Here is a 576,716-nt window from a genome sequence, read left to right on the forward strand (position 1 = left end):
GTGGCGGGCACTCCCTGTAGTCCCAGCTACTCCGGAGGCTGAGGCAGGAGAATGGCCTGAACCCGGGAGGCGGAGCTTGCAGTGAGCCGAGATTGTGCCACTGTACTCCAGCCTGGGCTACAAAGCGAGACTCCATCTCAAAAAAAGAACTCAACCCCTTTTACAATAGCTGCAAAAAAAAAAAAAAAAAAAAACCTTAGGAATATACCTAACCAAGGAGGTGAAAGATCTCTACAAGGAAAACTACCAAACACTGCTGAAAGAAATCATAGACAACACAAACAAATGGAAACACATCCCACACTCATGGATGGGTAGAATCAATATTGTGAAAATGACCATACTGCCAAAAGCAATCTACAAATTCAATGCAATCCCTATCAAAATACCACCATCATTCTTCACAATACTAGAAAAAACAATTCTAAAATTCATATGGAACCAAAAAGAGCCCACATAGCCAAAGAAAGACAAAGCAAAATAACAAATCTGGAAGCATCACACTACCTGATTTCAAATTATACTATAAGGCCATAGTCACCAAAACAGGGTGATATTGGTATAAAAATAGGCACATAGACCAATGAAACAGAATAGAGAATGAAGAAATAAACCCAACTACTTACAGCCAACTGATCTTCAACAAAGCAAACAAAAACATAAAGTGGGGAAAGGACACTCTTTTCAACAAATGGTGATGGGATAATTGGCTAACCATATGTAGGAGAATGAAACTGGATCCTCATCTCTCACCTTATACAAAACTCAACTCAAGATGGATTAAGGACTTAAGGCCTGAAATTATAAAAATTCTAGAAGAAAACATTGGAGAAACCCTTCTAGACATTGGCTTAGGCAAGGCTTTCATGACCAAGAATCCAAAAGCAAATGCAATAAAAACAAAGATAGATAGCTGGGACATATTTAAAGAGCAATTGCAAAGCAAAAGGAACAGTCAGCAGAGTAAACAGACAACCTACAGAGTGGGAGAAAATCTTCACAATCTGTACATCTGACAAAAAACTAATATCCAGAATCTACAACGAACTCAAACTAATCAGTAAGAAAAAAACAAACAATCTTATCAAAAAGTGGGCTAAGGACATAAATAGACAATTCTCAAAAGAAGATATACAAATGGCCAACAAATATATGAAAAAATGCTAAACGTCACTAATGATCAGGGAAATGCAAATCTAAACCACAATGAGACACCACCTTACTCCTGCAAGAATGGCCATAATCAAAATATAAAAACAGTGATGTTGGCATGGATGCGTTGATCAGGGAACAGTTCTACACTGCTAATGGGAATGTAAACTAATATAGCCACTATGGAAAACAGTGTGAAGATTCCTTAAACAACTGAAAGTAAGACTACCATTTGATCCAGCAATCCCACTACTGGGTATCTACCCAGAGGAAAATAAGTCATTATTTGAAAAAGATAACTTGCACATGCATGTTTATAGCGGCACAATTCACAATTGCAAAATTGCGCAACCAACCCAAATGCCCATCAATCAAAGAGTAAATAAAGAAACTGTGGTATGGCTGGGCATGGTGGCTCACACCTGTAATCCCAGCACTTTGGGAGGCCAAGACAGGCAGATCACCTGAGGTCAGGAGTTCAAGACCAGCCTGGCCAACATGGTGAAACCCTGTCTCTACTAAAAATACAAAAATTAGCTGGGTGTGGTGGTGGACGCCTGTAATTCCAGCTACTCGGGAGGCTGAGGCAGGAGGATCACTTGAACTTGGGGGGGCAGAGGTTACAGTGAGCCGAGATCACACCACTTGACTCCAGCCTGGGTGAAAGAGGGAGACTCTGCCTCAAAAAATTAAAAAAATAGTAATAATAATAATAAAAAAAAACTGTGGTATATATGTGATGGAATACTACTCGGCCATAAAAAGGAATGAATTAACACCATTTGCAGTAACTAGATGAGATTGGAGACTATTATTCTAAGTGAAGTAAATCAGGAATGGGAAACCAAACATTGTGTGTTCTCACTGATATGTGGGAGCTAAGCTATGAGGACACAAAGGTATAAGAATGATACGATGGACTTTGGGGACTTGGGGGGAGGAGCGGGGGGTAAAAGACAACAAATATAGTGCAGTATATACTGTTTGGATGAAGGGTTTACCAAAATCTCACAAACCACCACTAAAGAACTTACTCATGTAACCAAATACCACCTGTACCCCAATAACTTAAGGAAAAAAAAAAAAGATCGGTATCCTACTTCTGGTATAACAAAGTAATTTCAAACAGGACCTAATCCTTATGCATATGAGAACCACAAACAGGTCAATTAAAAAAAACCACAGTGACAGTAAGTGAGCAACTGCAGACAGGTTTTGGGAGGAGTAAAAACTTGGAAGAAAGGATAGCTTTTATGATTTTCTATTTGTTAAGTGTTTAGTCAAAGTGAGCTGCACACAAAGCAGCTAAAACTTTGAAAACATGATTGTGAGTCCTGATGAGCAAGATAACTGAATTTGAGACAATTAACAGTTGCTTGAAAGTAGAGGGGATCAAGTAAAGGTGAGGCTAGAAAAAAAATAAAGACCAAATTTTTTGTATAAACTCTGCCCAAATCTGTTTCACTTCTCTTTGTTACACTTTCACACCTGCTCATGACAGACTCCAGCAAAGGATAAACAGACTAGACTAAACTGAGATTTGAGATAAAGAATTTTCAGTTGAATTTCTACAAGTTAAATGCCTGCTAAAACAATAAAAAGATTAACAAAATTAAAAATTTTGCAAATGAAAAAAGCAAAGTCCTAAGACTCCGTGACTTAACAATACTAAAAATACAATCTGAAAGCATTCTACACATGAAAAACCAAAAATATTTGACCCATTTGGAATAGAAAAGACAATCCTGAGATAATTGATATTACAATGAGCAGACAAATATTTTTAACAGCAATTATATAATATTCAAGAATGTAAGAGAAATTATGCTTACAATGAATAAAACAAAAGGAAATATCAGCAAGGAAGTAGCAACTATTAAAAAAGAAACCAAATAGATATTATATAAGTACAACATACAATATCTGAAATTTTGTAAAAAGTGAACTCTTAACGAATAATGCAGATGACAGAAAGTAAACGTAATCAATTAAGTGATAAAAATTAAATAAAAAGGAATAGATCTTCAAGAACATATGGAACTATATAAAAAGATCTAACATTGATGTAATTAGAGTCCCAGAAGAAGACAAGAGTAAGAATGGGGTGGGAAATACATTTAAGAAAACAATGTTCAACATTTTTCCAATTTGGTGAAACATGTAAAGATTCACAATATCTTGCAAATATTCAAGCAGAATAAGTGCGAAGAAAACCATGCCTACAGCATATTAGGTGAAACTACAAATGCCAAACATAGAAAAAACCTTGAAAGCAGACAAAAAACACCCCAGCATATTATCTACAGAGGAACAGTCATTTGAATTAACGCTGATTTCTCATGAGAAAATCTGCAGCAAAGAAAGCAGTGAACCAATATCTTGAAAGCAAAAATAAAAAACAAACCCAACTCTGAATTCTATAACCAGCAAAATTACCTTTTAAGAATGAAGATGAAATAATGCCACTTTCTAAAAAAAGAAGAAAAAGTAAAATAATTTATTTCCAACAGACTAGTACTATTTTTCTTCCCTTTAACTAAAAAAAGTACAATGATTTAAAACAAATATTATTACATTGTCTCTTGCGAGGGGTTACAATTTTAAGCATTTGTGATATATATAACAACTATAATACGAAAGATGGTTAGAAGTTTTCTACACGTAATGTGAAGCGGTACAGTATTAACACTAAATATGCATAAAAATTAAGAACATATATTATAATCCCTAGAACCACCACTAAAAATTAATGTAAATGGTGAAGTCGAAAGAGCCTATTGTAACATTAAAACAGAATACTAATAATACCAAACTAATCAAGTAGAATGTAGGAAAGAAAGAACTAAAAAATAGAAACAAGTAACAGAAAACGAAAAGCAAAAGGGAAGAACTAAATCACAACTATATCAATAATCATATTAAATATTAATGGACTAAGCACTCCAATTAAAAGTCAGTGACTATCAGAAAGGATTAAAAAAACATGAAAGACTTGTCTGTCTGTTATCTCTAATTGATTCCCTTTAAATACAAAGACAGAGATAAGTTGAAAACAAATCAATGGAAAAAGGTTTGCCATGCTTACAGCAAGCCTAAGAAGGCTGAGACGGCTATGTTAATATCAGGCAACCTATTCTTTGAGAGCAAAATATTTCCAGAGGTAATGAGTGATATTTCATAATGATAAAATGTTCAATTTATCAGGAATAAATACAATTATATAGGCTCATGTGCCTAATACCAGAACTTTAAAACATATGAAACAGAAACTGACAGGATTTCACAATCACATTTGGAAATTTTAACATCACTCTTGTCAATTGATAGAATGCCTAGACCAAGAAACAAACAAAAAAAATCAATAGACAGCTTGCTTCAATAACAGTGTCAATTGTCTTGACCTAATTGATATTATAGAACACTGCATTCACCAAATAGAAATTATTTTCTTGAGCATATGGCATGTTCACCAAGACAGACCCTATGTGGAAATATAAAGGAAGTCCTAATAAATTGAAAATAAGTAATATAGAGTATACTCTCTGGTGAGAAGGGATTAAAACCATACAGTTCTTTGGATAACTAAAAATATTTTCTAATCAAACACTACACTTCTATATGACCCATGGGTCAAAGAAAAAAATCACAAATAAAATTGAAAATTATTTCAAACTGAATTGTAATAGTGATTCAGCATATCAAAATTTGTGGGATACAGCTTAGTCTATGATAAAAGGGAAACTACAGCTTTAAATGCTTTTATTTGAGATGAAATAATGATCACTCTGTATCAGAGATAAAGGAGAACTCTAACAGAATGAGGCAAATTTTAAGTTCCCTAATGCTATAACAGATAATCTGATTTTTTTGTGAAAATGGTTACTACTTAAACTTAGACTTTTTATTTTTTAAGTATTTTCTCTCGGCCTAAAAAAGTCCCAATATTTAGCTAACTAGACAAATTTGGATTGAGTGCACCTGTTTTTTTCATTTTTTTCTTACTTCTGAATCCCTCATCATTTGATTGTGCGTCCTTGATTGGTGGTACCTGAATACAGGAGGCTAAACTAATCTTTAGTCACTTTCAGTGTTCTTCTTGTTCTGGTATCTATACCAGTACTACATAAATACATCACTTTCATAGAATTTTCTGAAGATTAAATGGTAACAGCTCTGAAGGATTGAGGTGAGCTATTCCTACAGGCATTTCTTACCAAAGCCAAATTTCATCTGAAGCAGTAACTGTGAAAATGTGTATCTGGTTCACAGATACCCTTCAAGTGAAGCTAAAAGTCACGTTCAGGGCTTTTATATTTTAAGGTGGTTTTCCAACCTTAATCTTTTAGACTACTCATTTGAATGCCTGGGTTTAGGTAACTCAGAATGAGAAAGAGATTATGTATGATCCTCATATCAATGTTGATGTCTGAGAGTAGGGACCCACCCTGGACCTGACCAAAGAAGCATCATTTTAGCATTACAGCCACCAGACAAACTCCTAGAGGTGAAAAAAATTAGGTTGGTATTTTTTACAAGCAAGGTATTGCAAGGCATTATATTAGCAGTCAATAAGTTGTACTTCTTTCCATTATCTTATTTGGTAAAGAAATACAGTGTATGGCATACATGTAATTTAATTTTAGTGGCCATTATATAACAGACACATTTAATTTCTAAAAATGTCACTAATGTTTTGGAGTTTGTGGGAAAACATGCCCCATCTTATGTGTGTGCTAAATTTTATTACATGTAAATTATGGTATTCAGGTACTGAGATACTATTATCCTGTGATCTATTATGGGAAGTCTTTTAAGAGATCATTGTCCTATCTGTTGGAGGGAAAGAGACAAAACTACAGGATTTTTAGGGCTACGTATTAATCACCACCATTTTGTAAAGTAATGCTAATACCACGTCTCTCTCATAACGGCAAGCTGTATTGGGGATATCAGCAAAACAATTGCTTAAAAATAATATTTGATTGAGGTAAAAAAATCTAGGAAGACAATATTCTAGACAGCAGAAAACAAGATGAGGTCTGGACCCCATAACCAAAATTCAAATAAGGGTATAAAATAAATCTGCACCTCCTTTTCTGGCAATAGATTTGCCATGGTCATATCAGAGTTTGACTAATTTTAGTATCCTTTCTCTATCTTTTCTCTTTTCCATTTTTTCCCCTGGATGTGAAGGGATTAGTAACTGTGGAAATCATTACCAGAAAAGGAGGCAACCAGTGAAGCAAAATCTCAAGGAGAGTAAATCAGAAACTGTCTTTAGAATTGATCCTTCTGAGTTGGATATTTTATTTCTTGAATGTTTATTTTCTCAAAAAATATAGGTAGATAATTTTGGAAAATCTATTACTGGATACTATTTTCATAAGAGAGCACTTATTTTTATATTGTATATTTATTTTATTATTATTTTACTTATTCTAAGAAATTAACATAAATGCAATTTTTAATGTACTTATTTGTATTAATTAGTTTATTCTAAAAATCGGATAACTGGGGTGAAGAGAGTGGAACATAGTTAATACTTCCTTTAATATTAAGCTTACTTTATACATGTTTTAAGGGTTATACATGTATTAATCATCACACACACACACACACACACAACCTGTAATATTTTAAAGTAGATAATATTAGCCCGCTAAATTTACAGATAAGGAAACAGGTTCAAAGAGATTTGAAAGTGACTTGTCCAAGAATAGATGAATAGTAGATGGCAGAGTTGGAATTTCTCTTGGGCAGTTTAGCTCAGATACTGTATTCTCAACCACTATGTTATATTAAGGGAATGTCCTTCATGAATTAAGTATTGACATCGTGTGAAAAGCCTGACAGTAATATCCAACTCTTGGTCTCAGTAAAGCGGACTTCAAATTCCTCTGTTCAGAAGATCTCTGTTAACAAGTTGTGAGTCTTATGATGAACTCCATCTCTACATTGATTTTTGCTCCCCAAAAGAAAGGAGTGATTTGAGTAAATGATCATTCGATATTTGAGTGCATAAAATTCCATGATTCTAAAAACAATTATCAATATAACATCATCTAGATTTTCTTTCGATTGTGTATTATTTAAATATTTCACATTTCTGGCTTTGCATTCATAGACAGGAAGAGTAAACAATAATAATACATTTAGACTTTTCTTCTTGTGATGATCTCACAAAAATTTTCTGAGAAAGGAAACAGAAAATATTAACAAAAAATGGTTGACTTATTGAGGTTAATTTATTCAGTTGATCCTAGATTTGCAACTAATAAAAGTTTCAATATATAAAGTAATATGCTAATAGAAATAGATACATTCACCAACAGCATTTATCGCAACGACATTGAACAATATACATAATTTTATTTATGACCAGTGTGAATTTTTAGTGATTTCACACTGACTCTTATTGTGAATGGGGAGAAAAATGTAGCAGAAGCAAATGAAGGTGAATTACAGAAGCACATATATTTAAAAGCCAAAGCCCATTACAAAGTTATTTCCCAAAGTAAAAATCTATAACATTTTCACATTGTAAGCAGTTTTAAATTATCTTTGTTTTAATGTGAAATAGTGAATTATTTTGACATATATGTTTTGATAAACCCAATTGCCTTTGATATTTCAGCTTGCAAGATTTCACTAAGGAATGTTTGACCTTATGCTGTTTTATGTTCCTGAATATATCTATACATATTGAATCATGGTGAACCATATAATTTGACAAGTTACAGTTTGTTTCCTTTTTTCTGTCACAAATTTCTCCAAAATCTTGTTAACATAGAAAATCTAATTTGCTTTTTTATACATAGATCTCCTAGTTGCTGCTCTACTTTTGAGAAACTTCTCTTGATACATAGCATTCAAAAGCATGTGGCAAAGGAAGTGATAGGCAAATATTATTTTTATGCTTTTTTTTTTTTTTAGCAGACAATTGTCTGCTAAGGAGAAAATGATTCTGATTAATAAAGAAATTTCTAAAAACATTCCAATAGTCAACTTAGGGGAATTTCAATTAAAGTGATTGAAATGCTCAACATACCAAAACATGGTTTTTTTTTTCCAGGATTGTCCTGATACTATTTATTCTGTCATAGAGTGGGATTTACCTGCTACTTTTGCCGTTGTTATCAGTATCTGAGCATTTTCCCTCCCATTTCCTCTCTGGGCAGTTCTCTGGCCCAGCTCAATTAAAGGACAAATCCATTGCAGTCTGCAGCCTAGGAATTATAATGAAGTCAGCTGTCAAACTCCTATCTCACAGCTGCCCCTCTGTGGGTAATCTGATGGCCACTTGTCAGCTGTTTCACCCAGTCAAGCACAGACAAAGGGCCTCTGATGGCCTCCTTTATTCTCATCAATCTACACTGAGGCAGATGTTGAAATCCCAACAGGAAAAGGTATAATTTGATTTAGCATTCAGAACTGCCTCCTCCTATTGATACATCAGATCTTTGTGAACTTGATATTCTTTTGTAACCATGAGGCAAATGACTTACTGTTTATTTTCCTCATTCTGCCATTGAAAATAATGCTTTAGAATGTTATCTGGGGAATCAGAATATTCCTCTGTGGAATATACCACAATACAATAAATTACTGGATCTCTCAAGGTGGAAGGAATCCAGGTGGTTTTGGTTTTTAAAAGAGATTTCTATAGTTTTGTAAATACTCTAAAGTGAGCCAAAAGAATCAAAGAGCTGTGCATTCATTGTTTTATTTTTTTCTATCAACAAGGATAGGTATTAGAAAAAAACTAGATTTTTTCCTAGAATAATTAGGCAGAAGATCAAAGTGCAAGATTTGATTGAGAGAAATGAAGATAACTGATATTAATTATACTCAAGTTTTTCATTTTCCAACCAAAAGATTGTAAGGAAGTTAGCTGTTTTCTTAATGCAGCACTTTCTTTTTTCTAAGAATAACTTAAATCAATATACATCCTATTAAATGTACTCAAAACTGTTGAAAATATGTGATTTTGATGACAAGATTACTATCACTCTCTGACTACAGAAGTTATATTTCCTACCTTCTTGAATAAGACAAATAAACTGAAAACTATCTAGCTCCCAACAAGTTTGTCTTCTGATTACTGAAGATCTACAATTCCCATCCCTAATACCTGCCTCTAAGTAATAAATGTTTTTTGATGATATTCAAATATAAAGTTCATAAAAGTATTTATTGAAGACATAATTATAAAAATGGTTTGGGGAGCCAGCCCACTTATCTTAATATCTGCTTTAAAAAAGGGAACAGAAATATTCATCATTGCAGATTTGGGGTTCTTTTATACTGAGAACTAGTGCTTTTATACTGAGAACTAGTGTCTTCCACAACCCCGGTTCTGTTATTTATTAATGAAATCACTTTCACCTCAGTCATTGTTCTTTACATTAATTTTGACTCTAGCTGTCAGAATGCAAACTTTATTCTTTTTAGGTCTTTTAAAAGTCAACATAATATTAAAAATTATGAAGTAAAAAAGCAGGATATATTTTTCCTGCATATCAAATTAATGAAAGTAATTTTTCAGTAGCTTGGAGTACCAACTTTACTGAGGTTTTGATAATTATTTAAAACGTCTATATTTCTAAGAAGAGAGTAATATTGTAGATTGAAGTTCCATTCCAAGTATTTTAATTGCTGATATTGAAAGAAACACAGAGAGATAATATAGGATTATAAGAATATAAGGCCAAATCTTTGGTGGCAAAACATTCAATGACATTTAATAAGAAAACTCACTTTGATGCCAGTACTAGAAAAAATGAGTTATAGAAATCATGGTGTTTTTAAGAATTTATATTTCAATATTACAGTGATGTTTCCTTATGAAAATGATTTCAATAAATGCTTTCCTATGTTTGAAGATCAAGATGGGATGTGTGTATGTGTGTGCCTATGTACCCAAGTGCTTTAAGGATGACAAGAGTTTGCTGTACAAAGAGAAGATGAGGACATAATCATTCTGCCATTCCTGGTAAAATCAATATCTATCTTTTGTCTGGCCCTTGAGCACAGCCCTGAAGTTGATTTGTTCTAAGAGAAGAGTAGGCTATCATACAGATAAGAATGAAAGTTCATACCTGCTTGGGGTTTGTGTGTGAACATGGTGGCAGGATGCAGGAAGGTGGACTGGCCCTTTAATTTCTGTGTATTGTCCTAATCTTCGAACAAACAAAGGAGATCCTTAGACTGAGATAGCTGCTAGAAAAGAAGTTTAACAGTGACTTCTTTTTGGAAGAATTGCTTGTTTTAAAAATATTCAGATAGCTCAATTTTCTTCTATATGAATGGTTTCCAAAGTTAGTTTGGGGACCACTGGGAATCACCTTTTAGGTTGTATGTGACGTTAAAACTATTGTCATAATAATACTAAAATGCTATTTGCCTTTTTTCATTCTATTTTCCCATGAGTATAAAGTGGAATTTTCCAACAATGAATGAAATGTGCATTGCAGTATAGTGTTTTAAAATTCTTTTGATATTATTTCTAATATAATAAATATCAATGGATGTAACACACATAAGCAAAAGCTCTTTGGGATGCTCAGTAATTCCAAAGAGTGTTGCAATGGACTGAATTTTGTCATGCCCCCTGCCCGAAATCCGTATGTTGAAGCCCTAAGTCCTAATGTGACTATATTTGGAGATAGGATTTTTAGGAAGTAATTAAGGTTAAATGAGGTCCTAAGAGTAAGGTCCTAATCTGTTGGAATTGGTGGCCTTGTAAGAAGAGGAGAAGATCTCTTTCTCTCTCTCTCTCTGTCTTTTCACAAGCACAGAGGAAAGACCTCATGAGGACACAGTAAAAATGTGGCCATCTAGAAGCCAGGAGGAGAGCCCTCACCAGAACCTGACCATGCTGACACCTTGATCTCTCAGACTTCCCACCTCCAGAACAGTGAGAAAATCCATTTCTGCTGTTTAGGCCACCACATTTTGTTATCATCTGTCTGAAGCACAAGGAAATTATGACAATTTAAACTGGTCGTGAAAATTCTAAGAACCACTGATCTATATCAATAAAATGATGATACTGGAGTCCCCTCTAGGCTCAAAGAAGAAAACCAAAATCCATGAGCACATGGGCTGCAAATATGATTTTGAACAAAATAGGTAACACCTTATGCTGAAAAATGCTTTAAAATGCTACAGTCTTTGCCATAATAATGAGTTATGAGATAAATCTATAATACCTCTCCATTTACTCCAAAATTCTTAGCTCTGCATTCAAAGCCCTATGCTTGGGGCCTCAATCTACTCAGTCAAGAGTATCTCCTACTACCCTCTTCTTTAAACCGCTTCATTAGAAAGGAAGCATCAAATTTCCTTGGATATGCATTGCTTAATCTAGTCTCTGCCACTGTGTTCATGCAATATTCTCACTATATGTTTCAGGTGGTTTCTTTCAACTTAAATAACTTTCACCACTACCATCTTATGATGTGCATTATCGCAAACTGTCTTCTGAGGAATTCAGCAGCCACAGCACTATGTATGTATGTACAATGTATGTACACATGTATGTATGGTTAGTACTACAAATCTAAAACATAGTCCTGAATTTTTAAAGAGGCTCACATAAGTACCATTTTGGGACCAAAGAAGTCTGAGAAAATTAATCTTTTTCTACAATGCACTGTGTTACATATATGTTTTAAAGTACCACTCTTCATAATCTACAACATGTTCCATCAAAAAGTACACTCACGTAATTGGGAAAACTTTTCCTAACACATGCTTTTCTCTTTTGCATCCGTATACTCAACGTTCTCTACAGTAAAGCCTGTGCCATCCATTTACTTGTGGTGGTGAGTGTAGGGCTATGCAAAATAATTTTTTTTTTTTTGAGACGGAGTCTCAATCTGTTGCCCAGGCTGGAGTGCAATGGCACAATCTCTGCTCACTGCAACCTCCACATCCTGGGTTCAAGTAATTCTCCAGCCTCAGTCTCCTGAGTAGCTGGGATTAGAGGCACCTGCCACCACGCCCAGCTAATTTTTGTATTTTCAGTAGAGGTAGGGTTTCACCATGTTGGTCAGGCTGGTCTCAAACTCCTGACCTCAGGTAATCCATCTGCCTCGGCCTCTCAAAGTGCTGGGATTACAGGCGTGAGCCACCGCACCCAGCTGCAGAATAAAATTTTTAAATGTGAAGCAAAATTATAGAGTTTAAATCTAGAAGTATTTTTTAAGATCAAAAAAGATTTTTCACACTGTTATGTCATCTCCTGTAAATAGAATAAGCCCAAAAGTTTATGTTACATAATTTAGGTACTTCAATGCTTTAGTTTTCAATATATTATTGAGTTTACTTAGAGATTCAGTAAAGAAGGCCTGGCCATGGTTTACCATAATGGTAAATCTGTTATTGGTGAACACATTTACTCAGTTAAACAACACTAAGTTAAATGATGCAGAATTATGGCTTACTAAAAAAGAGATTGTCAATCACATTTTGATTGTAATGGTTAACGAATTAATAAATCTTTAGTTTTAAGGGATTAAATTAATGACTTTGCCAAGGTTCTGAAGACATCAGAGAATATACAGTATGGGAGACTATTGCCTGAGTCCAGGCTGCAAGCTCATTAGTGTGAATTTGCAGAGAAATAAATTTTTCAGTTTGAGACTCAGTTTGGTAACAGGTATTAGAAACTGTACTCATGAACACAATCTTCTACATTACCAGGGAGTTTAAGAGTATAATTAGCATTGTGCAGATTGATTAGAGCTTGGAGTGATTTCTTTGGTGGTCCTTTCTCCATTCCTTGATTTTGCTTATTCTTATCTGTCTTGTTTTCATACAAACTGGCCTACCCCATTTGATGAGAAAGATGACTGCTGACAGCCCCAGGCTGTGTATACAGTCCTCATTTTTTATGCTCTTCTGCCACGTCACTTTGGCAATCCCCCATTAGGAGACAGAATCTAATCTCCCCTTCCCCCTAACTACCCTAACTACCACCACCAACTGAATCTGGGCTGGCCTTAGTGACTAACTTGTAATTGAGAGAATATATAAGGGAAATGACATTGTGTGACTTCTAAGGCTCTGCCAGAAGAGGCCTTGCAGCTTCAGTCTGAGTCTCTTGTAATACTTCCTCTCTGGACCATCCCTCTCAGATCACTGCTTTCTGGGAGAAAGCCACCTTGCTATGAGGAGCCCAGGACACATGGAGAGTCTACATGTAGGTATTCTGGTCAATGGTCCCAACTGTACTCAGCCTTCAAGTCATCCCAGCCCAGGTACCAGACATATAAATAAGTGATGACACCTCCAGATGACTCTGGCTTCTACCCAGACAGCAATTCAAGTCTTCCAAGGGAATGACTCAGACACTGTGGAACAGAAAGACAGGTTATCCTGCTCCGTCCCGGTAGAATTCTTAAACCACGTAAGACTTGATCATAAGAAAATGGTTGCTTTTTAAAGCCACAAAGTTTGGGATGATTGGTTATGCAGTGGTAGATAATCAGAACACTAGTAAAGTACATTTTCTTCCAACTTTCAAATTGCAATACCAGGGTAGAGTGATATGCTTCATGTGTGCCCAAAGCACAAAGGGTAGGCTAGGGTGAGATGGTTATCTTGTGTCACATTCCCATCCTTGTGGCTTGAGTGGGGCATTATGATTGACAGACTCACCAGACCATACAGAATGGGAGAAAAGTTTCCCCAAAATACCAGCAGAAAGAAAACAAGAACATATGCTGGAGAGAAAAAATACATATTGTTTACATCCCAGATAGCAACAGGATCTGGTCACAGATAGCTTCACTCAATTAGTTCTTTTGCAATAATGAGTCAGCAGCTTAGATAAGATGCCCAACATAACTGGTCAAGCCTTGCCACAAAAACTGGCTGTTGGTTTCTTTTCATCTTCTCATAAGCATTGACAGAAGAAGCCTTATCCTTGATGCTCCCAAGAAAGCCCTGATAGAACTTCTAAATTTTTAAAATTCTGAGAAACAACTTTAAAAACCCTTCACTTTACCTATTCATTATAGATTTTTCACTCTGTTGCCTAATGTGTATTGCAGACACCTCAGAGACACATAGGCATACAATAGAAATAAAAAAGTAATTTTCACTTAATCATGATTATCCAGGATGCATATAGAGAGACTACCAAGAAACTTGGTTGATCTGCATATTAGTGTCTTTTAGTAGAGAATGTGACATTATATACAAAAAAAAAATAAAGTCACTTTTGTTGTGATTTAAAAGGTACCATGCGAATGGATCAACTAAATATTTTCATTTCAACTTATCTAGAAATAAAGTAATTCTGAAAAAATAACATAGGGTATTTTCCTCTCAGAATAATAAACTATAGATGATTGGATAAAGTAATAGCTAACATTTATGGTGTGCTTTCTAATACAGGAACTGTCAAGAACTTCTCCTCACTTTCCTCATTTAATCTTAACAAGAATCTTCTGCTAAAACAGGCGGCAAAACCCAAGGACTGAGTTCAATCTCAGCTCTTGTACTTGCTGGGTCAGTGATCTTAGACAAGTTATTTAACCATTCAGTGCCTCAATTTTCTTATTTACAAAATGGAATAATGATGATGATGATGAAGATAACCCGGACATCATTGTGTTATTGAGAATATTAGATGAATTAGGTATCTAAAGGGCTTAGAGTACTGCCTGGCTCACAGTAACCTCAATAGGAACATTAGATCTTACTTTTCTTATTTTACTAATAAGGATCTGAGACTTGACGAGGTTATGTATCAAGGTCGAAAACTCTAATATGCTAGAGTTGGAATTTAAATACAGACATTCTAATTCCAGAATTCGTTCTTATAACGTTTCTTCTAAATAGCCTTTGCCAGAAGAAAAACAGAGAATAAGGGAAAAATTAGAAGATAGGTATTACTTAAGAAGCCCTCAAAGTTTTGTTGATGGAGTCAAAACCAAAATGTTGCCACAAGTGTGTAACACTTCACCCTCTCCTAACAAGAATTTGGTCAATTAGTTAAAGCAAATATTATTCTTCTCATCTCACAGATAACGAAAATGAAATGGAAAAATTTTAAGGACTTGCTAAAGGTTAAAATGTTAATGGTTAAGTCTCAACTAAACCTGAATCTTCTGATTGTGGACTCAGGACTGTAAATATGGAGAGGTCAAGATGGAGAACAGATACTGATCTTGATTTTGTGTGGGATATACTAGACTGTCCTTCAAATTATTTGCTTAACTTTTAGATTTGAAAACCCAACTAAAGAAGATTTCCTATTGAAGCAATTATCACAGTAGGATCTCCTAGAGAACAGGTCAATACATTTTTTTTCTGTAAAGGATCGGAAAGCCAATATTGTAGACTTCGAAAGCTAGGACAGTCTCTATTGCAACCACTTAACAATGGCTTTGGAGTTCCCAAACAGCCAGATACAATTTGTCAATGAATAGTCATGACTGTGTTTCAATAAAACTTCATTTACAAAAACACACAACAGGCAGGATTTGGCCTGTCAGCTGGAGTTTGCTGACTCCTGTTCTAGGAGCTGGTTAATACCTTGCCGTTAGTTCCTTATCAACTACTGCATATAATAAGTTTCCTTTAATACTTGTGAGTGGACAGATTAAGGTTAAGTAAAATGTGATGGGATTAGCCTTACTGTTCATTCAATGAATATTTATTGAGCATCTACTCTGTGCCAGGCACTTTTTTAGGTGGTGGGAAAAAAACTGTTAAAAGACAGACAAGGTCCCTGCTCTGGCAGAGGTCATAATATGCACCATAAATTAATGTGTTTAATTTATGTTTTCAAAGATTAATACAAAATTAAACACATAAACACATAGATAATTACAGAGCAGAAAAGAAGTGATACGAAGGAAATAAACAGAAATATATGTTAGAGACTAGTTGGGTGGGTGGGTGAGTTTTGCAGATGGAGTACTTTAGGAACCTTAGTGATTGACATCATCTGTAAGGAGGTCACTTGTGATCTGCAACAAGAAGGCAAAGTGCCATGGGAAGGGCGTTCTCAGCAGCAGACCCCTTGGCAGAAAAGGCCTTGGTAGGCTCAGTTACAGAAAGGAAGTTTGTGTGAAAGTGAGAGGTGAAGCTGGCTAGCCTTCTGGGTAGGGTAGGGACTTGGAGAACTTTTCTGTCTAGCTAAAGGTTTGTAAACACACCAATCAGCACTCTGTGTCTAGCTAAAGGATTGTAAATGCACCAATCAGCACCCTGTAAAATGGACCAATCAGCAGGACATGGGAAGGGCCAAATGAGGGAATAAAAGCTGGCCACCCCAGCAGCGGCAACCTGCTAGGGTCCCCTTCCACACTGTGGAAGCTTTGTTCTTTCGCTCTTCACAATAAATCTTGGCTGCTGCTCACTCTTTGGGTCCACACTAACTTTATGAGCTATAACACTCACTGCGAAGGTCTGCGGACCACGAAACCACTGGAAGGAAGAAACTCTGGACACATCTGAACATCTGAAGGAAGAAACTCCGGACACATCTGAACATCTGAAAGAACAAACTACGGACATACCATCTTTAAGAGCTATAACACTTACTGTGAGGATCTGTGGCTTCATTCTTGAAGTCAGCGAGACCAAGAACCCACCAGAAGGAACCAATTCCGGACAGCAAAGGGTATCAGGAAAAGTGTGGAGTGTGGTACAAAATGCAGGAGGAAAGGTAGGTGAGAGGCCAGCTTCTGAAGACCTTTGCTGAGACTTTGTGTTTTATTTTAAGGATATGGGAAGCCGTCAAAGGGATTTAAGATGGAAAATGGCATGTTCTGAATTTTGTACTTAAGAAAGCTCACTGTGGTTGCTGTATGAATAATGGATTAGGGGAAGTCTCTGGTTAAAAGTGGATGAGCAACTGTAGAATTTGCAGAAGTTCCAGAAAGAGAGGGGGATGGGTTGGACTAGAGTGGTTACAGTGGAACAGAAACAGTAGAAAAGTGTGAGATGTACGTTGAAGATACATTTCACTCTTGCTTAGCAGATTCATGGGAAGAATTCTGGCTTGGGGAAACTCAGTAAATGGTGTTTGTTTACTGAAATGAGACAGAAGAGATTTAGGGAGTTTGTAGATGCAAGATTTCAGCTTGGAAAATGATGAGTAAGTTTGCGATATTTATAGGACATCCAAGTAGAGTTGCATATAAGCAGTTGGGCAAGTGCATCTAGAATGCAGAGAATAGGTCAGAGCTGGAAATATCGATTTAGGAGGCAGAAGCCTCTTTGGGTGGTTTTTGAGGCTATGGGGGCAGAATGGAATGTTTTAAGAGTTCATGCAGATACAGCAGGCAAGAGATGTCAGCCCAATTGGGGCAGCACAACAATCGAGAACATTTTGAGAAAAGACATTAGTTAAGGAGATAGAGAAGGAACTGCCAGAGAGGTAGGAGGAATACCAAGAAAGTGTTTTCTCAGAAGATGAAGAAGCCAGTGTAGTATCATTACCCCTCCTTAGAGGTTAGTCCCTGTGGCAAAGGCTGCTAAAATGCTATGTCCAGTGACTATAGTGAAATGTATACTTTAATTGCTAACTTTAGGGGTCATTGATAACCATGAAAAGAACATTGGTATGATAAAGAAAGAAGAGGAACTGGGAATGCATGGAAGAGAGAATAGAAGTTGAAGAAATGGGTCAAAAATTGTCTGTGAATAGAGAATTAACGTTTAGGAGGGAGATGCCAGGGACCAGGTTGGTTGGTTTGTCTCATGATGGGGAATGTTGGAGCATGTTTGTATTATGATGAGAATGATCCGGTAAAGAAAGAAAAATTTTAACTATGTAAATGAGCAGATCCAAAGGTGGAGATTAGATACAGAAATATTTGTATGGCATTTATATAGCATAATCTCCATTTAGAAATCTGTGTACAGCTTTTTTTAAATGCCATTTTGAGGTTTGTTTTGAAATTTGGCATGAGTGAATCATAAGAAAGAAAAAGTTTTTGCACAATATTTATAAGTAAATGGATTTAAGGTTCAAACCACAAATAGACTGAAATCAAAAAGAACAATAACCATACATGCTTGAATGAGAAAATGAAAATAATTTACTATCATGGTGCATACTGCAGCATTATAAGTACTGACAAGTAGTTTTTTAAAGTACTATAAAATCAGCTTGTTTCCTAAAAAGCTAGATATCATCTTTCTCCTCAAACACAAATTGTGTTTATACTTTTAATTTATTTTTCATATTTTGGCAGAGATAAACACCTGTCACATCTATATTTGATTTAGGACAAATTAGAGAGAAATACTCAGAACTATTTAAATGGGTCCTAAGGAGGTAGACTGTATGCCAATATAAATTACAATTATTATGCTGATAATCAATATTTATGTTGCTCTGCCAGTTGTCTGAGCACTTTCTGTGGCATTCTAAATGAGGGGGCTTATTTATGGGACTAGCTATCTGCAGCAGGCCATCAAGCGAATCACAATCTTAATATCATGACACTAATGCAGGCTGAGCCATGACTGGTTTCCACCTGAGTGATGATATAGTTGTGGATGGCCCCGTTGCAGCCAAAGTGGAAGAAAGTCATTATTTTTATTTATCAGTTATAGTATGTTGTTGTCACCTTTTTACGTGAAAGCTTTGTTTTCCAGGTGAACTGAGGAAGAAGATCATTGAGACATTGACAGGTAACATTTTTGCTGTTACTGTTGCTGTTCTAATTAACTAGATAAGATGCTGTTTGAGATTTTTGTATGGTTTTTGTTCCTTTAAAAATCCATTTGTCTTGCTTGTTATCAAATCAGGCCAGATACATGATTTTTAAATTGCTCATGTTTGACCAATTTGAGATTCTCAAATCTCAAGGATTTGAGAGTGAGGAAGATCTGGAGCCCAACATGGCATCACCCTGTAGTGTGAAGATGGCACAGCAGACAAGGGTATAAAGAGGAAATAAAGGACTTGCATTAAGCCCAAATTGTTGAAATCAGGCCTTAGAGTCTCAGGCCTAACCAGTCAAGAACATATTCAGTTTTAGAAGTAAGGAATTAGGAAGATGATGGGGAAATCATCAGAACATTGTTTCTTTTAGGCTCTCCCTTGCACTTTACTTATTTTTGAAAACCTACCTATATGCACCATTGTGAGTAATTGAAAGGACTTTGTATCTCAAGCATATAGATATAATGTTGTGGAAAAGCACGTACAATTTATCGTCAGAACACATAGATTTGAAAATCAGCAGCAGCTTGATTAGATTATGTGTTAGATGTGATCGCTCAGTTTCTTCCTGATGAATAACTTCAGTTTCTTCATAATGAAGATGGGTAGCACCATAACGCTTACTTCATAACAGCTCAGCTTGCAGATTCACACACCTTGGTTTTAAACTCCAGCCCTGGCACCGACATGCTGCCTGACCTTGGAAAAGTCACTTGACATCTCTGAACCTGAGCTTGTTCAACAGAAAAAGAGAACTCATATAACCTTGCTCATGGACGTGTGATTGATTTTGCGAGGGATTAAACGGGGTAATAGATGTAAATTGCTGAACATTGTATCTTCCAGGGAATAAATAATCAGTAAATATTAATAATTTTTTTCTAATTCTACAGATTTCTACCAGTTTAGGAACTACCAATTTAGCTCATTTTTTCTCAAGCTCATGAAGTAGACTTAATAACATACCATAAAGTACTTTGATAGATTAGAATACTAGGGAGGTTGATAGAGCCCCCAAATGTAGAGAATGGGCTGGTGCAAATGTTGCATATGTGTTTGAAAATGAAATAAAATAGAACACAAAAAGAGGATTTTTAGTATTAAAATAATACAAACTCATTGTAGAAAAGCTTTATGTTATTCCGTTTTGTATCTTGCAAAACAATATACAGAGTACATTTTTTCATTATTATTTTTCTGAGCATAAAATTTTTTAATGCTGTATCCTTGGATTAGTCTGTTTTCACACTGCTATGAAGAAATACCTAAGACTATGTAATTTATAAAGAAAAGAAGTTTAATGGACTCCTGCATGACTGGGGAGGCCTCAGGAAACTTACCATTATAGCAGAATGGGAAGCAGACACATCTTACATGGCAGCAAGTAAGAGAGCGATCAAGAGCAGGGAAAACTGCTTTACAAAGCCATCAGATCTCGTGAGAACTCACTCACTATCATGAAAACAGTATGAGGGAAATTGCCTCTATGATCCAGTCACCTCTTTCCCTCAACATGTGGGGATTACAATTCAAGATGAGATTTGCGTGGGGACACCAAGCCAAACCATATCAATCCTGGATACTCATTCTTATTCTCCCATTGTTAAGTTTTCTACCTAAAGTTGCTATTATAATAAGTATTATTGAGTAGAAATTACTGTTTATATATATGAGTACCTGTTAAGGACTAACTCTTAGAAGGGATGTATGGGATCATATGTATAAACATGTCAAATATTATCAATTTGCCTTCTAGAAAACTGCCAATTTTGCTCTTCTACTAACCTCAAAGAATGTATTTTTAGGTTTAGACATAAACCCCTAGGGTCGAATATAGTCTAAAGGTATAGACTGAAGGAGAGAAAAAGTGGAAGGAATTGATGTGTGTTAACAATATTACCTTTTCCTTTAGCAATACTTCAGATTAATTTTAGCCACTTCTGCAAACATGTTCACATCTCTTTTACCATGTGATCCTGTTCACTTAGCTTGTGCTGGTCCATACCGAGATAATAATTTCAGAAGAGCTATTAGAAGTGTTCATAAGAGTTCCTATTTATTTCTCATAACTCATACTTCATGTCATAAATAAGACCGCTCTGGGAAAACTTCCATGGATGGTTTGGGTCAGTTGCCCCTCCTCAGTGCTCCCATGGCGCCATGTTTCACTCTTACCATTTACACTGTTTTACAATTGTTCTCAGGGTTGAATTTCCCACCAGTAGTTAAGTTTTCTGAAGGCAGACAAGGCAGAAAGGCAACAATTTGTTGTCTGTCTTGTTCATTTTTATATCTTCAGGACCTGTCATGAACTAGGCTCTCACATAGCTGTTGAATGAAGGGAAGAATAAATGAATATCTGGATGAATGAATAAATGAAGTTATGTTTAACCTCTTTCATGTTGGAAACATAGAACTGTAGATGTCAATAACTCAAAACTCACCTAGCTAATTAAGTGGTGATGGTCATATGACTAGAATGAGTAAAATAATTATATTTTATTGGCAAAATAAAATCATTTGATGTACAGTAACAATTCAACTTTGAAAGAAAAAAGTCCCTTTTTTCTGGACTGGAAAAATAAATTGAATCCGTTGAAGTCTAGTTATATCTAATGCCTTCTTAAATGATCTGATGATCTGATTTATACTTCCCCAAAATTCTTAAAAATATATTAAATACTTGCAAGCTGTTATCTTAAACTTATATTCCTATAAAAAAAATTGAAGTTTTCAGTAATACTTCTTAGGTAAATCCCCACATCTACATTATTAATTAGCATAGAACATCTATCTGAGTCCCCTAAATGTACTTATTCCTATGTGTCGTAGACTTTTATTTCTATTTGTTTTGGTGGCTGGAAAAAGGGAAATAACGACATTTCTAAGGAGACTCAGAAATCATTTTCTAGGTTCTTTGTAATTATTTTCTATATTTGAAGTGTATTTAACTGAGAACTACTCAAAAAATAAAACCAAGCTAAAGTCATTAAATAAACCCCACATTCAATTTGTACTTTGATTCCTTAAAATAGCAGAAGGGAAACTGTTTCTAAGCTCAATGGCTAAGAGTTTCTGTTCAAAGGAATCCATTTGTTGGCTGGACAATGTAAGAAAATATGAACACTTTTAAAGAAAAGATGAGAAACTGATGAAGTTCTAACCAAAAGATAATTACAAAAAAAACTAATCAAAATAAAGTAACATTCTATATTTATCAAGGCACCGAGCTGAATTGGTTACAGATGTAGTTATGGCAGCAGATTGGACATTGATTGCACTTCCCAGCAGGGAAGAACAATAAGAAAATTACTGAACTCAGGTTTGATTTGCTCTTGTGCTCTAACTTAAGATTCTTTGCAATGGTGGGGTGGATAAGGCTAAAAAACTTCTGACCAGATGCATCTAAATGATGTGCTACAAAAGCACTCAGTGATCCCACCATATTTGTGATTGTTTTCAAATATAATTGTGAAATTAACTTCCTTATGTTCAAGATCATTAGCAAAGTCAGATTGCCTACTTTCATCTCTTAATGATAACAATAGGCATAAGAAGTATGAACAGTATTATAGTGATTACAACTGTCAATTGTTTACTGCAGGTCCTCGAATAACGTCCTTTTGCCCAATGTAGTTTCCTTATATCATTGATGAGAAAAGTATTTCTTTCCATCCTGGGCCATCGGTGTAAGAGTTTGCATGTCTAAGTAGGTTTCTCCAGTTCCTGCAGTTTCCTCCCACATCCCAAAGTTATGCATGTTAGGGGAATTGGCATGTCTACAGGGTCCCAGTGTGAGTGAGTGCAGGGGTGTGTGAGTGTGCCCTGCCATGGGATGACAGCCTGGCCAGGGCTGGTTCCTGCCCTGCTCCTAAGCTGCAGGGAAAGGCTCCTGCCACCTGCAACCTTAAACTGTAGTAAGTCCTTGGAAAATGAATGAGTGAATGAATGAATGAAGACAAATCATTTGTCTTCAACTCTTAGAAGGGATGTATGGGATCATATGTATAAACATGTCGAATATTATCAATTTGCCTTCTAGAAAACTGCCAATTTTGCTCTTCTACTAACCTCAAAGAATGTATTTTTAGGTTTAGACATAAACCCCTAGGGTCGAATATAGTTTATTTGTGAAATAAAAATTCATAAAGTGTATAATAATCATACAAACACAAAATGATGTACTACAAAAGCACTCAGCAATCCTACAACATTTGTGACTGTTTTTTAACTGCCTAGTGGTAGGAGGTGCATCTTACAGTTGTTACTTTGCAAACATTAATTCCTTGACTTAATCCACAGGACTATGACTGCAGTCACTAACTGATTCACCACAAATTACAAACTAGGCAAATCAATCATTATCTTGTTTTTACTCATCTTTGTTAAATGTATGTACAGCTCACATTTACCTCAATGTTTAATATTAGAAGTGTTCTAGGTCTTTAAAAATGACCAGAAGTCTGCCATAGGAACCTAACTCTTACTTATATCAATTAGCCTATAGTAAAATTCACTCTGTTGTATGTTGTTTCATTTAAAGTTGCAGTTTTCAATAACCTGTCTATGACGTTGAGGACTTACTGGATTGTTACATTCATGATCATTCCAAGGCTTCTCATAATCTCTTTGAAATTATGGCAAGAATAATATGAGTAAATTAGAAAAGTTTATATATGAGCATTTAGAAAACAAAAATGAGAAGTGAAACTTTTATTGTGATTATGATGTTAAATTTGTAAAATTCACATTACCTTTTCTATCTTTTTATGTTTTGGCAGTGACACTGTCAGGGAAACCAAGAGCCAAGGAACCCATGACTATTGAGGTCAAACATAAAACAGCAGTAGGATCAGGAGTGCACAGTCACCAGGAGAGATTCTGGAGACACAGGAAAAGTTTAGAAACAAAACCCATGATTCAACTTATAGCTATAAAGGAGGCTATTCTGTACCTTAGGTATGCTAAAATATTGAATTATCTATTTAATGCTTTTATTACTGAATTTTTAATTACACAAGCAACACATATGAATTAGAAACTACAGGTAAGCATAAATAAAATTTATATCACCTGTTTCATATTTTGCAGTATAGATTTCTAACTTTTATATAAAATGTATTTTAACACTTTTGCCCAAAAGTAAGATTATACTCTAGGTGTTACTTTGTAACTTTCTTTTTCTTGTATTTAACTACAATTTCTAACTATTTCCAAGTCAGTACATGTACCTCTATAAAAATTCCTAATAAGTTTATAGAATTCAATTATGTTTTAGCTCATCACTTAAAAATCAATTTTCTATTGCTGTTTTTAATGTTTTGCTATTACAAACAAAGCTATAATAAAGCTTTGTGTGCTATGGGTTCTGTGCAATCATCTTTTTAAGAAATATTTCTCCATGTAGAATTGTTGGGCAAAAAATCTTATGAATGTATATACATATATATATATTTTTCTTTTTTTTTTTTTTTTGAGATGGAGTCTCACTCTGTCGCCTTGGTTGGAGTGCAGTGGCATGATCTCGGCTCACTGCAATCTCCACCTCCTGGGTTCAAGCAATTCGCTACCTCAGCCTCCTGGGTAGCTGGGATTACAGGCATGCACCACCATGCCGGGCTAATTTTTGTAATTTTAGTAGAGGTGGGGTTTCACCACCTTGGCCAGGCTGGTCTTGAACTCCTAACCTTGTGATCCACCCGCATTGGCCTCCCAAAGTGCTGGGATTACAGGCATGAGCCACTGCGCCCAGCTCTTATGAATATTTTTAAGGCTTTTGATACTGTACTCAAATTGTTTCTCAGAAAAGTGAAGGCAATCTAGACTCCCACAAAAATGTATATTAGCACTGTACCTTTACCTTTCCCTCCAAAACCTAACTACACTGGGCATACGGTATTTTTAAATTTTGAATATGATATGCACAGTGTTACCTTTTAGGAATTTCATTTGCAATGTTTGATTTCTAGTGAATTTGAACATGTGAACATTTTTTTTAAATCTACATGTACAATTTATATACTACCCCCTCCTGACACTACTGATCAGCTCACTAAAATTATCGTTTTATCATAGTGATTCATAGTGATATCTTAGGTACAAGAGAGCAAGCAAATCTCGCAAAGCTGCTTGAGGCTTTGGCTTAGAATCAGCAGTCCATCAGGACTTCCTCATTCTATTAATGACAGCAAGTTATGTGCCCAAAACCAAACACAGGAGGCAGAGAAGTACACTCTACTCACAGAGGGAGGTCACCAAAACATTTCCTGGAGGAAGACATGTTTACTAGGAGGGATGAATAATTAGAGCCAATGATTTCATCTACCTCATTCATTGTGGTGGTTAAATTTAATTGGGTGGATTTCTTCTATACATTTTATAGAGTTACCATGCGCTTATCATCATTCTTTTGACCAGATCCCACAGCTAACCAGAGGGTAGGAAATCCAGATATCATTAGGGGCCAGAGTGGCAGAAAATACAAAGCACTTGAGAGTGGTAGTACCTATAGTCAACTGAAACATCAAGTCTGCCTAAAGACAAATCAAACTTAACTAAAACAAAACACCACCAGCAACAACAGAAACTCTTGCTGACCAAATTAAGCATCTTTGTGGGTGGATTTGATTTGGGTCCCAAGCTTGAGACTCCTGCTCAAGTCAAACACCTTGATTTTACTATACCCTAATTTGCCTATGTTAGTAGTCTGGGCAGAAATAATGGTAGAATTACCCAAAATTTAGTAATTTATCTTAAGCACTTTATTAAAATGTAGAAAAATTACTGTATGCCCATTGCAAATGTAGTGAAAATTGATTTAATATTCATCTCTTGGCCCAGGTGTGGTGGTGGCTCATGCCTGTAATCCCAGCACTTTGGGAGGCTGAGGCGGGTGGATCACTTGAGGCCAGGAGTTGGAGACCAGCCTGGCCAACATGGCAAAATCCCATCTCTACTAAAACTACAAAAATTAGTCAGGCATGGTGGCATATGCCTGTAATCCCAGCCACTTGGAGGCTGAGGCAGGAGAATCGCCTGAACCCGGGAGGCGCAGGTTGCAGTGAGCTGTGATCATGCCACTGTACTCCGGCCTGGGCAACAGACAGAGACTGTCTCAAAAAAAAAAAAAAAAAAAAAAAAAAATTTATCTCTCAGATTCACCAGTATATCTTAACATGTTCTTTGGTGAGAATGCAATTTTTAAATATAATTTTTAAAACTCACTGAAACTTGTGGTACCTCTTTTTAGTGAATTGAAAGCAAGTATGAATACACTTTCCTTATGGGATTAGATTCGATTCCAGGGAGTAGAGTCGTGTCTCAAAGTCAAAGATATCCACAGAGATGGCATTTGTCTCTTAACCCCCAACCCCAGGGCTTTTGTGTGGAGAATTTTCCTTTTTTTCTTATGCTTTTCTATCATTATTTCTTGGCCCACATTTGTGCATTTCCAGCTGACTCTTGTCCGTGGGCTATATTGTAAAGCAGTTAGGTTTTTCTCAGTCCAGCCAACTGGATGAAATCTCAGCTTTCATCTACTTAATTCTTCTTTAGAACCTTTCCAAAACAGAGGGAGGTCTAAAGCTTGCTTTTAATTCTGTCATGCTTATTCATTAATAACCAGAAAGAGAAAATTTTATGACAAAATCAATCCTCGTTTAATTTACAAACCAAAAAATTTGTCTTCAAAAGTACCTCCTATTGTATCAAATACTGCACACAGTGGCAGTATTGGGCTTAAATGAGAGCTCAGTTTCCCGATCTGAGTAATGGATTTGTTGTGATGCCACTCACCAACTGTGTAGCGTTGTGTGAGTTACTTAACCCTTCTGTGCCTCAATTTGCTTATCTGCAGAATCAGGATAATAATAGTACGTATCTCATCTGAGTATTCTGAGAATTCACGAGCATAGTAAATGTCAGCTATTTTTCATCCACTAATAATTTGAGACTATTGGTTGCTCTGTGGCTCCTGGGAGAATAGAAGGCAGGCTTGTGTCATAACAGGAATGGGCTCTGTTCTTTGCCCACCAACAAGTTAGTTGGACTTCACCTCCTCTCCCTCATTCATATCACCATTTGGGCCGATTGTCCTCCCAGAAGAATGAGGGATTTAGACTAGATGATTTTTAAAATCTCTTCCAGATTTGCACCTTGTATTATGAGAGGTAGGATGATGGGGGATATCTTTTCATTACAGAAATAAAACTAAAAGACAGAACTCTTCATTTGGTTCAAAGTTTTCTTGGTTTGGTTTGACTGAAGATTTGGGCTTGGTAAGAAGGGTACAAAAATTCTCTTGACCACAAATCTAGAGTAGAAAATTTTAATCTCACTTAAACCTAAGAATAACAATTCTATGAAAAAATATTTCAAATGGTTCTGAACTCAGGAAGGAAAGAATCTTCAAGCTGATCATTCTTAGCAGACACCTGTTTCTATTATTAACAGTTAGATTATTCATTCTAGTCTCAAAATGATTCTTAATTATTTTATGGCGAACTCTCAAAATTTTAGTGCATATATAGACCAAGAGCTATACCTCTCATGCTGTACATCATTTCGTCAGTTAATATTCTTTGAATACGATGACAAAATAGTAAATATTACAAGAGAAATCTAGGATAAGTTACATATATCATCTATACATTCCTATTAGATTGTCATGGAATTAAACACTTGTTTTATTTAAAAATAAGAATTGACTTCCAAAATTACCTCCCTATTTTATGAAACATATATTCTGTAGCAAGGGAATATATGCTACAGTAAAGAAGTAGTTTTCTGAAATCTTACAATATTCAAAATGCATACAAGTTTAATATGGAGAATTTATAAGCAGCTAGCAGAAAGGACAGTGAAAACAAAATCCCAGAGCGACTTCACTAATAGGAAACAGACTAGTGAATTTAATATAGACTCTGTGTGGACAAACAGGAATACACTGTGTACTGTGTTTAAAGTAAGATAACAACAAATAAAAGACATTCCAAGATAAATCCAAAACCGATATTATGACCAAAATGTTTTTACAAAAATTGCTTTTAAAGAAAGTGTATTAACAAAAATGAAACACTTGCCAAGGCAAAAGGAATAAAAGAAGAAATAATCAGCAAATAAATTAGAAATGTATGTTAAACTAAACAAAAAGTAACTGTAAAATGATGTCCAATAGGTTGGACTCCCACCAAAATGAGAACACTAACCTAGATGAAAATGGCTTATAAATTGAGAGGTGATGATCATAAATGTTAGAACATTTTTATATGTATTTATGGTGGGAGTGATGGGGTGAGGCGTTTGAGATTAGATTAATTGTAGGCTCTAGTTAGTATGTATAGCTTAGGAAATAGAGCAAGTTTTCGAGAACAAATAGTAAAAGACTAAAAAATAGAATGCTTATCTGATGTATTAGTGGAGTACAGTGAGGAAAAGGAATCAAACCTGGAAAGAGGTAAATAACAACAAAGTCAATTTTAAAAATGCAGGAGAGAGAGAAAAACAATAAAAATAAAAAGCAGACCAGAAGACACAAAAACAGTTAATTGAAACTAGCTAAATTTTTGAATAATATATAATTATTTCAATATTGAGATTAGATTGATGAATTCTGCTCTATGTTATTTATAAGAGATACATTTAAAACATAAGTATAATTGTTAATATGAAATATATATATTATATAACATATGTAATATATATTATATAACATATGTAATATATATTATATAACATATGTAATATATATTATATAACATATATGATATAATATAACATATATAATATATTATATAACATATATAATATATTATATAACATATATAATATATTATATAACATATATTGTATATTATATAACATATATAATATATTATATAACATATATAATATATTATATAACATATATTATATGTTATATAACATATATAATATATTATATAACATATGTGATATATAATATAACATATGTGATATATATTATATAACATATGTAATAGATATTATATCACATATGTTATATATTATATAACATATGTTATATATTAAATAACATATGTAATATATATTATATAACATATGTAATAGATATTATATAACATATGTAATACATATATATTATATATACAAACATACACATATAAATATGTAAATAAATCCTAGTCAAAAGAAATTCAAGAGAACCTGATTTATATCGGAAAACATACACTTTAAAACAAAATTTTTCTTAGGGTAGAGAGAGTTACCAACTAACGACAAAATACTCCATAGGGCTGAATATATATATATATATATATATATATACATACACACACACCCCTAAAAATGACTTTCAAATTCATAAAAAAAATTTATAGAATATACAGATAAATTTAAAACCCACCACAATAGTTGGAGATTTCAAACATATTCTCTCAGTCATCCATAGATCTTGCAAATGGAAACTTAAATAAGCTATGGAAAAGTTGAACAAGAGTATTACTAACCTTTAACCTTGTTTGTTTCTCATGTTTTATTTCTTAACAACTTTATAAAAATATAATTTACATACCATAAAATTCAACTGTTTGTCAAAAAATGTAGTAGGAATTTTAAAATAAATGAATATTATTATTTGGTATAAAATGACAAAGGTCAGAAACTACCTTACCTGTATGTCAACAAGGAATTAGTTACATAAACTGTGGACTATAAAACAAACTGTAATGTTGAGAATAGTTCTATATACAAGTAATGTTCTAATTACAAATCTGGTGGCAGGTTTGTAGGTAGATTTATAGTTGTTATAGGTACTGTTTAATGCATCACAGATTATATTTACATATTCTTCTGTATGTATTGCACATCAAATAATTTTTAAAAAATTAAAACACTCCTAACAGTACACATATTGATGAATTAAAGCAGCACAGAGCCAGAGAAGATTCCATGTCTGATCCATTCTTCCTTTTATCTCTTCATACAGCAGAGAACAGAAATCCCTAACCATAACTTCAAAGAGCTTCTCTCCCACCCATTACAAACAAAAACAATTGAATGTTTTAACTTGCTGAGGTTATTTTTCAATCACACTTCCATAGAATTTGTCAATCGAGGCTTCTGATGTTTCCTATAGTACTTGACACAGTGGAGCACATTAGATGTTGGTTGAATAAATGAATAAAAAATAGTCCAGAGAGCATGTTAGGTATATGGTCCCGGGAAAAAGAGAAGGTATAATAACAATAGCAACAACAACAAAAGCCACATAAATCCCAATCACAAAAGTTTCACCATTACTTTACTTTTTCATGTGGTACCTACACTCCAAGTTATATAAGTTATAGGCTAAAGATCTTATTGGCTGATGGCCCAAAAGTGCATCTCATCCTAACTATATTTAGGTGTCATGATCTCATTCCTGTCGGATAAATCAATGGAAAAAAATAGATTTTTATTTATTTTAGTAGATATGTTCAAAATTAGCTAAGAAATAAACACAGCAGGGCACTTAACTGCTTTGAACAATCATAAAAGTGTACTGTCTTAAAAGAAAAATAAGATTATATAGATAAAGATATTCTTAGAGAAATAAAGTGAGGTGATACTAATACAGAATAATTCAGCATTGAATTCCTAATCTTCACCCATGACATAATTCCATGGACAAAATGGAATCCACAGCTGTTACTTTATCTGTATGACCATTCTTTAAAAAAAAAAAAAAAAAAAAAAAAAAAAAAAAAAAAAAAAAAACCTGTGTGACTATTCTTGATAATTAAAATGACTGTTACCTACTTGAAGAAAGACTATACAGATTTTTCTGGCAAATTTTAAAGAGATTTTTTCAGCCTGCAAAATAAAAATAATTTTTACAACAGCGATCTCTTTAAGAAGGAATTGCAATTTAAAAAGAAATATTTTTTGGTCATTCAAAGATGAGCACTAAATAATATCTCTATGTAGAATTGTATAATTAACTGGGATACTTATTCTACTGTATTAGCCATCAAGGTAATGATTATATAAAAAAATTTAGTCCTTATTGAATAAATCATAAGAACTCATTAGAATTGGGTTATTAGGACGCTAAAATCCTGACAGCATGATCCACAGATACAAAAGCTTCATGTCAGTTATTTTCTTAAGAGAGGATTTACATTTTATAATATCCGGAAGCTTCCTCTGCCTACATGTGCAGATTTTATTGGCATATATAAGCAATTCTAGTACCCCAGCTTAAACCAGGATTTACATATGTGAAGACCCTGTGTCCCATTGCTTAGCATCTCACTTTGGGATTACTATAGTACTATATATGACTACACAATAATTATCAGAAGTGAGCGTAAATATTGAATGCTGCATTCTTTCCATATATTATCTCAGTGAAGGCAGAACTTCCTAAAAAATGAACACATCTAACTGGTCAACCATTAAATTTTTTAGTGGCTTTTTTTTTTTTTTAATTACTTTGTATTCTAAACTCTCGTTTTAGGCCATTCTTGCATTGCTAGAAAGAAATACCTGAGGCTGTGTTATTCATAAAGGAAAAGAGGTCAAATTAGCTCACATTCTTCAGGCTGCAGGAATCATGGCACTGGCATTTGCTTGGCTTCTGGGGAGGCCTCAGGGAGTGTTTATTCATGGTAGAAGGTAAAAGGGGAACAGGCACATCACAAGGCAAAAGCAGAAGCAAGGGAGAAAGAGAGAGGAGCAGGAGGTGTCAAACACTTTTAAGTGATCAAGATCTTCTATGAACTCAGAGAGAGATCTCACTTACTACCAAGGGGATGGCCCAAGCCATGCATGAGTGATCTGCCCCCCATGATCCAAAACCTCCCACCAGGCCCCCACCTTCAACTTTGGGGATTTTAATTCATGACATTTGGAAGGGGCAACCATCTAAATTATATCAATTGAATTATGAGCCAGCTGAGCCAAAAATTATTAGGAAAAGCATACAGTTATCATACCGGAAGTGAAATAGTGTGCTTCTGAGTGTATCTAAACTATGAAGGGCTGGTTAGTTTTCCTACGCTCAACATGGGCTGCTATCCTACAAACCAAAGAGCTGTCCATTAGTTACTCAGTTATCTCTTTTGCCCATTTAAGAGCAGATTGTAATACTTAGCAAAGCTTAAAACTATCAGTTAAATTTAGTGGGTCATCTATGTAACTATAGAACATCTGTATAAGTATTGGCAATGTGTGGTTAAGACACAGAATGCACTAGTGTAATGGCTTTATAAATGGAGCAGCAGACAGAGAGTCCACAGCAACATGCAATAAAATCTTGATTATGCTCTACTTAAACACAACAGACTTCCGTGAGCACCTGGCATTCCAGGGAATATCTGGAAAAAACGGAAAGAGTTCAGGCAAGCTGACAAATCCAAGAACACCCAAAAACTGAAGAGCAGAAAAGAGACAACATCCAGTTGGCCTGTTTTCATCCAATAATGATGTATTGATGATGGCTATAGAAGTCAATACGCATGTAGAAGTTAGGAGTGTTGCAGTTTGAAACTGTTTATTTGAAAAGATCAAGGCACCACAATATTTATCATTAGGAGAGTTACAACCATTGCACTTCATGGAAATAAACTATAAATGGAAAAATGCTAGTGCAAAAAGATAGCAAGCAAAATCAGAAGGAGGGGGTCAACACTAGTCTATAAATAGTGATCAAGTATTTATCCAGTCTCATTTCAGTAGGTGTAAGTAAAAGAGAGAGAGAGAATTTATCCAGATTAGCACATAAAGCAGGTAATCAAAGCAATCCATCTGGTAAGTTAATCATATGTTTCCTGTCTTGGAATATGGCCATTTCTAATAATTTATGCGTTCTACCCAGCTACAATACGTGTTATCTCAGACATATATTTCTCTTTCTCTCCCTTCCTTCCTTCCTTTCTCCCTCCCTCCTGCTGACCTTCCCTACTTCCTTCCTTTCCTCCCTACCTTTCCCTCTCTTTCTTCCTTTTTTTTGGTTTGCAGATAAATTAATTGACTTATTAGCACCACTTTATCTCCAAAATTTGCAAAAATTAAAGAGTTAAAGAGGAAGAACTTGTTTGTTGGAAGGTGAATGCTTCAATATTATGGATATTATGATAATATTTTGCCTGTTTAAAAAAACCTAAGAATTTTCTTCTTGACTTGGATATCCCAGATCCACACCTCTCCAATATAGTGTAACCCAAGAAGTCATTCAGAATTCAAATGAGTGCTTTCTTACAAATCATCATAAATGCAATTCCTGATTATATTTTTCAGAATGGATGAATAAAAGAATCTGCCTTTTTTATACATTAGCTATTTTGTAAGCCCCTCGAGAACCAAAACTATGTCTGATTTCTGTTTAAAAGTATATTGTAATATTTAGCAAAGTTTAAGGTATCAATTCAATTCAGTGCATCATTTGTAACTATGGAATATCTGTGTTAGTCCCAGTACTGCTTAAAGGTCATAAAACAAGAGTTAAGAAACAGTCTAGTTCATAGTTGCATTTCACATATCCACTATAGTGTATGACACAGAACAGACTCATAATTATCAATTGAATAAGTCAATCATTTCTTTGTTTCTGAAAACATAAAATGATAGAATATTAATCATTTATCTGTATGATTGAGATAATGTTTTAAAAATACTGAGTAGACATTTGCATTTTTTCTTAATCATATATCCTTGCTACGTCAAACAAACATAAAATAATTGTAATATAGGTGTGCTAACAAAGATAGAAAGGGATGGAAGTACAAAGTGAAAACTAAATATTCATGATGCACCAAATATACGAGGCTTATGGATCACTTAATATGCATGAAGTCTTGTATCAGAAACCCATTGGTGGTAGAGATTCTTACTCTAAATATTCTTTTCATGAGACACTCAAATAAAAACCTGTGGCCACTCAACAGTCATGGATAAACTATAGCTCTGAGATATGGCCAGCTGTACCTACCCCTGGGTCTCTGTGATAGAATGAGTATTTGAGTATTTGTGTTGGTCCCTGGCACATTCCATCTGCTGGACTCCCATGTAAAACCTCAACTCCAGTCCTCATAATTGCACCATTATTGTGGAAAGCTTATGCCACAGAGAAAGAAATAGAATTCCTGAATATTGCATGATAACCTAGAATTCAGCTAGTGCGAGTTACTCTATTTCTTTTCCTATGCTCCTCATTTTGTGTTCTAAATTAAGTAACTCATGTGATTGGCTCATTTCACTTTGAGTCTATGAGACTTTCCGCTCCATGACTTGGGTATAATTTGCCTGGTTGTATACTTAGAGGCAACCATTGCATCAAAGTAATTTCCCACATAACAGAAGGCCATTCCTCCTCCCAAGGAGAAAGCTCGGACATGGAGAAAGGAGAAAGCTGGACATGGAGTTTGTGGGCTGATGGATGGGACATGTGGTCCTTGCTTTCAAACTGGGGGAGGGATCAGTAATGAGATACATTGCAAAGGCTGTATGTCAAGCCCTGCCAGAAACCACTTCAAAAACAAACAAATAAATAAAGGATGGGTGGAATAGACTAGCTTGAGGATGAGTCTCTGGGTTACCTGGCTTGCCAGGGTCTGCCCAGGGTCTAGAGGAAGGTCAAAAAGGCTGATAGACCGGAAGAAGGTTGTGAGTATAGATAAAGAGGTCACAATACGGGGAACTTCATTACCTAAGGCTGGTGGTAGAATAGTGGTGTCCAGTTCCTACCAAAAAATGCCCCAAATGCTAGATAGGACTTGGATCTACAGGTAAGATCCAGGAACCTCATCAGACAATGAACCAGAGAGAGATACCAAAAGGACCATCCTGACTGTTCTCACCTAGACATCGTGGAGAAGATAGGCAGGGGCAATCTGAAAGATCAAGACACGAGACAAAATCATTCAAGAGACTCATCAATTCCCCATAAATTAAGATACTATGCACTGGGCAAGTTCGCAAAATTTATTTGTTTTTGTCCCAGTGGCCCTACGGCATGGAAGCAGGTAAAGAAAATGACATTGAAGACACTTAGAAGCTACGTTTTCTTTGTGCATATGAGTAGTGTGTGAAAATATTTGGCCCATTTTACGTGGTTTACAAATGTAACTCTTGCTTTTACTGCAATAATATAGAATCATTGAGTTACAAAGATTTAATCATCTAACAAGAAGCATTCATGTGGTTCATAGATCTCTATTTATTCCCTAAAATCTTTAGTTCAGCTCTTTCAATAATTCGTGATTTATTACATCTGAAGTAAGGCTGCTCAACTTTTTGATAGCCATAATTCTTATGCAATACATTTTTATATTCATCCAAATTTACTTCTCTATAATTTCATCCCTTGCTCCTAGTTCTACTGCACTCTGGTGCAAAAGAGAATACATTTCCTTTCTTATCCATATTTATTCAGCAAACATTTACTGAGTGCCTGTTTTATAACATTGCATATTAGGTGCTGGAGGTTGCTATAAAGACTTAAAAATCATTATACATTCTTCTGTTTCAGATGTTGATATCTCAAAAGACTGTTGCTTTCATCTTTACAATTAAAACAAGCCAGATAGTTTACATAAACATAGTTGTAAAACTTAGCAGAAAGAATAGGACTCACACAAACATAAAAGAACTCTAGAAAGTGGCAAAGCCTTTACAAGAGTGGAAAAAAATCTAGGCTTCTCTCATTGCTGCCTAAAGTGGAGGGGAGTGGGAATAAAGTTTCCATGGACAGGATTCAGGAGAAAGGAGTGTAACACTTAAACTTTTAGTAGCCATATGTGGGCTGACATGGCAGATTTGAACCCAGATGACTCCTGGGCAGTCTCAAATATTTAATGAGTGCTAATGTCAGCACACCAAATACAGGAGCAGGGAAAGAGAGCTGAGAGAAAGCTTTTGAGGTACTTTGTGCTTTCAGCTAAGGAAGTTGATGAGAAATACCCCTTTCCTGGCAGTACCAGCCTCACAGACGGTAGGGCAACTACAGCTGAGGTCAAAGTCTGAGGATGGCTCAGAAGAGCTGAAAGAGATCACCCTCAACACAGCAGGCAGTACTAGACAGCAAAGAAATCCCCCCAAATATCCAAAATGGTGGCAGCAAGTGGCGATATAGGAAGGGATCACCCACAGTTTAGAAAGGAAGTGGCTCTTCTGTGGACCACAGGCAGCTCTTCATAACCTCAATGAGGCTTAAATCCTAGGTCCAACCTACCCTCAAGACATTTGACTACAATGTTGAACTAAGTTAAACTGGCATTCTAACAAATCCCAGACCTCAACCACCAAGTGTATTGACCCACCCCTACTTTAGCAAACTGACAGAAGGGGCATGTTTTTTCTGGAGATAGGTATCAATTACTTCCGTTTCTATTGTATTTTCATAAAAATATTCAGCAAACAATTAAGAACAAAAACATACACAAAGGAAAACAATAAAAGGTCACCAAGAGTTAAGAAAGGAAATAATGATAGCTGAATAAGAAAAGGCATGAATTTTGGGATTACCAAATATGAATTTTAAATTGACTATGATGAAACACTAATGTGAAAACGGTAAACAACCTGTATAAAGTGATAATTTCAGCAGAGACATGGAAACTATCAAAAAGAATCCAAAGCGATAAAAAATACAGTATGAGAAATAAAAACTTCAGATTTTGTCTCTCTTGGGTCAATGTTCTATCTTTCAGATTCCCCCTGCCTGATTTCCACGATGTCTAGGTAAGAAGAGTCTGGATGGTTTTTGTAGTATCTCTTTCTGGAACTTAAGGCTGTACACAGCAAAGAAAAGGATAGGGAAAGAAGAAAGATCAAACAAAAATACCCAAACAAATCACAAGAGAAAGAGAGTCAAAAAGAAGAAGAAAAATAGAAAAACAGATCAGCAAAGTCCTGTTGAACAACATCAAATACTGACAATTTAAGGCAAAAATCATCATAACGTTCTGCATGCAGTGTATAGCTTATGTATATGTATGTATTGTTGAAATATTTGTAATATTCCCTAATGATGTAAAAGCTTATCATGTCTATAAATATCAAACAAATTGTCACATTCATTTAACAAACTTTATGTTTTTTTTAACTTATGTGGCAAGCAATGTACAACTTCTGAAAATATTAGTGCATTAGCATTGAACACATATTCCCCTATGTGACACTCAGCATTCTCCAGTAAAGTGTTTGATTCTCCACCAGAAAACCATCAAACAAATTCTTTTCTGCATCAAATTAGATGCTTCCCAACAAGGAAAATCTTAGCCGCTGTCTGTTTCTTAAGCTGTTGTTTCTAGCTTCTTATCCTTGCTTGAAGTTTCAACTGTCTAACATATTCTGGAACTTCTGTGGATCCAGGGACAAATGAAAACTTACCTAATTACTTTGTTTATTACTTGGAAGAGTGTGAGATTAATTCATCTTCAAAAGGCCCAGATGTCTTTGGAAGACTGAGGCAGGCAGATCACAAGGTCAGGAGATCGAGGCCATCCTGGCTAACATGGTGAAACCGTGTCTCTACTAAAAATACAAAGAAATTAGGTGGGCATGGTGGTGGGTGCCTGTAGCCCCAGCTACTCAGGAGCCTAAGTCAGGAGAATGGCGTGAACCTGGGAGGCAGAGGTTGCAGTGAGCTGAGATCGGGCCACTGCACTCCAGCCTGAGCCACAGAGCGAGACTCCATCTCAAATAAAAAAAAAAGCCCAGATGTCATGTCCCTCTCCTGCCCCCATACCCTCATTATTATTTACTTCACAGTAAGGTTCTTTAATTTTTACATGGAAATCATCTTTGTGAAATCCTGGTTTGGGAATTTTTATCTGGAAGAGGAAGTAGCCACTGAGGCCTCTTCTCTTTTCTTTAGTACATTAAAAATAATATTCTCGTTTCTAACTAGCGCTAGCAAGTGCAAAGTATCCAAGTAAAATATAATTCCTTTGTGTAAGGAAAAAGGATTAGATTACCTGACAAAAGTCAGCCCCATAATATCATATTAAACTAGAATAACTATTTATTTAAATGTTATCAAAAAACAAAACTAACAAATAAGCTAAGAAACAATTTGAAAAACATGTTGTAGGTAAAACTAAAATGCCCCTTAAATCTTAGCAAGGGTCAAAGGTGCCTCCTCAAATATAAAGGAAATTGTATATAATGAAGAAATTTTTATGATAAAGGATAATGGTGTCTGATAAAGAATATAGGAAAGGAGGATGGTCACGAAACAAGGCTCAGAATAACAGCACAGATATTTATAGACTAAAAAAGGTTTATAATTCTCCTTTTTCAAAACTGAATGCTTATGAAATGCCATCCAGAAAGGACTCCAAAATAAATAAATAAATCACTCATTTTAAATAAAATAATTACATAAGATGCCAATTAGTTTTGAAGTATAAAAACAATAGATAGCTCACCAGTCACAGAATGCCAACACATGCCTGTTGCAGTTTTCTGGCCTGACAATTACATTAAGATTCTTTTTGACAGAGCAATTCTCCACATCAAGACAGAACAACGACACTGGGGAGAAAAGCACCTTGACATAATTCTCAAGTCTCTTTCTTCTTCTTGCTACATTTCTAGACTAAGCAAGTCCTAGGTATTTTCCTTTTTTATTTTTTCTGTAGTCAGATTAATCAGAAAGGGAAGAAGTGAGACACAACATGAATCAATGTTAATAAATATCAACACTGGGCCACTCATATACAGAATTAATGTGAAGAAATCATCTGAAAGAGAACTTTTCATCTCTAAGATTTGGAACTGTCTACATTGTCTCTCATGAGGAAGTATCAGACAGTGAAGTGTACATTATTCTGAAAACCAGAAGGCTGTTTTTTAATTCACACCATGCAGCTAAACCACTTGGCATGACTGACCCACTGTCTCATTCTATAAAATGAGCCAGTTAGATTGTATTATTTCTGAAGTCTCTTCTGTCTTTAAAATCTAGTTATGGAAGGACATCCTATTTAATATAGCTCTCAGAATTTCACTAAAGTTTGTAAGAATGTGGCCTAGATATATCTAAGCAAACAAAATTATAAGCAAAAAGATGAAATAGCTTATCTGAGAATTCTAGAATGAAATAGAAGTTGCTTTTCCTAATTGGATGCATCTACGTTCTTGAGATATTTGTATTTGTGAGCATGTGAGTATATGTATGTCTATGTGTAGGTGTGTTTGTATGGAAGATTTTACTTGATTAATTTAACCTCTTTGTATAATACCGTTTTCAATAAATTGTATTACAAACATAAGATTCTAACATTACCATTGGGATGGCAGGAATCTCTAATACCTTAATCAGTGAGAACATATTTAAACATTGAGCTGTAAACACTGCCATCAATACAATAAAAACATATCAAATTTCTTAGTATTAAATGAGTTTGAAAGTTATAAAATCAACATAGTTTGCATAAAATCTGAAGAAATGAATTCTTCTTACATAAATACCATATTTGGCAGTCAAAAACAAAAAGTACTTATTAAAATATATTTTCTTATAATTCCTGGTACTCTGTATTATTTAAAAGAATGGCTAGACTGAACTAAATTAGCCAGAAATATAAGAGGCTTTAATATTGATTCCCAATGCAAAACTTCCCAAATATCCTTTGTTAACAAAATGAATATTGCAAATTTAAAAGGTACTCATATTTTCTCATGTCTTCTTCTGTCACTATAAGAGTTGTATCCTACTTTTTGCAACTTTCTATTTTGAAATGATTCTACACTCACAAGAAGTTGCAAAAATGTTGCAGAGAAGTCCCTTGTGCCTGTCACCCAGCTTCCCCTCAATGGTAACATGCATAACTAAAGCACATTATCAAACCAAGAAATTGATTGACACAGCACAGTTAACTAGTCTACAACTATTACTTGGATTTAACCATTTTTGCATGCATTCATGTTTTTTTGTTAATTATTTTATATTAGCTTTTACTTTCAGAGATGGCATACCAACCTTTCGAACCTTTCATTTTGTTCTGTAGTAATTTGAAACCTTGATGGTTAAAAGGTATAGGTTTTTTTTTTTTTTTTTTTTTTTTTTTTTTTTTTTTGCATGCCATGAATAATCAGTATGTCTTATGGACTTAAAATGAACTTCTAGGCATAGAATCAGCTATATGGGAAGCAGTGATTAATATTTAGCTTACCAAAGTAGATTCCTAAGATATTTTAGCTATCTGTGCTATCTATGGTGAGGGACTCAAGCAGTGAATTAAATCCCACTTCACATTAGAGACCATTAAGATATTCATTGATTTAGGAGATGTTTATTGAACAGCTTATTCTGAGCAAAGAAACCACATCAGACAATGTAAGAGATAAAAATACACATAAAAGCAGTTCCCCAGTCATCAAGGGACTTGTATAATATGGCAGGGAAAATACCATTGTAGAAAAATGAATAAAATAAACTGCAGAGATTGAGAAGTAGGTTGGGTGAGGGAGAGGCACGAGGGAGTGCCCTTATGTTTGTGGAGAGTTTGGCATGCGATAATCTTCCCTAGCCAAGACCAAGAAGTTTGAAATTACACAACTAGTTTAATATCTCTACCCAAGTACCCTCTGGCCTTCCACCTTGACGTGCAATCCCACCTATGTTATCTTTATTACCACAGTTTAGAAACCTACTCCAACGTGTTTATTTTTAGAGTAGAATCTCCCCTTCAAAACTACCGAACCTCAGAATAAGGATAAAAATGATACCTTCATGAATTTTTGTAACTTTTTTCTTTGTTGGCTGGTATATTGGTTGGTTCACTTTTTTTTTTTTTTTCCTGTTCTAACTCACAAAATGTATACAGCTTTCTCCACAGTAGAGTTGACTGTTCACTAGGAATGCTAACATTGCATTTACTTGAAACCAATGTCAAGCTCCAGCCTTTAGTTGATAAGACTGAATATTAGGACACGCTCCCAAACCTAAAACTAATAGAAACATTCAGCACTACACAGTGCTCTACAGAGACAAAGTTATAAAAATGAAAATTAGCATCCTTTTTGTAACTCCTAACTGTTGCTTGAAATTGTCCTTGGCTCGAGGAAGCTTGTTTATTCTAAAAATATAGTAGGGAATATTTTGTACACTATCATTACCAACTTAGTTTTAGCCAGAAGTGAAACTAATGTCAAATCTAAGAGGAACATAATTAGTTACGTTGCAGTTTAGTATAATGGGTAAGTATTTAGGGTATGGAGTCAGATTGCCTGGGTTACAATCTTGGTTTCCCCAAGAGAATCTAAGCAAGTTACTTAACCTTTCTGAGCCTCAGTTTCTCATCTGTAAAATGGGAGAAATAATAATAACAATGTATGTTGTAAGGTAGGCTTGGTGTCATAAGAGGTAAATCTCAAAATGTCAGTGGCTAAACCAAATAAAAATCTTTTTAATTTCCCTATATTCTAAGGTATGTTCCAGGTTGAATGGCTCTCCTTCAAGTGGGCTCCTTCTATCTTGTGGTTCCATCTTCTTCAGTATGTCCATTCCAAAGACACCACTGTGTGTGTGTGTGTGTGTGTGTGTGTGTGTGTGTGTGCACGGTGGGGGGAACCATCTGGATTTCAGCCAGATGGAAATAGGAAAGAGCATGGCAGAGTGTGCATGAAAAGTGTAACTGGGCCTGGACTGAAAATAGGTGATGCCACATCTATCCACATTACATTAGTCAAAAGTCAGTCAAAAAGTCATAGGCAACTACAAGATAGGCTGTGATATACACAGATGAAAAGAAACCAATTTTGGTGAATGCCCAGTCAATCCAGCCAGAATTATATATCGTAAGAGTTCTTATGGGATTTAAGTGAATGGAAACACGTGAGACTCAGAATTATGCCTTGTGACACAGTCCATATAAACCATTTGTATATTGTTTATCACCACCTTTTCATAATCTCAAGTGCTAGGTATCTTTTCATAATTAATTCTAAAACTCCAGTACTCTATTATACAAACAACCTGGCAGATCAGACTCTTTACTCAGTTACCCCAGAAGAACAAGTTGCCTATATCATTGGAAATTCTGTTAGCAAGGTATTCACTTAGCAGCTTAGCTTTTAGTGCTTCAGGGAGGCCTATATACCCAGATCAATTAAAAAAAAGATATAATATATTTAAATATTTATATGAAAAAATAGAGTAACGTGAACCTTCAACCCAACAAAATGGAATCTCCAATGTTCCTGTTATCTCTGCTCCTAGATTCTAAATTATTTCTCTTAATTGATAGCACTTAGACACATCAATTATTGACATTTTATCAGAATGTCCTTGTGATTTAGGGAATATCTTTTATTTCCCTCTCTATTTTAAAATGAATTTTTGTAGTATTTTTGAGATTTTATTTTTCTGTCATATTGCTCTATTTTGAGTCTAGCATTTTGAGGGCAGAGACTAAATATATATTTTAAGTATCTATATATGCCCAGTGTCTTGCATTATATTTGCAAGTATCCTATTAGTGCTTGCTGATTTGATTCTTTGTGTCTCAGCTATACCATGGTAAAGAATAGACTTGAAATCTGAATACCATAGAGTAGCTTGTGGGACCGTGAACAAGTTATTCTAAACCTCAATATCTTCCTCCAGAAGTGGAAGAAATGGTAGCATCTACCTGTGAAATTTGGAGTTGGTATAAAGTGAGAAACTGAGCAGGTAATAACCACTCATAATATTCTCTACTATTTGTTTTAATGATAATGGCTAAGGGATCTTGGGATAGGTAGGGCAACGAATGAAAACAGGAAGCAAAGAGTCCATACTCAGATTAAATAACTCAAAAATGCCTGAAACCTCCAGACCTGATAAAGAAAGTTGTGCGGCAGAATGAGGCAAACCATTGCTTTTTATCTTTCTAGAATCCTTACATTTCCAAGAGGCTAGATTACTGTGAAAGCATATTGGGAAACTGCTGGTAGGCAGGCCCAGACCTAGAAGATTTTAAAATAGTTAAGCATGATTCATTGTCTTTCCCCTAGAGCGAGATGTACATCACAGACAGCAGAAAGACTTCTTTCCTTAACCTGCTTTTAAATAATCCCATGGAGTGAGGGTGGATATCAAGTGGTGTCTCCATTTGTGCTATTGTTTGGCAGAGGCAATAATTGTTTATCAGTATTATCTGAGGATAATCCATGGTACAAATCTTATATACGTAATCTGTCTGAATGATACAGTTCTCGGTCCTCCTGACCAGTCTCTATGGACAACCCACAGCATGAGTGGCTATTAGGGGGCTGAGTGTTATTGAGTTGGCAGAAAGCATTAAAACTGGCATAAGAGTCCTTCACTCACCGGGGAGGGCTAAATAAATGAGCAAAGTTTCTCCAAGCTTCAAGACTCCTTAAACTTCAACATTTGAGACAGCCTTAAAAGGAATAATGCTTTATTCAAAGAAAGCTACCCTTTAAATAAAACATGATTTACTCCTCCTGTTTCCCTTGAGTGGTTTTTCCCCCATCACATAATTTTTGACCTTGTAAAATTTGGCAAAAGCATTGTGAGCAAGGCTATAACTTGATCTGGAGTAGACATAAAGTGACATGTGAAAGCTGGGTCTAAATACATGTCTGTTTGACAGGGCGTGTTTAGGATAGAAGGCTGCTGCTTTACTACAACTTGTTTTTCAGCCATTTTCTGAGGCGAACTTGTCAAACTGACTGAAAAATCCACAAAGAAGCCTTTTGGCTAATTTGAAGAAAAGAAATTAAGCCATAAATAAGTCAAATAAAAGTAAATTTAGAAGTAATAAAACGAAGACAGTGTTGCTAACTTGGGTCTATGTTTCTCTTGAAATATACAAAGCCTAGTTTCTACCGCATTCCTACAGCCCAGGTATAGGAGACAAGGGTCCTACACTAACTTATTTCAGGAATTCACAGGCATACTTTTGTGTTATAATTGCATATAATGGATGCGAGGAAGATGGGCAGGACTTGCCTCTGTTCTCCTGATGAACAGAGGAGAGCACCTGGCTCCCACCGAGCCTAATCACGCAGGTTTAAAGGGGTTTGGCTCAGGGCATCCCAACGTGACGGAAGAAGATGCTAGTTAAATGTTGGTCGTTTTCCATTCTCTTCAGGGGGAATCTCCCAGTGCCAATCTCTGAAAAGCTGTAAGACTCTGAAACAGATCTCCCCAGAAATCCCACCTGGAAGGACAGTCAGGTATGCTATTTATCTCTTCCTGAATCTGTTTTCTCTCTGTGCTTCAGCCATCTAGGTATTGTAGCTCTTGCTCCGTAGTGCCCTGATTTGTATGTTCATCCTTTCTCTAACCCCTATCCAAATTGCCTCAGAGCATTCTGGAAGCACATATCATGTTAAAGTGTAAATAATATCGTCAGTGATTTCCCTTTAAATTTGTTTCCTTCAATGAATAAATGCCCAAATAGTAGCAGTAGTATAAAAAATACGGAAAAGGGAAGGAAGAGATATATGAGATTGTTCTGGAGATGATATCAAACTAAGGACCCTTTTCAATAGCACCAATGCTTCCTGTTTATCTTTCTTTCTTTCACATCTTAGCAAACAGATAATGAAACACATATATTCGAAGGCAGGAAGGAAGGAAGGGAGGGAGGGAGGCATAAAGTGACAGTTCTCCGTCCTCCTGACCAGTCTCTCTATGGACAACCCACAGCATGAGTGGCTGGAAGGAAGGAAGGGAGGAAGGGAGGAAGGTTACTGGCTCTGCCTAAAGTGACATTTTTCCGTATAAGAAAGGTCTGATTTCAGACACAGCATTTAACTGGTGATGTGCAGAATCCAAGGACAGCAACTACAATCAATTCCAAACCCTATTTTAGAAAAAACCTGAAACTCACGGAAGCAAGACCCAAAGTTAGGGGTAGCAGAACTATAATGAAGCTCCAGACTTCCTGACCTGCGGGAATGTTCTTCCTATCACACTGTGCTTCATAATGCTTGATTTAAATCTGTAGGAGACACAGTGATATCACAGAACTTGAGAGCTCAGGATCTTCAGTTGGGAAAGCCAGGCTTTGAAATTCAGGCCAGCCATTTGGCAGATTGCTCAATCTCTTTAAAGCCTTGCAACTCAAACGGAGGTTCAGAAACCAGCCAACATCAGCATCACCTGGGCACTTGTTAGAACTATAGAATCCTAGGACCCGCCAAAAATCAACCTAACAATGTTCCCAGGTGGGTATGAATAGCATTTGAGAAACACAAGTTAAAATCAGTGATTCTCAATCTTGGATGCTCAGTAGAATCACCTGGGAAGCCTTAAACACTACTGACGCCCTGGCTTCACCCGCGGAAGTGAACGATGCTTGGCCATCAGCTACAACCAATTTTAGAGTAATCAGGTGACTTTAATCATACAACTAATATGAAGGCACCAGAGGGCACTAGCAGAATGTCTACTCTCCCCTTCCACAAGGCTCTTTTAAAGATTACAGGAGATAATGCTTATAAAGCATATGGCACATACCTAGCATAGACTATGTATTCAAAAATATTAATTTATTTCTCTTTGTTCTACTCTTTCTCTTCTTCCCTTTCTGCTTCTTCAGGTTCTTTATAATGTAATGCATAAGTTAAGCCAAATTGCTTACCCTAGATATGTCAAGTTTTTTTTGCTTCGGTTTGGTTATTTATTTTTTAAAAAATTTTGAATGAATAAAATTTAATGAGTTAACAGAATATGCCTGGCACTGTTTTATGTACTGATGAAACAAGGGTGAACCCTCATAGAACATAAACTCTGCAAACACAGGGACTCTTTTGCTATCCCTGTGACACGCTCAGCTCTGAGTCCAGTGACTTTCATTGCAGGAAGTAAAATAAATGTGGAAATACATATCCCCCCAAACCAAAAAGTATATTGTAGTTACCTATTTGAGGAGGGTGACAAAACCAAAACCCCAGACACAGGCTTTTCATTTTAATATCTAGAATAAAGAAATAATTGAATGATGTCTTCTTAGTTCAGTTTTTATTTTTAATTTTGAAAATCTATTATGTCCTCCCTGAAACTAATAATAGATAATGATGTTGTTTCTTATTATACAATTATCAGAATAAATCATATTCAAAGCATTTGTGTAAGAAACAAAAACAACTGGAGACCAAGCCCTCTGGTCAGACATTACTGACCTTGACGGCCACAGTGCCTGGGCCCAGCCGGACCCCCGATCTCTGCCCTGTGGCTGTGAGGAGCACACAGTAAAGATACATGAAGGACTGCTTCAGGGCTGTTATGATCAAGGATTTATATTTTAATACATCCATGCTTTTGTCTGCCTAGAAGATTATTATTCATTGTTTCTAATTGCTCCATTTCTGGATCTGTTCGTAAATACACATTGTAAGAACACTTTCAAAAGATCTGTCACAGGATTGTCTCTATTTTTTGTGCTTTTAAATGTAAAAGCCCCCAAAAGAATTGGCAGCAACTCAAAATAATGATTATGTAAATGAAAAAAAAAAAAAAAAGTCCTGCTTTTAACCAAAGAAAGGCAAAGCTATTTAGAGCAAGGATCACTCCTCCCCCTGGCAGCCTCCTTCTTCCTGGAGCGCCACTCTCTTCTCAGTTCTAGGGGATATTCCTTCCAGAGAACACCAACTGCAAAGTTCTAGTGGAGTTATGGGCCAGTTACCAGTCTATACATTCACCCTTTATTGTAAAACTCAAACCTTTCTCGGTCTTCTGGCAATTGCGTCAGGCCAATGAATGGTTTGTTTCCTCTTTTGTGGTTGAATATAAATTCTTGTTGGAAGAAGAAAAAAAAAAAAGCCTTCCAGATATTACAATAAACACACACAGAGGAAGAAAAAAAATTCTATCTCCATTGAGTTTAACAATCAGCAGGGCCCAAATTACCTCTTATTAACATTTATTTTACAAAAGAGGCAGGGTATAATTTGGTGATAGATTCGGATTTGGAGAGGAGCTATAATCAGCCTCCTGAAGTGCTCTGCCTGAAGGACATGGCTGCTATTTTTTGTAATTATATTTCTCTGTCCCCACCCCTTTCCCCAATCTGGAGAGTCTTTCACTCCTATCTCTGGTGCCTGCATTTCTCCCTCCCCCTTGCTCCCCTTCTCTCTTTCCTCCCCAGCCCCCTTCTTCTCTCCCTTTTCCTCTTTAGGCCTCTTTTGAATAATGCAGCCTCTTTCAATAGCCCAGGCAGGCTTGAAGATTAGGAAGCCTGGTGGTGGAGATGGGGCCTACTTAATAGGAGCAGGAGGCCTCACTCTTCTGGCGAACAAGGCTCTGGGAACCAGTCCAACTGCAGAGAGCATGTGTTGGGAACCCTGAATAGGCAAGCAGCAGGCCGGCCCATATGTCAGCCTGTGCCACAAAGACTCCTCTGCATATCTACCATGACAAACAGGATTACCGAAGACAATTATTCTGGCACGCTTTATCAAAATCAAGCAGTGACCCCGACCTCTCCCCTCGGTGTGAGGCAGATGCCACGCTCCGATTCAATAGACCTTGAGTGTTCCCTTTTTCACTTCTGAAAAGAATCCAAGGCCTGAATAAGGCTGGCATGGACTAATTGCAACGACTGTGTGACGGTGACAGTCCCAATCAAATAGGACGAGTCTACCTTTTCTCTGACTTTTAATGGAGAGGCTAGCCACAGCTCCTTGTCTGCCACAGAAAGAAAAAGAAGTGCATCTATTTTACTTTTATCTGTCTTGTCTGGCGCCTGCAGCTCGCTGGGGGTGGGATAAAGGGGCAGAGATTCAGGTAGCTCCTATTCAGCTGTGCTTTGCCTCATATTTGGGAGTTCAATTCTAGTGGAAGAAAGTCTGCCAGTGGCTAAAGAACATAATGGTTATTATGATTTAGTTAATTCTTTCCTGGTACTTTATGGGAGAGAGAATAGTGCAGCAGGAAAGTAGCAGGGCCTCCAGAATCGACAAAACCTCCAATTGTGACTCCACTGAGTCCTGTAATTTAATCCAATTTCTCTGTTTCATCTTCTGCACTTTTTTATGACCCTGATAAGAGGAACCTTGGATGGATGTCTGTTAAGAATATTTACTAAAGTGCTTAGATTGATTTAGAAATGAGAACGCTCTGGAGAAAGAAAATATTTGCAATGTTTCTTGAAGGTTTAAAGGTTTCAGAGAGACCAATGAGAAAAGGGAGGGCTTGGCTAGATTTTGTCCTACTAGGAAGAGGCTGTGGGTGAGTATGTAGGTCGGAATTGAACATAGGTGAAATTTAGGCTTTTTCTTATTGTTGTTAACCAATTCTTCTATCCATAAATAAGCCTAAATAGTCTGGGTGTAGAGGAACAGGAAGGAGACTAACTCTTATATTAGCCCATTCGACTTGGTGACCCCTTGATTAGACATTTGGATAATGTCTCAGTTAAGATTCCAGAAATCTTTCTATAAAAATAAATAGGAAGCTACTGCATGAAGTAATATAGCTTTTCTCAAAGAATCATGCTCAGGCAACCTGCATAATGATCACCTAGAGAACTCATTAAAAATACAGATTGGTAGAGTCCACGTGAGACCTAAGGACCCTCACTCCCTTAGTGTGGGCTTGTGTCGACCTTGGAACCATATTCCATAGGTGACTATTATGCACTCCAACATGAGAATTGATGATGCAGTTGAAAGAGCAGGGGTGCCAGCCAGCAGACTTGGTTCTAGGTTTATTTCTAACTAAGCTAGCTCTCTCATGTTGGCCAAGTCATTCTCTGCACTTCAGTTTCTTCATCAGTAATGATGGCATTGGATCAAGATCTCCCTTGCCCAATTTAGCTCTAAAACAACTCGTTTCTCTGAATCTGATTTACAGGAAATTCATTCCTTCCTGCCTTGGCAAATCTGACAAATAATATGTCTTTCTCAGCTCCCTTTTAATTGTATCATTTAGATACAGTGCAAGATTGTCAAAAAGGTACTAGAGTTCCAGGTTGTGTGATTCTGATGACACAGATTAAATATATATGTTATAAGTATATATTTAATCATGTAAATATATAGTAAATAAATATTTACATTATTTATAAATGTTAAATGGAGTGATATTATGAAGCTCAATTATCAGGAGAAGGCAGTTTGTTGTTAAAGAATATGTGAGTAAATCAGAGCACTGGGAAGTAAAATTGAAGATGTAAATTTTACTAAAAGGCACGGGAGTCTGGGTAGCAAAGTGTGTGGAAATTGTCCTTACTTGAATTGTTGTTACATTAGACCCACTTGAGATTTACTAAGCCAGGGTCGTTTTCGGTATCTGACTCATTGTAGGTGCCTGACTCTGGGCCATACTGAAAAGTACAGAGATTGCCCTGCAGGAAGCTCTCTGATGACATCATTCCAACCAGGGCTGGGAGAGGACTGCTCTCTATATGGGTGGTTACATAGAATCCTTATACTTACATATTATTTTTCCCTGAACACAGAATTCTCTCTTAAAACTATGAAAATCTGGCTTGTTCATCTATGTTGGAAATTATTTGCTATTTAATTAGTAATTAGTTTTAGGATTTATAACGTCCAAGAGCAGTAAGATTGTCTCCAACTGATGTTAAGCATCTAATATAAGCAAAGCCCTTAAAATATAGAGAAGCATTTCTAGAAAAATGATGCATATGTGAAGTAAATAGGGGAATTAAGAATATTATTTGTACTGGCAAGAAAAATCGAGAAATTAGGCATTTAAAAAAAAAAACTTCCAATTTAGAAGGAAATAATATATATTTGTTTGTTTCTTGTATCCAATAACAAGATGTAAAACCAGATTCCTTTGACTCTCGTGTGTGTATATATATTATAATGTGTATGTATAATATATATTATGTGTATATATAATGTGTATATATAATAATATGTATATATACATATATTTCAGACTCAAGAGAGGATTTGAGTGTAATCATAGGTGTATAAGGCATAAGGTACTTAGGCAATAAAAATTTGTTCAACAAGCACTTAACTAGACAGTTTTGGCCTCTAAAACTATTTTGCATTCCTGCTTTCCAGCTTTACTAAACAATCCTGGTATTTTAATGATATAAGGAGACCCTACTCTCCAGACCTAAGTGTACACACATGGATGGGGTGGTCATGTGCTAGTTATTAAAATGGTCCTGGGCAAAGCTAATTTGGTAAGGCTGTGGGACTGAGATAAAATGCAACCCTGTTCTCATTTTGTGGGGAGAGGCTCGGGCTGGTGTTTTAGGCTGGCAAGTTCCAGATCTAGGGAATCATTCTATGGTGTCAGTAACTGTTATAAGCTTCCTGTCCTGGGGGAAAAATAGCTTACTGCTGATAAGCAAGAGGTGATTGTCCTTGATGCACCAGCGGCCAGAGGCCCAGCTTGGTGGGGTCAGGTACACACTAACCCTTCAGTACAAGTCCCACATTTGGACAACAATGCAGGTGCTGGTGTTCTTCCCTCACAAATTGATGATCCTGCCCAATCTGTTTCATTTCTTGTGAGTGTCTCAGCAGAAAATGCACCTGAGAATAAACCTAGACCCCCTTGCAACATTCAAAAAACCTGAGTGTAACCAACGACCACCCGAACAATTGAACACTAGCCCCACCGTTTAACTTTCCCCTCTTGAATCCTTACATGGTTAAAACACCACATGAATGCTGAGATAAACTGCTTTGATAATTTACTGTCAGAAATATTGAGTGCACTTTAGTGGGACGGCAGTAGGAATGGTCTTCTCAAGTGCTGCAGTACAAAAGCTGGGACTATCAAGATTTTTTGGCAGGCTTTGCATTTTCCTTGTCATATATTGCAGAAGTACAATTCAGGATCAGTACAAATCAGCTTAGAGGACATGGGAAGCGCTGGGTTGCATCAGCAGCACATGGGCTAAACAGAAGGTGGCAGCATTTTCACATTGCCGGGCACATGTGCACAAAAGCACATGCGCAGACGCCACTCTATGATCATTGGGTTATTGTCCGAATTCCTGACGAAGTGTTTACAGCTTCGTGCTTATGGCAACAAGGAAGCAGAACACAGAGTGATGAGAGATTTATGTGGATATGATAGCACTGGACACTTCGAGGCTCCATTGGCAAAACCTGAAGCAAATAGGAAACCAAGGGGTGAGCTGAAAATATGTATGGTACTGTCAGAAAGCTTCTTATTTTCCATTCCTCGTTAAAACCTCAACACGAAAGGTGTAAATGCATCAAAGTTAAGCCTAGAAAGGAATAGGCGGTTTCAGTGTTTTTCGGCTTCCAAAAAACTCTATGAAACAAATTTATAACTGGGAAAACCTTGTACTGTGAGTAAGAACATTGTGGTCCAGTATGGGCTCCGTTTCAAAACGGGCTGTGAAGCCTTCCGTGTAGTGTTGAAATCCCTACGCTAACTCCCAGCTCCCTACTGGCGCTAGCTTATGCCCCTAGGAGAAATCTCCGGGCCTGTTTATTTTATTTTATTGTTTTTTATTTATTTTTTTTTATTTTTTGAGACGGAGTCTCGCTGTGTCGCTCAGGCTGGAGTGCAGTGGCGCGATCTCGGCCCACTGCAAGCTCCGCCTCCCGGGTTCACGCCATTCTCCTGCCTCAGCCTTCGGAGTAGCTGGGACTACAGGCGCCCGCCACCGCGCCCGGCTAATTTTTTGCATTTTTAGTAGAGACGGGGTTTCACCATGGTCTCGATCTCCTGGCCTCGTGATCCACCCACCTCGGCCTCCCAACTGTTTATTTTTTAACTGAAACAATAAGTGGACCTTCCTGATAGGGTTGTAATGATTTGTGAGGTCATGTATGTAAATCATATTGCCTGGTTCATACTAGCTGCTCAATAAATGCTATCTTTATAATCATTACTGTTATTATTATTGAGTTTTACTGTTTTCAAAAAATTGCATACAGTATTTAATTTGATGCTTACAGCAATTCTGAGAATTATGCAAGAAAAGAGTTCTTACAATTAGGATAGTAAGTGTAGGTTAAGTGACCAGCCAAGCTGCAAGCCAGGTCATTTCATCAGTTTTCTCATTAGTTAAATGAAAAAACTGAGCGGGAAATAGATAACCATGAAGTTCTTTCCAGTTCTAATATTTGCAACTCTGTCATTTAGTTTAACTTACAGCATAGTAAGCAGAGATCCAGAGGGAAATTAATTGCATTTTTATCTCAGCAGTAATTTGCTACAAATGAAAACAGTGGCTGTCTGCTGTGGGCACACAGAGCTCTTATGTCTCATGAAAAGTAAAAGAAATATTGGAACACAGGGCTCTTGTGAAACCCAACCAATGACAAAAATCAATTCAAAGTGTGAGCACTTCACAAAAGAAACACTGCTTAATTTTATACACAGCCAGGCACTTGACTGTATGTTATAGTCAACCATACTCCCCATCTATTAGCTCCTTACCTGTGAGAGTGCTTCTCCTGAAATTAATCTGCCCTAAATTTATCATACATGTTTTAGAATGAGTGTGATTGTCAATAACACTATTTAAAAGAATGACCTTCTAAGGGGAACAAGCAAACATTAGTGAAAGCCATTCAACTAACACTGCTTGCTAAGAAGTGGGGTGTTTTATTTATGGCTGTTGTTTTGATAAAATGTCTGAAACCTCACAATCGTCTCCTGTGAAAAACTGCCACGTTTAGGATTTTTTTAAACAATACTTTTGTACAATTACACCACACATGAGAAATCAGGCTTCATGTATGACCTCAGCTCTCATTAAGATCATTGTGAAAGTTTCATTGCATCACCCAGATGCGTTTTGTCACATCTAATGCAATGCTATAGTTGTATTTTACAGCTTTAAATTAAACCTTTTTGGCAACATCTGCTAGAGTGCTAGTAATTTAGGTGTGGAAAAATATCTGTCATTGTAAGATTGTCCAAATAGAAAATAAAATGGGTTTGGTGAGAAAGGCCCTTCTTTTTCAACAACTCTCCTACTCATGACAAAAATCCCTCCTCTCTTTTCAGGAGACCTTTGACATTTAAGAAGTATGTGCCCTAAGATTGCTACAGATCCTGAAATTCATCACTACGGCAGAATCACGCATCTTGTGGTGAGTCAATGATGACTAATGTAGCAGAGGCGTTTACTGGTCATTGAATATCAATGTGTTCCCTCCACTTTTTCCACTACCTTTAAGTTAGACTGGATGGTGTGAATACATTATCTGACGGATGGCTGTGGTTGGAAGTGATGTGTCTCTCTGATGGGCTGAACCACTAAAGAACTACATTGAAACTCTCTCGCTTTCTCTTTTGCCGTCATGGAGAAAGGGATCATGAAATCACAGGAGGGAAAATAACTTAGATCTCTGAGTCACTGAAAATAAATTCCTTACAGAGCCACTGACCCCACAATAAATACTATGTGAGTGAAAAATAAACTTTTATGCCTGTTACTGCTGCAAAGCTAGCCTATCGTGACTAATCCAACTACTATAATAAAAACTATCCTATGCCACATTTCATAATAAACAGCACAAATTCATAAGCCTGTTTATGAGAACACTCCTCTGTGTCTACTGATGCCATTGTAACAAAATAGTAATGTAGGGGGTAGCCAGGTTTCTACCAGATCTGATTCCATATATGGAGAAAATTTTGATGTGATTTGGCTTTGTGTTCCACCCAAATCTCATCTTGAATTGTAATCCTCATGTGTCAAGGGAGGGACCTGGTGGGAGGTGATTGGATCATGTAGGTGGTTTCCCCTTGCTGTGCTCGTGTTAGTGAGTGAGTTCTCCTGAGATCTGATGGTTTAAAAGTGTGTGGAAGTTCCCCCACCACCCCCTGCTGCTATGTAAGACATGCTTTTCTTCTCTTTGCCTTCCGCCATGATTGTAAGTTTCCTGAGGCCTCCCTAGCCATGTAGAACGGTGTGTCAATTAAACCTCTTTTCTTTATGAATTACCTAGTCTCAGGTAGTTCATTATAGCAGTGTGAAAACAGACTAATACAATTTGGACAATAAATTTCAACTCTATACGTGTTTTGCAATAATGATTTAAACCCACTTTCTATTACACTTCTCCCAGAGTCATTGAGAATCAGTGGTACAAATTATCTGGAGGACTATTACTTTAAATTCAGAGAGAGAGAGAGAGAAAGAAAACAGCCCTGAGAAGTGGGAAATTAGCAGTCAACAAAGCTTATTCATTTCCAAGTAAATTTTTTACATCAGACTTACTGTGCCTACATATTCAGAAAACTTTTTCTGAATCATTGTGAATCTATTTCTTAGACTTCAACTAATGCCTATTTGTGCTTGGAACATATCTTGCTTATAATTCTAACCCAGATATAATCTAATAATAGATTATATATCATATGCATTGGATTATCTGTTCTTTCATTTCTTCCTTCCTATCACTCAGGGTCCAATCAAGGGACAGAAAATATACCTATTACTTAAACAGAAATTACTCAATGCAAGAATTGTTCACTGAGTATAAAGTGGTTTAATACAGAACTCAAAAGACCAGAAAAGAATACTAAGGTGTAACGGAGATAGTATTGCAGGACAACGCCTCCATTTCTAGGGCTACAAAAAGAAAGGAAAAGTCTGGAATTATAACAACATGGTAGCTTAGAGGAGAAGCCCTGTGGAGTAGAAACTCAGCCTTCTGAGGAGGAGGAGCTGTTTATCTTGTGCTGGTGTCTCTGAGCTCAGAGGAGGAGCTCCTAGGACTGGGACCCAGCCTTTTCAACACTCCTGAGAAGGAGGCACTGGCTGGCCGTACTGCTGGAGAGGGAGGGTCGGTCTACAAGTATAATAAAATGTGCAGTCTTGATTCAGCTGCTGTTACAGTCAGGAACTGCTTTACTATTGAAGGGCAGAATCATAGCTGGGCTGACACTCACAGAAACGGGATACAGGAAAGAAGAAGCATAGAGTCTGCAGGAAACAGACATGACACAGCAAGCCTCTTCTCCTTCCTCCAGCAGTATAGACAACCCTAGTGCCTCCTACTGAAAAAGTCTAACAGGAATCCAGATGCCCAAATGGAAAAGTGGTTTTCATAATTCTCATTATCACAAAACAGAGTATAGAAGAGTAGATTTGGTGCCAAGAAACTATCACTAAAAGTTAGCAGATATTTTTCTTTAAAATTAATTTCCTGGTTTACTTTGGAAATGACTCAGTAATTGAAAAGAATTAAGTGATTCTGACAATTATGTTTCCTTCCTCACCCATAGACCAGCCATATTAAAATTTTGCTAAATGCTTTACTTTAATTTGATTTTCTCTGTGCAGTAAAAATAGTACTAGTATTGAAAATAATAAATCTTGGCCTGAGTAAGAAAATCTAAGTTTTAATCCTCCACGTACTATTTATATGATCACTGGAAAACTATATAACATGCCTGAGATTTAATTACTTCTTGAGGATGTTATTGAATTATAAAAATTTAACATAAAATAATAATTTCCGTTTGGTACTGTGACAGCCATGAAAATTCACCTTATAGACCACCACCTACAGCTGTTATGTGCTGAATTCCATCACAGCATTTGCACTGAGGCCACACTTTCCCTGGGCTGCCTCAGGCTACAGACAGCATGCAACTAGCACACTGATGTTGGCCTGTTCCCAGGAGACAGGAGACTCCTATGACAGTCTACTTGGTCCCAGCAACTCCCCAACAGCCTGATTGGATTTTCTTTAGAATACATGGCATTCTAGGACACTCGTACCCAACCTTTTTTTTCTTTCTCCTTCACCTGGGGTGAGGCGTGCATGGTGGTCTGATGTCTCTCTCAAACTTCCATGGCTTCCTCTTCATTTTCTCTCTCTGGCTTTTCCCTAATAAGGTCCTTGCATGTCTCATCCTATCTTGGAGCCTGCTTTGTAACATGGTTTGTGTTTCTTAAAATGCGATTTATGAACCACTTTGGTCAGAATCATCTTGAGTTACCTTTTGAGATGCACCTCTCCAGGACCTACGTGAGAGGCCCCTAGTTAGGATTTTCTGAGGCTGGGGAAAGCTTTCTGAATTTTTAATTAGTTTTTTGGGTTATTATTGTTAATATTAAATGTACAACTCCACTGTCACATGAACATATCTTTCAACACTTTAATGATTTCACTCCAACCTTTTCTTTTTTTTTTTTTTTTTTTTATTATACTTTAGGGTTTTAGGGTACATGTGCACAATGTGCAGGTTTGTTACATATGTATCCATGTGCCATGTTGATTTCCTGCACCCATTAACTCGTCATTTAGCATTAGGTGTATCTCCTAATGCTGTCCCTCCCCCCTCCCCCCACCCTACAACAGTCCCCGGAGCGTGATGTTCCCCTTCCTGTGTCCATGAGTTCTCATTGTTCAATTCCCACCTATGAGTGAGAACATGCGGTGTTTGGTTTTTTGTCCTTGCGATAGCTTATTGAGAATGATGGTTTCCAGTTTCATCCATGTCCCTACAAAGGACACGAACTCATCATTTTTTATGGCTGCATAGTATTCCATGGTGTATATGTGCCACATTTTCTTAATCCAGTCTATCGTTGTTGGACATTTGGGTTGGTTCCAAGTCTTTGCTATTGTGAATAGTGCCGCAATAAACATACGTGTGCATGTGTCTTTATAGCAGCATGATTTATAGTCCTTTGGGTATATACCCAGTAATGGGATGGCTGGGTCAAATGGTATTTCTAGTTCTAGATCCCTGAGGAATCGCCACACTGACTTCCACAATGGTTGAACTAGTTTACAGTCCCACCAACAGTGTAAAAGTGTTCCTATTTGTCCACATCCTCTCCAGCACCTGTTGTTTCCTGATTTTTTAATGATGGCCATTCTAACTGGTGTGAGATGGTATCTCACTGTGGTTTTGATTTGCATTTCTCTGATGGCCAGTGATGAGGAGCATTTCTTCATGTGTTTTTTGGCTGCATAAATGTCTTCTTTTGAGAAGTGTCTGTTCATGTCCTCTGCCCACTTTTTGATGGGGTTGTTTGTTTTTTTCTTGTAAATTTGTTTGAGTTCATTGTAGATTCTGGATATTAGCCCTTTGTCAGATGAGTAGGTTGCAAAAATTTTCTCCCATTGTGTAGGTTGCCTGTTCACTCTGATGATAGTTTCTTTTGCTGTGCAGAAGCTCTTTAGTTTAATGAGATCCCATTTGTCGATTTTGGCTTTTGTTGCCATTGCTTTTGGTGTTTTAGACATGAAGTCCTTGCCCACGCCTATGTCCTGAATGGTATTGCCTAGGTTTTCTTGTAGGATTTTAATGGTTTTAGGTCTAACATATAAGTCTTTAATCCATCTTGAATTAATTTTTGTATAAGGTGTAAGGAAGGGATCCAGTTGCAGCTTTCTACATATGGCTAGCCAGTTTTCCCAGCACCATTTATTAAATAGGGAATCCTTTCCCCATTTCTTGTTTTTGTCAGGTTTGTCAAAGATCAGATAGTTGTAGCTATGCGGCATCATTTCTGAGGGCTCTGTTCTGTTCCATTGATCTATGTCTCTGTTGTGGTACCAGTACCATGCTGTTTTGGTTACTGTAGCCTTGTAGTATAGTTTAAAGTCAGGTAGTGTGATGCCTCCAGCTTTGTTCTTTTGGCTTAGGATTGACTTGGCGATGCGGGCTCTTTTTTGGTTCCATATGAACTTTAAAGTAGTTTTTTTCCAATTCTGTGAAGAAAGTCATTGGTAGCTTGATGGGGATGGCATTGAATCTATAAATTACCTTGGGCAGTATGGCCATTTTCACGATATTGATTCTTCCAACCCATGAGCATGGAATGTTCTTCCATTTGTTTGTATCCTCTTTTATTTCATTGAGCAGTGGTTTGTAGTTCTCCTTGAAGAGGTCCTTCACATCCCTTGTAAGTTGGATTCCTAGGTATTTTATTCTCTTTGAAGCAATTGTGAATGGGAGTTCACTCATGATTTGGCTCTCTGTTTGTCTGTTATTGGTGTACAAGAATGCTTGTGATTTTTGTACATTAATTTTGTATCCTGAGACTTTGCTGAAGTTGCTAATCAGCTTAAGGAGATTTTGGGCTGAGACAATGGGGTTTTCTAGATATACAATCATGTCATCTGCAAACAGGGACAATTTGACTTCCTCTTTTCCTAATTGAATACCCTTTATTTCCTTCTCCTGCCTGATTGCTCTGGCCAGAACTTCCAGCACTATGTTGAATAGGAGCGGTGAGAGAGGGCATCCCTGTCTTGTGCCAGTTTTCAGAGGGAATGCTTCCAGTTTTTGCCCATTCAGTATGATATTGGCTGTGGGTTTGTTGTAGATAGCTCTTATTATTTTGAGATACGTCCCATCAATACCTAATTTATTGAGAGTTTTTAGCATGAAGGGTTGTTGAATTTTGTCAAAGGCCTTTTCTGCATCTATTGAGATAATCATGTGGTTTTTGTCTTTGGTTCTGTTTATATGCTGGATTACATTTATTGATTTGCGTATGTTGAACCCGCCTTGCATCCCAGGGATGAAGCCCACTTGATCATGGTGGATAAGCTTTTTGATGTGCTGCTGGATTCGGTTTGCCAGTATTTTATTGAGGATTTTTGCATCAATGTTCATCAAGGATATTGGTCTGAAATTCTCTTTTTTGGTTATGTCTCTGCCAGGTTTTGGTATCAGGACGATGCTGGCTTCGTAAAATGCGTTAGGGAGGATTCCCTCTTTTTCTATCGATTGGAATAGTTTCAGAAGGAATGGTACCAGTTCCTCCTTGTACCTCTGGTAGAATTCAGCTGTGAATCCATCAGGTCCTGGACTCTTTTTGGTTGGTAAGCTATTGATTATTGCCACAATTTCAGAACCTGTTATTGGTCTATTCAGAGATTCAACTTCTTCCTGGTTTAGTCTTGGGAGGGTGTATTTGTCGAGGAATTTATCCATTTCTTCTAGATTTTCTAGTTTATTTGCATAGAGGTGTTTGTAGTATTCTCTGATGGTAGTTTGTATTTCTGTGGGATCGGTGGTGATATCCCCTTTTTCGTTTTTTATTGCATCTATTTGATTCTTCTCTCTTTTCTTCTTTATTAGTCTTGCTAGCGGTCCATCAATTTTGTTGATCTTTTCAAAAAACCAGCTCCTGGAATCATTGATTTTTTGAAGGGTTTTTTGTGTCTCTATTTCCTTCAGTTCTGCTCTGATTTTAGTTATTTCTAGCCTTCTGCTAGCTTTTGAATGTGTTTGCTCTTGCTTTTCTAGTTCTTTTAATTGTGATGTTAGGGTGTCAATTTTGGATCTTTCCTGCTTTCTCTTGTGGGCATTTAGTGCTATAAATTTCCCTCTACACACTGCTTTGAACGTGTCCCAGAGATTCTGGTATGTTGTGTCTTTGTTCTCGTTGGTTTCAAAGAACATCTTTATTTCTGCCTTCATTTCATTATGTACCCAATAGTCATTCAGGAGCAGGTTGTTCAGTTTCCATGTAGTTGAGCGGTTTTGAGTGAGTTTCTTAATCCTGAGTTCTAGTTTGATTGCACTGTGGTCTGAGAGACAGTTTGTTATAATCTCTGTTCTTTTACATTTGCTGAGAAGAGCTTTACTTCCAACTATGTGGTCAATTTTGGAATAGGTGTGGTGTGGTGCTGAAAAAAATGTATATTCTGTTGATTTGGGGTGGAGAGTTCTGTAGATGTCTATTAGGTCCACTTTATGTAGAGCTGAGTTCAATTCCTGGATATCCTTGTTAACTTTCTGTCTCGTTGATCTGTCTAATGCTGACAGTGGGGTGTTAAAATCTCCCATTATTATTGTGTGGGAGTTTAAGTCCCTTTGTAGGTCACTGAGGACTTGCTTTATGAATCTGGGTGCTCCTGTGTTGGGTGCATATATATTTAGGATAGTTAGCTCTTCTTGTTGAATTGATCCCTTTACCATTATGTAATGGCCTTCTTTGTCTCTTTTGATCTTTGTTGGTTTAAAGTCTATTTTATCAGAGACTAGGATTGCAACCCCTGCCTTTTTTTGTTTTCCAGTTGCTTGATAGATCTTCCTCCATCCCTTTATTTTGAGTCTATGTGTGTCTCTGCACGTGAGATGGGTTTCCTGAATACAGCACACTGATGGGTCCTGACTCCTTATCCAGTTTGCCAGTCTGTGTCTTTTGATTGGAGCATTTAGCCCATTTACATTTAACGTGAATATTGTTATGTGTGAATCTGATCCTGTCATTATGATGTTAGTTGGTTATTTTGCTCGTTAGTTGCTATAGTTTCTTCCTAGCCTTGATGGTCTTTACAATTTGGCATATTTTTGCAGGGGCTGGTACCGGTTGTTCCTTTCCATGTTTAGTGCTTCCTTCAGGAGCTCTTTTAGGGCAGGCCTGGTGGTGACAAAATCACTCAGCGTTTGCTTGTCTGTAAAGTATTTTATTTCTCCTTCACTTATGAAGCTTAGTTTGGCGGGATAGGAAATTCTGGGTTGAAAATTCTTTTCTTTAAGAATGTTGAATATCGGCCCCCACTCTCTTCTGGCTTGTAGAGTTTCTGCTGAGAGATCAGCTGTTAGTCTGATGGGCTTCCCTTTGTGGGTAACCCGACCTTTCTCTCTGGCTGCCCTTAACATTTTTTCCTTCATTTCCACTTTGGTGAATCTGACAATTATGTGTCTTGGAGTTGCCCTTCTCGAGGAGTATCTTTGTGGCGTTCTCTGTATTTCCTGAATCTGAATGCTGGCCTGCCTTGCTAGATTGGGGAAGTTCTCCTGGATAATATCTTGCAGAGTGTTTTCCAACTTGGTTCCATTCTCCCCATCATCTTCAGGTACACCAATCAGACGTAGGTTTGGTCTTTTCACATAGTCCCAAATTTCTTGGAGGCTTTGTTCATTTCTTTTTATTCTTTTTTCTCTAAACTTCCCTTCTCTCTTCATTTCATTCATTTCATCTTCTATCAGCGATACCCTTTCTTCCAGTTGATCGCATCTGCTACTGAGGCTTCTGCATTCTTCGCGTAGTTCTCGAAACTTGGCTTTCAGCTCCATCATCTCCTTTAAGCCCTTCTCTCCATTGGTTATTCTAGTTATCCATTCTTCTAATTTTTTTTCAAAGTTTTTAACTTCTTTGCTATTGTTTTGAATTTCCTCTCGTAGCTCAGAGTAGTTTGATTGTCTGAAGCCTTCTTCTCTCAACTCATCAAAGTCATCCTCCATCCAGCTTTGTTCCGTTGCTGGTGAGGAACTGCATTCCTTTGGAGGAGGAGAGGTGCTCTGTTTTTTAGAGTTTCCAGTTTTTTTGGTCTGTTTTTTCCCCATCTTTGTGGTTTTGTCTACTTTTTGTCTTCGATGATGATGATGTACAGATGGGTTTTTGGTGTGGATGTCCTTTCTGTTTGTTAATTTTCCTTCTACCAGACAAGACCCTCAGCTGCAGGTCTGTTGGAGTTTACTAGAGGTCCACTCCAGACCCTGTTTGGCTGGGTGTCAGCACCGGTGGCTGCAGAACAGCAGATTTTCGTGAGACCACAAATTCAGGTGTCTGATAGTTCCTCTGAAAGTTTTGTCTCAGAGGAGTACCCGGTTGAATGAGGTGTCAGTCTGTCCCTACTGGGGGGGTGCCTCCCAGTTAGGCTGCTCAGGGGTGAGGGACCCACTTTAGGAGGCAGTCTGTCCATTCTCAGATCTCCAGCTGCGTGCTGGGAGAACCACTACTCTCTTCAAAGCTGTCAGTCAGACAGGGACATTTAAGGCTGTGGAGGTTCTCGCTGAGTTTTTGGTTGTCTGTGCCCTGCCCCCAGAGGTGGAGCCTACAGAGGCAGGCAGGCCTCCTTGAGCTGTGGTGGGCTCCACCCAGTTCGAGCTTCCTGGCTGCTTTGTTTACCTAAGCAAGCCTGGGCAATGGCGGGCGCCCCTCCCCCAGCCTCGTTGCCACCTTGCAGCTTGATCTCAGACTGCTGTGCTAGCAATCAGCAAGACTCTGTGGGCATAGGACCCTCCGAACCAGGTGCGGGACACAATCTCCCAGTGTGCCGTTTTCCAGGCCCGTTGGAAAAGCGCAGTATTAGGACGGGACTGACCCGATATTCCAGGTGCCGTCTGTTTCCCCTTTCTTTGACTAGGAAAGGGAACTCCCTGACCCCTTGCGCTTCCCGAGTGAGGCAATGCCTCGCCCTGCTTCGGCTCGCGCACAGTGCGCTTCACCGACTGTCCTGAACCCACTGTTAGGCACTCCCTAGTAAGATGAAACCGGTACCTCAAGCAGAAATGCAGAAATCACCCGTCTTCTGTGTCGCTTCACTCCAACCTTTTCTTGCTTGTGTAGTTTCTGACAAGAAGTCAGCTGTAATTCCTATCCTTTTTCCCCTTTAGTCTGTGATTTTCTTTTCCTATGGCTTATCTTTTTTTTTTTTTTTTGCATGTGATTTTGTTGTTATTTTTCACTTAGAACATGATGTATAGATTTTTTGCTGTTGTTTAGTATTTACCCGTTTTTTGTTTTGTAGGCTTGCTGAATCTGTGGTTTGGAGATAGTCATTAACTTTGGAAAATCCTTGGCCAATATTTCTTTTCTCTTTTTTTTTGAAACCAACTCTTGCCCTGTCACCCAGGCTGGAGTGCAGTGTCATGATTTTGACTCACTGCAACCTCTACCTCCTAGATTCAAGCTCTTCTTGTGCCTCAGCCTCCCAAGTAGCTGGAATTACAGGCATGTGCCACCATGCCTGACTAATTTTTGTATATTTAGCAGAGATGGGGTTTTGTCATGTTGGCCAGGCTGGTCTCGAACTCCTGACCTCAAGTGATCCACCCACCTTGGCCTCCCAAAGTGCTGGGATTACAGGCATGAGCCACCATGCCCAGCTACCATTGTTATTTCAAATTTTTATTCTGCTCCTTTCTTTTTCTCTTCTCCTTCTTCTGTTATTGCAATTATGTGTATGTTGCAGCTTTTGAAATAGTCCCAAAGATCTTGGATGTTACTTATCACCAACCTCGTTGACTCTTTTCTCACCTGTATTGAGTCTACTGATAAGCCCATTAGAGGCATTCTTCCTTTCAGTCACAGTGTTTTGTGACTGTTTCCTTTTGATTCTTTGAGTATCTGCCTACATTACCCATCTGTTCTTTCTTTTTGACCACTTTTTCCACCAAAGCCTTTAACATATCATAATTATTTTAAAATTCTCAGTCTAATTTCAAAAATCTGTGTCCTATCTGAGTGATGATGATTACTTTGTCTCTTCAGATTCTGTTTGTTTTTTTTTCCCACCTTTTGGCATGTCTTATAATTTCACATCAAAAGCTGGATATATTTTATTTTATTTATTTATTTATTTATTTATTTATTTATTTATTTTGAGATGGAGTCTCACTGTGTCACCCAGGCTGGAGTGCAGTGGCGCAATCTTGGCTGACAGCAGCCTCTGCCTCCCAGGTTCAAGTGATTCTTGTACCTCCACCTCCTGAGTAGCTGGAATTACAGGTGCCCACCACCATGCCTAGCTAATTTTTGTGTTTTTAGTAGAGACAGGGTTTCACTATGTTGGCCAGACTGGTCTCAAAGTCCTGACCTCAGGTGATCTGCCCGCGTTGGCCTCCCAAAGTGCTGTGATTACAGGTGTGAGCCACCGTACCCGGCCAAAAGCTGGATATGTTTTATCAAGTCATAGGAACTAAATAAATAAGCTTTTAGTATAAGAATTTATGTTAATCTGGTTACGAGTTATGCTGTGTTTAGTGTTGCTGTAGCTATAGGTGCCAGAGTCTTCAAGTTCCCCCAGTGTCATTTTTTGGTCACCTGTCTTTATTTTGAGCTTCCCTAAGTGCTCCTTACAGCTCTTTCAGTTGTGATCCATTTTATTATACTGAAGTCCTGTTGGTGTATTGTTAAGTCATGGAGAAGGGGGTGTATTCTATAATCTTGGGGCTAAATCTCTAACTTTTCATGAGCCTGTGTCTCAGGGCTGTGACCTTCACAAATGTTTGTATTCCTCTGCCTCTTACTACCTTGCCTAGCTGCAGCATTTTCCAGTGTTTTTAATCTTTTTCTTTAAATTACTGACCTATTGACTTGGTTTTGATTTATTTTCTTTTTTGTTTCTTTGTTCATTAGCTGAGACAAGAAGGTTGGAGGGGACTGGAGTATAAGAAATTTTTCCCCCACATGGGATAACATTCCAGCAAAATCCTTTTTTTCTGGATAATAGGCTTTTGTTATGGAGAAGACTCTGGGTGTATTTCACAATGGTTACTTTTCCCCTTACTTGCCAGAGTCACAAGGGGATCTTTCACATATCTTCCTGAAGATAAAGCTCATGCAAATATAGACCAACGACAAAACTACAGCGCCCAGTCTAACTTAACATTTTATCAAATAACTTAGCAATTTATCAAAGTTACCATTTAAGTATTTCTACCAATTTATGCTCCAGCTGCTTCTGCTTCAGGTACACAGATCTCAGATGTCTCTCTGGATCTGTCTCTCTCTCCTTTATTTCAGGGTAGTGGTTCTCCAATGGGCCTGAGAAAAAGTAGTTGATTTTCTATTTGTCCAGCTTTTTCTTGTTTTAAAGATGTGAGAGATGACTAATAGGATCTTTACATATCACAGATGAAACCAGAGATTACAACCACATCCCTGATTTCACAAATAAACAAGTATGGATTGAATATCTGCAACATAAAAAAAAATCTGTAAGTGATGGACTCTATCTCTGCCTTCAACTTCATAGGAAATAAGAGACACTCACAACTCTCAAATAGCTCTAACTATCCTGTATCCTCAGATCCAAAATCTACTTTTCCCACCAGCTCCCTGGTCTGATGACCTTGGAGGATAGAACATCACAACTCACATGAAGACAAATCTCTGACATAAAGAGAGCACTTGTTTTGAAGGCATGAGCTTATCCAGCCCTAGAGAAGTTTGAGGGCTGGGCTTTTTCTTATCTGAGGTATGACTTCTAAAACATTCCCCAGCATTCTGCGTAAATCTTAGCATGAAATTTATTACATACGCATTTCTTTTTTTTTTGAGATGGAGTCTCGCTCTGTCACCCAGGCTGGAGTGCAGTGGCGCAATCTCGGCTGACTGCAAGCTCTGCCTCCCGGGTTCACGCCATTCTCCTGCCTCAGCCTCTCCAAGTAGCTGGGACTACAGGCGCCCGCCACCACGCCCAGCTAATTTTTTTGTATTTTTAGTAGAGACGGGGTTTCACCGTGGTTTCGATCTCCTGACCTCGTGATCTGCCTGCCTCGGCCTCCCAAAGTGCTGGGATTACAAGCGTGAGCCACCACGCCCGGCCTACATATGCATTTCTATCTTCCCACCAGTAAGTTCCTTGAGGAAAGGAACTCACTTTCTTTACATTTTTATCTTCAGAATATAGAAAACGCTTTCAAATAAAAGCAGCTCCATAAGTATTCAGAGAATAAATAAATCCCAATTTACTATTATCAGAAAGTTTCTATTTATAAATTACTAATTATGGTTTGACCACATTTCCAGGACTAGTAGCTCTTTTTAATGAAAATTCAAGAATAAGATAAATTCCAGGCAAGTAGCCTCCATAATTTTATTTCAATATTAATAATTTAAAATGTGTGGGATATGAAATAATGATGATCAGTATCCACGTCCTAACTAGAAATTTCTATTTAAATTAAGGAATCTTCTTATCTCCTTTAAGATCGTAGTTGTCAGAAATTTTTAATTGTCTTATTCTTCTTGGTACTCATATTTGATTATGCAGATCTTACATATCTGTCATTCAATTATTAATTCTGTCTTCAATTAAGCATAGACTTATTGAGCCTAAATTAATAGGCAGAACTTTTCTAGTTGCTGGTGATAAATTAAGGAAAAAAAAATATTGTCTCTTGCTTTTAAATAACTCCAATAGTTTAGGTACAAGGAGGCTACAGACAGGAGGGTCACCTGAGATAGAAAAAGATATCACAGAAGTAGCATCCTAGGAGAGGTGATTGTTCATTGACATTTGAAAAGTGTAAATATTATTGAGGGAAAACATACATACCTAAAAGTGCACAAATAATACTTGCACAGTTCAATGAATGTATGTAGCTGCCGGGCCCGACTTGCAGACCATGACTGAGCGACAGATGAATAAATGCACTCAGACACAGGTTTCCAGTGAAAGAGCTGGCTAGGGGACTGGACCACTCACAGAAAGAGTTGTAGCAGCTGTGGGGCTGACAAGCCAGCGCTGTGGGCATTTATTCGGTACAGATTTAATGACAAAGGCCTTGAGTCAACACACTGGTGGGTAATTAACATGGTTGCTACCCCCACCCCTGAAGAGAGTAGTCCTGCATGAGGATGATCAAAGGCCAGGTTCAGAGGCCTAAGTAGACTAACTTATGTAGATGAGTTTCTTTACACCCCCTTGTTATCTAAACTAAGCTTTCAGGCACTGGGTAAGAGAATCAGGCTGCCTTCAGCCAAATCCTTTTCTAAAGCTTTTGTAAAACCTCCTGGCCTTCCAAGAAGGTTTGCATCTTTCTACAATTTTTCCCACCACCTTGACCGATTTCCTCCATCTCCCCCTTTTCTGTTTTTAGCATCAGGTTTTGTTGATTGAAGAATACAGATGTGTGCAGCAACAGGTTTGTTAGGCACAGCGGTTATAACTCATACTCCAGCTTTGCATCCTAGAATTAGTAAATAACATAAGACAAACATGAGTATAATTAGCAACAGTCTTTTCCAATCAAGGAGTGACTCCCCCCAGGAGTGGGGGTCTATCCAGGAGAGATGATCTCGTACACCCTTCCATATGGCTGTTTGTTGGGCATGTAGATCTATGGCGTTTAGGGATTTTAGAATTTTAGTTTTAAGTTGCTTTACGTCTGCTGTTAAATTGTCATGAAAGGTTCCCCAGAGGTGTTGTTTCACCTCATCTGAACTAGGTATTGATTGATTTCATGGTAGAGAAGTGACACAGAAATGTTGTTGTTCCCAGTTGCAGTTTAATTGCTGTCAGAATACCAGTGCATCTTGTTGCTCCCCCACATATTCCAAGGCAGCCTTGAGGGCTTGCCGACATGTAAGAATCTTTTGATCTATATCCTGCTGTAAGAGAAGTTCATTAGACACATTTTTGGCCAAATTATCTACAAAAGTAGCTGTTTGTACTGATTCAGTAATAGATGCTACAGCAACACTAGCAGTTGCTAGGATGACTGTGGCTGAGACTATAAAGGCTAAAAGTATAACTATAAATCTTTTGTGTCTCATCTGGGACAGGGCGTGTTCCAAGATGGCAAGGGCAGAGGAACCTTGCCAATTGCTTGTTAAATTGACTGGTAGGAAAGCCTCAGATTGTCTCCTCAACACCATGACACTAGTAATATTTAAATTAGATATATTATAATTAGAGGCACAAGAAGCAAACCAAACCTGTCCCTGCACTCAGGTCACAAACGTGGAGTTTTCGGGTGTAATAGAAATATTGGTTCTCATAAGGAAAACATACAGATGGGTAGTGCAAATCAGGCACTGATCAGTTTGATTATGAAAAAAGGTCATTAGTATAACTGTGATTGGAATTATGATATGTCTCATGCCAGGTGTTAAGAGGGGTGCTAAGACGTCCCAGGTACCATAAAGCTTCTTGAGGTAGCGTGGACTCTACTTGGGGTCTGGGATGTCTCGTCTCCCTATTGGCCCAAATAATAGGAGAACAGAACGTGGCTACGAAACTGTCATTGATGCCATGATAGACGCGGACATCAGTACAATCGCCCGGCAAATGGCTGTAGGGGCTCCAGTTAAAGATGTTATAGTTGTCTAACTGGAGGCTATGGGCCTGTTCCCCGTGACAGACCTCCCAGCTAAAGTGGAATCCACTACTTTCTTGGCTGTTTTTTAGCACAGGGAGAAATGTTTGGGAAAGTGGCATTGATTGCGTTGCCTGGTTTGAGGGTACCTACAACTAAGACTGTTAAGGCATTTCCTTTGCTATGATGTAGCCATAATTGTGTTTGGGCAGGTACACAGTAAGGGTTAGAACTTTTATAACTTACACACAGTGGGAGCATAGTGGAGTGACATGTAGTGTTACCTGGCACCTTAGTCCAATGTGTACCATTAATGAGGAACCCTACTGGGGGTAAATCTATCCCTCCTAGCCAAGTAGTTACATTATTAGAGGCTGGGAAGGGGGTGTCTGCCCAGGTGACAGGGCAAAAGAAAGGCGGATCTAAGATATGAGCCCAATAGAGTATAGCAGGTACAGGTTGCAGACAAAGCGAGAGCATAAAAAGGATCAATACTGTATGGGAGTTGCAGTGTACAATAGAGAGCATAGCAGGGAACAGATTATCTGGAGTGAATGGTGTCTGTGTCTGGAGCAGGATTCGCTCAGCCTCCTGAGTTGTCCTCTTTGGCATCCCCCATGTGATGTCCGGGGCTTGTGTCGTCTGAGGAAGCTGCATTGTCTGGGGCTACAGATCCTGTAGGGTCATTTTCTTCATTTCTGGTACCAGGTTGAGTCCCAGCCATGCCATGGTATGGTTTGATGCGTTGTGCTGGAATTCAAAGAGGACCTGAGGGGGTGTGAATGCAAGCATATCCTCTTTCCTACATTAACAATTCATTTAGACAATACCATATATTACTGTTTACATCTTTCCATAAAACGGCAGGTTTTATGTCTTGAGACATTTTAGCAAAGTGCTTTTCTACAGCTGATTGAAATTTATCATCTGAATTTTAAAAAATTAAGGGTAAATAAGGCTTGTGCTAGTAGTGTTGCAGGGTCCTTACTCATATTCCCCCTTTTTTGTTTTCTGAGCATATTTTTAAGGGTGGAGTGGGTACATTTGATTATGGCCTGTCCTTGGGGGTTATATGAGATGCCTGTGGAGTGTTGGATGTTTCACGTGTGACAAAATTGTTGAAATTGTGAGCTGGCATAAGCCAGACCATTATCGGTTTTAATTTTTGTGAGCTGCCCCATAAATGCAAAAGCTGAAAGAAGATGTTTAATGACATATTGGGTGGACTCTCCAGGAAGAGTATGAGCGCTAATTAAATGAGAATTGGTATCAGCAGATACATGTACATATTTAAGTTTTCTAAATTCAGGGATGTGTGTAACATCTGTTTGCCGTAACTGATTAGCTTTTAGTCCTCTAGGGTTAACACCTGTTGAAGGAGGGGGGACATGCCTGTGAGCTGGCAATCTGGGCATTGTAGGATAATTTGTTTAGCTAGTCTCTGGGTAAGTTGAAATTGTTTAGATACGTTTTTCTAGTTTGGGTGGAAAAATTGATGCGATTCATTGGCTTGGTCAAGCAGTGATGTAGGTCTGCTTGATCATTGCCATAAGCCAGTGGGCCAGGCAGTGAGCTGTGGGCCCAAATGTGTGTAATAAAAATAGGATATGTACGTTGGTCTAGCAAATGCTGAAGTCGGAGAAAAAGTGCACACAGGGTGGGCTCTAGAGTGGACTTAATGAGGGCTGTCTCAAGGTTTTGTAGTAAATAAACAGAGTAAGCAGATCACTAACAATATTGATGGGCTGAGCAGAAAAAGTTTTCAAGGCCAATATTAAGGCTCCAGCCTCAGCTCTCTGAGTGCTAGTAAATCCAGAATGAGTGAGGGAATTATGTGGTCTCTACCAAACAGCCACTTTTCCATGTTTACCAGAGCTGTCAGTAAACAGTGTTAAAGCTTTAGGTATGGGGGAGTGAACTATTTTTGCAGGTAAAATCACAGGAGTACGAGATAAGAACTGAAGGAGTTTGTCAGCAAGAAGGGCATGCTCTATATGGCCTGTATAATCAGAGAGTGCTATTTGCAGGTCTATATATAAGGGCAATACTGCTTTGAATTGTTTTTACTCAAGAGGAATTTTTATGACATTCACGGTCATAACCTAGCAATAGATTGTATCATCTGCGGCCTGAATAGATGACTTTGCTAACTAACTGGATAGAGGGAGAGAGTGTTCTAGTCCTGGTATGTGAGCAAAAAACCCATTCTAGGAAGCACAGCCCTGGGGTCATCTGTCTTATTAACCCTGTAGGAGAGTGTTTAGTGGGAGAAACAAACAATTGAACTGAATACTGTGGATCTCTATGATCCAGTTGCCTTTGAGAAATAGCTTGCTCTATCTTTTCAATTTCCCTTTGTGCTGAAGGAGTTAAATACCTAGGAGAGTCTAGAGCAGCATTGCCTTTTAAGATAGAAAATAGATTTTATTACTTATCAGTAGTTATGCCTAAGGTAGGGCAAAGGTAGTAAATCCTGCCTAGTAATTTCTGATAATCATTTAAGGTGTGTAAGTTACTAGTATTTAATTTAACCTTTTGAGATCTTACTGACTGAGAAGTTAGTATGTACTCAACATATTTCCAAGGAAAGGACATTTGTACTTTTTCAGGTGCTATGATTAAATCTCTTAACTGTGTATTCTTTACAACGGAGGCATGTAACCTTAATAATACTAGCTCTGTTGGGGCTGCTAGTAAAATATCCATAAAATGAATAATCTTGCAATTAGGAATTTTTTTTCTACTGGGGAGCAAAGCTTGATTTACGTGATACTGACACATGGTAGGACTATTTAGCATACCTTGAGGAAGCATTTTCTAGTGAAATCAGCAAACTGACCTTTCATCATTGATTGCTGTTATTGTAAACGCAAATTTTTCTCCGTCCTGTTCTGTAAGGGGAATAGTATATAAGCAGTCTTTTAAGTCAGTAACGATTATAGGCCAATATGGAAGAATTGTTGTGGGGGAGGGGAGCCCCTGCTGAAGGGGCCCCATAGGTTGCAAATTAGCATTGATAGCATGTAAGATATGCGAAAGTCTCCTTTTACCAGACTTTTTGGGAATGATGAAAATGGTTTCATATAGCTGGCTTTTAATTGCTCCTCAGCTAACTCATGGGCCCTTTGTAATTTCTCTCCCTTTAAAGGCCACTGTTCTACCCAATTAGATCTTGAAAGAGCTGTGTCAGGGGTAGGGGAGGGATAATAACAGTGGCCATTATTAGAAAGGGGTCTGCAAAGTGACCCCCCTCATTGGGCTAATAGGTCCCATCACCAAAGATTAACAAGGATGGGCATGATTAGAGGCTATGTAACTGCCTTTCTTCCCTCTGAATTACAACAGGTTAGGGGGCATGTGCTCTGCTTGGCTGTGTGAGCTTCCCCAATGCTGACAATTTTTTGTTTCTGAGTGACTCAAGGCCAAGTTTCTGGCCAGTTTTGATCACTGATGATTGAACTCTCCACCCCTGTGTCCAATAAGCCAGTAAAATTTTCATTTCCAATTTTTAAGGTAATCATGGGTCTCTGATCAGTGATTAATTGGTTCCAATATACTTTTGTGGCTCCTGTGCTTCCAAAACTTCCCTTTCCCCTTTCCTTTCCATGGGCACTGGGGACCCAGTATGGTAGAAGTAGTAACTGAGCTATCTTTGATCCAGGGTGAAGAATATGCACACCTTTACATTCCATCATAACCAATATCTCACCTTGATAGTCACTATCAGTTACCCTGGTGAGCACATTAATTCCTTTACTGGATAGGCTTGATCATCCTAGGACCAATCCCACTGTTCCAGAGGCAGTGGGCCCCAGATCCCCATTGCAACCCTTTTAGGGTCTTCTCCTTCTTTTAGCACTAATTCGTTGGGGCAGAGTAAGTCCAGTCTTGTGGTCCCAGTGGTGGCTTCTCTGAGAGAGAGGACTGTGGGCTTTCCATCTGACCAAGGAAAGCCGCTGGCATTGCCCCAGTTTGAAGCGGGGCCTGGGGCCAGCCCCTCATGAAGTTGCCTGCCCAGTTACTTATGGGTTTGCCATTTTTATCAAATTTGGACCTGCATTGATTTGCCCAATGTTTCCCCTTTTTACATCGGGGGCATATAGAAGGGGGTTCTTTTCCTGAATTACCTTGGTCTGTATTATTGGGGCATTCCCTCTTCACATAACCTGGCTCTCCACGTAGAAAACAATTTCACTCCGCATAGAAAACTTTTTCACTTTAGGAGGCCTTAATGCCATAGTCAATATTTTGGCTTTGTGTGTTTCAGTCCTCACCAGTTAGTGCTCATATAAGTTCCCCAACTGTGGCTGTCTTTCCTCTGATTGCCTGCATTGCTTGTTGGCAATCCACATTTGCATTTTCGTAAGCCAATTACAACAATAAGATATCAGCAGCCTGGGCATGACTAATTTGTCTCTTAATTGCCTGGGTTAGCCAATTGATAAATTCAACAAATGGCTCTTGAGGCCCTTGTTGAACATTTACAAAGGATCCCTGTTGAACTCTGCTTTCGGGAATTCAGTCCCAAGCCCTGAGAGCACACAAAGACACTTGCGCATAGGCCTGGGGATCAAAATTTAGTTGTTGTTGTACATAGGCATGGGGACCCCTCCCCTGGGGCATGGCAACTGTTATGTCTTGCCTGGCCAATTGATTCTGGTTGGCTTGTTCACATAACTTATCATATTCTGCCCTCCAGAGGAGGTATTGGCTGAGCTCCAAAGTTGTTTTAACTAGCACTGACCAGTCCCATGGGGTCATACAGAAGTTATCTGCCAAAGCTTCCATCATTCCTTTCATAAATGGGCTAGAGGCTCCTTTTCTTTAATGCTTTTTCTTAGCTCTTCATAAGCATTAAAAGAAATGGGTTCGTGTACCTGCTTTCCCTGTCGATCTTGCATTACCATGCAGGCTAAGAAATCCCCTTCTAATACCACTTATGTAAGACAGAGTCCCATAACTGTAGAATATCCCTTGTCTTTTCCCAATTTATTGGAGGAGGGGCTCAGGCAAAACCTCCATTTCCTCTTTGTTATTTTGGCCTGGTGATAGCAGGGCTGAGGGATAAGGAGGTAGTAAGGTAGGTGACGGTTCCTCCTCTCTCCCCTTTGTAGGCTCTTCTGTGTATAACGGGGCCAGAGCCACCCTAACTAAAGCCCATAATGTTAGAGATGTTACTGGGACACGTTGCCGTTGCACAATGATGTTGTTTAAGATTTCTCCCCACTTGTTCCCTGAGCTCTACGTCTAGCGTACCTTCTTCCGGGAACCACAGGTTATGGAGAACAACAATTTGCATTAGGTCCCTTAATTAAGCCTATGGAACTGAGACTCCACTAGCTTTAAGCAGCTGTTTCAATACCTTTATATACTTTATATACTGCTTCTGTTGTGCTAATAACTGTTGTCCCATGATCAAACTCTAGCCTGAAAAATTCACTCGAACTTGGAAATCTCGAGTGGGCACCAATGACTTACTGACTGCAGTCTCTTCACCTTCATTTTTGAGGGTTCCTTCATGATCTGTTGCAGTGTTCCTCACGCAGGGCACCACCTGCCGGGTCTGACCGGTAGACCCTCACCGAGCGACAGATGAATAAATGCACTCAGACACAGGTATCCAGTGAAAGAGCTGGCTAGGGGACTGGGCCGCTCACAGAAAGAGTTGTAGCAGCCATGACCCTGACAAGCCGGCACTGTGGGCATTTATTCGGTACAGATTTAATGACAAAGGCCTTGAGTCAACACACTGGTGGGTAATTAACATGGTTGCTACCCCCACCCCTGAAGAGAGTAGTCCTGCATGAGGATGATCAAAGGCCAGGTTCAGAGGCCTAAGTAGACTAACTTATGTAGATGAGTTTCTTTACACCCCCTTGTTATCTAAACTAAGCTTTCAGGCACTGGGTAAGAGAATCAGGCTGCCTTCAGCCAAATCCTTTTCTAAAGCTTTTGTAAAACCTCCTGGCCTTCCAAGAAGGTTTGCATCTTTCTACAATTTTTCCCACCACCCCGACTCATCTCCTACATGTAGCAAAGTGAAAACCAGTAGAGCTGGCACGTACAGCGAAGATCAAAATGTAACTATAGCAGTACAAACACCTGCCTACCCTTTCTAATCACTTTCTTTCTCAAATTCACCATTATTCTGGTTTCTAACACCATAGATTAGTTTTGTCTATTTTGAACTTTACATAAATGAAATAATAGAATTTTTTTTAAGGAAAGTCTATACAGGTATAAGACAGGAAAACAAGAATGGGAAATGCCAAGCAGAGGGATGGGTCTGAACAGAGGCCTAGGGGTTAGAAACCCATTCCATCAAATGGTTTCATTTCAGCTCTGTGCCTGCTTTGTGTGTCTCCCTACATTTGCAAGCCAAGGTACTTATTTGTAGAGAACTGTCTGCTCTGTCACTCATTGTCTTCGGAGACTTCTCTCTTAAAATGGAATTGAGGTGATGTTTTTTTCCCTTCTTTTGCCTGTTTGCCTTTTATATACATTGTTTTTATTTTATAACAACATTAGTGTTTCCCATCTGTATTAGGGTTCTCTCTAGAGGGACAGAACTAATGGAATATATATATACACACACACACATATATATGTGTATACACACACACACACACACACACATAAAGGGGAGTTTATTAAGTATTAACTCACATGATCACAAGGTCCCACAATAGGCCATTTTCAGGCTGAGGAGCAAGGACAGCCAATCTGAGTTCCAAAAATGAAGAATGTGCAGTCTGATGTTTGAGGGCAGGGAGCATCCAGCACAGGTGAAAGATGTAGGCTGGGAGGCTAGACTAGTCTCTCTTTTCACGCTTTTCTGCCTGCCTATATTCTAGCCATGCTGGCAGCTTATTAGATTGTTGCCACCCATGCTGAGACCAGCTCGGTCAGAGAGACCCTAATCCAGTGGTGCTAGAGGAATTAAAGACACACAGAAATATAGAGATGTGAAGTGGGAAATCAGGGGTCTCACAGCCTTCAGACCTGAGAGCCCCAAACAGAGATTTGCCCACATATTTATTAACAGCAAGCCAGTCATTAGCATTGTTTCTATAGATATTAGATTGAAAGTGTCCCTTATGGGAAATGAAGGGATGGGCTGAAATAAAGGGATGGGTTGGGCTAGTTATCTGCAGCAGGAGCATGTCCTTACGGCACAGATTGCTCACGCTATTATTTGTGGTTTAAGAACGCCTTTAAGTGGTTTTCTGCCCTGGGTGGGCCAGGTGTTCCTTGCCCTCATTCTGGTAAACCTACAACCTTCCAGCATGGGCATCATGGCCATCATGAACATGTCACAGTGCTGTAGAGATTTTGTTTATGGCCAGTTTTGGGGCCAGTTTATGGCCAGATTTTGGGGGGCCTGTTCCTAACACACCCAGATTAAGGGTGGGACTCCCTTTCCCAGCCCACTGACTCAAATATTAATCTCTTTGGCAACATCTTCGCAGACACACCCAGGATCAATACTTTGTATCCTTCAATCAAGTTGACACTCAATATTAATCATCACAAGTTCACCCCTTGTCAACTTGAATCCATACATATCTCCTGAGATCATACATAATCTTCAAATAAAGATAATAATAGAGTCATAATTATGCCTAACATAATGCAACCTTTGTACAACCAGAAACACACCAATCCCTAACCCAAATACTATTACATAAAGTTAACAATACTTAAATGCTTATATGAAGTCAATAAATCTCATGTCACATGATAAAGGAAAAGGAAAGAAAATGAAGATATTTTCTTAGTAAAAGTGTATACATGCACAAATGTGTTTTTAACAAAGGAAGGAGGAAATACTCATGACAGTTACGGTCCTGGTTTCTGCAGCTGGTCACATGGTCGTAGTTGGCATTGATGACTTCCTTCTTCTGCTACGCATTCTGTATTCCCTTTGCCGTCAGCAAGCACCTCAGCAGGTCGTGGCTTTTTTTCCTGGTGGAGTGACCCAAACTTTCATTCCTGAAGGGTCTGGGTCATTGGTAGCCCTCCTGGATTGTGCTGTTGTAGTTTCCCATTGACCTTAATCACAGGGAATGGTAATACTAAGAGATGCCCTAATGGAACTCCTGTACTGGATGCGTACTCTTCCTTAACTCTGTTGTGGAGTAGTAGACTGATTTCATCTTGATAGTCCAGGTCAATCATGCCAGGCAACACTGTAACTCCCTTCTTAGCCTATTGACTTAAAGATAGGAGGAACCTAAAGTGTCTGCGTGGCAATCTTAACTTCCAGTTTAATGGAATCATCGTTGTATCCCCTGGTGGCAGCGTTCCAAACAACTAAGACCTCTAGGCCAGCAGAACATAATGTTGCGGGAACAGCAAGCAAAAATTTTGCTAGTGCATCACTAGCGGTGATGGTGAGTGGTGCCACTTCCACTTCCACCCCTTGATTCCTGGACCCATGAATCTTGGCGATGGGAGAAAGAATACCATATATTGGATGATGATTCAGAGCATACATGACTTTCTGGAGAACTTTGTCCCAGCCCTGCAAAGTATTGTCACCTAGATGGTGTGTAAGTGTGACTTCAAAAGGCCATTCCACCGTTCTATCAGTCCAGCTGCTTCAGGATAATGTGGGGAACATGATAAGACCAGTGAATTCCATGAGCATGAGCCCACTGCCACATTTCTTTAACCATAAAGTGAGAGTCTTGGTCAGAGGCAATGGTGTGTGGATACCATGACGGTAGATAAGGCATTCTATAAATCCATGGATAGTAGTCTTGACAGAAACAGTGCATGCAGGATAGGCAAACCCATATCCAGAGTAAGTGTCTATTCAAGTGAGGACAAACCTCTGCCCTTTCCATGATGGAAAAGGTCCAGGATAATCAACCTGCCACCAGGTAGCTGGCTGATCACCACAAGGAATGGTGCCATATTGAGGACTCAGTGTTGGTCTCTGCTGCTGCCAAATTGGGCATTCAACAGTGACTGTACCAAGTCAGCCTTGGTTAGTGGAAGTCCATGTTGCTGATCCCAAGTGTAACCTCCATCCCTGCCACTGTGGCCACTTTGTTCATGGGCCCGTTGGGTGATGACAGGGGTGGCTGGGGAAAGAGGCTGAATGGTGTCCACAGAACGGGTTATCCTATCCACTTGATTATTAAAATCCTCCTCTGCTGAGGTCACCCATTGGCGAGCACTCACATGGGATACAAACATCTTCATAGTTTTTGACCACTCAGAGAAGTCCATCCACATACCTCTTCCCCAAATTTCTTTGTCACCAATTTTCCAATCATGCTTCTTCCAAGTCCTGACCATCCAGCTAAACCATTGGCTACAGCCTATGAATCAATACATCCAGCAAATCTGGCCATTTCTCCTTCCATGTAAAGTGGACAGCCAGGTGCACTGCTCGAGGTTCTGCCCACTGGGAAGATTTCCCCTCACTGCTGTCCTTCAGGGATGTCCTAGAAGGGGGCTGTAGTGCTGCAGGTGTCCACTTTTGGGTGGTGCCTATATATTGTGCAGCTGTGAACCAGGCCCTGGTCTTCTCTTCCTCTATCAACTGATCATAGGGAACTCCCCAGGAGGCCATCGGTGCAGGCTGGGGGAGAGAACGCAGGGTGGCAGGAGTGGAGACCATGGTAATTTGAGCCACTTCCTCATGTAACTTTACTTGTGTCTTCAGGACCCGTTCAAGCCTGATCACGTATATACCACTTCCATTTGATGATGGAATGCTGCTGTGCATAACCCATGTTATGGCTAGATGGGTCAGAAAGCACCCCAGTTCATGATAGGCAGTTCAGGTCGCACGGTGACTTGATGACTCATAGTCAAACGTTCAGTTTCCACCAAAGCCCAGTAATAGGCCAAGAGCTGTCTCTCAAAAGGACAGTAGTTATCTGCAGAAGATGGCAGGACCTTCCTCCAAAAACCTAGAGGCCTCTGCTATGATTCACCTATGGTGACCTGCCAAAGGCTCCAAAATGCATCCCTATCTACCACTGACACCTCAGACACCATTGGATCTGCTTGGTCTTATGGTTCAAGTGGCTAAGCAGCTTGTACAGCAGCCTGGGCCTGTTGGAGAGCCTTCTCCTGTTCTGGACCACGCTTAAAACTGGAAGCCTTTTGGGTCACTCCATAAATGGACAAGAGTAATACACCCAAATGAGGAATGTGTTGCCTCTAAAACCCAAATATGCCCACTAGGCATTATGCGTCCCTTTTGATTTTAAGAGGGGCCAAATGCAGCAACTTATCCTTCACCTTAGAAGGGATATCTCAACAGGCTCCACACCACTGGACCTCCAGAAATTTTACTGAGGTAGAAGTTCCCTGAATTTTAGTCAGACTTATTTCCCATCCTCTGGCACGCAGATGTCTCACCAATAAGTCCAGTGTGTTTGCTACTTCTTGCTCACTGGATCCAATCAGCATAATGTCATCAATGTAATGGACCAGTGTGATACTTTGCGGAAGTGAAAAACAATCAAGTTCTCTCCAAACAAGATTATGACACAAAGCTGGAGAGTTGATATACCCCTGAGGTAGGACAGGAAAGGTATATTGCTGGCCTTGCCAGCTGAAGGCAAATTGCTTCTAGTGGGTCTTATGGACAGGAATGTAGAAAAAGGCATTTGCCAAGTCCATGGCTGCATACCAGGTACCAGGAGATGTGTTAATTTGCTCAAGCAATGAAACCACATCTGGTACAGCAGTTGCAATTGGAGTCACCACTTGGTTAAGCTTATGATAACCCACTGTCATTCTCCAAGATCCATCTGTCTTCTGCACAGGCCAAATGGGAGAGTTGAACATGGATGTGGTGGGAATCACCACCCCTGCGTCTTTAAAGTCCTTGGTTGTGGCACTCATCTCCTCAATCCCTCCAGAGATGTGATATTGTTTTTGATTTACTATTTTTCTAGGTAGAGGCAGCTCTAATGGCTTCCATTTGACCTTTCCCACCATAATAGCCCTCAGTCTACCAGTTAGGGAGCCAATGTAGGGGTTCTGCCAGCTGCTAAGTATGTCTATGCCAGTTATGCACTCTGGCACTGGGGAAATGACTGCAGGATGAGTCCAGGGACCTACTGTAAGTCAGATCTGAGCTAACACTCCATAAGGCCCTACTTTAACTGAAGGACCACAATGACGTTTTGAGTGGGTGTTATTATTCTAATTTTATATGTGAAGAACCTGAGGTACAAAATGCTCTCTTAGTGGTAGAATCAGAACTCAAACCCAGGCAGTCTGACTCTTATGCCTGTGCTCTTAACAAGTCAGCCATGGTCAATGGATAGGATTGGAGACTGTCAGCTAGAAGCCATGTTAAATTTTTAAAAAATATTAACCTTATCTTGAAGTGGATACTCTTCATAATTAAGTTCTTATTGAGCTGCTATCACGTAGCCCAACCATACCAATATAAGAGATGCTTCCTGAAATTTGAGAATAAAGCAAGGAGGTAAGTGCTCCAGGGCTAAACTGTAGTAGAAAAAAATATATAGAGAGATAGGTAAGTAGTTAGATAGATATGTAAGTAGATAGATAGATACATAGATAGATACTACTATGCTAGTACATAGCAGAGAATTTTATATAAACAACAATCATTAAAAGAAGCTGAAAATAAGAGGAATATGTGTGTTTAAGCCTTGAAATATTGGAAGGAGTTAAATAGGCAAGGAGAAAAGGAGAAAACATTTCAAATAAAAAATGATGTGCTAATGCGGTGTGCTGATAAAGCCCCTGGGATATAAGAATACCCACAACACTTGAGCTCAGAAGGAGGGGGAAATAAAGATGCATATACAAGATGAAGCATCCAAAATCTTCAGCGAGATCCAAGATGAAGCATCAGATATGTAGTCACTTAGTATAATCCAAGAAAGATCCAAGAAATATCCATAAAGATCCAAGATGGAGCATCAAATCTGCAGTCATGAGTTGTAATCCGAGAAAGAGCCAAGAAATATCTAGGAAGATCCCAGACGAAGTGTCAAGTTTGTAGTCACTTACTGGAAAATGTAAGTTATACTTTTGTATGAATAGTTTGGAACCTAAAAAGAATTTACTGAACATTGCTTATAATATCTCATGCTTCAAGTGACAACACTAGGAACCCCAGAAAATGTTTTAAGAGCATGTTTCTATGGGTCTCTAAAGTGATTTCTTTCTCAATTTTTTTCAAATTTTATTATTCCTGCTTGTTCCATGTTGTCTGTTAAACTTAATAGATCTATTTATAATTTGCTTATAAAGAAGGTACCATAAAACTCTAAATTGGTTATAATTCCCTGATCATACAACTTGCAGTCTGTGGAATAAATAGGAATTTTTTTCTGCTTCATTGACTGACACCTGCCATGACAGATTTTCTTCTGTGGAAACTTTTATTTGGGGTGGAGTTTGGGGCTGGATGACAGTGAAATGATGAAAGGAGCAAAGATTTAAAATAGACACTGCTTGTGAATCCTCTGCAAATGAATGCACACCTACCTTCATTAGCTATTCCAGCCTCTCACAAAATTGGCAGCTGTGGGCAGTGAGATTACCAGTTGAGTGGTGCTGATGACCTGCTTAGCTCAGCAGATAGGAGGTGAGAGGCCTGTGGTGTAGTTACACCTGCAACTTGGAGATAAAGATAGGGCTAGGCTGGGTTTCAGACAGCAGACTCATTGAAAAATACTAGATGGGGCTGCTTACCTGATATTTGGTACAAAGTCTTCTGCTGGTTTAGATAAAAGAAATTCTTAGAAAAGAAAATCTGTAATATAGTTTATGTTAATAATATTAATATAGGATTATTCAATTTATAGTTTCCTAATATAACAAAAAGAAGATCCAAAATAAAATTTAAATGCTTCTTATTCCTAGAGGAAAAAATAAAAAAAAAAAGGACAATGGGACAGTGTACAGTATGGGTGAAGATCTCCCTTCTTCTTTTTGTTCTTTTCGTCCTTCTCTGGACACTTTGTCAGGGTCTCCTCATCTCCTCCCTGTCAAGGACCAGTTCCTTTAGCCTAGATCTTTGTTTCCATCTCCTCTGTCCTCTCAAGATTGGAGGGCTCCATAGAGCAGGCAGCACCCCTTCCTTGGGACAGGCTTTGTTAAAATGAGTACTAATGCTGCTTAAACCCAATGTCCCAAGACCTGCTTTCATGGTCATTGAGATTCCCAGATGAGGTAGCTACAGATGAGAAGGGATTTCAGGACATTATTTATCATTTTTGGAACTGAAATCTCCTCAACAAAGGACACCTGGTATAGTGGCCAAACACGGCTTTGGAAGTGAAGAGGTACAGGTTTTGGCTCTTAATTTGTTCCTTAAGCCAGTTTTTTGTGTTTTTCTTTTTTTTTTTTTCATTTGTTTTCATTATACTTAAGTTCTAGGATACATGTGCACAACGTGCAGGTTTGTTACATATGTATACATGTGCCATGTTGGTTTGCTGCACCCATCAACTCGTCATTTACATTAGTTATTTCTCCTAATGCTATCCCTCCCCCATCCCCCCACCCCATGACAGGCCCCGGTGTGTGATGTTCCTCACCCTGTGTCCAAGTGTTCTCATTGTTCAATTCCCACCTATGAGTGAGAACATGCGGTGTTTGGTTTGCTGTCCTTGCGATAGTTCGCTGAAAATGATGGTCTCCAGCTTCATCCATGTCCCTACAAAGGACATTAACTCATCCTTTTTTATGGCTGCATAGTATTCCATGGTGTACATGTGCCACATTTCCTTAATCTAGTCTATCATTGATGGACATTTGGGTTGGTTCCAAGTCTTTGCTATTGTGAATGGTGCCACAGTAAACATACGTGTGCATGTGTCTTTATAGAGGACACAAACAAATGGAAGAACATTCCATGCTCATGGATAGGAAGAATCAATATCATGAAAATGGCCATACTGCCCAAGGTAATTTATAGATTCAGTGCCATCCCCATCAAGCTACCAATGACTTTCTTCACAGAATTGGAAAAAACTACTTTAAAGTTCATATGGAACCAAAAAAGAGCCCACATTGCCAAGACAATCCTTAAGCCAGTTCTTTAAGTTCTTCCAGAGTGGTCTGGGGACCAGCAGCATCAGGATCACCTGGGAACTTGTTAGAAATAAGTACTTTCAGAAAACAACACGGCAGTTTCTAAAATAATTAGAAATAGAACTACCATATGATTTAGCAATCCTTCTTCTGGAGATATAAATATACAAAGGAAATGAAGTCAGTATGTTGAAGAGATATCTGCAGGCCCATGTTCATTGTGTGTTCATTATTCACAGTAACCAACATACGGAAACAACCAAAGGGTTCTATTAACAGATTAATGGATACAGAATTGTAGTATATACATACAATGGAATATTAATTCGCCTTAAAAAGGAAGGAAATCCTGCCATAGATGAACCTGGAGCGCATTATGCTGTGCAAAAGATGCCACATAGAGAAAGCAAAAATGCTATGATATGTGTAATCAAAGAAAGTCAAATTCATAGCAGGAAAAAATAAAGTGATAGTTGCCAGGGGTGGAGGGACAGGGGAATGGAAAGATATTGGACTACAGTTAGTAATAGTTTATTGTACACTTGAAATTTGCTAAAAGAGTAGATATGAAGAAAAAAAGTAACTTTGTGAAGAGATGAATATGTCAGTTGGCTGGACTGTAGTAATCAGTTCACTATGTATATATGTATGAAAACATATTGTATGCCTTAAATATATATGATTTCAATGAAAACATTTTAAAAAATAAATGAAAAGCAAAGGATCAGTTCCTTGAATTTAACTATTTTAAAAATTAGAGAAAAAAAGAAATACTCTTTGATCTCATACAGACCTAGTGAATCAAAACTGTGGGTGTAGGGGCCAGCAATCTGTGCCTTAGCAAGGCCTCCAGGTGATTCTGAGCCCACCAAAGTTGAGAACTTTGCCTAAATTTCCTTTCAAGTAAAATAAAGAGGATTAAACTTGATAATATTCTAAATCCATCTAATTCTTAACAATCTAAGATCTTAAACTTTTCTAAGTCTCTCGACTACTGACCAAAAGAGACTTGGCTGGGTTAGCTGTACCTGGGGAATCAGGGCTTCTGGAATGAGTCAAGCAGTGTGTAACTACTGCATTGACAGTAAACATTAAGATTTCTCAAGTGCTATAATTCTTTAATTCACAGCATAATAAACAGACCTAGTTCTATTAAAAACATACTCCCTTAATACCACTCAGAGTTATGTATGTCATTTATAATATGATTTCTTTTGTTTTATCAGAAAAAGAAAATATGGTAAGTAAATTGCCAGTTTTGAATGATCTGGAGAAGCTCAGAATTCAGGACCATATTTGCCTGCTCCTCAGTATGAACCATTAAGTATTTAACAAGTATTTAAGATGATAATAAAAGTGGAATTAAATAATTTTAGCTGTAACCATCATGAAAAATATGAACAGAGAAATTATTAAAGAGACGTACCTCTATTGCACTAGATGGAAACCACTACTTAACTTAAATGGAAACCACTACTTAACTTAAAAAATAGGCATTTGAGAAAAAAGGATTCTTTCAATAAAGAGCAAAAGCAACCACAAAAATAATACCCCTCTTTAGAATTCAGAAAAGATGTCAGTTTCTGTGATCTTTGCCAAGGGGAGAGCACATGTACCCTCTTGCCAGCCCAGCCCAGAGGACAGGATAGTGGGTTCTTTTTTTTTTTATTATTATACTTTAGGTTTTAGGGTACATGTGCACAATGTGCAGGTTTGTTACATATGTATCCATGTGCCATGTTGTTTTGCTGCACCCATTAACTCGTCATTTAGCATTAGGTATATCTGCTAATGCTGCCCCTCCCCCCTCCCCCAACCCCACAACAGTCCCTGGAGTGTGATGTTCCCCTTCCTGTGTCCATGAGTTCTCATTGTTCAATTCCCACCTATGAGTGAGCACATGCGGTGTTTGGTTTTTTGTCCTTGCGATAGTTTACTGAGAATGATGTTTTCTAGTTTCATCCATGTCCCTACAAAGGACATGAACTCATCATTTTTTATGGCTGCATAGTATTCCATGGTGTATATGTGCCACATTTTCTTAATCCAGTCTATCATTGTTGGACATTTGGGTTGGTTCCAAGTCTTTGCTATTGTGAATAGTGCTGCAATAAACATACGTGTGCATGTGTCTTTATAGCAGCATGATTTATAGTCCTTTGGGTATATACCCAGTAATGGGATGGCTGGGTCAAATGGTATTTCTAGTTCTAGATCCCTGAGGAATCGCCACACTGACTTCCACAATGGTTGAACTAGTTTACAGTCCCCCCAACAGTGTAAAAGTGTTCCTATTTCTCCACATCCTCTCCAGCACCTGTTGTTTCCTGACTTTTTAATGATGGCCATTCTAACTGGTGTGAGATGGTATCTCACTGTGGTTTTGATTTGCATTTCTCTGATGGCCAGTGATCATGAGCATTTTTTCATGTGTTTTTTGGCTGCATAAATGTCTGAATGAGGGAAGGAGGCTCCAGGCAGCTGGAGAATAGACAGAAGAAAACACAGCGTATTAGGCAACCTAATTCAGAAGGATAATCAGAGTTGTGCTGAAGACGATCCCTATAGCCATTCTTCATCTTTATTCCTGAAAATTTTGAAAAGCAGCTATTGACTCCAGCCCTTCAGCCACTGATACTTGCAGAAGCTTATTCTGGGTGTGTCTGCCCCTATATTTTGGTAGCAGTGAAGTTTCACTTGAACCTCTACTTTCAATGAACTATTAATAGTAGGACAAAGTAAATCTAGTTTCTTTATGTTGATGTTTTTTGAAAAAGCAATGGAAAGCCATTGGCTTTTCTTGCCTTAGATTTTATATTAGCACCAATATGAACTTGATTTTGAGCATCAGTCAAAGGCAGATATTAACCAGAGGGTAGGTTAAGTATAATTCATCAGGCCTGGACCTAAGCCTATGTATGTAATAAGAAAAGGCTGACACACTGCACAGGTATCTCCTCAGAAACCACTTCCTTTCAGGTGAGCTAACTTTGCTTACACAAATAAAAATCAGCATCTCTGGAAAGTACTGCACTTCAAGACTATCATAACTGCAGTTCCTTAAGATCCATGTGAAAATCATACATAAATTAATGAAAGACAAAATCCTTAGTTTAACTTACTTCTCTTAAGACAAGTCACAAGCATGATAGGAGTAGTGGACTTTTGATCCAGACAGGGTCCCAGCACCATTGCTTCCCAAGCCAAAGACAGTTTGCAACTTACTCTCTCTGTGTCTCATTGAATTCAGCCATAAAGTTTAACAAATGGAAACATTGTGAAAACTAAGCGGCAGTAGAGAAAGAATATCTCTTGTGTGATATCTACTTAAAATGTGCTCAGTATATATTAGTTATCTTCCTTTCCATAAAGAGAATTTCCTTCACAATATCCCCATGTAAGATCTTCAGTTCAACACAATTGTAGTGTAGCAATTTTCCTCCCTCTCTCTATCTCCCCACCTCTTTCTCACTCTCTCTCTCTCTCTCTCTCTGATATGGTTTGGCTGTGTCCCCACTCAAATCTCCTCTTGACTTGTAGTTCCCAGAATCCCCACGTTGTGGGAGGGACCCGGTGGGAGGTAATTGAATCTTGGGGACAGTTACGCTCATACTGTTCTCGTGATAGTGAGTGAGTTCTGATGAGATCTGATGGTTTTATAAGGGGCTTTTCCCCCTTTTGCCTGGCACTTTTCCTTGCTACTGCCATGTAAAGAGGGATGCATTTGCTTCCCCTTCCGTCATGATTGTAAGTTTCCTGAGGCCTCCCCAGCCATGCTGAGCTGTGAATCAATTAAAACTTTTTTTCTTTATAAATTACCCAGTCTCTAGTATGTCTTTATTAGGAGTGTGAGAACAAACTAATAAAGTAAATTGGTACCAGATAATGTGGTGCTGCTGTAAAGATACCCAAAAATCTGCAAACAACTTTGGAACTGGGTAACAGGCAGAGGTTGGAACAGTTTGGAGGGCCCAGAAGAAGATAGAAAAATGTGGGAAAGTTTGGAGCTTCCTAGATACTTGGAAGGCTCAGAAGACAGGAAGATGTAGGAAAGTTTGGAATTTCCTAGAGACTTGTTGAATGGCTTTGACCAAATGCTGATAATGATATGGACAATAAAGTCCAGGCTGAGGTGATCTCAGATGGAAATGAGAAACTCATTGGGGACTGGAGTAAAGATGACTCTTGCTATGCAAAGAGACTGGCAACATTTTGAACATTTTGTCCCTTCCCTAGAGATCTGTAGATATACACAAGGATGCTGAGTATAAAGATATGAAACCGACAGGACATTATACATAGAGGCAATAGAAAATTTTAACTGTCTAAGATAAAGAAAATTATAAAACAGAGAAAGAATGATCATATGGGTTGAGAAAAACTATGGTAGAGGGAAAATGTCCAAAATGTTTTTGAGTCCACTTCTCTCCTGATCTTGCATGAAGTAAAAGAGAGAAAGGAAAAGAGGTTGCTGGGTCTGAGGTCATGCCTTTTAAAAAGGGTAAACCAGCTCACCAATAACAGTAGCTCAATGCATTGCCCTGTATTGCCAAAAATAAATTTCACAGCCTTGTCCTTGGACTAGGCCTAGTAAGTGGCTGCGTAGAAAGAAACTAGAATTGTTTTTTCCCTTACATTCATTTGCTTGTGGATCTCTCTTGTTTTGAATATTTTTAAACACTAAACTTATCAGCTATGATTGATTGCTCAGAGGTATAGATGCCTCCCTTGGAGCTATGTGCTAAAGAAGCATCTTTATTCAATTCTCATCTATTCTAGGTCCCTGTCCATTCTGGGTAAAAATGATTTCTCTATTTTTTAAAATGTTTATATTGATTATGACCACCCCACGTTGCATACTGGCTTAAGTTAAATGTGTCACATTTATTGAGGGTCAGTAACTTGAGTGGCTCTGGAATTCAAGTTCTACACACAAACACACACACACACACACACAAAGACACACACATACACGGCAAGAATATGAATTGCTTTGCCATATCCATATTAGACACATTTTTAACTCTCTGTGTCTCAGTTTCCTTTAGAGTAAAAGAGGGATGCTAATTGCAATAATCACATAGAATTATAATGAAGTTTTTTTAAATGGATAAATAGGCTAGGCATGGTGGCTCACACCTGTAATCCCAACAATTTGGAGGCCAAGGTGAGCAGATTGCTTGAGCTCAAGAGTTCAAGACCAGACCGGGCAACATGGTGAAACCCCGTCTCTACCAAAAATACAAACAAATTTAACTGGGTGTGGTGTTGCATGCCTATAGTCGCAGCTACTCAGAAAGCTGAGGTGGGAGGATCACTTGAGCCTGGGAGGTTGAGGCTGCAATCAGCCAAGATCACACTACTGCACTCCAGCCTGGTTGACAAAGTGAGACCCTGTCTCAAAATGATAACAATTTTAAAATTTGATCAATGTAATGCTCTTGAATAGTATCTGGCACATAGTAAGAGATTAATAAATAAATATTAGCTTTTATCTCAGTCCACTATTTCTCTGTAACAAACAATAAAATATGGCATGCAAAAAGAAGTTCTTACTTCTCATGCATCTCATGCATGTGAATTATCTGTGAATTTAGTTGGGTTAACTGACTTGTCTCTGGGATGTTTCAAGACTAGGCTGGTACTTCTGTGCAGCTTGGGTTCAAGCTGCAGGTCTGTTAAGTTAGCTAGGTCACCCTGTTCTTTTGTCACTTTTCTTCCTTGAGCAAGAGGCCTAGCAAGGACGTGTTCGTCTGATAGTGATTGGAAGAGGCAAAAGACAGTATGTACAACCAAATAATAAACATTTCAAGTCCCAGCTTTCATCATGATTACTAATATTCCACTAGCCAAAGCAATTTATAAGGCTGAGTCCAAAGGCAAGGAGCAGGAAAATACACTCCTCCATGAAAGTAAAAGGAGGGATGTAACTAATAATTTTGAACAATTATTTAAACTACTGAAGCTTTAATTACTATATGTATCTTTAAAAGTGTATCTTTGTTTTTTACTTAGTGTACCTTACAAAAAGAACTTGGGAACCATCTAAGCACTTAGCATTGCATCTTGCTCAGAGTATAATATGTAGAAATTTAAAGCTGGAGGAAATAATTAGAGTTTTATTAATCACATATATTTGTTGATGGCTTGATTAATTCTTCATAGAAGAAAAAAATGTGCTTCAACATTATCACCAGCCCAGCAGTCCTGAGTCATTTATTATAATTTGTTAGTTGCTACCAAATATTAAACTAATTTGCATTTTAGGAAGAGAAAAAGCAATTGATATAAAGTATCACTAACATTTTTTCCCTTAGATAAATCTGACATTCATTCCAGTTCCCTTTGGAATAAAGAACCACCTTTCGTATAGTGTGATAAGTTACTTTCCATGTCATGAAAGAAATGTTTGATTATATTAGAGTCACAAAATCAAGTAATCCTTAATTTTAAAGTCCAGTTTGCATACTTTAAAAGTAATTAGAGTGTAACAAGAGAAGGAAAGTCAGAAACTTTAAAATGGGATGGGATAAAATAAATGACCATAATCCCTATGAAGGAAAGGTAAATATTTTCTTTAATGGAGCTAAATTCTGGATTCCAGAGGATTGAGTCTATCTGCCTTTAAAATAACTGATAATATTACAGTTCTTTTGGTAAGAAAATCAGTCCATCTCCTGTTGATTTTAGACAAAAATTTCATAGTTTAAGCCATAGTGAAATAAATAGTGTATCAAGATATACTATTTTAGACTTTCTACTAGTAAGGAAACATTCAGCCAGTTTCCACCAATATATTGCTAACGCTCATTCGGCAATCTACCAGACAGATTTTATGGAAATAATCTCATCTGGACTTATATCAATAGATATTCATAGAATGCATGTGAAATGTCAAAGGATAATACCAGGTGTGAATTCTTTAAATAAAGATGATAGTGTCTCTAAAGCAATTCTCTAGTCTACCACCTTTCCCTTTTTATAAAATGAATCTAAAACATGATTTCTAATAGCTGTGCTAATATAATTTAGTTACAATTAAGTAATAATTTAACATGTAGAATTTGTTTTGTATACTTTTATTTAAATGAAAATTATATATATCTAATTTTCATTTAAATAATATCTCAGATATTATATATATCTAATTTTCATTTAAATAAAAGTATACAAAACCAATGATACATATTATATAGATACAAAATATTTAACATATATGTTATCTAAAAAATGTAATTTCAAAAATAAACGTTTTAATAGTTAGCAAGTTTTTGTTTTGCGCTGATCTTTCTGTTTTAGATATTTGGGATAAAGAGTAAATACTTTATATTTTTGACCATAAGATACTAAAATACACATTGTGGGATTTCTCTTCATAAATGCAGCCTTTGAAATGTTGGAAACATGCATATTTTTTATAAAATCTGTTCGATTTTAATGGCATGTCTATCTACATGCCAGTTATAGAAACAGCTACCATACAAAGGGATAAAAAGCTAAAATTCATAAAATTAGAGTAATTCCCTATTGAAATATTCTCCTGTCTTCTTTCATTTTGCAAAACATTTTTTGCATATCACCTCTGACTTCTTTTTGTTTCCTTCACCTGAATCATAATTATTATAGATGCCAGTAGGATTACAAGGATATTGACCTGCATGCAGAGTGAAACCCATTTCTGGCATTCAACTCATGTGCATTTCTTGGCTCCTCTCTAATTGAAAACATGTGGTCGATTGTTTTATAGATCCTCCTGGCTTGTGCCCACATGAATGGTTTTTGTGTTGAAAATTCACAATTGCAGGGCAGTTCTTCTGTATGCAACTTTTGAGTCTATTGCTCTTGCTGTGGGCCAAATCCCCTGGGATTCTGAAGGTTTCAATCCTCCAGCTCCTGGAGCTCAACTCTGCAGGCTTTACCTGAAGAAGAAAACCTAAGCAGATGCCTGTTCAGCCTGCTTTGTACATGTGATGAAAGAGCACTGAACAAAACAACTTTCGGGGAGTATGTTGGTGAGTCAAGAGAGAAGGCAGCTGACAAAAAGGAAGAAAGAAACAAAATGGAGACACTAAAATAATTATATATCTGTCAATTTCTTTTTTTCCTGTTAAACACTCACCTATTTTTTCCCTGTGAAAAGTTCATTTAAAGCTGTCTCCTTCCAGCTACATGAAAAAACCCACAATGCATTCAATAGTATAATACAAATCCAGAATGTTTTCAAATTTCCCTCTTTTGTGGGTTTTGAGATTGACAGCTCTATAATTAGGGATAACAAAGACTAAGGGAATTAATAAGATTCAAATACGGGGTCCCAGTCAGAAATCTGGAGTAAGGAATAAGAGGAAGAATGGAAATCAAAGGGTATAAATCATATAATCTTATTGTAGACTGGAAAGTTAGACATTCAGGTTTTATACAACCAGTTATTTGTTTAGGTTTTTACAACTACTTATTTGTTTATATTTTATCCAACTGGTTAGTTGCTCAGATTTTTATGCAAAAAACTAGTAGGTCATAGCCACCTTAAATTTGATCCTCAGACTCCAATGTATATTTACTGATCTGAAATAACAATGTAATCCAATGTCCTATCTCAACACTCTTGGTGCATTAAAATGTCTCCACCATCTATCTCTCAGACAGCAGGTTAATTGAATATAGCTCTCATTGTCAGAAAAAAATGGCTTGGGAACAGTGACACAAGCACCCTGCTGTATAAGAGGACACTGTGTACATCTTTTTTAAGTAAAAATTACTCACTTTTCATCCCAGAGGGCTGTTCTTGCTCTTCAGAACCCCTGTTTTCATGCTTTATTTGTTTGACTAATGAAATTAGCTCATTTGGTGTTCTGTAGGCGGCAAAAAATTGTGTAGAATATGTGTATCTCTTTTAATGTTTTTAAGTAGTTGCCATACTTTTATTGTGTTGTATTTACTTCTATCTGAGGTATTTATCTATTTACACATTCTTCTCTTAGATGCTTCTGATTTAGAATAACAGATATCCATGTTTGCTCTTCAATTTATCCAGTAATAAAGTAACAGCAATAATAGTACTGAAAGTGATTTAGATGTTTTTTAACTCATTTATTAAATGTTAATGCAAATCACTTTTCAAAAGGTAAATTATACAGGGTGTATCTTCAGCAAATAACTTTAAAGAAGCATATGCAAAATTGAAATAAATAGTTATCAGGAAACTTGGATTTTAGTTATCAACTCAGACACCTTTTATACATCCTTTCCAATTCATTGCAAATATTTGTTGCCAATTCCAATCACAATCATTGGGATACTAAAAATTTTGTGAGCAATATTAACAACCAAGAGCATAATAATACAATATTATTTCTAAGAGTTGTGTAAGTATGTAATCAGCCAGGTGCAGACATGAAAACCATAAATGCTGTCTGGAATGATTAGGAAAAGCATCAGAGAAGAGAAAACCTTTAACCCAGAATTCTGTAAGACAGACACTCTACAGCCCATCAAAAAGAGAAAAGGTACTCCTTCCAGTTAGAGGAATCTGCTCAAAGGCAGGCTAGACATGGAAGTGCATGGTAAGCAGTCCAAGGTGCATAGGATGTAGCTACAGCTGTAGAGAAAGATATTGCAAAAGACACAGAGCACTCAGAGATGATGACCCTGGGAAAGCTAAGCCAAATGGGAAAGGCTCTAATGAGGAGGCCAATGTTTTTCAAACTTTAGTGTCATCAATTCATCCACAGAGCTGTTGGAACACAGACAGTGGGGGTCTTGTCCTCAGATATTTGCCCTCAGAAGGTCTGAAATGGAGACCTAAGAATCTACACATTTTGTAATTAGCTCCAACGGTTTGAACAACCGCACTTTGAGGACTATCACTGGCGATGTGACGCCATCAAAAGATTTAATTCATTAAATGACATAATCTGATGTGGATTTTAGAATGATAAGTATATTCAATGAGAACAATGCTGTGGAAAAATAAAATGTTTTTTAGTATTCCTAAAATGATATCAGACATTATTTATGTTTTACTCATTGTCTGTGGTTAAATCCACACAATGTTGAATTCTAGAGCAACATTTTTTTAAAAAACTTTAAGTGCAGGGGTACAAGTGCAGGTTTGTTATATAGGTAAACCTGTGTTTGTTGTACAGATTATTTCATCACCAAGGTATTAAGCCCACTACCCATTAGTTATTTTTCCTGATCCTCTCCTTCCTCCCACCCTTCACCCTCCAATAAGTCCTTGTGAGTGTCATTCCTCTCTATGTGTCCATGGGTTCTGATCATTTAATTCCTACTTAGAAGTGAGAATATGTGGTATTTCGTTTTATGTTCCTGTGTTTGCTAAGAACAATGGCCTCCAGCTCCATCCATGTCCCTGCAAAGGACATGATCTAATTTTTTTAGTGGCTACATTGATAGCTAGCCATTAGATGAAATTTATGTAACAATACATAGTGCCTTTTTGTCCCCCATTTCTAGCATAGTCAAACTTAAGTTTGGAGCTTAACGCTATATTAAGCCTTGGGTTTTAGGAAAGATTTTTTTCTCCATTGCGCTTTGTGTTATTATTATTGTTGTTATTTTAAATTTGTGTTTGTTCTGTATTTGTAGTTTTCATGGTAGCTGTACCCTCAAATGTGGGGGGCGTAATAGGCACTAAAATAACAGATGAATAATCAATGCATAGATTACTTCTAAGGACTCCAATAGCACATTTGCTATGTTCTCAGGCCCTAAAAAATATGAAAGAAATTATTTGCAGACTTTCTTTCTGAAAGCTATGCAGAACAATGGCTAATGAGTAAATCAATTGAGTTGCGTTGTCAATGGTTAATTTAAAGTAAGACTTAGGATTGAGTTATTGACTTGTTATATATCTGTGACCTAGTCTTTACTAAAAAATAGTAACATAGGCATCAAAATGTTCACCTCACATAGGTCATTCAAATGGATCAAATTTCCCATACAATCTACTATACAAAACTGTGAGAAGGTAAAAAGATATTAACCACTAGTCATTTAGTTATTATATGTTAAGTGAAACATCTGTATGCCTATAGTATGTCTTTTTAAAGCAAGAGTTTTTTCTGCCTCAATTACTTCTATTGTTCTTTATTGAATTCCTTTCTCTTTATCAGCTTCTCATTTACAGACTGCACCATTCTAAACTTTATCTTATTTATTTTATTACCTGCTGTACTTTGTTCTTTTACCTCTTTTAACTCTGAATAGTTCTTCTTGACCTTTTTATCTTCTATTTTCTGTTTAGTCATCTGAGAGTTTTAAACATTTTTTTGAGTTTTTGCCTAATAATTATTTGTAAGTCATTTTTGAAAATCATTCACCTTTTGCTACTGAACATCATCTTCAACATTCAGTCTGGCTCTTATTTTCATTAGGAGCTTTAAAAATATTTTTGTTTATTCCTTACTATTTACTAATCCCTTATTTTCTCTGTAACTGAACAAGACATTTACTTAAGTGATTTATTTCATTATCTTGATTCTAAAATATGGGTATATAGGTTGAGCTTCAAAAGTAGTTCTATTCATTATGCTGCTTGGACTCAGAGTGCCACATCTCAAATCAAAGACCTCTAAGAATTAGCTATGTGGTCATTGCCTCCTCTATCTCCATAGGAGGTCATGAGTTCATATAAAAGCTAATTTTAAAAGATACAATGCTAATACCAATAAATAAAATGACTTAGTGGAATTTAATACAAATAAATCATGGTTTTAAGTGGCTCTGTGACATTTGTTTGCTATTTGACAAGTTTACATAATGGAAAATAATGTAACTAACACATGGTGTTAATTCATTAAGTTGAATACAGAAAATTGCTTTGTATCAGCTCATCTCAGAAATTAATTTTCCATAAATACAGATGGAAGGCTGACACTGCATTTAAGCCACACATTTTTAGACAGAAATGAGGATCTTCTTAGATTCTATTAATCAATGAATTAAATTTAAGGTGAATTTTCCAGGAAGTTGTTTTGATATTAAAAAGAATTGGTTAAAGAACAGAAAATTTGACACACAGTTAGAATCGCTTTCAAAGAGGCTGCAAGCTAAAAGTTTATAAGCAGATCATTGCTACCTACATAACTGAAGTAATTCATAGAAAATATAGTGCCAAGCAAAAATCTTGCCACATCTCAGTGAATAATATATTTTTACCTAATAACATCACACACATTTCTCTGATACTCTAACTCCATCAATTTTTGATCTATTCCTATTTAAAATATCAAGTTAATCTTTACCACATCCTAGGAAGTGGATACAGGCAGTGTGTCATCATTTCCATTTTAAAGTCTAAGAAAAGGCACAGATCATGGTGATTTAAATTACTCTGAATGTATATAGGTTTTTCAAGAGTGTCAGCAAGTCCAATTTCATCACATTGGATTTCAGAAATTTTACTTTCTTACAGACATAAAGCTGTTTGAGCAAAATAATTTTCAAATCATAAAACTCTAGTTGATTTCTCTCTTTGCAGAGCTGTTAAAAATAATAATCTACTTCAATAAATTTTAAAGATAAGACTAGGAAATACAACTAAATAAAATACACTTGTAAAAGTGATATACTTGGTAATCACAAAAGCATTTCCTCTGTTGCTGAAATATCATTCTTAGGTCTTAATTCAGTTATATTTATTCCCTTAGGATTCATAAAATTTCCTCAAGTTTTTGTGGGTCTTCTAACATACCAATCCTTTCAGTAATTATAGATGTGGTTAAATTTTTTAATAGATTACCTGTTTTATTGAGGTCAGATTTTTAATATGCTATAATGCACACATATTTAGGATCTAACATCAAATATGTAATCCCTAGCATTGCCTTTCATTTCCTTTATGATCCTTTTCTTGTGGCATATCTTACGATAAGAAGGAAGGTTGTTAAAATATGTCATAAGGAGCTTCTTTAGTTACTCTGATTACTTTTTCTTTGCTTTCTAGTTATTGCTGTTGCTTCATCAGTGTATGATATAATAAATTTATATTGTATGATATAATAAATTTACACATCTTAAGTGTTTCTAAGAGTTGGAAAACTTTGGAATTAAAACAATGCCAAAATATACACACAAAAAAAAAATAAAGCAAGCTAACAATTTCTGTTTTATCAAAAGTTGTGCATATTTTTTGAAATACCAAAAGCAAATCAACTAAATACTTTTATAGTAAATTGATAGACTACCCAATACCAAAATGAGTTAAAATATAAAACAAACCAAAAAGAAATACAATCAAATAAGCAATAAAAACATTTCATTGTCAAGGAACCCATTTGGTTATTTTAAGACCAAGCTCCCAAATAAAGCAAACCGTACACTTCTGGACTTTTTTCTTATCTACTGCTCATTCATATATCTGATTCTGAAATCATAAGTTCAAGTATTTAGATACTACAAAATAGCTTCCAAAGAGTCACAGACTCAATTTATTCATTCATATAGCTGGAGAGTTTCTTTTCTCTCTGAATGTTTGCACTCTTCTGATTTTGTAGCACTCTCCTGCCTGTGATTACAATCTGTACATCAGTCATTTTCAGCTATTTACTTTCCATTTCTTATAAGTTAATTATTCACTGTGACAGAGAAATCAGACTTCTAATTTAATATATCTTTTATAAGTTAATTATAAAAGATATAACATAAAATATATAACTATATTATATATTTATATCTGTTACATCTACTGATATTCAATATTGATAAAAAGCAAGATTAAAGAAAGAAATTAGTATGGCATTTTAAATTAGGCTGAATGTAAGTAGTTTTACCCTCATTATCAGTTTAGGAAATTTCATGACTGTGATCTTTTTGCTGAGCAAAGGCAACAAATGTCATGAGGAATGTTAAAGATTGCATGTTAATTATCTGCTCTTATGACATCAGTACCATCCAAATGACTGAGAAACACTAAGCATCTAACAATAAAAACATGATGGGCTGGGCGCGTTGGCTCACACCTGTAATCCCAGCGCTTTGGGAGGCCGAGGCAGGCAGATCACGAAGTCAGGAGTTCGAGACCAGCCTGACCAATGTGGTTAAACCCCCAGTCTCTACTAAAAATACAAAAAAAATTAGTTGGGCTTGGTGGCATGTGCCTGGAGTCCCAACTACTCAGGAGGGCTGAGGCGGGAGAATCGCTTCAGCCCAGGAGGCGGAGGTTGCGGTGAGCCGAGATTGCGCCACTGCACTGCAGCCTGGGCAACAGAGCAAGACTCTGTCTCAAAAAACAACAACAAACCCACACCCCCCCACCCCCCCCAAAAAAAAACATGATGAACAACAGCCAATATGGAACGGCTGCATTTCTCAAATCATTAGACTCAAACACCTCAAACATTTTAAATTAAAATTTTTCTGAAAAATTCCAAGGAAAACCTAGAATACCTGCAATAATATTACAAGTAGATTTCACATCGGAAAATATTTACAAATAATATTGGTTTCAAGTAGTTTTTGATGCCGCAAAATTCTAAGATATAAAAGAAACTGGACTTTCTATTGGAGTTCATTTTATCATAAACTTTTTATTGACCACAACTACTAATAAAAAACAACACTAATAATAAACATATGATGAGAATTCACATTGTTTTTCTTTAAGTAGTAGAGTTAGACTGAATCTCTTCTGTGCTTTTATAAATTCATAATTCCAAGGAAGTCTAAATAATAGATTATAGGTGAATTCATACAATCTGTCATAACTCCTGTAGAACAAATATGTAGTCCAGTGTTAGTAGAGATTTACTACACTATTCTTTTTATACAGATTTTAATACATAGCTTATGATATAATTTTGTAGAAGTTATCGGTTATCTGTGTATTTTTCCAGCAGGTGCTTCCCTTCTACAGAATACAAAATAGATGAATATACCAGAAGTTAAACTCCAGATTTAGTACGTATGTACTGTTTTGTAACTTTTTATTTTTAGAACCAAACTTAGTCAACAACTAAAACAAACAAATAATAAATAGAATCAAACGAACGGTAAAAACCTGTAATATCAAGTAACCCACTGGGTCATTTTATAATAAAGCTAAACATTTATACTAATCATACATTTTTCAAGTCCTTCTACTTCCAGATTTCTCTAGAAAAACAGAAGTAAATGTTACACAAAATTTAATCACACTTATTGTACAAATATATTGTGAACTTAATTGAGGAAAACTTGTTGCCTAAATTATTTTTGTGGGGACCAATATGACATTTCCCAGGAGAGCACACCAACTGGGATAAGGAGAGGAGCTGGTTGAATAGGAGAGAGCTGTGGCAAGAATAAAAATCAACTAGGAATAGTCAAAAATTGACACTATGGAGATATCCTTTAATTACTAAAGCAAGATATAAGATACACCAAATAGCAATAGAACTTCCTCTTACATTTGTATAGGTCATATGTTGCACTCAGCTTTATTCCTGGGGGAAATTGTGATGAGATTGTGATGATCATTACTTTGCTTTTTCAGGTTTTGTTCCTCACAATCCTTTTCCCTGACAAGTTGATAAACTGAAAATTTTCATTGTGTGGTGTATATGATGTAAAAGTTAAGAAAATGAGGTGGGTTAAAACAAATAAGGACTCTGAATCCATATTTACTGTCTTTAGCTTTAATCTGTGAGGCTAATATTTTAGTAAAGATTTATAACTTGATTTCAGATCTCACACTAAGGAGGTATTTTTTGCCTTTAGGGTGAAATTCAAACAGCATTATTGCAGGAAAAAGAATTTTTGCCAATGATTCTCATAAAACTAAAATACTTGGGGAGGGGCCTATAAGATGGATGGCTGACTAGAGGCATCCAGCACTAGCCTCTTCCACAAAGAAGAACCAAAACAGCAAGTAGATAATCACATGTTGAAGAGAGCATCTAAGAGAGAACATTGGAATTCAGCAGGGAAGTGACAGGGAACTCCTGAGGCACAAAAGGAGAGGGAAGTGAAAAGGCTGGGCTGGCCAGATTTGGCTCAAAGCCAAGATAAACTCCTTGGTGCAGGGAAAAAGCCAGCAAGAGATGTCCAGCAGCCCACATTCCTTCTGCATATTCCTGCAGTCCTAGCCATGGGAAAGCCCCTTGACCCTCGCAGATCCTGAGATTAGTATAGGGAGCTGCCTGGAGTCCACACAATGGCATTGTTTCAGAGAGGGTGTTTGTGCTGGGCTCCATACACCTTCCCAGACCCAAGCAGCTGCACTATAGTGACATTTTTAGAGCCTAGCCCTCACCAGACTACATTCTGTCCTGGATCGCAACTGTACCTGCATCTCCACATGTCTGGAACTCTGCTGACATCCTTCCATGTCCACCAGAGGGCTACAGCATCACAATGCTGACTAGACCCAGCAGTGCAGCCAGGTCCCCAGCACTCTAGCCTACACAATGTCTTGCACCCAAGAAATGCATGGTGCAGTGCACCAGGGAAGCTGGCCTCAGGACAAAGAGAGAAGCACACCTCCCCAGAGCCTGAGAGTTGCTTGTCTTGGGCTGCTGACAGCAACGTTACTACCCACACCCAGCAGCAGGGCTGCCACATGCATACCTGCATGTGCCTTCAGAGGGCCTGGTGACTGGCACTCCTGGGCATCATCCTGAGGCCTGAGGACAGGCCCACCCTGCCCATGGCTGCTACCTAGTGCTTGGAAATCAAGTACCCCACCCACAATAGCTGGTGCCTGTCATCTGGGAATTGACCAGCCCCTCCTGGTCAACCTTTACCTTCATGCATCATTGGGGTACCTGGAGATTGACTGACTCAAGCTGTATGTACCACCTGGGGACCTAGGGGCTATAGCAACCAGCCCATCACTGCCACCATTAGTGCCCATGCATGCCACCTGGGGCCCTGAATATTATCGCAGTACCACAACTACCATTGCCGAATCCCATGCTCACCATCCAGGGGCCCAAGAACCTGCCTGCCTGCCCAGCCCACAGGTGCCACTTACAGCACCTGAGCAAGCCACTTGAAGGCCCAAAGATTAGCCTGCCCAAATCTGCTACCACCAGTGCCCACATAGCCATCTGGGGCCCAAGGACTGACTACCTGATGTCCCTGTCTCCAGCAAAGCCTTACCACAGCCTTCATTAACAACCATAGCCCAAGCCACTGAAAAAATTAAGACACCACTGATGCCGAATACAGCCAAAGATGTCACACAGAGACTGTACTACTGTGCCTACCCAGAATCAAAACCAACATGCCCTACACAACCAACACTTTAGATACATCATTGGAATAACTCTTTCCCTACAAAGCTAATCCATAAAGTTGGCTGATACCAGATACAAATGTATCAACATAAAGATATAAGAAATATGAAAAAACAAGGAAACTTGACAGCTCTAAATGAAAACAATGATTATTGAGCAACAGATTTTAATTTTAAAAAAATATATGAAATGCCTGAAAAAGAATTCAAAATAATGATATTGAAGAAGCTTAGTGAGATATAAGAGAACATAGATAAACAATACAAAGAAGTCATAAAAATATTCATAATCTGAATGAGAAATTCAACAAAGATATATATATATATATATCATAAAAAGGAACAAACAGAAATCCTGGAACTGAACAATTCAGTGAATGAAATAAAACATACAATTGAAAGATTCAATAATAAAATAGATCAAACCAAAGGAAAAAACCTATGTTACATATGAGACACCACAAGCTTCCGAATATTTGAATTGTATGTGTTCCAGAAAAAGAAGAGATGGGAAAAGGCATAGAAATTCTATTCAACAAAATAATACCTGAAAACTTTTCAAGTATTAAACGCTGCAAGAGATATAGACATTTAGTTATAGGAAGCTCAAAGATTCCCAAATAGATTCAACTTCAAAGTCTTCTCCAAGGCATAATAGAGAAACTGTCAAAAGCCAAAGAAAGAGAAGAGAATTTAAAAACATCAGGAGAAAAGAATCAAGTCACATGCAAGGGTATCCCCATCAGACTAACAATGAATTTCTCAGCAGAAACTATAGAGGCTAGGAAATAATAGGCTGATATAAGCGAAGTGCTGAAAAGGAAAAAACAAACAAACAATAAAAACTGCCAGCCAAGAATACTGTGAACCACAAAGTTATCCATCAAAAATGAAGGAGAAATAGTTTTTCTCTTATAAGCAAAAACTGAGATAATTTATCACTACTAACCAGCCATACAAAAAAGCCTCAATGAAGTCCTACATCTGAAAGTGAAAAGACAATATATACTATCATGAAAACACAAAAAAGTATAAAACTCACTCAGAACAGACATACAAATGAGAAAGAAAAATGACTCAAATATTACTACTATATAAAACCACAAAGCTACAATGATAAACAATAAGAGAAGAAGAAAGAAACAAAGGGTATACAAAAAGAAAACAGAAAACAATTAACAAAATAAACAGGAATACGTCTTTACCTATCAATAATAACTTTGAATGTAAATGGGCTAAATTCCCCACTTAAAATATATAGTCTGGCTGAAAGGATTAAAGAAACATGACCTAACTATATGCTGCCTATAAGAAACTCATTTCACCTGTAAAGACACATATAGACTGAAAATGAAGGGATGTGAAAAGATGTTACATGCAAATGGAAACCAAATGTTAATAGCTATACTTATATCAGATAAAACAGACTTTAAGTTGAAAACTGTAAAAATAAGCAGATAAAGTAATTATATAATGATAAAGAAATCAATTTAGCAAAAGGATATAACAATTCTAATTATATATGTATTCAACACAGGAGCACCCAGGTATATAATGCAAAGATGTTTAGATCTAAAGGGAGAGATAGACCTCAATATAATAATAGTTAGAGACTCCAACATCCCATTCTCAGCATTGGATAGATCATCTATACAGAACATCAACCAACAAATATTGAATTTAAACTGTACTTTAGAGCAAATGAACCTAGCAGACATTTACAGAACATTGTAATCCAACAGCTTCAGAATATACATTCTTCTCATCGGCACATGGAACATACTCCAGGATAGACCATGTATTAGGCAACATAATAAGTCTCAAAAAATTTTAAAAATCAAAATTATATCAGTTTTTAAAAATCAAAATTACATATTTTCAAGCCATGGTGAAGTGAAATTAATAAAAAGAATCAATGTCATTCTTTACAGAAATAGAAAATAAACACTAAAATTTGTATGAAACCACAAAAAAGTCTAAATAGTCAATGCAATCTTGAGCAAAAATAACAAAGCCGGAAGCATCACTTCAAAATATACTACAAAGATATAGTAACCAAAGCAACATGACATTGATATGAAAACAGACACATAGGCCAATGGAACAGAATCAAGAGCCCAGAAAAACATTGACATATTTACAGCCAACTGATTTTCAACAAAGGTGCCAGGAACAGACACTGGTGAAAGAACACTCTCTTCAATAAATGGTGGTAGGAAAACTATATATTTATATGTGAAGAATGAAATAGACTCCTATCCCTTACCATATCACCTTACCTGTTAAATTTTTAAAATTTTCGCACAGCAGAGGAAACAATGAACACAGTAAACAGACAATTTACAGAAAGGAAGAAAACATTTTCAAACTGTTCACCTGCCAGGGGACTAATTTGCAGAATATACAAGGAACTCAAACAATTGAACAGCAAAACAAAAACAAATAATCTCATTAAATACTGGACAAAGGATCCGAATAGACATTTCTCAAAAGGAGACATATAAATGGCAAACAGGTATATGAAAAAATGCTGATCACCACTAATCATCAGAGAAATGCAAATCAAAATCACAATGAGATATCTCATCCCAATTAAAATGGCTATTGTTAAAAAGACAAAACATAACGAATGCTAGCAAAGATTCAGAGAAAGGGAAACTCTCGTACACTGTTGGTAGGAATGTACATTAGTATAGTCAGTATAAAAAGCAGTATGGGAGTTGCTTAAAAAAAAACAACTAAAAATAGAACTATTAATACTGTATGATCCACAATCCCACTACTGGGTATTTATCCAACAGAAAGGAAATCAGAATATCAAAGGGATACCTTCACCATCATTTTTATTGCAGCACTATTCACAATAGCCCAGATTCAGAATCAACCTAAGTGTTCATCAATGGATGAATATATAAATGTGGTACATAAAAATATAATGGAATACTAGTCAACCATAAAAAAGAATGAAATTTTGTCATTTATAGCAACATGGATGGAGCTGGTGATCACCACGTTAAGTGAAATAAACCAGGCACAGAAAGACAACTATTCCACGTTCTCACCCTTCTGTGGGAGCTAAAAAAAAAAGCTGATGTATTGGAGGTAGAGAGTAGAATGACAATTACCAGAGGCTGGGAAGTGAAGTGGGATGAAAAGAGTTTGATTAATGGGTACAAACATACAGTTAGATGGAAGAAATAAGTTCTAGTGTTTGATAGAATAGGGTGTCTATAGTTACCAATAATATATTGTATATTTGAAAATAGCTGGAAGAGATTTGAAATTTTCCCGACACACACAAAGATAAATGTTTGAGGTGATGGATATCCTAATTACCCTGATTCGATGATTACACATTGTATTCGTGTATCAAAATATCCCATGTACCCCATAAATATGTACAATTATTATGTATCAATAAAAATATAAAATTAGAATATTTAAATATAAACACACTTCAGTTTTGACATAGATTAAAACTGAAACATAGTGTAGGAAATATTAGCTGATATCCTTCGTCACATCAATTTCTCTATTTGTATACAAAGTTTAAGACTGATGAAGTGTCTACTTTAATATGAGGCAGTAATAAAGAGGCTGTGTGGTGTCCATCAAAGAGTAACAGGTCGTAGAGTTATAATAACCAAGTTCCAGTCACTTATCTCACTCGTGGCCTTGGCCTGTAGCCTTAGTGCGTTATTAATCTAAGCTTTCTCCTTAGATAACTGAGGTTAATGACAAAAACTGTCATTGTCTCTCTCAGTATTACTGTTAAGGTCAAGTAAGATATTTCATAAAAATAAAACTATTTGTGTTGTTACTATCATCATCATCATCATCATCATCATCATAATGCAACTGAGAAGTTAAGTAATAATTATTTATTGTATTCAGAAACAAAATATGTTGACTTTTTCAATGGATATGAAGATACTAGTAACAATAGTCAATCTTGTTGACCAGATTGGGTAGTTCCTGTATTTAAAATTGTTCCAGAGACAATGCAGAATTTAAAAATCTGAGTGCTCAGCAAGACACTCTTGGTTTTACATACCTATTTATTTTACTTTACCAAACTTCTACAATCTCACTTCTTCCTGTCTTTTTTTGCCTAACTTTTAAGTTCATGAATTTGTAGTTTAGAATGCTGCATTTATTCCTGACAACTTTAGAAGAGACTCAAGGATGAAGACCACAATTCTTATTGCATGCCCACTTTTTCACGTGGCACTTTCAACATTTCTAAATCCCAAGTCAGAGATAAAGTAGAGATTAGTTCAGGTAGCATAGATCTGTCAATTGCTCAAAAGCAGGTGCAATAACTCAAGCTTTAGTTACGGGGAGGCTTGGAGATTTTAAATGATTTGGCAATAGATTTGAAATAAACCAGTCTGCCTTTCATAGTATGCCATTTTTAAGGGAGTAGATTTCAGAAATGCCATATTTATTCTAAGTAAAATTCTAAATCCCATAAGAATAAAATGCTTTATTAATTCTTAATTACAGATTATTTTTACCTTAATTGCTATTATGGTTCAATCTTCAAAAGGAAATAATATATGACCATATTTTATTTTAACCTTGGCATGTGGTATAGTTCGGATATTTGTCCTCTCCAAATCTCATATTGAAATTTGATCCCCAATGTTGGAGGTGGAGCCTGTTGGGAGGTATCTGAGTCATGGGAGTGGCTCCTTATGAATGCCTTGGTACTGTCTTCTGGGTAATGACTGAGTTCTTGCTCTATTAGTTCATGTAAAAGCTGCTTATTTTAAAAAGCATGGCACTTTCTGCTCTCTCTTCTTTCCTTTATTGCCATGTGATATCTGCTCACTTTCCCCTTCTGCCATGGTTGGAAGCTTACTGAAGCCCTCACCAGAAGCAAATACTGGTGCATGTGTCGTGTACAGCCTGCAGAACTGTGAGCCAAATAAAGCTATTTTCTTCATAAATTACCCAGCCTCAGATAGTTCCTTTATAACAATGCAAAATGGACTAAAACAGCATCTGATGTAATTTGTGACTCTGAAATCTTTTGGGTAAATGCTCCTTAGCAGACATGCGTAGCATTTTTAAAAAATATCATTGCCCTAAAGAAACAGTAGATTCCTCAACAGCTTCCAAATTGAGTATCTAATTTGGGCGTGGGAGTTTTCTCCCCCCTAAAATAATAAGAACAGAATCAGTTACAGTATTATTTTGTGATAAAAAAATTTTATGAATAGTTTAGCATACATCTTCAGGATCTAAGACCTAAAAAGATCAGTCTTGCCCAAGACCTGAAAATGTGTGCAAAACTGTCTTTGTTTCATGAATAATTATGCTGGTATATCATTTCCATTGTGTTTTATTTTGTTTGTTGCCTATAGATTTTTAAATCATAAATGATATAAAACCACATTCCTAGAAATCTTCCGTCTCTCACTAATGCCTCACAACATTCCCATATTTCCCTGAATACTATATTGCCTTGGTACTGTTTTTGAGTGATACGATAATAACAGAGTGTTATTCCTGATTGTAATTCATTTTGCTTGCATATCAATCTTGTTGTGTTTGAATGTATACAAAGAATACTAATCACTGCACTCTATGTCTTTAACCTCTATCACAAAGAATCTTTGTTTGCATATGTAGGATTTTCAATAATATTTGCATAAAGAGTAAGTCAGACACTTTGATTACTAGTAATCTTTTCACAATTTATAAGATTTTACACTTGAGGATAAGTTTTTTTTTCCTTCAATTATTTGTTTTTCCCTGTCAGGTTAGGTATCCTTTCATTTGTATGCCCATATTAGAGGATGTATCAATAATAGCTAATATTCAAGGAGGCAAAATAATGAGAAAACCTTAATCAAAAAGTACCGATTAATAAACTTTCAATTTTAGAATACACTTAGAACAATTCTTAATCCAGAGAGGCATAATTTGAATAATTTACTCCTTTAACTATAATATCCTTTTCTTTTGTATTCCCAAAGATCCAATGTTTAACACACAGTACAAAAAATCATTTCAAATTTTGTTTAACAAAGATCTGGAACAAAATTTAAAAAAATAAAAAGAAGCTACAAAGCAAAGATTATATTTTCAGAAAAAATTTGACGGAGCAACGAAGGTCTGTATTTGTCCCTCCATTCTTTAATTCTCCCAGAATAAATCTTATTCAGAAATATGTGAAAATCTGAAATCACTTCTTGCCTATGAACAATGTTGTGAAGCCTCTGGGTTCCAAGGCAAGAAATAGGCTCAACCTGATCAATGTGGTAGAATTTTATTAGAGTTCTCAACTATGGTTATCAATCTGTACCTCAGTGCTAACTTTTGAGTGTATCTTCTAGAAATCCACCTGCTATATGATTTTTCTCCTGGATCACACTAAATCTCTGAAGATCATATCCTAGGCCTCCTCCCATCTCCTTCAATTTAGCCAGTGAATTTCTATAACCATTAATACTCTCCTTTCTTCATTTTGATGACTGTATTTTGATCAAGTTTTCTAGTCGTTGACCATGCTATTTAAACATATTACAAACCAATTTCTAGTATAGTAGGATATAAGTTATAATAAGATATAGTGGAATTAAGTGAACAAATAAGTAACCTACTAACACATAGAATCTATAAAATGTGTCACTGTTTTCTTTTCATAATAATTTAAAAAATTGGATTCACTTTTCCCCCCATTTTATTGAGTCTCCCATATATGTGTAGACATATTTCGGGCTTCTAGAAGCACTGGTGGTTTCACCACTTATTTAATATTGCAAGAAATCATCATCACAGAAGTGCTCTGAAGTCCCAAAGCTAATATTTACTTATGAGACATTTTGCATTACCTCATAAGCATGAGAAATTTAATAAAGTTATTATCCTCATTTTGCACATGAACAAACTAAGAATTGATAAAGTTAAATAACTTGCAAAGGTAAGACACCTGGCAAGCCAAGAACCTTGGAAGCCCAATCAGATTCTGAATTTCATGCATTTCACAGTCATTCATTTCCTCAATTAAGGTACTATTCAGGTCTACCTTATATGGAATGGAATGAGAATAATACGCATATGTTTTCTTATGTGATCCTGTTAACTCTGGGAAACAAGCAGGGGAAATACATGTAGCTTGTTTCTATGTATCAGGAAATTTGTATTTAGAAATGTAAAATGAATGGCACAGGACTACAAATTTAGTTTATGGTGGAATCTAGACCAGAACCCAGGTCCCCTGAGAAGAAATTCAGTGTTTTTCATAGTTACTCTGTGACTTACCACTGTTTCAGTGCACAGTGTCTGACTAGATTCACATTTTCAAAGCAATTTTAAATAGCTGATACCTCTGTTTTCTCAAGTAATAAACCAAAAAAAAAAAAAAAAAAGAAAAAAATGAAGATATGCTTTAAAAATTATTTATACATTAAAGACACAAAAAACTTCATTGTATTGATAAAATGCATGCACACACACTATTTATGACTTTTTGTGATTTTAACATTTTCTTCTTCAAATATAGTGTTCAAAAAATGACTAGAAAGAGGAGACTTTCCTATAGTGTTTCATGTAAAATTTGCGCCGAGATATTATAAACATGAAATGATTTTCCTCTGAAAAATATTGAAATGTTTCAGAGACAGAGCATTTATTTTGCTCCTATTCAAATACTCTCACACAAGGAGACACTTATTTTCCAGAGACTTATTCTTTTGTTTTGTTTTTTTTTTTTTTTTTTTGAGACGGAGTCTCGCTCTGTCGCCCAGGCTGGAGCGCAGTGGTGCAATCTCGGCTCACTGCAAGCTGCGCCTCCCGGGTTCACGCCATTCTCCTGCCTCAGCCTCTCCAAGCAGCTGGGACTACAGGCACCCGCCACCACGCCCGGCTAATTTTTTTTTTTGTATTTTTAGTAGAGACGGGGTTTCACCGTGGTCTCGATCTCCTGACCTCGTGATCCGCCCGCCTCGGCCTCCCAAAGTGCTGGGATTACAAGCATGAGCCACCGCGCCCGGCCTCCAGAGACTTATTCTAAAGCTATCCCTAATAAGTGGAAGCCAGTACTTGGTTTGAAACTCAGTAGGCATTCTTTCAAAAGACTTTATTTTGGACTAATGTCTTAGGTAAGGATATGAGATGTCCTTATGAGAGCTAAAAGAAAAATATATCTTCCCACCACTTTGAGAGCAAATTATCTTTTGAGGTGGACATTCAATTTAAGATTGATGATAGTTTTGCATTTGTTTTTCTATTTATCTTTCTTGAAATATGCCATTATTGGTATGTTTGTAATGCTGTATAGTTTAACCAGTTTTGTAATTTTTTCTTTATGATTACCATAGAATGCATTATTATAACATAGAATAAGCCACTCCTGTTAAATGTGGGGGAAAAGAATTGTGGTGGTTTCTCTGAATTTTAGGGCAGTTATTTTTTCCAGATATATTTTAAAATGACAAACAAAACCGACACTAGGAGATACATTTTGCAATTTAGTTAGGTAACTTTTGAAATTTCTAAAATTGTTAAGCTTCAGGTGTCTTAAATCATAAATAAGGTGATTATATAATTTGTCTGAAGCAGAACAATTTTGAGGATGAAAGAAGCACTTTCGGTAATTGTATGAAGGTACACAAACAGGGGTATGTTCACCTCAATTGTAAGGGGCATTGACATTTCTTTCTGTTTGCTTCCCAAAAGTAATAGCCTGTCCTCAAGTCATTGTGTGCTTATTTGTAAAGACCCATAATATCATTTGGGACCAGTTCTGTTTGACTTTCTCTTTCATTTTCTTTTTTGAGATGAAATTGTATAATTCTCATATGCCAAATGGGGAGAAATAATTAAGCTTAATTTTGAACCAGTAAGTTTTAAAATATTTTCTATGGGTATTAAAGGATTTGGCTTGCAATGAACTTCCCTGCTATTAGTTGGGTTGAAAGGAATGAAAAATGCTTATGATTCTTTCATATGGTGGCCACCAGGAATATTATATTTTAATATCCTGTAATTACCCACACCTTTCCCTTTTATTTAGCAAGAAGAGAAATATAGAAAATAAAAAACACTGCCAGCAAGACCAAGTCCCTTAGCTTCTCTGTCTTTCATAAACACTGGGAAGTATATAAGAATGAAAATCCCATTTAAAAACAAGTTCATTTTTCTAAACATGATATATCAACTATACTGAAGTGTGACCTCCTGTCAGGTGTTCTTAATGGGAAGGAATAATATCTTTTCATATTCTATTTCTGAGGGAGAAACACACAATTGAGCAAAAATGCACACAATCTCTTAACCTTTGCCCTATATATCTGTCACAATTGTCTTTCAATGCAGAGAATTCATGCATTCAACAAAGCATATCTTGAGCACCTGCCGTGTGCCAGAAGTACAAGCCTGCAGATGTAAGGGAAATGCAGACCATATATTAATAACCAACCAAAAAGCAATCACCAAGTTGTCAAAACTTTGAGTAAGACAGTAGAAACAAATGGGTGGCACTGACTTAAAATATGATTAGGATAAAGACACAGGGTAAAAAGTCAGAGTGAGGGGCCGGGGGTCAGTGTGAACAGAGATCTTGAACCAGAAAGAGCTTGGAGACCAATAAGGTAATCACTCTTGCATTATGATATATGATATCTCAAGATAAAGATGCCAAAATATTTGTCTGTTTTCACTTATAAGAAAGACTTTTTCCCCCAAGATCCAAGGCAATTATACAAGAGAATCTGAAACGTGTGGTATCCAGAAATACTCACAGCACTCTGCTAGCTCTTACTCCTAAATGATTGTAACGTGTTTTTACTTTTTTGTGATGTTCCACACAACCTGTAAAGATTAAATGCTGGGCAGAGGATTTAACTGCTGTTCTCAGGAAAGGAAAAGGCCTTGGTGAGGGATGTAGAACAGCAAGGTAGCACCCCCTTTTACTGTGATTGTATTTACTTTTTGACACTGATTCAGAATGGTTGAATTGCATAACAATTTGCAGAGATGTTAGGTGCACCTATGCAATGTAGGATATTGCTTGAATTCACAGAACCCCTATCCCTTAAGAAAGTTTATTGTTTAGAATTATCCAATAAAGACATCACAGTTGAGGATGGGGATATATGTACGTTCATAGTAATGTCATCTAATAGCTGCCTTTACTCTAAGATACGTAATTTGAAGCTATTATTTTTATTTTTTTAAATTAGCCATTATTTCATTTAAGAAATACATCAGAAGTCTTAGGGAGCAGGCTTAAGCTGCCTGTAGATTCTAATTCTGCCATGACTATTTGGAGTGTTAGTAGGGGATTCCCCAGGCTCTATAACAATGAGGGTCATAGGGACAATGAGTGGACATGTTGAAGATGCTGCTATGGACAGAATTGTGTCACCCAAAATTCATATGCTGCAGCCCTAGCCCTGGTGTGATGATGCTTTTTGGAGGTGGGGCCTTTGGAGGGTAACTATGGTTTCATGAAGTCATGAAGGTGAAGCCCAGATCTGATGGGATTAGTGCCCTAATAAGAGACTCCAGTGGGCTTTCTGTCATTCTGTGTGTCTCTGCCATGTGAGAACACAGAGAGAATGCAGCCATCTACCAACCAAGAAGAGAGCCTCACCAGAAGGCAATCCTGCTGACACCTTGATCTTGGACTTACAGCTTCCAGAACTGTGAGAAAATATATTTCTATTGTTTAAGGTATTTTTGTTTTGTCAGACTAAGACAAATGTCTTGGCTCATAAGACATACCCCCAAAGCTGTCTGAGTAGGTGGTAGAACATGTGCTTCTTTAAGCATGGCCTTTGGACAACTTGCATAAAAAACACCTGGGAAGCCTGTTAAAATTCAGATTCCTGGGCCAAAATAGACCTACTGGGCCCTAATCGCTGGAGATGGGGCCCCAGAGCTGACACGGCAGGGTCTTTTCGTTTTCCTGGTAAGCTAGACTGTAAGCAGCACAAAGGCAAAGATAATTTCTGTTTCATTCAATATTGGGCTGGCAGCACCTAGCAGGAGGCAGGTTATATGCTAGATGCCTCATAGGTGACTTGCTAAAGTGGGAACAAAGGTCCCATTTAAATTCTATAGATTATGACAAGAATGCAGGCAAAACAAATGTATTCTGCGGAGACCAGCAAGGCAAAAGATTTTAGGAGCCCATTTAAACCATTAAAAGGGATTGATTTGACATAGGGTAAAAATCCAGTAAAGTCATCAAAGGCAAATTTTTTGTGACTGTTAGTTTGTGTTACATAATCCCCCTACTGCTGTAGGTTGGGAATAAATGAGTCACACATATTTGAATTTATTTTCTTTTATTTTTTTTGACACTGAGTCTCACTCTTGTGCCTAGGCTGGAGAGCAGTGGCATGATCTCAGCTCACTGCAGCCTCAACCTCCTTGGCTTCAAGTAATCCTCCCACCTCAGACTCCCTAGTAGCTGGGACTACAGGCACATGCCACCATGCCTTGCTTTTTTTTTTTTTTTTTTGTAGAGACAAGATTTCACCATGTTGGCCAGGTTGGTCTCAAACTCTTGGGTTTAAGCAATCTGCCAGCCTCAGCCTCCTAGAGTGCTGGGACTGCACTCATCAGCAATAGTGCCTGGCCTGAATTTATTTTCAATACCCATGTTAGACACAGCTTTTCACAAAGCTCTGAGTACCTCCAGTAGAGAGTACTTCTAGATCAACTACATATTTTTCATCAATACATGTAGTCATACCATTAGTGCAGTGGGCAAACACTATACTGAGAATAAAAAATGCTAGACTTTGTGCTCACTTCAGCAGCACATATACTAAAATTGGAAATGATACAAAGAAGATTAGCATGGTTCCTGTGCAAGGATGACATGCAAATTTGTGAAGCATTCCATATTTTTAAGAAAGTTAAGAATCTTGAAAAAGGGTTAGACAAATTGCTAACTGGGATAACCAGCGTAGGAAAGAACATAAATGACCGGATGGAGCTGAAAAACACAGCACAAGAACTTCGTGAAGCATACACAAGCTTCAATAGCCGATTTGATCAAGTGGAAGAAAGGATATCAGTGATTGAAGATCAAATTAATGAACTAAAGCAAGAAGACAAGATTAGAGAAAAAAGAGTGAAAAGAAATGACCAAAGCCTCCAAGAAATATAGGACTATGTAAAAAGATCAAATCTATGTTTGATTGGTGTACCTGAAAGTGACGAGGAGAATGGAACCAAGTTGGAAAACACTCTTCAGGATATTATCCAGGAGGACTTCCCCAACCTAGCAAGGCAGGCCAACATTCAATTCAAGAAATACAGAGAACACCACAAAGATATTCCTCAAGAATAGCAACCCCAAGACACATAATCATCAGATTCATCAAGGTTGATATGAAGGAAAAAATGTTAAGGGCAGCCAGAGAGGAAGGTCTGGTTACCCACAAAGGGAAGCCCATCAGACTAACAGTGGATCTCTCAGCAGAAACCCTACAAGCCAGAAGAGAGTGGGGGCCAATATTCAACGTTCTTAAAGAAAAGAATTTTCAACCCAGAATTTCATATCCAGCCAAACTAAGCTTCATAAGTGAAGGATAAATAAAATTGTTTACAGACAAGCAAATGCTGAGAGATTTTGTCACCACCAGGCCTGCCTTACAAGAGCTCCTGAAGGAAGCACTAAAGATGGAAAGGAACAACTAGTAGCAGCCACTGCAAAAACATGCCAAATTGTAAAGACCATTGACGCTATGAAGAAACTGCATCAACTAATGGGCAAGATAATCAGCTAGCATCATAATGACAGGATCAAATTCACACATAACAATATTAACCTTAAATGTAAACAGGCTAAATGCCCCAATTAAAAGACACAGACTGGCAAATTGGATAAAGAGTCAAGACCCATCAGTGTGCTGTATTCAGGAGAATGAATTCATTCAATTCTTGAATTGAATGTTGGCATGCCTTGCTAGGTTGGGGAAGTTCTCCTGGATAATACACTTAAGAGTGTTTTCTAACTTGGTTCCATCTCACGTGCAAAGACACACATAGGCTCAAAATAAAGGGATGGAGGAAGATCTACCAAGCAAATGGAAAGCAAAAAAAAAACAGGGGCTGCAATCCCAGTCTCTGATAAAACAGAATTAAAGCCAACAAAGATCAAAAGAGACAAAGAAGGGCATTACATAGTGATAAAGGGATCAATGCAACAGGAAAAGCTAACTATCCTATATATATATGCATTCAATATAGGAGCACCCAGATTCATAAAGCAAGTTCTTAGAGACCTACAAAGAGACTTAGACACCAACACAATAGTAGTAGGAGACTTTAATGCCCCACGGTCAATATTAGACAGATCAACGAGACAGAAAATTAACAAGGATATCCAGGACTTGAACTCAGCTCTGCACCAAGCAGACCTAATAGACATATACAGAACTCTCCACCTCAAATTAATGGAATACACCTTCTTCTCAGCACCACATCACACTTATTCTAAAATTAACCACATAATCAGAAGTAAAACACTCCTCAGAAAATGTAAGTGAAATTACAACAAACTGTCTCTCAGTCCACAGTGCAATCAGATTAGCACTCAGGATTAAGAAACTCACTCAAAACCACACAACTACATAGAAACTGAACAACCTGCTCCTGAATGACAACTGGGTAAATAACAAAATTAAGGCAGAAATAAAGATGTTCTTTGAAAACAATGAGAACAAAGACACAACGTATCAGAATCTCTGGGACACATTTAAAGCAGTTTTTAGAGGGAAATTTATAGCATTAAATGCCCACAAGAGACAGCAGGAAAGATCTAAATTGACACCCTAATATCACAATTAAAAGAACTAGAGAAGCAAGAGCAAACAAATTCAAATGCTAGCAGAAGAAAAGAAATAACTAAGATCAAAGCAGAACTGAAGGAGATAGAGACACAAAAAACCCATCAAAAAATCAATGAATCCAGAAGCTGGTTTTTTGAAAAGATCAACAAAATAGATAGACTGCTAGCCAGACTAATAAGAAAAGAGAGAAGAATCAAATAGATGCAATAAAAAATGATAAAGGGGATATCACCACTGATCCCACAGAAATACAAACTATCGTCAGAGAATACTATAAACACCTCTACACAAATAAACTAGAAAATCTAGAAGAAATGGATAACTTCCTGGACACATACACCCTCCCAAGACTAAACCAGGAAGAAGTCAAATCTCTGAATAGACTAATAACAGGTTCTGAAATTGAGGCAATAATTAATAGCCTACCAACCAAAAAAAGTCCAGGACCAGACCGAATCACAGCCAAATTATAGCAGAGGCACAAAGAGGAGCTGGTACCATTCCTTTTGAAACTATTCCAATCAATAGGAAAAAAAAGGGAATCCTCCCTAACTCATTGTATGAGGGCAGCATCATCTTAATACCAAATCTGGCAGATACACAACAAAAATAGAAAATTTCAGGCCAATATCCCTGATGAACATTAATGCAGAAATCCTCAATAAAATACTGGCAAATCAAATCCAGCAGCACATCAAAAAGCTTATCCACCACGATCAAGTCGGTTTCATCCCTAGGATGCAAGGCTGGTTCAACATATGCAAATCAACAAACATAATCCATCAGATAAACAGAACCAATGACAAAAATCACATGATTATCTTAATAGATGCAGAAAAGGCCTTTGACAAAATTTAACAGCCTTTCATGCTAAAAACTCTCAATAAATTAGATATTGATGGAACATATATCAAAATAATAAGAGCTATTTATGACAAACCCACAACCAATATCATACTGAATGGAAACTGGAAGCATTCACTTTGAAAACTGGCACAAGACAAGGATGCCCTCTCTCACCACTTCTATTCAGTGTTGGAAGTTCTAGCCAGGGCAATCAGGCAAGAGAAAGAAATAAGGGATATTCAATTAGGAAAAGACGAAGTCAAATTGTCTCTATTTGCAGATGATATGACTGTATATTTAGAAAACCCCTTCGTCTCAGCCCAAAATCTCCTTAAGCTGATAAGCAACTTCAGCAAAGTCTCAGGATACAAAATCAATGTGCAAAAATCACAAGCATTCCTATACACCAATAACAGACAAACAGGGAGCCAAATCATGTGTGAACTCCCATTCACAATTGCTTCAAAGAGAATAAAATACCTAGGAATCCAACTTACAAGAGATGTGAAGGACCTCTTCAACGAGAACTACAAACCACTACTCAACAAAATAAAAGAGGACACAAACAAATGGAAGAACATTCCATGCTCATGGATAGGAAGAGTCAATAATGTGAAATGGCCATACTGCCCGAAGTAGTTTATAGATGCAATGCTATCCTCATCAAGCTACCACTGACTTTCTTCACAGAATTGGAAAAAAAATACTTTAAATTTCATATGGAACTAAAAAACGAGCCTGCATAGCCAAGACAATCCTAAACAAAATGAACAAAGCTGAAAGGCATCAAGCTACCTGACTTCAAACTATACTACAAGGCTACAGTAACCAAAACAGCATGTTACTGGTACTAAAACAGATATACAGACCAATGGAACACAACAGAGGCCTCGGAAATAACATCACACATCTACAACCATCTGATCTTTGACAAACCTGACAAAAACAAGCAATGGGGAAAGGATTCCCTATTGAATAAATGGTGCTGAGAAAACTGGCTAGTCATATGCAGAAAGCTGAAACTGGATCCCTTCCTTACACCTTATACAAAAATTAACTCAAGGTGAATTAAAGATTTAAATGTAAGACCTATAACCATAAACCTAAGCAATACCATTCAGGACATAGGCATGGGTGAAGAGTTCATGACTAAAACATCAAAAGCAATGGCAACAAAATCCAAAATAGACAAATGGGATGTAATTAAACTAAAGAGCTTCTGCACAGCAAAAGAAACTATCATCAGAGTGAGCATGCAACATACAGAATGGGAGAAAGTTTTTGCAATCTATCCATCTGACAAAGGGCTAATATCCAGAATCTACAAAGAACTTAAACCAATTTACAAGAAAAAAACAACCCCATGAAAAAGTGGGTGAAGGATATGAACAGACACTTCTCAAAATAAGACATTTATGCAGCCAACAAAATTATGAAAAAATGCTCATCATCACTGGTCATTAGGGAAATGCAAATCAAAACCACAGTGAGATACTATCTCATTGCCAGTTAGAATGGCCATCATTAAAAAGTCAGGAAACAACAGATTCTGGAGAGGATGTGGACAAATAGGAAAGAACACTTTTACACTGTTGGTGGGAGTTTAAATTAGTTCAACCATTGTGGAAGACAGTGTGACAACTCCTCAAGGATCTAGAACTAGTAATACTATTTGACCCAGCAATCCCATTACTGGGAATATACCAAAAGGAGTATAAATCATTCTACTATAAAGACACATGCACACGAATATTTATTGCAGCACTGTTTACAATAGCAAAGTCTTGGAACCAACCCAAATGCCCATCAATTATAGACTGGATAAAGAAAATGTGGCACATATACACCATGGAATACTGTGCAGCCATAAAAAAGGATGAGTTCATTTCCTTTGCAGGGACATGGATGAATCTGGAAACCATCATTCTCAGCACAGTAACACAAGAAGAGAAAACCAAACACCTCATGTTCTCACTCATAAGTGGGAGTTGAACAATGAGAACACATGGACACAGGGAGGGGAACATCCACACACTGGGGCCTGCCCTGGAGTGGGGGACTGGGTGAGGGATAGCATTAGAAGAAATACCTAATGTAAGCGATGAGTTTATGGGTGCAGCAAACCACTATGGCACATGTATACCTATGTAACAAACCTGCACGTTATGCACATGTACCCCAGAACTTAAAGTATAATAATAAAAAAAAATTACAGACTTTGACAAAAGCCACATGTTCAAGAATAAATTCATTAACATTCCTTAAATCTCAATTGTCTGGGGTTGGATTTGATTTTGATGGTCCCTACATACTGTAAAATTCCATGACTCTGTGATTACACCATTAGGATCTTTTTCTCAAATACTGATTGTTTAGCCTGGAAGCTACAGAAGATTTCAAAAGACCTGAATTAAAACAGAGCAAGGGATTGCCCCCTTACTTCCCCTTGTAAGACCTTGTAAGGCCTTGTAAGTCTCTGAAGGGAAATAAAAGTTTATAGTAATCATGCTTAGATGACTTCTGCATCCACAAGTTCCATATCTGCCGATTCAAACAATCATGGATCAAAAATATTTGCAGGAAAAAAAATAACAATATGACAATAGGAATAATATAAACAAAAAATACAATTTAACAACCATTTACACAGCACTTGCACTGTATTAGGCATTATAAGTAATGTAGACTTGAGGATGTCCAGAAATTATATGCATATACTAAGCAATTTTATCTAAGACCCTTGAATTGTGGTATCCAGGGGGTCCTGGAGCCAATGTCCCACAGATACACAGGGATGACTCTAAATGTGTAGAATGTTTTTTTTTTCTTTCATCTGCATCCACTTTGATAGGGCCTAACAAGTAGCAGAAGGCAAAAGTTATGTGGAGGTGATTACATATGTTCCAGATAAATACTGTCATGCTAATATAAAGTCTTGCATGCCCCATGCCAATCCTTTCTGAAACAGTTAGCTAAATATAGCTACATGTTGGCTATATTGATTAATAAACTGAAAAAAGACTATTTTATACAGTTTACCAGGAAGGGGTATTTTTATTTGTGTTCATTTGTTGGATTTTTTGATGGGAGAAGATAGGTGTGATGGAGGAGATAATCAAGTCTGGAGAAATTAGGACGTGTTTGTGGGGAGTAATAATGAAATGAAATGGCGTGAACTCAGGAGGCGGAGCTTTGCTGTGAGACAAGAACGCGCCACTGCACTCCAGCCTGGGTGACAGAGCAATACTCTGTCTCAAAAAAAAAAAAAAAAAAAAAAAAGAAAAAAAAGAAATGAAATACAAATATGTGCAAATCCTAGGTTGCTACCAGAACTCAGATCTGTATCCTGATTTCTCGAAGAGAAAATAATAGGACCAGCATCAGTCGTTGTGTATCTCAGCTACTTTTAACAATTCTTAAACTGTCCCATCACTTGCATCTGGTTGGATCTGGCAAATAAATACAACTGATCAGGTCACAGTTCACTGGGAAAATGAACAAACATTCCAACCACCAGCTCTATTATTTCATTACCATGCCTTTCCCACTTCTGCTTGTTCTCTGGGTCCAAAGTAAAATTGTGAGCACCGATTGCTTTCAGGAGCAAAAAAGGGATGGACTCTATCACAGAGCAAGGATGGGCTACCATAAGGTAAAGTGTGGAAACCAAGGCCTCTTTGTCTGCTAAGGAAGCAAGGAATAGGCAGGGAATCCAGGGGACCTCTAGTGTTCTCAGAAAGCCTCCAAGTAGATTGGGAGAAAATGTCATTTCCAGATTACTTGTAGCAAGAAATGGTGGTAAGATTAATTTTGTTTGGAGAAAATTGCACAGAATAAGAACTTATTTGTTTACTTTAGAGGTATGTTGCCATTTGATTGTATTTAGTGCAAACATTGACTGTTAGCAAACAATTTATAGATCCGATCTATTACTATAACAGTAGGAGAGCTTTAAATGGGCCTACTGGAAGCCATTACTAAATGAAATACTTTGCATATTAGCAGCAAATCTGCACCCCCTCTATTCCTGAGGAGAGACTCTTACACGCAGGGCGTGTTAACTCAGGGCAGTGAATTACTCCATGTAAACAGGAAGCATTTATAAGCAAAGAGTTTTCAAAGCAATGCTGCAAATCCAGCCAGCCTTCCCAAGGAACCTACCTGACCAGCCTCTTGACAATGTGTCTTCTGGGGTCAGGGTGCGGTTCATCCTTTCTCCGTTGGCTCCTTTGAGACAATTGCTCAAAGAGGCTTTGGTCTCCACCCTTTATAGCAACTTGCTCCATGATTCACGGCCTTTACAGCTCTCCAGCCCAAGCACACACACACACACACACACACACACACACACACCCCTCTTACCTGAATTCAAATATAGTTCTCCCATTAAAATTCACATACCTTTAAAACAGGTAGTTCTTTAAGCTATTCTAAGTCATTGATCCTTGGAGAAATAATTCAGGATATAAATCCACTCTTTGGAAATTTCCTTTTCTCTATATTAGTATTGTTTTGCCACTTACTACCTTAGGATATTTCTTTGACAATCTTGGAATTCTATTTTTAATCAGAATTGTTGATGTATGATTTACATATAATAAAATTCACCAAATTTAAAGGGTACAATTCATTTGGGCAAATACACTTAATCAAGTAAACATACCAGAAACATGATGTGGAATATTTCCATCACCTCATAACATTCCCTTTGCCACTTCAGAGTTAATCTCCTACACCCCACCTTTAGCCATTTGAAAATATATCTGCTTTCTTTCGCTATAGTTTTACTTTCTAGAATGTCTTTTAGATAGAGTCATTGACTGTGTAATCAGTTTTGTCTGGCTTCTTTCTCGGCATAATGCTTTTAAGAGGCATCTACTTTGTTGCGTAGCATCAGTAGCTTATTTCTTTTTTTTGCTCGGTAGTATTCCATCATATCAACATATCAGTGTTCACTTATCTATTCACCAGTTGATGGGCTCTTGGATTATTTCCACTTAGGTTATAAAGCTACTATGAACATTAGAGTACAAGTCTTTATATAAACGTTTCATTTTTCTTGAGTAAATATCTAAGAGTGGGATTGCTAGGTTAAGGAAAATGTCTGTATAGCTCTATAAGAAAGTTTCAAAAATGTTTACCAAACTGATAATACATTTTTGCATTCCTACTAGGAACATAAAATGTCTCTAATTGCTCTACAATTCTTAATGTAGTCAGATTTTTAATTTTAGGCATTCTAATTGGTGTGTGGTGGTTCCTCGTTGTAGTTTTAATTTGCATTTTCCTAATGGCTGGTAACAATACAGGAGTTAAGAAGAAATTACTTAGGCAGATACTGAGGGGGGTATGGAAGTCCTTGGTAAGGTTTTCATTTTAATGAAAAGCAGCCCCAAATCATTTTCCTTTCTAACAAAGAGTAGCCTATAAAATCAACCTGCAGACGTAGACGTCAGCAGTTGTGCCAATCATGTTCAAAATGGTGGCCTCATCTCCCCTTTGCTTTATCAGCCATGTGTACAATAAGGTGACACTGGTCAATGGGAAAGTTCATTTGCATAATAAGATTAGGGTGGGGCAGCTAGCCTTCCCCATGCACTATGTAAACCTCATACCTGATAGAACCAATCTGTGAGCCCTACGTAAATCAGACATTGCCTTCTCAAACCTGACTGTAAAATCCAGCGCATCTGCCGCCTGCCAGTCTTTTCTGCTCAGAGATCCCTCTCTCTCTAGAGAGAGAGCTGTTTCTCTTTCTTTTTTCTTCTGCCTATTAAACCTCTGCTCCTAAACTCCTCGTGTGTATCTGTGTCCTAAGTTTTCCTGGCATGAGATGACGAACCCCAGAGTATATACCACAGACAACAACGTAGCCACTTCATACTGGGGGCTTGTGAGGGATACCCAGGTACAATATTCATTGAAAGAGTCAGTAGAGAAGTGGACTCCATCTCTGTCTTTTCATTTCAGGGCTCTCGGCCTCCATTTTAGAACCAAATCAAACCAAATACTGGGCCCCCTTCAGCCATTTAATAATGATTAGCCTGGATACCAGCCTTAAAAGACTTGGGAGACAGGCTTACTGGGGAGAATATGGAGAATCTCCCAGCACCCATGGGTTGCTGGGCCTGTTGGCTATGTTTGAACCAGCTTCCTTTCACAGAGGACTTAGCTGTCACATGGGGCTGGAAGACGTTTTGGAGCAACTGAGGATTTCTGGCTGGGCCTATCCCCCAGTGTTACCCAAAGGCTTCTGGACTGACCCAGCCTTTAACCATCCAATGGGGTGTTGGCAGCAGGATCTTCAACTTTCCCATCGCAATTTCCTCCTTTCCTGTCCATGACCGCCATATCTCCTATCCTCTCTGTGTATGCAATGTGTGGAAAGTTTTATAGTTCAGGGAAGCATTCTTGTCTGGCAAGATCAGGGAATGTCTTAGTAACTGAAGATATAACTCAAGGGAAAGTGTTTTTATGATTTTCTAGAAACAGAGGGACCCCCCCCCCCCCCGCCGACACACACACACACACACACAGTGAGCATCACCCTCTGCTCTTGGTCTGGAGAGCACATAGCATTTCCAGGTCTCTCACTGCCCTTGGTATGGAGAGTACATGGCATGTCAAAGTCACTCTGCCCTTAGTCTGGAGAACACATGGAATTTCAAGGTCAACAATGCCACCTAATGGAATAGGGATCTTCTCAATGAGGCACATTGTTGGTCCTTTACCAAAACACTCTAGCTTCTGAATTCTCCCTTTTTGTGCCCTTCTACTAGAAACCAGGCTTTATACTGCTTCTGTGAACAAGAAAACTCTACCTTCAACAATTGGGAGTAAAATGTCCCCCAGAAACAAATTTTCGTCTCAATACTGTCCCATCAGCAGAAAAACAGTCATTTGGTCCCTATGTTTTTAAGGCACCTATTCTGCCTCCAATTTAAATGGTTCTTAATTAGTAAAGGGATTTTAAGTTTAGAAGTTAATCAGAACCATTCTCAAAGGGTAGACGCTTTAGCACAGGCCATAATAGCAGGGTATAGAGCTCAAATGAGCACACTTCCTCCATTAAGGAGGGAAATGCAAATGTCACATAGTCTCTCCCGAGATACATATTTCGGAGAGCCAGGTAGGTCACACAAGTCTAGGAAGTCAAAAGGAAATCACAGGCAGAGGACTGGAGCCACATGGGTGAGTGTGACTAATCCTAATCACTTAGTTCCTCTGGTTCCATGGCTGGGGGTCATGCCTGCAACCATGGGTGGCACACTCAACAAGGTGCCATGACCCAGGAACCACGGAGGGAAAACAGCAGAGAGGACGCCCCCATTGTCTTCCTCTCCACCCTAGGTCATACCAAAATGAAGGAGACTAAAGGGACGCCTATTTCTCACTTCTCTTTCTAGATGGGTAATGGATCATCTTCAGCTTGCAACCCTCTGGAGTGTATCCTGAAGCACAGGGACTCCTTTGACCCTAAGAATTTAAAGAAAAAGTGGCCCATTTTCTTTTGCACAAGGGCATGGCCTTCTTACTAGACCTTTTGCAGGCATTACAAAATCAACCTGTCTCTTTTAGTAGTCATATCAGGCAGGCCTATGGAGAATGACTCTCCAAAGTTAGAGAAGCAACTTCCAGGGGAACAACTGAAAATTCCTCCTTATTCAGGGCTCCCTCAAGTTCCCTTCTCATTACAGGACCTTAGACAAATAAAGGGAGATTTAGACCGATTTTCTAATGACCCTGATAGTTATATGATAGGTTTCTAAAATTTAACTCAGGTGTTTGACCTCTCATGAAGAGATGCTAGGCTGCTCCTAAGCCAAACCCTAACTGCGCCTGAAAAACAGACAGCTCTGCAGGCAGTAGAGAATTTCGGAGATGAGCAACATGTCTCCTATTTCCCAATAGGAAGAGAGGTGGTACTTCTTGACAACCCTAATTGGAACCCCTAGACTTTTCTATGGTATTTTTCCGTCTTTCACAGTTTAAAATGGCTCTTTTATAATGTTCTTCCAACCTGGGAAAAGTTAATTTCCCCAAACCTTAAAATGCTTGGCTTAGAGTTGAGTTAGGGGGAAGGGAACCCAGAAGCCTGACATGCCAGCAAAAGGGTAAAAAAAATTTTAACAGTCAAGCTTTTGGCTTCTCTCTCCCTGTGCAAACCAGTAAAAGGGATGATAGGGATTATTGTTTATATTCTTAAGTTTTAATTAATGAAAGAGGATTTGTGAGGATGATCTTAAGCTGTAGCCAATCTGGTGTACTTGATGTGTCTTTCTGTATGGTTCTGTCAAAAGAAATGGTACCTTAGGTTAGGATACAGGTATAGGACCCCATAAGCCTGTTGTTCAAGCCAGCTCAACAAAATGGTCAGTAACAAGGTTGGCTACAGGCCTACATCTTGATTCATGTCCTTGGGAGCATGACCTGTAACCACATGGTAATACTTATTTTAATCTCTACCATTTTACAATGGTGAATGTATTCTTGTGCTAAGTCAGTTCCTGGTTGGAGGCTATAAAATCAGATAAGCCAGTTTATCAATCTGGGTAGTGCCAGCTGAACCATCAAGGGAAGAGTTTAGAAAATATCTTAAGCCCTGATCTTGAGAGCATTAAACAAGGGTCAAAATGTTGTAGCATCCAGCTGCATGACTCCTAAGCCATGGTTTCTAATCTTATGGCTAGTTTCTTGGTCTTGTCCCTAGGAGAGAGGGAAGCATATCTTAGGAAGGGACTATGATCATCTTTTTTTTAGACTATAAACTGCAAACCAGGCTCTTCCCAAAGTTGGTTTAGCCTATGTCCAGGGATGGACAAGGTCAGCTTGGGGGCTGGAAACAAAATGGAGTTGGGTGGGTCAGATCTCTTTCATTGTCTCAGTCACAGTTTTGCAATAACAGTTTCAAAACCTGCTTATCACTCCTTTGAAAATACGTTTTTTAGGGCCTAATAGCAGGCAGAGCTGAAGGCAAAGACAGACTCCCCAAAATTAAGGGTGCCATTTTATACTGGATGTTGGATCCCCAAAAGGAGAGAGATACTGTGGGAGAAGACATACATTCTCCCATGTACATTCACCGTTAAGACATAACCTAATTAAGGCTTGTTGGTTTCACCTTCGAGGTTACTTTCTGTAATGTTCAAAAGCTGAAAATCTGAACTGCTTGGCATGGCTAAAGTTGAGTAACAAGGGATTTAAAAGGATTTTCTTAAAGAGTTCTCAGCTTATGCCAGGCGTGGTGGCTGATGCCTGTAATTCCAGCACTTTGGGAGGCCAAGGCAGGTGGAACACCTGAGGTCAGGAGTTCGAGACCTGCCTGACCAACATGGTGAAACCCTGTCTCTACTAAAAATAAACATTTGCTGGGTATGGTGGCACATACCTGTAATCCCAGCTACTCAGGAGGGCTGAAGCAGGAGAATCGCTTGAATCCGGGAGGCAGAGGTTGCAGTGAGCTGAGATCACGCCACTACACTCCAGCCTGGGCAACAAGAGTGAAATTCCATTTCAAAAAAAAAAAAAGAAAAAAAGAACTTGTCAGCTTAATTAAAAGTAGATATTCAAGTTATGGGCATATTTAAATGGCCTTTATGTTTCTCTCTTCTTGGATTTTGTTTTTCTGAAAATAGGTTTTTTTCTGAAAACAATTTTTTTTCTTTTCAGTTGACTGAATATTTTCCTCCATTTTTTTCTGTCTTTCCACTCTTAATGCACACGAGAGAGGCTCTGAGATAACTTCTGGTAGCCTGGGACTCCTTGGGTAAAAAAACATCTGTTTTCTCCATGAACCCCAGGAATCAAAAGCAGATAGTTCCCTCTCAAAATCAAAGGCTCTGTTCTGTTTCGCATTGTGTTATCTGACAGTTTTGAGTTTGGGGGGGTATCAAATTACCTCACATTATGAGAGGGTTTTGGGGTGTAATAACTAGGTAGGAAATATATTTTAAGTGATGGTTAATAGTAGTTATGGAGGAATGTTTAACTGCACATTTGAATCAGAGAAGAATGCTGTTGGTCACCTAAAAGATATGGAAACATCTCCACCCCTGACTAAGAGATGAGACTCCCATGGAAAATGGGCTGAATACAAAATAAGCCAACTGGCTTTGGGATGCCTTGCAATGAAATGCATGGTAGAAGCACTGCGCTGTCTTCTCCCACAGTATCTCTCTCCTTTTCGGGATCCGAGATCCAGTATAAAGTGACACCCTTAATTTTGGGGATCTGTCTTTGCCTTCAGCTCTGCTTGCTTATTAGGCCCTAAAAATGCATGCTATCCTGGCCCTGTTCCTTCAAGGTCTCCACTATTTGCCAGTAATCCAATTAAGAAACTGGCAAATGAAATATCTTACAAGTGCTGAATCTTCTGTCTGTTTGTGTCACTGTATATGTGTTGTGTGTAATGTCTATAAAGAGATCTAATTGATTGGCTTAAGGAAAAATAAGTGCTAAAGAGATCTAATTGATTGACTTAAGGAAAAATAAGTGCTTAAATTAAATTTTTTTTTGGTTTACATGACTTTAATCTTTAAGAAATAAAAATAGTCTTAAGGATTATTTGTAAAGTGCAAGTGTTGTCAAAATGCAAATAGGTTTTCTAAATCATACAACTTAGATACTAGGTTTGTTTATTCCAGGTTTGTATACTGCTGCTTTACAGATAGGTGAGGCTTGGGATTCTGGAAAGAGACCTTATCTGCACTTCTGTGTGGGTCCTAGGCTAGCTGCTTACTAACCAGATTTTTCACCAAAAGTAAAAGTTGATAAGAGTTAACATTGCAACGTGTATTTGAGATCACTAAACAGTTTTACATACAAGGTGTATAAAAACAGTAAAACGTGTTTTTTAGTAAAAGATTATAAGAAAGCATGGAAATGTAAATTTTGCCGAGGAATGAGGAATTATGTTAAATTTGATCAGATAAAGCTAGAGGTTTAAGCAAGCTATAGTAAGATTGTAAAAAACTAATCTTGCCAAAAAATGTGTAAACATTAACTAAATTCAAAAGGGTATTATATGGTCTTTTCATAAATTGAACATTGAAATAAAAGCACAGCAAGGTTGTCATAAGATGCTAATCTGCCCTTTAGCAAAAGGTGTTATAAAGGATTTTTAAAGATTTCACCTCATGGTTAAATTGGTTAAGATTAGATGGAATTTTCTATGAGGTTTCATCAAAGGTGGTTTGAACATTAATAAACTAATGCAAGGGCAAAATTTGGCTTTGAACAAAAATTTTATGTAATAGTAAAGGCTAATGAACGGTTTTTCCCTTTTGAGTCATTTTGGCAAACTAAATAATTTACGGCAATCTGGAATTCTATGTCATAACATCAAGTGTTTTAACCCTCTAACATTTAACAGGCCTCCCAAAATCAAACTTTAAAGTTTTAATATTGCCTTTCCTGATGCCTAGCTTGGCTTTCTGGATGGTTCAGAGGGCCCCTGACACATCCAGAGAAGTGGAAATAAGATTATTTGACATGTTTAGTCACATGATATTGCCAAAATGATGTCCAATCTTCATTAAGTTATATTTTGGTGACTAATACTAATATATGTTCCAAAATTGCATAGGAATTCTAAAATTCTAATGTCTAGGTATATGCTACCAATCGTAATTAAGGTTAAATTTATTGTAAACCACACACATAACTAAACTTCTTTGTCAGTCATGTTTTTAACTGTAACTATCCTGGAAATTTTGTCATTCACAGACAATTGTTGACTTGCTTTGTTTCTTCCCAAAAGATGGATTATAATCAAGTTATAAGACTTTAACAGGTGTTTTCAAGCGCAGGTTTCTAATAGTTTTGAAGATTGTAGCATTGGAATAGATAAAAAATGTACAGGACTCATGAAGAACTAAAATGTTCAAGAATATCAGGAAACAAGAGTTAACTAAATGGACTGCACTCAGAAAGCTAAAGCAACTTTTTTGACTTTTGCTTGAAATATTACTGATCTTTGCTTTGTTTTTCAGAGTCAAGAAAAATTATTTTGAGCTATTTATGGCCTTTAATAATAGAGTAAGGTATACTCCTGTGAACAAAATTTGGAGCATGTTTGTTTCTCTCTGCCTGGTTCCTCTAGAATTTGGAAACTATCTGTGAGTACTCTTAACTTATGGCAATATAGTTGTTTGCATTAGTGCAATAGGAACCATTTTTCTTTTACTTTTTTTTTTTTTTTTTTTTTTTTTGAGATGGAGTTTCACTCTTGTCGCCCAGGCTGGAGTGCAATGGCACGATCTCAGCTCACTGCAACCTCCACCTCCCGGGTTCAAGCAATTCTCCTGCCTCAGCCTCCCAAGTAGCTGGGATTACAGGTGCCTGCCACCATGCCTGGCTAATTTTGTTTTTGTAGTTTTAGTAGAGATGGTTTCACCATGTTGGGCAGGCTGGTCTCAAACTCCTGACCTCAGGTGATCAGCCCACCTCAGCCTCCCGAACAGCTGGGATTACAGGTGTGAGCCACCACACCCAGCCAAGAATCCATTTGTCTTTTGCAACAGGGTGCAATTGGAAAAACCAGTTGTTGTTTTATCAAGACTTTGACTGGAAGGGTATGCTTCCCTTTAAGGAGTCAATCTCAAATTGCAAAGCCGGTAAATACTGCATGAGGAGAAATGGCCTGCCTCATACCTTGTCTAAACAGTCCCCATAGAAAGTTTCTAACCTGTGGTCAGTAAAGAATGTCCCTTTCTAACAGGTCCAGTAGCTCCATGTTTATCTTGGGATCTTAAGAGAAAAGGATCACGCAACTCACAGGTATTTGAGGATACAAACCCGTGGCTGGGCTCAGCTTTGAAAGGTCTTATCTGAAATTCCTTATGGGACAGAATTCCATCAAAGCCAATCCAAAAGGCCTATGTAGAGATAATTATTCTTACTGCATTTATGCAAATAATCAGGCCAAGTATAAGACTAAAGTTTATTCTATGAACAATATGGTCCTATCATAATTTGTTTTTTACCAAAAATGAGGACTGGAGAGAGAAATTGTGCTCCAAAGCTTATCACACATTTTTCATTAAATACTAGTCTCATTAATTGTTTTTAAGTTATTGCCTACATTTTAAACTAAGCCTGCTTATTCCTGTGAATCAAGTGGTAATCTCCTGCATCTGGGAAGAAACAAAAAGGGATGGGTAATGTAAATATCTGGGTCAAGATCCTAGTTCTGGGCAATTATCCTACAAATTCTACCAGGTAATTAAAGTGAGTATGGTGCCCATAACCCAGAGGTTCCTTTCTTTGGGAAAATAAAACCAAGGAACTTCATAGACTCCCCCAGAGGGAAATTCTATATCTTGGCAAGTAAAATTTTAGATGGAAAGAATCTACTACATCACCCTTTGAGGAATTGCTACTCACTTTACTATTTGCTGGGAGCTATACACAGTAGCACCTTCTAACTGAAATACTGGTTTCCATTGCTCTAGTATTTTGCTTAATTATTATCCTTATAGCAGGGTTAATAGTTACAAACAAAAAGGGAACGTGAAAGTTTTACTATCCCTGAGTCTGTTACTATCGGGTTTGGTAATATGTCGCAGTCTGGCTATGTAAAGAAGGTTATAAAGGAAAGAGATTCTATATAAGAAATGATCTTGCATGGTAAATACTTGTCCTGAAGAGAATTGGTGGTTGTTTAAAACAAGGATGTTTAGGACAAGTCAGAAAGTTTAAGCATGTCTTAGACTGTCTGTGGAAGTCATGAAGGGATTAATAATTGCAGGAAAGATTTAGCCAAGGTTAACACTAAAGTTACTCTAGCCACCCCAATCCAATGCCACTTATCCAGGAAGGAATATCACTTTCATATTAATGTTTCAGCAATTTCTGGTGGAGGCAAACTAGTGTTACAACCCATTGAAATTGATGACAGCAATCAAATTCAAAATGATGCTGCAGACAGAACCATGCATGGACATGCCTGTGTTCTGAGGACCCTTAGATTGACCCCAGGGGGAGCCTTAGCTGCTGTTCCCCACACAACACTGCTTTTCAGCAAGAGGTAGCTAGAAAGAGTTGTTTCCCAACACCCCCTAACAGCAGTTAGAGTTACCACACCAGAGCACGGATTGATATTGGAGTTAAGAAGAAATTACATAGGCAGATAGTGAGGTTATGGAAGTCCTTGGTATGGTTTTCCTTTTAATGAAAAGTAGCCCCAAATCATTTTCCTTTCTAACAAAGAGTAGCCTGTAAAATCAAGTTGTAGACATAAATTAGCAGTTGTGCCAATCATGTTCAAAATGGCAGCCCCATCTTCCCTTCTCTTTATCAGCCACGTGTACAGTAAGGAGCATACAGGATGCTGCTGGTCAATGGTAGAGTTCATTTGCATAATAAGATTAGGGCAGGGTGGCCAGCCTTCCCTATGTGCTATGTAAATGTCATACCTGATCGAACCAATCTGTGAGCCCTATGTAAATCAGACATCGCCTTCTCAAACCTGACTATAAAATCCAGCACATTTGCCACCTGCCAGTCTTTTCCACTCAGAGACTCCTCTCTCTCTACAGAGAGAACTGTTTCTTTTTCTCTTCTTTTCTACCTATTAAAACTCCACTGCTAAACTCCTCATGTGTGTTTGTGTTCTAAATTTTCCTGGCATGAGATGACAAACCCCAGGGTATGTACTCCAGACAATGTAGTTGCTTCAGTTATGCTGAACATCTTTTCATGTACCTATTGGCCATTCCATATCTTCTTTATGGAAATGTCATTCGAATCTTTGGATCTATTTATAAATTGGGCTTTTGTCTTCTTATATAATGTAAGACCTGTTTATATATTCTGGATATGAGTCCTTTATCATATATATGTTTTACCAATATTTTCTCCTTTCTGTTCCTTGTCTTTTTAGTTCCTTAATAGCTGTAACTTCAATAAAGTTCAGTTTATTAATTTATCTATTTTATTTTATTTTATTTCATTTTGTTTTATTTTATTTAATTTATTTTATTTGAGATGGAGTCTCACTCTGTTGCCTGGGTTAGAGTGCAGTGGCGTAATCTGGGCTCACTGCAGCCTCCACCTCCCAGGTTCCAGCGATTCTCCTGCCTCAGCCTCCTGAGTAGCTGGGACTACAGGCGTGCGTGACTACACCCAGCTAATTTTTGTATTTTTAGTAGAGATGGGGTTTCACTATGTTGGTTGGCCAGGATGGTCTCGATTTCTTGACCTCATGATCCACCTGCCTTGGCCTCCCAAAGTGCTGGGATTGCAGGCATGAGCCACCGCGCCCAGCCCAATTTATCTATTTTGTGATTAGAGTTCTTGCTGTTCTATTTAATTAATACTTTCTTTTCAAATTTGTGAAGATTTTCTCCTAAGTTAATTTTTATAAGTTTCATAGTTTGGCTTTTACATTTAAGTTTATGAGCCCATAAGAACTATCATGTATATGTGTCAGGTAAGCTAAATTGAAGTTTTTGCTTTTTATTTTTGCATTTGGATGTCCAATCATTTTAGCACCATGAGTTGGAAAGAATATATGTTCTCTATTAAAATAGCTGGATATTTTGTTTGATATCAATTACAATATACATGTGTATCTCTTTCTAAACTCTCTCTTCTGTTCCATTAATCTATATGTCTATACTTAAACCAATGCCACACTCTCATGATTGTTATACCTTTACAATCATTCTTGCAATCAGGTGAGTCCTCTAACTCTGTTCTTATTCAAAACTATTTTGGCTTTCCTAATCCTTTGATTTTCTCATAAATTTTAGAATCAGCTTACAATCTTTGTCAAAAAAAAGGCCGCCAGAATATTTATTAGGGGATTGCATTGAATCTATAGATCTCTTTAAATAATTGTATGAGTATTGAACCTTCTGATCCATAAACATGACATATTTCTTCATTTATTTAGATATTCTTAAATTTTCTTACCAGTTATTTATAGCTTTTAGTTACAGATATTGCACCTATTTTAAAAATGTAATCCCAATCATTTTACTTATTTGATGTTATCACAAATAATTTGATATTTGGTTTTATTTTCAATGGTTCCTTTATAATATATACAAATACAATTGATTTTGTATATTCATCTTGAAGCCTTAGATCTCACTAAACTCACATATTATCTCTTGTAGCTTTTTCAAATTAGATTTTTTAAAAATCTCAACTTTTATTTTAGGTTCACAGGATGCATGTGCAGGTTTGTTACATGGGTATATTGCATGATGCTGAGGTTGGTGGTACAAATGATTCCATCACCTGGGCAGTGAGCATTGTACACAATAGGTAGTTTTTTAACCCTCATCTCCCTTCTTCTTTCCTCCCTCAAAGTAGTCCCCAATGTCTGTTGTTCCCATCTGTATGTACTTGTGTACTCAATGTTTAGCTTCCACTTATGAGAGAACATGTGGTATTTGGTTTTCTGTTCCTGTGGAAATTTGCTTAAAATAATGGTCTCCAGCCACATCCATGTTGCTTCAAATGACATGATTTTGTTCTTTTTATGGCTGTGTACTATTCCATCATGTGTATGTACCACATTTTCTTTATCCAGTCCACCATTGATGAGCATCTAGGGTGATTCCATGTCTTTGCTGTTGTGAATAGTGCTGCAATGAACATACATGTGCTTGTGTCTTTTTGGTAGAACCATTTGTTTTCCTTTGAGTATATACCCAGTAATAGGATTGCTGAATTGAATGGTAGTTCTGTTTTAAGTTCTTTGAGAAATCTCCAAACTGCTTTTCACAGTTGCTGAACTAATTTACATTTTCATCAACAATGTATAAGTGTTCTCTTTCCTCCACAATCTCGTCAGCATCTGTTTTTTGTTTGTTTGTTTTACTTTTTAGTAATAGCCATCGTGACTGGTGTGTGATGGTATCTCATTGTGGTTTTGATTTGCATGTCTCTGATGATTAGTATTGTGGAGAATTTTTTCATATATTTGTTGGCCACTTGTAGGTTTTCTTTTGAAAAGTGTTTGTTTATGTCTTTTGCCTGTCCTTTGTTGTTTTTTGCTTGTTGAATTGTTTAATTTTCTTACAGATTCTGAATATTAGACCTTTGTTCTTTTTTATTATTATTATACTTTGCATTCTAGGGTACATGTGCACCATGTGCAGGCTTGTTACATATGTGTACATGTACCATGTTGGTATGCTGCACCCATCAACTCCTCATTTACATTAAGTATATCTCCCAGTGCCATCACTCCCCCCCTCCCCCCACCCCACGACAGGCCCCGTTGTGCGATGCTCCCCACCCAGTGTCCAAGTGTTCTCATTGCGCAATTCCCACCTATGAGTGAGAACATGCGGTGTTTGGTTTTTTTGTCCTTGTGATAGTTTGCTCAGAATGATGGTTTCTAGCTTCATCCATGTCCCTACAAAGAACATGAACTTATCCTTTTTATGGCTGCATAGTATTCCATGGTGTATATGTGCCACATTTTCTTAATCCAGTCTATCATTGATGGACATTTGGGTTGGTTCCAAGTCTTTGCTATTGTGAATAGTACCACAATAAACCTACATGTGCATGTGTCTTTATAGCAGCATGATTTATAATCCTTTGGGTATATGCCCAGTATAGACCTTTGTTGGATGCATAGTTTGCAAATATCTTCTCTCATTCTGTAGGTTGTCTGTTTACTTTGCTGATAGTTTCTTTTGCTATGCAAAAGCTCTTTAGTATAATTAGATCTCATTTGTTTATTTTTGTTTTGTTGCAATTACTTTTAAGGACTTAGTCATAAATTATTTGCCAAAGGCTGATGTACAGGTGGTATTTCCTAGGTTTTCTTCTAAGAGTTTTATAATTTGAGGTATTAAATTTAAGTGTTTAATCAGTCTTGGGTTAATTTTTGTTTATGTTGAAATGTAGGGGTCTAGTTTCATTCTCATGCACATGGCTAGCTAGTTATCCCAGCACCATTTATTGAATAAGGAGTCCTTCCCCCATTGCTTGTTTTTATTGACTTTGTCAAAGATCAGATGGTTGTATGTCTGTGTGGCTTTATTTCTGGGTTCTCTGTCCTGTTCCATTGATCTATGTGTCTGCTTTTGTATTATGATGTACCATGCTGTTCTTATTAGATTTATTTGGATTTTTTTTTTACATAGACGATCACTTTATTTGTGAATAAAGATGTGTTTCTTCTTCCACTTAACTCTACATAGTTGTTTGTCTTTCCTTATTGTATTGGCCAGGAACTTAAATACAGTGTTAAATAGAAATGGTAAGAATATATATCCTTGCCTTGTTTCTGAACATAGGGAGAAAAAAATTCAGTCTCTTTCTATTTAGTATGTTAGCAGTAGGATTTGTATATATGTATACCACTAGCTAGAAGAGTGCCATTTTATTCCTAGTTTAGTAAGAGTTTTTATCATTAATAGGAGTAAATTTTGTCAAATGTTTTTACTTCATCTTTTTCTTTTTGGGGTTGTTAATATGGTATTACATTGATTTTTTAAAAATTAAACTAACTCTGCATCTCTGGGAAGAACTGTACTTGATCATGACATATTTCTCTATTTCTATATTGCATAATTCAACTTACTTAATATTTTAATAGATGTTTACATCTATTTTCATTAGTGGTATTGGCCTGTGATTTTTCTTTTCTTGTTATATCTTTGAATCATCAAAATACAGACTTCATAAATTTTAGAAATAGTTTTTTCTCTTTTATAATTTTTATTGAAAGTTTTATGTGAAATTGTTGTCAGTTCTTCTTTAAATTTGCAAGACATAACCCCTGAAGTGATTTGACCCTGGAATTTCCTTTGAGGCAATAATTTAAACTACAAATTTAATCTTATTAATAGACATATGGCTAGTCAATTTTATTGATTTCCCCTTGAGTGAGTTTTGGTAGGTTGCGTCTTTCAACAAATATGTCTCTTTCGTCTACATTGTAGAATTGATGGTATAAAATTTATTATAATATTCTCTTATTAACCTTTAATGGCAATGGAATCTTTAGTGATTCCCCCTCTTTCATTGCTCCTATTGGTAATTTGTATACTGTATTTGCTTTCTTTTTCCTGATCAGACTTGCTGAAAGTTTATTATTTTTGTTGGACATTACATAGAACCAGTTTTTGGGTTAATTTATTTTTCTCTATTGTTTTTCTCTTTTCCATGTAATTAATTTCCTCTTTTATGTTCATTATTTTTCCTTTTTGCTTTCTTTCTGCTAATTTGCTCTTTTTTTTTTTTGCCATGTTCTTAAGTAAGAAGCTTACAATATTGATTTAAGACTTTCCGTCCTCATAAATTTACTTTAATTATTGTCTTAGTCTGTTTGACTGCCACAAAAAATTACCATAGATACTGGGTGGCTTAACAACAAATGTCTTACACTTCTGGAGGCTGGAAGTCAGAGATCAGGCTGCCAGCTAGCACAGTCAGGTTCTACCGATTACCCTCATGTGAGTTCCAGACTAACTTCTTGTTGCATTTTTACATAACAACAACAACAACAACAACAAAACAAAAAGGGCAAGAGAGGTCTCTGGGGTCCCTTTTTTAAGGGCACTAATCTCATTCATGAGAATTCCACACATATGACCTAATTATCTCCCGAAGTCTCCACTTTCTATAATCATTCTATTAATCATCAATTTTAAATCATAAAATTGAAGAGCAAATTAAATCAAAGTAAGCAGAAGAAAAAAATAATAACTATCAAAGCAGAAATAGGTGAAATGGAGAGAAAAAATAGGAAAAAATTACAAAATCAACAGCTGGTTGTTTGAGATTAATAAAATGGATTAACCTCAAGTCAGCCTGATCAGGAAAAAAGGGTTTGACAAAAATTAACACTGTTTTCTGTAAGAGAAGTGACATCACTACAGATATCACAGATTTAAAAGGATAATAAGAAAATATTATAAACAATTTTGTGCCAATAAATTAGATAACTTAGATAAAATGAAAAAAATCCTTGAAATACACAGGGATTTCAACATAAATTTTTTTTTGGCGGGAAATGGCAAACATTTAGAATATTGCAGTTACACATCACAAATTTTGATATTTTAAAATTTCATTAGTTTAAAAATATTTTCTAACTTGCCGTGTAATTTCTTTTTTACTCCTTTTCTTACAAAAATGTATCACTTATTTAATTAGGTTCTTTGTAAGAAATTTAGAAAACCAATTTGTGAGGATAAACGCCATTCGGACAAACACAGATCACAGGTAGTCCTGGAGCTGAGGAATAAATTTAATTTTTGGTAACTTTTGCAAGTCCACAGCTTTCTGATCTATCTTGCACTGCTCTGTAATCTCATATTTCTCTTTTTCTATGTCTAAGATCTCATCTTTCTGGTGTCTGAGCTTCCATGGCTGCTGCTTCTTAAAGTAAACATGAGTGAGATGTTGGGGGATTTTTGCATCATTGATATCAATTTTTGTGGAGGTGGCAATGACAAATTTCTGGTGTGTTCTATGCAGAAGAAACTGATTAAGAACAATAGGTTCAGTCACAAGTAACAAGCCACTGCTCAACTGCTTTAGAGCAACCAGTCTATTGCCCTGTAGTGCCCAGTCAGGATGAGCAGAATGGTCCTAGGAGAGTTGCTAGCTCACATTTTTTTCACATGCTGACTGGAGGAGTTTTTGTTGTGGCTTAACAGCTTTTGAGGCTTATCTTCAGTAGAATAGTATCTAGGCATTTTGTGAAGTTTAACCACTCAGGTACCACATTCATATGACCACCAACTGGTTCTGGGGACAGTGGCAAGAACCTCCATCCTTTTTTTTTTTTTTTAAACCCTGGATTCAGCAGCTAAGTACTTCATCTTGAATATGACCTTCAGAAATACGTAGCAGATTGGGAATGTTTGCTAATTCCTTCGATAATGATGACAGGATTTTGTCTGCAGTGAAGCTTCCTCTTCTTGGGCTGTTTAGCCTTCAGGTTAATATTTTTAACCTAACCGCTGGCCTTAGCCTTCTTGGCTTCAGGTTTCTTCTTTTTAGTATCGGTCTTCTCAAATTTTTCACTCACCATTTTGCAAGGTGGGAAAGAGAGCCATGTAATTTATCATATGAACTGTGGGTGTGTAGAAATTCATTGTTCAATTTTCATGTATTTGAGGATTTTCCAATTTTTTATGGTTTTGATTTCTACATTAATTCTGTGTTGGTTAAGTAATATATCATTTATGTTTTCAAACCTTTTAAAATTACTATAGTTACCACCCAAAATATGACGTAATTGTGAATATTCTGTGTTCACTTACTAATAACTTATTTTCAGCTATTTATGAGTAAAGTACTTTATAAATACCATTTATGTCGATTTAATTGATAGTATTGTTCAAGTGTTCTACATTTTTCCTGATTTTCTGTCAACTTTTTCTATCAATTACTGTGACCTGAGTGTTAATAATTATGACAATAAAGATAGCTTATTATTTCTGTTCTATCAGTTTTGGCTTCATGAATTTGAAGTCTGTTATAAGGTACACACCCATTTAGAATTGTTATGTATTTTTGAGACATTACCCACTCATAATATTTTTTATGTATTTTGTATATGTAAGATATAACAGATTTATTCTTCTTAAATAGACAGTTTTATTCCTAATTGCCTTGCTTATATAATTTATTCTTAAAGTAATTATTCCTATGCTTGGTTTACATTTTCTTCCTTGTTAATTGTTTACCTCTAATAATTGCTAGAAGAAACTGAAAGTCATAAAGATCTGAATACTTGGAAAATATAACTTATTTGCCACTTTTATTTAATTGCCAGTTATAAAACAATGCACACAACAGCAGAATATGTACTTTTTTTCATGTGCACATAAATCGTTTACCAATAGGGACCATATTCTGTGCTATATGACAAGTCTCAATACATTTCAAAATATTTAAGTTAGTAAAAGTATCTTCTCTACCCACAACAGAATTATATTATATGTCATTTACAAGTGTTTGGAAATGAAGTAATGCACATCTTGATAACTCACAGATCAAAGAAGAAATCGAAGGAGAAATTAGATGTTTTTTGTACCAGGTGAAAATGAAAGTCATCAGCCGGGCGCGGTGGCTCACACCTGTAATCCCAGCACTTTGGGAGGCCGAGGTGGGCGGATCACGAGGTCAGGAGATCGAGACCATCCTGGCTAACACAGTGAAACCCCGTCTCTACTAAAAGTACAAAAAATTAGCTGGACGTGGTGGCGGGTGCCTGTAGTTCCAGCTACTCGGGAGGCTGAGGCGGAGCTTGCAGTGAGCCGAGATGGCGCCACTGCACTCTAGCCTGGGTGACAGAGCGAGACCCCATCTCAAAAAAAAAAGAAAATGAAAGTCATCAAAATTTGTGGAATGAGGGAGGCAGTATTTACAGGGAATCTTACAGAACTCAATGTCCATGTAAAAATTGGAAAAAAATTCATATCAATGACTTCAATGTTTAACTTTAGAATCTTTTTTAGAAAAAAGAGCAAATTAAATGAAAGTAAGCAGAAGAAAAAATAATAACTATCAAAGCAGAAACAAGTGAAATGGAGAGAAAAAATAGAAAAAAAATCAAAAAATCAAAAGCTGGTTGTTTGAGATTGATCAATTAACCTCAAGTCACCCTGATCAGGAAAAAAAGGTTTGACAAAAATTAACACTGTTTTCTGTAAGAAGTGACATCACTACAGATATCACAGATTTAAAAGGATAATAAGAAAATATTATAAACAATTTTGTGCCAATAAATTAGGTAACTTAGATAAAATGAAAAAAAATCCTTGAAATAAACTACCAAAGTCTACATTAGAATACATAGATAACTTGTATAGCCCCATATCTATAAATACATTCAAATTTGTAGTTAAAAATCTTCCTACAAGATCTCCAGCCACATATGGCTTCATGGGTGAAAGTAAAGAATAAATAAGCACATTCAGAAAAAATAATACTGAGCCTTCACAACTCTTCTAGAATATTGGATAGGAGAGAATTCTTAGTAATTTACCCTATGAAACCAACATTACTCTGAGAGCAAAACCAGATGAAGACATTACAAGAAAATAAATTTATAGATCAATTTCTTTTATAAACATAGAAGTAAACAAGGCAAGGCAAGGACACCACTTCTATTTAACATTGCCCTGGAGTCTCTAGCCACTAGAGTTAAGTCAGTGGGAGGAAATAAAAGGCATCTGAATTGAAAATGACAAAGTAAAACACTTATTATCCACAACGACATAATAATCTGTATTAAAACTTAGAGAATCTACAAAAATCCAACTGGAACTAATATGTGAGTTTAGCAAGTTTACAGAATACAAGGTGAATATAAAAATATAAAATACATTTCCATATACTAGGTATGATTTGTAATTGAAATTAACATTCACTTACAGAAGCAACAAAAGTATGAGCCACTTAGCAACAAATCTAACATAAGGCATTTACAACCTGAAGCACTGGAAACTACAAAGCATCACTAAGAAAGAAAATCTAAATAAATGGAGACGTTTGAAATGTTCATTATTTTGAGTGCGGTGATGTTGTTTCACAGGTGTATTCATATATCAAAGCTTACAGCTGGGCACAGTGGCTTATGCCTGTAATCCTAACACTTTGGGAAGCAGAGGCAGGAAAATCACTTGAGCTCAGGAGTTCAAGACTAGATGGGCAACATGGTGAAACTCTGTCTCTACAAAAAATACAAAAATTAGCCAGACGTGGTGGTGCACACCTGTAGTCCCAGCTACTTGCGGGGCTGAGGCAGGAGGATCACTTGAATCTCAGAGGCCCAGATCATGCCACTGCACTCCAGCCTGGGTGACAAAGTGAGACCCTGTCTCCAACTCCAAAAAAAAAAAAGTCTTATCAAATTGTATACTTTACATATGTGGGATTTATTGTATGTCAATTTTAGCTCTATAAGCTACTAAAATATAGAAACAAACATTTGATATTGTTCAACATCCATTGATGATAAAATTTCTGAGCAAACTAAGAATAGAAGAACAGTTTCTCAATCTGATAAACAGCATCTGCACAAACCTATAGCTAAAATTAAAAGCAATGATATAATATTGGATGTTTTCCTTTTAATATTCAGAACGATACTAGTTGTACTTACTCATCAGTTTTACTTAATATAATACTGAAAGTATAGCCAGTGAAATACGGGGATGAGATGCAATAATGATTGGAAAAAAAACACACAAAATCATCTTTATTTACATACAATATGGCTGTTTACATAGAGTATCATAGGGAATCTTCAAAACAATTGCCAAACTTATAAATTTATTTAGCAAGTTCTTAAGACACAGCATCAATATCCTTAAATCAATTGTGTTTCTATAGAACAACAGCCAGTAATTGAAAATAAACATTTAATATCCCATTTACAACACCACAAACAAAAGGCTAAGGAATAGATAAAAGAATATGCACCCTGGCTCAGTTGCTCATGCCTGTAATCCCAGAACTTTGTGAGGCTGAGGTGGGAGGATTGCTTGAGCTCTGGAGTTTGAGACCAGCCTGGAAAACATAGTGAAACTCAGTCTCTAAAAACAAAATAATAATAAAATTAAAAAAAAAAATTTTAAAGACTCCACGAAAAAGTGAAGAAGGCTGGCCACAAAATGAGACAACATAGTTGAAATGCGTGTATTTTAAACAAAAAAACTTGTACCTTAAATATATAACAACAACAAAACAATTAAAAAGACAACTCTCATCAAATATAAACAAAAGACAATTATTTCACAAAAGAATGTCTAGGAGTGGCTAATAAGCATATGAAAAAGTGTTTAATATCATTATCAGGGTAATTAAAACCAGTATATGACAGCATTTTATACTCCCTAGAATAGCTGGATTAAAAAGAACAAATATTGGTCACAGTCTGGAACAATGGAACGCTCATACATTTCTAGTGGATGTATGAAATGGTACAACCATTTTGAAAACTATTTGACTTTTTCTTATAAAGTTAAATGTACTCAACTATTCATTCCTAATTATTTTTCCATGAGAAATATCCTAAAAGACTTGTGTAAGACTTTGTTCATAGCTGCTTCATTCAAAATATCAAAACCTAGAAAAAACCAAACTGTTCATCAAGCAAGCCTATTAAAGAAATCATGGAATATTCATACCATGGAGTAATACACAGCAGTAATAAAGTAACTACTACTGATGCATATGACAACATGGATGAATCTCAAAATCATTATGTTAATTGAAAGAAGCCAGAAAGAAATAAGGATATTTTATAAGTTATTCTGTAAAAAGTTCAAAACCAAAGCAAAACTAATCCATGACCATAGAAATCAAAGCAATGCTTGCCTTTGGGGGTATGTTGACTACAGGGTGACACAGGACAACTTTCTCAGGCGTTTGGAATTATTCTCTGCCTTGATTAAGTAGTTAACAAGGGTATGTTGATATATTAAGATGTATCAAATTGTTATCTTAAGACTGATGCATTTCAACTTTATGTAAATTTTACCTCAATACAAAAAAATTTGATCTGTAGGCAAAATGAAGTGCATTTTTGAGGGAGAAGAAGGATTTGAGGGAGAAAGTTGCAGAGAATGGGAAGTAATGGGAAGGAAAGTTAGAGTGAAAAGAAAAAGACTGACAAGGAAGGAAAAAGGGAAGAACTATGAGAGAGAGCTCAGTGAAGTAGTGGGTACTACTTTGCAGTATTTTCTAGATTAACCCTGCAGGAAAGCCAAAAATTATTAACTCACATTTTCATGATCATTTTGGAACTACTTACTTGACTGTAAGACATGTTCATTGACCATTATCCCTACTTGTGAGTATTTAATGGCTGGAAAATTAAAAAATGTGTGTGTCAGAGGAACAGTAATCAGAAATCTCTGAAGTCAAGTGAAGCTGTGAGGAAGCCTAGGCATCCCCAGATGCCCTACTGATTGTGGGCACAGAGCCATGTACAGAGCTCAGCACCTTAGGTCTCTTGCTAGGCAGAGAGTGATGATTACATAGGTCTTCAGGTGTTTCATGCACCATAGGTTTTACATGTGCAACAGGGGAAGATTATTTTTGCAAGATAGCAGCCTATATTAAGGCACACATGCATTTGTATTGTTTTTGGCATCCAGGGGCCCTTTTTACAAAATTTTGTCAAGCACGTTTTGTTTCTGAATAGAGGCTGCATACAACAATTGGATGAACAATTTTTGCAAAATCTCTCAGGGAGCCTCTCTTGAGACTGAGCCTGTATGAGATCATGATATGAGACTATGGCTTGGCTGGATTTTTATTTCAGTAAGTGATCTCATTCACTTAAAGCACTAATCATTTTAACAGGAGAAAAAAAAATACAGCCTTCCAAAATCACAGCAGGAAAAAAATAAGGGAAAAAGCATGTCAAAGTGATCTTGTGAAAGTTCCCATGTGATTTTACACAGAAAATTTTCCATTTATACATCATCAGAATGGATATACAGTCTGATATTACTGGTGGAAGATATATGAGAAAGTCAACCTAATGCAAACAAATAGGATTCCAGGCTACAAAACTGACTTACCTGGTTTGGGTTTATTATATTTGACATGAAGAAAACTGCTTTCCCCCTTTGGAAGTCTTTCCATCATAAGACACATAACTGCATGAGCATAATTTGCAGAAGAGAAAGACTGTAATATGCTTTATAGCAAGTATGATACTAGTGACAGGATCTACCTGATATGAAATATCTGGATGAAAACTGGAAATTGCAACATGGCTACCCCTACCAGGCCTCTTTGTTTTACTTTATTTCCATATTTGGGTTAACTAAGTAGAACTCTTTTGTTTATATTCCTCATCTTCCCAACTTTAAATCTGTCCCTTTGCTTATTTCTGACTAGCCACTGTGAAAGCTTTGCTCTGTGTATGCAGCACAACACTTTTAAACATCCCACACTATAGGGAGTAAGATTATTTACAGCTAAACCTAACAAGTCTGCAAAGCACATTAAATCCAGAGACCAAGTTGATCTAATACTGTTTTCTATTAGTAAATGCATTGGGAACAGATTCAAGTACTTTTGTGGAATGGTTATATTTTAAACAAAAATATGTATCTACTAGGGAAAAAAAAGAGTGAGAGGATGATTAGCATTTCTATAATTGCATGTGTGGCAGTCGTAATTCTTGGATTTTCTAGATAGAACACAGAGTAATTGTATTAGCCCATTCTCAAGCTGCTATAAGGATGTACATGAGACTGGGGAATTTATAAAGAAAAAGGGGGTTAATGGAATCATAGTATCACGTGCCTAGGGAGGCCTCAAAATCATGATAGAAGGCAAAGGCACATCTTACATGATGACAGGCAAAAGGTCCTGTGCTGGGGAACTTCCCTTTATAAAACCATTAGATCTTGTGAGACTTATTCACCATCATAAGAACACCAGGGAAAAACCCACACCCATGATTCAATTACCTCCAACCAGATCCCTCCCATGACACGTGGAGATTACAGGAGCTATAATTCAAGATGAGATTTGGGTGGTGACACAGCCAAACCATATAATTTCACCCCTGACTCCTTTCAAATCTTATGTCCTCTCATTTCAAAACCAATCATGCCTTCCCAGAAGTCCCCCAAGTCTTAGCTCATTCCAGCATTAACTCGAAAGTCCACAGTCCAAAGTCTCATCTGAGACAAGGCAAGTCCCTTCCACCTATGAGCCTGTAAAATCAAAAGCAAGTTAGTTACTTCCTAAATACAATTGGGGTACAGGCATTGGGTAAATACATGTGCTCCAAATGGGAGAAATTGGCCATAATGAAGGGGTAGCAGACTCCATGCAAGTCCGAGATCCAGCATGGCTGTCAAATCTTAAAGCTACAAAATGATCTCCTTTGACTCCATGTCTCACATCCAGATCATGCCAATGCAAGAAGTGTGTTCCCATGGACTTGGGCATCTCGGCCCCTGTGGTTTTTCATGGTACAGCCCTTCTCCTGGCTTCTTTCATGGGCTGGCATTGAGTGTCTGTGGCTTTTCCTGGTGCACAATGCAAGCTGTCAGTGGATCTATCATTCTGGGATCTGGGGAACAGTGGTCCTCTTCTCACAACTCCACTAGGCAGTGCCCCAGTGGGGACTCTGTGTGGGGGCTTCAGCCCCACATTTCCCTTCTGCACTGCCCTAGCAGAGGTTCTCCATGAGGGTTCTGACCCTGCAGCACACCTTGGCCTAGACATCTAGACATTTCTGTACATCATCTGAAATCTAAGGCCGAAGTTTCCAAATCTCAATTCATGACTTCTGTGCACCTGCAGGCCCAACATCTCATGTAAGCCGCCAAAGCTTGAGGCTTGCATCCTCTGAAACAATGGCCTGAGCTGTACATTGGCCCCTTTTAGCAATGGCTTGGAGGCAGAGCACCAAGTCTGGAGACTGCACAAAACTTCAAGACCCTGGGACCAGCCCATGAAACCATTTTCTCCTCCTAGGCTTCCAGACCTGTGATGGGAAGGGCAACTGTGAAGACCTCTGACATGCCGTGGAGACATTTTCCCCATTGTCTTGGTGATTAACATTTGGCTCCTTGTTACTTATGCAAATTTCTGCAGCTGGCTTGAATTTCTTCTCAGAAAATGGGTTTTTCTTTTCTATCACATCATCAGGCTGCAAATTTTCTCAGCTCTTATGCTCTACTTCCTTTTTAAATATAAGTTCCAATTCCAAACCATATCTTCGTGAATGACTAAAACTGAATGATTTTAAGAGCACACAAGTCACCTCTTCAATGCTTTGCTGCTTAGAAATTTCTTCTACCAGATCCCCTACATCATCTCTCTCAAATTCAAAGTTACACAGATCTCTAGGGCAGGAGCAAAATGCTGCCAGTCTCTTTGCAAAAGCATAGCAAGAATCACCTTTGCTCCAGTTTCCAATGAGTTCTCCATCTCCATCTGAGACCACCTCAACCTGGACTTCATTGTCCATTTCTCTATCAGTATTTTGGTCAAAGCCATTCAACAAGTCTCTAGGAAGTTTCAAACTTTCTCACATCTTCCTGTCTTCAGAGCTTTCCAAGTTTCTAGGAAGTTCCAAACTTTCCCAAATTTTCCTCTCTTCTTCTGAGCCCTCCAAACTGTTTTAATCTCTGCCTGTTACCCAGTTCCAAAGTTGGTTCCACCTTTTTGGGTATCCTTATAGCAGCACCCCACTCTACCAGTACCAATTTACTGTATTAGTCTGTTCTCAAGCTGCTGTAAGGACATACCTGAGACTGGGTAATTTATAGAAAAAGAGGTTTAATGGACTCACAGTTCCATAGGACTAGAGAGGCCTCATAATCATGGCATAAGGTGAAGAAGGAACAAAGGCCCATCTTCCATGGCAGCAGGCAAGAGAACATGTGCAGGGGAACTACCCTTTATAAAACCATCAGATGTCGTGAGACTTATTCACCATCATGAGAACAGCATAGGAAAAACCTGCCCCCATGATTCAATTGCCTCCTACTGTGTCCCTCTCACGACATGTGTGGATCATGGGAACTACAATTCAAGATGAGATTTGGGTGAGAACACAGCCAAAACATATCAGTAATGCAAACCCATTGCATCTCAAGTCAACTAGTACAAGACTGGGGACGGTCACTGAAGGTACTGGTGGTCAGTGACTCCCATAGATTTGTAAAGCTTGAATTAGTGATGAGCTTCTCTCAGCTTTTATGATCAGACCTCTAACCATTAGCTCTCCACCCTCACTCTTCAGCTTATATAGTACAGTGGAGGGAGCCTGTGTTTAGAAAACTTACACCCAGAGCCTATTATCAGAGCCAATGCAATCAACCCAAGTCAGAATTTTCTCGTCAAATACCTTCAGAATTATTGTTACCCAAGCCATGGCCAGTCTTTCCCAAATGACTAATATACTGCTATGGCTAATTTTGAAAGTTAGTGGACGGTTTTCTCTGATATTACTCAAATCTGTTATCTTTGCCCAATGCCAAACTCTGAGCCTTTCTGCTTATCTGTAATCTGTGTTCTCTTACACATACTGCTCCAGGATCCAGGGTCCTTCTTTCTTGTCCTAACTTTATTGCTCAGTACTCCCCTCTATGTGCTTTTGGTACACTCTGATCTATAGTTACCAACTTATTCATTTTTCTTAATTTTTTTTTATTTTGAATGTATGTATTTATTTATTTATTTTGAGGTGGAGTTTCGCTCTGTCGCCAGGCTGGAGTGCAATGGTACGATATTGGCTCACTGCAACCTCCACCTCTCGGGTTCAAGTGATTCTCCTGCCTCAGCCTTCCAAGTAGCTGGGACTGCAGGTGCACACCACCACACCCAGCTAATTTTTGTATTTTTGTTGAGACAGAGTTTGACCATGTTGGCCAGGATGGTCTTGATCTCTTGACCTCGTGATCCGCCTGCCTCGGCCTCCCAAAGTGCTAGGATTACAGGCATGAGCCACTGCACCCGACCTATTTTGAATTTTTATGGTTACATAGTAGGTGTATATATTTATGGTGTACATGAGATATTTTGATACTGGCATACAATGTGTAATAATCACATCAGGGTAAGTGGGATATCCATTGCCTCAAGCATTTATCATTTCTTTGTGTTATAAACATTCCAATTATGTTTTTAAAGTTATTTTTAAATGTGCAATGTACATTACCTGACATCAAATTATACTGTAGATCTATAGTAACTAAAACAGCATGATACTAGCATAAAAACAAACACATAGATCAATGGAACAGAATGGAGAGCTCAGAAAGAAATCCACATATCTATAGTAAACTCATTTTTGACAAAGGTGCCAAGAACACACATTGGGGAAAGGACAGTCTCTAAATGGTGCTGGGAAAACTGGATACCCGTATGCAGAAAAATTAAACTAGACCCTTATCTCTCAACACATACAAAAACCAAATCAAAATGGATTTGATATTTAAATCTAGGACCTCAAACTATGAAACTACTAAAAGAAAACATTAAGGAAACTCTTCTTCCTCATTTATGAGCTCTTCATTTAACATCCTTTTCTCTTCTGTACATTAACTGAAAGTTGATTCTTCCATGAAAAGCCATTTTTGTCCTGAAGCTCTTTCATTTGAAGTCTGCAAGTTCACCAGCATCCCATGGACTTTGAATCTGGCAGTCAGAGTTGACATTCTTCTGATCTCCATTCTGAATTATACACTATTTTTTGTCTCCTATGAGTAAAAATTATGCTCCTTGGCAGTTTATGCCAAGCCCTTTGCAGCCCCTTCATAGTCATCCATGGATTTTCTGATTACTCTTGCTCATTTACTAACATGTTAGTGCCTGGTCATAGTCTTTTCCATCTGGTTAAATTGGACTTTTATTTTAGGTGACTTTAAACTTTGCCTTGACATTCAATCTTGCGTGATAGTCTCAGTTCATTTCTCTCTTGTCCTGTTCCATCTGCCTTCACTTCACTGCACACTAGTCACATTGTTCAGTCTTTGTGGTCACATCCTGGACCTTGACTTCTGGAGCTCTTCCATCACTGGACCAATCTTTTAGAGGCCTGGCTGAGATGTAAAAATGGGAAAGGAGAGAAAAAGCTGAGAAATTCTTTTATTTGTTTAAAAATAAACATGAGAACGTGTTTCAAATTCATATTTTTAAATTATGCTGCCATAAACTGCCAAGGAGCATACTCTCAAATACGTATTTTAAAGGGCCAATGGAGAACAAGTGGATGAAGCCTATGGGAAAGGATTAGTAATGAGGAAAGGTGTTTAGGAAGGGTGAAGGAAAAATATAAAAGACTAGATGGGAGGATTAAACTCAGTTCATGAAAAAACAACTTTTCCTCTGAAAGAGGTATAAATAAGGTAAGGTAAGGACAAATTTTTACGTACGTGGCAAATTTAGGGAATGTGGGACAGTTGTTTCTAATTTTTCTGTAAGGAAAAAGTAAAAATTTCCTTCTGAGAGTGAAAGAATGGGAGTGAGAATAAGTCAGAAGAACTAAACTGTGAAAGGTTGAAAAAGGATTACCAAAGACTGTTGCCTATGCGAGTGAAGACCCAGATCATAAATATGCCAGAGCAGAGGATGCAGAAATGATGACTTGATAGATGTTTGTAGCAGAAAGTAAAAAAGCCTATATTGTGATGAGTGTGGAATTGATGGAAAAATGGTTTGATATTTGGTAAGGAAGGAGGTGAAGCCATGCAAGAGAGCTAAGAGATTAAGAGTAATTGGAGGCTGGGCACAGTGGCTGAAGCCTGTAATCCCAGCACTTTGGGAGGCCAGGGTGGGCAGATCACCGGAGGTTGGGAGTTCAAGACCAGCCTGGCCAACATGGTGAAACTCCGGCTCTACTAAAAATACGAAAATAAGCTAGGTGTGGTGGCTCACGCCTGTAATCCCATCTACTTGAGAGGCTGAGGCACGAGAATCACTTGCTACTATAGCTACCCAGGAGGGGGAGGTTGCAGTGAGCTGAGATCGTGCTACCATACACCAGCCTGGTCAATAGAGTGAGAGTCTGCCTCAAAAAAAAAAAGAAAATAAATAAAAAAAAGAAGTAATTGGAGAAATCAAAGGACAGAAAGCCTCAGAACTGTCAAAGAGAAAGTGTGATAAAAATAGAAGGGAAAATCTGAAAAAAAAAAAATAGGAAATATGAAAGAGCAAAAAGCCTGAAATATCCCCCACAATTCATTCCTCACATGAAAAACTTGGGGTTTATATTAACTTGTATAGAATATCATTGCCAAGTAAAACTTATTAGGGATTCACAAAACCAAAAGCAGATAAAAAATGCATTTTAGTGATACAATCCATTTGTAATTTGGAGACTGACAGCTTGTTCATCCTTGTCAAAACCTGAGTGAAGTGGGATCTCTAATCCAATAGTTTATTTAAAGAGCGAAAAAAGGGAGCTCCTTTGGCAGGAACAATAGAGAAAGCAATTCCACACCTAATTTATTTAATCATAAATTGTCTCAATCCCCACCTCATAGCAAACAAACAGATGACAGTTATTCCATTCAAACAATGTGTAAAGGTCGCAGAAATTGAATTATCACTCTTAAAAAAGTAGAGTAGTATCATAAAAGCACAATCAAGTTTCTATTTCATGCAATATTTTACTTAAAAATCAAAAAGGTGTTTTGACATAGACAAAATGAAGCCAACCCCAGGTACAAATAAAAATCAAGCTATGAATTAAAGATAACCTCATGCTTGTAATCCCAGCACTTTGGGAGGCCGAGGCGGGTGGATCACGAGGTCAGGAGATCGAGACCACGGTGAAACCCCGTCTCTACTAAAAATACAAAAAATTAGCCGGGCGTGGTGGCGGGCGCCTGTAGTCCCAGCTACTCGGAGAGGCTGAGGCAGGAGAATGGCGTGAACCCGGGAGGCGGAGCTTGCAGTGAGCCGAGATCGCGCCACTGCACTCCAGCCTGGGCGACAGAGCGAGACTCCATCTCAAAAAAAAAAAAAAAAAAAAAAAAAAAAAGATAACCACAGGAGTAAATTAAACAAAACTATCGTAATTGATATTTGGTAAGGAAGGAGGTGAAGCCATGCAAGAGTGCTGAGAGATTAAGAGTAATTGGAGGCTGGGCACAGTGGCTAATGCCTGTAATCCCAGCACTTTGAGAGGTTGGGGTGGGCAGATCATCTGAGGTCGAGAGTTTTAGACCAGCCTGGCCAATATGGTGAAACTCTGGCTCTACTGAAAAAACAAATGTAAGCCAGGTGTGGTGGCTCACGCCTGTAATTCCACCTACTTGGGAGGCTGAGGCATGAGAATCACCTGCTACTATAGCTAAAAGGAACTGCTATTCTGCATCAAAAGTACATTGGGAAGAATGTCAGTAATAGTATTTTTAAACATTAAGAGAATGTGTATTTGGTCTGTGGGACATAGGCACTGAGGGTAAATGCAATGAATCTTCTAAGAAGGGTTTCTTGATAAACCTTGGAAATCCAGCATTTAGAAATATAATCTATTTGATAAAGAATTTCTTGCAGTTGTGTTTTATCCCAGGCAATTGGTAGATAGCAGTTGTTTGCATTGCGTATTCCAGTAGATAGGCTGTGGATTCTGGGCAAACAGCTTTCAGCCAAAGGGTATAGTCGATTCTATTACAACTCTACACTCAACTATTCTTGTTCTCTAGGGTCCATGACTCAAGTTCAACTCGTGTTCCAAAGAGAAATATACTTGCTGCTTTCAATGAAGTCTCTGGTAGACTGTAATCCGCACAAAATCCAGTCTCAGTGACAAAAAAAACTTTGTCAAAGCTATGAAAGACAATGAAATACAGCAGAAATCAGTCCCAATCTGATTACAAAGAATTGGGTCCTTGAAGTCATCATAGGTTTGATAGCATGGAATAAAATGACTATGGGGCTAAATGATAAGGTTCTCTTGTGCTTATGTAACTACAACAATTAAACTATTTTTATACCAAAGCTCATGGTATTAGGATTTTGTCTCTTCCACTTAATTTTCTTGAACTCTTTTGCACAGCATGTGATTCATGATTTATAGCACACAAATAATTGACTTTACATTGAGGCCACAGGTACACAGGTTCTATTCATACAGGTAGTTTATGGAACACAGCCTCTTCATTACAATCCAATAAATTTTACATTTCGGCCAGGATTTTATGTTGTTTTTTAATTATTGATTTTCCACTTGACTTCTCTCTAGATTGCATACAGAATTGTACTGTGTAGCTCTCTTAGTCACCAAAAAAAATTTTTATATGTATCTCAAACTGCTAAGTAGCAACCTGATTTAAGACTCTGTATGCTAATAATAGTAGTAATGGATATATATTTTATAATATTTATTGACCATTTCTATGTACCAGATACTGTGCTAAGTGTTTTACATATATCTCATTTAATCGCAAGAATATCAATAACAATGGCTATCTATCTATCTTCTCAATGGTAGAGGTGGAGAAACTAACTTATCATTAACTTGCCAAGAAACCTAAATCTTATAAGTAATATGACAGAACTTTGAGGCCTGATTGTTGACTTCCAGTTCTTATAGCTTAGCCATCGTCGTGTACTATTTTCAGCTGTCTTTCACAGAAATCCTCTTAAATCCTTTGTGTATGATTTCTGATCAGCAATTCGGATGTTTTCATTTCCTGTGGTTTTCCTAGATGATTTGCCCCATTCGGCTAATATTCTTCATTTTGATATGTGATGTAACTATTTCGGGCATAATAAAATTATCCTGCTTTCAGATCTCCAAACAGTTTACTCATCTCATTATCCCTGTCATTTTCTTAGTGCACATTTCTGGGCCTTCACTTAGAAGACACTAAATAGTCAATCCCTGTTAGGTCACCTGGCAGTCAAGCCTTGTTTGTAATAAACATTAGTAAGAATGAACCTGACACAGGCTCACGGTGGTGCCTCCCTTTTGCAGATAATACTCATATTTAAAATACATCTGGTTTTGGAAATGGATTTTCTTTACCAAAATTATTTTCTTTCAGTTGTGTATTACACAGTTTTTAAGCAGTGATTTCTCTGCTTTAAATAGGAGCATCTATCTAGGTATTATTTTAATTCAAACTTTCTCTATTTGTCTCTCATAAATGAAAACATTTTAGGTCAAAGCAAATGGACAGCAATAGCATGATTGGGATAACCATCTTTGTATCCTTTTCCCTGATATTCAGCCAAGATTAAGTGACGCACTTTACAATACACTCTTAGCAAATATAAGGTGGAATTTATAAGCTGTTTAAATGTTATTGCCGTGAAGTGTTATTGAAATTGTTCATGTGTTACTCTGTCCCTAGCTAGAGTTTAAGTTATGGCAATTAGAAGAGGGAAATGCAACATGTTTGGAAATAGAACTGCTGAAAGCATTAATTTATTCTATTTTTTTCTAAAATCTATAAAATTAAACCACTTTTCCCTTACAAATTCATCAAGTTGTAAATATTAAAGGGGCACTACTGTATAATCCCATGAGTTGTAAAGACAGAACAAAAACAAATTATGATGAGCAAATAGCCAAAGTATAGGCTTTGTTTTAGGTCATACTTTTCTGTTCAGCATTATTAGAAAATATATTCACTTTATTATGAAAATAGTTTATTTATATTGAAAACCTTGCTATTGCTTATTAAATGTTTTCATATAGTAAATGCTAACTATTATGTTTTTGGAAATTAATTATTGAACCTCTATTAAAGTTAATTAAACTAATTAGGTTGAATTTTAATGAAGCTTTGCAAGGATAGGACATTATAGAACTTTCTTGTTTAAAAAAACAAAAATTGTACTGGATACAGTTATGCACCTCCATTGAAAAGTAAAAGGAAGTGAGGGACAGTCTAGAAAAGGAGACAGCAATGAAAATGACTAGATGTAAGAAAAAAACAATGAAATATATTTAAAAACTAGAAGAAAATGGTGTTTTCTAATGTATGTTACAGGATAGGTGAAGTCAAGAGTTTAGGTTTCAGAGATAGTCAGGGGCAAGCTTTAGACATCTGTCAGGCTGTCGAGGCACAAATAATGACTTCAATTTCTTTAGAAAAGAATAGAAAAGAATGGGGTTGTCTAACAAGAGACACTAAAGAAGACCTCAACGGAGGCTGGGGGAGAAAGGTCATTAAGAGGTTTGGGAGAGTGTAAAGGATAAGTAAAATAATTATTGTGTCCCTGAACATCCTGCTGTGTTTGGAAATGAATCTTAGAAGATGGAAATAATGGGAATTGTTATGGACTGAATTGTGTTTCCCCAAATTCATGTACTGAAGCTTTAACCCCCAATGTGACTGTGTTTGGAGATAGGGCTTTTGTGGTAGTAATTGAGGTTAAATGAGGACAGAAGGGTGGGCCTTGACCTAATAGGACTGGTTTCCTTTTAGGAAGAGGAAGAGATATCAGATCTCTCTCTCTCTCTCTCTCTCTGTCTCTTTGTGAGTGCCCAGAGAAAGGCATTTGAGGACACAGTAAGTAGGCAGCCATCTACAAGCCAGAAAAAGAGGCCTCACCAGAAACCAACCCTGCTGACAGTTTGGGAGTTTTGCTGTGTATAGTGACATGTTGGGACTTTAGGAGAATAGTAAATAACATTCTTCATTCCCTCTTCAATCAGGAATCAACTGTGAGATAAGTGTGGATCATATCAAAGAAGATCAAAATCTCAACTTTGTCACTAAGACAAATGGAAATCATGTATTTGATTTGCATTTTAAAGGGCTCATCAGTGTTATACTCCTGAATTACACAGATTCCACACCCATCACTGACACAGGTAGATGATGTGTGGCAGAAAGGAGACCAGAATGCATGCCTCTTGCAGACAGACCTGGCTCCAAAAAAGAAAAATAGGAACTGTTTCGTGAAGCTACCATAATAAATTGCCACAAACTTGGTGGCTTAAACAACAGAAATTTATTCTCTTCCATAGGCTAGAAATTCAAAGTTAAGGTGTCAAAGGATCACGCTGTCTCTGAAAGCTGGAGGAAAGAATCCTTTCTTACATTTTTCTAGCTTCTGGTGGCTCACGGCAAGGCAATCGTTGACATTCCTTGGCTTGTAGCTGCATCACTCCAAACTCTGCCTCTGTCATTATATGGCCTTTCCTCTGTTGTCTCCATGTGTCCTTTTTCCTATAAGGACACTGGTCATTGAATTTAGGGCCTACCCTAATCTAGTGTGGCTTTGTCTTAACTAATTACAACTGTAACGACTCCCATTTCCAAACAAGGTTGGATTCTAATGTTCCAGGTGGACATGAGTTTTGGAAAGGATGTTCTCCAACCCACTAGAAGATGGACTAGTCATGCCCAAATGTTTCTTTAAACTCCCTAAATATATAAATTAGTTCTCTAATGAAGGATGAATGAATAAGAAAGGGAGAGGAGGGAGTGTCAAGTGTGTCACTATAGAAGAAGTCCTCCCAAATAGAAAAATGAGGTCAGGAAATGAGAAACTCCCCCAATTACATTTCAGCTCCTTGTTTGCTTAATTCATTGCACTTAGCCCTTGGGTCTGTATTCCACTGGCTGTGTGGCTCTCTCTCTCAGAAGAGGCAAGCAGCGTTCTATGAAGACAGCCCACTCATACTTCATGAGCCATTCCCCAAACGCCCACTAATCCTGCTTTGGGCGTCCTTCTTCTCCCAGGAAGTGTTTAACGTTTACCTCCATAGGCTCTGAAGTGGGTCAGTATTACACAGGAAGAGTCTACTGTTCCCTGAGGCAAAAAAGTGTTCCTTATTCTCTTTTTACTTATTCTCAAAGTACACCTGGACACTTTGCATAAGATACCTCACCATAAGTTCTGCTGTTAAATTAAGTGACAGCATAAAAACATTCTAATGTCAACAATGTAGAGTTATCCCTGATTTAAATGTAAACACTCGTCATCATATCTCCGAGGAGAAACTACAATGTCACAAATGAGATCCTTGCCAATCTAAGTCCACAGAAATCAAAGACCCATATTCTTAAGTTTCTACTCAAATAAAATAAATTCCAAAGATGAAATTGTCTTGCCTTTACATATTAGGTTCAAGGAAAGTCCAAAACCTTGAAGTTGAAGTCAGAAATCATTGTTTTGTTTTGTTTTTTAATCCTGCTAATTCTCAGCTGGAGAGCAGGACTGTAAATCAGATCCCTGATCAAAGTTCAATAGCTTCAACCTGCCTCTCACTGAAAGGGATGAAGTTCTGTCAATGTCCCTGAAATCGGATTACCCCTGCTAAGTTTATCCGGTGTCTCCATTTGTAGAAAGTCTAAAGTATACATTAGGAACAAAGGAATGTATTAGCATTAAGTTGCACATTTACAAAATGAAGACAATAAAGCAATTCCCAGATTGTAGTTACGCCAAGCAAAAAGAAGTTTCCAAAAAACACAGTTAAAGTAGACCGACATTACTCTGGCTTAAGACTCAATAATATCTGAGCAATGGAGAATAGACAGAATCAAGAAAAACCTTTGTTTCAGGCTTACCAGCTTGTCAATCATTCTATCCCAGGAGTATATCCTTCAAGATATATAAATTAAAATTCAGTAAGGAGAAATATCTCACCATGGAATTAATTATGGTACAATTTAAATTCTCAATGTTGAAGAAAAAATCTCTCCCAGTATGTAGCGTTAGAATAATCCTGCTATCTTGGGGTGTTCAAAATCTGTAGTGATGGCAGGCCCATTCTTCAGGGCTAATTTTTATCCAGCACATTAAAAATGTCTTAATTTCTAGTTTTTCTGTGAACATTGAGTAGCCAATGTCCTGGTGCTACACTGAGAGTGGAATATATGTGGCCATCCTGCCCCCCAGTAACACACACACAGACACACACACACTTCTCCATTAAAAGGCATTCTTACTTCAGTTCTGCCATAGCTTCTTGTAGCCATTATCTCTTGCAATACAATTACTTTGGGCCTCTAAGGTAGAGTCCCCTAGTCTTGCAACCGGAAAATCATACTCAGCAAATTACTTGAAGGAAGCTGCTGTTGATGTATATGAAACCTGTCTCCCTAGAGATACAGTAGCTACCAATAACTCAGCTATCTGCACTTTAAGATATTATCTTCACTTAAGGAGTTTAATGTTTTAGATTTTGAGAAGGATCTTGTTTGGGAGGCACATAGCTGCTCTAATGGTTTATTGAGGAAGCTCAGCTGGATTGCCGACAGTGAAACTTAACTTCTTGACCTCATGCAGCACTGGCACATCTGAATGACTCCTTGTTTTTTCTTTCTCTTTGTCTTCTTGCCTTAACATTTCTTTTGCTAACTTATTCTTCTAAACTTTGTCTTGTGTCATTCTTTATAGTGAGAGATTGGGAATAAGTGAGTTCCAATTTTGCTAAAAGCGTTGTTCATGCAATGTATTCTCTGTTACAATATCCATTATTTTAATCTAACTTATTAACAGAACCCTAATTTTGCTAAACTATTTACTTCTTAAACTCTCTGACAGAGACACTCGCCATTAGCCCTAGTTCTAGCTAAAAAGGGACCTATAATATGCATATATTATAGGGTAGAAATTCAAAGAGGTTTTAGAAGAAAATTTTCAAAGCCTGCTCTACTTGTTTTTTGCACACCTCTCTTTCACTTTTTCCTTCTTGGAAGTTGGACTCCTGCATATATAACAGTTATCTTAATCAACATTTTATATGTACCAGTACACAAAGACCAACAATTGAATGAACATCCCATAAATATAATAGCCATTAAATTAACATTCATACAGAGCTGGATTCAATCTAACATTGACCATCTTCCTCACTTTCAAAAAATGTGTCTAATCGTCCCTATGTCTTATAACCCTGATTACATACATTTCCAGGGTGATTTCAACTAGGGCAGTAGTTACTTCCTCATATGCAATATTTGAAATCACAAATTAATACTCTAATAATTCTGTATTAGTCTTCCAGTCTTTATCTCTCAAATCATCCCAAATGTTATGTAACCACTGGGAAGAGGTCCTCGGTCTTCAAGGGGTAATTTCCTGAAAGCTCTAATTTTGGGTTACTTAAGCGAATGGCTTTCAATTGTTTTTGTATTCAAGTTCCCTTCAAGGAGTCACTCTGGGTTACTCTTGGAGATTTTTGTCTCTTTCCCTCTAGAGACATTTCTTTAAAGTCCCAGTCACCTTTCCTGATTTAATAACAACCAGATCAACTCGCCCCTTTCTCATACTCTCTTCAAGAGTAGCTAGACCTACAAGCACTTGATTATACTTTTGTTTTTATCTAGCTTTGACTTCAGTGTCTCATTTTTCCCTACACATCTTCCTTGCAAATCCTCCAAACTCTCAAACTTGTCTTCTGTAGACATAGTTCTCTTTCACTTTGATCAACCTATTTAGCTTCATCTTTCTTTCCTTCTTCCACTGCTCCTGTGCTGATAGTAAGACCAAAGCATAACTTTCAAAGCTCACCATATTTTCTTTTGAATTCCTGAATTTTAGAGTCAGGGATTTTCAGGGATAGGCATTTTAGATTGCCTTCTTAGCCTTTGGGTGAGCAATTTCTCTGAATCATCCAAATTATTTAGAGGGTGAATTAGGTTGGCCTATCTTAATTATCTATTGTAGTACCTATCTTTGGTCTCTGCCAACTCAGAAACAGACTATTTTGGAGCTTGATAGCCTCCCCTAATTTGATCAAATGTGAAAAGGAAACTCATGGGGTCCAAATAAAGTTGCTTCTTTATTGTACAAATGTGGGAAGCACAGTTGGGGGCTGGCAGACATTGACTGGTATTTTATTAAAAGAAGTGAAGATCTGAATAGAGTCTTAGGGTCAAGGTGGACGGAACCAACCTCTTTAACCAAGTGTGAATGAGTATAAAGGAAGCATCTGCCTTGACTTGATATTGAAATTGACAGGGCCATGTGTCAGTTAAAGCTAGGATATATGAGATACACATTTTTAATTGATGAATATAGTAGTGGTACTTTTTATGAGGAAATAAGAGTTCTGGAAGTAAAATATTAGGAAAGAATGACATAGTGAAATGAAAAGTAAAGGGAGGCCAAGGTTAGATCGTCATGTAAAAAAGAGAACGTGAGGGTATTTGCGACCCCATACATGGCTTACCTTTAAGTAGTGACCAAGAATGTCAGGGGTGTGAGGCTGATCAATGGCATCATGGGTCCCGATTACAGATAACCTCCTATATATTGTTACTAAGTTCAGTTTTTATTCTAGAGGCTATGCCAATTGCCTGAAATAATTTACCATGGGGATACAGGTATTTTTTTTCTATATAATATGTTGCCAAAACTGCACAGAGGTTACTCTATGAATATGGGCTAGCATATACAAGGAAGACTAATTTCAGGTGAAAGAAGACTGTGGTCCAGTTGTCAAGTTTTGTAGGTGATTCATAATAATCTAGGTACTCGATGACAAGCAACAGGAACAGATATCCCAAAGCAACATAATATTTAGAATGCACATGTAAGATTTATGAGGCTGACTGGCCTAGAATGTATAGTCAAGCTACATAGAAGTGCCACTTTGCATCAGCAGTAGAACGACTACCTTTCTTTTGCATAAAATTATGTAAGTGGATTTCCTGTTTAAGTACCGGTAATGCGAAAATCTGAAAGACAACATATTAATTTCATTTTTAGATAGTTCAAGAAGTCTGCTTGGTTTGATATATCTTTTAATAGATAAAATATTAATATAAAGCTAGAAGACCAAGGAACTTATAAAGCCAATACTACTGAAAAGCCATTTCCCTTGCTGTAATCATTTCTTCATTTAAACTATTCTGCTTAATAATGGAACATAGTGGGAGCATAATGAGGCAAAAGCTATCAAAGCGATTGTTGCTATGAATGCTGAGACTGAATAATTGTTCACTTTTGAATGAGGTCTCACTATAACCATAGGCAAAGACTGAGTCAGGACAAACATTTACATTTTGAAACAGCCTGCTAGGAAGCAACATCCAGAGCTGCCTACAATTAGGTCTGCCCAGTATAGAGATTTTTAGATAATGCATGCGATAAAGTGCTGGGAAGTAGTGCCTCTTTTTTAAAACAAAATATTATGTATATATTTAAAACCCCTAAAATATGATAGATAAAAAGCAAAATGGTCATAGCTAGTATCAGTAGGGGAAATAGAACCCTACTAGTTTGTTCTTCCCTTGACAGCCTGGAGGAAGGGGAGGTGTTTCAGGAAGTTGTGAAGGCTTCTAAGGCTCTGAAAAAAGAGACTTGATAAGTATTATTCTAAATTGACAATTTGAATGACTCTAGGTACTTCAAATCACCATCACAATAGAAAATCATTGATGGGATATGTTAAAGAAAAACATGCTTATGAAATCTAAGCGTTAAAAATGACGTAACTCCCATTCAAGTAACTGCACATCACCAGAATCCTGTTTAACCCATTTCTGATAGATTCAAAATCCAGTTTTTTTTTTTGGCAAATAACCATCCTCCTATGCAGTCTCTAGTTTAAGTTCTCATTATTACTCACCTGGTATAAGAGGATACCGCTCTGGTTCCTCTCCTAACATATATATATATATATATATATATATATATATATATATATACTTACATTGAGAAAGATTAAAGTAGATATCTGACAATCTGGGACATCTAGGGGCTAGGCTGACATCAGATGGCCGGCCTGCTACTATTCATTATGTATTGATCTTTCTGGAAGCTAGTCTGGTATTCACAGATAGGCCTTTATGTTCTGTTGAACACATACAACTTTATAGAACGTCTATATTAGACCAGGCTACTCTGTGACCATAATGGATAAAGACAGAATCAAGACCATCCTCCAATCACATCTAAACAGAGAGGAAAATATGAGCATTTTCCAAATCACGAAAAAGCCAAACAGCCCACATGCTGGCCAATATTTGTGACTTTTGCTTGTTTTGTAGCTTTAGCCTTGCTCTAATGTTCTCTCTTTCTAGATGATATTCATTAAGATATCCCCGCTTCCTGACAACATTCAATCCACAGAAAAGCCCAACTTTATCTCCAAAATCATCTAACCCATGCCCAAATTCTGTTAAGTCCTATCATTCTCTTACAGAAACATCCCACAGTTTCCTTGCTGCAATCGGAGATAAGCCATAACTCTGCCTCTGGTGGTCTTTAGGTGAAATCAGTGATAACATTCTCAGCTCATAAATTTTCACCAAGTCATCATTACCCATGACATAATACCCTATCTGGATATGTATCGTGGCTTCAAAGACCTTCCTGATTTCATCGTGAACTTTACGTCAAACTTCATTTCCGTTACCATTTCTCATGTAGCGTTTGTTAAGACCTGGCAGGTGCTAAATTCAGTCCTTACAATGATCTTGAAAGATGATGTAAAGCTATTTTTATTTTTGAACTCAAGAAACTGAGGAGCAGAAAAGTCCACTATCTCTTGCAGGTTCACACAGAATACATTAAAGAAGCAAGATTTATATTCAAGTCTGTTTATAAGTCCTGTGGTTTTTCCTTTATATTATGCAAATAGCAGACTACTTGATAATACTCAAAACATACCCCATACTTTCAACCTCCTGTGATTTTGCTGGTGGTATAGATGTGTTTTCATTTACTGTAATTTATTTTCCTTCAGAGCCTATCCCAAATGCTGACTTTCTTATTATATCTTCCCCACAGCATTCATTTGTTCATTTACTTAATCAGCATTCCTTGAGCTCTACTTATACTGAATTTCCATTAGAATGAAAGCTCCATGAAAGCAGTGCTTTCCAGTAAAATTAATATGAAGATGTGGGATGGGGTAGGCATGGGAGGAAGAAAGTGAAGCATGATTAAAAAGATCTCCAAAAATAGTTAAGTAATATTCCTAACCTAGGTATATTATAACCTATATGTAGGTTACAAGTAATAACATTGTTCATTTTTGTTCGCTTAGTACATTTCATCCCTCTCCCTTTCTACCCACCTCTCCCAGAAATGTGTACTTATCATTCACAGATTCTCCTTGCAAATAACACGTGAGTATTGGTATTTGCAGCTGAAGAATCTAGTAGCCTGCTGTCTCTAAATATACATGGCTGGACACCAGCTGTGTTCCCTGACTTAATCAGCCTGCAGTAGACACCATACATACTCTGCTTAGTGCTTTTTTTTAAAAGTAATTTTTAATGAAACATTTTATTGCATTAATAATAGAGACAAACATGTCAAGAATCATGTACAGTGTACCAACTGTATAAGCTACATGAAGATCATTCTGCTCAGTATTCTTTTTTTAAAAAAAGCTTTATTTTATTTTTAAATGTTACATAATAATTGTATGTATTTACCAGATGCAGTGGGATATTTCAATACAGGTATACAATGTGTAATGATCAAATTAGGGTAATTATCATATCTATCACATCAAATATTTATCTTTTCATGGTGAGAACATTCAAAATTCTCTCTTTTAGGTATTTTGAAATATACAATATTTATTGTTACTATAGTCACTGTACAATGGAACACTGGGATTTATTCCTCCTATTTAACTGTAACTTTGTACAGCTTGACCAACCTCTCCATCATCCCCTACCCTCTTCCCTTCCGAGAATCTGACAACCACTATTCTGTCTCTACTTCTATGAGATAAACTTTTTTTAGTTTCCACATATAAATGAGGAAATATCATATTTATCTTTCTGTGTCTGGCTTATTTCACTTAACATGGTATTCTTTGACTCATCCATGTTGCACAAATGACAGAATTATATTCTTTAGTGTGGCTGAGTAGTATTCTGTTCTGTAAATATACCACATATACATTTACATTCCCAATGGTGGGAATGTAAATTATTATACCATAATAGAAAGAGTAGGGAGTTTCCTTTAAAAATTAAAAAAGTACCATATGATCCAGCAACCCTACTATTGGGTATACATCCAAAGGAAATGAAATCAACATGGTGAAACCCTGTCTCTATTAAAATACAAAAAATTAGCCGGGTGTGGTGGTGGGCGCCTGTAGTCCCAGCTACTTGGGAGGCTGAGGCAGGAGAATGGGATGAACCCAGGAGGCGGAGCTTGCAGTGAGCCGAGATTGCGCCACTGCACTCCAGCCTGGGCGACAGAGCCAGACTCTGTCTCAAAAAACAAAAACAAAACAAAACAAAAAATTGTTGCCATTATTTGCTATCACCAATTCTCTTCCCATTCGTTCTTAAGCCTACTTCAGTCAAAGATCCCACCAACTCTCTAAAATTTATTTTATAGAGGTCACTGGTGATCTTCATTTTCCTTAATCTAATGTTCAACTCTCTATTCTAAACTTATTAGCCATCTGCATAATTTAATATATAGGGATGCGCTGCATAACAATGTTTCAGTCAATGATGAACTGCATATATGATGGTGGTCCCATAAGATTTTAACACTGTATTTTCACTGTACCGTTTCTATGTTAAAATATGTTTAGATGCACAAATATTTATCGCTGTATAACAATCACCTACAGTTTTCAATACAGTACCATGCTGTACAGGTTTGTAGCCTAAGAGCAAGGCTATCCCACACAGGATCTAATGTCTTTCTTGACATCACCAACAAAATGTTTAGTAAATATCACACATTATAACATATCAAAACTTGGAGCTGGATTTTGCCGAATTTCTTCCCATATCTCAGTAAATACCAATTCATCCTTCTGATTGCTTGAGATGAAAACTTCAGTCATTCATAACTTTTAACTTCATTTCCCACCCACATGCATTCAATAAAGAAATTCTACTACCTCTATCTTCAAAATAGGCCCAGATTAACACTTGTCCTTTACCACCTCGTTGAAATCCTCATGAACTCGTACCTAAATTATTTTGAAAGCCTGTAAACTTACTTCACTGCCTCTCCTTCACCCCTTTGCAATCTGTTTTTTTTACAGATTAGCCTTTTAAATATTTCAGGTCTTGCCACTCCTCTACTGAAAACCTGTAATCATCCCTCATCTTCTTCAGAGTAAACTCTACCATTCTCACAGTGGTCTACAAAATGTCAGGAGACATGGCCCCTGTTTCCCTTTTGTCTCATCTTCCCCTCTCCTCTCCTTCCCCAACTTATTACTCTCAATCCACTCTGTTCTCCCTGTGGTCATTCAGTATCCTCCTATCCTAAGGCACAATCCCTCCCAAGTAACTTTGCACGCTCTGCTTCCTCTGGAGAATTATTTCCCCAAACATCTACGTATCTAGCACTATCCCCTCCTTCATATCTCTGCTCAAGTGCTACCTTCTCAATGCTGGTCCTACCCTGACTATTCTTTCAAACCGCAATTTGTCTTTTCATTTTCCTTACGCTACTTTAGCTTGTGTTTCTTCTCCTATAGTATTTTGAGCCTTCTAAAATCCTGTACGGATTATTTATTGTATTTATTGCATTTTCTATCTCCTCTTCATGAAATATAAGCTCTATAAGGGCCAGTTTAAAAAAAAAAACTTTATTTCACCATTGTGTTTCAATAACTTAGAATAGGGTCTGAGAAATGAATGATTGAATGGTATTTCACATATAAAGTGTCTTGCATACTACAAATTCTTAATAAATATTCATTTCTTTCTCTCCCCCATCTTTCTATTCACTCCCCACAATCTTTTATATTTACTATGTTATTAATTAATTGCCTTGTGCATGTACAGTATCATTTGGCTTCAAAGTTTATAATTTTGTCTCGTCTAGTATAGATCACATTTAGGAAAAACAGAACCATCTATGCACAATCCTAGCTTGAGGAATTAGGAGGAATTATCACAGATTTGAAACATCAGCATTCTGTTTCTTATTTGTAAGTGGGATTGGTTATGAAGAATAGAGTGTCTGTGCAGGGAGTCCAGTCTTAATTAATTCAAAATTTTTTATCAAACTCTGCCATGGAAACACTGCAACTTTTACCCACCCCAAGCACATTTTCAGCTAAAGATAGTGTCTTAGAGGTGACAACTAGTTTCATCTTAATCTGAGTCTCACCACCCCCAACCCCATTTCTACCTTCTCATTCCTACCTTAATGGGTAACTTTTCAATAAAGTATCTTAGCCAATGTGTAATTTAAAATACAGATAAATAGCTTTCTATACCCCAGTGCTGGTTCTGAGATCCAGTCATGAATGTGCTCTGGGATGTCAAATTAAATTTGTATCATTAGCATATTGGAATGCCATTGTATGTGCCTTTGACACAATTTGTTAACAACAGCAAGAATGTTTCCACTAGTCACACTGATTTCTACACTGCCAGTCCCCTGATAACAAATTTTCTTTGGTTCTTGGCAGTGATGGTCTTTTTTACAGAATTGTGAGCTATACAGCATAACTGTTTTATCCAATAAATTTATAGAAAACTTGAGGAAAAAATAATGGGGCAAAAAAAAACCTTTAAATGTCTTTAAATAGCATCAGCCAAAGTATAGATTATAGATGATGTTTCATCAGCTCCACTGTAATTATAACCTCAATTATCTGAGCGAGTTTCCCAGTCACAGTGTATTTCAAGTTAAATTTTGTAGTTTCGAAATTTGCAGTTAAAAGGGAATATTTTTGACAAATTTGCCCTTTAATTGACTTGGCATCTGTTTTAGGTCATTGGCAACTATGTCTGCCTGTCATGTTTTTTTTCCCCCCTTGCATTTTATCCTAGTTTCCCACCAAATCCCTCCCTATGTATATTTAAGCAAATGAAACCATGTGACATTTTTATTGCAGAGAGAGAGAGGTTTTGTCTATAGTTTCCTGTGATCTGTTTCTTACTCTGAAAACAATACAATTTGTAGATTTTCTAGATTTTAGTTATTTTCTTCTTAATATGCACAGGGACTAAAAGATGGAGATGATGTGTTTAATAAAAGACTAGCCTACTGCCCCACTTCTCTGCCCATTCCAAGGCCTTCTCAATAATCTTTGTTAAACACTAATTTATTATCTCTACTTGCCCCCTATAGGGTGGGGATTGAATTTAAATCTGCAGCTTGCACAGATTTATACAGAGGGGAAAGAACTATCCACACCACCAACCACACACACACACATACACAATCCCGGAAGATCTATATTAAGTGGGTGCTGCATAGGTGTAATTATTACAAGAAAAAAATTGTGAGTACAAGGAAGATAATGGGACTGCTTTGTTTTTTTTGTTTAGGGTAAAGAGAGAGCAACCTACTTCTTGATTGAATGATACCAGAAGTCTCTGCTCCTCTCCAAATAATCCAAAACATTCTAGCCTCATCAATTGATGTTCTATATCCATGAAAAATGGGGATTTATTTTAGTTAGGGTTAAAATAAAAGTAACTCTTGAGTATATAATGCACTGATTTACATTGATTTGCTTTATTGTTCTGTTTAGTCCTTTCTGGGTTACAGTAGAGAATAAATAATAGATGAATCAATTGATCAATAGATGAATATTAGTTTTGCTAATACCTCATCTTTGCAGAATCCAATTTTTATGAAAAGGATATGGAAGTGATGCTAAGTTACATTGCCTAAAGGAGAAAAAGAGAAGGATTTTCCCACAAAAGAAAACACTGAAATGAAACAGGCAATGAAAGAAAATATTGGTGTAAGGGAGGAGACCACCCCACATATTGTCTTATGCCCAATTACTGCCTCCAAAGAAAGAGGAAGTAAAAACTAAAAGGCAGAAATGAAATCCACAAGCAGACAGCCCGGTGCCACACCCTGGGCCTGGTAGTTAAAGATGGACCCCTGACCTAATCGGTTATGTTATCTATAGATTACCGACATTCTATAGAAAAGCACTGTGAAAATCCCTGCCCTGTTTTGTTCTGATCTAATTACTGGGGCATGCAGTCCCCAGTCACATACCCCCTGCTTGCTCAATCCATCACGACCCTCTCACGCACACCCCCTTAGAGTTGTGAGCCCTTAAAAGGGACAGGAATTGCTCACTCGGGGAGCTCGGCTCTTGAGACAAGAGTCTTGCTGATGCTCCCGGCCAAATAAACCACTTCCTTCTTTAACTCGGTGCCTGAGGGGTTTTGTCTGTGGCTTGTCCTGCTACAGGTGTATCACACTGTCTTTCACAGGTCAAGGCTTAATTATATCAGTATTTATGGACACCCAAACTGTTTTATACTTCCATATCTGAATTGAGCTCAAATTGGAGAATCAGAAAACTTTGCCATAATAGTCACAGAAATGGCTAAAGAAAAAGAGAACTCAATCTCTTTTTCTAGAAAAACTTGATAAAATTTTAGAGAGAAAAGTAATTTTAGGAACAACTGTCACATGCGTCCCTGTGAAGAGACCACCAAACAGGCTTTGTGTGAGCAATAAAGCTTTTTAATCACCTGGGTGCAGGTGGGCTGAGTCCGAAAAGAAAGTCAGTGAAGAGAGATAGGGGTGGGGCCTTTTTATAGGATTTGGGTGGGTAGTGGAAAATTACAGTCAAAGGGGGTTTTCCTCTTGGGGGCGGGGTGGGGGCCACAAGGTGCTCAGTGGGGAACTTCTGAGCCAGGAGAAGGAATTTCACAAGGTAATGTCATCAGTTAAGGCAGGAACCAGCCATTTTCACTTCTTTTGTGATTCTTCAGTTACTTCAGGCCATCTGGATGTATACTTGCAGGCTTGGGCTCCAAGGCCTGACAACAACCATTTTACAAATGAAGAAACAAGACCCAGAGAGGTGAAGCTGGATGGTTGTTAGGCTATAGGAAAATCTTTAAGTAAGATCCAGGTTTCCTAAATCCCAGACTTCACAATTCACTGGGAATAAAAACATCCTAATGAATTAATAGATTACATTTTGTTGTTGTTGTTTAAAATCAGCCCTAAATCTCATTGGCCAAGGGCTGTAAAACAGCAGATATGTAGTATGAATAAGTTGAGAGAGCTAATGTAGAACATGAGGGCTATAGTTTATGGTGTATTGGGAATTTTTGTGAAATGAGTAAATGTTAGCTGCTCTTGCCCCACGTACACACAAAAATTAGTAGCTATATGATGATAAAAATGTTAATTTGCATCATTCTAGTAATGATTTTACTCTCTGTGTGTCTCCCACAACATCATAAATATACACAACAAAATTTATTTAAAAAGTAAAGCAAAATAAAAACAAATAATGTGTACAACGGGACATCTAAAATAATTAATGAATGAATACATAAATGAATAAATAAATAAATTTAATTGACCAAAAGACTAAAGAAAGCCAAGGTAGCAAATCAAAGACATATTACCACGTCTTTCTGTCTGTCTGTGTTTTGGTTCCAAACACTGGAGAATCTGTTGACTTAGTTTGATTATATTCTTTTTTTGAGCAAGGATACAAGTATGTCATCATACTCACAGTTGTTCTAGTCCCCTCCTTCTCTATACATTTGTCACATCTGAGCTTGAAGCCACCTCTAGATCTCCATCCATTGTAACAGTTCTCATGCGGTATTTATTTCACTTTCAAACAGAATTTAGAAAAATTATAAAGTAGTCAGGACTTGCTTGCATCAACAGTGCAAGTTATTCTTATTCACAGCTTCTCCTACCGATAACAGTTCTCAAAGTTAAAAATGACCTCAGGAAAAATATTAAACCCTACATGCACTCAACGAAACACGGCCTTAGGTTAAAGATCATATCAAGGTGTGACAGTAACAGTCCTGTTAATAGCTCTGAAAGATCTAAATGAAACCCTCAGCTAGATAAAGGGTACTGAGAATCATGTGCATCGTTCCACGGTATCCTGACTTGCAGCTTAATGTAGACAGGGGCCTGTACTGATGAGATTTGTGAGTATGTATTTTAACCAGGGGAATACACTCTTATAAGATTCATGGAAATTTCTCAGTTTTTACAAGCATTGTATTGATAAGAGTCCAGCAAATGTGGATTAAAAGGAACAGACACTTGACAAAATGAAGCCTCTGGGTCCTCAATCTGATACTGGCAGGGAACAGGCTGAGAAAGCAAATTAACTGCAAACATGGGACATTTCTTATGAAAAGAGAAAAATCACTGAATGGGATAATGAGAGTCCAGAGGGGAGAGCTAAGAATTGCAAAGAACCATTTCCAGGGAGCACTGGACAGGCTATAATGAAGGAATATTCTTTGTTCCAAGAGCAAATACTCATCTGAATGGGATAGTACTTTCTCTTCTATCCCATTCTAAATGTGAATGTCTACTGTGTGTTTTTTTTTAATTATTATTATCCCTGTCACACTGTTGTATGTTTGCTGTGTGAGAGACAGAACTCAAGAAAGTCTACTCTAGGAGCACACCTGAGCAGCTCTATCTGCACCTGAAACTAACTTACATGACGAAACACTGAACTTTGAGCCTGAGCCTGATGCTGTAGTGGAAGGAGGCATCATCAGGCATCTTGGGAAAGGGTTGACTATATTTTGTATAGGAGAGGAGCATAATTCTTCTAATAGCTAGAAGGAAAACTGTGATAGGCTGCTACATTGGTGGCACTTCTCTGTTTTGCCAATTTGATTTTGAGGATTTTCAGGTTCTGCTTGACCATGAGAATTGGTAGCAGGAATGAAACATGAAGAAATTTGCCTGAATTATTCGCTACTTTTATATTCAGCATGTTTCTCATGATGAATTCAACCGTTTGATTATACATTCCTGTTTCTGGTTGCTTTTAGATTTTTGCAGAATCTTCTTGGTTCCAGATAAAATTTCACACTGTCCCATGGAACAATGGCAGACAGAAAGAGAAAAATAACTTGTGTTAAATTTTCTGGTGTACAGAAGCTCTAAGATTTTAAATCAACTGGCAAATGTTGAAAAGGTTAAAAAAAAAGTTCTTATTTTTTTCCTTAGGTTATGCCAATTTCAAAAACTATTGCCAGAATATACCAGAGGGAGAAGGCTGAATTGTTTTTTCTTAAATCTAATTAAAAATATTTTTAATAACTGTCTATTTCTTTAGATTTTGGCATTAAATTGCTCATCTGTCTTAATCTTCTGATTGTCATTTTTTTTTCATTCAATAAAAATGTGCGAAATGCTTTCTATATCTCAGGCACTGTTCTGGGCATTGAAGATGCAGCAGCAAATAAAACAGACTCAAATCACTGTTCCCCTTTAGCTTAATTTCAGATGAAGAATAACACATAATTAACAATATAAGTAGGTAAAATAGATAATATGTTAGAGATAAGTGCTATGGAGAAAAAACATAGCTGAAAACAAGAAGAAAAATGAGTTTAGAGTTGTATTTTTTACTAGGGAAGCGAGGAGAATTCTCTTTAGGTGGTATTTGAGTAGCATTCAAAATGAGATAAAAAGGAGGGACAAAGAGAAGCAGGAAATAGATAAAGGGAAGCAGGTATTGAATGATTCTATAGGCTACTATAGAGACTTTGGCTTTATCTAAAATAAGATAGGAAATCATTCAAGTACTTTGAGTAGATGAGTAACATAATCTGATTGTGTATTCATAGTATCAGTCTGGTCATAAATATGTATTCACTTTAAAGTCTTTCCTCTAAGATCTGGAATAAGACAAGGACACCTGCCCACTTTCACCACTTCTATTCAATATAATACTGAAAGTCCTAGCCAGAACAATTAGGCAATAAATAAATAAATAAATAAATAAATAAATAAATAGTGTACAAATTGAAAAGAAAGAAGTCAAATTTTATTTGGTTGCAGATTATATAATCTCATATTTAGAAAAACCTAAAAACTCCATTAAAAAACAGAGCTGACAAAATTATTCAGTAAAAGTACAGGATACAAAATGAATACACAAAAGTCAGTAACATTTCTATACAACAGCAAATATTCTGAAAAAATTCAAGCAAGCAATCACACTTACTATACTTACCAAGAAAAAAAAAATCTAAGAATAAATTTAACCAAAAAGGTGAAAGATCCCTATAATGAAAACTATAAAATACTGCTGAAAGAAATGAAGAAGACACACACACACAAAAAGATAATTCATATTTATGGATTGGAAAAAATAATACTACGAAAATGTCCATACTACCCAAAGCAATCTACAGCTTCAGTGCAATCCTTATTAAAATACCAATGACATTCTTCACAGAAATAAAAAGAACACTCCGAAAATGCTTATGGTATGACGAAAGACCCCATGTAGACAAAGCAATCCTAATGAAAAATAACAAAGCTGGAAACATCACAATATCTGATTACAAAATATACTACAAAGCTATAGAAACAAAACAGCATAATGCTGGCAGGAAAACAGACACACAGACCAATGGAATGAAATAGAAAACCCAGAAATAAATCCACACATTTAGAGCCAACTGATTTCTGACAAAGGCACCAAGAACATACATTGGAAAAAGGACAGTCTGTTCAATAAATGGTGGTAGAAAAACTAGATATACATATGTAGAAGAATGAAACTCAAACCCTGTCCTTCACCATATACAAAAATCAAATCAAAATGGATTCAAATCTTTTGCCCATTTTTTGATCAGATTATTAGATTTTTTTTCCTATGGAGTGGTTTGAACTCTTTATATATTCTGGTTATTAATATATATTCTGGTTATCCTTGTGAGATGGATTGTTGGCAAATATTTCCTCCCATTCTGTAGGTCTTCACTTTGTTGATTGTTTCCTTTGCTGTGTAGAGGCTTTTCAACATGATATGATCCAATTTGTCCATTTTTGCTTTGGTTGCCTGTGCTTGTGTCGTATTACTGAAGAAATTTTGCCCAGATCAACATCCTGGAGATTTTTCCCTGTGTGTCCTTGCAATAGTTTCGTAGTTTAAGGTCTTATATTTAAGTATTCAATTCATTTTAATTTGATTTTTGTATATGGCAAGCTATAGGAGTCTATTAAAGACATGTTTAAAACCATTAAAATTTAAAGTGATTTGTTAGGAATCAGTAGGTAAGTAGAACCCCTATGTGTTTTTCTTTAACCTTACTGCTTGGCTTCTTCAATTCTGCCTGGATGAAATGCTTCAGCTTGAATTCTACATTATTTGTTCATCTCTAATATGTTCTACCTAAAAAAACCAAAGCCGGTTCAGAACTTTAGATGTCTTTATAGAGATAACTTGACTCCCATAAAGTTATATTCTGCCCTAACCTCTCAAATGAGTTCTAGATTTATGCAGTCAGTTGCTTTTGGATATTGCTATTTGAACACCTAAAATTTACCTTCAATCAAGTATTTTTCCTCATTCTTTTTTATTCGGTAAATGATACTGCCATCAAACCAGTTGCAAATAATTGCTTAATCTGGAAATAATTCTTAATCCTGTCTTTTCCCTCAACACCATTGCTATCCAATGCATCAATAAATCCCCTCGACTCTGCCTTCCGATGTCTCCCAAGCCCTGCCATTTTCCTTCATCACTACTTCCACCAATCTCTATTGCTTTTACCTGCAGTGTTAGCATTGTCACATTTGCTCTGCCCCGGAATCTACAGTCTATTCTCCTCAAAGCAATGACTGTGCTCCTGAACAACAACAACAAAAAGTAAATATATTATGCACTCCTGTTAAAAAATATTCCCTTGTTTGCAATTGTAATTAATATAAAATCATATCTATAGAAGCCTTCCTAAATTACTAAATTTGAAGTAGCCATCTTTCAATTCCTCTCTTGTGCAATTCCCTTTTTCATTTTTCTCATAGCAATGACCACATTCTAAAATTACCTGCTTTATTTATTATCTTCTTATTTATTGCTGTCTTCCTATTTCCACGGGACCTTGTTTTTCCTGTTCTCTGCTATATTCCAGTACACAGAACAATGGCATTTCGTATAGGCTTAATAAATTTTGATGTATAGATGAATTAATAAATTTGCATTTTTCAAAAGATAAATTGACCCTGATGTGTCAGAGAATGATTTAGGGTTTTAGATATTAAAAAGAGTTACTACGGCCGGGCGCGGTGGCTCACGCTTGTAATCCCAGCACTTTGGGAGGCCGAGGCGGGTGGATCACGAGGTCAGGAGATCAAGACCACGGTGAAACCCCATCTCTACTAAAAATACAAAAATTAGCCGGGCGTGGTGGCGGGCGCCTGTAGTCCCAGCTACTCGGAGAGGCTGAGGCAGGAGAATGGCGTGAACCCGGGAGGCGGAGCTTGCAGTGAGCCTAGACTGCCCCACTGCACTCCAGCCTGGGCGACAGAGCAGGACTCCGTCTCAAAAAAAAAAAAAAAAAAAAAAGAGTTACTACATGTCCAGTTTTACCTTTTTATTTCATAAGTGGTAATATGATCGACCAAAAATGCTAGATCTATATTTACACAATTTGATAGTGGCAATCATTAGATTTTAAATGACTCTAAATAGTACTCCAGATAATATTATTTTTATTGTTTTTACATTTCTGACATTCAGGCTTGCATTTATGTGTCTCTACGTGAATGTGTGGATGAGTACATTGGTTCAGTTTGACTTTGCAACTGGGCTTTTAATATTAGAACCACAGTAACTACAAATTTGTCTTGTCACTAGCCTGGTTAAGTGTCATAAACTACTGGCTGAGCAAAATATACTGTCTCATTTTTGGAGTAACAATCATCTATGACATGCTGATTTTCTTAGTCTTCTTTCATAATTTTATACATTTTTATAAAATGTTGAATGGCTCTCTCACTTCATCTCTTTGGGAGATTATAGTCACTGCAGTGCTTAAGACTTGAAGGACTAATGACTAATGGAATTGTAGAATTTTTGTAGTTACTGTGGTAACTACAAATTTGTCTTGTCACTAGCCTGGTTAAGTGTCATAAACTACTGGCTGAGCAAAATATACTGTCTCATTTTTGGAGTAACCATGCATTCTCCCTGTAGCCAATGCAGTCAATTGAATTATACTTTTTAAATACTCAATTATATTTTCCACCTTGCCTCTTCACTCTTAAATAATTCAACACCAAAGACAAATGCCTTTTCTTGTTTAGCAGGAGTATTGCACAATGAAACTTTTACTGACATTTCCATGACTCCTTGTCTCTTGCACTACAGATTAGAGCACTAAAGGATCCCTGGGTCTGTCACTTAAAATATTTTAATGTATCTTTATTTAATTTATAGTTTATTTTGGTAGATTTTCTTGTATTGTCTCTTGAAGTAATTTATAGGTTTATTTTTTTAACATGAGGCTTTAATTCAAAGAGACCAACTCCTCATATGCTTGTTAACGAAAGTCACAGCAAACTTATAAATCCAGCTACCCTAATCATTGTATTTTTCACAAAAACAGATAATATATGCCTATAGTTTGTTGTAATTATGTGCTACACTCAATTTATAATTCAAGGAGAAAAACTGGCTTTGGATTCATAAATATTAAATGAGATTATGTATTCATTACACTTCCTAGTTACATTACAAGAAAAAACATTGATCTGGTCATCAATAGGTCATGGGAATAAAAACAAAGTTGCACATTTTGCAGCCAATTACAGGTCCCTTTTTTAAATTGAAGATCTTACATAGATAGTTTTTAATAGATACTGTTTTTTGGAAGCATTTTCAACATTATTCTCTATTATTGAATAAACAAACTCAATTAAAAAGCTACAAAATTAATAAATATATTTTCTTACAAATTATGAAGAGACAGAATAGAAAGTGAGAAACAGAATTTAAGAATTTTTTTTAAAAACTTGAAAATTAACATAATTATATTTTTCATGTGTATTAGTTTGTTCTCAAGCTGCTAATAAAGACATATTCAATACTGGGTAATTTATAAAGAAAAAGAGGTTTAATGGACTCACACTGCCCCATGGCTGGGAGACCTCACAATCATGGCAGAAGGCTAAGGAAGAGCAAAGGCATGTCTTACATGGCAGCAGGCAAGAGAGCATGTGCAGGGGAACTTCTCTTTATAAAACCATCAGATCTCATGAGACTTATTCACGATCATGAAAACAGCATGGGAAAAGCTCACCCTCATGATTCAATGACCTACCACTAGGTCCCTCCCACAAGACATGGGAATTATGGGAGTTACAATTCAAGATGAGATTTGGATGGGGACACAGCCAAACCATATCACTATGTATTATATCATAAAAAAGGAAAGTGTCATTTAGTTTCATATATACTTTTTATATTTCAGTAGTCCAGAGTCTAACAGATTAGAAAGCTACTCTATAGTTAAGAAATATGCATTTTGAGTGGCATATTAAGGTATTTCAGCATATAAGTATTGTGTATAACCTCTAAAAGCTTGAAAACATCACATTATTTTCCAGAACACCTTGTGCAAATTCTGGTAATAATTAATTTTCTTTTTAGGTTATAGTTTGACATGCATGAATCTTAGCTTAATCTTGAAGGTATTACAAAATATTCTTAGAATGCAAATTCTATAATAGTTCAAATTATCAAACAATAAGGTAATATTGCTGAATATGTTTTTACCAAAATTAAAAATTAGATATCTTAAAAGTTTGCTAACACAACTTAACAAAGTTATTTTAAGACATATTCAATGGTAAATTACTTATGAACCAAACTAAAATTAAGTCCTAGATTGAAAATGATTTTGTTCTGTCATCCAAATGAACATGTTGCTGATCCTTGGATTCTTAGTCTGAAAATTCAATTTCTTGCTTTCCAATGTCTTCTGAATAAATGATTTCAGTTACACCAATGTTGCTTTTACAGTATTTATTCTTTCACCTCCTTGGAAACATAATCATTAATGTACAAAACGACGATTCAGGATATTTGATCATCCTGAAAGGAAAAAAGAGGCAAATCTGTGTGAATTGAAAATTTGACTAGAAAAGAACTTCATGTGAGATGATTTTACCCAGGCAAAAATTGCTATGAGAAGGGCATATTTTACATATGCTTTTTCAAAAGTATAAATTCTGGATGAAAAAGCAAAGACTCATTGCATTTTAAACACTTTTTAGAATTATGAATTTTCCATATGTGCTGAGGTTAAAGCTAGTTAAGTTTATACTTTCAAAGGAAAAAGCAGTTTAGCTTAGTCATTGGGCAAGAGTGATGAACACTGGCATATCTCCACCCATTGAACTCTATCATACACAAAAAATCTAAAATAGGAATTTTGCTAAATAGTTTAGATGGTGTGAGGAGCAAACAGCAGACCAGTTAATGTCTTGCATAGGGACCACTGCCCTGTATAAGATCAAAAATGCTAATTTTGTTCTGATCTTCACACCACTATTAGCATTTTTATAGTGCATGTCTTCATTTGCCATTCTTATGCTTAGGATTTGTTTTCCTGGGGCTAGTGTAACATGGAAGAAAACCCAGTGTGATCAAAGGTTTTCACTGATTTACTTTGCAATGGCAAGTTTTCAGGGCTTTTGAACCGACGGAATAAGTAATATTTCTTCTGTAAAACCCATTCTGTTGAATTTGTTTTCTCATCAGTCTCTGCAATATATAGGGATGACTATGTGAAGTGGTACGGCTGATTGATTTTTTAAATAAACCTTTTATTTTAGAACAGTTTTATATTTACAGAATAATTATGAAGATAAAGCAGAGAACTCCCATATAGCTAACATTCAGTCTTCCTTAAGTGTTGGCTGCACATAGTAGCTTCCTTCCAAACAGTATGTAAAGGGGAGAAAAGAGGAACTTTATAGTGGATAAACCCGGAAAACACTATCTGAGCCCGGTGATCAAGCTCAACATCAACAGTGATAAGCTATACTGCCACATGTATCCAAGGATACATATGTATCCTTGATATAACATGATGAAAATGGCATTTTATGTCTGTCTTCCTCTCAAAAACCCATAACCCCAGTATAATCATGAGAAAAACAGCAAGCAAGTTCCAACAGAAGAACATGCTACAAAATACCTGACCAGTACTCTTCAAACCTGTCAAGGTCATCAAAAAACAAGAAAACTCTGAGAAATTGTCATAGCCAAGAAAAGCCTTAGGAATAAGAAAAATAAATGCAGTGTGATATCCTGGATGGGGTACTGGAACGGAAAAGGGGATAGGTAAAAATGATGAAAACCGTAAGAATAATAGTGTTTTGTAGGTTTCTCCATTGTAAAACCACTCTTTTCTCTCCCATTTCATACTGTCTCCTTGGAAGAAAATCACTATGTGAAGCTAACACTTTAATGAATGAGGAGTTATGTTCCGCTTCCTTGAATGGCTACATAAATTATTTGGAATTATTCTCCAAGGAAAACACGTCTGTTCTCTCCGAAATTATTCAGTCATCTATTTGTATCAGTATGGACTCATGGATATATATTCTTGTTACATTCCGACACTACTTCATTTTGTTACTCAAATTGTCCCAGCTTTGGCTATTGGGAACCCTTTCAGAATTTCGTTTGTTTGGTTAGTTGGTAGTTGGTTCTGTGTTATTGTTGTTTTTATTTTGTTTTTCACCATTTCCTTATTTTCTGGCATTCTGCAGGCTCTTCTGGAATTTTTCATGCCTAATTCCTGGAATCAGCCATTTCTCCAAAGAACTCTGTTTTCAGTGGAGAATGGTATTAGAAACCAAGATCTGGGAGTTAGGTGTGTTTATTGCAACTGGGGTGTAGTTTTCTAAGATAAGGCTGTTTTTTAAAACACAATACAGTACTTCTCCATATTTGTTTCTTAATTATTCAATTTGGGTTTTCAGTAAAAATTCTAACATTCTTACATTTTTTTTTCAAACCAATTTAAAAATTCTAATTTAGAAGAAGTTTGCAGGTAACACCCAAACATTGTCAAATAATACAAACATTGCCATTATTTTATGATCAGACTTCCCTTCTATCCAAAATATCAGTTTTATCAAGCTTGATGGTTAAATATCTAATCAAATCAAGAATAAAAATGTTTCATTACAATTGCTCTTCAAAGTAATGTATCATAACTCTGAAAATTTATTTCTAAAAATAGTTTAGAAAAGAAAAGATTTTAAAAAGATTTTAATTTTACCTGATTCTTAGCTGATTACTTTGAAGGAGGCCACCATGTACGTGTTTAGGAAATTGTCTGATGTCAGCAAATAGGTTGGAGTTAGGTCATGCTTCCAAAAAGGGTTCAGAAATTTCCTTTCCTTACCTAGACTGATGAAACCAGTCTAGGGTGAGGGATACTGCATAACTGTAGGCTGCTCAAAGCAACATCAGTGGAGCAGTCCAGCTGGAAAATACTGAGGATTGTCAATCATGTCTGGGGAAGGTAACAGTCTGGTGAAGTGGTAGACAGGATGTTGAAACTGCAGATCATTAAGGGGTGCTGACCACCTCACCTTTCAAGTGTTAATGAAGCTGACTTCGGAATTGGACGTAGTACCCTGTGATCAAGTCGTCCAAATAGGAAGAGTTTGTAATTCAACATGAGAGAGATTTGATATGGCTTGGAAACTAGGGCAGGAAAACAAAGGAACGGTCAAGATTTTGCATCATATACCCAAGGGATTTGTGAAACACCTTGAGAAAATGCCTAGCCAAGGATACAGACAGCACTCAGTATTTCTCCCTAAGAGCTTAATTTGCAAACATAACATCCTTTAAAAGGCCAACATTTTCACTTCATGGTCTTCTGAGTGATGACTTTACAGTTGGGGTGAATATGGTGACGTGTACACCTACTTTTTATGGACCTATGCTGTAGAGCTAAGAAGCCTTCCAGAACCTTCAGCAGTGTGCTGCCTTCAACTCCGTCTTCTCACAGCCTGTGGTCAAGAGCAAATTGCAACCCCTATATCTGACCTTACATAGGATTATTTACTCCTTGAGTGAAGAAATGTTTTCTTGTTCATCTTTGTGCCTCACATATCGATCCCTACACCTGGTCTAACAGGAGCTATTCACCAAGTATTGAACTAAGTGGAATATGTTGTATGCCTATCCTTGAAATTTATTACTATATACATTTTTCTCACTGAATAATTCTGTGTCATTATGGAAAATAGACATGTAGCAAGGGTGAATTGGAGAGACTACCTTTCAGGGACTATGATGTTAGTGGATAAAATGTTCCTTCCAACTATGATTTTATAAAATACAAAAAAAAGTGCTAAACATATAGTAAAGTTTACCCTGAATGACCCAGTTTTACTGTTGAGTGAGTGAATTCATTAGGTAATTGCTAAGGGTACCCACTTTCCTATATTTTGCTTTAGTATTAAAGCCTAGGTTTTTGAGCAAACATAGATTAGGGTTATTTTTCTGAGGTAAACCAAACACTGCATTCTGAATCCCATTCCAATTTACCCTTCTTGTTTCAACTCTGTCCCTAGATTCTGTGAACAGGAGCCTGAGTGAGATGAAAGATAATTATTCTAATAAGACCAATTTATTCAATAACTTATTCATAAAGATCCTTGAGAAGATAACTGATTGGGTTGGTACTCTACATGGAAATTTATAATCTATTTATAAAAATCCTTGAGAAACATGACTGACTGGGCTGGGAATCAATGTGGAAATAAGTCCAGGTTTGTCTCAGTTGGAATTCATAGTAAAATGCAGTGTTAATTTTTTTAAACCCTGAAGGAACAAATTTTGTGTAGTGATAACTCAATCAGAAGCAAGACAAAAAAAGACAGGTTTTTACTGATTTTTCCATTATGTTTGAAATTCTTTGCACCGCTTCAGCTTTACTTTCAAAGCCTTATTTTTGAGTAACTGTGACAGTGTGTGAGAAGAAAATAAGAAGACAGATGGAAACCCAAATGAAGCCTTATAAATGCCTTTATGCACCCCTCATCCCAATGCCTTTAATTAAGCTTATATAGACACTTGAGATGTTAAGCCCAGGGAAAGTTTCTTTTTGTTTTTTTGCCTAAAAGCTTTATCTTCATTTTTGTAATGACATATATCACGCAGGCTAATTGGTTGCAGTGCTTTGCCATTTATAAACAGCTTGCACTATTTGGACTGAAAATCTGTAACCTGAAAAGTAGCACAGATTTATCCATGTGAAGGCACTGGAAGATTAAACTTTTCAAATTAAAAAACAAAATATTTACCAATAACTAATATGAAAAAGGCTATCTTTGAATGGCAGTAAACCAGAATGGTTTCTAAAGCCAATGAGTACATAATATTTAGTAAAGAAAAACCAAAAAGGATCAACATTAGAAAGCATTTCATGATCACAAAATCCAATTTATCCAATCCATTGGGTGGGGTGCAGGGAGGGCCTGTGGGGGTGGGATCTGATGTGAATTAAGAAAAATGTGTTAATAATCAATTAGAAAATATAATGGAAAAAGAACTGCATGTGTATTATCAACCCAAAATACAAAACACCAAGAAGTGAACCAAAACTCTGTAGGACATATATGAATAAACTCTAGAATTTATTGAAATTTAAAATATGTGAACTAAAAAGTGAGCTATATCATATTTTTAGTTGGGAATGCTAAATACTTCAGTAGGGACTACTGGTTAGCATTTAGAAATACTTTGTATATAATTCAAAGTAAAAATCCTAACACAGTTCCTCTTAGGAGATTGTAAAGTTTTTTAAACTTTAATGAAAATTAAAAATGGGCAAGTTTAGTTTAGTTTTGTTTCTTTTAAAAGAAGAATTATAAGGTGTGAATAGATATTGAAATATGTAATGATGCTAGGTAATTAAATAGAGAATGAATGGAAGAATATATAAGTCAATACAAATAAAGAGGTATCCCACATACAGATGCTTACATTTAACATTATGTGATACATTATAAAATAGTCATTTTAAGTCAGTAGGAGAAGGAAAGATCAATCAATTGAAATACTGGTACAATTAGTTGAATATCAGAGGAGGTTTTTTTTAATTTGGAATGTATCTCATCACATGTAATATAATAACTTTTATTATGGTAAAATTGACAAGAAAGTAAAAAAAAAGAAATCATCAGATAAATATAAGGTAGAAAACGTATTTTTAAACACCAATATGTAACTCAGAAACTATCCTGAAGAAACATTAATGGATAAAAGACTATATAAATTTAATGGTCAAAAATTAAATAACAAATACTAATTTATCTAAATGTTAAAATATTAATAATTAATGTACCAACAGAAAGTCATTAAAATGTGATTACGGCTTTATTGGAATGAAAGCTCCAGGAAGGCAGAAATGTTTGTTTTATTCACTGCAGTAGGTACTCAGTAACTATCATTACAATTTGCAGGTGGAAGAAATACAAATGGCCAATAAATGCATGGAAAAGAAGTGCTCAGCCTAAGTAGTATTTGAATAAATGAAAATTAAGTGAAATGCCCAGTTTAGAGTATTCAAGTGACAAATACGAAAAAGCAAAATCATAGATCTATAATAATTATAAAATGTAATGACCATTACCAACAAACTTTGGAAACACACACACACACACACACACACACACACAAGCCTTATAAATGAACACCCCAATTGATAAATAATTCTCCAACTAGAAATTTATGCAGAAAAACTTATACCAAAATGTTCTTTTGGCCCACTGATTGACCTTTAATTGACATCTCATCTTAACAACATCCTCTTTCTTCAATTGTGTTCATTTGAATTATTTTATGAACATACAGCTTATCTTTTGCAGTGATAATTTGCAATTAAAAAACATTTATGGATGAGAGCTTTAGTTTTTAAAAATTAATAAAATAAGATTTTCATGTTTCAGCATGAAAATGCTTTAACGTAACAAAGAAAAGTGCCATTTCAATTATCATATCTAATGAGAATAAGAACTTAGGTGATATAAAATGTCAGTGGTGCCAAGTGACCTTCTCATGTCACACACAAATGATGATATGTAGTAGTTTTTAAATAGAAAAGTAGTGAAAAAAATTGTCATGAAAAGGCAAACAAGATAGGCAAGAACACATAAATATTATTTACCAGCAAGTAGAAATGCATTGCTTGAGTTGTTTTGTTATATATGAGAAGACTCAGTTAACATAAATCGAAGTCTTTTTCTAAAGTTGAATTTGGAGATGATTTTCCAGTAATAATTCTCAGTTCTGAAATATGAAAAAAAAGGTCTGAAGACTAAGTTTAAGAGATTCATCTGAAAAATAGAAAAATGGATATTATTCCAATTAGTTTAAAAAGTTATCACAGATCAATTATTTTGGCTGTCTTATTCAAAATCACCAAATATTTTAAAGTGTGAGACCATATATTTGATACTTTTCAAAGCCATTGTATTGTGTACATTATATAAAAATTATTTGTTCTTTTTATGACAGAAGCATGACTAGTTATTTAGGTTGTAGCTTTGTAGGTTTGAATACATAGAAAATGATAAGATCATATTTTAATCAATATTATTGAGGTATTCATATATAAATAAATTTACGTATTTTAGTATTCAATATGTTTTAAAATGTTTATACCCATGCATATGCTTCTATACTCCTATTATCTATCTATCATGTATCTATCTATAGTGGGTTTTTTTGTATGCAGTTTAATGAGTTTAAAGGACTATAGCCTCATGTAATCATCACAATGTCATAAAAATTCCAAAAGTTACAAAACCTGAAAAAATTCTCTATTGTAGTACCTTTGTAGTCAAACCCTCTCTTTTTGATCCAATGTCATAGTTAAGCCAATCTATCAATTTGCACTTCATCTTATTTTATTTTTAATAGCCATAGACACAGGTCTCAGCCTTAAAAGTTTAAATTTACAAATCCTATTTCTCCATTTATGAAACTATTCTTTCTACAAGAGAAAAATGTGAGCTTTTAAAATTTATTATACTTGCATAACAAAATTGCATGGTATCCAGCAGACAATTATTGAACATAAGAAGCAAATACTTTTGGAAAATAGTTCTATACTTGAAAACATATGGTCCACAATCTGTAGAGTTACATTTTGGAAACCATGATCCTAGATAAAAAGATAAATAATCAGATATTGAACTTTAGTCAGTATTTTCCAAGGGCTTCAAAGAGCTTCACCAAGAGAAATTATTTATCTTTACAAAAGGTAAGATAAAGATGCCAATGCATTCTAAAAATCACTGGACACATTACTACTAAATCACACAGATCCATTTGAAACAACCCATTCAAATGTATCTGTTAGCAGAATTAAATTTATCTGAATTAAACTGGCTTTTCTGTATTTTATTTTTTGTTTGTTTGTTTCTGGGCAGAAGGAAAACATATCACATGAGTTCCACATCAACATGCTCTCTTAAACCTGAAAGGGTATATGATATAGTGCTGGTTCCCCTTCACTGACAAGATGTGTCTCTGGCTTAGTGATTTGAAATGGACCAGGAAACAACTGTGCAGTGTCTGTTTTGCATTTCAGTTCATTATAGACACTACAAAACATTAGTATAACAGCTCTTTGAATCTGATTGCTTCCTCCATTTGCATGAGCTGTCCTATAAGTTCTTGCATTAAACAATTTTCGTTTGGGCTTATTAAATGATAAAATGAATGCTTATGACAGACATATGTGCCCTGAACTCAAGTTTAGCTCATATTAAAAATGACGGGATGTTGAAATTATTTTTCTTATTATAATAGCTCATTTATTTTCCCTTTGCCATCATGCCCTTGTAGTCTCCAACAAGTAGATTGCCATATAAAGCCAGGTCTAAATATCTCATGTGATGGATCCTACCTTCCTCTTACTTTGTTAAAGATGCTTCTGTGATTCACAGGTTTTTAGCAAGTGATAAGGAATGACTGGCAATGCCTCCTCCTTCTCAGAGTATACTCTTCACATGCTGTCTGTTTTCCTTCTGCCGAATCTTCCTTATTGTCATCAGAGCACTAAAGAGACCTTCAACATTGACTGATTTCTGGTTGAGAGATACAGTAAAGACACAGAATTCTGGGTTTTCTTATACATCTTATAGCATAGATGCTGAAAATGTTTTTTTCTAACTTCCAGACAGGTATTTTTTTACTTAGCTATTATGACCCTTGTATTATCCATGAAGATTTCTCCATTTGTCAACTACCAGTATGATGCACCGTATTTCAAGGAGGGTAAACCTTTAAGGCATATGGTAAATACAAGCATACTTACCTCGCCATTCAATCTACCTCAATATTCAATAGTTCTGAATAAAAAATATGCTTTAAAATTAGTAGTATTGTTATGATCGTAATGTTAATATGAGTGATTGCTGTTATTTTTTCAAAGCAATTGTCTCTGGAAGTTAATTTCACTTTTCATTGGAGCTTGGCCCTCTGGAAATGATTAACTTGACAGAGATGGGAAGAGGAAAAATTTTCAGGAAACATCTGGCAAATTGCAAAGAAATGCTAAACATTTTCTTCCCCATAGAATTTATTTTTATTATCTTTCTTCTCTATAAAATTTTAATCAATATACATGGATACACCCACACACACATACACACACACACAAACACACACTCTCACACACACATGTGTGTATAATGTCCCCTGGTTTATATGGAACATATAAATGAGGGTTTTTTTTTTTCAATTAGCTCCTGTTTCTCTTAAGTTCATTTGGCAACACCAAGCTGTCATTTTTGTAAGATTTTATTGTGCATATATACCTCCAAAGTCTTCATGGTAAGAGAGTGGTTGCATCCAATTGTTTCTATTGAATTCTAAATATAATAGTTTTATTTTTCAAATTCTATTCAATTTTGTCCTGATTACATAATTAATGATATTTTGCAACACAGTTTATGTTTTATAGTAATTCCCTTGCAATTTTCATGTGTATGTGATCTAACTGGGAGCTCCCTGCAATGATTTCTCCCCCTATCTGAAAAGATCTATATGCTTAGTAGAAGAGTGTTACGTTGGGAGACTGAAGGAGGTCATGGAGATGTGTTAACTCCTATGTGGTTTTTGGTCCATTCCTTTAACAGAAATGCTATTCACATGTCACCAATGGTGCTGATAAAAAACATCCAAATGCGTATTTTCAGTCTGTGTATTGCTCTATCATTTCCTCTTTGATGAAACTCTGTGGCTTCCTTGATGTGTCTTTTCCAGGTGGCTTTGCCAATATCTTTTCCTCTACCAGATCTTTTAATGTTTATATTGCTTTAGCTATGTATTTTGGGTTTATTTTCTTGCCCTAAGATACCTCAGCCAATCCTTAATTTTTCAATTACTGCCTTATTGCCAACCTACCTCAAATCTGTTCATCTGTTCTTTTATACATTCTCTTACTCCTGAGCTCCATACCTACGGATGAGTGAAAAAGTATTCTTAGATGTTAGGAAGAAATTTGCTGTAGTGAACAGCTGAGCTGAATATTCTTGGAAGCCTCTTATTAGTTGAGGGATAATGGTAGTTTGGATTAAGCAGTGAGCATGATGATTATACTAAATTTAGGCAAAAGAAAAACTTGAGCTCAATTCCTATTTCACCAGTCACATTTTGAAAGATCTAACTTCTCGTAAGCTTGATTTTCTCTTTCAAAATGAGATGAGTAACACTAAATAGTTGTTTTAAATATGAATGTATGTAAAGCACTTAGTACAATGTTTGGCCTGTAGTATTTACTATAAATAGTAACTTTTGTAATAAATAATTTCTTCATCATAAAATCTCTACAAATTAACTGATAATAAGAAAATCCATTTATAGTGAAAGAGAGATGCTGTCCTGCCTAGGAAGATGAACAAAGGGTTCAGAAGACATGGAGAGCAACCTCTATTACCCTAGGATCCCTGGAATGCTTTTTAGGAGGGCTTTTAACAATGCAGAGGAAAGTAGGTGATGGAGACTATTCGCACTGAATAAGGTGTTGTAATTGTGAGAGAAAAAGGAGCTGCATACATTGGGTGTGGGTGGGTCTAAGAGAGTTTGTCTCTATTTTTTTTACAAAGTGAGAGATTAAGAGAAGGAAAGGATTCTGAATAGCTGCAGGGTATAAGAATGACAGGAGAGAAAGGGGGATTTTTAAAAATATCTTTGCATTTTGAATTAGTCCCTTCTGGTGTTAAGAGGAGTAATAAAGACTAGACTATCTTAAAATTATTGGTGGCCATTGAACTATGACTTTTTACCCACAACACTATGGAGTGAACTGGGTCACAGGTCTTATTTGGGCATTAGTATTATTATTATTATCCAAGTGCCTCTCTGACATTTCTACCTGGATATATCACAGAGTTCTCAAATCTAATATATGCAAAACTAAAATAATGACCTGTGACTGACTGCCACAATTACTGCTTGAGACCGTCACTATGACAGTTACTACTGTTACTACTTGAGACTGTCATTATGAGACTGAACGAAGGGGGACTAATGTAGAAATGAAAACTTAAGATGAAAGAAACTGTTTTAAAGGAAGGGGCCAGGGGAAGAAAAAGAGAGCTCCCTGCTTCTAGTGAGCAAAGGCAGCCCTTGAGCTTCCATAGCCCTTCATATTTATTGAGTAGAAAGAGCAGGGAGGAGGAAGTATCACAGGTTCACCTTATTGCTAACAGGCTTCAGATTTGCCTAATCACAAGAAACACTGGCCGGTGCAGTGGCTCACGCCTGTAATCCCAGCACTTTGGGAGGCCGAGGTGGGTGGATCACCTGAGGTCGAGAGTTCAAGACCAGCCTGGCCAACATGGAGAAACCCCATCTCTACTAAAAATACAAAAATTAGCTGGACATAGTGGCAGGCGCCTGTAATCCCAGCTACTCAGGAGGTTGAGGTAGGAGAATTGCTTGAACCTGGGAGGCAGAGGTTGCGGTGAGCCGAGATTGCACCATCGCACTCCAGCCTGGGGGACGAGAGCGAGACTTCATCTCCAAAAAAAAAAAAGAAAGAAAAGAAAGAAACACTCTGGTTGGGATGTGACTGCCCTCAGCATTCCTTCTGGGCAGCAGATGCAGTTTGTCAGTTTGCCAACATCCTGCTTTCATGAGAACAGTTTGCTGTTTACTCATATAGCCTCCAGTGGTATACTGAGTTGATCATGACCCTCGTTCTCTTGGCCTGCAACAATGACCTTCATACTCAAACTTCCACTTCTTCCCCGGTCAGTAATATTGCCAAGTGCCCCTCTGCTCAAAGCATAAATCTAAAGGGCACCATTGGTCTTTCTTCCCAAAATCCCACATAAATTCATTTTTCACCCTATCCTGCTAAGCCGATCTCTAAACACCTTTTGAACTTTGTCCACTTCTTTGTAAGCCTACTTTGTATTACTTACGTATTTTAAATTTTATCATAAAATTAGTAAAGTACATTGTAGAAAGCTAGAACATACAAACAACGTGTAAAAATAATATTATATGCAAATACATATATCTGTATCAAAACAAGGTTATACTACAAATGCTATTTGTAATCTGTTTTTTTCAGTTCATGATCTCTGACCTACAAGGTCCTTATGTTTCTTCTTATGTAATTCCAATTCTATATTCCAGTTTTTCTTGGTGTCCTAAATATGTGCTTTAAATTTGGTTTGTGCAAACCAGAATGCAATTCAGCATCATAACTGGAATCTAGATTTTCTGTCTCTTAATATCTTTTAACCTAGCATGACCGCACCACCACTGTTGTTTTGTTTTGTTTTGTTTTGTTTTGTTTTGGAAGTCACTTACTAGTTGAGGGATAACGGTAGTTTAGACTAAGCAGTTAGCTGAGTAGTCCACTTTGTGACACAGATATTTTGAAGGACCTAGCCAGGGATATACTGCAGTATATCTCGTCTCCCAGATTTGTCAAGTTGTTTCTTCATGATTTCATTTAACTTGTTTCTCCGATTCCTGTATTTCTCATAAACTGCCAATTATATTTTTTATTTGGAATCCAACGTAAATGATGTGATATACTTCGTATTTCCCGATACCAAGGGATACCTGATCTGGGTAATCCAGCATTACTTGAGTTAAATTTCAGCACTGGATTAGGATGACAACAACCTGATACCTCCATTTTGCATTTATGTCTTTCTTTTAAGAAACAGACAATAATCTAGCATGATGCTACTTTACCACTATATTAATGTCCAGTTTAAACTAATAACAAACTTACTGGCGTTAACACCATATAGTAACCATGACTGTGCCAAACACTTTAGTAGGAGTTGAAGGATGTTGATTTTTAAATTCTATTATTTCATCTACATTAAAACTGGCATTTTTTTTGGCAAAGTGGAGCTTTTCCTCATCAATATGGCTCATCCTTTATTTTTAAAACCAGATCCTGCTGGAAAAGTAGCATAAATACTTATTTCTTAACCCTTTAGTTACCAATTTGCAGGATTGGTTTAATAGTTAATTCACAGTATGTTGTGTAAGATTTTCTGGTTTTCTCTTATATAACTATCATTTTTATGCATAAATTATAATTGATTTGATGTACTTCAAACCCTTAAAATTGTATTTCTCCTGCTATAAGTTCCTTTGTCTTTTTAAATGGGATCCATCTCCCTCCCTCCCTTCCTTCCTTCTTTCCTTCCTTCCTTCCTTCCTTCCTTCCTTCCTTCCTTCCTTCCTGTAGTTGGTTGTTTTGTGTGTGTGTGTGTATGTGGCAAATTGTGTTTTCTGAAAATGGTCACAACAGTTTATCCCATACCCGGATGCTCTTTCTTCAATGTAACATTGACATTCCTTCAAGAAGAGGTGCATTCTGCATTCCCTCCCGCTTAAATCTGGCTGGGCTGATGACTACAGCAGAAGTGACACAATACGACTTGCTAGGCTAACTTGGAAAAGACAACTTAGCTGCTGCCTGATCCTCAAGGGATGTTTGCCCTTGAGATGTGGCCCCATAAGCCTATGGGGAAGACAAGCAAAGGTTGAACAGTCACATGTAGGTTTCTGGTCACAGCCCCAGGTGAAGTCACAGCTGACAGTCAGACATATGAGTGAAGGAGCCACCAGTTATTTCAGCCTCCAGCCTTTCAGATGACCCAGCTGACTCTGAGGGAAGCAGTAAGAAGATGTCCCCACTGAGCTCTATCCAGATTGAAGATTCATAAGCAAAATAAATGTTTTTGTTTTAAGTCATCCATTTTTGTGGTTGTTTTACAGAAACAGAATGTTTTCTAACAGATTTTTAATATTATTTCAAGTTTACAGAGAACTTTATATAATAAGGCACCCAACTCTCATATTTTTTATTGAGATTCTACAATTGTTTACATTTTGTCTAATTTGCTTTACCAGTTCCCCCAAAATATGTTTTTTTCTGAACCATTTGATAGTAAGCTGGAGTCATCATGCCCCTTTACAGCTAAATAATTCATTATGTGTTTTCTAATAAAAATATATTCACTAATATGACAGTTTAATTATCGAAACCAGGAAATTAATATTAATGCAATACAATTATCTAATCCACAGTCAGTATTCAGGCTGCCAATTGTCCCAATAACGTTCTTATAGCTGTTGTTTTCCCATCCTAGAATCTAATCCAGGATCATTCATTGCACTGAGTTTTCATGTAGTTTAGTATTTCTGAATCTGAAACTATTTTTCAACTTTTCCTTGGCTTTTTGGACTTTAATATATGTGAAGAGTATGGATCAGTTATTTTGTCCAAATAACTGTCCTCCAATCTGGGTGTATCTGATATTTCATCATAATTAAATATTCTTGTTTGGCATAAATATCACTGAAGTGAGTTTGTGTTCTTGTGAATGCGGCATATTATAAGAGACATATTGTTGGTTTGCCTAATGGTGGTGAAACTGACTTTGATCACTGTTCAAGATGGTTACTGCCAGGTTTCTCTATTGTAATGTTAATATTTTTTCCATTTGTATTTAGTACATAATTTGGGACAGGCAATCTGAGGCTATGCAGATATCCTGTTTCTCATCCAGTCTTTACCCACTCATTGTGCAGTGCACTAAATTTTCTAATCCCATTTTTCTTCCTCTATTTATTAGTTGTCATTCTACTAGAAGAAAAGATTTCCCTTTGCTTTTTAAGATTTATTTATATTACTATGGATTCATGGATTTTAATTCTGTTTAATGGATTATATAATCCATTATTATTATGACTTATAGCCAAATTATCCCAGCTTTAACCAATAGGAGCATCTTCAGGCTGGCTCTTTTATTCATTTGCCATCATTCTTTGTGTACTTTCTTAATTTATGTTACAAGAATATGTTTCAGTCCTTTTCTCAAAGGGGCCCTAGTTCCTATTAGTAAAGAATGGTATTTAGCAACCAATTTCTGATTACTAGAAATACTCATTGTTTCTTGGGTGTTATTGCTTCTAGGTACTCAGTGAACAGAGTGAGGAAACACACACACACACACACACACACACACACAGAGTCAGGATTTGATCAAGGAAGAAAACCCATTATGCATAATCTAGAATCAAGGATGTATATTAGAGATTAGATTTTACACAGTGATAGGAGATGCTCAGAGAATTTGTATAAATCTGTCGCTTTAGTATCCAGCTCTAGGCAAGACTGGTAATGAGAAATGAATGTGAAGTGAGGAAGACTGGGGAAGACCAAAGAAAACTATAATAAATCTGGACAATCTGGAACTGCATCTGTCTGTCACTGCCTCTAAAGTGATGAGGCAGAAAAATCTGGTGCTCAAACCATGGAGCTGCACATTTACCTGACCCAGGATTGAGAAAAGCTAAAGAGCAGATGCAGTAGGAGGTGTAGCTGCTGCCAGCCTGGCTGCTGCCTCCCTCAGTGCATCCTTGCTTCTGTCATTAAATCAACAGCAACATGTATGAACTGTAATCGTCTATGCCCTACACTGAACTTTCAGATCACACATAAGTATCTCTGTGGCCAATCCTAGCTAAGACATTTAAAGAGGGATACTGGGGGAAATGTAGCTCCAATTTAGCCAAGTTGACCCAGTAAACACTGCATCTGATGGTCTTTATTAAAGAGTAAAGAGAAAAAAAGCATTTTCCAGATCAATAGCTGCATTGTGTTGATTTCCTACAACTGCAATTAGAGTTACCATGTGATTAAGTTGCAATAATCACTGTCATTTTCCAAGATCCATCTGTCGTTTGCAAGTCAAATAGGTGAGCTGAGTGGGATGAAGTGGGAATCACTACCTCCTGAATCTTTCAAGTCTTTGATGATGATGCTAATTTCTGCAGTCCCTTTAGAAACGGGGCATTTCTTTCTGTAAATATAACTCTCTCATGGCTTCCAGTTTATCCTTACTACCACAATTGCTCAAGCCAGGTAACCACTTTGGAGTTTTTGCCCGTTGCTGCGCATATTTGTTTTCAAATATTCATTTATCAACTAGGGAAGAGGGGCAGGCAGGTGGTTTTATGAAACCACTGAGTCCACTGTGAGATGAACCCAAGACAAAGCTCCATAAACTTGATATCCATAAGCTTCTACGCTGACTGGTGGACCACAGTGTCCCTGGATTCTAGAAATTAGTATTACTTCAGACACAGTGTCCAGTAATCCCTAAAACCTTTGAGTATTTCTCATCTCCCAGTGCATACTAATCCTGGTAAATGTCCAAAAGTCTCTTTGGAAAGGCTAAAAGAAAGATGTATAGTATACATGTGTGGCTATGTAACAGGGTCGTTCCTCATAGGAATCTGTCCTCATTTTCATTCAAAGGGCTCTGGGCCTGTAACTGGCTCAAGTCTTAGACATGATTGAAGGCAGTGATTCTCTGTGGTGCTAATTCAAGTCAGACTTCTGTTTACCAGGTATATTAGTTCCCCATTGCTGCTATAACAAATAACCATAAGCTTAGTTGCTTAAAACAGCACACTTATTTACTCTCTTATAGTCCTGGAGGTCAGAAATCTAAAATCAAGGTGTCAGCAGGGCTGCATTCGTTCTGCAGGCTTTAGGAGATAATCTGTTTCCTTGCCTTTTCCAGCTTTTAGAGGTCACCTGCTTTCTTTGTCTTGTGGTGCTTTCCTTGTAGCATTTCAACCTCTTTCTTCCATCGTCATATCTCTTGTTATCCAATCTGATCTCTTGCTTCCCTCCTAAAAGGACTCTTGTGATCACATCACACCTATTCATATAATCCAGATGATTTCTCCATCTTAAAATCCTAAACTTGATCGCACCTGCAAAGTCCTATTTTCCATATAAGGTAAAATTCACAGGTTCCAGGGATTCGGACATGGACACCTTTGGGAGGGTCCATTAGTCAGTCTACCATGCCAGACCTAAAACTTTTTGTTTATGCAATTCAAATAAGACCTTAATAGGAATGTCTTTCTATTGCAGTTCTGTTGACACTACGATAAATTAGACAACACTAAGTGTCTTGGATCTTACATATCAGGGTTCCCAAATCAAGCATATTTTTCACAGCCTTGGAGAAGGTAATGTTACCTGGAACTTCCTCCAGGAGACAGAGAGTGGAGGAGCAGGTCTTCCATGTTAAGTTTATTCTAACGTTCTGATGTCCATAAGCCTTTAGATTCTTTCTTCTACAGTATACCAATAAAGTAGTGGCATTTTATCTTCATTTAGTGTAGGTCACCTGTTTTCCAGGGTTCTGTCAACACATAAAGCGTGCCGTTAGAGTCATATCAACCATTAGCAGTAACACATTACATCCAGAGTCTCTGTTTCATAAAGCCATATTAATGAATTCATCATAGCCCAACATTTTATTTCTTCTGACAGCCCTGAAACAATGCACTTAGGTTACATTCCCAGACATGTCACCTAGGTTTCTGTTAGTATACATTGGCAAAATATTGTCAGCCTTTTGATGTGCATTTTACTTCTTCATGGGTCATGCTATTTAACTTATCCTCAGGGGCCTGACAAGATTCAAATCTGATTGTAGCCCTGGAAGCAATGAAAGCTGGGGGAGGATATGTTCTGAGGAGGATCAGCCATCCCCTGAAATGTTACCTCAGGGGAGACCAGTAAGGATTCCTCAGTCAAGGAGAAACTAACCACCCCAGTGTCCTTAGGAAAATGTACACATTCAAAGTCTCCAGGTCCATCCGCATTGGTTCTTTCATATTTATTCCATTTTCAAGGTTCCACTTTTTCACAGTATATTACAAAACAAACCCAGCTAATATGACAATTGGGTTAGCATTATAATTTAGCAGTCCAAAGGATTAAACTTCAGGTTTGTTTGTTTGTTTTTTATATTTCAGCCCTGTGGCTATAGATAAAAGGGCTTCCATTAGGGACGTCGGAGAAACTTTCAGGTTTTTCACATTACTGAGTTGATAATTTAAGGCTGCGATCTGCTTATTGTTATTCTCCAAGCTCTCCCATGCACTGAGAAGCAATCAAACAAACCCATTAGACTACTTATTTTAACAAAAATATTGTAGGGCAGGAACTACACAATCACCTAAAACTTTGCCTTCTATAGGCACTTTGTCTGACAATTACCTACAAGTGGTGGCTCATTCCTGTAATCACAGCACTTTGGGAGGCCAAGGTGGGAGAATTGCTTGAAATCAGGAGTTTGAGACCAGCCTGGGCAGCACAGTAAGACCTCATCTCCCCACAAAATCAAAACTTAGCCATGTGTGATGGCACATGCCTGTAGTCCCAGCTACCTGTGAAGCTGAGGTGGGGGAATCTCTTGAGCCTGCAGGAGCTGCAGTGAGCCAGGATCATGCCACTGCACTCTAGCCTAGGCAACAGAGCAAGAACCTGTCTTTAAACTAAATGAATAAATAAATAAATAAATAAATAAATAAATAACTGCGCTGCCATTGCTTGTCAGGGACCAACAGTGTCCCCTTTCCCACTGAAAATATGGTCAGCAAAGCCATTAAATCCAATCCAATCAGAGCTCCAATTTCAGATAACCCAAAAGCAATCCAAGGAACTTATTCCTAAAGTTTATTCCTCTGGAACTGTTTCTAATACCAGCTTATCACCAAGTGTTTTGTCAGATAAGCAGAATTAATTTAAGTAATGTACAATAAATAAATCAATATAGAAATTCGATCTTAAACAATCTTGGGAGCAGGTTAAACTGTTTATGTAAATCTGTACCTTCTGCATCTGGTGTTGGGCATGTATTCATCAGGGCTAGTAACTGGAGAAAGAAGATAGGTATGGAGTAGGGGAAACTAAGAACATACCTCCTCTTTCTTTTCCCATCCCCAACCTTGGCAATTGGGTGCCCTGAATAATAAATGGGTGCTTTTCAACATGGAGAAGCACACACCTCTGCCCCAGGAATAGGAGAAACAGGTGGAGGAGATCTGGCAGGGGCTGGATTTACACCCATCATACAAACAAGGTGAGGTCAGTGACAATGTGAGTGAGCCACAACATCCCTGCCCTAAGTTACCTTCAAGAAATAGAGATGGCTTTATTTATTTCTGCTTTTCAAATCTCACTCAGCTTTTCCTCTGGCTGATCTTGTCCTAAACGTTCATAAAATAAAATTGTGAGAAACATAATTCCAACTTGGAGAAAGTGTAGTGGATAGAACCACTACACATAATATAAACACAGACAGACACATACACACTCATCTAGATAGATTTTTTCTCTATATTTTATTAAAAACCATAAATTGATATGGATATTTATAGTTTCCATTCAATAATACATAGTATATATTCTACACATATAACATAGAGCCCAACAAGGTAGAGTGTATACTAGTCTTCCCCCATTTTGATTTTGTACTTTCCTTTTCCAACAGTGAGAAACCTATCTCTCTTTACTCTCAATTTTTTTCTCATTTGTTCAAGCCTAAAAACACAGGTCTTTCAGAGTTGCTAATACATGCTACTGTGAAAAAAGCAAACCTACTAATTAGAGATTGCTATGTGTTTGTAGTTCCTTTATAGAGGTAAAATTTACATAAAGGGCAATGCAAATTTTTAAGAGTATAATTCCATGAGTTCTGAGAAATGTATACAGATACTTAGTCCTTACACCTCGCAAGTTATCAAACATGGTCAACAACCCTAGAGAGTACCCTCATGTTCCTTTCCAATCAATTCTACACAACCCCTTTTCTGATCTTTTCCCCCTGAAATTACTTTTGACTATGTTAGAATGCCATGTAAATGAAATCAGGTACTGTGGATCTAGGTTATTTTGCTTGGTATAATGTCAAGTGTATTGCTGCACATGTCAGTCATTTTGTTACTTTTTATTGGCAAGTAGTATTCCATTGTATGAACATAACACAGTTTACCGAGTCACCTTTGGATGGGTATTTTGGTTGTCTTGTGTTTAGCTGTCATAAATAAAACATCTATTAAGAAGTCCTTTTTTTTGCTGTTATAAATAGAGCATCTATGAAGAAGTCCTTTTTTGAGGACATATGTTTCCTTTCTTGTGGGTAGATATGTAGGAGTGGATACAAATGGATATAAGAAACTGCAGGTTTGCCTTGTACCTTCCTTGTCCTAGAACTAGAATCACTCATTTCTGAAAAAAGCCTAATTTCTTAGGTGGAAAATCACATTTTAAAACAAACTCTGGTCTCTATGGGCCCTCAACTTTATTGGAGCAATGTTGCTTCCAGGCTCTTTTTCTGGAAAAAGCTTGATGATAGGGATTTTCAAAACCCGTTGGTTTATATTGGTACTTTCAATTCAATGTTAACATCTTAGTATTTTTCTCCATTTCTCTAATTTCTTACTGTATTTCTTTTTTTCTTAACCAAAAAATCTTGATTCTTAACATCATTAACACAATTTCTTAATTATATAGTCCCTCGATGAAAAGAAACTAGTTTCAAAATATTAACAAATAAAACTTATTTAGCAATACTACTTTTTTTAAAAAAACCCTACTTTTAACAAAAATTACTTAGTAAATTTAATTTTGTTATTTCTTATCCTAAACATCATTCTTCTAAATGTGTATAGACAAAGTTGTTTTCTATTCCAATGGTTTTTTTCTCAGTTTAAATGAAGTAAATTTATTGTGAAAGCATTTAATGTGAGTTTTTTTCTGTACATTTGTCTTACCATTTTATTATATGTTTTGAATATTTTGTATTCTATTTTAGGTGTTTTTAGAGTTTTGAGTAATTTTTTTAAAAGATCATGTATTTTTATTTAAATTTGGAAACAACTTAAAAATGTTTCAGATAGAAGTCTGACTTCCTTCGTGAAGCTTTCCCATATTGTGCCTATCCTTTCAAATATAACTCCTGTGTGAGTGAGAAACTACACTTATACCCCCCTCCAAGCACACACATTCCCTACAAATAGCTACTTTCATCAGTTTTTTTTTTAATCTTCCTTAGTTTCTTTTTTTTTTGCAAATTTACCAAATCCATTTTTCCTTTTTCTTCCACACTCAAAGAAAGTATCTTACATCAAATATACTATTTTTTACCCCTTGTTTTTAACCACTTCAAAATATATCCTGGAAGCCTCATCGTTTTATAGGCCTCATCATCCTTTTGGTAACATTGATTGCTAACTTGATACACAGGAATCTGCTAAGCAGCATTTAGACATTAGTTAACTTACTTCTCCCAGTAGTCTTCTCTGAGGGCTCTATAGAGGGGTGCCACATGGATTCTCCCTCCAGGACTGAAGCATTTGTTGTGTTCCAGCTGTTCATAGTGTTAGATTCTCGGTTGAGACCCACTCTGGGACTCACCCTTGGCTGAAGGGCCTCACCCCATGTTGCAGTCCCTTTGAATTCCTGGTCAGTGTGTAAGTTCGAATGCAAATGCCCTTCCCCTTCCCAATTTGAAAGGATTCTGGTGAGGGGGACCATCCTGCTCCAGTGGTCCCATTCCCCTGCCCAGTCCTGCTTCTTTCATTCCCTAAGAACAACACTCCTCCTGCACACTCTTTTTCTGGGGTTCTGTTTCCCAAGGCGCCTAATCTGTGACATCTTATGGGGTACATCCTATTATTATCTCAATTTTACAGGTGAGCAAGTTGATACACACATAAGGCAAGGAATTGCCCCAAACCGTCAGCTGGTAAGTGACAGAGCCTGGATTCATAACCAAGTTTTTCTGTGTTGTTCTTAGCCACTTTGAAACACTGTCTGATCCATTTAATCTTAGCAACTATTTCCCGCTGTCCTGAAGTATTGCAGCTTCCTCTGAATGGATCTCCTTGCCTTTATTCTTACCCCTCCAGTCTGCAAACAGAGTAAACTTCCAAAGCCTCAGAAGAGATCACTCCCACATATAGAAGACTTCAGTGCATTATTCTTGGACTTAAGCCAGAGTAAAAGATTTTGCACAGCACACAGAGCTCTCCATCATTTAACCTCCACATCTTCTTCAAGCCTCGTTGCACCGTCCCTTCCCACGGTTCTCTTTAATTCAGCCATGCTCATAAATGGACTCTCATCCTTCATCTGAATAACTCTCTCTACCTCTTGCATCTGAATAGCTACTTCTCATGCCTCAATCTCACCTGCAACGTTAACTACATAGAGCTCTTTCCTAAGCTCCTAGTTAGGTTACCTCTATTTATTTATTAGCTCTCATAGTATCTATATTTCCCCCATTTTATAATGCTTACTATGTTATTAGTGGGTTTTTAATTGACTTTTAATTATTTTTTATTGAATATAACCTACACACAGAAAATACATCACTCAAAAAATATTCACAAAGTGAACACACTTGTGTAACGGCATCCAGATCCCAAAATAGGATGTGACCAACATCTCAGAAGCCTCCTTGGTCTCCTCCCATTGCCTGCTGTAACCACCATCCTGCTTTCTAACACTATGGCGATAGCTTCTTAATGTGTTTTCAATTAAGTGCCACTGAACTGCATTTCCCAGAATTCTCCATTCTGTAATAAGTTTTCAGTTAGGGTGAGACACAGAAGGGGTTCTTGTGGGAGATGGGAAATGCAGGAAGTGAAGCGGCGGTCATTTTGTTGCTCAGGTGCATTGGTGCTGATCTGTGGGTTCCGCTCCCTACTGTGAGCTGCAGCTGGTCCTGCAGCTGCATCAGCTTCTCTGGCATGATCCTTCAGTGCCTCTAACTTCCGATCAGGTGTGTGTGTTTAGCTCTGTGAAGAAGAGCCTTGGATCCTGCAGGACACCTGCACTACCAACAGCAGAGGCAACAAAAATGTACACAGGTTCCAGTCCTTGTGGGCTTTAGTTCATGCTTCCAGCTCGTTCTTGCTCTCTCCCACTTTATGTCTGTTTTCTATCTCAACTGCCCACTCTATAGACCCGAAGCTCCAACATCAGTCTTACAGAGACTGCTTAACTGGCTTCTACCATTGGGTAAATTTGCATCTCTGTAAGAAATTCCCTTTATATGTATATAAAACTTCTGCTCTCTAATTAATTTAGATTTGTAATTACTCATTTGAAGTTCATACTTACTCCCAGCTTGTATATCCCATGATGTCAGAGATCGTTTTCCTTTCTCTCTTGTCTAAAATTATATCCCTAGCACCTACCAGAGCACTTGGCACACAGTGGATGATGGATACCTTTCTGCTGAATGAGTTAATACATACATACATACATACATACATACATACGTTTGTAAATAATGTGTGAAATAAATGACCATATAAGAAAAAAAAAGTCATGTTGCTCTGGAAAGTCTATGAAACCATTGATGGAAAGAAACACCACTTTCAAGAATGATTGCTGAAAAAGTTCAGTTTCAGGAAGTTGTCAATTTGTTTGATGTAAATGCAATGAGGCGACCTACCAACCATCAAAGATTGAAGAGGAAAGAAACTTCTGAGAGCTTGCAACAGAGATGTATTTCTGTGCAAAGCACTCACCAGCCTAAAGAAACCAACACATGGACACTTCAGCAGTGTGTCCTTGACAGGCTTCACCAAGTAATGGTAAAAGGCCATTTGATGGGAACACAGGCTCTTCTCCTTGGAGAAGCCTCCATAACCACTTCATAAGCTCTAAGACCTATGTGTTGCTTTTAACACTCTCCCAAGGACCACTCCCCCAAATACTGAGAGTGATAGGCCCAGATAAGTGTCACAAAATGCCATTCTATATCCTTTTGTGAGGTAAAAACGATTCCTTCCACGCCCTGCCAACATTACATAGCCTTTTGTCTTCTCTGTCATATCAGTAGTCATTGTTGCCTCTCTCTCTCCTGTCTTTGTAAGCACACACACATACACAGACACACACAGAGATACACACACACACAGCAATATAGAAGATGAAGATGAACAATTTACTTTGCATTGGAATTATCGTTAGAAATCAATATCGACAAGGCTTTCTCTCTCTCTGAATTTCAGAATTCAGAAAACAGAATTCTTTTTAGAGACTCTTTTTGATTATATATACTTTAGCAGCGTATAGTAAAATATTGTAGAAAATAAGATGATGCTTTGAAAAATCCTCAACTATATCTCTACATCATGCTGTCTTTTGTTTGACTTCATAAAAATAAGATAGTGTTATTTTTCTGCTCAAGAAACCCTCCCAATACTCCCTCTCCCAAACCTAATTTCATCTCCTTTAACTAATTCAAAATATTCTATCAGTGTAAACTTTACTTACTTCTCCAAGGATTTCTTTTGACTTCTGTCTAAACTGCCATAAGTGGTTAAGTAGACTAAGTTACTCACATGCTAAGAGCACCCTACATCACATTACTCACCACACCAAAAGTTATTGCTTGTTTAATTGTCTCATTCCCTACTTGTTTTGAAAAACAGGACCTTGGCCGGGCGCGGTGGCTCACACCTGTAATCTCAGCACTTTGGGAGGCCGAGGCGGGTGGATCACCTGAGGTCAGGAGTTCAAGACCAGACAGACTGACCAACATGGCAAAACCCCATCTCTACTAAAAATACAACATTAGCCAGGTCTGGTGGCACATGCCTTTAATCCCAGCTACTTGGGAGGCTGAGGCAGGAGAATCGCTTGAACCTGGGAGGCAGAGGTTGCGGTCAGCTGAGATCGCACCATTGCACTCCAGCCGGGGCAACAGGAGCAAAATTCCATCTCAAATAAAAAAGAATAAAAGAAAAACAGGACCTTTATTGGATTTTTTTTAGTATTTCCAGTGAACAGCACATTGCTTGGTGCATTTGCTTTATAAATAACAAAGAAGTAAATGAAATCTAGTCCAGGTAACCATTCTTGGACTCAAGTGAAATATCAAGTATTTCATGCCCATATCATCTTGGAAGAACACACAAGAACAAGATAAAGTAAATTCATATTCCCTAGACGTTATCCATAAAGTAGTAACATCATAGTATTTTCATCTGCCTCTTACTTTCTAGCCTTCTGTGGGATTGTTCAGACCACTCCTGCCTAATTTTTCCTTTTGTTCTGAAAGCCTGCAAATACTGAAATCATCTTTCTTATATGAGCTATATGCTGATATTACCTGTTGATGTCACCCACCAGGGCAGAAAGTGTTACCAGTCATATGATTTTTGCATGGTTTTCTTCAGTCAATCCTTCCTGGTTTCTCCAGCACGCTGATTTTTATTTTATTTTATTTTATTTTATTTTATTTTATTTTATTTTATTATTATTATTTTTTTGACACAGCGTTTCGCTCTCGTTGCCTAGGCTGGAGTGCAATGGCGTGATCTCGGCTCACTGCAACCTCCACCTCCTGGTTTGAAGCAATTCTCCTGCCTCAGCCTCCTGAGTAGCTGGGATTACAGGTGCTCACCACCGCACCTGACTAATTTTTGTATTTTTAGTAGCGATGGGATTTCACCATGTTGGCCAGGCTGGTCTCGAACTCCTGACCTCATGATCTGCCCACCTTGGCCTCCCAAAGTGCTGGGATAACAGGCGTGAGCCACCGCACCCGGCCACTGATTCTTAATAGTCACAGGGATTGAGTTTGCCTTGGCAATCTCATAGTCCACTTTTAATGACCTTTCAAACCACTCCTCCTCTCACCCCAGAAGTAAAAACCCTTTAAGGGAATGACATTGTTCATGGTGAGGTTCTGACTGTGCTGCACCTCTCCTCATGATTCAGGATGTCTTGGGGTACCTAACGGATTAGCCTCCTTACATTCATCCTACCAGTCTGTTTCCCCAAAATCAAAGTTGTAAATCTTTGTATTTCTCCGTAGGGTCATCACCATGATTGTTTTAAAAATATCGGCCAAATTGACTTCACTTTTAAGTGGAAGGTGGTGCAGACGTCGGTTATTAGATTCAGCCTGAGAGGCAAGGCAATTATGAACACAAATTAAGCTACTATTCACATGTAGAGAGAAATCATTTCTAAATATGCTGCTGCAGCAAAGAAAAACTCAAACAGAGAAAATGATCAGTTGGGAAAATGTACACTTGAAAAAGAATAGAGAAATTATTAGAGCCTCATTAGTTAGTCATTTGATTATACTCTGTGTAGGGCTGAGGGTTCTTTTCCAGCCATGTGAACCATTTTTATGTTTTGCATCTTGCTTATCTCAACCATATAATGCATAGGTAAAATAAATATATATATTAGCATATTTTTGTCATAGAGGTAAATGCCATGGTTTTAGGGGGGTGAAGAACTGAGGTGAGAAGCAGGAAAAATAAACTAAGAGTCAAAGCTCATCACTGTGAAAGGTCCCAACATTCAACAGGAAAAATAGCATTCGACAATTTTTGACCAAAGCAGAAGAGGCTAGAAAATGATGAAGCCTCTAGGGGTCAGAATATTTTGTATCTCACTCTCAAATGAACTGTGTATGTCATGTGCAAGTGACTCAGGCTAAGAAAGATCAGCTTGCAAACAATATCTTTACAGTGTACAATTCAGTGGCCTTAATTATATTCACAATGTTGTGCAACCATCACCACTATCTAGTTTAAAATTTTTTCATCGTCTCAAACAAAACTTTGTATCCTTTTGACTTTGTATGCCTTTTCCTTTCTTTTTACATCCATTTGTCCCTTAGGGTAAAATTTTCAGCATTAAATAAAACATTTCAAATATATCATATATGGCTTTAGTTGTAACCTATATTGCATGCTGACAGAGAAGTGCCCCCTTTTAGCTAAAAGTACAATAAAGTACTGAGCAGTGGTATCACGAGGGCCACCTCCACCTTGTCCCCTGCAGAATAAATGCAGATGACAGAAAGCTGATGTTGTCTACCACTGAACAGTGATGGAGATGGTGCTAAGTTTTTACAGTTGTCTTAGCCCCAGTGGTTCTCAAAGTGGGGTTCCTGGCCCAGCAGCAGCATCCCCTAGGAACTTATTAGGAATGCAGAGGGGCAGGCCCCCCCCGGCCTCATGAATGAAATTGGGGTGTAGTGGGGTACAGTGAGCTGTTTTCACAAACCCTCCAGGTTACTAGATGCAAGCTCACTTGAGAACGATGGGTTTTAGCTATTCTGGGGTGTCTCCCTGATTTTCTACAACACCAAGTTTGGTGAGGTTTTAAATTTAGTCTATTTTTATATAAAGTGATTGCCAGACTTATTATGTTAAGTTTGAAGATGCAGAAGATCCCTGTCAATGTATAAGGCCCAGGGCTAGAGCTGTCAAGTGATAAAGTTTGTGCTTAAGCTGGTTTTTAGTATGTATATCTTTTTGATGGTATGAAAAATTTATTTAGGCTTGACTATTTTAAAACACCATAATGAATGTATAATTAATTTATGTTAAAGTATTAACCCTTTGTTACCAGGGAATGATAACGTTGTGATTGGCTGCCTCTTAGCCCATCGACTGTTCCCGTCACGGTAGCCCTTACTTCTGTTGTCAACTCAGAGCCTGCACATTTTTATATTTCATTATCATGATAAATTAGCCACCATAATCCCATGGAATTAAGTATTGTTAAAATCTAAGCAAACTATCTTTGAGTCAACAAAGTTGGATAACTCTTCATCTATTTGAAATAATGCTCTGAATGGTCAACATTCCAAGAATGTATTAAAAACGGCAATGCTGCCTACCGTTTTGATTACCCTTTTCCATATTAAACAAGTTGAGAACAACAACACAAAATCTTTGTATCCTTTATGCAATAACGCCCCATCTCTCTCCCCTCCACTGCAGTTCCTGATAACCTCTAAGCTATTAGCTTTTATTATGAATTTGCCCTTTTCCAGCTATTTCATATAAATGGAATAATCCAATGTTTATTCTTTCATGTCTGGTTTATTTTACTTAGCATGATGTTCTCAAGGCCCATTCATTTTGTAGCATGTTTCTGAATGTCATTCTTTTTTAGGGCTGAATAATATTTCATCGTATGTATATGTCATATTTTGTTTTTCTGTTCATCTGTCGGTGAACACTTGGGTTGTTTCCATCTTTTTTTCCATCGTGAATAATGCTACTATGACCACTGGTATACAAAAATTTGAGTCCCTATTTTCAATTATTTTGGGTACCTAGGGGTGGATTAAGTATACTGTTTTACGTTGTATGATGTTGAAGATAATTTAAAATGTTGAACATACTGACAGATATATTTTAAAGATCTGAGACATTTTAAATCTTCATTTATATGTATATCTTGATTTAACATAAACAAGTATGGCAGGTTTATAAAATAAAATAAGGCATTAAAAACTTGTCTTTTTTGGCCAGGTGCAGTGGCTCACGTCTGTAATCCCAGCACTTTGGGAGGCCGAGGCGGGTGGATCACAAGGTCAAGGGTTCGAGACCAGCCTAACCAACATAGTGAAACCCCATCTCTACTAAAAATACAGAAATTAGCCGGGCATGGTGGTACACACCTGTAATCCCATCTACTCAGGAGGCTGAGGCAGGAGAATTGCTTGAACCCAGGAGGCGGAGGTTGCAGTGAGCTGAGATCATGCCACTGCTCTCCAGCCTGGGTGACAGAGCGAGACTCTGTCTCAAAAAAACAAACAAACAAACAAAAAAAACTTGTCATTTTTATTAAAATGTGATGCCATTAGACATGAGTGCTTTATTACTTCTTAGGAACTTATCCACAGTTACATTTATCAATAGTTAAAATTGATAGCTAAATAAATAACAGATAACAAACACACTTACATGTGCATCTCCTTGAACTGCTGTGATGAATTAGTAGATTTGTTACAGTTTTTATCACTATCAACTCTTATTGAGAACACTATTGCATAAGAAGAAAGAATAGATATAAAAGACAAATAGTAGAATATTTATATTAGTAAATGCAGAAGAATATGTGCAAGTCTGTTAGTCATTGTGACAATGAATGAGATTTTATTGAGAGGCTAACCTGAGAGAGAATATTATAATAAAACTTCAATTTGTGCATTTTTTGAGCTATACGAATAAGAACAGACGAGAGCACAGAATGTGCCTGAGCAAGCGACACTGCACGTATTTCATTCCTGTTTGTCTTAGTGATAAGATCCTTTTTTTTTTTTGGCTAATGACCATAAAATAAGAGGAAGGAATAGCAAATGAAAAAAAATTTGTGGATTCCATAGTCTACCTATGACCAACTTAGGAGATACTCTGTTTCACTCGTGTCTGTGTGAAGAGACCACCAAACAGGGTTTGTGTGACCAAAAAGGCTGTTTATTTCACCCGGGTGCAGGCAGGCTGAGTCCGAAAAGAGAGTCAGCGAAGGGAGATAGGAGTGGGGCCGTTTTATAAGATTTGGGTAGGTAAAGGAAAATTACAGTCAAAGGGGGGTTGTTCTCTGGCGGGCAGGGTCACAAGGTGCTCAGTAGGGGAGCTTTTGAGCCAGGAGAAGGAATTTCACAAAATAGTGTCATCAGTTAAGGCAGGAACAGGCCATTTTCACTTCTTTTGTGGTGGAATGTCATCAGTTAAGGCAGGAACTGGCCATCTGGATGTTTATGTGCAGGTCACAGGGGATATGATGGCTTAGCTTGGGCTCAGAGGCCTGACACTCTGAGGAGAGTTTGAGAGAAATTTTGCTACAGATAATTGATTATGTTATTGAATAGGATGTAACACATTGGCCTGCTTGGGGGAAAAATGAAAAGAAAAAAATGTCCTCATTGATATACAATTGGCTATCTTGAGTCTGTGTGCATGGCTCCAGCACAACACTGAGAAAAATCTTTATATACAAAAAGCTTAACTTGAACTTGTATACTTGAGAGACATTCTAGATTTTAAGTGTTACTTCTTCTTCTAACCCTGCTGGGAATCACCATTGAAGAAAGCATCACCTAGTTATACATCCACATGTATCACCTGCCCAGCATCACTACTTGGAGAAGAATCCAGAAGTTGGGAATCTGATACTAGGAGAAAGTGGAAACTTGCACCCCTGGGGCTCTGTGGTACAGCTCACAACCATCTAGGGCTGCCTGCTTGTTTTGCTCTATGTGCCCCTCCCTTTACCCTTGAAAACAAATCCAACAACCTACAATATCTGCCACTTCAACCTTCCATCCTTTACAGGCTGAAAAGAAGGTGAGACATAGGCACTAGAGAAACTTTGAATTCATCAGCCTCATTTCCTCATCTCTTCCTACAAGAAGAGGAAGCCAAGAAGCAGAATAACTCACTGGCAAGACAGGTCACACTCAGGGCATTTGAACTTAATGCCTTTGGTTGATCAGTTTGCAGTAGTGTTCCAGATAGTGACATCAAGTTTTCCTTCTCTAAGTGCAACAACAAAATCACTCTGAGAAAACAGGTTGCTTTTTCATTTCCTTTTTGAGTTAGTTTATGATATTTGACATGCAAAAAAGTATTAATGGAAGAATACACAAGAAAGTAAAAAAATAGTGTTTGCAGTCTGGTGTTATTGTACATATCATATATATAATTGTTATTTTATAATTGTATACATAATTATACAATTATATATGCCAGTTACATTAGATATTATTTTATAATTACATACACAATTTATGTTAAATACATCATTCTATAATTACATAATTGAAAATTGTATCTTGTTATATTTATTATATTTAATCAAATCATGACATTTATACTGCATATGCAATTCTTTTTTATATATTATATTGTATGTATATATAATTGTTATGACAATTATATATACAATTGTTATAATAAATATATAATTATTTTAAGTACAATTTAACACAGCCACATTGTTATATATACATATTATCTATAAACATTCCATATAATGTTTATAGATAATATGTATATATAACAATATATAACATTTATATATATATAACCATGTAGCTGTGTTAAATTGTAATTAAAAATAACAAAAATATGTTAACATTGATTCAAAAATATGTTTTCTCATTTGTGGCCCTTTCCACTTCTTAAAGCGTAGGCAGCGTTTCCTTGCAGTGTTTTTCCCATCTCAAATGGCTCCGTAATTTAGACAATAGCAAGCAGAGCACATGATTAATGAAGCTGTGAATTGAGGATGGGACAGCTGCTGGATCACAAAGAGATGCTTTGTGGGCATGTTACTACATGTGCAAGGAACTCTACAAATTGATAATTTGTTAAGCTAATTGAATCTCTCTGTGAGTGTTATTGTAACTTTTGGTTGGACCAGGGCATAACCAAGTGTTTATACCAATCTAGGGCAGCTAAAGGCAAAGCCATCATTTGCTGCTGGTAGGACCTGCATTCACAGCACTCAGCAGAGCCAAACATAAGCAAAATAATCAGGCTGAATGTATGTATCCTTGTCATCCTCAGTGCCTTGCTTGCCCTCCTCTGCTTCTTCCAGGGAGGATCCAGGGCTCTCCTGGTGATGATCAGTCACCTGTGCTGCTCTCACTATACATTTTCCATCCAGCCAGGCTGATATGAGCCACATTTGTTTGTTCCCAAATCTCTCCTCGCCCCTCTCAAAAGTACCTGTCTTGTGTTACCTCTCTTTTTCCAAGAGTAGGAATTAAGAAGAAGGAGGTAGAGAGTTGATCTCTAGTAGGGAAGAGATAATAAAGTTAATAATGATGTGCTTTTGCCAGCACTAATATCCTTCCTTTTATTAACAGAAATAAAACATTCCGTAAATATAGCATCCTTTGCTGGGTGTGGTGGCTCACACCTGTAATCCCAGCATTTTGGGAGGCCAAGGCAAGCAGATCACTTGAGGTCGAGAGTTCAAGACCAGCCTGACCAACTTGGAGAAACCCTGTTTCTACTAAAAATACAAAATTAGCCAGGCATGGTGGCGCATGCCTGTAATTCCAACTACTTGGGAGTCTGAGGTGGGAGAATCCTTGAACCCGCTAGGTGGAGGTGGCAGTGAGTTGAGATGGCGCCATTGCACTCCAGCCTGGGCAACAAGAGCGAAACTCTGTCTCAAAATGATAATAATAATTATTATTATATATATACACATATAAACATATTAAGGTTTATATTATAAACACATATACACATATAAACATATGAAGGTTAATGTTTATATGTGTATATATAATAATAGTTATATATATTATATATGTATATATGTTTATATACACATATTAAGGTTTATATATGTGTATATACACACACACACACACACACACACATATATATAGCATCCTTTGTGTCAGAAAGGTTGCTAAAGAGACAGAACTAATACTAGAATCATAGGAATGCCTTCTAGGATCACAGGAATCTCAAGTTCTTCAACTAACTCCCACCAGCTTTCACTGCTGCTACTACATTCAGCCAACTTGTGTCAAAACCAAAGTTCGTATCCCAGCTCTTATTGTAACTGCTATGGCTTTTAGACATGGCTAGTCCTTGCTTCCTCAAAAGGACTCTTGAAGCACTGCTCTTCTGATCTTCCCGTCTCCTCACTGACCAGTCTCCTTTTCTGACTTCTCTTCATTTCCAAACCTTCAAATGTTGGCATGTTCTAGGGCTCATTCCTAGAAGTGCCTCTTGTGTCAAAGTTTTAGATATCTTTTATAAGCTCATAACTCCTAAACTGATGTGGCTATCCTTGACATCTGTAGGAGACCCTATTTCCAAAACCAATTCAGTATCTCCATTGAAAGTCTAGTAATGTTCTCCGAGTTAACATCTCTGAGACTCAGCTCCTGACCTACAGTCCCAAAGCTGTTCCTGTTAAGATCTCCTCTGTCTTAATTAAGAAAAAAAATTCATTTTTTTTTCTCTAACCAAAAATCTTGATATTATCTTTGGCTCCTCTTTGATTTATACCCAATATCAAATTCAACAAAAAAAGTATTAATTCTACAATAACAAAGATCCAAAAATTGACTTCATTATCTCCACTCCTGGTTCAAGACACTGTCATCTTTTACCTGGATTATTACAATAGCCTCTCACCTGATTCCCTATGTCAGTCCTTGCCCACTTAGCCAGTGTACGATCCTTTCCAGAGCTTTAAGTACAGTCATGCAGTTTATCTGCTCAAAACTCTCTAATGGCTCCCCACCTTGCCCAGGGTAAAAATTTGATCCTAGCAATAGCCTATGAAGCCCCATGTGATATGCCTCCACCACCTCTCTAATATTATCCTCTGACACCTTCATCCAACTCTTCCTATCTAAGAATGCTCTGGCCTCAAGGTCTCCACTATTGCTCTCCTCTCTACCTGGAAAGTACTTGATCTACACACACCCATATTTCACTTCCTCACCTCCTACAGGATTCTACTCAAATGTCACTTCTTTCCTAGGATTTCCTGACTACTCCAATAAAATCACTATCTGGATAACTAGCAATTCCCATTCCTATTTTTAGTTTTATTTTTCTCCATATATATTATTACAATCTAATATGCTGTATATCTTATGGATGTGTTTGCTTAATATTTGTCTCTCTCTAGTTGTAAGCTCTGAGAATATAATGGATTTCTTTGTTTTGTTAATATTTGCTAAGCATTTCTGACCCTAGGTAAATGCCTGACACATAGAAAGCACTAAAAAGTGTGTTGAATGAATGAGTGATCATACCATAGAAATACCAGCAGAGGCTGGGCGCGGTGGCTCACGCCTGTAATCCCAACACTTTGGGAGGCCGAGGCGGGTGGTTCACGAGGTCAGGAGATCGAGACCATCCTGGCTAACACGGTGAAACCCCGTCTCTACTAAAAATAAAAAAAATTAGCCGGGCGCGGTGGCGGGCGCCTGTAGTCCCAGCTACTCAGAAGGCTGAGGCAGGAGAATGGCGTGATCCCAGGAGGCAGAGCTTGCAGTGAGCCGAGATCGCGCCACTGCACTCCAGCCTGGGTGACAGAGCAAGATTCCGTCTCAAAAAAAAAAAAAAAAAAAACCAGCAGATACTAATTAAAATTTTCACATATAGATAAGCACAAAAATCTTGATATAAGAAGACGTAGAGCCAGGCACAGTGGTTCACACCTGTAATCCAGTTACTTGGGAGGCTGAAGCAAGAGGATCACTTGAGGCCAGGAGCTGGCCTAGGTAATATAGCAATAATCCACTTCTAAATTTTTTTTTAATTAGCTGGGCACAGTGTCTCACGCCTGGTAATCCCAGCTACTTGAGAGGCTCAAGGATCGCTCCAGCCCAGAAGTTTGAGGCTGCAGTGAGCTATGATCATGCCATTGCACTCCAGCCTGCGTGACAGAGCAAGACCCTGTCTCTAAAAAAAATAAAAATGAACACATAAAGAAATAGAAGTTAAGCTTGGCAACATTTTAGAACAGAATAGAGAGAGGAATATGTAAACATTGCTGTTTATAATTATCAAATTTTATTGACCTGGTTAATTTCATAATAGAAAATCTTTAAAACAAAAATCTATCAATCCAATGTGTGGTGACACTACACATGAGCTGACAGAAGTAATGTGATTTTTCTGAGCTCATTGTTGACAGGCCAGTGCTGACGATGGAATCAGTTTGAAAAGTTGAAAACCAGCCATCTCATTGTAAGGTGAAGCTGAGATCTGAAACCTAGCAAGTTCATATGGATCATCCAAGGTCAAAGGCTCCTGACTTTGTGTTCAGTCCCACTTTTATAGGCTACGCTGCTTTGGCAACTTGAGAGGCCTCATCAAACCTCTAAATGTGGCAGCCTGCCTTACCTGTTTATCATTCTTCCTTTAACTAGAGCTCTCTTTTTCTCCCACCATCCATTTAGCCACCCATCCCTTTCTTCCTTTAATGTATACAAGCCCCAAAGTGACTAACACATATGAGCTCTCACATATTGAAGGAAGACATTCGTTTGATTGGTTGAAAGCTAAACAATCATATGTTAATATTGATTCATAGATTTTTTTTTGAGACGGAGTCTTGCTCTGTCGCCCAGACTGGAGTGTAGTGGCGCCTCCTGGGTTCACACCATTCTCCTGCCTCAGCCTCCCAAGTAGCTGGGCCTATAGGCACCCGCCACCGTGTCTGGCTCATTTTTTGTATTTTTTTTTTTAGTAGAGACGGGGTTTCACCGTGTTAGCCAGGATAGTCTCGATCTCCTGACCTTGTAATCCACCTGCCTCAGCCTCCCAAAGTGCTGGGATTACAGATTCATAGATTTTTTAAATTGTGCCTTCTTTTATCTTCTTGTATTTTAATATGATGAAGGAAAGAGTAAGGAGGCCCAATTAACTATCTTAATACAAGATTTTCTATTTAAATGAAAATATAATAAGAGGTAATGGGTTGTCAATAATATAATCAATACAGAACTAGAAATAGATTTGTCTAAAAGACTATGAGCCAAATATGAGCAAAAATAACAATAAAAGACTAAGCATAAATTAATTTCTTATTGAGAATGGAAATTTTGAATGGCTGTTTTTATTGCATAGGTCTTGTAACTTCTTTAAACAATCTTGTGACAATTGAAGAAAAGGCAAAAAGAAAACAACTGCAACTGAAGTGTAATGTGTAATAAAGCAGCAGACGCTGTGTTGGCAGCTCAGATAGGTGGAGTTATTATCTGACAACATACAGGAGGTGCAGTAGTAACGATCTTTTGCTGATGGTGGTGGTGTATGAAACATCATCTTTTATATAATGACAGGAAGCACTTTAGCATTGTGATCAGGCCCAATTCAGGTGCAAGTCACGTATATATTTTCTAAGTCTTTAAAACAAATAAATTGTTTTTAATGAACTAATATTATTAGTTAGGTAGAATATTATTGACTTTTTGGTAATAGCTTTATTGAGATGTAATTCACACACTGTGCAATTCACTCATTTAAAATGTTATAATTTGGCTGAGCACAGTAGCTCATGCCTGTAATCCCAGCACTTTGGGAGGCTGAGGCAGGTGGATCACTTAAGGTCAGGAGTTCGAGACCAGCCTGGCCAACATGGTGAAATCCTTTCTCTACTAAAAATTCAAAAATTAGCCAGGCGTGGTGGCGGGTGCCTGTCGTCCCAGCTACTTGGGAGGTTGAGGCAGGAGAATCACTTGAACCCTGGAGGCAGAGGTTGCAGTGAGCCGAAATTGTGCCACTGCACTCCAGCCTGGGTGACAGAGTGAAACTCTGTCTCTGAATAAATAAATAAATATGTAAAATGAATGGTTTTCAGTGTATTCATAAGTATGTGTGACCATCACTACAGTCAATGCTAGAACATTTACATAACATCAAAAATAAACCCTGTACTTTTTAACTGTTAACGCCCCTATTCTTCCAATTCCTCTATCCATAAGCAGCCACTTACCTCCTTTCTATGTCGATATGTTTGTCTATTCTGGACATTTCATATAAATGGAATTGTATAATATATGGTCTTTTGTGATGGGCTTCTTTCCCCTTGCACAATGTTTTCATGGTTTATCCATATTGTAGCATGTATCAATACTTCATTCCCTTTCATGTCTGAAAAAAATCCCATTCTATAGATATACCATTTTTTGTTTATCTATTCACCCATTGATGTACTCTTGAGCTGTTTCCGTATTTGGCTATTATAAACAATGCTGCTACAGGCATTCATTTGCAAATATTTGTATGGAGATAGGATTTCATTTTTCTTGGGTACATACCTAGGAATGGAATTGTTATGACACGTAGTAACTTTATGTATAACCATTGGAAAATCAGCCAGACTGATTTGCTTAGTGACTGCACCATTTTACATTCCAACTGGTACGTATGAGTGTGTGTATTTTTCCACATCCTTGTCAACACTTGTTATTATCTGGCTATTTTATTCTAGTCATCCTAGTGTATGTGAAGCAATATCTCATTGGATTTTGATTTGCATTCCCCAATGACTAATGAAGCCAAGCATTTTACTCCAATTTAGCTGTTCTACCATTAGCTGTAAAATTTTAAATGTCCATTTATTAGTTTGAGGGAGAGTATCATTGCCTTACTATCTCAGTAAATGATTAAGTGTTGATGGATGCTATTAGAGCTTTAATTAATAAACTAATCAATTTAAAAATTCTTTAATAAAGTATAAAAACATTACCAAAAAAGGCAAAGAGAATAGTGTAAGTCATACCCGTCTACCCTTCAACCTAATATGATATGTGTTTACATTGTCATCTTTTATTCTGAGCCTGATTTTATAACATAGAATATTAAAGAAGGAGTTGATAGTTCTTTAGTTTCTTATATGGTCCAACTTCTTTGCTCCTTTCCTCTGTAAATAGAGGCAACTGCTGTCATAAGTTTTGTTTTCCTCTAGATCATGTTTTCACGTGTGTACTACACACATATGTAATCATTTACAAAATACATCATTATCTTATGTTTTAATACATTCATGCTTATTTCAGTCTTTCTACAACCTGCTTTTTTGCATTGTTTTTAAAATCTATTCTATTTAGTTTGTATAGCTCTAGTTTATTCATATAATGTGTTTTCTGCTTTCTAGTATTTCTAGTAGTCTTTTTGCTATTTATTTTTATTATAACTTATTTATGAGTGCACAGGTTTTTTCTGGTTTTATGTTTTTTCTTTTGTTTTTGTGCTATTAATAACAATGGGGAAGTTAACATTCCTATATACACATGTCTCCTACATATGGAACGTTTTGGACATATTTATGTAAAAGCAAGATTCTAGGTTGTTGTCTAGACCTATTTTTAATCTTTACCAAATGGCTTTAAAAATGTTTCTCTCTGTTATTTGCTTTAAACAATTCTATCCCTGCCACATTCCTATAACATTACAGTGAAGCCTTTTAATCATGGTCAACTTGTGAATATGAGATGGTATCAGATTGTTTTATTTTTTTCTCTGAATTTTAGATTCCAGGAAAGATAGAACATATTCAAATCTTTGTTGTATATTTGTGTGTGTAGATATACAAATACCTTTCATCATTTGTGGATTATTAATAATAAATTATAATGCATAGGTTATTTGTGAAGAATTGATGTATGTCTGATACTGATCTTAATATTTATAAGTAGTCATATATAGACTATAGCTCTCCAAGTAACAATTCTTTTTGATATATTTTAGTAATATTTTATAATTCCTTCCATACATTTAGATTTCCAAAGTAGATACTTTTATTTTTTCTTACTTTTAGGAACAAGCTTTATTGCACTTGTTACTTTTGATATTATTTTTAATAGTATATTTTCTATTACATTCTCTAATTGTTCATAGTAGGTACCTTGGAAATCTATTGATATTTGCATAATGCTCTTTTATATAATAACCTTACTGAGCTCTTATTTGTTCTAATAATTTATGTGTATATTCTCTAAGCAGATTACTCTTGGATTTGTTAATAATAGATATTGATGCCTCTTTTCATTTTCTTCTCTTAAGTCATTGTCTAGGACCACTAGTACAATGTTGAATGTTGGTAGAAGCACTAAATATCCTTGTTTTGATTGGACCTAAGTGAGAATTCGTTACTGTATCAGTGTAAAATATAATATTTGTTGCAGGTTTTTGAAAGTTTCCTCTTATCAAGTTATCAACAATCTCTTCTAGTTCTAGCTTGCTAAGATTTTTTTCAGTAATGATTAAGCATTGACTGTCATCTATAGTTATTTAGGGGATTATATGTTTTTCCATTTTAAAATCTGTTAACATTTGGTAATAATATTAACCATTATTTTCTTGCTTAATTATTTTCCATTCTTTGTGAAAATGTCATAATTTTAATATTCCAATAGATTCAGTTTATTGGGATTTTATTAATTTTGCATCTAATTTTAGTGGGAATATCTAATTATTTAAAAATGTATAAGCCTTTCCAGTTTGACTTTTTGCTTAAAATATAAATTACTTGATCCTTCATAGATTTGTGAAACTGTTTCTTTTGGAGAGGTAGGAGGAGATTTTTGATATCTGATCTTTTTAATTTTTATTTTTATTTTTTTCTGTTCTCCCTTTTAATATTTTATATTTTCTATTTATTCTTAATTAAATACTGGTAATTTAAAACAATTTATTCATTGTATGAAATTTTTAAAATGAAACTAAATCGTTAAATATACTTTCCTATTTTATTTTAGTATTTACTAGATCTGTCCCACTGTAATATATTTGAACCTTCTTTTCTTTTCCTGATGAACATTATGGGAGATGTGTCTATTATAATTTGTATTTCAAAGTGCTAGCTTTGAATTTGTTGGTTATCTGTATGTTTTTGCTAGTTCCAGTCTGTTCTTAAGTTCACTATTTTCTTCCTTTTACTATCTTTAAATTTTCAAATTGCAAGTTGAGAAATTTGAAAATGTATTTCAATCTTTTTTGTTATAAAATAAATACATTTATAGCTCTACATTTAAGTACCATCTTTGTGGCAATACATACGGTTTTTTAATGTGTAATGTATTTATTGTTGTCTATGAGTAAATATTTTATAGTATCTAAACTGTTAACTGCCTTAGCTCACAGTTTATTTCATAGCATATACATTAAATAAATATTAAACAATAAATTAGTAAAATAAATATTAAATTAATAAGAAATACATGTATACATTTTCTTTCCTAATTTTATTGGATTTTTAGAAACTATCTTTTCAGTATCAATTTTTATATTAATGTCATCAGTTCAGATATTGTGATAAATGTGTTATTGATTCTTTGGAGTTCTTAGTTTTATGGAGCATGATGAAAAAAATCACAGGTTAACTTGTTTTCCTTTTTGAAAACCAACAAGTTATGACACATATATATACTCCTGTAATTACTACCACAATCAAGATAGAAATATGTCCTCCATCAGTGAAATTTTTCTCATCCCTCTTTGCAGGCAATATTTCCCAAGCCCAGAGTAGCAATACTGCTGTTTTGCATTTTTTCACTATAGATTACTCTTGTTTTTTTAGAACATCATGCAAATGAAATTATTTATTCTGTGCTTTTTCAGCATGAATTATTTGGCCCAATTCTTTTGAGATTCATTCACATTATTTGTACTTATTATTAATTCATTTCTCATGTTACTGAATATTATTCTGTTATATGAATATATTTAAATTTGTTTATTCCTCTAATGATGGGTATTTAAGTGATTTCCAGCTTTTGGCTGTTACAAATAAATCTAAAAACATTCACCTTTTTTGCAGATGTACTTTTTATTTACATAGTGTGTATAACTAATGAGTGAAATTTCTGGGAAATACGGTTAGTGTTTGGGTGACTTTAGGAGAAACTGCCAAACTAGAACTGTGTTTGGCACACATTGAACTGTATTCTAATGTGGTTAAATCATTTTATATTTTTCAAAACTGCTCTAATTCCTCACGAATACTTGGTATTTTCTTAGGCTTTTAATAGGGTGATCTGGAAAGACTTAGCTGAACGAAAATTGAGGATATACTTGAAGTAGATGAAGGAGTTTTCATGTGGGTATCACAGGGAAGAGCTTTGCAAAGAGGACAGCCACTGCGAAGACCTGGGATCTAAGGAGGAATCCAGTCTGACTGGGGTGGAGAGAACTCACTGAGGGAAAGCAAGGTAACAGAGAGGTCAAACTTTGTAGAATGCTGTAGGACATAGGGAGAACTTTGGCTTAGGAGTGAAAACAGTCACTATTACAACGTTTGAGAAGAAGTGGAAGTATCAATCTGGCTGAGGTATTGAGAAAAAATTATAGGAATGTGCAGGGTGGGGCAAGGAGACAGAGGCTATTGCAGCGATCCAGCAAGAAAAAATGGTGGCTGGGACTAAAGTGGGAATGATGGCGATGCTGAGAAATGGTAGGATTTTAAATATATCTGAAGGTAGAACCAGCAAAATGGCCAGTAGAACTGGATGTTGAATGTGAGAGAAAGAAAAGAAGCAAGAATGATCCAAGATTTTACCCTGAATGACTGATTTGCCATCAACTGAGACAGGTAGAGTGAGTTTGAGGGGGAATAGCAGGAGATCTGTTTCAGAAAGGTTTAGTTGGATATGTCTGTTAGAAAGAAATCCAAGTGGCCAGGGTGAGGTGAGTAGGTATTGCATTTATGAGTCTAAGGTTCAGGAAAGAGGTTCTAGACAGTGGATTTATTGTGTATAAATACTGTTAAAAACCATAAAACTGCTTTACTATTTCATTCTACGATCAACATAAGTTTAGTCTTTGTTTGGTTTTTCTTTTTAACATCACACTTTGGAATCCTTCCAGTTTTCATGCCACTTCATAGAAATATGCACACTGTTGGGTAATTTATCAGCAGTTACATCTGTTGACATTCCAGCTGTTCCTCATGGTATCTTCCTCTCTCTCAAAATCAGAAAACCAAGAATAAAATGACACCTGACAACCTTGCCAGCTCAGCACATCTGGAGGCACTAAATGTCTGACTCAGGAAGTGTGCATCAAACTGATGGGTGATAAAGTACTTAAGAAACCATTATAATTTTCAATTTTTGAAGGTTTTAAAAATAATTAGAAAAATGAATTTAAATGAATTATATTTTTAGATGATTAAAACATTCCCTCCAACCATGGGTTCTTTGAGACAACTTAACCATTTTGCATCTAGTGCTCTAGAGAACATTTTAGTACTTAGAAAAAACATCACATACTTTAAAATATGTATAATGTATAAACATAGAACAGTATTTTTACTGATCATGTCTGAAGCAGTACTAACAACGAAAGCTAAATTTAGTTAACCATCCAACATAAACAAAAGAAATATTTTCTGCCATATTCTAGGAGACTTAAATTTTAAAGTAGTCATATATAACTTCCTCAGTAGTGTTATTCCAGGCTTGTTGTGTAAAGTTGATGATGCTAAAGTAAAGTCTTGGTGACATCATTTTTTCAGCTTTCTTCACTTGTTTAGAGTTGGAGGGAGCTGGCTATAGCAAGATGACTTGAGATTTCTTTGCTGTTCAGTTATACCTTGCTGGGCTTTTCTTGTGTTCAAAAACAAACTGTAGTTAGTAATCGATAGTTAGTTTTGGTATTCAGGCAACAATGTATACGTTCTTTTGTACCCTGTGTACTTGAAATAACATTCCCAATTCCTTTCTAATCAATTAAAGGTGGATACAGGCCCTTGTTACATGATTTGTGATGTATAAAGTAAGCCTCTTTTAATCAAAGTGATACAATGTGCTTCCTTTGGCAACAACCGTGTGTGGACATCCACCAAAAGTCTGGTACCATATTTTTAACATGTAACTTAGTGTTCTCATTTTTAATATAATTTCAGTATTTGTTTTTGTAATGGTTGATGGAAAGCTTGGAAATGGAGATGTTAATTTACAGTTTCCCCTCATCGCTCGTGTTCTCTTGCAGAATACACCAAAACATATGTTCATCTTTGTGAAGAAGCTTGTGTTTTTGTTTTGTTTTACTCTTTATTTTGTAATAAATATGAGTTCACAAGAAGTTGCAAGGTAAAACATGCATCCCTTCATCCAATTTCATCCAACCATTACATCCTACAGAATTATAGTATAATTCAGAAACCAGGAATTTGATGTGGGGTTAATGTGCATGATCGTTCTACTGTTCTATGCCATTTTATCACATGTAGATTTGTGTAACCACCAATATGCATTTTTATATGATGTAGTAAAGTAATTTTCTAAGTTAAAAGTGTCAATACTCGTAAAGGAGGGCTGTCCCTCCAGATAATTACCTTAAAACACTATGTATTTCTTTCAAATATGGAAATTGTGCTCAAAATGTTTTTGAAGTTCTCTTCTTTTGCAATGGTGCATCTAATTTGTTTGCAAAACACAAAAGAAACCTACCTAGTTCATTAATTCTCCCCTGAAATCTTACTGTATTCCCCTTTTACGGTTGCTATGTCATTCTCTGTTTTCACTATGCTAGCTTCCCAATTCTTGTTTTAAACCTAAGACTTTTCCATTGCCTACTTCACTGCTGGCAAACTGCTTTGCCTCCAAATTTTCTCAGAAAATAAGACTCTTAGATATGAGCTTTTTTGACTTCTCAGCAATCTCTGCTACAATGGAAGTAGTCTACATCCTATCCAAAACCCTTCCCTCCACCTTCCACTTCCTCCTATGACATGGTAGATGAGAGAAAGATTCAGAGGACTTTCCTTCTGGGGAAGAGTCCCTGATGGTATCCTCTCACCTTGCAAGGCTGATCTCTGTAAATTTTGCAGTCCCTCCCATTCTATACTCAAACCTAAGGCATCCTGTTCTTGCTTGGCCAAAAATAATTACTCTGCTTGAAGTTAAAAGGAGGTGAGGCCAGAGAAACAGTGCAAAGCTTTTAATTGTAACTCTTTTCATTGTAAAATGGGGTATACATTAAAATGGAAATCTGTATGAGATTGTGTATTGAGGACTATTTTTACCAGATCTTGCAGCTCTGGCCATGTGTGGGCCAGCACATGGTTCCCTGGCTTTAGAGGTGAAAAGTACATATCATGTTCTTCTGGAGAGTGACCCAAGCTTAGTCAAGACAAAACTGCACTGGAGTCTTTCCTCATTGAATCACTTGAGTAGAATGTTCATTCATAATATTAGTGCAAAAGTGATCAGTGTATAGTTTATGGCTGCCAAAAAAAAGCCTCTCAGACATAATGCTGAACATCCAGTTTGTTTTATTAATATTTGAATGGATATATTTCTGGGTGAAATATACACTTTCAGTGATTAGAAATTTTAAGCCATATTTGAATGTGTTTCACCTTGCAGCTTGAATATTTTCATTGTGTCATGAGTATGGCATATTTCAATATTTTAAATAACCAAAGACAGAAAACAGAATATTTGATTTGTGTGAACCTGCTGTGTGTATACAATGTTTTCTTAGAGAAAGTGTGCTGATTTTTGTGACCCAATTAGAAATATGCTGAAATCGTCAAAAATCATTTGGACAGTCAGTGAACCCAAGGGTCTGTAAGTTTTAGCAAAGCTGATCCAGTACTAGTACTTGCTTCCAGATTGCCCCCATTTCCTAAGCAAGTGGTGTTCAAAATTTTAAGCGACCTCAGGCTAAAACCTGTTAAATCCATTGTCAGTTCATTTGCAAATTCTTCTCTCTCCCTAACCTGAAAATGTTTGCATTTGCTAATACATGTAGTCAGCAGTTGACTGTGGAATTTTTGCTTACCCTAGGCAAACTGTAAATTGCCTACTCTTTCCAAATCCCATTCTTTGACCCACACACCGGTCATTTTGCATTTCGTTCCCAGTAATGTTTTGTGTTTGGAGGGTGGCCACCTGCTCTGCCTCTGTGGTAAAGTCAGACTTGCATTTAGAACATGCACAGATTTAATATCAATTACCATTTTATCCAAACTCTGCTGTAAGACCGTGATGAAATTGTGGTTCAAATTAGTCAGTGAACCACCTATTTAGAGATTGTTAGAGTGCTGATGCAGTGACAAACATCATTTCTTCTCAAGCTCCTCAGAGACATCATAATGAAGTTTCCTGGTTGGAGTAGTGTAGGAAATCTATTTTGTGGTATTTAGAAAAGATAATGTTGCAGGTGCCAATACACACAAATGGAGTTCAAATCCTGTTGTCTCTACATAAGCAAAAAGTGGAAGAGTAGATTGTATTAAAATAATTCCCTTGTTCACAATCATCTATTGCACCTGCTGAGTTAATGTTGTCTATTAGCATCCCAAAGTAATTAGTATTTTCATAAAGGCATGATATAACCTCATACAATTAATACTAACTTGGTTGATAAATACTGTTTTTGTTTGGTTGGTTTCTTTAGCATCTATCATCACCCTCATCAAAGCTGTTGGTCTATGTCACCTCTGATCTTACTGTCTCTTGAATATCATGACATAATCTAAGAATTCAGAGAAATGGTCATTGCTTTTGGACACTCATGACATTGAATTTTGCATAGTTTAAGAAAGGGGATTTTAAACACAATCTGTGTTGAGCAGTAGGGAACAAATACTCTAGTAATAATAATAATAATAACTTCTTAAAGACCAGAAATAACTTACCTTGATCTAAATGTCTGTAGGTGAACAATACAATAAAACCTTTGGCCAATGCAGTAAAAATATCTCCTAAATAGGCTCTCTGCTTCTACTATTTCTTCCCTATTATGTAATCTCAGCAGAGTAGCAAATGTGATTCTTTTAACACATTAGTCAGATCATCTAACCCTGCTACTGGACCGGGACTCTACATTTCACCCAGAATTAAAACAAAGTTCTCAAATGCCTACATGAGGCTTTTTGAGGTGGCCTCTTCACTGTTTCTCTGGCCTCACCTCCCATTCTTCTTCCCTTTATGAACTTTCTATGGTTCTAGGATACTTGCCTTGACTTCTCTGCTTGGGATGTTCTTCCCCTCTGTGTTTGCACAGCAACCCCTCCAAGTCCTTCAACTCTTTGTTCACCTCTTAATGGAAAATATCTAGTTAAGCTACTTAAAATTAGAACACCCAACCCTACCTTCAGATGCCTGTTTCCCCTTACAGTATTCTTTTTTTTTTTTCCTTTAGCTCTTATCATTTTCTAACATACTATGTAAGTATTTGGCATATTATTTTATTGTCAAGAATTTTCAAGCTTTTACTCCATTTGCAAGCCAACAAATGAAACTAACACAATTTCATGGATGCTGGCAGAAAATATAAAACTAGGTGTATTAGTCAATGTTCTCTTAGAGGGACAGAACTAATAGGATATATATATTTAAAGGGGAGTGTATTAAGTATTCGGTTAGACCATCACAAGGTCCCACAACAGGCTGTCTGAAAGCTGAAGATCAAGGAAAGCCAGTTCGAGTCCCAAAACTGAGGAATTTGGAATCCAATGTTCGAGGGCAGGAAGCATCCAGCAGGGAGAAAGGTATAGGCTGGGAGGCTAGGCCTGTCTCTCTTTTTCATGTTTTTCTGCCTGCTTTATATTTCCTGGAAGCTGATTAGATTGTGCCTACCAGATTAAGGGTGGATCTGCCTTCCCCAGCCCACTGACTTAAATGTTAATCTCTTTTGGCGACACCCTCACAGACACACCCACGATTAATACTTTGTATCCCTCAATCCAATCAAGCTGACACTCAGTATTAATCATCACACTAGGTCAGAGACAAAAGATTTTATTATGTATGACACAGCAAGCTGAATGGACATCACCATGTTTGCATCAGTTTCCCTTGTCTCAAGTAGCATGGGGGCAAGGCGGGTGGGCCCAGAGGGATGCCTGTACTCCCACAGTATTGCCGTGTTACAGGAGATGAACTCTGAGCTTAGGAAACCTGATTCTTTTGCAGGGGGCAATAAACATTCCTACTCTCCCACTAGAGCGAGATACTATCTATCTTCCAAGGCTGTTCACTGTACAATTATTCTTGTACAATTGGCCAGAAAAAGGGCAGTCAGTGCCTTGCTAGCAAGGTGTGCACATGAAAGACCCATGAAGAATTGTCTCCTAACAGTAATGTTTACTGTTTATCATACATGCCTCTCACAGTATACATTTCCTAAAAGAGAGTTTATTTGTTCAGTGATAGACTCAAAAAGCATGAAAAATGATCTTGGACTTTGTTTTATCAATCCACAATTTCCAAATCTGATACCTTCTTCCTTGGTGACTTTAGCCAGAGTAATCTTTATCAGTATTAATTTTTTCAACCATAAAATAGGACTAGTGGCCGGGTGCGGTGGCTCACGTCTGTAATCCCAGCACTTTGGGAGGCCGAGGCGGGTGGATCACCTGAGGTCGGGAGTTTGAGACCAGCCTGACCAACATGGAGAAACCCTGTCTCTACTAAAAATACAAAATGAGCCCGGTCTAGTGGCACATGCCTGTAATCCCAGCTACTCAGGAGGCTGAGGCAGGAGAATTGTTTGAACCTAGGAGTCGGAGGTTGCGTTGAGCAGAGGTCACGCCGTTGCTCTCTAGCCTGGGCAACAAGAGTGAAACTCCATCTCAAAAAAAAAAAAAAAAAAAAAAAATAGGACTAGTAAGTAATGCCTCTCTAACACATTGTGGGGAGAATTTAATGTAAGGTATCATTAAGTGCTGGGAGTCTCCAAGGCTCACACGTAGATGAGATGTGGAATTTCATATTTACTTTCAAGTTAACTTCTACCAAATGTGATGACTCAAATTTGTATTGCTAGCCCGAACTTCTTCCCTAATCTTAGTCCCATATATCCTATCTGACTTCATAGGCATGTGCACCAAAACTGAATTCATGTTGTCTTCCCAACTTGGGTCCTCTGCTAGGATTCCTTAACACAGTAAATGACTCTTTCATCCACTAATTTATGCAAGCCGTAATCCATGAGTCCTCTCACTCTTCCTTGTCTCTCGACCCATCCCACCCTCATGTCTAACACTCAGCACCTCTTCTTAATTTCAATTCTTAAGTATCTTTGAATTCTATCCATTTTTTTTTCTTTTCTTTTTTTTTTTTTTGAGACAGAGTCTCGCTGTTGCCCAGGCCGGAGTGCAGTGGCGCAATCTCGGCTCACTGCAAGCTTCGCCTCCTGGGTTCACACCATTCTCCTGCCTCAGCCTCCCGAGTAGCTGGGACTACAGGTGCCTGCCACCACGCACAGCTAATTTTTTGTATTTTTAGTAGAGACGGGGTTTCACTGTGTTAGCCAGGATGGTCTCGATCTCCTGACCTCGTGATCCGCCCACCTCGGCCTCCCAAAGTGCTGCGATTACAGATCCATTTTTTTTCCTATTTATACTGACGGAAAGTTGAATCAATGCTAGTGAATCCCAGCTGTTTCAGACCAGTGACTTTTCTTTATAGCAGATATTTTGTAATGCACCCTTTAATATATTAAAAAGGAAATGCATAAATGATATAAGCAAATACATATCAATTTCAAAACGAATACAAATATAAAACATATACGATTTCAAAACAAAACCGAAATATTTAGCTGTAATATGAAATATGCCCATAAAGAAAATAACTTACATTAAATTAGTATGTATTGCAGTATGAAAATATCCGGCTTGGCTAGACTGGAAGACTTAACAACATTGTCAGAGGGTTCTACCTACATAAATAATCTGTGTGAATTTGACAGCTACAAAGGCACATAGGTCGATTATATTAGACTCAGATACCATGAATGGCATCACCTTCAGTGGTATGATTTTCCAAAATGGCAAAAACACTTAGTAATTTCCCAAACTGAAATATTAGGTTGGTGCCAAAGTAATTGCAGTTTTTATTATTAAAAGTAATGGCAAAAACTGTACCTACCTGATATAATCATCTCTCCACTCATGTAGTAGATGCACATTCCTTGAAAATTCAGTGTGTTCATAAGTCACGTAAAAATTCTTATATGTAAAGGTAACTAGGTTATAGGCCATTTTTTTTTTACTTTTATTTAAGTCTCTGCTTTTGAGTGAAACATTCTAAACTTTGTGAGACACAGACAATTCTCCCTTTAAGTTTGAATGTCTTGCACATTGCAAAATATGCCTAAGAGGCCTGGACCTCACCAAACAATAACTGGCAGTAGCCACTGCTCTGAAAAAAAAGCAAACAGAACAAAACATTCTTATGAATTTCTAATATTGTCCCTGAGTGGATGCTACTCCCATTGAGAACTATAGCTGTAGACTAAACTATTTGTATTCATACCTCACTAACCTCCTAACAATCTTTTGTTTCCCTCTTATTTCCATTAATTTATTCTCTACTTTAGTCAAAGCTGTTTACCAAATCCAACTTGATTATGCCACCTGGGTTAGTTTGAGTTCTCCAGACAAACAGAACAAATAGAAGATGAGAGAGAGAGAAAGAGAAAGCAAAAGAGAGAGAGAGAAAGAGAGATGTAGATATATAAAAAGAGGTTTATTATTAAAAATAGTTTATGTGATTATGTAGGCTGAGAACACCTAATATCTGCAGCCAGTAAGCTGGAGACCAGGAGAGCTGATGGTGTAGCTCCATTCCAAAAGCCAGCAGGCTCCAGGACCCAGAAGATCTCATGTTTCAGTTCAAGTCTGAAGGCAGGAAAAGACCAATGTCTTAGCTCAAAGCAATCAGGAAGAGAAGTCTCCTCTTATGCATAACAAGGGCTTGCCTACATTAGAGAGGGAAATCTGATTTATTCAGTCTACCAATTCAAATAATAGTCTCATCCAAAATACCCTTAAAGACACACCCAGAATGACATTGAACCAAATATTTAGGCACCCCATGGCTCAGTCAACACATAAAATTTACCATCACACCACCCATTACACAAATCCTTTTATTGTCCTTTCTTTCTCTCAAGACACAAAAATATGTGCGTGACTTTTAAGGGCTTATAAGACTGCCATCTGCTTTCAAACCATCTTGTATCATATTTCATATTCCTCTGTGTGCCTTAGCCACACTGACCTAATTATTCTGCAGATCCATGTGCTCTGATCCTTCATACAAGAGGGCCTGTGCATATTTATTTCCTCAATGTACTGTTCCTACCACACAAACTTTCCAAGGTAAGGCCGAATCATAGCTTCTCTCTTTAGAAACCTTAGCTTTTCTGCTTAGTAGTGATAATGGCCTTTCAGGAAATTGTATTTTAAACTTTTCTATATGGCCAGGGTAACATAAAAATGTTCAGCAGTACGGCATGGGGAACAACCAGTCAAAATGCATGCCAGCCCCTGAATCAATGTCCTAGAGACCCAAAGCATTCATTATTGGATTATGGTCTGTTCTAGATTGGGATGATCTAGAATATTCCTGGGGGAAGAACAGGGTAGCTAACGGTTAAGCCTTAAGAGAATCAGTACAGCTGTTGAAAGTACCCTCAAATTATTCTATTATTATTATTACTATTATTACTTGCTATCTGTTACATGCCAGTATTTACACTTAGATGGAATTTACATATAGATTTTGGCAGTACTCTCAAGCAACCCCACTCTCGATTGTAGAACAGGGGGGTCCAATCTTCTGGCTTCCCTGGGTCACATTGGAAGAAGAAGATTGTCTTTCACCACACATTAAATACACTAACACTAGCAATAGCTGATGAGCTAAAAAAAAATCACAACCAAATCTCATAATGTTTTTAAAAAGTTTATGAATTTGTGTTAGGCCACATTCAAAGCTGTCCTAGGCAGCATGTGACCCACGGGCCATGGACAAGCTTGTTATAGAACATATAGCCCCATATCTTCTCCTTCCCTACATTTTCCGCAAGTATAATTTTAATTTAACTTGTAAGACAATTTGATTGAACATTCTATTGCAAGGCTGTAAATTCAGTGAGAGGAAGGACTATGTCTATTTTTGTTCACCAGTGTACATTTAATATTAGGCTTTATGTCTTCACCCAAATCTCATGTTGAATTGTTATTCCCATAATCCTCATAATCCCCATGTGTCAAGGGAGAGACCAGGCTGAGGTAATTGAATCATGTGGGTAATTGAGTCATGGGTAATTTCCCCCCATGCTGTTCTCATGATAGTGAGTGAATTTTTATGAGATCTAATGGTTTTATAAGGGGCCCTTCCCCTTTGCTTGACACTTCACCTTCCTGACATCTTGTGAAGAAGGTGCTTCACTTCCCCTTCACCTTCCACCATGACTGTAAGTTTCCTGAGGCCTCCCAGCCATGCGAAACTGTGAGTCAACTAAATCTCTTTCCTATATAAATTACCCAGTCTCAGACAGTACTTTATAGTAGTGTGAAAATGGACTAATAGAATAACCTCTCCCAAAAATACGTGGTGCATACTGAAGTCAATAGATATTTACTGAAAGTATGAATGTTAATGCCTTTCATGTAGTTACAGTATGCAACACATCTTAATTTCCTCTTTTCCTTCCCTTTTACCTCCAAGAACAAAAAAGTATTTGGACACCCGTGTTTTCTAATAAAGTATTCCAAGAATGGGATTGCTTAAGAGTACTGTCAAAATCTATTTGTAAGCTTCATCTAAGTGTAAATATTGGCATGTAACAGATAGTAATAATAAGTGTGTATATATATATATACACTAAATAAGTATAAGTATATATGTATAAATAACACTAAGTATATATATGTGTACTATTTAGTATACTATACTATTTAGTACGTATACTATTCAGTGTCTATATATATATATATACACACACACTATTATATATATATATATTCTCTAGATAGATAAATACTTATTTCAGTCAATACATATCAATAATTTTCACTACCTGAAAGTTTTAGGAGAAAAAATCAAATTACATAGTAAATCTTGGAATTTCCCTTTCTAATTCTAATGTGCCTAAAATAGAACATGAAATGCGAGACTTATTTTCTTGATATAATAAATAGAACATGAAATGGGAGACTTATTTTCTTGATATAATTGCTTCCATTTTCTTATCCTTAGCTTTGGGTAAACTCAGTACAGATCTCAACTCTTGTTTTCTCTCTCATGCCAGGAGTTGCGTCTTCTGTTACACCAAATGCATTGCCAACCTCATGCTCACTCCTAGCAGATTCATCCAGGAGGAGATTGAACCATAGGCTTCTGTGACTTTAGGGACTTAGATGAGGAAAATATTTCTAAAGAAAATAAAAATAAATTATGATGCCTCGAATCAAAATGAATTAAGAGACCACAAACTAAGACAAATGCTGATGATAAAGAGTCATGGCTGGTATTTAAGTGTCATTTATACACCTTTAAACTTCGAAATTTCCAAAACAAAGCACTTTTTCTTGTACTTATGATCTATTCTGTTCAACATTTCATGTAGTTTATGCCTCTGTGAAATTAAATATAATTTGTTTATGGAAACAGAATGAAAACCTAAATTCAAAGCACATTTAAAAAATCAAACTCATTAATTTGGGTCACACGCTCATTGACCCCCAGCACATCAACTCTACCATTCTTTGTGCTTTTCCTGTAAACCTAAAAATATGTTCAGATGAGATCACAAATAAGGGTAGTGAGAAAATATTTAGGTTTATTAGCCAATATGGTTTTTCCACTATTTCTGCACCTCTCATCTTTCCCCACCTCTGCCTCACCCTGACCCCAACCAACTGAAACACAGGCATTCTGCCAGCATTGCTTTAGGAGAGGTATCATGCTGAAGGCTGCAACAAAAAAGTTCTGGCTTTTGAATTTCAAAAACAATAACAACAACAACAAAAAACCCTATTACCCAGGAACAAAGTAGATTTGAAAGGATACAAGAATACAAAATCGGAATAATGTTTTGTAATCTCTAGAGTCTAGATAAAATTTTCTGAATAAAAAGAAGGAAAGAGTAGGAGGAAAAAGAAAAATGGAAAAAAAGGTATAAAAAAGTCCCTGTACCTTACCTCTCTCCCCAAGCTCACACTCCCCAAGGATTAGAATTCTTGGATTGGTATGGAAATAAAAGCACACATGAAGTGTGTCTACCAGCCACAGAGAACATTCTAAGAAACTGGCAACTTCCATATGTTATCTGAAGGATCTCCTGTTCACTCTAGAAGAGCAACAAATTGTTAAAGAACCTTTGATGGCCCTGAGAGCTCACAATGTTTCCCAGGTCCCAGTCTACTAAATGAAAGCAGCTAAGCATTCCTAATGCCTGATAGGTGGATGGTGGCAGTTGTCAGAGAGCTGGAACTGGAGAACTCCTATAGTCAGAAGCAAGGGATATATCCTCAGGTCCCTGCATGGGTTGTAGTCTAGGGAGGAGATGAGATGAAATACGGCTGAAAAGACAGCCTGCAATGATGATAACCAAGAATCAGATGCCTCTAACCCCCAAGCATGGCACCATGAAAGCCCCTGGAATATAGATGCCATGCCGAGAAAGTGGAAGTAGATAAAGTAGTTTGTTGACCATAGTTTACTTTTCCCACCAAAGAAGTGGGCACAAAGTAGAAGTTAAGCTAATGTATGGAAAAATTAAATATATTATTCTTACACCACAGAACTTTTGGCAGTTTGATTTCAAGGCCTTAGAAAATGACCTAAAAAGATCTCTGTCTCAATTATGAACTCTATTCTGGGTGAGGATACCAAGATTTATGAAGATGAGCCATAATTCATCTAGGACTTTACTATAATGAGCCATGATAACAGGTAATAGAAAATACAATAAAAAGCTGAAGCAGAGAAAAGTTGACAGGATACATCATAGTTTCATGTGATCATTATGCTCTATTTGCTGAGGCTTCTAGACAGTTCCATTACAGATGGGACATAGACACCTATGGTGTCCTGGCATTCTTATAATCACTGTTTTGGGAAGTCCATAGGATTGAAGAGCCAAGAGCCAAGGAAACAGAAGGCAACTAAGTAGGCAATGCCTTCTATAAGTCCAAAAATAATACATGCCAGGCACATTAAAAGGACATGAATCCATCTTTGACAAAAACAAAAATAAAATTATAAGTTAATGAAGAGGCAAAGCCAAGACTAAAACAAATTATGTGACGATGCAGGGCCATTTCCTTGCTTCCATCTCACCCACATATTTTGAGCTTTCCTGGGGAGGAGTGTGTGGTGTAGCCTGTATACCTTCTGCCACCAGTTAGCCCCTGCCTTTCTGAGTCCATTGCCACCAAGGGCCACTGACTCACAGTTCTAAGCTTGTTGGAACTTCAAATTCCTTGTATTTCCCCACCCTATGCTTCAAAAGTGATGAAGTAATTTTCATGAAGTCAGGTCTTTAGCTAACTTACCCTGAGCTGGGATTCCTCATGGTCCACTGCTCTTTCCTGTAGGGACAGAGAAAAGGTGATTCTGGGAATTACCATACAAACAATTCAACTACATAGAAGCCACAGGGTAGGGAATGTAGGGGTGAAGCAGGGCACATAAAATATCAGAAATTAGTTAGTAAAAATCCCTCTTTGTGCATAGTGCTAGTTAATGCATATAATAATTTGGAAAACATTGTTGGGATTCTGATCAAGAGGTCGATCATAGCCTATCACCTTATATTTATGCTACTCCTTCAGAATGGAGGACAGTTTCCTTCCTGAATAAGGCTAATGGGATGACTCTTAGAAATATCTTCCATACCCATAAAAGCAGTCTCCTAATAATTGATCTATTTCAGTGTTTCTTCAAGTGCGTTTTCTAGAACCACTAGTTCAGTCACCTGAAGTACTTGTTCAAAAGGTGGATGTAAAACTCGAGCCCAAATCTACTGAATTAGTAGAGACAGATTGAAATTGAGAGCTGGAACTGGAAACCAAGGAATCTCTGCTTTTTTAAGCAACCCACTTCTGCCCACTAAAGGTTAAGAACAGCTTTTCTAGCCCTTCAAAAACCTTGGCATCATAAACATGGTTTCCTAGCACAGGCATGGGCTGAGTCAAAGTGAGCTGTAGTTTCTTTTGGTGTGAAATGCCTCTGAGTTTCATTAGAGTGAATTGGTCCTCTGGGATTCTGCCCCTTTGGGTGAGCTGAGATTACAGAGTTGATTAGCAGCCAAGGGAACAGACTGAGCCTCCGGATCCCGCTGAATAAGCCGCAGCCATGTGTGCAACGCTGAATGTATGGTCCTATGAAATTTATGGCCAACTCTGTTTATAATCTTGTGGCATATGCCTCTGTAGTGTTTGTTTATAAAGGGCCAAGGCTGGGTGTATTATGCATCTCAAATGATATACTGTAGAGTTTCCCAGGATAAATGAAATATGTCCATTTTGTCCCATCTGGATCTTGTTATTTTTTTTTTCCATGATTAGCATTTTGGCAGTTTCCACTCTTCCATTCTGCTGTTCTATGTGCCCAGGGGAGATGAAGAGTTGAGCTCTTTCCAAAATCAGGGTAGTGCTGTGTGGAGAAAAACTACAGCTGAAAGGGCACTTTCTTTATGGTAGATTCTCCACACTCGGCAGAGGAAGCACAGGTTTCAAATATGATTAGTGGGCAGTGAAAGCACCATGAGATCAAGGCTCGCGTGAGTCACAAAGTGTGGAAATGTTCTTACCAGATGATCATCAGGATACCGGAGATTTGCTGTCCCCAAGAACCAGCTGAGCTTGTGAAATTTTCCACGTACAGTTTCGCTGAGCTGCAGAAGGCGGCCCTGTTCTCAGCTCTGAATTTCGTCTGCTGGAGATAAAAATGGGGTCACGACGTTCATTTGACACCTTGTTAATTTATGCTACAGCAAAACCAAAGCAAAACAAAATTCACTTGTATGCAGTAATGTGGCTTAAAATAATGCTAAAACAGCCCCAAGATCTGTTTTTCATTTTGGGTGAGTTACTGAGGTAGGACTTAGAAACAAAACAGTCTACAAGGGCAAAGGTCTTTTGTTTTTCACTTGTGAAATAGTCAGAACTAACCTAGAAATCTGGGCCTTGATGTCCTCATGGATTTGCACTGAAAAGAAAATCACCTATGGTTATTTTTGCTTTTTATTTAAACAAAAATAACTTGTAATAATTGATATTTTTAGGTGAGAACTTAGATTTAAAATAGCTTGCTATTTTATTTCACACAGCATATTTCTACTCATATTTTTGTTCATGTTTATAAACTCTCACTTACATTATGGTGATTCATTTTATATGTGTAAAATCAGGAAATTAAAAACAAAGTTGTTATAAATAGGCATTGTATAATAACCAAAGTAAAAGAGAAAAATTAAAAAATAGCCTTTAGGAGTTTTGATTAAGAATTAATGTGCCAGATGTCAGGTACGGGAATACATTTATTATTTTCATGTTGTTGCAATTAAATCTTATATATAACATAAATACTTAATAAATTTTTGATATACCTTGAGAGGTGCTGCCACTTCAAATGATGAAATGAAGCATTTTCTTCAAAACAAAACCTAAAATCTTTCAGTGAAAATATTGTTCTGATTATCATATTTATATTGTTTCAGTGGTTACTGACTCCTCCATTGATGCCAATTACTCTGTCTATATTCATTTATTTTTCCATCTATATCTACATCTATTCAGCTAGCTAATATATATTTCATAATATATTGCCAGCTTATGTATACATTCAAAATATTAGTTTCCCCTTCCCATTTTCTGCCTTGAAGAAATAATACTAAGTTATATTTCTTCTAGATCAGACACAGCTTCAGCTCCTGTGACAATTCATCCAAAGCCAAGAAAAACATAAAAACACACAGCTGCATCTCTTCACATCTTTCCTCGGTCCCATTCCTTTAGTTTTTAATATTTATTATACCTTAAGTTACTGGAGTTTTTTAGCAGTCTCCTGAAAAGCTTGTACAAAGTCCAGAGACTTACTTGCCATCCTCCTCCAAACAATTCTGATTCAGCAAGCTGGTGCAAGTCAGCCCAGGAATCTGTATAATAAATGACCTCCCAGGTAGTTCAGAGGTAGACGGTCCTGAAATCACACTTTGAGAAATGTTGCTTTAAGACCTGTGAGCTTGTAAAGGAGAGTGAATCACAGGCTTTCCTATTGCATCCCAACAGTCTTGGAATTGTTTCCCTAGAAGTGAATGCTAGGAAACTATTTCTCGGCTCTCTCTCTGAGGAATGGATATTTGCTGTGCTTCATCAGGCCACGTGGTTTCCTGACAACAGGGGGCACATTTTTTGAGTAATCTCATTCTACTCAACGCTCACCCCATCCCCATCCTTCTGTCCTTTGACTCCTTGATATTGACCATTACTTGAATCACATATAAGCTTGCTCTGTCTTTTTTGGACACTGTGTCTACCTATCTGCTTCTCCTTGGGCAGTCAAACTCTAGGGGCTGGTCAGTTCCACCCTGGTTTCTCTTGGTCTAGTAGGTGACATAGGCCAGGTTCCAGAGCCCACTTTCTCCAGGCTTGCTGTGTATCCATGATTAACGTGACTTACAAACGCTCCTCAAGGCTTTAAATATAAACTTTTCATAGCTCTTTGAGATCTTGAGTTACGAAAAATTAAAGATCTCTTAGATAGGAGACAAAACACATGAATCATAAAAGAAAAGTTTGCCAAATTGGACTTTACCAAAATTAAAAGGTTCTGCCCTTTGAAAGATACCATAAACAGAGTAAGAAAACCATAAACTAGTAGAAAATATTTATAAAACACCTATATGCTAAATATATGATAAATAACTTGTTTCCAGAATAAAGAATTAATAACTAATTAGTTAATATTTCAATAATAACCAAAATTTTATTTTTATTTCTTAACTTTTACATTCAGTGGCACATGTGAAGGTAAACTCATGTCATGGGGGTTTGTTGTACAGATTATTTCATCACCCAGGTATTAAGCCCAGTACTAATACTTATCTTCTCTCCTCTCCCTCCTCCCACCCTCCGCCCTCAATAGACTCCAGTGTCTGTTGTTTCTTTCTTTGTGTTCATAAGTTCTCATCATGTAGCTTCCACTTATAAGTGAGAATATTCAGTATTTGGTTTTCTGTTCCTACATTAGTTTGCTAAGGATAATAGTCTCCAGCTCCATTCATGTTCCCACAAAAGACATTATCTCATTCTTTTTTTATGGCTGCATAATATTCCATGTTGTATATGTACCACATTTTCTTTATCCACTCTGTCACTGATGGGCATTTAGGTTGATTTACACTCACAACAACTGTGTATAAGTATTCTCTTTTCTCTGCAACTTCATCAGCATCTGCTATTTTTTTATTTTTCTTTCATGGCCATTCTGATTGGTGTGAGATGATATCTCATTGTGGTTTTGATTTGCATTTCTCTAATAATCAGTGATAGTGAACTTTTTTTTTCATATGCTTGTTGGCCAAGCGTTTTCATATGCTTGTTGGTCTTCTTCGAAAAGTATCTGTCCAAAAGTCTGTTTGTTCACTTTTTAATGGGGTTGTCTTTCTCTTGTATAATTTAAGTTTCTTGTAGATACTGGATATTACACCTTTGTTGGATACACAGTTTGCAAAAATGTTTTCCCATTCTGTTGGTTGTCTGTTTACTCTGTTGATAGTTCCTTTTGCTGTGCAGAAGCTCTTCAGTTTAATTACATCCCACTTGTCAATTTTGCTTTTGTTGTGATCATTTTTGGTGTCTTTGTCATGAAATCTTTGCCTGTTCCTATATCCAGGATGGTATTGCCTAGGTGGTCTTCCAGGTTTTTATAGTTTTGGGTTTTACATTTAAGTCTTTAATTCATCTTGAATTGATGTTTACACATGGCATAAGGAAGGGGTCCAGCGTCAATCTTCTGCATATGGCTAGCCAGTTCTCCCAACACCATTTATTGAATAGGGAGCCTTTTCCCCATTGCTTGATTTTTGTCAGCTTTGTTGAAGATCAGATGGTAGTAGGTGTGCAACCTTACTTCTGAGCTCTCTATTCTGTTCCATCAGTCTAGGTGCCTGTTTTTGTACAAATTTTTAAAAACAAGCAAAAGATTTGAATAGATGCTTACCAAAAACTCTACATAGATATTAGAAGATGCTCAACATCATTAGTCATTAAGATAATGCAAATTAAAACTGCAATGAGATATTACCTTGCCTATAAGTGTAGTAAAATACAGACAAAAATTTCAAGTATTGCTAAAACTATAGAGCAACAGGAACTTCATCAATTCCTGGTAGCAATGAAAAATAGTACAACCACTTTGGAAAACAGTTTGGCAGTTTCACATCAATGTAAATATATACTTACCATACAACTCAGCAATTAAATTTATCTAAAACAAATGAAAACATATATCCATACAAAAACTTGTATCCGTATGTTTATAGGAAGTTTATTCATAATCATTAAAAGCTGGAAATAAATGTCAATTGACTGTGGGAGCGATCAACAAATATTGTTACCTCTATATAAGGAATACTACTTAGTAATAAGGCAAACTTACCCTCTTGCAAAAAGACTTACAAATTTCAAATGTATCAGGATTAGTGAACAAAGCAAAACCCAAAATGCTGAATGCCGTATAATTCCATTTATATGATATCATGATAATAACAAAAATATAGGGCCAGGAAGCAGACCACTGGTTGCCAGGGTCTGGGGGTGGAGAGAGGAAACCGATGAAAAGGTAGAGAACAGTGAGGGAATTTTTTTGGTATGAAGGAAATGATCTATATTTTTATCTGGATGATCCTGATAATATATATTTGTTAAAATTTATAAAAATGTGTACCTAAAATGATGAGGCATTTTATTGAATTTTTAAATTTTATACCTCAAAAAACTGCCTTCAAGCAAATTAAATTTTGTCAAATATGGCAAGAGCAAGATCTTTTCATGGGACGCCTCCTGTGACATCTCAGCAAAATAGTCAGCATTCATTTTTCTTCTACATTCTTCACAGATAGATGCAAAATTTTTTCAATTAAATTCATTCCATCTGAAATTCCATAATCTTTAAAATCAAACTCTTCCTGGCTTCATAGTAACAGACCATGAATGAGCTGAAAATATCTTCCCTTAATAGTTTTTAAGAGTCTGAAATGGGAGAAGGAAATAAACGTTGTGATAATCATATCATTTTAAAAACTTTAATTCCATTCAAGATGACATTCTCTGGGATACCTGGTTTCTACCAGAATCGCATGTATTTCCCTTGCAATAAATTATGGACATTCACATGGAACAGAGGAAGAGGGTTGTGATAAAAAATAAAAGTACAAACAATAGCAAACAAAAAAAACAACACACCACCACCACCAACAACAACCCTATCAGCTTTAAGTCATGGCTAATATTCAACTTACTAAAATGCTTACAGAATCAACCCACTGCTTGCTGACCATGCTCTGGCCACCTGTGGGTGACCAGAAAATTACCTGTAATACAAATAATCCAGTCCGTGCCATCTAGCACATCATGGAGATTTAGTTTTCACTGGGGATAGAGGGGCCAGCGACTGAGAGCTGAAACACAACACAGATGGGCTCTTTGAAAATCCACTGCATCCTGGCTTTTCCAATCTTCAGAACAGATAAAGTTACGTAGATGGAGCACCCCTGCTGCAAGGATAATGGGGCCTGTCTGCATAGGCATGGCTTCCCGTGACTTCCTCCCTGAGAATCATAGCATTTCATGAGAAGAACAAATTTATACAAAAAAAAAAACCATCAATTCCATCACTGACGCTATTCAATATTGCAAAATGTAATTGTTTTGTTTATTTCAATAACCTCCAATGAATCCACTAATATCTAATTGAATGAATGCAATAGTCTTACCACCATTTGAGTTTCTAAATACAAAGAAGAAGTGCTTGGAGCTTTGCTGAGGCTTTATTGAAAATTAAATGTCCACAATCATTAATTAAAAATGGATTTAAAGAATGAGTAGGTTATAGATATATCTGTATGAAGGCAACCAGATGGATTAGTACAGCTGCATTTTCAAGCAGAGAAGAAACACAGCATTTCTGGTAATCTAATGGAAAGCAGAATGAAAAGCCGAAAGATGGGAAGGGTTTGATAGTCTTAATCCCTATAACCATCACTCACTAATCCAACAATCATTTATAGGGTGCTAACTAAGAGCATTGCACTAACTTAAGCCCCTAGGGAAAAAAATGAGAACAACTCATACTTTCTAATATCTCCATAAAAAGTTGTGTGACCTCAGTGAAGATTAAGCACCAGGTACTTAAATTAGGAAAATGCCTTGCCAGCCACATAAAATGAATAGTTGCAATCTAACAAATGAACAACGTCATTTAGAATTTCAATAGTTAAAACATCAGTGCACTGGAGAGGAAATGAGAGCAGCATCTCTTTAATTACATGGAAAATAATATGGAAAGCATGCTATTGGATTACAATAAAACAAAACTTCTGAAATGTATGCCAGAGATATTTTTAAAGCAAGTTATAACCCATTAATAATGGCTTTTAATTAGAACACACATAAACATGTCAGTGGCATTTGTTTAACGAGATAAACTTTGCAGAGAATTGCTGGAATGTGCCTAATATATTAAGTTTACAATGTTACAGTCGGCATCTTTACTATGTATCTTTTTAACTACAATAAACAAAACAATTGAAAATAAAGCTCACAAGGAGAGCAGATATGTATATTCACATCATCCAGTGGAAAACAAAAACCAGGTTTGTATCTTTGTATCTGTTGTCCTGTATTAGTTGTTGTCAAACAATAATTATTGCCAAATAATGTTCAGTTTTTAGCTATCATGACTAATAATAATAAGGAAAGAGGTCCAAAAATTATTTTATTTATTGTATATTGTAATATATTTATATTTTGTATTTTTGCTTCTAAAACAAATGTGTGCAAAATAAAAACAAAAACAGGTTGCAGAGACGTCATTCGTCTGTAATTAAATAAAGTATAATCAATGTTGTAGTTAAGTGAAGTACTAGATGGATATACTGTTCAGGGATTTGTCAGCTACAGAAGGAGGAGAATAGGAAAAGTGTAGAGAATAGGAATAGAGTTGGGTTTATTTTTATCACCTCTCACTCTGACTTTTATAATGTCTTTACTTGAGACTGGATGGGATCAGAGAGAACTCTGACACCAGTGACCTGGCACACATCAGATTCCTAATAAATGTCTGTTAGATTGAAGTGAAAATGTATATGTAGAGAATGATAGATTTGCTATACACCAAAAATGTCGACCAGGCCCAACTGTTTTCAGGAAGAGCCAGAGAAAATCTTGGTATTCATGCACAGCAATAGGCCACATGTAGGAATGCTATTTGTGATAATGAAGAAGGAAATCTTGAATTGCAGTATATAAGAAAAACAAAACATGAAACTAGATTCACAACATAACATTATTTCCATATCTGTGAATGGTATGCAGCAGGGAAAACTGAAATAGCTTTACATTTCTTTTATTTAATAAAGTTGCTCCCTGCACCACCAAACCTCCTTACATGTTGTTTGGCTGTAGGAAAGAGCCCAGAAGTATATCATTACAACAAAAAAACAGAGTAGTTTTAAGTTCAGGGATTGTTTGTGGAATCGCTAAATGAGCATCAACAAGAAGAGTGAAAATCAGTCACTCTTTTTTCTTTCTTTCTTTCTCCTTTTCTTTTTTGTAAATTTCTTTACGAGAGGTTGTAGGTGCCAGCCTCAAGAGGCAAGCCAGCGCCTTGACTTTTAATTTTATATTCAAATCAATGATGATATTTGACTTCAGATTACAACTCAGAATTCAGTAAATGATTGTGCCCTCTCCTTGAATGGTGTTAATTTATACCCAAGTGGTCAGTACTTACGCAAATTAATCCTATGGCAGAGTGCGGCAGTAAATCAAGGCATTAGCTCTAGAGTCCATGGATTAATGCTAATTTATGAAGAAAAGAAAAAATAAAAATCATAAACCTTAAAAAGGTTAAAAAATTTTGTAGGGAAGCATTATCATGCAAGCATTTTCAGAAGGTTGAATTCTAAATGAGATTTGGCTGGATACCTATAAACCAAAGAGATATAAAACATCTGGCTAAGGTTTATTTCATTGGGTATACTATGCTGGGAGGAGTTACTTCCAATTTTTAAAGAAAGAAAATGATAAAAATATATCAGGTATACTTTTATTAAACTTTTTTCACAAGAAGTTCTTTCTTGGTCTGAAATGATGACGTTCATAGGTACAAAAGCTAAAGTATGTCAGTTGGTTTTTAAGCTTTGTTCTCCAAGTGAAATGTGCACCCAGTTTTGTTTAAATGTTTGTATGTTTCAGTAAAACGTGTGTGGAAACTCTTTAACAAGTCAAAGCTCAGGCACTAAATGAAAGGCAGTTTGTGAGATGACAAAATAGGATTCAGTCTCTTTTACTCACGTAGAGCATCATTTGTGACTTGAAAGAATATAAAAAAGTAAATTGCCTTCAATGCCTCATCTCAGAATGAAATTGCTCCTCATAAGGCACTTAAAAATTTTTTACACTAAGAAAAAACATTTCACGATAATAAACCACAAATCAATTCTATGAATATACTGACAAAACAGTTACTATCATAAATAGTTCCAAGTATTCAATTAATCTTGTTTTCCCTAAAATACTTACAGCAAGCTGAGTAACAGAACCCAATTGGAATGAAGGAAATCCATTTCTACTGTCCACTTACATATATTAAGCTTGAGGGAAAAAGATCCTTTAAATGTAATGGGATATATACTTTCCTCAATCAGATATCTGTTTTCAATTTTCAGTAAGTATTTCTGATTCTAGTAGAATCTTAAAAGTAAAATAAAGCAAGGAAAAGAGAAAAACGTGTTTTGAATCCTGGTTTCTGCAGGAATTTATATTTTCCATTTAAAGAAATTTTCTGGAGCATTTTATTCAACATTTCTACTTTTCTATAAGAATATAGAAATTCTAGTAAAATAATAGTTACCAGGAGCTGGGAAGGGGAAAGGATTGGAGGGGGCAGGTAAAGGTTGGTGAACAAATACAAAGTTATAGTTAGATAGGAGGACTAAATTCTGATTTCTAGTTCTATTGCACAGTAGGGTGACTGTGACTATGATTAGCAATATTGTATTTTATACTTCAAAATAGCTAAACTAAAAGCAGATGTTGAATGTTCTTACCATAAAGAAATAATAAATTTATGAGGCAAGAGATATGATAAAGACTCTAATTTGATTAGTACACAATGTATATATGTATCCAAACGTCACACTGTACCTCATAAATATGTACAATTATGTGCAAATTTAAAACAAAAGTTTTAAATATATAAAATTATATATAAAAAGAAAATATAAAATCTATTATGGAATTTGTAAAAAAAAAATAGAAGAGGATGAGATAATCAGGTCAGCCTATTAACACATTTTTCTTTCTAAATATCATTGACTTGATATTGTCACTTTGTGCAGAGGAAGTAATATAGTGTAAAGAACATAAATTGTGGAAGAAGATATGTTCTCATATCTCAGTCATGTCAGTTTATAACTGTGATCAGAGACAAGTTATGGGAAAAATTGACAACAGTTTTCTCATTCGTATAATGTGGGTAGTAATACTACGATTGCAGTGCAGGTCTGCTATGATGAGAAACTCGAATGATCTATTTTAAACAACAAATAAATACTAAGTGCTCAACAAAAAGACCCTACTAATTATATTACAGTTTATAACCTGGTTCTCAAATACCATCAATCTATATTTCTAACCAAATTATAAGATTCAGAATACAACAAATGTAATGGAATAAGTAGGATACACACTACACATGAACTGTGCATAAAGTAATGGTTTTGATGATTGATCACAGCTTGTTGACAATGCTTATTGGATCTCATTTTTACAGTTAGAAAAAATGTACTTATGTACAGACACTTTTTTGTATTTCCTATAGATGGTTATCCAAGAGTACTTTTTTTACTTTTAGTTTTCTAAAAATATTTTTTGTGAAGATGGAGTCTCTCTTTGTTGCCCAGGCTAGTCTCAATCTCCTGGCCTTTTGCCTCCAACTCCCAAAGTGCTGGGATCATAGGCATGAACTACCACACCCAGCAAGATTAAGTTATAAGGTAGCACCAGACTGACTGAAAATATTAAGCCTACAAAGATAATTAAAATTAAATTAAAATGTATTATTAAATTATGTAAACAACAGGAGGGTACTTAAACAATATATGTACAGGTTAAAAGAGAATAAAGATACTTCCAGTTTGGACAAGATGACAAGAATTCATTTCCTTGCTCCTTCCCATTAAACATTACTGTAGACCCTGTTTATTATGATTTCCATTCTTTTGCATTTGCTAAGGAGTGTTTTACTTCAATTATGTGGTCAATTTTAGAATAAGTGCTATGTGGTGCTGAGAAGAATGTATATTCTGTTGATTTGGGGTGGAGAGTTCTGTAGATGTCTATTAGGTCCACTTGATCCAGAGCTGAGTTCAAATCCTGAATATCCTTGTTAATTTTCTGTCTCGTTGATCTAATATTGACAGTGGGGTGTTAAAGTCTCCCACTATTATTGTGTGGGAGTCTAGGTGTCTTTGTAGGTCTCTAAGAACTTGCTTTATGAGTCTGGGTGCTCCTGTATTGGGTGCATATATATTTAAGGTACTTAGCTCTTCTTGTTGAATTGATCCCTTTACCATTGTGTAGTGCCCCTCTTTGTCTTTTTTGATCTTTGTTGGTTTAAAGTCTGTTTTGTCAGAGACTAGACTTTTGCTTCATTTTTGCTTTCCATTTGCTTGGTAAAGTTTTCTCCGTTCCTTTATTTTGAGCTGATGTGTGTCACTGCACATAAGATGGGTCTCCTGAATACAGCACATCAATGAATCTTGACTGTTTATTCAATTTGCCAGTCTGTGTCTTTTAAATTGGTGCATTTAGCCCATTTACATTTAAGGTTAGTATTCTGATGTGTTAGTTTGATCCTGTCATCTTGATGCTATCTGGTTATTTTGCACACTAGTTGATGTGGTTTCTTCATAGTGTCATTGGTCTTTATATTTTGGTGTGTTTTTGCAGTGGCTGGTACTGGTTTTTCCTTTCCATATTTAGTGCTTCCTCCAGGAGCTCTTGCGAGGCAGGCCTGGGGTGGCAAAATCCCTCAGCATTCATTTTTCTGGAAAGGATTTTATTTCTCCTTCACTTATGAAGCTTAATTTGACTGGATATGAAATTCTGGGTTGAAAATTCTTTTATTTAAGAATGTTGAATATTGGCCCCCAATCTCTTCTGGCTTTTAGCATTTCTGCTGAAAGATCCACTGTTAGTCTGATGGACTTCCCTTTGTACGTGACCTGGCCTTTCTTTCTGGCTGCTCTTAACATTTTTTCCTTCATTTCGACCTTGGAGAATCTGATGATTATGTGTCTTGGGGTTGATCTTCTCATGGAGTATCTTAGTGGTGTTCTCTGTATTTCATGAACTTGCATGTTGGCCTGTCTTGCTAGGTTGGGAAAGTTCTCCTGGATAATATCCTGAAGGGTGTTTTCCAGATTGTTTCCATTCTCCCGGACTCCTTCAGATACTCCAGTCAATCATAGGTTCAATCTTTTTATGTAGTCCCATATTTCTTGGAGGCTTTGTTCATTCCTATTCATTCTTTTTTCTCTAATCTTGTCTGCATGCCTTATTTCAGCCAGGTGGTCTTCAAACTCTGTTATCCTTTCTTGCACTTGGTCAATTCAGTTATTGCTACTTGTGTACGCTTCATGAAGTTCTCGTGCAGTGTTTTTCAGCTCCACCAGGTCATTAATAGTCCTCTTTAAACTGGTTATTCTAGTTAGCAGCTCCTCTAACCTTTTATCAGCGTTCTCAGCTTCTTTGCATCAGGGTTCTCAGCTTCTTTGCACATGCTCCTTTAGCTCAGTGGAGTTTTTATTACCCATCTTCTGAAGCCTACTTCTGTCAATTCGTCTATCTTATCCTCCATCCAGTTCTGCGCCCTTGCTGGAGAGGTGTTGTGATCATTTGGAGAAGAGGCACTCGGGCCTTTTGAGTTTTCAGTGTTTTGTTGCTGTTCTTGATTCTTTCTCAGCTTCGTGAGTTTGTCTAGTTTTTATCTTTGAGGCTGCTGACCCTTGAATGAGGTTTTTGTGGGGACTTTTTTGTTGTTGTTGATGCTATTGTTGTTGCTTTCTGTTTGTTTGTTTGTTTTTCTTTCAATGTTCAGGTCCCTCTTCTGTAGGGCTGCTGCGGTTTGCTGGGGGTTCACTTCAAGCCCGATTCATCTGGTTCACTCCTGTGCCTGGAGATGTTACTCAAGGAGGCTGGAGAACAGCAAAGATGGGTGCCTGCTCCTTCTGGGATCTCTGACCTCGAGGGGCACCAACCTGATGCCAGTAGGGTCGCTCCTGTATAGGATGTCTGACAACCCCTGTTGGAGGGTCTCAAACAGTTGGGTGGCACGGGAAACAGGACCCACATAACAAAGCACTTTGAGTATTTCTTGTGGAGGGAGTGTGCTTCATTGTGGGGAAACCCACTTGTCTGGGCTGCCTGAATTCCTCAGAACTACTAGGAGGAAAGGCTAAGTCTGCTGGTCCACAGAGACTGTGGCCACCCTTTCCCCTACGGGATCAGGTCTAGAGAGATCAGGGTTCAGTCCCTGAGCCTCTGGCTGGAGCTGTAGTTCCTGCAGGGAGGCCCCACCCAGTAAGGAAGGATGAGTCAGGGTCAGGCCTGAAGAGATGCTCTGGCCACAGTCTGACACAGCTGGTGTGTTGGGCTGTGGGGGATACCTCTTGGGACCAAGCCTTCCAGACTCCCTGGTTCTAGCAGGAGAAATGCATGGCCTGGAGCTACAGAGATGGATGCTGCCCTTCTCCCACCCAGGGAGCTTAGCATGTTAGGCAATTATGAGTCCCAGTGTTGGCTGCTGCCCCTCTCCCAAGGAGCTCTAATGGCTTAGACAGCAGGCAGCTGCAGCTGTGGTGCTGGTTGCCCCTCCCCCTGGGAACTCGGCAGGCTTAAGGAGATTCTAGTGGTGAAGGTGTTGATTATCTGTGCGGCTCTGGGATTGGGAACCTATTCCCTGGTGATGTGAGTTTGTGAGGGGGATCTTCCGATCTGTGGGTTGCACAGTTCCGTGGAAAAAGCATGTTGTTCCCAAATGGGTAGCACACTCACTCACCACCTCCCTTGGCTAGGGGATGGGGGCTCCCCTGCCCTGTGTGGCTCTGAAGTGGGCCACCACACCACACTACTCTTCCCTCCTCTCTGTGGATCACGCCAGCTGCCTAGTCAGTTCTGAAGAGAGAACGTGGATACCTTGCTTGCTGGTGCAGGATCCACATGCTATTATGGTTCTTTTGGAGGGAGCCTCTGATTCCACTGCTTCTAGTCTGCCATCTTGGCCCCGCCCACTGTGTTCTTATTTCCTATTATGTGCCTATGTTTGACTTGTTAGCAATTTCCGATAAATATTATAGCTAGATTCTCAAACTCTATAAAGAACTTGGAATTTTGATTTGGGTTTTAAACAAATCGTAAGATGAATTTGAGGATAATTGTATTAACTATATTGAATATTCACACGTATGAACATGATCTATCTCTCCTTTTATTTAAGTCTCCTTATTGTAAAGGAAAACATTGTTTATAGTCTCCCTAAAGGACTTGAACATCTTTTAAAGATTGCTTCCTAGTAGCTTTAAACTTTTGTTGCTTTTGTAAATTTTATTCTCATTTTCTATCTCTGTTGCTTACTTAATGAAATGTAGTTGCTTTTATATATTAATATTGAATATAGCAATGTTTGTCATTTAATAATTTTCATTAGTTTGGAAGTTCTTTTGTATTTTCTTCATAAACAATCAAATAACCCATAAATAAGGTATTTTTCCCCCAATCTCAGTAGTTTATTTTTCCTGCATGCCCCATTCTATTATCTTTTTCCCAATATCAAATAATGTGGTGACAAGGACGCTCCCTGTCTTTTTCCAGGATCAATGTTTTCGATGTTTTACCGTTATGTAGGATATTTGCTGCATTCATTTGATAGATACCATTTTCTGGGTTAAGTACATTTTCTTCTAGTCCCAATTTACAAAATGTTTACATGAATAGAGAAGAATTTTATTAAGCATTGTATCTGCATTAAATAAGATGAGTACGTTTTCTTATCTTTTAAAATAGTTAATACTTTGAAACAAATTCAACTTTAGATCATGGGATTAAATTCACCTTGCTCATCATCTTGTATCATGTTTATGTAATTATGTATTCAGACAGATACTATTGTTTTAAGATTTTTGAACCTCTGTTTGTAAGTGAGAGTAGCTTGGGAATTTCTTTTCACCTGTAGTCCTTGTCAGGTTTTATAGTCAAGATTATATAAGCTTGATAAAATTAACTGGGAAAGTTCCCCCCCTTGTTTAATATTCTGGAAGGTTTGTGTAATATTAGGATTTTTTTTCTGGTACTGATGACTGGATTAGGAAAATGTATTGCTAATTTTTGCTATTGATTGATTTTCTTGTTGATTATATAATCTTCAGCAAATATGTAATGAGTGGAAGATTTCAGTGTGATCTTAATGATGTCATGAGGCATGATATGGATGAATCTACTGCAGTTAAGAATCACCTCCTGGCCGGGCGCGGTGGCTCACACCTGTAATCCCAGTACTTTGGGAGGCTGAGACGGGCGGATCACAAGGTCAGGAGATTGAGACCATCCTGGCTAACATGGTGAAACCCTGTCTCTACCAAAAAATACAAAAAATTAGCCGGGCGTGGTGGCGGGTGCCTGTAATCCCAGCTACTCAGGAGGCTGAGGCAGGAGAAAGGCGTGAACCCAGGAGGCAGAGCTTGCAGTGAGCTGAGATGGCACCACTGCACTCCAGCCTAGGCGACAGAGCAAGACTCCATCTCAAAAAAATAAATAAAATAAATAAAAATAAAAGTAAATAAAAAAAGAATCACCTCCCAAATGTCACCTATTATATCTATCCCATCTTAAAATCCCATGTATTCTACTCCAAATCATATCTACTTCTCTCCATTACAGCTGATGTTTGCATTCTTAGCACCAATCACCTCTCCACAAGTCATACAATAGGTGCCCACTGGACTTTTTGTTTCCATGTGCCCTAATTAATTTGATTGTCTGCATAGAAGATCAAAGGATTTTAATATCATAAATTGGTACTTTTGGTTAACTATTCTGGAAAATATAGTGTTTCTAATGTACTATTCTCCTTGAAAGTAATAAAAAAAGAAAAACCAAGAGAGAAAAATGAAAGGCATATTGAAAGCAGAAATTGAAAAGACATGACAGAAAACATTATCAGTAGTATAAAAGATAAAATGAGTAAAATTAATTATTAAGTGGAAAATGATAACTATAAAAGTTATCTAGCACACATCCTATTCTTCTGTCAGAATAAAAACCTGAAAAAATGGAGTTGGATTATATTGTCCACCATTATAGAAGCAATAAACTTTTCAAAAATAAATAATACTTGAATCTGTACATTAGAATATTATGCTATGTGCTAGGAAAATATTGATACACAGCAATTAATACTAAGTCATGTCCTTAAAGTAACTAGACTCTAAGGCAAAGAAATATTTCCTTGGTGATCCAGCCATAAAAAACAAGGTATCAGCAAGGAGAATCAATAAGGTTGGCCTCAGCCTTCTCCGTAGGAATATTAAATGATAAAAGAGAGTGAAACAATCAATAGATACAAAGTCCTTGGAGAAAGAATGTGAGAACCAAGATGTTTTCATACACAGCCAACTGGCTGTTGCTATGTGAATGTAAGAGAGAAATATTTTCAAATATATGAAATCTCAGAGTAGATTGTAGCCATAAGCCTGGAAGTGAAGTTCAGAGGAAACTCGGGGTTGCAATTTAACCAACCAACAGATGGATAAAGAAGCTGTGATAAAATAACTAGTGGCAAGCATCAAGTTCATCTAAGTATACAACTAAGGACAATTAACTGAGGAGCATGGTTCATAAGAGAATGCAAACGTGATAAAATATGGTCAACCCTTGATGCATTAATATCATATGTAAGAATGTTTCATAAAAATGAGGAGAGGGAGAGGTGAAAAAATGTTAAAGACTGTCTTTTTTTACATATAAATATTTTATAATTTTAATTATTTTTTCCATTAACCCATGAATTATTTAGGCAGTGTTGTTGTTGGCTATCTTTTGTTTGTTGATTTTTAATTTTTTAAATTATGGGTATTTTTAATTTTAGTTAACATTATATCTTAAATCCAAGAATTATTTATCATTTATTGTTATTGTTGCCATCATTGTGCTTGTTGTTGTTCTGTCTGGCTATCTTCTGATTGCTGATTTTCAGTTTTACTGTTTTTCAAATATCTCTCTGTCTGACACCTTTCAATTTGGAGATCAACTTTGGAGCCTAATATGTAGTCACTTTTGTAAGTATCCCATGTATGCATAGAAAGAGTACTATATATTTCTTTGCTGGATAAAAAGTATCCCAGCATATAAGAACACTAAAAAAAATTGTTTAAAGATGTAACAGAAAACTAACTTTCAGAGGCTTCTTACCCTTACTGATGGGCATTTACAATGTCTTAAGTTTTGGCCACTGTAGGTAATGCCACCCTAGCCACCCTAGACACTCTAGTACTTAGTCTCTTATATGCTACATTTCCATAGCATTGAGAGATTGTTCGATTGAAGGGACATTTGTATTTTTATTTTAATCAATGCTGTTAAATTGCTTCTTAGGAACACCAATGTCTAAGATTTCGCCAATCTATGGACAGGAATACTCTTTTGCCTACAACTCTGATGTATATGTGTTTACCTTCTAATTGTTTCTAGTCTAATGCATATAATCTTTTGTCACTTTAATTTGTATATTTGCATTTCTCAGATTACTAGAAAATTCTGGCATCTTTTCATGTGTTTATTTCCTCTAAAGTTTTAGTTTTGTGTGAATTATTTAGTCATGTTTTTATCAAGCTTCTATTAAACTGTTCATTTTTCTATATGTAAGAACTCATTCTTTATAAATATTGGCAGGTAGTTAATGTATGTCATCAGATTAGAAATCATGTTGTAAATTAATCAGTGTTAATTTTATGAAGTATTTTGCATATAAATTTTTGATTTATATGCAATAAACTACATTTATTTATAATATCTTCCAGTTTTTCAGAACTTACTCTGATAATCACCCAACCACTGATTTATAAGGACATATAGTCTCCTAACTTCTTAATAAAATGTTCATAGCTTCTTGTTCATTTGTTCACTTGTTTTTCACTTAAGGCTTTATTTAGTCCATCTGGAATATATTTTTGTGTATGATATTAGATGATCTTCCATTTTTATTACCTCCCAGATGGCTGGTAGGTTGTACGTGTGCCATTTGTTTAAGAAACCATCTTTTCACATCATATTCGCTACTGCCTTGTCCTATGTTGAAGATCTGCAGACTGAGATGTTCATGCTATTTCTTTTTGACTAATCTATTTGCCTATTCCTACACCAATATGATATGCATTTTTTGATATTAAGGTATGCCCAATATTCGATAAGGCTAGTATCCCTTACACATTTTCTTTTTAATAAGCCAACACCAAACTCCTGCTGTAAGTTAGAGATTATAATTGGAATATATGTATATATCTATATATACATTTATTTTAATTTTTTTACAACATTAAATTTTCCTATCCAGGAAAATGGGATATGTTCAAATACTGATTGAATATCCCTTATCTGAAATGCTTAAATATTTAGGATTTCAAATTTTTTCAAATTTTGGAATATTCACATATACATAATGAGATATCTTGGATATGGGACCCAAGTCTAAACCCAGAATTCAGTTGTGTTTAATACACACCTTATACTCATAGCCTGAAGGTAATCTTATATAATATTTTTAATCATTAGGTACATGAAACAAAGTTTATGTACATTGAGCAATCAGAAAGCAAAGGTGTCACTATCTTAGCCACCCAGGCAGACGATCTGTCGTTGCTTGGCATCATCATCATTCCTGACTCTGAATTTATATGCTACCAATAGGGAATCATTTTCTTGCACTTATTCACACAGAAGCATTTCACAGTAAAAATGACATACCATTAATACAGTGAAAACATTATGTGTTCAGGGTAACTAAGCAGCGTAGTATCATCACCAAAATACCTGAATCAGCTGTTAAGCAACAGCTACAACAAACAAGAGCAGGCTTTCAATCTCCACCTATGATGCTGGGTGTATTTTTTTTTTCTTTTTTATGATGCTGCTTTTATTAAAAAGTTATTGTACACTGTACTTGGGGGTGAGGGTGGCAGTGAGAAGAAACATCAGATGCAATTAAGGGACCTGGAAGTGGGTGCACTACAGAGGATGAGGCGTTCTGCTGTATGGCTTTTTTCAGCGTTTCCTCCAGAGTCACCTGCCTCATTAGCAACCTGTTTTTGTCTTAGAAGTCTCTCTGATGGTACACACTGACATGATTTCTTCTTCAATTACAGATACACAGTGCTGTAGTCCTTCCATAAGCCCATCGCCGATTTTCACCGTGTCCTCTATAGGCCTATAGACAGTTTTTCTGCAATGTTAAAAACATCATCTTCATCATCGCTATTATCGTGATCACCTTGATTCAAAATGATTTTGTCTATTTCATCATAGATCAGTGAATCAACAACTGAGGCCTCATTATTGATGCTAAAAACTTCTTTGATAGCCATTTCTTTCAACTTACTGGTGGACTACATGTGTCTTTTTTGCACATGTAAGCGGATCAGACATCAGGTTATTTTTTTTTTTTTTTTCTGACTTGTCATATAGTATCTTTCAAAGAGCCACCACCTTCCAGCATTTTGGGAGGCCAAGGCAGGAGGATCACTTGAGGCCAGAAGTTCAAGACCAGCCTGGCCAACATGACAAAACCCTATCTTTACTAAAAATACAAAAAATTAGCCAAGTGTTGTGGTACATGCCTGGAGTCCCAGCTACTCAGGAGGCTGAGGCATGAGAATCACTTGAGCCTGGGAGGCAGAGGTCGTAGTGAGCCAAGATTGCACCACAGCACTCCACCTTGGGCGACAGAGGTAGACTTTGTCTTAAAAAACAAAACAAAAACACCACCTTGTTCATCATCATCACTAAACATACCTACAGGTCATGCACCACCACTGTGTCTGTAGTCTCTGTGTTCCGGAGTTGGCAAAAGCAAAACTCCATTTGAAAATCTTCCACACCTACACCTGTGTTCATTACTGCTAGCATACTGTTCGAGAAAGTGTTTTTATATCTATTTTCATTGATCTAAGGATATGTAGTCACAGGCTGAATTAATGAAATAACATTTGGGAAAAAATGCATGGCATACACATTATTTTTTATGAGAATTTAAGCTGCAGAATGAGCAGAACAGTTGTCAAGGAATCACAAAAGCTTGCAATTAACATCCAGTCCAGCTTTCCTGCAGTGAGCACAAGCCACTGGTACAAACTGTTTGTGAAACCAATCAGAAAAGATGGCCTTGGTGATTTATGCCTTTTTGTTAGCATACTAGTAGACTGGTCAGAAATCAAATCCTTGAGAACAGTGAGGACACAAGCTTTCGCCTATCACAGCAAGTTTACACTTAGGTGTGCTTGTTGCATTAACTCATCCGAGCACAGTTATTCTGGCTTTGGCATCTTTGATTCCTGCATGAGCTGTCTCATCAACTGTAGTTGGTGTCTTTCTAAGGTAATAATGGTAAAATGATAATGTTTATTCCACGTAGATTTGTTCTGACATCAGATTTTCAGTGTTGACTGTGACAAACTCATCAATGAATGTATCTGCTGCTTCATGATCAGTAGATGCTTTATCACTACAAATTCTTAAAAATTTAATACTATGCCTTTATAAAAAAAAAAACAGACTTCAGCCTGTTGAATATCCGTAGTTCCCTTCACTTGTCAGTTCATTGTAATAGATCTTTGCTCGTTTCATGATCAGCATACCATCAAGTGGCATGTGCTCACTGCCACACTGATGGATCTACTCTTTGAAAACACAACAGAGATCTTTATTTTTAGTTTTATGCAGCATTTTTATGTTTTTCATTAACTTCTGTTTATCACTTGCCGTGTGGAACTTGAACACTTTATCCTTTTGTTTCTTCAGGTCATATGTGGTAGTCATTCCAACACTGTCATCTTCTGTAAGACATTTCACATTCCAGTTTCTCCAACAGCTTAACTTTCTCTACTACAGACAAACATAAATGCTTCTTCTTTTTCTTACCGGAGTTACCCATAGGGGTGTCTGCAGGCCTTTTTGACATTTTCAATGATATCTTTACACCACAAGCAGAGAAAAAGCCAAAACAAAAACCTCAGTGTGTAATGCACATAGGTCTTGGCTCCATGCAGGGCGTCATGGGGAACCTGCCATTGGTGCATCTTGCCTGCACACGTGCCATTTTATTACCCTTCATGAGAGTGCTTGCATGGGGGAGTCTGGGCAGGCATAGAACAGATATAGTGCAGCTGAAGTAAAAAGGGAAGGGTTTTTGTTTTTTCTCTTGGCAATGCTGCGTGTTGACAGTGACCCATCACATGAGGTCAGTTGTGGAATTTTTGACATGCCTTTAAAAAAGGCATTTTTAAAAATAGAGGCATATAGTGTCATGTCAGCACTCAAAAAATGAATTTTTGAGCATTCTGGATTTCGTATTTTCAGGTTAGAGATGTTCAACATGTATGAGGTCATGTAATGATATATATTATTTTCTTCACCTAGCTAACATAGCATTCTTGTTAAATTTCTTTCCTCAGCATTCTTTTGTTTTCGATGCTGTTGTATATCCAATAATTTGTGGCCTTTCCATCTCTACTCAGTGCTTCTAGATATAAAAAAACAGCCAGAGATTAAAGTGTTCAGATAATCATATTAACTATTTAAAAATATAAACAAGAATCCCTTGGGATTTCTCCACCTCCAATTATATCCTTAGAAAAAACAGCTTTATTACCAAAGGTTTATGTGTTTTTATTTTATTTTTCAATCTTAATACTTCAGTTTAAATCCTGAAAAAATATCTGTTACACTTGATCTTAGCCAAAAGGCCGAGAAGCGATGAAAAAATATCTGTTAAAAATAGTGTTAGTGGACAACCTTACCTAGTTCCTTATCTTTAATGAAGTTTTTTATTTTTACAATTTATAATATGATTTGCTTATTAATATTGGTAAGTAGCCTTTGTGATGCTTCAGTATTTTCCTTTTGTCCTCAGTTTATTTATAATTCTAACTAGAATCAATTGCAGAATTTTACCAAATATTTTTTAGCATTTATTGATAACAATCAAACTTTTTTCCCTTTATCAGGTTATAATAATCAATGCTAAAATATCCCGATATAAATTATCCTTCAGTTCTTAAAATAAACCCTGGTTAGTCAGTATATTCATCCCTTGATACAAAGCTGAATACTATTGCTATTATTGAATCTTGCCTCACTATTAAGATTTGTCCACAGTTTTCTTTTATATAGTATCTTTATCAGGTGTTGATATCAAAAATAATGCTGATTTCATGAAAGCAATTATAAAATTCGATTATTTTGTATGGGCTTGCATAATTTAAATAATATTGAACTTACTTATCTGTTTTTTAAAAATTATAGAATGTTTGGCTGCAAGCCACTGTTTTGACATATTTTTCATTGTAGGTGCCTCACCTTTCCAAACTCTTCTCTGGTATTTGGCTTTAATCCGTTTTTCTACTCTGCCGTATCTTGTGAATTGTATTATTCAAGCAGCGTCTTTCAGTCTTTTCTTTCTCTGTGGTTATTTTTCCTTTCTCATAGTTTTCTTTTATTATATAATCAGACTTCCAAGGGGTTTATGTATTTTACCATTTTTCCCAGATAATTGACCTATTTATCCTTTGAAAGTTTTGATATTTTATTTCAGTTTAAATGTATCTGTATTAATTTCTGCTTCTTGCATTTTTATAGTCTATTTTCTTAAAATAAATATTGAATTCCTTCTTTTCTTTTTTTTTTTTTTTGAGACGGAGTTTCGTTCTTGTTGCCCAAGCTGGAGTGCACAATCTCAGCTCACCACAACCTCCGCCTCCCAGGTTCAAGTGATTCTCCTGCCTCAGCCTCCTGAGTAGCTGGGATTTGTACAGGCATGTACCACCACGCCAGGCTAATTTTGTATTTTTAGTACATGGTTTCTTCATGTTGGTCAGGCTGGTCTTGAACTCCTGACCTGAGGTGATCTGCCTGCCTAGGCCTCCCAAAGTGTTGGGATTACAGGCGTGAGCCCCTGTACCCAACCTCCTTCTTTTCTTTAATATCAAAAGCTGTTGAGGCTATTTGTTTCATCCAAGAAAAGAGGAAAATTTTACGTAGATATTATTTTGCTGTGTTGTATATAGATAGTCTTATGAAGTGTTCCTTTTGTTATTCTCTAGATAGCTTGTTGTTTCACTTTTGGTTTCCTTAGTGACTCAAGGTGTCTTAATGACCATTCCTGTTTACCATAAAAACCAGTTAATGATTTCATTCATTCTTATTTTATCTTATGCTTCATTATACATTGTTGTTTTTCTATTTTTTCTCATCTTTTAGTTTCCATTCATTTAATTGTGTTTCCATCGTTAATTTGAGGATTCTCCTGAAATTCTCCAGTCAAGATAGTTATTGTGATTACTAGGTACTTAAATATAGTCTATTCATTGAAACTAAAGATAGTTGCTATTTTTCTACCAAGTTGCACTTACAATCATGCGGAGAAGCCAAGGCCAGTATATCCTTTCTATTTCAAATATTCTCTTAAAACCTTTCAGGAAATTTAAATGCCACTATTTCTATTTCAAGGGAGATATTTAAAATGTAATAATTTGTATGGCATAGAAACCAGCCTAATCAGCTGGAACACTAAGTTTTCAGATAAGATGTTATTCATAAACTGCAAATCTGGTTGGACAGATACTTACTGGCTAAATGTAGTCCTGCATATTGCTATATATATATATATACATACATTTCTATATCTACCTATATCTAGCTAGCAAACTATATCCCTATCTTTATAACCTGCATATCAATTTTTTATTACATTTTGCTCTACTTATTTAGAAACTTTAAGTTTCTATTCTAGGTTATTTATTTGTGGTAGTTGTTGGTTAGTTGTTATTATTGTGATAAACAAGATCTGAGAATTCCTGCAGAAGCTCTACTCTCTCTCTCTCTTTCATTTTCACCAGTGAATAAGGTCTTGGCTGGTAGAGGATTCTTGTACAACAGCCCTTTTCACTTCCACTGCTCTTCATATTGCTACTTCGTTCTTTTGTAGCTTGAGCATTGAAGAGGAAAAGCCTGATAATGGCCTCATTTTTTTCCCTTGGGGGATATTTTATTTCTTTTGATTGGAAAAGTATACTTTTTTGTTTATGACCAGTTTTGAGTCCTGGAAATTTCACCAATATTTTCCTAGTTTTATCATTTTCTAATCGATTTAGCCTGGAGCAAAATCAGAGCTTTTTTATTTCAAGAAAATTGTATTATTTGTTTAACTTATGCTTCTCTCCCATAATTGCTTTTTTCCCCTATCTGGAACTGCTGTTGTTTATTTACATTCTATTTTCACTATAATTTTTATTTCATGATATTTTCACTCCATGCTTTAAGATGATTTTCTGGGCCTCTCATAAATAATAAGCGATCTCCCTTTTGAGTCATCTAATAAATTACTGTGATTGGTTGTATTGTTGTCAGCCACTATTCACTCCACCTTTATTGTAAGAGGATAATACACCCCTGCCTCATGGAATTCAGGTTTTGCGATGTGACGTATTCCCTGATGGAATATGAATGCATGTGACCAATGGCACATCCAAGCCTAGACTTGGAGGGGAATAGGCTCTCACCAGGACTGTTGCTTGTCCCTTCTGCCATGAGAATGGGAGTTGCCTAGATTCCTTCTTCTAAATGGAATGCAAGATGAGAAGACAGGTGGAGTGGAGCTGCGGCTCCCATGCAGGTGCCCCTATGCATTATGAGCCAGAGATAAATATTTGTGGCTTGTATGTCACAGAGATTTGGGGCCTTTGAAACCACATCATTTGTCACTAAAGACTTGCCTTCTAAATGCATTTGGTTGCAAGCGCTTACAAGTAATAATTTAAGTAAATGTTTTACCACTATATGCCTTGGCCCCTTTACCACTGGAAACAGAGCGAGCAATGCCTTTCAATCTAAACAAAGCAGATAATCCATTCCAGAAAACTAAGAACCAATTTGGAGAAACCATCATCAAGGTTCAGTTCCTCTGGAACCATTTCAAGTACCAAATGTTGTATCATGTTTCTGTAATAGAAGGAGGACCACTAGGAGTGATCACTAACTGCTATGGCTTGAATGTTTGTGCCCCCTCCAAAATTCATGTTGAAACTTAATCCTCAATGCAACATATTAAGAGGTAAGGCCTTTATGAAGTGATTAGACCATGAGGGCTCTGCTCTCATAGATGGGTCTAGTGCTCATAAAAAGGCTAGAGGGTACTAGCTAGGCCCTTGTTGCCCTTCACCTTCCACCAGCTGAGGACACAGTGTGGTTCCTCCCCTTTGGAGGATGCAGCAAGAAGGTGCCATCTTGGAAACAGAGAACAGCCTTTACCAAACAATGTGTAGAACCTTGACCTTGGACTTCCCAGCCTCCAGAACTGTCAGAAATATATTTTTATTACTTATGAATGACCCAGCCTGTGGTATCTTATAACAGCAGCACAGACTAAGACACTAACCTAGGATTTATTGTGGAGCTTTGACATTATGAAACAGTGAGAACTGGTTAAAGAGTGTGTCTGCCATATAACATAAGAAGACCCACCTTAAGCACGGCTACCAGTACTGAAGGAAAGATGAATATGAAATTGCGGGGAGGAGGACTGAGCAAGGACAGATTCAGAAACTGAAAACAAGCTGGAATCCACAGAATGGTCTGGATTTCATATTGGTTTTTTAACAAGCTCCATGATCTATCTTTGATAACAGTTGGACTGGAAGGAGAAGCTGGTATCTTTTGTAAGAGAAATAAACTCACTCACGGATCAGGCACCTGGAAAGTTAAAGGAGGGGATCGAATAGCATCTGGAATCACTGTGGGTCTGGCTGTTGCCCTATTCCAACATGGTGAGTCAAGAGATGAGTGACAGGAGTACCCTGGAGAGAATATGGCTGTGCTTCACTCTGCCATTCAAATCTCATGCAAAATGTCTCTTGCCTTGTGAGCTACACTAACCAGAAATTGTGCAGGGAAGGGAATTCTGGAAATGTATTTCCAGTCCAGCTAAAATGAGTCAACAGTAGAACACATGAAAACTTCTCAATTAAAATTTGATGCATGAATAAATGCACAAATGAACAACTAAATCACCTTTAAGATATAACTGCAGTGAATTTCAGATCTCTAAATTATCAAGGTTAGTATTTTCCCTAGAAGAATTTAACACTTCTTTGTTGGAAAATGTATTTATCACTGTTTTGTTTGTTTATTGTTAGGAGCCATTCTCTTACCTTATCCCTCTATAAAACATCTTAGGTCTCCCAATAAAACTTGTGTTTGTGTGAGCCTCAACTTGTTTATTGGTGCCGAGGAAACCGTACTACCCTGGATTAACCAAGCATCACACTTTCTTGATGTTTTGATTATTCTAAATGTCTCTTGCAACATGCAAGAGTAATCAAGTAGCATTTATTGAAAGGGTGCAGGAAGAGATAAAAGATAATAAAAGCTGTATCTTGTTTAATGGAGCATGCGATGTTAACTTCTTTAGATAATGAAAATGGGGAGGCAAGGAGAGATATGAAAAAAAGATAAGCTGCTTTCCATCACCCCAAACCTCAATCCTAATTCACTCAGAATAAGCCGAAATCTATCCATGTGAAAACAGGTATTTAAAAATTAAGAGATGTCTGACAGTTTTTCATTATTATTAAATAATTTTCCAGCATTAGCTAATTTGGATATAGAAGGTTAATTCATTAAGCATAATTTAGAAGTGTTTCACATCTAATTGTTCTGCACCAAAACATAGCAGCACCCCTGTGTCAGAGATTCTTTTATACCAATGGTTCTCAAACTATCATGGGGAAGAAGCACCACGAGGGTTTGTTAAATAATAGATTGCTGAGCCCCATGCGCAGAGTCTCTAATTCAGTAGATCTGGGGTGGGGCCAAGAATTTGCAATTCAAACAAGATCCTAGATGATGTTGATGTTTCTGTTCCGAGGACTGCACTTTGAGAAACACTGTTAGAATAGATCCACATAAAGAGGGTGGAGAGTCTGTATCTTATTTGTCAGGATCACTTAAAGGTATGTCTGGCAGGTACCTGCAATTAACTCCACAATTAAAGTGCTTATTATCACAAATGGCTAAACACTAAGCTGTGTGTCAAATCACTGCTTAGCACAACCTGAAGTTAAAGCATCTACTGTATGTCTTGTTATCCAGCCAATACAGAGTCGAGCCAAGCATTTAAAATCCTGTTTAAACAGACACAGTTACTATATCTAATCAACACAGTAGTGGGCCTTGCCAAAAACCTATAAAACTAATGGATTTGCGAGAAAATTACATCACCTTCAAATCAATGCTGGTAACACAGGTGGCATTTATAAAAAGTAAAGAAATTGACATTAACACAGCCTGTCTTTGCTGCCTGCCAATGAGTACTCCAGCTTTGCTAAAGAAAGATCTTCTCTTTTCCAAGAAAAGAATTATATTTAAATGCCTGAACTTAAATCTTTCTAAAATAGCATAGTAGAAAGAACCAGTGACTGTTGTAAATTTGATGCCAATCAATAGATTGAGGATATGTGGGTATCAGTATTATACGGATATCCCTGTCCTGCAATGGGAAAATACTCTTTAGGGTCCATGATTTCTTTTCCTATAAAAATTAATTAATTAATTAAGGAATTCACTATTTAATTCAAACAACAGTCGCCCCTCACTGAAGAAGCCCACAGAAATTGCAGTGCACAATGTAATGAAAAAGCAGCTGAAGACTTTTTAACCTGTGGCTGCTGCACGCATAACCTCTGCTCTGGGGACCTGCATTACTTAGCAGATGGAATTAAAATCCTGATAAGTGATATAAAAGGTTTGTAAGGGAGGAAATTGGTGTGTGGTCACATTGTCTGCCTTAATCCCCTTCACTTTGCACTACCCGGCTTGTTGTTAAAACCAATCCGTGAGGAATCATTTTCACCTCGAAAACTGCAGATGTGCACGTGAAGCCTAGAAGAAAGCTCTCTGGAAAATGCTTTCCTGAGTAAGCCTGGAGAAAGAGGAAGTATATGTTGAAAGCACACATACACACATGTATACACATGTGAGAGTCTGTGCTTATACCTCACCATCATAAAACAGCTATGTGATATTAGCATATTTCCAAGGAAGAGGTATCATGTGCCATGAATTTAATCAGCTACAAATCTACTCAAGCATAGAAATGGCTCATCTGCCACTGACTGAACGGCACAAATGTTCCACTGACACCACTAAATGTTCCTGTAGAATATTTGGATCATTTGAGTTAAGTATCTACACTGTCCACTGTAAATATTTTGTTATCTCATCTTGGATAAAAATAATAATTAAAAAGAGAAACTCAGGAGTCCGAGCTATATTCCGGGAGGACCAAATATGTAACAGTCTTTTTGGCTGTAATTTCTGATATCTTACATAGCTTTTTTTGTGGCTGAGAATTACAAAAATGAAGGGGATAGGTGAGCAATACCCACATTAAGGACACGTAAGACTAATGTATGTGAAAGCTCTCCATGAGTCATTTTTGAAAGGGAGGTTTTAACAAAGGACATCAATAAACATAATTAGCTTGTTCTGTAAAACACTGTATTAGTCTGCTCTGGGTACCATAACAAAATACCATAGACTAAGTGGCTTACACAACAGAAATTTATTTTCTCACATTTCTGGAGGCTACAAGTCACAGATCAGTGTCTGACAGGGTCAGTTTCTTTCTGGTGGGGGCTGTCTTCCTAGCTTGCAGACGTCTGCCTTTTCACTAAATCCTCACATGGGGTTTCCTTGGTATGAGCACATGCTTGTGGGGCAAGAGAGAGAGCAAGCTCTCCCATGTCTCTTCTAACAAGGACACTGATCCCATTGCAGCAGGGCCTCACCCCTATGACCTTACTTAACATTAATTACTTTCTTACTTCAAACACAGCCATACTAGTGGATGGGTCTTCAACATATACATTTGGGAGGGGATGCATACATTCATTCTGTAGCAAGTACAATTCCCATAACAATTAATTTACTCAAGTAGTTAATGCATATTTCTTCTAACGCAATTACTCAAAAAAAGACAAACTGGATTTCAAACACGGGTGTTTTCAGCATTGATATGGTTTGGATTTGTGTCCCTGCCCAAATCTCATGTTGAATTGAAGGATGGACCCAGTGGGAGGTGATTGGATCATGAGGGCAGGTTTTCCCCATGCTGCTCTCATGACAGTGAGCTGTCATGAAATCTGATGATTTAAAAGTGTGTGGCACCTCCCCCTTCATTCTCTCTCTCTCCTGCTGCCATGAGAAGAAAGTTCTTGTTTCCCCTTCACCTTTTTGCCATGATTGTAAGTTTCCTGAGGCTTCCCAGCTATGCTTTCTGTACAGCCTGCAGAACTGTAAGTCAATTAAACTTTTTTCTTCATAAATGACCCAATCTCAGGTAGTTCTTTATAGCATTGTATGTCTTTGTATACTGTGCTTCCAAGGTTTCCATCTGAAATTGAATGGAGAGCTCTGGTTTTTGAGGAAATCTTGCTTTCTTCTTCAGACTTCATTACTTAGTTCTCACAATGGCTCAAGGAGAGGCAGTGGCATTATCTGTCATAGAGGAGGAAACAGTCATGATCCTATCACACTCCCTCAGAAACTGAAAAAATAAAACTTTTCACTGGCTTATTTATGAGTATCATCTAAGCTAGAGAAACTTTTGTCTAAATTTTGTACTAATATTTATTGATACAGAAATGTAAAACAGCATTTGTTGATTTTTTTTCCCAATCAAATTTTTTCAAATCTTGTTAACTACAAAGAAGGTAGACAATATCAATATGCAAGCAATCAAATAATTTGTACAGTTTTCACATTTAAAATACAAAGTAAACCCCCTGCAGAACAACCATTACTCTTCTCGGATTTCAAGTTCACCTTTGGGTCGCATTGTCTCGTGTCTGAGCATTTGATTTTCTCCTTTACTCCAATGGTTCATTTTCTTCTCCAACCTCACAATTGATAAATTTGCCTATGCATAAAATATGAATTCTAATGTCCGATATCATTTGATTTTCCAATATGAATTTGATCTCACTTGGCCTCACTATGGTTTGAAACCAACATGACAGTACAATCATGAGATTCCTACCCCAGGGCCACTGCCCAACCCGAGTGGGTTGTGGATTGTACAGTCTCAGAGGCACAATCCCCATATATAGATATAGATTAGATATAGATATAGATATAGATATATATACATATGTGAATGGTGCCCTCTGCAGCAGTACTTAGCCATTATTGTAGTGCTGAAAGAACATGTGGGAAGAACGTGTAAAAATATATAAGAGAGAAGACTCAAAACACTGCATTGGAAGAATATCAAGAACCAGCATTTGCTAAATTAATGCATTCTCTTAATTTTCATGTATTGATACAAAAGAGTCTTTACATGTAATATTACCCTGGATATTTAAAAGACCACAACACAACTTTCACAATTATTATCAATCCTATAGATAATATTTCCACGGTGTATATGTAGGTATTCTCTCTCCCAGTAAGAATGACTAAAGCAGTTTGAAGTACAGATGGGAAATTTTAAACATGGGACATAAAGCACATATAATATCAAGTGTATGACTGAGCTAACATTTTTCTGCCCATGATTGTGTCAACACAAAGCAGATCGAAGACTAAAAGACAGAGTGATAATAGTTTTCATCAGCTATATTCACACAATTCAAGTAAAGGCACAGATGGGAAACATTCCAATTGCAAAATGTTAACAGGCAGTATTAAGAGGAGAAAGAACAATTAAGTTGAGCAATGAGCTATTTATGATTTCAGTTGCCTTGAATCTTAAATTTTCTTTACCATTGTGTGGCTATGGTTATTTTTTGAATGAATTTTGACCTGAATATCCTAACAGTTTTTCCATTTAAGGGGAAAAAAATGACACTTTTTTTGTAAAATGAATAAATAAGGTGCTGCTATCAATATGTGATAAATGTCTTTTTATTGTTCTTCCATTTTTTCCAATACCCCTTTCTCTACCTTTTTTTGCAAAATAGCTGTGAACCCATCATCATAGATGAATGTGAAAGTCCATGGGCCTTGGTGACATGACAAAACAAGCAAAAAGTCCCAGCTTTAATAGATTTTAAGCTTCTTGAGGGTAGAAATCCACTTAATTTATTTGTAACCCTACTATCTAGCATACTGTCTCTCAGATACTAAAAATGAAGTGCATTTTTGAGTGTATGGATAAATATATAATATTTATATAATTTTTCAATATTCAAATAAGCAGAACATTATCAAATAGACTTACCAAGAAAATTTTTCTCAACTTAATTTTTATTCTGTGACTCAGAAAGAAGTCAGATGTTATTTCTGGCCCTAAATCAATGGTATGAATAATGGTAGATATGACGATCAGAATTGGATTAATTTAGCTCTTGGTTATCCGGACTCTTGATGAGTACTGGAAATTTTAAGTTTTCTTCTGATGATATTTGGAGAACATTGAAATCTTTCAAATTCTCTCCTTTTCTGTAAAATAGCTTAGAATACCTTTCTTGTTCTTTTACATGGCCCAGACTCTGAGGAACATTTCTAGCAGTAATTAACAAAAATGAAGCATACTTTTTTCAAGAATCATTATAAATACATTGCCCACAACAGCTTTTTGGCTCTCACATAAACTCTTCTCTCATCAAAAGAATTATTAATCTCACCTCCACCATAAGAACCTACCAAACACAGATTGTTATATTTTTGTCAATTTAAGCTATATTTATAGAAAGGCAGGAACTGTAAAATGGAAGCTAGCCTACAGGGAGGCTCTTCTAAATTGAAACAACTCTTGTTTTTCCACCATTTACCATGGTCTAGCTAATGAAGATAACTCAACAGTCACTACACATGTTTGGCAGGTCCTTTGGCTTCTAAGACCTCTACTTAACAAGAACTGAAGAGATTCCTTTAAATTGGACTTTATAATAACAAACAAAGGATTAGTGTGGGGGAAAGAAAACTTTTTTATGGCATCACTAATTTACAATGAATTCATTCTTTGTATAAATACATATATGGAGTTGCCCACATGCCAAGAAAGGTGAAACTAAACGCTATACCATTAGCCATTGTGCTCATACGTGAAATACATAATAAGTAATATACAGGTATAATTGCAACCTATTAAATGGAATTGCCTCCTCATCATAGTGTTTGTCATCTTACCTGGTAGCAACAGGACAAGGGATCCTGACTGGAGTTTTCATTCACATCTTCCTTCATCATTATAATTCTATGGCTCCAGCTTCTTTGTCTGTGAAAGACTGTGTTAGGAGATGAAGTCCTTCAAGATAACAGTGGAGCACTCTCAGTCTTTGCATCTGCAATTCTGCAAACTCCCTCTTGTACATCTCTCTTGAATCCAATTCTCCCCTTATATCATTTTGATAATTATTCTGATTCATAATTGCTATTGCCTCAATCTAAGTAATGCTTCTAACCATTAAAGGGAGCCAAATCTTTTCAGCATCTTGACATGTTTGCAAATACACTCTAATTCCAAGTCTGTGATGGGAAGAGATTTATAAACCTCCCCAAATTAAGATGAAATAAAAATAACTTTTGAGATGGAAGCTCAAGGTCATTTTCCCTATGTTTTTCCTTTGATCCAATAGAAAAGTCTCCTCATTTTTCACTCTTCCCAATGCCACAGTCGCCCTCCTCCACAGCAGCAGAAGTTGAAAGATGAGACATTTTTGGCATTCAGTACTTCTGTACTTCTGTATAAGGCAAACCCCCTTTTTGGGTGAACTCTGATTCATACATAAAGGCACAGATTACTCTCTCTGAAGCTATTACCTAAACCCTAAGAATTTATGTGTTCTATTTTTTGTCTTCCATAAATCTATACATATTACCACTAAATCACTTATCATATCCCACTTATTTTTGTGCATCTCCCCCAAAACATTGTAACCTACTCAAAAACAAGAAGACATTTTATATTTGCATTTCTTTTTCCTAGCTCAGTGACAGATATATTGTAGCTGTCAATAATAAATGCTTTAAAAAGAATAAATTACTTAAAAACATTATTCTACAAAAGGCCTGTTTTTATTGGGTTTTGCTAGTTAATTATTTCATGCTTTACATATGGAATGCATTAGAAACTGAAAGGAAAAACACAGAGGATTATTTTTATTTAAACAGTCAGGATGGGATGAGTTAAGATGAAAATTGTCATTTGACTTTGAATATTATTCAAGAGTACAGGACACAATCAGAGTCCAGACAAGGAAATGTCTATAGTTTTCACTTGGCAGTCAAGTGAATGTGAAGTCTAGATAACTGAGTGCCCCACTCCTCTCAGCTTCTTTTGAGAAATTTGGTCAGACCACACTGTCATGGGTCCACACTGACCACTGGATGTCACCCAGTGGGCTAATGCCAGTGACTGTCTGGTTGGCCAAAAGTTGTCATTCAATACAGATTATGTTACCATCTCCATGGATATGGATACCCATCACAGATTGATTAAACCAAATGCAGTCCTTTTAAGAGTATGTGATACTTCCCACCACACCCCTCTTTCTCATTTTGTTTGAAAAGACACCTGACTTGGCTTAAGCAGACTGCTAAATATGGTGATTTAGTAGTCTGAAACGAAGAGCCAGTATAACACTGCTTGCAGCTTGGGATAAATACTTTCTGCAAATGTGAAATCTTGCTTTGTGTGGGAGAAGGATATTTTAGTACATTGTCAACTGAATTAAGTTGGCTGATACTCACTTTGTTTTCAGCTGGTAGGCGGAAACAAATGAACAGATTTATTCCTTCTGTCACCATTACCTTGACACAAGTCATAATAATCTAGAAAACACTTATCACTTGGAGAAATGTGTATTAGAATAGGACCATTAAATCTTATTTGTGAAGATTTTACAATCATTGGAAGTTTGGGGATCCTGTGATTCTAAAGGTATAAGAACATGTGGAGAGCTCATCATGTCAGGGGCACTGACTGGGATATATTTTCACTCGCAATTCTGTCAAAAATACCCAAAAGATGCAAAATAAATCTCTACTATCTTTGGATATCTTTTGTGGAACTGTTTGGATAGAAGCTGTAAATATATTTTAAATAACTTTTTACTGCCTCTGGATTCTGAAGGAATGTGTCATTACTTTTAGGTCTAGACACCTTTTGCACCTTGTGAACTCATTCATGGCCATTTCTCTTAATCATCTCTTTACACTTTATATTGAAACAATTCTCCATCCTGTGTACATATTAGAGACTGTTAGAGACAAGAACAGGCTAGTCATGAGAAGAAGCATAATCTTCAATTTGAGTGATTTATTGCTGTTGATGCTTAAAATGATAAAAAAAAATAACATTCTAAGCAGTGTTCACAAAAAGAATGGATGGAAGAGAAAACCAGCATGCTGTACAACCCCAAGGCAGTGTAAATACTGATATTTGGCAGAATGTCATAGCAGCTAAGACAGGGCTCTCGGCCCGTATCATCTGGCTCTCCAGTTCCATTCTGTTTCTTGCTGTGCATCAGTTTTCTCACATATGAAATAATAGTAACTACCTATGTAGTTACACATTCACTTATACATTAAGTAAGTGAATAACTGCAAAGTAATAAATATATGCCTGAGAAAATAGCAAGTCTTCAATTAATGTGTTATTAGCATAAAGAGCTAAGAATTGAAAAAGAAATGCAATGTTCAATTTGATGGTTAGTAAATGAATATAATTGAACCAAAAGATTAAAAATACATAAAAACATATACGTGGGAATGTATGATCACAATTATAATATGTACTTACTTTAGATACTTGGCCATCTGTTCCCTTAGGAATTATGTACTGAATCCTTACTAAGGGTCTGGCACTGTGAGGTATTAAAATATATGGTCCCTACCTTCCACCAAATAGCTTATGGAAAATGGAAGAGATAAACACCAAGAAAAATACTGTGTACATGCTATGGCAGAGCTGAGCACATGGGGCTGTGAGAGCTTAGAACGTAACCATAACCCAATCTGAGTGGGTAAGAGGAAGTCAAGCTAAATTTTAAAAGGTGAATAGGAAATAACCAAGTGAAGAGAGTGGGAGAGGCATTTTGGTACAAACTGCTATATTTAGGGGCCTCTAGAGGCATGAGAGGGGAAGGGACTTTCCAGACAATTTGTTTTAAACTACAGAGGAAGAAATGAGAAAGAGCAAGAGCTTTCTATGCCATGTTAAGTAGTTTGGCTTTTAACCTTAAAAATTGGGAGAATTTGAAGAATGTTCTTCATCTCACTGTATTTTAGGGGAAAGAAATGGAGGAAGGCATGGATGAAGGCAGGGAAACCATGCACTTTGTTACATCATTCATCCATAATCTGGAGGGAGGAGATGGTCTGAACTAATGATGAAGTTGGTAAAGTGAAGAGGCAGAAAATCTGAGAAACGTTCGCATAAAAAAATAAGAGAATTGCCACCAACTGAAGTGAAAAGCTAAGGGTGAGGGAGAAGTAAAGAATACATTCCTGGGTTACCTGATTTAGTTGGCTGAGTAGATGGAAATGTCATTCATCATGATGGACACAGAGGGACTGGACAGATTTAGAGAAGAAGGTGCTGTCTTCATATTTTCATCTATTTAGACAGATTTATATGTAAACTCCTGCAAAGGAAGATTAGTTGACAGCGAAACACATTTATCTGTTGCACAGAAGAGAGGTGTGGATTAGAAATGCAGATTTGGGAATTAAAAAAATAGTTGCAGCCATAAGAGACATAATTTTACTTAAGAAAGTAAATGGAATACTACAAAAATAAAGACAGGTGATGGAATCGTGGGGAACACAAACACTTAACAGACAGACATGGGAACCTGCTGAGGACTGTCAAGAACACTTACAAGAATATCAGAACAAAATGGCATCCCTGATACCAAAGGAGGAGGGAGTTACAAGGAGGAAGAGGAGTTTTCCAAAACAATGTTAGCAGAAAAGTGAGTGGGTTGGAGAATTAAACATGTTATTTGATAGAAGCATCTGGAAAGTAATTGATAATTTTGGTAAAGAAGTGTCAGGGTGGGATGTGCAGAATTATATGTTCCTAGTAAGGGTCCTGAAGTGTTGAGGCAGAGGCAGGGAACTGGAAGTAAAGGTTGCTTTTGATAGAAATTTGGCAGAGTAATGGTTCAAGGGAGATGTGTAGCCAAGTGAGTTTTTAGTTTCTGTTTTTCTTTTGGTTCTTAGATTTAGAAGATTTGAACATATTTGCCTGCTGAAATGAAAAGGCTATGTCAGCAAAGTGGACAACTTTTGGAGCAGACAAGGAGTGAAGAAGGGGCTTTGAAAGGAGGGTTAACTGTCTGAGATAGATGATGTAATGAAGGAAGAAAGGAACTGATGAGGGAAGGATCACTGGTTGGCATTCCCAATCCAGGTAAGATGGCTTTGTAATGGTGACACCAATTTTTAGGTTAGGCTAGAACTCAGATCTCATTTGTTTACTTGGGGATCTCATGGAGAAAGTGCAATAAAGCAACATTATTTGCAAGCTATGAGACCCCTGAGATGCTTAAGGAAGGTTGTTTAGCTGAAACAGCTTTGAGGAACAGAAGCCACATCATGTAGCAGAGTTAACACCCTGGGATAAGAGGCTAAGAATTTAGGCATTGCTCTCGTGGAGGAAATCAGATCTCCTCCACAGTGTAAACTCCCATGAGTGATCCCAGAAGTGCTATGGCTGGGCATACTCAGGATATAACTTCCTAACCCATAAGGCGCACCAGGCTTTTTTTGGGAAATACCAGTTGTTCCTACCTCAGAGGGATTTCTTCACTTTGCAAAGTCACCAGGTCTCTCTCATCTCCAATGAGCTGTTTAGAGGCATGACATTTATTCTTCAGTGACATTCAACCTAGTAGTAACTTTAAATTTGAGTGATTATAAAACTATCCCAATCACTTTTACTCTTGTCTCATTGTGTGCCTGTTTCTCAGTTTGAGAAGTCTGGATGTTCAGCTATACTAGATGCATGCTTTGCTTTCTATTATTGTTATATTTCAGATTCAAATTCTTGCCAAGTTGTTCTAAATACATTTATGAAATGTATTGCATCCACCTTTTTTGATTCCAGCAAAGGCAGCATCCTTTATAAGAACACTAAAGGCGTAGGGAAGGCCTGGGTTAGAGTCCCAGTTCGACCACATATTAACATGTATCATCTAGCCAGCCACTTTACCCCTCCAGCCTTGGATTTCTTCCTTATATAAAAAAGAAAGTGTGACCAGACCTCATTATATCAGCCAGCTCTAAAATCCTTTATAAGATAGAAATTTTACTTTGTCATGGCCAATTTAAAGTAAAGTATTGAAAGTCAAACAGCTAAGAACACCTGCAAACAGGGTAGGTGGCAGACCATGCCCATGTATTCTAGGAGCCTAATCCTGACACCAGAGTTTTACACTGCAGCAGCGTAATCGTTCCTACCTGCATGTTCCATTAAAGCTTGACTTACTGCCAGGGAATTCACCTGCTGACACAGTAAAACTCCTAACTGGAAGCATTAACATTGCAATGTCAGATGGTGGAGGTGGGGAAACATGTTCATAAATTCCACAGACGTGCACTGCTTTATTTGGGGTCCTGGTTGCAAACTCATTATTTATGCTGTGTACAGTAGGCCATCAACATATCCCACTGGGAAATTAGTTTGCAATTTAGATTCGTTTCAAAGTACAAGTGATTCTCAAGTCATTTTCCGAGGTTAAATGAGAACTCTTATTGCTTTCCGTGGGCTCAGAGGGAATTTTTACTCTGTGTGTTCCCTCCTCCCCCAGCTTCTGCTAGACTGTCTTGATTTTTCTTTCTTAAATGCACTTTGTGCTAAATCTCCTTTTTTCAATTTTTGAAAGCTGGTAAATGGAATGGTATTTGTTGCATTTTCTTGCTTGCTGGGACTGCTTAAGTACCTCACTTTTTATTATTGCTGTTATTCTTAGAAGAGTCCTGAGAGGTTTCCATGTTCCTTACAAACAGGATTGCTTGGCTAACTAACACAGGAATGATTTTCAAAGATGGGGTGACATCCACTTTAGGGTGCAGTGAATCACAGGCATCATTTCATTCTCATTCCAACCTTCCCACTCCAGGAGCCGTGCCGTTGGGCAAGGATTCAGGTGGACTAGCTGAAAGCGGGAGTGAGCTTGGCAACTCCAGGCAATATAAATTAGGGGTTCAGCATTTATTACAGAATTCCAAGTCCTTAAGCACAAAACAAATTAAGAAAAAACAGGATTCCATTAATTCTGTCAGATTTCCCAAACCCCTTGGTTGCTTGATTCTCTCCTTTAGAACATCATTAAAGGTTTTTTTTAGACTTTATTTTACTGGTAAAATGTGGACATGTCCCCTCATCTTTTTCCAACCTGGGAAAATTGCCTCAAACCACCTGGCAGATAATTTATAACCTGATATTATTCTTGCAGAATAGATGCCATTATTTTATATGCATTATTTTACCCCATATCATTCCTAAGTAGTAGAAAATAATCCATGATGTAAAGATCTTGAAGGATTTCATTTCTTTTCCTCTTTTCTCATTAAGTGTTTAAAATGCCAACATCTGATATAATTAGATATAATAAGCCAAAGATCAGATAGAAAACAAACCAAATTTGGTAAGCCACATTGAGTCTCCCTGTTCCCTCAATAACAAGAAGCTCTAAGGTTTTTCTGAAACCAAGATTTCAACATCTCTCTAATGCATTAGGAGAGTGCTTTCACAGGCACAGACCAGAAAGTATACACACCAAGGAGATTAAGTGTTTATTTTCAAAATGTTTGAAATTGCTAGCTTAAACACAGAAACTACACACAAAGAGTGCAGAGAAACAATGAAAGGAAGATATCAACAGAGTAAATACCACCTGAAAATACTAACAGTCTTAAAGGTCAGAAATCCTTAGTTAAACAAAAAGACTTATCCATTAGAAACAATCAATTACAAGATAACCTGAGAATGTCATCACACTATGAGTTTCCTTTCAAAGCAGAAATTATTCAGCTAAAAGCTATTAGCTTTGTGCTCTATAGGTACTAACCAGAGCAGGTTACAAACAGGAACTGAAACCGAAAGGAAAAGAAACAGAAAAATAAGTACATTTAGAACTGCTTAATATTGAACCTCTAAGGTGTAGGAAGGCTTTTATCCTGTGGATATTTCAGGCCACATCTCTATGTGTTCTTTGATGCTGTGTGGATGGAAAACAAAACTATTCCCTAGATTTGATATTCTCAGTTTGTCATTTTGGTTGAAATTGGATTGAAATGTTTTCCTTGATTGCAGATTATTCAAGCTTTTTTTTTTTTTACTACTATTTGAATATGAACGTATTTCAAATATAATCCTCTGCCCCCTCAAGGTTTGAAAGAAACAGATGTTGATTTGGTTTACTAGTGTTTCTGGTATCTTTTTATTTTTTTAATATTTTTGTATCTATATTTTGTTCATCTTGGCCTTTGCTGGGTAAAATAATAGGTTAGACAGGTATGATACTTTAAATAGAGAATCTTAACATCTTTGAATCTTTAAGAACACTCAAGCAGATGGTATTTATAAGGCGAGTCAAATTGTTGCAATGTTTCTCGTGTCTCTAACAATTATTTTTCCTAGACTTTCATATTGTAAGTTTTAATTCTAGATAGCATACTAATTATTTATTATAAAAGCCCCAAATCATCTCCTAGATCTGGAGAGTGGCTGAATCTGTTAAAATTCCCTGCTCTCAGGAACATATTATATTATTAAGGCAACTTAAAAGATTTCTGGGTTTTAATGTTTCATGAGATAATAAGTATTTCATTAATAACACTTTCCCACAATGTGATTAAAACCAAGCAGGGGGATATGCTCTTGTGACTTTACCTGGCATGAACCTGGCCTAATAGACAGTGCCTTCACGTTAAATAAGGGTCACATAACATATACAACCTTTAGATTCCTATTTTTTCTTTATTATCTTGCCAAGCATTATTCTAAAACAGAAAATACAATGCTAACACCCAAGAGGTTTTCTGAAGGTGCCTCACCTGTTGACTTTGTCCCGCACACACTCCAACATATTTCTTACAGGGAGCTTTCCATTCTGATATGTTATTTGAACGAGGGAAGAATTAATCCCCCAGAAATCAGATTCTACTTCTAGCTTCTCAAAGTTGTAATCTACTTTGGCTCTGTAATGAAAACTTCCTTGGGAGATATATGATACTTGAAAAAGAAAATAGGGATAAATATCTTTTTTTCCATTTCTCTGTCCCCAAAATGTAGAGCTTTGCTCTAAAAATTATTCTCAACACTGTGTAACAGGGTGCTTCATCTACCTAAACTAGGATCTACATGATCATATAATCAAATCCATGAAAATAATTCTGTGAAGGCAAAACCAGAACAGGCCAGTGTTTTCTAGATCCCTAAAACCTAGTGCAATGCTATTGCTGCAGGTGAATTTTTACAGAATACAACATATTGAAATCAATAAAACCCAATGGCTGCCAGGACAGCAAAGGCGCTCTAGATTAGAATTATTCTCATATCAGTGGGTTGAGTGAGGGATTGGAAGATACCAGTGAAAGTCAGGAATCTTCTTTTTTTAATTTTTAATTTTATTTTAAGTTCTACATGTGCAGGTTTGTTACATAGGTAAATGTGTGCCATGGTGGTTTGCGGTACCTATCAATCCATCGCTGAAGTACTAAGCCCAGCGTGCATTAAGGAATCTTCTTTACGTGAATATCTAAGTCCAATCATACTTATAAACTAGGAACTGACCTTTTTATGTTCATTAGAATTAACATATTGCCCTTCTAACCACACTATTTTGTTCACAGTGAATGCATGTCCAACTTCAGGGAATTACTTATTTTCACATTAGATGTAATCACACATTTTGAAAGTTTGCCTAATTGTCCTGAACTCTTCCACCAATGGGAAAAGAAGAGAACAAGACACACACATCCTTCATCTAAATCATAAAGTTCCAATCAGCTGTGCAGTTCTTTTCTTTTCAACCCTGTGGTCAGGCCTCTGGAGCACAGATATTGTATAGAAACTGCCTAATTATGAGATTCTCAGTAATCAAAGTGAGTTTTTAAGAGAGACAACATAATCAGCCTCAAAGCCTGCTGTTTTAGACATATAAACACACACCCTTGAGTCTGGAGGGAACGATGAGATTGTTAAATCTTCAGTGGCAGATTGTTGAGGCGAGGAGCTGAAAGAACACAGAGCGTCCCTTTCTTCATCTGGTGTTCACAAGTTTGTCCATGTCAGCAACTCAGTCTCAAGACAGTCAAAACAGACCCCTTCAGTTGACCACATTCCCTCCAAAGCCTGCTGCTATGCCATACATAGGTCTACATTTTTGTGAGTTTTTTAGTGTTATTTCTGAGAGAGCAGAGGAGAGAGAGACACATGGACAACTAATCAGTTTGGCTTGCTTTCTTCCTTAAATTTCTTTTTTAAAGATGGTAGCCCTCAAAGTATAAATTTGTAAAGAAATTCTGTCTGTACTTGCTTGCAAAATGAAAAAAAAAGAAAGAAAGAAAAGAAAGTCTACTTGGCACATGGTCAGATTTGTTTAAAAAAAAAAAAAGTTGCTAATTTTGGACTCACTTCTCTCCATTAGGGCAGTGTAAGAATTATGCACACAAGTCGGAGGCTTTTCTCTGCTTAGAAAACATCTGCATTCAGTTAGAAATAAGCCTGAATGTCGTGTTAATTCTGCAGAACCAAACAAAGTCATTTTTGTGTAAACTCTTTCAGTACTGTGAGGATGAGAGGTTATAGCAGAAGAAAAAAAAAAAAACAATGGTATAAAACTGCCATTGGTCATGGAAGGGAGCTGAGCAGCAAATAAGAAGTTCTTTTGCTTTGAGAATACATACCTGGAAATTGTTTCCAGGAGAATTCTCTTCTCCAGCATTTACCTCATGGGAATTGAGTAGGGTAGGGTGGGCAGCAAGCCTCCTCTTTTAAGCAATGGAACATTCTCCAGATTCCCCCAAAATGAACTTGACCAAATAATTCATGTGTTTGGCAAATGAGCCATGGCATTTTATTTTTAATTTTGTGGAAAGCCAAACAAATAAAAACTAAATTTACAGCTCATTGTATGCATTTCACATGATTTTTATAGTCACCAAATGTGATTGGTGTTTTGACCTTAAATAAACCAAAAACAAATTTTTCTATTGAAACACACATCTTCCATAAATATCAGTATCCACGTCCACCTTTTTAAACATCAGTAGCACTAATTCTACTGGAATTTGAGTTTCTCTTTCTCAAAGAAATCTGTAGCTACCTATAGATATCATTTCCATACAAGTACCTCAGACCTGTATGTTGTTAAGGCCAATGGTTCCTGGACAGAACAGGCGATTTCAGCTATTCCTCTGAGCTGACATGTTATTTCTTCTCCACACTGTTTCTTTTTATTTTTTTTTATTATTATACTTTAAGTTTTAGGGTACGTGTGCACAACATGCAGGTTTGTTACATAGGTATACATGTACCATGTTGGTGTGCTGCACCCATTAACTCGTCATTTAGCATTAGGTATATCTCCTAATGCTATCCCTCCCCCCTCCCTCCACCCCACAACAGGCCTCGATGTGTGATGTTCCCCTCCCTGTGTCCATGAGTTCTCATTGTTCAATTCCCACCTATGAGTAAGAATATGCAGTGTTTGGTTTTTTGTCCTCGCGATAGTTTACTGAGAGTGATGGTTTCCAGCTTCATCCATGTCCCTACAAAGGACGTGAACTCATCATTTTTTATGGCTGCATAGTTTTCCATGGTGTATATGTGCCACATTTTCTTAATCCAGTCTATCGTTGTTGGACATTTGGGTTGGTTCCAAGTCTTTGCTGTTGTGAATAGTGCTGCAATAAACATACGTGTGCATGTGCTTTATAGCAGCATGATTTATAGTCCTTTGGGTATATACCCAGTAATGGGATGGCTGGGTCAAATGGTATTTCTAGTTCGAGATCCCTGAGGAATCGCCACACTGACTTCCACAATGGTTGAACTAGTTTACAGTCCCACCAACAGTGTAAAAGTGTTCCTATTTCTCCACATCCTCTCCAGCACCTGTTGTTTCCTGACTTTTTAATGATCGCCATTCTAACTGGTGTGAGATGGTATCTCACTGTGGTTTTGATTTGCATTTCTCTGATGGCCAGTGATGATGAGCATGTTTTCTTAAGATTAGGTCCCCATGAGTTTCCGATAAAGAAGGGGGTTGAAGAACCTATTTTTGTTTCAGTGTTGGGGGATATGATTTCGCTCTAAATTGGCAGCATCAAATAGCTGTACTCTAGATTCGTTCAGGCAGATAAAAGTGTTTTTGCTATTTAATCCTTATCAAAAAGTGGGTTATAGGAGCTGTGGGTATAGGCTTGATGGGCATGCTAAAAATTCATTCTTTTATATGTTTTTACTGTATCTTTGGATCCAACCAAAGCATAAAAGAGCTGGGCATTGAACCATAATTTTTGGCACCATTTTGACTGGCTTTCCCTAAATTGCAGTTTATGCCAGTTGTCTGTACTGAGAAGCACCATAGGAAACAGTCCAATAAAATGTACCACTGTACCTACCGTAGGGAGCTTTCTATTACATTATCCAGTACCTTTTTATGAGAAGCCATGAGAGAAATTTCTCAGATTTTTAGTTTGGGGTATATTTTTTTTTCTGAATTACAGTTTTCTATTTTGTTCTCATTTTCAAGTCTTAGGAACCCTGGTTCTTGTAACTGACACTAGTTTCCTTTTTGCTTTAACTGCTAAAAGCTTTGAGGCCAAATATGTGACCTATCCTTAATAACTACAGTGTGTACATAACGTATGTTTATACTTCTATACATCAAGGGCTTTATTATAGTTTGACCCTTCTATTCCCTTTACTCTGTTTCTGTCACTTATTTGTTTTATCTCTTTTATGTTTATTTTTGTAAGCTCTCACAATTTCTTTGTGAAAGAACTCAGGGTGTTTATAAGTAAATAAGTAAATCTAAGTTAAGCCCTGCTATTGAGATTTAAGCCAATGTTACCTTCCTCGTAAATACTGGCTAAATCATAGGTTTTCTGAAATATGTAATTTAAGTATTATTATTATATCATGCAACTTTCAATTTTGTTTTCAAAATTTTTAAAAGAGTGAATAAGATGGAAAGAGTGGTTTTGAATAGGTGTAAAGAAATTCAAGTAAAACATCTGAAATGATTACGTAATTGGCAAAGAGGACATAAAAGAATGTAAAAGGTATTGAGGTTATTGCACCTAAATGGAGGAAATGATTGTAATGTTAGTTAAATAATAATATTCAAGATGCCAACCATTATCAGAATATGTGCAGCTGTTTTCTATTGTTTTAGAAAACAATGCTTAAGTAAAAATAATAGGGGTTAAATGTTAAAAATTGAACATAAACGTTAGGAAGATGGTACTGTATGAGTAATGTTTTACTCAAGAACTTTCAGATATAAAAAGATAGGTTTGTCTCTTAACTACAGGTTCAACCTGATTTTTCTTTGGCTTTTTAAGGACAACTAAGATAGGGACATAAACTTTAGCCCAAATAAAACAAAGAAAAATTTAAAAGATTAAATGCGAAGCTCCAATTTCTGTGTGTGCTCCATTGTTTATAATGCTGGAAAAGACATGAAAAGTGGTTCCCCATTTCATTCTAAAGACAGTGAGTTTCACCACCATCTCCCTCACTGCAAATCGGATCACATGTACGTCTTTAAAATACTGGAATCATATATAACATGTTTTGAATTCATTTTGGGCACTAGTCAGAGCTAATGAAAAATATTCATTTCCAATACATGTAAATATATTTCTTTTTCTTTTACTAAGAAGATTATTTTGCATAAATGTTCATTTTCCTTCTTGTTTATTTTCACTGAGGTTGGAGTTCTGGCAGTATCTTTGGGATCCCAGCAAGGCCTAAACCTTAGACACAGGTCAGTGGATCCATTAAACTGATGTGTCCAGCAGCTTCACCCACTCTCACCAATCCAGGGGCGCATTTGCAAGACAGAGTTTGGCATTAAGGTTGAAGTTTTTTGTAGGGCGGGGAGGTGATGAGCTGGCATGGGAGCTGCTCAGGTGGCACCTGTAGTGACTTGGCCATGGTATTCTCAATGGAGATGAGGCAACTTCTCTAAGTGATTTCATGTGCAGTGTCCATCCACAGGAATCTACAGCAGAATTTGAGAGGGGACATCCTGAGCCAACATGAGGCATTCCTCGGTACTCTCAGACAGAAGAGGAGGCAAGTTTGAAGGGTGGCGCTTCAGAATGTGGGTGAAGACAATGAACCAGTGAAAGTTCAGATTCTATTGACACTGTGACTTATTAATGCCCCAAGCTTACAGAATCAGGGGAGATTTTGGTTATGTAAAGATTTAACTTATTCATCAATGGATGTATGGATAAACAAATTGTGGTACATGTATTCAAGAGAGTATTATTCAGTCATATAAAAGAAGGAATATCTGCTAAACAGTAGATGATTATCAAAAACACGATTCTAAGTGAAAGAAGCCAGACACAAAGTCTATATATTATATAATTCCATTTATATAAAATATCCAGAATAGGCAAATGTATATATAGAGAAAGTAGATTACAGTTGCCAGGGGCTGCAGAAAGGGTTATATGGAGACTAACTGCTCAATGGGTATGGGGTTTCCTTTTGGGTGATGAACATGTTTCACCAGTAGATAGGTGGCAGTGGCACAACATTGTGAATGGACTAACTGCTACCAAATTGTACACTTTAAAATGGTTAATTTTATGTTGTGTAGGTTTCACTTCAGTTAAACACAAAGAAAGGTGGTCACCGTCGTCCCTCACAAAGCGTGTTTGTGGGAAACCTGGTGCTAAACCATTCCTAAATGATCTGCTTCTGGGTCAGGTTTCATACGTAACAGAACAGCCCCCTTGGTGTGATCTGTTGAAAATCAGTCCTCCACACAGAGATTTGTTTAAAAAAAAAATAAAGTTATAACAAACAATTTAAACTTTTAAAGGGTTAAATATAAAATCTTCATGCCAAGAAAATATCAAATGCTCACATTTTTTCCTATACTTTATCTTTCTTCTTTCTCTTGCTGATTTTCATCTCCATAGTTTATCTTATAGAGTTACAAATAGCTTTAAGGAAAATACTAGGAAATTCTGTTCTTTGTGCTTGAACTTGCTATCATTAAGCAAATGAAGGTATTTTTACGTCCAATTTAAGTCTTTTTACTTTGTTTTGTTTTATTCCAGAAAAAAAAAGGATCAGAAAGGTTTTAATTCGATTTGATTAAGAAAGTTTGACACATTTTTCAAACAATCTTTATTGAGCTTAGTGATGATCATAATGTGTCACTTTGTCAATTAAGAAGTCCAGCTTTCTCCAGGAAACTGAACAAGTTAGGTGCAAGAATGGAACAGACAAAAAGAAGTACTGATAATAATCACTGTTATTCAAGAATGCTTAGTTATCACCAAGTAATGGTCATAAAAATATTAGAAATTATTCTCTAACTCATTGTTCCTTCTCTATAAATATCACTCAGAAATATATACAGCATTTGATGGGTGGAAATAGCAGCATCTTTTTAAAATATCATTAAAATAATAATAATCACTTGTTACTCTCTTATTTAAAAAATTAAGTAATATATTCATTTTCATGCCTATAAGAACACCATGGAGTAGCTATTATATTTTTATATTAATATAAAATATATTTTTATTTTGATATATTTTTTATATTTAAAATAAAAAATTTATTCTTTTATATATTTTTATTGTATCTTTGAATCCAACCAAAGCATAAAAGAGCTGGGCATTGAACCATAATTTTTGGCACTCCATTCTATAGATAAAGAAACTGTGGCCCACAGAGATGGAGTGACTTACCCCAAACCCTACAGCTGATCAGTGGTGGAGACAGGATTCAGCCCTCTCTTTCTCTCTAAAGCTCATGACCTTGGAACCCTACCTTATATACAGGAGGGATGTTACACAATTTGGAATCTTAGAGTCCTGTTTCATGATGAACTTAGATTTTAGAACGGAGAAGTATCTCTATGTGATAGAAAAAGTGAATATGGGTAGAGATGAATCTAACACTCAGGTCCATATCACCAAACTCCCTCTATACTTCTCTTTAACTGCCAGGTTCGTATCTAGTGTCACAAGATGGAGGCACCTGGTGAAAGCTTACATAGAGAAAGTGGCCATGGCCAAAGAATTCCCACTATTTTGTAAGATCACAAAGTCCTATTCTATTTTTCTTCAACAATTCCTTCTGTCGCCCAGCTGTCTTTTAATATCTCATTAAATACTGAGGTGAAGAGTCAAAACAGAATTATCAGTCATTGAATTCCTTCCAAAATCCAGAAGTGCTCGTCCTATGCCACCCCAACTCCATTTCTATATGATGCCAAAGAGGTTTTCTGATCGTGAAATAATTGGTGTATAAGAGTCACTGTGTATCTTAACATGAAAAATTATTCCTAGTAGAGAATTAAATTCAGATTTTCCTGGAACCTGAGATACCCACAATGAACTGTCATGTAAATTTATCCCACTTTATCTCCATCCACACTTTGGGAAATACTGGGAATGTAAATTTATCTGTCATGTAAATATATCCCACTTTATCAACAGTTTGGGAAATTACCAATGCCTGGTAGTTGTATGTGTATATTTATATATTTTTAAGTAAATACTTATATTTTATCACAAATCCATTTTAACACAAAAGGTTTTTCAGTTATAAAGAAAGGTAACAATAATAAGGAAAAAAAGTTGAGATCCAAGAGGACATAAAATCTTTTGTGTTATTCCTATGTGGATTTCTTTGTCATGAGTTGCTCTAAATTTGTCATTGTTTCCCACGAGTACTACCTGGGTAAATTATGGCTTACGTTGGCCCTCCACTTGAAATGAAAAGCAGACTGCATTGCAGACTTGAATTATCCTCCAATATTGTGTGATATATGATCCAGCTTGATGGGATACTATTGTTATATATTTCATAGTTATGATTTCCAAAGTATCAAACTCCTCATTATCTTCCCGTGCTAGCCAGCTATAAATGCCAAAACACTACAGCTTCCAGTATGTACTTTCTTAAACTTATAGTCCTGTGTATGTTTAGCATTTTATGGTGCTGCATAATATAGAAATGACATAATACTTTATCAAAAGCCCCTGCTAGGCTACTGACAGTATAGGTTTCATTTAATTCTTGGGTGCAGCAGACGTTCTTTGATATTTCCTGTATAATATAATAAACAGCAAATGCAGTGCTTGAAATGAATATTTAAAAAATCAATCAGGCTTGAAATTTAATTTTATCTAATTGGCTTGCTATATCCTAACAAAATTGAATGACATAAAAATTTCACCTACCCTATATAATTTCAGATTTTCTCCAGTCATAAAAATAGATTTTTTTCTTTCTCTTTTAACTTCCTCTGATATAATCTTTTGATTTACTAAGTTAATTTAACCCTCTCTCAAACAGGTTAAAGACGTGTGTATCACCATCCCAGGATAGTAATCACATGTGCATGATAATTTTATTCTAGCCATTCTATCCATGTTTTGCTCTGAATGTGAATCTCTAAAACAATTAAAGTGCTTAAAGGACATTTGGTTTGATTTTTTTATTTTTTGTACATGCATTTCTAGAATGAACCAAGCTGGAGAAAAGACAGATGCAGACCACCTTTTCTGATTCCTAGGAGCCTTCTGGAATTGGGCATCTCACATTAATTCATCTTCTGACAGAAACAGGCCATCAGTACAACTTACACCATAGTGAATACTATCAGTGCCTCTGGGAAAGAACAAGTAAGTCTTAATGGAAAATATCAAAGCAACAATAGTAGCTGGCTTATAAGCAGATGACAGTGGGGGAAATATATATATGTTGCATGTGTCAGTATGTCTGCTTGAAAAATAAATATATATGCATAGAAGAATGTCTATATAGAAACCCCAAAGGAGTATGAAGCACATGTATGTTTCTGAATATCTAGTATCACTGGCTTAGTATACTGTTTGGTTGTGTTTCCATACTCAGTTAGTTTGTTGGATTTTCTCTGAAGATTAAAAAGAAAACTATATTTACTAAAATAATTGTATTCTTGCTATTTTACCATAAAACCAAATAATGACTTGGGGTCGTAGATGGCATTTTCCCTCTTCCATCTTTCTCTGATGACCATATTACCATAGATACATATCTGGAAAACACAAAGTATACAAACTGAAACATGTGGATTCTGGCTCATGATCAAATGTTGCAAACTAAGATCAACATATTCATGACAGTTAAGAAAGACATCTATTGCCAACCCCAAATGCAGCAAACTCTTATAATACTCCTTCTACATGTGAAAAATAAATTTAAAAGTGTCATAAAGCTCTTTAAAAAATACTGATTAAGCCCATGTGTGTTGATATGGTTTGACTCTGTATTCCCATTCAAATCTCATATTGAACTGTAATTTTCAGTATTAGCAGAGGGGACTGGTGGGAAGTGATTGAATTATGGGGGTGGACTTCCCCCTTGCTGTTCTCGTGATAGAGTTCTCACAAGATCTGCTTGTTTAAAAGTGTGCAGCACCTGCCCACCTCCTTCTCTTTCTCCTGCTCCAGTCATGTAAGACCTGCCTGCTTCCCCTTCAACTTCTGCCATGATTGTGAATTTCAGGAGGCTTCTCCAGCCATGCTTCCTGTACAGCTTGCAGAACTGTGTCAATGGAACCTCTTTTCTTTATAAGTTACCCAGTCTCAGGCAGTTCTTTATAGAAATGCAAGAATGGACTAATACCTGTGTGTATTACAGATTAATCAATATAGGACTAAAAAATCTATGCAATCCATTTTCTATCATTGTCTAATATGGTTGAGGCAATTAATTGGCTGGCATAGCAAAGCATGGGTCATGGTGTTTTTGTGATAATGAAAATATCTGGTGAGCCAGGTAAACTAAACCAAATGAGTTCGTGGGGCTAAAACTATGCATAACTAAGTTACGCTGACTCCCCAGGCATCTAATGATATGACTCAACAAAACATTTTAAGGAGCAAAATACACGTATCTCCCCTGCAAAGATTTTCACCCTGATCTGAATCAGAAGCAATCTTAGGTGCTTATGTTTCTGAGTTATTTAATTAAGGAAAATTCTCAATTAAACAGAAGGACCATTTTCTTTAATTTGAAATTCTAGATAAAATGAAAAGGATTGTTCATAGACCTGGGTATGAAAATTATTATTTCCTCTTCACTGGCCTCATATCTTTGTTTTTAAACTAACTGGGAATGTCTCAGTCTTACCCATATGCCTGATTCATATTCAGATTAATCCTACTGTTGTGATTTATGATGCCCTTGGCCTTATATTTACTGCTAGCTAAAACTAATAAGCTCTCCCTGGACCAGTGCCATGATACAAGGTCAGCGCCTAGTTAATCATGCCATTGTTTTTCCATACATGTTGCCCTCTGAATTATCGGCAATGATAATTGATTAAAAACACGTCTTGGATGATGTCATTTTTAAAAAGGGAACAAGTTTAATTTTTCAAAGAAAGCAGGTTTTAAGTTTGTATAAGACTCTTTTTGAACATTTTAAATCATCTTATTAAGTAGATTTTGCGTTCATCAAGAATATTATATATATATCTATATATTTAGAATTAGCATTAATCACCATTAAAGTCTCTTTTGAATCCCCACTTGTAAAGCCACAGAGCTTTGAGTTTCATATATGGGCAAGTACTATATAATACCATACTATAAAGAGGGATTGAGGTATATTGACAGCTTTATTTTTGACATATTATTTTATACTGCAGAAATCTTTTCTTCATTTTCTACACTTTATTGAGAGTAACAGTTTTCTGTAAATCACACCAAAATGTTCAACCTATAAGTATTAAAAGCATGAGACATTATATGCACTACTGATTTTTCAGTACTGGGACTAATTTCTATTAAATCTCTCCATATGTAGGCTTCCACCTCCTTAAGAGAACACTTTATTTTATTGTTTCTACTATCCACATAGGACTATATTCAGCAGTCTTTAAAAGAAGACAGTCACTTCTAGACTCATCTTTTCCAAGTAATCTAGATCATAGCAAATGCTGCAGATGTATAAAAAGTTAAAGGAAAAATAGTGCCAAAATATTAAACCAAGAAACAAAAGGTTCTATATCTATTTCTGATTTTATGCATTCTGAACTTATGAGGTCAGAATTCATTTACTTTGCATTTCTGTCTTATGTTCCTTGGAGTAAATATAACCTCTGCCTACTGACAACCACAAATATATTGTGAAGATGTACCCACTGGCTTCCAGAAGCAATCAGGTCCATGAATATGGTGTGGTTTGTATACTAAGTTTATATTGGTTACATGCACATAATTAAACGAGCAAAAAGAACAAATCCATATTCTGTTGGCTCAGAGGTCTTCATGAGTGCCTTGAGCACATGGTTTTTAAATCAAAGTAAAGAAATTCTTTTTGGAAAGGAGTAGTAAGTATGGGACAAATTAGAGAGTTCAAATAGAGAAGCAGGTTTATCCAGGCAGTACTAGAAATTTCCATTAGTAATGCAACATTGGCTTCACTATTGGCCCTCATTCTTCTGTTTTTCTATATTATGTTGTATTTCTATTCACCACTGTTTGCTTTCCTAGGAGCTGAAGGTAGTAACTGTTAGCACTCAGCATTCCTGTAATCATGGGAAAATTTTGATGGCTAATATCAAAGGCTACTTTTCCCAGCTTGACTTTGTATTATTGCACAAGGAATATTATTGCACAAGGTTCGATGAACAAAACTATTATGTATGAATGGCTTTGTGAACTATACATTGTCATTTCTATAGAAAACTGATATAAAGTTATATAATTTGAGGTTCAGAATATCTAACCACAGATGCCACCAGCTAGCATCAATTCTCTTTCCACTTTCTACTAAGTTCTTGATTATTTCTTCATACTCACTGATAATGAGGCAAACATACCTCCAGCCTGCCACCCTTTTCTTTAGTCCTTAGGTTATTTTGTGAATCTTAATTTGCTGTTTGGATCATCCAGTCACGATCCCAGTAATTTCACTTCTGAAAAGTATTATCTTGGGACTTAAGGTTTAGTAAGTCTGGGTTCTAATATTGGCTTTTCTGCTAATTCCATGGATTACTTGAGATTTGGAGGCTTCAATTTTTTCTTGATAATAAAGAACAAGTTGGGTTAAATGATTGCTAAAATACAGTCAATCTGAAATTGCACTGATGACCTTTTCTTGCTAAACTTTTCTTCCTCCTTTTGTCTCCATTTTGGAACATGACCCTACCATATTAAAAACATAGCATCTTCCTCGTTGTCTACAACCAATCCGTCACTAATTTGGTTGCGTTTAATTTCTAAATATACCTAAAATAATCATGATTCACTCCATTATACTAGGCAAATTAAGTGGCATAATCCCCATAGTGTGTCCCTGGCTAGCTCTGAGGAATATTTTAATCAGTATTGACAAACTGACTTAATCTCTGTCCAACAGCAACCGACTCACTCAGGAGTCCAACTGTGGCACTTGGCAGTTGCCTACTTAACTTCTAACTCTAAAGTCAACCTCAGTAAATCACAATGAAATGTCCTTACTCAATACATCTTCCAGGGAGCAGTTAAAGTGACCCCTTTTTTCTCCTAAGCCCTCGTGAATTCAGCTAACAGTGGATATTCAACTTATCCCTTGGGTTCTGTTATGAAATTCAAGAATGTTTAGTCAATATGGCCCAAAGATCTCTGTTTTCATGAGTTTTGCTCAACTCTCTAAGAATCTTTGAGTTCGACTTCACTGGTCCGTGGCAAATCACTTCAGTGGAACCTATAATCTAATGTAAACATGGAAAATATTTGTCTTCTTTATTTAAGAATAATCTTAAATTCAACAAGTGATTGGTCCTCATACTTCTCTAAGCTTAAGAGAGCCCAGCACAGAAGGAGCTATAAAGATGACTGATAAAGCCTTAGTTCAGTCTCTGCAGAATAAGTGAGTGAATAAAACATTCCAACCCTTGAGGCTTTTCATTCTTTATCGTTAAAAATCTTACTATGTCAAATATTTTCACCAATCATTGGCATGGTTCCTTCTGCCAGTTTCTGAAGTTTCTGTTAGCAATTAGCTTTTATCAGTGCTTCCAAACCCTGTTTATTTGAAAATCCTACGGCAATTTCCAAGTCCCTAGGGATCCAGTTTCGCTTGCAGAACCAAGAACTTTGAATTAACCCAACATTGGCTACCATCAATCTTCTCTACATGTCCAGGAGTGACTCTAACTCCTTAAAAAACAGAGGCTCCATGGAGATTGAGTTAAACATTCTCAGGCAGCAAATGCAGGAAGGAGATTTTTAAGACTTCTTCTATCTAGTGAAAACATATACAGCTTCATAGTATCTGTTCCTTCTCTGGAACATACAGTCCCAAACAGCACATTCTCCCTTGTACAGTATTTTGACCTCAGTGTAAACTCCATTATATCATTTGTTTTTCTTTCTTTTTAATGTGTGAATGTATGCACATGTGTGTGTATGTGCAGTCATGTACTTTTAGTTTTGTTTTGTTTTAGTACTATCACAGTGCAAGAAGTTTGTCGACCCCACATACTCCTTTTTCTTTATTTTGTCAAAAATCTGAAAGTCTGATAAAAATATTTTTGGCTCAAGTCTAGTGTAATAATTTGAATTAGAAGTAAAACTGAAAACTTTATTTTAAGTTCACTATCCCAGTAGTAGGCCTCATTATCTACCCAAATATGACTGGAGGTACATGGAGTACTGTTGGCTTGCTTTTGAAGGAATACACCCTGCAAATAAAAATTAACAATAAAAGCATCAAATCTTTATTTAGGATCTCAAGAAAATAATACAGGATAAATGCAGTTCTAGTACAAGTACAAGCAGTACTAATGCGCAGAACAATATCTCTCTCCATTAATGTCCCCCCAAAAGGTGTTCCCCTAAAATTCTGAAATTCTTTTATTTACTTACCATCAAATCCCAGTGCAAAAAGTTCTCACCCGTAGCTTGTATATGCCATCTTTCTTTCTCCTTTTTTTCTCTTCTTGTTCAGCCTGTTCTAATGTACATCAACTAGGCCTCAATGACTTTAAATTTTTTTCTCACCTGTCTTTAACTAGAATATTACAAATAAGGAGAATTTGGGGGTGATATAACCACCAAGATTCCTTCTTCCTACAGTCAGGGAAAGAAAGAATATTGGTGTCATAAATTTATTCAGTGAAATTGTTGCCTCGGCAACCATTTTTGGGCCCAACGTAAGTTGTTGAAAACACAGTTGTACCCTGTCACCTCCGGCTTAAAGCCTCCCTCCCCACACAGTTGTTGGAGATACACTCTCTTGTTTCTCCATCTTACTGACCCACAACACAACACTCCACAGTTGTTGACTATAATGAAACCTAATGGTGAACACCAATACCGTATAAATAAATTTTCCTTTCTCACTTAGCAAGTTTTTTTCTTTTTCTTTTATTTCTTTTATTTTATTATTTTTATTTATTTAATATTTTTTGAGACGGAGTCTTGCTCTGTCGTCAGGCTGGAGTGCAATGGCGTGATCTCGGTGCACTGCAAGCTCCACCTCCCGGGTTCACACCATTCTCCTGCCTCAGCCTCCCGAGTAGCTGGGACTACAGGTGCCTGCCACCATGACCGACTAATTTTGTTTTTGTGTTTTTAGTAGAGACAGGGTTTCACCATGTTAGCCAGGATGGACTTGATCTCCTGACCTCGTGATCCGCCCGCCTTGGCCTCCCAAAGTGCTGGGATTACAGGCGTAAGCCACTGCGCCCGGCCCCTATTTATTTATTTTTTAAGACCGAGTTTTGCTCTTGTTGCCTAGGTTGGAGTGCAATGGCAAGATCTCACCTCACCGCAACCTCTGCCTCCCGGGTTTAAGCGATCCTCCTGCCTCAGCCTCCCGAGTAGCTGGTATTACAGTCATGCACCACCAAGCCCAGCTAATTTTTATATTTTTAGTCGAGATGGGGTTTCTCCATGCTGGCCAGGCTGGTCTCCAACTCCCGACCTCAGGTGATCTGCCTGCCTCAGCCTCCCAAAGCACTGGGATTACAGGCATGAGCCATCGTGCTCGGCCCCTTAGCAGGTTTTTTTTAAAACTAACTGATAAAGTTTGAAACTGCATCCCCACTAAATCTCATGTCGAATTGTCATCCCTAATGTTGGAGGTGAGGCCTGGTAGAAGGTGATTAGATCATGGGGGTGGATCCTCAGTGAATGGTCTAACGCCATCCCCTTGGTGCTATTCTTTTGATAGTGAGTGGGTTTCCACGAGATCTGGTTGTTTAAAAGTGTGTAGCACCTCCAGCCTCTCTCTTTCTCCTGCTCCAGTCATATGAAGTGCTGGCTCCCCCTTCACCTTCTGCCATGATGGGAAGTTTCCTGAGGTGTCCCCAGACACTGAGCAGATGCTACCATGCTTCCTAAACAGCATGAAGAAAAATAGGCTAATTAAACCTCTTTTCTTTATAAATTACCCAGGCTCAGGTATTTCTTTTTAGCGATGTGAGAACAGACTAATACAGGAACCAAACACAACTCCTGCTAGAGAGTCTAAGGGATGTTCCCCATGGACCTTAATAAAGGCAGAATCGCACAGGTCCCCCCTCTCCCTCCCACTCCACCTGCTGGTTGAGTTCCCTGCCACCTCTAGATTTTACATAGGCCTCCCATTGGCACTCCTGACCTCTCTTGGACCTATGAGTAACACATTTCTTCTGGTTCATGCACTTTGGTTTCACTTGCCTGCTGTGTCTCACTTGACACACACACACACAGCTGAACACACCCTTCTGTCTGGGCAGTGTTTTCTCTTAGAAAGTAGTTGTCTTGGTAGGAATAAACTGGACACAAGTCACACAAGAGCCACTAGGGTATCAGCCAGTATAAATAAGATCCTATGAGAGGGACACCTGGTCACGGATCTGTACACTTAAGCATTAGGCCATCTGCCAGGATAAAGAAGTATCCAGTGAAAAGTACACTGTAAATATCCATGGTTGAATCCCTTGAATTTCTGGTCAGGGCAGGACAACAGCTTATGGTCTCAAGATAGAGACCTCAAGGCCAAATTAGAAAGATATCATAACAATAGAAATCCTAAGAATGATGGATAATCAGACATTAACAATTTTTATTACATAACAGTTTTAGAACCTGATACGTCAGAAATCCATTTAGATTTTTCATGATTAATTTAAACAATATTTATTGAGATCCTACAAGGTGTTGTTTTAGGTGTTGGTGAAATATCGTGATGAAGAAAACAGAACAAGTCCCTGCTCTTACAGTGCTTACATTCTAGGTGTGGGCAATGAACATAAAAAGTAAATGTATTCTGTTTTGATTATTGATTAAGGAAAATAAAGCAAAGTAAAGGATGAAAATCAGATAGTGAGGGAAGTGCTATTTTAAATAGGTTAATTGGCTGGGCGTGGTAGCTTATGCCTGTAATCCCAACACTTTGGGAGGCCAAGGTGGGCAGATCACCTGAGGTCAGGAGTTGGAGACCAGCCTGGTCAACATGGTGAAACTCCATCTCTACTAAAAATACAAAAATTGGTGGCACACGCCTGTAATCCCAGCTACTCAGGAGGCTGAAGAAGAATTGCTTGAACCTGGACGGAAGAAGTTGCAGTGAGCCTAGATCATGCCACTGAACTCCAGCCTGGGCAACAGAGCAAGACTCCATCTCAAAAATAAATAAATAATTAAATAAATAAATAGGTTGATTGGAGAAATCATGTAAACTTAAAAAAAATTAGAAACTTGAATCTGAGGCTACTATAAAGGTTATGGCATGGAAGAAGAAACTATGAATTGTATTTCAAAGAAGCAGTTGTTAGGCACTGTTTTATTGTAAATATTATTTCATTTATTCACCAAGCCCATATCAAGCATGCATCATGAGCCAGGGATATCCTAACTGATTGTTGGAACTAAAGCCAATCAGACGTAGCCCTGCACTCATGGAGCTTATAGGGTAAAAAAAGGCAACACATAAGTAGTCTCCCCTGATTAAAATGGTGATGAGAGCGCTGAGAGAAAGATAAGAGTACCATGGGAATGTATGAGAAATCTGTTCCAGGGGAAAGAATTAATCTTGAGGACCATTCTGCTGAAAAGTGAGGGCAAAAGCAATCTAGAAATATGTATATGAAAACCCTGAGATGGTAGAGGTTTGTTGCGTCAAAGGAATGAGAGGACAAAGTAACAGAAGCAATGCATATAAGAAAATATGTCCAATCCAATAAGGGCATTGAACAAAAAGGCATTGCAACAATGCACTTAATGGTGAGACGTTAGAAATGTTTGCCTTAAAGTCAGGATTGAGACAATAGCGCTGACTGTACTATGCCCTCTATTCTTTAATATTGTTTTAGAAGTCCTGGCTAATGCACTGTAAAAGAAAATGACAGTCTTAAGATTACAAAGAAAAATTCTTTTTAAATTGGTTTTGGCATTCATTCATGTCTTTGGGTTTTTTCTAATTTTTATATTTTACTTGCTACTATGGTGTTTTAAGAAAGGGTTTGGTTTCTTGTTTGGTTTTCCATTGTTTTTCTATTTTTGCTTTTTTGGAGCTTTTGAGCTTTTCATTTGTTTTTTACATGAGGGTCTGAAAGCATAAATTTAAAATGCTATTCTGATCAAAACTTTACTTTTTAAATCCTTAGCTTCCTTTTTCCTGCTTGCCTTGAACTTGCTCCTCTTTTTCCAACCTTTTGAGTTAGATATGTGTTATTTTTATGTGGTTCATGTTTGTTTTTTTACACGAGGGTCTGAAAGCATAAATTTAAAATGCTATTCTGATCAAAAATTTACTTTTAAATCCTTAGTTTCCTTTCTCCTGCTTGCCTTGAACTTGTTCCTCTTTTTCCAACCTTTTGAATTAGATATGTGTTATTTTTATGTGGTTTGTTTATTCACTTTCGTTACTTTTTCTTAAATAATGAAAGGATTTAAGATAGTGAATTTACTTTCCATACACAGTTGACTCTTCAGAGATACTCATTTTTCCAATCTTCAGAATCCGCATCAGGGAAATGGAGGAAATATTCTATTTAGAGAGTTTAGCATAAATGAGCCGTATTATAACAATTCAGTGCATCAAACTTTATGGATTATTAAAATGGACACCTTGAATAATAACATGTGGGAATTTCAATGTTGATTTCCCTAAACGGTCAATACTGGTATTTTATTTCCTATCTTCCATAATAACTAAAGAGTGGGAATAATATATTTAACTTACAGTTAATTAGTTTTAAAATTATTCTGTTAATTAATAAGTGTGTCTTATTGTAACCAGAGATTATACATATAAATACGTGCTATGAGAAATTTATTGAGGTTGTAGCATCATTCAATCAATGTTTTAAATGTTCAGTGGTTACTTGAAAAGGAGATATAATTCTCTATTTTTAGGTTATAAATCTTAAAACATTTGTAATAACTCAACAATTTAAATTACGTTTTCAAACCTTCCACATTCCTTTCTTTCAAAATTGCTGTCATTGTCACCCGGTGCTGTTGGGCTTTCCTTGTTTCTTTATGCAACAGAAAACTGATAATACATTATTTATTACACAATGCATGATAAGTATTAAGTATTGATGAGAGTACATTTTACAAATGTGAAATATACTTTTTTCCATTTATTAATTTTATCTTGAGTCACCTTAGTTTTTCCTGTGTCAAACAATAATGTTGTCATTTCTGCTTTCCTTAGGGTTAGTTATAACTGATAGTTCTTTGCTCGTAGTTTATTTTTAGTTTATTTCGTGTTTCAATTAAAATTGTTTGTAAACGGAATGAGGGGAACATTGATTTCCACATTTACCACATTGTATGTTAGTCAAAATACTCAAGATGCAATAAAAAAATTATGAAACACATGAAAAAATAGGAAAGTGTGGATACTACATAGGAAAAAAAGCAAAGCTGTCAATAGAAACTTCCTAAGGAAAACTAAGATATAAAACTTACTAGATAAGGCTTTTAAATCAGCTATTGTAAGTTCACAAAACTACAGAAAGAAAGAAAGAGAAAGAATGAAAGAAAGAAAGATTTAAAGGTAATCATAAGAAAAACCTCTTACCAAATAAAGAATATCAGTAAAGAAATAGAAATTTTAAAACAATAAAAATTCTGAAATACAAAATTCACTTCAGGGTTCAACAGCAGATTTGAACTGGCAGAATATTAAATAATTTATTTTTAATGAAGGTAAATCAACTGGGATTATTCAGTCTGAGGAGCAGAAAAACAAAATAATGAAGAAAAATAAATAGAACCTCAGAGACGCATGTGGTACCATCAAGTGCACCAATACAATTGACCCTTGAACAACACGGAAGTTGGGGGCACTGATCCTTCTAACACAGTAAATATCTGTGCATAACTTTTAACTCCCACAAAACTTGACTAGTAATAGCTTACTGTTGACTGGAAGCCTTACCAATAGCATAAACAGCCAATTAACACATATTTTGTTTGTTATGTGTATTATATACTGTATTCTTACAATAAAGTAAGCTAAAGAAAAGAAAATGTTATTGAGAATTATAAGGAAGAGAAATATATTTATTGTTCATTATATGGAAGTAGATCATCATAAAGGTCTTCATCCTCATCATCTTTACATTGGATAGGCTGAGGAAAAGAAGGGAAAATAGAAAATAATTTTTAAAAATAGTAATAAAAACAATAAGGGAATTACAGTGGTTAGTTAGAAAATACCTATTTAACACAAGGAAGGTAGTAATGTATAAAAATATAATTTATATGACAATAATGCCAGAAATAATGGAAAGGAAATGGTTTTATATTGTTGCAAAGTTGGTCTTGCTGTCTCAGGGGAGGCAAAGGCAGAAGAAAATCCATATATAGCTAGACCTGTGCAGTTCAAACCCCTGTTGTTCAAGGGCCAATGGCATGTGCAAAATGGGATTCCCAGAAGGAGTGGAGAGAAAGGAGCAGAGAATATTCAATGAAATAAAAACCAAAAACTACAAAATTTGAAAAATATTGCTCTGCACATTCAAAAAGTTAAATAAAATCTAAGCAAGATAAACTCAAAGAAATCTATACCTAGACTCATTATAGCTAAACTCTTAAAGACCAAAGAAAAACAGAGAAATATTAGAGTAGAAAGAAAAAAGACAAAGTGACTCATCGGATATAAAGGAATCTCAATAAGAGTCTCAGAAATCGTGGAGGCCGGAAGGCAATGGGGTGTTATATTCAAAGTCCTAAAAGAAAAACACCATCAGCAACAAATGCTACATCCAGAATAAATAGCCTTCAAAACCGAGGGAAGAATGAAGACATTCCCAGATAAACAAAAATGGAGACAATCTGCCCCTCTCGGACTGCCCTATAAGAAATACTAAAGGGAGTCCAACAGGTTGAAATAAAGTGACATTGAAGAGTACCTCAAATCTACACAAAGAAATAAAGAGGACCAGTAAAGGTAGCTGCATAGATAAATATAAAAAGCAACATAAATGTATTTTTGTTTATAAAATGTATTTATGTATTTTGTAAAAATGTATTTATGTATTTTGTAAAAATGCATAAATATATTTTTCTTTTTTCTTTAAAACACAACTGAATAAAATAATGATGAAAATGTATTGATAGGCTTATAACATATAAAAATATGATTTGTATGACAATAGCGTCACAAAGAAATGAAAAATAAATGGTTTTATATTGTTATAAAGTTTTTGAATTATATTAAAATTAAGTTAATTTGAACTATACTATTTAAATTAAAATTTTAGTTTTAATCCCCAAGCAACCAATAGAAAATAACTTTTAAAAAAGTAAAAGAAACAATAAGAAAATTACAATGGTGGCTAGAAAATATCTATTTAACATAAAGGAAGGCAGCAAAGGAGGAATAGAAAAACAAAAGATGTAAGAAACTAGTGAAAAAATGGCAACTTTAAATCGGTAATTGCATAAAATACATATAGATCAAACACCACAATTAAAAGTTAGAAATAATATGGCATCCACAAAACATACTTTAGATTCAAACACACAAATAAGTTGGCTGAAAGTAAAACGAAGAAAAAAGATATGTTATATAAAATGTACCAAAAAGAGAACTGAAGTGATTCTACTAATATCAGAAAAAATAGAATAGAATTTAAGAAAAAGTTGCTACTAGTGACAAATAGATGTCTAACATAATACAAATGTGAATCCATCAGAAAGACATAATTATATATATATATATTCATCTAACAATAGAGCTGCAAAATATATAAAGCAAAAACTTTATAGATGAAGAATTGAAATGTAAAACATCTGAGTCAATGACAGTAATTTGAGTTATTGAAATACTTGGAGATTTTAATACCCAGCTTTCAATCATGAATAGAACAAACAGGCACAAGATGAACAAGAAAATAAAAGACCTGAACAAAACTGTAAACCAACTAGGTCTAACAGGTATGTATAGAACACTCCACCCAGCACCACAATACACATTCTTCTCAAGTGCACATGGAGTATTTTCTAAGATGTCCCACATGTTTGGCCATAAAACAAGGTTTAATAAATGTAAAAGCTTTGACATCACACAAAGTGTGTTCTCTAACCACAATGAAATTAAATTACAAATAAATAGAAGAAAATAAACTAGAGGAAAATTTGGGGATTTCAAATATTTTTGGAAATTAACATGTTCCGAAAAAATCAAGGAAGAAGAAATCACAAGACATTAGAAAATACTTGAAACAAATGAAAGTGAAAACATGACATATCAAACTTATGAGATACAACTCTAGAAGTTTGTATTGCTGCCATAGCAAATTGCCAGAAAAATTTGACAAGAAAAAAATAAAAACTATTCAGATTGAAAAACAAAATAAGTAAAACTATCTTAATTTGCAGATGGCATGATACTGTATGTAGAAATCCTAAGGAATTTACTAAAAAAAATAACTTGAACTAATAAATGAATTCAGCAAATGTTCAGGATATGAGATCAATATACAAAAATTAATTACATTTCTACAGATAACAATGAACAATCCAAAAATAAAATTTTAAAAATAATTGTGTTTACAAGAGCACAACAAATAGTGAAATACTTAAGAAATAAAGTTTACTAAAGAAATGTAAGGCTTATATAATGACAGCCAGTAAACAGCATTAAAAAAATTATAAAGAAAGAAATGGAAACACATCCCATGCTCGTAGACTGGCAGACTTATTATTTCTAAAATGACAAACTCCCCAAACTTATCTACAGGCTCATTGCAATCTCTACCAAAATCCCAGCTGGGCTTTTTTTTTTTTTTATAAACTGACAAACTGATGCTAAAATGTACATGGAAAGACAGGAAACCCCAAAATAGCTAAACTATCCTTTTTTAAAAAAAAGTTGGAAGATTCACACTTCTTGATTTCAAAACTTACTACATAGCTACAATAATCAATAAAATGTGGTACTGACATATGGTTAGATATACATATCAATGGAATAAAATGGAAAGGTCAGAAATAATTTATTTTTTACAAGAATGACAGAAGAATCCAGAAGAATCCAAGGGAGAAAGAATAGTCTTCTGAACAAATGATGCTGAAATACCTGGATATCCAGATGTAAAAATACAGAAGTTGAGGCTGGGCATGGTGGCTCACAGCTGTACTCCCAGCACTTTGGGCGGCTGAGCCTGCTGGATTGCTTGAGTCCAGGAGTTTGAGACCAGCCTGGGCAACATGGGGAAATTCTGTCTCTACAGAAAAATACAAAAATTAGCCAGGCATGGTGGCACACATCTGTAGTCCCAGCTACTCGGGAGGCTGAGGTAGGAAAACCACCTAAGTTCAGGAAGTAGAGGTTGCCGTGAGCTATGGTTGTGCCACTGCACACCAGCCTCGGTGACAAAATGAGACCCTGTCTCAAAAAAAAAAAAAAAATAGAAGTTGAACTCATGTTCCACACTGTATATATAAATTAACTCAAATTGGATCATAAACCAAAATTAAAGACATAAAAATATGCAGTTCTTGGAAGAAAATATAGGAATACATTATTGAATAGACATTACTAGGCTTAAATAGGCCATCTAAAGCACGCTACAAAAGAAAGAGTTAGGTAAATTAAATTTTATCCAGATTAAAAATGTTTACACATCAAAGGACACTATTAAGAAAGCAAGAATGGGAGGAAATATTTAAAAATCATGTATCTTATAAGAAACTTATATCCAGGATACATATATATACACACACATATATATATATCATGTATCTTATAAGAAACTTATATCCAGGATATATATATATATATATTAGGCTTTTTTATTGTGTTGTAAGAGTTTATACATATATATATTATATAATATATATAAAATATATGTGTTGTAAGAGTATATATAATATATATAATATATAAACTCTTACAACACAATAAAAAAGCCTAATTTTTTTTTTTTTTTTTTTTTTTTTGAGACGGAGTCTTGCTCTGTCTCCCAGGCGGGAGTGCAATGGCGCGATCTCGGCTCACTGCAAGCTCCGCCTCCCGGGTTCATGCCATTCTCCTGCCTCAGCCTCCCGAGTAGCTGGGACTACAGGCGCCTGCCAACACGTCCGGCTAATTTTTTGTATTTTTAGTAGAGGTGGGGTTTCACTGTGTTAGCCAGGATGGTCTCGATCTCCTGACCTCGTGATCCGCCCGCCTCGGCCTCCCAAAGTGCTGGGATTACAGGCTTGAGCCACCGCGCCCGGCAAAAAAGCCTAATTTTTAAAAGAGCAAAGAATTTGAACAGACATGATCCAAGTGTCTATGTACAAATATACACATATAGTCAATAAACACATGAAAAGATACACAACAGTTACATTCATTAGAAAAAAACACATCAAGACCACATGAGAGAATCTCTTCAAACTCACTGAGAAGACTAAAGTAAAAAAAAAGACAGATAAAAATATTAAATAAGTGTTGGCAAGGATATGGAGAAACTGGAACACTTATGCATTGCTAGTGGGACTGTAAAACCATATAGCTCCTTGGAAAACTGGTCGTTCCTCAAAATGTTAAATATTATGATGCTGCGTGAGCCAGCAGCTCCACTACAGGTTATTTATAAAAGAGCATTGAATACACACAGAAAACTTGTACATGAATGTCCACAGCAGCATTATTCATAATAGCCAAAAAAGGAGAAACAGCTAGATTTCCATCCACTGATGAACAGGAAAACAAAATGTGGTATATTCTTCAATGAAATGATGTTACTCAGCCATAAAAAGGAATGAAGGGAGTGAAAGAGGGATGAAGCTTGAAAATATTATGCCAAGTGAAAAAGCCAGACACAAAAGTACCACATATTGTATGATGTCATGTGTACAATATGCCCAGAACAGGCAGGCAAATACATAGAGGAAGAAAGTAGATTAGTGTTTGCCAGGCTGGGGGAAGGAGGAAGTGGGCAGTGACTGCTAACAGGCACAGGATTCCGTGTTGGGATGATGAAAATGTTTAACGTTAGACAGTGGCGATTGTAAAACTGAATGTACAGTGAAGCATGGAATTGTATGCTGTAACAGTGTGAATTTTATGGATATGTGAATTATATCTCAATCGAGCTATTTTTAAAAACTCAATTGGAGATCACTTTTTTTTAAAGAACATTATGCTCAATTATGACTGTTTATGTCATCGTTGTGTGTATTGGATGTCTTCTTTCTTGCTCTTCTAGAAATCCCCTCTCCATTTCTACCACTCCGTGCTCCAGGTGGCTGAATTATAGGGACTGCATCAGTGACTCCCTTGCCTTCTGTTTAGTTTGTCAATGGTAGGCTCTGGCAGGAGATGGCAGAAAAGGAAGAGAATGAGGCCAAGGGGTTATTATCCTCATTCCTTCCTGCTGGGTCTCCGTGATTGCCCTGTCTCTTTCCCAAATGCCACAGCCAGGCCAAAGCCTGTCTCTCCAGGCACACTTTCCCAGTCCTGATAACTGTTTCCTCCTTTTGCCCTCAGGTTTATAGCTAAGAAAGTTTTCTAATCCTAGCTTCAGGACACTGAATGTACCTTAGTGATGTCCATAAAATTGCACTATATTTTAAGTAGTGCTTTTGTTGAATTACCCAATTTCACCTGTCTCTTGCCAGTCCCTTATGGATATACTGTTTGATTTTAATTTTGTCATCTTGTTATATGCGTTCATTTTGATTTCTTCACTTTTTACATTTTCTTCTATTTTGCTTTTGGATCTCTTCCAGTTTTGTTTTTAGCAGAGACATGCTCTTTTTAGTTCTACTTGAGATTAGCACTTAAAGATTTCCCACCATTCTTAGAATTATATCAAAGTCCCAAAACCTGTAACAAAATAATTATATATCCCCTTTTCTTTCAAATAAGCGGTTTGGCCTTCTTATCTCTTTCTCTGTTTTAGTTTATTTAATCTAAGATTCTTCATTTAAAATAAGTGGTTAATATTTAAAACACTACAATATTAAAAATATTTCATTTGCCCATTTTATATTGAATGTCATGGTTATTTATTATTGTTCTTTCTCTGAACTCTTTGTCGCATCTTGTTGCAACTCTGTTACATCATGATGATGTAACAGCAACATCTGAATGCATCCCATAGCTAGATCATTTACATCAGGGCTTGTTTAGGCGCCTTCAGGTCAAAGAGAATGGGGACACACGTAATTTATCTTAGATCAAAAAACAAGTTTGGATTTTGATTTTCTTAATGAGCATAGTTAGCAGTGCAAAAAGAAGGAAATGAGAGGAAAGCGCTATGCAAGGAACCCTTTCAGAGATTAGACTTATTGTGGGGTGACCAGATTTGGTAGATAATTGGGGTTAGTCCAGTAACTTAAATAGAACCTTTAGACCGGGCTCAGTGGTTCAAGCCTGTAATCCCACCACTGTGAGAGGCCGAGGAGGGAGGATCATTTGAGCCCAGGAGTTCAAGACCAGCCTGGGCAACATAGTGAGACCCTATCTCTACAAAAATATAACAATAATAATAACAATAATAACCTTTAGTTACTGTGTCATATGATGTTTTTAAGGGCAAGGAGCCATTTTATCCTACATCATGATTCAATGACTTCACTATTACATACTTTTATGTAATCATTTCCTTAGAACTTCATTTCATGCACATCATTGGCTGTGAGCATTTTGGTTATTTACTCTCTTTATAAACATGGCATTTAATTGGGAACAAATACAGGACTCAGTCAAAGCCTGGTGTCTCTGGAGAAGCGTAAATATCTATGTTTTGAGGCCCAACATTATTCTCTACGGCAAAATTTTCATGAAGCTATCTTTTTGACTTAAAATTTTAAGTGATATGGTCTTTTATGTTCCTGTTAGAGCTATTTTTATCATCTATGGTATTGAGATACTCCTTCCGAATTGCTGTTTGAATTCTGCATGATTATTTCTTTTCTATGCAGTTGTCTTATCTCCTCTAATTCATTTAAGCTTTTCTGAGACCACAGATCTTTTCATTTATATTTCATATACATCCCATACCTAACAGTTTAATGCCGGAGACACAGAAATGTTCAATAAATATTTCTTAATTTGATTTATTACAGTTCTTATTAATTCTGTCTGCTAAGTCTGGTAGTGAATTCCCTTCCGTTTGGTATAAAGCAGACAGCACTTGATATACTTTGAAATGCAGTCCAGAGTTAATAATCTCTGAGAAACCTGATATGCTTTTACACTGCCCAGATGTCTTGTTAGAAAACTCCAGAGAATTTAAGCATTGACTTTTCTTAATCTGTTACCTCATTTGGTGTACATTCATATCTACAGCAACATCATAAGGTGAACAAGGGCTCCACAAATCTTTGGATTTGTTTTAAATTGGCATTTAATATATATATTTTTTCTTTCTAAAAGCATTTGGGGAGAGTTCAGCTGCCAGGTCCCTTGAGCAAAATGGTTTTCTTGACACTGCTTCTGTGTTGTCTCACAACCATATATCTGGCCCTGCAACTTGAAAACAGGAAAAGGAGGGGGAGGGAGAGAAACCTTCTGTTCACTCCCAGTGGCAATCCATTGGGACTCTAAGTGCTTGAATATTTTTAATTCACTAGGAGGCTTCAAGCTATCATGGAGGAAAAAAATATGCAGAAATTCTAAAATATTAAGCCAATTCTATATAAATCATAATAACGTTCTAAATGGCAGAAGCTTAAATCACATTCCCTTTTAGTAAAGGCTTAATTGTATAAATAGCTCTGTCAAATCATTTCAACTGATCTTGCCCCCAATCTAAGGCTGTATCTACACAATTCATGTAAAAATCACTGAAGGATATTATCATCATGATATATGTAAATATCCAGATGTTTGGCAGCAAGTAAAACAAACATCCAGGTGATTGGCTGAATTTTTGTTTTAATATTTTTTCCAAGTCCTAACAAAGATACTAGGAATGCAAGCAAGCTAGTTACTAGATAGTTTCATATTGAGTAATCTTATATTAACTAAAGCATCATATTTGTTACAAAAAGAAGATTTTTCCCCAAATATTTTTGCTAAAGATACTAAGGCCTAGAGACAGAGATCTCTTTCTGCCCCAGTATGGAGGCTGTACTAGAAAGACAGTCTGATATAAAGAAGGGTGAAGAGGTGTTTCTTCTATAATTGCTGCACATGTACTTGTGCTGAGGTGACATCCCATAGATGCTACGTTGATAAATGCTATAGGAATGTACCTGGACACCCAGAGATAAGACAACTGAATGGATATGAATTCCAAATGGTAGCAATCCCTGAGGTCATTTTGCTAGAAGCCCTTTTAAATGATTGAATGATTAATGGATATGGCAATCCTAGGAACCACAAAAAGTTAATTTAAAAGCTTTTTTTTGTTTAGAAAGACTTCTTCACTTTTATGAGCATTACATTTTCTATTACTTTTTATGTGTAGTATAGCCCACTGACTTTTACAATAATTTGAAGTATTAATTGATGGCATTGATAGGATGGTCATAAAATCTAGTGACAACAGTCATTCCTGACTCTGGATGTTATTCATACCACGAGATTTCTCTGGCTTGTCACTATTCTTTCTCCACCTCAAACTGTTATTTTCCACTGACCTTTACCCAGTCTGACCCATTGTTTCACAGTTGTCACTAAAAAGGTCCTCATTTAGTTTGATTATTTAGAGAACTGTGGCAGGTAGCTGTGAAATAACAAAAGAATGGATACCATTGATCACAGTAAATTTTTTTTCTCTCTGTTTTTCAGCCACATGATAAAAACAGGATGCTTCACTCTCAGGGACCTGTGACTGGCATAACTTATCAAAGCTGCCTTTTCCCTTTCCTCTGACTTTCCCCTTTGTTTCCTTGAGGGATGTAGAAATGACATCAAACTGTTCAAAATAGTGCTGCCCTGTTATAGATGACCAAAGAGTTATTTGCTTTATTTTGAAGAAAAAATAATAGCGCTATCCTTTTGTTTTGTACAGAAAACAGACAAACAGGATATATATTTTTTTATCATCTCCAGGTTTTATCTCACCTTTCCTGCTCTTTTGAAACAAAATAAGTCAATTTTAAAAAGCAAATCACAAATAAAGCTTAAAAAGAGAATTGCATTACCATTTTCTCTAGAAATGTTCCAGTGACATCTTACACACTGTAACAACAGATCTCATCATCCTAATAAATGATTGTGCATGCAAATCATAACTATTTTTAGGACATAGGAAAAGAAAATGGAAAAACCTCATGCTTGTAAATCAAGTGACTGTCTTTCAAACATAAACATATTTAAGTGTAAGTTTAATTTGCACCATGTCAAGTCTTTACTTTGCCCCTTTTTAGATTCTCTTTCAGCTTCTCTGAGGCAGTTAGGTCTAGATCTAGTTATATCTAGATAATTTATTTGTATTTTAGCAGAAAATTTGTTTTTTAGCAGCTGTGTACTAACTGCCCTATTTGAAGACTTCCTAAGCCACATCACCAAAATGGGACACTATGCTGTACCAGAAGAGGCCTTTAGTCATTTACCTGGACAAACTGTTAATGCTACTTTAGAAGTCTCATCCTAAGCAATTCTCAAACATTTCCCTACTTCCTCTGTTTCCATGCATATGGGTTTAACTGTGGTATCTTTCTCCAGAGCAGTGTTGTCCAATAGAAATTTTTATAATGATGCAATTTACAAATATTTGCACTGTTCAATATGGTAGTCTCTAACCTGTTATGACTATTGGGCACTTGAACCATGGCTAATGCACTTAAGAACTGGAATATTTAATTCTACATAAGTTAATTAATTTAAATTTGAATTTGTATAGCTTCAAGTGGGTAGTGACTATCATAGTGGATAACAGAAGTTCAGAATACCTTAAGATGTACTTCCTGGTCTTGGATTTCTTCATGTACATTAATATAACCAACAACATTTCTGATCCTTTATTTTGTTAAATGCAAAACATGAAAATCTCTCTTCAAACTGTGATGATAAGAGTATTTAATAGTTTTTGATAATGACATGAAAAGTCTTACTTGGGGCATTTTGACCCAAAGTTTCAAAGGCCTTCTGCAGAGATATTATGCTCCAATTATTTTAGTTTTTCAAAAGTATAAACCCTGTGCAGTGTTATAATAAGATATTGGCAAATATGATAATGTTTCAAAGAGTTAGATTTATGAGTTCTGAAACACCAGTCAATAAACACACTTATTTCTAAGTCAACAAGTTTCCGTAGGGAGTAAAATCCCTCAGTGTTATTTACATAAGAAGATGCTTGATAGAAAGTTTCAGGTGAAGCACATTTTAAAAGCAGTGCTAGCTCAAAACTGAAAAAACATTGTTTTTGAGTACTGCCATGAATGACTTGGATGTTCTGAAACTCCTCATGCACATGGAGGGGATAAAAGAATTTGGAGCTGATGAATTGAGTGTTTTTGAGGACATTTTCTTAGGAGAGAGAAGTATTTTAAATTTCTGCCAAACCAAAGTGGACAAAAGAGAATATCTGCCCTTTATCTCTTATTCAGGAGAAAGGGGCTTTAAGGAAATCACCAACGTGTCCCCTCTATCCTCTGATCCTCTGCAGCGTCTCCCAGCCAAAGAAATGTATGGAAGACTGGTAACTGAGTCCTACTAGAGATATATAAAGGGTTGGTAGAGAGAAGGCAAAGGCTTGTGAAGTAACTATACTCTCAGAAACTGCTGAAGCAAAGGTCATATGTTTTTCCCCATGAGAATCCAAGGGTCAAAGAGGACCACCAGGCAGAGGGATGCTAAGAGTGCTAGGAGTGTCACTGGATTCCTAGGACATTTACATCTTCAAGGGTACTAGATTTGAAAACCCCTCAGATGGGTGGAAATGAGGTAAGGAGGGAACACACAGAAGTCTCCAAAGATTTCACAAATCTCAGGGACCAAATAAGTTTAAACACCTGCCAACCCCAATGGTGAGCAGTGACACCAGCTCAGGGGAAGTTTTGTTAAGGTAATGGCTTTCCTGCCATCTTCTTCCCTGCATCCCAACCCAAGGGGGTCAAAATTGCAGACACTAGCTGGAGGAGAGAAACCTCTAGGGCTGGGGCAAGAAGGAAGTCACCCACAAGTTTTTCTCTGGTGGCAGTCTTCCCATCTGTGGAGGCCTGAGCTGGGGGCAGTGGAAATACCGTCATCTGGTGATGGAGTTTGCAGTTCTCACTGTTATAATGGATGGGATATTTTATTCTTGCAGTGTTATTTTGTGGCTGAAAGCATCCAGTAGGGTTTTAGAACCTCTGCAAATGTTCATGTAGGAAAAATCTAAGATGTAGGCTCTTTAATAAAATTAAAAGGTAACAAGCAACAAAACCAAAATAGCTTTAGGATTATACTCCAAACACTATGTCAGTTCAATGTCGTTTTGACTATGTTATGACTAAGAAGCACAAAGAAGAAAGGCAATTGAGGCTATGTAAATAAAACATTGCCTTTCCTTACTTCTATGAGTAATAGATTGTCAGTTTGATTAGCCTAAAATATTTTCATCATGCCTGTTAAAAATTGACATCTAAAAGTTACAACAAGTCCTAAGGTGAAGTATTTACCATGACAACACTTAAATAGTTTTTTGACACAGTGCATTTTTGGGAAAATTATAGGAAGTTAAATATGTCTTTCTCTTTGTCCATACAAACAAAACATTTTAAAAATGGATTTCAGAATTTAAACATGGGGACTGATTTTTCTATCTTAAATCTAATACAGTTTGGGAATACTTTAAAAACTCAATAATATCTGTTGGATGAATAAATTAATAACATTAAAGATTCAAATGAGTTATTACTGCATGTATATTTCCCTATTCTTATTCATTAATCCGATAGCATATATTAACATTTATAGTATCCTATGTGAAAAACTGTGTTTTAAAGCTAAGTTTTAATGTGTTATGCTAAACATATCATGGTATCTTCCCAATGGAAAATGAGAAAAATACCCATGTATATTGGATTGTCTGCCTCAGACAGGAAGTATACCTCTGACAAATGCAAATTGGGTCCTGAACCTTGGGTAAAGGATGCAGATCTCTTTAAATGTAAATCATTTGCTCAGATTTAATGGGTTTTATTTAATAGCTGGTTGAAGAATCACCAAGCTTGAATGGGCCTTAAAACTTATTTAGTCCAACTTATACATTGTAAAGATTATTGAACTTAATACATTTTTATTAAATTGAACTAAATTGAATAAGAGAACAGACTGAGAGTTTAAATAGCTTTTCTAAGCTCACACTACTCACAGACAGACCAGGGGCTAAAACCCAGGCCTTGTAGCTTTGTATCCTGAAGACTTTGTTTCCTTAGCAACAATTGTCTTTCAAATTTGACCTTGTCTCTAATGCATAGGTCTGTCAACTTTTGTATACAGTTAAAAGATATACTCAGACCACTGTCCACTGGAATTAATTCTACAGCAACAGTCTACTAAAATTGTTGAAAATGCGGAACTGAACAATTATAGTAGATATTAAAGTTAAATATTCCCTTCTAAATTCTTGAAAAGGCAATATTTAAAATATCCTGGGAAACAAACTGCTATACTGAGCTGCTGTGTTTAACCTTCAGTTTCTCATTTTTATTCTTTACCCATGAGCTGAGTAAGAGTTGACAGCTGCCAGTCATATAAGATTCATTTAAGTTACTGCAGGTAATGAAGTATATACATATATAGGCCATTAGCTGTCTTGATTAGCTGCTGATGAAATGTTTTGACGAATAACTCCCTTCAGAAGGACGGGGTTGGTTAGAAACTAATGTGTTGATGAAATAGTTTCTTAAGAACCCTAGTTAGCCTTAAGAAAAGGCAGAATGTGTGTGTGTGTGTGTGTGTGTTCTTAAAATGTTCACCTCATCTCACAAAAACAGTGGGAATATGAATAGTTTTCTGATTTCTTTTCTTCTGATTATGTCCTCTCTTGTTTCTTATTATTGAAACATTTTTCCTAATTTTAGAGCATTTTAATTTTAAGGCAAATAACAAATAAAAGGTCTATTTTTCTTACTCCTAAATTTTGCTGAGTCCCAATTATTTCCTATCACCATATTCCCTGACTGAACTACTGAGGGCAGCTCCGGAGGAAGAAGCATAAGATTCCAGAACACTTCATTTCAACATTATTTCAACAGTGAAGATAGATTTCTTTTTGCTTTTGTGGATGCCATTGCTGTGATAAATTTTTTGGAAACGTATATAGACTCTCTCTGCCGTGAGCAGGGATTTCATCTATTCCCAGTTCCCAATCAAACATATTTTTGGCTCTCAGAATATAGAAAAAAGTGGTAAGAGTAACTTTACACTGAAAGGCCAGATTGAAGCCATTCATTGTTTTGGGAGGTATCTTTCTGATCATAAATTCATAAGTTCATCTGTACCCAAGAGCTAAAGATCACTGGAACAGAATATCATCATGTACTTCTTATTTAATTACTGCCACTAGTTTCTATACTTTATCACATATCCTTCAGGTTAAGGAATCATTTAACTCTCTAAAGATGGACTATATTATATTAAGAGGACCAATAAGATATCAAACATTTTTATAGCCTAGGCTAAGAGAATTTTTCTGCATAAAAATACAGACAACAATATATTTCAGGTTTTATATGATGATTCCAGTTTCAAAGACCTGGTCTTGTTTTCTATATTTATAAATAATTCTACAAATCAGAAAAATAAGGTCCTTTGCCATACCCAAAGTGTATTTTTTTAAATTTTGGGAAATTTACCACCATAGTCAGAATATATTCAAGATAAATGTTTATTTTGCTTTTAATACTCAACCCTCTCAGCAAATGGCCAGCAAAATTTTCTTCATATTACACGTTAAACAATTAGAAATCACACAAGATGGAGAAATCTGTATTCTCAGATGTTTCTGTCTGCCAGGGGAAAAAAAGATGCTTATATTCCCAGCGCTAATTAAATGGAGATTTTCTTTTTTTTCTTTTTCTTTTTTTTTTTTTTTTTTTTTGAGACAGTCTCTCTCTGTCACCCAGGCTGGAGTGCAATGGCATGATCTTGGTTCACTGCAACCTCCGCCTCCCAGATTCAACCGATTCTCCTGCCTCAGCCTCCCAGGTAGCTGGGATTACAGGCATGTGCAACCACGTCTGGCTTATTTTTGTATTTTTAGTAGAGACAGGGTTTCACCATGTTGGCCAGGCTGGTCTCAAACCCCTGACCTCAGGTGATCCGCCTGCCTCAGCCTCCCAAAGTGCTAGGATTACAGGAGTGAGCCACCGCGCCTGACCTCAATGGAGATTTTCTGACAGATTATTTTTTGATAGTCCTTGTGCATAGATGTTGAATTGAATAGATTTTATTCCTTTAATAATTGATTTTGCTCTTATATTCTCATGCCTTGGTTGCTACAGTGGATATGAGCACAATAACTGTTTTTTATGCCCATTCACTCTAGTTCTACATTGCATTAGTACCATGTAACTCTCCTCTCTGTCTTTCATCAAGGGCCAGGCAGAGAGCTGCCAACTATATCGACCCAGATTACACAATTTGCATAGACTGTAATGTGAATTGTCTACAATGTAATGCCAATGTAATGCGAGCTGGAGTGATGTAGTGCCCAACCATTGCAACAACACTGCAAGGAGAACCCCCAAAGTACAATCAGGCTGCTCAAATCCATCTCCTCCAACTCCCCATATTTGAAGAAAAATCCTCTCCCTCATTTTCTCTGTTATCCATACAAAAAATTCACTCCCTAACCAATATTATCTCAGAGGCAAATATTCTCGTTTCCAGTAGACACAGATGAATTAATGATTAACACCCTTCTATTAGCCAAAAGTAACCTTTAATTGATAGAACTTGAAAAGCATGCATTCTGTTGAATTTGAGGTAACACAAGGAAGATATCTACGATCAGAAGGTCTTTGAAGCCTATCTCCTGCCATTCTTAGTGCTCTGGCTTCAGCTTTCTTATGCCAATGAAGGAATAAAATCACTCCAGGAGAAATCATTGACTTTACAAGAAATGTGTTGAGTAGTTCTGACAATCATATATACTTGATTTAGAAAAATCTTACTACTTTATATTTTCCTAAAGTTTTGACCTGCTATTGCATTTGAAAAATATTCTACGATTATAGGGAACATTCTTAATTTTGTACAATAAACATTTGCTAGGTTCTTAATGTGTGCCATATTACAAGAATTCCTAATGCTGATAAGATAAAATCCCTGCTCTTGAGGAGCTTATGTCTAACTGGAAAGTTGGAAATAACTCAGAAGCTACGATAGAGCCATGGTGTGGGATGGAAGCACAGGGTTTTGCAGCTATTCCAGCCAATGAAGAAAATTTTCACAAAGAGTCAGGGAAGAAAGAATCTCATGGAATGAGGATGAGTTACTATATGACAATAAAAAAATGGAAGGGAATATTTCACACACTCAGAATATTAAGATCAAGGTCAAGGAGATATAAAATGTCCCTGAATGAGAGAAACCCACATGGGTTTTGTTTTTGCCAAAACATAAAATCTGAGTCAAGAAGGAGCAGGTAATGGAAGTCAAGACAATTGTGGTGGCCACAAGTCAGTAGGTCAACTGACTTTGAAGTAGAAGGGTTCAAGACCAACTCCACATTTCACACAAGCCACATTTTGAGAGCTGTTAGTATTGGAAAAGGAGAAAAACAAAGTTGGGGAAACCAGTCATGAGTTTATTTTAGCAATTCAAGGGAGAGGTGATGATGAATTGAAGTGGAAGCAGGAGAGAGAGAGGAAAGGAAAGAACATGATAATAATTATTAGGAAGATGATTCAATAGGAGTTATTTGAATTTGTGTGCTGAGGGAAAGAGGATCTACATAAATTGATTAGTGAAACTGAGATGGAAAACTCAAGAGTGGTAACAATGGTGGAGAGGAGGACAGACAGGGACTAGAAACTCAGTTCTGGAAATGTTGACTTTCTGTCATTCTTACTTCAAAGTCTGGAGCTCAGGGGTAAGGGAGGATTGAAGATCTTTGAAAATGATGGGAACTCATTAGGAAATTAATAATAATTAAAACCCTGAGGTTAGATAAAATCCTAAGGATTCATTCATAGAATAAGAAGATGGGAGATGAACTGGAGGATAATCAGGGTATATGTTCAGAGAGGCTGAAAAATCAGGAAAATCAGTAAAGAAAAGTGTGAGCCTAAGGAGATACAAGTTCTGAGAAAAAGATGATGTTATAAAAGCACATCCAAGATGCCTGATGACATATTGTTGATATGCTTGAGGACTCTAATAGGTAAAATAATGGGGTTTTGAGTACTACCCAAAAACCTGGTCATAGCCACCGTTGGTTAGAGGGATCTTACTCGTATCTCGTTTTAATCTTTTCAACAAGTCAGAATTAGATGTCACACAGTTTACAGAAGAAAAAAGAACTGAAGCTCATCGAAGTAAGGGATTTGCTTGAGGTCTCAAAAATAATAGACTTATGAAACTGAGTTTTGAATTTTGGTCTTTGTAACCAAAATCCAGGTTTTTAACCAATAAAGCATTTGGCTGACTTTCCTGGTATATACTAACTTAGCTTCCATTTCATGAAACGATAATCAGTTTGGACGTGTATAATACTAATCATCTGCTGAGTAATCTCCTAAATTCCTTTGATTAGAGTTTAGAAAATGCCTCTGCTGTCATAAACAATTCTGTGGCTATGTGGCACAGTATCACAAGCCACTTATTTTCTTTGACTTGACCTTGGCTCCCTGCCTTTGTTTAAACAGAGCACAGATGAGAGAAGCACTGTCACCCTTGAGAAAGTTCTGTGTGACATAGAGCAGAAGGTGCTTGGGAAAAGTAGAAAGTAAAAGTGATCTGAACTAAAGCCAAGCTTTGAGAAATGAGAACCATGAATTGCACTTGATGGCCCAAAGACCCAGTCTAAAGTCTCCAAGAGTCTTGATTTGGAGATATTTCCTGTGTACAACAAGGAGTCTGTTGAACCCAAGAGACACATGGATGGACTTTGGGGTGAGGAAAGGGAGAAAAGAGAGAGCCAATAATACAAAAGCTAAAAAGAAAGTATTTAGACAGATAGTGAGGGTAAGAGAGCCCTCGGAGGAATTTCCTTTTAATAAAAAGCAGGCTCCAAATCATTTATTTTATAACAAAAAGCAGCCTGAAAAATCAAGCTGCAAACATAAATAAGCAAGCTGGAAGCTTGCATATGTAAATGCCAGCAGTTGTGCCAATAGAAAAGGGATACCTGGAAACTAGGTATGTTCAACATAGAGGCTCCATCGTCTTTCTTCCTTGTTGCCACATGTGTCGTAAAGAAGTGGGCAGCATGGTGCCATCCAGGTAGAGAAATCATCTGCATAATAAAATATTAGGGTAGGGTGGCCAGCTTCATCACGTGCTATGTAAATGGCACAACTGGTCCAACCAATCCTTTGTGCCCTATGTAAATCAAACACCGCCTCCTCAAGCTCATCTATAAAACAAACCACATCTCGTCGCAAACCAGGGAGATCTGCTCAGAACCCCCTCCCTCTGCACAAGGGAGTTTTTCTCTTTTGTCTTTTAAAAATCTGCTCTTAAACTTATTCCTTGTGTGTCCACATCCTTGATTTCCTTGGTGTGAGACAATAAACCTCGGGTATTACCCCAGATGAATGATACCACTTCACTGTGAACCACTGCAAACATAGCCACATATTTTTGAATGTGCATGTATTTCTGGACAGAGTATCAGTTTCCCTCATTAGCTATTCAAAGTGACCCAAGACACAAACATTTCAGGAATGCCAATATTATATTTTTATTATGGAAAATTTCAAACACACATGAAAGTAGAGAAAATAGTAGAAGAAACTCCCAGTAGCTAGCACCCAATTTCAAAAAGTATCATCATTTTGCCAATTTTGTCTTATTATTTCTCACTACATTTTGACTTTGTATTGCATTATTTAAAGGAAATCCTACAGACTGTACCAGATTATTTCTACATTTTAGATACAGTTTTAAACATCTTGGAAACTATATTCTAAGGATTTATTCCCGCTAGTCAGAAAGCAGCTGATTCTGTGTCCTATTTCTGTGCCCTGTAAGACTGTATACAGGCTAACTCTAGTATACAGTAGTCACGTACCACTCCCTGGGTATTTGACCCACATGTTTGTCATCCTGAATAGCCTAAATAAGTTCTAGAAGTTTACTAGAGCCACTCTTTTGGCCCTGGGTCCCAGCCATTAGTAAACAGAAAAGGAGATACTGGTTATTCAATGAAGAAACAATTGCAGAAGTTTTTTCTTAGGAAACCCATAACAACACAATAAAGCAAGTATTATTTTTGTTATTATTATTTTCATTGTTAATGAAGTTTTTTACTTAGACTGACACTCAGACAGAATAAAAATCTTGGATAAAGTTCCAAAACTTAGAAGAGAAAGATGTAGACTTCAAAACAGGCTCTGTCTGATTAGAATGTCCTGCTTGTTTCATTATGAGACTGCAAAGATTCCATGAGGACACTCCACATTCTCTTAGACCTAATCCAAACCACTCATGGTCCTATCATTCTATCCCAGACCCACCTGCTTGCTGCACCAAAAATAATGTTTGAGTCAACCAAATAATCAACATTTTACATTTGTACACAAGTTTGATCAGTTGACAGTCATCAAATAATCAGTTCTGAAGGCTGCTTTGCAGATAACTAAGTCATCGATTGATATCATCACCTCAGCATCAACCAAAAAGATACTCTTTTTCTCTCTCTCTCCCTCCCTCCCTCTTTCCTTCTTACTCTCCTCTCTCCTTGCTCTTTATCTTTCTCTTTCCCTTTCTGGATGCTAAATGGATTTCTCAGTGACCTATGGATAATTATAAGTTTTATTGCAGTGTCTATTCTGAGAAGTTTACTTGCATGCACAAACTCAAACCAACTAAAATAAGGTTTCAAATTAAAACCAGCTAAAATAAGGTTTCAGTTTGGTTCTAGACAAAAATAAATTCAGGATAATACATCTCTGTTTAGCACAAAGAGAAATGACAGGAATCTGGTAGCACCTCCCGTTTCTCTTTGCATAAACTCGATAACTGGCCCTTTAACTGTTTTTGTTTTTGAACAACAAACTGTTAATGGGATTGGGCAGTTTATATATTAATTTGCAGAATTTAGTTCAGTTACAAATGAATACTGCAAAGTACTTTTTGACAACTTATTAAAAATTTAAGTATTCTTCCAAACCCTCAGGCTACTTGATTTTTAAAGCTAAATTTTCTTCTGAAATAGCAATATATGACGCCTGTCAAAAACCCAGAGCAATAATAGCTTTAGGCTATTTTCCAAAAATAAAATAGCAGTCTCTATCAGTCAGCAAAGTGCTCGTGCCTTGTTGTACATGGCCTCCTTTAATGGTTGATAATTCCTACGGCTGAAATTCGCATGCAACTTGGCCAGAAAAGACTGGGTTCTGTGTTCCAATAGAAAGCAAATTATGCCTTGTCCATTCAGGTGACAGAACAAGAGTGGATGGCCTGATTTTGATAAGCCAGTGGGTAAGAAATGACTTACCATTTCCAAATGAGCAATAAAGCCATAACCAAAATATTTCAACCTGAAATATTTCTTTATTTTCTACTCTTGGCAAAACAAGGATGAGTCCGGAGAGAAACTCAGAGTTCATCAACACCTGCTCTGTGCCAGATACTGCACATATTTTCTCACTCTGAAGTAGTGGATTATGTCTAAAAACTAGAAATTTGTTCTTGGCTTCATAGCCTGTTTGAGGTGGGAGAAGGGAGAGGAAATTAAAAGAGAAAAAATAAATATGTTCCTTGAAATTGTATTTCCCATTTTAAGAAAAATATACTTTTTAATTCTAGATCTGTGTCTCTCAATCAGGGATAGCACCAATCACCCAGGCAATGTTTGCAAATATATGTGTCAAGGAGTAGGTGGGGGAAAGAAGCTACATGTTCTTGGTTTTCCCAATAATTGAGGGTAAGAGTGCTCCTGGTATTTAATGAGTAGGAGAAAGGATGCTGATTTCATTGCAATGTACCAGACATCCTAGCTCAACCTGTTAACAGTACCTCCGCTGCCACTCCAGTGAGAATCACTGGTCACCACCATTTTCTGAATGTTTATTTTACATAAACATGAAGAAAATGGCATCTTTAATTTTATTCTCATTAATATTGAGATAACAAGTATCACATATCTGTGATTTTATGTTAGTGTGGTTTAACCTGAGTGTGTAAAGAAAAATAGAAAAAAATTATAGTATTTCTTCCTTTACAAATCAAATAAAGTCAGGAATCTATTAACATTATCACAAGTATTACTAGTACTACTATATTCTCATTGCTGGGATAGTCTTCTGGAAATGAAATGCTCCGTTTTTGAAAAGATCCCATTTTTCCTGAAAGACTGTCCCTTCCACAAGATAAGTGTCTTGCTTATATGCAACATAGCTGGCAAGTCACTGTCTTCATTTCTTATGTTTGTGCAAAAATAGTCATGACATATAATAATATTTAGAAATAGTTCATTTCAGTTCAATTTTATTGAAAATAATGCACCCACCAACCTCAAAGCAAACATCATTTCACTGTGCACTTGTGAGCTTGTTCCCCTCCCCCATGCTTCAGAGTCACTCTGAAGTTCATACAGCGAAGGAAACTGAATAGTGCTAATGTGAATATAAGGAAAGTGAGACATGTGAGATCAACCTAAAATTGTTGATTGCTTACTTAGTCTCTCTTTTCTTTCACATTCTTTCTCGCTTGCATAAACCACCAATTCATCCTTTGCATGCTGCCAATAAGACCAACCAGTCAAGTAGAAGATGTTTTGTCTCTTACTTTTCTTTCTTCTTTTTATCCTCACTTTTTTCTCAACAAAACTATATTTGTTCCGTGTAAAATATTTTACATCACTCCATGAAGAGTTCAGGGGCCTGGCTCTTCCAGGCCACAGAACATCTTCAGCAACTGACAACCAGTCTTCTGATCTATTTTTCCATGAGAATTGTCTTTCTTGCTTTCCTTTCAACTTTGATGTTCACTTGTTTTACTTTATGATTGCTTCCCAAAGTATGTTTATAAAGCAAGTAACACATTTGTGAATTATTTTATTCCTGCATGTTCCCTGGCTTTATTGAATGAATGACAAGATGAAGAAATTGGGTACTGAAGAAAATCCCTCTCCAAACCCTCATAAAACACCTAAAGTATGTGGAATTCACTGAACTGGATATTCCCCTATGTCTGAAAAGGGCTTGGAGAACTGAGATTATCATAAAATCCTCAAAGACAATAAGGTGCCACTTGCCACATAAAGATTTCACTCATTGAACTCAATGCCCATGGTTACCCTTCAAGTGTGTGGAATGAGTTGTCTCCTAACTGGTGTGCTACTGGGTTCACTGGTAAGCCTCCCAAGTGTAGCCCCTTAAAAGTCCCTTTTTCGTGTACTCAGAGCAATGAACAGACCTGAAGTCCATTTGATGATCTTAATCATTCCTGGGATGGCAAACATTTTAAATATGTTTGTCATTTATAACATAAGACTTTTACATCATTAGATTCAATTTTGTTAGCAGGATTTAATGAGGGCTTAGGGAACTCTTAGAAGATTATTAGGTTACAGGGTTCTTAAGGAAGGTCCTTAAAAGAGGCAGCACTTCTGAGTACAGAAAGCAAAAAGAGTAATCTGTAAGGTCATCCAAATTTCATTCATGGTCAAAATGTTCACGCTGTCTCTGTGAATTAGAATTTTGAACAAAAAGGTTTAAACACAATTTATATTTTTATTTAGCTTTGAATAAATTCTGTATCTTGCTTAACAAAGTTCTGGAAAATAAATATTCTTATATCATGTGAATAATCATCTTAGTTATTTTCTGAAACTTGGATTTTTCTTGACAAGTTTACTTAATTTAAAAACCCCTTAGTAGTTATTTATAAAACAAATATTGATCTGAATGAATCAAGTGTTTTGTTTTATTCTGTTTTCATTACTTACATGACAATTTCAGACACTCATTTTGAAGGGAAAATACTGTAGCCCAATGCCAAGCACACCCATGGTTGCCAGCACGTATCTGGCCTCTGACAGGCAATGAAAGTCTCACAGTCGGTCAGTTATGGAAAAAGCACATGTTGGGTGCAAGGGCTGGGATCTTGTAGGACTCATGTTCTAGACCTCGATATTCTGGTGTAAATGTGCCCTCCCATGTTCCATACAGAGTGATAATAATAATAGTAATAAACATTTTTGGCCATTTAATATTCTGTTAATAAGTGTTTCATGTATATTTACTCATGTAATTGCAACAACTTCCTCAGGAAAGTATAATTATTATTATCATCGCTTGCATTTTACAGACAAAGACTGTCATTTCTTCTTCTGACCACATTATAGAAGTGAGACATTCCGTACTTTTGGTACTTATTTTGTGTGTGGGAGACCTACCCATTCATTTATTTAAGATTGTTCCATGCATCACATGGTATTGTTCCATGTACTAGTTTGCTAGGGTTGCTATGACAAGGTACCACAAACTGAGTGGTTAAAAACAACAGAAATATATTGTCTCGTAGTTCTGCAGGCTGAAAGTCTGAAATCCAGGTGTTAGTGGGGCCATGCTGTCTCTGACACCTGTAGGGGAATCCTTCCTTGCCTCTTCTAGTTCCCGTGGTTTGTCTGGGGCCTTTGGCATTATTTGGTTTGCAGACACGTAATCCCAGTCTTTGTCTTCATATCACGTGAAAGTTTCTCTGTGTGTCTTCAAAAGGTTTTCCCTCTGCGTGTCTGTGTCCAAATTTCCCCTTTGTATAAGGGGAATATAATCCAGTCATATTGGATTAGAGTCCCCCACTAATGACCACATCATAACTCATTTATTTTATTTATTTATTTTTTTTTTTTTTTGAGACGGAGTCTCACTCTGTCACCCAGGCTGGAGTACAGTGGGGCAATGTCTGCTCACTGCAAGCTCCGCCTCCCGGGTTCAGGCCATTCTCCTGCCTCAGCCTCCAGAGTAGCTGGGACTACAGGCACCCGCCACCACGCCCAGCTAATTTTTTGTATTTTTAGTAGAGATGGGGTTTCACCATGTTAGCCAGGATGGTCTCGATTTCCCGACCTCGTGATCTGCCTGCCTCAGCCTCCCAAAGTGCTGGGATTACAGGTGTGAGCCACCGTGCACGGCCCGTCTTAACTCATTTAAATATGCAAAGACCCTATTTCCAAATAAGATCACATTTTGAGTCGCAGGGGTTAGGACTCAACGTGCCTTTTTTGGGGGATGCAGTTCAGCCTGTAACCCTTAGTTTCATGGTAAAGGCAGGAGATACATAGATGAACTGGACATGGTACCTGCCACCAAAGTTCTCACAGTTGCATTTAGTCATGAAATAAATGGACAATTGCAATATAGAGCGTCAATTACTTTGGCAAAGTGAAATTCTAAGGAGGCTGTAGAAGATTTGCCAAGAAAGCCAAGTTGAAGAACAGCTTAGATCAGTCATGAAAAATAAAGATGAATTTGTCAAATGAAAAAGAACCTGTAAAGAACAAAAGTGAGAATTATAGAACATAATACATCAGGAAACTTGCAAGAAGTTGAACATGGCTGGAGCTTAAGGAATGGACGTGGATATAGGGGGAAAGAACATGACAAGAAATAAAGCTGACTTGATGGGGGTCAAAACTGAAAAAGTCCTTGTGTGTCATCAATAGATTTTTCAATTTGCTACTAATGACAGTAAGGAATTGTTAATGATTGTTTAAGTTAGACACTGACCTATCAAGATTTGCATGGGGTTAGATACAACAGGTAATTAGGAGATGGAAAGAACAGGATATAATGATCAATAGATGAGATGGGGAAGAAAAATAAAACATCAGAAAAGATGATCATCAGTCTCCAGTTTGGATAACTGATTAGAAGACTCGGTCATTCCTCAATCTGCCAAACTTAGTCAAAAGATCCATCTAGGGTAGAAAAGATAATGAACTCAGTTCAAAACATTTTGAAGAATCCAAGATGCCTCAGAAATCAACAGGTTGTTTTGGGGAAAGAAGCAGTTGGATCTGCAAATCTAGAATGTGGCTCAGAACTAGATATGGAAATCATTCGCATGTCGGAGTGGGGAGGCCAGGTGTGGTGGCTCATGCCTGTAATCCCCGCACTTTGGGAGGCTGAGGCAGGAGGATTCTTAAGTCCAGGAGTTTGAGACCAGCCCTGGCAATATGGCAAAACCTTGTCTCCACAAAAAATACAAAAATTAGTTGAGTGTGCTGGTACACAACTGTGGTCCCAGCTACTTGGGAGGCTGAGGTGGAAGGATCATTTGAGCCTGGGAGGCCGAGGTTGCAGTGAGCCAAGATCACACCACAGAACTCCAGCCTGGATAACAAAGCAATACCTTGTCAAAAAAAAAAAAAAAAAAAAAAAAAGAATTGGGAGGGGAGATTCCCTGAGAAGATAGGAAAAAAAGAACACATTAAAGAGACCTTAACCCCAGATCTTAAAACCAACAAACTCTCAATGTGATAAAAATTGATTCCTAATACTTACAAAATTATGACACACACAGATAATGAACATTAGTTTGCATGACACGTGAGACCAGAGTCAACTCTCTGAGGACTCCTGCTGCCCTCCACCCATAGTCAATTCTGTAGCAACACAGTCTCCACCATAACTATGATCCATTTGTACCACACCACAGTGCCTGGGATGCCTGTTATAAAGCTCTCAATTAGATAAAATTAAACAATAATGAAGTGGTCAGGGACAGAACAGAAAATTCAGGAAAAAGTGATAAACTAGGAGACAGTGAAGAGATTCAAACATATAGAAAGAACTTATACTGTTAACATTTCAGAAAGATCAAAGTATTACCTTAAAAGCACTCATTGTACTCAGCAGCTAGGATCTTTGAGGATCTTGACAAGATCAGGCTCTGTAGGCTAATGGATACTGAAACCACCTTGCATTTGATGAGCAAAGACTTGGAAGCCTCAAGTTCTGACTACTGTTTCTAGTAACTTTGTTATTCAAGGAAGAAGGGAAATGTATGATCATTGAAAGGAAAAATCGTGGCAAAATTCTAAGAGTGTTTCAAGTACATTTATATGCTGAAGGAAATAAGCCAGATGAGAGAGCAAGAGGAAGAATTATTGTTTTAGGTAAAAGAACAGATAACTGGTGAGCCTCAATGGAAGGCGTTGATGGCATCAGGGTTCAAGTGTAGCTATTAGCCTTGCAGGGATGAGGAACTCATCCTGAGATGTAAGGACAAGAGAAACAGGTGCAAAATGATGCAGATATATTAATTTGGAAGAATGATTGGCAAGCATGATGGGGAAGCGTGATATTCTCAGTGAAATAAGAGACTAGAATTTTTGTTGAGATTAATTTTAACAAAATCCTAGTCCTACAGGACTCCAAGAGAGTGACGACTATTTGAAAAAATGTTACAGAAAACAGCAGCAAGAACCAAAGATGTGGTATGAGTGGAGAAGTGTGTGAGGGATGGTATCAATACAGATGGAAGATAAAAGCCACAAAACAGGAGTCAAGTCTGCAATGAATGTGGAAGAGAGACCTGGAAGTCAGCAGATGACAATGACTAAGGGTAGAGGAGCTAACCTCAGTGGAAGATGCTGCTTATCCTCCACTAAGATTGTGTCAACATTTGGTCTAGAAGATACTGGAGCTTCAAGTCCACTGACTTTGGTTACGGATACTGTATGCTGTGGTTCTTGAGGAAAACAGTCACCATATAAAAAGCCTACTGGGTAAAAAGTGTGTGTAGGGAGTGAGGATGGAATTAGGGTCTTCCTGGGAATCACCTGCCCTGGTATCCCTCTGTGAACTTATCCTCTGCAAAAGAGACAGGTAAGTCAGCTAATGGCTGCATCAGCAAATTGTCTAACTTTAAACATTGCCAGGACTGCTCAAAGGACTTAATGCTCCAACATCAGCAAAGCACCCTTGGATAACATGAGGACTTAGCCAGCAAAGACTCAGGGGACCAGTGCTCTCTATTCCTCAAGGCACAGCAAATCTTGTGTTAAAAAGGAAATCTCAAAGTAGAAATGCATTTGCTGTTGCATAGACTTGCTTCCCATAGTAAAGCTGGTAACTCCTGGTGAAAACATCTTAGGAAGAGCTGTTGGGTACAGTATTGATGTTAGATAGCTCCCCCAAGAACCCGGCTCTAAAAGGTCTACCAGAGGTGGTGCTGAGATCTTCATACTCAGAACCATCATAAACTGTGGTCTGAGTATCAGTGGTGTCTGTCTCACCTGGGAGCTTATTGAAATGTAGAATCTCAGACTTCACCCCAAACTTAATGCATCAGAATCTGCTTTTTTACAAGATCCCCAGGTAATTCCTGAGCACATTAGAGTTTGAGGAGTTCTGTTCTGAAAGCCACAATTGCTAGGAGCTTCACTTTTTGTTTGTTTGTTTGAATAATACACATTAGGTACTCAGCTGCCTTTGACAGCAACAGGCTTCTGAGGGCCAATGGGAACAAGCTGCCCTATGGGCATAGTTGCCCAGCTGGGACCCTCTGTCCAGTTGTGTGAGAGGTTTTGCCATTTTTATGAGTAGTAGAGGGAGGCAATGGGATGAAGAAAGAGATGGTAGAGCACAGAGGTGTGTGTAGTGTGTGTGTGTCCGTGGTGTGTGTGGTGTGTGTCCGTGGTGTGTGTGGTGTGTGTGTGTGTGGTGTGTGGGTGTGTGGGATGTGTGTGTGTGGGGTGGGGGGGGTGTTGCTTTCCCCCCCTCCTCCCCAGAATTCCTGCAGCAGTGGAGATTATTTTGACCTCTGGAGGGAGCTCTAGAATGAATTTTCTTCAGAATTTGAACTGCTTTTCGAATTCCTGGTGAAGGGTGTGACCTCAGTAAGACTCTTGGTGTGTATCAAGTACAGCACGGTGGTAGGGTGGTAGGGTCTGTTTCCACAGAGTTTCTTCTGTGTAGATTGGGCGCTTTCTTTTCAATTTTTGCCTCAGGGCATCTACTTCCATAGACTCACTGAGTGTTAGAAAAAAGGATTTCATGAATGATCTTCAACAATCTTTTCAGTGAATTCACAGACTGGAAATAAAGAAACTGTAGTTTCACAAAGTTTCAGTTTATTCAACTGTAGTTTCTTTATTGAAAGTACTTGAGTATGTCTTATCCTGGCAAAGTCTTGACACCAGAATTAGCCGAGGTTGGTTCCAGAAAAGCGATCCTCTAAAGTTCTTGGCATCAAAAAATAGAATCTCCATCAAATAAATAGAATCTCCTTCATATCCTGATATTTTGACTGCCTCATTCATAAAAGGGAGAAACAGTTAATGACTTTTTGTAAAATTTCAGGTTGGACCTCATGTCAAAATAATCCTTATTCAGAAAGTCTGGGATCCAACAGAAACTTCAAGGAATGGGAAAAAGAAAGTTAGCATGTGCCTTCTTCTCCCATTTATATTAAAGCAGGTGGAATGCAAAACTATTAGCAATAAAACTCCACTATGGCTCTTCTCTGTAAATGTGGATGCTGTGCTCACTCCCAACAGAGTTGAAGTTCAAATAAAGGCAAATAAAAGTGTGCTTTTTTCTGCTAACTAAACCCCCCTGCCACCCACCTCACTGTCGTGCTATGTTGGAGAGTAGGATGAGAAAGACAAAGCTTAAGCCTCAGTCTCTTGGTTTACTTTACTCCAGGGAGAGCTTTGAGCAAGAGAAACTAAGTCTGAGTACAGACCATCGTGCCATGCTGCTAGAACATCTTATAAAATAAGACCTATATTCAAAGGTCCTAATGATTCACTTGAATCATGTCTTGAATGTCTTTTTTCCTCAAATTAAAATTGAGCCCTTTGCTTTAGTTTTATTCTTAAGGTCATCTGTGTGTCTATGTGTGTGTGTCTGTTTGTTTTAATGATTTGTCTGGTTTGAGCCCCAAATGATGAGAAACCCTCTGAACTGTTTTGTCGATTCTCTTAGTGAAAAATAGATGTCGGTCAGATTCAACCAACCACCCTTGTAGAATACCTGTGATATGCCAGACACACTTTACATGAACCCCACCACATATATGGGATGTTCTATTGTTACCTATTAAACAATTTTCCCATAGATAGCTCATAAACTAAAGAACTGGGAATTCAGGGCCTTTTTCACTACATCAAACCTGACAAGGCAAAGATTTCCATTCTTTAAAGTCTTTTCAGTTCATTTGTGTATTTTCAGCATTAAAATGTAAGTTAAACCCATTTTAAAGAATCCTAATTGTTTAGACCTATAGTGAAATACAACAAATTCAAAAAATTTTCGGGAAATAGACCCATGTGCATGCACATATACACACCCTGCTGTGAGCTTGTGTGGCTGCGGGTGGTTAGTCAAAGAGGAGCATTGTAAAAAGTATGTGAATTGTTTTTAAGAGTGATCACCACTTTGCAACAGGAAGTGTTTTACTTGCTCTTGTGCTCTTTTTGTTTCTCTTAAACAAGAGGGAAATTGTTTATAGCCACTCAGATGTATTTTGTAACACATCATTAAAATGATCCAACCCAGGCAGCTCAGAAGAGCCCATTTTTTAGGTAATGATGAACTTGCAATACACAGAAGCCAGACAGGTTATTCTGCTGATTCAGCCAATTTCGTGGGCCTGGTATGCACATAATTTTTTCCTAAGACAAAATCAACAATTTTTAAAGTACCAAAAATATAAAGAAAAATATCCTGAGACTCCAAGTTAAACGGCATATCTCAATATGGATTTCTCTCTGCATCAGATAATCTAAAATGATAGTGGAAACTAAATGGCAGTGATTATTTTAAAGTGCATTGTATATCTAGTTTAATTTTTCTAACATGGCACTATCTTTAAGATTATAGATTATACTTTAAAAAATGATTTGAGGGGAAGAAACATGACTATTCAAAGCATCACATCTTAAGTTCACTCTAATGTGACTATTGCATATAATAATAAAGAATGCACCTAGACATTTAGCATTGAGACTTCAACTCAACACTTCCTGTCTCTGGTGTTTAGAATAAATTGCAAATGTGCATTACCTTGTGTACATTCGTTTTTTCTCTTCCTGGCAACAGATGGATTCTCCCTTCTGTTCCTGGATACCAGAGATGTCATCAGCTGTTATGGGGAAAGACAGTTCCTAAATTCAGATCTTAAAGGAGAAAATCGTTTTACTTCACCTTTAGTAAGAATTTCATTTGTAAATGTTCCCGTCAATTGAAACATACTGAGGAAGACAATGACTGAACACTGTCACAAAGCAATGTGGCAGAAGGAAATTAGGCAGTGGCAGAGGCTGGAAATGCTGAGATTTGCCGTCTATGTAGACACGCATCCTTTCGAGATCATAAATCTCTCTCTCAATTTCATCACTGGATAAAGGTCACCCACTTTTACATATTCCACCCAGCCCTCTTTCCATTTAAAATGATGGAGCTCAATCCCAAAATGAATGAAAATGTCTTGAAATATGAGTAAACTAAATTTCACAAAAGAAAGTAAATGCAAAATCATAAAACCCACCAAGAAAGAGAGATCAGGCTGGGCGTGGTGGCTCACACCTGTAATCCCAGCACTTTGGGAGGCCGAGGCAGGCAGATCACGAGGTCAGGAGATTGAGGCCATTCTGGCCAACATGGTGAAACCCCGTCTCTACTAAAAATACAAAAACTAGCCAGGCGTGGTGGCATGTGCCTGTAGTCCCAGCTACTTGGGAGACTGAGGCAGGAGAATGGCGTGAACCCTGGAGGCAGAGGTTGCAGTGAGCCGAGATCGCGCCACTGCACTCTAGCCTGGGCGACAGAGTGATACTCTCTCTCAAAAAAAAAAAAAAAAAAAAAAAAAGAAATTTTATAGAAGTGAATTTATTTTTAATGTATAGTTTTGCCTTTATTTCCTATATTGTTTACTTGGCATTTAACTTGTGCTGGCCAGTTGTGTCTTGTTCTACAAGTAAGAATTTGGACAATATAAGCAACTGAGAGTGCCAGAAGTTACCACGTGTTTCAGCAAGGAAAATTTTAAGGATATAAATAAATACCATTTCACCAAGTAAACTGTAAGAACTTTGGGGGCAAATACATGTCTATTATTTTGTTATAACCTTAGTTCCGGCTGGGCGCTGTGGCTCACACCTGTAATCCCAGCACTTTGGGAGGCTGAGGCGGGTGGATCACCTGAAGTCAGAAGTTCGAGACCAGCCTAGCCAACATGGTGAAACCCTGTCTCTACTTAAAATATAAAAAATTAGCCAGTGTGGTGGTGGGTGCCTGTATTCCTGGCTACTCAGGAGGCTGAGGCAGGAGAATCTCTTGAACCCAGGAGGCAGAGGTTGCAGTGAGCCGAGATGGAGCCATTATATTCCAGCCACGGAACAAGAGTGAAACTTCATCTCAAAAAAATAAATAAATAATAAACCTTTAGTTCCAAGCACAATGACTTATAGAATACAGAAACTTAACTCTTTAACTGTGAAGAAATTAATAAGGAAGTATTCATATGTGTGGGTTGGGAGGACATTTCATTTGTAACGTATATTTATTATTATTCACCAGAATAATAAGATTTTATCACCAGACAGGATTTTGGAAAATATCGTTCACTCAAACAGCATGAATGAGGAAGGAATCCTGGCAGGTTTGAAATACTTGGATTCTGTAGATTTCCTTAAAAAAAAAAAAAAGCGAAAATATGTATGCCTATAATCACTTTAAAGTAAAATGTTTAAAAAAATGCACACAAGTAAGAGAATGGACTTTATTTTTACACATGTATTTTAGGTTTTAAGAATACATAAGCATATTCCATCTGTTGGGATGTATAGTTTGTTTGAGTTCTGCCATGGAGTTTGAAAATGGAGTAGTATTTTGCTCTCCTTCTTTCTCCATTGATTAATTTACTAGGTGACATTGGGCAAATCCATCATCGTTCCTTTATGTCAACATCTTCACCTTCACTAATGCGTATTGGGAGCCAAGGATGTGGTAATCTATACCTTCAGATAGTGACAAAGAGCATAATAATCTTCAACAGAGGAGGAACTGTACTTTTTGTATTATTAACAGCAATATTTCATTGAGTATTTTCTAGGCAGTTGGGGTGCATTTACTTCAGGTGGTTATTTGGGGGTTGTTTATTTATTTGTCTTCATCTTATGAGTTAACACTGCCAAAATTTACATGACTGAGGCGAATTGTTCTAGATCCAGTCTCTTACCTCATGTTCAATGCTCTTTTGTTCCCTTATAACAGGACTTCAAGATTTCCATGGGGACACCTTAAGCCACAGTCATAAATTTGGGAACGATGTCATTTTTTTTCTATGTAGGTCTCTTATCAATTTTCCATTAATAAAAATGAATTTAGAAGATGAACCAAACAGAAAATTAAGAGGGGAGTATAGACTAATAAGGCTACAGAACAAATACCGCATAAGTTGTCAGCATTTCAGCTAGCTACAAAGCTCACTGTATAAAACGTAACTTATATAGAACCTGTATCATTCTTCCTCTCATTCCTATTTCCTCTTTTAAAAATAATTTTATACAATTGTGTTAGTTCTTTAAAAATAACCTCAGATACCCTTATATTTTTCTTCTCTCTAAACCTCACTAACTCTAAAAATAAACTTACAAAACCACACACACAAAAATGGAAAACTCAAAAACATTCAAAGATGTAATTCAGCAAGGACAGAATGATGCATTGATCCCCTGAGATGGCTGTGCCTTAGCTGCAGTAGAAAAAGTTGTAAAGGCAAGAATGGTGGGGAACTGGAGGAAAATTAATTTTGTGTCTGCGATGTCTTGGGCAGTTGGAGCTCAGTTTTATAGGATAAAGTAACATCAATTGAATTACTTACAGTAGTGTCATTTCCCATGAAATTTTGGTGATAGTCCCCACTTCACTTGTATGGAAACCATTAGGGCTATTTAGATATAACCACCCAAAGAACATTTTTCATTTTTATATTCAAACATGGTCTACATAGCTGAGACTGCATAATTTATTTCAGGCCATTTTTGATCCTCTGTGAAGTATGGAACTGGTAGAGACTTCTGAGTCATGCATTTTGCATGGCTGGTAGTGAGGGAAAATCGCTCAATATGTGAATAAGCCCATTACAAACAGGACAGTGGCTAGAACTCAGGAGGGAAAAACAATCACTTACCCTTAAATCAAGACTATCAAGAGAGTAGAGTACTGAATCCTACAGTGTACACAGAAAAAACATTTTGAGAGTAAGAAGAAAAGGCTCTGTGTGAACATCGAGGTTAGCTTGAGGCCTAGGGTCACAAATTTATTCTTAAAAGTGAAAAATAATAGGAAAAGACATACTAAATGCAAACTTTCCTTACTTTATAATTTTGCCTTCAGGTAGCCTGAAGTAAAAAGGTCCTTTGAGATAATTATGCACTTTGAGTATAGAAAATCTTAATACAATATTTAATATATTCATGCTTTTTTTTTTTTTTTCTTGAGACAGGGTCTTGATCTATCACCCAGGCTGGAGTACACAGGGTCTTGCTGTATCACCCAGGATGAAGTGTAGTGGCATGATCACAGCTCACTGCATCCTCCCACCTCAGCCTCCTGAGTAGCTAGTACTACAGATTTGTGCCATCACACCCGGCTATTTTCTTTTTTTTTTTAAGAAATGGGCCTCACTTTGTTGCCCATACTGGTCTTGAATTCCTGGCTTCAAGGAATCCTCCTGTCTCAGCCTCCCAAAATTTTGGGATTATAGGCATGAGTCCCCACACCCAGCCAGTATTTAACTTATTCGTATTGAAAAAAAAAAAACCTTGCTCCTTGAACACTTAAAACTATACTGTTCCTTAATATATGTTAAATTAATTTTAATGTATATCAAAATGTCGAGCCAAAAAATCCTCTAACTTATACATTTATTGCCTCTCTTTTTTTATTCCATATCTATTTATTCTAAGGGTTTGAATTTCAAATATTATGTGTACACTTAGTAGTAGATGTAACTGTTTTATGGTTTATTAACTTCACACTTATTTACTTTATGAAACAAAATTTGGTGAGATAGAAGGCATTTATTATTGGTTGCACAATAGGATTGAACAGCCAGTCACCTTATATTAAGCTAAATCCCTGGTCAGTATCAGAGCTCCTCACTTATGTCCACATGAACAATGTGATATGGCAGGCTTTGCCAATAATAAAACTCACAAACAGATATTACAATTTTTTTTGAGCAAGATCTACAATGGCTACTTCAGAGAACTTGACAATAAAAATGTATTTAGTACTTAGGCCCAGATTTTGCCTAGATTACACAGGCAGTTAAGACCTCACTTTCAGTCCTAAAGGTAAAGATTGCACAATTGTGAAAGTTTGGCATTCATCAGGTCACCTTCAGGGAACAAATGGGGTGAAGCCAAATACTCTGTGGTTGCGACCCAGTTGTTTTCCTTCTTGAAGTTTCTCATACTAAATTTTTCCAAGTAATGATTCCAAGTTTTAGCAATTATTTGCTTACTTCACAGTGAAAAATCTTAAACTACAAGAAAAAGCATGCTTTATTTCCACCCCATCGCTATAAAAATGTTTACACTTACAGATTCAGTATTCATCTTGAACTTTCCATCTTTGCTTCTGGCCTTGATGATACAGGGAAGGTTATTGTTAACCTCTCAATGCACAGATATAGTTTGGAGTTAAAAATTTTCTTAAACAAATGCAAGAGAATTAAAGGTATTATTTCTTCTGATAAAAATATCAAAGTTTCTTTTTTATGTGAGCAAACGATAATTAAGAGTGACAACATTTCTGAGTGCCTATATCATATGTTTAAAAGTAATATTTGGCTGAGTGCTGTGGCTCACACCTGTAATCCCAACACTTTGGGAGGCAGAAGCAGGTGGATCATTTGAGGTCTGCAGTTCAAGACCAACCTGGACAAAATGGTGAAACCCCGTCTCTACTAAAAATACAAAAATTAGCTGGGCATGGTGGCCCTCACCTGTAATCCCAGCTACTCGAGAGGCTGAGGCAAGGAGAATTGATTGAACCTGGGAGGTGGAGGTTGCAGTGAGCCGAGATCGTGCCACTGCACTCCAGCTTGGGCAACAGAGCGAGACTCCGTCTCAAAATAAATAAATTAATTAAATAAATAAATAAATAAATAAATAAATAAAATGAATAAAAGTAATATTCGAAATTTCCTAAACTTGATTAAAGAATAAAACATTTCATTCGTATTAGATTCTCCTAAAATAAAAACACAGGTGTATTTTTTAGATCATTTTCATTACCCCATTGCATAATTTAGTAAATTGCATTTAAAGAGTTAGGTGACTATATGAGTTCCTCAAAGTTGAATGGGTTATTTAGTTTTAGTTCCCAGAATCCCCAAGAGGTAAAAGACATTTATAGCTAATCTCAAAATAAAACAAAATTTAACATCATCTGTTATTTAGAATACTGTTTTCTGGATTGTCAACAATAAACTAAGTAACACATTAAATAAAGTAAGCTTAATTTTAGATCAGCAATTGTAAAAGGTTAATACAGTTGCAAGTACTTTTAAGACAGGTAACATGGATTATGTTGAGTTGACTAAGAGATAAATAATTTGATATTTTAGTCATGGTTCTTCACTGAACCCAACAGTGATCTAAGTCTTTGAAAAGTAAAGGAAGGTTGAATCAACTGAAATGTGTTGATAATCATTTTAATAATGGATATTAAATTAGCTTACATACGTGTGTGTATATATATGTGTGTATATATATGTGTGTATATATGTATATATATGTGTGTATATATGTGTGTATATATGTATATATATGTGTGTATATATATGTTTATATATGTGTATATATTGCCCCAAAGATTCTTTATAATTATATAATAAAGTTATTAGATCATGTATTTGTTTCCTATTGTCATTGTACCAGATTATCACAAATTCAGTGAATTCAAAGAATGCAAATAGTTTAACTTACAGTTCTGGAGGTTAGAAGTCCTAAATGGGTCTTACAGGGCTCCAGTCAAGGTGTGGGCAAGGCTGCATCCCTTCTGGAGTCTCCAGGGGGAAATTCCTTGTCTTGACTTTCTCAGCTTCTAGGGGCTGCCCATATTCTTTGGCGCCATCTTGAAAACCAGCATTGGCATCGCTCCTAACTTTTCTTTTATTATCACATCTGCCCTTCCTCCTCTGACTCTTCTGCTTCCTTTTTAGATTTATAATACCTTTTTGATTATATTGGGCCCACCAGGGGCCCAATCCAAGGCCCGCCCAATTTTGATAATCCAGGATCAGCCCCCGTCCATTTTAAGATCCATAACTTAATCACAGCATGTGATGCTTTGCCTTACATGGAAAAGCATCCCCTTTGCCATGTAAGGCAACAGAGTCATAGATTCTGGGGACTAGCACATGGACATCGTTAGGGGTCATTATCTGGCCTACCACAGACTGGCTGTATTACAGGTAACTAAGGTCCTACAAGGTAGAAACATATGTAGAAAATTATGCTGGAATTGAAATAAAATGCTTGTGGGTAGAAATGCTTCCACTGAGGCCTGGGCAAAAAGGTTTAGAGTGTGATCAGTATGCAGTTTTTATGATCTTTCTTTTGAGCAAGGATTTTAGCAAGGGAGGGAGACCTCATGTAAGTCTCCACCTCCACAGGTGATTTTCTCCTTCCTATATGGGGATCAAATGTTTGCATGTTCATCAAAGCTCAAGCAACATCCTTTTATGCCATCTGGATGATTCAGAAATATAACTAAACTATTTATAACTCATTTTTATATTCCTTAATCCAATGAGTATTTAGATGTCATATATTAAACCATGTGCATCTATCTACTGCTTGCATTTCTGTCAAAATGGGATTTTTTTCGCAAATGCTTTAAATATTTTATAGCCAATTGCCATTTTCACCCTAAGTTGAAAAACTAAAAGGAAATATTAGAGATGCCAGTGTAACATAAATGAGTCATCTGAATGTAAAATCATCACAATGAGAATATGAACAAAAAATATTGTATCAATAACAATTTTGATAAATATAACATTCTAGTAACCTTTGACATATCACTTCATCCTGGAAATTTTGACCTTTGACTGTGTCTCCTTCTCACCCAAGGAAGGGCAAATTGCACTTCGCCATTGCCTATTGTGACTGAAAGGCATTTGGAACAATAGCGAGTTAAAGAGCTGCTGCTTGGTGATGGCCTGTCCTATTGACCTTGAATGATCACCATGGGGTCTTTTTCTCAGCTATCCTAAAGGGTAAATCAGAGTTTATCAGTCTCATTAATCCAGGCTTCCACTGGGGCCTGGGCAAAAAGGTTTAGAATATGATCAGTATGCAGCTTTCGTGACCTTTCTTTTGAGCAAGGGAGGGAGACCTCATGTAAGTCTCCACATCCGCAGGAGGTGGCTTTCTCCTTCCTATATGGGGATGAAAAGAATGATACTGAAGTCAATTCAGCAGAGAGAGTGACAAGGTCACCGTGCCTGTATTCCCATGCCAGCTGTTCTCAATACAGCCTGAGTGGTGCACCTTTAATTTTCTGATCTTCAATCTATTTAGTGTGGATGTATTTTTATTAATAATTACGGTGGACATCTTCATCACTTTTCCTATAAAGTAGTCTTGATACATAGTCAAAGAGGAAGGATTGGCATTGGATGATTAGGTAATGTCTTTAATTCACCGGGGCTATCTTTGTTTTCATATTTACCACTTTTATTGAGACATACGATACAAAAATGGAGTGGGGAAATCCAAGTCTTGTTTGGGTACGGTTGAGGGTCAGGTGTGTAGAACAAAACCAAGTTTTTTTTCTGCATCTTTATTTCCATCTGTCTCTGATGCTACCATACCTCAAAAGGACAAATTCTTATTTCTGGTGAAGGAGAGTCCAAAGACATGGAATATATTAGAAATAAAAATCCCCTGGATGAGGGGCAAATCTAAGACAAAGCCAACTGTTTTCTTTATGTACTTTAAATGCTTCATTAAAACATAAAGTAGGAGAAATCAAATGATTGTATCACATATGAAGCCTTGGAACTTCTGTGAATCTTGTCAACATTTAGCATCAGCTAGGACAAATAAAAAATATCAAGGTTTTGTATTATTTAAATTTAGATTTTATTCTACTAAGGAGGAATGATTTCTGTGGTCAGGCTGACCTGATGATTACACAAGTATCTGTAAGAGATCTATAAGCGAGTGTTGCTGAGTCTCTCCATATTATGCTCACTTTAACAAGAGTGTGTTTAAAGGAGCTCACATGATTTGGGGCAAACCAACAGGGCCTTATTGTACAGATATGAATAAGCTACAACTGCTGAATGCTATCATATTTGCTTTTTAGTTAAATATGCACACAGACACAAACACACAACCTAATTTTGGAGCATTTGGGGAAGTTTCTAAATAATTGTAAGATCGAGTGCTCTATTTATTATTAATGCTGAATTATATTCAATAACGGTAATAAAATTCAGAGTGCCATTCTTATTTTGTAAGAATTAACAGTCTAGAGAAGAATTAAAAAAGCTTGTACATTCTTATTTGTCTCATATGTAATAAATGTATGGAAAAAGCTGTATTGGAAAGCTGTAATGAATGAGCTACTCAGGCCTGGGCGACCTGTTTAATCCACTCTCCCATCACAGCAATAGACTCAGGTATTTGTGCATGGCCAAGGTCATTGAAATGTAAGAGGCAGTAGTGTGTGGATGAACCAGCTATACAGTGAAAGAGTGAGGGTGGGGTACAGAGTGGGGAAGCCCTGATTTGTTGAGTTTGCTGGTTTCCCAAGGAGAAAATATTTCCACTGGGGTGATTTCAAGCTACCAAATTGACATCACTAAAAATGAAGTTTTCTTTATGGTCCTCCAAATCTGTTAGTTAGTATCATGCCCTGAGGAATAAAATGTGCTTTTCTCTTAGGCTATTATATTAACCTATTATTCAAAACACTTTTGGCTGGGCGTGGTGGCTCAAGCCTGTAATCCTAGCACTTTGGGAGGCTGAGGTGGGTGGATCACCTGAGGTCAGAAGTTCAAGAGCAGCCTGGCCAACATGGTGAAACCCCATCTCTACTAAAAATACAAAAAATTCGCCAGGCATGGTGGCAGGTGCCTGTAGTTCCAGCTACTCGGGAGGCCGAGGCAGGAGAATCGTTTGAACCCGGGAGGCAGAGGTTGCAGTGAGCCCAGATCATGCCATTGCACTCCAGCCTGGGCAAGGAGAGGAAGAGTACGTCTCAAAAAACAACAACAACAATAACAACAAAAAACACTTTCTGCCCATGCATAAGCTTCTAAGTGAAATATCCCTACTCACCACCGCTGAAGACATAGCTTGCATAAAATAATAAATACAAAAAATTAGGCAGAAATGGGTATTGACCAAGAGTAGTCAATGTACTAGCTGTACAGAAACTATAATAAAATAAGCTAGGCCAGTACCACTCACTTTCTCTGGGATTTTAATTGAGAAGTACAGAGAAAATCAAGCCATTAGTAGTCATTGCTGAAGGTCAAAAGAGGCACAGAGAGAGAAGTCGTGTAGGGGCTTTAAGGTGGAGAATATGGCAAACTAAAGCTAAAATGTATAGAAACTGAGGGAAAAAAAGACATTAAGATTTACTCTGAGAGATATGGATAAGAACTGGCTCCTAGACCTTCTTTGATTCCCATCAACACTCTTATTCCAGATTTGGATCACATATATTCTTAAGAGAAGCTCTCTTTTTATTAAGGCCACCTGAGTTAGAATCTTTTTAATTATAAAAAGACTTTGGGTAAACATTTAAGTAAACAAAAAGACTTCAAGTAAAACAAATTTGTACCAGGAATTGGGCTTAAGCTAGTGGAAATAGTGGGGTAATTGGAATTACTTAGGCCATTACAATGGCTTTGCTTCTGGAATGAAATTCTGATATTTCATGCTATATGTTGCAGCTAATAAAGTTATATTCTGTGCTTTCTGGAGAAGGGGAGCATCATGACTTTAATCACTGTAAAAAAAAAAAAGTTAGGCAGCAAGTTAATACTCTTAAAGTTACTCATCCCCTTAAATATCCTACCATCTCAAAATAAATGACATTTTAGTACCAGCCATGAGAACCATGTTACAAGGTAATGAATTATTCCAGAAAATGAAATATATGTTTAGGACAAGAGCAAGTGAATGGTACATGGCATCAGGTACAGAAATAAAGGTTTTGTCCCATTTTTCCCTTTTGCAAAAATTAGTTGTTATAACAGTTCTAGTTATTTCCCACTATTGTATATCAATTGTTTAGCAATGTTTGTTTAATTTACAGATTGCAAAGAGGAGATAAATAAAAACTGAATATAATTTAATGGTACTATTTAAAATAACAGCTAGTTTTCTATGTGACAAATATTATTCTAAGTACTTTAGATACATAGATTCACTTAATCGTCTCAAAAATCTAAAAAGGTAGTTGAGGAACATACCCATTTTACAGACTAGGAGACTGAGGAATAAAGAAGTTAAGGTAATTTCCCTGATACTATATGGAGCCAACTTTCATAGCCAGACAGCCTAGCTTCAGACCTTTTTTTTTTTTTTTGAGATGGAGTCTCGCTCTATGGGCCAGGCTGGAGTGCAGTGGCGTGATCTTGGCTCACTGCAAGCTCCACCTCCCGGGTTCACGCCATTCTCCTGCCTCAGCCTCCCGAGCAGTTGGGACTGCAGGCGCCTGCCACCACGCCCAGCTAATTTTTTTTTTTTTTTTTTTTTTTTTTTTCAGTAGAGACGGGGTTTCACTGTGTTAGCCAGGATGTTCTTGATCTCTTGACCTCGTGATCTGCCCGCTTTGGCCTCCCAAAGTGCTGGGATTACAGGCGTGAGCCACTGTGCCCGGCCAGACCAATAGTCTTGACCATTGCCCAGTGGACTCCAATATCATTAAATAGTCTTTGATGTGGCCTTTTGTCATTTCTTCTGGAGGCACTAGATGGAGTTGACACAAAAGCATCCTATTCTTAAGGTATCAATGTATTTACAATGCATGTGATAGATGGAATGTGTCAGATGGGGACAACTTTTGAATTGGATGAATGGGATGTAGGGAGTTTGCTTTACCAATTAGCAAGAGCTAAGCTCTATTAGATATGTTTCATACCTTGTTCACCATGGCCATGTTCCTCACCAGGAAAGACTGCTTCATAATAATTTTAGTGCACAAGTTTTCACCTCCTTAGTGATTCCCACCTGGGCTAAGAATGAGACACTGAACTCAAAGGCAGCCAATCCAAAAGCTGATGAGAAAACTGTGATATGACCTGGCTTGCAAAAGATGAGCTCAGCAAGTGAGATTCTCTTGAAAATCAGAACTAGGAAATTCTAAGAGCCTGAGTCATTTAGCAGCAGGAACCAAAGCTAAATGTTGTAGAAATCAGCCTGGAAACATGATGATGGGGTTTGCCAAAGTTATGAGCTAACAGAAACTATGAGTAAGCAGAGCCATTAGGTAGAAAAAAAAAATAAAGTACAAAGTAAGGAAACTATTTTTTTCATTGGACATTAAAAGCAGGCCTGTGGGGAATATTTGAATCACATCATACACAGCCGACTGTACAATAAAGACCCCCAAAGTATTGCTGTTGAGGTCTCTAGGAGTATTATGAGTCTAGGAATGCCTTTCTCTTAGAGACTGTAATCGAAGGTGGCCGTGTCACTAGATCCTGTTTACTTGGGATTTTTTCTCCTTGCAAACAAAAGCTTCTTCCTAAGATGTTAAAGATGTGTTCAGAATCATTCAGAACCCACTTTTCTTGTCTTTTGTAGCTTCTAGTAACTGTTATTTCATAGCTCCTCCAAGGCAAGGGTTAGTAACTCACCTTTGGATTTAGTCAGTGACAACTTGGGCACTTCTTAGAATGGCACCATCATGTGACAGTCTTTAAAGAAGTATCTTTTGTTATCCAATACTTTCAATGTGTCTGGACTTCAGAAGACGAAAGTGAGTTGTATTAGAATAATTAGCTGCAGGAATAGTATAGAAAGGTGTCTCTCGCAAGAACTAGAACTTAGATATGGAATCAAAAGGAGAAGCAAGCTTGCAAGAATCTATGGAAAAACTAGACAAATATTTGGACAGATTTTAATCATTTCCTTGATTCCAACTTTTCTCCACAATAAATTAAATAATTAAACAGAATTGTTCATTTATTTATCAAAAATAAGGCAACTGAGAGCTTATTTTTGTTAGCACTTTATCATGTTACATACTAAGTGCTTTGTTCACCCTGACTATTCTCTTCCTTAGGAAGCTACACCCAGGCCATTCTCTCCATATATATATATATATATATATATATATTTTTTACTTCTAGCTAGTACCTCTGGCTAGACAAGTAGATAGCTAGTCATCTGTGGCATTCCTTTGGAGTTACTTTACTAATTGTGTCTAACCATATTACCTGATTTCTTTCTTCTATTTTAAAGTTTGTGATTAACAGTGACCTAGCTTAGGAAGATGTAAGTTCGGCATAATAATAATAATATAATGTGGTTTGAAATTTGCAAAATAATTTTAAATCAAGTATTTTGTTTTCTATTGTGATAACTAACTTCTGAAATGGCATGGCATTTATTACTATTTCCTTTTTGGGTATATTGATAAGAATGGTTTCCATTGTAATTGACAGAAACCTAAACACAAAATGGGCAAAACAATAAAGGAGCTATTGTACGACTGAAAATGATCTGGCTTTAGGCATTTCGATTGGGATGCTACATCTCTCACTCTGGAATTCTCTGGTTCCATCCTCTTCTATGTTTTGGCTTCCCATGAAGGTGACTTTTCCATGTGGCAGCAAAAGGTTGCAGCAGTCACAGGCCTCTTATCTGCTAACCTAACTATCTGCTCATCCGATCACTTGCTTGACCTGACCAAGGGGCTTTTCTTTCCCCAACTATTGCACTGAAGTCCTAGGCCTCTATCTGACCAGACCAACTTAGGTCAAATGGGCAATCCTGAAAGAGTTATCCAAATGCCAAGCACTGAGCAGTTTAGGCCTGGGTTAAGTGTTTGTCACTGAGCCAGTCATTGTGAATATGGAATTGGTTTGAGCTGAGTGGATGAGGCCAGTTGCCCCTGGAGATGCAGCAGGGGAAGGTGATCCCATCCTAATTGCATGGCTGGTACCTGTGGGAAAGGGATGACAGTATGCTGAGATGGCTACTTCCATAAGGTATATTATGGCAGGTGAGCAGGCAACCAAAAGTGTGGACTCCTGAGAATATGATTTGGATTTCTGCTTTCTACTCTATTTCTTTGACTCATAAAAGTGGGAATACTACTAATACTTTTCTCTCAAAAAGGAAATGATGAATGTCTGCCATGTAATTTGGTAAACTACTATGTTATGAGCTAAAAAGCAATTTCATTAGTTTACTATGGTTGATGTTGTGTCTATTATTAGTTAAATTATTTTTTAGAACTTAAAGATAGTCCAGGCATGGTGGCTCACGCCTGTAATCCCAGAACTTTGGGAGGCTGAGGTGGTGGATCACCTGAGGTCAGGAGTTCAAGACCAGCCTGATCAACATGGTGAAATCCCGTCTTTACTAAAAATAGAAAATTAGCTGGGCGGGGTGACGGGCACTTGTAATCCCAGCTACTTGGGAGGCTGAGGCAGGAGAATCACTTGAACCCAGGAGGTGGAGGTTGCAGTGAGCTGAGACTGCAGCATTGCACTCCAGCCTGGGTGACAAGAGTGAAACTGCTTCTAAAAAAAAAAAAATACAGAAATAAGTCAGACACTTAATAAGAACTCTCATTTCTTATAAGTAAATCAAATGCTTGTGTAGATATTCAATTGTTCCAGAATTTTCCAGTGTGTTTTGTAACATGGTATAGAAATGTAAAATGGCTATTACTAAGATATAGATGATCCTGTCATCAAAATATTGGGGAAATGTTAAATTAGATAAGGGTAAATTGATGTCCTTGCAATAAGATTCTCAGAATCTTTAACATGCTAATATTAAATGTGAATCTTTAAGAGAGAGTCATATTATTGCTGAATTTGTCATATAAATTTCATCATAAAATCATTTACTGGGGATAAAACATTAGAAAAGTGATTCTTAACTGAAGGCAATTTTTTCTCCAGGGGACACTTGGCAATGTCTGGATGCCTTTGTTTCTTGCCACAAATGGGTAGGTGTTATTGACCTCTAGTAGCAGGATGCTAAACATCCTACAATGCACAGGACAGGCCCTATACAACCAAGAATTACCCAGCCAAAAATATCAAGAGTGCCACAGTTGAGAAAACCTGTTTGAATTAATGTGATATGAAATTAACTCTGCAAAACACTGATTTAGACAGCTGATGCCAGATTTCCTACTTCCAAAGAATGGTGTAATCCACTGCTTTTCCAATGGCTCACCACTAACTTGGCCTTTATTCAACATGAGGATAGACACCTCAGTATTTGAAGTGTACAAAAGCAAAGCAAGGCTAAATCCTAAAATATGCCCAAAATATGCCTAACAGGGTTACCAAAGTATATTTATTAAAAAAGGATTAAAACTTTTATTATTACGCTAAAACCTTCATTCATCTACTATCGTACATTTTATATGAAATCAGTCAAATTATCCTTCTCAAATAGCAGCAACTACATGCTAATACCTTACATTTTGAAAATCACTGGACCCTTTCCACACAACTTTCATACCTCCATTCTGATTCCCTATATCTTCATCACATCCTTGAGGCATAGATGGATTCGATAAAATTACATAGATTTTGAAAGAGGAATATTTTAATGTTTAGTACAATTTGATTCTATTCTGACAATCTCATAGAATAATTCAAATAGAAAGTTTCCGTTAGTCTTGTAAACGTCTATTCAATAAAGTCAATTGCTCTGTGTGAGACTTCATATTTAATAAATATTATTTAAAACATATAATATTATTTAAGAGTAAATACTTGATGTTAAAACAAAGTTTTCTAGGATTTAATCTATTAGATTAAAATAATAAAAAATTGAGACAGAAAAAGTTGACTGCATTCAACTTTAAAGAGGAATTTAATCAGAATTGAAACTTGCTAATAGTTATATGTGAGTGGATATCCTTAAGATGTACTGATACCATAAGATGACAATGAGTTTGTGATTATTTGGCCATTCTCTGCCTTGCTTGTCTGGGAAATTCCAGTTTTAACATAGACATAAACCTAAAGCTTTAAAGACAGACAAGCAAACAACACCACAAATAATCAGAACAAAACCCTGTGGTATCTCTTAGATATTATCCTCAACCTTCCAAAGTCAAATCACACAGAGAAACTGAGGTAACAGAGATATTGTTACACATGAGGCAGCTGAAACCCAGAGGACTTCACAGGCTTAAATGTCAGAGTCAGGTGTGAAACAGCTCTGCTGATTCTTAGTCACAGCTCTTTCCACAAATATATTGTTTTAATTATGAAATTCCTAGAGCACAAGACTGATCTAGCTGGTGAAATCTTAAAGGAAGCTGTTAATGTTTGCCTCCCCACATTACAAAGTAGAAGGGTAAATACATGTCCACCAAGATCATTAATCACTCTCATTTATTTCTTTTCTTTTCCTTCTTCTTTTTTTTTTTTAAATAGAATTACATGAGTAGCAGGAAGAGTAGGTCAAGTGAGGTAACAGGTCTAATTAGGAAGCAGGGTATTGGCAGGGCATATCCCAGGACTGCAGTGGAAATCCCCTAACATTGTCATTTAGTAAGGCAAAGATATCTGGCTGAAACTTACATAATTTGCGGTATCCAGCTTTTGTTTGCTAACCTGAAAGGACAACAGTGACATAATGTTATTTTCCTCACCTAAGTATCACTTCACTTTTTAAAGCTCCTGTAGACTGGTTAGCTCAGTCTCAAGGGAAAAGGAGAGGCAATCCCCTTGATTTGTTTTAATTAACCTGGTTCCCTTACCTATTTATACGTTTACCTATTTCTAAAGATATGTGTGTATACATATACATGTACACTCACATATATTTTTATATTTCTATCTACATTCCATTAAAGGAGAGAAATGTAAACTTATAAAGCAGCATGTTCAGTTTCATTTATAATTAATATTTTAACATGTTTTTCTTTAATACCTGGACATCTCTTCAAATGATGTCCTTCTAAATTTAAATCAATGGACCTAATTGTTAATCTGACAAGGGCATAATAGGTATTCCATTTTTCCTGTGTTTTTGCAATTTGGAGACACTTTAGTTTTATTAGTGTATACATTGTGATCATCTTTTTCTCTGGCTCCCATTCCATATGACTCAATCTTCTGATGGTCCTCAAAGAAATTAAGTCAACCAATTACCAAGAGATATGGCAAGAAGTTGCAAACGCGGCTTCTTCACTTTGGCTTTTTACAAGAAGCCGTTTGAGGCAATGGGAAAAGTTAACTCTGGAATCAGATATAAGATATAAGACTAATGCTAGCCATAATAATAGTTATGAGGCACTGAAGTCCTTTACATGTAATCCTTATAGCAATTAGATGAGTTGGAATGCATTATGATCTCCATTTCATTAATAATAACACTGAATTCATCGACGCGAAGTCCCACATTTAGGAAGTGGTGGAGCTGGTATTCAAACCTAAGTCAGTTTGATCCAGTTTGATCTTTTAACCACTAAGCTGGCCTGGATTTGCATTCCAGTGTTCTCATTTCAATGGTACCACTTTCACAAATTAGTCATTTCTTTCAGCCTCTGCTTCCTGATTTATATGAAAGGATGTAATGCTAACTATTCTAAATGGTTGTTTTAAAGATAAAATAAGATAATGCTTGTGGAACCACCAACACAGAGTATGTGTTTCGTTCATTTCCTCTTCTTCATAACTCCATCAAAATAGAGAAATTGGTATACAAGACAATTAGCATGTAATATGGTGGTTCTCATTGTTGACTATACATTAGAACCCCCTGAGGGACTTTTAAAATGTGCTAATGGCTACTTGCAAAAGGAAATGAATGGGATTCCTAGGATGCTGGTGATACAGTATTAATCTGAGTGGTGATTACACAGGTGTGTTCACTTTGTGACAATTCCTTAAACTGTACATGTATGATGGCTGCATTCTTCTGTATGCATATTCTACTTCAATTAAAGTGTGTATTATTAATTCAAATACTAATTCCCATGTCTCACCCCTCAGATATTCTGAATCAATAGCTCTGTGTAGGAGTGCAAACATTCATTTTATGTAAACGCTTCTCAGGTGATGTTAATATGCAGTCAGCCTTGGGAACTACTGTTAAAAGTAGAACCAAACCTTAGCAAATAAAAGAATCAAGGAAGGCATGCTTTACAATAAAATATGAAATATTTGCCAAATTCAAAATCTGAGTAGGAGTACTATAATTAGACGTGGGGATTGCGAAAGAGTATCATTGTTTCATGTAAAGATTATCCCAAAATACGAATTAAATATCCACTAAAGATCTATTTGGTTGCTTAAAAAGCAGTGTATTTTTTGTACCTTTCTTTCTTTTATGACCATTTCTATTAACATCTATTTTACTAAGCCATCCTACATTTTTTGAACATCTTTATTCAACAAAACAAATGTAGTTTGAAAAAATTTTTAAAAATGTGAGTTGAGGCTGGGCGCGGTGGCTCACGCCTGTAATCCCAGCACTTTGGGAGGCCGAGACGGGTGGATCACGAGGTCAGGAGATCAAGACCATCCTGGCTAACATGGTGAAACCCCGTCTCTACTAAAAATACAAAAAAAATTAGCCGGGCATGGTGGTGGGCTCCTGTAGTCCCAGCTACTCGGGAGCCTGAGGCAAGAGAATGGCGTGAACCCGGGAGGCGGAGCTTACAGTGAGCCGAGATTGCGCCACTGCACTCCAGCCTGGGCAACAGAGCGAGACTCCGTCTCAAAAAAAAAAAAAAAATGTGAGTTGAAATGTCTACTCCATCAAAGTACCCACATTTGCAAGTTTAGTTAAATATTCTTCAGTATCTAATAATAAATAACAAGTAAGGTGACCATGTCTGCATTATTTTTTCCCCAACAAAAATAGTCAATTATCCCTTATTATTGGACGTTGTTGCTTTGGACCACACTACTAACATTTGCATCTGTCTTTTCTTACTGAAGCACATACTACACACACACACACACACACCTACACACACACACTCTCTAATATACATACTATCTTAGAAAAATGCTCTATAAAAACATAAACAGATTAATAGAAGTTAAGATTAATTTGAAAATATGCTGTATACTTAATTTTTGTAAGCCTTTCTCAATGTCTTTATAATGAAATTTTTAAGCAATATACTTATTTTGCTGGGTTTTTTTCAAAACTGGTAAAAAGAGCAGTTGAGATAAAATTTTAAGTATTTATCATGTTCATATAAGGAAACTCTGACTTACTTTCATAGGCATAGATGTCACTCTCCTTTTCACTTAATTGATTTTCTATCTCCTAACAATTTTTTGTTTATCTATTATCTGATTAATAACCAAAAGCATTTGCACATCTTCCTAATAGGAGGAATATGCATAGCACAGATTGAGCTAGCAATGTTTGATGATTATGTGTATACATTTAGTTATCAGAGGGGTAAACCTGATCATTGCTATATTTTTTCAAAAGCATAAATGTCAGGTTTGAATATGCTCAAAGAATACACATGCATATAAATTACATTAGTCAATGGGAGAAAGTCGGAAAAGGAATAAGGAAAGAAATCTTTAGTCTTATACTCAATTGGTGAACCTACTAACTCCATCACGTCTCAGGTCAGGTGGGCTTTGGAGGCCAATAGATTTATTATGCTTACAAAGCTGCAGGGAAAACTTTGGGTAAGAAAACCTAAAAAGGTAAAAAGCAGCTAAAAGTATTGAAATATAAAGATTGTTCAGTATTAAACCATCCGTAGTATTAAAGGTGGGAAGTACAAACAGATCTCACTGAAGCTAGCATACTAATATGAGATTTATGCTGTCGATAACCATTTGCAATTAAGTATAATGTGCAAATACCATGGGATTATATGTTTCAGTTGTTAGAAATAGAAAAAAAAAGGATTAGTTTTTGGCACTTCTTAAATTTAATAATAGCTGGTGTGCTGGAAAGAAAAATGAAAAAAAAAATCCTTTCTCTGGATTAGCAGAGAAAGAGCTAATATCTGTCAGTGAATACCATTATGATTTTTATACATGTCTCTGGTTTAGCTTCATTCGTAGATTGCACAGATATTACTTAAACAAGACTTCAAGAGAGAACACAGATTTTTGAAACTGAGGATTGGTCTCCAATGTTGTGGTTGCCAAGTAGTGGATTAACAAGCTGTCAGTGTGAAATCCATTCATTTCTTCTTATCATTCAGGAAGCAGACATCCTGTCACTCTCTGCCGGCTTTGTAACTTTCACAGGAAGGTAGAGGCATCACAGTGGCCGCCCCAGGTTTTATTTATATGTAATAATATTCTGATCATGATGTTTGACCTTTCCTATCAAATACCTTTGTTATCTTAATCAGTGTGTCATTGCCACATTCATGTGTTTTTGTTTTGTTTTTATACAATATCATTAATTTGAACCATATGAAACTGCCATTTTGTAGTTCTGAAATGATCATGTATTCACAAGGTCACCATTTCATATGGTTCAGCCTACTACTGATTAACTTATGGAAGAGTGAAGGAGCAAGGATAATTTTATAGCAAGTAGCAAAGCAAAGAGGAGAAGAGTGTGTGTGTGTGTGTGTGTGTGTGTGTGTGTACTGAGAGTCTAATATGTGCTAGGCACATCTTATGCACCAGATATACAGCAAGAAACCAGATTAAGCCTCTGTTCTCATGGGGGTTACAGGTCTGCAGGGAAAATGGATAATAAAGTAGTGTACAAGAGAATTCCAGATGAGTTCTATGAAAAACATGTTATTCAGGGAAAGAGAACATAAAGATACTTGCCAGGAGGTGTTGCAGGTAGGAGAGGGACAACTCTTTTAGACAGGGTGGACACAGAAGACCTCCTTCAGGATATGAGAGTTGAACAGAAATTTGAAAACAAAGAGAATATATCTCACAAAGAACTGAGAAAGCCGTGTTCTACAGTAATGGGCTAGCAAATGTAAAGGCCATGAGGTGGAAAGGCACTGGACTGACTTAAAGAGGAACACGGTGGCCAGAGTGGCTGGAGCAAGTGATGGAAAGGGAGGGTGGTAACAGACAAGGTCATAAAATCAGGTGGGGACAGATCTGGTGGGGTGGTAGCCTCAGCCAGCCTTGGGATTTTATAGGAAAGTGATGGAAAGCCACTGAAAAGTTTTGAGCAGAGGAGCACAATGATACTTTTAAAAGACTACTCTGGCTTCTATGTGAATAATTTCCTAAAAGGAAAAAAGAACAGAAGCAAGAAGTCCAGCTACAAAGTCACTGAGATTGTCCTGTGAGAGACAGCTCAGCTTTGACGTGGGCCTTAGGAGTGGACGTGCTGAGAAGCAGCAGCAGGACCAGCTTCAATGGCGTCCGGTGTGTGACCTGCACAGTCCCACAGGGTCCTGCACTCACAGAGTCCCCCTGGATTAACACTGTCCTGTTGCCATCTTGAAATTGTTCATAATTTTTGAACTGGGGGCCCTGTATTTTCATTCTGCATTAGACCCCACAAATTATCTAACCAGTCCTAAGAGGAAAAGTTGTGTTTCCTCTTTGTTTAGATTTCTGCTCAACTTTCCCCTCCTGAAAGAAGCCTGGTCTGGCCACCCTGCCTAAAAGAGCCAAGGCATTCCGGCATTTAGAGGTAAAGAATAGGAGGAAGGGTCAGGAAATGAGATTGTGAGGAGCAGTCAGTAAAGGTCGAAGGCCAACGTGAAAAGTGTGTTATGCATGAAACAAAAAATTAAAAAAATTAAAAAGGTAATTCATGAAAGGAGGGAAGTGGTCAACTTTGCCAAATGCTGCTGAAAGGTCAGATAAGGTGCAGACTTAGAATTAACCCCTAGATTATTTTTGAATGATAATCAGTTATCGTAGGGGTTTATGGGGTAAATGTCCATGGCCTTTTTTTTCACTACGGTAAAATTTACATAAAGTAAAATACTCTTTTTGGCTTACAGTTCTGCAAGTTTTCAGAAACATATACAGTCATGTTGTCACCACCATAATCATGACATAGAACTTTTATCAGGACTAAAAATTCCCTGTGTCGTTTTGTAGCCAGCACTTTCCCCATAGCTAGCCACAGATCTGTTTTCTGCCTCTGTAGTTTCACAATATGTCCTATAAATGGAATCATTCAGCATGTGGCTATTTGAATCTGACTGTTTTTACTTAGTATAAAGCCTTTGAGACTCATCTTCTTATTACATATATCGGTAATTCGTTTCTATTTACTGATGAGTAGCATTCCATTGTATAGATGGACCACAGTTTGTTTATTCATTCCCCTGCTGATGATTCTTTTCAGTTTTTGAAACTGACAAATGAATTCACAATAAATATTCACATAGAAAGTTTTGTGTGAACATAGGTTTTCATTTCACCTGAGTAAATACTCAGCTCCTGGGTCATACGATAATTGTACGTTTAATTTTATGAAAAAAATAACTCAATGTTAAAACTGCTTTTCAAAGTTGTTAAACCATTTTTTATTCCTACCGACAATATAAGTGAATTCTAGTTGCTATGTAAGTTTTTTTTCTTTTAGTTTTAGCCGTCCTAAAAGATGGCATATCATTGTCGTTTTAATTTCCATTTCCCTAATGACTAATGATACTGAGCATCTTTTTATGTACTTATCTTCCAACTCTGTTATCTTCTTTGGTGGATTGTCTGTTCACATCATTTATCCATTTTTTTCATTGAATTGGTTGTTTCCTTATTAGTGAGATATGAATATTCTGCATGTATTCTGTCCACCAGACTTTTATCAGATATCTACTTTGCAAATATTTCCTCAGAGTCTGTGGCTTTTCTTTTTATTCTCTTACTAATGTTCTTCAAAGAGCAGAGGTTTCTAAGTTTGATTAAGCCCAAAATATCATTTTTTCTTTCATAAATTCTGCTTTTTGCTGTCACAATTGAGAAATCTTTGCTTAACTAACACACATTTAAAATTTTTTTCTGTGGTTCTTCTAGAAATTTTATAGTTTTAGATTTTATACCTATGACCATGTAAGATAGAAGTCATTGGTGACTTTTTTGAGTATCAATTTAATTTGTGGGAACAAAGACCTAGTCAAAATAAAGAGAAAATAGGAGATAAAAGTATTGAGACTGTCTTTATAGACAGTGTTTATAGGTCTTCTACTACAAAGAGGAGCTGAAAATTAGGGCAATCGCTGGAAAGAAACCCTTACAGGTGGAGTATGATGCTGGTTGCATGTAGGTAAACAAAATCGGACACACTGGCCTGTGTTTTTATAAAGTAGTACAAATTGAGACAAATTGGAGGAGAGAAAATCCAGGGAAATCTCGCTCAGTGGGTTAAAAGCTCCAAGCATAGAAACTGGTTATTTAAAATGAAAATAACAGGGTTTCTAGGGCAAGTAAGGATAAACTTCTATGCTTTTGCATTACAGCCAGTAAAATGTTTGGCTTGGAAAAAATGAAAAGAGGTAGGAAAAGAATTTCAAATTGACCTTAAACTCAGAAACTTGTCTGATTGAATCTTTTTCCATGGATTGAGCAAGAGAGAATTAGTAAGTGAGGGGGGTGGGGCTATCTATTCCCTGGGCAGAACCTCAATGGGTCTCACATTTCCTAGGATCTCTTTAAACCTCCTTTAAACACACTCTGTTTATAAAGTGACCTCAGTGGTTTTGGTACATTCCCTACAGTCCTGGCATTCTCTCTGCTCAGTATCACAGAAAGTAGGCAGTGAGTCAGAGGCAGAGATTATACATACATGTATGGAATATCAAGCTGAAAAAAAGGTCTTTTCAGGTTGCTCGTTCCTTTAATTATAAAATATTCTACAAGCTTTCAAAGGGAAAACAGAGGGAGCACAGTTAAGAAGTCAAAGAATGCCATGGTAGTCAAAATTATTATGTAGGGTTTGATTTCTAGGACTAGATTAAATTCTATGAAACAATATTCTGGCTTTCTGAGAGGAGAGTCTGAAGCTTCCCTTCAGAGCCAGTGATACCTTCTGGGAGATAGGTCTACTGTACATGCATAACTCAGTTACTGAGTAATCAAAAAGGAAACCAAGGCATTTATTTTGATATGTTTATAAAATTAGGGGTGAGTATTAAGCTTTCATGGTGGTTTTAATTTTTCTTTTGTTAGCTTGTTTCTACTGTCATAGAACTAGCAGTTTCTTTCCAGTTAAAAGTTATACAGCATATGCCAACAAGGGCTAAGATTAATTAAATCTGAAATAACTATTTCTTTAAAATGTCCAATTAAGCACTGCATGGCATATTATGGAAACTTTTAATGGAAGAAATTATAATTAAAAATAGTATATATAATTTATATGTCATAATGATTCTTGTGTGTGTCCACATAGCATCAAAGAACCATGAAAGGAATGACATTACTTCTCAGGCTGGTGCATGTGTTCTTGCAATGCCATTTGGTAAATCCCGGTATTTAAAATTCCTAATTTTCATTTCACTTATGTCAGAAACAGTGAAAAAGTTAGGGAAAAAAATAGCACTTACGACATTTCAATTGCCAAAAATGTGAAAATTATATTACACCTGATTTATACATACAATTAATAAATAGTCAACAACCCCCAGTAAATCAATCACATACTTATTACTATATGTAAATAACAAAGGTGGAGTAGTTATGATCCTCGGATAAAGAGGAATTTCAAATTTCTTCTTAGCCTCTTCATTTTATACAATCTTTTTTTTTTTTTGAGACAGGGTCTCGCTCTGTCGCCCAGGCTGGAGTGCAGTGGCGTGATCTTGGCTCACTGCAAGCTCCGCCTCCCAGGTTCACGCCATTCTCCTGCCTCAGCCTCCCGAGTAGCTGGGGCTACAGGTGCCCGCCACCACACCCGGCTAATTTTTTTTTTGTATTTTTAGTAGAGACAGAGTTTCACCATGTTAGCCAAGATGGTCTCGATTTCCTGACCTTGTGATCCTCCCGCCTCGGCCTCCCAAAGTGCTGGGATTACAGGCGTGAGCCACCGCGCCCGGCCCATTTTATACACAACAGGACCCAACCCAACTTGAGGACATAGTACCAATCCACTTCTGCCAGTGCAATTATTATCACATTTTCTCTAATTCCAGTTCAAGTCACAATTATAGCTAATAATTTTTACTTTTCTACATGCCAGCATGTGCTCACTACATCGAATGCATTTTATTTTCATTAATCCCCATAGAGTGGGTAATATTTTATTCATGTTTTACACACAGAGAAGCAGATTCAGAGAAGAAAAATAACTTTCCCAAGCTCAAATATGAATTATGTAAAGCAATCATGCCTTTAACTCCAGTATTCTGGAAGGGGGTATGCTCTTAACCACTAATAACAGATACCTACTTAGTACGAACAGCTTCATATTTGGGCAAGAAAATTCCTGTTGAAGCGACAGAGAAAGGTATAAGCAAAACTGGAAGAGCATTTAGCAACAATTTTCATTTCAGGTCTATGTTTTGAGAAGGCCATTCCCAGATATTGTGTGGATGAAGAATACGTAGAGGACCCCGACCTGGACCTACAACTGCATATGAGTTCATTTTCAAGCTAAAATAGCCCAGATATCTCAGAAAAGACACAGTGTGACTAGATACTCCTAGAATTGCTTGCTCAAACCCACACTATGCATAACTTTTGACTTTCCAGTTATACCAATAAAGCATCATCATTTTTGAAGAAATACCCAGAGTCTTAAAAGACCTCAGATATTGTTGCTGCCATCTCTGAACTCCGGTGGATAGGGAAAAATGTAGAACAGATTCCCTTATGGGAAGTTTAAATCCTAAGGCAATGTAGCCAAGTCATTCTTATTATTCATGAAATCAACCTGTTTCAGGGAACAAAGCTTTCCAATGCAATTTTCAAATAACACACTCAAACAGGTAGGCAAGTAAAAGAGCCCGAAAGAAAAGGAAATTGGACCGTGATACGTTGAATGCTTGCTTTGAAGAGATAGTTACAGCAAAATGATCAAGACCACAGGAATTGAGGGGAAGTCTGTGCATTCATTTATAAGTATGATGTTATGTATCATCGACTAATTTTCACCTAGTATGTATTTAACATCTGTCAATGTTGCCTATACTAAGCCATTTTAATGTTAGTAATAGCTATTATTTTATTAAATTTTATTTTATTATTAAATTATTTTATGAAAGCATATAGTACTCTTCATATATATGACAGATTTTTATGAGAGAGAGAAGTTGAGAGAGAGAGAGAGAGAGATTCATGATAGAGAACTTTCAATGTCTGAAGCTTGTGGAGAAGTTATTCCTTGCAATAGACATTCAGATCATTTTCAGTTCCATGGCAGACACAGACCCTTTGTTACTAAACACATCAAAGCTTTGCTTCCAGGAGAGGCAATCTTCTCAGTTGTTCCCTCTCTGAGTGCGAATTTGACTGCTTTTTTCATGGAAAGTGATTATTGTAAGGTAATAAAGAGGTAGTAAATGTGCTCGCTCTCTCTCTCTCCTTCGTGCCATACTTTAAGAAAATAAATCTTTGACAAAAGATTAAATAAGCAATTGTTATTGAGCATATTGTTTTGTGACTCATAGACACATTTGTAATGTTAAATATTTATAGCATTTACACAACAGGACACATTTTCTCATTCTTTTTTTGAGATTTTTTTTTTCTCCCTGAATTCCAAAAGGAGCCTTGACATTAAGCCTCTGCTTTGGAGAAAAACAACTACTCCAAAAATATGCTAACCATCTACCCCCTTGTTTGCATTCTATTCAGTGGTCCACATAAATATGCAAGATCTACAGAGAAAATGTAAAATGAAGTGCTTGACATTCTCTTTGGTGCTTCCAGCATTCCTTTTGGGAACAGACCTACCCTGCTAAACCACGCTTGCTCCAGACTTGTTACCAGGGACTAATGCAGCCCAAAGAGGATAATATTAGTAAGATAAGAGAAACGGGTCATATGCAACCCTTGGTACAAAACATGGTTGGGATGTGGCATAAAATAGAAATGTTTCTACTTATGCATAGTGTGTATTGATGAGTTTTGCTTTTTTTTTTTTTCTGAGATGGAGTCACTCACTCTGTCGCCCCAGCTGGAGTGCTGTGGTGCAAGTTCGGCTCACTGCAGCCTCAGCCTCCCGAGTTCAAGCGATTCTCCTGCCTCAGCCTCTGCAGTAGCTGGGACTACAGGCATGTGCCACCATGCCTGGCTAATTTTTGTATTTTTAGTAGAGATGGGGTTTCACCTTGTTGGCCAAGCTGGTCTCAAACTCCTGGCCTCAAGCAATCCACCTGCTTCGGCCTCCCAAAGTGCTGAGATTACAGGCTTGAGCCACTGTGCCTGGCCTGTATTGATGAGTTTTAAGGAAGAAAGGAGACTTTCTCTGTGAATCACTTTGCAAATCCATTCTTACATAAACTTTCTGGGAAAATAGAGAATAGCATTTTATATTTTCAAAAAACCTACTCCATTTATAAAATCTTGCATTTCCTGTAATTTCTTAAAATTGTCATATACATTTACACATATGCCAATTTTCACATACATATCAAAACACTGTTTGTTCATCAGTCCTAATTTGCTAATTGGTTTTCTCACCAATGGAACTGATGCTGTCGATATACTCCTTTTTACCACTCTCTGTTTGCCCATATTGAGTGTTTCTTCTCGCACCTTCTTATTATCATTACTAAAGAACATAAATTATCTCTATATAAACTACATTTTCTAAAACACATCCCAACAAAGAGTAGTTTTATGGAAATTCAATGGATATTCTCAAAATTAGAATTCCATTTCAAATGCGTTTAGAAACATTCTGGGTTAAACAAGATTTAACGTTTCTTTATGTAGGATTTCTCAGAGTCTTTCATGAGCTTATGCATTACAGAGCTCCAAAAAAGAAATCCCAAAAGCATTCTTTTTTTCTTCCTTCAGAAAACCTTTGGCAGGACATTTTAAAGTCCTGGGCCAGCCAGGCAGTGGGCTTGACAGCTCAGCTGGGTACTCCAGAACCAACTTGCAATCTCTGCTCAGGGGTGAGCCAAGAGCCATAGAGTTGTGTCTTATTCTGCTGCCTGATGATGGTACAGTCAATGTAGGGGCCAGGGGAAAACGTCCCTTTCACCCTCTGAAAGTTTGCTGAAGATCTCTTAAAAAGGCAGATTAATAGGAGAAAGGGCATACAAATTTATTTCATTATACTTTTACATGACCGGGGAACTTTCAGAATGAAAACCTAAAGATACAGGGGAAACTGTCCATGCTTAGGTTCAACAAAGTATGGACAGCCCTATAGAAATATGATTGGGCAAAAGGGTAGAATCTAACGCTAATAGACTGGGGGAATCCAACGAGGCATGTCTGTCTACCTCCTTCTTGGCCTCTCTGTGCAGCATTCCTTACCTCTGAGGTGGGGCAAGACCCTTTCTGGAATGGGGATCTTATGACCTAAAATCGAACAAGGTAGGTCAGATAATTTCTTTATGGCCAATTTTTACATAGAAAGGCAGGGGATCAAAGATTAGAGTAATATTTGTAGGTTTTGGTCATATTTTTAGGTTAGAGTGACATTTTTACATTTTATGGCTGGCTTTGGAAAAAAGAGGTTCTGGTGTCTGTGACCTACCTTGTGGAAAAGGGATTCTAGTTTCTATGGCTAGCCTCAGGGGAGCAGAAAGGGCCAGAATTATGAGGGCAGGAGAAGGTCAGACAAAACTGCTTCTTGAGACCTCGTAACAACAAGAAGGGTACATTTGTTTATTTCTTGTTTCATGTTTTTTCCTACTTCCCACACCTATTTCACAATATTTCAATAAAACAATCTCCAAAACATTGTCCATTATCTTCCAGCCACCTATGGAAGTGAGTTAACATTACATATTGCATAATATTATGAAAGTTAATATAAAGGAATGTCTTAGAATTTGCATGGGAATTTGACATAAATGACTCAGATAAAAATAATGTCACCTAATATGGTTTGGCTGTGTCCCCACTCAAATCTTAGCTTGAATTGTAGCTCCCCATAATCCCCACGTGTGATGGGAGGGACACCACGGGAGGTAATTGAATCATGGGGGCAGATTTTTCCCATCTTGTAATAGTGAATAAGCCTCATCAGATCTGATGGTTTTATAAAGGGCAGTTCCCCGAGCAAGCTCTCTTGCTGCTGCTATGTAAGACATACCTTTGCTCCTCCTTCACCTTCTGCCACGATTATGAGGCCTCCCCAGCCATGTGAAACTGTGAGTCTATTAAACCTCTTTTTCTCTATAAATTACCCAGTCTCAGATATTTCTTCAAAGCAGTATGAAAATAGACTATCGCCTCTTAAATAGGGCAGATTCCCAGTTATTTTGAGGGTCATTTTTTTTTTAATGTCAGGCCATCTATGGCAAAGTGGGGGAAATAGAAGCACCTGCAAGTATTGGTTTTGCTGTTTAAACCTGGCAGCAAACAGCCAAGCAGGATGCATTTGGAGGGCTTGTAAGAACTCTGTTACATAACAGTAGATGTTACACTATCCTTTAAAAAATAAAATGTCCCTAATAGAGGCTCATAGATGCATGGTGTTAGTATTTGGCCAGTAATGACCAGTAGGCTAAATAGCACAAAGTCTACTGTCAATAGAAACCATTGAAATATTTTTTTAAAATAATGGTCGTTTGTTCAAATATTTATTTTGCTAAATTATGCCAAACAACTGGCTTAATCCATTACTTCATTAAATAGTTTTTCTTATCAACATGACTGAGTTCACAGGGTCTTCTATTTTCATACTAAAGAACAAACAAAAAACTAATAATGCCTTCAGATACAGAACAGTTCGCACATTCATTCGGTAGGTTCCCGTTTATAGTGCCCCTGTGAAGGCCTTGTATTTTATTACAACTGCTGATCTACTTGGGGAACATAGTGAAGCATGGGATCTCTGGTAGAAGAATTAAAGACTCGAGAAATTCAAATGCATATTGTCAGCTGTCAGACACTAATGACTTTACTGAGCTCAGTTGAAAGCTAGCTGATCAGAGTAAAAATGCTCTCTTTAAATTTGCTAACATATTTGGAGGGACTGTTTGCTAGCATATTTGGTGTGCAGAATTAGATGAATCATCATTCTTCATTTATGGCAGGTTTTGTTAATCTCATACATGGTATTATTTGGTTCTTTGATTCTTTGCCTTAAAACTATATTAAAAACCTGTGAATCCACTACTCTACACAGAAACAGAAACATTGGAGATTGCTTATACATTTATCTAGGTGGCCTTTCTTTACCCCTCTTACTCTCTCCTTCCACCCAAGTTGATACACATACATTAGCGCAAATGCTATCTTTGGTGTGACATACACAGTTTTTTTGTAATATGTGCTTATGGAGCACATATTGCCTTCTCTGTTTTTTTTTTTTTGTTTTTTGTTTTAAGATGTTGTCTCACTCTGCAGTGGCATGATCTCGGCTCACTGCAAGCTCCGCTCTACCGAGTTCACGCCATTCTTCTGCCTTAGCCTCCTGAGTAGCTGGGATTCCAGGTGCCCGTCACCATGCCCGGCTAATTTTTTTGTATTTTTAGTAGAGACGGGGTTTCACCGTATTAGCCAGGACGATCTCAATCTCCTGACCTCGTGATCCGCCGGCCTCAGCCTCACAAAGTGCTGGGATTACAGGCGTGAGCCACTGCGCCCGGACTATTGCCTTCTCTTTTTAAAAAATATCTTGACGTGTCTTTGTACAACTACCTGACAAGATCATTCTGGGTTTATATATTTAGTAGTGTCCATTTGCAGGCAGTAATAATCTCACTTGACATCTAGAGAGTACTACAGTTTGCAAACCACTTGCGTGAAGAATTCGCTCTCATAATTTTCCACCAATTCTCTAAGAATGATGAATGCCACTGAAGGGATTAGGTGTGTCAAAACCAGAATTTTGCTCGTGTTCCTATGTGTTTACCATGACACAGAACCAAAGATACTGCTGCACTGCACTGAAATCAGCTGGGCTCATACCGCTCCCAAACAGAATCGTAGGGATTAAGGCAGAGCTCTTTTCCTTCTTCCATTAAGTTGATCTCTACGGTAGATGATAGGACATCTATTTTGACTTTTGTCTGTTGAGACTTGGAAAAACTATGTGCTGAATCAAAGGTAATTTTGGCCATCATTTCTTCTTCTGTACTGAAATCATTGTGTAATTCTGTAAAGATTTGTACAGGAGCCCAAAACCTGTTGGCAGTGAGCTCATGTTTTCAAAATGAAAACAAATGCTTATCCCTGCTTCCTCTGCAGCTGTCTCTTCTGGGATTGTGTTGTTCCTCCTCCTTGATTATAGGCTTTAAAAAAAATCCAGAGAAATAGTCTAGTTGGGGAGTAACATTGAGGGATCTGACTTCTCGAATTCAGTTTTATCAGCTTTCTCTTGTATATATTATTCTGTATGCAGATATTTTGCAGGTCCAATAAAACCACAAGCATTTGGCCTGGTAGAAATAAGGAGAGGTGTATTTGAATTGAGGAAATAAAAAATGGATTCCAAACTATTTTTAACTTTAGTTTTATCATGTTCCAGTCCCCAGAAATAGAACCAGTCTAACAAAATGTTGCTTAGTAGTTGTCTTTAAGTGGCTTTTCTTAGTTAATAGCTAATAATGATTTGTAATTAGCAAATAATTTGAATGTAAATAGATTCTTCTACACTGCCTACCAATGCTTGAAAACAATTTGTTCTCTTAAATAGCCTACAAATTACCCAGGCAGTCTTGATGATACTGTTGATTTGTTTGGTAAAAAAAAAAAAAAAAAAAAAAAAATCTGTATATGAATTAAAAAGGGAACTTTAGCTCTACCTGAATTCCCTACTCGAATTGTGACATATTTTGAAGCAACGGACTCCAAGTTTATGTCGTATTAATATTACTGGCACTGTTTGACAGTCAATACAGGAAAAAAAAAAAAAAATGTGTCCTGGAAGAGAATTGAGAAAGTGCCTTAAAGAGTAACTGGATGCCTCCGAAAAATTGTTAAGCCTAGTAGGTTGGCCAATATTCCTTACAATTTCCTGTGACAGTGTCCTCAGAATGGAAGGTGAAGAAACCTGAGAAACAGAAATGCCTTAGGAAATGATGAATCTGGATGAGAAAAGGGAGAGAAGGGTCTGGATGGGATCTGTGCCGTGGTGAAAGAAGGTGGTAACAGTGGAAATGGGCAAAGGTCGGGGAAGTGATAGAAAAATTTTAGAAAGCAGATGGGTGGAATTTGGTGAGACATTATGTGTGTAATTTGAAGAAGAATGAAAGATAATTCCATAATTTGGGACTGATTCCATCATTTGTTAAATATTTGCTAACCATCACAAAAGCGAACCAGAGGGAAAACAAAGATTGTTCGGCCTTGAATTTCTCACACCCTTGGCAAAAGAACTCAGCACGGTTGTTAGCAACAAAGGGCTAATTTTGTTAATTTTGTAGACAGAATTTCATACACTCATACACTAATATTATAACTTGAATATGAATAAAGATCTAACTTTTGATATTCATCCCACAAGAATGAAAAATGAACTCACAGACTGACATTTCTAAAGTGAGGTGGACTTTCTACTTGCTTCATTATGGAGAGACTGAGGGCCACTTAATCACCAGGATCCATGGGCAGTGTCAGGCTGGAAAATCTTCAGCTTCCACCAATGCCGGCACATTTATATATGTTTTTGCTTCAGCCTGAATGACTGTGTTAAGTAAAATTGATCGGAGGCCATTGGTTTGAGCAAAGCTCCTGCACTAGGCCGAATAGACCAAACCAAAAGGGGGTTACTCGTGCTGAAGTTCCCTGTCACCAAGGCAAAACTAAGTTGTTCCAAAAAATCAGAAGAGATAATAGACACAACCTCAAACAGGCCTGTTTCAGCTGGCATGATAAGGAAGTATCCTGTCTGTTAACCTTTACAAGGAAATTAATTTTGAAATAACCAATCCACTTTTGTTCTGTTTCCGCTTTCCTCAGCTCTTTTCTGTTGCTATAAAGTCAAGCCTCTCTGTTAAGGTCATCAGAACATTCATGCTATTTTATGGAATGAGCTATTGACAAGTTCTAGAATCACAAATAAAAGCCAATTAAGATCTTTAAATTTACTGTAATTTTATCTTTTGACATCTGAAATGCATTTTCATTTGCAGGGTCTCAGAAAATGTTACTGCAAAATGAAGTCCTCAGAAGCAGCTCTCTCTCTGACCTTCTCCAAACCTCCGGTCTCTGGACCTTCATTTCCGCCCCTCTCCTCCTCCCCACCACCGCCAGGCTGGCCATGCATACTAGACTCCCTCTTCCTCAAGGCAGGTCATAGAAACCAGAATCCCTTTCCCCAAAGCCAGCCACAAAGCATCAAATATTACTTCTACTTCCCCCAACTCCTCTCCAGCCTTTCTGTGTAAACCATATGGAAATTATCTGACTTACCTTGTTTAAGTGTAGGTCACAACACTCCCATTCCAGAGAAGGTCCTGCCCCATGCCCAGACGGAACGATGGAATACTGCACAGAGTCCAGGAAGGATCTAAACAGGCCTTTCTGGGCTTCCTCGTAGTCTATTAGCATTACATCATACCCTTTTCGTCTAACTATATTTCTACAGGGCTGTCCTTACTTTGTTGAACCTAAGTATAAAAATGGACAATTTCCACCTCTATCTTTGGGTCTTCATTCTGAAGTCTCCTGTGTCACATAAAACAAGATCAAATAAGTGTGTATGCCTTTTCTCCTGTTAATCTGCCTTTGTTCAGTGATTTTCACCAAGGCTTCAGAGAGTGAAGGAAAAGTTTTCCCCTGACCCCTACACTCCTGCTACCCTGTATTCCTGGTGGGTTTCTACTCAACATTCTAGACCCAGTACCAGTACTATTACGATTTTATCTCTGCAAGTTTCCCTACCACCTAACATAATTGAACGTCCACTCATCACCTTCTCCCTGGCACTTGCTATACCTCAGATGTAACATTTATCACATGTGTATTACTATATTTGGTTTTAAGTTTTTTGAATAAGTAATACCTTTATGTGATTTACATGTTTAAGTGGCCATCTCCTTCTAATCCTTATTTAACAACTGAGCAGATCCTACTTTGCTGTTCCTGTTCTCAAGTAGCCATCGTAATTATTTTTTGTGTCCTTCCAACATTTCTTTCTGAACAAATAAGTGAATTCAAATATACTCATTTTTTCTCCTTTCCTGCCACCCACCACAATATACCGTACTGTATCCACTGTCCCTCGCCTCCCCACTTTATATTCCCAGAAGGTATTTCCATGTCAGTCTATAGGAAGAGCTTTCTTATTTTTATTTTCAGCTGTGTTCTATTATATTGAATGTACCATAGAGTATTTAACTTGTCCACTATGGATGAATTCATTTGTCTATTATTAAGTTATTTCCAATATTTGGTATGAGAAACAGTGCTACAAACATTGTTTGGTATATGTAATTTCACACGTATAAAACGTATATTTATATGTATAGATATATGATTAACATTGATAGATATTGCCAAATTGTCCTCCAACAGATTTATAAGATTTTGTACTCCTACCAGAAACATATGGGAATCCCTGATTCCATGGCCTTGTCAACAGAATATGTTATTTAACTTTTGTGCTTTTGCTAATTTTGTATGTTAAAATTGGCATCTCGATTCACATTTCTTTTATTATAAATAAGGTTAAACATCTAGCATCTTTTTCATGAACTCTCTGTGCACATTTATCCAATTTTCTATTTGATTTATCCAGTTTTCTATTTGATTATTGTTTTTTCTCCCTCCAATTTCTTTTTTTTTTATTATACTTTAGGTTTTAGGGTACACGTGCACAATGTGCAGGTTTGTTACATATGTATCCATGTGCCATGTTGATTTCCTGCACCCATTAACTCGTCATTTAGCATTAGGTATATCTCCTAATGCTGTCCCTCCCCCCTCCCCCAACCCCACAACAGTCCCTGGAGTGTGATGTTCCCCTTCCTGTGTCCATGAGTTCTCATTGTTCAATTCTCACCTATGAGTGAGAACATGCGGTGTTTGGTTTTTTGTCCTTGTGATAGTTTACTGAGAATGATGTTTTCCAGTTTCATCCATGTCCCTACAAAGGACATGAACTCATCATTTTTTATGGCTGCATAGTATTCCATGGTGTATATGTGCCACATTTTCTTAATCTAGTCTATCGTTGTTGGACATTTGGGTTGGTTCCAAGTCTTTGCTATTGTGAATAGTGCCGCAATAAACATACGTGTGCATGTGTCTTTATAGCAGCATGATTTATAGTCCTTTGGGTATATACCCAGTAATGGGATGGCTGGGTCAAATGATATTTCTAGTTCTAGATCCCTGAGGAATCGCCACACTGACTTCCACAATGGTTAAACTAGTTTACAGTCCCACCAACAGTGTAAAAGTGTTCCTATTTCTCCACATCCTCTCCAGCACCTGTTGTTTCCTGATTTTTTAATGATGGCCATTCTAACTGGTGTGAGATGGTATCTCACTGTGGTTTTAATTTGCATTTCTCTGATGGCCAGTGATGATGAGCATTTCTTCATGTGTTTTTTGGCTGCATAAATGTCTTCTTTTGAGAAGTGTCTGTTCATGTCCTTTGCCCACTTTTTGATGGGGTTGTTTTTTTCTTGTAAATTTGTTTGAGTTCATTGTAGATTCTGGATATTAGCCCTTTGTCAGATGAGTAGGTTGCAAAAATTTTCTCCCATTGTGTAGGTTGCCTGTTCACTCTGATGGTAGTTTCTTTTGCTGTGCAGAAGCTCTTTAGTTTAATGAGATCCCATTTGTCAATTTTGGCTTTTGTTGCCATTGCTTTTGGTGTTTTAGACATGAAGTCCTTGCCCACGCCTATGTCCTGAATGGTATTGCCTCGGTTTTCTTGTAGGATTTTAATGGTTTTAGGTCTAACATTTAAGTCTTTAATCCATCTTGAATTAATTTTTGTATAAGGTGTAAGGAAGGGATCCAGTTTCAGCTTTCTACATATGGCTAGCCAGTTTTCCCAGCACCATTTATTAAATAGGGAATCCTTTCCCCATTTCTTGTTTTTGTCAGGTTTGTCAAAGATCAGATAGCTGTAGATATGTGGCATCATTTCTGATTTCCCTCCAATTTCTAGGAGGTTTTCATATATTAGGAAAAATTATTGAATTTTGTCTGCTGTGTCAGCTGCAATTATTGTTACTAGTTTGTCTAGTATTCGTTTGTCTAGTACTAGTTTGTCACTGATGAATTTTTTAGTTGTTTAATTTCATCTAGTTTTTTATTTTAATATTCAAATATGCAAATTTATCAATTTTTTCCTTTATGATTTCTTTATGTGGATTTTGAATCATAGTTTCAAAGATCTTTTTCATTCTAAGCTCATAACAAATTAGTCCTTGTTTTTTCTAGTGATTGTATTGTTTCGTTTTTTCTTTTAAACATTTGATTCCTTGGAAACATATCAAAGTTTAGTAAGCAATAGTTATGAATCTGGATCACTAATATTTTATTAGCCCATCTTTTCGCTGAAGATTTGAAATTTCTCTGCATTTTATATAGTATTGAGCCAGATGCATCGGTGTTGTTTCTGGGTTTTCTGTTTCATTGATAGGTCTATCTAGGCATCACTACCACACTGCTTTAATTGTTAATGTTTCATGTTATGTTTTAATATCTGATAAGCTTGGCCTCTGCCTTTCACTATTTCTTTTCTTTTGCTGCGAGTCCCTGAAACTCTAAAACTTTGAATCAATTTTCTAGTTCCAAAAAGAAAATCCTCATATTGTTTCATTGGAATCACATTAATTTTATAAATAAACTCATGGAGACCTGATATATCTCTACAATGTTGCATATCTTAAGGGAAGGACAAGGTGTGTCTTTACATGTCTTTAAAGTCTGTTTGGTGTTTCTCATCTAGGAGTTTATTCTGTATATTCCTAATAATCTTATCTATTTTTTTTTTTTTTTTTTTGAGACAGAGTTTCACTCATATTGCCTGGGCTGGAGTGCAATGCAGCGATCTTGGCTCACTGCAACCTCCCCAGCCAGGTTCAATGGAAGAAATCTTATCTTTTTATTGTAATTATAAATGGCATCTCTTTTTCATTACAACGGTTAACCTAAATGCCAACTGTGTTTACATGAACTACTGATGTATTTTAATAATTTTGTATCCAAACTTATTACTTCTATTCACATAGCTTTCTTTTCTTTTTTTTTTTTCTTTTTTTCTTTTTCTTTCTTTCTTTTTTTTTTTTTTTTTTGAGACAGAGTCTCTCTCTATTGCTCAGGCTGGAGTGCGGTGGCACAATCTCAGCTCACTGCAACCTCCACCTCCCAGGCTCAAGCGGTACTCCTGCCTCAGCCTCCTGAGTTGCTGGGATTACAGGCATGCACCACCATGCCCAGCTAATTTTTGTATTTTTAGTCAAGACGGGGTTTCACCATGTTGGCCAGGCTGGTCTCGAACTCCTGACCTCAAGTGATCCACCCACCTTGGCCTCCCAAAGTGCTGGGATTACAGGCGTGAGCCACCGCACCCAGCCTACACATAGCTTTATTTTCATGATCGTTTCAAATAGTTGGGAGAGTAGTATCACCAGAACAATGTTGAGTATTACTGATGCTGGTCATCAGTCTTGTTCCTGACTCTAACGTGAATGTGTCTAAAGTTTTCCATCAAGCATAAGAGTGGCTTTGAATGCTGAAATGAAAGTGTAATGTGTCATGTTAAAAAAAGATGGATTGTTTTGAAATAAAAAATTGTTTAAATTTATCAAATTCTTTTTTAGCATATACAGAGATATTCACAATTTTTTTTTTAGCTTTATTAATATACTAAAAAAAAGTTTTGGAACCTTTACTTCTTTTTCTTACTTCCTGGATCAGTTTAAATGGTACTGGAATAATCTCTTCTGAAAAGTTTTGGTAGAATTCAAAATGAAATCATTGTGGCCTGGGATATTTGGGAAGCTAGCTTCTTTATGTTTCTTTGTTTGTTTGAGACAGTATCTTGCTCTGTCACCCAGGCTGGAGTACAGTGGTGTGATTGCGGCTCACTGCAACCTCCCACTCCCAGGTTCAAGCAATTCTTTGGCCTCAGCCTGCAGAGTAGCTGGGACTACAGGCACAAGCCACCACGCCCAGCTAATTTGTATTTTTAGTGGAGACAGGGTTTCACCATGTTGATCAGGATGGTCTGAACTACTGACCTCAAGTGATCCGCCCACCTCAGCCTCCCAAAGTGCTAAGATTACAGGGGTGAGCCACCATGCCGGGCCTTCTATAGAAATCTATGGAAATGTTCTGTTTATAATTCCTAAGACCTGTGTCCATTTTAATAAGATGTTCACATATTTGTAAACCATTGAAAAAAAGTAACTGATGATTGTTTTCTAAAATATCTTGAAATTTAATGGTTATTTCTTTTTTTTTGAGACGGAGTCTCGCTTTGTCGCCCAGGCTGGAGTGCAGTGGCACGATCTCGGCTCACTGCAACCTCTGCCTCCTGGGTTCAAGTGATTCTTCTGTTTCAGCCTTCCAAGTAGCTGGGAGTACAGGCAAGCGCCACCACGCCTGGCTAATTTTTGTGTTTTTAGTAGAGATAGGGTTTCACCATGTTGGCCAGGCTGGTCTTGAACTCCTAACCTCATGATCCGCCCACCTTGGCCTCCCAAAGTGCTGGGATTACAGGCGTGAGCCACTGCGCCCAGCAATTTCATGGTTATTTCTACATAAAAATTTATATTGGGTTGGTTGGCACATTTTCCACTTCTCTCCTACCCCCTACCTCATCACTATCTTGTTATTCCTTAATTAGATTGGTTGATGTTACATACATTTTTCAAAAAAAACTATGATTAACTTTTTAAGCCTATGAATTTTTTTGTTTTCTAACTTATCTGTATCTGCTTTATCTGATTATTTCTTCCTTTTGTCTCCTTTTATTGTTGCATTTATTGTTTCATTTGGATTATTTATTATTTTCTCTGAAGTTTTGATTAAGTTGTTTTTAATTTATAATTTCAGTTGAGGTATTTAATGCTATACATTTTCCTTTGAGTGTGGCCTCTGGCTATATGCCATAGCTTCTTATAGGTACTGTCTGCTTTATAAATATTTCCTCAGCATTCTGCATATCCAGCTCCAATTTCCTCTTTTATCCAAGAGTCCTTTAAAAGAGAATGTTTACATTTTTTCATGAATAGTTAAATTTTTAGATGTTTGTTATTAATTTCTGGTTTTATTGCATTATGATTAGAAAATGTTGTTATGGACTATAAATATGTGTCCTCCCAAACTTTCTATGTTGAAGCTCTAATCTCCAACGTGATAGTATTTGGAGGTATAGGCTTTGGAAAATAATTAGGTTTATTTGAGGTCTGGAGGGTGGGGTCTTCATGATGGGATTAGTGTCCTTGTAAGAAGCTACCAGAGAGTTAGCATGTGCTCTCTCTTTCCCTTCCTCTCTCTCTCTCTCTCTCTGTCTCACTCTGCCATTTGAGGACACAGCAAGACGATGGCCATCTGCAAACTAGAAAGAGAGTTCTCACCAGGAACTGAATCAGCAGGTATCTTGATCTTGGACTTCTCAACCTCCACAACTTTAAGAAATAAATGGCTGCTGTTTAAATCTCCCGGCCTGTGGTCCTGTGGTATAGCAGCCTAAGCTGACTAACAGACTTGTTTTCCGTACTTTTTGAAATGTATTAAGGTTTTCCATATGGCATGATGTATGATAAATTTTTATAATGATACCATGGGAAGCTGAATATATATTATCTATTTCAGAGTGCAGAATTTAATATGTAAATCATAGCAACTTTATTATTCACATTATGTAAACCTTCTATATCAATATTTGTCTACTTGATCTGACATATGTTAAAGGAAGTGAATTTCAATGTCTGACTTCCTCTGTGTTTCTGTCTCTTTTTCCTTGTTTTTCTTATTTTCAACTTTATGACCTTAGCTACTATGCTATTCTTATTAATTCTAAGAATCTAGTTGTATATTCTTTCTTTTTCTTTTTAATAGTCAAATAACCAGTAGATGTTAAAGGTTGTTTTCTTTCTTTCTGGTACTTATAGTTTTTTTCTTTGTCTTTCACTGGCTATACCCAGAAAAAAGAGGTGACATGGGCTTGTAGCATTTTTCATGACTATAAAGGAAATGTCTACCACTCCCCATTATTAAGAATCATGGCCAAATGCAGTAGCTCACTCACTCCTATAATCCTAGTGCTTTGAGAGGCTGGACTGAGAAGACTGGAGGCCAGGAGTTTGAAGCTGGAGTGAGCTATGATCACTCCACTGCACTCCAGCCTAGGTGTCAGAGCAAGACCCTGTCTCAAAAAAAAAAAAAAAAAAAAAATGCATCATGTTTACTATGGTTGTTGGCAGATGTCATCTATCAGATTAAATAACATTTATTGTTTCTTAGTTTGATAAAAGGGTTTTTTAAAGCAAAAATGGATATTAACTTTTATTAATTTTTTTGTTTTTATCGATCTACTAGTTTGTTTTTCTTTTTAAATAGATTGCATTCTGTATTTTCTTTTCACTGAACTTTTCTCATCCTTCTCCCCACCTCCCACAATTTTTGATTGATTGAATTGCTTTGTTTCCTGTTCCATTTCTTTCTTTATGAATTTCTATTTTTTATTTTGTTCCTTATTTTTCTAGAAAAGATCCTTAATATACACTTTATAAAAGGATATGTGAGAAGTCATTGCATATCCAAAAATGCCTTTACTATCACATTTGATCAATATTTTGGCTGGGTATAAAATTTTAACTTGAAAATAATTTTCCTTCAGTGCATTAAGGTGCCACCCTCACCTATCCTCCACTTCCTGTGCCACCTGCCATGCTGATGATGAGATTTCTTTTGCTAGCTTTGTGCTCATTCCTTTGTAGCTGCACTTTTTTTCTTTTAAATCTGGAAACATTTTAGAGGTGTTGATTTTGAGTATTATCATTTTCTCTGTGCTTTTTATGCTTTGATATTATTTAATGCATAAATTTTTGTGAGCTCTTTCAAATTAAATTTGTATTTTCAGAGGTCTGTTCTCATTCTTTCTTGATCATCCCAGATAGCTTTCTATGCTCCCAGGTTCTCAAATACCATCTATACCTTGATGATACCTGCAATGGAGTGATTGTTAATATCCCCTCAAAATTTCTATGTTGAAATCCTAGCCTCCAAAGTGACGATATAAAGAGATGGGTCCTTTGGAATGTGTTTGGGTCATAAGAGCAAAGCCCTTGTGAATGGGATTAGTCCTCTTAAAAACAGACCCCAGGGATGTCTCTCATCCATCATGCCATGAGAGAGCACAGCAAAAGAGACAGCCACCTATCAGTCAGAAAATGGGCCCTCATTAGACATTGAATCCGCTGGCACATTGGTCTTTGACTTCCCAGCCTCTACAACTGTGAGAGTTAAATTTCTGTTGTTTATAAGCCTCCCACTCTATGGTATTTTGTTATAGAAGCCTGAATGAATAAGCTAAGACAATCCTTTTTGGGGGACTTTTCCCCGAATTCGAAACTCGTGTTTTAACAACCTATTCAAAATAGTAGTAAGTACAGTAGTAACATTAATTGAAAATGGAGTATAGGGCAACCAATCTGTTTTTCAAGTGTTTTATAGGAATTCTATCATTTAATCTTCCCAACATCCCTATTGTTATATCTGTTTTATACATAAGGTACTGTAATGCCCAGAGAGACTAAGTAATTTGCCCCTGGTCAGAGGTGATAATTGACAGAGTGAGGTCTCAATCCACGTCTGATTTCATAACCATGTTCTTTATCACTGTGCTTCGCTGTCTCCCTCCTTATCTTCACTTACTTAACCTACAAACTTCTTATATTTGTCAGGTCTCAAATATGACCATCTTCTTTGCCCCCAAATAATGCCCCTCTTAAGTTGCCTCTTTCTATCCAAGTTAATTAATACGCTCTGAAGTTATTCCATCTGGATTTGCATCCTGGCTCCACCATTTGCAAATTATGTGTTTCTGGGAAAGTTACCTAACTAGAGCATGCACCTTATTTTTCTCATCTGTAAAGTGAAAATAGTAATGTTATCTCTCATTCATGGAGTTTTTGAAGATGAAATGCGAGGATACACACAGAGCGACTGGAGGCAAAATAAATGCTCAAGAATACTATCATCCATTTGATTGTCCTTCTCTGTTCTGTTACTGTGCATATCAAATTAATTCAAGATGCATAATAATATGACATCCTAAATAACTTTCAAAACCAAACTTTGCCTAATCCCTCTGCCCATTCTATAGTGAGGACACATTATGTCCTTCCAGTGGTTCTTAAGAGTCTTCTCATGGTTACCTTTGCTTCTACTCACGTTCCCTTCACTCCATTCTCTATAAGCAGCAAAAATAGTCTTAAGAAAATACAAATCTTGTCACATAGATCTCATGCTTAGACCCTTTAATGTATTCTTAATTTCCTTTCAGATAATGTCAAAGATGCTCAATGTGGCTAACAAAGTCCTGAATGATCTGAGTCCTGCCTCCCACTCCAATATCATTCCCCACTTTTCCTCTTTTTCTCCCGTTCACCTCATATTTACAATTCTTCACTTTTCTCAAGCATATTCTTATAGCATGTCCATTTTTAGTCCTACACTTTGGGCATACTATCCTCTCTGTTGGCAGTAGTTTTTCTCCCCATTGTTGCCCTTTCTACTAGATTTGAAGTCAAAAGTCATTTTCTGCAGTATGATTCTCCTGAAAACTGACTTTTAAATTGGATATCTTCTCAACTTTTCCCACAACACTGTGGACCTCTCTTACAATAATGTATACTCACTGTTTTAAAATTACTCATTGACTTGTCTGTATTTCTCCAGTGGATTATAATTTCAGTGAGAGAAGAGGCCATGCCTGTCTGGCATTCCAGTCTCAAACACCCTACAGAAGGGTAAGGAGAACACAAAGAACAGTTCTTGAATGAATGAAAGAAAGATAAGTCTTGCAAAAGTAGATAAATGCTCTGTTTTTGATACAGGTGACGATGAATGTGGGTTTCTTTTTCTAAAGGAACCTAGAATCTGCTTGGGAGGTAAACATATGATATAGTGATTTCTCATTATATCCTAGGCACTACTCTAAGATCTATAGACACATTATCACATTTTATTTGTATAAAATTCCTGTAAGATAGGTACTATTATTAATCGCATTTTAAACATGAGGAAACTGAGGACAGACAATTTCAGTAATGTACACAGTCAACCAGAGCAAGCTGCAGAGCTAGGATCTGTACTAGGTGAATTAAAGCTTGAACTTACAGTCTTAACAGTGCACTAAATCAGACGAGTGTTCACATCTACCATTACAATATCAAAAAATAGGATATTAAACATTCTTTAGAGGCCAGAACTGTGTCTTACTCATTTCAAATTTGTTCATTTCACAAATCTTTAACCTCTCTCAATCTCATGGCTCTGAGGTAACACCAAAATGAATAAAAGCTTTTGGGCCCTTAACTGCAGCTATAGTCCATATTTTACTATTCTGTGCTTCCTCAGAACCCCTTGCCAAGGTCCTTTATATACTTGGCTCCAGATCATCTTTCCTGATTTAAACTTACTTGCATTTGTCCTCATTGGGTACTGAGAAATTGTCAACAGAATAAGTCCCCCAGAAATTGTTAAACCCTTTCATTCGTATCCATGTAGATATTTGATTTAGGAGAGAGACTTGCCCAGTAACCACTACAGTGCTTGGTTCAGATTCAAGAGACCATGAATTAGTATACACTGAGTTGAAATATGAAAGATCCAGAAAGAAAAGAGAGAAGAAACATGCTATTATAATTATTAGTACTAAAGTTTTTCATTAGTATAATCCTCTAGACTAAAATATACCTATGTAATATGACTTGGTATTAACAAAAGCATGATGTATAAAAGATGAATCTGGCCGGGCGCGGTGGCTCACGCTTGTAATCCCAGCACTTTGGGAGGCCGAGGAGGGCGGATCACGAGGTCAGGAGATCGAGACCACGGTGAAACCCCGTCTCTACTAAAAATACAAAAAAAATTAGCCGGGCGTGGTGGCGGGCGCCTGTAGTCCCAGCTACTCGGAGAGGCTGAGGCAGGAGAATGGCGTGAACCCGGGAGGCGGAGCTTGCGGTGAGCCAAGACTGCGCCACTGCACTCCAGCCTGGGTGACAGAGCAAGACTCCATCTCAAAAAAAAAAAAAAAAAAAAGATGAATCTTCAGAGATGTTGAGCAATAATAAATTTAAGTATTTTATATAAGCTAAAAACAGGTACATGACTTTTTTGAGAGTATCTGGACTTCTTTCATCATTATTTCATTCTTTTCTGTTACAATCTTTGCACTTCCATTTCCTCTGGATTTTCTGATTTCTCCCATATACGATTTGGCAGGTTATTTTCTTGCATTTCATTTTGACGTATGATTGATTTGTAAATTCAAGGGCAAGTAAAGAAGTTTGCATCTTTACCAACTTCCAGACTTTTGAATTTTGGTTTTATATGCTGTAGTTAATTGCCGCCTTGTGTCAAATGGTTTTCTCACATCTATTGGCATTAATTTTTTACAACATTTATATTTAACAAGGTAGACTTCACAAGTTAAGTGGATGCCAATTAACCCAAAATCTGAACTGACTTTTCAATGCAAGTCATTCCTATCAAATTAGCATTCTCTATAGATTGAGTAGATAGCTGTCAACACAATGGAGCCTAAGCATCAATTTTAAGCAATTTATTTTTTAAGTTTATAATATTAGTTTGATTGTGATTATATATCCCAAAGTTATATAATTTTGTGTCAATTACTAAGGAACTAGCTGAATTTTGTATATTATTATGTTTTAATCATCTTTAGAATTAACATTTAATTTGTATCCTTTTCTCTTTGCTTTTCCATATACAGAATGTATTTCTTTGAGTTTGTCACACAGAATTTAAGCAATTTTTCTGCCAATTAAATGACATTTTATTTTTCTAGGTGAATTGACTGCTGGGGAAATGGGCTCTGGAGATTAAAGGCCTGCTTATTAATAGAAAGAGCTTCCACCCACACACAGATATATAAAGCTGCCTCGCTATTTCTTCCTTCCACCATGACCCATAGTCTTTCTGGAACAAGGGCTGAGATTTTACAGCCCCGTTTTAAAGTTGCTGGGGATGCTAGCAACAGGGACTTTTATGCTTGAATTTCTGCTGCAAATCATACCCCCTTGGACTCAGTCCACTAAGTCTATAGAATTATCTGCAAAACAATGCAATAGGATGTATAAATTTCTTGACTATTTGTATCGAAAATAAATCAGGAGCTTGAACTATATAAAAAGCTAATACATTATCATGAAAACTCTGCATGAATACTGATAAAACATACTGGATGCCCTTTGACTCTTCCAGTCCTTGTTCTCATCTTTTTGCTTATATCCATTTCTCTTTTCAATCAATTTGGAATAATTCTGCTTGAATAATAATCTGATAGTAACTTCATTATTTCTAATTATATTATCTTAACGTGCAAATTCAATTTTTTTTGGCTTACATTAACAAAGATAAAAATGTGTGACCAGAGGTTAATAATAGAAGGTTAGTTTTACATGAAATGAGGACCAGATAAAAGACCAGTACAATGTTATATATTTATGTCCTTCACATGATAGGCAGACATCAATCCTTGATGTCACGTTCAAATAAAGGACTTATATATATGCATAGTGACAAAGCACTATGCATATATATATATATGCATGGGAACAGTGGAGAGAAGTTCAGTGAGAGAATTCCCAATTGTATTAATTACTACAAACATTTATTGAATAAAATATGCAGCACTTATAGAACATTTTTCCCATGGGATAAGTTGCCAATCCACACTTCGTTGTTGTTGCTGTATCGGCTCAGACTCTTTGAAGTTAGTCTTATTTATCTACTTTTTTAACGGATCTACAGGGGTTATGTAAGTTGGCTAAACTCACTCAACTAGTAAGACATATACAAAGGATGTAAACTACGTTTATGAGGTAAGAAAGACTATGATTTTGCTTTTATTACTGTGACTAGGACCCTCTGGGGATACAAAAGCTATGATAAAAAAATTCATTAGCCTGTGTGTCTAATATGGCCCTCAAAGTAGTAGTATCATTTGCAATTAACTGTTAACACTGAATCTTATTCTTCAAATGCAAACCATGGGCCTGGCAGAGCCTATATAGATGCTCTGTGGCACAGCACTTATTTAGTCTGTCTCTTTAATTAACCTGATCCAAATGTGACATTAATAAATTGTTCTTTGTGAACTGAAAAGTCATAATTGCTCAGAAAGGACATGCTTAATTGTCCTTTATCTTTAGCCTACCACTATACACATCCAACAAATCAGGTCAAAATTCTCAATTCAATTTCCAAATAATTCATAATATTTTTATTTACTATAGCATAACCTGGTCAGGCGTGGTGGCTCACGCCTGTAATCCCAGCACTTTGGGAGGCTGAGGTAGGTGGATAACTTGAAGTCAGGAGTTCAAGACCAGCCAGGCCAACATGGTGAAACCCCATCTCTACTAAAACTACCAAAATTAGCTGGGCATGGTGGCAGGCCCCTGTAATTCCAGCTACTTGGGAGGCTGAGGCAGGAGAATCACGTGCACCCAGGAGGTGGAGGTTGCAGTGAATTGAGATTGCACCACTGCACTCCAGCCTGGGTAACAAGTGAGACTTCGTCTTAAAAAATGAAAATAAAACTAAATAAAAAATAAACAAATACAGCACAACCCGATTCTTCAACAGAAGACATACACAATCAGGTAATAATTCTCAGTTCAGCTCCAAAAGAAAAAACTCTTAATATTTTTATTTAACATAGCATAACCTGCCGGGCGCGGTGGCTCACGCTTGTAATCCCAGCACTTTGGGAGGCCGAGGCGGGCGGATCATGAGGTCAGGAGATCGAGACCACAGTGAAACCCCGTCTCTACTAAAAATACAAAAAATTAGCTGGGCATTGTGGCAGGCGCCTGTAGTCCCAGCTACTCGGAGAGGCTGAGGCAGGAGAATGGCGTGAACCGGGGAGGCGGAGCTTGCAGTGAGCCGAGACTGCACCACTGCACTCCAGCCTGGGCGACAGAGCGAGAGTCCGTCTCAAAAAAAAAAAAACATAGCATAACCTGACTCTTCAACACAAGACATGTATTTTATATATATGTGTGTGTATAAACATATATGCAATATTAGTCTAATTATTTGACTAGTAAGTATGTATGTATATGTATACGTGTGCATGAACATATATGTAATATTAGTCTAATTATTTGATGGTTAGTGAACAATATGAAGTGATCTAAACTATCACCTTTCTCCTTTCATCTCCCTCATCAACTTAGTTCAATTGATATAATAAGAATTAAAAGGAAACTTTAAGACAAACTTTAGTAAGTAGACTTCTTAAGATTTATCCAATATTGATATTTATTTCTTTTTCTTAGAAAGCTAAGATTCAGTCATTGTGCAAGCCTTTATGAATACTGATTTCGTGGGACAGATTATTCTATGTAATGGAAGTACTGTGGTCATTAAGATAAGTCTCTGCTTTAGTGTAGTTCAGTTTAGTCAAATGAATGATTGGACTTGGCCTGATGGCAAAAAAAAAAAATGCCTTAGAACGTTTTTCTAGCACTGAATAGTAATTAATAGAGGTTTTACTTTGTAATAAAGTTTTTAAGGCAATAGTAGCAAGAAGATATCTAATCAAAGAGATTCAAATCAAGTTAAGCATTTTAAATTGATATATTTATCATGCTATAGCTCAATATTATTAAAATTCCTGTTTTATCTTGAAAATATGCATAAAGCAATAATTGTAGATAATTTATATAAATAAAAATATCTACAGTACACCGATTTTTGGCTTTAAAGCAGGCCAAATGTTTCAGAACAATAATAAACTTGTGATTCTCATGAAAGTTGATGCTAAATCTGGGTTCCAATAAATATTTTTTTCAAAATGTTCTGGGGCAAAACTTTCCACAGCAACAATTATGGCCATCTAAAATTCTATGCCCAAATTTAAACTGAAGTCAAGTATTTTTCTTTTATTCACATAAACTACTTGACCACTTGTGATAAATGTGATTAAGAACAGCAAGAAAAAAAATAAAGCAAGGTAAAATATCCCATTTAAATATAGAAACAACACCAATGGGGAGGTCAGAGAAGTGGTTCTTGATCTTTAGAGAAAATTGCAACTTGTATGAATAGAGGCGTAATTCAAGAGAAGAACATGGAGGAGCTCCAAGACAAGGTACAGCGTAAAAACATTGGTCACCAAAGTTAAAGAAAGGGTCTAAGAAAACAAAGGCTCTAAGTGGGCTCAAAGCTACATGGACTGAGGCAGAGGGGATACATTCAGGGAGAAGTTTCCGTATGGTACTTATGGCTGGAAATAGGTAACAAGGAAAGTAAATTCCATAGAAACAAAGTCAAGTTACTATAGGCCTCATTATCGTACACATGTGAGAGTATTTGAAAAGAGGAAGTTAAGCATTTTGAGATCTTAAAGAATGGACAAAGATAAAATTGTATGTTAATGCAATGACATTATAGTAAGATAGGATTAATTTACTTCCTTGGATATTATCAGTACACTGACACATCATTAAAACCTGCAAGGAATTGTTTGGAAGGCAAAAGTAATACTACATGAAACTCCCCACAAATCTTGATCATCCTACAATGAATAAAAATTTGATAGACTTTAGGAAATGTTCAGTTTCATATTCTAAAAACATAGTTTTGAACTTTACTTGGTATTGCTTTTAACTAGATATGTGGTAGAAAACTCATACATTTCCAGGCTTCCTCTTTTTTTTTTCCACCTGTAAATCAGGATGATAGTTGTGATTTCAATTTTGTAAAATTCTTGTGGAAATCAAATTTTTAAAATTGAGTTGAAAATTCTTTGCAATCTATAAGTCAATTTTACTAAATATTCAATTTTCTTATATTGGCTTTTGAAGTCTATGCACTACAAGGCAGATTAGTTCAACATTTCAATAAACATTTATTGACTTTCACCATAATTATTGCACTCTGCTAAACACTAAAGAAATAACAAAGACCTGCACCCTGTCTTTGAGGAATTTGAAGCCTAATTTTCATATAATTTCAACAGTGATTTTCATGCTTCCGCAGACTCTTATAAAAACATACTGAGATACCTTTTGACTGTAACATAGGATTAGGATTTCCCACAGAAGGTTGCACTTTAGTTGACTTGTTAAAAAGTGAAAAAGAGTTACCAATTGAGAAAAAGGGAAAAGGATTCCAAGGACACTGAAAAACCAAGAAACATTTACGTGAAAAAGAGCTTGTCGTGTGCGAGAGAGGGGAAATAGGAGTATTTGCTGTAATTACATCATAAAATGTTAAGTGGTATTCCCAATTAAGGAGTATGGTGCCAGAGTAAATTATTTTTAGGTAAGTGGTTTTATGACTGCATTTTTACAGTTGTTACTATGATCAGTTGTAAAAAGGAAGCCAAAAGAAATGGGAATCCATGTTCTACCTCTGCAGCCACTTCCCCAAATAACATACACTTCAACACATTGAAAACGTACAGCTCTGCTTTTCCCTAACTTACAAATTGGGTTCCCATGCAAGAATTTACCCATACAAAGAGCTCCATAGTTTCAGGACCAAGCGTATTAAAAAGAACCTAAGGTTAGTTTACATTGTTTTAGTTATTAATAGATTTATGGGTGCATTAAATAAAATCAGAAGTTCAGATGAAGGTGTAGATCTTAAAATATAATAATTATTATAATTATGACCAACTTAAGTATAAGATGTGTGTGCAATGTCCAAGTAGATTTTATAGCTAGCAGACAAATCTTTTTATAAGATTTGTAGGGACAGATCAGAAGTAAAGATATATGTTTAGAAGTTACCAGTATCAGGGAGAAAATAAATATGTAAGCACAAATGAAAACCCCACAGCAGAGCAAGTTGAATGGGAAGAGCAATAGACTACAGACGCAACACGTAGAGAATCCTGCTGCTTCAAGCATGGGCACAAGAAGAGCCAAAAAAATAGCTGGAAAAATAACTGTTGAAAGTATAGAGAAGAACCAGAGGAGTGTGTCATATTTGAAACAAATGAGGGAAGGAAGGAACTTTAAGATATAACAAGTGATCAGAAATATCAGATAAAACAGAGACAATCTGATCAGAAATATCAGATAAAACAGAGTATATGAATTGAGAGTCTGTGTTTGATTTGAAGATCACTAGCCAAGATAATTTGATGTTGTAACACAGTAGCCAAATGGTGGTGTGCTAAAAACTAAGCAAGAATCAGACTTGATAAAAACAAATAAAAACATAATTCTTTAGTGCTTACCAAAAATGCATCTAAAAGATAACAAATACAGAAACTAAAATGAAGGGAAAATCAACTTTAAGGAAATTGATTTAAAATCAACTTTGTCTCTTCACAAAAAAGGCAAAAGAGTTAATAAAACTATAGTTCTCTGAGGTTATATAATATTATTAATAAAAATTTACAAATAATCTACAGGTAAGTTAAAATAATAATTCTAATTATTAATTACAGCTTAGGTAGTTGGATATAAGTTCATTATACAAAACCCAATTAATTTATATATATCAGAAGCAAGCAAATAGAAAAATTTGATTAAAAATAATACCATTTATGAAAGGACCAAAACTATCAAATATATAGGAATGAATCTAAGAAAAGATGTAAAAATGAGTTCTAGATACCAAAGTAAGATTTCATTGTAAGGAATTAAAAAGATATAAATAAATTGAAATAATACTCTTCTCATTAAGTAGCCCAGTGTTATAACAATGTCATTTATTCACAAATTGAGTTAAAGATTTAATGTGACTCTAATAAAAATTCCACAGATTTTTTGTGTGTATGTGAAAATTGGCAAATAATTCTAAAATCTGTATCAAAATTCAAAATGCCTAGAATGAGACATTTTTGAAGAATCATGTGGAAAAAAATTTTCAACAAGATAAGATGTTATGCTAAGAAAAATAGCATGGCTATTGGCGAATGATAAATAAATAGAAAATAAACATAATAATTAGCCCCAAAAAATCAAAGATATAAATCGACCCTTAACTTATTACACAATATTTCAGAGGTTTTGGGATTTTAGGGTGCTGGGCATATTGAATATTTACATTCTAAAAGACAAATTTTGATCTGTACCTCACATAAAAATCAGTTTCAAGTAGAATGAAAGGCTAAATGTGAAAGGTAAAGTAAAACTTTCAGAAAGTAGCACTTACAATAACTTTTGTCGTGGAGTAGGAGAAGATTTCTAAACAGGTAAAAAAAACACTACTCAATGAGGAAAAGATAGTAGATTACGTTAAAAGTAGTAATTACTGTTCATTAAACCACATCGTTAAACCAATGGAAACATAACAGAGTGAGGAATATTATTTGCAACACATACAACCAACTACTCGATAATAAGTTAGACACTCAAGTAAAATGGAAAGTTTTGAACAAAAACTTCACAATGAAGACAGCAAAGTTGCCTGTAAAAATGTAAATTCTTCAAACCATTATTCATTAAAACCACAGCAAAATGCTACCACAAATTGAAGCATAATGACTAAAATGAAGAAAGATAGTTGTAAGTGCTAATGAGGATATGGAGCAACTGCTTGTGGGAATATAAACCGGTACAACTCTTTTTTAAAAATCAGTGGCAGTATTTACTGAAGATGGACATATACATACCTGAGATATAGAATGGATTAATAAATTGTGGCATCTTCATATAATGAAATGTTATAGAGCAATGAGAAAAAATGAGATGTAACTAGGTACCACGGAATGAATAAATATCACAAACTCAATATTAACCCAGTGAAATCAGAAAAAGAGACAAGACGGTTCATAAGGTATGTTTCCATTTATACATTGCAAAAATAAGCAAAAAATTATATATGATGTTAGGAATCAGAATAGTCATCAACCTTAGAGAACAGTAATCAACCTTATTTAGTGAGTGAGAAAAGATGGACTTCTGACCTATTTTTGATGTGAGTGCTGGATCCTGAATGTGTTTACTTTAAAATTCACTTAGCTATACACTAATAATTTGTGCATTTTATTATATATGTGATACTTTAATAAAAATTTACTTAAAAGTATAATATACATGACATATATAAATAAATTTGCTTACAATGTGTTAATTCTGATTTTTTTTTTCTTTAAGATACTTCTAATTGCAGATTTAGGAAAATTTGCCTCATTATTCAGGAGTTGATAAAAGCATAGGGTACACAACATTCAATATCCTGCAGACTTAAGAGCACACCATTTTAGGAAGCAAAGCCACACTGCAGAGAACAGTGATGGGAAAATTTCTTGCAGATCCAGTCAACCTTTACTGAAGTGTATGGCATAGTGGTTAGGATCTTGGGTTCTGGAGCCAGACTACCTGGTTTCATTACTCAGCTCTACCAGTCACTAGCTGTGTGACATTTGGTAGATGGTTACTTTAGCTTTCTGTACCTGAGATTTCTCGTCTGTAAAATGGGAAGAAAAGTATCAATCACAGCACTGTTAGGAGAATCACAGGGACATGCTTGTACATTCAAAAAACTTAGGTTACTTTTGGGGCAAAGGTTAAGTATGAATATTGTTTGTTGTACATGTTGTCTGCTATGTGTCAGACATGTTTATTTAATCCTAACAACCACGCTTTCAGGTGGACATTGCCATTCCCATTACATGAAGAAGGAAACTGAGGCTTAAGATTAAACAGAAGGAAACTGAGGCCTAAGATTAAACAGAAACTTGGTAAGTGTTTCACTCAATGTCTTCTGATTCCCGGTCTGGTGTGCACTCAGCATTCTGTCTTCCACAGTGTTCTTGGATAAGATTACAAGCCTGGGCTCTGCTACTTTCCTTTGCAGATGAAGACATAATTTAGTACATCTGATGAAACTGTGCAGAGATTATTAGTGGATTTTGTGAAAGTTGCTTAAATAAACTTTTACAAGTGACTATATAATTAGAAACTATCATCAGAGTGATCATCTCAATCACTTGAATTCATGAGGTCATCACAGCCAATCATATTTTATTTTTTAATACTTTCATTCAAGGATGAATTTATTAGGTTGTTAGTGAGAAAGTGATATTCTTAGTCACTGAATAGATTTCTGTACAGCGATCTAAGGATAAAATCACATGTTTTTGAGGTTTTGAGAATTTTTTTACTCTTAGAGCCTGCAGTGTTTAATTGGCACTTAACCTAATATAGAATGTATCAAAAATTAAGTAGGCATTAATTAGGAACACGAAATGTGAACTAGCCTTAAAAAGTTAATTATCAAATTGGTATAGCTATCTGTCAGCAAACTCCCATAAGCACCCTGTTAAAGCAGTTTCATTTTTTTAAATGTAATATGTTTCTTAGGATGTGATTACACATACAATATATGGTTGTAATTTTGAGTTAATTGCATAGTAGCTAGATTAACTTTTATATCATTACACTTTAATCAGTGTTTTTCATGATTAATGTTCATTTACATTTAAAGCTTCCGAGCTCTTTTTTCCATTGTCTCTACTCCTCCCTTCTCATGCCAAGTGCTGACTTAATGTCTCATTGCATTAAAGCTCTCTGAGGACAAACTTTTGCATTTTCTGACTTTAGGTACCATGAAAATGTTCATATGAAACTATAATAGTGATAGTATCTCTACCACAATGTACTGCTAATGACTGTAATTATCTTAATATATAGAAAAAAGAGGCTAGATATTAGCTGGGAAAATCCCATATCAAATAAAGAAAGTAGTTAATTCTCTATATCATTTTGACTTGAGTTTCATTCCAACTGAAACTTTCAAAGGAATGAAAGTTAAAATTAATGTTTTTTTCTTATACTTGCCTTGAACAGCATGAAACACATCAGGACCTTTGGAAAAAAATCATACTATCTTATTAGTATATCACAACTGATAAATTTGACAGTAGATTGAGAAAGAAATAATCTCTTTCAGTTACCTTTCTAAAGAATACCATTACTGATCTGAATCAGCCATTGAGATTTGTGGTTTTTCCTTTAAAGATTTGTTTGTATTAGTACGAAGATATATATATATATATAATAATTTTATAAAATAGGTACACTATGCACAGCCTGACAAAACAAAAACTCAAGTATGTTGCAATTGCCTTTAAATACTAAAGTGGTTCGCCCCATCCCCCAGTGAGTGGCTCATGTCCTCACATTCCCAAACTCTGCTGACTTAGTTGCTATTTTTATTCAGTGTTTTAGTATTATTTGGATGTTAAAATTCTGGTATTTTTTCTACCTGACATAGTATTAGTGTTGCATTATACGATTAATTTTTGATTATAGAGCTGACCCTTGAACAAAATGTGAACTAGCCTTAAAAAGTTAATAATCAAATTGGTATAGCTATCTGTCAGCAGACTCCCATAAGCACCCTGTTTAAGCACCCTGTTAAAGCACCCTGTTAAAGCAGAGGGTTGGGGGTACCGACTCCCTATGTAGTCAAAAACCACATATAGCTTTGGATTTCCCCCAAAACGTAACTACTAAGAGCCTACTGTTGACCAGAAACCTTATTGATAATATAACAATTGATTAACACATATTTTGTATTATATAAGTATTACATACTATATTTTTACAATAAAGTGAGCAAGAGAAAAGAAAATGTTTTTAAGAAAATTATAAGCAAGAGAAAATAGATTTACTATTTATTAAGTAGAAGTGGATCATCATAAATGTCTTCATCCTCATTGCCTTCCCATTGGGTAGGCTGAGGTAGAAGAGGAACACAAGAGGGTTGGTCTTGCTGTCTTGGGGGTGGAAGAGCTGGAAGAAAACCTACATTTAAGTGAAACTGGGCAGTTCAAACCCATATTGTTCAAGGGTCAGCCATGTTTGTTTAGATAAACCAACACATTTACCACCTTTTTTGGTCTTCATTTCTTCTTAAATCTCAGACCACCCATCTGGAATCACTTTCTTCTGCCTTTAGAAATTCCTTTAGTTAGGATCTTTTTGTGGCTAACTCTCAAGTTTTGTTTGCCTAAAAATGTCTTTTCTTTCATTATAAATTATTCTTAAGAAAGTTATTTCCCCTAGGGGTAGAATTCATGGTTTACAATTCCTTTATTCTAACTCATTAAATATATTTTTCCATCATCTCTGGTATCTACTGGTGCTGATAAAAATTCAGCTGTTAGTCTAATTATCGCAAATTTGAAAATAATCTGCCTTTTTGATGTTTGTTTTTAGGTACTTTTTCTTTGGTCTTCAAAATTATGTGACATTTGAAGACCTCCCAGTCCTTTGCTGAATGCCTCTCCAATCATTTCAGTTCCTGAAACTTGTTCTCTAGGAGGTTCTGTAGGAAGGTGTGATGGTTAATTTTAAACTTGAGTGAACTAAGAGACAGCCAAACAGCTAGTAAAGTATTATTTCTGGGTTTGTGTCTGACGATGCCTTGAGAAGAGAATTGATGGACTGAGTAAAGGAAGTCCACACTCACCAATATGGACAGGCCTCATCCAATCTTTTGAGGTTTCAAATGGAACAAAAAGGCTGAAAGGAGAACTCTCTGTCTTCTTGAGCTCAAACATCAGTCTTCTGCCCTGGAACATCAGAGCTTCTGGTTCTCAGGTCTTCAGACTCTGAGACTTAGACCAAGGTCATCTCTTTGTACCCTCCCCGTTCTCTCTTATCTTCCCCCAACTCCCTCCAGTTCTCAGGCGTTCAGACTCAACTAGAAATTACACCATCAGCTGCCCTGGGTCTCTGGCCTTTGGACTCTGACAGAATTGTACCACCAGCTTTCCTTGTTCTCCAGTTTGCAGATCATAGATTGTGAGACTTCCTAGCCTTCATAATCTTGTGAGCCAATTTCTCATGATGAAGATCTATCTATCTGTATATCTATCTATCTATCTATCTATCTATCTATCTATCTATCTATCTATCTATCTATCATCTATCTATCTATCTGTCTATCTATATCTTTCTTCAGTTAGTTCTGTTTCTTTGGAGAACCCTGACTAATACAGAAGAGCACAAGGAACAATATCGCCTGAGTTCTTGAACATTCATAAAGTTTCATTGATAGCTTTTAGAACCAAAGGTCATTTTGACTAGATAAAATTCTAGCTCACATTTTCTTGAGTAACTTAAATTTGTTACTCCTTTGACATATGGTATAAAGCATGATGACAATATAATTTTGTTTGTATTTTTTGTAAGTGACTTAGTCTTCATTTTGTCTAAGTGCCTGTATATGTGTATGTGTGTGTGTGTGTGTTTGTATACACATGTATATACATAAAACTTTTTCTTTAAAGTCCAGTAATTTCCTGGACTGTATATCGGTCTTTGTTATTTGGGTCAGTTTTCCAAGGTACAGAATGTACATCTCCATATGTATTTTTAGATTGATTTCATGGTGAAAACATGTTTGTGAATCATGTTCTTTAGTTTTTATTTCGTTCTATTGCTTTGGTTTTCTTTTTCAAGAACACACACAGTCACACACACACACACACACACACATATATATGTCTTGGCTTTCTTTTTCTTTTTTGGTCTTTTTTCTATCCTGATCACTTTCTGTAATTTTTTTTTTTAACTGAAAAATATTCTTCTTTATATTTTCTATATTTATATTTTCTGTTTTTTTTTAAGGTATCAACCATTCTGTTTATTCTCTCTTATATGCCTTTAATTTAGTATTTATTGCAAGAACTTTTTTCTGTAATTTCTGATTTCTTTTTTGGATTCTATCACATCTCTTCAAATTTTCCCTATTTCAAATGACTTATTCTGGAATTTTTCTAATTTGATACTTGTTTGTGTTTATAGATTTTTAATTTTTATATTTTTTTCTAATTTCTTTTATCTCATTTAAAAGTATCAGGTTATATTTTTCTGAACGTATCATTCCCTGTGATTTCATTGCTGTCACAGGTACAACTGGCTGGGGCCAGCATCATGGACAGTAAAAGAATTTGCCAAGAGCCGGGCGCAGTGGCTCAAGCCTGTAATTCTAGCACTTTGGGAGGCCAAGGCAGGTGGATTGCTTGAGGTCAGGAGTTTGAGACCAACATAGTGAAACCCTGTCTCTACTAAGAATACAAAAAAAAAATTAGCTGGGTGTGGTGGCATGTGCCTGTAATCCCAGCTACTCGGGAGGCTGAGGCATGAGAATTGCTTGAACCTGGAAGGCAGAGGTTGCAGTGAGCCAAGATCAAGCTTCTGCACTCCAGCCTGGGCGACAGAGTGAGACTGTGTCTTTAAAAAAAAAAAAAAGACCAAGACAGTAATGAGTAAAGAAAGGCAGATTTATTAAAGTACAATGATACATTGCAAGAATGCATGAGCAGCAGCACAGCAGAGAGAAGGCTGTCTGCCAAGAGGCAGGGGCTGGGGGGATGTTTTGTAGAGTTGTGCTGGAGGGGCTTATTAAAGTACAAAGATACGTTGCAAGAGTGCAGTGGGCAGCACAGCAGAGAGAAGGCTGTCTGCCAAGAGGCAGGGGCTGGGGGGAAGTTTTACAGGGTCATGCTGTAGGGGCTACAGGAGGAATGAGGTCATGCTGCTGGGGCTACATGTGGAGGCAGGCATTTGGGAACAGGATGTTGTGCCAGCAGGTTGTCTGTGATTAGCCATTTCTCAAAACATTGTTCTCCCCAACCCTGGGCCCCTTCCTCATTGTTGCTTACTTAGCAAGACTCCACAATTGTCTAGATGTATATTATTATGTACTTTATTCTTATTATAACTTTTTATAAAATTTGATCACAATCCTTTCTTCCATTTTTATTATTTTTCCCCCTTTCCTTTGTTTTAAAATGAGATGAATTTTTTTTTTTTTTTTGTATTTTTAGGAGGTAATACTGGGTCAAGTGAAATTTTAGCTTCACCACTTCAGAGTTTCCACTTTTATTACTTTAAAAATAATTAATATATGTCTTTATGCTTCCTGAGAACTGTCTTGTCTGTTCCCTTCCAACACATTAACCCGTGGGACAATTTGGCCCACCAGTTGCTTTGTAAATAATGTTTTATCAAAATGCAGCCACAGCCAGTGGTTTACCTATTGCCTTTGGTGGCTTTTAGGCTGCAATTGCAGAGCTGAGTAGTTGTGATGGAGACTTCGGCTAGCACAGCCTGAAATATTTACTCTTGGTCTCTGCAGTAAAAGTTAGCACAACCCTTACCTTGATCATCTTTCTGTCCCCCTATTTTAACCCTGTCCTTCTCAAATTTGATTCAATTCCTACGAAGTTCTCCATATTGGTCTTTTCACTAGAAGAAGGCTTTAGTTTATTAGTCTTGGGCCTTTTTTAGGGCTCAGACTGCTCCAGCACCTTCCTGCGTCATACAGTTCATTTGATTTCATCCTTGAATTAGATTCTGCAGAACTTCCTTCAATTTTAGTTGTTATTCTCAGGTTGATTTGCTTTTCATGTTGTATTTTGTAACATTACTCCAACCATAGTTCTTCATTCTGGAAAGAGCAGTTGGTTCCAGTAGAGCAGTTGGTTTCAGTTTTGTTTGTTTGTTTCTTGAGATGGAGTTTTGCTCTCATCCCCCAGGCTGGAGTGCAGTGGCACAATCTCCGCTCACTGCCACCTCTGCCTCCCATGTTCAAGTGATTCTCCTGCTTTAGCCTCCCGAGTAGCTGGGATTATAGGCGCCCGCCACCATGCCCAGCTAATTTTTGTATTTTTAGTAGAGACAGGGTTTCACCATGTTGGCCAGGCTGATCTCGAACTCCTGGCGTCCCAAAGTGCTAGGATTACAAGTGTGAGCCACCGCGCCCAGCCTCGTTTATTTATTTATTTCATTTATTTTTAACCAGACATTTTCAACTCTTCAGATGTTGCAATTTGGGTTTTTTTTGTGTTCTTCTACCAACTGAGCCGCCACCCCCTCCATTCTGGTCTCAGTCCCAGCTCTGTAAGGTCCATACTCAAAGGTGTAAGGTGATAATAGTTTCTGTTTTTGTTTTTGTTTTGAGACAGAGTCTGGCTTTGTTGCCCAGGCTGGAGTGCAGTGGTGCCATCTCGACTCACTGCAACAGCCACCTCCCAGGTTCAAGTGATTCTCCTGCTTCAGCTTCCCGAGTAGCTGGGATTAAGGCATGCACCACCATGCCTGGCTAATTTTTGTATTTTTAGTAGAGACGGGGTTTCACCATGTTAGCCAACCTCAAGTGATCCGCCCACCTAAGCCTCCCAAAGTGCCAGGATTACAGGTGTGAGCCACCGTGCCCAGCCTAGGTGATAATTGTTTTAAGCTCTTTCCTTCATTTCTTTAAAATTAAAAAGGGGTTGTAGTTTCATTTTGCAGTGACTAACACTTCCTATTTGTTATTTTGCCTTTTCAGTTTTCCAATACCTGTTTAACTAATTTCTTGTATTGTATTCTTTCTGTTTAAATAACTGACATGGTTTCTATTATCCTGACTGAATTGTGACTAATACTAGTGTTAATCTTCGGTACTGGTGAAGATTTTAAAAAATAGGCATTTTCTTATAATGACGATGAGTATGTAAACTAACTTGAGAACCATTTCTCAGCTGTTATCAAAATGTAAATATTTATGTTCTGATTCAGAGTTTGACTCTAAGGAATCTATCCCAAAGAATTGTATGTGCATAATAATATATGCACATAAGTATTAGCTGTGTATTATTTAAACGATCAAATAATCAGAAAAGAACTAAATGTAAATCAAGAGGAGAGATTTAAATAAAATATCAAATGTCAAATACATGGAATGGTATATAACAATTTAAGAGAGAGTGATTGGCTCATGTAAGAATCTGAAACAAGCTCCAAAATTTACTGTTAAATGAAAATACATGTCACAGAACAATGAATGCATCATGGTTTCATTTTTATTTAAAGTGATACATGTATAGGTACATGAACAGAAAAAAGATAGAAATCTTCATCCTAGATTATTAACAGGACATAGCTCTGCTAAGAAAATCGAACTTGTGGCTAGTGAGAGAGTGACTTAGGCATTCTATTCTACATGGTGCTGTATGATTTTAATCTTTCACAGTGATAATTTATTCATGTCTTTGTTAATTGCACAACAATCAATATACATAATGTATGTTTGTATATATATGTGTGTGTGTATATATGTGTGTGTGTGTGTATACATATATATATATATGGATTAAGCCTTTTAAGGAATGGGCTGTAAGGAGAAATAAACTTGGAAGAGGGAGTAGACTCACTGGAGGGAAAGTGAGAAAGGATGAGAATCAATGATGTCAAGTTGAAAGTGTCATAAAAAGAACAGGGCAAGGACTGAAGCTCACTAATGGAACCTGATTCCAAACTTTATACTATATTATTCTGAATTCTGTCCTTTCATAGTAATGAATCCAATAAATACCAGTGGCTTGTGATTTTAGTGCACTGCCTTAAAAATGTAAAGACAGTAAAGAAAAGCCTAAATTAATATTTTTTAAAAATAAAGTCTGAAGGAAGCCATATCTGAAAGGGAAAAAAGAATATTTTTATATTCTGAAAAAAATCTGCATTTTTTTAATATACAGAACTTCATCAGTCCTGCATTCTGATGTATTATCATTTTTAAGAAGAAAATGTATGCACACAGAAATTATTTTCCCCTTCTTGTTATAAATTTTGAAAAATGAGTTGATCGTTTGAATTGTCTAGAATATTGAAAAGCAAAATATGTAATAATTTTGCTTAATGCTTCACAATTTTAATCAGCTTGAAAATGGGAAAAATAAAGTGTATGTAAAAATAGATATTGTAATAGAGGCTTCCTAGAATAAAGACATTCAAGACAGTTCAATTAGATTGTACTCTTTCAAAAGGTGTCTCATTTGAAGCAAATTGTATTCTGTCTGTTATAAAGGTATTCTAAGGAGTGCAAAGATTATTTGAGGTGAAATAACTGGATCTAAGCCAATGGAAGTCATTTGGATTGTTTAAGAGAGGATGTGTGATAGCATCTATCTCTGAGAATATGTTCAGAGTGGAGCAGCTAATCTAAATACAATGAGCACCCTGCTACTGGCAAACTTCATTAATAACTTGTATGGTGGAAACCTCTTGACTGGTGAGAAATCTGTCCAGTAAACATTGAAAAAGTGGCCATTAAACCTAAATCTGGGAGTGACTGGTCAACAGCACTTTAATATTAAATGCAGTCCTGTAAGTATGCCTGACATTTCCAAACTCCTTTCTAAAGCCAATTGTTGGCTACAAAAATATTTCGTTTTTATTTTCTCTCACCAGAATCAAGTGTAAAATTCTAGAAATGTTCATATGCTGCCTTTATCTCATATATATGAAATATGTATATATATGAGACAGGGTCTCTCTCATGCTGTCACCCAGGTTGGAGTACAGTGGTGCGATCTCAGCTCAATGAAACCTCTGCCTCCTGGGGTTCAAGCGATTTTCATGTCTCAACCTCCTGAGTAGCTGATATGACAGGTGTACATCACCATGCCTGCTAACTTTTTTGTATTTTTAGTAGAGATGGAGTTTCACCATGTTGGTCAGGCTGATCTTGAACTCCTGGCCACAAGAGATCTGCCTACACTGGGCATCCCAAAGTGCTGGGATTACAGGCATAAGCTACCACGCCCAGCCTTAGTGTTATATTTTGAGCATTTCTATATTCCATAACTTTAGTTCCTGCATGAAGAAATGTTAATTAAATTACCATAAAACACTTGTTTAATTTGAACTCTCTGAGAATTATTTTGTCATTTGGGGGAAAAAAGAACATGTACTTATGCTATGCATATTCTAAAATATAGAAATACTTAACTTTAGGATTCTTTTCTTTGAGTGATGAGATTACAGCTGATTTTTCTTTTCCTTCCTTCCTTCCTTCCTTCCTTCCTTCCTTCCTTCCTTCCTTCTTTCCCTCCCTCCCTCCCTCGCCCCCCCCTCCCTCCCTTCCTTCCTTCCTTCCTTCCTTCCTTCCTTCCTTCCTTCCTTCCTTCCTTCCTTCCTTCCTTCCTTCTTTCCTTCTTTCTTTAAAGAGATGAAATCTTTCTCTTATGCCCAGGCTGGAGTTCAGTGGCACAATCATGGCTCACTGCAACCTTGACCGCCTGAGCTCAAGAGATCCTCCTACCTTGGCCTCCTGAGTAGCTGGGACTACAGGCATGCAGCACTATGTCCAGCTAATTTTTTTTTAGAGATGGGGTCTCACTATATTGCTCAGGGTGGTATTTCCTTCTTCATTTTCAGTTTCTCAGCACATTTGCAGACAGCATATGTTACTTTCATACTCAGAAAAAAAAGAGTAAATAGCAATTTTTAAAAAAAAAGAAAAGAAAATCGGCCGGGCGTGGTGGCTCATGTCTGTAATCCCAGCACTTTGGGAGGCCAAGGCGGGTGGATCACGAGGTCAGGAGATAGAGACCATCCTGGCCAGAGAGAAACTCTGTCTCTACTAAAAATACAAAAAAATTCCGGGCGTGGTGGCAGGCACCTGTAGTCCCAGCTACTCAGGAAGCTGAGGCAGGAGAATGGCGTGAACCCGGGAGGTGGAGCTTGAGTGAGCCAAGATCGCGCCACTGCACTCCAGCCTGGGTGACAGAGTGAGACTGTCTAAAAAAAAAAGAAAATCATAATTATAAAAGTTTGAACTTGAACATTTTGACAAATGAAAAAAGAAGGCTCTCCTGACCATTGACCATTGTGTTAGTCTGTTCTTGCATTGCTATAAAGAACTACCTGACACTAGATAATTTTTTTTTTTTAGACGGAGTTTCACTCTTGTTTCCCAGGCTGGACTGCAATGGTGCGATCTCAGCTCAACGCAACCTCCGCCTCCCAGGTTCAAGTGATTCTCCTTCCTCAGCCTCCCCAGTAGCTAGGATTACAGGCATGCACCACCACACCTGGCTAATTTTGTATTTTTAGAAGAGACAGAGTTTCTCCATGTTGGTCAGTCTGTTCTCAAACTCACAGCCTCAGGTGATCTGCCCGCCTCGGCCTCCCAAAGTGCTGAGATTACAGGTGTGAGCCACTGTGCCAGGCCAAGACTAGATAATTTATAAAGAAAAGAGGTTTAATTGACTCACAGTTCCACACACTGTACAGGAAGCATGGCTGGGGAGGCCTCAGGAAACTTACAATCATGGCAGAGGGCAAAGATGAAGGAGGGCATTCTCCATGGCTGGAGCAGGAGAAAGAGAGAGCAGGGGAGGTGCTCCCCACTTTTAAAGAACCAGATCTCCTGAGAACTCTCTCACTATTATGGGAACAGCAAAGGGGAAATCCACCCCCATGATCCAATCACCTCTGACAAGGCCCTTTCTCCAACACTGACGATTACAATTTGACATGAGATTTGGGTGGGGACACAAATACAAACCATATCACCCATTATGAATTTCTGGCCATTTGTACATTGTGTTAGAGTGCCAATGTGTTTACAGGAATGAATGAACTTGGTAACCATTAGCAATACTTTTGTACATTAAGCGTTTTCCCATCTCTCTCATGACCCTGAATTTGGTCTATGGTGGAATTTTTTTTCCATGGGCAAAGTTATGATCTGAATGTTTGTGTCTCACCAAAATTCATATGTTGAAATCCTAATCCCCAAAGTACTTGGAGGTGGGACCTTTGGGAGGTAACTGGGGTTAGATTAGGTCATGAGAATGCAGCCCTCATGATAGGATTAATGCTCTTAGGAAAAGAGGAAGAGATAGGAGATTTCTCTCTCCTCCTTGTGAGGATACAAGGAGAAGATGGCCATCTGCACATCAGGAAGAGAGCCATCAATAGAACCGAATCAACAGACACCTTGATCATGGACTTCTGAGCCTCCTGAACTGTGAGAAACAATTTATTATTGTCGAACACACTCAGCCTATGCTAAATTTGTCACAGCTGTCCAAGCTAAGAAAGGCATGGAGCACCTCCCCATCTCTTTAACCTACACAAACCTCCCTTTATTCCAGGAACTACCAGCCACTGAAGAAGATTTTGTATAATTTATGATTGGGCTTGATCTAAAAGCCATGTATCTTATGATATAGTAGTCAATGCATTATCAAAGAATATTACATAAAGCCTCCACACCAAATACTAAATCAGACATCGCTACCACCAAAACATCAGGGCAGCAATGTTATTTTATAGAAAGAATATTAGATTGTGACCCAAAAGAAATCTGTTGTACCTGTGATTTATTTTATAACTAGTTATATGAACTTTGACAAATCACTAGTCGACAATTTACCCATGTGTAAAATCGAGAACTGGATTAAATGTTAAGCACATTCTCTTCCAGCTTTAAACTTATTTAAATAGTTACATATTTAGGGGTTACAAGTGCAGATTTCTTATACACATATATTGCATAGTGGTGAAGTCTGGGCTTATAATGTACACATCACTTGAATAGTGAACATTGCACCCAATAGGTAATTTTTCAGCCCTTAAAGCTCCCCTCCCATTTTCCCAGCTTTTATAGTCTCCAATGTCTATTATTCCACTCTGTATATTCACATGTACCCTTTGTTTAGCTCCCACTTATAGGTGTAAGCATACAGCATCTGCCTTTCCGCGTCTGAGTTGTTTCACTTAAAATAATTGCCTCCAGTTCCTTCTGTGTTGCTGCAGAAGGCAAAATTTTATTCTCTTTTTCATGGCTGAGTAGTATTCCATAGTATACATATATGTACACCACATTTTCTTTATCCAGTCTTTCACTGATGGACACTTAGGTTGATTCCATATCTTTGCTTTGTGGAATAGTGCCATGATAAATATACAAATGCAGGCATCTTTTTGATATAATGTTTTATTTCCCTTTGGGTATATATCCAGTACTGATATTGCTGGATCAAATGGTAGTTCTACTTTTCGTTTTCTGAGGAATCTCCACATTGTTTTCCATAACGGTTGTAGTAATTTGCATTCCCATGAACAGTGTATAAGAATTCCATTTTCTCTGCATCCTTACCAATATCTATAGATTTTTGACTTTTTCATTCTTCTGCATTGGATAACTAGTTTTCCCAAGACCATTTATTGAATAGAGTGTCATTTCACCAGTATATATTTTTGTTGACCTTGTTTAAGATCAGTTAGTTGTAAGTATGGGGTTTTATTTCTGGGTTCTCTATTCTGTTCATTGATCTATGTGTCTATTTTTATACCAGTACCATGCTGTTTGGGGTACTGTAGCCTCATAGTATAATTAGAAGTCAGCTAATGTGTGGGCTGGGCGCAGTGGCTCACGCCTGTAATCCCAGCACTTTGGGAGGCCGAGGTGGATGGATCACCTGAGGTCGGGAGTTCGAGACCAGCCTGACCAACATGGAGAAACACCGTCCCTACTAAAAATACAAAATTAGCCAGGTGTGGTGGCACATGCCTATAACCCCAGCTACTAGGGAGGCTGAGGCAGGAGAATCGCTTGAACCTGGGAGGCGGAGGTTGCGGTGAGCCGAGATCGTGCCATTGCACTCCAGCCTGGGCAACAAGAGTGAAACTCCGTCTCAAAAAAAAAAAAAAAAAAAAAAGAAGTCAGCTAATGTGATGCCTCCAGCTGTATTCTTTTTTCTCAGGATTGCTTTGGCTATTTGGGGTCTTTTTTTGGTTGCATATAAATTTTATGATTTTTTTTTCTAATTCTGGAAAAATGACTGGTAGTTTGATAGGGATTGCATTGAATCTGCAAATTGCTTTGGGTAGTATGGCCATTTTAACAATATTGGTTTCTTCCAATTTATGAGCGTGGGATGTTTTTCCATTTGTTTGTGCCACCTGTGATTTCTTTAATCCATGTTTTGCAGTTATTTTTATAGAGCTCTTCTACCTTCTTGGTTAAAAATACTCCTAGGTTTTTTTTTTTATGCTATAATAAACAGAATTGCCTTTTTGATTTGGTTCTTGGCTAGATTGTTATTGGTGTATAAAAACACTACTAATTTCAGTATGATAATTTTGTACCCTGAGACTTTTCTGAATTCGTTTATCAAATTTAAGAGTTTTTCAGTGGAGTTTTTAGGGTTTTCTAGCTATGAGATTATATTATCAGCTAATAGGGATACTTTTACCTCCTCTTTTCCAATTTGGATGTCTTATTTTTTTTCCTTGTCTTTTGCTCTGGCAAGGATTTCCAGTACTATGTTGAATAACAGTGGCAAAAGTGGGGTTTCTTGTCTTGTACTTGTTCTTAGAGGAAATGCTTTCCACTTTTTCCTGGTAAGTATCATGTTGGCTGTGTGTTTGTTGTATATAGCCGTTATTATGGTGAGATATGATCCTTCTATGCCTAGTTTGTTGAGGATTTTTACCATGAAGGATATTGCATTTTATTGAATGCATTTTCTGTGTCTGTTGAGATAATGATATGGTTTTTGTCCTTAATCTGTTTATGTGATGTACCACATTTACCCATTTGTATATGTTGAATCATCCTTGCATCCCTGGAACAAATCCCACCTAATCATGGTGTATTATCTTTCTGATGTGATATTGGATTGAATTTGCTAGTATTTTGTTGAGAATTTTTGGATCTATGTTCATCAGGGATATTTGTCTGTAGTTTTGATTTTTGGGTCCTTGTTTGGTTTTGATATCAAGGTGACATTGGCCTCATAGCATGAGTTACAGAGAATTCCCTCCTCCATGATTATTTTTGAATAGTTTCAAGAGGACTGGTAGTTATTCTTTGTATGTTTGGTAGAATTTGGCTATGAATCCATCTGGTCCTGGTTTTATGTTGTTGTTGTTGGGAGATTTTTTAATTTCTGATTCAATCTCACCATTCATTACTATTCTGTACAGGAGTTTTATTTCTTCCTAGTTCAGTTTCGAGAGACTGTATATTTCCAGCAATTTAACCATTTCCTCTAGGTTGTCTAGTTTATGAATGTATTATTGATCATAGTCTCTGATAATCTTTTGTATTTCTATGCTCTCACTTATGTCTTTTTTCATTTTTGATTGTGTTTATTTGGAGTACCTCTCTTTTCCTGGTTAGTCCAGTTAGTGATTTGTCAATTTTATCTTTTCAAAGAATCAGCTTTTCCTTTCATTAATCAATTGTAATTTTTTGGTCTCTATTTTAGTTAGTTCTGCTCTGATCTCTGTTATTTCTTTTCTTCTTTTAACTTTAGGTTTGGTTTGTTCTTGTTTTCCTAGTTCCTTGAAGTGCAATGATAGGTTGTTAATTTGTGAGTATTTCACCTTTTTATGTAGGCATTTAATGTTATAAACCTCCCTCTTAGCAGTGCTTTTTCTGTATCCACAGGATTTGATACACTGTGTTTTCATTTTCATTTGTTTCAATAAAAGTTTTAAATTTTCATCTGAATTTCTTCATTTATGCAGTGACTGTTTAAGAGCATACTGTTTAATTTTCATGCATTTGCTTAGTTTACAAATTTCCTTTTGGTATTGATTTCTGGCTTTATTCCACTGTGGTCTGAGGAAATAATTTATATGATTTTGATTTTTTAAAACTTGTTAGGAATTGTTTAATGGCCTAAGAGGTTATCTATCTTGAAGAATATTTGATGTGCTGATGTATATTCTGCAGAGTGTATATTCTGCAGCTGTTGGATAGAATGTTGTATAAATGGCTATTAAGTCCATTTGGTCTAAAGTCCAATTTAAGTCCGATGTTTCTTTTTAATTTTCTGTCTTGATGATCAGTCTAGTACTGTGAATGAGGTGTTGAAGTCACCCACTATTGCATTGCTGTCTGTCTCTTTCTTTAGGTTTAGTAATATTTGTTTGGTGAATTTTGGTGCTCTAATGTTGGGTGCATATATATTTAAGATTGTTGGCTGAATTGATCCCTTTATCATTATATAATGAATTTCTTCATCTTTTTTTTTTTACTGCTTTTGATTTAAAATCTATTTATTCTAATGTAAGTATAGCTACTCCTGTTTGCTTTTGGTTTTTGTTTGCATGAAATACCTTTTTCCATTCATTCACTTTCAGTCTACATATCTTTATAGGTAAGGTGAGTTTCTTGAAGGCATCATATAGTTGGATCATTTTTTTTTATATTCATTCTGCCACTTCATATCTTTTTAGTGGAGCATTTAAGCCATTTACATTTAAGATTAATATTAATATGTAAGGCTTTTTTCCTGTCATATTGTTTTTTTCAAGTTGTTTTATACATTCTTTGTTTATTTCCATTTCTGTCTTTTTTTCTTTGTGGTTTGATGAAATTCTGCCATGTTGCCATTTGATTCCTGCCTCTTCTTCCTTTGTATGACTGTTTCATATGAGCTGTGAATTTTATATTTCTATATGTTTTTATGATAGTAAAATTGACCTTTTGTTTCTATGTTTAATAACCTTTTGTGCATTTCCTGTAGGGACAGTCTCATGGTGAGAAATTCCCTCAGTGCTTGCTTTTCTGGGAAAGACTTTATTTCCCTTTCATTTTTGAAGATTATTCAAGCAGGATATAAAATTCTCAGCTAACAGTTTTTTTTTTTTCTTTCAGCCCTTTGAAAATGCCATCCCATCCTCTTCTGGCCTATAAGGTTTCTGCTGGAAAGTCTGCCATTAGTCCGATGGAATTTCCTTTATAAGTGAGTAGACATTTTTCTCTTGCTAATTTTAAAATTTTTTCTTTCACTTTGACTGTAGACATTTGGATTATAATATACTCTTTGAATTCTTTTCTGTAATGTATTTTTCTTGGGATTGCTAGGCCTCCCATATCTGGATATCTAACGCTCTTAATATAGTTGGCGAGTTTCCATCAATTATTTTCTCAAACGGATTTATTAAACTGTTGATCTCTCTTCCCCCTTGATAATACTGACAATTTGTACTTGCAGTCACTTTATATAATCCCAGAAGGCTTTGTTTATTCTTTCTTACTTTTTACTTTATTATTTTCTTACTGGATTATTTAAAATACCTATCTTCAAGTTCTGATAGTCTTTTTTCTGCTTTATCTAGTCTATGATTGAAGCTTTAAAATGTATTTTTATTTCCCTCAATGAATTTTCTAGCTCCAGAATTTCTGTGTGTTTTTTTAAAGATATTTATCTCCTTGGTAAATTTCTCATTCATATCCTGAATTGATTTTTTGGTTTCTTTGTATGGCTTTTTAGATTTCTCTTGCATCTCATTGGGCTTCTTTAAAATCACTATTTTGAGTTCTTTATCTGACATTTCTAGGAGTTCTTTTTGATTGGGATATGTTGCTAGACAATTGTTTTATCTTTTGATTGTGTCATATTTCCCTGCTTTTTCATGTTTCCTGTGTTCTTCCTCTGATATCTGTGCATCTGGTGTAGCAGTTGCTTGTTCCAATTTTTTGAAATTACTTTTGTAGGGGAGAAATTTTCCCTGAGGTTATATGTATATTGTTGATTAATGTAGTTTGACTTTGACTTTGGATGCCTGTGCTAGTGTGATCTTTGCATTACTTCTTTGGCAATACACAGGGTCAGCGGTATCTGTGATTTCCTCAGTTGCTTAGGGTATAGTTATTAGTTCAAGTAGTGGTACAGTTTTTGGGGAGGACTTGGATGTAAACTGACCTACTCTTTGGGCCCTGTTGGTGGCAGCAGTGGGGTAAATATGCCCTTTTTAAGGCCCCAGAGCAGTTTACACTGGCTTTAGTGTTAGAGGGTCCTGGAGATCTGATTCTTGAATCTTCAGGTGGCTTGCTTAGAAACTAGAAGTGGAAGAAGTGGACCAGGCATGTGGGTTGGTTCTTAGACACTTGGGCAGCTGAGTTGGTGTGCGTGATGGTTGTAGCAGTGGTGTAGCCACCCACTGGTACCCACGAAGTCTATGCTGGTGTTGCTGAAAGCTGTGATGTGTTGGGTGGGCTAGTCCCTAGTCCTCCAGCTGCCCATAGCAGGGCAGTGGCTATTGTCTGAAGTGTGCTTAGGAAATCTTTGTCTCCCCATCTCTTCCCTGGCTGGGTAGTGGCTGCAATCACATTTGCTCAAACTCAACTCAAGGGTGGGGCACAGCCCAGTGTTAAACCCTCAAATTGGTGCAAACTGTGGGTTTATGAACAGAGAGGGCAGGGCCCCTCTTAGATGAGCAACCTGGGTAAGATGCTGTGGGCATGATGGTTCACTCAAGTCTCAGTCTCACAGTAGCCCATGACAGTGTGGTGGGTATTGTTCTAGATAGGAGAGCCTAGTTTCTTTGTTCCTCCTTGGCCAGGTGGTGGCTGCAGTCATGCCAGCTTGAACTCAGCCCAACGATGGGATGTAACCCAGGATTAAACCCTCAAAATGACACCTTGGGCCTGAGGCAAGGGAGGGGCCTCTCCTAGGTAGGCAGGATGAACAAGAAACTACGGAGTGTGCAGTCCACTTGCATCTTAGTCTCACAGCAGCCCACTACAGGTCAGTTGTTACTGTCCTAGATATGTAAAAGAGCCTGTCCCTTCTTAGCTGGGTGACAGATGCAGCTACATTAGCCCAAACTTAGTCCAAGGTTAAGAGGGGGTGAAGTCCAGCATTAAACTCTCAGAATGGTGCCTTGGGCTTGGATCCAGAGAGAGCAAAATTCTTCTCAGGCAAGGAGTGTGAACAAGGAGCTGTGAGCAGTATGGTTCATTCACATCTCAGTCTCAACAGCAGCCCAAAGCAGGGCAGTGGGGACCCTATCAGGGGTTTGTGGGATGACAATCTCCTCTCTCCCTCCCCAAGGCAGTGCAGCAGCAACAGCCATTTCTGTAGATCACTGGTATCTCTCTCCCTCCTCAAGGCAGTGCAGCAGCAACAGCCATTTCTGTAGATCACTGGTATCTAGGTTTTCAAAATGGCTCTCAGCTGAAGCTGCTCCATTCTTACATGCCTGTGGGATGCTGCATGTGTTCCTTTTCTGGAGCAACATCTCTGTGAAATCTTTAGGCAGTGCTGTATGTCAGGCTTGAAACCATAATGGGTCTGTTAGCAGTGCTGAATCCATACATGTCTGCAGCAAACTCGATTCTTGCCTCTTCAAGGAAACAATGTGGCCAAGGGGCATAAGGCAGAAGGAGAGACTGAGGCAAGTTTTAGAGGAGGAGTGAATGTTTATTAAAAAGTTCTAGAGCAGGAACAAAAGGAAGTAAAGTACACTTGGAAGAGGGACAAGCGGGCAACTTGAGAGACCCAAATGCTCTGTCCAACCCTTGACTTGCAGTTTTATACATTGGCATGATTCTGGGGTTTCCATTTCTCCTCCCTCGATTTTTCCCTCAGGGCAGGCTGTCCACATGCGCAGAGGCCACATGCGCGGTGTGTTTACTGAATTTGTGCCCATGCTCATTTGAGGTGCTTTTCCCTTACCAGTTGAGCGTTCCTAGAGGAAGGTCATATACCAGTTAAATTCCACCATTTTACCTCTTAGTGCACATGCTTGAGCCTTCTCACCCAACTCCTGAGATCTTATCAGGAAGCTGCTGATCACTAGCTTCAAGAGCGGGCCTTTCCCTGGCACCAGCTATGACCAATTACTATTTTAGAGAGACAGTTTAACAACTGCCTGGCCATCACCTGATGATCGCCTGACATTCCTGGTGGGAGCCTTTCCTCCCCTGCTCATGTCTGCCTAGCTACTTATTCTAACAGGTCAAAGGTTTCTCCTGTAGCCAAGATTGTAAAAGTTTGTTTCAGAACGTGGAGCCCTGGGGGTTTCTCTCTTACTGATTCCCCATGTCCAGGAACCCCTTCTAGCTCTTAGTCCCTGGCCAGGCAAGCTGCCTCAAAACCTCTCCTTACTTACTTCTGGTGCTTCCTATCTCTGGTGAATCTTAGTGTTCTCTCCTAGATGATCTCTTCAAAATATCTCTACTTACTATCCTGGTTCCTCTCCATGGAGGACGCACATACTACCTGAATCTAGTCAGCCATCTTGACCTCAACCTCTCTTCTAGCTTTATAATTCTATGGTTTCCTTCATGTTGTGAAGAAATTCTCACTGTCATATAACAAAATCAATAGGAGAATACATTTAAAACTATTCTTTAGAGCTTCTCTGGAAGTCTGTTTCCATGTGACTAATACAAAATAAAAAGTATTATAAAAAATTGAAATGTGAATATATAATGTTTTGTTCCATAGTTGCCATAGCACTAGGTTATGTCCACACATGAATAAACAATCTTATATAATAATTTATTTAAGAAGGAAAATATACATATGGGGTGATAATGGGGCCCTGTTGCTCTGGCATACATATAAAAGTAAGGCTAAATTATTTTTATTTTAACCTCCTACCTTGAGATGTTATACTCATTTGTAATAGCCCTAATCTGTCAGTCATTATTTTCTTCTGTATCACATTGCTATTTAATTTATGGATTGGAGAATAAATGCCTAAATCATAATCTCTGCACCGGGTAGTTTATTCCCTTTGATCCCGATCTGATAAGAGATAAATTCTGTTAATTAATAGTTGCTGAAGAAGCTGACAAGAAAGCTTGGATCTGGTGGGATTGTTTGGGAAACTTTTTAAGGCAAATCATAATCCTCATAAAATATTCCTTAAAGATGGTAGCTATAAATTATACCTACTTTCCTAAGTTACCAATGAGCTAGAAAGATTTGATTTTTAATGCATTTGCATCATAAAATATCTTTATGCTTTTTAAAAATATTATTTCTGTTTTATATCTTATTGTTTTTATTTTCTCCTAAGTAACTTTGTCTTCTTTCTAAGAGGGCATAATGAATGACACACAAACCAATGATAAATGACAACTTACATATCAATTATTTGTTTCTTTGGTTTTCTCCATGACTATACCATATTTCCATGAACAACTGATCTAATGAGTAGGTAGATAGACTGTAATGATTTGGAAAATAATCTATGTAGTAGCTGGCTATCTGAATCAGTCTAGTCAATACCATAACAAAGAACTACATAAAGCATCCCTCAGTCTACAAAGAACCAAAGCTGTAACTGATGACATATATTCCATAGCATCCATTCCACATTTCTATCAATGCCTCCCATATGGCCTGAAATGAGCAAGATGCTTAATAAATGTTTTTTGAATAAAGAAAGAAATTAGAATTGTTTATAACACTCTTTTATAATGACAAATTGATGAATTTTTCAAAGAGTTAAATAACAAAATAATATTGGCATACATATTATATTGTCAACTATTCTCTACCAGGATCCCTGGTCAAATATCTTCACTCATATGTCTGAAGTATGATTTCTGATGATATTTTGGAGAAAAGAGATTAGAAAGTATAATGGCTATTTTTGACAGCTTCTATCTTGATCATTTAATTACTTTTTCCCTTCTGATATATTTTCTATTGAATTTATTTGGGACAGTATAATTAAACTTAGAGCATTGTTTTATTCTTTTGTTCCAAGTTTGGATTTTGAGACTTTAAATTCTGTTAATTGATAGTTGCTGAAAAAGCTGACAAGAAATCTTGGATCTGGTGGGATTGTTTGGGAAAGTTTTTAAGGCAAATCATAATGGCTGGATCAGGACTAAATTGATTTTAAGAGGAAGGAAGAGCTACATAGTGAGATAATTAAATAAAAAAAGAAAGAAACAAGAAAAGAAAGGAAGGAAGGAGGGAGGGAAGGATAATGGAAGGAAGGAATGAAGGAAGGAAGGAAGGAACGAAGTCGGGAGGGAGGAAGAAAGGAAGGAAGGAAGAAAAGCAGGAAGGAAGGGAGGAATGGAGGAAAAGAAGGAAGGAAGGAAGGAAAGAAAAAATGGAGGAGAAAGTAAAGAAAACAAGTAAGTGAAGGTACACTAAAAGTTTTCTGAGCATAATTTTTGGTATATTTGTGAGAGAACGAAGTCATTTTGATGAGAAAATCTGAAGAGAAAGGCAAAATTCTTTTGAAATGTTTTTCTATGGTAGTTGATGAGTTATAACTTTCTTTACACTAGGAAAGAAAACTATTAGAATGGAAAAAGTTGATGGGTTATTTATATCAAACAATTATAAAAATGAGACATGATAAATATAAAAACAAGTTTAAAACGATTTTAACAACCATATGAGTAAACTAAAGCATTTTTTCTGTCAATATTTGAGGTATAAAGTGTTTAGAGAATTGAAGAGTTATAAGAAAAAATACCGAATTTTAAATATTTATAACAGATATATTTTTGCTGGCTAATTTATTTGTCATCGTGACTGCATCACTAGATGCCTGATACTTGGCTAAATATTATTTCTGGGTGTGTCCATGAGAATGTTGCTGGATAGATTAACACTTGAATATGTTAAACTGAGTAAAGCACATTGTTCACCCAGTGTGGGTGGGCCTGATCTAACTTGTTGAGGGCTTGAATATAACAAAAAGGGAGAGGATGGGAGAATTTGCTTTCTCTGCACAATTGCTTGAGCTGAAACATCAGTCTTTTCCTGCTGTTGGATCAGGACTGTCTCTCGGTTTTCAGGCATTCAGGTCTTCAGACTTGGACTAAAACTATACCATTGACTCTCCTAGATCTAAAACTTGCAGATGCCAGATCATGGTGCGTCTCAGCCTACATAATCAAGAGAACTAATTCTAATCTTTCTCTTTCTCTCTCTCTCTCTTTCTTTCCCTCTCTGTCTCTCACACACACATACACACACACACGTATATATCTCCTATTGGCTCTGTTTCTCTGGAGGACCCTAACAAATACAGATATTTTAATACCAAGAGTGATTCTAGAGGAAGAGAATTTCGGGAGTCATTTTCTGAATTGGTTCTAGTGTTTCCAGAATTGGCTCTCTAATATGTTTAAATTTAAAGATGCTCATGTCTCTATTTTCAGTAGTTAGCAGAGAACTGATAGTCCATAGCATGAATTGGTAACAGAGATACACAAAATATCTGCTTTGGATCTTCTTAATCACTCACTTAAAAGAATCAAGGAACTCAGTAACTTTATGTGTGATGCCACTAAACATTTTTTGAAAACTAGTGAACATAATGAGATGGTCTGGTTGTTCCTAATGTCACTGGAAAAAGAAGTGGTGAAAGAAAAGGACGAGCTCATGGATTTGAATTCCTTAAAACTTATTTAAGTTTTCCATTGGTATTTCATACAAACAATTTTTATTTTAAAATGTGCTAAAATTGAGAAAATCTGCATATCATGAAGTCTAACACTCATGTGAAGGTCAAAGAAAATTTATACTTTACCAGGGAGTCAATACTCCACCCAACAGCCTTTTTCTACCCACAATGCAAGATTAATATTCCTAGGAGTTATTGAGAAAACTAAACCCATGGAGGGGTAGCTTTGTTATTGGTGCTATTATGTTGGACCACAATAAAACTGTGTTGGATTTGAGTCTTGACTGATAAATTTAATCACAGATTTATCTCTGTGTTTTACTTTCAGCAAATATTTGTGGACACCCTATTCCAAGGTAAAAAACAAAAACAAACAAAACAACAACAACAACAACAACACTTTACCAGACATTATAAGGGTTAAAAGGAGTATATGACATAATTCCTATAGAGATGACATATATTTAAGTTATTGCTTGAGATACAAATATGGCAATGAAAGGAGGCTATGGCAAGTTTCATATACTTAGTACATGCTAATCTCAGGCATTTCAGAGTTTGATGATGATGTAGGATTTGGCTTTGAATCAAGGGTAATATTTGTATAGGTAAGTAGGTAGGTGGGTAGGTATTAGAACATGGTGGGTGCTTCAAGTAGGCAGTCATGAGTAAAGCAGGGGGGAAAAACTGAAAAGTCAGCTAACAACAGTGTTTGAGTTTAGCTAGAATATAGATTTCATTTAGGAGCTTAATAAAGATAAAGAGGAAATTATAGTTTGGGGCCAATTAAGTAAAAGACTTTTAATTCTAACTTAAAGTTTTCCAAATTAATTCTTTTAACAATGGAAGAACGTTTCGTAGTTTTCAAATAGAAAAACGTCATTGTGGTATTCTATGAAGGTCTGGGAAGAGAAAGAAAAAAGTGATTAGTCTTTACTGAGTGTTACTGACTCAGGTGATCTTTTGGTAATAGATTAGAAATGTTAGTTCCTAGTGCAATTACTCGTCATTAATAAGAGTTTAAGGTAACTATCAGGCAAGCAGAAACCTTCCCTCAAGATTGACATAGCCTATGTTATTCTTTCTGACTTATCTCACGGGGCTGAGTTGATAGATCTCAAAATACTTTTTAAAAAGCAGACTGGGTGGCCAGGGCCAATTCCCAACTGATCCAGATAGAACTTGGCATAAAATCCTCTAGGGAATGTCTGGGTCCCACCAGCTCTGCCACCTGACCACTAGTGGGCAGACACAGCCCTCGGTTCTCAGGAAAATTTTATATCAGAGAGGGGAATCAGGGTCAGTGATTTCAGGGGCAGTCCCTTTCACTGCTTAATCCAACCTGGCTGACTTAATGACATAAACTATAGATTTACTGCCTCTGCCCCCTGAGCACAGAGCCACCACCTTCACTCTAAAGGTAATTCCACCTGGTAATTAACTGTGAAATATTGAGTGGCCAGTGCCTGACCCGAGTGTTTGTGCCAAGCAAAAGTTTCACTTGTTTTTTTTTTTTCTTTTTTTTCTCTCTTTCACTGCCAGTTTGTGTGTATGTGTATTTTTAAGTATTAACTCTCATGGAAGCACATGCCTATTTAAAATTCCCAGACAATGAGTCAGACCCATTCAGTGAGGTTCCTGGAGAGTCACATGATGTGATTTGATGAAACTTCACCTTATGAAGGGTTGGAGGAAAAAATTAAAAAAAACACTTTCAGACTTATATACATATACACATATACATACACATACATATATATTGTTGTGGATATATACTTGTATATAATGTCATATAATTTTGCATACACACACACACACACACACGGAAGAGAAACAGGCAGACACATATATACATGCAGTTAAAAAAAATCCCTTTGCTTTGTTTCTCTCTTGTTTCCCTCAATAGATATTTAAAAATCTGGTGAGCCAACAGCTCATGCCTCTTTGAAACAAGAAGACAGCAGAAGCCCTGTAGGTACATGTGCTGCATATGAGTTTTAGTTAGGTAGCTACCCTCTGAAATCACAATAGTGAGACTGGAAATTTGGATTCCAAAGTGATAAAGAGTTAGCATTGCTGAAACTTAGGATATCTGAGTGGTTTCACTTGCTGCTCTGATATGCTATAGGCTTATTTAGGCCTTTAAAAATTCTGTATTATAATTTATACTTTTCTTCAAATCAGTTAGATGTTTCATGGTATAAGTAACATATCTTTTTACATTGAACAATAAAGTAGGCTACCTCCTGTGAATAAATCCAAATTATAGTAATTTCTGAAGCTCTTCAATTAATTTTTCTGTATGTCTTCTCTAAGTGTAAACTCACTCTAGGAGTGGTATTTGCAGTGTGAAAACCTCATTTGCTAATGAACCCTAGCTATAAGCAGGATTGAGTCACTTCTTATGAAAAATATATGAGTTATAGAATAATAAGTATTCTAGAATGAGCCTGCCTCAAGAGAGGTATGGATGGAGAGCAAGAAAGCTAATAGTTGCTTATAAAGGGAAAGCTCCCTTCAAAAGGTTGAGGACAGATGGAGGATTTGGGGAGTGTGTTGGTGTTTTAAAACATCATACAGGAAGTAATTGCTGCATTGATTCATTCACTTAATAAACATTTATTGAGAGCCCACTGTGTGCCAGAAACTGCTAGGTGCTGGAGATTCAAGAACCCACAAGTCCTTCTAGTTTGATGGATGGGAGTTTCATAAGCAAATAGTTATAATTCGGGAATGTGGAAAGTACTGTGAAAACACAGGTGCAGCAATGACTAACTTTGTCTAACAGAATTTGATAAAACTTCACAGAGGAGGTGATATTTGATCCAGATCTTTACAGATAAGTAGGAAATGACTTGTTGAAAAATTACTAAAGCAGAGGAAAAAATTATGAATGTTGGGAATGTAGGGTTGAAAGAGGAAGGCCCATTAAAGATGTAATTTAATATTAGCCAGAACTGGTCCATAATAGGGAGCTTTGAATATGCAATTCATTTGCACTTTTATTCTGGGTGAATCCAGAAGCTAAACATATTTCAGCAGTGGGTTTAGAACCAGGAAATGGAAAGCGACTAGTAATCTAGGCTCTCCCTCATAATATTCATCCTCATTCTCTGTCCCTGTTTCTGTCTCTCTTTCTCTTTCTTTCTTCCTCCTTCTCCTTAACCCGCTCAGGATCTCTCATCTTTAGGTCTGAATAATTTTTCTCTGAAGAATGGCACCATTTTGTACTAAGATATTACAATTTTCATCATATCTAGTAATAGTCTAAACTTACTGGGGTTGCTCTATCTATATGCCAAAATTCCTAGAGAGAGAATCTTATTTGCCCAGCTGATCCAATGCATTGTGGTCAGGAGTGGAGTCACATGGTACGGATACAAGTCATGGAAACAAACCTCCATCGAAAGGGAAGGACATTCTCATATAGGTAAGCTGTGGGTTTAGCATTGCTCCGAAAGTTATCTACAACTTATAATAATTCTATATTGAATGCTCCTAAAAGGATTGTGGGAGTGTAACATGACACTGTTACCTTTTGCACAGTGCAAACCTAAATTTGCTGAGGTTGTTTTCTATAGCTTTTATTTATCTCTATATTTTGTGAGTGTTTCTTGAGATGTCCAAGAAGGTGTATTTCTCCACGAAAAGCAGAACGGTGGACTGGGACATCGAACTTGAGTCAATGTGAATATTTTTGATTTTTCTTTCTTCCTTCTTCCCCAATGGTCACTAGCCCCAGTTAGGTAAAGCAGATTAATTATACTAGGGGTTAAGTGTGATGCAATGGTTATACTGTATTGAAAATCATTCCTTTGGTAGTCCGTTCCTCACTGTGGTCTGCACATAAATAAGTTTCAATGAGATCCTGATGTTCATATATAAGTAGAGCCTGTAAGTGCCTGAAATGTCTTCTAACATATTTTTATCATGGAAATATGATGTAGCTGGTAGTATAAAGAAGCCCCTGAGCTTTGTTTTATTTATTTGTTATTTTTATTCCTAAATTTTTCAAATTCCCTATATCAAAGCTGTTTAGCAGGTTATCAGAAAATGGAATTTTTAGTAACCCGAGTTACTTTGTAAAAATTCTTAAGAAATAACTTCATTCCAACATTTCCATAGATTTGTTAGCATGCAGACTTAAAAAATAATAATTCCAAATCACATCTAAGTTAATTCAAATTTGTATTTATGAAGGTAACTCTAACTGCTGTAATAAATTCTCAAACATCAGTGGTTTATTGCTTGCTCATCTAAAGTCCAAAATGGGTTTTCCTGATTGATAGATGGCTCTTCTCCATGATTAGGGAGCTGATACCTTTCCATCCTGTGGCTCTACCGCGTTCCACACACAGCTTCTACAATCACTGAAAAAATAACATGGAGAATTGCAAATGGGAAGTTTTTATGGGCCAGGCCTAGAAATGGCACAAATCACTTCCACTTATATATATTCATTCATATATATATATATGGCAGAAGTCATTCCCATAGCTGGGCATAATTACTAGCATGGCTGCACTTTGCTCAAGATGAAGAGGAAGTGAGTGATGAAAATCCAGCTAGTCTCCTTCACAAAACTCTTGGTAAAGTCTCTTACAGTGCTTATTCTTGATATGAGTAACAATAAAAAGGTATAAGTTTATTTAATGTAAGCTAATTTGAAAATCATTCAGCAACATTAAAATCCAATGTATAAATTACAACAACAAAATGTATCCAATGCTATTTTGTTGTCTATAGTACAAATAAGCATTAAGTAGCCTAAAATGGACACACATACACACACACCCTACTTTGACATTTAGTTGAGAATTGGGTTTCAAACTATTAGGTTGTGTATGAGTATCCAAAAAGAAATATATATAATTTAGATATGAGGAAATACTCTGCTATTTTCCTATCAATGCCATCTTTTTAAACGAAATTATTTTCTATGTCCCTTTTTGTATAAATAGAATACTACTAGAATTTGACAATAAAATACTTCATTATTCTTAAATAAAGTGATAAAATATCCATGTTTATCAGTTTTAGTTACTACTTTACAGATTGGTATATTCTGCTCAAATCTATAATACACATTTTCTTACATGCTTTATATAAATTTAGAAAAAATTAATATCATTCCAAATTGTTCTTGGCAATTAAACCTTTAGATTGTTCAGCTTCTAGTGGTTCTACTTGTTCTTCTATTTGTAGAAAATTATGGTAAAGAGTTAATTTTGTGGGTTAGGGAAGAGAGTGCAAAAGGATGTATTTTTTTTTTTTTATCATGTACAGTCCCCTGGGTTTATAATTGTACCTCTCATTACAGTCTCTAGAGGAAATGTTTATGGTTTGAATCCTAGAAAAAGCTGTCATATGAAATCAGAACACCGAAGAAATAACACAATACCACAGAGTTAATATGATTGATGATATCATAGCTCATTTTTAACAGATGTCAAAAAAAGAAAAATCAAGCTGCCATTCCACATACTAAGCCCTTGTTCCCTTAACAGAAGACCTTTATAAGTAAATCATTATTAATGGTAAGTATTCAGTGGGTTAGGAGATGGGCATTTGGATTACTTTTAGACTTTCAAAAGAAAAACCATATGATAAAAATAAGAATTTCTAGAAAAGATACTTATATATACCGTTAATTCCCTGGTGCTATATTTGACCAAATATTTAATTTGGCATTGGTGAATGGATTCTAGTTAGGAAAAGTTTCTTTTTAGAAATACAACCACATTTGTGGAACTCAAAAATCTCATATATATTCAGTCTTAAAACAAGTTCTTCAATAACTGCCAAAGGAAATCCCACTTCCAGCTGCGTACTGACTGGGAGAGAGAGAGTTGGCGGTACTTTTTAATGATATATGCATGTAAAAATAACTTGGAGAAAGTAAAGGAAAACAATGGTATCTTAATTTTGTCAAAAAGTATCAGTGTTTTCTTTGCTGAATCCAACCTTCTACTGAACCAGATTATTATTTTCTCTAAGCACATTGTAGTGTGTGTTGACCATCTCCAAGAGAGGATAAGGAAGTTGGCTAACTGGTAGAATTATCCATGAGATACATTGATTAGCACCCATGTAATGTCCTTCTCCTGAGTAGCCCTTCCCCACTTTTGGAGATATGGACAAGGATGGTATATAACATGATTCCTACTCTAAAGTGATCCTGGGGAGGCAAGACACTGTGGCTCACACCTGTAATCCCAGCACTTAGAGAGGCCAAGGCGAGCAGATCACTTGAGGCCAGGAGTTTGATCCCAGCCTGGGCAACATAGGGAGAACTCTGTCTCTATAAAAAAAAAACAACAACAACAAGATTTTTTTTTTTTTTTCCGAGACAGAGTCTTGCTGTGTCGCCCAGGCTGGAGTGCAGTGGAGAGATCTTGGCTCACTGCAACCTCTGCCTCCCAGGTTCAAGCAATTCTCCTGCCTCAGCCTCCTGAGAGGCTGGGATTACAGGCACCTGCCACCACGCCCTGCTAATTTTTGTATTTTTAGTAGAGACGAGGATTCATCATGTTGGTCAGGCTGGTCTCGAACCCCTGACCTCGTGATCCACCCACCTTGGCCCCCCAAAGTGCTGGGATTACAGGCGTGAGCCACCATGCCTGGCCCAACAACAAGATTTTTTAAGAATTAGCCAGGTGTGGTGATGCGCCTGAAGTCCCAAGCTACTTGGGAGACTGAGGTGGGAGGATCACTTGAGCCCAGGGGTCCAGGACTGCAGTGAGCTCTGATGGCATCATGGTACTCCAGCTTGGGCAACAGAGTAAGACCCTGTCTTTAAAGAAAAAATTCTAGAAAAGTAAGAAATCTTATATCAGGTAAAGGGCACTAGTTCCTCCTTAACCAAGCATCTGAGGAATTTCTTAGGTCTGAAGCATCATCTCCTCCCAGGTTTGATGCTTATTAATGAATTTTCAGGCCCATGAAGGTTGAGTATGCTGAGAGCATGAATGTATATCTCCCATTTCAATTTAAAATAAAAAACTCAGAAATTGTGTTTTTGTTAAACACACGTAATCAGACACATACACACACAACCACATGCACACACACTCAGAAAGAACTTTGGTTTTTTTTCTTTTTGAAGTACCAGTAGAATACACAGTACTACTAAGCCAGATAGTAATTAATTTAGATGAACAAAGGGGAATAAAAACACTTTTGGGCCGGGCGCGGTGGCTCACGCTTGTAATCCCAGCACTTTGGGAGGCCGAGGCGGGCGGATCACGAGGTCAGGAGATCGAGACCACGGTGAAACCCCGTCTCTACTAAAAATACAAAAAAAAATTAGCCGGGCATGGTGGCAGGTGCCTGTAGTCCCAGCTACTCGGAGAGGCTGAGGCAGGAGAATGGCGTGAACCTGGGAGGCGGAGCTTGCAGTGAGCGGAGATTGCGCCACTGCACTCCAGCCTGGGCGAGAGAGAGAGACACCGTCTCAAAAAAAAAAAAAAAAAACACTTTTGGCATTATGTTTCGTTTTAAGTTGAAAATAGCATAACAAATATAATGTAATTCTGAAAATTTTTTCAACACTTGAATAGCTTATTCAAGTTCATTTATAATTTTAACTTTGTGATTTTGACAGTCTCTAGCAGGGATGAGCAAGATTTTTTTTCTGAAGGACCAGTACATGTTATAGATTTTGCAGGCCATAGGTTTTTGTTTCAACTACTTAAGTGTGCTATTGTAGCAAGAAAGCCGTAGACGACACATAGATAAACAAACATGACTGTGCTCTAATAAAACCACATTTATTAAAACGACAGTGGGTCGGATATGGTCCTTGGGCCATAGTTTGTCAACCTTTTGTCTTTCTCAACCTTCATATCACATATTAACTATTATTCCTTTTCTCACAGAGTTACTTAGAGATTATTCTCAAATAACTCATAGTCTTAGCTTTCGAAATAATGGACATAAAATATGTTTTTCTCCATTTGTTATGAAGAATTTGACCCACGTGCTAGACTGAACAGACCACAAGCCCATAATCTTCCCCTGGGCCTTGTTGTGGACAGTGAGGGCCTGTAGGAATTGGGATATGAGTTCATCTGTTAAATTAGAGCTAAAGAATTTAAAGCAAGAACAAGGAGTTTTGGTTCCACAAGATGCTCTATTTAAAAGGACATTGTTGAGAGGCTTACTGTTCAGCACTACTGGGACAGTCTTGAAAAAATGACCTACTTTCCCTCAGCAAAGCCAACTCTGAAAGAGGACGATGTCTACAAATGAGGTCTCATAAAAGAATATAATTATACACTGATGCTCTTCAGAGTGAAAGAGCTTTGAGATAATGACTACAGTGGCACACACTGTACCAAAGAGAACAAGATGTCACAATTATATATTTGCAGGTTGATTTAATCTGACAGGATTCTTAGCAACAGTGAACTTGGTCTGTCTGTGCATAACAACACAGCTTATGTGTCCTACAAATGAAGCTCTGTTTATCTTTTCTAAACTTACACGTGTCAATTAGCAAACTTCTGAATCTAGCTGGACATTCTTATCAGTGGGGGTCCAGTTATGTCTTCATTTTCTTTGGCACAGTATGTGTAAATCACCCCTTTTATCTAAATAAAGTCTTTTAAAAATTCTCTGTATAGATTTTTTTCATTATTTGATTTTTGAATGATATTCTCTCACTGCAAAGTCTTAATTATCCTATTTTTTCAAGTATCCTTAACAGCTAAATTAGCAGCTAGTAGATTTAGGTTGTCCCTCACAGTTAACCCAGGACTGAGAGAAATAGATTACATCAGGTTTTGCAAACCACAACACTTGGATCAAATCCATCCCACCACTTATTTTTGTATGACCCACGAGCTAAGAATGACTTTTACATTTTTAAATGATTGAAAAACAATCAAAAGGAAAATAGTATTTTTTGACTTATGCAACTTACATGAAGTTCAAATTTCAGTGTCCACAAATAGTTATATTGAAACACAAGCATGTTCTTTTTCTAATATATGGTCTATTGGTGCTGCTTTTGTGCCACAACAGCAGTGTTGAGTAGCTGCAGCAGAGACTGTATGACCAGTAAAACCTAAAATATTTACTTTCTGGACTTTTATAGAAAAAGCTTGTCAACCTATAGACTACATGATCCTTTACATTTCCCTTCCAACTTTATTTTTAAGGTGATTGTTATCCCCTTCCCTTTTCTCTTTCACTCTTTCTTTCTTTCTTTCTTTCTTCTTTCTTTCTTTCTTTCTTTCTTTTTATTTTCATTTTTTTGTCTCACTCTTGCTGCCCAGGCTGGAGTGCAATGGTGCGATCCAGGCTCACTGCAACCTCTGCCTCCCGGGTTTAAGCAGTTCTCCTGCCTCAGCCTCCTGAGTAGCTGGGATTACAGATGCCTACCACCTTGCCCGGCTAATTTTTGCATTTTTAGTAGACACGGGTTCCACCATGTTGGCCAGGCTGGTGTCAAACTCCTGACCTCAGGAGATCCATTCCCCTTGGCCTCTCAAAGTGCTGGGATTACAGTCGTGAGCCACCGTGCCTGGCTGTCCTTCCCTTTTCAATTCCCACTTTCACCTTCACCTTGGAGTTTTGGAAGCATTCCAGGATAGTGGTGGGAGCTCAGCCCTAGAGGCCCACTTTTGTGTATGACAGTGACAGTGCACCTTAAAATATTTTTATCACCACCTTATGAAATATAGAAGTCAGCCTAGATACTCATTAATCAAAATGCTGAACAGTTCTATAGTGCTTTAAAATTTATAAAGTGCTGTCACATGCACTGTCTCACTAGATCTTACATACTGGTACTATTTCCTTTACTTGAAAGATATGAAACCTAAGGTTCAGATACATTAACTGACTTCCCCAAAATTATTTAACTCTAAAGGCAGAGCAAGAGGGAAGCTTATACCATTCATTGCCCACCCCCACCCTCACTGCCACCGCTGGAAGACCAAATTTTAACAACTAACAGCATAGAGAAAAGCACCATCACGAGAACCAAAAATCAGGTGAGTAATCACAGTACCTGGATTTAACTTCATATCATGGAGAAAGGCATTGAGGAGGGCAGGAGAGACAGTCTTGAATTGCCAATGGCACTACTCCCCCATTCCCTGCCAGCAGCCATGCAGCATGGAGAGAGAATCTGTGCACTTTGGGGAGAAAGCTCGCAATGCCTGCGGTACTTTACGTTTAACTCAGTACCGTCCCGTCATGGCAAAGAATAAAGCCATGCTGCTCTCCTCCAGTGCCTGCACACAGAGGGAACATTTGAACCAGAGGTGACTCCTTCAGCCTAGTGGTTGGAACTTGAGTTTCTTGGCAAGCCTCACCACTGTGGGATGAAGTGCTCTGGGGTCATAGGTAAACGTGAAAGGCAGTCTTGGACACAAGGACTGCAATTCCTAGGCAATTCCTAGTGCTAGGCTGGGTTCAGAGCCAGTGAGCTAGGGTGGCATGTGACCTAGCAAGACGCAAGCTGGTGCAGCTAAGGGAGTGCTTGCACCATCCCTCCCCCAACCTGAGGCAACACAGCTTGGCAGCAACAAAAGTGTCCCCTTCTTTCTGGTCAAGAAGAGGAGACCTAAGAGTCAAGAGGATGTTGTCTTGAACCTTAGATACCAGCCACAGTAGGATAGGGCACTGGGCAAAGTCATTAGGCCCCCAGTCCAGACCCCTAGCTCCTAGATGACATTTCTAGACACGCCTTGGGCTAAAAGGGAACCTGCTGTCTTGAAGGGAAGGCCCCAGTCCTAGCAGGATTCATCACCTGCTGACTAAAAAGCCCTTGGGCTCTGATTAAACAGCAGCAATACCCAGGTAGTACACCATGGGCCTTGGGCTCTGAGACATGCTGGCTTTGGGGTGACCCAGCACATTCCCAGCTGTGGTGGCTACAGTGAAAGATTCCTTCTGTTTGAGACAAGCAGAGGGAAAAGTAAATGGGACTTTGTCTTGCACCCTAGGTACCAGCTCAACCACAGTTGAGTAGAGCAAAAGTAGGCTCTTGGGGTCCCCAAGTCCAGGCCTACGCTCTTGCACAGCATTTTTGGGCCTGCCCTGGGCCAGAGAGGAGTCCACTGCCCTGAAGAGTGAGTCCCAAGCTTGTCAGCATTCACCATAAGCTGATGGATGAGCCCTTGGGCTTTAAGTGAACATCAGAAGTGGCCTGGCAGAACACCCAATGGACCAGTGGTGGTGTCGACCACAGGGAGAGGATCTTCTGCCTATAGAAAGGGGAGGGAAGAGTGAGAAGAACTTTGTATTGTGGTTTGAGCTTAGCTGCAGTAGAATAGAACATCAGGTAAATTGCAAAGGTATTTCACTCTAATCCTTGGCTCTCAGATAGCATCTCTGGACTTATCTAGGGCCTGAAGAAACAAGGGAAGGGCCTTGGGCAAGGCCCAGTGCTGTGCTGGCTTCAGGTCTCACCCGTTGCGGTCACAATGGTGGTGGTTACAGGGGTGCTTGCATCACCATATCCCAGTTCCAGGTGGCTCAGAACAGAGAGAGAGACTCCATTTGTTTGGGTGAAAGTAAGGGAAAAGAACAAGAGCCTCTCCCTGATAACCCAGAGAATTCTTCCAGTCTTATCCAAGACCACCAAGGCAGTATCTCTATGAGTGTGCCAAAGCCATGGCATTATAGGGGTTGAGGCCCAAGTTCCTTTGAATACCTAGAAAGCCTTCCCAAGAAGGATGGGCACAGACAAACCCAGACTGCAAAGTCTGTAACAAATATCTAAGTCTTCAATACTCAGACACCAACCAATATCTACAATCATCAACACCATCCAGAAAAACATGATCTCACCAAATGAACTAAGTAGGGCACCAGGGACTAATCCTGGTGAGACAGAGATATATGACCTCTCAGACCAAAAATTAAAAATAGCTGACTTGAAGAAATTCAAGATAACACAAAGAAGGAATTCAGAATTCTATCAGATAACAAAGAGATTTAAAAAAATTAAAAAGAAGCAGAAATTCTAGTGTTAAAGAATGCAACTAACATGCTGAAGAATGTGTCAGAGTCTCTTGATAGCAGAATTCACCAAGCAGAAGAAAGAATTAGTGAACTTGAAGACTGGCAATTTGAAAATACATGGTCAGAGGAGACAAAATAAAAAAGAATAAAAAACAATGAAATATGCCTACAGGATCTAGAAAATAGTCTCAAAAGGGCAAATCTAAGAGTTACTGGTCTTAAAGAGGAGTTAGAGAAAGTGATAGGGGTAGAAAGTTTATTCAAAAGGGTAATATCAAAGAACTTCCCAAACCTAGAAAAAGAGATCAATATCCAAGAAGGTTAGAGAACATCAAGTAGATTTAACCCAAAGAAGACTCTTAGGTCTCCTCTTCTTGAGCAGAAAGAAGGAGACACTTTTGTTGCTGCCAGCTGTGTTGCCTCAGGTTGGGGGAGGGATGGTGCAAGCACTCCCTTAGCTGCACCAGCTTGTGTCTCACTAGGTCACATGCCAGCCTAGTTCACTGGCTCTGAACCCAGCCTAGCACTAGGAATTGCCTAGGAATTGCAGTCCTTGTGTCCAAGACTGCCTTTCACGTTTACCTATGACCCCAGAGCACTTCATCCCACAGTGGTGAGGCTTGCCAAGAAACTCAAGCAGGAGGACAAGGTTAGTATAGAGCTTTTATTAGTTTCTTTTTGAAGAGAAGACTGTGAAAAATCCAGAAAACAAATAACAAAATGGCAGGAGTAACTCCCAACTTAGCAATAATAACATTTAATATAAATGGACTAAACTCTCAAATTAAAAGACATAGAGTGGCTGAATGGATGAAAAAATATGACCCCATGATCTGTTGCCTACAAGAAGCACACTTCACCTGTAAAGATACACATAGACTGATAACAGAGAGATAGCAAGAGATATTCCATGCCAATGGAAACCAAAAGAGAGCGGGAGTAGCTATACTTATTTCAGACAAAATGGATTTCAAAAATACATCTTTAAGAAGAGACAAAGAAGATTGGTATATAATGATAAAGGGGTCAATTCAAAAAAGGATCTAATGATTGTAAATAGATATGCACTGAACACTTGGAGCACCCAGATATATAAAAGAAATTATTAGAGCTAAAGAGAGAGATAGACCTCAATACAATACAATAGCTGGAGACTTCAACATTCCACTTTTAGCATTGGACAGATCTCCCTTACAGAAAATAAACAAAGAAGCATCATACTTGGTCTGCACTATGGAACAAAAAACTTAATAGATATTTAGAGAACATTTCATCCAACAGCTGTATAATATACATTCTTATCAGCACATGGATCATTCTCAAGGATAGACCATATGTTATGTCACAAAACAAGTATTAAAACATTCAAAATTTGAAATAATATTAAGAATCTTCTCTGGCCACAGTGGAATAAAACTAGATATCAATAACAACAGTAATTTTAGAAAATACAGAAACACATGGAAATTAAACAGTATGCTCCTGAATGACTAATGAGTCAATGAAAAAATTAAAAAGAAAATTGAAAATTTTCCTGAAACAGATGATAATGGAAACACAACATACCAAAACCTATGGGATACAGTGAAGGCAATACTAAAAGGGAAATTTATAGCTATAAGTCCTTACATCAAAAACAAAGAAAAACTTCAAATAAATAACCTAATGATGCATCTTAAAGAACTAGAAAAACAATAGCAAACCTAATGGAAAATTAGTAGAGGAAAATAAATAATACAAATCAGAACGGAAATAAATGAATTTAAATAAAGAAAACAATACAAAAGATGAATGAAACAGAAAGTTGATGTTTTGAAAAGTTAGACAAAATAGACAAGCTTTAGCCAGACTAAGAAAATTAGAGAGTATACCCAAATAAATAAAATCAGAGATGAAAAAGGAGATATTACAACTCAGATCACAGAAACTTAAAGGATTATTAGTGGCTACTATAAGCACCTATATGCCAACAATTTGGAAAATCTAAAGAAATGGATACATTCTTAGACACACTTAACCTACCAAGATTGAACCATGAAGAAATCCAAAACCTGAACAGACCAATAACAAGTAATGAAATTGAAGCTGTAATAGTAAGTCTCCCAGCAAAGAAAAACCCAGGGTCCAATGGCTTCACTGCCATTTAAAGAAGAACTAATACCAGTCCTACTCAAACTGCTCTGAAAAACAGAGGAGGAGGAAATACTTCCAAACTCATTCTACAAAGCCAGTATTACCTTGATACAAAAACCAGACAAAGACATATCAATAAAAAGAAAACTATAGGCCAATATCTCTGATTTATGTATTGTTGCAAAAATCCTCAACAAAATATTGGCAAACCGAATTCAACAATACATTAAAAACATCATTCATCATGGCCAAATCAGATTTATCCCAGGGATGCGAGGATGGTTCAACACACATCAATGAATGTGATACACTGTATCAACAGAATGAAGGACAAAAACCATATAATCATTTCAATTAATGCTGAAAAAACGTTTGATAAAGTTCAGCATCTCTTCATGATAAACATTCTCAAAAAGCTGGGTATAGAATGAGCATACCTCAACGTAATAAAAGCCTTACATGACAAACCCACAGCTAGTATCATACTGAATGGGGAAAAACTGAAAACCTTTTATCTTAGATCTGGAGCATGACAAGGATGCCCACTGTGAGGACTGTTATTCAACATAGTAGTGGAAGTCCTAGCTAGAGCAATCAGACGAGAGAAAGATATAAAGGGCATCCAAATTGGAAATGAAGAAGTCAAATTATCTGTATTTGCAGATGATATAATCTTATATTTGGAAAAACCTGAAGATGCCACCAAAAACTATTAAAATTGATAAACAAATTCAGTAAAGTTGCAGGATACAAAATCAACATGCAAAAATCAGTAGTATTTCTATATACTAAGAGCAAACAACCTGAAAAAGAAATAAAATATACTCTCATTTACCATAGCCACAATAAAATCAAATACCTAGGAATTCACTTAACCAAGGAGGTGAGACATCTGTACAATGAAAGCTATGAAATGCTGATGAAAGAAATTGAACAGAACACACACACACACACACACACACACACAAAATGGAAAGATATTCCATGTTCATGAATTGGAAGAATCATTATTATTAAAATGTCCATACTACCCAAAGCAATCTACAGATTCAATGCAATTCCTATCCAAATACCAATGACATTCTTCCCAGAAATAGAAAAAACAATCCTAAAATTTATATGGAACCACAAAAGATCCAGTATAGCCAATATTATCCTGAGCAAAAAGAAAAGTGGAGGAATCACATTGCCTGACCTCAAATTATACTACAGAGCTCTGGAAAAACAAACAAACAAACAACCAGTATGGTACTGGCATAAAAACAGACTCACAGACCAATGGAACAGAATAGAGAACCCAGAAATTAATCCACACACCTACAGTAAGCTCATTTTTGACAAAGGTGCAAAGAATATATTCGGGAAAAGACAGTCTCTTCAATAAATGGTCCTGAGAAAACTGGATATCCATATGCAGAAGAATGAAGCTAGATCCCTATCTCTTGCCTTACAAAAAAATCAAATCAGAATGTATTAAAAACTTAATCTAAGACCTCAAACTATAAAACTACCACAAGAAATCATTGGGGAAACTCTCTAGGACATTGATCTGGGCACACATTTCTTCAGTAATACCCACAAGCACAGACAACCAAAGCATAAATGAACAAATTTGATCACATCAAGTTAAAAAGCTTCTGCACAACAAAGGAATCGATAAAGAGAAGAGACCACCCAGAGAATGGGAGAAAATATTTGCAAGCTACCCATCTGACAAGGGATGAATAACCAGAATATATAAGGAACTCAAGAACTCTATAGAAAAATATCTAGTAATCTAATTTAAAATCTGGGCAAAAGATTTGAATAGCCATTTCTTAAAAGAAGACATACAAGTGGCAAACAGGCATATGAAAAGGTGTTCACATCATTGATTGTAAGAGAAATGCAAATCAAAACTACAAAGACCTATCATCTCACCCAGTTAAAATGGCTTTTATCCACAAGTCAGGTAATAACAAACCCTGGCCAGGATGTAGAGAAAAGGGAACCCCCGTATATTGTTGGTGGGAATGTAAATTAGTACAAACACTATGGAGAACAGTTTGGGGGTTCCTAAAAAAATCTAAAAATAGAGCTACCATATGATCCAACCATCCCACTACTAGATATATACCCTAAAGAAATTAAATCAGTGTATCAAAGAGATATCTGCATTCCCATATTTGTTGCAGCACTCTTCACAATAGCCAAGAAGTGGAAGTAACCTAAGTGTCCATCAATAGATAAATGGATAAAGAAAATGTGGTACTTATACACAATGGAGTACTATTCATCAATAAAAAGAATGAGATTCTATCATTTGCAATAACATAGACGGAATTGGACATCATCATGTTAAGTTAAAATAGCCAGGCACAGAAAAACAAACATTGCATGTACTCACCTATTTGTGGGATCTAAAAATCAAAACAATTGAACTCATGGAGATAGAGAACAGAAGGGTGGTTACCAGAGGCTGGGAAGGGTAGGATGGGGTTTAGGGGTTTGGGGGAGGATAGAAAGAATAAATAAAACCTAATATTTGATAGCACAACAGAAGGACTATAGCCAACAATAATTTAATTGTACATTCTAAAACAACTAAAAGAGTATAATTGGAATGCAAAACACAGGATAAATGCTTGAGGGAATGGATACCCAATTTTCCTTGATGTGATTATTACACATTGCATGCCTGTACCAAAATATCTTATATATCCAATAAATATATACACCTACCATATACCCACAAAAATCAAAAACTACAAAAAAATTATATAACCAATAAGTGGTTGAGAGTGGATTCTAAATCTGATTCCAAGCTTTATGCTATTTCTGTATTACCACTCTGACACAGAAAGCGCTACCAACAAAAATTTTGTGACAATTATTCTTGTTTTGAAATCATGCACAAAACTCCTGTGAAATGGACCTGAAGAAAACTTCTCCCATCCCTATCACCCCAACATAAAACAAGTAAGAACTATAGACTGGGCTTCCTTTCTTCACATTGAGTAGAATAGAGCAATGATGTTGTACACTTTCACAGCCACAGTCATTCATACATCAAAGAAGGAGAATTAGCAACACTCGAAACTTATAGTTTTGATCTTTATAAGATTTAGGGTGTAATATAACCAGCCTCCTTCATTTTATCCTTGACCCCATAATACCACTCCTGAACAGAAGTCAGAGTGAGCTTTTAAAAATCCAAATCATATCGTTAAAATAAATCCAAATTCTTGCAAGGCTGTATTTTGTCTTTCCCTCCTCTCACCCCACCCTGTTCTCTCCAACTCATTTACCACTTTCCTTATAATTCACCCTACTCTTCATACAATGGTCTTCTGTATTCCCTGATCATGACAGCTCATTTCTTTTTTTTTTTTTTTTGAGACGGAGACTCTCTCTGTCGCCCAGGCTGGGGTGCAGGGGCACGATCTCGGCTCACTGCAAGCTCTGCCTCCCGGGTTCACGCCATTCTCCTGCCTCAGCCTCCCGAGTAGCTGGGATTACAGGCGCCCGCCACCACGCCCAGCTAATTTTTGATATTTTTAGTAGAGACAGGGTTTCACCATGTTACCCAGGATGGTCTCAATCTCCTGACCTCGTGATCTGCCCGCCTCAGCCTCCCAAAGTGCTGGGATTACAGGCGTGAACCACCGCACCTGGCCCATGACAGCTCATTTCTATGTTTGCCTTTTCATGGGCCTGGGTATTATCACTTGAGATCTCAGGACTGACTTCTTCCCATCATCACACCTCTACTCAAATGACAACTTGTCTTCAACGACACTTTTCTTGACCAGCTGCACCCATGTCTCTCTATCCTGGCACTCTGGCTTATTTCTTATTAGCACCATCTCTCTCTAAAATTATATCATTCATTTATTGGTACAGTTCTTTAATATCTATCTCCCTCCACTTGTATGTAAAGTCTTTTGGCACAAAGACCTTGCCTATCTTTTTCACAAACATATAGAGTACTGCATGGCACATGATACACAAATACATCAATGCTGCATGGAGAAATGTGTAAATGTGTGTGGCCTTTGAAATAAAATGTCCCCTTTCTCTGATATAGCCTAGTTGCTAAGGCAAGGAATGTGACTTTAACTACAAGGTGTAATATGAAAGATCTGTCAATAGTGGTATAAGAAATACGTGGAATAATGTAAGAAGTGTAATCATGAGTTCAATCTGGAAAGAAATAATAATTTCTAATATCTGCAGGGATGCAAACTGCTTATGGGCACTATACACATTTTCACTTGTAAACATATTATTTCCACGCTGTCCACTTGAACCCTCAGCTTTTGAGTGTTGTGGCATCTCGTGATTTCAGAGCACCTGGGGATTATTAGGTGTCTGAGCTTCTAAGCTGTCATTTTTGAAGCTAGAGCATGGAATTATCTGAGCAGAAAGCTAAGAAGTCCCATTTAATCAGCTACTTCTGTGGTTAAACTCCTTCAAGGCAAACACATTTTGACTGGCCCAAAATATTAATAATAGCCAGCTCTGAGTATATTAACTCTTCAGAGTCATCAGTGGCAAGTGGAAGTATTTTAAATTCTGTTTTTCTTGTGTGTGTGTGTGTTTGTGTGTGTGTGCGCGTGCATGCGCAGATTAAATGACATACTTTAAATGACAGCATTGTTAAATAAATTGAAGCCCTTGAAGCTGGTTATTAGAAGAGCCAGAACTGAATGGAGCAAGCTCATTTATAAAACTACCTTTTATTTTAAGAAAATACAGTGATCAAATTCTGTGATAGTAAAGAGGAGGGGTGTTATTTGGTAATATGTGGCTTAGTTCTAAGGTGTATATGAGGCTAGAATTGAATTATGCTGGAGACATGGTGATTTAATGAACCATGGAAAGCACATTTACTTCAAGGGGACAAAATGTGCTCAGCATATTTCATCAGGAACCTTAGAAGGGATACTTTTGAAAATAATCCAAATTGATTACCACAGTGGTATCAGGTTAGAGAGGAGAGGTGTGTGTTTGAAACAGTCAATTTGGAGTTGATTGCTAAGAAAAGCTTCAGTTTGCAAGATTTTCTATATCTTTCTGTTGGGATTAGTCTAAGGCTTAACTGTGAATTTAGTCTTGGAATATTTCCTACATTCTCTTCCTGTGCCCCTGATTTTGTCTTTGGTAACACTCATGCTCACCCCATCCATGTCATCCATATATTTATTTTTACCTACTAATCTTTGACAATATCTCATTTATGCCTTTGTTCTCCATTATTATTCTTCCTTCTTCTATCATCAAAATTTCCCATCCCATAGTACCTGGAACTTGAGCATTTCCATTGTTCAGTGAAATCAAGTACTTATGTTTATCAAAAATCATTTCTTAAGTGCATGTGCATAAGAGTGTAATACGTATCATGTATGGAATAGAGAATCATCAGACACACGACCTTCTTTCATGTTACTTAAAAGTCATTGCTAATTGTCCTGGAAGAGGTAATACAGTTCACATGAATAAGTAAATGGCTTATAACAAACAGCAGCATATTAAAATATATGTATACATATAGGCATGGAGTTTTAAAAGAAATAAACGGTTCTTTAATGGAAAAAGTTTGAGCTTCTTTTTTTTTTTTTTTTTTTTTTTTTTGAGACAGAGTCTTGCTCTGTCACCCAGGCTGGAGTGCAATGGCGCGATCTCAGCTCACTACAACCTCTGCCTTCCGGGTTCAAGCAATTCTCCTGCCTCAGCCTCCTGAGTAGCTGGGATTACAGGTACACGCCACCATGCCCAGCTAATTTTTGTATTTTTAGTAGAGACGAGGTTTCACCATGTTGGTCAGGCTGGTCTCAAACTCCTGACCTCATGATCTGCCCGCCTCAGCCTCCCAAAGTGCTGGGATTACAGGCATAAGCCACCGCACCTGGCCAAAAGTTGAGATTCTATTACGTGCAAGTGGACATACTATTCTGGGGAAAGAGAGAATTTTCACACTAGTTGCAAGTATTGTGTAGATATTTGCCTCATCCTGCTTATGTGTGGGCTGACTATAATACTAAATAACCAAATTAAAGTTACTGTAACTAGAGATGGTAACTGGATAATGGCCTTCCCCTGGCAACTGGATGCATGGGCTCAGGTATTTATGCACAAAGTAGAAGGCCTTTTTAAGTAGCAGGAATCCAATTTCATTGTCATTAGTACCATTGTGCCAAATGACTTGTAAAATAAAATAAATGAGATCTACAGCACCTAGCAAACTAAGACAACCCCCAATTCATCATTGCCCTGCAAAACTGCACTCTGATGGTCTCAAAATGAGGGTGAGAGAGAGGATTAGTTCTGACCTTCCACTGATCAGAACAAAGTGTTATTCTTGATCTCACTTCACTGGTTTCTGACTAGCATAGCATTTTTTGTATTGTCTTATTTTTCTCTCTTCATAAATCAAAGTTAGCACTGAAAGAGCCACAGGATCTGCTGTGTTGCTGGAGTTTTACACGGAAAACTCCTTTAGTGATTATTAGAGTGATGTGTACCTGAATAAATAGGCATATATTAGGCTCCAGGTGGAAACTGTTAATTTCATACCAACTCCAGAGAAACACATAGCAATGGGTCTTGGGCAGAGTTTGAGAAATGTATCATCCACTCATCACTGTACAACTTCATATTCCATATTCACCTTGTATGACTGGCACATTATGTCAGAAAAATAGCAAGTTTAAATAAATGAGGAGAGAAATGCACAGGACAGTTTTTTATATATACACTATATATATATATAATACAACATATATATGTATTAATATACACAAAATGTTAAGAAACTCCAGTGATAGGTCTTGACTTCCGCAAAAGCACCTTTAAGATGTTTGAAATAGCCCCTTCACCTTTATTTCATGGTGTGAACCTGAAAAAAGTATGTAGTCTGTGCATAGGATCCAAAGTATGTATAATATTATATTCATAATAGCACCAAATGCTGCTGGGATTATTTAAAGTCACTCAAATATGTAAATCAAGTAAAACTTAAACATTACAGTACTATTTTATTGCCCACCTTGGCATAAAGCCACAGTAGTTCTTGTTTAGGGAAATTGACTTATCATTACAAAGTAGCCATGTGACTGATACTGCCAAGAATGAATTCATTCTTCCCCACAGCATCTGAATTTGGGCTGAATTACACCTACATCCTGTGTGATCTAGTTGAAAAGGTAGAGGCTTTGGATTTAGACAAATCTGATTGTGAATTTGGGCTGAATTATACCTACATCCAGTGTGATTTAGATGAAAAAGTAGAAGCTTTGGATTTAGACAAATCTGATTGTGGATCCTGGACCACCATTTACTATTTCAGTGACTTGGGCAAGTTACCTAAACTCACTGGTCCTCAGAATTCCCATCTATAATAGTAATAATATTTAGATATTTAGGGGTTTTTATTCTAGCGGTTTGTTGTATGCCAGGCAACGTGCTAAGTACTTTACATACACTGTGTCAATTAGTATTCACAATAACACCAGGTATTGGCCACCATTTATATTTTAGGACACTGATATTCAAAAGGGTTAATTACCTTGAATAGTTTTACAACAGGTGTGACTCCAAAGCCTGTGCCCTATCCATTGCCATCAGGAATTAGGGAGAAAGCGACTCACAGGCACTCCCTGAATGGCCTCCACAATGGGGTGGTGACTCTTCCACTGCCTCTGCTGCTATTCTTGTGCTGAGCAATAGCCATATAAAGCGAGACTGAGACCTACTTCCTGTGCAACTTCATTCCCTTCCCTGCTCTTGTTGGTTGCCATGATTCTTTTGCAAACTACAAAACCTAGATGTTGAGTTTTTCTTGCCTGAATTTCTTGGCTTAGGCTAAAGCTGAGTTGTGTCTTCATTGTTTGTGAGTTCTGAACCACTGCACCTTGACCTTAAGCTCTACCCTACTGGAGTCAAGAATTCTTGTCTATCTACATCCCATAAAACTGTTAGTGCTCTATCTCCATCTGACGAAGTTGAGTACCCTCAACTTTAAAGTTTGTAAAGTTTTTTTTAATCTCTCCATAACTTCCTGCTTTAACTAACTTTTTCTGTTATGAACCTGGTTGGAACTATAACACCTACCTGAATTTCCCTGCCTTTCTAATACGTGTGTGTGTGTGTGTGTGTGTGTGAACTCTTATTCCCATCCTCCTCACTTCCACAGCTTCCAAAAAACTGACAGACATAGCAGCCTGCCATGCTGTGTTAATACCCAATCCCAGAGCATATGGTGCCCTACAAAATACCCTAAGGCTTATGAATGGATTATTTTCTTTTCAATCAACAAGTCCTGGTGGTGGCAAACACGATATATCTGTAACATCATTTATGAAGGTCTGTGGAAAGGTAAAATAAAAACAAAAAAACAGTATTCTCCTTTTCAAAATTATGAACATCTTGAATGTATACAAGATTTTTTTTTCTTTGACTTGCTGGTTAAATTGTATTTAAAAGACATTGTGCTACACAAAAAAAAATTGCTATCATCCAAATGAAGCATAAAAGCAGAAAAAAAAAGGGCCTTTTATTCCTGTGAAGGTCAAATTGTTTTTTGAAACCACATACCTAAGTGTTATTCAAAACAGACTTCAGGGTCAGTTCAGTTTTTTTTTTTTTTTTTTTTTTTTTTTTTCCTCAGTACCAAATATTTCACTGAAAATGTGAAGACAGATCGATAATTCAATGTTTTATTAATTTTATCTAAGAACTCAAGTATAAAGTATCACATTTTTCACAAAAAGCTTGGAGAAGGATCTATGGTAAACAGGTCCCCATGATACGCACACACTTTTAAAAATCAACTGATTTAAAAAAATCTGTCAAGCACTATTCATGCACAGCTTCTTTTGTGCAAGTTGTCCTCCTGCCTGAATCTGTGGGGATGATGGGTGATGGCTGCAGCCTCAGCCTGTGGAAAACTCCCCTGGGTCACAGATGTCTCAGATGGGAGGGTGGGCAGCTTCTGTACTTAAAATTACAGTTTGAGAAATACAGAAGAATTTTTACTTGGTAGTTTTTTTCATAATAAATAATCTGAAACTCGTTAGTAATCCAAAGGACTATAAATCAAGAAAAGAAACCCTAATGCAATGCTAAGCAAATCAGGGACTGAAGGGAGCCAAAATAAGGAAGTTTGAAGCAGACTAAAGGAAAACAGTCCTAGAATTCCAGGAGCAAGAACTCAGGCATGTGTGACTGGTTTGTGTACAGTTCTGGTGGACTTTGGGATTTTTATGTTGAAGCTAATGAGAGGCCTATAGGAAATAAACATATATCCCAGTGCTAAGCACTGTTGGAGATAGATAAATGCACTATGGTCCTACCTTAAAGAACAGAAAGAGCAAAACCATTCACTTCTATTGCAAATGCCTATTGGATCAGGGTATTTTTTCCCCCTGCTGAGCCAGAACAGCACCTTCAGATCCTTCTCAACAGGGTACCTCAGGTATTGACTGCCGGTCATTGGAGGTGGCATGTCAAGTGAAAGTGACATACCACCTCTACTTAAGAAGCTTATACCTAAAAAGAGGAGCAGTACAACATCAGTAAATCACTGCAACCCATAGCAGCATGTGGTAAATTGTTTGAAAGTAACATAACAGTAAAATATGTTTAGAGAACACTGATTTCTGATCAGGATGACAGCAGAAGTCTTCATAGATGGAGTGGGCTTTGAGCATCCAAACAGTGGCCAAGAAAGCGTCTCTGAAGCCTAAGGGTAGATGGAAGAGGAGATAAAAGTTGTTTTGCATGACCATATAATGCTGTATTATTTGGGTTTGGATTTTAGAAGGCTGCTAGAGGTGTTATGTTTTAAATCAAAAGGGAGAAAACTTCCCAATAAATGATGAGGATAATTGAAATATTTGTGTGTCCATGAGAATGATATATAGTCTGAAAATATGATACTGACAGATGAGCTCCAGAATTTGCTAATTCGCTATTTCTAAATGTGGGCACTATTATTTATGAGAATACTGATTCTTTCTAATGGTGGTTAGATAATCAAGTGTTTCTCTGATTTAAAAATAACAAAGTACTGGTATCATAAAAACAAAATAAATCATATAACTAATTAAATTTATAGTAGATGCTTTATTTGTGGGGCATTTGTGTGTGATTATAACTGAATCATCGGCCTTTCATTTCACATGTGCATGAGTGCACTAGTCACTTAAATGCATTTGTGTTTGAAGTTAAGGAAAAGGTAAGAGCCAATGAAGCCTAAATTCTGAGTTTGTAGGTGGATAAATACATGCATTTGTTCTTTCAAGCATATGATGACTTGTTTTTCAAATTAAGCTTCACATGAAATGGATGAAATTCTCTAATGACCAGAAAACAGTAAGTTCCAGAAAATTCTGGTACTTCGTCATAGTGTCCACTCTTGCTGTTAAGAAAATTCAGTTAGAAAACTTTCTAGGAGCAGACTGAGGCTCAATCCCAGTATACCACTCACATTTTTAGAAAATATATTTTATTTCTTGTTTTTTGGTTTTCCTCTTTTGTCCATGGGAAAACTATTTGGTGAAAGACTGGAGTCATTCCACGTAGAACAGAGAGTTTTTTGAACTCTAATACACTTGTGGTTTAAACCACATATTGTCATCGTAAATTATTTCTTAGGGCTGTTTGTTTGTAAATGTGTTAAGGTTGCCATAACAAATTACCACAAACTGGGTGGCTTGAAACGACAGAAATTTATTCTCGCACAGTTGAGGAGCCAGAAATCCAAAATCAAAGTGCTGGCAGGATTGGTTTCTTTTGGAGGCTCTGAGAGAGGGTCTCTTCCTTGTCTCCTCCAGCTTCTGGTGGCTCCAGGAATTCTTTAGTTTGTGGCAGCATCACTCCAATCTCTGCCCCCATCACAGGGCCTTCTCCTCTGAATCCCATCTTCTCCCCTCCCCTCCCTTCCCCTCCCCTCCTCTTCTCATCCCTCCCCTCCTCTTCTTGTACACTTGTTGTTGGATTTAGGGTTCACTCTAATCCAGGATAATCATCTCGATATCCTTAACTTTCACAAAGACTCTTTATTCTAAATGAGGTCACATGCCCAAATAAGGATCATTCATAGCTCCTGGGTGGACACATCTTTTGGGGGACCATCAATCAACCCACTGCATTCATTTTCTATTATTTTTCCTGTTATCCACATTGTAGAAATAACTGATTCTGCCCTTTTTAAATACTTTAAATAAAAAATAATCTGCGACTCAGCACAGTGAAATTTTATGCTCTTCTTATTTCATATTTTACTCTCCTCTTACTTTGTTTGGCTTTGGTAGTTTGTGTAAATTCTATGCATCTTCCACCTGACAATAGAATTGCTCTACATTAACCAAAAGCTTAATTTCATTTTATTATTAAAATTCCTCAAATATAACATTCTATTTGAAAGAAAATAGGAAATAGCCATCTATTTATTTACATTCAATTAATTAATTATTTCCATTATATGTTCTCCCAGAATACAATAATCTATCTATTGTATTGTTGGTAAGTTATGAAAATATTTTAATACTGGGAGATAATGTGGTATTGTTAAAGTAAAATGTCCAGGCTTTAGCCAGAGATTGTTCTGCCAAGGATTCATAGCTCATAGCTTTAATACTTTCAATCTATTTGATTTGAACAAGGCATTCAATCTTCCTTTGTCCATGTTTTCTCATCTGTAAAACGAAGACACTAATACCTCCTATGCCTGTTTATAATAAGGATTGGATATAATATAAGTAAACATCAGTGCAAAGCCTAGCACAGAGTATTTACTTTGAAAATACATTGATATTTATTACTTATTACAGCTTTATTTTCTATAAAGCAACATATACAAGGGAATTTTAATTGGCAGCTCACTCATTTAATTCACTTAAATGCTGAACTGATTGGTATCTGCTGTAAAGTAGGTTTGGGAGTTATGGTGTAACTTGAGATTCCAAGGTTCAGAGTTGTGTCCTAACAATTGCCTTAGTGAATCTGCTGCCTCATCCCCTGCTTTTTCTCTGTTAGGCAGATCTCCACACTCTCCCTGAAAACATGATTCTTTTTGCCTTCAGTCTTGCTCATGCTGTTTGACTACTTGGAAATAGTCTCCTTTCTTCTCCGCTATCCATACCTGTCCCTTGTTTATGGCCCAAGAGAGGTCATTTATTTCATCTGAGGGCTGCTGTCATACTTATGATCAAATGTATGCTCTGCTTTGGAATTTTGAAGTGCTTATAGTTTGCACTCATTTTGACATTTGAGGTATACCGCCTTACATAGCTAAAAGATGTAGGCTCAGTGTTGAAAATCATCAAATATGTCATGAAGCCAAAAATTCTAATTAAATGCCTTAATGTTTATGGATTGCATTCTAAACTTCATTAAGTTGTTCTTGCAGGCTCAAGTCTTAACCTCAGAATCTTTGTTTTCTTTAAATAAATTAAACTCTAAGCTCCCATCATCCAGACTGGTGGAAAATTCAACTGTGGTAATTATTGAGGCTTCTTCTCTCATGTTCATCCAATCATTCAGAGGTTTTAGATGGAGATTTTAGATGGAAGACAAATACTTGTGTCTTCCAGGCCTTGACCCATCTGAGTTACACCTGGAAAACCATTATCCATGCCTGCACAGCTTTGAAATCTACAAGTCCCCATGTCGTGTAGAATAGGAGGCTTTTCTATGACTAGGAACTCCAGTCACTAGAGTTCAATGTAGCTCTTTCCTAGATTCCAGTCACAATTTTGTTTTGTAAGAAAGTAGATCTTGAATCCCAAATCCTCACAGATCTCAGAAACCACCACCTTTTCCTTTAGTATGGAAAAACCTTTCTCAGTCTATTTCCACCCTTTCTCTCTTCAAAGGCATCTGCCCCTCCCTTCCCTACATATTCAGTAAAATTTCTTCATTGACTTAGATTCACAAATGGCAGAAAAATAAGCTATCTTCAATAACCTTCTGCTTTTGCCCTACATTCCTACCCTAGATAGGTCACACTAGTTAACTCAATTGGAAAAAAAATGTCCTGGGAGATCATGTAATTTAATGTTTCAGTAAATTTTTTCTTTCCAACTATAAGCATTTTAGAATACAGATTGTCTGGATTTTTCTTAAAGACTTGTGGAGCATACTTATTCATGATCAGTGTGTGTGACAGCCTGAGGAACCTACTAAGAAGTAAATTATTTCAAGAAAAGAAATATTTTGGAAGAAGAGTTGAGTGTGGGGGATTTAACTCTAATCATATGAAAGAAGATGAATGGGAGTGAGTTACATTCATTGTATTTGTCACTCTCACTTGTTAAGATGTGTCCTCTAACTTGGTGCCCATGATCTGAGAACTAGAATGAGAAGCGCCTGATAGTGAAAACTGAAAGAGGACTACTTTACCCATAAGATACTGGAAGCACATGGGAATACTGCTTTAGGATTCATTTAGTGTAGTTGAGGAAGAACATGAGTTTAGAATATTGAAGGATTTGAATAACAAAGCATGACTGTAGGCCGTTGAGGTTTTGGCACAATGGTATGAAAACATGCCTTTGACATGGGAGCATCTTCACTAAGCACACCATGGTAACACCTCCTGCAGCCAAGACCTTGTGGACACATGGGAACCTGGTAACCCATATGGTGTTGGGTAACCTCCCAGGGCTCTGTTGCAATGGGAGTATGTGCCAATGACAGACAGGTAACTATGGTAACTTGAGTAATAATGAGCCCACATTCATCTGCATTGAATACTATTCATTACCAGAATCCATGGAAAATCACATTCATAGAGCCTGCAAAACATTAAGAGGTCTGAGAAGCAGAAATATTTAAACAGAATCAGAAAAGAGGAAGATGATATTTTATATACGGTAGTTTGAAAGATTGTTGGGTAAAACATATGGACTAATTCTCTGGACTCTCAAAATTGTGTGTGTATTTGGGGGTTGGTGGGTGGGTAACACTTGGAAAGGGGCTAGAATTTCAAACATATTTGCTTTCTTCAGGTTACAACAGGAGAAATATTCTAACAATGCTCTTTGCCTTAGAGTCCCTGGAGTCAATGCTATGAGAACATTGGTTACATTTATATTTCTCATTGTAAGAACATTTATTCAGAGGCCAATAAATATTTGATTTAATAAACTGTACAACTTCTTCAATTATTTTGATTAATTGTTAAATAAGTTAGTTGCTTAACGCTGGATGTTTTCTGGGACTACATCAAGATGTAAAAACAGTTACTCAAGACCAGGAAGTAGAACATTATTGACAGGCATACTATCACAGTATCTTTAGCTGCAAACTGTGAAATTGACCCCTTTAGCATTTCCTGAATATTTGGTGTCTCCTGAAACATATCCTATCAAATTACAGTCCCTCAATCAAGCTATTAACTGGAGATGGCCTACCCCTTTAAATAAGATTTGTATCATCATCTTAAATATCCGTGGCACATATTACATATGAAAGATTGTGAATAGTCCTATAATTTGTTTTTAAATTGCTTTTACTTAGCATACATCAAATTTACTTCCCATAGTACCTATTTCTCAAGAGATATCTATCGGCAACTCCTAGCAAGTATTGTTCTATAACTCCTAGCAAGTATTGTTCTATATACCTATATGTAGGTATATAGAGATATATATTACAAATGCATGTATTTCTAACTTGATAAATGGCATTGGCAGTTTCGACCATTAAATCTCTATTGAAGATAAGCCATGGGCAATATAGCTATAGCACACATAATTTGCACAAACATGATAAAAATAATTATATAGATATAATGCATAAAATATAAAAATATATGTATTTAAGATATAGATACTTAAAATATGCATATATTTAAGATATAAGGCACAAGATTTGGACACATGAGATATGAATGTATCCAAATGGTTTTCAATAAAATAGAGACTATTCTTAAGGCCAGTAAAAAGCAATAAGCATGACAGCAATTGTTTACAATGACCAGGAAACAGGTGCAATTTCATGGCCTGTGGGTGGCAGGAAAAAGTTCATGGAAGAGGCTGTTTCCATGAGGTAGTTATCGGCATAAACAAGTGGCTAACATTTAAGTAAGCAAGTGTGTTCTAAGTGGGAGAAAACTAGAGTTAAGAGATGATATACATTAAACTGTCACTTGCTAAGGCAAACATTGTTTCAGATCATTCCATGTGAAGCTTTAGGCTCTGTGGGCATTTTGGTTTTAAAGAAAAGGAGACTAGTCAGCATTCATGTATTTTAAAACTGTACAATATTATCTCTTCATACCATTTTATTTCTTCTAATTACATTGTTAAGGGAACAAGATAATAACAGCGTGATTGAGTCTTCAATACACACTATCACATGCTCAGTCTACTAATTTGGTTACCTTTTGCATAATATGGTAACACTAGGGTACTAATGTTTAGGAAATTACAAATTGAACATTAAAAGCAGCCCTGTTCATAAAGGAAACAAATATGAAATAGAAACACAGAGACAGCACTCTATAGATTTAACACATTTGGGGCGGGCCTCAAAGCTACATTTTCAGAAATGGTATCTCTCTCTTTGTTATAGTATAAGACATACAGATTCTAAGAAAGAGCCAACCTCTCCTTTGGTAATGAGTCTCTCTGCCATGGTAATGAGACTCATGGTAATGAGTCTCTCTGCCATTTAGTATGAGTCTCTCTGCCATGACCAGCCTAAGGTAGTTTCTGATACACAGTATTTTCTCATCAAAAATGTGTTGACTAAATACACACAGACACACACACTACACCACACACACACACACACACACACAGAGGTACCAGTTTGAGTTAAACAGACATGTTTATATAGAATGTAGCAAAATAAAAATCTAGTCATTTCCTTCACTACTTTGACAAATGGAGACAAAATTAGATCATTTAAGCTTGAATATCTAACTAGCAACCTAAAGTATGTAGTTCCAAGCCAGTGTGGACCTAGAAAAGACCTCTGTGGGACAGTTTCTGTTTCTTTGCCCTGGGTCCTCAAGTCTTACCCATAAGTAGGTCATAAATAATCCCAAACACTCTACAGTTTTCTAGGTTGCCAAAGGCAAACTTTCAGAACAAACTTGCACCTACTCTGCTATCCCTCATGTCACAACCAATGAGTTTCCCAAACTAGTCCCTGTAACTGATTTCATCACTACCTGAAAATGGGCCCAAATGCAAAGCATCCCCTGGGGGAAGACTTACCTCTACAGTGCACCTATGAATGCAGCAACATTGCCCAGCACAGAAATTCCAGTAATAGAACCACTGGAAGTTCAATCAGGAAAATATCTGGCATCTTAACTTCTTATTTTACAGATGAGAAATCTAAAGCCTAACCACATGAAGTGAGTGGACCAAGGTCAACCCAAATCATAGCACACCAATATTAGCCTAGACCTAAAAGTGTTTACAAAACTGTAGAGATGACTACAACTGATCATCATTACTGATTATCTTATTTTAAAATTAACATATAAATCAGAAGATGGCAAAGCAGTAGGTCAGCCTAAAAAAAAACAAAGACAATATGGAACTCATTGGTTGAGCCATGTAACTTTTTTGTGTGGTATAAACCATGTACAAAGTCACCATAAAACTAGAGTATAGACACATTATAAGTATCTAGACATTACAGATTAACTTCCAAGCATTTTTTTTTACAGCTAGCAAACAGACACAAATAATTGGATACACTGAGCTAGCTAACTAATTTTCTAACAGAATATTTACTCAAAGGCTAGAATTACATAGGAAAACCCCACAATTAACCTTTGAAAACAAAAGGAATTGTTGCCTGGAAGATTTTCAGACCTTACTTATTGATACAAGCTTAAGGGTAAATCTAAACCATGACCTTAAACGTTCTTTATCTTTATATTTCACATCTTATTTGAGAAGTAAGACAATTCTAGTTCCTAAGCTGTCTTCATATAAAATGAAAAAAAAAGTAATGTCTTATATAGCTCAGTTAGTTGATCAAACTTTCTAAAAATATATTAATTTTATTGCTTCATGAATTCAAGAAATAGATTTTTTCAGTTTATATGCCATATAGAGAATACATTTTTAATAAAACTCATAAAATACTTTTCCTTCACTAAATTAGAGTGAAAATTTTCTGTATTAAAATTTTTAAATCCTATGTCTAATTAAGGAAAACTATATACAAGGCTGGAAGTGGTAAGGTAGAGAAGAAATTAGAACAATCTAATTGGCAAATATGTGCTGTCTTGCTGGGCATCATTGATCATGCCTATCTCTGAGTCTTTACAATGCCGTGCTGCTATTGCATGTTTTGTGTGTGTGCTCACCAATAAGGAAAGGAAAAACAAAGCATCTCTTATTAATCATATACTACATGTTTGGGATGTAGTAGGCACTTAATAAATATTCTTGAATGAAGAAAAGTCAGGCACTGTGACAATTAACATGTGCCTTGTCATTTAATTTTCTTTTTACATGAAGTATATTGGGATGCTCTGAAGTTAAGTAATTAGCTCAATAATGCCCTATAGGATAAATCCACAATTTAAGCCTGGGTCTACCTTTTTGTAATCCCTAAAAATGTTTTTACCCTAAAAATTCCATTTACATTAAATATGAATCCAAATACTCGTCTTAAATTGTCCAACATTTAGCCCACGGGCTCAAAATAAAGGGATGGACAAAGATCTGCCATGCAAACAGAAAACAAAACAAAAAAAATAGCAGGACTCACTATTCTCTTTTCAGATAAAACAGTCTTTAAACTAACAACCATTAGGAAGTACAAATAAGGGCATTACATAATGATAAAGAATTCATTCAATAAGAAGACTTAACTATTGTAAATATAAATGCACCTGACACTGAAGCACCCAAATTAATAAAACAAGTTCTTCTTGACCTACAAAAAGACAGCCACACAATAATAGTGGGGGACTTCAACACCCCACTGACAGTGTTAGACAGATTATTGAGGAAGAAAACTAACAAAGAAATTCTGCACTTTACCTCAATGCCCGACCCACTGGACCTAATAGACATCTACAGAATACTCTACGCAAGAACCACAGATTATACATTCTTCTCATCCACACACGAAATATATTCTAAGATTAACCAGACGTTTGGTCATAAAGCAAGTCCCCATAAGCTTGAAAAAATTGAAATCATACCAAGCACACTCTCAGACCACAGTGCAATAAAAATAGAAATCAATACCAAGATCTCTCAAAACTACACAAAAATGGGGGAAAAATGGAAATTAAACAAATTGCTCCTGAATAACTCTTGGTTGAACAATGAAATTAAGGCAAGAATCAAAAATTTATTTGAAATTAATGAAAATGGAGACACAACTTACCAAAATCTTTGGGATGCAGCTAAAACAGTGTTAAGAAAGTTGATTGTGCTAAACACTTTCATCAAGAAGTTAGAAAGATTTCAAATTAATTATCTAACATTGCATCCAGAGAAACTAGATAAAAAACAAATCAACCCCAAAGCCAGCAGAAGAAAAGAAATAACTAAAATCTGAAAGTAAAACTCAACAAAATTGAGGCCAAAAAGTCCATACAAAAGAGTAAAGAAACTAAGAATTGGTTCTTTGAAAAAATAAACAAGATTGATAGACGCTATCTGGATTTACAAAGAAAAAAAAAAGGAGAAATTCCAAAGCAGGGCAATCAGAAATGACAAAGGTGACCTTACAACTGATCTCACAAAAATACAAAAGATCCTCAGAGACTATTATGAACAGCTTTATACACAGAAACTAGAAAATCTAGAGGAAATTAAGAAAATATTGGAACTGCACAGACTTCCCAAGATTGAGCCAGAAAAAAAGTGAAAACCTGAACAGACCCATAATAAGCTCTGAAATTGAATCAGTAAATCATTTATATATATATGTATATGTATATATATAATATATATAACATATATAAAACCTAATTCAGTAATTTAATATAATGTAATATATATTGACATATGTCAATGTCATATAACAAACCCATGGCCAACATCACACTTAATGGGCAAAAACTGAAACAATTCCCCTTGAGAACTGGAACAAGACAAGGATGCCCACTCTCACCACTCCTCTTCAACACAGTACCGAAATTGCTAGCCAGAGCAATCAAGCAAGAGAAAGAAAGAAAAGGCATCCAAACAGGAAAAGAAGTCAAATTATCTCTCGTCATGGATGATAGGATCCTACAACTAGAAAACCTTAAAGACTTTGCCAAAAGGCTCCTGGAACTGATAAGCTACTTCAGTAAGGTTTCAGGCTATGAAATCAGTGTAAAAAATCAGATGGATTCACAGCCAAATTCTACGAGATGTACAAAGAACTGATACCACTTCTACTGAAACTATTCAAAAAAAAAAAAATCAAGGAGGAGGGCCTCCTACCTAAATCATTCTACAAACCCAGCATCATCCTGATACCAAAATCTAGCACACACCCCCACACACAACACAACTTTAGGCCAATATCCCTGATGAATATAGATACAAAAATACTCCACAAGGGCCGGGAGCGGTGGCTCACGCTTGTAATCCCAGCACTTTGGGAGGCCGAGGCGGGCGGATCACGAGGTCAGGAGATCGAGACCACGGTAAAACCCCGTCTCTACTAAAAATACAAAAAATTAGCCTGGAGTGGTGGTGGGCATCTGTAGTCCCAGCTACTTGGGAGGCTGAGGCAGGAGAATGGCATGAACCCGGGAGGCAGAGCTTGCAGTGAGCCGAGATTGCACCACTGCACTCCAGCCTGGGCGACAGAGCGAGACTCTGTCTCAAAAAAAAAAAAAAAAAAAAATCCTCCACAAAATAGTAACAAACTGAATCCAATAGCACATCAAAAAGTTAATTCATCATGATCAAGTAGACTTTGTTCCTGGGATGCAAGTTTGGTTAAATATAAATAAATACATAAATAAATGTGATTCACTACATTTTATTACAAGCAGAATAAAAACAGAATAAAAAACAAAAATCATATGATGATCTCAGTAGAGACAGACAAAGCCGTTGATAAAATCCAAGATTCCTTCATGAAAAGAAAAAAAAAAAACCCTCAACAGACTAGGCATCAAAGGAACATAACTCAAAATAAAAAGAGCCATCTGTGATGAACCCATGGCCAACATCACACTTAATGGGCAAAAGCTGAAACAATTCCCCTTGAGAACTGGAACAAGACAAGGATACCCACTCTCGCCACTCCTCTTCAACACAGTACTGGAATTGCTAACCAGAGCCATCAAACAAGAGAAAGAAAGACAAGGCCTCCAAACAGGAAAAGAAGTCAAACTATCTCTCGTCATGGATGATAGGATCCTACAACTAGAAAAGTCTAAAGACTTTGCCAAAAGGCTCCTGGAACTGATAAGCTACTTCAGTAAGCTTTCAGGCTATGAAATCAAGGTACAAAAATCAGTAACATTTCTATACACCAATAACACTCTAGGTGAGAGCTGAATCAAGAACACAATCCCATTTATAATTGCTGCAAAATAAATAAAATATCTAGAAGTACATCTAACCAAGAAGGTGAAAGATTTCTATAAGGAAAACTACAAAACACTACTGAAAGAAATCACACATGACACACAAAAAAATGAAAAACATTCCACGCTCATGAATTGGAAGAATATATATTGTTAAAATGGTCCTACTGCCAAAAGCAATTTACAGATTCAGTGCTATCCTTATCAAAATATCAGTGTCGTTTTAAACAGAAGTAGAAAAAAAACTATTCTAAAATTCATATGGAACCAAAAAGGTGCCAAAATAGGCAAAGCAATCCTAAGCAAAAAGAACAAAGCTAGAGGAATTATGTTACTCTGCTTTAAACTATACTAAAGCTACACTAACCAAAACAGCATGGTACTGGACAAAACCAGATGCAAAGATCAATGGAACAGGATAGAGAACCCAGAAATAAAGCCACATAAAGCCACACAAAGCTAAAACCATCTGACTTTTTTTTTTTTTTTTTGAGACAGGGCCTTACTGTGTCACCCAGGCTAGAGTGCAGAGGTGCAAACTCGGCACCACTGCAGCCTTGACCTCCCAGGTTCAAGTGATCCTCCTGCTTCCCACCTCAATCCCCACAAGCAGCTGGGAATACAGGTGTATGCCACTATGGCTAATTGTTTTTTGGTTTTTTTTTTTAAATTGTTATTGTTTGTTTGTTTGTTTGTAGAGATGAGGTTTCACCACGTTTCCCAGGCTGGTCTGGAACTTTTTACCTCAAGCGATCCAGCCACCACAGCCTCCCAAAGTACTGGAATTACAGGCGTGAGCCGCTGCACCCAGCCCAACCATCTGATTTTTGACAAAATCAACAAAAGAAGCAATGGGAAAGAACTCTCTATTTATTAAGTGGTGCTGAAATAACTAGTTAGCCATATGCAGAAGAATGAAACTGGACCCCTACGTTTCACTGTATACAAATGTTAACTCAAGATGGATTAAAATACTTAAATGTAAGACCTCAAACTATAAAAATTCTAGAAGAAAAGCTAGGAAATACCTTTCTCAACATCAGATTTGGCCAAGAATTTATGCATAAGTCCCCAAAAGCAATTATAACAGAAAGAAAAATGGACAATTGGGACCTAACCGACCTAACAAGCTTCTGTGGAGCAAAAGAAATTATCAACAGAGTAATTGGCCTACAGAATGGAAAAAAAAATTCATAAGCTATGCATCTAACAAAGACTTTATATCCACAGTCTAAAAGGAACTTAAAGAAATCAACAAGCAAAAAAAATAAATAATCCAATTAAAAAATAGGCAAAAGACCTGAACAGACACTTTTCAGATGACATACAAGCAGCCAACAAATACATGAAAAAAATGCTCAACATCACTAATCATTAGAGAAATGCAAATCAAAACCACTAAAGGATACCACTCACACCAGTCAGAATGGCAGTTATTAAGAAGTCAAAAAATAACAGATGCTGGTGAAGCTCCAGGGAAAAGGGAATGCATACACACTTGGAGGGAATGCAAATTAGTTTAGCCACTATGGAAAACAGTTTGAAGATTTCCCAAAGAACTTAAAATAGAACTATCATTTGACCCAGAAATTCTATTACTGAGTATATAACCAAAGGAAAATAAACCATTTTACCAAAAAGACACATGAACTTGTATGATCATCACAGCACTATTCACAATAACAAAACTATGGAATCAACCTAAGTGCCTATCAATGGTAGATTGGTTAAAAAAAAACAGTGGTACATATACACAATGGAATAATAGGCAGCCATAAAAAATAATTAATTCGTGTCCTTCGCAGCAACATGGATGCAGTTGGACGCCATTATCCTAAGCAAATTAACACAGAAACAGAAAACCAAATACTTCATGTTCTCACTTAGAAAACAGTGCTAAACATTTAATACACATGGTTACAAAGATGGCAACAATTGATACTGGGGACTACTAGAACAGAGAGGGAGAGAAGGGGGCATGGGCTGAAAAACTACCCATTGGGTACTATGCTCAGTACCTGGGTAATAGGGCCATCTATACTCCAAACCTGAGCATCATGTAACATACCCATTAACAAATCTGCACGTATACCCACTGAATCCCCCACTCAAAAAAAAATTGCCCAACATCTTCATAATATTTTCTCTCTTTATGTGCTCACAAGTGATCAGAATGGGGAAACACAAATGCTTTGATGAAGGTGTTAGAGTGGGCTTTCTTTTCTTTTCTTTTCTTTTTTTTTTTTTTTTTTCCACAGAGACAGAGTCTTACTCTGTTGCCCAGGCTGGAGGGCAGTGGTCTGATTTCAGCTCACTGCAACCTCCTCCGCCTCCCAGGTTCAAGCGATTCTCTGTCTCAGCTTCCCAAGTAGCTGGGACTACAGGCTCACACCACCATGCCCAGCTAATTTTTTTTTGTTTCATAGAGATGGGGTTTCACCATATTGGCCAGGCTGGTCTTGAACTCCTGGCCTCAAGTGATCCACCTGCCTCGGCCTTCCAAAGTGCTAGGATTATGGAAGTGAGCCACTGCACCTGGCTGTGTGGGCTATTTTCTAATGGTGGGGTATAGTGAATAATGTGAAAGATCATCTTCAAAATCTCTACACCATGTGATTTTGGTTTCACATGCTGTCTACATTTCTATTAGTAAGAGACTAATTTATGTTAATAATTTTCCTCTTTCAAAATGCAAATATCCTTGGGAAAAATAAGTTGCCATTAATTCATTAAAGTGAATTGATTTAATCAAATTGCTTCCACCCAGCTGATATAACCTTGTTGAAGAAATTGGCATTTCCATTCAGAAGCTTATGCCCTTACTGGGAAGGTGGAAAAGGGCATTTCATGTGAGGCCAGGCTTGGGTAGGCACCGTGAGAAGCTTTGTACATCCAAAAAACAGCATGAGGGGGTGGATGTGTGCATTTGGAAGAAGAAATGGTAATAATTTAGAGAGACAGTCCAGAAAGAGAAGTTGAAGTGTAGAAACGTGCGGCTTAGACCGGGCTCAGTGGCTCACGCCTGTAATCCCAGCACTTTGGGAGGCCAAGGCAGGTGGATCACGAAGTTAGGCATTCGAGACCAGCCTGGCCAACATAGTGAAACCCCATCTCTACTAAAAATACAAAAAATTAGCCGGGCGTGGTGGCAGGCACCTGTAGTCTGAGCTACTCGGGAGGCTGAGGCAGGAGAGTGACTTGAACCAGAGAGGCAGGGGTTGCAGTGAGCCAAGATCGCACTGCTGCACTCCAGCCCAGGCAACGGTGCGAGACTCTGTTAAAAAAAAAAAAAAAAAAAAAAAAGAAAAGAAAAGAAAGAAGAAAGAGAGAGAGAGAAAGGAAGGAAGGAAGGAAGGAAGGAAGGAAGGAAGGAAGGAAGGAAGGAAGGAAGGAAGGAAGAAAGAAAGAAAGAGGCTTTATCTAGCTAGTTTGCTTAGGTGTCCAACTACTTTAAAAATACACACAAAAAAATACTCCTGAACACACTGTCACTTGGACTATATGAGCCTAACCTATTTATTGATTTGTTATCATGCATAAGCAGGCACTATCCTTATACATGGTATATCCTTAACCACCAAAGAAATGACTTATTACACAAAGAATCAAAATATGTGTATGTGAGTAAACATGTACGTTTAAAGTGGGAAGGCCAAAGACAAAGAAAGCACTTTTGGCTGTCAAGGAGTTTGCAATTTGATTTGTGCAGGCCGTAGGTTTCTGTAATAACAAGTGTTGTCAAATAATGCAAAATGCTAAATATCAGAACTCAATGTATTAGTTTCTTATGGCTGCTGTAACAAAGAATGGTGGCTTAAAACAATGGAAATTTATTTTTTCACTGTTCTGGAGGCTAGATGTCCAAAATCAGGGCATCAGCAGGGCCACATCCATCTGACAGTCTGGTTAGAAACCTTCCTGCCCCTTCCTAGCTTCTGATGGCAGCCGTCTACCCTCAGGGTTCCTTGGCTTGTAGCTGTCTCACTCCAGTCCCTGACTCTCCTATCACATCTTATCCCTCAGCCTCTCCCTGTGTGTCTTTTTCTTCAGCCTCTCCTGTGTGTCTTTTTCTTCTCATGACATTTTCCTTCTCTTGTAAGGACATGTCATATTAGACTAGGGCTCACCCTAATTACCTTTCCTTAACTTGATTACATCAGCAAAGACCTTATTTCCAAATAACTTCAAATTCACAGGTACCTGGGGTGAAGACTTCAATATATCTTTGGGAGGACATAATTCAATCTATAAAACACTCGTTTTTAAATGAGTAATGGCCGCTTAATTCTGTTTATAGATGCTGAGGAGTTGTGTGACTATTCCTAGTTAGGCCATATGAAACTCAGCCAGCAGCTGGTGTACGATCTGGAGGTGGTGTCCATGATTTTTTTTCATGTGTTTTGTGATCTAACAAACTCGGGTGCTTCATCTAACAGCTGGGGTATTCCTAAATAGGATTGAGATTATAACCAAATTATTAAAAGTAAAACTATGGGTCAGGCATGGTGGCTCATGCCTGTAATCCCAGCACTTTGGGAGGCCAAGGCAGGTAGATTGCCTGAGGTCAGGAGTTCGAGACCAGCCTGGCCAACATAGAGGAACCCTGTCTCTACCAAAATTACAAAATTTAGCTGGGCGTGGTGGCAAGTGCTTGTAGTCCCACCTACTCAGGAGGCCGAGGCAGGAGAATTGCTTTAATCCAGGAGGTGGAGGTTGCGGTGAGCTGAGATTGCACCATTGCACTCCAGCCTGAGAGACAGAGCAACACTCTGTCTCAAAGAAGAAAAAAAAAAAAAGAAAAGTAAAACTGTTTCTATAATTTTCAATAAAATAACTCTAACACTGACAGATGCAAATAGTAAAATTCCAACACTAAGAAAAAGGGCACCATATATAATATAATTTACTGAACATACTTATTTTATTTCTTTTTTTTTTTTTTTTTTTTTTTTTTTTGAGACGGAGTCTCGCTCTGTCGCCCAGGCTGGAGTGCAGTGGCGCAATCTCGGCTCACTGCAAGCTCCGCCTCCCGGGTTCACGCCATTCTCCTGCCTCAGCCTCTCCGAGTAGCTGGGACTACAGGCGCCCGCCACCGCGCCCAGCTAATTTTTTGTATTTTTAGTAGAGACGGGGTTTCACCGTGGTCTCGATCTCCTTTTATTTCTTACAATATTTTAAATGCTTCTTCAAATCCTGTATTTTGGACTTTATTCAGGACTTGTTCTCTGTTCTTCATATTTCACTAGTTGTGTAGATCAGTACAATCTTCTCACCTTTCAGGTAAAGAGGATATTCTTTATTATAATCAGTAAGCAAAAGGTCATCTCAGACTAAATCTGTTTTAGTCACTTCAATAATGTTTTAATTTTTCGTCTAATTTTTATCTAGGTTTTCTTTCATGTAGCTTCACCCAAACTGCTGTCCACCTCTTACCAAATAACAATGCATTTTTTAAGTTCACATCTTCCAAAGGGCCATCCATCATTTTCTGCTTTCTAATACACATAGGACAAAGCTTCAAAATTCATTCCATACTCACTTATTATGTAAAGATCATGTGCAACTCTGTTTTGCATTCTGTATTTTCAACATTAGAAACCTGACATTAAAACATTGTATTTCTACTAACATAGGATGGATTGGATTTAAAACTTGCAAGATATATAGTCTTGTGAGTCCTGAGTGTGATGGATTAGAATTCATCAAATTCTATTCCCTCCATACTGAACTGAACTAGTGTTGAGGTAGGCATTCTATTCTAATTATTTTGTAACAAGATGTTATCGGTTGATACACTTTCATTTCTGGTAGTAGTATTAATATAAATTTTCAAAACAAGTTACCATATAATAGTAACATAGTTCTCATTTGGAAAAATCATAGTCTGGATAGATACAAATGGCCTTTTGGGCATTAAGCCATAGAAAGACACAGCTCTGACAGCCTGGGTCTTCCTGATTTACTGAAATTTGAGAAGTCTTCATCAGGTCTTCAGAGTAGCTTCTGAGCCTGCACGTCTCCACCGTTCCGGCTCCAAAACTCACGCCAGAACTTATATCACTGAGCCTAGTTTCATTCTATTGCTGAACTGTGGCCAGACTATGACTTGCATGGTTTATTGGCTTCAGGTAATACTTAGCATGACTACTGCTCAAGTGTGGTACACACCCATGCTTTGGGTAAAGGTAGCCTTCAGTCCAGTCTACATGAACAGATTCACTTCTGTCTTAAGAATGAGAGTGGGACTAGAGAGGCTTCTTTCAGTGAAAACAGCCCCTCCAAAAGCCATTAACTAAATGTGGTTCACAAAAGCTGTGTCTATACGCCCTGTTATGGGTTTACTTGTGTCCCCACAAAACTTAAGTGTGGAGGTTCTAACCTCCAGTATTTCAGAGTGTGGCCTCATTTGGACATAGGTTCATTGCAGATGAATTAGTTAAATTAGGATGAGGTCATGCTGGAGTAGAATGAGCCCCTAACGCAATATGACTGTTGTCCTTATAAAAAGAGAAATTCAGACACCGACATTTATGCAGGGAGAATACCACATGAACGTGAAGGCAGAGACCAGGCTGATGTGTCTGCAAGCCAAGGAATCTCAAAATATCTCAATCACCAGAAGCTAGGAGAGAGGCCTGAAATAGAGTCTTCCTCATAAAGAAGGCACCAACTTAGCTAGCACATTAATAATCAGACTTCTATTAACAGCTTCCAAAACCATGAGACAATAAATATCTGTTGTTTAAGCTACTCAGTCTGTGGTGTTTTGTTATAGCAGCCCTGGAAAACTAACAGGGGCCCCATATGAAGTGCAGCTTTTATGGTCATCTCCTCCCCACTATAGACACACACATACATAGGTATAGTATATGATATAATATTATATATGGCATATACTTCGATATCTAATATATAAGAATAAATATAGTTTAATACACCCTTAAATGTTACTTAGCAAAAGATGCTCAATTTTATTTTGTCAATTAAGAAGGTGAGGTTAAATTTATCTATTCATATTAGAAAAAAATCAAAACCAAATAAGCATTCATAAAATTGTATCTTGGGGCCGGGCGCGGTGGCTCACGCTTGTAATCCCAGCACTTTGGGAGGCCGAGGCGGGCGGATCACGAGGTCAGGAGATCGAGACCACGGTGAAACCCCGTCTCTACTAAAAGTATAAAAAAATTAGCCGGGCGTGGTGGCGGGCGCCTGTAGTCCCAGCTACTCGGAGAGGCTGAGGCAGGAGAATGGCGTGAACCCGGGAGGCGGAGCTTGCAGTGAGCCGAGATCGCGCCACTGCACTCCAGCCTGGGCGACAGAGCGAGACTCTGTCTCAAAAAAAAAAAAAAAAAAAATTGTATCTTGGAAAAATGCAGAGCAGTCACACACATAAACTCCAGTCCTTAGCTAGATTTCCTGCTGCCTTCACATGCATACGTACATTTTACTCATTTTTCTTATGACTGTATATTATCAAAGGATTCAGATAGCAATTCCATGACTTATGGTCCTTCGAGTTTGGTAATTGTTGTCTATAAATCACTGTTACCTGGTTTATATGTTTACTAGCATACGATTTAGTCCAATGCAGGGTATGAGAATACAGCATGTGCTTCTTTGCATGTGCGTGCTCATACAAGTAGATGCACATGCTTATTCACGTGTTTTATACTTAGTTTCTTGTCAAGAAAAATGTTAACAGTGTGGATGCTGGAACAGACCGTGTTCACACCTTTGCAAATGAGGCTGCAAGTCATAGGGCCATATGCTGTGTTTTTAAGAAATCTGATTTTTTGCCAGCCCACATCAACACATGTGGATCATGTGCCTATTATTTTATTTGCCTTTCCATTAGGTTGTCTCATTAAGATGTGCCTGTAATGGAGAAAGGTGTGTGTGTGGGGGAGGGCTGGTGAGAAAGCTCACTAAAGGCTTGTTTAGAATAGTCCAGATCGGTGAGGTCCACTTTATCTTTATCTTTCATAGTTGTGGGCTTATAATTTTCCCTTTGCCAAATATATCTACTAAAGAAGTCCATGTAAATAACTAGCACATAAATATTAACAGAAGTTCAAGCTGGGAGAATATGGTAGATACGATACACAGAAAAATCTCTATTAGTCCACCGTAATTCAGAGTTGTTATTTGTTCTAACATAGGTTGGATTATAATTTATTCAGCATAGTTTATGTGAGGAAAAGGGATGTTAAGCAAATTGCTAGTGTCAAAGGTATTACTTGACTCGATTAGATGTCTGGCAACCACATTTTCTTCTATGCTTTGGCAGCAATAAAAACAGCACTTTCGCATGCATCAACATAATAACTATAACTGTTTCTGAATCATGTATTAAAATAGGTCTAATAACCATTATTCTCATATTATTTAAAATTATGGGGACCAAATTTATTTAAAAATAATATTCTATAAAAATTTAAATTTTCATTAATCAAGACTGGGTTCTCTCTACCCCATTTGTAGTTGTGTGATTTTCCACACACATCTCTCTTGAGCTTTCATGTGCTCTTGTAAGCAGTAACTTCGAGAATGTCGATGCCAAGGTAGCCAGGAAAGGCAACACCTGCAGAGAAGTGCCGCCATTTTTAAGTCAGGAGTTTTCTGTTGCAAACTGGGAATTTTTCCGTGAGATGATTCATTTTCTGAGTAATAATTAGAAAAACTGGAACATGAAGATAAAAAAGAAAACATAATTATCCATAGCAATGCTACCGATAAAAGAGTGCATGGCTTTCTTTTTGTTTGGTTTTATTAAAGGACCAACATCCCTGGTGCTTCATATTATCTGTTAAAAAAAAAAAGTGAAAAATGAACAAGTCATGGATTTTCAGTGCTCTAATGACTTATCCTAATGTATTCCTTCATCTAAATACAGATTTCTATTTAAAATTCAGTATGCAGGGGTATTATGAATTCCAGTTTAATGGATTCCAAATAATTGCCCTTTAGAAATGATGAATAGCTGTTTAAATCCACTGATAAGAATATACTATTTCTCTCCGAACAATAGGCCTTCCACATTAACTGTGTCATATATGCCTGAAATTAATTTATTAATTTTTTATTGATATGCAAAACCCAAACTGATGACAGATGGAAAATAACCCTTTGTGGAGAGGCCCCAACTTTCCACCTAAAATGTTACTGTAATTCTTGTGAGTGATAAAGGAGAGCCACAGCAATAACCTTTCCAAAGAAGGCCAGGCCCATGAAATGCAGATGATGCCCTTCTCTTCTTTCTGTACTTTTTTTCTTCTTCTTTTTTTTTTTTTCTAGTTTCTGTAGTTAAAAAAGATGTGCTTCTAATGTGGTCAAAATGACGAGCGATTTCCAAACTCCACAAAGACAAGGCTTTTTGAAGGTCCTGGTCGTTATACAGTGCTCTTAAAAAAGACTTCCAGGCCTTGTTCCTCACTTTAAAAGGTAGCAAAAGCAAAAGAAGCAGATCTATTCACATTAAAAATACATTATTCATTTCCCTTATGTAGCATCAGCCTAGGGTTGTTTTTTAAAAAAATTTATCCCTGATCAGACTGAATGGTTTTTCTATGCTAGTTAAAAACACAAATAATACTCTGAAAGCCATGGCCAGAATAAATGCAATAACCACTGTCCTATGTTGAAGTAAAAAGCATATATTCATTACTGGAATCTTGATATTTTCTGTATTTTTAAACAATTGTATTACATTATGTAACCTGTATCATTACATTTTTTGATGTGTTCGGTTAATAAAGAATAGTCATTCAAACAGATAAAAAGAGAATCTGAGCTGTTTCTAAACCAAGTTATAATAAATGGTGCAAGGGAAAAAATGGAATCAACTGTTATTCAATCTATTGACAAGAAGTGCTTTCAACACCTCTGATTTTATGCCTCTTACCTTTTCCATAGAAAATTCTATGAAAAAAAATCTAGGCTTCTCGCAAAATGTAAAACAGAAAAAAAATAATTTAAGGTAAACAAAATCTACTCAGAATTTATATGATTCTTTATTCCTTGCTAGTTGATTTATAAAATCATTATACTTAATGCAATGTTTATATTTTTAGAACACCCCCTGAATGATTTATATACTCTGTGTGTGTGTATGGTGGGGGGTGGTATACACACCCCTCTATCTAAACACATATAATTACAAGCAAACTGTAATAAAATGGAGATGTCCAGCTTTTCATGCCCAGCATCCTGTCCAGGAAAATACAGGTTACCAATAAAAAAAAAAAAAAAAGAACCTTCACACTTCGCATTGTACCTCTGCCATCAATATCTGTTCCTGTAAAAATGCTCATCAGGATGCAAATGAAGAGGAAAATGGAGACAAAAGCTCGTTTTATTTTTTGTGAGTAAATAACACTATTACTTCCTTTCCCTAAATCTCATCTAAGAGGAGTGAAAGATGAAGAGAGACAAATATACTTTCATATATCAGAACCACTGAAAATACAGGAGCAAGGGTAAAATCTGTTTTTATCTTTTCAGCACACTTGTGTGTAAAATCCTGGGCTTCCATAACTGGAGACTTTTCTTTCTCTCTAGCGGAGGGTGACGGCCCCTTTTCTCCAGGCCTTTTCTGTCTTCCTCCAGGGTCTGCTGACTTCCCTCCATACCGTTGGTACCCAGAGAAGAATAGCTCCTCTGTTTTCCTGCCTGCCTGCAGATTCATCCTGTGCTCCATTCAGCTGGCGTTAAGGTCTGCTAACTGCTGCTGTACAACTTAGCTTTTATGCTCTACTGACGGGTTTTCTGAAGCCAGACGGTTTCTGAAAAGAGGGCCTATTTGCATAAACAATGCCATGTGAAGAGGTCTACTAGAAACAAAATCAAAATTCACTGAAGCAGATCTTCCTGATCAACTCATTTTTTTTTTTGCAACTAACACCTCCTATAGTTAACATCTGTATGTTAAAATGTGACTGAGAGTTTGAACAATTTTTTCCCTCCATTTCCTGTGTGTCCAGTTTTATGAAACAAGCCAAAAACATATTTTATTTTCTGACTTAGTCCGAGCAGAATCCATAAATAGACTGTGGTATGTGGAATGAGGAATGCGTTGTGTGTTAAAGGAGGGCAGGGGGCCAGCTATGCATCAGCTAGCCAGAGCCTTCCATTAGATTTGCCATAGGAGCTGCATCAAAATGCACATCACAGCCAGGAGCCACCCATCCACAGGCTCTGTGATTTCAGGTCACCAAATGCAGAGCTGCGTCAGCGCTGGGGAACACAGTGGGGAACGCACATCTCTGCTCCTTCCAACCCTTTCCTTAGTTTCCGATCCACAGAAATAGACCAAATTATGGTAGCAAGCTTAAAACAGGCTAGAGCAGGCATTTTGAACGAGGCTGCATAAACAAACTAAAGAGGAACATTATTAAACCAGTCATATCCATAGAAAACCATGACTGATTTCTTAAACATCTTAAAGCACATTCAGTTTTAAAGGGGGTGCTTAATGGCAATACTAAGAATTTTTCACTTAATAAAAATCCTCAGGTTAAAAACATGTGCTTAATCAAGCAGGAACTGCTAGGCTCTCCTATCTGAAACAATGGATGTAATTTGACTGAAGTCTTTCTTTTGCCTTTTGGAGAGGGTTAATATTATGACTTGGTGGATACAGAGAAAAAGCAGAAATTCTTCCAGCATCTTTTTTCCTTTTGTTTTCCCTTGTCTAGTATCAAACATAATCCATTTGGCTTCCTGGATTGCCCAATCTAGAGTGCTTCATTTTTCTCCTTAAAAATGTCATGATTGTGGCCTATTAATACTACTTCCCATAAAAAATATATGACTTCTTCGAAAAATGGCTGACTCCAGGTCTAGGGCAGGAAGCATACAAAATGAACATGGATATCTTGTCACACGAAAAGATTTAGCAGCCAAACTGGGTAAACTCTCTCAAGCCAAAGATGGAATAAATTTCACCATCAGTAAAGCCAAAATCTACCTTGGCATAAAGTTCAAATATGCTTAAATTTGTGCATTTATAATGATACTTAAAAAAGCCAACTGATCACCTTTGGAGGATGCTAAGAAACCATTTCATCTTTATGAGAACTAACTAGTAAGTAAAAAGAAAGATGAAAACAATTTTCTCACCTTTTCTATATAATCAGTACCCCAGGGGAATCAAAGAGTTGAAGACAGGAAGTTCTCGTTATAGAAATACTGAATTTAAAATGTGTTGCCCTTATGAAACAAGAAGTCTGGCACAGATCTGGAGTTGTTGATTTATTACCTCCTAATGCCACTCTTGAGTGAAAGCACCTTTGAGGGTCATCTAGTCAAAACAAACCAACAAATAAAAAGCAAACCTGAGTGTGAATCTTCCCAGGTCTTTAGATATAAGAGATGCAAGGGACCGAGGAATATAACAAATTACACCATAGGGATAAAATGAAGAAAATCTGGGCTATGCAAAACTCCATAGGGAAAATGATACAAGTTTTCAACCAAAAAAGTTGCAATTAGGGCCAAATGTATCCAAAAGAGGCTTAAGAGACATAGGTTCCTATCTCCACACAGGGACCTTACTTGGATCTCAACTGACATGTGTCTGTTAATTAATTAATTAGTTGAATGAAACTAAATGAAAATAAAAATTAAAGTGAATTGATAAGGCAATCAGGGAAATGTGAACTTGACTCGATATTTGATGATATTAAGAAATTACAAGTGTGATTAAGATATTGTGGCTATGAATTTAAACATTGATCCTTAAGTTTCGGGGAAACATTTACTGAAATATATACTGATGAAATAATATTCTATCTGGGCTTGGCTGCAAAATAATCAGGGAGGCAGCAGGATGTTTGCATGAACAGAGATGAAACAAAGTGAGCCATGAACTGATAATTATTGAAGTTGAATGATGAGAAAACCAACTTCATCATACTATTTGCTCTACTTGTGTGTATGTTTAAATTTTTACATAATGAAAACTATTTTTAAAAATGGATACTAAGGTTCACTTACAAAGTGGTCCTACAGAAACAGGTACTGTTTTCTCCACCAAAAATTTAAAAAACATTAAGTCCCCATGACTAAGATATGGAATTGGATTAGAAATGGGGGAAGCAGATGGTCTAGACAAATAATTGCCATACTTGGAAAAACCACATATTTATAACATATACAAAAGACTAATACATACAAGGCCATAAAAAACACCACTTAGGCTCTGGAAACAAAAAGCATATTTATCTGCTGTCTTAAGCAAAACATTTGTTAATTATTATATTAATTATCTATTTATTAACTTAAAGCATTCAGTTAGAACTGTTATGACTGTGGCAAAACTTAACCGTATTAAAATGCATAAACCCATTTAGTATAAGATTTCAGGAACTGCTTTTTATTTATTTAGACCATGTTTAGAATTTTCTGTGTACTAGGACATGAATCTTGTTTTTGTATTTTTAGGCATATATAGTTCTTTTGGCTTTCAAGTCATATTTCTTTTACAAAAGACTATAGAACAGTAAATTAATATATCTTCAAATTAAATCAACTCCATTTTTTAAAATAAATCTTCCTCTATAAAAATAACATCAGTAAGAATGATAACTAATATTAATTAATTAAATGTTTCATAATCATCTTATCTCATTTAATCATCCCAATAGCACTATGAATTAGATATAAGGGAGACAATTCTCCATGGATCACTTATATATCTGCACATCTTGAGGGCAGAGTAACTGTATTCGTCCATTTTCATGCCACTGATAAACGCATACCTGAGACTGGGCAATTTACAAAGGAAAGAGGTTTAATGAATAACTCCCAGTTTCATGTGGCTGGGGAAGCCTCACAATCAAGACGGAAGGCAAGGAGGAGCAAGTCACATCTTAGGTGGATGGTGTCAGGCAAAGAGAGAGCTTGTGCATGGAAACTCCCATTTTTAGAAACTATCAGATCTCATGAGCCCCATTCACTATCTCAAGAATAGCATGGGAAAGACTTGCCCACATGATTCAATCATCTCCCACCAGGTCCCTTCCACAACAGATGGGAATTATGGGAGCTACAAAGTGAGATTTGGGGGGGACACAGAGCCAAACAATATTAGTAACCAATAGTGCTTTCATAATGATCTATTTTAACAAAGCTATTTGTATAATGAACAACTTTGGAAGACAGAGGTTGTGTTTCCCTTTGCAACAGAGAGTAAGTTTGCACTCCAGCATAATAAAGATAATATCTCTTTCTTGAGCAATGATTGCACAGTTTCGCTTGCACCTCCTTATAAGAGATTGGAGTTTCCTAAATCCTGGGTCTCTCAGCTGTGACACAAACCCACTGTATGCACAGCAATCATCTGGGCCCCTCTGTGTCACTCCCATGGGACACCAGGGGCATAAGGCACCAATGTGAACATGAAGCTCATGCTACCTGCTGTGCCGTGAGTAATAAAGTTGTTTTCTCTGACCTAGGAGTCTCATGTCTCCTGCCAATATTGATAAAACTATACTAGGCTAAATTGTTTAAAATGATAAAATTTCAGACCCTTTAGAGTGTGTGAATGTTTCTGGCAACAAGGACAGGATGAGACAAATGCATAACGTTTGGTAAAGGGGAAAGTGCCTTGTAGGCAAGGTTGGGAGTTAAGAGACAACTCTGTGGAATCCAGAAGCAAATGCTCTTGTCCAAGTAGTGAGCCAAGGGGTTGAAGGAGTAAGGATCCCCTGCTGCCCTATTGTTGATAAATGGTTAAAATTTGAGCAATAAGAATTGGATTAAAAATTAGAAAAACAAAAACTGAATGATGCTGTAGTTGTTGCCCCTCTCTCCCAAGCAGAAGGAGGAAGGGTCAAGAAATCCTCACAGCCCAAATCAGGCTTTGGGAGGACGAAACACATGGCAGCTCCTTGGGTTGAGCCATGAGCAGCCACTGTGCCTTGCTTCCTGGCCTGGATCTGGTCTCCCCCTCAGTACCTCTGGTCACCTTCTTCCCTCTCCCCTGACTTTAGCTTTTTAAGGAAAAAGATGGTTAGGGATTTGTATTAGTCTGTTTTCATGCTGCTGATAAAGACATACCCAAAACTGGGTAATTTATAAAGAAAAATAGGTTTAATGAACTCACAGTTCTATGTGGCTGGGGAAGCCTCACAATCATGGCGGAATGTGAAAAGCACATCTTATGTGGCAGCAGGTTAGAGAGCCAAGCAAAAAGGAAAACCCCTTATTAAAACATCAGGTCTTGTGAGACTTATTCACTACCATGGGAACAGTATGAGGGAAATCGCCCCCACGGTTCAGTTCTCTCCCACCACATCCCTCCACAACATGTGAGAATTATGGGAGATACAATTTGAGATGAAAGATGAGATTTGGGTGGGGACAGAGCGAAACCATATCATTCTGCCCCTGGTGCCTCCCAAATCTCATTTCAAATCATATTTCATTTGAAATTAGATTTCAAAACCAATCATGCCTTCCCAACAGTACCCTAAAGTCTTAACTCATTTCAGCATTAACTCAAAAGTCCACAGTCCAAAGTCTCATCTGAGACAAGGCAAGTCCATTCTGCCTATTAGCCTGTAAAATCAAAAGCAAGTCAGTTACTTCCCAGATACAATGGGGATACAGGCATTGGGGAAATACTCCTGTTACAAATGGGAGAAATTGTCCAAAACAAAAGAACTACAGGCCCCATGGAAGTCCAAAATCCAACAGGGCAGTCATTAAAACTTAAAGTTCCAAAATGATCTCCTTGGACTTCATGTCTCACATCCAGGTTATGCTGATGCAAGAGATGGGCTCCCACAGCCTTGGGCAACTCTGCCTCTGGGGCTTTCTAGGGTACAGCCCCCCTCTCAGCTGCTTTCACAGGCTGGCATTGAGTGTCTGTGGCTTTTCTAGGTGCACAGTGCAAGCTGTCAGTGAATCCACCATTCTTGGGTCTGGAGAATGGTAGCCCTCCTTTCACAGTTTCACTAGGCGGTGCCCCACTGGGGACTCTGTGAGGAGGCTCCAACTCCACATTTCCCTTTTGCACTGCCCTAGCAGAGGCACCCTGCAGCAAATTTCTGCCTGGACATCCAAGTGTTTCCATACATCCTCTGAAATCTAGGTGGAGGTTCCCAAACCTAATTCTTGACTTCTGTGTAACCACAAGCTCAATACCACATGAAAACTGCCAAGGTGTGGGGCTTACACCCTCTGGAGCCACAGCCTGAGCTGTTCCTTGACCCTTTTAGCCACAGCTGGAGGAACTGGGATGCAGGGCACCAAGTCCCTAGAATGTACACAGTAGGGGGGCCCTGGGCCTGGCCCACAAAACCATTTTTCCTCCTAGACCCCCAGGCCTGTGGTGAGAGGGGCTGCTGCAAAAGTCTCTGACATGCCCTGGAGACATTTTCCCCACTGTCTTGGTGATTAACACTGGGCTCCTCATTACTTATGCAAATTTCTGCAGCAAGATTGAATTTCTTCCCAGAAAATGGGTTTTTCTTTTATATTGCATCGGTAGCCTGCAAATTTTCCAAACTTTTATGCTCTTCTTCCTCTTGAAAACTTTGCCAATAAGAAATTTCTTCCACAAGATACACTAAATTATCTCACAGATATCTAGGACAGGGGCAAAATGCCACCAGTCTCGTTATATAGCAAGTGTGACCTTTACTCCAGTTCTCAACAAGTTCCTCATCTCTGTCTGAGACCACCTCAGCCTAGATCTTATTGTCCATATCACCATCAACATTTTGGTCAAAGCCATTCAACAAGTCATTAGGAAGTTCCAAACTTTCCCACATCTTCCTATCTTCTGAGCCCTCCAAGTCTCTAGGAAGTTCTAAACTTTCCCACATTTTCCTACCTTCTTCTGAGCCTTCCAAACTGTTCCAAACTCTACCTGTAACCCAGTTGCAAAGTCACTTTCACGTTTTTGGCTATCTTTACAGCAGCACCCCATTTCTGGTACCAATTTACTGTATTAGTCTGTTTTCACACTGCTGATAAAGACATACCGGAGACTGGGTAATTTATAAAGCAACAGAGGTGTAATACACTCACAGTTCCATGTGTCTGGGGTGGCCTCATGATCATGGCAGAAGGTGGAAAGGCATGTCTTACATGGCAGCAGGCAAGAGAGAATGAGAGCTAAGTGATAACAGAAACCTCTTATAAAAACATCAGTTCTCATGAGACTTATTCACTTCCATGAGAACAGTGTGGGGGAAACTGCCCCTCATGATTCAATTATCTCCCTCCAGTTCCCTCCCACAACACACGGGAATTATGGGAGCTGCAATTCAAGATGAGATTTGAGTGGGGACACAGCCAAACCATATCAGGATTGGACCAAGGTTTCCTTGTCTCCAATGGGGACTGAAAAAGACATCTGTCTGAGTATGCAGGGAAACTCTAAGAAGTAGAGAGAATCAAAGTTGTATGGATCCATTAGATACAGGCACTGAAATCAAAATCAGCCATGTGCCCTAATCCCTGAGGGAAGAACTCTTCTGATTACCTTGTGGGGGTTTAGGTGTTGAGTGTTGAGAGGTTAATGTGACCTTATGAGTGGGTCCTTTGTGTCCATTCAATATGCCTTTAAAATTGCTTCTCTGTGTAAATGTATAGATGAATTGATGAGTTTAAAGTTTGTGCTTCCTTGCCCTGTGAGGGTCAGAGGAGGCACTTCTAATGGGGAAGAGAAGCATGTAGAAGAAGGAGTATAAGGTCAATGTCCCTGCCATGTGCCACCAGTAGCTTGTTCAGAATTTAGCACAATTGCCTCTACTCTGTAATGTCCAGAGCTTTCACTGTGTACATATAATGTCCTGTTGAGTGGCAATCCAGAAGCCTCAGCCTCAATGGCTTAACTACAGTGTTGTCACAAATGTAGGGAGCTGCTCACCCAGTAAAGATTCTTGGAACTATGGGATTGGCTTCACAATCTTCGTTCTCTTCAGCAAGCAAAGCATCCTTTACTAGCCCGAGCACCATGAAGCAGGCCCAGCTTATTGGAATCATAGAGCAGTGTATTCCTCACCTGTGCATGCTACTTGGTCCCTCATACTGGCTAACTCACAAATTAGCATCCTTTGTGTGGGAACCAAACCAATAGGCTGCATTGGAAACTGTCCAACAAGCTGGGATATGCTCTCTACCTTTGAGGTCCCACAACCCTAATGACTTCTTTGAGATTCAAGTCTCTGTGACTAATGAATTTTTCTAGCAGAGCCCCTGGAAAAGGAAGGCAACCTCCATCTGGAGGGCCACTTGGGTTTTGGACTTGTCACCCTCCCAACATGGCTACCAGGTACACTGCTTAAAAAGCAGGTCTTGTTTTGCTGCTGGGCTCTTGTTGATATGAAATGTCTGACCCAGGGAGGTCTTGTGGCTCCCCAGTCTGTTATTCCCATCTGGGGTTTGGTTAACTCAGACTCCATGACTAATGAGATGGAAAAGGTAAAAGAAAACTTCATTTGTCCAATAAAAATGGTGTATTCAAGGATATATATGGTCTGTCACAGATGCATTTTTGCTTTATGTGACAGTGTGACAGCTATTCCAATGGGGGGAATTCTCTCTTCTACTTTGCAGCTGAGGAAAAGCTGGAAGCTCCACAGGGCCCTTTCCTTGAAGAAACCAACTGGAATCAAGATGCTGATTAAGCCTGTTGCCTCCGTGGTTGTCTTCATCCATTGTTGTGCCAGATATGGTACATAGCCACCATCACAGACTGGCTATGGAGTAAAGGACTCTACATTTCTGATGCGGAGGCACCCACTGAATGACAAACTTGTCATTCCTGCCAAAAGTTGACCCATCTCTTTTATAGTGAGAAAGGCTAAATCACATTGGCCGTTGTTCATGCCTACATCTGACTTCCAGCCCCTTCTGAAAGCTATGGGTGGTGCCTGACCACTGTTGAACTTTTTCAGGTTACAGTTTTGCCATTCCAGTCTAATAAGCTAGCTCCCACTACAACACTGTGGCTGTCAAAATGAATCTGTGTTTTCTTTTTGGCTTTGTGGGCCATTTGCAGTTTGACGGTGAAGTACCCTTTAGTACAAGATCAGCTCAACAGTCGGCTGAGAGTTAAATTATGTAATGGACTTCCAATGCTCCCTACCATTTAGGGGCATCTTGTATTGTTCAGTAGTAAATCAGCCTCCTTGAAAATTGGCTTGAAAAGATTTCTCTCTGCCTTCCTCATCACATTCTGGCCCATACAAAATAGGAAGACAATTTGGTCACTGACCACATGAAAGGATCACACTTTCTCAGCTGCTTCTTGGGTAATGATCAAGATGAAAGGAGTTAGAAATTACATAGACATATTTTGAAAATTCAGGATTCTACCTTGACCATGCTCAGCATTATGTGTCTTTCTTTCCCCAAAGAGCAACCCTAGCTCTGGCTGGTTGATACATTCTCCAAGTGGAAGCCTGGCCAAAAGAGGGCCAGCCTAGAGGATTCAAAATGAATCCTGGTTAAGTTTTATAAAAATACCTTTGTTATTCTTGTAACTAACACTTCCAGACAAAAAGTTTGTGTGTGGGTTGCGGATAATCAGAAACAAAGGCGATGTGATAGATGCTGGAATAGAACACTCCCATTCTGTGGCAATGGAGAGAGAGAAAAAAGGAGCATTTTAGATTTGGGACGTGTAGAAGATAGAGGATCATTAATAATATGTTGTCTTTCAAAATTATCCCTGGGCCCTTTCTCCTGCAGGAAGATGCCCTCATGTGGAGCTCCCAAACTGCTACAAGTGCCTCAAGTTTAACCCATGTATAGGCTATCATCCCCTACCAGATGATTCTGATCAGGATTTGATTGCCTTTTTTCTTAACCTTGCTGAGATCCTATGCAGTTCCTGCTTCTCCCATGCTTCTCCGTTCCTGCTTCTCCCATGCAAGAAACCTCCACGTGTCCCCCACCCCCACCTAGCCGTTCTCAGTCATTCCAAGGGACAGATGAATGCCACCTGGGTGGTGGTGTGGATAAACAGGACAGATGGGACCAAGTGCCTTCAAAATGCAAGGACTAGACTCAATTATTTGAACAGAACTAGGAATCCCAAGGCCTACCAACCAGCCGGGAAGCTACCTCAGAGGCTCTGCCAACCTCTGCCCTTTGAATAATGTAGGTCCCACTTGGGAGACCCCAACATTTGTAAACAATACTTTCTTTTCAGAGTCACCGTGTGTGTCCTTGGAATGTACCTCTTGTGTGGGAGTGAGGCATTAATTTACTACCCTCCCCCAAACTGCGATGCTATCCTTCTGGTTACAAAGGGTGATACAAAATCTGTCCTTCCTTGACTTTAGTTAAATTGATCAATTATACTACATCAGCCCTGGAAGGAATCCAGGTCAGCCTCAATTTACTGGCCAAGCTGTTTATAAGTAATGCATAGACTTCTACCTTGCAGGCAAAGGCAGTCTATGTGATAACTAATACATCACGCTGTACTTAGATTATTGCCTTGGATCTAAAGGAAAAGTTAATATAGGAACTTGTAAAGAAAGTTACCTGGTTTTCTAAGGTAGACCTTAATGGTCCCTGGGATTTGTTCAGATGGTTGAGTCCAGGACCAGGACTAAGGGCCATCGTTCAGGTCAATGTTGAACAGGCTTCATTCTGCTGCTTGGAGTCCTGTTGACAGTATCCTCATTCAATGTTGTATAGACAAATTGAACAGATTTGATCCCAAATGTTGTCAATCAGACTAATCAGAATGACTGATCAAGTAGAATACTCATGGGAAAACATGCTAGAAATCAAAACTGTGTAAAAATGAGAGGTGGATATTGGGGGGTAGGAGCAGGGGTGCACTGGGAGAAAGCATTGAAGAATACCTGCTGAAACATAGGTTTATGTGGAGGGATCACCCTGCTTTCAGAAAGTTTGTGTTTTAAACATTTATTGGTAAGTTGATGATTTGAACAACAAAATGCCTTTGCTTATAGAAAATGTGACAAATAAAGGGTTAGATTCCTAGACTAGAACACTAATGCTTATTTAACCGTGGCTATGATTTCAATAGGACATTGCCTATTTGATTTTAAATAGTTTTCTGACTTTTTTTTCATGTGTTTCTACATATAAACACATGCTTTTTTATTTCAGTGACATTATATGCTAAATAGACTGAAAAATGACTGTTGGGAGCTGACCGCAATTTACCTCATTTTTTTTTTTCTGGGAAATTGTATGCACCAAGGCATGCGCTTTATAGCTTTATCACAACTACAGAACTCGAACCACAGATGAGACAGTGCATAGGCTTAAGAAACACTCATGGCCCCCACCGTGGTTCTGGGCATCAGGGAAGTGTCAAAGAGAAAAAGAAAACTCAACTCAGAGGAACACTTCTCCCTTTAGCATTTTGGAAAGCTCTCTTCCAGCATGTACCAGCCATTGACACGCTCAAATGCACAAGTCTGGTTATTATTGGTGGGAAGTGCTGTGTATTTTAGAGTTCACAGAAGGTTACCAGAGTTGGAATTCAGTAGAAAATTCTATTAAACCCTAAACAGACAGAACCTTTTTAAAAAGCCATAATTGCTTTAACTGAAGATTATTTCAAAAATTTTATTTAAACTAACTATAATTTTTTCCTCCTTCATGATAGATAATTCTATGTTGGAAGTAGATTTCAAGGTTAAGTCATTTTTTACTATTTTTACTGGAACAAAATCTTTAATATGACACTGAAAAAATTAATAATAAAAGAAAGTAAGAAGTTAACAGTAGTGATTCCAAAACAAGGTCAGAATTATGAATATATCATCAGAGAGGAAATAACATGCAGATTGATATGTTAATTACCTCGACATGTTAGTCTATTGCCACTTTAAAAGATAATCCTTCCTGTGGTACTCAGTCTTTTTTTTTTTTTCTTTTTTTCTTTTTTTCTTTTTTTTTTTTTTTACTTTCTTTATTGGAATGAAGGGTAAGGGGGTTTTGCATGGACTTTCTTCCCAGAAACATTCACATAATGACAAGTAATACTTACATAGTATGCTTTTTATGTTCCAGAAACTGTACTATATCCTTTTCTATTCATTGAATCATTTAAGCATCAAAACAATTCTATCAGGTAGGTAATATTATTATATCCATTTTTCAAAAGAAGTGATACTGGCACAGAAAAGAAACTTGTCAAAGGACACATGCTAAGGAGAAGAAAAGCAGGGATTTGGACCCAGGCAGTGTGGCTGCAGCATCTACCTGAATCTACAGCCCACTACACTCTAGTGTTTCACACTCACAGATGCGCAGGGATATACAGAATCGTATACGCAATCTCAAAAGCTTTCGCTAACTCTCAAAGCCTGGATTTAAAAATCCTTGTTCTAAAAGCTTTTTGGCAACATTCACTCTTTTAGAATATTTTAAAAATATGATGTCATAATCATATGTCCCTTCTACCTAAAGAGAAAGAGGTGGGAGAAATAAGATGAATAGATTTATGGTTGACATTCTGTTTCTGTTTCAGAAAATTCTAAAACCGCATTTTCCCTCTGCTCTTAACACCATAACAATCAACATGGAAGACTTCTATAACCAAATGTAGGTTGGTTTGTTTGTTTTTCCCACCGAGAAGCACTGGATTCTGGCTAGGTGTCCTTGGATTCAATTCCAACACTGTCTACTGGGAGATAGCTTTAGATCCCACAGCTTGACAGCTCAGACCCCAAGATTGGCCCCCTCCCTTCAAATACCAGTCACAAGTCCAGGCCTCTGGAACTTCTGACCAAATGCCTTCAAGTTGGAGTTTCCATAATTCCCTCTTTACATTTGATTAATTTGTTGGAGCAGTTCACAGAACTCAGGGAAACACTTACTGTGTTTACAGGTTTCTTATAAAGGACATTGCAAAGGATACAGATGAAGAAATGCATAGGGTGAGGTATGGGGAAAGGGGCCTGGAGTTTCCATGCCCTCCCTGGGTGTGCCATCCTCCAGTAACCTCCATGTGGTGAGCTATGAGGAAACGCTCTGAACCTAGTCCTCTTGGGTATTTTGGAGACCTCGTTACGTAGGCATGATTGACAACTGTGTAGAACAGAGATTGGACAAAAAGGGTATGATCTCATACTAATAGATGGAATGGGGGAACCCAGCAAGGAGTGTCCGTTCAGATTCTTCTTGGCACCTCTGAGCAGCGTTTCTTCCTCCAGAATACAAGGCAGGACCCCATCTGGAATGAGGTTCTTTTGACCCACAATCAGATTAGATTCCTGCCTTGGGTGGGTAAGAGGAGGAGGAGAAAGTCAGAGAGAGAGAGATTATGTCTCCTGAGTCCTGCTCTTGAGGCCTAAAGTGCCCCAGCATCACGACAGAGGACTATAACAAGGGTTGTGGGCATTGTGAGCTGTTAGCCATGGATGAAAACCCATATATGTGTTAATAATACCACAGTCTCTGATACAGACAATTTTTTAGATGAATGAAGTGGTTTCTCCCTCAGACCTAAATCTAGATACCTAGTTTCTCCCTAAGAACGAAATCTAGATACCATTTATTTCTCCTGTGTTAGAGGACATAAAATTTTTAATTTCTCTTCATGTTAGAATGTTTGCAATATTTTTGGCCTGCAGATCAGGTCACCCTTCTTTCCTTAAGTTTCATCAATCATCCTATCAGGCAGGGCCATGCTACTCCTTTGTTCATTTTCATCTTTGGGTAATGTCAGACTAGCTGCTCAAAGCATGCTGATAATATACTTGTGACATCATGAGCTGTTCATTGTTTTACAATTTTACTATTTTTTTCACATGTATTTTTAAAGTGCAAAAACAACTAGACTGATGCTCAGTTCTCTCTGACCTCATCTTATGCCACTCTCCCCCTTACTCTCATACTTTGGCTGTGGCCAGGTGGCCTTCGTTCAGTATCTCAACTATGCCAACCTCATTTCTTCCTCTCGGACTTTGTACTCATTGATCTCTCTGCCCAACAACTCTTCCTTCTTATTGTCCAGGATTCAGTTCCCATGTCGCCTTCCCAGAGAAAGTTTTCTTTACTGTCTGCATAGTAAATATAAGTCCCATTACAACAGGGACTTTGGTAACTGTGCTTGTCTCCCAAACTCCACATCACCTGTGTGTAGAACAGAGCCTGATACACAGTATTTGCTGAATAAACATCTTTTTTTGTGTGTGTGTGAGACAGAGTCTCACTTTGTCGCCTAGGTTAGGGTACAGTGGTGCAATCTCAGCTCACCCCAACCTCTGCCCCCCAGGTTCAAGCGATTCTCCTGCCTTAGCCTCCTGAGTAACTGGGATCACAGGTACCTGCCACTATGCCTGGCTAATTTTTATTTATTTATTTATTTTGTATTTTTAGTAGAGATTGGGGTTTCACCATGTTGGCCAGGCTGGTCTTGAACTCCTGGCCCCAGGTGATCCACCTGCCCTCGCCTCCCAAAATGTTGGGATTACAGGCATGAGCCAAGGTGCCTGGCCAAAAAATCTGTTGAACAAATAAAGAATCTTCATGCTTTGCCAGATCTCTAGTTCCAAACCTAAGTAGTCCAAATAGGCAGCTTGAATTTCAGAGGAGGATAAATAAATACGTAAATAAATAATCAACAACATTCTTCACTTCTTTGTGGCACCTTCAAGCAAAAAGTTTGGGAATTAGACTATAGGATAGTATCACATACCTTTCTCCATCCTTTCTCTTTCTCAAAAAAATTAATAATGCACACACTAGCACCTAATGATCTAGTTTTATTGGCCAAAACTATAAAATGTTTATCTCTGTGGACAGCTTGAACTCTTGAAAATTAAATGCACAGCAGTTAGGTAACTTTTTATTTCTCGAGAACAGCTTTTCCTCAGGCACCATTTTTCAAAAACAGCCTCAGAAATTTCTCTATTGATATAAAACAGCAGCAAATTATAAAAATTAGATTTGTGTTGATTACAACCAGTTGTGGGGAAAAGAAGATTGTTTGCAACCTGATTATTAGGACCTATGCAGGAGCAAAAGTGAACTTTGCATCACTGCCACCTAATCTTCATAACTTGGAAATCAATAAGAGACATGAAGGAGAACTGAAAAGTCAATGGGCACAGCCATTAAGCTTAAATCATATGTCCCTGGATGCAAAAATACACTTTTAAAAATTATAACATGCAGACTTTTTTCAGTTTGCAACTGGTCAATTGCCATAATTATTTTATTCTGCTTTATTTTAAATAGTAGTCTCATCACCGAATGCATCTGGCATACAACAGCAAGTTGACAAAGTATACATAATGACTCTTAAAATGGCTCTCAAGAAAAATTCTGTCATCCTATAATCATCTTATTCATGCTGAAGGCATACTACTGTCTTTCGGGAATATTCAAATTTGTGAAACATGCAAAAAAGGGAATGAAATGACACCTTTGAGAAGCTGCTACTCAGAGAACAATTACTTATTACAGCATTTATCCTGATGGCAAATGACAAAGGATTTTACTTTTTTTTTTTTTAATTAACCAAGCAGAGTGTTTTCCCAGCAATAATATTCCCAGCCTTGTTACTCTATCAAAATAGGAATTTGACAAGGGTCGACTTGCTTGGATAATTTATATTTTTCCAAATTGCAACAAGAGTTTGTGAGTTCTGCATTTCAATATTCTAAAAATTCACTTATAGCTTTCATTTATGTTTTTAGTAAAAATTCCATAACCATGCCTTAAGATTAGAAACATCTCAAGAATCATTAAAATAGATATGCAATCTTGTAACACCTGAGAGGTTATTAAAAAATAGATCTGCAATCTATAAAATTGCTCACTTTCCTAACTCATTTCTTGCTAATTATCACAATTCAATCTAGATGTCTATTAACAGGATTATACTTCCCTCTCCTGCTTGTTTTACTTCCTGAAGTCTTAGGTCTTAAATCTCTAAGCACATCATGAATCTTCAGAAAAACATGACCACAAATTAGAAATGTTGCAACCAACCAGACTGGACTCTAAATAGGGTTTTTCTTTGTTTACCCTTATCACTAAAAGAGTTGGAGAGAAGATGAAAATGGTGATCTATTTTAAATCCGTCATTTGTTCGAGTGGCAATGAGATCTAGCAAAACTGGAAGAAAAACTGATAGTGATGCCTTTCATTTATGCACCAGCACATTAGAATGTACAAAGTCCTTGGCATACCTTTGTGTATTTAAATATTATGACATTCCCATAAGATAGGCAGGGCACACATTATTATCACCATTTCAAGGACGGAGAAATTGAAGTATGAAATGTTTAAATACTCTGCAAACGGCCACACATCTTAAAACATTGTGAAGCCTGCGCTAGGACCCAAGAGTTCTCTTTCAAATTCTAGTGTGGTTTCCACTCAGTAACTCTGGTACCACATGTGTAAGGCATTTTTTTCTATTTATAACTTTAATAAGTTAAATACCAATCAGTACCTTATTTTCTACATAATTTAATAAAAATCTATGCAATCAAATCTATGCAATCAAATAATACTAGAGGTCCAGTTTTAGAGTGTTAGTGTTTTGCAATTTTGTTGCTTATAAATTTGATGATCTTTCTAAGGCAAAGAATTGAAAATGACCTTTAAAAATGTTAAACCTTTTGGAATATATGGTTAGTCATTTACAAATGTATTGATTTAAAGTTATAAGATTCATTAGCATTGCTTAATTTATCTATATTGCAATATGGATAGCATTCAAACTGCAAAATATTATGTACTGGATAAGATATCTTTTTAAAACCTCTTACTGAGATTCTATTGGGACTGGCAAATAATTGAAAACACTTAGTAGAATATTTCAGGGAATGTTGCCAAGGAGTGAATAAGAGAATTGCATTTCATTTTTAAATGCCAGACAAAAGTCACCTAAAATGATGGTAACAGTGGTTAGAAGAAGGAAGGAAACTGGGCTGGGGGGAAGGCCTAATTTACATAAGGTGCTTTATCTAAAATTTTCTTTCTTTGTTGAATTTGACAATTTACCAGAGCCTTTTCAGAAGTGTCTGACATCCCTTTTAATTAAGCAGCAAGCAGTAAGAAGTGACAGGCAATGTGCTTCTAGAGTATTAATGCATACCTTGAGTGAATTCACCCCCTCAAGAAGAGCTCTAATTCTGAAGAAATCATTTAATCTGTCTCATATAGAATGTTAACATTGAATAAAACCACAAAGGTGTATTTATTCATTTAGGTTAAATCTCTCTCATTTCCTGCTTATATAAGCAATTTATTTTTTTATTTGTATTTTTTAATTGAAACAGAGTCTTACTGTGTCACCCACGCTGGAGTACAGTGGCACAGTCTTGGCTCACTGCAGTCTTCACCTCCTAGGTTCAAGTGATCCTCTGTCCTCAAGCCTCCCGAGTAGCTGGGACTACAGGCGTGCGCCACCATGCCCGGCTAATTTTTGTATTTTTAGTAGAGATGGAGTTTCACCATGTTAGGCAGGCCGGTCTCAAACTCCTGACCTCAAGTGATCCACCTGCCTCAGCCTCCCAAGTGCTGGGATTACAGGCATGAGCCACTGTGCCCAGTCATATAAGCAATTTATTTTTATGCTGCAGGAGAGTCTGATATTTTTTAAAAAGTTAGAGGGAATGTCATATGTTTCTACTACAATTACTTGGAAGGAGCACTCAGTCATTTTATGAAGACCAGCAAATTCTTATGCCTAAATAGGAATGTCAACTCTGAAAAGTGAGACTGCATTCCTAAGGTTATATATGGGACTGTAAGAGTTTTTTCTGGGTTCGGTAAAGTATACTAGGTTATATGTGGAAGGAAAACCCCACGGATCTTCTATGCTTGTGTAATTTGTTATAGAACTGCCGCTGTTGTAGCTCATTCTATCTCTTAACCAGGCCATTGACAGTTCTCATTTGTTCATAGGGTTCTTCTCCGTGTACACTGCTCCCAGATTATCACTTCAATTGCCTTCCCCTGGCTCTTGCCTTTGAGCTTTGTTTTCGACACACAGATCAATATCTCTTTCCACTGGTATATTGAGAGAAGGACAAAAGAAGCGTAGTGGAGAGAAAGCATCAGAACCCCAATGAACAGAGAGGCAGCAAAACATTTAGTCCTGAAATATGGAAGAAAAGTAGTTGTTTCAGTGTCTTCTCATATTAAGTTCCCATGTTGACTCCCCATATATAATTATTTTCCATGTCTTTTGTATTATTATAATATCCTCCCCTAGTGGCGGTATTTTGAGTGGATTTCTTGTCACCAGAAAATATTGACTAAGAGAGGATACTGGCTATTTCAAACATAGGTTTGTTAAGTGATCGACCTAGATATTGGGAACTATCTCAACATGGCCTAGCTAGAATAACCACTGCCTTTGAAGTTATTCTTTGACCTATCACTATTTTGGTTGTTCTTCAAGCTTCAAAGGACAGAGGTTTTCTGATGGGTGAGACCATGAATCATTATTGACATTGGGTAATTCCATTGAGTAGTAGTTCATCCAGAAGTTTGAAATATACTCTAATTTAAATGAACACCACTAGTTTAGACTTTGTTGAAAAAGGCCGCCATTTATAGAGCCCTGTCCCAATTTGTCAAATTGTTGTTGTCCTCGACCACAATGAATCCCAGTCTAGTATGAAGCCAGTGACACAAAAGTGGCAAGAATTTCTGAGCAGAAGCCTTCACCTCTGCCTATTCCTATGGACATTTGCCAGGGATATTTTGGCTGCTACACAGCTTCATGTATTGATTTCACAATGGCTCACAAAATTTGTAGCTTTCCTGAATATATGCAGAAACAAGAGTTAAATAAGTCCCACTGCTTCCCATCCTTCAGTGAGTCATTCCTCTCATAATAAGGATAACAGGTACATGCCTGATCAAAGCCATATATCCAGCCATTCTAGGTACATGTAGGAAGAACTTAGGGGTTCACTCATTTATCAGAGTCTGCAGCAGAGATCCTTCCTGATATTTGTAGAGAAAAGTCAAAAAGATAATGTCTTTCATTTAGTCATTTTAGTTCTTTATGTCACATATTCCTTAAGTGGAAAACCGTCAAGCGCTACTTTTAATATCTGTTGCAGAATTCATCCACCAACTTATTGTCATTAATGAAAATTTAGGTTGCATGTGGCAAAGAAAGGGATAAACTTTTCAAGAAAAAGAGACTTACAAAATGAGATATAACTGGTGATGGGTAAACAAAATGTGGTATATGCATATGCTGGAATGCCATTCAGCAGTGGAAGGAATGAATTGCTGCTCATCCCACAGTACAATATGAGGGAGGCCAAATCTGGGAGACCACATGCATATGAAGTGTACAAACAAAGCAAATTTAAAGAACAGTAAGTAGATTAGTGGTTGTCTATGGCTGGGATGGGAAGAAGAATTAACTGTGAAAGGGCATGGAGGATCTTGTGGGGAGATGATAATGTCCTAAAGCTTGCTGTGGTGACTGCTGCACCACTTAGTAGAGATACTAAATATCACTGAATTGTAGATCTAAAATGGGTGAATTTTGTGATATGGAAAACATACTTCAATAAAGTTATTTTAAAAAAGTGAAAAAATCAAAAGAGGCTTCTCTAACCATGACACAGAATGAAGCACTAATAATCTAAGCACTGAGAATAGAAATGATTTTTTTACAACACCTACTATGTACCGACAAAAATTAAAAATAAAAAAAAATTTTTAAAGAATCTAAGCACTCAGAATCTAAGTACTAAGAATGACCTGCTAAGTGCTAACATCATGGTTGCTGCTGTTTTTCTGATTGTCATTGCCAGGACATATGAGGAAGCTAATGGCCAAAGTGCAATATATCTTGCCAAAAGTTTGTCTAATTTTTCTGCCCACATGAGAGAGGGCCTAACTACATACCAACTCCTGAGAACTACTAAGGCAAAGGGAAAATTCTACCTTCTCCTGGATGTGGCAGTAATGCCACAGGGTCACCCTTGGATGGTGAGGAAAGGCCAGGTTGGTCCCTGACTTTGTCCCAACTCTGCTTTGGGCATGTGACATGTTGAGATTGTGGAGGGTCTATGTTTCTGGTGGGGGATGGAGAATTCCCTAACCTGGTTGAGTTACCTGTAACCTGCTTATCTCGAACTGATGGGTTTTTTGAAAAGATTATTTTACAATTGGAGAATAGACTGAGGAGAATCAAAAATGGAAATACAAAATATTTCTAGGACTCTTTCAATATTCTAGATTGGAAACTAGGACCTTGACCAAGATGGTTACCATTATGACATACATTTCAGAGGCAGAATCAAGAGAACTTGACTACAGAGTGAAAGAAGAAAGGCTAAGGGAAATAGAATCAAATCTGACATGTTCTGAAACAGGGAAACATTGTTTAGGCAGATATTTTACTGATGAATCACAGCTGCCACAGTAGATATTCTTAAGTATTATTATTCAGTTTACCAGAATATACTTTACTTGAAAAAGAGAAGGGTGTGTGTACATAGATACACATAAAATATGTACTTTAAAATCTATATTAATATATAATGATGTATATAATATGTTACACACAAAAACTTATGTGGACTAAAATATATAATACTAACACATATAGTACATATATATTAATACATATACTAAATACATATATTTACAACTGAACTGGTGAAGTGTCACATCATTCTTTGTCATTAATTCCTTTACCAGCCTAGATAATGTTTTGACTCAACCAAATTCTTTCAGACACCACTAAAATGGCCTCACCCTAAGAGTCAGTTCTTTTTAGGGAATTGCAGCTGGAAGGTGGTTTGGTATTTGATCTTTCTGTAGGTGTGTCAAGCTACAAAGAAATGGTAGTCTGACTCAGTTGGCTGTGCATTTAATGGGGAGGAAGTGCTTGGTATGTTCTTGTTTATTTAGATAATTCTGCATAATCCAGTAAAGAGCAAGTACACAGTGTAGCAGATGTACAAACTTCCTGCCTTTGAAGAGAAATACCACAATTCTCCAATGATCAAAGACAAGGAAAGAAAGGTAAAAGGAAAGAGCTGATGGTGGGCTGGCTCCTGGCCTTGGACCTCCTGAATTTGTCCTAGTAAAGGACAGGTGTTCCACTCAGAGTGGGCAAGTTATTTACATCAGATCCCAACTGTTTTAAAAGAGTAATGCTTCTACTTGGCATTTATAACTGAAAGAGAAAGAGAAATTAATAGTTATTGCATTTCTATGCACTAATTTACATAGTAGAATTATCAGACATGTGTTATCTATTTCTTGTAATATCCTTGCTAATAAATTATTTTCATACCAAATTTACAAATATGAATGCCAAGCTTCTGATTAAGAAGTTTACCTAAGTTTATATAGCTAGTAAGTGGAAGAAATGGAAATTAAGATCTGTCACTTCTACAGATTACTTTTCCCTCCCAATTTTACTACGTGGCAAGGAAACGATTAGTCACGCTGTCAGAGAGGGGGTAGGAGGAGAGAGAGTGATTTGGAAACATTAGAAATTTCTATTGTTTCAAAGCTATATCTTTAATGATCTGAAAGGTTTATATTCAGATGCTTTTGCTTAAATCCTTGAGAGCTACAAAGAAGTAGTAATATAGAAGGCACAACTCTTCTGGGGCATCTTACCTATTTTTAAAAATGTGAATTTCTCTGAATTGTAGGTGACTACCTTTGTTATATTTATGCTTTCTAAATATCTTATTGTACAAATAAGGAAAGCATGGAAGACGAGCACTAGTCTGACCCCAGGAAACAGCTTAAATATTATCACTCAGCATGTTACTACACTTATGGGCCAGAAAACATATCTGGAAGCAAGACATGCATTATAGATCAATGATGAATTTGATGAATATACGTTTGGTTCTTTTACTCAACCTTTGAAGAAATCTACTTCAATAGAGACTTGAACACACAGATTTCCACTGATACACTTTGCCTACTGAAATTCTGTCAAGGCAAGCATCTTCCTTTTCCAAGTACTTATATTTTAGCTTGAGAAAGAATTTTGGCTTTGCAATAGGAGCTAGGAGTTGTGTTGCACAAAGCTTGCTATTTTGCCACATATTTTAGTGGCTTTGCATACATGCTGTATTTAATAGGTTGCTAATCTAAGAGTTCAAGTATCTACAGGAACAAAGACTAAGAATGACACCAACCCTCAAAGTGGCTGAGTACAAAGCTAAGTGACTCTATAGTCTAGAATGGCTCAAAAGTGACTCACTGGAAACCCATCTGAGACAAAGGAGCCAATCTCCCTTTAAGATCAAAGAAGGTCCTGGAGTATAGTCAACCATAAGTCAAATTAGTGAGTTTGATTTCATAAAACTCATGTATGAAGCATCAGAAAAGATGCAGGACACGAAGAAGTGTCTATGTTGCTGACAAAGACAACTTCTTTTGTAATAATATTTTGATCTTGATGAGAGTAAAATCATTTGGGTAGTGACTGAGAGAATGCTGGTGAAATCACATAGATTTCTCCCTCACATGAAGAAAATGCCCAATCAATTCCAATTGGCTTTGAAAGAAGTTACACTTGCTCTATGTAACTGAAAATTTTGCAGTCCTGGAAATAGTTAGGATACTCACATAACACTTTAATCATATACAGACACAGATAAAAGATAAACATCATCTCTCATTTCTCAGGATCTTTAATTAGATTAGGGTTTAAGATAGCTTCTCAAAAAAAAGTTTAAGAAACATTTCTTTGTGATAGAAGAAATCACCATGGCACATTTTACCTATGTAATAAAACTGCACATCCTGCACATGTGCCCCGGATTTTAAAATTAAAAAAAGAAAGAAAGAAAGAAAACTTCAGGCCAATATCCCTGATGAACATCGATGTAAAATTCTCAATAAAATACTGGCAAACCAGATCCCACGGCAAATCAAAAAGCTTATCCGATCAAGTCGGCTTCATCACCAGGATGCATGACTGGTTCAACATATGAAAATCAATAAATGTAACTCATCACATAAACAGAACTAAAGACAAAAGCCACATAATTATCTCAATAGATGCAGAAAAAGCCTTCGATAAAATTCTACATCCCTTCATGCTAAAAACTCTCAATAAACTACGTAATGAAGGAACATACCTCAAAATAATAAGAGCCATTTATGACAAACCCGCAGGCAATATCATACTGAATGGGCAAAAGCTGGAAGCATTCCCCTTGAAAACTGGCACAAGACAACGATGCCCTCTTTCACCACTCCTATTCAACATAGTATTAGAATTTCTGGCTAGGGCAATCAGGCAAGATAAAGAAATAAAGGGCATTAAAATAGGAAGAGATGGAATCAAATTGTCTCTACAGATGACATGATCCTATATTTAGAAAATCCCATTGTCTCAGCCCAAAAGTTTCTTAAGATGACAAACAACTTCAGCAAAGTCTCAGGATACAAAATTAATGTGCACAAATCTCAAGCATTCCTATACACCAACAACAGACAAGCAGAGAGCCAAATCATGAATGAACTCCCATTCACAATTGCTACAAAAAGAATAGAATGCCTAGGAATTAAAGCTAACAAGGGAAGTGAAGTCGCTCTTCAAAAAGAACCACAAACCACTGCTCAAGGAAATCCAACAGGACACAAACAAATGGAAAAACATTTCATTCTCATGGATAGGAAAAATCAATATCGTGAAAATGGCCATACTGCCCAAAGTAATTTATAGATTCAATGCTGCTCCAATTAAACTACCATTAACATTCTTCACAGAATTAGAAAAAACTGGCCAGGTGTGGTGGCTCGAGCCTATAATCCCAGCAGTTTGGGAGGCCGAGGCAGGTAGATCCCTTGAGGTCAGGAGTTCAAGACCAGCTTGGCCAACATGGTAAAACCATGTCTCAAAATTGGCCAGGCGTGGGGGTGCATGCCTGTAACCCCAGCTACTCAGGAGGCTAGCACATGAGAATTGCTTGAACCTGAGAGTTGGATATTGCAGTGAGCCAAGATAGCACCACTGCACTCCAGCGTGGGTGATAAGTCGAGACTCTGTCTCAAAAAGAAAAAAAAAAGAATTAGAAAAAAGCTATTTTAAACTTCATATGGAACCAAAAAAAGAGCCTGTATAGCCAAGAAAATTCTAAGCAAAGAGAACAAAGCTGGAAGCATCAAGGTCCCGGACTTCAAACTATGCTGTAAGGCTACAGTAACCAAAACAGCATGGTACTGGTATAAAAACAGACACACAGACCGATGGAACAGAAGAGAGAACTCAGAAATAAGACCACACATCTATAACCATTTGATCTTCAACAAACCTGACAAAAACAAGCAACGGGAAAAGGATTCCCTAGTTAATAAATGGTGCTGGGAAACCTAGCTAGCTATATGCAGAAAGTTGAAACTGGATGCCTTCCTTACACCTTATACAAAAATTAACTCAAGATGTATTACAGACTTAAATGTACAACCTAAAACTATAAAAACTCCAGAAGAAAATCTAGGCAATACCATTCAGGACATAGGCACAGGCAAAAATTTCATGATGAAAATGTCAAAAGCAACTGCAACAAAAGCAAAAAGTGACAAATAAGATCTAATTTAACTAAGGAGCTTCTGCACAGCAAAAGAAACTATCATCAGGTGAACAGACAACCTACAGAATGAGAGAAAAGTTTTGCAATCTATCCATCTGACAAAGATCTAATATCCAAAGTCTACAAGAAACGTCATAAGAACAAAACAACCCCATTAAAAAGTGGCCAAAGGACATGGATATACACTTCTCAAAAGAAGACATTTTCATGCGTCCAACAAATGTATTTTTAAAAAGCACAACCTGACTGATCATTAAAGCAATGCAAGTCAAAACAACAAAGAGATACCATCTCACGCCGGCTAGAATGGCAATGATTAAAAATTCAAGAAACAACAGATGCTGGCAAGGATGCAGAGAAAGGGGAGCACTTTTACACTCTTTTGGGGAATGTAAATTAGTTCAACCATTGTGGAAGACAATGTAGTGATTCCTTAAAGATCTAGAAGCAGAAATACCATTTGACCCAGCAATCCCATTACTGGGTATATACCCAAAGGAATATGAATCATTCTCTTATAAAGATACATGCACGCATACATTAATTGCAGCCCTATTCACAATAACAAAGATATGGAACTAACCTGAATGCCCATCACTGATAGACTGGCTAAAGAAAATGTGGTAAATATAAACCATGGAATACAATGCAGCCGTAAAAAGGAATGTGATCATATCCTTTGCAGAAACATGGAAGGAGCTGGAAGTCATTATCTTCAGCAAACTAACACAGGAACAGAAAATCAAACACCGCATGTTCTCACTTATAAGTGGGAGCGGAACAATGTGAACACATAGGCACAGAGAGGGGAGCATCACACACTGGGGCCTGTCAGGGGGCGTGGAGGAAGGGAGAGCATCAGGAAAAATAGCTAATGCATGCTGGGCTTAATACCTGGGTGATGGTTTGATACATGCAGCAAATCACCGTGGCACACATTTACCTATGTAACAAACCTGCACATCCTGCACATGTACCCAGGAACTTAAGATAAAATTAAAAAAGAAAATCGGTGAAAAACCACTAGCCTTTTCATCTCTATTAGTAGAGCCACTGAATTCACAAGTAATATCTCAATCAAAAAGTAACTCACCAAATTGTCTGGATCACTTTCCTAGTGCTTCTCTTATCCTTTTTTTTATTTTATTTTTTTTATTTTCCTCACCCTGGAGAAGAATCAAAGGTGAATGGCATGGCAGGTAAGTAAGGCAGGAATGCTACAGAAAATATTCTAGTGCTATAAAAAATTAATCAAGTGCTTCTTTAATTAATATCAACACTGTGCACAATTTATGCTGTGTATTCCCAGGATATCTCACTACTTTCACTCTGGATAAGTCCATTATCCGTGGGGTTAAGAGCAAGGCATGAGGAGACAGAGGTTTTAATCCAGCCTTACAGCTTACTAGCTGTGTGCCTCTATACAAATTACTTAACCTCTTTGGGCTGCAGTGAAAGGGGGATAACCATAGTCCTACCACACAGGGTAGTTAGGACAATTAAATGAGTTTATATTCATAAAGTTGTTAGAACAATGTCAGAAATACAGTAAGCACTAAGCAAACATTTCTCTCTTTTTTTGGTGTAAATTTAAAGGGTACAGGAGCAGTCTTGTCACATGAATATTTTGTGTAGTGGTGAAGTCTGGACTCAGTGTAACCTACATAAAATAAATAAGGTTTACTTATTTGTATGTTTTCCAACTATTGGATTTTGGCAATTACTCCTATAATTTGACTTTCTTTACCCTAGTCTTCTCCATCCAACTTTCAATACATACACACATATAAGTGGTACATATTATTCCAGTGAAAATCATGCCACTGTATCTCACATTCATTGTCCATGTCTATGAAAACATATAAATAATAATCCCTGTTATAGTTTCCTTTAGCCCTTATTTTATCACTCCAGTTTTATGGAACACAGCTCTTTCCATAGAATTAGAGGGGAGAAAAAGAGCCCTGGAAAGGTCATTAATTTTTTTTTCTTTACCTCTGCCACCCACTTTCAAGCCAAACCACACACATAAATCCCTCAGACTCTTTCTTCATCACAATGTGGTTTCCATTCACGTCTACTCTGCCCTAAGGAAACGATTTTTGTTACAGGTGGGCAAATTCAGCACTAATGGCATTACCCTATGTTTTCAGGAAAACTTTTGAGGGCAAAATAGCCCCATTAAAGTTGCCAGTTTCACTGGTTTCTTGTCACTGATCAAGTTTAATTATTTCCATTGTTGCAAACCCCAAAACCAATTTCTCACTCACAATTCATGATCAGACTCAATAAACTCATGGCAAAATTCTTAAACTGCTCCCATAATGGACTCCCTCAATTTCTTGTTTTAGACAGTAACTACAAGGTGAAAACCTGCTATTTCATTGTTACTAGGTCATAAGTTCTCATTAAACCCTATGATTTCATGAGAATAATATAGCTAGTCGATCCAGTTTGAAAAAAAATAAAGATGTGTGGAAGCTGGTTGTGTGAAATTTTCACTATTAATTGATTGATTTAACCACTACACATAGAGACAAAACCTCTTGTTAAATATTAAAAATCCTACAGGTTCAAAATACTGGCTTGAGACTGGCTATATGCTTTTTAAACACTATGTTTTCAGCACCTCGTGGGTGCAGGATTAAAAAGAATGAGGCATTGTGCTTTATTTCAGACAGCCTCCCAAACTATTCTTGAAAAACCTTTCTGCTTATATCTGACATCTGCTGTTTCTTCAGAGTTCATATAAATGAGGCTGTGTAACCTTATAGATTCTCCAGTAATCTTCCTCAATTTGTCACTCTATCCATAAAGAATAGGGAACAGAGACTTCTCAGTTGCCATAGGACATGGTTGAATACAAATAATACTAGAAAAGCTGCTACCCCCAAACACTTCTCCTACTGAAGGATCAAATGACATCATTTGGGAATTTATTTATTTAAAGTAAGGTTCTTCATCGCTCAATGTTTTGAAAGACATAGAATTCGACTCGTGATTCTTGGCTGTGAGTGAAGCTTCTTCCCTGTGTTACTGTTTGGGAGGAGAAGATATAGCAGAGTTAAACATCGATGTTTTCTCTGACTTGTTGAAATAGCAAAAAGAGATTCAGTCATTCAGCAAGTAATTATTTGGCACCCACTAGATGACAGGTGGAGTCCCAGGCACTATAAATGTAAAGAAGAAGGAAAAAAAAAAAACAGTTGAGGTCCTCTAGGTGGAAGACAGTATGGTAATCAAATATTGTGCGCACGGGTTATAAGGGAAGGGTCTGGGGGTCTACAGGGTATTTGGTGAGAACAGGGAAGGATGTGTATAACTCTGTCTGGAGATATCAGAAAAGGCTTCCCTTGAATAGGAGTTATCCAAGCCCAATCTTGAAGGATAAATAGGAATCCATCAAGCTGAGGAAGAGCATCGCAGGCAGAGGAAGCAGCAGGCCAAGTAGAGAGTGGTAAAGTCTAAGAGACAGCAAGGAACCACCATAAATCATCACAGGCAGAAGGACCCTGCGATGAATTGATGGGAGATTCCATGGAGAAGGTTGTCATGGGTGTCAGATCATTACAGTCTCAGACTCTATGCCTTCTTCTGCAGATCACCAATTCTCATAAAAACATTATGTTTCCACATGTTCCACTCTTCTGTGGATGTATCCAGATTCATGCATAATTCCAGGTGAACTTCCTCCAACTTTATCCCATTCTCTCTTTCTTTAGAAAAATGTGTCAAAATCTCAAGGAGAAAAGGTAAATAGAAGGATAATTGTAATGTTTATATTTTTATTTTCTCTATATTATGATGTTTTGATACTTAAATTTTGTTCTGGGTTGGGAGCGACTGCTTTCCCTGAGCCAGCCAGTCCTTAGAGACAGCACAGGACTCAGCCAGGAGCTTATGTTTGATAATGCAAACTAACCAATCCAGAGTCATATTTCTGGTCAGTATGCTCCAGGAGATAATATTCCCCTGCCTCAATCATCCCAGTGCCAGGCACCAGGCAACCAGGGACCAACCCGTAGCATAGAGCCCACCAAAATTATTTAAACTAGCCAGTCCTAAGATGTTCACCCTGCCCTGCCTCGTCTTTCTCTCCAAAACCCCAATAAAGGCTCTCACCTGGACCTTTCTAACTCCTGCTTTCTGTCCCTTGACCACAGTGAGACCTCCCCTAGTGTCTGTGAGGAGTGTCATGTCTCCTGTTTTTAGGACTGATGAGGATAATAAACTTTGTTTTCCTGAGCCTCTCCTGTGTCTCCTCTTGTGGCTACACCTGACTGATATCCCATAAAAGAATGCAGAACAATAACCTATCCTGTCTTATTCATCAAAACACAACTAACCTCAAAATCCAGTTCTTTTATTTCAGTTAGGGGTGTGTGTGAGTGTGTGTGTTCATATGTGTGTGTGTGTGTGTGTAAAACTGTCATACAGCAGCTCTCCTCATACCAATGTTCTATGATCACAAGGTTAAGAAGTACTCTTAGAGATGATGAAAAGCAATAAAGGGGTTGCATAAAGAAAGTGACACATTCAATTTGCATTCTGGCAAGATTGCTCTATTTATAATGAGGGGAATGGATTGAAGAAGGCAAAGAATGGAAGTAGTCTGTATTGGAGGTTATTTCAATCGTCTAGAAAAGGAATGGAAGTTGTGTCAGTTTTAATGGAGAAGACTTGTTCCTCAAGGAGTGTGGGTGGTGACGGAGAGGGAGGGAATGAGGATGCTTAGATGTCCAGACAGGCGGCAAGAGAGGAAGATCAGAAACGGAATGAAAGGGAATGCATTCATTGCAGAAATGTTGAGACTTGGAATGACATACATTTATATGTTCCTATTTTTGGTTCTTTGAAGACTAGTGAGAGAAGGGAGTATAAAATTTAGAGGTCAAATAGTATAATTAAAAATACTTGATTTACATAGAGCAGGGTTCTGCAAACTTTTTCTGCAAAGGGTAAGGGAGTAAATATTTTAGCATTTGAAATCTGCCATGGTAGTGTGACAGCAGCATAGATAGTATGTAAACAAATGAGCCTGGCTGTGCTCAAATAAAACTTTATTTACAGGCAGAGGGCCAGATTTGGCCCACCAACCATTGTGTGCCAACCCCTCATATAGAGACAGCCTTGGTGCAGAAAGGATACCATAAAAAATACTTTCTCTGGGTTATCGCAGGAAGCTCAGCTTTACTATCATTAAATTAGATATTTTTCAATTGTCTGCAAGGGCATGTTCAAAGCTTCCTCCAATTGTTACTTTTTTTTCTACTGCAGATTCTTATCATACATGTATATTTTTTCATAATCGAAGGCTCTGGCAAGTTTCAAATACAAAGCAGTTGCCAATTTACATTAAGCATGTATTAAGAAACATCAGAGTAAGGAGGAATAATTTTCAGTTAAGAAGTGTCTCTGTGTGTGTGTGTGTGTGTATGTGAATATAATAAAATATAAAAGACTCATCTACCAATTCTGGTGGAAAATATCTGTAGGCTAGCTAGCTCATGTCTTCTAAGATTTAGAGGCCACAAATATTATAAAGTTTTAATGTCTTACAAAAGTGATTTCCAATGAAAAGAAATGTTGCTAACAAAATCTCCAGAGATGGTAGTCAAAACTGTGATTTCTCTGTAGTGACTTATATTTGAAAGCCAGGAAAGCATTTCTTATGTACCAGGTATGAAAACTGTGATTTTTGTCCTTACAATAGTGCGTTAGGCAACAATTCTTAACAAGCAGCCAAAAATAAGTTACCTAATGGAATATCATGCTGCAATTCTATTCCCACTAGTTATATCATTAACGGCTTCCTGTCAAAAGATGGAATAAAAATGAGTAGATACTTATACTTCTTTTCTCATCCTTACATAGCTTTGTACTTTTTTATAACCGAAACAAGTGCCACTCCAAGAAAGGAATGTAGAACTGTATGAAGAGATCATTTGAGCCCACCTTTCCAAATGTCACATGATCTATTGAAAATTATTAGAGCGGAGTGAAGGAAATTGCCAAATAGACTGATAGTTATCTTTCTTTCCCTGAGATATAGTTTAGGTTCAAAGGTATAATTTTGATCTGTTCTTGGTATCTGTCTCCATGGCAATGATATTTGTTCATAAATATTCTTGCTGCAGGTTGACCTGATTTTAGTCTATGCAATTAAAAATTTCCTCTTGACCATTTATCATTTTTCCCTGGTGTAAAACTTTTTGTTTCATTTTGTTTTCTTTAGCCTTGGGAATGTGGCAATTCCAGGGTCTGGTTGATTTGCTGACTCTTTAGGGAGGTCCTTCGATCTATGATTGTTTTCTTTGTTTTCGCTTTTGCAGTGTGTGTTTTGCAGTTCTCTTATTTGTCAATTTTTTGTTAATTTGTGAATCTTTCACGTTATATCAGTGTGAAAACAGAAGCTTCCCCTGGTTATTTGAAAAGAGAATTTAATATTTTTAAACACAGTTAACCAGAAATGAAGTTTTTAACTAGGTAACTGAAAGGGTAAAAAGAGAACTCTTAGTTAGAGATCAGGAAATTTTTTCTGCAAAGGGCCAGATAGAAATACTTTTAGTTTTGTGAGCCATCATGCTACTCAGTTCTACAGTGGAAGCAAGAAAACAGCGACCTCAGACATAAGAAGTGGGCCTGAGTGTGTTCCAATAAGTCTTTATTTACAAAAACACGGACAGCAGGGAAGATTCAGCCTACAAGCTGTAGTTTGCTGTGTTAGTCAGCATTCCCCCAGATAAACAGAACCAATAGGATATATGTAGATCTGGAATTTATTATGGAAATTGAAACATGAGATTATAAAGGCCAAGAAGTCTCATGATCTGCTGTCTGCAAGCTGGAGACCCAGGAAAGGCAGAAGTGTAATTCAATCTGAGTCCAAAGGCCTGAGAACCAGGGGGAACACTGGTATAAGTCCTGCAGTCTGAAGGTTCAAGAACCAGGAGCTCAGATTTTCAAGGGCAGGAGAAATTGGACGATCTAGTTCAAGGAGAGAGAATTTGCCCTTCCTCTATCTTTTTGCTTTATTTGGGCCCTAAATGGTTTGGATGACATTCACATTGGTGAGAACAGATCTTCTTTATTCAGTCCACTGATCCAAATGCTAATCTCTTCTGGAAGCACTTTCCTAATACACCAACAAATAATGTTTTACCAGCTATCTGGGCATCCCTTAGCCCAGTCAAGTTAACAAATAAAATTACTCATTTGCCAAACCCTGCTCTAAATTATCATTGAGGTAGCAACTGCAGGAAGCAACTTCCATCCTTAGGGCCAAGGGAACAAAAAGAAAAGATTCGATTGATAAAATCTGGAAACTTGAAAGCATTGTTTCATGAGCTGGGACCTAGACCTTTGAAGAAAGGGCACTAGTTGGCTAGTGCTGAGATCTTTGCAGGGTATGAACAAGTGGGTTTTACAAATGTTGGAGAAACTATCCACTGGATTCCACTAAAAGGTGCTACCACTTCCCAGTGAAGATGCATTGCTAGGGCTGATATTCTGGCAGGCAGGCAGGCAGCAAACAGGCTTTAAACTCATGAAAGAATCAATAAGAAGGCAACAGTTTGTCTTCTTCTTCTTCTTCTTCTTCTTCTTCTTCTTCTTCTTCTTCTTCTTCTTCTGTAGGCTTGCAGTCTTCCCTTATCATCCTCTATTGACTAAGCAAACTGGCAAATCAGAAATGCCGTTTGCAGAGACTCAGCATCAGCATCACGAAGGGTAGATGGGCAGGTTTGGAGCTAAAAGGCAGTAAATTAATAATTGATGTCTACATCAAAATCCAAGATTCTCTTTCAGCTAATGTTTTAGAATTAAATTATGACTGGAAATTCTTCATATTACTAAGATTATCTGCCAATGATCATATAAAAGACTATTCCAGTTTGGAGTTATGCTAAGGCCTCCCTCTTTGCCCAAAATCTACCAAATGTTGATAAAATAAAGAATAATTTGTAGTTTAAATTAATAAAATAAAAGGACAATTACATATATGTATGCATGTATGTTTGTAATTCTGTGTGTATGGATATACATATATATGAGGAAGGTTCTAGCTCTTTATTTATGAAAAGAGCTATACTTTGTTCTAAAAGATATTTTTATTTCTTTTTGATGTTAAAATATAATATCTCTTTTTAAACACTGTGATAGCATATGGTACTGATAGTTTCTGTTATTTAAGTTCTTGTTTGGAAAATAAAATGTTTGCAAGTACATGTCAATTCCTATTTCCCTCCCGCTAAATTTCACTGGTTGATGAAATGAGAAAGCTCTAGAATGGTTGTTTATGAGAATACCTAGTTTTGATGGATTGATTGATTGATTGATTGGATGACTTATTGATTGACAAGTGATGAAGGATGATGGAGTGAATCAGGCCAGGCTATTTTGAGAAACATCCTTTGAAGATATTTTAAAAGTTAGTGTGTCGCTCAAGAAAAAAATCCTCTAGGTTGACGCACTGAATTTTAGTGCTCTGGACTGTCAGAATGGCTTTATTTGTAGATGACCCTAAGTGTGTGTAGATAGTAGATAATAAATAATATATGACATAAACTACTTTGATTTTAGTATGTAAATACCTGCTAGCCTTGCATAAGAGCACATCTTCCTCTCAGCTCTACCACCTGTCTATACTTTATATTTTTGAAATTCTTTTCCTAAGTAATTCGTTATTTCAGTGTCTTGCACACTACTTGGACTTTAGCCCTTTTGTGAATAATGTTTTCTTGATGCAGCAAAACTGTACAGTATAATTCGCAGTCTAACTGTCACTACAGCAGGGAAAAAGCCAGAGATGGACTAAAACAAATTTTCAAGCCATCTACAATATTATGTGCCTAGTGATGGCTTACAGGTACCTATTTATATCTCCCTCTAAATATTTCATCTCTTCTCTATTACTGATGAGAGTTAATCTACAAGTCTCCTGAGGGCTTTTTATAAGTGTACTTAGGATATCATTTCTGGTGTTTGGAATCACCACACATTATTTTTATTATATAAGTTAGTTGGATTCTCAAGAAATGTTACCTGGTGGAAAAAACAATCAAGAAGATTCATAATGAGTCATTGAGTACAATTCTGCACAAGGTACTTTATCATGGCAGCCACTGTGGGGAATGTTGTGCATGGTCCTAGTACATTGGCTCTGAGTTTTTGAAATAGAATGCTTCCAACTTGCTGGCCCTGAGGAGACTGAAGATATTAATGGCTTAATATTTGCAAATCACTATATATTCTCACAGCAAAGAACAGTGTGTCTCATTTGTAAAAACATAACCCCAAGAAATAGAGCTATATGTAAAATAAGCCATGCCAAAATTACATTTTACTTGGTACTATAAGAAACCAATTTGCATTATTAACCAGCATCCAAATTGTTGATTTTCATTAGCTCTTTTATTGCTTGGCCACAGAAAGCATTAAGAAGACGTTTTGATCACAATGTCTTCTGTCAAGAAAAGCCAAGGGCTTCTTCCATGGGTAAGTGGTTTTAAAATCCCACGAAATTGACACATTTTTAGATGTCTGCTCAGCAAACATAAGTGCTCAAAATTAAGATTTTGAAGGCTGTAATTTTCCCAGCTGGGTGAAGTGGATAGTGCTAAGAGGCCTCATAGATCATACCATGTTGTCATTTATTATAATGTTTTAACATACTACAGAATTTGTGTTGTCAAGAACATTGGGTGAGGTGATTTATTAGCTAGGATTGATTATGTTGCTAATAGCCCAGATGGCTTGAATTTTGGAAGGGGGAAATTTCATGTCGCTGAGCATGAAGAAATAAATGCTGAGTTGCCAAGAGACAAAGGGGCCTTGGCTTAGAAAAGACTCATTTACCTGCCATGTGCAGACATTCAAGAGGCAGTTTTTGTTTTCCTTCAGACATATACTTTAAATTCTATTTTTTTTTTGCCTGGGGGAACAGTGGACATTTTATGTGTGTTGAATATTTTTCTGCAGTGGAGCAAACTTTTGCCAACTCTCCCTCTGGGACAATGTAGGCAGTGCTTTCAGAAGTTCTCTTCGGTTCCTGCTACAAGTACCAAAAACATGACCTTGCCCGCATGGCTTTTGCAACTCAATGTCTAGAGCTTTGACATTTGCATTGACTTTCAGCAGTTTTCATGGGCTAACACCTGGAGCCATCATCTGCAGATGCCCAGCTGACGTACTCTTATACTTTGCACAGCAGCACAGGCGTTTTATACTAAGAGGCACTGATCTACCAGGTGACATGAACAAGACAGACACCAGATTGTCTCATGCAAAAATGACACTGCCTGTCCAGATCTGATCGTCATGATTATTCAAAAATTCAAATGAGAGTGTAGGGATAAAAGGAGCAAAAAATAATTCATGAATAATAAATAACTCTTAATTTTACTTTTTCTTTCTAGATGATATATATTTAAGATGACATTTTTCCTCGGAACCCAATAACAAGTCACTGTTTCCCTCTTTGGACCTGCACCCTGACAATCCAAAGGCAGGGTTTTAGAAGCCAGGACCTCGGGCTTTACCATGCTCTAACAATCACCATGCCCTGTTGGGTCTTTTACTCTTATTCTCTGCTCTCACATTACAATTAGAACATCTAAATACAAAGTGACGGTGATAATGCTTGGGGAGAGCAGGATAGGAACCCTACTTTGAAGAAGCCTTGATATGTTCTCAGGTTCAAGGTTGGCTTCATGTAATATTTTGTTTATAGCATTGAGTCACCTATAGACTAGACATTTATCCTTCAAGTTCATTAACAGAAATATAACGAAGGCCTCATTATCTAAAAACCTTAAGTGCTGATTAATTAAAAATGGATATGTCACTTGGAGTGTCTCCTCCCGAGAACAAGAGCACTCATCCCTAAGGAGAGACACAGAACTGGAGAAATTTCTATAATCGAGAGCACCTGCCTTTAAACAAATGGGATTTTACAGGCCTGTTCTTGTACACAATCAGTCTTCTATACAATGATATGTAGTCTCTGTAAATTTGCAATGCTCCATTTAAAAGCTTTTTATTCTTCTTCTATGCACAACCGGGTTAATAAACATACACCTCTCTTTAAAGTAGAATGTAGAGTGATTTCATGAAGTCAAGGGGTATTGTGAAGGAATGTAAAGAAAAAGGTGAAAAACTTGACTAACAACCACTTGGGGTTGAAAATGTGTTTTAGTAGGGAGTCCATTAACGGATCAAAGAGGCCTGTGTGTGTGCATGACACGTTTATGCAGGCTCTTAAACTAGAAAGTTAAATTTGTCTTTCCATGTGCTTTATCAAACGGGGTTGACCAGCATCTTATTGACACCAGCACCTCAATGTCACATCAAAGCAGATTTGTTCAATGCATCTCTGTAATTCATTACCTGATTTTCCTTTCTCATATGCAGTTCCATTTGTTCACTAGCTGATGTTTATTCCTTCCTAAGAGCGGCATTCCTTGTGAAGAAGGAACAGACTGGCTCATTCAGATGTGGACAATCATTTCCATTAGTGAAACTAGATAGAAAAGTGTTTCCTCCTCAAGGCAAAAGAAGTTTGTCTGCAGATTCACCAGGCAGCTGAGATCTGGATCTAGAGATTTTAAGTGTTTTGAATGAGCCTAAAGTCTGGGTCTACCTGACTTGATGCTCACAATTACAATAGCAAACAATTATTATCATTGAGTAACATTGCTGGCATGTTAGATGGTGTGATAATAACTAATGAACATTGGAGCCCCTGCCGTATACCATTTACTGTGTTAGACACTGCAGAAGTAGTGACAAACAGAGTAGACATAGTGCCTGCCCTCATGATTCATTCTAGATGGTAAGCCAGGCATCTATTTGTTCTCAGATCTCCCCATTTAGACATACTAGCAATAATTCAAGGTTTTTCTGACTTCAGCCAGACGTGTGCACTGCCCCACATTCAAGGTGGGGATGGGGGCAGCATGAAGGATGCAGAGGAAAAGATCAATAGGCCTAAAGCGATTTCTGATATTCCTTACTATTTTTATAACCTTTCCTATTTAATGACACCATTCTCCTGTTAATCCTAACTGAACTAAAATCAACAGTGTTACATTCCTTCTACTGCCCATGTGTCAGTGTCAGCAAAGACCTCTTACATCAAGCCTCGTAGCCTCCATCAGAGCAACCTCTGTGACCCATCCTCTGATTAAAGGACACCATAGGGAGAGCACAAATGGTGTTTTTCACCACCAAACCCAGAGTGCTGAGATATACTTGTTTACCCTAGCAGTGTTTATCTTTGAACGGTGTTAGGTTGATTTGGGATACAGGTTTCCTTTCTTCCCTCCTTTGATCAGCTGGGGGAAAAAATGGATTTTGGTCAAGATAATAAGCTAGGTAAATTCTATAAAACAGAATAAAACATTCAGTGTGTAAACATGATTATGATTATACACCCAGAATTTTGGAGCCAAAAAGAAAAAGAAAAAAAAGAATAGTTTAATTTGTTTCTGTTTCTGTGACTTTACGCATGGGGTCTTTTGGGGTCTCCATTTATAAGAGTAATGAATCCAAAATTTCTCAGTGCTCTACTGCAGTGAAGCCTTCGTACGGTGGGTGTTATCTAGAGACCCAGATATTTTCGGTGAGCATTTCAATACGTGAAATAGAAAGTGATCAGTGAGCAATGAGGACTATTATAATGAAAACATCATTTAAAATGAAGGCTTTAACATCTGTTTCACTTTCTAAGTACAAATCCAACACTCCCTCCTGACACCCAATTTCATCATTACCACTATAAATCACAATCATAAAAAAGTTAAAAAACCAAGTGATTTAAATGGTTTTATGTGCTTTGTGTTCAGAATCACATGCATGCTTTAATTATGTTCCTATTATGTACCAGATGAAGTCAGGTAGAGTGGAAGAAAAAAATATATAGCTCTTAAACTAACCATGCTTTGATTTCTCCCATAGATTTTCATCAAAGTCTCATGTAAACAGAAGTGGTCTTGGGAGGAGGGAAAAAAACAAACAAATAAAGCCCAGAAAAGAAGAAATCAACTTCAGAAATGTCTTTCAGACATTTACCAATAAATATTTACTGAAAACCTATTATGCGGCAAGCCTGGTACTGGCTTCAGGTGACAAAGTATTAAACTAAACAGATGCTCATAGAGCTAACAGCCTAATACTTGAAAAAGATATTTTTTTAAATGATTGCACACGTAAATATATAATTACCACCATGATGCTTCCATGAAGAAAAACTGCAACATTCTGTGATGATGAAATTTTCAACAAAAATTGCGAGAACATGACAAAACCCTTAGGAGACAGTAAAAAGGCCACTTGAAGCATTCTTTGACTTTTACAAACACAGGCAAGGTCGTATTTCCAGGGTTTTTCAATTTCTAAAAAAATTGGTAATTAAAAACAGAAAACATCTAGGGTAATTTAAAAAGAATGTTAAAGATGTAATTTATGATCTAAATTTCTAAAATTTCTAAGAAATGAGAAAAATCTGTAATTCATATGTCAGCTTTTACACCAAGAAATAATATGTCTAATGTTGACCAGTATGGAAGAGTCTGATATGCAGAAACGGAGCCATGGACTGTCTCGAACTTGATGATACAATGAGGATTCAGACAAGAACTAGAGCAAATACATCTCAAATCCAGTACAGGGTTACACTAATTTCTTGGAGAGAAGGAAATTATCATCAAAATAACATGATAGGGATATGTTTATATTTTATGTCATAGTTTGACATTTCATGTACGTTTATAAATACATGTATGCTACATATATTACATATTGTATTAAGCATACTGCTTAGCCTAAGTCTATAATATGCTGTATTGTTATAAGATGGGCTATGTTACTGTAACAAACAATTCCAGAGTCTAACTCATTGAAAACACACTTATGCAACGTGTTTATTTTGGTTCAGGGAGGCTTAGTTCCATGTTGTCCTCACTCAAGAACTCACAATGATGGAGGCTCCACTGGCTGAAATTTTTCCGATGGCCATGGTAGTGGGAAGGCTGATGAAGAATCCCTCACTGTTTCTCAAATATTTCCATTTCGATGTTCACATCATTTCATTTGCTAGAGCAATTTATGTCCACTCAAATTTCATTGATTAAAACAAGTGATATGACCATTACTGGACTAATCCTTCCCTTTGCCCAAAAATAGAGGCACCAGATCTTTTTTTTCTACTTCATAAAACACATATGGAATATTTAATATACATAACATCATATGCAATATGAGCATATTCTATTTTATCATCTATTTCATGTTATTAAATATTAATACCTGCACGAGGTTCACCTGATATCTATGATTAAGATACTGATGCTTATATCAGTCAAATACCATAAACAGCCTTTGCCTTCCACCTGTTTCATAAGTGGTATCTAAACAGGTGAACATTGCTTACTTCTATGTGAAAACATAAGGCCTTATGCCTACTAAGTAGAAATGGAAATATTGAAGACATTTTTGAGAGAGTGGAATGCTTCCCAAAAACTCCATTCATTCCAGTCACTGGGATGTGACATATTGTGAGTTTGCAAGATGGAGTTACTGCTTAAGAGTCTGCCCTTACAGAAATCTAAAAGAGCAGAATTGGATATGAGGTTAAGCCAAACCAATGAAGTCTGATTAACCTTAACTCAATCTGTGTTCATTAAAAATGGTGCTTTCCCTAAAAATAGTATGTTGTGAAGGCATTAATCAATGGTCAGTCAGAAACAAATATTTTCTCAATGTGTTTTACAAAGAATAAAGCATTTTAGCTTTCATTTGCAAGGAGTTAAAAATTCGTTTCATAGAGGACTTCTTTCATATATACAAAGTATTTTTGCTTATAAATCTATATTTTAAAGATTACATATTGTGCCCAATAGTTCTTGCCCCCTTCTTCTTCAAAGCACACATATACAATACCGGTCCTAGGAAATGACAAAAGGCTTCATTTTAATACTACAGCCTAAATATTGAAACAATAGCTAGCTAAATGAGCACTTCAAAGAGAGTCCCAAAATTCATATTTTTATATAGTAATGTAGTTTTCTGTCATTGCAAGATATAACCCTTGAATACATTTCTATTATTCTCTATTCCTTGTCCTCCGTCTGTTTCCAGAGCTATTTGTAAAGCAACTAGTATCTTATAGCACAGCAGAAACCACAGTGTAGAAGCGTTCATTGTTACCTAATTAGAGTTAGGCATCTTTTCATTGTATTTCCTTAACCAGCTAAAAAATTTACCTGCCTGTCTGATCTTATGACTCACCAAATCCCTTTCATTCACATTAAAATTTTTATTGTGGTAAAACACACATAACATAACATTTACCATCTTAACCATTTTAAAGGATAAATTCAGAGACATCAAAAAATTCACAATGTTGTGAAACCATCATTCCTATTCATTTCACATTTTTTATTCTGAAAGGAAGCCCCGTATCTGTGAAGCAGTCACTTCCATGCCTCCTACCCCCAGTCCCTGGCAAGCACTAATCTCTCTGTCTCCACCAATTTGCCTATTCTGGATATTTCACGTAAATGGAATGATATAACATGTGGCCTCTTGTGTCTGGCTTCTTTCAGTTACCATACTGTTTTCAAGGTTTTTCAATGTAGATATATCAGAAACTCATTCTTTTTATGGCTGAGTAATATATCAAATTTTGTTTATCCTTTCGTTGCTAATGGACTTTTGGGTTGTTTCCACTTTTGGTAATTATAAATAGTGCTGCTATGAACATTTATGTAGAACTTGTTTGAACACCCGTATTTAATGATTTGGGGTATAACCTAGGAGTGAAACCGTTTAATCATAAGGTAATTCTGTTTAACTTTTTGAGGAACTGCCAAACTGTTTTTCACAGCAGATGCACAATTTTATATTCCACCAAAAATATATGAGGATTTCAATTTCTCCACATCCTAACCAACACTGATTATTTTTTTTCTTTTTTTTTTTAGTCTAGTCATCCCAGCAAGAGTGAAGTGGCCTCTCCTGTGGTTTTGATTTGCATTTCTCTAATAACTATGTTGAACATCTTTTCATGTCCTTGTTAGCCATTTGTATATCTTCTTTGGAGAAATGTCTATTAAAGTATTCTGCTCATTTTTTCCCTTCAGTTGTTTGTCTTTTTGTTATTGAGTTGTCAGAGTTCTTTATACAATCTGGATAGTAGACATTTTTTGGATATATGATTTGAAAATATTTTCTCTCATTCTATAGGTAGTCTTTTCACTCCCTTGATGCACGAAAGTTTTAATTTGATAAAGTACAATTGATGCACAAAAGTTTTAATTTGATAAAGTACAATCTATTTTTTATTTTGTTGCTTCTACTTTTTGTGTCATATCTAAGAAACAATTGCTGAATACGAGGTTATGAATATTTCCCCCTAAGTTTTTTTCTAAGACTTTTATAGTTTTAGCTTTTATATTTATGTCTCATATCCATTTTGAGGTAAGGGCTCAACTTTATTTTTTTAAGTATGGATACCCACTTGTCTCAGCATCATTTGTGGAATACACTATTCTTTCACTATTGAATGCTTTTGGAACCCTGGTCAAAAGTTAAACATGAATTGGCCAAAGATAAATGGGCTGATTTCTAGATTCTCAATTCTATTCCATTGATCTATATGTCTAGCCTTATAGCATTATCACACTTTTGATTGCTAAAGGCTTTGTTGTAAGTTTTGAAAAAGCAAAGTGGGAGTTCACCAACTCTGTTCAAGACTATTTAGGTTTTGGGGGGTTTCTTAAAATTCCATAAAAATTTTAAGACCAGCTTTTCTATTTCTGCAGAAAAGGCCATTGAAATTTTGATAGTTATTGCATTAAATCTATAGATTGTTTCAAGTATTGTCCACTTAAAAATATTAAGTCTTTCAATCTATCAACATAGAATGTTTTTTCTACCGCTTTCATTTTTGTTACATCAAAGAAGTTTATTTTCAAAATATTTCAAGAACTGATAGTATTATTTCTTACACAGGACAATGTTAGATATTTTGGCTTTTTATACTTTATTAGCATGTAAGTATATAATAAATGCATAAAACATAATAAAATTTCTACCAAGACCATATAAATGAATTTAGATGGTTATTCCTTTTAGACAATCAAAAATTTAAAAACAATTTTTATGTTTTAATAAGAGATATAAATGAAAATGCATCTTAAACTTCTGAGGCCACAAGTTTATGAATATATTTATCACATTTTATTTCTGGGATCGGGGTGTTGTTTATTCACTTCCAAAGTGCCAACACATTACTATTCCCTTGCCAAACTTAAAAAAAAAAAAACAGATAGACATAAAGAAATAAAAAATGGAGTCAAAATATCAGTTTAATTAACACTATGCCCTGGAACTGGGGAAATTCCTCCAATGATTATGCCTCCTAATAATTTTCCTAAATAAAATATATCTCCCAGAAGTTCAGAGAAACAATCTAGATTAGATGTTGCCCTTTCTGCAAGCAGGCAGATGCAAGTAAAAGGGAGGAAGAGAAGAAGGGAGACAGGAAGAGAGGGAAGGAGAGGGAGAAAAAGACAAGAAGAGAGAGATCTCTAGAGATCATCATGCTCAGTTCTTTTCCATAATTCAGTGATCAAATTAGTTCTTCTTCCAGACATGAGGCTTTGTTGTTGAGGGACACAAAGAAACTTTATATCATATTTTCCTCTCCTGAGAGTTCAGTATACCTTCTCTTTCTTCTGTGGAAATATGAGGAATGGAAAATAAGTGCTTCCTTTATATTCCCCACAGGGTTCACACATCATGTAAACCAGTCACTTTTTGACGTTGCATTGACATTTTGTTTTAATCAATGAATAAGTGTTGTAAAAACATGCACTCAATCGGTTTGTAATTGATTTTTCTTATTTTATATAAGATTATATTTGATGTATTTAAGACAAAGATCAAGCCATCACAAATTCAAATCTATATTCTGTAACTTCTAATTTGGGCCTAGGAATGTTCATATTCTCACAATTCTTCACTGTTCCTCACCTCATTGTTCCCATATAAGAAACACCTCAAACTTTAGAACATGGTTTATTGGTTTTGAAATATGGGTACAATGCCCAAATGGTCATATCCGGTAGGTAATCAGGTACATCTTTCTGGAGCTCAGAAGAGAGAACAGAAATACAGATCAAATTTTAAGAAGCATTGGCTACCATGTTGTTACTGAGGTCAAAAGACTGGAAAAGATGATTAAGTACACTGCAAGAAGGAAAGGAGAAGGAAGGAAACCAAAGAGAGAACTTCGAGATAATTCCAAAATCTAGAGGAAAGTGGAGGAAAAGGACCCGAAATTAGAGATAAGGAACAGCCAGAAATGTTGGAAACAAATGAGAAAATAGAACCATGGAAACCATGTTTCTAAAAGAAAGGAGTGTCAAATACCAGAGAGGAATCATGTCAGATTAAGGCTTAAAAGCAGATGTTAGATTGGACATCTACTGATACTCATAAAGAATCGTTTCAGTGATTAATGAGAAAATAATCCAGATTATGTTCAACTGATATCAGGTGAATGAAAGAGAAGATAGTGGGAACAATAAAAAAGTTGGAAGCTTGGCTAAAAGAGAAAAACAAAGAGTGGAAGAAGGAGGTCTTTAAAAAGCATATGAGTGATACTTCACCATACTTATATGCCAGGAGAAAAGAGAAATGGAGATTGAGGAGTCAAAGATGTAGGAAAGAATGGGGTTATTTGCTGGAACAAGTTCTCTGAGGAAAAAGGCAGTTATGAATTCGATGCCCAGGCAGAAGGATCAGTTTTAGAGAAGACACAAGTCACTCTTTAGAGATTAAAAAAGATAAGACCTTTGCAGATATAAATTTGGAGGCTTAAAGTTGAAGGGCTTCGGGTAGGCTTGAGAGCCAGTTTTATTTTACTTTTTTGGTCAAATGAGATACAAACAGTTATCTAGTGAGAGAGGGTAGCCAGGGCAAGGCTACCAGAGTTGTGCAAGCTTTCAGTAGCCACTGAGGACAATTAAAAAGGAAGCCTATCAAGTACAATTAGTACTTGTTCTGAGCAATGTTAAGATGCTAATGATCTTGGAAATAATTTGGGTGATCAATCTTTCACTTGGAATCCTTATCAAGAGCAGCATTTGAGGTCCTAGCAGACTGGTTGCCAAGTGAGCAGGATAAACATTAGGACACTAGATTCAATTTTTCAGTATATTTTCTTTCAAGTGAGACAGGAGGCAGATCCAGGGGAAATTAGAAAAATCACATGCAAGCCAATGGAAATGAGATGTGTGAAGATTCCAGGTTCTTCGGAACTTGACTAAAGCTCCCTGATGTGGAGAGATGGGCCCAGCAAGAATTCAGAAGAATTTATTTGTTCTTGGGTCATTCCTACAGACTCTTCTTTCGGTTTTATGCATATATTTTCAGATATCCTCACATAACATTTCTTGGCTCTGGCTGCTTGACCTCACACTCTGGATTCAATTTGACCAGAGGCTCTCCATTATTTGCTCTGATTCTTCAACTTGGATTTATGGTAGGATTTGCTCTGATTCCACATAGGACAACCGCAGACTCAAGGAATGAGGTCAGGATGGAAAAGCATCATGACTTAGAGTTTGGAATAAACACCTGCACATTGCACCATGAGGCCTAGCTGATGCCAAACCCAGATTCTTGGGGCGTCTCCTGAAAGGCCTGCTGGATTCTTCCCAGGAGAGAGCTAAGAAAATTATGAGTATTAGTAAATGGCTGCGACTACTGGCTACTTATCAATAGCCATTTTAGTGTGCATGCATTCCAAAACATTATTTATGCTGTCATCCACATTGTGTACACATATACTTCAAGGGGTTAGGACTTACCTAACATAAATTATGGTGAAACAGTGAACTTGTAGACAACATTTCTGATGTTGCATCTCTTCTTTATTTCTCTTTTTATCACATAATTACCTACCATGAATCAAATTCTCAGATAGTCATCTATACAAATCCATGTAAACCTTCAAGCAAAGTTAGGCAGCTTGAATTTAGCCTCTTAGGTCTTGTATAAGTAGGTGGCATTGACTTTCTCTCTCTCTCTCTTTTTTTTTTTTTGGAACAGGGTCTGTCTTTGTCACCCAGGCTGTAGGGCAGTGGCACAATTATAGATTACTGCAGCCTTGACCCCCTGGTCCCAATTGATCCTCTCGCCTCAGCCTGCCAAGTAGCTGGAATTACAGGCACATGCCACCATGCCCAGATAATTTTTTAATTTTTTAAATTTTCTGTAGAGTCGAGGTCTTGCTCTGTTGCCTAGGCTGGTCTCAAACTCCTGGGCTCAAGCTATCCTCCCACTTTGGCCTCCTAAAGTGCTGAGATTACAAGAAATCCTCCTACCTTGGCCTCCCAAAGTGTTGGGATCACAGGCATGAGCCACCACACCTAATTGAGATCGACTTTCAGGAACTTAATGTACATAATATCTTTCTAAGCCAACTTCTTCCCATTCTTACACACTTTAATAAAGCAGCCCAGGGCCCTTTTATTACAGACCCTGTCCATCAGGACCTATGCATTTGATATTATATTCTGCTTTCCTCCTTTTGTCTTCAGCAGCAGAATCAGTGTAACAAGTCATGGCAAGGTGAGGGGTGGTAGTGAAGATCCCTGAGAACCCAGACTGCAACTCCCAAAACAACATGGAACCACTACATTAGACTCTTCATTCTTCAGTAAGATCACACTTGCCTCCCTGTGTCAAGAAAGAGCAAAGTCAGTTCTTGGTTTAAATTTCTTTTGGTCTCTATAGTACAGTTAATCTGCATTGTATATTATTATTGAGGGACAAACTCAAATAAACACTAACTGACCTACATTGAAACAGTGCAACAAGAGAAATTGTACATTACGGTGGTCAAGTGCTTGGCTTTTGAAGTCAGGCAGATCTGAGTTTGAAAACTGACTCCACTAAATACTGATGGTAGTTAATATCTATAAACCATATTCTTCACATCTATAAATTGTTGATAAAATTATATTTCTCAGAAAGCACATATGAAAATTAAATGCCATGATGCCTAAATAGTCCGCAGTATGGTAAGTGGCCCATCATAATAATTTAATAAGGGTTAATATTATTAGTTATGTATTGGTAAAGTGTCTTTTAGGAAACTACCTTTTTGACTTAATTAAATGGTAACTGCAATCATGGAACAAAACCATTAGGATAAGAAAACCATTCCCCATATCTAAAATAAATTCGTGCAACTACAGCATGAGAACACTTTCTCTCCTTCCTTCCTTTCTGGCAAAGGAAACTAGCTGATCACCTTCATCTATCTGTTGAACAACACTGCACACAAGAGAATTGACTGTTAACCCTACTTACTCTACTCCATGCTGTTAACTCCACTTACTCTGCTCCATGCTTTATAAAATAAATAAATAAATAAATCCCATCTCATTTAACCTTTCCAGACTGGGTTTGTTTTTTAACTCCTTGATAATCTTAAGGGCTCACTTTTGAACATTCCACATTTTCTGTCTTAACTGTAAGGGTTAAAATAGATTCAGTGCCTTGCACTTACCTGGCATTGTCATATTGTGAGAATGGCCAGGGTGGAAAATGAAGATAGAGAAGAGCTTGGGTTTTCCAGCCAGATATTTTGCTGCCTTGAAAGATAGCAATATATTGCTGATGGCAGCTCTTAGATGCTACCAGTTTGACACTAAGATCCCTTTCATCGCCGTGTAAATATCTAGTCATTTCTATTCTTACTAGCAACTTTTTTCCTCCTCCTTAAGTTTCTTTATCCTTGAAAAGCAACATGTGGAAAGTCAAGGAAAAAAATTATTTGCTGTGATGTTGTGAAAATGTAAAACAAAGCTATTATGGCCCAAAGCACGTGGTTAATTCCATCTATTTTCTATTTCATACTGTCTCTTTTTATAGCCCGTCTTCTGAACATGTACTCATATAATTTGACATCTGGACAAGATACTAACAATAATCAATATCAATGTTTTCATAGTAATGTGGAGAAGATGGTGGTGTGGTCAAAAAGATTGGAAACACTATGTTATGTCCACCTCTTGGGAACCCCTGATGTGCATTGGTTTATGAAAGCCTAAGAAGTCTAGCAGTAAATAAGACTGTTCAATTCGACTAAACATGTCTTCCTCAAACCTATATCATGATGAAATTATTTTGGGGGATGCATACTTACATGCGATAGAATTTGCATTCCTGTGGAATACACATTGAAATGTTGCTATTACTCAACTTTATTACTGTACACAAGGAAACTGAGAGCCAAACTGAGGCCCTTTATTTTTATTCCTTTCAAATGTTATACTCTTTCTCATGTTTGTGGAGGGGGGAAAACAGCTATCTATAGGGCATTTATGCTACCTTTGCCCCACTGATATTTCTTATTGCATTTTCAGCCAAAATGACTGAGCATGCTTTCATCTGCCTTTAACAAAGAGAAATAGCAAAAGTGTAGGCTTCTGTTTAGAGATCATTTATACCCTATTCCCTAATTTTCCCCTCTGTGTACTTCCTCAAGACATGTTAATGCAAATGTGTCTAGGAGAAATGTATACTCTTTAGTAATGAATTAGAGACTTAGTCTTTCATCCATCTTTGAATAAGTAGTTACATATTCACATTTACTAGTTCCAAGTCCTGCTAATACATGAGGAAATGACAAAGCATTAGGTCACCATGAAGTCATAAAATATCTGAGGAGTTGATCAATATTAATTTATGAATGCACCTATAATGTGCATATCTCATTTTTCAGCTGATGACTTCTATTAGCCGGAAAAAGCCTCATGGAAGAGAATTATAAAAGTTCTTTCATGTCAGCCTTGAAATTGAAGGCCATAGAAAGCATTCATTGGAAGAAAGAGGTTACTTTTTATTATTGTGTATGACCCAGAGCAAGTGTCTTCATTTCTTCTCTAAAGAATAACTCATTTGAAAATCACTTTGAGACCCTCACATAACAGATGAGAGCAATGTACTATCAAAAACCTGAATAAGAAAAAGCTTGAGAATTGACTTTCTATGTTGCTGTGACCAATCTGCTTTTCATTAGTTCCACTGACATCAGTACTAAATATATAAAAACAAGAGTTGTGTGTGTATGTTGTTTTGTATTATTTTTTGTTTTATCATAAGAGCACCACCCCCTGTCCCCCACCCCCCACCCCACCACACACAAGCTGTAGCCTTCCAATGAAGGGGGAAGAAAAAAAATAATTCTCATATTCTCCTATTTGCCCCAGATCTGAATTACTCCATTTCCTCAAGTCAGCAAATCCCCTGTACACCTGAAGCACTAAACTCTGTTCCTGAAAATATTGCCTGCTTGTTAAATCACCCACACTGGATAGGCCCTTAAAGAGCCAGACATGCCTTGAAATTTACTGCCTCAAGCCCATCCATCTTTCCAAGGCCTGCAATTTTCTTGAGTCTTTTCCCCAGACAAAAAGCTTCGGATGTTTGTCCCTGCAGAGGGCAACCAAGAGCTATGCTGCCAGTCGAACCCATCCTTGCACCCTGAAGAAACAGTGAGCAAGGATTCCTGGCTTTGGCCTTTACGGGACCTTGACAGCTAATCCAAATCATGTGAATGGCTTTAAGCTGACCCATCTTTTCTTTTTTAATTTAACAGTATGTGCAACTGTTTGGGAACGACCAATTAGGCTGACCCATCATTTCTTCAAAGGCCTGATTGTTCTGATGTTTGGTCAAGCACACATACTACAGGTAGATATGCCATAGAAGCCAGATTTAGATACAAATCTACAGGCGTTCTGAGTTTCTCTGCCATCCAGCCAGCTTCCCCTCTTTTTAGGTAGATGTAGTCTCATTTGGCACCTCAAAGCTTACTGCAACACACCAGACTTCCTTCAGACCATTTTACAACTGGTTTGTTTCGTTAATTAACCTCCTTTTGTGAGGTCTAATGGCCATCAGCCAGAATGATACTGGCTTCGTAGCAAAGAGTTTTATAGCTGTGTCACAGCATATTTTGATTTTCCAGCTAAAATTATCTAATATGCTCTCCACATTACCATTTAAAGCACAGAAAATTTTCTTTGAAGCTGACGGTGTCCTGTTCCTCTTCATTAGAGTAACCCACAACTGCGCCATTAAACATGCGGCAGCAGAGAGGCCTGCGGGAGGCCCCTTCTCAGTTATCCCTTCTTAGGCTTCAATTAAAAGATAATACTGACTACTTTCATAGCCCAGAAAAGTAAATTAACTCATCATCCAAGGAAACACGAGGTTTAAAATATAATTTCTTAGAAATCTGTGGCGCTTCCTCAGGTGAAATCTGTTTTCAGCTGCTCCTGGCTCCTATTTGGTAGGCACTTTCTCGAGGCCTACGCTCCTGGTCATTTCAAATTCCTCTTAGCACCTTTATGTTCCTAATGGCATCTCTGAATTTTAGATCTAAGGGAATCACAGAGAGCAGATGCAAACTGAGAGATTAGACTATTTTATAATAATGCCTTAGACCAATGTTCTCAACCACTGATACTGCCATCAGCAGCATTAACATAAAAATGCCCGGTACCACAGACCCAGTGAAGAAGAAATTCTGGGAGTGAGGTCCAGAAAGCTGTATTTTAACAAGTCCTCCAGGTGAGTCTGATGAAGCTAAAACTGAGAACCACTGCCTTGGGTATTTTTGAGGCTTTCGAGATTTCCAACTTACTGTGACATACAGTAGTTTCGCTTCTTTACAATATAACTTCATTAAGTAGGCAGAATCGATAATACCTTTTCCAAATCTCTGTAGAGGAAACTATAGTTCAGAAACAGTGTTTGTTCAAGAGCATCCTGTTGCTAAATGTTAAAGCAAGCCTAGATCATGAGGTTTCCAGTCCAACACTCATTTCCACTGCAGTCTGCAGCCTGCGGAACAGAGTTGCTACTGCATGGACATAGAAGCCAGGAAGCCTCACCTGGCTCTAGTGACAGCATCGGCTGGGCCAACCAGGTGGAGCCCCTAACGGCTGATCCCCAGGAAAGTAATCAAAAAGAGAAAGAGAGGAAAAGAGGAAGGGAGGAAGAGAAGAAGGAAGGAAAAGGAAGAAAGGAAGGGAGGGAGGAAAAAAGAAAAGTTAGAAAATTGGATTAAGGACAGGGAACAAAGACAAGGAATGAAGAGAATGTATAGCACCAACAAATACAGTATGGGTATGAGAGAAAAGCAAACATTTCATGAAAGGGTAGAAAAAAAGGAAAGGAGAGCCTGCTTAAAAGGTAGAAGAAGAACCACCTTAAATATTTTTCTTAGGATTTCTGATGGGAGAAAACCACTCAAATTTAGCACAATGTCTTATAACAAACAAATATGGAAGCTACAAAAAACACATTCAAGGCATGTTTTACTTCCTTATTTCTCTTTACATCTTTATTGCCAAAGTCAGTGTGTCTAAAAGTGACAAGACAGGTGCATTGGCTCACACCTGTAATCCCAGCACTTTAGGAGGCTGAGGTGGGAGGGTTGCTTGAGCCCAGGAGTTGAAGACCAGCCTGGGCAACATGGTGAAATCCTGTCTCTACAAAAAAATACAAAAATTAGCCAAGCGTGGTGGGGCACACCTGTAGTCCCAGGTACTTGGGAGGCTGAAGTGAGAGGATCACCTGAGCCAGGGAGTTCTAGACTGACTGCAGTGTGCTATGACCACATTTCTGCACTCCAGCCTGAGTGACAGAACTAGACCCTGTCTCAAAAAAAAAACGAAAAAACAAAAACAAAAAAAAAGTGACAACAAACCAATCATATCAGAATGAACAGATATTTGTTTAAAATGAAGACTTCTGAGCAACATGTTAAATTTACCAAATCTGGATGTGGCACGTGGAATCACTATCTTTATCCTGTATCTCAGATGAGCTTCTGTAATTGTCACTAGCTAGACCAGTAAGAGTTCACAGTTTGCAACTGTTGTGTTTTGTTTTTAACTAAATATAATTTTGTAACTAAAAGGGAAAATAAAAAACCTGCCTCTTCAACATCCAAGAAAAGGTCAAATAAAAATCTCTGTTTTGAATCCAGTGTAGTGGGAAAAGGTGTGACCCAGGACAGAACAGAAAAGCTCATTTTATGTGGTCCCTATCTGAATTGAGTAGCAAAGAAATAGTGTATTTCCATAATTGATATATGTTGTATGTAATGCCTCTTTAGACACATATAGTGATAAAAATGAATACTATTTATGCTCTAAGTATAAATATTGTACAAAAATATTGTGCTATAGTAAAAATGTTGCTAAGGGACATGATTCTATGGGAAAAAAATGAAGAAAAATTTATGGACCCAAAGATGTAGTCTCTGGAAAATCATCGTTTCTGCCCAATCTCCTACTTATACTAGCTGGACAGAAACTGCCCACGCAGTGAACAAAACTGAGTAGATTCTTATCTTGTTAAGAGATCTTGACCCTGTTTCAACAACTATTCTCCATCACTTAAAAACTAGGAAGTTTAAGAGTTGTGAAAAATGCATATGCAAGAAAAATAAATGAACTGGCACACCCTTCTCGTCAATTCCATCTGCTCCAAATAACACTCCCTTTTAAACTTTGTTCATTAAGCCATTGGTTCCCAACATATATCCCCAGAGATCATAACTTAATTGGCTTGGGATGTGGTCTGGGATTTGGAATTTTCAAGAGATCTCAGAGGATTCTACTGTGCAGATAAGTCTGGGAAACATTGCCTTAAACTAATCACTTAAAGCAGAATAAAAGCCAGTGTTGATTATAGTACTGTATTAGCCTGTCCTCAAGTTGCTATGAAGAAATACCTGAGACTGGGTAATTTATAAATGAAAGAGTTTGAATTGACTCGCAGTTCCGCATGGCTGGGGAGGCCTCAGGAAACTTACAATCATGGTGAAAGGCACCTCTTCACAGGGTGGCAGGAAAGAGAATAAGTGCCAGCAGAGGAAATGCCAGGCTCTTATAGAACGATTGGATCTCATTAGAACTCACTATCATGAGAACAGCATGAGGGAAACCACCCCCGTGATTCAATTACCTCCCACTGGGTCCCTCCCATGACACCTGGGGATTATGGGGATTACAATTCAAGATGAGATTTGGGTGGGGACACAGTCAAATCATATCAAGCGCTTAAATTCAATTTCCCTGGTTAAAGCCCTCAGTGACTCCCCTTCGCCTATACCATCCGTTAGGTCCTATATTCTAGCTCTCAAGTCTTTAGCAGGAAAAGGTAGGCATCCCATTATCTGACCATTGCCTGTCTTTTCAGTTTAATTTCTATCTTCCTGCCCAACAAATTTACAAATGTGAAACTTTCTATAAGAATTAAAGAAAACAGCTTGTGCTATACCTTTTTTTTAAAAAAAAATTTTTCTTAGCCTTCCCACAATGAGTCCCTGTTTCCTGGAATATTCTCCCTTACTCCTTTGTTCTTTCATTGGCATGACTCTTAAATAGCCATAAAATTTTCACATTGCTCTTCTTGCTACTCTGTCTTGTAAGTAAAACTTTTTAGTATTCCCATAATATCCTGTGCATAGCTCTAATATTGCATGTATCTATCTCAACCAGCAGAATGTGAACTCTTAAATGCAACAAACTATACCTTACTCATCTCTGTACTTCCATACTAAGCACAGACATTGGCAGTAGCAAGTTCCCAAACAATGTCTATTGAATCAATGGATAAATAAGGAAAAGAAAGTATTTCCAAATGGGCTTCTAGAGCCATTCTAGTATTCAAAATCAGGACTTCTTTGTGGGTTGTGGGAGAAGGGAAATATTTATTTATTATGTATTAGGTAGTTGGCTCTCATTTTCAATGATGGATTCTCAAATATTCCAAAGACTTCATACTTTGTTTTCAACCTTAGTTCATGTTGAAGCTAAAAAGATGGAAGACATGATGATTCTCCTTCCAGTTGTATTTCATTTTGATTACTCCTTTATGGTTTTCCTCCCTTCTGATTTCTGCAGCCTGTGGTCACATTTGTGAGTATGCCGCCATGAGAGATGCATCTTCTGTGGAAAGTATTGTATCTCATTCATTGATAGAATGAATTTCAAAGCTGAACAAGATATACTGGTTAAAATCATATATCCTTTCCCTTGGCCTTGTATGCACACCTTCACAGCTGAAGATTTCAAATCTACAGGGATACAAGAACTGTCCTCTAAATGAAGGTCATGCCTTTCTATCATGCCCTTTTCTTGTTTGTTTGCTTTTCCTGGGAAGCCACGTCTTTGTCACACCCACTCATATCCTGTCCAGCCCTTACATAAATCTCAGAATAGCCACCCATATATATCTAAAATAACAGCTGAGAAATATCATTCTCCATGTACTGAGCAGCAACTCCAAGCAAACACCTGATCACTGTCTCGCCCACATTCTCCCTGACCTCTTGTTTTTGGTTTTGTTCTGCTTCCCCCTGCACCCATCCACCCCTGCTGCCCCTGGCTCCTACTCTTAATGAAAATCCAGCTCAATCTTTTCAAATAAGATTGGATTGTAGGCAACTGAGCTGAATTATTCCAACCTCCACTAGACAAACATTGTTGCTCCAAAAAAGTATGTGAGTGTTTTGAATTCTACAACAGAAATTTATTGCTGACTCTTTAACTTAATAAAGTTACTTTAAGGTCAAAATAAACAGACTAGGGGAAAAGCATCAGAAATTGCAACCTCCATGGAGAGTTGGCAGCCAGCCCTCTTGCCTATCCAAATATACAATTGCCATTGCCAAATACAAGATAGCACATTTATATTAAATCCATAGGCTTTTCCTCAACTGACTCAATTGCAATAATCAACTCAAATGTGTGGCAAAATGTGGGTTTAAAATTGTATGAACACCTCCAACCACTGAATGTTATACCACGTAGAAAAATGGATACAAAATATATCAAAATTGAAATACATAACATGGGCAAGCTGGAGTTATGCCATGTCATTTGACGTTATCCAAGGGGGCTCAGAAGTTAATGCATTTGCTCCTGGTGACACTTAGGAATAATGTATTCATCCTTAATGAAGACATTAAAGAGTGATCTGGACCTGGTACATTTCAGAAGTTGAAGTGGTTTATCATGATGGTTTAAGAAAGATGTTTTTAGTTTTGCAGTAAAAAGAACCAATACCAAAAATGAACAGGCTTTTGTTTAGATGCAAGATAAGCAAGCATACTGAGACAACTCTGATATTTAAAAGTATCTGGACAAGGAAAAATATGACAAATCAAACAATGATGTTTGGGTATCTGTTATGTACCCAGCTTTCTGTAAAATGTTGAAAGCATAATCTTCCATATATTGACTTGACCTAGCCAGTTTACCTTCACCTTCATTCTTTAGAACTATGCAGGAAAGTCTTTGGTTAATATTCAGTGTGTCTTTTAATATTTTTTAAAAAATTTAAATGTCTTTTTTTAGTAAAGTTTTTTCTTCTTTTTTGTTTTGGGGTTTTGTTTTGTTTTGTTTTGGGTCATAGGAGCAAGAGAGGAAGAGAAAATAGAGATGTAGGAAATTTCTTACCCAATAATAACATCAGTGACCTCATCAACAAACTTGAACACTCCCTCCTAAGGTACCACATAAACTTCTTTGTGAGATTAGGAAGATGATTGACATTCCTCTCAAGTTATTTTATATCCACTATCTTTTTCTTAAACAGGCTAATTATGTCCATGAGACTAAGTATAAATATGAGAATTTTTTTTGTAAAAGGAAAACCTGAAATAAGGGAGAATTGCTGAAATTAAAAAGAATAGTGAAGATACTTGATTTCTTGAGAGTTAGGAGTAGACTATTTATTAATTTAAAGCTGGAAGCCGAGATGCCTTTGAAAATAAGTAATAAAGCAAACAGGTCATTGATTACCCTCTCTTAATACAATTTGAGAAGGCAAGAACCTGGTTTCTCATTTAGCCAGGAGGAAGGAAGAGATTTTTTTCCCTAAAATGGAAATAACTCTACAGTTTTTTTTTTTCAATTACAAAGGAAACAGAGATTTATTGTGAAAATTCAAAAACCAAAAACCATAGAGAAGACCATCCCACCTGATGATGTTAGATTGCTAATAGGTTAAGGAAATATTATCAAGAAGCCATAGCAATAACCATTATTCTCCATAAATAAGGAAACACATTAATCTCCAACTTAGATGAGGATAATGGAGAATCAAGGCATATCAGGGTATAGAAGGAGGAGAGAGATTAGATAACTGAATGAACTGTATTCATAAACTTATGAATTTTAGAGCCATTAAAAATACCACATATGTCTGTTAAAAGAATTAATTGAGATGGCGTATGTAAAGTTCTCACAACATGATAGGCACTAAATAAACTTTAGTTTTGTTTTCTCACTTTGTTTTCACTGCCAAGAAACTGATATGATCCCCAAGCCTCTTGGAGTAAATTTTTAAGCTGAACTTCTATGTTCGTTCGTTCTTGCACTGCTATAAAGAAATACCTTAGACTGGGTAACTCATAAAGAACAGAGGTTTAATTGGCTCACAGGTGTACAGGCTGTACAGGAAGCATGGTGGCATCTCCTTCCGGGGAGGCTTCAGGTGGCTTTTACTCATGGTAGAAGTCAAAGCGGGAGCAAGCAGTTCACACAGCAAAAACCGGGACAAGACAGAGTGAGTGGGGAGTTGCTATGCACTTTTATTTATTATTATTTTTTTCATTTTCTTATTGATTTTTTTTTATACTTTAGGTTTTAGGGTACATGTACACAATGTGCAGGTTTGTTACATATATATCCATGTGCCGTGTTGGTTTGCTGCACCCATTAACTCGTCATTTAGCATTAGGTATATCTCCTAATGCTCTCCCTCCCCACTCCCCCCAACTCACAACAGTCCTCGGAGTGTGATGTTCCCCTTCCTGTGTCCATGAGTTCTCATTGTTCAATTCCCACCTATGAGTGAGAACATGCGGTGTTTGTTTTTTTGTCCTTGCGATAGTTTACTGAGAATGATGGTTTCCAGTTTCATCCATGTCCCTCCAAAGGACATGAACTCATCATTTTTTATGGCTGCATAGTATTCCATGGTGTATATGTGCCACATTTTCTTAATCCAGTCTATCATTGTTGGACATTTGGGTTGGTTCCAAGTCTTTGCTATTGTGAATAGTGCCACAACAAACATACGTGTGCATGTGTCTTTATAGCAGCATGATTTATAGTTCTTTGGGTATATACCCAGTAATGGGATGGCTGGGTCAAATGGTATTTCTAGTTCTAGATCCCTGAGGAATCGCCACACTGACTTCCACAATGGTTGAACTAGTTTACAGTCCCACCAACAGTGTAAAAGTGTTCCTATTTCTCCACATCCTCTCCAGCACCTGTTGTTTCCTGACTTTTTAATGATCGCCATTCTAACTGGTGTGAGATGGTATCTCACTGTGGTTTTGATTTGCATTTCTCTGATGGCCAGTGACGATGAGCATTTTTTCATGTGTTTTTTGGCTGCATAAATGTCTTCTTTTGAGAAGTGCCAGATCTCACTCACTCTCCTGAGAACAGCACCAAGGGGATAGTGCTAAACCATTCATGAGAAATCCACCCTCATGATCCAACCTGGCCCCAGCTCCAACACTGGGGATTAGAATTTGACATGAGATTTGGGCAAGGACATAGATTCAAATCATATAAACGCCCAAATTTTATATTTTAAAAACAGTTGGGGCAATAAACATATAAAAAGATGCTCAACATGATTAGTCATAAGAAAAATGCAAATTAAGATATACTAACAAGTAGCAGCATGGCTACAATTAAGAATATAGAGTGTTGGGTAGAATGTGGAGCAACAGAAACTCTTGAATTGCTGGTGAGAGTGTCAATTGGTATGATGACTTTAGAAAACTCTTTGGCAGCACCTAATAAATCAATATACTCTATAACCTGTAATTTCACTGTTGGGTATGTACCTGTCCGAAATGAGTGTTTTGTCCTCCAAAGGGTATATACAATACTGTTCATAGCAGCTTTATTTATCATAGCCCCATACTGGAATATATAAATATAAATATATATAAATTTATATACATATAAAAGAATGAACTACTGGAATATATATATATTCCAATATGGGGATATGATAAATAAATTAGAGATACATAATTTAATTTATATATCTATGAAAGAATCAACTACTCATATACATCCCAGTTGCATACAATGACAGACATGTGATGAGTAAAAGACATTAGGTACAAATACGTGAACTCCATATCTTTTATTTGTGTGAAATTCAAAACCAGGTGATACAGAATAGTGGCTCCCTTTGGGGTGCACATTTGTGATGTAAGGTAAGCTGGAAGCCTCCTAAGGGGCAAGAAATGTTCTATATCTTGATCTGTGCATGGTTAAAAATGTTTCTACAACATGTAAACATTCAAGATCTTAATTTAAGATCTGTGCACCTTCAAATATATAACTGAATTAACACAATAATTTCAGTTTTTAGATTTTTTTCAACATGCATGTACATTTGGATCAGCATTCTTAATGTTTATATCTCATCTGATCATTTCTTAAATTATTTATGTTCAGCAGCTCTACTTTTCTGAAAAGTTTCAATACATAAAGATTATTTTCAAGGGAAATCTAGTACCCTTTTCACAGAGCGTACTTATAACAGGTGATTTTCCCCAAAGGTGAAACAAATGAGGGTGGGTCTATTCATAGCTCTAGGAGCCAGGGTGGCCCGATTTAATTTAATTTAACTAGTGGCAGTCAGTGAGTTGCAGGCTTCATGTGGGCCACCAGTAACAGAGCCTGACAGTATCACAGCAACAAGTACTCAATGGAGCCAGAGTTCACACTGAGAGTTTTCTCTTTTCTATTTCAGGAATATGACAGCATTTTTTCCCTCCTCCAGTTTTCACTTCTAAATGATCTTTAAAGGCAGGAAATTTTTATGCATTTTACATCTTCTTATGCAACCTAGGACTCCTTTCAAGGAGACATTGCTCTCCTTTTTGCTTTCCTTTTCTAATCATTGAACCACGAACTTCACTAGTATAAACCACAATTCGTGGCCCATGTTTATTTTCACCGTGTTAGGTGCAAACATTTCATATATTTCTCTGAGAGAATTAATTAAATATGAAGATTTAAAAGAAGACAATCTCACTTCTGACAAAAACAACATTTAAGAAAAATGCAAAAGTAAATAAAGCAGAAATAAAAGGAATAAAGCACAATGGAAGACAATCTGTTTTCCTGGTTTGTATAGCTCAGATCCCTTGGACTTGAGCATTAACTCAGTAGGGGCCTTCTCTGCGGGTGGAACATGCTGTTATTCTTCACAACAAGTACTCAACATCCAGGAGGAAGCAATGATTGCAACGTCACTTTAAAAATAAAATTTACAAAAAGACTCACACAGCAGAAACAAAGCCAAACAATACTACATGGAATTAAGGGTTGGTAGTTTTATTTTTGAAGCACAATCCCAGGATCTTGGTAAGCTCTGACCACGACCATCAAACATAGCAGCTTGCTAAGGGAATAGCACTTCTCCTCTCCAGGTTCTTTCATTCTCTTCTAGATCTCAGGTTCATGCAAGGTCAGAATGCCAAGACTCCATTTTCTCTAATACCATGAACCGTAAACAGTTTAGCCTAGGATGGTTAGAAGACTTCGGAAGCTTTTCATAAATGAAAGTGAATGGCCATTTAGGTTTCAAAGTAGGCTTATAGGCTTCTTCACTTTATTTTTTATTTTGTTTTGTTTTAACGGGTCTGGGTCTGCCAAATACATTAGTCTACTCAGTCCTTCAGGTTGAACTGTGGCCTGTGACCGCACTTCACTTTAAAACAGACCACTTTCATTTGGGAGACGTCCAGAGCAGAGCAGCCTCTAGCTTGCAGCCTAAACACTCTGACCTCCTTCTCACTCTGTGCCTACTACTGTCCATGTGCAAGTTACACAAGCCAGAGCAATCTCAGCCTCCATCAAGAGCAGAGCTCCAATTTAAGAGTAATGGCTGGAGTAGGTGTTATTTGTACTCCGTGTCAAGCAGTGATTGTTCACATCTGGCTGCAAGCTGAACATAGCTTTAGATTATTCAGAGCAGTTCAAAACGCTGGTGGTAAGAGAAGGAAGAAAGGTCTTGACTTATCTTGTAGTTTTCAGACAAACAAAGAAGTCACTTTATTAATAAACAAATAATCAAATATGTTCCTTTTAATGATAAGTGATCATGTGTATCATGTGTACATATACCCATACGCACCAAGGCTGCAAATTAAAAAAAAAAATCACAATTGAAGTATCAAAGTAGAATAGGCATTCTTGCTAATAACCTTTTTTGAAAATAGTATTGATTATGAGTCAACAAAGAGGTTGCAACACACAAATGTACACACACACACATGCACACATGTCAATTTTGGCTATTGTTTTACACCTAATTTCTTCACATCAGGGCAGCAATCATATTTTAAAATCTTATTTCTACATTCTTTTCCCCCCTTCTCCTCTTCCTTGGCTATTTTGTATAATGTAAACAGAGAGTACACATTTAGAGCTCCAATTCTTATGCCCGAGGATTAAAATGAAGCCACAAATAAAAGCTGCGTGAATACTGATAAAGAAATGCTGAGACATCCTGGCCATTGCTTTTTCTTGAAGAAATCTCCTGGGGTGAAAAGCACACACAACATCAGTTGCTATTCAAATATTTTATCTCATGCACTGCTGCAGAGCTGCATAAAAATGTATTTTGAGTCTATATGGCAGGAAAATAGAAACCGGGACTATAATTAGAGTGAACCTAGAGTAAATTACTACACTTGAGGTTAGACACAAATTTGAAATGTCAAAATAATATAAAAAAATAGAAAATAGAATTTAAAGTTAAGAAAACAAATTATTCTGTAAGGAACTTGAAGTCATGTTTTAGACTTTCTTTTCCCCTGCAATGTCTTTTGCTACCTATTCCAACCTTCATTTGTAAAAGTGAGTTAGTCCTAGAGCAACAGATAGTGCAATATACAAAAAATAAGTATGAATTGCCCTGTCCTTCTTTTAATATCTTACAATGAGGTAATGTAAATTAACCAGATAAGGAGATGATTAAACATGTCTTTTTTTAAACTACACAGTTGAGCATCCCAGAAGCAGTGCAGAAAAGATTATTTTTAAGCTATCATCGTGACAGTTGCCCTTTAATTCATTTTTAGGCAGGACCTTGCACAACATGCAAGAAAACAGAACAAAAGATGTAAATGGTGGTGTTCCCGTGTATAAGATCTCTTTGGATACTTGTTTGCCCCTGTAAAGCTGCAGCCCGCAGCTAAAATACATAAGATTCAGTTAAAGTAGTGTTCTCTTTACTTTCTCTTATTCTATAATTTTTTATGACAAAGCACCAAGAATAAAAATTTTGCAGGAAAACACACATTCCTTAAATAGAGAATACTTTTATGGAGTCTGATTTTTCTAGAGTATAATTTACAACACTATGGTAAAATTCATTCTGTTCTTTGATATTGAAAAGGATGATTTCAATCAAAACAATTAATGTTCAAGATGACAAATGAAATAGTCTCTCATTCTCCAGCACATTTTTTTCCCTACTCATTCCGTTCTTGGGAGACTTAGCATCAATCACTATATGATGATCTTCTCTTCTTGCCATCTGAACATTTTGCAGGAGTCAAAAGCATGTTTTGCAACTTTGGTTTTAGACTTCGGGCTCCAGTTAGCCGGTCTAAATACTGTGTTTTGCTTTTCTGTTGTGTTGGAATGCCACAATGGCCCGTTCCTGCTGGTATTCACATCTTCGTGTAGTACACTCTTCTTGAACATGAGGTGGGCCTGAAACTTGCTTTAATCAATAGAATGCAGTGGAAACATTGCTGCCCTATTTCAGACCTGAAGCTTAAGAAGCCCTGGCAGCTTCTGCTTTTGCATTCTTGGGAGCCCCAGCTTCTGTGTAAGAAGTGTGGCATCCCTGCTAGAGACACTGTGTGTTAAGGCCACGTGAAGATAACCTATGGAGAAACAGAAACCCTTAGACTACTGGAAGACAGCCAATGAGCCCAACTAAAAGAGAAAATTTAAGTCCCAGACACGTGACCCAGGCTGAGCCATTCTGAGCCACATACATGTCTGAAGCATGTGAGTGAAAAAGCCATTTGGACATTGTAACGTCAGCATACCACTCCCCTATGACATCGTGAGAAATGATGAAAGAGTAGTTCTTTCAAGCCCTTACATTTTAGGGTAATTCGTTACACAGCCTCATGTAATCAAAATATTTCTATTCCCTTTACTGTCTTTGCATGTTAAAGAATGATATAGAATTTATTTTTCACAACTAATAATACATGGGGCCCTCTCCAATCCTGATACTCTGTTTTTCTCTAGCAGTTCTGGCCTCTACTCAGTCTTTCAAATTGAGACTCACTAAAAGACAGGTTAGTATAAATTCCAAGAAAAGAACTCTTCCTCTGTTAGTGGCTTCAGGTCTTTTTTTTCTTTAAAGAAGGGTTTTATATGATTATTTGAAGGCATTGGCTATTCTTTCTCGAAGCAAAGACACTTTTTCATATTTCTCTTATTTTTGACTTCCTGGTGAAGGAGAGCAACATACAGCTTCTAAAAGTTCCTAAGTGAGGCTGAGAGAAAAAGAAAAGAACTTGAACTTGGCAAAACATGCCCCAATCTAGAAAACAGAATTTCCTTGGCATCCTTTGATCTTCCTAGGTTTTAGGTAAGCACTCAGATGATACTTCATTTATTCATCTCATTTATTCATTCACTGAGGTTTCAACAAACTTGCAGAGAACTCTACAATGTGTCGAAATACTATTTAAATATCTGTTTCTTTTTTTAAAAGCTTTTAGTAACTACTTAAATATAAAGTAATCAAGTTTATGCTGTCTGGATGATGGGAGGCATCAGGCAGGGGCTGTCTGCCTGGGACCTGTTCTCCCTGCTGGCTGGTTCCTCAATTCTCTGCTATGTTGCCTCTCCATGCGCTTATCTTGAACTTTCTCAAACATGACGGTCCCAAGGTAGTTAGATTTTTTTCATGTGGCGGCTGCTTTCTACTAGCACAAAAGTAAAAGCTACCAGACCATCTCAAAGCTCAGGTCCACAGCCAGGACAGCATCATTTCTGCCTCATTCTATTGTTTAAAACAAGCCACCAGCCCATCCCATATTCGTGCAAAGGGCATTGGTACCAAGAGGATGTGATTCACAGGAAACCAAATAATTTAACAGCCTAGCACAATAAAAATCAATTACCGTACAATGAATTGATTGAAAAGAAACTATTGGACAGCAGTTCTTGAAGTGTGGTTCCCAAACTAGCAGCATCAGGGTAACTGTGAAACCTTTTTTTTTTTTTTTTTTTGAGTCTGGCTCTGTCACCCAGGCTGGAGTGCAGTGGCGCGATCTCGGCTAACTGCAAGCTCCGCCTCCCAGGCTCACGCCATTCTCCTGCCTCAGCCTCCCTAGTAGCTGGGACTACAGGCACCCACCACTGCGCCCGGCTAATGTTTTTTTGTATTTTTAGTAGAGATGGGGTTTCACCGTGTTAGCCAGGGTGGTCTCGATTTCCTGACCTCGTGATCAGCCTGCCTCGGCCTCCCAAGTGCTGAGAATACAGGCATGAGCCACTGTGCCCGGCTGTAACTGTGAAACTTTTTGCAAATATGAATCCTTGACCTGTACCCCATACCTACTCAATGAGAAACTCTGAGGACAGACCTACAAATCTATGTTTGTCAAGCCTTCCAGGTGATTCTAATGTAGATGAAAGTTTGAGAATTCAAGGGCAAAGGAATGTGTCTTATGTGGAAAATGTTAAAGCATAGCCAACCAGTTAATTCTTATTATGAATTAGTTAACTCTTACTTTTAACATATTAGTTATAAAAAGGTTAATTTTGCTAACAATGTTCTATGACTATTGGTATAAACCATTCTTTATAATATAGGTAGTAAATAAATGTATTGGTCAAATTAATCAGCAATCCAAAAACCTAAATGAAATGTCTAAGAATCAATTAACAATTATCTTTCTTATCTATCTACATACACACCCACACAAACAGATACACATGCACACACACCTCCTTTTTTCTCTTTCTTTTGCTCTTTAGTTGTTGCTATTGTTGTTTTTATGGTCACTTTGATAGTATTTTTGTTATGTTTGAATGATAATTTTTTTTTTGGTCATGAATAGTTGTTTATTTCCAGGAATCAACAATGCAGGCACGGTAAAGAAGGAAGCTAGCATACATGATAAATATAGCCAGGGCACAAACAATTTTTCAGAACAATTATTTTTTAAAACAACCTGGCAATGTATACTTAAGATAAAGACCCTGCTTCAGTAGGGAATTAGCAACTTGTCCAAGGACATTTGGTAGAGAAAAGGTTTCACTTATATATTGATCCCTCTCTTTTCAGCCCACTGAGATTAGGCATGTACTCAGTAATTTCAGGCTGTTCTATAATCTTCCAAAGTATTCAGGTGTTTACAGAATTAACCTCTCAAAATATTGCAACTGAAAATGGCCTATTGAACTCCATTAATTGATTAAATTCTACATGCCATTAGAGCAGCACTTGTTTGATTGCCAATAAAAATGAATTATGGGAAGCGGTTTGTTAGGGTAGAGAAGGTAAAAATAGAAAGGATTCAAATATCAGCAGCATAAGAAACTTGTAGTGCTGATTTCTGTGTAAAAGTTCTAAAATCAAATGATATTTGTAGCCTTCGACACTTGGACTATCAATGACAGTAGTTGTGCAAATAAAATCCTGGAGCAGGTCACAGTTTATCTTACTTTATTTCTCTTAATTCAGTACATGTTATGGAGCACACCACATGAGGCACGTATCATTATACGTCACAGAATCCTCATATCATTCCTACGTTGTAGGCAGTATTATTATCCACATTTCACCAATGGGGGAAAAAACATCAAATTAGCCAAGCTGGGATTTAAACTCAGTCTGGCTACAAAGTTCGTGCTTCTAGTTACCAGGCGAAACCGACTCTTCATACTCATCTCAGGTTCTCACTTTGAAAATATTTGGTATATGCCAATATGGTGATTTCTAAAGAAGTTAAAAGAATCTCTTACAGCTTAGCCATCTGAAATTGTAGTAATGGCTACTGTCATAGAATAGATGATAGTCTTCTCTATTCACAGTTGCTTAATTGTAAAAGGTCTTGAACACATTTCATCTCATTTGACTCACTCAATTCTCAAAAGGAATTTATTCCAATTTTGTCACTATGAAAAAGAAAAATAGAAATAAAACCTGAGGTTTAGAGAAGCAAAATAACGTAGATAATTTATGCAACTGATAGATGCCTCAGCTGGAACAGTAAGGCCAGTATCCTGATGTCAAATCTTATACCTTTCCTGGAAACCCCATAAATTCTCAAAGATCAAGTAACAATCCACAAAGAAAGGGAAGCCTGCTCAGCCTCATTTATACATCTGAATAGCAAGATTGCTGAGAATCAGAACTTTTAAAATGCAGTGTGAATTCAGATCTTGCTTTATTTCAAATAAATTTCATTGTTATACTCCCAATACAACTTCTACTCTTGTATTTGATCTCCTTCTTTGACTGAGAGAGAAGGTCTGGAGTGAGAGCTAGAAAGCTGGGAAGTAACCCCATCCAGTTTTATGGGTATTCACAGACAAGCATACATTGCTTAGCAAAGTGACCTATCCTAAGTACTTCCAACAAACAATCAGTTGATAGTCATAACTTTAGTGACATAGCATAGCTTTTGTTTCTTTAGAATACATGGACTGGCACCTACAGAAAGGGGTCATTTGGTGGCTTTGGTTCTTGAATATGTCTCTATTTTTAATAAATACTTAAACCCTATGACCCCATTCTTATTCTGCCTCCCTTTAATATGCTTTCTGAGAAGTTGCTATGTGTAAGGGGCTTTCAAGGAAAAATAAAATAGAAGGGAAGAAAAGAGTGCACGAAAATAAAGTTTTGAATATTTGGAGAGGGCACATAGCAAAAAGGAAAGCAAAAATCAGGAAGAAATGTGATAGAGAAGTACAAACTGGTAGATGGTACAGGAAGAAAGGAGAGGACTTCAGATGATTCATATGAGATGGTGTCAAAGAATTGGACACACCGAAGTCCCTACTCTCCTTTGACTCAATTATCTGCTTATTGGTACAGCCAACTACAGTCAGCTTAAATCTTTGCTGAAACTAAATGGAGACTTAGCACCATTTGCTGTGTGAATCTGCATCTGTAATTTCTGTGACCTGGGCGTTCAGGGCAAAAATTGTTCCCATTTTTTTCCATTTCATGCATCATTTCAGAGCTGTGTAGTCTCTATGTAGAAGCTGTGGGTGCCAATTTAAATGAGTAGAAAAACAAGAATTGTAAAGCCTGCATTGCCAGCATCTGCTTCTCTCATTCACAGCCAGCGAATGAAAGGTAACAAGAGCAACTCAATTTAACAACAGTGGATCCTGTGTTTGCATAAGTGTCCCGTTTTAACTAAGAGGCAACTGTGTATGATCCCTTCAGAGAATCAGGTTGCTGGTTGGCAGGCCTCCAGGAGCAGAAACACCTGCACAGTGGAGACGCACAATCCTCTGTGAAGGGTGCCAGCCATGGCCATTCCACATCACATGCTTAGCATCTGACTAAGGATGTCAGTTGTTTTCGAGGGCCAGTTGGTTACAGAAAATAACTACAGCTCTGTTGACACCCTTTCTCTCTTTGCTTTTCTCTCTGATCTGACTAACCTCTTTCATTCTTTGCCCTATGTTATATGGCTTAGACCAAAGCCTGACACATTTAACCAATTTATAAATATTAAATGCAGAAGGCATACTCTATCAGTTCCTGGAAACATCAAAGAAGCTGGAAGGGGAATGGAAATTGGATGGCATTTTGTGGAGGTCACTTTGCTGACAGTCAAGTATTCAAGGGTAGAGCTTCTCCCATGGTTTTAAACCATTGCCTTATACGGTAAGTCTTTTCTATCATTTTTCCAGTTCTTAGCACAAGCCTAGAAGAATGAATGAATGACAACTAACAAATGACTGACAAAGAACTTAATGCTAATTTGTGTAAATGTGACTAGATCTGGACATTTATTTTGCTTTTATAATTAACTTACTTGGATAACTTTCAAAAAGTAGCTTATTCTTAATTACTCTCTGCCTTTATTTCTTCCTTTTTTCTTCATTCTTTCCTTCCTTCTTTCAGTTTTTCTTTTTGTCTTTCCTAAGAATCTGCCTTCTTATACTACATTAAAGAGAAGGAAGGAAAGAAGAAGGAAATTCTTGGCCTGATAAAATTCTTTCCTTTTTCTTTCCTTCTTTTCTTTCTTCCCTTTAATGTAGTATAAGAAGGCAGATTCTTAGGTCATGAACCTGATTCTGCCTTTAGGAAGAGAGTTCTTACTTTTTGAAGACATATTGGGCCACTGGATTCTAACAGACATGCATTTTTTTTTTAATGTGAATTTCCTTGCTAATGGCAATTTACTTTCTCTTCAATTTATTGAACTTCTAGAGAAAGAAGATAGCATCATGCTGATTCTTTGCTCTGGATTTAAACTGAAATTATAGCCACCCGAGATCATGAATAAATTATTCTCAAAAAGTTTTAGAGACTCTTCTAACTATAAACCAGCCTGAGATAAGGATACAGACAGAACAATACCCATGAAGACTGCTAAAGCCAGCAGCCATTGTTAAACATTAACTGGGTGGCAGTATAGCTGGCCAATCAGCTATGCATTCTCACATCCTCTATCAAACTGACCTTGAATATGAGACAGGAAAATTGTGCAAGCTATTGTATGCCAGACTGAGTGAAATATATTTCTTTCTAGAAAATTCTCAATAAAGAAAGAAAAATTCATCAGATCTGAAAAATAGCTCAATTTTCACACCCATTATCAATGTAATTTCAGGTTATTCCTCCAGTTGCAGGTGCTCTCAAAATAAAGTTTATAGTGCATTCAACCCAAAATGTTATTATTAAGCTAATTAAGAATAAAACTTCTAGACTTAATAAATAAACCTGTCAGCCCATGTAACAGTGAAATTATCCCACATTTTATGAAGAACACAATATTTAAAATTCAAAAGGATCACTTTTATAGTTTTGGCTGATCTTTGGAAATTATGACAATTCATGTGACCCACAAGTTGCACTATCATCCCGCTTGGAAATATCTATTGCCATCATCACTGCCACATAACATCTACATTTTCCTCCATTTCCCTTCCAATCACTTATTGACTTTTATTGATCCTATTTATTACAACACCATGTTTAATATCATAATATCATAAAACATATGATGAGTCAAAATGAGGGAAAAAAATGCCCGAACTTCCTTTTTTTTTTTTTTTTTTTGAAACGCTGGGTCCATTTTCCCTGTGAAAAAAAGAGGTTAGGAAGTTATGGTAGATCTTGTACTGAAACACAACTCATTATGTTAGTTTCCCAAGAATAGTTGGAAAAACTTACCAGCAACCTACACAACATTACCTTCAACTATTTCCCACTTGGAGAGGGTATTAAAAGGTTAGTTGTATATGATAGAATAGCAAAGAAGTTTAGGTCATAAGGACTGAAATGACAGGAGAGTCATTGTTCCAAATCTCCTTGTCATCTCTCTGATCCAAAGCAAGATTTTATTTTACGGTTTTAAATATAAGGTTAATGCTAGGAGATATTTTTTAAACTCAGCAGCTTCTACATCACATGAATATTTTTCAAGGCACACTGGTTCAAGGGATATTTCATTAGAAACAGCAGCTACCAGAACAATCATGATCGCTTCTCGGCCTTTTGGCTAAGATCAAGTGCAGAACAATCATGAATATTAGTTATATATTATTATTTTGATGTTTTAGCTATAAACAGTGAGAGGCAAAACCTTTAATTTCTATGGCATTTTCTATTCTGAATAAAATTTGGTAAACTTGGCATCTGGAATACTAATCAGAATATTTGCTATCCATGAAAACGGCAAGTCAGCCATGGAAATGCCTGTCTTATTAACTGTGAAAACTGAAACACAGAAGGAAAATATAATCTGTTTTAAATATATTCTAGCATGCTGAGAAGTGGAATGTATTTGGAAGGTCATAACTGGCATACCTACTTGGTGTTTTCTAGAATATGTTTTAGAATAAACACAGTGCCAAGACGAGGGACCAAAAGAACCATTGGCCTGATACTACTCTTTGGAGGGTCTGGAAGAGAGATATTTAAACACAGTATTTTGTATGTATTTCTAGGTGCTAAAGCAATATTTATTTTCTTAAAGAGGTTTTCTCCAAAACATATGCAAAAGGGTTACAAGTAAATCTCCTCACTTATATAAGTGTGTAAAATTTTCCACCCTTGAAGCCACAGCACATGTATTTCTAAAAAAGAAAAAAAAAATATATATATATATATATTAGCAAACCACTAACACATGTGCATACACTAGGAAAATTGGATTACTTTACTTGACTGAATGAATAGATGTATTTATTTACTTCTGAACACTTATTTGAATATAAACTTGTAAGAACTGATCACTTATATTTAGAATGAACAAAAACCTACAGAAAAGGGAGTGGATAGGACCACGGGCCAGGTCAGGTCCTCCTGCCGTTGTCTGCCTTAATGGGGGTAATTTATTTTGATCTGTGGTCTTGGAGACCTGAAATTGCATAGTGTATTCCTGCCCACTGACTGGCATGGGTATCTTTCTAGTGTGAGTTATTTTTCTTTTATTAGGATAGAAATATTGGCGATAATGAAATTTTAGCACAAGTTTTTATAAATATAAGAATGTGAGAAGAATGATAGCTCAATGCATGCAATCTTTTTGGCTTATACATTTAAGTTTTCATTGACATAGAAATCATTTAGCAAAGATGACCTCAGGCTTTCAACTTTTATAATACTCTATAATACTATATTAATGTTAAGTATGAACTGCTACATACCTGTATGATTAAAGAGCTCCATTTTATCCATCATAATCATTGAAATATCTTCAGAGCTTTATAACGGCATAAACTTGAATTCCTCTGTGAAGGTCAGGAACCATGTGTTGTATTTCTACTTGGAAATTTCTCTTTTCTCTTTTTGTGATCATTACTTGTCAGTCTTTTTCCCTTTTCGTCCCTTCATCACTGTTATTAATAGACACTCTGCAAATCCATCCCACCATGCTCAATCCCTCCTGCCGTGGACAAATACTTGTTCGAGTAATTCATGGAAAAGTAGATGCAAGTGGATGCAAGCATTTCCCTCCCAAAGTTGTGTTTTAAAGGAGCTGAGAGCTTCCCATGTTAGGAGTAAAGCAATAATACCTTAATGATAGACACAACGAACACAAGTGAGGAGTAAAAAATTTGCTGGAAAGGAGGTTTTAGAAAACTAAAACCTAAAATCATAGAGTAATTAAATCGAATTAGTATAGTCAGAGTTACATTATCATAAGTAAGTCTGAGGCCAGGCTTGGTGGTGCACACCTGAAAATCCAGCACTTTGGGAGGCCAAGGTGGGAGGATCACTTGAGCCCAGGATCAAAGGTGACAGTGAGTCATAATCACGCCACTGCATTCTAGCCTGGGCAAAAGAGCAAGACTCTGGCTCAGAAAAAAAAAAAAGGAAGGAAGTTTTAGTATATTTGGGGTGCTATAAGAGGGAATGGGTAGGTGGGCATTTAGAAACCAAAGCGACATTTGACAAGGTATATGTTCAGAAAATCAGATTATAAGCTAACTCTAGAAATTTGACTTGTTGAGGTGACAGGGCTAGTGTGGTTAGACCCAACTGAATTCTAGGTTTCCTAATTCCAATCCAGAACTTCCTTTTAAGATTTGCTGTTTTATGACCTCAGTTTTCTATCATATAGTAGATACCAATAAATATTTGACTAAATGAATCATTGTCACTATTCATACTCTTATTCTCCACATTGTTCCAGATATGAGGATTTCTCTATATGATGAGTATCCTAAATCATGTATTAGAGGAGGCCAGCCTGTCTCAGTGATTACTTAGAGAGGAATATGTATACATTAACAGTTTTTAAACAGAGAACACTTACCTCACTCCAAACTGAACTGTACACAAGACAGGAATATATAAAACATACAAAAGTAGAGCTTCTATAGTTCAAAAATTAAATGTGCACAGGACGTACACTCCCTTCTATTGGTGCTTCCTACAGAACTGTTTTGGCCCAATTAAATCTATTTATGAATAAAGGGCACTGAGGCTTAGGGGCAGCTCACCTAAATCCACATGGGAATTCCAAAGCTGGGATAGGAATTCATGCCCGCCTTACCTTGACCTAGTGGTTTTTCTGGTAATTTATACTGCTTGTACACATACCTCTGGATTTAGCGCTCTTGCTTTTTCTTTCTGTTTGTTTACTTGTTTGCATTCAGTTTTTTAGGTATTTTCAAGCTCTAACATTGATAAGCTACAACAGTACACTCTCCCACTTAGTATTTTTACCAGTTTTTATTACTGTCTCTAAAATCTAGATTATGCTAATACTAACAAACTTTTGGTCAAATATAGAATAAAATAAATATATTTAGCCAATTTGATCAAAACTCCAAATGAACATGGTTTAATTAATTACAACAAACCATGGAGCCACAGTCAATTCTGAAAACAGAAATCCCATAAAAGCAATTTACTTAAGATAGTTTATACTTGGTTTCATTGTTTTATAAGATTGAACAATGACAAAGTTATCTTTTTATAAATAACTAAAAGTTACAATTAGTTGGTGGTTTTCTAAAGCAGGATCCACTGTAAATAAAAAAAAAAAAAGAAAAAGAAAAAGTTGGGAGGCTGAGGCAGGAGAATCACTTGAAGCCAGTAGGTGGAGGCTGCACGGAGCTGAGATTGCGCCACTGCACTCCAACCTGAGCAATAGAGCGAGACTCTGTCAAAAAAAAAAAAAAAAGGCACTCAGATATCTAAAGTGAATTTCAAAGAGAGAAAATCGCAGACTTGGAAAACATGGAAGTTTTAAAACTACAGTAGTAACTAACAAAACATAAAGATCTGATCTTTTGTTGCTGTTGTTTAAAAAAACACACTTTTTAATTTTTAAAACTAGCCTCCAAAACAGTTCATCTTCACATTTCCAAAATAAAGTTTTAACTCACATTCCCTCACTAAATGAATAAAGATGTAATACTCCAAATAATGTTCAGATTACTGGAGATATATATATATATATAGATATATATAGAGAGAGATACATGATAACTATAAAAATTATATATGTGTATCTGTATGTTTGTGATAAACTAGTTTCTTCAGATAGCAATATAGTAATGGTAATATAATTTCCAAAATAACAATTATTACCTATAAAATAAGCTACAAGATATTAAGCACTTTTGCCCAATCATTTAATTTCAAAACAATCCATGAAGGAGTATGATAGAGTATATATACTTTGTATGTATTTTATATGTATTTTATTTTTTTGACTGAAGACTATTGGTGCATATGAAGAGTAAATAATATGAATTATTCATTGTGAAGACCTGCCCAAAAGCCTTTTAATGTTGTTGTTGTCACTAGTGTGTGCAAGTATGCATGTGTGTGTAGGGAAAATTACAGAAAATCCAAAGACATGGAAGACCAGATTCTCCTAAAATCCCACTCCACTAACATCACCACTGCTATGATTTTATTATATTAAATTCCATCTCTTTCTGTATGCATAGAATTATTACAAATAAATAACTGTCCTAATCAGGTTAGATGGTATCATTGCTTTCATCTAACAGAATCTAGAGGCTCAAAGAGAATGAGGACCTTGCTCGAGGGCACACCATTCCTTGGTGGTCTCCCTGGTCCAGTTTCTATTCACATGCCACCCTCCCTCATCTATCCAGGGCCAAGTGATTGCAGAGGTACGGGCACAAGGTTGAGAATCAGGCATAGAAACACACATGTTAACCTAGACAGCAAAAAAAATTCTGTTAGGATTAGATTTCCTCCCATCCATTAGATATGTCTTTAGTAAATACCAGAAAGAGATGGAACTCAGTTCCCACATGCTTGGAAATGGAGCGTATCTGTCTGTGCTTTTGCCCAACAGTGTGAATGTAGCCAGGCACAACCTTGAGCCATTACTTCATCCAAAGAGAGCAACACGAAGCCTGCCCGCCCATCGCGGAGGCAACATTTTTAAAAAGGCTACTGTTGTGTAAACTGGATATGAGAGCAGGAACATTTTGATTTTTGAGAAAAATAGCTCGGTAAACATTCCATCACATTTCACAGCAAATACGTTCCACCCACTGACACAAAACCCCTGGCCTACTCTCCTCTGGGTTACTTCTAGCTTTTCAAACATCAGGTAAAAATAAAAGCAAACATTGCTCTCTTTTTTTCTTCCTTCTTTCTTTGAAATTGCCATATGGCAAGGGTTTCTCTTAATATCTCTTAATAAAACCCAGTAATATTTAACAGAAAAGCAGCCACTCCCACTGCAGGAAAAGGTAAAACTCAATCCACTAAATAATGTGTTCGAGCCATGAGGAAAAAAAATAAGCTTATTACTAGAAAGTCAGGCAAGTCCCTTTGTATTCATTCCAACAGCTGCTTAGCATGAATGGAGGCCAAGTAAGGAAAATTCAGGTAAATATTCCAGTTTAATACAATTACCCAGGGGTCAAAAAGACACTGTGCTTTTTGAGGGTGTGGTGTTATACTTATCCTTAAAAGGCAATTTTTAATATAAAAAGTGAAGCATTTTGATTTACAGAACTTAACATATTTCAGACACACACAAAATGTGACAACTTCATGCTTGTGTGACGCTGGAGAACGCGCGGATAAGTTAAGATCCTTGCCCAGGTCCCAGCTGGCCAGAGAAACCATCAAAATCAGAGGCCTGGCCCCATTTGCTAACACTTTCACCCTCACCTTCCTAAACCTGCGAGTCCACTTGCAGAGCTGAAATTCTAAGTAGCTAAATAATATGTTTCCTAGCGCAGTGACTCTACATCGATTGTAATGATCATCCATAGCTATTTACCCTTCCCTACTCAAAAATCATCCTATTGGCCTATTTAGGAATTGGATTTTGAAGACACATGAAGTGATGTATAAATGTAACAACAAATCTCCTTTGCCGCCACCCCAATACATACAATTTTAGACAACCAAAGCAGTCATTACCTGAGAAGGTCTTGTTTCTGGCAGAAAAAAAAAATCAATTTAATTATACAAGATGTGTCTTACGTTTTAATTGTTGTTAAGTATAGTGCCTCATTGACAGTGTCTCCCTGAATCTCAGTTTATGAGCTTTTACATTACTCAGATAACTTGCTGAGGAGAAAGAAAAAAGTTCATCATTTTCCTTAAAAGAACTGAAGAGACATTGTGCCCAAGTCATTAGAACCCTTGACTGTGCTCATAATGATGAATGCATCATTTTTCTTGCATGAAACTTTGGTAACAAATTGCACAGCCAAGTCTTTTCCAGCACTGTTATTCTGTTTTAAAAAACACTGACATTTTCTTAAACAGACATAATTTACAATTTTAAGGAGCACAACAGTGCCTTGGTGTTTGAAGGCCAGAAAGCAAACAACACTCCTTTCAGTTAGATGTTTTAAAGGGGAGTCTCGTGCTTAGTGAGTTCACTACAGCTTAAGGCCAGAGAGACAGAGCAGAGGGAGAACAGAGCACCAGTGCAGCATGTGAAGGTCATGACTAACTGGTCACATTACATTAAGAGTCAGAGCAAGATGGAGGAGCTAGAGGAATGAGAGGGGTGAGCAGGACAGCCGAGCCATGCTCAGCACAATACACGGTGAGGCACCACAGTGGTGCTATATCCTTGCCCAGATAGAAGTGGCCACAGATTTCTTTCTATCAGACCTATGAGGGAAGCAGCAGTCTCGTGGATGCTTCTGTACTTAGAACGCCCTCTCTAGCAGGCCCTTCTGTAAATTTCACACAAAGGGAGCCTTGCCAGTGTCCATGTGCCTGGATCAATAACCTGCAGCAATGTTCGATTTCCAGTGGGGTCAGCTCAGCCCAAGTAGATAAATAGAAGTCTGTGTAGGATGCTGCAGGTGTGTTGTTTGGATGAGACTGTAGAAGCGAAGGTTATGTGTAAAGAATAAAAATATCAAGATTTTGTTTCTATAGCCACCTATGTGTTTCAGTGTCCTTGGTAAAGTTTCTCCTCCTCTATTTCCTAATAATCTTTAATTAAATAGAAGTGTCTCATGGCTGGGGAAAATTATTTTTGTGAGAGAATAAGCATAAGTTTGTGTGTGTGTGCATTTGTGTGTGTCGTTTTATACACGGAAACTATATATGTATGTATTATGCATTTATAGATGTATATACAGATATGTGTACATATGTATTTATATGTATATACATACACATACCTTATACATCTCATTTTCCTATGAGAACATTTTTGCCTTTTTCTTGATGTATATATGTTATCTAACCTAAGATATTTTCACCAACAGAAGTTCAGAATCCTGATGATGTTCCTACCATATGAGATGTGACCATTCGCCTGTTCTACAAACATCATTTAAGCTCCTACCTTGTTCCACGCATAACCCAAAACTCATTACACAGATTCCTTCCATGAAATCTCTCATAAATTTTGAAACACATTAGACCCACAAACACAGCTACAAACCAGTATAATGAGTGCAACCAAAATGCAAATGAGGTGAACAAAGCATAGTGTAGAATGATGAAGGGAGTGATTCCCTTTATTGGACAAGAGTCAGTGAAGAATCCTCCTTGGGGAGAGGCATCTCTTCTGGGTTTGAAAAGATGGGGGAAAACAGTTTACCAGGCAAGCAAGGGGAGGAAAATGGCTCTAAGCAAAGGAATGGGCAACTGCAAAGGCACAGAGGACTACAGCACTGTGGTGTGTGCCTTGTTCAGGTAGAAGGTAATAGAGAAAGGCATCAAGGGGTGGGAAGCCAGGCTAATAAGGAGACTGAAAATAACCCGTCACAATGTGTCCTGTGCTATCAGTTAAGCAGCTTGGCTTTTATTCTAGAAAGCATTACCCAATGTGTCTCTGTGGAAACTAGTACTATAGATATTGAATAGGCAAAACTTGAAAAAGAAATTGCATGGTTAAATACATTAAGAGAATTCTGGATTGAACTAGTTTATTCAGGCCATCACTGCTCCAAATGAATGCCTTTGAAGCCTCCAGGAGGGGGTTTCACTGCCTAAGTTTTCTAAATCATATTTTGCCATTTATTAACTTGCTGAAGTTTCTCTCTGGTTCCTGTCCCTTAGGAAATACTGCTGTAAGTGCTGGATAGGCAGTGAAATATTTTAAACAGTGGAGCAAGAGAGGCCTTATCGGTCTCCTATTTTGACATTTTTGACATCATTTTCTAATGACAGTAAATGGACTAATTAAGAGGTTATTAGTAATTAAGAATAAGGTCCTTATCTAAGGCAGAGGGAATGTAAGCAGAAAGGAAAGAATAATTTCAGAAAATAATAGGTTGTAGAATCGTCCTTTCCCAGACCACTGGATGATACATATTTTCTTAGCTATGAATTTTGGATCAAATGAGTGGCAACTTAGAAAAACCATAATATGTCCTTGACGTATCTCAAAGATCAGTGATAAAATCTATTTATTGTTAGTTTGTGCTTTGTCAACTTTTCTCCTGGAGAAATTGGATTTTTGACCAAGAAAGTCTATCCCATATTATTTCTCCAAAAGCAAATCACGAAGTAGCTGGAAGGTAGATGAAAGTCAGCCCCAGTCATGGTGGAAAGACCAGTGAGCCTAGACTAGAGGAAATTCTGGAGCTGAGTCCAGTCCTGAGTTATTCCAGAATAAGTCCAGAACGGAGTTCACAGAATAAGTCAAGGTCACTCTACTCAAGTGGTTAGCTAAGAAGCCTTCTACTGCAGATACAGAGTGATCAAAAATTACCAAATTCAGAGTGGAGTAGGTTAGGGGCTGCTGGTGGTGGTGGAGGGCTCAATGTAAAACCAGAAGTAACCATATTGTACACCAAAGAAGGCAAATGGGAGATCAGGCCCTCTTCCCTGGGGCAAGAGAGGAAAGGCAGAAAAGGGATTGTATATTTCCTGCACAACATCCTTGAAAAACTGTGAATCTTCTGTCAGTTCATATAAATTCCAAATATCTCCCTACATTTTTAAGGTTGGTAAGATTCCTCAAATTACCAAGAACAAGGGACGATCTTTGATTGTAAACTTGGAGGAGGCTGTGGGGATAGAGGTGGAAAAAGCAAAATCTACCAATATACTTTCAGGAATGCCCATAAAACGAACCCAAGCAAATGATGCTTCTTTCTGTAAACACTGCACACCACATCAAGCCTTTTATTTCTATTTTAACCAAAAATATGGCATAAAACATTCAGAGATCTTAAAGGGAGCTTTCATAAATACATTGCAGTTTGATGTGAACCGAGTGTCAGTCAGAAGCCCTGGTCTAGGAGGTACACAGCCCACATCAAGTATTTTGCTATTTTCTTCTGGGATCTCTACACCCTCCCTGCTGCCTAAGTGCATCTATTTGATCTGAGGGCTGTGTGGACACATGAGAGGCATCTCGCTTTCTTGCTCTTCGTCTACCTCTCGCCTGTTAAGATTAGGGGGAATTTGAATTTAAATGAGAATTTAGAAGTGGCTGAAGCTGGTCTGAGCTGGGGTTTTTTCATGGGAATGTCAGTACCGAAGAAGTTGGCCAGATCAAAGCCACAGTCTGTGTTCCACAGGAGCTTTTGAAAACTATTTAGAATAAAACAAGTGGAGGAAAAATCCTCCTTGTGCCAGACTGCAGGCTGCTGCTGCTTAAACACACATCAAGGCAGAGCCATAAAGCTACAGTTAGCCCAAATACCAGGCCAAGAACTGCAGCCTCTCTTTGATTTTTTTATCCATTTCTTCCCAAAGGAATGAAGTCGCTAACCAAAAAGTTGCACCTGATCCTCTCAGCTCTCTTTGAAGATGCTTGCTTGCCCAGTTAACATTGCTATCGTCTACAGAAGCTGTATCGTGGGATGAGGAGACGTGGCTTAGGAATAGGTTTAAACTAGGAGAAAATGCTTCATAACTGAGCTCAGTCTTCACCTATGAGGAGAGCACCGTAAGATGGAGGATGTAAGGGAGATATTTAACCAACACTTTCTGCTTCTGGCTATTTTGCCCCTTTGCTTTTATTCCTCAAGAGTTTGCAAAGTTTTCTCTACCACGGTAACCTAGATCGTCTTCTATTCATCTGGATATCAGAGAATCCAAGAGGGTTAGAAGAAATGTTCCTTCTCAGTGCCTTCCAGATAAGACGTAGACTACAAAACCCAGGACACTCTGTTCTGCTGCAGTGCAAGTGTTGGTAACTAAAAATAGTAAATAGTTTGGCAATGTCAACGGGAATGATGTTGGTGAAATGCAGGAGTCAGGTTGGTTTCTATTTGATTCTGATTCCTGGTCTCCTCACCCCCAGGCAAGGAAAGGTGCAAAATAGCAAGAGTAGAATTACCATCTTCAGGAGGAAACACAAAAGCATCTGTTCAGCTGTCTCTTCAATTATGTTGGAAGGAATGTAAGAGGCCAGGCCAACACTGTAAGGCTGGGAACTCCAGGTATCTCACCTTGCTCACTCTTTTGCCCATCTTAAGGGAAGCCTTACTATTGCAGACTTCTCCACATCCACCTATGCTGCTCTAATTAAAGGACTGTCAATATTTTGACTGTATTCACTTTTGCTGATTTTTAATATCCACTGAGGCAGCTTTTAACAATGCTGAACTGTCTGCCTGGGCCATCTAAATTAACTCTCCAGGTATGCATCATCATAACATCATAATCATCTTTTTTGTTGTTTGTTTTTTAGTGCTTTGATTACAAGGGTTAATTGGAGTGGTCTGTTTCCCTAAACTCTATTTTTTTAATGTGCAATTTCTCAGGAAACACATTGCTTTATGGGAGAAAATGTCTGTATTCTCATTCCATTTAATTTCTCATCACCACCTTTACATACATTGCCATTGAAATTATCAATAGCCATAACTTTTGAATGAATGTTGTATGTCAGGTACTACTCTTAGCACAGTACATACATTATTTCATTTAATTCTTGTATATCCATCTCATGAAGCAACCAGAAATTTTAGGGAATGTTTTCAACATCACAGAGCTTGAGTAAATGGTATAGCTAGGATTCAGAGTAGACCAGGGGACTAGGCTATACATTATCAATGGAAACAGTATCAGCTTTAGGTTTGGATAAAAATACGACACAATAAAACAGACTTTAAACCTAGAAGATACTTGCTGGCCACTCAAAATATGATGCAAATCTCCAGCATCAGCCACCTTGGAGTCTGTTCAAATGCAGATTCTCAGGCCCTATGCAAGCCTAGTGAATCATAATTTTATTATGTTGTTCAGTTTTCAATGTGGACCCTGGAAACATTTGAGAATACAAAGTTATTTCAGAGAGTTGTGAATTCAAAGAAGCAGCAGGTATTTTCTGAGGAATAAATATGTCTTGAGAATTCTATTTTTGTAAAAGTATAAAGATATATTTGAATCAGTTCAATGCATACTTATATGACAATAGTTCTGGACCCAAATAAAATTTTTTTTACTATTACTCTATATATTTTCTTATGTAATGGATACTAGAAGTATTAGTATACAGAGACTTTGGTGTTTTTCTTTCTTTTTTTTTTTTTTTTGAGATGGAGTCTTGCTTTTGTTGCCCAGGCTGGAGTGCAATGGCACAATTTCGGCTGGCTGCAACCTCTGCCTCCTAGGTTCAAGCTATTCTCCTTCCTCAGCCTCCCGAGTAGCTGAGATTACAGACGCTTGCCACCACTCCCAGCTAATTTTTGCATTTTTAGTAGAGATGGGGTATCACCATGTTGGCCAGGCTCCTCTCGAACTCCCAAAGTACAGGGATTACAATAGGCATAAGCTACCACGCCCGGCTTTGTTTTTTTTTCTTAATTAAAACGGATATTCACAGTTTAAAACGTAGGAAAAAACGATGTATTTCAAACTCCTACCTGATGTTGGCACTTCCTTTTCAATATCCCTAACAAAGTGTCACTTAGTTTGTATTTGAGAATTGCTATTGAGAACCATATTTCTCATCAGGCAGCTGATTAATTTTATTAGAAGATCTATTTTTTAAAGTTATTTTAATGTTGTGTTTAACTATACCATAATGGGGTTCAGGGTACACTATGCCAAAATATGGCACCGTGACATACTGAAAAATGCCGGAAGCAGATGAACTCTCTGACCTCCTATCCTTCTTCCCTGATGTGGGTCATAAAACCTAAGAAGGATTTTCTCCTCTTGCCCTGAAGGAGTTCATAAGACCTTTGTGTGAGAGGTGTCCTCCCTATACCCTGAGAAAAGGACCATAGTCTGATGTCTGATCTCTGAAGATGAACGGACGACACAGAAGAATCTGAATGCAGGGGCCTCTCCAAGCTTCTCCCAATACGTTACTATTAAACCATACTCTTTGCCCTATCGTATTTCTCCAACACTATTCTCCATCAAACCTGCTGTAATGTATACTCAGGTTTAACTGTTTCTTTGGGCCTTCATTTCCTTATGAAGGTTCCCATGACATGTAAATATTATAGTAAATAAATCTGTCTGCTTTTCTCTTGTCTGTCTTGATATAGATATCATATTATATATCTACCATATCAATATATATAATATATATATAAATTATTATTATTACAGGGATCTCAGCCATGAACCTAGGATAGGTAGAGCGACAGATATTTTTTCTCTCCTACAACCTCATTGTAGTAATTTCAGCTTCTAGAGCTAAAGATAATTAGGAGCCCAACCCCATATTATGTCTTCAAATACTCAAAGACATAATATGTCTCTTTTGGCCTAAGCATTATAATTAGCTCCTTCAACTTCTAATCATTTGACATGATTTCCATATACTGAGAATTTCCTTTCTTTTAGTTTTTGCCCCCTTTAAGTACAGTACAAAAAAGACCACTCAATACTCAAAATGGGAATTTTGCCAGGACAGCTACAGCTGTTATTTTTCTTGTTTAAGGTGATACATGTCTATACTAGGTTACAATTTGAGATATCCTCTTGAAACTTACAATTAACCAAATAGCCTAAAACTTTTAACTTTAACTGTTAGAATGCTGGATCCTCAATATCTTCCAACTGGTATAGTTGATTTGATTCTTTTAAACCTAAGCATAAGATTTTACCTTTGGCCCTGTACACTTCACTATGTTGATTTGGGTCTATTATTTCAAAACTGAAATATTTATTTCATTTTGTTCCTGTTCCAATTTGTTAGCTTTCCCTAAACTTTTATTCCCTGAAAAAATAAAATATAAAGGAAATGAATTCCTATTAATGTGTTTTTGTTAACCCCTTCTTGTGACCATCTTCTTAACACTAAAAATTGAGTAATCCGTTCTAGAATTTGCCAGGAGTCAAGCAGAAGATTATCAACCTGTAACCTCCTGATGATTGCATCCTTGCCATGTAGACACCAGTTTTCTGTCACTTCACCCGTTCATAACTGATATAGTTTGAATACGTGTCCCCAACCAAATCTCATGTTGAAATGCAGTCTCCAGTATTGGAGGTGGGGCCTGGTGGTAGGTAACTGGATCATAGGGGAGGATTTCTCATGAATGTTTAAGCTTCATCCCTTTGGTGCTGTCTTTGCCATAATGAGTGACTTCTCATGAGATCTGGCTGTTTAAAACTGTGTGGCACCTCGTTCTCTCTCTCTCTCTTGCTCCTGCTTTTGCCACATGAGAGGCTGCTCCCCTTTTGCCTTCTGCCATGATTGGAAGCTTCCTAAAGCCTCCCCAGAAGCAGATGCCACTATACTTCCTGCACGGCCTGCAGAACCATGAGCCGATTAAGCCTCTTTTCTTTATAAATTGCCCAGTCTCAGGTGTTTCTTTGTAGCCATGCAATAATGGCCTAATACAATAACTACTCAGAGATTATGAGTAATGACGCTTGTGATAACATCTGGAAATTATTTTGGTATCCTGGACCCCCTAATCTCAGTCTAAAGACAGGAACACATTTAAAACAAACAGATGTTATTTAAGTATCTCTCTCTTTGGATCTCCTTGGATCCAATTTCCTCTTTACCATGTTTGTTATAGCCATTTTTAATTTGAGGATCATTCTCTTGAAGAAAGAAGAAAAACCACTGTAAACTTCGCTTTCTCAGTGTCATCTTTAAATATTATATACAGCCTGCCTTTCACATACCTTCTCTTTGTTCTAAATATACATTATAAAGTGTTTTAGTTATCCTTAACGTTTTTGTGCATTCGTTGGCTTTCTCCCTCATAACATTATTCATGGCGCTCTGTGCCATGTCTCCTTTCCCATCCTTGTTCATGGACCCCTTCTGTACATGTCATCCCATTCCCAAAGAACCTCTTCATTCAACCGGACTAAGATTACAATTTGGGGGATTTTCTCTAAGCTTAAAATCAACAAAATAGCCCAGATCTCTTCACTTTCATTGTTGTAAAGATGGATTCTCAACATCCTCCCGCAAGCACTTTAAGTCATTATATCCAGGATGAAGCAATTTTCTTTTTCTCCTTCACTACTTACCCTCTTGTAACTCTTATCCTGGTTAATGCTATTTTGATCTAACTAGTTACCCCAGGCAGGAACCAGAAGGGATCTTTGACTCATTTTCCCCCTGAGGCTTTAGATCCAATCCCTCAGCAAATCCTTCCATTGCTCTCAAATCCATCTCTCCCCCTCCATCCTCACTGCCCCTGACTCAGTTTAGGTCAGTACCATTCTTTTTTCCTGGAGGATTTTAAGCATCTCCTTGGAAAGGTGCCCAATGCCAGGTAAGATTCTCTATAAACTCCCCTCTACATTGTCTGTATAATATAACCTTCCTAACACCCATACTGCATATGATACCTATACTGTTCAAAAACTATACATGGTTTCTTATCAAACACAATATAAAAACGAATGAACTGTCAATCCTTGCTTCTGCTCAACCTTCCAACCTCTAGGCTCCTCATACTACTGTCCTGTACCCTGTACTTTTACCTTTTCCTTGAATCCCCATCCACCGGACATCTTTGCAGAAATTTTATCATTCTTCAAAATTTCAGTAAATTCTCTGGTTTTCTTTTAAATTGTTTATGATTCAGCAAAGTTAAATTTGGCACTTCTTCCTATACCAGTGGACCATGTAGATGCTTCTATTATTACTACTCATTAAACTGTATGACAGGTATTTGTTTGCCTGTCCATTTCCTGGGATAGGCTATGAAATCATGGAAGGTAGGACATGGCTTGATCATATCTGAATCCACTCCTGATACACATATGCCAGGGTGGCAGCTAGAATAATGCACATTCCCCTACCTCCAAAAATTTCCATATCCTAATCCCCACAACAAGTGAATATGTTGTACCACATGGCACGTGGGAATTGCAGAGAGAATGAAGGTTGCTAATCACCTGATTTTTAAAAATAGGGAGATTATCTCAAATTATCTAGGGGAGACAATGTAGTCACTATGCTCCTTAGACATGAAAGAGAGAGGCAGAAGAGAAGGTCAGAGTCCCTGAGAGGAACTCAACTGGCTCTTGCTGTCTTAGAAGACAGAAGAAGGGACCGCAAGCCCAGGAATACAGGTGGATCCTAGAAGGTGGAAAAAGCAAGGGCATGAATTATCCGCTACGGCCTCTAGAAAGGACTGAAGCCCAGCCGACACCTTGAGTTTTGCCAATGAGACCTGTGTTGAATTTCTGACCTCCAAAGTGGTGTCTGAGATAAGAAATGTGTGCTGTTTGAAGCTACTAAGTTTGTAGTAATGTGTTACAGCAGCTGTGGGAAACTACAACATAAATTTCATGAGTAAGTTGGTAAATTGGTTTCAGGTGGATTTTTCGCCTAATTTGGGTAATTTTCAGGCAAGTATCTACTGATAAAGTATGTATTTAGTATAACGGGGCAAAAGCATTTTAGGAGGCTAAAGTCCTATTAGCGTATTGAATATACACACATGACTTATTTAGTTAAACAAGGAGAATCAGATATTTTTCAGGCAGGTAGATTTCACATTCACTTTATGTCCTTTTATGAATGTTGTTGCTTTTTTTCATTCCCTTAGGATTTTTTTTAGAATTAAAAAGAAAATTATATCCTGTTGAGTTCACTATAAGAAAAAATCCTTGATATTGAAGTGCATTTCTGGGAGAAATATTATTTGCATTTCCCAAGTATGCTGAGAATTCTTGACTCCTTTTACCCAGATTTTCAGTGTGGCTGACTTCTGAACCCCGTCATCCCAGTCGGGGGCACTTATTTTCAGAGGAGCGTTAGGTGGGTACCACACTTCCAAAGTTTCTAGGGAGAAAAGTATTTGTTTTCCTTGAGGCTAAAGACTTAATTTGTTACTTAGTTTTTCACTAACTTCATGAATCTAAGACCTAGGGTAGAGAACAGACAAAGTGATTCCATTCAGTGAAATGGACAAATACACCAGAATAAGAAATAGTGTTAAAATGCTGGATGTGCTTCCCAAAGCAAGCAATGCTATAATTATCATAATAGTCTACCTCTCTCATATTGCTGTGAAGTATAAAACACAGCAAAGTACCTACCTTTAATTAGCCGTATTTAGTATTTTTAATGGCCACTGAACATGGTACTCATATTACCATATATTAGCATATAATTTGCATATATACCTTAAAGTATTTGGTTTTATTGCTGTTACCTTTTGTGGCCCTATTTCAGTAATGACTCTAATGGAATACAACGATGTTTCTGACTCAATACACTTTACAATCTTGGGAGTTTTACAATGGAAAGTTCTGTTTAAATATAAAATTCTTCCAAAAAATGTCTGTGCATTCTGAATATGGTCAATGGGCATAGGTACTTATCTGGCAAATCTCTAATAGGTGCCTAAGTAAAAGTATTTACCCTCATTCTGAGCTCAATAAAGATATATTTTATAAGTAAAGCTTGAGGCATACATTGTTTCATGTTTGCTTAAAAGAAAGTCGCACACACAATTTAAGGAATCTTACCAATCTATCAGCAGCTGAAGGTCCCAAGAAAGAAAAATAACAGCTGCAGCTAGAGAATTTGGAGAAAGGTCAGAGGTCAGTGCCTGCATCTGCATTCACTGGGAGACGGAGAGGAAAAATAAAGGGGCTCTCTTTGTGGCAAGTCAGCACTATTTTAGAAACTGCAGATACTGACTTAATTACCAATGTTCCCTTTTGCTCTGGGGTGCTGCGGCAGGCTATAAATCAATACCTAAGGTCACATTGCTAAAAGCATGAAAAAACTCACTCTTTCTCGCACTTGGGAGCATTGTTTTCTGCTTCTTTCTCAGTGTTACTAGCGTTCGATATCAGATGGAAACAGAGGGCCGGAGTCATTACAGAGGGAATCAGAACTATGAAAGCTAATGTGCGAAGCAGGCCTTCTGAACTCCAGACAACTCTTATAACTGTGTCCAATCTCCCGTCATTACTTGACTGTTTGTTGTTGATTAGTTTATTTGTAATCCTTACACCCTATTCTTAAGCCTAATTCCATAAATAAATGTTACCATGAATTCTCTGCTCATTTGAAACTAAAGTAAACCTTCTTTATTTTTTTTGTAATTCAAAAATAATTTCAATGTAATGTGTTTGGGACTGCTTATATATTTTTATTCATTTCTCTGTCCACATGCTATGAAATTTCCTACATCTGATTTTATAAAGGAAAGAAATGTTGCAGAAACAGTTGCTAGTCCTTTAATTGGCAACTGTCTTTGTAAACCTAGAAAGACTATAATATCTGAATAAGGTAAGATACAAAATGAGAAAATAGTCATTGCTAGGTAAAACATTCTTAAAATAGCTTACCTTGATGATCTGAAGAGTCAGAAAGGATTTCTGATGTATATGCATCAAAGGGAATCTATTTGAGATGCCACTGAGATTTGGTTCACAGGGCACTTTGACAACATCTGCATGGGATAGCCACATCAGAATGTGGACCATTCCAATAACTGATGCTGGAATCTGACCCATCATGGATCAGATCAACCATGCATCAGGGTAATTTGGTTGTTGAGACAAATGAAATAACTACATTGATTTTGCCAGGGGAAAAATGGACCACATAATAGATGTAAGTATTGAAGCTTTAGGGCTTGGTCTACACATTTAGTGTATCTATAAAAGTTTACTTTTCAATGCGTATTATATGCTTTTAAATCGTTTTTGGAACTAAAAAAGGTAAACATTATGCATATATAAAAATAATGTCAATAATTCCTGTAGAAAATCCCTATTTCTCTCTGTTTTTCTTCACAGATAAAATAAAAAAAAAAAATACTGATATTTTTTCGGAGCTCTTTAACTTGGCCCAACATTCTATGTTTCTTGTACTATCAAGGCTGATATATATGAAAGGTACTTTCTTCCAAAGATCTCCAATGTAAAGATTTTACAATATGTATAAATGTCACTTGATAATTATTTTACTGAATCATATATTGTCAAGCAGTAATATCCCTCAACAGTCACCTGGTTTTGTGAAAAAAAGACAGAGGGCATCACATTTTTGCTGCAAAGGCTCAGCAGAAGAGAGTACTACAATTTCGTAGCTAATTTGTTTGGAGGGAAAATTTCTAATAATTAAGAGGCACTACTTCCTTAGGATGGCAAGTGTTTATTTATCTAATTATCACTGCAAAGTGTTCCACTGATAATATAAAATCTGCTACCTTTCCCAGAGTCGACAAAAGGAGATTTAACTTAAAATGAAATAATAACATATAGTAGCAACCAATATTTTCGCAGACTTCATCAGGAAAATGTGAAGTTGAAAGAAGAAATTCATTTGCTATTCTCCAATGAAAATGGGGAATAGACAGAAAATGCTGTTCATTCTGTTGCCACAATGAGTTCTCCAGAATGAACACGCATATTATTATAACTGCCCTGATTATAAAACACAAGTCATAATTGAAGGTAGTGTCTACCCTAAATACTGAGGGCAATCTGCCCTGGCATCTAGCTCCCCATTCTGCCTTTAGGGAACCAATGAGCATATGCACATTCCATCAGCCAGAGTCTGCCAGCATCTAATGCCTCTCTAGGGCTTCACCATTACCCGATTTGAATGCTGAGAAGATGCTCATAATTGCTTATTATGACATTAGACAAGAGAATTCAAGTCCCATTTGATTGTAATGATTTTGTGGAGTCTCTGCTTTCTGTGGGTCCAATCACATACAGAAGTGAATGTGAGGCAAGTTTGATGAAACAGAATTATGCTTGAAGAGGTGAGAATGAAGCTTGGACCTTGTTCACTTAAATTTTTTTTTCTTATAACTTTCAGCATTCTGTTGATGAAAATAAAAGTAATATCAATTATAAAATCTTTCAGCAGGAAAACTCAAAATTCTTTCCAAACTAATTTATTTTCCCAGGTTACCACTGAAATACTTCAGACTTACTGTCTCCACATTGCAGATAAGCAAATTAAGTGGTAAAGAAATAAAATTTTTTATTTAAAAAGATGTACACGGTGAGTGGCAGAATCAGTTAGTATTGCGTGGAGCATAAAACTTAATAAAAAGGAATAAATGTGTACATCTTACACAGATATGTGCATTGAAGCTACCTACATAGAATTAGGTGAAACATCTCTGTGATTATTTGAGTATGAGGAGTGTTTAAGAAATTACCTCTATCTTATTTTTATAAGATAGAAAGTCAAAGAAAGCCTGTTAAGACAACATGCGGCACAGCTATGAGGAAAGGGTCAAAAAGAAGGAATGGACTGCTTGTGATTTCTAAGTGGAAAAGCTAGGAACCATTTGAGGTGCTTGGGATTTCATCATTCTGTGCTTTGATAAAGCATCCCAATTCCCATTTACTCACAGTAGTAACCAGATGGCTGAAGGAGGGAAACAAAGATGAATTGGATTCTAATGGAAAGCACACTGAGACCCCAGGGCTTTCCATTCAAATCTAAATCTGAAACTGGCCAAAACGTGAAAGCACAATGGGTAGGTGTTACAGTGAAACAGCCTTCAATGCACAGGTGCATTCGCTGTCTTACAGTATGCAGGCATATATAATACTCATTGCTTGTCCAATCAAGTATTTTTTTCTTATAAAATAAAGAATATGCTGTTGTGGCCATTCTAAAGACAACACTAAATTGCTTTCATCTCAAGCTGGCTCTGAGTTATTAAATAAATATCCGATTGCCAGAAAAGAAAAGCTATGAGTTGTGATTCTCTTTTTGAAGGAACCCTCACAAGCATTTTAAAAAATAGTACACACTATCAGTTTCTCTATCCTACAAACTTTAGTAGGTGACTTCACTTGTAAATGGAGCATTTAGATGTAAAAGTAAAGTAACTGGACCAGAAATTGAATAAAGTCCTAGTGTTTTTGTTTTGTTTTGCTTTTAAATTTGTCACCAGTTAACTGGGTCGCTTTAGGCAAACAGTTCAATCTCTTAATTTGGCTTGATTCAAACATCTATGAAGCACCCTGCTTTCAAGTTCAACAAAATGTTTACTGATATGCTATATGCTCCCTGTAGCTAAACTACTTTGGGATGCTAGGTCGAATACGTCGCGGTTACTTATCTAGTATCTCTTTATTTCTCAAAAGAAAATAACGATGATTAAAACTAATCAGCATCAAGTCAATAGTGTATTGAACACCAACTCTTTGCCAGGCACAGAGCTAAAATGCTAGAATTTTAGCATCAAAGATGAATAAATGGACCTGCCATATAAGAATTCAAAATATGATAAGGGAACAATTCATACCCTGCAACCCCCAAGAAATTACATAGTACCTGCAATACCGATTTCACAGGGCTGCCTTGCAGGCAAAGGGCCTGGACTACAATCTGGTCTCTCCACTAAGCAGTCATGTAACTTTACAAGTCAACAAACAACTCTTAATCTCAGTTTTCTCACCAGTGCAATAGGAATAATAGCAGTAGCTGGCTCTTATGGTCACTATGAGGCTTAAATGCCATAATTAATATAAAATCATTATTGTTACACCAGATGGTAAGCTTTAAATATTAACTGCTAGTTATTGTTACAATCAAATAAGTAAGTGTAAAATGTTAGAATAATGTAAAGAGGAATATATAAAGTGTCCTTTAATAATAATATAAAAGGATATACATATTCTGTTGCAAATAAGATAATAAAAGTTGCTACAGGTTATATTATGTCCCTCCCAAGTTTTTGTGTTACCTCCCAATTTATATGTTGAAGTCCTAACCCTCAGAACCTCAGAATGTGACTGCATGTGGACAGATAGACTTTAAAGAGGTGAGTCAGGCTAAGTGAGGTTGTTAAGAGTTGGCGCAAATCCTATCCGATTGATGTCCTTATAAGAAGAGGAAATTTGGACACATGAACAGCCACCAGGAATGTGCACACACCATGTGAGGACACAGAGAGATGGCAGCTATCTGCAAGCCAAAAAGAGAGGCCTCAGGAGAAACCAAACCTGCCAACACCTTGATTTTGGGCACTCAACCTCCAGAACTGTGAGAAATTAAATCTCTATTGTTAAAAGCTCTCCAGTCTGTGACATTTTATGGCAGCCCTAGAAAATCAATACAAAAATAAAAGTATATTATATAATATAAATAAACACTCATACAATAATAATTTTAAAAGATATACACAGATCTTAAATATGTTAGCTTCTGAAAACATACACTTTTTAAACTTATTTTTTAATAGAAATAAATGTACAGAATAAAGAATATTCACATAACTAAAGAGTATAAAATAAAATGTAGGTCCCTATTAAGTTCTATTTGAAATGGATAAACAGTATTATCAATATATTTCTGGGCAAAATATATAAAGCAGGAATATGTTTTGTTTGATACATGGATGGCCAATGATTCACATACCTTCAAGTGTGCACAACATTTAATCTAGGGCTCTCATTCATTATTATTACCACCTAAGTAAAATATCCACATAGTTCCAGAAATCTAGGCCAGTGAAAAGAAGTTATCCACTGTTTTTTCAGATGGAACATGTGATACAGCATCCAACACAAAGCCTCTTGCACAGTATGAGCTCAACAAATATCTGTCTGTTAATTTAATATGCTTGATTAATTATGCCTTGTATAATAAGTTTTATAAACCAGATACATATGGTTTCACTGAATGTAATGAATTTTAATTTTTGGCCAGGTCTATATGTGTGCAGCTAGAAAGTGAAATAATATTTATGTTAGTTCCAAGCCTTTTGCTAAATACTTCTCAATGTCATCTGATTTAGTTCATTTGACACACATTCATTCCTACACTCAGTGCCAAATAAAAATTTGCATTTAATTTTCTACAAGAGTCAGAGAATCTAAAAATAAGGATTGACTTTACCTGACAGATAAAATCTTTGGGCCAAAGGGTTCATCTCAATCCAATTACAGTTTTCCTTAACGTTCTGAAGATTCTCTGCAGCTTCCTAAGATACAGCAGAAAAGGCAAAGAATTACAGAGATTTTTTTTAAAATATAGTGCCTGCCTGTAGTGACTGTATTATGCTGGGCAAGCCATTTATGCTCAGCATCCTTTCTGCATGTGTACATGGGAATGATACTGTCTCAGATTCCAAATAATATATGAATATTTCTTTCAGTTCTGTATATTGGCCAATTGATTCTTTTGCTCATCTTGCCTATGCTCTTTCTGGAGGCTGTGTTCAGTTGGGGGGTCCCCTGGGGGCTGGGCCCACCTGGGCATAGCTGGGCTCACCTGGACCTTATTCTGGGTGTGTGACAGTTGAGTGGGCCTTTTGGCCCAGTGACTTGCTTCTCTTCCTCATGGCTTCCCAGCTCCAAAACTGTTTTATGAGAGTACAGGCTTTATTTAAAAATATCTTATTTAATATTGTGATATTCCCTTATTAGAATTTATTTGCCTTTTAATTATAATAGATAACTTTAACATTTTTGGAGAAAAGTCTTCTTTGAAAGGACATATGAAAAATAATTTTCATTTTTTACATTTACTTTAGCATAAATCTTTAATGAAAATATATTCAAAATTTTTGTACATTTTTAGTATTTATAATTTATATCATTGTTGTCAGTTGAACAAATTATTAATATGTGAACGTTTTGATTAGAATACCTACCACAATTAGTGATTTTCCTAAGATTAATATTACAGAATTAATATCTAACAAGCTATACATTTTGTGTTTTCATTTTCTTAGCCTAAAATCATTGAACTATATCAGATACTCAGACATGCATGAAGAAAACACACTTCAGCTGTTTTTATTATTCCCCTGACTTCATATAAAAACCTTAGCTTTACATGTATGTTTAGATTTTGTCAACAGGAAGGCATCTTTCTTACAAAACGATTTATTCTATTTAGAGTTTGTTAAATTGTTGTATAATTTTTCTGTTTTTATCCATATCTATGTGGATTTACGTTTGTTCTCTTGGCCCAAATCCTTGCAAATATTAGGGGTGGATCTGGTTATTGAAATATCTAAAGCAAAGGAATAGCATCTCAATACTATGTTTGAGAAACATTATTTTAGTGTATTCAATAAAACCACTTAGAAGGCTGGTCTCCTTCTATATAAGTGGTGTTTCACCCTGTAGCCTAAACTTCTGAGTTAACAGTCACATTTTCCCATATTGTATCCTTGGAGCCCTCCCACTATAGGTTTTCCAAACAGAAAGTTCCCAGCCATGGGCCTGTCCCTTTGCAGAACAGATATTTTTGACAACTCAGCCACAGGTATGGAAGGATAAGGGCAGAAGCCACATGGGGTCTTCAGGCCTAAGCTCTAGAACTCATGCAATTTGACTCTCCATACAGTCTATCAATGGAAGCCAGTCACAGGTACTTCATATTCAAAGGGTAAATTAATAGGTTCCCTCCTGGATGGGTAAGGGAATAAAGTCTAATACCCAGGGACACGAGAAGAACGAGAGGCTGTTAGCAAACTACCACAAAGATCTATGTCAGAATATTGTGTCCCTATCTTGGTCTAGTCATCAGCATGCCAGGGACTCAGCCTCCCCTAACTGCATGCCCCAGCATATGTACTCTGAGGGGAATCATCAATTGAAAGGAAAATAGACATGCTAGGAGTAGACTCCAACTCTAAAAATAATCACCGAGTACCCGTACATTCCTTGGCCATAGTTTTAATTTAAAATAGCTTGAATTACAAACAGCCAATACTTGAAAATTCACCGAAAGTAATGTTTTCTGAATTTCCCCCCAGATTTCACTAGATATACATGCAATTGCCAGGTCTCCATGTTAGCGTATTATTTATAGCATACCACTATTGGAATAATATGTCTGGGACGAGGTGATTCTCCTGTTTGATGCAACTAATAAAAGTTTGGATCTACAAGATTGTTCATAGCAAAAACCTCATAAATGATTATAGCAACTACTAAGTTCACTTTATTATCTCTGTCCACCAACAGAGGCCTGTGTAGCTCATTTGAAGCACCTGTTATTCAGAGAGTGGCCTGCACTGTATCTCATGTTGACATAACCCTTTTTTAGGGAGGAAGCATATCTTTCTGGAGAGTCATTATCTCTCCGTCAGATGAGATGGAAATTTAAAATGTGAATTCATCCTCTTTTAGGATTTAGAAAAAAATATTGCCTAAGACATACTTACGTACTCAAACATTTTGTTGTTCATTTGAAATTAAATTTAATTGGCTGTTGGGTTTTTATTTGGAATCCTACCCTCTATGAATTTGAAGACAGAGAATTTATTCATCTTTTTTTTAATATGTATTGTAGCCTTATGCATAATTGCTGAAACCTGGGAACATCCAAATATCCATCAGCTGGTGAATGGATAAACAAATTGTAGTAAATCCTCATAATGGAATACTACTCAGCAATAGAAATAAATTGACTATTAATACATGCCTATTTATAAATCTTTTCTTTGTTATTATTTTTAAATTTATACATAATTGTTGTAGACATTAATGGGGTACATGTGATATTTCCTACATGTATACAATGTGTAATGATCAAATTGGGGTAATTAGGATATCCCTCACTTCAAATATTTGTTGTATCTTTGTGTTGGGAAAATTTCAAATCTTCTCTTCTACCTTCTACTTTGAAGCCAGGGGATTTAAAAACAAACATTATTACTTCCCTTTTATTATTAATAGTACCCTTGATATAAATCTCTGAAACTTTGTTTCCTTTCTATTTGCAACCAGTATCTTAGTTCATCCCTTATCATTTTTCACACAGGTAAACTCACCACCTACTAACTTCTTTATTTTTCCCCCAGTCTCTTTCTCCTCCAGTTCCCTGTGCAGAAAGCCATAGGAAGGACCTTTCCAAAACTGCTTCTTCCCAGGCTCAGGTTGCTTGAGAATCCAACCCAAAGCCGTGGTAAACCCACTCAAGGCTAACCATCTATATGAGACCCACAGTGAACAGGCATCTTAAGGGAAGTTAAAAAAAAAAAAAAAAAACTTTGAAGAAAGAGTTTTAGTTTTTAAAGCTAAACACTTTCGAGGCTATTTTCCCATTTAAAAACTCAAAACTCCTCATTACCCATAAGAAAAATGTCAAACTTCTTAGTGTGTCCTTCTAACTCCTGCCCCCAGCCTATCCCTGCCCTTTCTCCATTCTCGTTTCTATGAACTACCCTTCTCCAGCATTTCCCAAAATAGTGGGTCTAGGAGATATTTAAAAATCTTGGGTGAACAAATTCTATGGCAACACAGAGGTTTTGGAAATACTGAGTTAAAAAGTTAGACTTCTCAACTGGGAAAAATTTAAGTAATTATAAAAATACGAACATCTTCAATGTTGCCATTGCCACTATGGATATTTTTAATGCCTTTCATTCTTCCACTCTAACGTACAAAGCAAATACTGCACCTATTCATGTTTCAAGACAGGAGCTCAACTGGGTTTGTACAGCCACATTCATAATCTTTCCTCAGCCCTCCAGACAGAGTTCTTCCATTCCTCATTGTTTCCTAGTTAGGGTGAGCAACTTGGCCCAGTGTTCCAGGGCTTTCCTGGTTTTAGCCCTGAAAGTTCCACATCTACGGTACTCCCCACAAATGCACTCCCAGCCCCACACAAATCAGGATGGTTGGCTTCCAATCATCTACTTGATGAAACTCTGACGCTTCCAAGACAGTGCCTGTATTTCCATTATCATTATTTTTACTTATTTATTTATATCCCCAATGTTAGTCCAGTGTCAGATAGTTTTAAAATACGTAATAAATGTTTCTTTTGTTGTTGTTGTTCTCTAGGCCTTTTATTATTATTATTATTATTATTATTATTGTTTTCACTTTTGGAAATTTTTTAAAATTATACTTTAAGTTCTGGGATACATGTGCAGAATGTGCAGGTTTGTTACCTAGGCATACACGTGTCATGGTGGTTTGCTGCACCCATCAACCCATCATCTACATTAGGTACTTCTCCTAATGCTACCCCTCCCCTAGCCCCCTACCCTCCGACAGGCCCTGGTGTGTGATGTTCCCCTCTTTGTGTCCACAGGTTCTCATTGTTCAACTCCCATTTACGAGTGAGAACATGGCGGTGTTTGGTTTTCTGTTCTTGTGTTAATTTGCTGAGAATGATGGTTTCCAGCTTCATCCATGTCCCTGCAAAGGACATGAACTCATCCTTTTTTATGGCTGCATAGTATTCCATGGTGTATACGTGCCACATTTTCTTTATCTAGTCTATCATTGATGGGCTTTGGGGTTGGTTCCAAGTCTTTGCTATTGTGAACAGTGCTGCAATAAACATATGTGTGCATGTAATAAATGTTTCTTGAATGATGATGAAATAGAGCGTAAGAGAGGGTTACTGAAAGGAAGAGTGAAGGGAGAGGAGAGGATAAAGGCCACCCAAGGGGAGAAATACACTGCAGAACGTTGTTGGAAGAGCAGTGTAATGTTAGTCATGGCTCAGAGGAGTGACCTCAACCCTGCTACACATCATAATCCTCTGCAAAGCCGTTTAGAAATACTAATGCTTGGACTCTACCAATTGGACAAAATCTCTAGACACATGGCCCTGCTAAAGCATTTTTTAAAAGCTCTCCCAGGTATTTCTAAAGTGCAACCAGAGTATAGAACCACTAGCTTGAGGCCGCCCAAAGGCAGGCAAAAAACCTGCAGTGGAAGGAATCTGAAACAAAAATCAAACAAAACATAAAATTAAAAGATATTCCGAGGAGGTGTAAGTCTAATGCACTTCTCTAATAACCTCACTTTGGAGGGTCTCCTATTGCTATGGTTGTTCCTGTTGCTGCTTCTTACGCATAATTATCTTCTCAATTACATGAGTTCCTGGCTAATTTCTAGAGTGAAGAAACTGAAAGCCAGTGGACTACTGTGGTTGAGTGTCCCTACAATCTAGGTAGGTATGATGAATCTGTCTTAAAACTCATTGTTTGGAAAAATAAGTAGCTTCCAAATGCCGGGTAAATAAAATAGTTAATGTTAGCAATTTTGTTAACATATCCAGGAAGTAGACTTACTACTGGCAGGCTAAATAAATGTGTACCACACATGACCTTCAAAACCATTGATCTTAAAGGTTATAAACAGTACCCAACTGGTCTACGTCCTCAAATTAAGAGATCTTTCGATATCTAGTCCACTTTGTAGTACATTGCTGCCAATAAGGAAGCCTACTTTAAAAATATATATATTGAACCGGGTTATATGTGATCATTAATCACAGACTCTCCCCAGGACAACCATCATAAATACTGCATCTGCATAAAATTCCCTGCTGAAATTGCCTTGCCATCTTTTCTGCCTTCTGTGAAAAAGCAGATGCATTTGGAGGAAAAAGGAATCAAAAGAGCAGAGAAAGAAAACAAAGAATAGGAAATATGCCGCCTTTAATGTTTATCTAAAATTACTAAAATAAATTAAATGTTTAAAAATCATTTTTAAAGTTATTTTCAGCTATATTTCAAGATATTTTAAAAGAATTTTAAATGTGCTGGCATTGTCTCATAGCACTGTTTGATGGCAATACTAAGCAAGATACTCTAACTGAATTGTTTATATTTTGGTATTTTTTTGTTACCAACTATGTCTTCATAGGGCAATTACATTTTTTTGTGGGGCCAGAAGCTTATACAAAATGACAAATCCAAAATTATAATAAGTACAAGTTCTTGGAAGGATCTCTGAAGCTTAAGCTTCCTCAGATACAGGAAAATCTGCCCTGGTCCACCAGCAACATATTTGGAGATATAAATGATATTTCTTTCCCTCTGTTTATTGTTTCTAAAAGGACATCAAATTATATAGCCTTGTATATAATGCAGAATTGTGAAAATAAAAATTGAAAGATCTTTTTCATGGTCCCTTGTTTTCCCTTCTGGAGGTCGTTGCTTTCAGCAGCAAGTAGGCAAAATGTACCCGTTTTTAAATGGTGCTTTCAAAGAGTTACTTAAAATTTATTTTCTTTTTAGGTTTTCAGGTACATATATTTTCAAGTGCTCAGATACGTACATGTATACTGTCAACTGTTGTTTACCAAAGGCCATTGTTTCAACTTGTGGGGTCTCCAAGTCCTTCTCATATTGATTTTTTTCTGTAAGTGTGCACTTGATATGGAGAGCTTAGATGTATTAATACCACTGACCAATGACTAAATGGGCAACTCTGGAGTCAGACCAGGTTTGACTTCCTGTTCAGCTATGAAATGCATGTATGGCATTGGGCCAACTACTCAACTATTTTGATGTTCTCCATCTTCAAAATCAGGATACTAATGATAAGCAGCTAAGGAGATTGTTGCAAGGATAAAATGAAATGGGGCATGCAAACAACCCAGCAATGTTCTGGGGTACCATATATGCAAAAAACATGAAAAACCATCACACCATTATGATGACTTTCATGGTCATCACAATCATTACTAGCTTCACTTTCAATGTCACCAAAGTGGCTAAAGGAATGGAGGTTATAAAAATTAAATATTTTTTATTACTTATTAGTAGCTTGGTAGTAGGAGAATTTGAAATTATTGAGTACAGTGAAATTTAGGGCATCCTGAGGAAAATGAACTTCTAAGTAACTGCCAAGTATGCCAACATTTAAGCTATCCCAGAGGTCACAGAACAGACAGGTTCACAGACCAAGTTATCACACTGGTTATTAAATAAATTTTTAAAATACAGTAATAGTAAGGAGAAGAAATAGGGTGCTAGTAATCTAGGGGTAACATTCTAGTGGGGTGGGAGGACAACATTTCCTGAAAACTGGGGTACACAATGTTCATGTGTCCCATCTCTGTACCATATCAGAATTCCCTGTGGGTGTTGGAATTGTAAAGGTCAGAGCAGAAATTTGAGCCAGGGGTCTCAGCAGATGGAAGACACCTGGAGTCAACACACAGTTGCACTCTCTGAAGCACACAGGGTAACTCTATCTGGCCAATACCTGTAGCTTGCCAGTTAGCCTGATGAGCAGCTACAGTTTTATCTGTATTTCCAGACAGAGGATATATGGGCCAGAATGGGTGTCACCCACGAATGGCTCAGGTAAACCTCAGGAATATTCATTGCCCACTTGGCCCTTCCATTCCAACCTCTCCATCTTCTGAACACATAGGATCTGCTCACTTTATGCCCAGCCTATCTCCCAAGTTACTTCCACCTTTATCTAGTTTTATCTATCCTTCTTACTTTTATTTTCTACAGCAGAATTATTAAATCATAGGATTATTTGATTTATACTTATCATGGTAGAGTGGAGTTGTTACAGCTCTGCTCTCACACCAGCACACCTGGATTCAAATTCCAGTGCCATAACTTCCAAGCTATGTAAACATAGGTATATTACTTAATCTTTCCATGCTTCTGTTTCCTTCTCTGAAAAATGCAGATGATGATGATACTGATATTACCTACCTGGTAGGGTTGTTGTGCTGATTAAATGAGTTATTCCACTGAAGTGTTCAGAACAGAACCTGGCACTTAGTAAGGACTTGATAAGCCACAGCTTTTCTGATTTCTAGTCTTTTGGATAGTGAGCTCTTGGCTGGAAGCAGAGGCATCCTGGGAGGAGATGTCAATGTGTTTACAGACAGAAAAATAGGTCTTTGTATTTACAGAGAGCTTACAACTTACAAAGAATTGTAAAGTAAGCAATTATTTTTAAATTTCAACATAACCCTATAAAGTAGGTACATGACAACTATTTTACAGATCGTGAACCTGAACCTGAAGCTCAGAGAGTGAAATGACTTACTCAGAGGCATACATTTATTGTCAATACATGACTTGAATCCAGGCTATTCATCCTCGCTTCGTGTTTCTCTGTGTCAATATAGCTGCTGCACCCAAGGGGCTGGGAATAATCTTCCCTGCCTGAAAAATAAAGGGCTTCTCTTCCGACTACCTCCTTATACTACACACTTAAACTAATGTTGTGAAACTCTTTATACAATCAAAGGGAAGACTTAAAAATTGCTTCTCTCCAACTCTTAACAGTGATTAATTGACGGTATTGCATAAATGCCTTGGAACTGATTATTTCAGATCATTTCCTGGGGTAAAGGGTCCATAGATGAGAAAATTTGTAAGACTGGAAGGGTGGAGAACCTCGAAGGATTGATCCCAGAAAGAGTAGGATTTTATCATTTGGCCTAAGACTGATGCAAATGATAATACTTACAAGTACAGATTTACTTTATTTCTAGGTGTAATCTATACCACTGAATGTTGCTATCTTTAACACTTCATTGTAGTTCAATCTCTTTCATTCAAAATAGAGTTTAACAATGTGAGTAAAATATATGCACAAAGGAGAAAGTATTCATGTATTTCATTAATCCATTTGCACAAATCTAAGTGTAGGCCTTGGCAAAAGCTCAAGAGTTCGCCTTCTTTCCCCACTTGCCCTCTTTGGAGGAATTGCTTTGAGTCAATTGTCAGCAACTGCTATTAATGGGAAAAATACATTAATGTAAAGATGTTCTGAGCAGGTCAAAGAAAATCAAGTGGAAAGAAAGGAAATGATCCTTAACAGAGAACAGAATATGCTTACTACACACACACACACACACACACACAGTGCTGAGCAAAATTAAGCCAGCTGTCAAACCATAGTTCCACGCTGTCACATTTGTGACCAACTTAGAAAATGACCCCATATTAGAAGAATCCTCTTTTCTGTAATCGTAGAGTACATTTTTCAACCATCCTGGTGGATTCAAGAATTATCCACTCTTCAAATTCTAAGTAATCAAGCATACCCTGGCAGACAGAGCCCCACACCAACCGGGTTTTATGACCATGCCCCAATCATAAAAAAAAAAAAAATCCACTCTGTATGAGGAGATAAGATGGAATTTTTTCTCAAGAATTTCAAATGGCTGGGCATGGGTGGCTCATGCCTGTAATCCTAGCACTTCGGGAGGCCGAGGCGGGCGGATCACCTGAGGTCAGGAGGTCGAGACCAGCCTGGCCAACATGGAGAAACCCCGTCTGTACTAAAAATACAAAAATTAGCCAGGCTGGTGGTGGGTGCCTGTAATCCCAGCTACTTGGGAAACTGAGGCAGAAGAATTGCTTGAACCCAGGAGATGGAGGTTGTAGTGAGCCAAGATCACACCACTGCCCTCCAGCCTGGACAAGAGAGCAAGACTCTGTCTAAAAAAAAAAAAAAAATCAAGGCCTTTACAATTAAATCAGGTGTGTTAAATAGAAAAAAAACCATTTTGTAGTTTGTTGAAAACTATACTACAATTTTTAAAGTCACAAAGATAACTCCTGAGGTCTTGTGAGGAATGATTCATTGACCCCAGAGTTTCTTGTCATATGGGAAGGATGGGTCGGGGTGAGGCCAGTACTGACTGAGGGAGGAAGATGCCCAACCCTTGGTCTCATGGTGGGATAAGAATTTAAGAAACTGCTCATTGGCTCTCTCAGTAACTAGGAACTTGCTTCCCTTCAAATATGTTTGTGTGCACCTTCCTATTCCTGAGCAGACTTTAGGCCTTATCTGCTCTGCTGTTAACCCAGGTGAAGTGCTCACCTAAAATAATCATAATTTTTTTAGTGCTGTATTTTACAGTGCTATATGCGTGTGTCAGTCAGCATTCAACCAGAGAAGCAAAGAAGACATATAGAGTGAGAGATTTGTTGCAAAATACTGGCTTATGTGATGGCGGCAATTTCAAAAATCCACAGGGCAGGCCATCAGGGAGGGCAGGCTGGAACTCAGCCATGAGCAGAAGTTGCTATCCACAGGTAGAATTTCTTCTGTTTCAGAGAATCGTCGGTTCTGCTTCTAAGGCCTTTCAACTGATCAAATCAAACTCACCAGGTTGTCTAGGACTATCTCGCTTAATTAAAAATCAACTTATTATGGACTTTAATCACATCTACAAAGGCCCTTCACAGCAACACCTAGATTAGTGTTTGATCGAACAACTAGAGATTGCAGCTTAGTCAAGCTGACATATCAAAAAGACCAATACATTGTGTATGTGCCAGGTGCTATTCTAAGGACTTCATGTATTTAAGCCTCTCAACAACTCTATGAGGAAACTGAGGCACAGGATAGTAAACTGAGGCTCAAGATTGTGTAACAAATAAATATTGAACGAGCATCCCAGCCCAATTGGTCTGGTTCCAGAGATTATGCTTCAACCATGATTTTACCGATTTTCTTTGGATTCAAGCTTCTCAAGTGCATTTCAAAATACTTTCTAGAATGTTCGTGTTGTTTTTTTAGTGTAAAATTGCTTTTTTAAAACAAAATTTCTCTTACTCCAGTAGACATTCTGACTCCTTTGTTTGCAATGTTGTTTTTATTTAAGGTCATGATGTTTCTGAGAGATAGGATTGTAATTACTCTCATAATTAATGACAAATATATAGATAGGTACATAATTTCGGTATTTGGTATTAACTTACTTTGTTTAACCTTCATCGAAAACAATTGCATTTATAGTCTGTTTTATAGATCTATTTTATAATGAATTATATAGATGGAACAAGTAAGGGTTAATTAATTTGAGGATCTGCCTAAGCTGAGAGACCTAGTGGCAGATTTAGAAATGTTTTCTCATGTATTCCAAAAGGAAATGTTCTACAACCCAGCTAAAGTCTCTGTTTGCTGCTTGGGAATGGAAGTGGGCAATGGAAACAAGAACAGTAAGAACAGTTTGGAAGGCAAAAAAGAAAAAAAAAAGGCAACCAGGGCCTAAGTTCACAAAATAGTCTGGAAATTATGTGAGAACTTAATTATTTTATATACAATATTTTGATGAGTAATCACCAAGGAGAAGAAAAAGCTATCATTTGTGTCAGGACTTTGTGGTGGTTTAAAGAACATGTTGATGACCACACTTGGCATGTTTCTACAAGCTGTCAAGGTTGGGAAGAGATGAGTACTCGCCCATCCTGCTGACCTTCACAAGCCCATAAGGAAAAGACCTGAACGGGCAGGTGTGAACACTCTTGAATATGTTTGCCAATCAGAGGGAACTGTTCTTACGAGCCTGCCAAGGTGACTTCTGCTAAAAATGCCAGCAATATCCCAGCTGTCCTGACCTAGGGGTGCAGCCACAACGAAGGAGGCTTGAGAGATGTCACCTCCCCCTACCCCACCCCAACCTGTCACTTTGAAGACTTGTCGCCTTCCTCCTCCTTCATTGAAATCACACAGAGAAACATTTTATTCTCCAGATTACTGCTTCAGGAGATAGAAGGATAAAATAAAACTGCGATGGGGAAGGTACAGGTTTACTACTTATAAAACTTCTACCAGCAAATTGCCTCTTTCTTTCCTGCTTGCCTGCTTTTTATTTCTTTCTTTTAAAATTGTTAAATATTTTCAATACATAAAAACAAAGTCACAGATATCTATGTACCTACCACTGAGATTATGCAGATATTAACATGGTTTGAATTATTTGCTTTAGATCTTTCTTAAAAGACATAAAACATTATAGAATTAGCTACAGCCTTACTCCCTATTTTTCTAATCTCTTGTTCCCTAGACAAGCTATTTTGAAGTTGCTGTGTATCATTCCCATCCATTTTTCTGTGCTCAGACTCTATCTTTTACTCAGTCAATCTAGCATCTATTTATCTAGCCACATGATTCTGAGTGTTGATCATTATACGCATTTGGCATCTTATTGTACATCTCTTTTGGCAATTGACTTTTCTTATTCAATTTTGTGTTCTTGAAATTTTTACATGATAACACTCGTAGATCTAGTTCATTTCCTTTTTAAAATCGGTTTTAGTTTTTGTTTGCTATCACACACAACACTGCAATAAGCATTATTGTATGACTTTCTATGAACATGTGTTAGAGTTTGAACAGAAAGAACACCTACCAGTAGAATAGTACAGTTATGTGGTGTGTGTATTGTGAACTTACATGATGCAGCCAGATTGATTTCCAAAAGAATGGTGCTGATTTCATCTATCTCTTTCAGTGTAGGCTGGACTGACACCTATCACATGACTGCAAGGTGGTATCTTTCCATGGTACAGTACCACAGTTTGTTTAACCATTCACCCATGGCAGGACAATTGTGTTGTTTCCAGTTTGGAGTTATTTTGAATAGAGCCACTTCAAACATTTGCATAAAGGTTTTTTGTGGAACATAAGTTTTCATTTATCTGGGAGAAATGCCCAGGCATGCAACTGCTTGGTCACATGGTAGTTACATATGTAGTTTTGTAAGAAACTTTCATATTCCTTTTAAAGTGACTATACCATTTGACATTTCTATTAGCCATGCATGAGAGATTCTCTGCATCTTCACCAGCATTTACTATTTTCACTATTTTTCTTAATTTTAGTCATGTTGATATCTCATGGTTATATTTCATTGTGGTTTTAGATTGCATTTTTCTAATGGCTAATGATGTTGAATATCTTCTCATGTGCTTGGTTGCAGATTATACATCCTCTCAGGTGAAATAATCTATTCATGCCTTTTAAATGTTTTCTAATTACATTTTTTGTTCATTACTATTTAGATTTGAGAGTTCTTTGTATATTCTAGATATGCAGTCATTTGTAGTATATGTGGTTTCCAAATATTTCCACCCATTCTTTTACTACATCCTGTTCAAAAGGTCTTTCATGATCCAAAAGTTATTTAGTTCTTTTTTGTTTTTTTCTCAAAAAATTCGATGATCTCTAATTTAATGAAATTTTCTCTTATGAATCACACTTTCAGTGTCAAGCCTGAAAACTGATTGCTTAGCTCTAGGTCTCAAAGATTTTCTTCTGTTTTTCTCTAAAAGTTTTACACACTTTGGGAAGCCAAGGTGGGAAGATCACTTGAGCTCAGAATTTCCAGACCAGCCTGGGCAACATAGCAAAATTCCACCTCTACAAAAGAATACAAAAAAAAAAAAAATAGTTGGGCATGGTGGCAGGCACCTGTAGTCCCAGCTACTCAGGAGGCTGAGCCAGGAGGACTGCTTGAGCCCGGGAGGCAGAGGTAACAGTGAGCTGAGATCGCGCCACTGCACTGCAACCTGGGGGACGGAGCCAGACCCTGTCTTAAAAAAAATTACAGTTTTACATTTTTAATTTAAGCCTATGACCCATTTTGAATCAACCTTTTATAAGGTATGAGTTTAATTTGAGATCTTTTTTTTTTCTTTCTTCTGAACTCCACCTGCTTTAGCACTATTGGTTGAAAAAGTAGTCTTTCCTCCATTGAATTTCTTATGAACCTGTGTGAAAAATATCAGGTACATTTCTTGTGGGTCTACTTCTGGGTTCTCTTATGTTAGCATCCAACACCAAGAGCTCTCTCTTTCTCTCTGTCTCTCTCACCATACTTGTGAATTGAATAAATTACTGCCACAGGCTTTACACTGTCACTTTATTTACATGTCTATGCTGTTATTAGAGAGACTGGGCTTCCTAATTACCCCAAATACTGTTGGCAGGTCCCTATGTATTATGGAGTACCCAAAGTAAATCTCAAATTGTAGCATCCTGTATTGCTTGTGTGGCATCCGTTTTATCAGCTCAGATGATTGAGTTCAAGATGAGAAATGGTGTGTTGCTAGAGATTCACTCACAAACTTTAGTCCTTCCATTTCCACTGACACCAAATGCAACACACTTTCCTGGAATATCATCAGGTTTCCTTTCCCAGTGGAATGTCTCAGCAGCACAGCTATAGTCATGCTTTTCAAAGCCAACCATTGAATTCAGGTTCTAGGCTCCTGCCAACTAAATGCCTCATTGATTTTCCTTTATTGTTTCCAAATACATTGTGTAGATAAATGAGTGGTGGACAGGATTTAAAAGTTTGTATAAGGATTAATGAAGATAAAAATCCAAATGTTTGGGTATTCATACATTGCTTATCCACTGTCTTTGGAAGCCAGTGGGAAAACATCCAAAAGGAGTCTTCTATTCTTTCCAACATTTGCTGCTCTAAGTTGGGTGGAAATAGCATTTGGTCCTGTTTGAATACTTATATGTTTTCAATTTTGGTCATAGCCAGAAACTGCCTCACTAAGCAATTCTGGGAAACACACAGGTACATCAAATTCTATTTGGATTTCCAAGAAGTTGGTGTGATGGGTTATAAATATGAGTATGCTCCATTTTGTTCAAAAGGGTCTGTATGACCAAAGTAATGAGCGTGGAAATTAAAGCAGTGGCTCAAAAGTTATGAGGCTTAGCTTTGCAAAGATTTGCTTTGTAAATCTGTGTGGATACTTTGGTTCCCTGGTTCTTTCATTGGCAAAATTTACAAACTCTAGCTAACAGGTTTCTCAAGAAAAAAAAGTTTAGTGCTTTAGAAATACACAAGGACATCACACACTGGGGCCTGTCATGGGGTGGGGGTTAGGGGAGGGATAGCATTATGAGGAATACCTAATGTAGATGATGGGTTGATGGGTGCAGCAAACCACCATGGCACGTGTATACCTATGTAACAAACCTGCATGTTCTGCACTTGTATCCCAGAACTTAAAGTATAATAAAAAAGAAAAGAAATACACAAGAAAATTATAAAATTGTTGGTAGTTCATGACTTTCTCTGAGACCATACATGGTATGCAGAAGAATCCCAAAAGATTCACATTGTTAATACCTGGCATCTACAAGAGGGCCATTATCTCTGTAAGTCAATATCTCTAAGGACCTAAATTGGCTTAGCCTACAGGAAAACTTGGTCCATAATGTCAGAAAATAAGACTCTATTACTTGTGTAAACTTCTTAATTTGAGATTCTTATTTCTTGGTCTCCTAGATTCTGCTGACCATCAACCAACCATCAAGAAAGTCTTCCTCAAGCCCCATCTTACACCACTCAATTGATCATACACCTGTAGGGAGGTTCCTAGTATTTATGGCATCAAAATTGCACTTCAAGTCCAACACCAGCAGCATTCCTCCTTCCTGAAGGCCTAATGACATGATTTTATATATAATGGTTAATGTGGTGTTCGGTATGTTTCCCTAAATTTCAGCCTCCAGTGATTTTCACAACATTTTCCCAAATGTCAATTGGGTGTTATTTATTGGTTAATCCCTCCATAGTGAATATGCTGCTATCTAATAATCACGGAAAATCATGTCAAGCCAAACTTTGGACATAGATACCTCTGAATAAGTAAATAGATGCTTTACGTAGCCTACAAAGGGAAATAAAATGGCTATAATGTAATAGCTACCATTTATTGAGTCCTTACTCTACAACTGACACTGAACTAAACATTTATAATTTTATATTATTCTTACAACAACCCTAAAAGGCAACAACTATTATTCCTGTTTTAACAGTAAGTAAAATAAGATTTAGAGTGGTTAAGAGTCTTATCCAAAGTTACAGAACCTGTAAGGAATAGGATGAGATAAAAGATAGGATTGGGACTCAAGTTGAGGGTTCTGTTTCCAGAAACATTTTCCATAGGGTTGTGCTATCACCAATCCCTCTCACTACGTAAAGCCAGGGGTTTGGAGATAGTGGTGTAACTTCTGATTACCCTCATGCCCTAACCACCCCACCTCCTGCTTGTCTTTCTACAAACTTGCTGCGTTCTAAACACTGACATCCCAGACTGACAACTAGGGCTTTGTGAATCTAGACACGCCCACTACAAACACAAGCCACTAACCCGAGGACCTCTGAGTGTCCCCAGTCCTACACAGGAAACAGGAGAGTGTTGAGATTATTTGAAGATTCCAGAAGGCCATCTTTACTTTTAGCTATCTGTATAAATTCTATGGTTACATCTTTCAAGAGTCCAGTTGTATATTTTTTCATGTAATTTTTTCATATATGTATACATATATGCGTATATTTTTTCATATAATTGCACCAGTAATTCAATGCCTAAGCAGAAAATGGTAATACGAAAAAACATTTGGATAAATTCTTAAGTACAGTAATCACTGGAATAGCTTAAAACAAGTCAGTCAGTGGCTATTTTTTATAATGTATAAATTTCTGAGAATATGTTACTTTAAATACATTATTCAAAAAAATTTAATTTCTACAATACAAATGTGTGTTGATTCTACAATATAAATTTGTATTAATTTTTTGAACTTAAGAACATAGAATAATTTATAAAGTATGTATGTGTTTTTGCATTTGTTACAGGGATGGCTTATGTTGGAATCTGCTTATAATTTTCAACATCTTTATTAATTATAGGCTATGCCACGTTGCTGTTTCAAAATGCAAACAATGAATTCATTTTTTTATCTGAAAAGAAATCTGATACTTTTGCTTAAGACAATAGGTATGAATAAATATATAATATTTATCAACTAATTACTAATAACCGTATTATTAAGATCTGCTAGATTCTGGGTATAGCCAGTTTTTCATTATTAACTTACATAAAGCACACAAATGAAGCAAGAAATTTTATTTTATTTACTCATTTTATTCACTGGCGTGACTTGGGCTTTTGATAAAACAATCTCTCTCCTCTTTAGACCAAACAACTCTTTCTCCTTCTTTAAACTAAAATTTTGAAGTTAGCCAGTGATTGAAACGTCACCCAGCAAAAAATGATTGTTGAATATCACTTGTAATTTTGATAGCACAAATATGGGTTTTTGTGTTTATATATTAATTGGTTATCAGTGAGAGGACTTTCTCTTTACACTGTTTTGTAGGAAGCCACTTAACTAGTTTTCATGTTGTTCCTAATTTTAACTAGGACATGCAGAATCACTTAGCGTGAGCTAAGCTGTATTTAGTTAAAATGCTAAAAATTATCTGGGCGCAAAACTAAAGATTTTTGTGTAGTCAGTATTGGTCATGAATTTCATACACTCTATAGCCTTTTATGGAATTTGTATTGTAGTCTTTCTTCATGCTTGCTTTACCCAGAAATATACTCATTATAAGTGTTGGCCTGTGCAAAGCAGAAAAATGATGACATATGAAAATGGTTTCTTACAAGGACCTTTCTTCATTTTTATGTTTTTGTTATTTACACACAGCATGTGTATGAGCTGTTCTCTTCCACAAGTCCAAAGAGAACTCTTAGAGGGTGCAAGGTAGGGAACTTATCTCTTCACTGCCTCTCTTCACCTATTTTTCCTTCAATGTTCTGTGGTCCATGGTAGTCCTTGTAGTCTATGTAGAACCATGGTAGCATAGCCCTTTATCCCTGTATTTAATCAGGGGACTAAATGCCCTGATTAAATTCACAGATTGTAGCATATAATAGGCCAAATTGGCCGGCTTTACATTTTTAAAAAGTTCCAATAATATCAGAAAATAATTTTAGGTGGAATTATTGTATCTTTCTCCTTTCCTTCCTTCTTCTGCTCATGTGCACTCTTACTAATTTTGCTTTTGAAGAAAAATGTTAATTTTACATATATATGTTTATTATTTTAAACTGTTACATATAACTTGAAAAGAAAAATGATTCCTACATATCAGTATGTCAAAGATGCTCCAAAGAGAGCTCTGGTTAAAACGTTTAAGGAAATATTTAAACATACTGAAAAAACATAAGGACATACTCATATTGAAATGGGAATATTGCAGCAATTTACTCTTATTTCACTCTAGCAAATACGGGAAAAATTCAACTTATTCCCAGGTAATAAAGTCTGGTGTATCAAAATGTTGAAAAAAAATGAAATCGATAAAGTCACAAATGTGTAAAGCAAACATGAGAAATAACGGCTCAAACAACTAAATTATATAGAAGAGAATGTCAGAAACCAGGGGTTAGTTATCTATACCTCACAGCAATTTGAAATGACTAGATTCAAAATACATTTATGAAAGAATAGCATTCAGTTTCTAAAAGATTTTAAGAACACACAAATAGAATATTGACTTCTTGTTATGCTCTGTAAAATACAAAACTCAAAACCAAATTCAGTGAATCAACTTGATAAAATTAAGCAACAATGTGCTTTTCTCAAAAACTTAATTTTTCCTAAAGAATTATTTTAAATTATGTCATTAATGTTTCAAATTCTATCTGATTTGATTCCTCATAAAATACCTATTTTCAAAAAAAACTCACCAGTTTAATGGTAAGATGAAAAAACGACTAGCCTGGTATTTTTTTCTTTTTGGTTATTTTTTTGAATTTTATTTTTGTGGATAAATACTAACTATATATTTATGAGGTACAATGTGATGTTTTGATATATGTTTACAATCAGGCTAATTAACAAATCCATCACTTGATTTTCCCTTTTCTTTTTTTTTTTTTTTGAGACGGAGTCTCCCTCTGCCCCCCACCCTGGAGTGCAGTGGCCCGATCTCTGCTCACTGCAAACTCTGCCTTCCAGGTTCACACCATTCTCCTGCCTCAGCCTCCCTAGTAGCTGGGACTACAGGCGCCCGCCACCACGCCCGACTAATTTTTTGCAGTTTTAGTAGAGACAGGGTTTCACCGTGTTAGCCAGGGTGGTCTTGATCTCCTGACCCCATGATCCGCCCTCCTTGGCCTCCCAAGGTGCTGGGATCACAGGGATTTTCCCTTTTTTTTAGGCTGAATAGTATTTCATTGTTCATATATACTACATTTTCCTGATCCATTCGTTCCTTGATGGACACAGAATGCTTCCATATCTTACCCATTACGAATAATGCTTCAGTGTACATGAGAGTGCAGGTATCTTTGGAATATGGATTTCAATTCCTTTGACCATATACCAGTAGTGGGATTGAAGGATCATGTGGTAGATATACTTTTAGTTTTCTGAGGAGTCTCCATACCGTTTTCCGAAATGGCTGTATTAATTAACATTTCCACCAACATTGCATAAGGGTTCCCTTGTCGGCGCTCCCTCGCCAACATTTATCTTTTGCCTTTTTGATGATAGCCATTCTAACAGGTGTGGGGTGATATCTCATTGTGGTATTAATTTGCATTTTCTTGATGATTAGTGATGATGAACATTTTTTAATATATCTGGCAGCCACGTATGTCTTCTTTTGGTAAGTATCTACTGAGGTCCTTTGCCCAATTTTTATTGGATTATTTGTTTTCTTGCTATTGCATCGAGTTCCTTATATGTTTTGGGTATTAGCCACTTATATGGTTTGCAAATATTTTCTCCCACTCCACGAACTATTGCTTAGCTCTATTGTTTCCTTTGCTGTGCGGAAGCTGTTTAGTTTGATGCAATCTGATTTGTTTATTTTTCTTTGTTGACTATGGTTTTGTGATTGTATCTAAGAAATCTTTGCTCAGATGAATGTAGTAAAGTATATCCTCTTTGTTTTCTTTTAGTAGTTTTACAGTTCAGGTCTTACATTTAAGTGTTTAATTTGTTTTGTGTTGATATTTGCATATGGTGTTAGATAAGAATCCTATTTCATTTTTCTGCTTGTGGATATCTAGTTTTCCAACACCACTTATCAAACAAACTGTCCTTTTTTATTGTATGTTTTTGGCATCTTTGTTGAGAATCAATCGACCATAAATGCACAGGTTTGTTTCTAGGTTCTCTATCCTGTTCCATTGATTAATGTGTCTATTTTTATGTCCATATCTGCATGGTATATTTTATACACTGCAAGCTGCACCCTGTATGTTATGTACCTATCAGGATGGAGGAAGAATGTGCTTTGATGTCAGTAAGGACCAAGACAGGGTGCCACCAAAAAGATAGTTACCAGTTTGCAGGCTCAACTGCAGTGCGTCCTCCAGAGTATCAAAAGATCCAAAATTTGTGTCACAGACAAAAGTAGAACACATTCTAGAACTTCAGGAAAAGTACCAAAACAAGAAAAAAATGAATTTTCCATGAGATAATTCTATTTCTACATGATTGAATGGGTACAGTATTCTTTTGTGTACATAGAGTAAGCTTCAGTTTCCTCTATTCTATAAATAAATAGCACACTAATTGCAGATAACCAGAAAACAGAACCAAGTAATTCAGATTGGCACAAGCACAAACAAGAAAGACAATATCAAACTATGGTAGATTAAACACTCCAGAGTGGTGTTCTTCCTTCTCTGTCAAAATATACATATATATTATCTATAATATCTATAGATAATACAGACATAAATAAATATGAGTCCCATGATATTTGATGTTTCTTTCCTTGTAATGAATGTCAGATACCTATAATTTATGACACACAGCGATTGTTTCATCAGTTGCATTTTCTTTCAAACTGCAGTGAAACTTCTGAAGAGGAAAACTTGATAAGTTCATGGTAAGTTTCTATCTCTGGTTAAGCATTGCAATAATAATTCATGGATAAACAACAGCTGCAAAAAACATTAAGATATTATGAGTATATGAGTGTGGGAGTGTGTGTGTTTTAGTAATTGGGAATTGTTGGCCACATTAAAAGCCCATGTTATTACAAACAGGAATTTCACTACAACGCACCGTAATGCAAAGGTATGAAGAAAACCTAGCCAAGAAAACAGAATCAGACGTGCCCACTTGTTAAATTAGAAAGAAATTCTCTAAGAGAATTCCAAGGAAATTTCCTTGGAAAGATAATTCCCCAGGAAAATGCTATATTTTCTGGAAGAACCAAGAGAACTAAAAAAATTATTGTAAATGCAAGTATTTATGCCAAGAGAATCTTGTTACTTAGAACACAAGCCTGCCATCAAAACTCTATTTTTGTTTAAGTAACAGTTAAGAGTGCAATCCACAACGGGGTGCCAGCAGCCAAAGCTGTCTGAGGGGATGGCCATGGGCTTCAGAGCATGGGCCAAGAGAGAACAAAAACACGATGTACAAAGAAAAGGTGTTATCAAGAACCAAGAAGATGGTCAAACGAACATCAGACTAAAAAGGCAGGCACAAAGGCAGGCTCCAGTCCCAAGACAGTAGGGTGCAAACTAGAGAAACTAGAATACAACTATCAGGTTCAGAACATGCTTGCTGATCTGGTGGCTTTTATAGGCTGCTTTTAACTTCAAGCCTGGGTGGGGAGGTAGTTATTAAGGCCACTCTGGTTCATCCAACATGATGAACACATCATCTGATTGTATTTTAGTTTTACATATGTGGGAAAACAGAATAAAATAAATAGAAGCTGTGCATGTGTGTGTATGTGTAGCATGTGCACAAACACACATATGCATATTTGCAACCATAGCTAAAATCATAGCCCAAGGGCACCTAAGTGCAAACCCCTTCAGGCCAGACTCTGCAGTGTGTGTTGTTGCTGTTTTTAATCTTTATATTTCTAGCCTCTAACACATTTTATATATTACAATATATGTTTAACAAATGAATGAGGAAGAACTTTTGTGTCTTTCATTAAAATGTGTTTTGCAGTTCTATTTATCAGGGATAAAGAGTTGTACTTAAACACCTGGATGTCAAAATACTAAAAATTGATTGCAATATTGTCAAAAGTCATCACCATCTTTTTAACCTTAAATCTACTTTCATAAATTAAAGAACTCTATACAAGTTATCCTGTGGAATGGGGGAATGCTGAAGAGAGATACGAGAGAGCCATCTGGGGAATCAGAAATATTCTACTGCTTGATCTGAGAGGTCGTTACATGGGTATATAGATAAGTACAATTCATCAGGTCAAACACCAGATATGCGCATTTGACTGCATGTAAGTCATACTTCCAACAATAACATTGTGTAAACCAAATAGAACGTATCTTTTGGCCAGACCTGGGAAAAAAATCTGCTTTTATCAAAAGAATTCACTGCAGGAATAATTTGGCTTTGCTGAAAGAATATTGCAGAGGTAGATCCCCAAATAAGTATCTGGGGATGGAAAGCAGAAAAAGACTTTTGGAACTAAAAGCTTAATTGCATCCTGCATAAGCATGAACATAATGAATGAACACATCATATAATAGTCACTTTGCAAAAGAGCTATCAGTATGCTTTCTGGAATCTTCACTAATGTAACATGAGCTCACCCCATGCTCACACTCTCACCTTCTTGAGATTTACCCAGGTCTTTTGTTCACTCCACAGCAGGGAATAATTTCAGAGGTTTTTTTTGCTGTGGTTGAGCACAAAAGGACTGAGCCTGGCTGTTACGGAGACTGGCCCTCTGCACCTATTTGTTAGCTTCAGTACCCATTCCCTGTTTATTTTTTGTTGGCTTGCTTCCCAAAGCATTTGATATTTTCAGAGTGATCTAGAACCAAGGTTTTGAGGACTAGCTCCATGTCTGTGTGAGAGTATACAGCACAGTCACTAAGACTGAGCAGTCCTGGGGCCAAAACCCTGTTGGGCATCTTTCACTGCCACAGGTAGGGATGGGGAATGATTTGTTTAGCATTCAAATGAGTCACATAATACCAGCAGCACAGAAAGTTATCATTTCTTAGTTCACTTGCATAGCATTAAGAAAAAAATTAAATAAACAAATATGGATTATTTTTATAATGAATGCAATCTTCTTAGACTAATAGCCAGAGAAGAGCTATGATTGTTGTATGTCTAAAAATCCCAAATGGCAAAATGTAATTAAAGTTAGAACTGTTGAACAAATAAACCTGTTAAAATACATAATATCACCAGGCAAAATAGCTATGTGTTTATCATTTTGCCACTGTAATTACATTCACTACAACTCTTCATGCATATATTAATATCTCACTAACGTTATAGAGGCTAAAATATAAATTGCAGAGCACTGAGCATAGTTCCAGCCAAAAAGTTGGAAATACATGGTAAAAATGCTTGTCATTAAAAAACAAAAATAAAAAGGCCTTGGATTTAATGTTGCTACTAGTTGCTTTACTAAGAAGTAAAAGATTCTTATAACTACATGTGTACTGGTTTCAAATGAAGAATCATTATGTATCTCTACATGGGTATCTGGTTTGAAAAATTATGAAGTTATTTATTGTGGGTCTCTTGGAGCATAAGGCACAGAACTTGTTCAATTTGACATGAAAGAGGAAATACCTGGAAATGAACCTAAGTTGCTATTCCTACGTTAATAGTAGACAAATATTTTTAAGTAATCTCAACTAATTTCCAAGATTATGAATAGACCGTAATTGGATAGATGTCGGTTAGAGTGGGTGTGTTAGTTATTATGAGTCGGGAGAGGTCAGGAAATTAATTCCCATGGGGTGAAACTCTGTATCCAAAAAAGAAGCAAGAAGAGGCTTTGAAATGATTTCCAAAAGCTTGACAAAAATCAGTGCCAAAGATTGTATGGGGGTAAAAAAAGATTACGTATAATGAATAGTAAAAGAAGAAAGAGGTAGAAAAAGAGGAAGGGAAGGAAAATGAGAAAGAAAACCAAATAATTTGTGAGTACAGAACATACAAAGAATCTTCATTGCTGAGTTAATAAAATACTGTCTTTAGCACCAATAAATTACAGAAACAGGGATTGGAAAAATTTAATAGAAATCACAAGACTTTAAAAATAACACTGGCAATAATTAAAAGCCTTTCTCTTAAAAGCTTCCTATTGTTAACTGGTTTACTTTCATTTAGATATAAATTAATTTCCATAAATTAATTTTTACCATCAGAATAGCTAAAAAATATGGAAAGCCTAGAAATTGACAGAGCAGAGTCAATATATTGAGCAAAGTACTGTGATGGTCCATAATCTCTATCATGATTAATGTCTAATCATAATCTTCATTATTTTTGGAGGGCCATTTTTCATCATGATGGCTGCATTTTATTTTGAAATTATTTAAGAGAATTAAATATTTTGTTAAGTGAAAATTAATGTGTCTTTATTCATGACTGAGTGAGCCATTACAAGTGTTTTTCAAATTCTGTTCTTTTAAAATAAACACCATGAATGGTCATTTAAGTTAGTCACCATACCTATTTTTCCCACGACATAATGACTACAACTGCCCTAATGGGTCCAGTTGAATGGCTATTGTGCTTGTGGTTTGGGAGGTGAAGTTCTATTTCCTCACATTTGGATTTTAGTCAAATCAGTAATTGAAGCCAGGCCACTGAAACACCTACCAATTTTAAGAAATTCAAATTACCCTCATTTTATGATGGATTAAAACTTAAATCACCTTGAAGGATATTACCCAACCAGTTAATTTATATATTTGAGGATAGAGAGTACAAATGGATCATCTCAAAATGAAAAATATTATATGGCAATTGGTCCCCACAACCCACAGGTATGCACTCATGCAAGACACAGATTTGATCTCTCCTTAAACAACAAGTCATTGTTTGTTTAAGCCTTGGATAGAGACTAAGATTCTTAATATCATTGGTCAGGGCCCTGACCATCATTCTAGCCTCATTCCCGGCCCTGTCTCTCTAATACATTGTGCTGCTGCAATGCCAGCTGACTTAGGTTCCCAAATACTTAATGCTACATTATCCATGAGCATTTGTATGCACCATTCTCTTTTAATGGAGAAATTTCTTACTTCTTCAACTTGTTATCTCCTGCATCCTTTCCTTCAAACCTCATTTGAAATATCAACTCATCCAGGAAGATTTGTCTGATGCTAACAGCTCATTTAGATGCCCTTGTCAGGGTGTTCATAGGGTAATCACTGGTTTGGTGGGTCTCTATAATGGGATTATAAGCTATTGAAGAATAGAGAGCTGTGTTATTAATCTTCAGTTCCCAGGACTTGCCATATACCTGATGTATAGCTGGATGTCACTAATTCAAGCAAGTTGACAAAAGGGATGAGCCAGCAGAAATAAAAAGAAGGGGAGGAAAGACAGACAAAATGAAAAGCAATGACTGTTCTATAACTGCCATATACCACTCTATGTCAAAAACCACTCTATACTTGTACTAATCTGCCCTTTAAAATGTTTTTAAACACTCTTACATATATTGCCCACACAGTACACTGGACATCTCCTTGAGCTTGATATGAGGAACCTGCAGTTTAAAGAGATTTTAAAGATTTGCCTAAATGCAAACGGGGAGTTAAATACAGGATTGGAACTAGGCCTTATCATCCCTCATTACAGCTTCCTTCTGCCATGTTGCAGTGTCACAGTGTGCTGTGCGCTTCGGAGCAAATGTGCACCAGGAAGAGGAAGGGGTAGCAGGAAAGTGTGTCCCCAGAACATGTCTTCGGCCACAATACTTTCATCTAATAAATACAGAGAGAAAATATCTCTTCCTACTTTAAGTACATTTAACCTCAGAACAAAACTAGATGACCTTGCTAAATGAGTTGGGAGACCAATTTTCAGGAAATCAGGCAGAGATGTACAAGCCTTGGTGGTGGTAACCAGGATTCCATGTAGCACTTTCAAATAGAGCAGTACTGAGTGAGAGCTATCCTGAACTTGTGGAATTCCCTGTGGAATGCACAAGGTGCAAAAATAGGCAATCAGAATAGGTTTAACTTTATCAGCAAAGAATGAGTTCAGGCATGGAACAAAAATCCGGGCCAGATCACTTGGCTGCTGTCACAGAGAGACCATGTAAACTCAGGTCATTGCTGAAAAGATGTGGTTTGAAGTCTTTCCAAGGTGCTGGCAGTTTCTGAAGAGCCATATCCACAGAGGTACCGATAGAGAGGCCTGTGAGATCACCCGGTACAGAGTGCAAGTATTTTCGATTATTCTTTGAGGATAAGGCCCAAACTCCCAGCTCCCTTTCACGGAGCACCTGAGCTCGGCAGCCCAGTGGACATGTGTTTCTCTCTGCAAGACATACTTGGGAATAGGAATTCTCTTCTCCTTTTGGAACAGTGGATTTCTTCCCTTATATACTTGAAAAAAACAAACAAACAAACAAAAAAACCCTCTGCTTCCCACCCATTTTGGAGGAAAGACTCCAGTAGGATATGGGGTCACCTAACCCAGAGGAAGCTATCCCAACCGGAACAGCATTGTGCAATATGCACAAAGTCCTTCAATAGACGTTGGATGTCAGCACAAGCCTTAATTGAAACCAAGTCCATATTCACTCCCTAATGACCACAAGAAGGAAGGAACTGAGAGGGTTCCTCCACTCACTAACTGCCTATGGGATATTGGTCACCTCGTTTCCTTCTCCTGTGCCTCAAAAATCTCACCCTTCAATCCAGCATGAATCCTATAGCAATACAGTGCTGAGACTACAATGCTATGAATAATTTTGAGGTATTTAGTTAAAGATCTTTCAGAGAAGCAATGGAGGAAACAAGTGAATACAGGCAGATGTGAAAAACAACCAGAAGCTCTCAAGAGGCCACAGATAAGTCCTGGGAAGTTTCTTCTTATCAGGAAAAAAAAAAAAAAAGACAGTAGAATTTTTCTGCTATCGCTGTGTATGAGTGCATAAACATTTTGTTACCCGGCCATAAACCTACCTCGAAATGTGATCAGTGTCAATTCCACCCAAGGATAGTGTCTCAGTGGGCTGTTATATCCAATATTAACATGAATTTAGTATCTTTAGGAACACAGAATTATCGTTCATCAGAATATTAATTTAAAATGTTTGAACCATGTCATGGTTTACTCTTTTATTTTCTAACTGGAATTCATTCCAATAAATCCAAATTATTTTATCCCTCCACATGACCACAATACTCAAAAAAGTCAGAACAATCCCCCACTTACTTGCTTGTTACCAGGGCCTAATGTTAAATATTGCAAGTGCAGAGTACCCAGACATGATGCTGTTAGCTATTTAAAGGCTATATGCTAGATACATCTTGCAAATAAATGAAAAAATAATATATTAATGCCCTGGGCCCCTTTTTCACCAGATTTATAAGCACAAAAGTGATATGGAGAACTGACAGTAAATTTAATATATATAAATATCTCAATTGGACAATCCAGGCACAAAAATACATTGTAGCTTGGTGCTCATTAAGTTTATGTTTTATGCATTTCCATTACAGGAGTTAATATGTTTCTTGGTTTCTATGTTCTCAAATCTCCTGTGATACCTGGTCTTTAAAGTATTATACAAAATATCAGGTATGCATTAATCTATAAAGTTAAAACGTTGTGTTTGTTTATACCAACCACCCCAAAGCAGAGTTCCTTCTCATAATGAGGTGTTTCCTAAGAGTGTGATAGAATATTTTTAAATTGGCTTTGACAAGCACATTCTGAGGCTGATTTCTCACAAATGCATGCTGTCTATATCCACACACACTGTGGGCCCCACCATGAGCTCTGGGTGGAATGCTCAAAATTTCCTCTCGTTTGATCTCAATGACCAATGACCTGAGCTGTGGAAAATGTTCCTTAAGCTTGCTGAGGAGAGTTATTTTTGATTTCTTTGGTTGGCGTGCTCTATTTTCTCACTTAATGGAAAGGGATGAGAAATGAAGCATCGTTGTTTAGCTCTACAATGGACAATTTTCCAGCTACTTTAAGGCATTCTGTTTAGAAAGAGAGTCCTGGAAATCATTTCTTCCTGAATTTATAACTGGCTCTGTGTTTTCAGAGTTTTTAATTCAATGCAGCTTTAAAATTAAAATGTGTGAGCTCACTCCTTATTTTCCTAAGACAAATATAACAACTTCCATCTTGGTCATTGAATCCTTTATGCAGGCAATCAACCAGAGGTCAGGTTTATGATCATGTGGCAAGCATTTGACTAATGAAAAACATGGACACTTTCTAATCACTTAGGTTTGAAGAGTTTGTGCAATTGTCCCAAGACCTATCAGCTCTAATTTACCTGATTCTGTCTTTCTGCCTCTCTTCTTTGGTAAGGGATGATCTATTTTTGTTATTGCATCACATCTGGAAATTATAGAGGTAATAGTATTAGCATGACTCCTCTCTAAAGGGTTCCAGGTTGAGACGATGTCACTGCATACATTTGGGAGAGAAGGTACTAGGTAGTGGTGCTTTTGTGTAAAAACCTTATGTTCTAAACAATGGTTTAAAATTACATTTTGAAAGACATTTCTGTGAATAGTTCATTTATCAATTCTCACCTTACTTCTGGCTCTGCCTCTGATGATCATTCAGTTTACTCTCCTCTTCCTTTATACTCAGCCGCCCTTCTACACAGACCTGTCCCAGAAGTCTTTAAGGAACTCAGATATTTAGATAGAGTCAGTAATATCTAATAGAAGAGTTCTTTCATCCAGAAATGCTATTTCCATTTATTTTATTGAGGCTACTCCTGCAACTGTCTCTGTAGCAAACAATTTCCTAGTCTGTGTGTGAACACGTCCAATAATAGCTGTTGCATGAAATGAAGAGTTGAATAAAGAAGTAAGTGCTGAAACAAAGAAGATGGAAAGAATTGAATGGTGAATGTGCCAATAATCAAATGCATAAGCAATTCCACAGGTGAAGAGTGGTGAAGCAGAAATGGTGGTTTTGTTTTTGTGACTGTGTTTCTAATTTAATTGAATCAAAATAACATGAGAGATATATTCCTTGCCTGAAGCTCACAATTTCAATTCGTCAGAGAGATTGGATAGTTACACATAAAAAGATGAAAATAAGGTAGGTAGGGTATAGGAGAGAGGGAGGAGATAAAAAAGGCTCAAGTAAAAAGAATCCAAAGGTGAATAGGTCATTGGTGGCAACTGTTAACAGAAGCTTATTTGGAATATTTCACTTGCACCCTGCACCATTCAGAATGATTTTTGCAATTCCTTTCATTGAGCTGGATCAATCTGTTGTTTTTCCCTTTATCCTCATACACTGCTTTCTGCTGTACTTGTAGCTTATTGAGTGTGTATTCTGTGTTGATTCATTATGTTTATGTAGAAGGCTAGGAGGACCTGTCAGAATTCCATTTAGGTTGCTTGTCATGAGCTCATCAACACCTGGCAGGTTTGTTCTTCTATCCTCTTGTGTGACCCAGGCAGATCTTTGATGCAGGGAGGCAGGCTCCATGTCAATAACCAGGACCAAAGGCAAACCCAAGGGTGTCATTGTGGTGTGATTTGCAGGTAGCAGGGCAGGGGAAAGAAGAATGCCAATTAAGTACAATACAAATGTGCTGTGTATACATATTCCTAGTGAGGTTCGTAATTCTCAGGGCTTTTAGATTGTGAATAATTGACACCCCTGTAAGGTGGATCACTATAATTGTCCCCATCACTGAGGAGGAAATTGTCTTGCACTCTGGAAAGGCTCATTTATGCTCTGTGTAGATTTGCTGCATACCCAGTACTTCCCAGGGGGGCTGTGAGGACCAATTACTAATTATCTGGAAGAGCTCTTATGCTCTGATGAGATCCTTTGGAATGTAGGCATCTGTGAAACAGTGATGATATCTTCTCCCTGTTTTCTATCACACTTGGCAAAGGGCCGGGCACTTTTGGTCATCTAATCAACGTTCTCTGAAAAAGGGAAGAGGATTCAGGAGAGAGGATGCTCCACCCAACCATGATTAGAAAAAGAAGACAAAGGCCGGGCGCGGTGGCTCACGCTTGTAATCCCAGCACTTTGGGAGGCCGAGGCGGGCGGATCATGAGGTCAGGTGATCGAGACCACGGTGAAACCCCGTCTCTACTAAAAATACAAAAAATTAGCCGGGCGCGGTGGCAGGCGCCTGTAGTCCCAGCTACTCGGAGAGGCTGAGGCAGGAGAATGGTGTGAACCCAGGAGGTGGAGCTTGCAGTGAGCCGAGATGGCGCCACTGCACTCCAGCCTGGGTGACAGAGCAAGACTCCGTCTCAAAAAAAAAAAAAAAAAAAAAGAAAAAGAAGACCAAATTAGTAGAGAAGCTAATTTCATGTGACCCTTCCATTTAAATGATTTTTTAAAACCTGAGAATGTTAAGGAAAAAAAAAAAAGAGAGAGAAATTTGAGAGAGGCCTTATGTCCACCAGGTACGCAAACAAGGATAATAAACATTTAGCAGGATATCCACGTGAAAAACTAAAAACACTATATAGCAATATCGAACAAAAACAATTTATATGACCAAAAGGAAGCATAATGGCATGGTAAACCAGAGCCTTGGGATGGTTGGAGTTAATCTGGGAACAATTTCAAGGAAAGAGTGTTGGTTAAGGTTCCACCATGAAATGATAATGGAGTAAGGCACACCCGCTGTTTTATGATGTATTCCTATTGAGTAGGTAGCATGGTGGTTATGAGCATGTTTTAGAGTCTGTGGGCCTGATGGATGCAGCCATGCACCTCTAGTTGGCATTTTTAATCTCTCTCAATTTTTCTTATTGCTCAGCCAAAGAAATAATAGTATATGTCCAATGAAGATTTGAGACAGATTAAGTGAGACAATACCTGTCAAAAGGTGAGAAGAGTGTCTGCACATAGTATATTACCAATAAGTCCATTGTTGCCACAGTTGTTGCTTAGGTCCCAGCATGAAGTAAGCGTTCAGCGAAAAATGAATGATTTCATTCATACCTGGGAGGACAATGATGGACAGAGGGAAGAGAGAGTGGTTACTAGGATCTTCCTCTGATGGTCCCTTGACGACTCAATCCCATGTATCCAAATTCAACACCCATTCAATCACAAGGCCCCAGGTTGTGCAATAAATTAACAGGGAGAATCCAATAACACCTTCTGACTCTTGTGTCCATTTCTAAAGGGTATCAGATGGGCTGGGCATGGTGGCTCATGCCTGTAATCCCAGCACTTTGGGAGGCCAAGGCAGGCAGATCACCAGAGATCAGGAGTTCAAGACCAGCCTGGCCAACATGGTGAAACCTTGTCTCTACTAAAAATACAAAAAATCAGCTGGGTGTGCTGGCACACACCTATAGTACCAGGCTGAGGCATGAGAATCACTTGAACCTGGGAGGTGGAGGCTGCAGTGAGCTGAGATCACACCACTGCACTCCAGCCTGGGCGACAGAGTGAGACTCTGTCTCAAAAAAAAAAAAAAAAAAAAAAAAAGTACCAGATGTATCTGTTTTCTGTAACAGAGTTAGAGAGAGAACAGTGGGAATATGAAGTTTAGAGATGTGCTAGTATCCCATGATTAAAAACAAAAATAAAGTAAAAGAGCAAACAACTCTCACCAACGCTACAGTGTACTTCTCTTTTTGTAGGAACGTCACCTTCCTTCACTTCCCAACAGTCAGCTTTCTTTAAAATACCTTCTGTTCTTCAAGCTCCATTTGTTTTTCCACTGCTACGATTTGGTTTCTACCTCTTTTCTCACAACTGTGCTCACCAAGGCCTCAACGCTGCCTTCATTAATTGATCCCACAGCCACTTTTTAGCCTTTTCAGCCTTGACTTCCTTGCTGTAGTTGACACATTGTTGGCCCTTTTCACAAAGTGAATTTTCCCTCTCACTAGTTGCCTTGTATGTCATTACTCATTTCTGGTTTTTATTCTGCATTTCTGACTGCCCCTTCCCAGGTTCTTTCCAAGATCTCTTGCTGTCTACTAACATCATTAGTATCCCTGGCTCTGTGTGTCCCTTGCTCCCTTAATCCACCCTGCAGAGAAGCCCCTAGACCCTCTAACTTCATGTCCTTCCTCTCTTCCTCTCCACACATGGTCCAAATCTCTCTTAGCTCCATGACTTTCCCTGAGGGCCTCGCCTCTGTACTTTCAAATGTATCCAAATTTCTGCCTGGAATACCCACCCACATTCCCATTGGTCTAATTCCTGGTGATCCTTCAGTTCCCAGCTTAGATGTCATTACTACAGAGACATTCCTGATCTTTAAGTAACCAAGTCCCCTCACATGAGTTTCCTCCCTTATAACACTCTCATTTTCTTTTAATTACTTGTAAATGTCTGCATTCCCTGATGGGGTAAATTGGGGCATCCCCACTTATGACATTGTACAATTTGTACTACAAAAGTTTCAGGGCAGAGAGGGTAAAGAGGCATAGAAATCTCGACCAGGCGCAGTGGCTCACACCTGTAATCCCAGCACTTTGGGAGGCCAAGGAGGGTGGATCACAAGGTCAGGAGTTCGAGGCCAGCCTGGCCAACATGGTGAAACCCCCATCTCTACTAAAAATACAAAAATTAGGCAAGCATGGTGGTGTGCACCTGTAATCCCAGCTACTTGGGAGGCTGAGGCAGCAGAACCGCTTGAACAGGGAAGTGGAGGTTGCAGTGAGCCGAGATCATGCTACTGCAGACTGGACAAAAGAGACAGACTGCATCTCCAAACAAACAAACAAACAAACAGGCATAGAAATCTCATGTGTGCTCTGTGATCCCTGGTTTGGGACAACTCTGCTCAGTGACTTCACTGTTATTTAATTTGCACAGAAAGAACATTAAGGCCAGCAGAACTGCTATTCCCTAATAACTTGAAAGTTTGTGAAGGAGAAACTGTGTCTGTGTTATACATCACTGAATTCTCACTCTTAGCACAGTGCCTGGAGTTTTTCAACTGACCATTGCTAAATGTATAAATCCTCCCCATTGCCATGTTCTGGAACCGCACTGTCCCATACGGTAGTCCCCAAGCCACATGTGGCTACCGAGTACCTGACATATGGCTTGAGATGTGCTAAGTATAAAATACACACCACGTTTAAGACCTGGCAAGAAAACATCTTAATAATTTCGTATTGATTATAAGATGAAATAACATTTTAGTTATATTGTGTTAAATAAAACATGTAACTAATGTACTAAATAATTTGCATTTGAGGGTCACAGTAGGTTTCTATTGGACAGCACTATTCTAGACTTTCTTCTGAGACATTGCTGTATATCCAAACATTCATTGAATACCTCCAGCTGATGTCCCACAGACACTGTAAATGCAATGAAATTAAATTTATCATATTTCCCAATGACTTGCACTTCCTCTTCAGATGTTGCCTCAGATGTTAATGGCTGCAATTCATCTGGTTACCTAAGGCAAAATATTGGATTATTCCTCCACTCTTATTTTTTTATGAAAAGACTCTTCCAATTTTCCCTTTTCCTTCCTGCCACAATGCCATTAATATGGCCACTGGACTCTCCAGCATAAATCCCCATCAGCACATCTAGGAGACCTTTTTGACAAGGCATAAGACAGCCTCTGGCTGTCATCAGATTACAATCTATCTCTTCAGTGTCTCCTCGCTCTATTGTCTCACTAAGCCCCTCTACTTGATACTCAAAAAAATAGCTCACATTGACTGAGTATGTTTCAAAAATATATCTTTACAATACCTTATCATTCTCATACTGCAAATGAAGAAACTGAAGCAGAGAGGTCAACTAATTAGCCCAGCATTTGCACCTAAGTGATGGAGCTGGTATTTGAACCTAGACCATTTGACTTTGGTATCTGGCCTCTTAACCAATGCTCTTTATTTCACATCCACAGTAATTTCTATTCTCTGACTATATGAAGATTTCTCACAACTTTGTATCTTTACAATTTTTTTTCCTTTGCATGAGAACTTCCACTGTCTCCTCATTACTTTATCCACCAGATCAATTCTTTGACATCCTTTAAGACGCATCTCCAAAGAAACCCGTGTGTCAATTTATCAGACCTTACCAGAAATATTTAGTAGTTTTTCTGTGTGCTTGCCTAGCATTTAAGACAATGTAAATATTACATGTCTTCTTCATTAGAAAATGTATTTTATATCTTAAATTTCTACCATCAAGTGCAGTGCTTGACAATAGCTGGTTCCCAGTGAATGTCTATTGGATTTTTGGCTGCAGGGGGTGGAGGAGACAGGGCCATATGAGTAGGACAACTTTTGGTCAGGAGGTCTTGAGATTGCTGATTGAGCTGAGATTGTCTGGACTCTTGAGATTTCCCATTCTAACTTGAGAAACATTGAACTATACAAGAATGAAGTTCATTCTAGTTATCTTAGGTTATCATTCAGGGAGCTATTGTTGACAAAGAGTCACGAGATTTCAGGGCAGTGTTAGAGCTGAGACCATTTAATAGGTAAAGCCCTAGTTGCACAAAGAAGTAAACTGAGATTAGAAAGATTAAGTAACTTATCCACAATGACACTGCAAGTTAGTATCAGAGCTCTGCTTAAACCTGCATTTTCTGACTTCTAATCTATCCATAGTTCCTGGCTCTTTCCTATGAACATACAAATGCCAAAATGATTTTATGTGTTTATACACATATGCATACACATATATCTTCACTGCTAATGAACTGATTCAATAAATGCATGTGTTTGCCTCACGTAAAGCCTGGATCTATTTCTGGGAATGATTAGAACTAATATAAATTCAGTGATTTACACATGGGATCGTCTCATTTACTTCTGAACTGTACAAAGAAATTCACAACTTCACTGTTCTCCCAGGAGAGGAAAAAAATCTATCCAGTCAACAGTTTTCCAACAAAAAAGGCAGTGCAAAGGAATCAACTTTATTGAGTTCTGCTGACTTACTTTTCCCAGTTTTCAATGCTTCCATAACTACCATCATGATAGCATAAAAGCGCTAACATTTTTGTAATAATTGTCCTTTACCACGATTTCTGAAAAATGCTTTACATGCTTTATCACATTCAATCTATAAAACAACCCTATGAGATAGATCACAATTACAATTTCCTATTTTATAGTTGGGGATACTAAAGCCCAATTTAATAAATGCCACAGGGTCATAGAACTTTTAAGTGGCAGAAGCCGCACTTGTATTTAAAATGGATCTGACACCAAAGCTTATGCTTGTAACCACTAATCCAGTCCATGTGTCTTTAACAGTATACTTAATTTCTATCCAAAATGATGGAATCATAGAATTAAAGACCTAGAAATGATATTGGATACTGCCTGATCCCTGTAAGTCACTTAATAGAAACACAAAGTGAGGTTCTGGAAAATAGGTGAATCAACCTCTCCTGGACTTAGTGTGCTTATAATTTTTCCATATTCTTCTATATCACACAATAAAGTGCTTTGCATAGTGTACATACTTAATAAATATGGATGATTGACTCTCACGGATTCTTCCATAACTATATACAGCCATATAAACACATGCATATGCATATATGTGTATCAATGTCTAGTCTATGTGTTTCCAATAATACAGAAAGTTAGAATAACAGCCAGCTTGTCAAAACATAGCAAAAAGGACCACATTTTGGAAAGAATTACAGCATCATTACTGTTGACATGGGTAGAATAGATGAGTGTCCCCTAACTACTGCCTGTCAGGGCCTACTCCTATCTCAGCACTGAGTTTAAATAGTACTCAGCCAGCTGCCTGTGGATTTAGCCAGCATTGCATGTCAATGCAAAAGTCTGATTGCCCAGATGGTTATTTCTAGGCCCGCGATCAAAAATAGTAACTGAGCATGGCTGTAAGACATATCACCCTACACATAGGCTAGTGGTTTCTTGCTTTCTTCATATATCCTTCCTATGTGCAGAATAGGCATGTAGATGTTAGCTATTTTAATAACTCTCACTAGGAACAAAAAGAGAGAAACAGAAGGATTTGGGCAGCAATCTTCTAAATCTGTGAAAATCTCTGTATTACTTTTCCCCTCATATCTTCAACTGCATTCTTTCTTTCCTCATTGTTATTATTGGATATAGCGTATCCACTCTGTGAACCTCCTTGAGCAAGTATTTTCCCTCCTTTATGTATCTCCTCTATCATCACCAGCACAGTAGCTTTGCACTTGAAAAGCAAAACAGAGAACTGTAACAGACACAAAACAAACACACCAAACAAACAAACTTCAAATGTTCTGAGGGAAAAAAAATAGAAGAAGTTCCAATTTTAAAGTTTGACTAGCCCTTTGCCTGCCCCAAGGTAAGAAAATGCTGGCGCAACGTGGAAAATCAGATCTGTGAGGCAGTGCTTTCGAACAATTCAACTTGTGACAAGAAATAGAACAACCCTCAAAATTTCATCAGAGCAACTTTGATTAACAATTCTGAATCCCTAAATGGTGAATTAGGAAATCTCTCTGAGGCAAAAACTGGGGAGGCTGTAAAGATCTAGAATACCATCTTTGCCCTGACATGCCTTGTGTTTATGGGGAGCCACTCCTGGTTATATATTTGGGAAGAGATCATTTCATTGTCTTGGAGGGGAGCCTCTCTTATAAATTACATTAATTCAGACCTTCATTGGTCCTTCCTGGTTCTATTTCAATAACCAAACGTAGGAATAAATTGTTCTGAGCTTGCTTTGTTTATTCTAGTTCTTTCCTCCACCAGCTCCCTTTTCTGATCTTTCTATTCCCCTAGGCAGAGAATCTTTACTGGGGAAAATTGTTCATTTCAATGTTAGCATTTTTTCTTACACTGGAATAACTTGGCTCAGCTACTCTGACCTTGAAGTGCAATCTCTCTCCCCCACTATAAGAAATCATCAGGAGCTGTAAGGTGAACAGCACCAAGTTTCCATTTCTTTGCAATCCATATTTACATGGTGAAGATATTATGCTGGTTCCAAAGGAAAAGGGACAGCCCATCATCCTAAAAGAATGATAGATAAGGATTAGGGTTAATACTGGAAAACATTTAGAAACTGAAAGAAAGACTGCATTCATGACAGAAATAAAAGGGGCCATTCTTTGGCAAAACATAAAACAGCATCTGTTGAAACAACTCAAGTTCTGAGCTGCTTTGCATGGCATCCTTTGTTGCCCAAGGATGGCAGCTTCTCTCAGGCCTTTGAGGACATGAAATGATGACAGATACGGGTCCTGTGCCAAGAAGCAAGAAAAAAATCACATTTTGATGTGCAACTACTTGATTCTTAGCCATCTGAAAATACAGAGAGGAAGCTGTCAATTGCATGTAATGAACTGCCTTGGTAGCACTGGGTGATTAATTTCCAGCTTTACCCTGCTCTATCATGTACTGTGGAGAGCACATTACCAGAGCTTTTTGGCTTCAAGGGAAAGATCAACCCCATGTGTGTAATCTACTCCAGGTGTACCAAAGTGGGCTCTTTGCCCTTTTTCTTTGGCTCAGTATCCTACCCCATGGACATTCTGGTGTGATGCATTGGCTTTTTCTGTGTGCAATGTTCATAATAACAAAGTCCAGAAAATTCCCATTTGATTCACATATTTATAGCAACAACTCGTTTTTGTCAGTATTTTTAACACCATACATTTTAGCTATAAAATGGGGAAAACAAAAACACAATCTTGGTCATGCTTTAAACCACAGAACTAAATAGCTGAGGTCACGTACCACTTGCAGATTATTAACAAAGCTTTTAATACACACAACTGATTGTAGGTATTATTAGAAACAGAGAAGATGAATGTTTAAACCACGAAGGTCATTCTGATTTGTATAGTGTAAAAAATAGAAAACATCAAATACATACACTCTTCACTATTTCATATTTATTCCGAAAACATTTCAGATACATCTGATTAAAGGACTAGTAATTTTCTTTCTCCACATATGAGGTAGCTAATAGATACCAGCCTTGTTGGGGGGAAAATGGACTTTGTTTTACTGCAAGTAGATTTTATGACTTTTTCTTTTGATGTCTGAATCATGAAACATGCCAGAGGCTTTGTTGTCTGTTTATAGTACCTATGTACACTCTTAATGAGTTGCCAATTTTTACTTCCTTTAAGAAACCCTAATGGTAAAACATTTATCTACATATTGAAAAATTCATTTAAACATGTTCTGCGTTTCCAATGAGGCACCGTCTAATGGTCTTTTTAATTAAATGTTGGTTCCAAGGATTTCTCTGTTGTTTAAGGCTATAGTTCAGTTCGTTCATCATGTATTGCAGGTTGGGAGACATGAAATTTAATTCAAACCATGATTTTTAAGGGAGGATTTGGCTTAAGTTGTTTTAAAGATAACTCAAAAGGGATATACATACTTAACCCTGAGACCTTACTGATGACAATCTGAATTTTAATTTTGTTTTGGCCTCTCTGTTATAATACCAGAGGTGGAAAGACTTACTAAGTAAGAAAATCTTTGCCAACAAGTTGCCTTCATGAAAGAAGGTTATTTTTGTTAATTGACCAGAGGCAGCAGTTGGGTAACAAGTCGCGGCAGCTGATGCACTGCACACCTATAGGTTGGTAGGGTCACAGGATCTCAGTTCTATGACACTATGAGGTGGTGTTACCCAATTTGAGGCTCAGCTATTCTTGAGAATAGTTGAATGTTGTTACTAAAGTGAAAATTATTGGTAGTGGGCGAGGACAATGTTGAGACAATGTTAAGCTGGAGTGAAATTTGTAAAAGAAAGCCACAAAATCAGTTCAAACCCAAATTTAGTCTCCGGAGTATGTAGGAAGACATGGGTACTTGCAGTGTAAACTCCATTCTCAAATGCCTTCTTCCCTTAATATGCTTGGAAGCCCCTATAGCTGCACTTGGGGTTAAAGAAGCAATATTGCCTGCCTGAGTGAAGTATGTCCCTTCTCTTCTTTGGTGAGCTTTCTCCACTACTGAAGGGAAAAACAAACAAAAAGTATTACCTACTTTCTTTCCCTTACTGCTAAGAAAGAACCTGGTCTTTGATTAGGCAAATCTGTTTCCCTAATCAAGAAGAAACAATAAAAGTCCTTTGTTGCAGTATCTAGTGGACCCTAAGTTGATTTTGTATCAGGGCCCATTTTTACTAATTAATCACCTGCACTGCACATCCTTAAAAGTGAAAGTTCTATTAGTTGGTTAAGGATGTCTTTCCTGCCTCCTTCCAGAAGCTTTACATAAATGTTCAAGACAATTTTTTTTGTTACACTCTCCAAGGATTACAATAGATGGTCACTTTAGGCATGGCTTTCCAGAAACTCCCCTTTCTGCATGAGCTAAAACATTAAATGTATAAAAACAATTACGTGGGAAATGCTGTATTTCAATGCTTAGATTTACTCATATTAAAACTAAAAGATCATTGGGTTGGAAAGTGAAGAAAACCATCTTGGTCCTGGATGAGACTGTGTCAGAACCTGGAACAATCTTCTCAGGGGCTCATCAACAGAATAAAAACATGTAAAACATCTATCTTTTTTGTTTATTTCTTTAGCCTATGGGATGGTTATTGAAAAGTTCCCCCCAATATGTTCCACTTTATATAAAAAATTGTTTTCAATATAAAAAAAATTTACTGAAACATTAATAACATTTTAGAGAAAAGGAAAAATAAAGAGACAATTATGTAAACAGTAGAGCCAACAAGAGGCAGGAAAGCATCTCTAAAAACTTAGCAAGACCCTTAGGCTAAATTAAATAGCACTAATATTTATTGAATGTTTTGTGCCATGTACTTCACATGTTTAATCTCAATTAGCATTCTTAATGATCCTGTGAGGTAGATATTACTATTCTAAATTTTAGAGATAAGGGTCCGGGACTCAAAGAGTATAGAAAACTAACCCCAGCAGTTGTTCAGTGGTAGAAGGTGAAATCGAGCTCAAGTCTTCCTAATTCCAGAATCCACATTCTCCTCCCTCTACCATTTGGGCTCCTGGGCAACAGAACTGAGTGAGCAAATGCTCTGTACAACTATTCCACAAAACTGTTTTTCTATGACTTGGGATTATTTAAGGGTCAGGTCCCATCAAATATCAATGTTTGGAAAGCCACGGGCAAAGCTAATCTCAGATTCAGTACTTACAAATACTCAAGTTCAGGAGACTAGTATGTTGCAGGGTTAAAACCGGGATCCAGGTTTACCTTCATCTCTAACCCTCTTCTCCGTCAGGATGAGGGAGAAGTTTCATCTATATGATATGCCTGCCCGACCTGGAGAACTTGGCATTAAAGGAAATGTGTTTATCAAATGTGTCATCTTATCCTTGGAGGGCAACTGAGGATCAGAGCAAAGCTGCCTTGAATTGTTTCATCGAGTTATTCCGTTGCAGTTACATGGAACATCAAAAAACGTCAAGAAGCCTAAAACATGGAAACTTGTTTAATTTTCTCAAACAATGGCACTAACTAAAGCAAACGAAACTTTGACAGAAGAAAGAAGCAATTGTTTAGCCTTGTCATGTCCTCACAGTTAACAACACAAAGGGTATATTCACAGTGCAAAGATACTTTCCCTTTCTCAAAATAGGAGACTACATATTGTAAGATATTTCACAGACATCCTTCCTCATAGAACTCTGTAAACTTTACTAGCTCAAGAACAAAATCAAAGTTTCAATTCACGGGACTCATTCATCTTGCATTTTAGGTATTCTAATGGTATATTTGTACTGTGTGTTGCAACCTATAGAATAAATGTACTTCTTCTTCATGTTTCCTGTTTGCTGCTGACAGATACCAGTGGCTCACCTTTCGGCCTATGAAACAATGATTTCTTTTCAAATTTGAAATCTGAATAACTATGCACCACAATAGCTGCCTTTGACCCAGAATTTTTCTCTAGTCATTATCTTCCAAAGAATTTTTCTGCAGTTCGTTATCCTCTAAGTTCTGAGTCATATCTGAAACCTGTTACAACTTAAACTTCTGGCTCCCACTCTTAAGGACTTGCTGTTTCATCAGATCTTCCTTCTCCATTTTTCCATCAGTGAAACCTAAAATAAATTCAGAATCATAAGAATGTAAGAGCAAACCTAACGTTCTGTATCATGGCATAATTTTACTTGGAGAAACCAAAATATCTGAAGGTGAGTTCTTCAAATCTTAAGTGACAACAGTTAACTTACTATAAGCAATAGAAAAAAATTTAAATATTAGAACAAGTGCCACAAAAGAATGGACATTTTGGGACAGAAACTTTCTGTATTAGTAAATCTGCCACCCTTCTGAATAATAAATGATTTGATTTTACATCCTCAAGAATCACTATTGTGCTCCTCTTTGGAGGCTTTTGGGGCATTGCTACAGTTTTGGTTAGAGTGGAAAGCAATTATATATAAATATATTCTTTGATTAATAAAAGTATTTTATAATTTTATATGTATGCTTACCTGAGATGTTACATTACAAAACATCATTGCTGGCCGGGCGCAGTGGCTCATGCCTGTAATTGCAGCACTTTGGGAGGCCAATGCAGGCAGATCACTTCAGGTAGAGAGTTTGAGACCAGCCTGACCAACATGGAGAAACCCCATCTACTAAAAATACAAAATTAGCTGGGTGTGGTGGCACATGCCTGTAATTCCAACTACTCGGGAGGCTAAGGCAGAAGAATCACTTGAACCCGGGAGGCAGAGGTTGTGGTGAGCTGAGATCGCACCATTGCACTCCAGCCTGGGCAACAAGAGTGAAACTCTGCCTCAAAAAAAAAAAAAAAAAATCATTACTTCATAATAACGTTTCAAAATAAGCAGAAGTATGTATTTGCCTCACTTTGACAGGTCTCATTAGTTCAGGGACTCCTTTTTACATTAACTTTCAGATATGATTCCTTGTCAGGGTAGAATGTTTGTATAAAAATCTAACTCCAAAACTCAAGTAGAAATACTATTTTTACAAACTATACTCCTCATCAAGATATATGTATTGTGTCCCGATGCATGGTAGTTCCTTATTACTTTTGACTATGTTTATACATGTGAAATCAACCCCACCATTGCCTCTTTCTTCATTCTGACCATCCTAACCCTAACCATTGGTGTGTTCTGCTGTGTGATTGATTTGGCTTCCATAATTGATTGTTATTGACTGGCCAGAATGAATGTCTCAAGCTCACATTGTGTTCCAACTCATCAACAGAGTATAGTTAACATCTACTTTGGAGCACAACTTGACTTAATTATTAAATATTGCATTTTAGCAATTGGCCGGAAAGGGGTTTCTTTTATTTTTATTTTTATTTTTATTTATTTTTTATTATTATACTTTAGGTTTTAGGGTACATGTGCACAATGTGCAGGTTTGTTACATATGTATCCATGTGCGGTGTTGTTTTGCTGCACCCATTAACTCATCATTTAGCATTAGGTATCTCTCCTAATGCTGTCCCTCCTCCCTCCCCCCACCCCACAACAGTCACAACAGTCCCCAGAGTGTGATGTTCCCCTTCCTGTGTCCATGAGTTCTCATTGTTCAATTCCCACCTATGAGTGAGAACATGCGGTGTTTGGTTTTTTGTCCTTGCGATAGTTTACTGAGAATGATGGTTTCCAGTTTCATCCATGTCCCTACAAAGGACATGAACTCATCATTTTTTATGGCTGCATAGTATTCCATGGTGTATATGTGCCACATTTTCTTAATCTAGTCTATCGTTGTTGGACATTTGGGTTGGTTCCAAGTCTTTGCTATTGTGAATAGTGCCGCAATAAACATACGTGTGCATGTGTCTTTATAGCAGCATGATTTATAGTCCTTTGGGTATATACCCAGTAATGGGATGGCTGGGTCAAATGGTATTTCTAGTTCTAGATCCCTGAGGAATCACCACACTGACTTCCACAATGGCTGAACTAGTTTACAGTCCCACCAACAGTGTAAAAGCGTTCCTTTTTCTGGAAAGGGGTTTATTTCTACAAGCTCAAACCTACTGCTAATTTTAAAGAAAAACTTCAGACTGTAGAAACTTCAGATCCATGTCTAAACACAGGAAACAAACCAGGCATGGTGCCTCAGGCCTATAATTCCAGCACTTTAGGAGGCCGAGGCAGGTGGACCACTTGAGCTTGGGAGTTCAAGACCACCCTGGGCAACATAGTGAAACCTCATCTCTACCAAAAATACAAAAAATTAGCCGGGTGTGGTGGCATCTATCTTTAGTCCCAGCTAGTCAAGAGCCTGAGGTAGGAGGATCACTTGAGCCCGGGGGGTCCAGGCTGCAGTGAGCCAAGATCACGCCACTGCACTCCAGCCTGGGTGAGAGAATGAGAACCTGTCTCAAAAACAAAAGCAAAAGTAATAACAAAAAAAACCAGAATAAATGCACCTGATCAAAAAAAGAAGAAAAAAAGAAAAAGTCTTATTAATTTAAAATGCATTTATTTACCCTTCTTTGTTATAGTTTGCTCTATGTTTATGTATATACATTTTAAGTCATCCTTTAGCATTCACCATCTTTACGAACACACTTTTGAAAATGGGTAACAAACTCTCTTAAAACTGCTAATGGAAGATGCCAAAGAAGAAGAGGACTCCTTGCCTCCAAATATGGGAGAAGGCCTTAGAGTCTCCTTCTGTAACTGAGAAGCAGAATACTCCCATTGTGTGAGGTTGCTTGGCAGTTGCAGCTGTCACTCAGACTTCTTATCCACACCAAGCACTTCCAAATACAGGAAAGAAATTAGACTTTGTTTCTCTACCCTATTTGGATAATAATTAAATGTTTCAACTAGAAACCTCTTCACTCTGGCATCTGAAGCATCATTTTAGTGTCAACTTCTCTTGAAAAGGGCACACACACACACACACACGCATCTACTCATACTTGCTATTTTCTTTGCCAAAATGTTTACTACGTTATGGGAAAAAACTTTTTCGCTTTTCTTGAAATAAAATTAATTTCTTTTGTTTGTGCTTTCCTTCAAAATGTCAATTTGAACATTTTTCACTACTCTTCTGCAGCAATTATTCTCTTTAAATCACAATTTTTACTAAAAAGGCTCTTTGCTTGACAGATTTGGACACTAAAAAGGAAAATAATTACTTCAAAAGCTGTGTGTAAATAGAAGACAATTTGTAAGCATCCCATGTGAAATTAAAAGCCCCCATGCCTATCAGACCTTGGAAAAACTAAAGGAACTTCACATCCCATAATAGAACTTAGAAACAGTAAGTGTGTCTTACTACTTGTGAGCCTGCATTTCAGCCACAATAAAGTAAACTAGTCAAATGAGTATTAACAATTAACACATTTAAAAGCATTGCAAAAATTATAAATATCTAATATTTCGTTGGCTATTCCAACCTAGACACTATTTTCAAAATTGTGAAAGAGTAGTGTTGCCATTACTAATTTGATCAAAATACCCACCTCTGCAGATTATTAAAAAAAAAAAAAAAAACAAGTCCAGGTAGATAGGTTAATAGAAAAGTATTAAACTGTTAATTTCCATTGCAGGACAATACATAAGAAACATTGTGTTTTTATTAAGCCAAACATAGATGCCTATAGTTACATATACACCTAACACTTTCTATCTGTCTGTCTCAATTTATCTGATGCTCAAATCACCTTGTGTGCACTGTACACCATATTGTAGCTTCTCAAGTGTTGGAGTACTTGAAACTGTCACGTGCTTTCATTTAAATTTTTTTAAATTCATGGACATTTAATATACATAAAATATACCAATGCTAAGAAGGAGTCACCTAGTATTTGAAAATCATAATCAACCAGGCGCGGTGGCTCACATCTGTAATCCCAGCACTTTGGGAGGTCGAGGTGGGCAGGTCACCTGAAGTAAGGAGTTCGATACCATCTGGCCAACATGGTGATACCCTGTCTCTACCAAAAATACAAAAATTAGCCAGGCGTGGTGGCATGTGCCTGTAATCCCAGCTACTCAGGAGGCTGAGGCAGGAGAATCACTTGAATCCGGGAGGCGGAGATTGGCAGTGAGCCGAGATCACACCACTGCACTCCAGCCTGGGCAACAAGAGCAAAACTTTGTCCCAAAAAAAAAAAAAAAAAAAAAAGCGAAAATCATAATCAGTATGTTGAATTGCTGAAGCTCAACTTCAGAGAGTAGTAAATGAAAACAAGCTAAAACATATAGCATAACAAAAGATTAACTTGGCAGTGGATTTATCCTATAGCAGTCGTTCTCAAAGCATGGCCAGAGAACCACAGGGTTTCCTAAGAGTCTTTAAAGGTTTCAAAAGATCCAAACTATTTTTATAATAAACCAAGATGCTAATTTCTCTATTTCACTCTCATTCTCTCACAAGTGTACAACAGAGTTTTCCAGAGTTTAATGTGTAAGATTATAACAGAATGTTTAGAGAAGCAAACCTAAGCATCTAGCTTTCTATTAAGCCACACAATAAAGAAATTTGTACAAATTTAAAACAATGCTGTATTAGTACCTTTTGTGTTGCTTAAAGCAGAATACCTAAAAATTTATTTTAAAGGAAGTTTATTTAGCTCATTGTTCCACAGACTGAGAAGTTCGAGGGCATGGTCCTGGCTTCTGGACAGGACTTTCATGCCACATCACAACGTGGCCGAGAAGGGCAATGGGAAAGTAGACATGTGAGAAGAGAAGAAAACCTAAGGGCATCCTGGCTTTATAACAACCCAGTACCACAGGAACTAATTCACTCCCATGAGAACTAATTCAATCTTTCAAGATTGAGAACTTAGCCAGGCGCGGTGGTGTATGCCTGTAATCCGAGCTACTCAAGAGGATGAACTGGAAGGATCCTTTGAGCCCAGGAGTTCAAGGTTGTGGTGAGCTATGATTGTACCCCCATGCTCCAGCCTGGATGAGAGAGTGAGACCCTGTGTTTAAAAAAAAAAAAAAAAAAAAGAAGAGTGAGAATGCACTAATACCAGAGCAGCACAGAGCCATTCATGCGGGATCCACCTCCATAACCCAAATACCTCCCACTAGGCCCCACTTCCCAACACTGGTACATTGAGGATCAAATTTCAACATGAGTTTTGGTGGGGACAAACAAATTATATCCAAACCATAGCAAATGTCACTCATTTTTTGTTGTTTTGAAAAAGATAGTTATTTCTTATTAAAATATGCCATTTGTGTCAAGATGTAATGGGATTATTACTGTCACTTTAAAATGAATTAGTAATTAGTTAAAAAATTTTCTATTTTAATTTCTAATATAAATATTGAGAGATATGACCCACATTAACAAAAGCTTTCTTTTTTGGCTGGGGGGGTGGGGGGGTTATTCTCAAAAATTTCCTAGCATGTAAAGAAATCCTGAGACCAAAACATTTGAGAGTGCTGTTTTATAGCATTGGAATCTCAATTTATTTCTAAAACCTCAGGTACTAATGCTACCAGAATCAAAATTAGAGCGGCACTTCTTATAAAATTCTTCCAAATTACAATTTGGAAAGATTAGATCCATGTTTCTTGTATTGATTGTTAATCAACAAAATACAGCGAACAGAGTAATTTTAAATATAGGATTTAATATGATTAATTCCACCTAGTCCATTCCTGGACAGCCACTCTTCCTGAGGACCTAGCTTTGCCATTCAATGCCAGGCTGCTAGGAGGCATATTGCTTGGTGTATATTATGTGCCCAAAAAGTGTTTACTGACCATTTGTTTTAAACCTGCTTCCTCATTAAAGTCTATTTGACTAAACTACTAAGTTTATTCCTTGTTTTGACTTCATAATTATCATAATGGTCAGCAAATCAAGGTTAACAGGCATTGGTGTAGTGGTAAACCTAGTACCCCCCAGAACTATCCTGGTTAAGCTTAAATCCTTACTCTAACACTTGCTCTTGTGTGAATGTGAACAAGTGCTTAAACTTCTCTGCATCTAAATTACCTCATCTGAAAATTATGAATACAAATAATACCTTCTAATGACTTTGTTATGCAGATTAAATAAACAAATGCTTGTAAAAAAACTGAAAACTGAGCTTAATAAATAATAAATGCTATACAAGGATCACTAAGTAAAATATCACCTAACTTCAACTGCTGCTCAGAGCAAGTACATGGATAACTGTGATTTGGTTATCAGAGAAGCTTCCCAGAGTTTTGATATTTAAATAGATCCAGATGCCTGAACTCTTAATTCCCACTGCTAAAAGTTAAGAGTAGCAGGTTAAACATGAGCAGCAACCACAAACACACTGAAATACTGAGAGGAGAAAGGTCATAAAGCCTCAAAATGTAGACACAAAATCTTATTAGACGCACCATAGAGAAACCCAAACATTCAACTAACAAAAATGAAATTAATAACCAATTTCAGCAAAAAAATAGAAAGTTGGGCCAAGTCTTCTACCTAATTTGAGTTTATTAATTGATACGAATGACAGCAGAGTTTTTAAATTATCACCTTAGTAGTGTCTTTACAATTCTAGCTACTCTTTAGAAAGTGTCCAAAAATAATGAACACATAGAATCATGTAATGCAGTCTAGCTAAAAGAAAAGAAAGAATTAGACAGGTTCTAGAACACTCACCCCTTGGCTTCTGCAATTTCATGTAGGTTGATTTTCCAACTTATATTTTCCAACAAGATGAAATCCCTCTTCCACTTGCCAGACTCTAAGTCCCAAAGATGCAGACATATGCAGAATGGATGGACCGTCCTCACCAACATTGGAGTGTGCTCAATTTCCTGCAGTTTCATTGTCATCATGCCAAATATCCCAGCCTCTGAGCTTGTTCATGACGAATGACAATGAATAACTTCCAATTTTCTTTATAGCTTTGTTTTGTTCTTTTCCTTTAAGCTTAACTTAATTCAAATAACTAGATAGGATGAAGCATGTTACCAGAAAAGTTTTGTTTAATGAGCTCTGATACCACATCTCTTCATCTATTCATATTTCACTCAAATGGAATAAGATCCAGAAAACATAAGTTAAAAGACATAACTGAAAAAAAAACAGAAATGAGAATTTCCCTTGAAATGGATTATGGACTAAAACTTGCTAGAACTTTGTCACAGAAACATATTCTAGTAATGGGATGGAAAATCCTCTGGTCTGTTCCGTCTCAAATGGTCACACTTGAAGGAAAGGTGCGTCTATTCCACAGGGCTCACTGTTGAAGAAGCTCATTTAACTTCATGATGATATTCATCTGACGTTATCAGTAGGAAGCAACATATTGGTCTTTAGATAAATAAAATACAATAATAAATAAAGAGCTAAACATTGCTCTTCAGATGTAGTTCTTTAAAGCAATGAATTTTAAAAATCTGAAATGCAAATACAAATATTGAAGTACCTACAAACTTAGAAAACTTAGAGAAAAAAGCTTTGAGATTTGCAAACAAAATTCTTGAAAGGAATTATGAAATCCGACCACGTAGCTTTTCCCTGTGGATGTTAAGGCAGGAAAATTCCAAGGAAGGAAAGTCCATTTCTGTGATAACTATCAAAGTTTTTCGGCTTATCTTATTTATGACCAGAGGCCTTGCGTTTCCACAGTGGTGAGCTGCCATGCTTGGGGAGACACAGCCCATAATAGCTGCTGGAGCAATAAAGGGACATCTTACGGAGAAGTTTCTCATCCCTTAGCTCTGGTACTGGTGCCCACACAGCATCTGTCTCCTCCTTAGTCTTGTTACCACACTGAAATTGCTTTGCTTTGTTTCCATGCCAAACTGGAAAAGCTCTCAATCATTTCTCCTGCCATGTCTATAGGAAAACAGAAGCAGGCCAATCATGCCATTATGACATTGCATGACAGGCAAGGTCCATTTTACAAAGCAGTACCATAAAATGAAAAGCTTTGAACCTCCTTCCACCTCTTACTCTTACTCTTAAAGCCAAACTAAATTAAACCTGCAGCATCTCTGCATTTTACTCACTTTCATCAATATTTTGGAAAACAGGCTTCAACACCAAATATGAACAAAGATGAAAGAAAGCTATCATTTATTGAAGGGAAAAGAAAAACTGCTTAAGTTAACAGTGATGGGCAAATTAAAGGAGAATTTATTTAGCTATAGAATAATTAACCAAAATGTCTTATTAAATATCTGAAATAAAAACACGGAGGGCTGGCTGAGCGCAGTGGCCCACGCCTGTAATTCCAGCACTTTGGGAGGCCAAGGCGGGCCGGATCACCTGAGGTCAGGTATCATATCGAGACCAGCCTGGCCAACAAGGTGAAACCCCGTCTCTACTAAAAATACAAAAATTAGTCGGGCATGGTGGCGGGCGCCTGTAATCCCAGCTACTGTACTCGGGAGGCTGAGGCAGGAGAATCGCTTGAACCCGGGAGGCAGAAGTTGCAGTGAGCCGAGGTTGTGCCACTGCACTCCAGCATGGGCAAAAAGAGTGAGACTCCGTCTCAAAAGCAACAAACAAATAAAACAAAACAAACAAACAAAAAACACTGAGGGCATAGATATCAACTAACCAGGAAAATTATAAAAAGAGTAGAAGTGTTCTCATATTTCAGTTTAGCAGCAGGGTCGCATTCCCTTGTTAAAGAAGCATTTGCACTTCTGGGCTTGTGAATTAAGTGTGGAGAGGCCAGGATCTGCAGCTGAACACTTCTGTATTGGGCAGGCTATATGGGAAAAAAAAGATTTCCCTCAAGCTCAACAATTTCTGCCCTCTGAATAGGGCAAATGTGTCTGAGCACATTCAAAATGTCTCTTTGCCTTAAAATGTGAGAAAATCACATTGTAATAGCAGAGAGAGGAATCTGGAGCATATTCACACAAGGAATAATATCATTTGCTGATGTCAAGGTCGTGTCTAAGAGCCTACTACTTAGAATACTTGGAAGAGAACAAGTAGAAAGGTAAAGATTATCCAATAGAAAGGATGTTCCTTAAACTATTTATATATTCATTTCTCTTCTCGGGGAAGGAAAAATCAGTAATTTATTACGAATGCAGCGTTCTCAGAGGTTTCTCCAGTTTTCTGAAGAAACAGAAATTTTCCAAAGCACTGCAGTTTATTTAAATTCTATTAAATGTCTGGTAAAATCATGAATAATATAAATATAAATAATATGCATGTGCAATAATATCTATATAATGTATCAAGAAAAAAGATTTGTGAGTATTTTCAAAGAAGTCAGGATGGTAACTTAAATTTCAAATATTGTATGTGGGAAGATATAACCAGGTGGACATACACTTTAATTAGCTAATAAAATCTGTGAAAAAATTACTAGTTGATAAAACAGAGATTTGTTTTCATTGAACTTATAATAGTCAATTTAATATATAAACAGTGTAAATTGTGCAATAATACAAAAGCCTCTATTTTATACTTTCTTAAATTTTCACAACTGTACTGACACATGATAAAAAAAATTATGCTTTTCATTTTACCAGTAAAGAAACTGAATATCCAAGAGAATAAAGTAACTTACTTAGAGTAACAGAAGTCGTAAATCACCAAATCAAGAGGAATATTCAGGACTTTAGGTTCCATTTAGAAGCTCTGCTAAATTATACCTTTTGATGTTGCTTCTCTGCGTTAAATTTAAAAGATGTTTTGATCAACTTAAGACAATAGTTTTTATGTATATATCTAAGTATTTATATATTCATATATAAAAATTTACATATATTTATATACATAAATGTATATATGATAGTTTGTATGTATATAAGTATTTTATATATAACTGTAGATTTATAGGTAATGTATTTTTTACAGAGAATTATCGATTTATGTATAATTTATATTTTATATATATATACAAATCCTAATGGAATAAGTCACGTGTTGTTTTCTATTGGTCACATGCTAGCACAAGAATAAAACTCTACAAGGGAAAAATAGGAACACAAACTGAACCTTCAAATATAAGGAAACTTCATTACGCAGATGTTTTTGGCGTTCTGAGATGTCTGCAGTGTTAATATCTTCCAGGTCAGGTGCATTTAATGGCTGTTTGGATCAAGGGCCCTTGGTCTTGCCTGAGGCCCTCAGTTCTTCACCCAGACATTAACTGACAGAGACTGAGCAGCTCAGAAAACACTCTTACATGAAGAAGTGCTCAGTCAATAGACGCTTCTCTACTAATAGGCATACAGCACATTAGTGAGATATCCACCTACAGTTTTAATGACCTGAACCCAGTCTTCTCACACTGTAAACCTATTTGAACTCTGAAAATAAACATGGGGTCAGATTTTGTTGCATATATCAACACCAAACTTTGATTTAACAAAATCGTATTGAATAACTACTTAGTCCTCTATATAAGGCTATATGAGGACCCGCAGAATGAGAATGTTTATATTTTGTTGTTCTGTAGAATGTATATCTTACCTTCTGTTATTTTCTCCAAAAACATTTCTATCTTGGACAAAAAAGAAGGGACATAAAGTGCAAATAATATTTCTAAAGTAGCTTTTAACTCTATTTGTTTATATCAATTTCATCACCCCAACTTAGTGTATAACAATCTTAATATCATACTGTAAATTCTCCCCAGGGCCAGAAAGCTTAAGGAGATGAATAACTCCTCCCTTCTCAGGCCCAGTCCCAAGGCACAACTTGCGTCAGCAGCCTGCGCTAGCAGCCTGCACCAGCAAAATAGCAGTAGCAAGAAGAGAGCCAGCAGAAGACACCTACCCTGGCCGGAAGACGCGTACCCCTGAAGATCGAGGAAGAGGCCATCCAGGTACAACGTATCAGTTATGTCAGATTAAGACACTTCCTGTTTATAGGAGACTATAAAACCTTTGACCTGTCCTTACTAGGGGCTGACACCATTTTAGGCCTCAGACTGCCTGCACCCAGGCGCTCATTAAAACAGCATGTTGCTCCCACCGCCTCATGTTGTCTGTTGGCGCACTCTTGGGGTTCGAACCAGCACAAGAACCTTACACATATGATACTGCACCAAATAAAAATAGTCTAAAATAACAACAGCCAATATAGGCACAAACCTGAAAGTGTCTGCATAGAGGTAACACATCGATGTACTTGATAAACTAAAGTGTAGATATTTTACGTGGAATAAACTTTGAAGCGACGAATACCACTTGAATGTCAGCCTGTTCTTTGTGAGAAAGCAATTATCCCTTCTCTTCAAAGAGTCAGGAAGGCTTTACTAACAAAATAATATGCCAAGGACTGTGTGAATAGTGAAATTCAGAGGACATGAGACCGTGGTCCTGGGAATAAATTGAAATGCGTGCAATTTTGAGCAGATTTGAGAACAGTGTCCTCATTTCTTGTATATCCCCACATGACTGGTTGCACCAGCTGTACCATTTCTGCCACTGGTTTACTCATCTCCCTTTATACTATCTTTTGCTCCATGCTTTGCAGTGCCTGAGGCTGCAGCTCATGACTGATCATGTGCCTCTATTCCCTAGGAGTTTTACCAATGAATGTCATCTCTCCTGTTTTAAAGATGTGCAAGTAAAATCAACCAACGTAACACCTGAAGACGATAGATTCTCTAAAATGAATCTTTTAAAACAAGAGAAGTGACGTGAAGATGGAATGAGGCACAGATAGAGGCACTGTGCTCTGATCCTGTATTTTTATGTATAGAGCAAAGCTACACTGGTTGCTCAACCTAATTTCAAGGTAATGTTGCTTGCAGCTTGCTGAATTCAGCAAAACCAAATAAATAGAAACCTTTTCCAGACCCACAGGGAAAGAAACGGCACCACTGACTACATTCTCAGTGTTAATTATTTTCCACATATATTTATCATTAATCCCTTGGTGTCTGTTACTGCTTATCCTCCAGGAAACATTGGTGTTAGTAAAATTCACAGAGATATAAAAATAACAATAGCAAACCCTCATAATATTAATTCTAACATTTGTTGAGAACTTTCTCTTTTCCATGCTCTACATGCATTAGCTCTTCTAGAACACTCATAATCATTGAACATATATAGAAAGTATAAATACATTTATCTTCATTATATCAGTGAGAAAAACTGGTTTAATGACTACAGTAGTTAAAGTAACACTAGCTGCTAGAACAGATAAGCCCTGATATCTTAGCAGCTAAAATATACATTTATTTCTTTTTCTTACACATAACAGTTCAATGAGAGTGCTGAGTGGATGGTCTGCCATGTAATGATTCAAGACTCAAGCTCTTTATTGTCATAGCTCCACTATCTTTAGCATTTGGTCTCCAAGGTCACTGTGGAAGAGGAAGAAAGAGGAAAGGAGGCACACTTACTTCTTAATCATGTGAACCAAGAAATAACACACTTTATTCCTGCTCACCTTCCATTAGTGAGAGCTGGTCACATAGCTCCCTAGAGATGCAAAGATGATTAGCAAATTGAGTCCATGACTGGGAAGCCTGTGCTTAGCAACATCTCCACACAATGGGTGATAATACAAATTTTGATGAACAGTTGGCCATTTCTGCCAGAGAGAGAATGAGCTACTTTCCTAAGAGCCCCCTTTAGTAAGCAGTAAAATTGGAATTTGAACTCACCTCTGAATCCAGATTTGAGCCCCTACTCACAATGCCATGCTTCTGAAAAGACGGCTCATGGTTCATGGGCTCCTCTACTGCCCTGCACATAAGCCTTTGTGGTTCTGACTGTGTATAGTATAGTATAGTGAAGCTACAACGATGTATATTTCATGGCATTCTACAAAGAGCCTCATTACTTTCTAAAATTCTGCCACCAAGGGCTGGGCGCAGTGGCTCACGCCTGTAATCCCAGCACTTTGGGAGGCCGAGGTGGGCGGATCATAAGGTCAGAGTTCGAGACCAGCCTGGCCAATATGATGAAACCCCGTGTCTACTAAAAATACAGAAAAAAAATTAGCCAGGCATTGTGGTGCACGCCTGTAGTCCCAGCTACTCGGGAGGCTGAGGCAGAAGAGTTGCTTGACCCGGGAGGTGGAGATTGCAGTGAGCTGAGATCGCGCCACTGCACTCCAGCCTGGGCAACAGAGCGAGACTCTGTCTCAAAAAAAAAAAAAAAAAAAAAAATTCTGCCACCAAGAAGTTCTGGAGAACTTGGCCGGGAGCCATGGCTCATGCCTGTAATCCCAGCACTTTGGGAGGCTGAGGCGGGCAGATCACAAGGTGAGGAGATCGACACCATCCTAGCTAACACAGTGAAACCCCGTCTCTACTAAAAATACAAAAAATTAGCCAGGCGTGGTGGCGGGTGTCTGTAGTCCCTGCTACTCAGGAGGCTGAGGCAGGAGAATGGCATGAACCCAGGAGGCGGAGCTTGCAGTGAGCCAAGATGGCGCCACTGCACTCCAGCCTGGGCAACACAGCCAGACTCCAACTCAAAAAAAAAAAAAGTTCTGGAGAACTTATGAGATGGCGGGTAGTTGTATTAGTCAGAGTTCTCTAGAGGGACAGAACTAATGGAATAATATATATATATAGGAATTTATTAAGTATTAACTCACATGACCACTAGGTCCCACAGTAGGCCATCTTGAGGCCGAGGGGCAAGGAGAGCCAGTCCAAATTCCAAAACTGAAAAATGTGTCCAATGTTTGAGGGCAGGAAGCATCCAGCATGGAAGAAAGATGTAGGCTGGGAGGCTTGGCCAGTCTCTCTTTTCACATTTTTCTGCCTGCTTATATGCTAGCCATGCTAGTAGCTGATTAGATTGTGCCCACCCAAACTAAGTGTGGGTCTGCCTTTCCCAGCCCACTGACTCAAATGTTAATCTCCTTTGCGATGCCATCACAGACACACCCAGGATCAATACTTTGTATCCTCCAATCCAATCAAGTTGACACTTAGTATTAACCATCACAGTAGTTATGTTCAAGGATTTGAATGGAGTCACAAAAAGACATCATTTTGGCCGGGCGCGGTGGCTCACGCTTGTAATCCCAGCACTTTGGGAGGCTGAGGCGGGCGGATCATGAGGTCAGGAGATCGAGACCACGGTGAAACCTCGTCTCTACTAAAAATACAAAAAATTAGCCAGGCGTGGTGGCGGGCGCCTGTAGTCCCAGCTACTCGGAGAGGCTAAGGCAGGAGAATGGCGTGAACCTGGGAGGTGGAGCTTGCAGTGAGCCGAGATCGCGCCACTGCACTCCAGCCTGGGCGACAGAGCAAGACTCCGTCTCAAAAAAAAAAAAAAAAAAGACATCATTTTCCATACTCAAAGGCTACAGTTTTCAGCACCTGTGGTGTTTCAGTAGAGAAAAGAATCTAAACATACAATTTGCCAAGTCAAATATTATTCAATTTTACTTTATCTCTTTGCTATATCAGTTTCATTTAATAGCGTTATGAGTGGCCTGAAACAGAACTGTTTGTCTTACTACAAGCTTTTCAAATATAAAATTCCACAGAGGCAAGTTCTGTATGAAATTTTAGTATTGGAGGTAACTGCCCTCTATGAATACGTTCCTATTGATCATGTCTGAGCTCACCAGAGCAAAAAAAAAAAATACACAAAAGAAAAATAACTGACCTTCCAGTGTCCAGCAGCAATGGAGGCCTGCAGAAATTCTAAAACGAAAATGTACACAAACGAGAAAGACAATGGCAATCCCTTTCCCTATGTTCTGTATACAAAGTACCCTGACAGGACTTTTCTACGTGTATTGCTAAGTAAACTGAACCTCCCTAAAACTGTAAACCAAATAAAATTGTTATTGAGTTCTTAATGCAACAAATTAAATTATATATTTATTCATTCAACAATATATGGGATAGGATGACGGACAGGATGAGCTGACTGACAGCCTCTAAGAGCAGTGTTTTGCGATTTCCAGGCTCTCTTACATGAGAATGTAATTATAATTTCTAAATCAAATGCACAATAATCTACACTTATTTTTAATTCATTTGGAAAGGTCAAATGTAAAATCTATAAATAACTCCTCATACTGTTTTCCTAAAATGTGAAAAATGGAGAGAAACACAAAATTATAGGTAGAAAATTAGCCTTTTTGACAACTAACATAGCACAGTTATTTATTACACTCAGCAAATACTTGTTGAGTACTTCCTGGGTTCTGTACATTGTGTTAGGGTCCAAAATTTTGAATAATATGTCATTTTTCTCTTTAAGGTGTTTATAACACAGTTGGGAAAAATACATGCATTGATTCTTCAGAAAACAAATTACACAAATAACATCCGCTAATACAACTTTTCTTATAGTTTACCAGTGGCCAAATTTGGGAAAGGATTGTATATTCTATCATCTTTCTAGAGGTCTGAAAGTGAATAA

At 37.0% G+C, this 576,716-nt stretch overlaps 4 long non-coding RNA genes, 1 other non-coding gene and 1 pseudogene across 6 annotated transcripts; 4 read left to right on the forward strand and 2 right to left on the reverse strand.

The window, feature by feature from the left end:
* Window positions 1-16,755: 16,755 nt before the first annotated feature.
* Window positions 16,756-23,697, forward strand: LOC134735747 (uncharacterized). The gene is made up of 3 exons (XR_010119170.1): window positions 16,756-16,837; window positions 18,778-18,813; window positions 23,629-23,697. It is a non-coding gene; the product is annotated as an uncharacterized lncRNA (long non-coding RNA).
* Window positions 23,698-50,807: 27,110 nt separating this feature from the next.
* LOC134735749 (uncharacterized) lies at window positions 50,808-381,027 on the forward strand. 2 transcript variants are annotated; one of them, XR_010119173.1, is made up of 4 exons: window positions 50,808-50,893; window positions 52,749-52,834; window positions 273,215-273,376; window positions 380,997-381,027. It is a non-coding gene; the product is annotated as an uncharacterized lncRNA (long non-coding RNA). The 2 variants fall into 2 exon arrangements; XR_010119172.1 differs by lacking the exon at window positions 380,997-381,027 and adding an exon at window positions 345,542-345,660.
* On the forward strand, window positions 110,546-110,653 carry LOC129473910 (U6 spliceosomal RNA). Its single transcript, XR_008654421.2, has one exon. It is a non-coding gene; the product is annotated as a U6 spliceosomal RNA (small nuclear RNA).
* Window positions 133,591-134,119, reverse strand: LOC129473081 (large ribosomal subunit protein eL6-like; annotated as a pseudogene).
* Window positions 381,028-390,908: 9,881 nt separating the features above from the next.
* On the forward strand, window positions 390,909-472,640 carry LOC134735750 (uncharacterized). The gene is made up of 3 exons (XR_010119174.1): window positions 390,909-390,941; window positions 466,038-466,126; window positions 472,612-472,640. It is a non-coding gene; the product is annotated as an uncharacterized lncRNA (long non-coding RNA).
* Window positions 472,641-565,000: 92,360 nt separating this feature from the next.
* On the reverse strand, window positions 565,001-568,778 carry LOC129473204 (uncharacterized). Its single transcript, XR_008654216.2, has 2 exons — window positions 568,048-568,778; window positions 565,001-566,374 (listed from the first exon to the last, which is right to left on the reverse strand). It is a non-coding gene; the product is annotated as an uncharacterized lncRNA (long non-coding RNA).
* Window positions 568,779-576,716: the final 7,938 nt, after the last annotated feature.

Source organism: Symphalangus syndactylus, chromosome 23 (assembly GCF_028878055.3).
Source record: "Symphalangus syndactylus isolate Jambi chromosome 23, NHGRI_mSymSyn1-v2.1_pri, whole genome shotgun sequence".
Taxonomy (NCBI): domain Eukaryota; kingdom Metazoa; phylum Chordata; class Mammalia; order Primates; family Hylobatidae; genus Symphalangus; species Symphalangus syndactylus.